This window comes from Rhinolophus sinicus, linkage group LG01 (genome assembly GCF_036562045.2).
Source record: "Rhinolophus sinicus isolate RSC01 linkage group LG01, ASM3656204v1, whole genome shotgun sequence".
NCBI classification, from domain to species: domain Eukaryota; kingdom Metazoa; phylum Chordata; class Mammalia; order Chiroptera; family Rhinolophidae; genus Rhinolophus; species Rhinolophus sinicus.
Genome location: NC_133751.1, coordinates 79,193,811 through 79,674,457, shown reverse-complemented (window position 1 = coordinate 79,674,457; position 480,647 = coordinate 79,193,811). Strand labels below are relative to the sequence as shown.

General features: G+C 39.4%; 5 protein-coding genes and 1 long non-coding RNA gene across 19 annotated transcripts; 4 read left to right on the top strand and 2 right to left on the bottom strand.

Annotated features, from left to right (window-relative positions):
* Positions 1 to 2,808: 2,808 nt before the first annotated feature.
* CMSS1 (cms1 ribosomal small subunit homolog) lies at positions 2,809 to 337,328 on the top strand. 8 transcript variants are annotated; one of them, XM_074332944.1, is made up of 10 exons: positions 2,809 to 3,020; positions 303,554 to 303,642; positions 314,041 to 314,112; positions 315,981 to 316,107; positions 319,568 to 319,627; positions 321,330 to 321,432; positions 324,306 to 324,366; positions 325,696 to 325,783; positions 335,540 to 335,628; positions 337,032 to 337,328. In XM_074332944.1, the coding sequence occupies exons 1-10, from the start codon at positions 2,957 to 2,959 to the stop codon at positions 337,113 to 337,115; spliced, it is 837 nt and encodes a 278-aa protein (XP_074189045.1). In that variant the 5' UTR covers positions 2,809 to 2,956; the 3' UTR covers positions 337,116 to 337,328. The 8 variants fall into 8 exon arrangements, with proteins under 8 accessions (XP_074189045.1, XP_019612059.2, XP_074189055.1 ...); XM_019756500.2 differs by having other exon boundaries at positions 2,810 to 3,020; positions 315,978 to 316,107; XM_074332954.1 differs by lacking the exon at positions 2,809 to 3,020 and adding an exon at positions 193,337 to 193,386 and having other exon boundaries at positions 315,978 to 316,107.
* On the bottom strand, positions 9,059 to 276,455 carry FILIP1L (filamin A interacting protein 1 like). 3 transcript variants are annotated; one of them, XM_019756494.2, is made up of 6 exons: positions 275,963 to 276,455; positions 116,990 to 117,242; positions 116,067 to 116,240; positions 108,241 to 108,419; positions 29,722 to 32,497; positions 9,059 to 13,855 (listed from the first exon to the last, which is right to left on the bottom strand). In XM_019756494.2, the coding sequence occupies exons 2-6, from the start codon at positions 117,230 to 117,232 to the stop codon at positions 13,676 to 13,678; spliced, it is 3,552 nt and encodes a 1,183-aa protein (XP_019612053.2). In that variant the 5' UTR covers positions 117,233 to 117,242; positions 275,963 to 276,455; the 3' UTR covers positions 9,059 to 13,675. The 3 variants fall into 3 exon arrangements, with proteins under 3 accessions (XP_019612053.2, XP_074189008.1, XP_019612056.2); XM_074332907.1 differs by lacking the exon at positions 9,059 to 13,855 and having other exon boundaries at positions 29,361 to 32,497; positions 275,968 to 276,055; XM_019756497.2 differs by lacking the exons at positions 9,059 to 13,855; positions 108,241 to 108,419; positions 116,067 to 116,240; positions 116,990 to 117,242; positions 275,963 to 276,455 and adding an exon at positions 58,846 to 59,006 and having other exon boundaries at positions 29,361 to 32,497.
* On the bottom strand, positions 297,964 to 314,978 carry LOC109460785 (uncharacterized). The gene is made up of 3 exons (XR_012496610.1): positions 314,717 to 314,978; positions 307,493 to 307,751; positions 297,964 to 300,302 (listed from the first exon to the last, which is right to left on the bottom strand). It is a non-coding gene; the product is annotated as an uncharacterized LOC109460785 (long non-coding RNA).
* Positions 337,329 to 337,467: 139 nt separating the features above from the next.
* Positions 337,468 to 367,263, top strand: LOC109460773 (cell cycle control protein 50C). Of its 3 annotated transcripts, none has more exons than XM_019756484.2 (8): positions 337,468 to 341,289; positions 342,764 to 342,962; positions 345,949 to 346,059; positions 354,923 to 355,024; positions 356,309 to 356,396; positions 356,785 to 356,925; positions 362,008 to 362,217; positions 365,085 to 367,263. In XM_019756484.2, exons 2-8 carry the CDS (start codon positions 342,771 to 342,773, stop codon positions 365,273 to 365,275), a joined length of 1,035 nt encoding a protein of 344 aa, XP_019612043.2. In that variant the 5' UTR covers positions 337,468 to 341,289; positions 342,764 to 342,770; the 3' UTR covers positions 365,276 to 367,263. The 3 variants fall into 3 exon arrangements, 2 of the variants coding, with proteins under 2 accessions (XP_019612043.2, XP_019612044.2); XR_012496596.1 differs by lacking the exon at positions 337,468 to 341,289 and having other exon boundaries at positions 341,299 to 342,962; positions 365,085 to 365,412; positions 365,844 to 367,261; XM_019756485.2 differs by lacking the exon at positions 337,468 to 341,289 and having other exon boundaries at positions 341,299 to 342,962.
* Positions 367,264 to 391,306: 24,043 nt separating this feature from the next.
* TBC1D23 (TBC1 domain family member 23) lies at positions 391,307 to 445,023 on the top strand. Of its 3 annotated transcripts, XM_074332893.1 has the most exons (20): positions 391,566 to 391,629; positions 406,434 to 406,510; positions 408,998 to 409,109; positions 410,558 to 410,663; positions 412,535 to 412,739; positions 415,212 to 415,335; positions 418,301 to 418,425; positions 418,525 to 418,571; positions 419,346 to 419,449; positions 420,819 to 420,941; positions 422,083 to 422,175; positions 424,366 to 424,536; positions 427,750 to 427,792; positions 429,823 to 429,932; positions 435,239 to 435,378; positions 436,695 to 436,739; positions 438,844 to 438,932; positions 440,928 to 441,063; positions 442,331 to 442,525; positions 443,362 to 445,023. In XM_074332893.1, the coding sequence occupies exons 2-20, from the start codon at positions 406,464 to 406,466 to the stop codon at positions 443,441 to 443,443; spliced, it is 2,097 nt and encodes a 698-aa protein (XP_074188994.1). In that variant the 5' UTR covers positions 391,566 to 391,629; positions 406,434 to 406,463; the 3' UTR covers positions 443,444 to 445,023. The 3 variants fall into 3 exon arrangements, with proteins under 3 accessions (XP_019612087.1, XP_019612088.1, XP_074188994.1); XM_019756528.2 differs by lacking the exon at positions 406,434 to 406,510 and having other exon boundaries at positions 391,307 to 391,629; XM_019756529.2 differs by lacking the exons at positions 406,434 to 406,510; positions 436,695 to 436,739 and having other exon boundaries at positions 391,430 to 391,629.
* A 10,233-nt stretch (positions 445,024 to 455,256) lies between these two features.
* On the top strand, positions 455,257 to 471,619 carry NIT2 (nitrilase family member 2). Its single transcript, XM_019756492.2, has 10 exons — positions 455,257 to 455,392; positions 458,017 to 458,135; positions 459,773 to 459,893; positions 460,922 to 461,010; positions 464,909 to 465,002; positions 465,496 to 465,570; positions 466,633 to 466,711; positions 468,423 to 468,521; positions 469,813 to 469,868; positions 470,217 to 471,619. Exons 1-10 carry the CDS (start codon positions 455,365 to 455,367, stop codon positions 470,306 to 470,308), a joined length of 852 nt encoding a protein of 283 aa, XP_019612051.2. The 5' UTR covers positions 455,257 to 455,364; the 3' UTR covers positions 470,309 to 471,619.
* Positions 471,620 to 480,647: the final 9,028 nt, after the last annotated feature.

Below are 480,647 nucleotides of genomic sequence, written 5' to 3'. Positions count from 1 at the left end.
TGATATTCTATAGTCAAGTGCTCAGTTTCTACTAGAGCTCAGTATCATGTTAGCAGGTGCTTTCTGAGTGGTTTGGCTGTAGTAGTCATAGCCTTACTCTAGAACCCTAGGAGTCTGTGCTGTGAGTCTCTTTTTAGGTCCTGCCAGATTCCACACAGCATCATTACCTATCACCTAGCACCTTGGGATCTAGCACATCATTGTGAACAGAGTAGAAAAGCAGCTTGTGTCACAGCCTGGACATGCTGCCAAGCCCCCTCTTCTCTTGACCCTACTCAAAACTGGCAGCCTTTTGACTCACTTGGTAAATGAGTTAGAAAAGTATTAATATTTCCAAGTGTGGCAAAGGCTATCTGTACAGTGCAAAGAAGTGCACAAAAAATATTGTTTCTATTTCTTAGTGATGGGAGATGAAAGATGCAGTAACTTTTCCTTTACCTTGAGAAGGATACGCAGGCATGCCTCAGATATCCAGACTCCTAAAAATGTGATCATTGTGGCAGACTCCTGAACAGCTGTAATTTATCTCTCACCCTTTGGCATGCGTGTATTTTACTAGGGCACCCAGAGCACTTGCCATTTCCTGCTCCCCACATCCAATTAAATACTATGTCATTAATAAAATGGTACAGTATGATGTTTTGAAGAAGGTCAGATAATCAAAGTCCTTTTGAGCTACATTATGACAAAGAGCAGGAGAGTTAACTATGCTTGAGCGTGTACATAGAAAAGCTTTCACAGCTTTGAGTGAATATGAACTGAATCTTCCCAAGTGAATGCAAACTGCTTTTAATCTTCTCTCCTGATGGGAACTGAACACGAAGAGCATACAGTTGACAGATTAAAATCACACAACAAGTACTAGAGGCTGTGTTAATTGGTTCAACCAAAGCTACATCTGGTACAGGCTCTATGATTGAGGATGCCATTTGATTATCGTGTTTCCCCGAAAATAAGACCTAGTGGGACAATTAGCTCTAATGTGTCTTTTGGAGCAAAAGTTAATATAAGACACGATATTATACTGTATTATATTAATTATATTATATTACATTACATTATATTAGACCCGGTCTTATATTAAACTATTATATTAAAATAAGACCGGGTTTTATATTAATAAGACCCTTATATAGGTCAGAGGATCAATGTGATGGTTCTACCATCTGCTCAGTATATCCATCTCAATTATGCACTCAGCAACTGGAGAGATGACCATAAGTTGATGGATCCATTGGAGCCACCATGAAAGAGATTTGGGCCAGGATTCTCTTTGGTCCTTGTACGCCCCACTCTAACAGGAAGTTCTGGTGGCAGTTTGGATTCCTTGCATCAATGTAGGTTCACCCTATATCCAATATCCCCTGAAAGAGCTGGACAGTCTCCATTTTCCCAGTGTACAATTACTCTGAAAAATGGATATCGGTTCTGTTGGAAAAGGCATGAGTATACATTGTATATATTGGTGGCGTTGAGGAGAAGTTCCTCATAGGGATCCATATTCCCCTTAATCAGTGGGTTCTGGGTCTAAGAACTGGCTCATATCAGAACAGGTCCAGAGATCATGCTTTTCCCTTTGGCAGTTGACATCTGCCTCCACTCACCAGTTTTTATTTTTTTAAATAATTTAAAAATTTTTTCAATTATAGTTGACATGCAATATTATATTAGTTTCAAGTGAACACCATAGTGACTAAACATCTATGTAACTTATGAAGTGCTCACCAGTTCTTGATTGTGTTCTGTTGTTATGTAAATCAATCAATATCCTCATTAGCTTCTGACTCTCTTGCCCCTAGAAACACCATGGTCTGTGGAACACCGCAGATCCCCTACACGGCAAGGATCCTGGGGTACTTTTTCACATATAACTGACTAATCCTATCCTCTTCAGATTAAGATTCCTGGTCTTTATCATTTCTGAAGATATATCCTATCATTAATTTAGACTTGAATAAAAGTTGGTCATATCTGGAAGGCGTGCTCATATCCTATACATCTTTAAACCACTACTGCAAGTATAGTACCAGGCACAGTGCGTGTATTTAAAACTTTTTTCCCTATGATTTTATACCACTGTGTACGAAGATCGTCCTGAAACATAACGTCCACACTTACTTCACAGCTGGCCCAGCCCTCGGCGCCCGGCGGGTTTTCCTGGATCATCTCCGCCACTTGACCTTGAGGGAGACAAGCAGCGTTGTAGGTCTCATCCCTATAGTTAGGTAGCAGTGGGCGCCCTTCTTTTTCCCTTGTTTCCAAAAACCGGGGTGGTGGGGTAACACAACTGAAAGCGGTGTGGGAAGAGTCGATTCTAAACTCTCCCGACAACTCGAGTCTTTGTGGGCGAGCCTACCCGGGACAATCACGTTAACTCACATCATATAACAGCAGCAGTACCCACATCGACAACAAAGACCCCATGTTTATGGTCATGAGCTCTTGTGCACATTTTGTAGGAGCAAACTGTACAAACACAGTTGTACAAAGACGCCCAAACACTGACACACAAACGAAAACACACCCACGTGCTCGGGTCTGGTCCCGCGGCTCAAGTTCTTTGAAACCGAACTGAGAAAACTTGTCTTAGCATCCTGTTCCGCACTTTCGACAATATCTTTTCAGCAAAAAATAAAACCTCACCATCAATTTTTTAAAAAATGTATTTAAAAATATAACCACCTTTTTTGTTTGTTTGTTTATGTGTTCTTCCTGTCTTTACGCTTTTGTGAGGATTTATTTTGAGTCTCCCGACGGGAGCCCGGCCGGGAGCACAGATGTGGAATCTGCGGGAGGCGGGGCGGAGGCTCTGACGTCATCGCTGCGGGGCGGAGGCGACGCTGTCTGAGAAAAGGTTCCGCGTGTTAGAACGCGGACCCGGGGCTGAGGGACAGCGCGAGTGCCCGCCGCCAGCCGCCTTTTCCTAGTGATCCGCCCCCGTCGATCCCGCGTGGAGATGGCAGACGATCTTGGAGACGATTGGTGGGAGGACCGGCCGGTAGGAGCGGCCAGCAGCCCAGGTACCCACTGCGCCCGCGCTCCTGCCCCCACCCCCACCCCACCCCCGCCGCCCCGAGCCCGTCCGCGCGCCTCAGCCCCCCCGCCCCTGGCCGTCACCCGGTCGGTCCAGCTGTGGTGCGCGCAGCTGTGGGAGCAGGCGAGCCTCGCGGAGGGTGTGGTGCGAGAGGCTTCCTAACACGTGAAACAGACGAATGGGATGCTCACTCAGCTCTTCCCCCGCCAGTCAGGGAGGAGCCTTTGCCAAGCTCTGGTTTTCTTTTCCTTTTTTCCTAATGGAGAAGACGGTTTTCGTGAAGACAGACAGTTTGGGCGTAGTGGTTAAGAATAACTCCTGGATTAGGTTCAGACGACTTGTGTTCAAATCGTGACTCCAGCCGTCTACTACCGATTCACCTTGTTTTTTTCTTTACTCATATGTGAAATAAGGATAATAATAATGCTAGTTTCATAAGGTTGTAGTGAAGATTAAATGAAGATGCACTTTTAGCACAGTGCTTGGCACATAATATGTGCGTGGTGAATATAAACTATAGTTTTTCTTGCTGTCATCATCATCATCCTCATCATGTAATTTGGGCTTCTAGAGCCTAACAGGCTTAGATAGAGATCATCTGTTTGAGACTCACGCATTTTACAGGTGAGGAGCATGAGACCTAAAGATGTCAAGTCACTTGCACACAACTAGTTGGTGTCAAGAAACAAGACTGGAATTCAGTTAACACAATTCCAACAATGGTTACCATGCTCTGTGTACCCACTACCAATGCAGTGGACATCTTATCCTTGAATAGATAACATGAAGTAACTCCTCACCGTAGGTCTGGCCTTGAACTTTTCAAGTCCCACAAGCTTAATATACAGTTATGTTCTTTATCACTCTTCAAAGTCTGCCTCTCTTCTCTGCTGGCTTCTGAGATTTTTTTAGGACAAAGCCAAGTCTGATTCATGTCAATATAGTCCACAGGTCCCTGCACATAATCGACACTTGATACATACAGAAGGTGCCAAAAATATGCATACACATTATAAGAAAGGAAAAAACTGTATTAAAATTACTCTTTGAGCACCTCTTGTAATTGCAGAAGTCAAATGTAGACTTGTACTCATCTTTTGTTATCGATATATATTGAGTATTACAATTGTAACACAGTTTTTTCCTTTCTTAAAATGTGTATACATTTTTTTGACACCCTCTGTATTTGCTGCAAACATTAACCTTGAAATATGAGTTGTGAAATATCCATTAAAAACAACAAAATTCTATAGCATTGTTTCCACAGGAGTGGCCTTCAGGTACAAACTAAGCAGATGTCATTTTTTAAAAGATAGCCAATATAATAACTTCCTTGATTAAACTTCCTGACTCTTTTGCAACTTTGTTTCTAGCAATTGTATCTCTGCTTGAAGACACATGTATCTTTCTTTGTAGGCTGCGGTGTCCCGTGTTTACTTTAATAACCCCTGTCCCTGTAACACAGTTTTGCGTTAAAAGCTGTATTTTACGGTATGATTCAAGGATAGAGGCCATTTAAGAAATAACTGAATTCGTTTTGAGTAGTGAAGGGGATCCTGCTTCTTGGTTCTAGTTCTGCCTCCTGCCTCCTTAAAGGGTAAGTGTTTCATTCATTTTTATAGATGAGAAACTGAGAAAAGTTAAATAATGTTCTTAGGATCACACAGCAAGCAAGAGGTCTGGGAGGGGGTTAGTCATGTGCACCTGACTTTCTAAATCACACTTTTCCCACTATTACTACATGGCTTCTCTGGGCCTCACTATGTTGATCTATAAAATGAGGGCTCATTAGAGATTATCTTTTTAACGGTTTTACCCACCAACCATTGTAAACATTGAATCTAGAACTTTAAAGCGTGACAGCCTCCTTCATGTAAGTTGTCAGGATCCTCATCAAGATAATATGTTGGAGTTCCCAGGATCACCCTACTTTTAGGTTCCCTCTGGCTGTATCACTAAGCTTTGAAAATCGCTAGCATTAAATTTGTCAGAGGCCTTTGCTCGGTTAACTCCTTTTAAGTAAAGTGAGCATATAGGCTTCTTTAAGAGCAATAATCTTCATTGATTGTTTACTGGTAATTTGCCTAACTGATCTGTATAACATTTCTAATTTGGAAGAGATCACAGCTGAACCAATTCAGATTTGCTGATTCTTCCTACATTAATGGGGGAAGATTAGCCTAAAAGGTGTGAATTATGTTTTGTTTGGAAGGTGAAAGGAGAAATAGTGCCTTAAGTCAGAGAAAGGAAAGATAGTTGTAATAATGCTTTTGTTCCTGTTGTGTATTATACTACTTGCCTATAAAAATAAACATCTTTCCTTATCACCTGTTCCCAGTTTACACCTATGGTGGCAATGTAATGGAGCATTTTAGTCATTTATTCAACAAATACTTGTTGGTTTTACACTATGTGTGACACCTGCCTAGTGTATCCAGCTGTCTATTGTGTGTCTAAGGAAATGTGCTATGTTATTGTTGTTCTCATGTTTTCTTACAATGGGATGTAACTCAGAGACTCTTACTGAAGCTGTTGATCAACATGTGACCCCTCTTACCTACATCTTATGGCTCTTCAAGACCTGTCATTTTTATTAGAATCCTACATTGCACTAGAGTCCAGTGTGGGACCTGGCACTTGGTTGGTGTTTGTTAGATAATTAGCTGAATGAACATGTATGCATGCAAGGTGCTGCAAAGCTCTTGGTGATCATATACAGAAGTACACATATAATTTCCCATACATCTAGACACTTTTGAGAGTGGAAGGCCATGCTGTTTAGAATTTTGCTGGCACTTTCCTGGTCCACCTGAAACGTCTGATCACCCTATTCCTGACATCGTTGGTGGTGAGCGGTGTCATGGCTCAGGATAAGACAGCTGAGAGCTGCCTCTGTTGAGGACTGTGCAGCCCAGTTTGCCTCAGGCAGCAGAGACTAGGAGTCAGTCATCTAGTGGCATCTAATATTTTATTTCCCTTATTATATAGGAAAATAACTTGGGAAGTTATTTGAACTGATTTGTAGTAAACAATACACGCAGTAGAATCATGATTGCAAAACATTAATGCTAAAGTGAGCAGATACAATGCCTGAGATTTCATGTAGTTGACTCTCAGTGTGAAGCTGAAAAGTGAGAGAATGTCATTCACTCCATGGATTTCATGACTAATGGAGCAGAGCTGAGAGTTTCTGCGGTTGGAGGTGGTCGCTTTGTCATTCATTAACTGAAGAGAACACTGGTTGTTTCCCCTTTTTATTCCAATAACATGCCTATTAAATTACCAAGTCAAGTGTCCAGTAGGCACCGGGGTCTGGAGTTCCAGGGTTGGGTCAGGGCTGGAGATAACACTTAAGAATGACTGGCAAATATACAGCTTACTTTTTCAAAGGACAGTCTCAGCAATCTGCAAAACTCTTAGCCTCCACTTCTTTTAGGAGAGTTTTTCATATGCTTCTCGAAGTCCTTCTGAATCTTTGATATCATCTCTTACCAAGCATTTAACTAGAAAACTAAAGTGGGAGACCGCAGATAATAATACTAACTTGAATTTGTTGAGTGCCAGCTATGTGACTGATAGCTGTTGTGATTGCTTTTCATGTACTAGCTCATTTAATCTTCATCAGTACACCATAAGGTCGTTAACTATTGTTATCCCCATTTTATAGATGAGGAAACCGAGGTACTAAATGGTTAAGTGATTTGCCCAATATTATTCACTTGGTAAGTGGGAAGGCTGTCATTCATTGGCAGGCAATCTGAAACCAGTCAGTGCGCTTAAATTTCTCATACATAATTATCCTAATTATCAATGGTAAGAATCTCATCTCTAAAACAACAATCCTTTATCAATTTAAAGAGGCTCATAGCTTATAAACCCTTCTGTTTTTATGTATGATTGTTAATCGAAGTGTGTCCGTTAACCCTTTGTCTCCCAAAGTTTACTCTTCTAAAGAACACTGATTACTCGGATGCAATAAGCAGGTTGTAGCATTGGACTTCCAGAGCCTTTTCTTTGCCAGGAATTCAAACTTGATCCTAGAGTACAAGGCTTACATGCTTGGCGATCCTCTTGAAGTCTATCCCATGGGAATGTCAAATGCAAATGAGACCCTGTGGGGACAGAGCCCCAGAAAGTAGTTGCCAGGCTCGCAGCCTCACATAGACAGGTGCTGGCTCAGGTAGTAAATGGCCATCAACTGTGATTGCATGGCCATCAGCTGTGGCTAGTTGGCCGTCAGCTGTAACCAGTGAGCCAATGGCCACTAATATAACTGCTGTGGCTAGGCTAGAGGGGAGAGAAGAATGGGGGCTAGCAAGGAGATGGCGGCTGGGCTGGCAAGCGTGGATGGCGGTTTGCGGACAGTGTGGATCCAGCCTCTAGTGAGAGTATTGTGCCGCCAGAGAGAATATAGTGGTATGACTCCCCTACCTATGGCTCCGTGGGTGTTCCTTTCTGTCCTCACCATATCCTGCGTTCTTGTGTGGGGAGTGGGAGCAGAGACCCCGCAGGCCACCCCGCATGACAGACCCAACTACTGAATTTTTCCCAAAGCAAGTTTTTCTCCTGACTTCCCTATCTCAGTCAATTAAATCACCAACTACCCAGTTTCACAAATAAAGGCCTAGGAATATCCTGATTTATTCATTTATTTATTGCCTTCACCCCTCATATCTGATCTATCAAGTCTTGTCTCTACCTCCAAAACATAGCTTAAAACTCCCCCCCCCCATTTTCCCTCTTTGTTAAGTCCATCAGAGTACATTATCATCCTGTATCCTTCACCATTGCAGTAAGCTCCTCATAGGGCTCCCAGTTTCTGTCCCTCTGTGGACTGTTCTTCACTCAGCAGCCAGCGTGATCCTTTTAAAAGAGAAATCAGATCATATTCCTGCCTAAACCCTCCAGTGGCTTCCCCCTGACACACAATAAAACCCAGATTACTTGCCAGGCCTGGAATCTTACTGCTTCCTCCCCTCTAGTTTACGTGGTCCAGCCACACCACCCTTCCTTCTGTCTCTCAACAGGCCAAGCTCATTCTGTTTTAGCCTTTTGCAAGAGCTGTTTCTTTTCCTTTCTGAGCTGTCCTTCTGAATTCCAAATGGCTAGCCTTTTCTTAACATTAAGACCTGAGTTCAAACATCACCAGTAGACAATCACTCCCTGGTCATCTAGTTCTATTACATTATCATGTTAGGGTAATTCTCAGCAGAGCACTTAGCACCCACTGTTTTTTCCTTGTTAAATGATGACAGTCTCCTCACTCTAGAATGGAAACTCCAGATGAGCAGCGGTTTGTTTATCTTGTTCTTTGCTGTATCCTCAGGGCTTATGGTAGTATCTGGGTATACACTCGTTAAGTATTTGTTCATTAAGTAATTAATTGTTAATGTTTTATGGCCACATTTTAGAGACCTCAACATAGGAGTTCCACATCCAGAGAAACTCGATCTACTGGAAGGGTTGTCAAAATCCTGCCTAGGCTTTTGACAGATTTGGCAGATGCTGCCTTTCTCTTTCAAAACTACATTTGAAATCCTTGTTGTACAACTCTGCCTAACATTTTATTCTAACCATATTTGGATTTAGTTTTATAAATTATGTTTTGAATGGGGACAACAGACTTTTGCTTTGTAAATGAGCTGATAATTCCTACAGGTGACAGCTTTTGTCACCTAGAATTAATGTGATTGTTCATTTTGTTAGAGATTGCTGAAATGAGCATTGTAGATTTTTTTTTTTGTAATATTTTATAGTATCTCCTTCAAATCACATTGCTTTATGCTGAATTCCTTCTGGAAATAATGAAGTAGGGGAATACCTCGGATCTTTCCTTTAAACCTGAATAAATCAGGTTTTGTTTTTATTCCCATTCTCACATCAAAGTTAGGTCTTTATTAATTTTACCTATAGACAGCCATGCATAGTAGATGTTTTAAAGCATTACCTCTACATAAAACTCAGACCTGGAATATTTACAGTAGGTGTCGATAACGTACAACAAAGGATCAACTTCAGGGCACGTCATTTAAAAAATCATTTATTGAGCTCTCATGCCTATTTTAGAACCTAATGGAATTAGAGGGGAAAAAACAACATAATCTGCTTACATTACGGGATTTATACATTGATGTAGTTCAATCAAAATGCAAGTAACATTTTAAGACAGATGTTCAGGGGCAAACAACGGGCAGGATAAAATTTTAAAGGCGAGAGGAAGGCGAATGGAGAGAGAGCAAGCACTACATTATTAGTCATTTTTTTCCACTTGAAGACTAACTACGGACCTACAGATAACCTTCACAGGCTATTTTTACTTTACTGTATACAATTTCCATGATTATTGCAAATGATCAAACAAGTGACCCTTGACAACGGTTATGAATGTTTAAAGGTACTAATTTACACATCTTTCTCCAAACCATAGATATAATAGTTTTGCTATAATAGTTCTGCTAAATGTCTGTGAACCTCTTGAAAAATATCAGGAATTTGGAAGGCCTAGAAATACTTCCGTTTCCCCCCTCAGGTTCAACTGTCACACATTACATTGTTGTGTGGCACCAATCCTTTGGCATGTTCTTATCTGATATTCTCCAGTTGAACACTTTAGTGCATCCGTAGAAGTACACATTTTGCTAAAGACATCACAAACAGCTTGAAATAGAGTTTCCCCATTTTCATCAGCTTTCATAGAACTCTTAATTGAATTTTTAAACTGCTAGTATTGATTTTAAAAATTAGCTAGGTGTTTCTTAAGCTCCTGCCCCTGGGTTTTTTGTTAATCTAGTTCACACTAGACTAGAGGTCAGTGAACTTCTTTGTAAAAGGTTAGATAGTACATATTTGAGGCTTTGCTGGCCAGACAGTTACTGTTGCAACTATTTGACTCTGACATTGTAGCAAAAAAGCAATCATAGACAATATGTATGGAAACAAATGAGTGTGGCTGTTTTCCGGTAAAATTATCTATGGACAACGAAATTGGAATTTCATGTAATTTTCACATCTCACATACAGTAGACGAATTTGGCCTTCAGGCCACAGTTTGCAGACCCCTGCCCTAGACTCAGAGTCTAACACCAAGGTGTACGTCACATGTCTCCAGAAGAAGAAGGAATTTAAACATACCCCAGAAAGAGTGGTGTTTTACATCAATGACTCCATAATTATCAGTCATATATTAGGTCAGTCACATTCCTGTTAAAATCAGATACAGGCAGACCTCGAAGATATTGCTGGTTTGGCTCCAGATCACCGCAATAAAGCAAATATTGCAATAAAGTGAGTCGTGATCTTTTTGCCATTGATGTCTTGCCTTTGATTTGTAAAAAAAACAAAAAACTCAACATCCGTGAAGCGCAATAAAGCAAAACACAGTGAATCGAGGTGTGCTGGTACATTATTTCAGTTACAAGAGTAGTTCAGAAATCACTGAAGCTGAAATAAATGAAGGGCTGAGGAAAGACTCCAGCATAAAAGTATCCATTACTAAAAATTTTGTTGCATATTGGATTGGTTTTCATTCACTTGCATTTTTATCTGCTTCCTTTTTAAAATTTAAATAAAGTCACTCTAGAATTATTATGACAACTTCTTTTATTTTCATTGTTTTTCAGAGGGGCCAACTTTCTGCAGAAATGGGATTATACTCAAGAGGCAGGATTCTTTATATTTCGTTTGTGTTATAGGCCCAACACCATTTTATTGAACTCCAAATAGTATTCCCAGTTCTTAGTTGCCTATGTATTTTTGTTGTATTACGTGTTGCTTAAAATAAGTATGGTTTCGGTTGGTAATCCTTTGGTTAAAATAGACTTTGTTAGTTTAGTGACCTTTCTCATAATGGGATTAAAACTGTATTACCATCTAAAGATGGGTTTCTGCTGCTTGCCATAGAAATATCACTGTTATTCTACCTTTTTTAGTATTTCGTACAGTATCTTAGCCCTCCTTTATTGCTTGCTCTTGAACTTAGGCCAACTTGACATGAAAATATACGTGAAGGAGTCTCCTGACATAGGAGAAAACAATCTTGGAATCACTAACATAAAAGGTAATTTGTGCTCCTCTTCCAAGTAAAACGTTCCCAGGGTATTTTGTTTTTCTGGGACTCTCGTTGGTACTTGTTTTTTCTGTTGGAGGCTTCTTTTCAGTCCGCTTGGTTTCCACTATAGGAGATCTAGTTTTGTGTTTTTCTTTCTATTAGTATAATTATCAGTGTTGGATGCCATCTAGTATAACTGCATTTCCTTATCCTGTCTTACACCTCTGTCATCTCAGCACATTTTCTCTCTTATATCTTCAACGAATAGCCCTTCTCTCCCTCGTTCAGTCATCCTCTGTTCACCTAACATTACCTGCTTATGTCAGGCCCAGTTCTAGTCTCCTGACCCAATGTTTTCCCGCTTCACTCTCTGCCTGCTACTGCCCTGCATTTCTCTCTGAACTATCTCTCTTGTATTACTTTTGGTGTCACAGCATCATCACCTTTTGTAGTCTACTTCCTTAGTGCTTTCCTTTAACCTAGACTTTCCCACTTGAGGTGTTTGATTCACCTGGCCTCCCCCGCCATCTCCCTCTGCCACTCGCCTGCTGGGACTGGCACTTCATCCCTCTCTGGCTTGTGTGGCTCCATCCTGCCCAGGCTTCCATGCCTTCTCCTCCTCCTTGAAATTGGAGTGGACCCGCGGGTATTTGTACCGTCGCATCAGTGCACTGAAGCGGGCTCGATGGATGAGTGTGGAGAACGGTCTTCCTTTGCTCCTGCTCTGCTGAAGCACAGTCGTTAGCCAGGAATGCTTCTCCCAGCATCACGCCTTCAGTTCTCCGTGTCAGATCACAGAGGACGTTGGGTCATGCTCTTTCATATTTTTTTCTTTTCTGACTGGAGCTTTGTGAAATGTAACTGTCTCTCATGTCAAAAATGCCTTCTCTCTTTTTTTTTTCCTCCCCCTTTCTTCCGCCCCCTCTCCCCCATCTGGTTCAAGCCGTGTTTCTCAGTCTAGTTGTGTAGGACACAGCTCCCTGGCCCATGCTGGTGTTATGAGCCTTGCGCTCCCCCCACTGAGGCAGTAGGTCGCCTCGTGGGTTGGCCGCTCACAGCAGCTCACGGCTGCTCACGAGGGCTGCTGGCCACTCAGGCAGGCACCGGCCACTCATGGCGGCACACCGTGGCTCACGGCAGCACACAGCAGCCCACGGCAGCCCAGCTCCAGGGAGAGCCGTTGTTCACAATCTTAGCTGTAGGGTGCAGCTCACTGGCCCACGTGGGAATCAAACTGGCGACTTCAGCGTTAGGAGCACAGGGCTCCAAACGCCTGAGCCACCGGGCGGACCGCCAAAAATGCCTTCTTTTAAAACGTCATTGTGTTACTCCATCCACACTGAATTACAGACGCATCTTTTTCTTGATTCAGTGAGAGAGTTTTCAGTGTGATGAAAAGAATTACTTTAGCTTACTGCCAGGGGACTGAGTCCTTCCTGGTAGATGACTGGTTGAATTCAACATTCTGCAGTTGGTCATATTCCTGGGTTACCAGAACTGGAAGAGACCTGAAGAATCACTCAGGTCTCCTGTTTTACATACGAGAAACTCAAAGCCTCAACTGCTGAATGCCAAGCTCGGTCAAATGAGTGAAAAGCTGGGGTTGGAATTTGGGTCTTCTGATGCCAATTTTTATTGACTCAACTGACTTTTCTATAGCATTGATTCAGGGAAGAGATGTTGATTAAAGAATGTCCTTTGAAATGATAAATTGTGGGTTGTTGTTTTTTTTCTTTCTTTTTTTGACACCCAGGACAATGATTCCTATCTCCCTAAAAGATCTCAGTGAACTTTGACTCCCAGATGTCCTGATTGCTATAGAAAAGCAGCAGTACCAATCTAAAATGGTTTGCCTTACAAACCTAGCAGTATGATTTCATGGCCTGGTATATACAGGGGGAGCAACTGACCTGAAAAACAGGCCAGAAGACTAAGTGCCCGCAGCCAAGTGTGCTCCCTACGCCAGCGATTGTCAAGTAGGCCACACGAAGGATGTGTTCAGCTGTTACTCATTTTTCTTGTTCCTTTCCTCATTGTAACAGAGAATTACCACTTACTTTTTCTCCTGCTTCTAAAGAAATCATAGTTTTAGACCTTAAATATGAATTTAATTGTCCTGCCATTTTGATGGAAATAATATGACTTTCTTGACGCAGATTAAGAATTCTTGCTAGCACATCTTCTTAGCAAAATACGAGTATGATTCAATAAAGATCTGTGGAATGAAGGATTACTTCTGGGTTCACCAGAAAACTTTGGAACTGTTTTAGTCATTTCAGTCCTATCGCAGGGTAATGACAGTCCAAGTTTGCTGTGGATTACAAGTTGAATGAGGAATTGGAAGGATTTGGTGGTATGTCTTCCTGTGATTGTGTGTATATGCATTTACACATATGTAGGTAAAATAATTTTAGATGTGCTGCTCTTTCAGTAGATCCAGCAGGTCCCGCAACCTGTGGATAGACCATCTGTCAATTTGCTGCTTCGCCATTTCCTGGAGAGATGACTTTTCCTCTTGGGCCTTCCGTAGTGGTGGCGCCAGTTTTCCAGGTATCTCTGTAGGTGAACATATCCAGGCAGTGCACTGGCATGACTTACCTTTTCCCTCCCATGTGGAGGTAGGTGTTGGAGGTGACAGTCCTTATGATGTGCAGCTTCCTATAGCCAATGTGGTGAACAGGCTTATCCATAGGCCCTGGGGGAGCCTTAGGGGACAGCTTAGTGATGCCTGAAGGTTTTGGTGTTGGGATTCTCTGCTTGCATGCCTCCTTGATCTTGAATTAAACAGAAGAACAAAAGGTAGTTAATGGTACAGTTGGTGGGGAAGCAGACATTGTTCAGGACATGGAGTCAGCTTGGAGGAGGTGGCTTCTTTGACAGCACTAGGTTCTGGGGACACATCAGATTAAAGATTGTCAGACTGAAAAAAATTTCTTCCGTAAAGCAGTTCTGCCAGCATGTGTTGATCATGTGCTTATGTGCATGGCCCTCAACAGTCTACCTAGTATGAAATACAGAGACCAGTAGGTTATTTTTCTTGCTCTTTGGCAATCGCAATACTGTGATGGGAGATAAACAAGAATAGTGACCCAAGTTAATCGCAGATGGTCAGGAGACTGCCAGAGAAAGGTTAGTTTCAACTGAGGGGTCTGAGAGCTTCATGAAGAAAGAAAGGGCTTCCAAAGACTTTGGATGTTTAACAGCAAGAATGCGAGGGTAGTCCAGAGTAAGGAAATACTTTTGACAATAGGCTAAGGGAATACTTTTGGCAGTGTCCCTGAGGTAGAGTTGAGAAACGAAGTGACTTCAAGTTAGGTTGTATTTGAGAGGTGGACTTGGAATGTAGACTGGAGCCAGACAGAGAAAATTGTACTGATTCTATAGATAGTGTGAGTGGCAGGGGTGGGCCTGTGGGATAGTAAGGACATGGGTTGGGGGGGGACGCATTATGGAGGTAGAAGTGTATTGATATTTGTTCACTACTAACACAGGAGGGAGGGGTGAGAGAAGACTCAGATGGTTGAATGAGTTGGACTGGGAGGGTGGGTTGTGGAATGTGAAGCGGGAAGACTTCATTGAGTTCACATTCACTTAGAAATATGCTTGTTTTATTTATTCAGGAAAAATGCTCTTGGATAAGAATACTTATTGCTAAAGACATGGGAAAAAGGTCTCAGCTAATTGTAGTTCTTCCATTGTAATCCACAAGAGATTGTTATTATTACTTCCCCCCTCTTTAGTTGCATCTTCCTTTCCTTGCTATGAGCTCAAAAATATAAATCTTTAAAAAATGCATCGTAGTTTTCATCATAGGTTTCTAATACTGTTTCTATAGGAGCCCTTATATTTTTTTTCATTCTATAGGAATTTTGTTGTACTGATAAAGTGCAATGAAATGCCTTTATCTCTTCAAGTAAACATTCACTTATTGAAATTGCCCCCTAACTTTTGTAGCAACCATATTTAGATTTTCAAGTAAATACTACACAGACTTAGCTAAAAATATGAGTCTTTCAATTAAGGATCAACTATATAGGTAATATGCTTTCTTTTGGTACATTTGGTCAATCTTTTCTACACATAGGTGGAGAAGACTGGGCTTTAGTTTTCTTACTGACTTTTTTTTTTTTTTGGACTTCATCTTCAACATAGCAAATGAAATATTGATTCTCTGATTCAGTCTCCTCCTTATCTATTAGGTTGGTGCAAAAGTAATTGTGGTTTTTGCAATTTTTAACCTTTTAAACCTCAATTACTTTTGCACCAACCTAATAAATGATATTCCTACCTTTCAACCTGACCTCATGATCTCATCTTCATGCTGAAATGCTCACTCAGTGTTTCTACCTCTCAAGCAAAGCGTTTGTTACTGTGGTTTTTTTTAAATGACAAAACTCAATGCCCAGTATAAGTTTGGTGAGATGGGCAGCCTCGATGATTATTAGGAGAGTAGTTTAGTTGTGTGTATCAAGATCCCTAAAACTCACACCTACCCTGTGACTCATTCATTTTGTTGTTAGAATTTTTTCCTAGGACATCATCAGCAATACAGACAAGGCTATTTGTTTCAGCATTATTTGTAACAATGAAAAATGGACACAGTTTAAGACTTCAATAGTCAGGATGGAATAAATGAATTACATCATATAATCACATGAAAGTATCATTCGGTCTTTAAGTGATAATGCTTTTAAAGATATACAAAAGTGTTTATTCTGAAATGTTAAAAGCAGGATTAAGAACTATACATGCTTTAACTTTGATTGTTGGAAGAGAAAATACCGGGAGGGCATACACCAGTGCTATCAGTGGTTAACTCTGGTTAGTGGAGTTACAGATTTTTATTTTTCTTACATTTGCTGTATTCTCTGCATTATCTACAGTAAGTATACAATTAGAAAAGGCAACACCAAGTTATATTAAGGGATAAAAAAGGAAGGAAACACTTCAGAAATCAGAACATTTCTGTGAACATCAACAATATTGTCCAAGCTATCAGTGATGGACTAACTCAAGTCAGCTGATCTTGTGACCACAGCATTAATAATAGCCTTTGCAAGGTAGGTTTCTGGGGTGTCCTTTAATTCTGTCAAGATTTAGATTGGTTCCTCCTAGTTAGTGTACAAAAATCTATGTTGGAATCCTATTTAATTTGTAGATTGCTGGGCTTTACCTCTAGAAATTATCATTCATTTGTCTATGAATACTACCAGTAATCCACATTTTTAATAAACTCTCAGGGTGATTCGCCTGACGCTGGTCATCAGCCTGGCACACTTTGAGAAACAGTCGTAGCAGAACCTCCTTCAGATGTAAGCTTCAAGTTTTCTTTCACCTGGAACTCGGGCCTGCCTGGGTGTGGGTTTAACACCGAAAGGCCAGGGCTTCACTGCCCACTGGTTTCCTAGATGCTCATCAGAACCACCAGTGGGGCCTTTAAACCCCTGCAGATGCCCAGCTCTCATCTCAGAACCTACTGACTTGGATTGTCTGGGAGGGGGGTACGGGCATATGAATTTGTAATGAGCACCACAGTGCAGTTCTTCAGAACTAAAATCTGTCCAATAAACCAACTGGTATGGAACATAGTACTGTTCAGACTTGTTTCCTCTAAGCTATACTGACATGTGTTGGTGAGGACAGGGTGACTCGGGTTAGTGGTCACTGGCAGGGCTGCAGCTGCCCAAAAGTTACGGGGCTGCCCTTGTTTCTACACCACTGATGCTGCACGTTCATTTTGTTTTCCTGGTAACTCTGATTTCACTGCATAGTTTTTACCTCTAGATGGCAGCAAAGGCTGGCTGTTTTATTAGGATAACCCTAAATGTCTTTTCCAAATCTTTCAAAAAAATGATGCTGTTTTTTAATTCTCTTGTATGAATTTTATACTTGGTCATGTTTCAGTAAACGAGGTATGGCCCTTTAAAATGTGTCATCTCTTGGATCATTTTTATAGAACATTATGTCGAATAGCTCGAAGAAAGGTTTTATCCAAATTTGGAGTGCATATTGAAAGAGGAATCCATGCATATGGCTCTTTTAAGACCACACAGGGAATGTTCTCGTCAGTGTCAGAGACTCCTGGGTTTCATCAGAAAGCAGATGTCTTGGAGGAGAGTAAGGAAGTTGGAAAGCTCATTCATAGAATAAAAGATTTTTAAAAATATTTAACTCAGTTCAGCACAGAGATTGAGGTTTGTTTCAGAATGGATTACGAACCTGACGGATGCTGAATTCAGTGAGGCAGAAGCACTGGTTCTGTCTGGGGCGTGCTTGAAAGAGAAGGAGCACGTTTGTGGAATGTATTCATTAAATTCTTAACATGTTGGCTCATTTGGTCCGTAGGTTCTAAAAAGAGCTGAGCAATGTACAAGGCTTCCGTGTTACGTCAAGTCGTTAGATGGCCGTGAGTTTTAGTGACCGAAAGAGGCACAGAAAGGTGAAGATGTTTTCAGTTTTATTCGAAGCCTTAGTTGTACAGCTCGGTCTCTGCTTGATCCTTCTTCTCATTCACATTTTCATGGAGGGCAAGCATCTGAAAATGCACTAGAACAAAATCAGCATTTGTGGGCGGCAAGTTATCAGATCCTAGTTAGACAGCTGGAGTCAGGATGTTTCCTTTTCTCTAAATGAAATAATTTTGTAAGCGCTTTGAACTTTTGGAGATGTATTGGCAACATATTGTGTAAGAAAGCAGTCTTCCCTCAGCAGTGTCACTAATTCCAGGGGCCGCAGGGCCCTCATTGCAACCTTAGCCCTAGAGGCTGAAGGTTCAAGACTCCTAAAGACCTGGGATCGTCTTGATTCATGGTCACTGGGGTGGAGCAGGGCAGGGGCGAATTCAGGGCTGCCTGACTCCCTCAGGGACCCAGCTGTGGAATGCTGGGTCAAGGCTGGGTGTTATCAGAATGACAGTGTGTTGTATTTTTGTTTTTATCTCTGTTTAATGGGAAAGTGCCTAAGTAATGATGATGGATATGGTGATGAAAAAGAGGAAATGCTAAACTGGAGAAAAAATATCTTTGAAATATTACTGCCTTCTTTTTCTCGTCTTTTCTATTATTTGGTAAGTCACTGCTAATTTGTAAAATAAAAAAGAAAAGAAATAACAGATAATGAATCTGGCAGATAGCCTAGTTTCATATGCGGCTTTGGCTTTTTTTCTTTCAATTTTTCTCAGAATTTCCTCATTATACAGTAGAACTAAAGATTTTATAGTTTTACATGGCAAGAGGTCCTTCCGAAGGAAACTGTGGTTTGATTGGCTGATTCCCATTAACTTCCTGTGAGAGAACATTTGGTTTTAAATGTTGTTGCAGTGCTACGATTTATATGAAAGAGTTGTCCAGTTTCTGAGATGAAGATTAGGGGAAATGGGTGCCTTTATTTTATAATGTAATATGGTTTTTGGTTGTTCCTAGTCACTCCCAGTCTCTCCGTGGTAATTACACCGTGGGTAGGGAGGGTAATCCAAGAATAAACATTGAAATACAGTTTTCAGAAATCCTCCTTAACCCCAGTTGCTTCCGTTGTGTGCCCAGACACATGGCATCACGTGTAGAAACAGTTACGTTAAAATAAAATACACTAACCTTGAACTGTTGTCTTCCTCGTTTACCCTCTTTCTTTTTATTCATCTGTCAGGTTTTCCATCGTAGGGTTTTTTGTTGTTGTTGCTTTCTGGTATCCTCACTCTTTTCTTCTTTCTCATTTCTTCATTTGCACCCATTGAATTATTTTTAATTGTTTTCAGGCTCACATGTTACAGCCACCGTGGGTTATTAGCTAGAGCACAGGCTTTGGAGCCAGGGAGACTTGGGCCTCCATTCTGGTTCTAGTGCCAACTAGCTGTGTGTCCTTGAACGAGCCAGTTCCCTTATGCAGACCTCAGTTTTCCTCCTCTGTGGTCCTTATCTGGGAATTAGAGTACCTACTGCCAAGTTCTTTGGGAGCAGAGATACTGCGTAGGAAAGTCCCTGGCACATCCAAAGTGCCAGAGGAGTTAGTTGTTACTAATGTCAACATTATTATCATCTTTGTGTTTTTCCTTATATCTTTTCTTAAGATGCCTATTTCTTGATCATAACCATAACTTATCTTCTTTGATCATTGTACCTTTCTAGTTTTCCTGCTCTATCCCTTGTTCTCTCCTCTCTTCCCTTAGTTATTGGAGACAAGTTGCTAATCATACGAGTTGAGGCAGCTGCACAAGCTGTGCAGATTCCTGAGCTGTGTTTCTAACCACCTCTGGCCCAGAAAAGGATCCCTTCACACAGCCTTTCCCTCCTTATTCTCCTTAATCTGGTCATTGGGAGTCTTTGTTTTATAGTTCACCTGTAGGCACATTATTTTTGAACTGTCTTTTCCTTTATTTTAATTGTTGGAATAATGAAGCAGTCGTACTTCCTATAAAATCTTTCAGCCCTGACATTCTGTGATTCTATGAAAAGCACAAAGTCTAGTCCACTGTGGCCCCCGGCGTGTTGTTGGCCCTGCGAACCTTTGTGGAGCATCGTACCGGCAGTACGTAAGCCCTGAGTAATGTAGGACGGTGCTTCTGAAACATTACATGCCCAACAGTGATCACGGGAGCTTGTTAAGATGCAGATTCCCTGCACTGGATTTAATATGTCTGGGGGTAAGGAAATCTGCGGAGTCCTAGGTGATTCTGTTAAAGGTGATCACTGACTGCATTTAGGAAAATATTGATAAAGAGTTTCAGAAATAAATGATAGCTGATTCTTGCTCTCAAGAAATTGTAGTACCTGAGGGGCAACAAATGATTCTAACAAGAGGCAAAATGAAATACTATAATAGAGGTACAAAGAAAAGCGTTTTGGAAACTCAGAGGAAGATTGTGAAAACTAAGGAAGGTTTTCCGGAGGAAGTGGCACTTGGGGTAGCAGGAGGATTTCAGTAGAGGAACAAAGAGAAGAGCTTTCCAGCCCAAGGGACAGCATACGTGGAGGTGAGGGTAAGGAAGTCCGATGGTATTTGTGAGGATGGTCAGTGCCGTGTGCAGGGGGCGAGCAGTGTCAGAGGGAGAGGAGGGGAGATGGAGGCCTGGGAGGAGGTTTGGACTTTGGGCACTCGGTCATGGAAGTGCTGTTGGGGGAGGCTGGAGAATTGCTGTGATCAGGACAGGGAGGATCACTAACAGCACTAACGAAGGTTGGGTTAGAGAGGTGAGGGGTCGAGTATAGTAGATTACCTACCCGTCTACTGAGGGCTCGACTTGGGGCATAGGAACACAAATAAAAGGAGGAGGGCAGAGAAAGAGCCACAGTGCACTGCGGTCTGGGCACATGCTTAGTTTGATTGTGGTTGGACCTTCCATGTAGAACTGTGGAAAATTTCCATTGAAAATTTGGAGATGTTGCTTTGAGAATCATCAGAGAGAAATTGTTGATATTATAGTGGCTGAGACAGCCCAGGGAGAAAATGTAATTCCTCCTTACCGACCACTCTTGTCTTTTCCCACCATGGGTACTTCTCCATCCCTTGGCCAGAACCTGAGAGTTGAGCTTTGTTGGGCCCTATCCCATGCCCACATCCCCTACACAAAGCCATTGATCGTACTAACTGATAAGAGTGTAATTAGTCCTGACAGCAGCCCCCTAAGGAGGCATTTCTTTCCAGGACATGAACAATGCACAGTGAACCATTATCCAAGCACTGACCGGCCAGCTGGGGCAGAGGAAATCCTGCCCCTCTCCTCCAGTGACCAGGCTGGCCCTGGGGCCATTGTGTCTGGGCAGACCTGACACATTGCATAAATGTGCACACTGTGTGTGGGGGGGTGTCTGCCACTCCTTGGCCCCGGGGGTGTTCAGTAAGGACAGGATGGCCCCCTGAAAGCACATTTCCTTCCTCATTGGCAGTCTGAGAAAACCTGGACGAGGGCCATTGTTGATAGGTTGGCCCAAAAAAAAAAAAGTAATAATTGTCCATTGTTCTCCCTAGTCCTCTCATTACCCTTTTTAGAAGCTGAAATCAGCCGTCCCGGCAGCGTTTATCTTCTCCAAAATTTTTGTAACAAATACGTATTATTCTTATAATCAGAAAAAATTTTTATGTAAAAAATATTGTGCTGCTTATGTCTGTCACTATAAGAGATGTCATCCTTCTCAGTATGATCCCCACCCACTGACCCTGTCCCTGTTGCCCTGGAGGTACCCTCAGGCGTTTAAATGTCTCTTATGTTATGGACCCTTGGGGAATCTGTTGCAGTTTTTAGTTAGCTCCTCTTTTCTATAAACCTGTACTTTACTGAGGCCTCCAAACTGATATCAATGAATTCGGCAAGAACAGCATTAGAAGGCAAAGAACAGAAAAGGAATAGCTCTTTTTTTTTTTTTTTTAAGAGAAGGTAAAAAACCAACCAACTCACTAATAGTGAAGGACAGCAGTTCATTCTTGAGGAATTTCTTTGAGTCGTTTGAGGAATGACTGCATTGAAGCAAGGTTTTTATATGTATTTAACTGTTACGAGAGATACATTGGAGACCAAGTTGAAGAGCTTACTCTAACACAGCAATTTTATTTGGGGTGCTTCCTTGGTTAAAGTGATTGTAATCCTGAATTGGAAGCAGAATTTGGAGACTGACAATGTTGAACCCTAACACCTCTCTCTCTGATCTGGGAAAATACACAATGCTTTTTTTCTTTTTTTCTTTTTTATAAATTGTGATGTTGCTTGAGAAAAGGAAACCCTAATTTTGAGTGTATACCATCTAGGAAAATTTTGTAGATTTCTACAAAGGCTGAAGTCCCAGCACCTCTGGGCTAAGTTGGTGGTGACGAGACCTTGATCCCAATTTCCTTTTCTGGAGGTCGGGTCCATAGCAGGACTGTAAGGTGGCCGCCTACTCCTAAGCTTTGACATGCATGGTTGTGATGCTCCTGCTGTGGATCATCTTCACTCACTTCTGATGTGTTTCCTTCCAGCTACCTCTGCAGCCCCTCAGGTACCTCCTGCTCCGCAATGCTGACAGCCTGTCCAAGCTCATTCTCCATGCCTGACCCTTGTGCCTTTGTTTATAGACTCTTGCTTTCGAATAGAGGGGAAAGTGACTGCAGCTCTAGTGCTCTCTGAGCAGAGTCTCCTGAGGATGAAGATTTGTGCTTCTCCTTGGTCACGGTCCTCCCATCTCCTGTGCACAGCGCCGTCCCCAGGTCAGTCTTCCCCATGCCTGCCCACGAGTGTGGAGCTTGGCCTCTCACATTCATTGTCTCTTGTTCCCCAGGAGTGGCCTCAGGGAGACAGGAGGAGTGGGAAGGGGAGGCAGGTCACCCTCGGCTGTGGTAATCACGGAAGGTTTCAGAAGGGGTGAGGCTTGGGCCAGACCTTTCAGTGTGGGTGCCTTCATGAGAGAAGAGAATTCTATGCGTGTAGAGCTGTGGGGAGGAGGGAGAGGGAGACCCTGCGTGTATGTAGGGGCATTCTGAGTGTTCTGGCTAAAATGGCAGACGTGTGAGGCAGTGCAGGGAGGAAATGTCAGGTCACCTGTCTGCCCGCACAGGTAGTGCAGAGCCTTAAATGCAGTTTATTGTGCTTCCTCTTTGCAGTGCTGCAGCTTCTCGGTATGTTGCCATGGAAAGAGAGCAGGACCATGGAGTTAGACCTGTATTCATACCTCATTTTTGTCACATACTATCAGAATGACCTGGGGAAATGTTCCTTACCTCTTAGAATTTTAATTTCTTTATGTTTAAAATTTTGTTAATACCCACTTTATAGGACTATTGTGAAATGAAACAGCATTGTATGAAGGATTAGTTTTCTCCTCTGCGTTACGCTGTCTCGTGCTACCCAGAAGCCTTCTCTGAGAACACAGGATGCTTCCTGGCACTGCATCGAGTCCTTCATGGTCGGTGCCCTTGCAGCCTTGTCCCGGCACCAGCCACCTGAACTTCAGCCACGCTGTCCTGCTCCTTGCTCCTGGAATGCTGGCGTTCTGCTCCCTGCCTGCCCTCACACCTCTGCTCTAGTGGGCACCTCCCGGGGTTACCTTTGGTCCTCTCTCCCAGTCTGCTTCAGCCCCTAGCCCCTGCCCAAATATCATCTGTTTCTGAACTCTAACCTTGAACCCTGCCCCAGAGCGACCTGCTCCAAACTCCCATAGTACCTGCTGTCTATAGAAGACCTTCTCTGTGCTGTGCTCTGTTACCTTTTAATGTTGTCTTCCATTCCCACCTAGATTCTGTTAGGGTGGTACAAAAGTAATTGCGGTTTTTGCAATTATTTTTAACCTTTTAAACCGCACTTACTTTTGTACCAACCTAATACCTCTGACACCTGCAAAGCTGCCTGGCATAGCAATGAGTAATATTAGGTACATCATAAATATTTGTCAGCTCAGTCTTGTAGGTGATTTCCTGAGGGATGAAGAAAACTTGTATCCTAACAGAAGACATTCATGCCTTTGGTGGTTATAAGCTAACACAGAGGGAATTGAAACTCCTCAGACAGGACTAAACAGTAAAGGGACTTATTTCTTAAGTTCTTGGGAATCCTCCTGAAACCCATTTTTTTCCTCCTTGAAAGCAAAGGTGGTTGGTTGTCAAGACTTGTCTTTATTTCTCGAAGGCATGTGACAATGGAAAGCTCATCTGAAAACTCTAGTTTATAATATGGTATCTTTGAAAGAGACAAAGGTGCACGGTATTAATACAAATATAAATGTTCACATACTCATGCTCTGGGCCAGTCTGTCAAGTGAGTGGAAACAATCCTCATCAACTAAACTCTTCAGTGCAGATTTTGAAAGATGCTTTGAGGCTTACGTTTTGTCAGATTCAAAATTCTAATCTCTACACCCCAGACCTAAGAGTTTTCAAGTGAGCTGTCAAATTTTTCCTGCAGCAAGTAATTTACATACAGGAGGAACTGGCTTATAGAGGCAGTTTGTCCATCTCTTTAATGCAGTGCTTCTCAACCAGGGGCAACGTTGCCCTCTCCCCGCCTCCCTGGGACATTTGCCTGTCAGGAGACGTTTTCTTTGTCGCAGTTGGAGGATGCTACTTGGCATCTAGTAGGTGGAAGCCAAGATGCTCCAAAACATCCCCCACAACAAAGAATCATCTGGCCCAAGCTGTTAATAGTCCTGAGGTTAAAAAACTGCGTTAGTGAACAAAGAGCTGATATAGTAAGGATTAGAAGACATTAATTCATAGATCTTAGAGAAGAAAACAAATCTTTAAAAGCCATCTAGTGTTAAAATACCTACAAGTGGGTTAACGAGGAAGGAAACATTTAATTTCTGAAAGAAACTCATGCAAGTAATTGGTTTATTTATGTGCCAACTTTATTTCCCAAAGGACTTTTTAAACGATTAAAGGAGGGGGGCAAGACTTGGAGAGAATTCAGAAAGTATTGGAAGTGAGAACTAGACGTGATCTTAAAGATCACCAAGTCCAGTTGTCATGATGTCACAAAGATTAAATGGCTTGTCCAGGGCCGCATAGCCGACTGGAAAAGGCCTGAACTGGAACCTGATTTTCTATTTGCCTCAGAGCCTCCCGCCCCAAGTCCCTCCACTTATCCAAGTCTTTCCTTGTCCAGTTTTAAGTCTCGGTTGCTCTATGAAGCCTTGTTAATCTGTTGCAGTCCCCCTTAATCTCTAGTTTATTGTAGGAAATTTAGTTTGCCACCTGATTAACTATTGTCTGATATTCTTGTTTCGCGTCTCCTTCCCTTGCTCAGATTAATAAACTCTTTAAGGACAGTGACTCTTTTGTCTCCATAATGCCATCCCCAGTGTTAGGTAGGAGGTAGGCAATTCCATATGTCACGATCAGTGGGTTGATCAATTGTGTCCATGGGATGCTTTGAAGATACTGCCTGTCACGGAGACACCTGAGTGGTATGTCAGTGAGTAAAGCCACTTCACCTTTCCAGAGGCCTAGGGAATGGCAGAGTGAGGCAGCCTTTATAGGTCTCTAGGGTCTGTATACATTGTTAGTTATCCAAAGATGACTAGCCGTTAAAAAATACAAGTCTGAGGCAAAAAAAAAAAAAGGAAAAAAAGGCTATTTTAGGTACACTTAACAAAAATTTCATACAAGAGCATTTGGTTATGGGGGAGAGAAACTGACTAAAATAAAACTAATTTCAGGCTTTCAAAAAATTGTCTCAAATAATCAGGTAAATATTTCTCTTGACAAATAACTTTGTGAAAAAATAAGTCAAATTTTAAAATGAGGTCACACGTCAAGAGGATTATCCCTAGGATAGCTGACTACAAGGCCCGAGTACATTTTTATGGCACCATTCTAAGTGTAAAACCTGCTGTCCTGATGGAAGGTTGACAGATTTGTATGCGCTGCCATATGAACAGTGTTAATTCATTATCAAATTATAAAGTACTTAGAAGTGTTGGCCGGTTAGCTTGCTGGACTCCCTAAGGATTCCTTATCCTGCAGCATTGCCGTTGGGGGATGCTTCTCATGTATTTGCACAAAAGCTTTACCCTTCTCCTCTGAGCTTGAAGAGTAGAAAGGTCTATCAGTTGAAGTTTAATCTAAGTGAAAATGAATTGTAAGGTTGCTCAAGGTTTGGAGGCTTTAATGAACCACTTATCTTCCTTGCTTTTCCTTGCGTTTGCCTCACTGTGGCCTGAGGTGAATGGAGTCCTTTGTTTTGGTTCATCCAAACTGCTCCCTTTAATGTGTGTTCTGGACCATTCCCAAGAAATGCTGTAGGCTTACATTGAGAGCCTGGGATCTGAGAAAGAAACAGAGCTTGGAGGTGTCAGACAGTCTGCTACCGCTCAGCTAAAGATTCAGGCATCTATGCTTCGCTACAGTTCTAAAACTGGGAACCTTCCCACCCAATAAAATGGTAGTTTTTATTGAGCTTTTCTTTTGAGTAAAAAGAAAACCTGGGCAACAAGCCTTCTGTTTGTCATGCCAGCCACTAGAGGGTGGAATAGTCACACTTCCTGGGACAGTTATAATTTATTCTGGTAGAGTGCGACTCCAGTCAGAACACATTTACTAATGTTTATCAGTAGAGGAATTTGTGAAACAATGGAGTTCCTACTTTAGGGTGGAAAGTGATCGGCAGAGGAGGTTGTTAAAAATACAGCTTCCTGGGTCCTGTCCTCAGAGATTCTGATTTGATAGCTCTGGATGGGATCATGGGATCCCACTCCTACAAGTGTCTTGGATTTTACTTTGAGAAACACTCATCTTAATGTTTTGGCATGCACTGTCGCCTGATTATCTTTTCTCTTAGGATTGCAAAGCAAAATTATTATTTTGAAGGAAAAAAACTTAATAGTAGAAAGCAAGGTATAGGGGCACTAAAATGTTGTTCATTTAAAGGTCTGTCTAAAAAGTTACAAAGGAGACTGGCTTTGTAAAGATTCAGAATCAAAGCTACTAAAAACATGTTTTTGTGTGGAATTATACTTCAATTAATAAGATCATAGAATCCTTAGACTACGAGTCTAAAAAATTTTAATGTCCTTTATATGACCCTCTTACAGTGCAACCTAATTTTATCCTTTGGGTGTCATGAAGACTCCACACATAATGTTTTCACATTGTGAACTGTTGTTGCAGAGACAATTCTGAGTAGAGTTTATGGACTTCTGTTACCAATCTTGAATTAAGTATAGAGACCCTCCTTTATAGTAATGTACATTAATATATTTTTGTCAGTGCCCCCAGAGAGCAGTACATCCTCAAGGGGAAAGTTTGTCATTGCTTTTAAATAGAAAGAAGGATGTGGTAAAATCTGTGATAGGATGTCACAGCTCAAAAAGTTAGAGAGGCGAGTGAGTAAAATGAAATTGGTTCTGAAGCTGGGGCTTTGACCAATGAAAGGAGGATATTATCTTTTCAAATGTATATAAAAACAGCCTATCTTCTATGAGCCTTTCTTTGGCATTCTTTTCTCCAAGAATACAATCTTCCACCCTCACATATTTCATATGAAGATTTTCCAGTGTCACTTCCTCTCTCCTTCCTAGTTTTCATGGTTCTTCTGTGATTATATGTGAATGAAAAAGAGAGTTCTGTAACCTCCTAGACATACATGCACAGCTATTTAAAAATATTTTTGAAATTAAAGTCCAAAAATCCAGAATGTCATTTTAGGTATGATTTTATAGAAAAGAGAAGATGCTTTTTTTTAGAAATGATGCTGTTTTTACCATAAACTGTAATTAGTAGCACTTTTAATAATGTATGTCATTAATCTGAGAGTGTTCCTAAGTTTTGATGGTGATATTTATTATTATACAAAGTAATCATCCAGTAGAGGAATCTCCAGAAGAGGTTTGGTTCATTGAAAGTTTGGTAAATTTCCAATAATGTTAATCACTTGGGAAGCCTATTTATAGTTAATATCTGAAACAGATAATAAAATGATAAATTATGCATTATAATCATGAAGTCCAGGACCTGTGGTGTTAACTTTATTATAGAGAATTGCTCTGGCTCACATAAGATTTAAAAAAAAAAAAATGGGATCCTTACAAAACAGATGAACTAATGAATAGCCCAGAGCGTCTCAAACTCCATTAATTAATTACAGGTGTGCCAAGAATGACTCTTCCCCTCGGCACACGGGGCAGCCCAGAGGAAACTGGGGTGACAGGGGTCTCTGGCTGTCTCTGCCCCTTCATCCGTTTCTCCCAGTGCCATGGAAACATGTTTTCTGTTTGTACCACTATATGACAAAGGTTGGGAAGCACTGGGAGGACTTTGTCCTTTAATTCTTTCTAGTTTCTGTTCATAATTTTATGATCAGTGGATCAGTACCTTCCAAAATGTTACGTGTACCTTCTCTTGATTATTATCTAGAAAAACATCTCATGCAGCAGCATTATCAGTGTCTACCTTGAAATACATAAAATAAAATTTGCAGTTCCTTCTCAAGTTCTAGCCCAAGGTGACTTAAAAATAAAAACAGTTTAAAAAGACACTTAGACCATCATGTATTTTGTAATACAGTTGGGTCACTGCCGATTCCCAAGATAAATGTGTTGAAACAGAAGCTTTCTCATTCATCACCAGCCTCAGCTTTCATCCACATGTATTTAATGATGATGCAAGCCCACAGCACTGGGGGTGTAGTTCATCACCATGGAAGTGTTTCTGTCAACAAAGCTCACTTTGCTATCATGGAATTGATTTTGCAGAGAAAAGAAGGACAATTGTGAAAGATTTCTTTTACTTCTAAAGATCTTCACAGTTTGTCTGGGTGTCTACATGAATTGTGTTTAAAATCAATAGCTGGCAATAAAATTGACCACACTAAATTAACAGTTATGAGGTTGGAAAGCGGAAAATGGTAATGAGCTGCTGTGTCTGAAATCGTCCTTTTGGAATGTGACTTGGGGACCAGATTTGTAATTTAAAATGTTCCTCTGAAAGCTGTTATTCTCTGCTGCAGAAGTATTGATTATGCCCAGAGAGTCCCATGAGCTGGGTAGAATTTTTAGGCTGCCTTCGTTGCAATTTTCTCACCTACCTTGTAAATGGCATAACAATAATCACAGAAGAAACTTCCCTCAACTAACATCTTTTTAAAATATGCCTTTTCTACAACTTGTATTTGTAACTATCTTTGATTTTTGTTTGCTTGTTGAGAGGTTAAAAGAAAAACAAACACGATTAAGTTGCAAGCTTCTCAAGACAGCCACTCACAAGCAAGGTGGGAAGCGCCTCCCTTAAGTAATCCAACCTGTTCTGGGAACCAAATAAGAAAAAGGAACCAACATGACATTTTTGCTTTGAAACAGAGTGTTCAAGACCATATGTCATAGTGGCTGATTCCAGGTTTGGATGTGGACATACATGTTTTATGGGAGTTTTCATCGATGGTAGAAAATACAGTCAACTCCTGATTGTTTTGTATTTCCCAATGTGCTTTTTCTGGCTTTCTATCATATTTCAAAGCTTTTTATTTTTACCATCGGTTGTGTGCTCACAAAAGCGAATTATTTAATCTGATTTTACTGTTACTTTCAGAAAACATTGAGTTCCTAAGTCCCTAATGTGTGTGAAGTTCTGTTCCGGGCACCAGACATAATGAGATACATCTCAAACATGGAGTTAAGTTTGCTCATGAGCGATCTTATAGTTCACTTTGAGATCAAAGGGACATATATTTTTATTTAAACCACTTTTTCCTTCTCTAATATGTGATCAGAAGTTGCCTGTAAATGGGTTTTCTTTTTAAGGAAGAATTAATAGACATTATGAACAGGAAATAAAATTCTACTGTACATGCAGAAATAACACAAAATGACCAAAAGAAAATTCAAGCAATGGTAAAAACAACTATTTACTGCTTTATAATGTTAAAGTATTTCACCAAGGCCAATTGCAGTCAAATTAATGTGAGTTATGGACAATGAAATACATAAAGATGTATTTATACAAGTGCAGACTAAATATTTTCCATACAGGTATGTAAATGAAAAGATATACAGTAAGTGCACACTTGATATGACAATGCAGGCAACAGTTAGTTTCAGAGACTCTTGAATAGTTCATGCACAAACCTTCCCAAAGTACAAGTTCAGTCAGTCTTTGGGGAATGTAGAAGGGTAATTAAAAAAGGACTGCATTCCTTGCCATGATATCAGTATAGACTGGAGGAAGGTCAGTTATATATATTACTTACTGTAATTTGTGATTGTCGCGGAAGAGGTGTGGCTGTTGGTGTGATAGTAATACTGCTGGTGACTTTATTGCTCGGTTTGTTTAGTGCCCCGTTAATTAAGCCTTGAGTCCGGTTATCCTGTGGTGGTGTTGAAGGGCTGGCAGGTCTCATGGGGCTGGCTACAGCTTGCATGTAAGGACTTCCTAAGTGAATGTGGATTTTATTATCCTCAGTAGTTATCACACTTGAACTATTACTGTTTGAACGCTGAAACTGCCATGATGACTGCCGGTCTGGGGAGACTCTGAAAATCGCATGTTTGGCACTGATTTCTATTGGCTCTGGGGAGCGTCCCTGCTCAGGAGAGCTAGCTGAACCAGTCACAGCCAAAACCTGAATAGGTGACATTGTCCTTTCTGGGGTTATAGAACCACAAGACTCTGGGGTCTGTGCTCTGGCAAAGGCTGCCATGGTAATTGGGGACATGCCTTGTTCTAAATTCATGAGGCCTTCTGTAGAGGTTTTGGATTTCACTGGAGTTATGGAGGCGTTTTGGAGGATGGTTATCCTTTGCTTTGGAGTGCCGCAGTTTGGGATCACTGCGGTGCTTGTGTAAGAGTGAGGACTCTCTGTGGTCGGACTGGTGATTTCAAGAGTGGCTGTGTTTTGGACATGGTCTGGCGTCACCTTTATATGAAGTGGCTGCCCAGGTGTGTGGCTCAGGACGAGATCTCCAGGCTGCACAAAGTTGCCATTGGGTTTAGTCTGTATTTTTCCATTCTGAGGATGGCCTTCCTTGGATTTCATCCAAGGAATCCATAGCTTCCTGTTAACAGGACAGGAAGTAGATGAGTTGCATTTGAAGGACAGCATGGATTCCTCCTCATTAGGGTCCTCGTCCTGGTCCTCCGTCTCCTCATAAAACTGACCATTGATGACTGCTCGTTCCAGAGGAATAAGACTCTTGTAGTCGGGGGGTTCATTGTCTACTGCTTCTGTTTGAACTTCTTTAGAAAATACTTGAGGGTCAGAGATTTTTCTTCCATTGAGACTAGGACGGAGGCTCTTACTAAAATGCCGGTACCGCTCTAATTCTTTAGTGAGGTTTTCAATCTCTCTTCCTAAATCTCTGTTCCTGTTTTCTTGTTGGTTGAGTTTCTTTTGCAGAACCGAGTGGTCTCCCTGGAGGTGACATATCAGGTCCTCAGTTGCCACGTATTCATGAATTTTCTCTTTCAGTGCATCCACTTCCCTTGAGAGGTGCCCTGATTTAGCTTCTTCTTCTTGAAGCCGTTTGAAAAGCCATTGTTCATGGCTGGACTCTGTCTTTTCTGCTAACTTGTACTTGGCAAGTTCCATTTTAACGTGTTCCAGCTCTTCAGATAAAAATTGGGCTTTGTCTCGTTCATCAGCGTACCTTCGTTCTAGAGTCTCGAACTCATCTTCCGTTTTCATCAGGTCGTCCTCAATGGCTTTCATATCCTTTAACTTCAGCCTCAGTCTTTCCACTTCTTGAGAGAGCTCTTTAATCTTATTGTTTTCTTGGTGTAATGCTGCTGTGGACTTACTAGAATCTTGATTTAATTTGTTTTTTAGGAAATCTTTCTCAATTGCTTCCAGTGATTGAAGCCTGTTTTTCAACATGTTAACTTTGGACAGAAGATCATTTCCTTTCTCTTCTTCTGCTTTCAGTTTGTTTTTTAGATCATCTCTCTCCTTGGTTACACTGTACATTTTTTCTTCCACATCGGTTTTGGACTTCAGTGCCCTTTTAGTTTCCTCAATTAACTTCTCAGTAACTGTTGTCACTTTATTTTGTTCCACTTGAAGCTGAGAAGCAGCAGCTTGTAATTTATCTTCAGTTTGCTTTAATTTTTCACTCATTGTTTTCCGTTCATCTACCAGCATCACAGTTAATGTTTTCAGTTTAGTTAAATCCTCTTTTAGGGTGAATTCTGTCTTTTCCAGCCGACTTTCAATGGCTTCTAGCTCTTTGATCCTTACTTTTAAACTCTCTAGTTCTTGAGACAACTGCTTGGTGGTCATCCTTTCTTTTTCTAAATTGCATTTCAGAGAGTAGCATTCTTGTTTGCTTTTGTTGAAAGCATCTTCTAGTTTTTCCAGAGACATAATCCTTTTGTTGAGTTTTTCAACCTCGAGTTTAAAGTCTTTACTCTGTGATGTTTCCTTTTCGAGCCTCTTATTGAGATCTCTGCACTGCTCCTCCATTTTTATGAGCTCTTCATCCTTCCCTTCCATTTCTAGCACACGTTTCCTGAGCTCCTCCACCTCTGCCATGATTCCAGAGTTTCCATATTCTCCCTTGTTGATTTTTTCTTTTATATCTTGGAGCTCCTCTTCTGCCTTTCGTAAAGACCTGTTTGTCTCTTCTAGCTCATCAATTTGCCTGCTGAGTGCTGCCAGCTTTTGTCGAAGCTGGCGATTTTGGCTGTCCTCATTGGTGAGCTTCGCCATAATTGTTTCTTGGTTCTGGTGAAACTGTGTGGTCTGCGTCTGCAGTTCTTTCTCTAGTCTGGTTGCCTTCTGCTCTTCTTCCTGAACTCTGGCTTCAGTAAGAGCTAGTTTAGCATGTGTTTCCTTCTCACTTGTGGTTAGGTCTCGGATTTTTTGTCTTTGAAGGGCAAGCTGTGCAGTCAGCCTTTGTTGTTCGTCCACCACCATCAAAGCAAAAGACTTCAGTTTGGTCAACTCCGCTTTCAGGGCAGTGACCCTCTTCTCCTTTTCTTGCTCCTTCTTCTCCTGGGATTCGGTTTCTTGGTCGATCAGCTTCTTTAATCTGAAAAATACAAGAGTGCATTCTGTTTTGTGATTGACGCTTTAGCAACTTATGATCTGTGATTAAACATTTATGTAAGTTATACCAGCTCTCACAGAATACAGAAAGGAATTCCTAAATGTGACGGGGAGTAGATGAGGGGAGGAGAATCTTGATAAACTGTTATCCTGCTTTTCTGCCTTCACTACACCCACCCCTCATTGAATAGTAACAGTTGCAGTTCACCAGGAGCCTTAGTATAAGAGTAAGGGCAAGAATATTTAGGCTGAATTGCTGTGTAAAATAATCAGTAGGCAGTCTAGCCTTAAGTGCGTAAAAACAGGCACAAGTTTGAGATTCAGTTGCACCTGGCTTTAAGAGTGGCCTGGCTCTTACCAGCTAATTCACTAACTAGACCAGTTAGTGAACATCTCTGAGGTTCAATTTCCTCATATGAAAAATGGAGGCAATGATTGTATTATCTCAGGGGGCATTTGTGAAAACTAAATGAGGTAATTCGTCTAAGATTGTCACAGTGCTGGCACATAGTAAACATCTGATAAGTGTTAGTTGTTGCTGTTGTTCTTTTTTATTAATGTGGTTATTACTATATCTATCAAATGGTTTGCTTGAACCATTACAATATGTGTACATTAATGCTTGGTACTCAACTTCCTGATTCTTAGTTAAGATAAAGTTTTATTCACATTGCTTAGAAGTTACGCACTTCACTGTTGGACCTCTCTGCTGACCGACACTTGGATTACACTAGCATGACATTGTGCCAGGGACCACGTCTCATATATCTTTATCCCCACAGTGGATGGTAGTTGAATGAGGGGAGAATTGAGAGGCATCTGAAGGGGTTTAGAGTTTTTATAACATATGGGAAGAGCACACAGTTTGATAGAAAAGAGCTTATTGATGAAAGTCAGATGCTAGAAACGATGGAGGAAAACTATCAGGAACGTAATAATTCCCTCTTAAAGATGACTCTTGCAACGTGCTATTTTTTTGTTTTACATTTTAAATTTGTCGGCATAACAGAAGAGCATTTTACATGCAATATAAACTATCTCTTCCACACACTTTTTTCCTCCATCGTGAGGTCATAGTTTTAAATCTGTGGCACTCTTAATTACATGGGAATGGGCTGATTATAGAGGATGTAAGTACAGCTTTGCAGTATTGTTATACAGAAGCTAAAATAGAATGGAATCCCTGAAGAAGTGAATTAAAGTACTTGTCATAGATGAAAAGTTATAAATATTTGTTTTCCGGTCAAGCATGAAGAATTCATAATATTTTAATATAGCTTTTCTGTTAGGAATGAGTTAATTATCCAATGCATGTCTTTAATCCTTGCCATAGAACTTTCTTTTTGAAAGCTGTTTAAGGGTTCGAGAGGACATTTTTAAAGGAAATTAATTTGGGGCATTCTTCTTGGAAATAGTGTGGTGTGGTTTTTTTGAGATCCTAATCTGCTCTCCTGTAATTACACTACACAAGAGGAACATGTTGAAAATAATTGTATAATGTAAGAATTCCCCAACTTTTTTGTGGCGAGGATCCGCTTTTAGTTTTTCCTGTTTTGAGAACCTGACGGGAGGCTGGTGCGAGGGCTGGGGCCTGTGCAGTTCTGAAGGAGCTGGGCTGGAAGCTGGGGTGGGGTGATGATGATCTCACCCACTGTCTTGGCCAGAGGCTTGCCCGTGGCTTCCAGCCCTGGCCCACTCCCTACTTGAGACAGCTGGGAGCCTAAGAGAAACATGGCGGCTCCTTCCTGGATGGTCGTGGGACCTCACCACCCGGTGGCAGAGTCCCTGAGTAAACTGCTGTGGTGAGGAAATAGTTACAGAGACTTTGGCAAAGTACTTCTTCCTCCCACCTTAGCATTAGAATCACATTTAACAATGCGCCAAACATAACCGCAGCAAAATATTTCCCCTCTCTACATCACAGTTCTTAGAGTTTTATTAGAGAGCAGTTTCACAAAAACTTTTCAGGATTTCTTTTCAACTTATTAAATAATACCATATGTTATTTCATTTTCATGAGGAGATGTGTTTTCTTAGGATATAAAGGAGGGAAGATTGTTTTGCAGTGTAATGAAAAGACCATTAAAATTGAATGGTCCTTAGTGAATCTTGGCAGTACCATAATGGGCAAAATGGATTTTGAAGAAGTTTAAATAAGTTTAAATTGTTTTCATTGTGTTGTGTTTTCAGTAGTAAGCACAATGCACCTTTTTCAGTATGGTAGAAACTCATGTATCTTTCTATGGTTTCTGGAAATGGGCTGGCATCCCCATGTTCCCAAACCCCATCTTACAAGGTAGGCACATACAAATGCCGATTTGCATACACATTTTCTTACTACTGGTTTCCCAACAACCTGCTATTTCCCTGGGCCAGTCTGTTGAGCACACAAGATGACAGCAAGCTAGTCAGGTAGAGCCTGGCAGGGAGGGAAATAATTTATACGCTATTATACCCCCAGCCATCAAGTCCTGAGGTTAGGGCAGGCATGCAGTGCTGTAATTCTTTTAGAGCCAGTTGGGTACTTGTAATGCTCTTACACATTGTGGGGTTGCGTTATATGAGCGACAGAGGCAGAGATAGAGAGAGAGAAAGACAGAGACAGAGAGACTGAGACTGGTTATGCTACTGAATTGTAATTAGCCTTTCTGATACAGTGAAGGGCTTACCCCGAATCATTCACTATTTCTTGCTGTGTATCCAGGAGCATTTGAAGGTTGAAGTTTGAGGTTAGTTTAGTCTTAAAGAAAGGTGTGTTTCTTTGTAAAGTTAGCTGTTCTTTATAGAATTTGAAGCTGCAAACCTGGCCTGTTGTATACAGTGTCCTAAACAAGGAAGCTAATGGTCGCACTGCTAATTACTGATGCAGGGATATGTATACGTATGTGCCTGCATTGTAAGTGTCTGTGTATATACACATGTGCACACATATTTGACTAGATGTACTTTTTTCTTTCATCTATATGACGAATGCTTTCAGCAAATATTTGCTCCTGTTGACTGTAATTTAGTCATTTGAGGTCCACAGTCACTGTCCAAAACTTTTAAAGCCAAATGTTTTGAAAATTCTAAAGTTTTCAAATTTTAGAAAGGCAGTAAGGAGCATCCACCATATATTATAACAGCAGCAGGAAAGCCTGTGGCACCATCTCCTAAGCAAACCTCCGAATATTTCTGCAGAGCCATGTAAACAGTCACATTAAGTGGGATAATTAAGATAATAAATAGCCTTGCCTCTATTCAGGTTTTGCTACCGAACGAGTTCAGGTAAGAAGTTTTGCTGCCAAAATTTCGCAAACATTTTGTGTAGTTTTTAGGTTTTCAAAATTGCAGACAAGGGATTGTACAATGAAGGTTTGGACTATTGGTGTCTTTTGGGCAAGGAGGGTGTGGAGTTAAAGGTCCTAAGTCCACTTCCTTCTTCAGTAGGATTGGTTTTTAAACGAAACGGTAACTTAATTTTCTGTCTCCATTATTTTTCTTTGCATATTAACAGGTTTTAGGCATTGATGCTGGCTGACTTTTTATGCTAATATGGGTTATCACTGACTCTGGGTTTGCAAGCAAAAGCAGATTATGATTTTGAGAGCTTTTAAGCAGGTATGCATAATTTTGAAAGCAGTATAGACCTTGAGATGCAGAATGGCCAGATAAGAAATTCATCCCCTCAGAGCTGTGTAGTCAAATTATTACTCCTTTTTCCATAAGTAGTTCCCATTAATATGCTTTTATGTAGGGATGTTTATATAATTTATGTTAAGATTTCTCCAACTTTCTCACTATTGACATTTTGGGCCAAATGATTCTTTGTTGTGGGGGCTGTCCCGTGTATTGTAAGATGTTTAGCAGCGTCCTTGGTCTCTACACTAGATGCCAGAAGCAACCCTCCTCTGCCCAATAACAACTAAAAATGTCTCCAGACATTGCCCAGTGTCTTGGTGGGGATTGCCCCCAGGTGAGAACCGCTGACCTATGCATGTGTGTGTTTATGGACATGTGTACATGTCAGTCATTCAAGTTAGACTCTTCATGGTCCTGCCTCACTCAGTTTTAATTAAACAGGTGCAACAGAAAGTTCCCACCTGAGTTCCATATACACCTGGTGATTGTATCTTCCCTGTGAAGGGCCTGTTCTTTACCAGTGCTTGTTCACAGTTAAGGTACGTTTGAATCACCTGTGAATCTTGTTAACGTGCAGATTCCAGTTCAGTAGGTGGGGATGGCCCTCAAATTTTGCAATATAACAAGCTAATGATGCCAGGATTGACTGGGTAGCAGGCTTTCCTGTTTACATGTCAGATATTTTCTGGAACGGTTCTGGCTGCATATTAACTCAGCCAATTGTTCTTTGTTAACTATACCCCAGTCTCTGGACAGAGCCTATATTCCTGACCTACAGGGCTGTCCATTTTTTCACAGGGAACATCAGTTTGGAGAACCTGACTAAATGAGCTAACATCCGTCCACATTACTGGAAAAAAATGACTGAATATGCATATCACAGGTCGTCAGTCAGTAGCTAAATTTTCACCTAAAAAAGTCAGTAAGTAATTTTAGTTCCAGTTCGTGATTTTCCTTACCCTAGACCAGAGATTAAAATATAGGAGACTATATAATAGCTACCATTCTTTATTTAGTGTCAATGATGTGTTGCAAGCAGTGAGCTAAGTCAATATACATCTGTGGGTCTAATTCTCATGGTAACCTTATAGGGATTTGGATTATTGTCTGTGTTTTACAGTTATGAAAATTGAGGCTCAGAAAGGTCAGGAAGGGGCAGAGCCTGTGCTATTTCTGCATCCACACTGCCCGTCCAACAGGGAACACAAACTACTGCATGGACCTAGTCCATATACAAAGTGTCCTTCTCAAGGATACTCTCTATATTAGAGAAACTGTCACCTTAGAGAACAATTCTCATCACTGTGCTTGCCTTTTTCGTTTGTCTCATAGAGCAGTGGTTTTCAAATGTTTGCTCTTACATCTCCTAAAATAATTCTAATATATACAACTAGTTTGCTCATATAAAGAATAATCATAGCTCTTCCTTTTAGCACATTATCTACTTTTTAATTTAGCTTATTGAGGTATGATTGAAAAATAAAATTGTAAGGTATTTAAAGTGTACAACATGATCATTTGATATACATAAAAATTGTGAAAGGATTGCAAGTTAACACATCCATCACCTCATAAATCCACCTTTTTGTGTGTGTGTGAGAACACAAATTTCAGTTATATCATACAGTACTGTCAACTGTAGTCACATATTATACATTAGATCCTCAGACTTTATTCATCTTATAACTGTATCCTTTTACCGGCTTCTCCCTATTTTCCCCACCCCACCCCAGCCTCTGGCAACCACCATTCTACTCTCTGTTTCTATGAGTTAAACTTTTTTTTTTTTGATTCCACATATAAGTGATACCATGTAGTACATATTTGTCTTTCTCTTCCTGTCTTATTTCACTTAGCATTAATGTCCTCTAGGTTCATCCATGTTGCAAATGGCAGGATTTCCTTTTTCATTTTTAACGTCTGAATAATATTACATTACATGTATATATACATATATATACACACATGTATATATATGTACATACGTATATACATATATACATTTTCTTTATCCATTCATCTGTTGTCAGATACAACTTAAGTGTCCATACCTTGGCTATTGTCACTAATGGTACAGTGAAAATGGAAGTACAGATATTTCTTCAAGATAGTGATTTCATTTCCTTTGGATACATACCCAGAAGTCGGATTGCTAGATCATTTGGTAGTTCTGTTTTTCATTTCTTGAGGGACCTTCATACTGTTTTCCATAGTGATATACCAGTTTACATTCCCATCAGGAGTGGACAAGAGTGCCCTTTTCTCTACATCCTCGCTAGCATTTGTTATTGCTTATCTTTTTGATAATAGACATTTCAACAGGTGTGAGTGATATTGCATTGTGATTTTGATTTACATTTCCCTGATGATTAATGATGTTGAGTACCTTTTCATGTACCTGTGTTAGCATTTGTATGTCTTCTTTGGAAAAATGTCTATTTAGGTCCTTTGCCCATTTTTCATTGGGTTATTTGGTTTTTTGCTATTGAGTTATGAATTTCTTGTATATTTTGGATATTAACTCCTTATCAGATAGGTGATTTGCAAATATTTTCTCCAATTCTGTAGGTACCTTTTCATTTTGTTGACAGTTTCCTGTGCTGTGCAGAAGCTTTTTATTTTGATGCAGTCCCACTTGTTTATTTTTGTGTTTGTTGCCTTTGCTTTTGGTGTCAAATCCAAAAAAATCATTGTCAAGACCAATGTCGAGGAGCTTATCCCCTATGTTTTCTTACAGGAGTTTTACAGTTTCAGGTCTTACATTCAAAGCTTTAATCCACTTGAGTTTAGTTTCACCATACATCACTTACGATGTAAGTCCAGTTTCATTCTTTTGCATGTGAATAACCAGTTTTCCCAGCACCATTTATTGAAGAGACTGTTCTTTCCTTGTTGTATATTCTTGGCTTCTTTGTTGAAAATTAATTTATCATATATGAATGGATTTATTTCTGGGCTCTCTGTTCTGTTCCAATGGTCTATGTGTCTGTTTTTATGCCAATACCATACTATTTTGATTACTATAGCTTTGTACTGTGGTTTGAAATCAGGACATGTAATGCTTCCAGCTTTGTTCTTCTTTCTCAAGATTGCTTTGGCTATTCGGGGTCTTTTGTGGTTGTATATACATTTTAGGATTGTGTTCTTTATTTCTGTGAAAAATATCATTGGAATTTTGATAGGGATTGCATTGAATCTGTAGATCATTTTGGATAGTATGGACATTTTTAACAATATTAATTCTTGCAATCCATGAACACAGAGTATTTTCCCCTTCGTGTCTTCTTCAGTTTACTTTATCAATGTCTTATAGTTTTTACTGTACACATTGTTTACCTCCTTGGTTAAATTTATCTCTAAGAATTTTATTCTTTTTAATGCTATTGTATAATAAATGGGACAGTTTTTAAAATTTCTCTTCCAATACTTGTTCTAAAAGAATTTTTAAAAACTTAAGTACCCCTTCATACATTTTAAAGCTGGCATCTAGAATTTTTTAGTCAAGGTTAAATACTTTCAAGCGATGTATGTTAACATCTGCCATATAATCTAAAAGTCATCATCGGCAAATCAGTCAGTCAAATCAGATATTGAGGAAATGTCTGACTTCGTTTTTCAACTTAAGAAAATGTGAAAATACACATTCCTGTGGCAACCATTTCAGTTCTAAAAGAGATGAAGCCCTGAGTTGTCCTCAGATGAAGTAACAGGCATGGTTCTATCCAGTGGTGATTCTAAGGCTGCTGCTGCTCTCTTCTCATGGAACTTTCAGGAGTCTTTCTATCATTGTCCCTATGTCTGTGACTCAGAGAGGTTTCCAACCCATGAAAAGGCATATGGTAAGACTTTAAGTAATAAGACTATTTTGAAAGGGTTGTTGGAAAGGGAGAACTCATAGAGAACAAGCACTTTTCTGGCAGATTAGTTTTGAAAGCATAAGTATGTGAATTGCAGATGTAGACATTGATTCCCTTAAAGCTCTCCAATGTTTGTACCCCCTGGAAAGTCTTTGTGTACCCTCTGGGGTATGTGTACTCCAGTTTGAAGACTACTGTCTTGGAGAACTCATATTCATGTTTTAGTACTGACACCACAGGATTATAAGAACATTCACTGAATCCTGTCCAATAAAAACAGGTTGTGGAAGCTGTTTTTATGGACACAAATGTGAGGTAGTTCAATCCAAACTGGCTTAAAGCAGTGTCTCATTACAGCTTTTCTTTATAGAGTTTCTATTATGGCTCAGAACTGTTTTAACTTACTGTGGTTTGTCACTATTATTATGTGCAATACCAGTTTCTTGTTTTGTCAAAAATCACATCTGTCATCTTGAATGTTCTTTGGTACTAACCATAATGCTGGTTCTTACAAATTATACATTCAGAGGGTCTCTTCAGTTTTTATTTACACACACATATGTCAGCACACATGTGTGACTATATTTTATCTCTTCTGTACGAGACACTGAGTGTCAGTAATATGCATCATATAATACACATATGAAACATATGTTGTGTCTAAATGCTATGCCAGTTGTACCCATAATTTATAATTCTCACCACTTTTGATTTTATCTTATTTATGTACATTGCAATCAACCCTACTAAAATATAAGCTTCCTAAGAATAGAACACATGTCTGATTCATTTGGTCTTCTACAGTGCGTGCCACAAAGCCCTTACATGTACAGGGCACCGAATGAATATTTTTTGAATGAATGAAAGAATGAACAAATATACCTTCCCATGGAAAATATTGTAGTATTGTTCTACTTTTATTTATCTTTTAAAGAAGATGCTCTAATGTTTATCATATGCATGGTTTTAGGTATTTAGAAAAGGAGGTGTAAGTGGTTTTCCTGTTGGTCTTCTCCAAGTATACGCTATTGGCCTCTAGGAAGAATCTGTCTCTTTCCTTTTCGGATCCCTACATTAGAACTGAATGTGCTTGCTTGTTTAAGAAGAGAAATGGGTGGTAAATGCCTACATCCTAGCCCCTCAATCTCCTTTGCTAGTTTCATCTCTGTAAACAAGAGTGGTTCTTTTATTATTTTCCTTAGAGTTCAGAAATCTACTGGACAAATATTGTTGCTACATAAGCAACATTATTACATCAAGAGCAAGTGACACTGAAAAGGAAATATTCACCTATAATCTGACCACCCTAACACATCAATTATGTTTCTACTTTTCCAGATTCTTTTCCAGCTGGCCCATATAAACTTAGGGTGATTATCAAGCAATAAAACCAATTCCACAAGCCATTAATGGCACTGTGTTGTTTCTGTTAGCTGTAGAAATCAACCTGTAAGTAGGGAACAGCGTGAGTCAGCTTAGCTTCTCATCTGTTATTTTTAGGAGACAAATATTCCACCGTATTCACTATGTGGATCTTGAATTTAAAGTTTTGATGTTATGAATGTGGCAAGACTTTTGTTCATTTAATTTGCAAACAACAAAGGACTATAGTTAGTACCGGGGCTATACTGAGATGAACAAGGGAGGGTTTCCTTTTCTCAGAGTTTGTAGGCTGTTGGGAAAGAATGAGCTGAGAGCTCCAGTGTCATTTTTTTAGTCTTGTGACTCCCTTACACGCTTAGAAATTATTGAGGATTCTAAAGAGCTTTTGATTTGTGGGTTATGTCTATCAATATTTACTGTATTAGGAATTCAGACTAAGATAGTTTTAAAATATTCATGTACTCATTAAAAATAAGAAACCTGCAATATGTTTATAGAAATAACATATTTTTATGAAAAATAACTTTTTCAAACCAAAAACAGTGGGAAGAGTTACATTGTTTTATACCGTGTTTCCCCGAAAATAAGACCCAGCTGGACAATCAGCTCTAATGTATCTTTTGGAGCAAAAATTAATATAAGACCGGGTATTATATTATATTATATTATATTATATTACATTACATTGTATTATATAAGACTCGGTCTTATAGTAAAATAAGACTGGGTCTTATATTAATTTTTGCTCTAAAAGACACATTAGAGCTGATTATCCGCCTAGGTCTTATTTTTGGGGAAACTCGGTATTTCTGCTAACTCTGATGTCTGGCTTAATTGAAGACAGCTGGATTTTCAAATCTGTTTTATATATTCCATCAGCTGTCAGAGAGATGATGTCACTACACGTCATGTAGCCCCCAGAAAACTCCTTGTACACTTGTGAGAGAATGAGAATAAAAAAGAGTGTTAATTAAGAAAACAGCTTTGACTTTGCAGACTTCCTAAAAGGGGCCATACTTTGAGAACTGTTATGCTCACAGGTAGACAGTTAAAGCAGAAATAGTCAATGTGTCTTTCTCTGGAAAAGCCTCTGGTTTAGGCCATCACCTTCTTCAAGCTGTTACTGAGCGAGCCCTTTGCTTCATCCTGATGAAGTCCCCAGATTGACTGGCTAGTCACTGCTTCAGTGTTTCCATCATTAATAAAACAAGTTGTTTGCGCCCCACCTAGATGGAAGAGTCTCTGCTTTCAGATACCTCTCTCCCAGTCCTTAGAAAAATCCTAAACGACGCAACTGTCTCCATAAGATACTGTGTTTTGTTTGAAACCACAATTTGAAATAAGGGCATGGAAACCAGAGTTGCCTGGTTTTTAAATGGGTGCATCCACGGTGCTGTGCAGGTCAGGGGACATTTCTTTCATCTCAGATCTTTATGAGGCAGTTTCAGTGAGCACCGACTGTATGTGCGAGGTACTATGCTTTTATTTGGCAGTTTGCCTTTTGCTGTCAAAACTTGCTTGTGTGCTAGCATAGATTATTCTGGTCATAACTTATAATAATTTCCCATCAACAACCAAGTAGTGATGATACCAAATTCTATTTGGTCTTTTCTTAAGATATATGAAAATAGTCTCTCTCTCATTTCCATCCTAAGTATGTAAGTTCACTTTGATGGGGCTCAGTTACTCTGTTTACTTTCATTCCTCCAGAGCTAATTTAACAGATGACTTTTTCTTCCCGATTTACATGTAAATTACTAAGCAGAAAATTACATATATAACACTGCTTTATTCGATTTTATATCTTTTCCCAAGGCTAGACTTTGATTGTCTGATTATGATTATATCCCACTATATATTTTAACAATTCTTATCTCATAGGTAGTTTTAATTGTTGCATTGGTAGTAGCTATGTTCTTGGTTAAATAGCCAGAGTTCTAAGAAGTTTGCAAAGTAATTAACATGGAATTTATTAGAAAGTTTCCTTAGGCTGAGATCGGTTCTTGGTAATCGAGCCTGTAATTTATGTTTCCTCGCACTACTGCCTGCTTTTTCAATGGACTTTTCATTGTTTAGTCTAATTTTTAGGAGCACTCATAAAAGTAGTTATGACCAGTCTTTGTTTTATTCTATGTATGCTGCTTCCTTTTATTTTTCTCACAAGTCAAAGGTTTTTAAAAAATTACAGCTACAGCATACCATATTCATAATGTAATGCTCAATTCATTTGACTTGGTCAGCAAGATATAGGAGAATGGTAACACTTGTTTTGGCATCTGCTGGCTGCGTCTGAGTGTACATCTGTGTCTGCTTTCTGTCCTTGTTACTGAAGATCCTGTCATCGTCACTGAGATCATTTGGAGACACCATAAATGGGTCCAGATCCAGCAAGCTGGATTACTGTTTTCCTTCATTATGAAACAAGAATTAGGGCATCAAGTGACAGCGGAGTCTTCAGCTGGTGTCAAAGGAATATACGGTAAAAATGGGGCACCATGAGTCAGGACTTTCCATTATCTAAACGACCTTGTTTGGCTGCACAGGGATCAGGGGAAGTGAAACAGTAAGATGAGAATACGCAAATGTTCTATCAATTATAAGGAGTTTGGGAACATGTAGCAGAGAAACAGGATCTGGAGAGGAGTTTCTGAAATCCTCAAATTGAGACTACAGACCGGGAGTGGGGCAAATCTTTTTTTTTAAAAGCAGAATAAAGAGCAAAGTAACTAAGACAAAGGGTCCTAGAAAGAAAAACTGAAAGATGAGGTTTTAGAATCCCAAAAAGACCAGGCTGTGCGCTCACAGGCACAGAGCTGGAAGAGTAAGGCTACAAGGAGAATATTTTCAATTTGAGACCATGGAATCTGGGCTAAATACACTCTTCACACCTCGGTCAAAGGGCCAGGGAGAAACTTGAAAAGGTGCTCAGTCGAAGTCTGGGGTACAAAATGGGAATTAACATGGAAATGACAAATAAGAACAGCAAGTATAAATCTGTACCAGGCTAATTACTTACAGCCTGAATTACGTGTTGTCGCTTCTTCAGTGCTGTATTGTCACTTAAGGAGCTTTTTAGAAAGAACTACTGGATGATGGATGTTCATTAATACCGCTAAGCTTGTGCCTCCCCGGCCCACATTTTAATTTTTCATGTTAAAAAAATATCTACCCAGATGGATATTTATTTACTTACTTATTTGCCTTGCTTTGACTATAATATAGCTATCCAGAAGGAACTTTTTAAAGATCAATTACTGTGAATACACTATGTGCTGAAGAACCTACTCATTTTTTTTTTTTTTTTGAATTCTTTTGCCCTGGCCATGAGATTCTTAGTTATTTGAAAAAGAGTCCTCAGATCAACATTTTAACATTTTTTTTCTTTTCCAGACTTTCCATTTTGATTACCGCTGCTACTGCTGCTGCTGCTACACACACACACACCAAACAAACAAAACCTAGCCTGTCTTTCACTGGATTGAGGTTTCAGGGCCTTGGCAGACTGCAAGTTTCAGGTGGGCATCTCCCTGACCCTTCAAGGCCTGTGTAGACCTACTGGAGCCATGATGCCTTCTGTTGGCCGCCTCGCGCTTCTGTAAGGAGAAGCATTCAAAAAGCATGAGATGCCGTGATTGGCACGTGTGTGTGTGTGTGTGTGTGTGTGTGCACTCTTATATTCCTGAGAGTACCGTGCCCTGTAAGAGGTGTGGAGAGCCGCTGTTAAGTTTCAGTTGGTGATGTGATGGTGATACTGGGCTTTCCCCCAGATTCCTAACACTTTCATTGTTGATCACTGTCTCCATTTCTTCTTGCTTCTTTTCTGTGGTTGATTTTGTATTCCTTGTGATCTGTGTTTTTCTGTGTCTTAACCTGTTTGCGCCAAGGTAGCCTTCTTTAGGATAGGGCTGACGTCTCCCTGCAGCCTACTCCCTACTGCCCAGCGGTGGACAGCAATACACAGTGCAGGTGGCGGAGTAGCAAGGGGCAGGCAGAATGACTGAGCAGGTGCACTGGCCAGCCCTGAAGCACCAAGAGGAAAGAGGCACTGGGATACTGCGGGTGGCAGGACAGGGTTGGGGAGAAATGCAGCTTCTGGAGTTTGATTTTCATAGTTGAATCTTGGCTTTCCCACTTCTACCAAGTGTGACTGAGCAAAGGCATATGACCTTTCTTCATCTGTAGACGGGATACTACTGAGCCTCCCTCCTAACAGTGTTGCTCTGAGGATTAAGTGTAATAATCCAGACAAAAGTTCCTAGCAGACTGCCTGGGACAATACATATCAATTATTAGAAGGTGAAAACTGGACTGAAGATGTGGCCACACAGAAGAGCTCCTCAGCCACAACAGGCTGACACAACGTAGGGCTCATCTGGGGGAGAGAGTCCGAATTCACACTAGAAAGACAGAACTACGTAATCTGGTTACTGTGATCCGCCTTCGGGCCCCTCACGCATCTTTTCAGCCAGGTACATGCCGTTGTTTCCCCGAAAATAAGACCTCACAGGAAAATAAACCCTAGCATGATTTTTCAGGATGACATCCCCAGAACATAAGCCCTAATGCGTCTTTTGGAGCAAGAATTAATATAAGACCTGGTCTTCTTTTCGGGGAAACACGGTAGTTAGCCATACTGATGGTCATTTTAGGCCAGGGTCTCTCAGCCTGACACTAATGACATCTTGGGCTGAAGAATTCTGTTATGGGGGCTTCCTGTGTGGTGTAGGATGTTTAGCTGCATCCCTGGCCTCTACCAGCTGAAGCCAGAAGAACCCAGTACCCCCGGCTCAGTTGGGACAACCAAAAAAAGGTCTCGCAACATTGCATAAAATCGGGGGACAAAAATCGCCTCTTGTGATTTTTATTTTAGAGCATGGTTAATTTTTTGGAAAAGTTCTGTTCAATCTTTTTGTGTTAATTGTCCTGACATTCACTACTCTTCTTCATGATCTGCTCTCAAGTGTATTTGGGACCAGCCAGTATTTTCCATTTTTCTTTCGTTCACAGATCTACACCAGATGACAATGGATGCTAATAGGTTACCTTTCGAAAGCCTCGCTGATGTTCTGCTCCTCTTACCCCTGTCCTTTCTGAGTGTGAACATGCATTTTCTCTGCTGGGATCAGATATTCCTGGACACGTCTACCTGGGGACTCTGGTGGAGTGGCCTGATGTGGCACAGTTAGAGGGAACAGTCTTTTTCTGTATGTGCTATGGCTGGGCTTGGTTTCCATAATGAAAAATGTGGAGAAGACTATTGAGGATATTTTATGATGTCTTTTGAGCATGTCAGAAAAATTACAGAGTCATAGTTTGAAGGATACCCAAATTGTCCGAGACACAGGTCATTGGAGGTTTTCATTTGTTGAATAATTAACTTTTTTGTTGTATAATTATACAAAGTTTATTTTGCTCTTTTTTAACCCTTTAAACATATCTGAATTTCAGTCTTGGATTTTAGATTAGCGTTCCTAAATATAAATTTTAAAATATATTTTAAAAAAGGTATACTGTAAAGTATCTTCCTCCCACCTCATTCTTCATCTGCCCATTCTCCCTCCAACTTAGAACCACTGATACTAGTTTCTTATATGTACTTTCAAAGTGTTTTTGAGTAAACAAGCAAATATAGATTCTTATTCTCTCCCTTTTTTATACAAGAAAAAAAAAGCTCACTATAAACATTGTTCATCATCTTGATTTTTGCAGTTAAATATTTTCTTGGAAATCTTTCCATTAGATCAGTGTTTTTAAGAAGGGACAAGAAAAGGGAATAAAAATCTGCATGACTGCCAAATAAATCTTTACAACTTCATGCTAAAATATTTAAATTTATAGGATATTTTATCGAATAAGGTAGAGGAATGGAAGTCATATACTTTTGCTGTTTTGAAACTTGTAATATTAAGATACACTATAATAATATTATCTGATTATAATTTTATAACAGCATTTTGTTGTATATCTGCCTTTATAAAGTCTGTGGGTAGCATCTGCATTTTCTTAGTTGAGCAATTTAGGCCCAGGCAGATTAAAGAAGGTCCAAGGCCATTATTATTATAGCCCTGGAGCTGGAATAGAGTCCAGGTCCCAGCTGCTACCCAGGGAGGGATTTAATTTATAGAGAGAAAGAAACTGTGTATTGAGGGTCTACTCTGTGCCACTTGATTTGACTGAATCCTTATTATTCCCATTTTACAGATGCAGCTAGGGACCAAAAAACTAAAATTCTTTCCACTTAACCAGGCTGCATCCCTGAAAGCCCAGAGTACTGATCTCGAGTTCCGCCTCTTCCTCCCATGCCATAACTTCAGTATTCATTTGTTCATTCCTGCACTTTCTGTCCCTACGTCCTCGGCTCCCTGACCCCTCTGACCATTGTTCACTCTGCTCCAGGCACACCAGCTTCCGATGGCTTTTGTGCTGGCTGCTCCCCAGGGTGCCTCTGTACACTGTCCCTCATCCAGTGCCATCTGGCATAGTGTATTTTACTTATTTGATCATTGGCTATCTCTCCTACTAGAATGTAAACGGCATGCAAGTAGGGGTGTGCATGCACGTGTGTGTGTACTACTCAATAACCGGTCAATTATTGGTGTCATTCAATGCTATATTTCTAGCTTAAGAACAATGCCTAGTACTTAATTGGTATTCAGTAAGTATTTGTTAAATTTTGAACTAACACCTGTTGTAGTTTTGAACTAGGTACTATGTTAGGGAATAAGGGTGGAACTGTCAGCAACAGACACGTAGTAAATCGTAGCTTCTCAACAGTTTGTGAATAACAGTTACCATTTATTGAGGAATTATTATATGCCGGTACCATGCTAGTCCTGGAAACAGTCATAGCAGCAAGCAGATATTGTCTTTATTTTACAAATAAGCAACTGAGGCCCAGAGAAGTTAAATAATTGGCCAAAGATCCTGCTAGTAATTGGCAGAACCACAATGTCAATATGGGTTTTACTCCAAATCCTGTTTCTCACCACCATGACATACATCCACACTTCCTATCTCATATATCTCATGTACATACCATCCTCTCCAGTGAATTTGTGTTGTAATATTCTGCCTGTCAAAAGCAAAGAAAACCACCACCACTTTCAATCTACTGTTTAGTCACAGTATTTTCTGTAGGTTCATGGCTACTTTGAGCCTCGATCATGAGACATTAGCAAATATTCTCTTAATCATTGTAATAATAAAGCAAGTTTAGTCATTTGGCATAAATTCGTAATTATTTTTGGATGGTTTAAAAAATTGTGCCTTCGCCAGTAATAACATCTCATGTTCCCCAGAGGAGGTAGGTTTGTCATAAATACCATTTCCGTAGAACATTTCAAGGAACTTAAAGTTCTCGGAAAATATTTTTAACAGGCAGCCTTTTCTCAGACAGACTTCAAGGGCATGGCACTGTATACCCTTAAGTGTGTGTATGTGTTTTATCTTACTAAGAATATTTATGTTAATTTCTCCTGTTGCTCAAAATCCATTTTGTATCTTGTATCTTAGTAGACTGAGGAAAACAAATGGATTCTTCAGGAGAGCATTCTGATGTAGCTTCAGAATTTTCTTTGTTTTTAATCTCCATTAGTCCTTTTTTTCTCTTCCTAAATCACAGGTTGTTTGCATTTAGATATTCCAAACAGGTATTTTGGAGGATTAGTATAATTCCCTTCTCTTAACACTTATTCTTTGGTAGATTGCTTTTCTTTCTTTTATTCTCTCCCTTTTAAAAAGTTACAAGGAGTATATCATTTTCCAAATCTCATTCTGAGCCAAAAAAATAAAATTTTTTTTAAGCCCATAGTTCCTGTGAGTCTTTAAGAAAAAGGCTTTCCCTCTTTCTTTGGCTTTCACATGTAAACTCACTGGTGTTCAGCTTGTCAGATTTAGCAGAAAAGGCCAAAGCAGGGAGCAGTCACGTGCCTAATGGATGAGTTCACTGGTTTTCTTGCACCTCCTTGTAGAGTGGCTGCCGGCACGGAGGCTAACATGGTATGCTTTGGAAACCAAACATTTCCTAACTTGTTAGTGGGAAATTCAAACTTCAGAAATTTAGAAACCACAACAACAGAAGCTTAGGTTTTATTGTAACTACGGAAGTCATACAGTTTGCTGTGAGAAACAGCATAGACAGGAGCCCAAGAAATGTAAAATGTGAGACATTTTGATTCCTAGAGTACTTTATTTTTCCCCATTTATTTTAGCTACAGTAAAACAGTAAATAAGGGGAAACAGAACTAGGAACATTGAATAGCACTGAACAGTATTTAGAGGTCAGCAGTTGGACGATGGAGGTGGATGCCTGGCTTGGCTTCCTGCTGAGCAATCAGACCATGAGCCAGTGGGCATGCTCTGTGTACCCTTACCCACTTTTCCTACTTCTTGAGGATGACTGCTTTTTGTCTCCTCCGTGATGTTTTAGAGAGTCAGAGTTTGGGCCATGTGTAAAGTTTAATTACAGACAGTTTTTAGTCTAGAATTGTTGAATGGCAATGACCCTTTTTCTTGTGTTTTGTTGTGGTCTGTGTTTTGCATGTCCTCTTGTGTGCTTTGTAAAATTAAAATTATTTTGTCATCTGAGCCTTAATTTTCCCTTGACAGTTCAGAGCGTTTGCATTATAGTTTCCTTTTGTGCCACTTCCACGCATTGAGAAGACAATGCATGAATACAGATTTTCTCTTCTCTAAGTTCGGTTCTTCTAAGATGCACATGTTCTGGAGAATATTAAGCATGTGTAGTGAGGGGCAATTCCATCAAGATGTCACAGTGCTCAGCAACAGACCCGCTAGAGGCGAGAGCAGTGACTTTATACTCCGCTTCCCTTGGCCCTGGGTCTGTCACTGAGCAAGAGTTTCACCCATTTAGTTATGTTTATCTCTGTGAGAAATTCTGTTGATGGTAGAATTTTAAAACGGTCTGTAGTGAACCCCTTTATGTGCTATGTCAGTGCCCATCCATTTTTGCCCTGACCGTATCTTCTCTCGACTGGAATTTTATGAGAGGACAAACTACGTCAGGTTTGCAGTACATAGTGAAAAAAGTGTTTTTGAAAAAAGCACTGACTTCACTATCCCTCACTTTTAAAGTTCACTCATTCACAGCTAAAAACAAAGAAAAAAGCAAAACCCCAATTCTCCAACAACAGAAAAGCCACTTTCAGAAGAGCCATGTATCCAATGGACAGTAAATATTGGACAAAAATCTGCTACTGACTTACCTGTGACCTCGCCTCATCTGCCTGTCACCTCAGCTGCAACATGGAGAAAGCTATACAATTTCGTCTCTAAGGTTTACAAAGCCTTTTATAAATGATCCTCAAACCTCAGTTCCACAGAATGAAAACGCCCACCAAGCTTTAAAGTCCTTTCCTCCCTCACTCCCTCAGCATTGTGTACAGATTCACATGTCAAAAATGTACATTTCATTCCATCAGAAGAGATTTTATGACCCGTCAAGTCTCAGTGGTTCATAACTATATGGAAACCCTAACTGGAATTTCATGGGATTCAGATTTTATTTTTCTTTATATGCCAAGCATTTGTTATAGTTCGTTATAAGTGTGCTGTAAAAGAAGTAAATCGTTTTAGTGTTTGACACTAAAAATGTTATGCTAAATTGAAAGTACAATTAAACTGAAAAATGAACACCTAGGGGAGAAGTATTTAGACTATTAGTTTCTGAAAAGGGAATCTTTATTGTATGAATAAGCTATTTTGCCCAAGTTGTAAGATTTGTCTTACCCATTTGTTTTTATGTGTGTGCCTCTCCGGCATGGTAGAACTTTCAGGGCCAAACAGGGAGATTCCAGGCTAGCTTTCAAGCTTTTTGCTCTCTGTAGTCTTTTAACTACTCAGTAACATATCTCATCTCAGCTGACTAAGATCTCTTTAGGAACACTCATGTGGGTTTCTCCAGGAGGAATTCCCTTCTAGCAGGGATATCAGGATAAAGGATAACCTCATTTTACAGAGTGGCTTGAATTTTCAGAGGTTATGTAATAGGGATATGGATTTTCTCCAACAAGCTTGATCAAGCTACTTCACTTTATGGCTGGGTGTTGGGGCTGCATCTTGTAAGGCGCCTCCTCTCTTTGGTCCTGAGGCAACGCCTTGTGTCAGGCTGGCAGAAGCCTGTGGCCCAGCTGATGGAGCACCAGCCTTGCGGGGGACTGGCCTAACTAGAGAGTATTAGGTACCATCTACTGAGTGTCTGCTATGGGTCTGCCACTGCGCTACCTGCTTGATCACATTTAACCTTCACTTCCAGGATTGAAGTCATTTAAGATGCCTTCCTTTCTACAAAAGTCCAGGTTGTTCTGAAGGCCGAATGATGGATTTAAATATCAAGAGTTGGGGTGTTCTGATCCTGGTTCAAGCCTTCTTTCTCTTTACCTCAGAGTCCCTTTTCATAGAATTCCAAGGAATAAATCTGCTGTCCTTTTGGAATGCTCTGTTCAGTAGTCTCCATTCACATTTCAGTTCCCATCTTTTCCATGAATTTTCCCTAACTTGTCTAACCCTAGCTGATAACTCGCTTTCCGAGTCCCCACAGCCCTTACAGTTGTGTGCCACAAATACTGTTATTTTATACTACTTTCTAATTTATTTTGGTATGTTTGTTCTGCTCTTGAACTAACTGTAAGCTCCCTGAAGGATCTACCTCTATCCCCACCCCCACCATGGGTTTGAGCTTGGTACATATTTGATGACCAAATGATTGAGAGGGGAGAAGAACCATTTCTTAGGAGGGCGTAACCCCCTCTTACTCTGAATAATGTGTCAAGTTCTCAAGATTTACTTGTGATTAGAGCAGAAGAAGCAGAAGTAGAGTGTTGTTCCTCTTGTTTCTGTCACTTCTCAGGAGGAAGAAACCATTCAGTGCGATGAGGAAATCACTTGGAGACAAATTTAAATAAAGTCCAGATGGGGGAAACCCAGCCAGCGAATTTTAACTTTGCCTGTGATTCTTTGCATCTTTGCTCAGCTCAATGAATTTTATGGGACTGTAAGAAGAATCTTGTGAGGCATACTTTTAGGGGAAATGACCGGAGCCCCAAATCACTTCACAAGGTTGTTTTCACCTTTGTCTGAAAGTTCTTAGTGTGCCCCATATAGGCAGTTGAATAAAAGCCTGAAGTATAATATGCGTCCTTAAATATAATGTATTTCTTTTAATAATACGAGTTTTTAACCATCTTGATAATAAATTGATATTATTTTTAAAGAACAGATCATCTTCCTTTTATCAGCAAAGGATTACTCTTTACAAAATTCCAGTGATTCACCTCCGCTGCCATTCCCAGTTAGCACACTACCAAGCTCAGGCTAAGGGCTGCACAGCCTCTCACTGCAGGGCCCTTTGTCTTAAGCAAAACACCAGGAACTTTCTCATGCTCTCCCCAAGCTCCTAGGCCAAGCAGCTCCTTCCTTTTCGTCAAATGTCATAGCAGCAGTCACTTTTGTCAGCCCAAATGTGATGAATGTTTTACATTCCTCTTAGGATTTCTGCTCAGAGATTTGTTTTTGTTTTTATTCATTTAAAAAAAGAATTTTAAAGAGAGAGAGAGAGAGAAACGTAGTTCACCTTTAAACTTTTGTTCCAAGCCTGGTGGACCACAGGATAAGATAAATCTGGCAGATTTGCTCCTGTCAGACCAGCCGTCCTGGAGGGTGACCTCAGCCTCGAGGCTGCTCTTGGTACAAGGGTTTGGAATTCTCACAGGCTCACATGCTGCAGTTATGTTAATCTTCCCTCTGTGTGTGAGTGTGGACTTCTTCCCTCACATTCCTCCCATTTTCTTTAGCTGAGTTGTGGCTAATGATAGGATCAGGAGCTTGTATTTTTGGATAGTCTTTGGCTCTATTTGATCAGAACTCCCTCAGGGGTTACCGCCCACTATTCTGTCCTGACCCAGTATTGAGAGATACTTCTGGTAGAAGACTCTGTTCCCTTTTTCTAGGTTTGTGGAAACCTAGGCCACAGGAAGCTTACCCAGGGAATGGACAGCAAATCCAAGAACAGAACTTGGATTTGTGCACCAGTATTCCGACACTTTAGTCTTAGCCATGAGATAATATTTGTCCCTGTCAATTTAGTGTCACTGGTACTCAAGCTTGGACATTGACTGTATTCTGTTGTATTGTTTTAAATAGCCCCACATTATCTTAATTTTTATGGTACAAGTGACCTCTCTTATCTCCATTGCTTTATCCATCCATTAAAAAAGAGTGGGGAGCCTGGGCCAGGATGAAAGCCTTCGAGCCCCTGGTGATCTTATTATCCTCGCCATCGCATCGGTGATAGGTGTGGCTGGTGAGTGACGCAGTGTGGAGAGAACTTAGGGGTCGTCTTGTCCTGCCTCGTGCTTAGTTAATGTTTGCTGCTGCTGAGGAGTTATGAGCCCTAGGTTGGCTTTATAGGCTGACATTGGAGTTATCTAACTGAAATTATAGGAAAATCACTCCCTCCCCCCTTTTTTTCTTTAAAACCTGGCAGATTTGTGCAATCTGCTGGTTTCTAGTCACTATAAGGACAAGCTGTTTGGACCCAATGATTGCATATTCCGGGCCTTCAGCTAAAGCACAGAGATTAGGGAAAAACAGGAATCTACCCTTCATGAACGACAAAACCACTATACTCTGCTTTCATATTTTGCTTCGAATCCATTTCTTGCTTCAGGGCGATTCACCTGGTACTCTTTCACCACCTTTATTCTCATTATTTTGGGAAGAAGTTAAAGTAAGGTAGGTGGAGGTGGGCAGAGAGCAGAGAAGCATCTGCGTTAGTCTGCCTACACACCAGATACTGTATAGTACAAAGCAGATTTCACTGCCTTGACTTCATCTGAGCCTAATTTGTTTTCTGGTTTTTGTGTTTATAAGTCAATTCAATGTGGTTACTTCAAATAGTGGCAGAGATTTGTGTTGGGCTTCTGAACAAAATCTAGAAGAAGAGTCCCTTCCTAGCCCATTGTTTTCAGAAATACTCTTTTCTTACCCAATCAGAAGCTTCTAGGTTGTAATTTATTTTTGCGTTCATTTATCCAACACCCTTTTGACACACCTACTGACTATATATAGTTAGGGTACTTTTCTACACACCAGGGATACATTGGTTGCAGAATTGACCTTCAACGAGTTTTTAGTTCTGGAGACAGACAATAAACAAATAAGCAATTACTGTGTAATCGGATGTCATGTAGCAATGCATGGTGTGAAGACAGAGAAGCAGGGTAAATATACCAGGAGCTGGCAGCCTTCTTGCTAACTTCCTCTGCTGTTTGGGGGAAGTTGGCTGTTCTAAAGGTATTCAGTCACTTGAAGTTTTGAAAGGGGACCTGCTAGTTGGGGAGCTCTGGGGAATGCAAATGATGCAGAGAAGAGGTGAGTCGTCAAGTTAGTGGTTCAGACATAAATGTCTTTGACTACACAGCACACACTTTCCAGGGCACCTCTCACTTCAAAGTAGTGAGTGAGCTGTACCACCCAGAGAACCTTTAAATACATTGATTATTTGTTTTCTCTGTCCTCCCTTTATCACCCCTTCTCCTCTGTTGAAACCTGGTAGAACTGTATTGATTTCCCCTCCTTTTCCTCTGCCTTACTGCCTGCGCGTATTAACAGGAATTTTGAACCTTTTACTTTCTTTCTTTTAATGGGTTTTATATCCAAATTAACAGTGTTAGGACTTCTTCTGGGGCTTCTGTCTTCTTCTCTTCCTACCACTAATTTAAGGAGAAACCAAGCCTATAGCCCAAAAATGCCCAGGGCCCTGGCTCTGCCTCTGAGTAGCTCTGTGTCAGTGAAGCAAGTCCTACTGTGGACATCAGCTTCTTCTGTAAGGTGAGGCATTTGGAGGCATATAGCCTCCAAGCCACCTTCCAGCTATAAAGTTCTGTGAACATTTTCTTGGGGGGGAGGCGGGGTGGGGAGGGAGGTGTACACAATCTCCAGGGCCTGGGGCATCCCATTGTTCATACAGAACTCATCAAGGCACTTCTCAAACTCACAACTGTGGAGATGGTTGTTTGCTATTCTGATGTAATACATGCTCCCTTTTACTGATAATAACTGTCCTACGGTCCTTTAGGCAAGAATCAGTGTTTATCATAAACAATAACAAAGAGTTGGGTGTATGTTTGTCTGCACCCTTACCGGTCCTAATAATATATTTCCCTACCTGTTCCTCTACTACATACCTCCCTACCTGTACCAGCACATACACACATCATTCCCCACGCTTGTTAAAAAAAAAATGCATCTTTAATATTTAATGCTATTCTGGAAGTAGTAGGGCATCAGGAATGTGAGGATGATCAGAATGGAGAAAGAGCACTGCTAATGTGTTATTCTCTGTGCTTCGACTCAGAATTAAAATGCTGCTGTCCTGTCTTAATCGGCTAAAGCATCTGAGAACAACAATGAAAAGGGAGCGCTTCCCCCATATCAGAAAAAGAACCGAGGGACTTTCCTTGGTGAGACTTCCCACCTTTGTTTGCCCAGCTTTCTTTATCAGATGGAGATAATCTTAGTCAGGGGAGAGAGAATCTCTCTACTGTTTTTAGGAAGAGGAGAGAGGTAGGAGGCCATACAATAGTGTTGGTGACGATCCACTAGCAATGAGTGTACCTAACAAAGTAGAAACTGACCAGCCAGAGGTTCTACAAGTCTTTGTAGCACACATTAAGCTTAAGGATTGGGTTGGTGGCCCAGAAATACTGTGGTGATGGCAGAAGCAGTCATACAAATATTTCTACTTCCTCCCCCATTTTTATTTGTGATGCTGGCTGCATATGCAGTGTCTCTTCATCTCTAAATCTTTATTTAAACATAATTTACAGAAACTAAACAATCAGTTTAAGTTAAAGCTAAATTAAATTCATAGTCAAATAGAAATTAAACTCTAAAAACATTTGAAATTAATGTTATGCCCAAAATGATAAGTAAGATGTGTTAGATTTTTCAAAGATAATGACTGCCCATATGGACAAGAGATTTCAGTTTGTGAAGGAGGTTGAAACCAAAATTTTTTATATCTTTTGATTATTACTCCACAATAGCTAGTCTTTTGTAAACAGTTCTCTTGCTGCCCCCCCCTTCCTTTTTCCCTTAAATAGGAGGCTGTGTTTTTTTCTCTATTCACCTTGGAAAAGCACTCGCTTTGTCCAGAAGCACTAGTTATAGGCAGAACATAACCTAAGAAGAATTAGTGGAATTTTATTATTTTCCCATTTTTCTTTTACCTCAAAATCTGTTTATTACCAAAGGCACTTTTTTTGAAGGAGAAGGGGCAGCAGAGACCCCTAAAACAAAATTTACAGCCTTTTGAGAAAGCAGGTTAATGGGAATTGCAAGTGGACTTGAAAATTAAGAAGCTCAAAGCTTAATTCATATTTTTATATTGGCTGTTACTACAGACTCCATCACAGCATTAGGAAAACATCACAAAAATACCAGTGGCTTAATAATTACCATTAAAGGGCAAATGAATTTAAGCATAAAATTAATGTACGCTTTATTTGGAAATGTAAAAATTCACATTAATTCTATCTAAAACATTTCTTCCATCATATAGATTGTCCCAAGGACTAAGAAATGCTTACTCCGAGAGCCACTGTGAGATTATGTATCCACAATAAATTGCGTAAGTTTGAGTTTTAAAAGGGGTCTTAAGGGATGATTGTTCCTGGAACATGCTTTTAAGTTAATAAATAGGGAAAAGTGTGGAATATTGAAGTGTGTTATTTAAAATTTTTTTTTTAATTGATGCTTGCCTGTTTTAAAAAAAATAAAATGCAGACTCTGGGAAACACAGCTGTTAGAGCTTTGATAGAGGTTATGATTTTCAACAGTTGAGCTATAGTTTATGATACAGATGGTACTTTGGGTCTAGCTGAAACAATAATTGATGGTTTCTGTTTCCCTCCTCCTATTAGATTCAAAAGAGTGGAATACCTTTTTCCCAAGGCAGGAATTTTTCAGTTTTCAATTACAGACTATATCAAATAAACAACTTTTCTATTGCATATACCGTACTTCTCCAGTGAGCTGGGTGTTGGCCCCTCTCGCTTCTCATTATGGTAAGCTTCCCTAGATTTGAAATAATAGTTTTAGGGAAATCCTCCTCCTTGGTACTAACCTGCAGTTTATATAGCCTATCTTCAGGCCAAATAGCATTTCTTTTAGAATACTAAAACCAAAGTTTTGCATTGCTCCAAACAAAATGAGCAAAGAAAACAAAACTCCCATGAAGCAAAAATGGTAGGCATCAATGTCATACCTGTACTTTAAAAAACTCAACCAAAGGAATTACTAGAAACACAGATATATCCTGAATTTTAAGCATATAAAAGTGTTATGTTTTAAATGATAGATAAAACATAGAGGCTATTTAAAAAGGGAAATAATTCTGTCACACATTTCTAAGTTTTGTTTTACAATGTATGTTCAGACCAAAGAAAGTTTGAGCGACGAATCAGTGTTTCATCTCCTAATGTTTTAAACTTGACATAGCATATTTTATTTTTAATTCCTCTGCTGCTTTTATTCTAAAAAGTAAAGTAAAAAATATGTAGATTTTCAACATCTATCAAGTGTTCTTTTATACTGTAAGGATTCATTTATGGTAATAGCCTGTTCAGGGTTTAGATGTAACTAATTACGGTTCAAAATGCCACTGATTAACAAAATTCTTCTATAAAAGGCTTTACCTTTTAGATTAGTATTTGTACATAATAAACTGTTGTCCAAAATACTACTCTAAAGAAACCAGCTTAATTTTCAGTGCAGTTTGTCATTTATCCACTGACTGGTGTTAAAGTAAAAAGTTGTAACTCAAAACTGTGATACATTTACTTCCTTTTACAAATTGACACAGGCTTTTAAGAGAGAGCATTTGTAAGATTTTTTTTGAAGCTTAAAATAGGTTTTACTTTTTAAGTTAGGTTCATCCTAATTACAAGATGTATTTCTAACAGTAGTTTTCTAGTCTTTTATATGAAGATTTACAAAAGGGGGGGTCACTAACAAATCCACTACCACGCGGCAGTGTTTCGCACTCTGCTCTCCTAAGACTTAAGGGAGTTTTAGTCGGAGGAGATAGATCAGATGAGATAGAGCTGTTGTATTACAATCCACTCCCCCACACCCTTTCCCCAAAGATATCTTAATACAGGCAGGATTCAATGTGTAGCTCCCTTGGAAAGCCTATGTAATACATAGCTATCCCCACCTCTCGACATTTAAAATTAAACCTCCAATCTGTTTTCTCCGTCGAAGAAAACTTTTCCTCTCAACTTTTGTCGGAGTTGGAAAAGGTTCTGAACCTACCTAGAGTTCATTGGACGCGCTTTTCCAAACCTGTCTGCAGATCATGATGCTGCTAACTTTAAAAGCCACCTACCGACTACGTGGCTCTCTGACAGCGATGCCCCTTGCTGGAGCAGAGCGGCTCTCCCGGGCTTACCTGAGCTGCCTGCGCCGGGGCCGGCGGGGGCCGGGCGGGGGCCGCAGTCGCCGCGCTGCGAGCCGGCTGTGCGCGCTCCGGGAGTCGCCCGAACAATGCGAGCGGGGCGCCGAGCGCGCCCGGCCTATGGGCGTTACGTCACTGCGCTGCCTTATAAGGCGCTCCGCGTGTGCGGCGCGGGCGGCGGGGGCGCGGGTGACAGCCAGACCCGCGGCGGCGGCGCTGCAACGCGCCCGGGCTCCGCGGATGCTCAGACCGTGTGAACCGACCGTGGGTCCTGGGCTCCCCGCGGAGAGGACTGGGCGGCGGGCCGGGAACGCCGGCGCCCTCCTGCCGGGCAGACCAAGTCATTGGGGGTCATGGTCGATCCGCTCGTTACTTTTCTCTCTCTGGGACTCTAAAGCTTCTGTTATTGCTTTGGACTCTTACATACACATCCTGTTATTCTTATTTAAACTTTTGTAAATAGATTTTTGTTACATTTGCTTTTTGGTTGCTGGGGGCCGTGGGGGCTGGGACTGGAGAGGGAAGCCAGAAGATTTTTTTTGAGACATCTCTGGGGGCGATTTAGACTTCAAACCTTCTCTTTCCTCTTTGTAAAGAGTAGGGGTCCTCAGAGGATAGTATTTTATTTCCTGATGATGTAACTACCAAACAATTCTTCAAGTGATGATGGGAAGGCCAGATGAGATTTTTTTTTTTCAGTGTTTTTCCTGAAAGAATCTCCTCGTTCCTCATTTCTGCTTGCTTGTGCTTTGATGAAAGTAGTTAAAACTAATCAGTTTATTTGGCAGGGAAAGTATTTATTAAAGAAATTAAATGTTTTGTGCTGTACTTTCAAGACAAAGTATAAAAATAGAACTTTAGAACCGGTTTTAATCCAGTTGTTCTTTTCTACTAGCAAACAAAATAAAAAGTACAGACATGAGAAGAAGGACACTGACCAAATATGACTGAATTAAACCTGTTTCCCTCCAGTGTGGGGCAGATTTACTTATGTGAATCCTTTTTCTCATAAATGAGAATTAGCCCCCTAATTACTTTGCACATCAATAAGAGAAGTAATCGGTAAAGCCCTAGCCAAGATACAAATCTGCTAAATAAATTAGATACGTGGCTGCCTTATTGCAAGCTTCCAATTGAGTAGTTTTAATAACTTCAGTCTATTTAACTCATTTAAAATACATTTAGATAGGATTGCTTCCTATTGTGATGTACATATGTCTATAGAATTATTGTTTCCATATGTTTTGTCAAACAGGAATAATGAAAATAGTGTGCTTGTTTCTTTTCCTTAGTGTGGATTGGAGGAAGTGGGGCTGCAGAGAATGTGCAGTGAGTGAAAATGGTGGGCAAAAAGATGCGGTGCCCAAAAAACTGTGTGCCATCTTTGCCAAACTGTGGGCTCACTTTGACAGCTCTAAAACACTCTACCTGTCCGCTGCGAAGCCTAAATTAAACTAGCCTCTGCTTTTCATATATACTGTTTTAAGAGACATGAATGACCATACCCTTCAACTGAACTTCAAATTTAATATTTGATTTGCAGTTTTGTATTAACCTTTTAGATGTTGGCCTGTTAGTTTTATTATTCTATACTTATAAAGTGCATTTGAATCTTTTTTCATCTCCTATGCTTGCCTTGTGCTTATTAAACATCCTTTTTGAGACTTTTATGCTAGATTTGATTTATTACAACTGAGATGAAGTGACTAGTATGAAGCATGAAGTATAAACACCCCCCTGAATCTCAGCTGCAAACTGGTGACATAAAAGTACATTTACCCCATAGCTAGTATTTTTGTAAATTGTTTTGCCTCCTTTTTCCCTCTGACGGGTACACGGTTTCTTAACATTTGCACTGCTCTTTATTTCTTTCTCACATTTCTGTACTCATGCTTTGCATTTATATTCATTATTTGGACTTTCCATTTCCCCTGTAAAATATGTCAGTATCATTTCCTCCTTTTCTTTAGCTGAGGTAACTGAAGAATAGAGAAGTTCAGTGGGTGTAAGAGTTGTCTAGGGGAAAAAAGAAAAAGAGTTGTCTAGGGCTCTTGAGGCAAGAGAAGACAGGATTGGGATACCTACTTGTGTGCCTTGCTGTGCCCATGCTGTTACTCCTTGAAGGACGGTCTCTGACCCAGCTATGACTCAGTCATCCAACTGAGTTGTGATCACTCTCTTCAGAAACCAGTATTGACTCTCGTTTGCTGAGCTCATGCTAGTCACGGTGCTTAGTGCTCTGCATGCACTCTATCATTTAATCTGCACAAAATATTATTGAGGTGGTATTAATCATACTTTTCAGATGAAGAAACACTTTTTTTTGGAAGGGTAAAATGACTTGACCAAGATCACACAGCTAGTTTTTACCTTGCAAAGCTTCGGGCACACAAACACGATTTCAGGTTCACTGACACGATTCTCTTTGAGATGTAATTTTTGTTCTCTTGGCTTCTAATATATATGTATTAGGGAAAGAGTAAATAGAGTTGTGACTGCTGTGCCTCAGTTTTAACTGAGAAAATTTTACTTCCTTTTACAAAAAATTTACTGTTTAATTGCTGTATGACTCTTCTTCTTTTATAATCAGGAATTTCCTGCAAATAAGCATACCTACGAAGTAAAGTCCTTTCTACAATTGGTAACTGAATTTATTATCCCAATCAGCAATAACTTTAAGTTGTTACTTAGAAATAGTACAAAATGATCTTCTTACCAAGCTAGTTGCTTTCTAATGTGGAAGAAGGGTTTGTAGGCAACAATGCTGGAAACTAGGATATGTCAATTCAGTTGAACTATATGAAATCACTTTTGTTAGTCAAAAACAGTTGAATATTAGCAGTTTCCCATGGTTCAAGCGAACCAGGTTATTAGAATGACCACAGCAACTCGTATTAGTAATGTCCACAGTGTCTTATTTAACTGTTTTAAAATGCCATTAACACGTCACTAAGCATGTCAAAGCCAGTTACTCTTTGTGAAGTGACTGCCCTGATTTTCTTTCATGTTCTGTCTCCTGGCCTTTGTTTCTTCTTGTGACTGATGCAGTCTTTCAGTCATTGAAATACGTGCCAGACAAAAATTTTCATAATTAACTGAATCTTTCTTGCAGCTGCCCACAATTTTCATCACTGGTTCTTTCATCAGTTAAGGGGTGATATGCACTGCTCCCTGAAAGCTCTGCTGCAGGCTACGGGATGGTAACGCTAACTTTGAATGTGACACATGTGCTCTTTTATCTCTAGAAAATAGTATATGTGGAAACACTATAACATGCAAAGAAAAACAGCAGTTATTATGGGCATGGTCCTATAGGAGAAGCTGAACAGAGTGGTGACAGATCTAGGAGGGCATGGGGAGACGCAGAATTCTGTGGTCCTGCATTGCACTAGGCTGCAGTTGATTGTCCAGAGTATGAGCTTGTGGCGCTAAGGTGTTCCACCTGACGGAACATTTTGACACCTTTCTGGCGTCCTTCTTGCAAAGCAGCGTTGCCTCTGAGCATTGGGCAAGCCTGCAATGGATCCAGTGCTGAGGTCTCTTTTGCTGCTGTACGATTTAGGAAGAAGGCTGAAGGGAGTGAGCACACAGGTGGGCGACTGTAGAACGGGGAGCCAAAAGGAAAGTCTGGGGAGCAAAGCACCTCCTCTCCGTGCAAGGGACAATGCATTTTCTAACTAAGCTCTTCCTTTCACTCCTCCTCCTGTTCCCCATGTGGCATCTGCCACAGTCTGTACACATCATTGCCCACACAAAAAGTACCCTGTCCCTAGGCAGCACAGCACTTACGCTGCACTGAGAGCCTTTCACCAGTAGTCAATGGCCTGCAGTAAACTTAGCTTTACATGTAGACCCTTTCACTTACCTGCAGCCCAAATCTCTGGGCCCAGGCCTCCAGAGTCCTTCAGGGTTCTAGAGGCCCTTCAGCTGTTCTTATTTATACTTAAACTGATTTTAGTTTTTAAACAGGGGCCAATACCCAGAGCTGACTTGGGCTGATGACAGCAAATGGTGTCAGCGATGGTACTAAGGAATGGGAAGCCCTTTAGTAACATTACAATGAATGATATTTTGTGGCTTTAAAAATTATAGTTCAGTGACCATGATAATTTGCAAAATGTAGAAGAGGAGGAGACATTTGCTGCCAACTATTTACAAATTCAGAGTACTGCATTTCTTTTTAGTCTTTTTCTAAGATTGGTAAAACATAATTGTTTCAAATTGAGGGCGTATGTATGCATTGTGTGTCTTAATTTTTATCTTTAGTATATATTTATTTTACTAACATTCGTGGCTTTCCTGTAGACATTGGATTATTTAAAAGCACATATTTGTATGTTTTCCCTAAAAACAGTAGTCACAAAGCCAATCACTGCCTGCTATGCCCCTGCTAATGCCTTGATTTTCACTCTTCAAGTGAAGCAGGGAAGTCTGTATGTAATAGAGAATCTTCTGTTGATCAGAGACCTTCTGGTCTCGATTTACATGGGATGCTATGAGTTGGCTATGGGACTCTAGTGAGCTGCCAGTAGGTGAGCAGAATGACTTGGAAGAGAATGAAGACTTGATAATATGATACCACCATAAGATTATTTAATCGGAATCAGGAAAAGCCTGCTATTTAGGTCTAGTCCATTTGCTTATTTATTCCTGCAAACATTTTGTGTTTCCTTGGTAACTAATAATAGTTTTGAGAAATTGTTGAACTCACAAGTATTACTGCAGGAGTGAAAAAATCCTCGAATCACAGAAATTAGAGACGGAAAAGACCTATTAGGTCATCTTCTTTGTGCTTTGCCAGTACAGATTGTTCTCAATACTTTCTGTCCAGTCCATTTTTTAAAAGAAACCTTGTTAAATAGTTTGTACACCTTATCTGTTTTAAGTAATGCATTTTTAAAGAAAACACTCTGATAAATTTTCTGTGTAGTTGTGGAGCTTGATTTCAGGGTAAATATTTGTTAAAAAAGAAAGAAAAAAAGGCCTTTGGGTTCAAAGTACAGTTGAATAAGTTTTATTGGTTGAAAGTCATTGGAACTGTTTAGAATGTCATTGGAATAGTTGGCCAACTAAGGGTAAAATAAATGGGTCAGTTAAATTTAGTATATGTGTTTTTTAATCATTGGAAACTCCAATATAGCAAATCATGAGAATTAACTTTTAATCATGTAAACTCATTGAAATGGGTCTAGAAGGCCTGAGGAAATAAAGCATCTACAAAGTAAAGTAGGAGTAAAATGGTTCATTTTAAGATTATTTTTGTTAAAGAAACATTTCTTACTCTCTCCTCCTGTCCCCTGTTCTGCTTTGTCTGTTATTTTACAGTCTATTATTGCTTGATGCGAAGGTGCCTTCTAACTGTTAAATCCTTTCCTTCAGTTGGCAACTTCTAAATCTCAGAAGGATAGAATTAAACTGTCTCATAGAGCAAGCAGTCAGTGGTGGTTTTACAGACTGAGTGCTTCAATTCCCTATATTATGGCTAAAGATGTCTTCACTGGGAAAAATAACGAACAAATTAAGAATAAGAAATGTGCTTTGAATTTTATTATAAAAGATGATTGTCTCATAAAATCACATTTTAGGGTGTAAAAAGAAAGGCCTTAGAAAACATCTGCTCTACTTATTGCCACCCCTTGTTCCCACCTTTTTAAATAGATGAGATCATTGGAGTTCTGAAAGGCTAAAGGACTAGCCCCAAGGTCAACAGTAATTGGTGACTCAGCCACTATGTTTCATGGGTTTGCATGTCTGTTGGGAAACATGAAAAATCAAAAGTGGCTTAATTAAACAATGTGATTAGAACTATCAGAAAGAAAGTCTGAAATCCTAATTAATATTAGAGTAATTTACCTATGTTTACACTAGCTACAGAACTAATTTGGAGCATTAATGAACTAGTTATCCACTTCATTAACAGTACAATCTTTTTGTTGCATTAATGTTAAATTGGAGATCCTTATATTGCTGATAATCAACTCAAGCCACTAAGATTGGCCATTCGTTGACAATTTGGGCCAAAAATTTAATGGAAAGGTCTGAACTTTTAATATTAATTCTGTGTTATCATTTAACACCACTGTCTTACATGCTTGCCAACTGGTTATTCTGTACATGAGAAATCCTACCATGTTTCCCCGAAATTAAGACCTAGCCGGGCCATCAGCTCTAATGTGCATTATGGAGCAAAAATTAATATAAGACCCGGTATTATATTATATTATATTATATTATATTATATTATATTATATTATATTATATTATATTATACCTGGTCTTATATTAAAATAGGACCAGGTCTTATATTAATTTTTGTTCCAAAAGACACATTAGAGCTGATAGTCCGGCTAGGTCTTATTTTTGGGGAAACATGGTATTGTAATTTATGTCACTAGGCATCCAATCTATATCATAAAATACAGAATTGGAAGGGATGTCAAAAGTCTTGTGTCCATCCTTAGATTGAATTCTCTCTTGAGTGAGAACTTCAACTTTCTTTCTAGGAGTTGGTGCATATACGGTCCCGTTGTCACTAGTCAGTGCTGAACAGCTCCAGGGGTTTGTTACTTCCCCAACAAGTCCATTTTATTCCGAACTGAAAACTGGCTGCCTCACAAGTTAAACTGTCAAAGTCTAAAGCTGATCAGAATTTTAATCCTCCTCCATAAAATTTAAGGACTTTGGAATACTTTAACTGTGAGCATCCCTCCCAATTTATATATTGTTGTTATATGTTATAGTTCTATCTTTTTTTAATTCAATGAGACGTTATCATCATCTATTATTATTCTTTTACTCAACATTGCTTTAGATGTACCAACATGTTTACCACTTTCTTTTGTTCTAGACTTCCATCTGGGATCACTTTCCTTCAATGTAAATGCATCTTTTTGAAGTTCCTTCACTGGAAGTCTGTTCTTTGCACATGCTGTCTTTTTATTTATTTGAACACGTCTTTGTTTTTTACCCTGGTTACTGGGAAGATTTGTATTTTAAGTATAGATTACCAGGTTGACACTTGGTTTCTATCAGCACATTGAAGATATTATTCCACTTTTTTCTGGCTCCCCATGTTACTGTTGAAAAGTCAGTCAGGAATTGGTATAATTGTCATTCCTTTTCTCTCTAGCTGCTTTTACGATTTTCTCTTTGTCTTTGATATTCTGCAATTTCATTATTAGGTACTTAAGTACATCTTAGAACTTTATATGTAGGAATTCTTTGAGCTCTGGGTTGAACGTGGCTTCCTCTAGAGAGGATTTACATTTGTTTTTACCAGATGCTAGGAGGTATTTTCAGCCCCTAATCTTTATGCCCAGGGTATTTGTTTTTTTGTTTTTGGACCACCTAGTCTATATGAATTGGGGCTGTAAATTTTCATATAGCCTAACTTGTTATTAGAAATTCTCTGAAGTTTATTTCTCCCTTTCCTCCCAATGCCATAGTTCAGGGAAAGCAGTTTTCCCTACAGTTCCTAGAGGTCGGTTTTGTTTCTAAGTCACCTTTACACTGATGATTTAGCTCTTTGCAACCCCAGTTTTATGTGGGGCTCGGGGGACGCTAGGCTTTGTGCTTTGTCCTCTGTGCCCTATTATGCCATAAAAACTAAAATTTAAGTTCACAGAGTTCAAAACATGCTTTCAAGCAAAAGCCAGTTTTGGTGCTTTGCTTACCACACTGGATTTTCACTTTTATTCAGTCTTTGGTCTCTGAATATTCTTTAATAACTTGCCAACTCAGGGATGTATACTTTATACATGCTTATTTAGCACTTAAGTGTTTTGTTTTAGTGAGACAATAGCTTAGAGTAGCTCATCAACTTCCCCCTCAGAAATGGACATTAGCACAATATAATCCGCTATGGAAAATCAACCTGAAAACTGTGCAGGAAATATCTAAACGGAAGTATTTCAAATTAATATGTTAGAGCCAATTATTTGGTCCTTTATGTAAAAAAAAAATGAGTTTTAGTTTAACATCCTAAGGTTTTGCATCTCAGCATTTCCATTCGTTGTTCAGGGTACTAATCGACCACCAGTGATTTTTCAACTGCCAAATAATATAAATATTGTCTCAAATATAAGCTCAATTATTAGCAAAACTTTTAAAGTTTTAGTCTTTGTTAGGGCCATTAACAGAAATACAGGTCTACTGTCTAGGTTAGCTATAATCTACTTCCAGTTACGTTTATATTAAATGTAATTATTTTTCTGATTTTTCACAGTTGTTACTCCTTAGTTTAAGTGAACACGTATTAGTCAGAGTCTGGTATAAAGAGAGATGATTTGAGAGAGTTAAAGGAAGCTTTCTCTATACTTTTACTGAACCACTGTGAGAATCAGAAATCATTGAAATCTCATTCCAAGTGCTTCTGAGGGAAATCATTCTCATGGAAATAATGCCACTTTCAGGAAGGCAGTAGCCCCATCTTAAATTCAGGAGCTTTTGCAGAGCACTAGGCAAGTCTCTATTTTGTGTAGAATACCATGTGATGCAAGATGGCTTCACATGTTGGAAGAGCGCCCAGCATATGGTGACGTTAACTTGTTTGCTTCCATTGAGAACTGTCCTCCAAGTAGTCTAGAATGTGAGTAACCAGAAGGAAATGACACATTAGCTAGGATGCTTCCAGCTGCAGTGAACAGAAAACCTAGACTCCCTTTGTCTCGAACAATGGCGAAATATATAATTTCACAGCAAAAAGCCTAAACCTAGGGCAGGCTACAGATATGACAGATATTGCACATATTCAGATGGACAGATATTGCTTCTGCTTCTCTGGTTTCTTGTGCCTCTGGCCTCTTCCCCTGGATGGCTTCATTGTCACCCTGGAAGCAAGATGGCCTCAGCAGTTCTAGGCATCACATCTGGACATATAACACCCAGAGGTAGAAAAGTGACCATCTCTTCTGGTGTCTCCTAAGGAGCCAGGAGACCTTTCCCATAAACCTCTGCCTCCCCTGCCACCCACCCAAAGTCTTCCCCTTAGTCTTACTGCTTACAACTGTCAGAGGGAAGGAGAGTAACGTGATTGGCTTATAGGCCAATCAGATTTTATCCCTGACCTGGATATAGGTTCTTGCTCATTGTAAGTCATATGGGCTCAGTGGATTATTGTTCTAATTTTTGTATAAATTCTGAATACACTATTGGCCTGTAATTTTCTCCATAAAGAGAATGGAGACTCCCTTGATGATGACTCCCCACAAAGAGAGCTGCAGAGACTCTATACTCAGTATGTGTCAGCAATGCTCACAGACTGGGGGAATTGTATGAACAAACTCATTCAGCTCGTCTGGACCTTCATATTGCTGTTTTTAAATTACTAGTAGATGACTTGTACACAGCTCTAAGGCAGTGAGTGAGCCATTGTTCTATGAAGTGAATTTTAAGGCCAAAATAGGAAGTTAGGAAGCTCTCATATCCAAAATTCTATTTTATCCCCACAAATGAATGATTTTCTTTCTTTCTTTCTTTCTTTTTTTTTTTTTTTTGCCCCCCAAATTAGAGATGATCAGGATTAAAGCTTTAAATGTGGCATTTAAAGCCATGAGTCTTCAAACTAAAACATCACTATCGTTTTGGGGAGGAGAAATCCCCACTGACTTTCTAACCCTTACATTATTTCGAAGACTCTTCCTTGCCCTTAGCCTTTACTAGCTACGGAATAGAAGCAACAGATGTAATGCTTTATTTGTAAAATCAGAAATTTCTTTTTTCCTGTGGAAAGTGAATGTTAATATCGTGTCACTTGATCTTTTTCTCTAGACATAACATTTTTTTGTGGTCTAAATTTATTCTGCTTATTCTCTCATAGAAAATTAAATCTGTTTGATAAAGTGAATTTAGGTCTCTTTACTGACTCCATAAATACTATGTGTGGAAAATTATTTAGCTTACGTGAAGAACATCACATCTCTAAATTTAGGTTCAATGTGATGTTCCATGAAGTTTGTATGAGAATATAGTGTTAGTGCTTCTTAATAATCTCAGCTACAAGGAATAATGTAATTCATCATTATGATGTGCTTTTTTATTTTGCTAAAGCTTAAACTTTCTAGTTGGAAGAAACAAGTCACCTGCCTAAGGCTATTTATTGGGATGTTGTCATATTTTATTGCCAGATCATTGCTTTATTAATATAATTTGGTGACTAAATTTGTTTTAGATATCATAAAAACCATTATTTCTGTTTACATATTTTTATTCATTATATATTGTAGTTAGATGAATGTGAGTATACGAATATGTGTGTAAGAGTTTGTTATAATAGTTGCGTGTGTGTGTGTGTGTGTGTGTGTGTGTGTGTATTATCACGGTATTGCAGTTGCTTTATCCTCAGCTAGGAGTTGGGGGAATGAGATCCTGAAGATGATTTTCAGGAGGGAATGACCTGAAGTCCTTAACAATCTAACAATCGTGGGAATAGGTCTGTAGCCCTCATCCTAAGTCACATTTTCGTGTTTCATGGCCCTGGTCAGCCTTCACACAGCAACGCTTATGGCTATTTCCAAAGAAGAGCCGGTAGGGGGGGAGGGGGAGAGGGGTGCGGCTGCAGTGGTCACTGTGTCCTAAGAGGGGCAATGCCATGCTTAGATGAATGCAAGATGCTCTGTGAGTCTGTTGTTTTGAGGTGTTCCTATGAGGAAATCTGGGGACTCTCAGGACACCTCCTTCTGCATTCGGGTATCTCCATCTCCAACCACAGTGTTTTTAGAATCTAGGTATTTTTGAATGGTAAGATCGAAAACATTATTATCCATTTTGTAGAATTTCAAATCTTCCCTCTAGTGTAAGACTAGATAATAGCTGTTTAAGATATGAGGTTTTATGGATTTTTTTCTATCATAGTGGACATCTAAGAAGTATGTAGTGTGTTTGATGAAAGCACATAGCTAATTCTTTTCATGTACGTTCTCAGAACTGGCTATCTTAAAGTAACCTCCAAATGCCTTAATCTTCACAGCCCTTTATGCTCTATAGATAATTGATTTATATTTTTATATAAAAAAGAAGTAGAGTTCTATGCTAATTGAGAATGATTTTTGTGTAGCAACATCCCTTTATAGAATACATAGATATTTTAAAATATAATTAGATTTTACCACTAACTCCAAAGTCACTTTGAAGGTAATAAATATGACTCCCATTTTGCTGAATCCACAGATGTTTCTATTAACTTCTGTACAGTTTTCTTATTGAAGCTGAGTGACTGAACATTCAATATTCATTTATTAAATTCCTGCTATTTTAAGTGAGACAAATTTGAGGAAAAGAAAGCCATTTAACCTAGAACCAGCATATAATACTTTTCAGTAAACTTAGTGCCTTTCTTTCCTGCTATTATAGCCAAAGTTCTGTGCTCTATGGTGCAAATAAGGCAAATCCTCTGCTTCAAGGAATTTAAACTAGGAGTTGGTTGGCGAGGTATTAATATGGAAGAGGAGATAGACTAGTTTAAATCTAAGTGAATTGCACAGGTTCATAAAGTGCCCTTTCCATGCAGAGGAAGAACTTCTGCCTCTGGAAAGGTGTGAGAGAAGGTGGCACTTAGGACTTCAGGTAACGTTGCACCCCATCGCTCCTCTGTTGTGGATGCGTAAGATGGATGGTCACTAAGGAGGGGCACATCTGGAGCAGATCTGGCCAGGCGCTGGCATTCGCTGGCCACGTGACGCTTACATGGCTGGTGGGCTGTTCTCTTCTTTCCATGAATAACTATTTCTTGGGTTTGTTTTGTTTATGCTTTTAAAATGTGTGTTGCTAATGGTTTCTTTTGCTAGTGGAAGAAATGTAGGATTAAAAAAAAAGAAATTTGGGATAATGCTAAATTTATTATATAAATTTGCATTCTTACAGCAAGGAGGAAAGTGAATACTTTAATCTTCAAAGTGTAGGAAGTTCTCCATTTTGCAAAACGACTGTTTCAGAGGTTCATTGGTAAGTTATTTCCCCACTGAGTAGAGAGTTGATTCTCATACTAGCACAAGGAGGCTTACTAAACCCATAATAAGGCTGAAAACCTGCATGTAGTTAGCTGCAACAGTATGGTGATGTTGTAGCACAGAAATATAGCTCACAAGATTTATACATAATCTGATTATTACAGCATGTAGTAGAGAACAATATTCTTGCAAATGTATAGAATTTAAACAATATTTTGGGTCAGCTAGGTTTTTGTGGACTAGCTGGGAGCCTATGTTTTACATAAAACATGATATTTATTAGCGAATGTGTTTCAGGTCCCCGCTTTGGATTCCAGGTGAATGAATACCTCCCTGCCTTGGCAGCCCCTGGCCAACGAGCCTGAAGAAAACTAAATAACTCTGGAAATACTCTTGCCCTGCAGGTGTCATCCTTTTGAGCAAAATGTATGCTGGCTTTTTATATAGAGGGAACATTCACAAGTCAGGTGTTCATAACCCAGAGAATGCCTGTATGTATTTTATGTGGCCAGCATCATTAAACTTAACATATTTCATTCTTAGCTCTCCCAGGTTCAAGCATGACAGCATGTTCTTTTAGGCAACTTGCAGTCACCCATGTTCATGACTGGAAAAGCTGAAACCATTCCCCTTTAAAGGATGAATCATAATTCAACTAGCTTTGTAGTTGGCTTCATAGATTTAGTGGGCTTTCATTCAGCAGGACTTTTTTTGTGTTTGTTTTTCATCATATTACATAACATATGAATGGTAATATTTGTGGGTTTTTCAGGGTACTATATTTCCTTTCTGCTCATGAACAAGAGCTTATTTTTTGGCCTGTCTCCTTTTCCAGAAAAGATCAAATTATTGGTAATGTCCACCTGATACAGTTTAGGAACTTAGTTCAACAATAGCATAACTATTAATTCATGGCAGTGCTTTTGACCCAGAGATTGGTTTCAGTAAGCCAAAAGAGGACAATCAATGCAGACTGAAATAAGCATCCGTTTCTTTTTACTGTACATATTACCGCAGATTTCCACATTTTATCTCTATAAATCCCCTTCATCTTTGTCAGAAAACCCCTTCTTCTTAACTAATCTCCATGGTGTTTTCTCCTCTTGACTCGGGACAATCAATTCCCTAGCAACCTGAACCCATGAACAGGTGTCTTATTAAATGACTGTGCTTAAGTGTTGGGTAAACTCTAGCAGTGATTGCTAGAAAAGAAAAGAATGTTGATATTTGGTGAGGGTTTGACAAAGGAGCCCCTCACCTATGTTTGATCAAGAGCTAAGCTGTAAAGATAGGCATTCTGTAACGGAGGCATGCAGCTCAGTGGAAGAGAGAACCATTTGCTCTACAGGGAATTACTGTGGTTCCATATTCTAAAGCTTGAGTCACGGATGTCTTTATGATTACACATCCCTCCTAGCATATGAGGAATAAACTTTAGAGAAAGGGAAGTTAAGAGAAAACAGAAGTGTGAATAACTGCTAATGCGGCTCTCCCTGGCTCCGTTCCGTCTGCCATTTCATCATACATAAAGCGGGCAGTTCAGAGATTCCTTTCCTGGCAAATAAGTGGCAACATATGTTTGAAACAGTGAATGGAAACTATAGGGAGAAAATGACAGGCATATGGCAATAGGAAGGCAAGGGAAAATTTGTTGCCCTAATGTTAGCCACATAATTGGTATGCTCTTCCATAGAGGGGCTGTTTTGCTTTAAAAAGTCTGCATACCCCATTAGTAGAGCATTTCTGTGTGTGGAATGTATACATTTCCTAGGGTTTTTGTTTTGTTTTGTTTTGTTTTTTCATGAATGGCAGTCATCTTAATCCATTAAGCTCTGTACAGAGGTCTTGAGAGAAAGGTTCTCAAAGGGGAAAGACCTAGTCCAGAAATAGGATCCTTTATTAAAGTAATAAAAGCAGAAAAATGGGAAAGCACTTAAGAACAATGACTTTGAAGGACCAAAAACAGAGGAATGGGCCCAAATTACTGTCTTCAGTCGTGCTCTTCTTTTAGATGATAATTCTACAATGGCAATGTTTATGTTGTATTTGTTGCCATAGCAACTAAACCTTTGCTCAATAGTTTAAGATTCCACAAGTTACCTTAAATAAGGGCAAGGGGTTGATGTTTTTGTTCCACAGGCTATGCATTAGCCAGTATTTAGCCTCTAACAAATTGAAAGCACAATGATTTACTTTGAAAAAAGTAATTCTCTTAACAACATCGAAAAAACAATGTCTATTAAGGGTGCTGAAGCTCATTTCCAATTGTATGTTATGTCATACATGGCTAATAAATAGGAAATATGTTTTAAGCCTCTAAAATTTAATTACAGACTATTGTTGTATTGAAGAAACGTACTAGAGGAAAACATAATTTGTTTTTCAGAACAAAATTTTTTTTTTGCTTTGTTTGCTCAGAAATGATTATGACAGAGAACATTATCAGCCTTTAACTTTCTAATGTTTAATTAACTGTTTAATAAAACTTAACTTCAGTTGTTCAGATTGTGGGGAAAATATCAGTAGGTGTTATTTTTGATATGGGCCTTGACAATGAATAGGATTAGCATGAACAAAGGACTTTTTAATATGTTGTGGGGACAGAGTCCCAGAGAGCAGTTTCCAGGCTTTCGGCCTCACGTGGAAAGGTGCTGACTTGGGTAATAGATGGCGGTCAGCTGTGGCTAATTGACCATCAGCTGTAACCAGTTAGCCAATTAGCCACTGATATAACTGCCATAGCTGCGTTGGTTGGTCAGTTGGTCGGTTGGTAAGCAGAGAAGCGGACAGCAGGTTGCAGGTCATGTGGCTCCAGCCTCCAGTGAGATTATAGTGCCACCAGTGAGACGATAGTGGTATGACTCCCCTACCTATGACTCTGTGGGTGTTCCTTTTTGGCCTAGCCCTATCCTGCGTTCTTATGTGGGGAGCGGGACCAGAGACCCTGCAGGCCACCCCGCACAATAAATGGCGGAGCGAGCAGGGTCTCCCGCATGACATAGGTATATATCTGTAAATATGATTTAAACACATGACAATACTGTAGAAACCAACTATTGTGTACCTTCTTTCCCAATATCCTACTTATTAGGATTGGCATAATTGGTATGTTGTTGTTGTTTTTTAATGTTCGATCTCATGCTTTAATAAATGGCTCCCTAAGAAGGTAGTCTAAATAAAATGTTTTGTTTGTAGCCAGAAATTTCTATATATATTTACATGTATAATAAAGCAGGACATGGCAGAGAAAAGATATGACTAAATTTTATAGCCTGCCCACTACCAATTTTTATACCGCCTACAAGCTAAGAATGATTTTTCCTTTTAAAATAGTTGGAAAATATCAAAATAAGAATAATATTCCATGATACATGAACATTATATGAAATTCAAATTTTAGTGCCCATAAAGTTTTTCTGGAACACAGCCACACCCATTTGTTTACATATTATCTATAGCTGTTTTCCTGCTACAACAGCAGAATTGAGTAGTTGCAACAAGACCATCTAGCCCACAAAGCATAAAATATTTACTACCTGGCCCTTTACAATAAGTTTGCTGACCATTCTTTTATAGCTTTGGCAGTAAATATAGTTCAAAACAAAGCACACACACAAAAAGGGCAACTAAATGTTTGGCTTTATATATATCAACTAATTTGTGTTCATCTGCCTGACATCAAATATATGATTTTCAGTACTAGTTCTTTTTTAGATCTTGAATAGTTTATATTCTCTGAAGAATAAAATTATTGCCAAGACAATGGATGCCTTTCTATGGAGTATTTACATGATGTGGTGTATTTGAGGGAAAATCTAGATTAATTAAAGTAGAAAACCAGGGTATTGTTTCTGAGACTAATAGGAAAGAATGAGGTCCTAAACTGGTTATATTTAGTTTCCTATTTTCCTGTTACATCACTTTTTCTCATTTTATCTTGCCCAGAAAAGGAATGTCCAGGATGGGTGGTGGCGATGATAGAGCAATTCTGTAAGAGACCCTGCCCCCAACAGTGTGTCAAAGCTTTCTGTTAAGTAGTTGTGTCCAAACAAACCACCATGGAAGTATCCAGTGCTCATGACTAAATGCAGTTTTCCTGTCTCTAACCACCATGAGGACTGCATTAAGAAAAGATACCCTACCTCCAATATTTCCTCATAAATATTAGATTTAATATCCTACTATTGTTGTTTTATTCCTTGAATAAGCTATCAAAATGTATTTCTAAATAAACTTAATCTAATTTATCAGACTCAAAAATTAAGGAAACATTGAAAAGAAGCCTTGGTTTAAATGTTGCTTATTTGAGAGTTTCGATGTGATACATTATTTTTGTTGTATATTTTGAAAAGTTTGTTAGAAAAAAAACCTGTATTTCTATATTATAAACAGCATTGTTTTTAGAGGTGTGTTGTGGGTATATGGAATGAAAGATATTTCAAATAAATTGGTCTACAGGGAATTACATAATGCCTACAGGCTATGTTTGCTCTGATTCTTTATGTCCAATCTCATCCTTTCTAAAGTCTCCTCCATTAAAAACAGAAAATTAGGATGATCAGCTAAACAAAATATTTATTTTATAGTGACATATTTTTAATAGATGGACTTTTGATATATATATATTCACATATAAAAATATATATGCATTTTTCACATTGTCCTAGTACTATGTTTCCCTAAAAATAAGACCTAACCAGAAAATAAGCCCTAGCATGAATTTTCAGGATGACATCCCCTAATCATAAGCCCTAATGAGTCTTTTGGAGCAAAAATTAATATAAGACCCGGTCTTATTTTTGGGGAAACACAGTAGTTCTGTTTTGTGTTAATATGACTTAGACTATCATGCAAGAATATCAGAAGAAGGTACCAGTAAATGAGATATATTCCATGAACATTGAGTCTGAATCTCTCAATAGAAGTTTAGGTAAATTTCAAGCTACTCTATTATTAGATAATTATTAATATTAATACAAATATGATTTCTGTTGGTATTTCAAATCACCTGAGAAGTGATGTGGCTAAAAATGTAATCACTCCATTTTGTTTAGGGAAACAGTTACAATGGATGTTCTTTGATTATACTAGATGGAGATTTTATGTGTGCCTTTATTTTGAGACTTAAACTAGGAACTCATTTCTTTTCATCTAAAAATGTGTTTTAAGAGAAAGTAGTTTTTGTTCATTAATCTTTTATTTTGCATCCTATAAAAAGTCTGTTCAATTTTATTTTGAAAAGAACATTTGGTTATAGTTTTCAAAATCAGATTGCTGGTTTCCAATATCAAGTTATTACACTTTGCAGGTGTTTTGTTCATTTTTCAACATGGTACATCTTTTTAGCCTTAATGAACATTACTAATGTACTAGAGTTAAAAATGGAAATCACATATTTTAAGATCATATGGGAAATGTTTCACCTAATTCTTTCTACAAAGAAGTTCTCCATGAATTATATTGACTATATAATTAAAATAATCAGAAGTTATTGTATGTAAAGGTTCTTGGGTGTTGTAAAATCTGTGTGGTAGCTGTGATGATTGCTGCTATTTCTCTTTTTCTAGCAGTTTCCTAGCTTCTATTGCATTCTTCAACAAAATATCTCTAAGATAAAACATGAGGAATAACATAACGTGCACTGTTCCTGAAATTGTTATGATGGACATTTGGGGCTCCCACCTCCATCTTGGTTGTGACTCCACCATGGTCCACCTTCACGGCCTCTTTCCTCAGTGCACATTAACGTCCCTGCATTTGATCTTGGGTTCTTCATTTACCCATTGTGTAACCTCTCTGTGCCTTTCAGATTCCTCATCAATAAAATGGGGATAGTGAAAGTACCTACCTCATAAGGTAGTTGTATTAAGTGAGTTATGGCTGATAAGTGCTTCGAGTGGTATGTACACATAGTAAGTATTCAACTAGTTAGCTCTTATTATACATTTCTAAGATACCTGTGGTGTTCTGGTTGTATTGAATCCTTGAAACTCTATAATTCTAAGATCAGAACCAATCTGGCAGTATTTTAGAATGAAATAAATATAAATGTGAATGAATGCTTTTTGCAAAGTTAGAATGTAACACACATCTAGAACAGTGCTTGGTACATAGTAGATGCTCAGTATTTATAGAATGAATGAATTAAAAATTTGACATATACACATATAATAGTGATGTCAGTCATAAAATTCATAATGACTAAATTCTGGAAATCAAAGCCATTCAACTCTCTTAGGTTTAGGAGAGATCATTCAACTCTCATCTATGTTAATGAGGCGTGAATAACAAAGATGGTGATGATGAGGATATTAATAACTAATACATACCAGGTGCTTATTGTGTATAAAATACCATTCTGAACACTTTATAATTACATAGATTAATTCATTTAATCTCCACAGCAACCTATAAGGTAGAGACCACTATTACCCTTAGTCTGGGAGGTTATAAATATCCAGGATTGAAACCCAAGAAGTTTGGCTTCAGAATCTATGTTCTTAACTCTATGTTATAGACTCTGATCAAGATGGCAGAGTAGGTAAATACTGTGCTCGCCTCCTCCCACAACCACATCAAAATTATAACTAAACTATAGAATAACCATCAACTGAAGACTAGCTGAACAGAAGTCCTATAACTAAGGATATACAGAAGAAATGATGTCTGAGACTGGTAGGAGGGGCAGAGAAGAAGAGTAAGCAGGCCCCACACCCACGGAGTGGCAGTAGAAACTGGAGGGATATCTCAGCTGCAGAGGTCCCCTGCATCCCTCACCCCACCCCACCCCGAGGAGCAAGGGGTCCCAGCCCCACACCAGGCTGCTGAGTCTTGGGTTCCAGTGCCAGTGCCATAACTTCAGCAGGGATTGTGGCTGAGTGAGATGGAGGGCTGCTGGAGTCCCAGGCGTTCCTCTTAAAGGGCCTATGCATGGACTTACTTGTTGATGAACTCACTCATTCTGAATTGCAGTAATGAGGCAGCAGCTCGAAAAGTACCAGGGACTTACGGGGCTTCAGGGTGAGGGCTGGAGGGACAGCCCCCTCCTAAACGGAATGCTGGTAGATGCCATTGTTCCATGGCTGAGTCCTTGTCCTACCCAGCCTGCAGGCACAGGCAGGCACCAAGTATGAGTCTCCATCAACCTGGTTCACACCATTTGCCCAGCCCTGGTGATTCCCTGAGACCCTGCCTCCAACTTGTGGGCCCAACCAAGTCACCTCCAGTGGCTTTTCCATACAAATGGCCCACCTTGGCTCATGCTGGGGACTTTCCTAAAATCTCTCAAAGGTTCACAAACCCCAAACAAGCAGCAGCTGGCCTCAGCATGCCCCATACCTCTTGCTAAGCAGTCCCAAGCCTGGCACTAGTGGCAACTCTCTGAACATCACTTTGTAGCTCATACCAGGTGACTTGGGCCGGGTACACATAGTGGCTGACCTGGGCCTGTACCAGAACCCCTCCCAAGAGTCCCCAGGACCAGTGGCCAGCTTCAGCCCACACCAGAGTACCATCCAACCACCTCCACAAATGACTCATTCAAAGGGCAGACTTGGCTGGCACCAGAACCCCATTAAAGCAAACCTTGCTCTGTGAGGTCAGGCCCTGCATCACAGCTCCTCCACTGTAGTCATGGCCAGTCCTTACAACCAATCAGCCTGAGGGTCAGTCACAGTATCAACAGCCATCAAGGCTCAACTACAGTAGGAGGGCACACACAACCCACACCACAGACACACCTGGAGCACTCAGCTCAAGTGACCAGGGACGCCTACTACATAAGGCCACTTTTATGTAGTACACCTACTACATAAGGCCACTCTACGAAGACTGAGACATAGCAGCCCTGCCTAATACATAGAAACAAACACAGGGAGGCAGCCAAAATGATGAGATAAAGAAACATGTCCCAAATAAAAGAGCATAACAAAACTCCAGAAAAAGAACTAAACAAACTGGAGACAAGCAATCTACCAAAATACTGGTTATAAGGATGCTCAATGAACTTAAGGGAAGAGTAAATGAACTCAATGAGAACTTTAACAAAGAGACAGAAAACATAAAAATGGAGATAAAAGACATAAAAAAGAACCAGTCAGATATGAAGAATACAATAACTGAAATGAAGAATTCATTAGAGGGAATTAACAGTAGCTCAGATGAAGCAGAGGATCGAATCAGCAATTTGGAAGACAAGGTAGAGAAAACACCCAATTAGACCAGTTAAAGGAACAATAATAAAATAAAAAAATAAAAAAAATGAGGACAGTTTAAGGGATCTCTGGGACAGCATCAAGCATAACACCATCCACATCATAAGGGTACCAGAAGGAGAAGAGAGAGAGCAAGGAATTGAAAAGGTATTTGAAAAAATAATGATGGAAAACTTCCCTAATCTGGCAAAGGAAATAGACATACAAGCCCAGGAAGCACAGAGTCCCAAAGAAGATGAACCCAAAGAGGCCCACACAAAGACACATCACAATAAAAATGTCGAAGGTTAACTCTATAATTTCCCAAAAATTATTTAGCCAAACTTCTTTTTACCTACTTAACATTCATCAGAACAACCATAAAGTACCAAAGGTCCTGATTATTGCTTAACCCTACCTCTTTCTGATCTCCCATTCAAGTCTAAAGCACTGATACTCAAACTGGGCTACACACTGGAATTACTTGGAACTTTTAGCACTATTGATACTTTAGTCTTAGATTCTGTCTTAATTGGTTTGCCTTGGGCATTGGGATTTTTAAAAGCTCCTGTGATGATTCTAGTATCTAACAAACTTTTATGTCTGGTCTAAAGGAGAATGAAATTGGTCTAGACCCTAGAGCATGCCTGAGGGGCAGAGGACATGGGGGTAGAAGGACCTGCCCCAGAACATCCAGGATTTGAAAATGAAGCCTGTTTGTATTGCTTCTTGTTGAGAATTATTTCCTTTGCATGCAAGGAATACTGGGTGGAAATACTAGGGTGACAATTCATTTGGAATTTATCCAGGGATTAAATCGTGTATACTATTCTTTTAACTTTTTATATTAAAAAAAAAATCACATAAGCTTTAGCATTGCTTTAGTCATGGGGCCTTACATGGCCATTGAAAATGTTCAGGAAACTTACTTGGAAAAAACAAAATGGCTACAAGTAGAAACAGAATAGTGCCTTCCTTTAGGGTTACCAGCTTTTTGCTCCAATGAGAAGAGTAGCCTAACTTTACTAAACTGTTTAGGAAAATTGATATTTATTTCAAATGTTTATGGTTTATCGTCTCAGAAGATTAATGCCAAATCCTCAAAAATGTAGTGACGAGCGATGACTCATTTTAGCTCATGTCAAAACAATGCGCTTTTGTAATTTTCCTGTCCCTGGAGAAGCTATTAAATACTAAACAAAATGCCTCAGAATGAAACTGATTGAGTGTTTTAAATTATGTACTTTTGCTTGGCTATTAGCCAGATGTTCTTTGGGAAAGCTCACTGCACATCAGGACCTGTGATTTACGCTGACAATGATACTACACAGTTTACACTGCTTAAATATCAGCGGTGTGTATTCTAAACCTAAATAGTCAAACAAAGCTCAGCCGTTTTGTATAAACAATTTGTGTAACTCTACTCTCAGCCAAGTGATTTTTTTTCTTTGTTAAACTGTGGATGGGATATACCTAATGGATAAGGTATTTTTCTCTGCATTATCTTGAAAAATAACACAGATTCCAACAAGCTTAAGTATAGTAATGTGTATATATATGTATATATATATATATATATATATATATATATATATATATATATATATATTTTTTTTTTTTTTTTTTTTTTTTTTCTTCTTCTTCTTCTTCTTCTTCAAGATTTATATATTTGTTTCTAGGTAAGCAGTACCACATATCTTGTCCCCAAGAGAACTCAACATAGTTTTTTGCATGTAGTAGATACATAAAATATATGTGTTGCTGCTGATGATAATAATACCAATAAACAAAACAAAACAAAAAGATTGGCCTTTTCATTAATTTCCTATGGTCTGTCTGCCAGTATTACATGGGGCCTTTTAAGAATCAGTGTTAAGCTAACTACATTTTACTTTTTAAGAGCAATATATTTGAATGATTGACTTGCTTTCCCAGCCTCTTAAGTAATGAGGATATTTACAATGTTAGATTATACATTTTTTAAAAAGTACTTTATCAGTATAATTGACTCTTAATATTCGTAACCAAGACATTATTAGGTTGGTGCAAGAGTAATTGTGGTTTAAAAGGTTGAAAATAATTGCAAAAACCGCAATTACTTTTGCACTAACCTAGTAGTACCTAATAATACCATGTGGCATTTTTTGAGTAGGCATTTGGGGGCACGGTCTCCTGACAGCCAAAAGTATGGGGTCACTCAGATAGTTTCTGTTACACCCAATACCTAGGAAAGAGGTGCTCAATAGATATTTGTTGAATTGAACAGGTGTCCTACTCATCCTTATTTCTTATGCAGTATGAATCAATTTCTTCAAATGCAGGTCCATGAGAGGGCAATGGAAAAGGCAGTGAAAATTAACTACCTTTGGGGTGATTCTATTACATGGTGATAGACCATCATTGCTAAGGAAGTTATTCTGATGCATAAGAGTATCTAGCTGTCAGTCCATTTTCAAGTAGAAAATGGTGTGAAGGGTGGTAATTCAAGCTGTATCTGAAAAACTATAGTTTTGATCCAGGGAACAAACCTTGGATTACAGTAAGTTGTTACCAGTAGACTCTGGACAGCCAGAAGGGTTAGGTTAACAAGTCCACAAAATACTTGTTAGGAAGGGATTCACACTAAATCAATAGCATCACCTGACTTTTGATTAAAAATGTAGTATATCCACATTAATGTTTTGTGCAGTTTTAGTTACTTGCCCTGAGAAAGGTTTAACCAGCGTTTCACACAAATGCAAACAAAACGGTAATGAGGTAACTCCCATGTAGATAGATGGTAAATTGCAAAGATTAAAGTGGAAAAAGGATATGGGTAAAATCTATAAAATTGTAAGTGCTATGGAAGGACAAACACAGTCTTGTTCACTCAAACCTAGAACTGTTAGAATGAGAGTTTTGCAGGAAGTGCCTTTACTCAAAGAGCAGTGCCCTAGGAGTGGTGTAGCCTCATGGATAAGAATATAGACAAATGGTCAGACAGCCGGGTTCAGTTCACCTCTGCCCACTCCTAGCTCTGCGTCCTTAGGCAACCTGTTTATCTTCCTGGGCCTCAGTTTCTTCATCTGTAAAATGCTGCTAATAATAGTACCTATCTTGTAGGTTTGGTATGAGGATTCAAGTTACGTGAAAAGCACTTAAAACAGTGACTAGCATATGGTAAAGTGTGTGTGTGTGTGTACATGTGCTTGTTTTAAAGCATTTGCTGTATTAGTTGGGTGGGCTAACAAAGAAGTCAGTTTAGAAGAATTTGATAGACTCATGGATGAAATCCAAAATTGGCTATTGAGAGTAATTTACCTATTAAGGTTGCATCTTCACAGGCCCCTACATGGCGTCTTTGGCAGCCACTGTCAGGTGCAGGGACCCTTGGGCTGGTTGAATCAGTGACCTAATCCAAAAAAAGTATTTGTTTCTGTTTTCACTAAGATGCTTCATACAGAAAAATATGCAACCCTCCTTTTTTGTTTCCCAAGCTGAAATAATGATAAAGCTATTGTCCCCTGCTGCTTCATTTACTTGTACTAATTTGTCCTAAATGAAAAACTCTTCATTTGGTAATAGAAAAGTATGGCTTCAAGTAACAGAAACAAGCCTAAGCTAATTGAGTTAAGCAGGATCTTTGGCCGGGAAAAGTAACTATTGAGATACGCATCTTGTTTTTCCAAGCAAATGGTCCTACTTCAGTATCTGAGTGGGCCTTAATCCGCTTACCTGGCTTCAGTTGCCCAGTTTTCAGACAACACTTTACATTTCTGGCAGCAGTGAGTGTGATGAGTGTTTTTGTTATTGTTGCTGTTAATGATAATTTTGTGGTTTTTATTCTCACTATAAAAAAGGGTTTGTAAAGACCATTGACCAGATTGTTTCACCATTAGAGTGTGCTTATTTTGTTATTTCCATCATTTGCTAGTATTTTTGTTCCTAATCTTGGAATAGATCTTTCAGTAGAGAGGGAAAAACATTGCTTTTCAATCAAGTATTTATAACCACTTAAAGTAGTAGAACCTGCCTGGTAAAAATTTATTCAGTTTCTCTCAGACAGTTTTTTTGGCACTGGTATTTTTCAATGACCAAATTAAAATAGGATTTTTTTAAAAAACATATTTAACACACTCCTTTAAAATAGGATAGTCCATTAAAATAAGGTCAAAGAGTCTTCTAAACATTAATTTTTGTTAGTTTGACACCTTCCTAGTGCAAACCTAGAAAGCCTAGAGGTTTCCTTTTCTTTCTCTTTTCCTTTTTTTTTTTTTTTCCTTTCCTTTATGACTACACCTTGCTTCTCAGTCAACCTGAGATTCATGCTTATATCAACTCCCCATCGCTGTCTGGAGAGACTGTGTCCGCCTTTCTTTCCATGCCCACTTGTTTGCTTTGGGACTTGGTTTTATTTGTCCTCTCTTGTTCCAGCATCTTTATCCTTAATAGGCTCTTTTCCCTCCATTTCACTGTTTCTACAAGTGACCAGCATCTCTCTTCTTTCTAGTCAGTGCCTGACAGACTTCTTGAAAGAACATTACCACACTCAATGTATCTACATCCTTACGACCCTCTTTGGATCCTTGAAATTGGATTTTGGCACCTGCCATTCTGATGCAATGGTTCTCGCAGAGGTCGTTGGTGACTTCGTCATCAGATCCATTAGGCTTCGTTCTCTGGCTTCATGCTCTGCCACCTCTCTGCCAGTTAACACAGTTCACTTCCCACCCACTCCTTGAAACTCTCCCTTTGGTTTCCAAGACACTGGACTCTCCAAATTCTCTATATATCACAGGCTGCTGCTTTTCTACCTTCCTTCATCACGTAGCCTCTTCTGCTTACCTTCTGAGGTAGGCATTTGCCAAAACAGTCCAGTGCCTTGCTTTCTATACTACTTCCCCTTGGTGATCTCATCTACTCCTACTGTTTCAACATTCCCCTCCAGGCTCTAATTCCCAAATCGTTATCTAGAACCACTGCTTGCCTGAGTTCTATCTAGTCCCTCGTGTGCAGGCAGTTACTCCTAAATGTCTCACCAGTTTCTCAAGCACAACATTCCAAAGCCAAAAACTCATCCGCCTCTCCCAGTCTTCCAATTGCTGTGATTAGAACCAATCTTCTTGTCACCAAGACTCATAAGAGTTGCTGAGTCCAGTCATTTCTACCTCTTGCGTCTTCAGAATGTGTAACATGCCCCATTTCACAATCTATAATATAAGCATTATTATTTTCATTTTTCTCTTTTATTGAGGTACAATTTACATTTAGTAATGTGCACAAATATTGAATGTACAGATTGATGAGTTGTTACATATGTATGTACCTGTGCAAACTCTATGGAACATTTGCAACTCTGCGGGCCTCCTTTGTGCCACCTTCTAGTTCATATTCACTCCCTTCCAGGAAGTAGCCACCATTTTGACCTCTGTTACCATAGATTAATTTTGTCTGTTTTGAACGTTGTTAAATGGACTCTCATATTAATGGAAATTCAACTTCATATAAATGGAATTTATATTGCTGCCAGAAATGTATGCAAGTTCCAGTTACTCCACTTACTCATCAATGCTTGACGTTATCTTTTTAATTTTAGCCTTTTTAGCAGGTATCTCATTATAGTTTAATTTGCATTTCCCTGTTGATTGTGTTGAACTTTCTTTTCACATGCTTATCTGATAACCTTTTTAATGAGTGTCTCTTACGTCTTTGCCTTTTTTTCTTTATTTTATTTTATTTTTTTATTTTATTGGGGAAGGGGAACAGGACTCCATTGGGGAACAGTGTGTACTTCCAGGCCTTTTTTCCAAGTCAAGTTGTTGTCCTTTCAATCCCAGTTGTGGAGGGTGCCGTTCAGCTTCAAGTTGTTGTCCTTTCAGTGTTAGTTGTGGAGGGTTGCAGCTCAGCTCCAGGTCCAGCCGCCATTTTCTAGTTGCAGGGGCACAGCCCACCATCCCTTTCAGGAGTCGAACCGGCAACCTTGTAGTTGAGAGGATGCATTCCAACCAACTGAGCCATCCGGGAGCTCAGCTCAAGGTGCCGTGTTCAATTTTAGTTGCAGGGGGCGCTGCCCACCATCCCTTGTGGGAGCCGAGGAGTTGAACTGGCAACCTTGTGATTGAGAGCCCACTGGCCCATGTGGGACTCGAACCGGCAGCCTTCGGAGTTAGGAGCATGGAGCTCTAACCGCCTGAGCCACCGGGCCGGCCCCCATCTTTGCCTTTTTTTTTTATATTGGGTTGTCAGTGTTTTTTGTATTGATTTGTGGGAGTTCTTTCTGTTTTTTGGATGTTAGTCTTTTGTTGGTTATAGATAGGCAGATATCTTCTCCCCAACCTGTGGCTTCCCTTTTCATTCAATTGTTGCATTTTGATTAACAGAAGTTATTAATTTTCATAAAATCTAATTTATTAATTTTTTATGATTGGTGTTTCCTGTGTCTTTTTCAAGGAATCTTTACCTTTTTCAAGATCATGAAGAAAAAGTGAGGCACAGAGAGGTTAATTGGTTTGCACTAAGATTATGGCGGACTGTTATTTGTCTTTAAGCCTTCACTTGGTTCTTCCCTCCTGGGCAAATGGCTGCCCAATTAGACATTTCCAGCTTTCGCAGTTAGAGAAGTGGCTGTGTGAGTTCAAACTGGATCAGTGGGATGTGAATAGAATTGATGGACATCTCCAATTTGAAAGTAAGACACCTTTCATGTATTTAACCCGTCTTGCCCAGCCTCTGCACCCCCACCCTGTGCACTGTAACACAAACATAGTAGAGGTTCAGCTTTGGTCATGTAGATGAAGACAACACTCTGAATGGTCTCATGGAGCAGAACTCATTTATTTAAATAATATTTAAAAGTATTTAAATAATAAACGTAGATCAAATGCTTTCATTTCCATGCAGCCATTCCTGATCCCCTAATTAGTGCTCCCCTTTTCCCACAGCCTGGATGCCTTTCTGCTCCTGAGGAGAGAGTAGTGAGTTTGGTACAGCGCCTTGCACATGGTAGGCACTCAGTATTTTGAAATGAATGAATAAATGGCCTGGATGATAAGTGAATTTTTTAGGAGTTAAAACTGTCTATTTCATATTAAGAAATGTGCATCAGTTATGCAGGGGGTATCGCCTCGCTGGGAATTGAAGTTCTCTCCATATTGGTTCTGTGCCTTCTGTGCGATGAGGTTCTGACTCAGCAGTTCTGAATCAGCAGATTTGCTGTGCTGTATCACTTTCATCTGCCATAACACAGCCCATACAGCTGGGGATCTTGATACTAATTGCTGACATAGTGTGACCGTGCCCTCATTTGGCCTTTCAGCAAAGGAGACCGTTCTGACTGCTGTATAGTGAGAAGAGGTTCGCATGGAAAAACAGATGCGATCTTCTATTTGAGGCAGATGATTTGACTTAGACGACTCTGTGACAACTGGCTTCACTCAGTTCTCCTGGCATCTTAAAAGAACATTTGAACCATATTTGAGATGCCATTGTGTTCCTACCTCCAAATGCCACAGTTAGAGATTCTGATTCAGTATGTATGGAGTTGGGCCAAGAAATCTGCATTTTAAAATAGTTCCCCTGGCAACGATGATGATTGCTTACTTAGTTTTGGGAATCAGTGGCAGAGAAGGGTGAAGAGCCCAGATTCAGGAGTCAGATAGACCCGAATCCTAATTCTTCTATATAGTTACTTTCCCAAAGTTACGTAGTGTCTTTAAGCTTCAGTTTGATTATCTGAATATTATAAAGCCAACAATATTTACTTTAAAAGATTGTTCTGAGGATTAAATGAAGTAAGCCAGCTCACGTGCTCAACACAGTAAACATTTTGACAGTAAACATTCAGTAACTATTGTCAAATGTAACTGTTGTCATTACTATTATTATTACTATCATTAATCATCAAAATCTTTGTAAAGGATCTATCTTTCTTTGTATTGTTTTTGAATAGAATGTACAAAATAGGATTTACTGTCTCTACAAAAAAAGGATTCATGTTGTGTGTATATGTGTATGGTCTTTCTCTTAGTGAGGTTCTTAGTTTCAGGCGTTTAATTCAAGTTCTATGTGGGATTACTTTCACTCCAGTTCCTCTTCATGAAAAATTTACCAATTAGCCACTATGCTCTTTTTTTTTTAAATTATTGAGGGACTGTTACTGTGTGTGTGTGTGTGTGTGTGTGTGTGTGTGTGTGTGTGTGTAAGGGAGTATTACAAGGAAATGCTACCTGGAAAATTTAAGAAATGAATGTTTGATTACATCATTTCTCAAACAAGTAGATAGTTAACATGTTATAACTTAGGGATAGAAGTTGAGGCTGCGTGTAAAAGAAAAGCAGAGACACCTATTTCAAGTTCTGGTCTCTCCTTATATAATTCTCTATCTCGTCCAACACCAGAGAATGGAGCAAAGGTAATCTGAACTGGGGTTCAGTGGTGCTACCTACAAAATAAACTGACTTTTGATGTGTGTGTCTCTGTGTGTTGTGCATATGGGTTTCATATGTCCATGGAGAAGTGACGTGGAAGCCTTGGGGCAGGAGGGAGGGACTGGGAGTGAGTGGGGAGAGTCACAGTATCACAAGGTTTTAGCGCTACTCCCTAGCAATTTAGTGATATTTTAAGAATTTACTCCCATGGTTAACAGTGAATAATGAAAAGTTAAATTTCGGAGCAGAAACACTCTTTCATGGCAGAAACAAGAAGAATTCTTTTAAGTTAAGCAGAATGGTGGATTCACCCGAAGAGTCTTCTTTGCATAAAAAAGTAATACTATCACAAAGAACAGGATATCAAAAGAGGAATATATAACCTTTGGGTCCATGTCTTATATGCCTTTCATAGACATGGATTAAAAAGTCCATGTTAACTCTCATAATAGCTTGCAGTTGCTATCAGTTCTAGCCAATTTAGAAAACTTTGGCTTATATTTTGCCACATTTTGATTCCATTTGCATTCAGCTGCTTACTGAGTTTTCAGATTGCCTGGAGAGTGGGTAATGAAAGTCGTGGTCTACAGCTCTTTTATTTTAGTGAACCCTTCACAGCCAGAGTTCATTTATCATCGTCAACAAAGAGATGTCATCATTGGATAGAAATTTCAGTTCTTGGGGCAAGAAGTGTATTTAGAGCTGAAATTTTAATTAGAAATAAGATTGATTAATTAACAGTTAAGGGCTTCATTTGGGGTCAGATTACCCTCATTGCTCTTTTAAGTATTAGACATTCTTAGTTATCCAGAACCCATGGAATCCTTAATAGAGTTGGTTTATATATAATTTCTATTCTTTGACTCATATGAACTTAAATCTTGTCTAAAAACCTGTATGGATTTCAAAGGCTTAGAGAGGATTAAAAGGCTATAAAATGTTAAATAACTTCATCCAGTGAGCATGTTTACCTAAATGTGTCATCAAACTTCTCAGTTTTCTGGTTAGAAAACCGGTTTGGGACAGGCTGACTCACACTGTCAACTGATAGAATGCAAACACATTCAGAATTCTCCTGGCAAGACTAATGCAACAAAAACAGAGTTCTGTGAGCTTGAGGTGAAGTGTTTCATTTTTCTAATAAATCTTCCTATCACTAAGAACTTTCAAAATAAACAAACACATGTCTTCACAGTTGTTAGGTGCTGGGTGAAGTGGCATAGGCATACTACTGTTTCCAATATCCCCTTGCCGCCTTTAAAGGAAATAATTTTTAAAAGTAATCTGGGAAGTATTAGTAATTAGCCCTTGGATTGATATAACTAATATTCTGTAATTCTAGATATTATCCCTATATGTAAAGAAACATTTTACTGGATTTATATTTCACTTTTGATTCATAGATCTCAAACTTTTTGCCCAGTTACCCATATTCTTCTCAATTAACCCTCATGCGAGGGAGGTAGATAGCAAAAATATTTCTGCCCATTTTGCAGTTGGAAATAGCACAGAACTCTAGTTATCATCATCATCACCATTATTATTATTATTATTATTATTATTATATTTTATCAACTTTGCTCAACAAATTTCGGGCCAAACTCAAAGACGGCCAATGACAGTGATCTCTAAAACAATGATATTCCCTAAGTAAGGTTAACTGAGTAGCTCTTTTTAAGGATGAAGGGATGGAAGTTGGAATGTCTTCTTGGCAGCGCTCAGGGAACAGTCAAAATAAATAGACATTCCTGTTCTTTTCCCTTTTCCATTTCGTTATATCTCATTGCCATTTGTTCACATGTTGCTGTAATTAGCCAATTTAAGGCCAGGCAAGAAGGATTAGGTAGCATATTACACCCCCATACCTCCCTTTTTGAGATTTAAGATGGAATGAGATTTTCTTTTCCATTTACTTTAGCCAAATTGACAGGTACTTCTTTAATCCCATTTTATTGTAAACTAAGCCTTTATCAGGAAGTTGTATAGTAATGGGTAACATGGAAGCCATTTCTGAAGAGCCTTGCTCTCTGGTGTGTTGCTTATAATAGTAGTTTTCTGATCATTGTTTCTAATGTTATTATTCTTGATTTGCTTTTCCCGAATTTGACTCTGAAACACCTAACTCAATGCTTTGTGTATGCTGTGGGTTCTCTGACAAATTAACAATGATGGGTTAAGATTTTTCTGCATGCCAAATTTATCTTGGACTCAAGATATAAGGGAAACCTGGGGTAATCACACAGAGGGTCTGCACACCCTGGCCCTAACCTACTCGTCCACAACGGAGATTTAATTCCACCAACTTATCTATTTTATTTCCTTGTACCTACAGGTACATTTTCCTGCCTGGAATACCTTTCCCCTCTGCTCTGCCTGGTAAGAGTCTACTCAGTCTTCAAGCTGATTGCTCCCCGCTGGGATGCTTTCACATTCCCTCCTTGCAGAACTAATCCATCCTCAAATGGGATCCCTGAACATTCTGTACACGTCTCTGTTACAGCCCACAATTAGTTACCTCATGCTACGTAGGTGTGTACTGAGGCCTCACAGACAGGATCCATATAGTATTCTTTATTCTTTTCCTAGTTTCTACTTCCATGCATAGTGTTAAGTTATATAAATGCCAAATGGGTGACTGAATAGAAGATAGATGTCCCCATTTCCCCTTTTTTATATATAGAACAAGAATGCTCTTTCTTCTTTTTCCCCCCAGCAAGTACACTAGTCCCCCATTATCCACAGGGCATATTTTCAAAGACCCCCAGTGAATGCCTGAAACCACAGGTAGCATTGAGCCCTCTATATATTATGTTTTTTCCTATACATACATACCTATGATAAAGTTTAATTTATAGATTAGGCACAGTAAGAGATTAACAACAATAACTAATAATAAAATAGAACAATTATGACAATATACTGTAATAAGGGTTACGTGAATGCAGTCTCTCAACATCTCTTACTGCACTGTGATCATATGAAATGATAAAATGCCTAAATAAAGTATTTTATTTTACCAAGCTAAAAAACATAAGAATAAAATTAGTTGAGCAGAAGCATTGTGATACCGTGACAGGCAATCTGATAACCAAGACTACTAAGTAACCAAATGATTAAGGCTACTAAGTGACTAATAGGCAGGGAACATATCTAGCCTGGGTATGCTGGACAAAGGGATGATTCACGTTCTGGGCAGGACAGAGTGGGACAGCATGAGATTTCATCACGCTACTCAGAATGGTGTGCTATTTAAAACTTATGAATTGTTTATTTCTGGAATTTTCCTTTTAATATTTTCCGGCTGCAATTGACCACATGTAACTGAAACCGCAGAAGACCAAACTGTAGATAAGGGAAGACTACTGTAATCATTAGCTTTGGTTGTTTCTCTTTGGGATATCCTCATCAGCCTATTTCCAAGTTCCTATCCTTTGGTTCCTGAGTATGATCTGGCGTTAAAAGGTCTTCCTTGTAAAGTTTTAAGAAAACAGCTAATCGATATCTCACGAGAAATATCCAGTTGTAGCCGTATGTTCCCTTTCGGTTTTGTTCAGCCATATAAAGGAATGAGGTACTGCTACATGCTATAATATAGATGAACCTCAAAAACATTATGCTAAGTTAAAGAAGCCGGGCACAAAAGGAAATAATTTTTTCCTATATATTGTATGATTCTATTTGTATGAACTGTTCAGAATAAGCGAATCCATAGAGACAGAAAATGGTTTCCAGGGGCTGGAGAAAGGGAAATGGAGGATGACTGCTTAATGGACAAGAGGTTTCTTTTTATTGATAAATAGTAAGTAGTCCATTGCATGGATGTACCACAGTTTTGTTTATCCATTCATAAGTTGATAGATTTTTGGTTTGTTTCCCTTTTTGGCTACTGTGAATAATGCTGCTATGAATAATTATGTGTAAGTTTTCATGTGGACATAAAGTTTTCATTTCTCTTGTATATACCTGGGAGTGTAATTTCTGGGTCATATGATAACTTTATGTTTGACTTTTTGAGGAACTGCCAGACTATTTTCCAGAGCAGCTGCATCCTTTTACATTCCTACCCAGCTGTGTATAAAGGTTCTAATTTCCCCGCATCCTCACCAACACTGGTTACTATCTGTCTTCTTTATTATAGTCATTTTAGTGGGTTTGAAGTAATATCTCATTGTAGTTTTGATTTATATTTTCCTAATGGCTAATAATATTGAGCATCTTTTCATGAACTTATTGCACATTTGTATGTCTTTTTGGGAGAATTGTGTAAATTCTTTGCCAATTTTTTAATTGTATTTTCTTTTTGTCTTTTTTATTGAGTTGTAAGAGACCTTTGATTATTCTGGATACAAGCCCCCTATCAGATGGCGTAAGATTTGCAAATATTTTCAATCATTCTGTGGTCTGACTTTCAACTTTTAAAGCACAAATGTTTTTATTTTGATAATGTTCTTCCTGTTTGTTTGTTTCTTTGCTTGTGCTTTTGGTGTCATATACAAGAAACCATTGCCTAATTAAGGTCATGAAAATTTATGGGTATGTTTTCTTCTAAGAGTTTTATAATTTTTGGTTTTATATTTAGGTCTTTGATCTATTATGAGTTAAATTTTGGTTGTGGTAGAATAAAAAAACTTTATTCTTTTGCTTGTGAATATCCAATTGTCCCAGCACCATTTGTTGTAAAGACAGTTCTTCTTCCATTGAATTGTCTTGGTACACATTTAAAATCAATTGACCATCAACATGACAGTTTACTTCTGGACCCTTAGTTCTATTCCACTGATCTATTTGTGGTTCCTTTTGCCAGTGCCACACTGTCTTGGTTACTATAACTTTGTAGTAAGTTTTGAAATTGGGAAGTATCAATCATTCGATTTTGCTTTTCTTTTTCAAAACTATTGGCTATTCTGGGTCCTCCCCAAATTTCCATATGAGTTAGGATCAGCATATCAACTTCTGCAAAGAAGCCATGTGGGATTTTGATAGATTGAGTCTCATGTTGAATCTCTAGATCAATTTGGGGAGTATTACTATTTTAACAATATTAAGTCTTCTGATCCGTGAACATGGGATGTCTTGCCATTTATTTAGCTCTTCTTTAATTCTGTCAACATTGTCTGGTAATTTTCAGAGTATAAGTCTTATGCTTCTTTGTTTAATTTATTCCCAAGTGTTTTATTCCTTTTTGATGCTGTTGTAAATAAAATTTGTCTTCTTAATTTTATTTTTGGTTTCCTCCTTGCTACTGTATAGAAATACAGTTGATTTTTGTACATTGATCTTGTAACCTGCAACCTTGTTGAGCTCTTTATTAGTTCCAGTAATTTTTTAGTGGATTTCTTAGGATCTAATTATTATCACTCCTATCATCGTATTAGCTTAACTTCCAAAGTAAAAATGTTCTGAGATTGTTCATCTTTCATAAAAGGCAAAGCATTGGCTTTATTCATTTTTGTAGGATTGTACATTAGCTATTTTATCTGTGCCTAGATCTACATTTTTATGATGATTTTATGTTCTACTTTATGTGCATAGATCATCTATCTTAATTTTGTATTTTGAAAAGAAACTATTTCACCCATAAGCTGTGTTAGCATGTTAAAAATATTATCTGTGGAGATTTTTAGTCTTACTGTAAAATTTAAAATAGTTTAGAAAAGAAAGCTATCCTACATATCTTTTTTTCCTGAAAAAAGAAAGGGCCATAGATGGCAGTGACTCATAGGTTCATAATAGTTTTACCTCTTATTCTAATTCTCCAGAAAAAATCTAGGGTCAGTTTGGAGTTCATGAATTATGTCCTGTTCATCTCAGTAGCAGTGCTCTGTCCAAATAAGTGGCATCCTTTGTATTTGGGAAACATAAAGTAAGTTTATGTGGGCTTTGCTTTTAGAATTCTGCTACCTTTGATTCTTCTGGGGTCATTTTGTTACTTTATCAGGCAACTGCTGCAGGTAAGTACACATCTCATTTGCACTGCAGGAGCTGCTGCTCTTGGGTCAAATCCTTGCTGCTGTTGTTTTTATAGGCCTGTCCTGCTAGGAGATCTGAAGACCTCTGGGAAAGGTGCTAACAAGTACATGCGTGGGGTCTGTGGACCTCATTCTGTAACTGTCCATCCCAGGGTTGCCCCCTCACACCACCCCCACTGCATTCGTCTGATGCCTTCAGGGTCCTGCATAAAGTCTTTTTTTGTGTGGGTTTTAGTTCCTCATTATTCAAAAAACAAACACAAAGCTACCAATGATTAACCTGTTTCTGAAAGAAAAGTATCTGAAGTCATTTAGAGTCAGCCAATTCACTGAACAGTGTTTAATAGCAAAAAAAAAAAAATCTAAAACCCATATATAGGGCTAAGTGAATTGCATCTATAAAATGAAATAATATACAGCCACTTATAAAAAAAGGCAGGAAGAATATAATGTGATCTCCTCCATGCATTGTTGATATATACTGCCAATAATTTTTTGGAAAAATATACAGGAAACCATTAATTATGGGTTACTTTTGGGGAGTAGGAAGTGAGGTGAAGTGAGAGGAAGGCTTTAATTTTTATTTTATACTTTTCTGTTCATTTAAGTTTTCTAATTATTTTCATGTGTTATTATTTGTTCATTTATTTGTTCTTCAGTTATTTCAAACACTTACATAAGTAGAGATAATAGTATAATGAACCCCCATGTGTCACTCATGCAGATTCAATAATTATCAGCCCTTGGCCAGTCTTGTTTCTTCTGTACTCGCCCCCCCTCCCCCCACTGAAGGGTAACAAACAGCATATGCCACCCCCAAATATACCTCTTTGACATAAGGGTTATTTTGAGCTGATCATTTTGAGGAACAGCAGATGCAGCAGAGGTTCTAAACATGAGTAGAATTATGCTTTTCTACAGGAAATTTATACTTAATGAAGGAAATCTGTAGTATTTGTAGGAGTGTCTCACTCTCAGTACCAGGAAAAGATAGATGACTGAATCACAAGAGAATCTTATCAGTGAAGAATGCAACAACTTAAATCTGCATACCAAACTTTACCTTTGCTTTTCCTGATAACTTCCCCAAACTGGCTGTCCCTTCCCCACCCTCTTCCCCCATCTTTCTTTTTTGTTGTCTTTACCTGAATTTGGTATTTAATGTGGTAGCTTAGTTCTCTCATAGAGTTACTCATTTTTCCTAGGTATCTCCCATGTATGTATATATGATATAAATACGTTAATAAACTTTTGTTCGTTTTGCTCTTGTTAACCTGTCCTTTATTACAGCAGGTCTCAGCTAAGAACTGAGAAGGGTTAGAGGGAAAATTATTTTTCCTCCCCTACACTGTGCTCTTCAGATTATTTTGAAGCAAATCCCAAATATCCCATCACTTCATTTTTAAATATTTTCAGAATATATCTCTAAAAGAAAAGGATCTTTTTAAAAGTGCATATCACAATACTATTAACACACTTAAACTTTAGGAATACTTCATATTGTAAAATATCCCAGACAGTGTTCACATTTCTCTGATATTCTCTCTCTTTGTTTCTCTCTCTATCTCTCTCATAGTGTCTTCGAATCAAGATTCAAATAAGATCATGCAATGTGTTCTATGGAATTGTCTAAATTTCTTTTAGCTTATAAAGTTCCCCTCTATATTTTCCCCCGCATATTAAACATTATTTGTTGCTGAAACTGGATTGTTTAATACAGAATTCTCAGAATATTGATTTTGCTGCTTGTACTCCGTGTTGTCATTTCAGTTTTTGTTTTGCAATATATATATATATATATATATATATATATGAAATTTGAAGAAATTTAATGTTTCTACATTCATTCAACAGTGTAGAAAAAGTAAAAGTTCATGTCTCTGGGTCATATGTAGAAGCACAAAGAATACATACACTCGGTATTCTTACCATCAAAAAGGAGAGGACCTTTGGGGAGAGTTCTCCACTGAAACCAGCAGCTGCTTTGAAGTCCCTATAGCTGCTGCTACCAATTATACTGCTCATGTTCGTGGCTATATTTGGAGAGAGTAATACGTTATTTATTCTACAAATAATCTATTGGGCATCTCTGTGAGGGGCTCGGGATACAGAGATAACCAGATGTCTCTGCTCTCGTGGATCCTACATACAGTGGGGAAGAGAAGGCAGACCAGAGGCCTGATAACCAGGCTTGTCTCTCTCCCCTACACTCCGAGTGTTGGTGTCCAGGGCTTGCCCTTCTGGTGCAGTGCACATCTTCTGCTATTGGGTTACAAAGAGCATGTGTTCTCTTTCCTCCCCGTATGTATCCGGTTCTCCAAAGCTGGACTCCTCAAGTCTGGCGGCTTCTTTCTGGATTAACTGTGCCATAGGGCCTGTTTCTTATGGGTGATATTGATGATACTGAAGTAATTATTCAGAAAGCTCACCAGGTGGACTTGGGCTTTGCAGGTTTCCAAGGTCTCAGCCATTCCCTGTTGTATATGCCTAGCCTGTTCCTCTCACTTGCCTCACCCTGCTGGGACCTAAAGGCATTTGAGGGTGCTGCCCCCCATCCCCCTTTATGTTTCAGATATATTTTAAATGAAAGTAATTATTAATGAATAAGGCATCTGTGAGAAGGTTTGGATTGGCCATGATCACTTAATAAAAGCAGAATTGGAACATTGTTTGGGAAACATTTGAGAATGTGGTTTCATCTGAATTGCTATGTTTGTGTGGACAAAAAGGGGGTTCTATGGAAAATGACCTCACAGGGGGATCTGGTCACAAATTCCTACCACTGCAGCTCGTGGTGGGTAGTCACGCCACAGCCACATAACTTCTTTAGTTAAAGGTTGGTCTTTGCCTTAAGCAAGCCCTGTCCATGTTTAGGTACATCTAGGTTAACACACCCGTGAAATGCCTCTTTTCAGACCTCTCCTTCTAAAGCATGACCAGCCTTGAGAGAGCACATGATCTTCACTATCCTGTAATCCGACCCCACCTTGCTTTCTCTCCACCTTCATATAATCTTCCCTCCTTAATTCTAAATGCATAAAAGAAGCTGCAAACTGTCATTTCTTAGAAGTATTTATCACAGTCTGTTGAGATCCTGCTTCCAGGCGTATCCAGTTTGGCTCAAATACATTTTTATAAAAATTCTCTATAGATTTGGACATTCTTACTACAATATTTGTATGTTTGTACCATTTTTTTCGCCCCTTTAATCCCCCATCCATGCATGGTATATTTGAAGTCCAAAGAAACCAATTTTCAATGGGTCCTTTGCATGATTTGGTGGGTTTTGAGGGCTCATCCACGGTGCAAGAAACATTATGAACCCACAAATCTCCTTGGATTCCTAAGGTTTCTTTATGGAACTGAAAGTGGGAACTAAGTGAGTGCCCCACATGTTTCAACAAACAAAATATAATCAGTCTGAAAAAATACAGGCCTATCCAGAGGAGACAGGGAGGCATTTTTCAAGATTAAACTCTGTCTAGAAGAGATTTCTGTTTCTGCCATCCAGAGGTTGTTTGGGATGAAGTTTTGTCTGATTTGCTCTGCTTTGTTATTATTGAGACATGCCTCACTTAGAATTCAGCACAGATGAAAATTAAGGAGTAGTTTTTTCCCCCCGTCTAACATTTTTTTGTTATTCAGTGCCTCTTACTTTGTTTATTGATAAAAATCTTAGCCATCAAAGAAATGGTGAGAAGAAGCTGCTGAATTCTTCTGCATGAAGAAGCCAGGGGAGTTCTCCAAGGATGACTCCACAAAAGACCATTCATTTCATCTAAATGCTGTCCTAATGCTTAATGTTATCCTGTTTGAAAGTATGGCTGTAGAACAGCTGGAGTGTTCTTGAGTAGATTATTAGTTGGAGTTTTGATTAATCAACAAATCTGTTTAGAGTAAGAAGTAATTTGACATCAAGCAAATGACAGATGTGCCCTACAGGGAAACGTTTTTTTTTGTGTTTTTTTCTTTTTAATTTCACTTATATTTGGTCCTCACTATTGACACTAATGGTAAATATTCCATTTTGAGATCTCTCTACTATCTTTGAAGGAAATGTTTGCTAAATAGTGTTTTGATAGCCACATGTGATTGTCTTTTTAATATATTTTTCCTTTACTTATGTATATTCCAGTGTTTGTTATGGCATGAAATGCCTTGAATGTCGTATTTATTCAGAACAAAAAATGCATGGTATAAAGTGACAAAACTGTGAATTAGAAATTACTTATTTTTATGAAAACATATACTCAGCCTCATAAATCCTGCTAATGTTTCTTCTGAAACATCTTCTGAAGATATAAATTACTTGTTCACCAGACATCTCACATATTTCATGTTGTTACTGGGAGTTCATGGAAATAAATGGAAAATGCTCTGAGCATAAATGTATGTACATGATAAATAGGGAGGAAATGAGAGTTGGCAAATAAAAATTGAGTTAAATAGGAGAAATTGGTATGGAATTCTCACACACTCTAAACCAGGGGTGTCAAAACTGCGGCCCGCGGGCCAACTGCGGCCCGCAATCCATTGTTAATTGGCCCGCAACAAATTCCTAAAATATATTTAGTTTTCTTAAATAAACCAGGTGAGGCAATACATACTTCACCTCGAGTGAGTGGCCCGGCTGTTTGTGTATTTTACCGCATATGGCCCTTGGTAAAAAATGTTGAAAAAAGTTTGGACACCCCTGCTCTAAACCAACTGAATTATTAGAAGGGAATTTGACAAAATGAAGCTTGGATTCCACAATGCTAACGAAATCCAACTTGTTAGGACCTCTTATGGTCAGTGCTATAACCATTGTGAACTAGTGCGGAATCAGTCATGTGGTGGGAAAGGTGAGCTGGAGTCCTGGATCTGGACTCTAAAGCTTGGAGTGGGATTGTCCTGAGTGAGGAGGTTTCAGACCTTTTAGAGAAGGAGCTGCAGGAGCAGTGTTAGGAAGACCAGTGATGCCAGGCCATCAAAACCTGAATTTGATGGGGAAAAGGAAATATACTGAAATTATATGGACAATGGCAAAATAGTCTTTCAAGAAAAGGTTATGTTTGAGTATGGTTTTGATGACATATTGAAATTTTTTCTTCAGAAGTAACACGTCTCTAAAATAAAAGCTCAAGTCAGTGGGAAAACTTGATTCATGTTACTAACACTCACTTTATATACTTTTTAACCTCATACATATCATGTTTAAGATTAGGTCAGATTCAAGATTAGTCCGAGGTAAAGTTATAAAGTAAGAAATGGGTACCCCCTTCATTGCTTATAATAGTATAAATAGTCTATAGAGTGCTATTTAGCTACAGTATTCAAAATCCTTAAAGGTTCATTACTTTTGACCCAGCAATTTCACATCTAAGACTTTATTTATTCTAAGTCTACAATCAGGGAGGCGTAAAAATGCATTGGAGTATGAGGCTATTCATCATAGTGTCCTTTATAAAAGTGAAAAAGTGGAAGGAATCTAAATGTCCATGATAGGGAATTTGTTAAATAAATTACACTTGTATGATGCAGTATTATTCTTATACTTAAAAATTATGGTATAGAGGAGTTATTGGTGACTTAGGAACATGTCATGATTTTTTTGTTCGTGAACAAAATAGTATATCAAAACTGTGCCAGGTCTGAATGGAGAGAGTTGTTTTTAGCTTTTTTATAGTTAATGTTTCTGATTTTTTTTTAGCTTCAAAACCTCTTTTAGGATCATTCTTTCTTCCAGTTCCTTGATAAAGGACCTGCCATCTTTTCCATCTGCTCTCTCTGGGACATTCACAAAGCTTTCAAGCTTATTCTGCTTCCCCTATGAAAACTGATTTGTTTTGTATGTTATTTTCGAAAGCTGGGCTAAGGGAAGAGAACCTATCTGGAAGCTAATGTAGGATAAGATATTAAAGGAAAATAATAGATTCAATTATAACACCTTGTCCTATATTTCAGTCACTTATTCAATAAATATTTATTGTATTTCTCCATGCTTGGGCCTGCAGAAGGAACTGTGAAAAGTAAGCCCACTTACTGTAGCTTATAGTGGGAATATTTGATTTTTCACAATCACTTTAGGCAAGTAGATATGATTAGTGTAGGGATCTTGTGACAGAGGAAGGCCAGAGGAGCACGTGGCGACTTATGGTATACTTCAAAACCATCACATTGGATGGGTCTTAATTTCGCATGTGTGGTAGGTTGTGCTCTTCAGAATACCATTGCATTAACATTTCTGTTTACCTAAGTAGAAGGAGTTCCAAAAGGGGGAAATAAGTTTCCATAGTTTAAAGAAAAAAAAGTTCATCGAGCACAATAGTGCCCAGCTCAGTGCTATAGTGTTAAATCATTAGGACATTCAGTGATACCCCTACGCTGAAGGAAAGAAGATACAACCAAGTCTAGAGAATGATGGCTTGTTGGCCCTCCTCTGTATTCTCTGTTGTCGGCATACCTCTAACGCTACATTTCACTTGTTTTGGTGTCTCTCTCCCCCAGATGGAAGGCTATGCCCCTTGAACTGCTCTTACCCATCATCACATCCTTAGCACCCAGCACGGGGTCTAATTAAATGCCTTGCTGGCAACCCCCAAAATGCCCGGTGATGTGACACAGAGCATGGAAATAAGCTATGTTGCACAAAGGCAAATTTGAAGAAAGATACAAATGCTTACTGAGTGCTTCTGTGTATCAGACACCATACTTAGTAGTTTCTATGCATTATATCATTTGGTCATCTCAAGAATTTATGAGATCCACAATTTTTTTTAACAGATGCTAAAACTGAGACTTAGAGAGAGTAAGTACTTTGTTCAAGGTCAAATAGCTAGTGGGAGCAGATAAGGAGATGGGACCATGGTTCAAAGTTTTGTTCTACCAGTCTCTGCTTTTAACTCTGATACCCTACACCCTTCCAAGGAAAGGCCTTTCTGTGTCATGATATGTTCTCCTCATTTACTCATTTATGCCAGACATCTCCATCCTCATAGCTGGCCAAAGCTATTTGGCTTCAGCTTCTTGTGAGGGAATAATACACTTGCCAGGAAATTTTACCTGCAAGTTGCAAATTCAGGATACAGTTTAATTCTAATGTTCCACCTTGATTTCCATTTATGAGGCAAAAATTTCCATTTTGATATGGTTTAATGACTCTTTTGCTCTTTTTATTTTATAATTAAATGGAACAGAAGTTTGAGGTTGCCTTTCCACATTCAGTCTTTGGCTTCCAGTTTTATAGGGCTGTTAACCTAGTAGCTATGAGCCAGTTAGATATATTTATCCAGTGCTTAATGTATGTCCTGCATTCTCCTAGGGCTGTGCTGGCTGTTGGTTGATTACAGTGATTAATAACCTTTTTGCCTGACCTCCCATAATGTTGCAACAGTGGTGATAGTACCACAAAATGAACCGGAATCCTCCCTGGATCACCTACAGATCATTTTATGAGGGTCTTGTCTCTTCAACTGTATGATAATTATGTCATGAATTTCTTTAGGACCTCCCACAACACCAGGTGCAAGGCTTGAGCACCTAATAATGATTCTAGGGAGAGTCGTGCCGAATATGTTATCAAGAGAGCTAGCTTCTGGTCTGGCTCTACTATTTAGCAGCAACAATGGGGATTTCTTAGCTGAGATTTGATGGGCCTTGTTTTTCTCAATCAAAAATCAGAGGATTGGTCTAGATTGCTAGTTATTTTCTAGTTTAAATTTGAGTTTCAGAGATGCCTGTAATTTTTTTTATAGTTATCTGATCGATTGATTCATGGCGGTGGCATTAACAGGAATAGAAACATTGTAAATTGACCTGGATTTGCAAAGAGGATATTAAGTTCAGTTTTGAATATGTGACGTTCAAGAAGCAGTAGTGTGTACCTGAATCTAGATCTCCTTTAAGAATGGAAATACAGATTGGATTTGAAGTTGGTGGTGGAGATGCTGTCATTCTCACTGACCTCTTTTGATAGTATGAGTTAGAATCATAAGCTTGATGTAAAAGGTACTTATTCATAATAATCACATAATCACAGATTTTACATCTGAAATCATATATCCTGTCCTATTTGTTTTATGCATAAGAGTGGAGATAATGGAATTTGCCCAAAGTCACACACTAGCTGCCAATAATGATCTGCAGGCCACAGTCCCCTATCTCCCAGTTCACCCCTCACTATGCTTGTTATGTTTTCTGTTAGACTGCTTTTTAACATTTGTAATATTCTTTTGTAAGCAATAAATTCACTAATCATTATGCATCCAAATACACACCAAAAAATTATTCGTAAAATTTGAGCTCAACTTTCTGGGAGGGATAACAATCAAATAGTGTCATCATTGTATCTGAATTTTGACCTCTGTAATTAAACGGTATTGTACAGAAACCGCTGAATTGTACAGTTACAAGGGTATGGTTTTGTGATGTGTTGAAAGTTAAGTCATGGTACAATCCTAAGTGGTTTTTTGGTATTTCATGAGACAGTGAATCTCTCTCTATCACTGCCCAGATCCTGTATTAGGTCTGGGGTATATGAACACTGTGCCGATCACACTGTGATTCTCTATGGAATTATAATATCGAAGTGGGAGTTAGTGGTGGGTCTCCTTTTTGTTCTGACAGAGAACTGGATATCCATGATAAAGGTCAGAGGGAGATCTGGCATCCATTTCACTACTTGCAAGACATTGTCTCGAGAATATGTAATACATGTAACGCTTTGCCAGAAAACTGAAAGGAAATGATTGCATTTGAGTACAATGTATTCTACAACAATAGTTTAGTGTGCATGAAATTTAAAACTGCTGGCTTTCCAAATATGATTTTTAAAAAGTGGACAGATTTATTTTTAAAAAACATTATAACCATTGTAATATTACATTATAAACATTGTAATATTCTGAAAAGCTAAGATTTAAGACTACAGAAACAAAATTCTAATGGTAATTGTTGCTATATAATGAATTCTGTAGTAAAGTACTCTAGTTTGTTTATTGAGTTCTCCTGAATGTTCTATTTTCATGAGCATTTCATGTTATCGTGTTATTTTACCATAATAGTGCCTTTTTTAAAAAAATCTACCCATCATGATGTCATAGTGCCTTACAAGAATCAGTACCAAGTCGTAAAGTCTGCAGTGGTGTCTGTTTCACACATGCACAAATTAATTGGGGATTTATGAGGTCGGACAATTAAGTTCGTGAACTCATCCTAGAAAAATGCTACATACCACATTGCTGAATATCACTATGGTCACCTTTGAAGTATTGCCCTTGGGAAGCTATGTACCAATGCCAGTACCTAGTCCACCCCTCAAAGCAATTTTGGAACTCTTTTTCTGGACTGGACATCAGAGCTATTGTCGTATTACCCTTGATGTCCTGAATGTCATCAAAATGTCTTCCTTTCAATATTTCCTTTATCTTCAGGTAAAGAAAGAAGTCATTGGGACCAGATCAGGTGAGTAGAGAGGGTGTTCCAAACTTGGTTAACTGTTTGTCCAGTTGGTACAAATTCATAATGAATAATCCCTCTGATATCAAAAAAGGTTAGCAACATTGTTGTAACAAGTTCGTGAACTTAATTGTCAGACCTTGTATGCAGGTGGAGACCACATCTACTGCCTTCACCTGGTCTCTAGCACAGGACTTGGCATGGAGCAGGCATTTAATTAATTGGGGTTTGGGGAGGAGACAGTAAGTGAAGGAATAAATGAATGAATGGCAAGCAGCACTAACTAGCTAACTAGTTAAACTAACTGGAAAAACAGACAATACATCATTCATATATATATATATATATATATATATATATATATATATATATTTCAAGGGAATATCTAAAGCCTCTGGAAAGAAGATTTTATATTTTTGAGAGATCTTTGAAAGTAGTCCAATATACAGTTGACCCTTGAACAACAGGTTTGAATTTCTCGGCTCCACTTATATGCAGATTTTTTTATTTTTTTTCAATAAATCCCCGGGTTTTCACATCTGCAGATTCAACTGCAGACTGAAAACAGTGTTTTCTGTCTGTAGTTGGGATTCCATGGATGCAGAGCCGACCGTATGCATTTTTCTATGCTATTTTATATAAGGGACTTGAGCATTTGCAGGTTTTGGTATCTACAGGGTGATGTGTGGCAGAGGGTGCAGGTGCGGGAGGTTCCTGGAACCACTCAACTGTGGGCACCAAGGGATGACTGCAGTTAAGTTTTGGGGGAGTCAGAATTTATATGCAGATTTTCAACTGCATGGGGGGTTGGTGGCACTAACCCCTGTGTTGTTTACGGGTCAACTGTACTCATTCAACAGGAGGGTCAGATGTGGCTCAGTGTTTCAGTCATCTTGTCTGATGTCAGTAGAAAACAAGAAAATAGGCCTGGGATAGCAGATACAGGTTGGTGATGGAAATCTTTCTTTACAAAGTTTCAGGCAAACAGAGAGGTAGATGTGCTTTGTTCTTGACAAAAACCCAAACAGCAAAGGACTTCGCCCCAGCTGTGGTCCAAGGCAACACCCCTGGAAACTGGGTCCCTGGTGACTGTCCTGCAAAGACCCCTCTGCCCTTGAGCCACTGCTTTGTCCAGTCACACTTGGGCAGGACAGGAACAAGAAATGAATTCTACCTGTGACTCCTTCCTCACTATGTGGCTTTTGAGAAGCTACCATTTGAACTCCTGCTTGTAAAATAGGAATATCAGTGCTCACCTACTTGGCCAAGATATTATGAAAAGTAATTTAAGGCTTTAAAAAAAAAATCCATGCTTGAAGCCACATTTTTATACAAATTGCCATAACAGCATTTGTTTCCCACTTTGGTGGTTATTTCAAGGCCAGAAATGCAGTAATATATATGGTTAGTATCCATGTTTTGTTTGAGTATTCTAAAAAAGAATACATGGTTTCAAAAAAAGGAAATTATTTTTTCTTCACAGCCTTTTCCCCCATTGAACTGAAAAAGGAAAAAAAAATGCAAGCTTTATGAAAGTACAGACAAAATTGGCATTTCACTTATGGGAAAATTTTGCAAAATTGCACTGACTAAAAGTGATTTTTGTTTTGGCTTTCCTGTGAAGCCATCCAGAAAGGCCAAAAATTACTGGCGTTGCTTTTGTATAAAACCTTTCACATCAACTCCATTTGTAATTCAGCCAAGTATATAATTCAAGTCGTCAGTGACACACATATCCACACATTGGAGCTGGTCAGTGAACAGAAAGTTGTCATGACATGTGGATATAATATTATCTTACGGACAAACCAAACCGCACAGATTACAGTGAAGGAAACTTTGCATTAACATACTTGGGAACAGGGTTTCCTGAGCTGATCCCTACCCCTCAGTCCTTCAGTGGGAAATCAATTGTTTACTGATTACAACGACATCACTTGGCAAACATTTTGGCCCAAACACAACATGTGACATCAGTCTCCTTTAGGGTTTTCCACATAAAGCAAATTTTCCAAAGAAAATACAGAAATTGAGCCTTAAGTATTCAAATTAACTATCTCAGTCATGTATATCTTAATTCTTATTGTATTTCCTAGTAGATATTACCCAACACTTAAAATACTAGCACTAAACTTGCACACTGTTGTTTCAGAGCTTTAATCAGATAGTCCTTTATAGCTGTCGTCACCCACCCAACCCCTTTTATGGGGGTTATGATATCTTTGTTTCTCTGTACTGAGGGTCACCGATTTGGGAGTGGTTTACATCACTTTGTTTGAGGAAGGAAGTAAACATTATTCTTTGACCCCTTAGGACAAGTTAGTGTTGCTTTTGTGAGGGTGTGTGCTTGAGAGGAAATACTCTCACTAAAGTTAGGACTCAGTGACGGTGCATGTTTTGTCATTTGTCGTCTGAAAATGAGACGTGAATGGTATCTCTCCCTCTTGCATAAGCACCACCTCTGTGTACATTTACCATTTACCTGAAATTATTAGAGTTTCTGCCACTTGTGTCTTTAGGTGGTGTTCATTTACTACTTTGATGCACATGGCCGTAAAGCAGGTGGAAGTGATGCCGTATGAAGCCATAGCCTCTCTGCCGAAGGCAGGGGAGCAGCGGGGCCAGGGCACCAGCAGTGCCAAGGGGTGGGAATTGTGATGTTCCACAGGTGGAGCAGCGGAGGCTTTATCTGTATCCAGTGGGAACTGAGAACAGGGTTACCATTCTCACGCCCAGAGTTCCATCTGGAAGCTGTTCCTTGGCAAACAGAAATAGGTGGGTATCCTCACATCTTCTGGAGTGGCTAAGCAGGGCAGGAGAGTCAGTCCAGCCATTTGTCCCTAGTTTTGGGTAACGGTATGTTCACTTTCATTATTCTTCAAGACAAAGGCACTTTGTGTCCTATAAACTCAGAAATATGATCTTTACAATATTTTCTCTTAAACCCCTTTGATGCATGTGGAAATACCCTTCTTAATATATTGATTCCATGATGTACAATTTACTTTAATCTCACTATTTTCCTTTCCCTCTAGCCCATGGCCTTTATTCCCAGTGATGCTTTGCTCCCATGTCTCAGTGTTCTTCTTTGCTCTCTCTTGGTTTAAATAATCCTTGCCATCGCCCCCCCCCCCCCCCCAGGTTACAGTATTACTTCTCAATTGCCCTCCTCAGCCTTCCTACAGAAGAGAGTAGAGCTACAACAGTAAATATTAGAACTGCACCACCACCAGCCCTCCGCATTCCCACGCTAAATCTGTACATCTTGCCTTCGTCATGAATGTGGTAAGCCCCCTGGGCAGGGGTGGCCAGTACCCCTTTGTTCTCTGGCAGGCAGTGCTCTCAGACCATGGTCAATAAATGTTCATACTAATGAGAGATGAAAAGAAATGTCTGTGGTCAGCATATTAGTGCCAAGTAGTGTGGAGTCCAAATGAGGCCACGGGTGCCAAACCACAGGGGTTCAAAATAATATTTAATATGACATTGTCTCATTGAATAACATATCTTATATGGTAATGTCTGAGTCAAATCTTCCCTTGGTGCCAGACTTCTTTTGCTCCTTTCATCTGCCCCTGAAGATATTTCAAGTTCATGAGGGACAAAGGAACAAGACCCTTTTCGACTCAGTGAGTAGAGAACAAACTTCCCGATGAATGTGGAAGAAGAGCTGGGTGTGAGGACCATGGATTCTCTGGCACGCTGACCATGAGGTACATTGAAGAGAAGTGAAAGTTTGCCATTATCCTGGCTGCTATGTAACTTGGGTTACCTAACTAAAACATGAATTGTAAGTAGTTAAATAAAGCAGTTGAGACTACTAGTATTTTGTAAAAGGCAGCTCACAAGTAATTTTTTTCCCTGTAACTGTCAGAATGCAGCATCATTGGCTCTATAACTCATAAAAGAAGTACACATGGAAAAACAAGGGAAGTGAAGATCCAGTAATATGTGACAATGTGAAGACTGCTTATTTTCTATCTTTGTAGTATCAACAAAGGGTCAGTTGTCCTCTCAGTTAATATAGGTGCTCATACTTTGCACATTGATTCAGAACAGAAGGTCGAAGTGGAGCAAATAACCTGCCCTCCATAGAGCTTTAAAGTGTGTACCAACCAATCTCCCAATATTTTTCAGCTAAGCTTCTCAGAATATGAGTTCACATTTTAAGTTTCTGTGTTCACAGTTTTTATTTATTTTTCAAAGCATTATGCTGCCCTCAGTGTTCTAGTGAAAGGGTTCGAGTTCCTCACTATTTTCCTTGTTGCCAAATTTTGGGGCATTTTGTCATCCTTTTCTGTATTATTTGGTGGTATTTCACTGCTCACTCTTTCTCGAAACTCTTTCTTGCTTGGATTCTTTGCTTTCTTTCCCCTCCGGTTCTTCTAACTTTGCACCATTCTTTCTTAGCTTCCTTTCTTGACCCATTTTCCTCCAGAAAACCCCCAAGCATTGATGTTTTCTAGAGTTCTCTTTTCAGAATTCTCTCTCCTCACCACACCAACACCCATAACTTTAGCTCTTACCAGATGCAAGTTTGCATCACCAGCCCACCCTTTTCCAAACCTATATGGGTTGTCTTTGGACACATTATTCTCCCCACTGGAGATTGGACTACATTGGGTACCTCACACTCAACATGTCTAAAGCAGAACTCACCCCCTACCCCTCCCTCAACTTTTGAACCATCCTCCCCCGCCAAAATCCTTCAACCACAATGAGCTGTGTCCCATTCATGTATTCTGTACCTTGGTGAATAGCCAGTACTTCTCAATAACTCCATGTTTCCCTTGCTCTGATCCCTGGTCTCATTTGTCACTAATTACAACTGATTATACATCATACATGTTTCTTGTTTACGCTCCATCCTCCCTAAGCCCATAGCCATTGGAGCACATAAGCTCCTTCTGTCTTTCCTCCAGGCTGTCTTAAAGGTTCTTTAAGAAAGCATACCTGATCAACTCTTCCCCCTTCTCACAATTTGTGATTTGCTCCTTCTTGCAGCAACATGACATCCAATTGCTTGTGGTTATCCTTTCCTTTTCTTATCCTGCAATTACATCCTGTGCTGTAGCGATGAAAGCTTGAGTTCCCTCGGTACCTTACCTCTATGATGTGACACTTCTTTCTGCCCCTGCCATGTATATAGTTTCCATTCTTGTTTGTATAGGAACTAAACTCTGTCACCTCTGTGCAGCTTTCTCAGGGCACTCCCTTGCAGAATTAGGCGCCCAGGATTTATGTTTCCACAGCCTTTATCACACCTGGTTATTTTTGCATTGTACCGATGAAGTCTTTAAACAGATCGTTTTCTGGACCAGGAGATCTTTGAGAGCTGAGGCTGTGCCATGCTCATCTTTGTGTCCCTGGTACAGTGCCCAGCCCATGAGGTTAGTAAGAGTTTGCAGCATGGTTCATTGTCTTGTCCAAAGTGCCTTACCTTTCACATTCCTGTTCTAATAAGCGTATGAATTCATCATTCTTCTCCATATAGTCTTTATGCTTTCTCTTTTCTTCCTCCAACTCCAATATGGTTTGCCTATGAGATTTTTTTACCATTAAAAGCTGTTCCAGGATTCGTCTGTGCGATTCCTTGTGTTTTTCCACAACTTTGTCCAACTACAAAAGAAAATAAATTGATAGTCTGTTAACTACAAATCATTCATAATATTGCCATCTTTCACTCTTTTAGAAATGTCCAAGTTTTGACTAATTAATTCATCAGTGGGTTCTGATCTCCTTGTTTAGTTTTTATCTTTCCTCTTGTTAATTGATACTTTTTTACTGTCATCATATTTTTCTCCAGAGAGAAAAATTGGTGCCTCTGTGGATATCAGAACAGTGTCCTTGTAACCCCTTTCTGACACTGCCTTCTCTCTCTAGGGAAACCGTATCAGGAGAACGATATGCACAATGTTTAATTCTGCAGCTGCACTTGCTGCGCTCTACTGCCCAGCCCTCCCGATGGTGCTCTACCCGTATCTGCCTCTTGGGTCCCTTGCTCTGTTTTTCATTGCATTACGCATCAAGGTGATTGCATATTTAAAAACAAACATGTAAACATTTGTTAATCAGTTCTGTGTTGTTATGTAGTGTGAATGTGACCACATGTAAGCACCCAGTTCTTTCTGGTTTCCGTGGCTTCTTACATGTCTGTTATAAATCTATCACCCTGTGCTGGATTTATGTATTTGTCTCCTCTACTAGACCGTGAACTCCCTGAAGACAGGGCCTACGTCCTATTTTTCTTAACTTCTTCGCATCTAACGGAGTGCCTTATAGTAGGTGTCCAGTATATGTTTACAGATTGAAAACAAAATAAACAAGCAAGGAGTCACGAAAGAAAAGAGAGAAAGAGGCTGATTGAAACAAATGTGGCTCGGGACCTTTGGCCAGTGATAAATTAAAATCCAGTTAAGAACATGGTTTTGAAAGCATGTGACTTTCTAGTTTGTTAAATACTAGGTGCTATAACTGATAATATTGGTTGGTTTTTTTTTTGTTTTTTTTTGTTTTGTTTTTTTTTCAGAACTTTATTGGGGAACAATGGTCAAATTGTTGTCCTTTCAATCTTAGTTGTGGAGGGTTCTGTTCAGCTTCAAGTTGTTGTTCTTTCAGTCTTAGTTGTGGAGGGCGCAGCTCAGCTCCAGGTCCAGTTGCCGTTGCTAGTTGCAGGGGGCATAGCCCACCATCCCTTGCGGGAGTCGAACCGGCAACCTTGTGGTTGAGAGGACGCACTCCAACCAACTGAGCCATCCAGGAGCTCAGCGGCAGCTCAGCTCAAGGTGCCGTGTTCAATTTTAGTTGCAGGGGGCGCTGCCCACCATCCCTTGCGGGACTCGAGGAATTGAACTGGCAACCTTGTGGTTGAGAGCCCATGCTCCAACCAACAACTGAGCCATCCGGGAGGCAGCTCAGCTCAAGGTGCCGTGTTCAATCTTAGTTGCAGGGGGCAGAGCCCACCATCCCTTGCGGGACTCGAGGAATTGAACTGGCAACCTTGTGGTTGAGAGCCCACTGGCCCATGTGGGAATCGAACCGGCAGCCTTCGGAGTTAGGAGCATGGAGCTCTAACCGCCTGAGCCACCGGGCCGGCCCCAATATTGGTTGGTTTTTATTCTTTGCCTTTATCATTAAAAAATTGAAAATTTGTGACTTTGTGAATTAGAAGCCAATTTAAATCATACATCCTTAAAAAGCACCTACTTGTCCAGGAACACAAGGCATAAAATAGCCAATGCATTTCAGAACAAGAGTAGCACAAAAAGTATCCCAGCAAACAGAACCTAACTAATTCTCTCAGACCTCTAAACCCTCAGGCTGGTTGTCTAGTTTTCTAATATAGGTTTATAATGGTGCGTTAACACACATACAATACTAACTACCTTATGTCATACAGGTATTGATTATTTTTAATAAATGTAACCAATCCTTTTGTGGAAGCTGAAAGTGCTAAGTTATGTTGCCTGCTGGCACAGCCACTGTTAACTAATGACTGTCTTCTGAGAGGGAGATTGTATTGTTAGTTGTCCTATGTCTCAAACCCCAAGAGCCCTCTGAAAATTCCTTCTTATCAGATGCCCAAACATTAAAGTGCATTGAAAGAGAAATTCAAATGAACTGCTTTTGGAATTTGAAGAGTGAACTAGTGGTAGGATCAGCCTTCATTTAGGAAATTTGTCAATTGACTTAAAACATTTAATTTGTATAAGATCAGCCCTAGAATTAATAATTAGAGTAGCTATTTACAATACATAAATGAAGGACTAGTGGAGGCTTCTTCAATGCAAGAAAAATGACTTTCCTCGGATAGCTTCTTGTAATCGTGTGGACATAGGTATTCAACTTTATTCAGCCCAAAAAGAGAAAATAAAAGACTTGCTTAAACCACTGTTGTTTTCCATTGTGAGTTTTCCTCACATTGTTTTGCTTGTTTGAAGGGACAAGGAAGGAGGGCTGGAAAGAATCACTGCCCTTCATTTCTTACCTGCCTTCCAAGTTGTCTCCCTTCCTTCAGTCTCACCCCCTTCTGGCCTGTCCCGATCAGTGACAACCCCGATGGCATGACTCCACTGTCCTATCCAGAACCAGAAGGTCATTCCCCATTGGTCTCCTGGCACATCAGCCCCCTTCTGACTCCATACCTTCTCGTCTTTCTCACCCAGCCTTCAACCACGCTGGGCTTTGGGAATTCTGAGAACATGCCATGGTAATTCCAGACTGCTTTCTTCAGTGCTAAAATCTAGAAACCTTTTTCCCCTTCCACCCAAAACTTTTCCTGTTCCTTCTTTGTTACTTTCTCTGATCACTGCTGGGTAGAATTGTTTGTTCCATCATATCAGTGAGACTAGTGCTTCTGTGGGTTTTCTTTCTTCACGTTCCATGACTCTTGAAGGATGGCTTCCACGTACGGCATGCTATTTATTTGGTGCAAGGAGCTCGTGTGTATCAAGAGTGGTCATTGGAAAGCTGTCAAATAGTGGCCTGACAGAGGGAAAGCTCCCAAAGAAAAAAATGACGGATTCTAGAGATGTTTTAACATATACCTGAAGTTTTATTCTGTGCCTTCATTTCTCCATGCCCAGGATGCCTCTTAGAAAATATGTCACTGGTTCTCAGTTCAGTCTCTTACTGATTCCTGACAAATCGAATAATGGACTTGATCTTCCCTGAACTCATTTCATGTCTCACCACCAGTGTGAGCTTGGCCAAGCCACTTAACCATTCTGTACTTCAGTTTTCTCATTTAGAAATTAAATGGTTGCACTTGATTTCTAAGATCAATTCCTAGTGCCCCAGTTTTCTCAAGGCAACAAGTATTTATTAAGTGTCTCTTATGTTCTATGGACTTAGTGCTATGATAGTTGCCGTGGGGAATACAAGGGACGTTTGACTTTCAGGGCTTATGCTTTCCCTAGGGAGATAACACACACACACACACACACACACACACACATACACACACACGCCACAATTAGGAGCAGTGTAAGTGGTATATCATTAAGTACTAAGGGACTGTCAGATCACCAGTGCCCCTTTTTGTATCTATCCCCATTACAGATTGAATGAAGCTTGGGGAAGAAAACAGGGAGACGGCTCAGTTATTTCAGGGAGTGTCAGGGACAGAAAGAATGGAAAGTAATGTTTCCTGTGCTATGACATGCTTCCTGCTTATCATTTTGACCTCCCTGATGTCCTGTCCTACCCCCAGCTCCTAATGCAGTTCAACTCCTTGCCTAGGATGAAGGATGTACAGTGAGTTTTCCTTAGGTTGGCTTTCTGGTGATTGTTTCATGGTCAGAGGGAATGGAGAACAGAGAGGTTTTCCATCTTTTTACTTCCAGTTGCTTAATATATGTTTAGAAATGAATAATGACCTTTGTTTTACCTCCTGAGTCACAGACCACCCTGATTTTGCATTTGATTTTCTTTCTGCCCTATGGCTTTAACACTTTGCTTTTCCATTGGCTCTTTGAAGATTGTCCTTTTCTTTGATTTGCCTGAATATACTGTTAGAGATAAAGGCAATCCAGAGAGCAGAGAAATTGGCCATTTTAGTAGATCAAAGGTAACCAAATATACTATTCACAAATGTCCCTTCTTCTTCCTAGTCTTCACTGAAACCTGATTTTCCTGGATAACACTGGAATCTCTATTTTATAGGGACCACTCATTCTCTCATGACCTCAATATCTCAGACTCTGGAAATGGCAGCGCAATTCTCTTGGCTCTGCATTACCACTGCCAGGCTCTTCTGAACACCCTCCTGTTTTCATTGCCTGTCTGGATGGTGATAGTCTTTTCTCGTTCTCATCTTGGTCACCTACTGAACTTCCGGTCACTCTCCCGACAATCTACCTATCCATGTTCAATCTTGGTAGCATTCTGGGTGATTTTCATATTTAGCTGGACCTTGCCCGTGGCTCTTTCCCTATGCCTGGTCAGCAGCCTTTAACTTTCATCCAGGCGCCAATTTGAAGCCATGCCTCGCTAAGTACTAGCCCCAAATACATCCTTACCTTCTTAACTTTATCTTTCACTTGACTGACGAGAGACCATCAATCATAAATGCTCTATTTTTTTCTCCTACTTCTGCTACTCTTAACTTACCTATATTCTTCTACATTCTTAACCTCTTCACCTGTGTGAACTTCTTTGGTCCGTCCCTATTTGTCTCCTTCCACTTCTTGTTTCCTCTATGAATTTCTCTTTCTTGTGTCTTTGATCCCAACTCTGTCCCTTCAGAGTATGGCTACAAACGTGGTCGGATCTTCTTTTCTAAAAACGTACACATATGCTCACAGAGAGAGAGAGAAGGAGAAGGCTTTTCCATGAAGCTTAAGTTTTGCTGTTCTTCACTTGCTCTGGTGTCATCTGGAGCCTGTCGAAGGCCTACCCGTGTGTTTACCTAGTCATGTATTTTGTGAAATTTCAAAAGTAATACATTTTAATTGTAATCAGCTAAAACCTCTCTTTTTTTTCCACTTGTACTTAGCTTCCATCATATGTTTTTTTGTTTGTTTGTTTGTTTTTCATGCCAGGTAGTTTTAGAGAGGCTGTGAAGAGTTTTGGGGTGCTGCTAAAGGGAAGTTCAGTTGGTCTCAAAGTCATTTCCATGTATAGGCAAGTTATTGCCAGCATCTTCATGTAGGAAAGCGTTCCAGAAAAGCTTTTACTGGCCACTGCGCCAGCTCACCAGCCTTGCCAAATAAAGGTGAAAGGCCGGAGGTTATATTCCAAAATGAATGTGTCCTTTAGTTCCCAGCACTGGAAGTTTGTGGATTGAGAAGAGAAAGGTTCAAAATATATGGGGTCAGAAGCTAGTCTACGGAAATTTCCCTTTTAGTTCCCAGCTTCAGAATTTCTCTTGCTTCCATGTAAGTGCATCCATTCATTGAAGAGTGTGTTAGATAGTTTAATGCTTTTATGTATTTTTTTAGTGATATAATCTCACTGGATATTGAGTCCACAGTGTTACTAGAAGTGGAATTCCTTTATGTTCTACCTGATTAACCCCTATTTACCCTCTGGATCTTGGCTTTCCTGATTCTTCCATCTAAATTCAATCCCCCATTATAGTCTGTCATAACGCTTTGTGGTTTTAACCAGAGATTAGTATGTGTGTAATTGTGTACTTACTTGTATGATCATGTTGTCTGTCACTCTCTTAAACATTAAACACCCTGAAGACAGGAACCACAAGTTAAAACTGTGGTGGACTCTTGAGTTCTCGCGTCTCCCTCCCTCTGGACAACCCAGCTATTCCCTCTTCCCATCTGCACCCTTTGTTCCAGCTCCCAGGCTTCCACCAGTGTTTCATCTTAAGTCAGTGTTCCCATCATGTGATGTAACTGAGCGCAGTTTGTTCTTCTAAGGTATTTTGCCTTGAGAACAGATAAATCCTTTTTACTTTACCCTAGACGTGGTTGAGATTTTTACATTTTCCAAAAAGAACATTGTGAATAAAATAAAAGTGTGTATGTGTGTGTGGGGGGTTAACACTCTGCAGTGGGAGAAAAAAAAAGATTATTTTTTTAGTATACCGATCCTTATTTTGATGTAACTAGGGTACAGTCACGGATGGTCTTAGTGGGAACACTGGCCTCTTTCTTTTCTTCAGCCTTATCTAGGGAATTCTAGTCAGAATTCCCCTGTACTGGTTTTTCTCTGGATATCTTCCTCTCACCCGTTACTTCCTATTAGGTACCGGAGGAGGGCAGACACCTGGTTTGTTGGGTGGGTAGAGTTAATTGTGTGGACTTCAGGGAATTGGATAGACTGATAGCTGAGGAGAGACAAATCTCTAGGGAAAATAGAAGGCAAGAGACGAAAGTGGGCAAGTCATGGAGGTGGGAATGTGAGGTGCGTGCATGGGGGTGGGGACAGTAATCAAAGAAGGTTGGATTGGTAAAGCAGGGCTAAATTATGGGCAAATTTCAGGGACAAGCGTCTGCAGAGGGGCGGGGTATTTCCAATTTTGCACGTGTATAATAGAGTTAGTTTGAAACTAAAAGTTTTTCCTACTGATTTCAGCATCAGTTTGGAATCATCCTGTTTCATTTCACAGTAAGTGTTGAAGGGTTGTGTCATTCATGGAGTTTTGTCAAGATATGTTTAGTGAGAGTGAATTTGCATTTACGCTCATATGGATTGGGGGAATCTGTGCCTAACACTCGTTCCCAGTCACCATGTTGGGAGCCAGCATTCAGTTTTAACACTGTTGACTTGAACACAGCTTCAGCTCCTCTTGTTTAAAATCTGGAATAAAGCACAAATCAACAGACTCTGGGTGGTCTCATCCTCTCCCCTCAGAGAAGCAGGTCCATATGACCAAACTCCTTCACAATTTGGCAAGACGGTAGTCTTCTCTCATGAGACACCCAAGACGAGAATAGCAAGGACATTAGAGGTCAGTCCTAAGGTAGGTTGCCAGCGCTTATGTGGGGGAAATTGGTCCAAAACTTGCGTTCACTCTCTCCAGCCTTAACTCATGCTCCTAGTTGTTTCCTTTTTATGAAAATGAAAAATTATGAAATTTTCCATTGAAGTCTCAGAGGAAAATAGAAGAATAAAATAAAGATGCCAAAGAGTTTCAGAAATGTCAGCAAGTCAAAAGCAAGCCGCACCGCAGCTCTGTGCCGTGGTGGCTGTGTGGGGACTGCGAAGCTTTGCCATTGTCATTGCCGGGCGCGTGGTGGGAGAGAGGTCTCTGCTGTCATTAAACTTTTGAAGGGAAAAAGAATATGCATTTATCTAAAATATATGCTTTCTAAAACTCTGTTTCTTGGACAGTTCTTCAGATCATTTCCATTCATGCTCAAAATTTCTATGACATAATACCTCAGTGTTTTCAAAGAAATTAACCTCTATGGTGAACTTTATCTGTTTTTTATTATAGCCTGAATAGACTTCAAGTCCCCAAAAGAAGTTTGCTCCCGTGTGTGTGTGTGTGTGCGTGAGAGAGAGAGAGAGACAGAGACAGAGAGAGAGAGACAGAGAGAGAAAATGCATTTGTTACATTGTTAGGTTTCAGTCTGGTGTCAAGAAACAAACCTAGTGCAAACATCCTGTCACGATTCCTTCTCCTTTCCTTTCCTGTAGAACATGTACTATTTATCTACCGCGGGTAGATTTTAAATGCCTTAGAATGTAAAATTGTAAATAATCATAAAGGAGTTACATTTCATGCCCACCTGCCAGGCCTACTGCTTGGCTGGCTGGTCAATGTCTTCCACCTCAGATGCACACCCCTGATCTGACACATACCTCGTTCATTGGTTTCTCATAGATGTCCTCCTGCCAAGGAGCAGCCTTTGCTTGAAAAGCATCTCGCTGGAGAGCCTCTAACACCTTTTTTGGAGTAACAAACCCATACTGAGCTTCCAGCAAAGCCAAGTCCATTTTTTCAGCCTTTAAAATGCCTATGACTTCATCTCGAGCCTGTAGGAACAAAAGGCATTTCAGAAAGCTCGCTTTACCTACCAGCAGTCTCCCAAAGTAATTTCTTATGAGAGTTGAGTGCTTTTTTTTCCTTCTCTTTCAAATACAAACAAATTATACTTAGTTATAGCACCTTTTAGAAAAGGTAGCAAAATTAGGTCCATTACAATCTAATTATCCCATTAATAATGTTTTTAAAAGTGATCACTATACAACATTAGACAACCCTACATTTTTTATTGTGTCTGACAGGTAGATAACATGATACCCCTCAATGGACTGGCATTTGCATTTTCAGGGGTAGGAAATAAGATTCTCTTATATGTGTAGCAGCTGTGTTTCGTTCTTCAATGTTGGTTAATAATGCCAGGGCAAGGCTGGGAGCCAGATCACAGGAGTCCAAAAGCACCTGTTGTTATTTAGACCCGTGCAGAAGTCAGCTGGTATTATTGTTACCCATACTTGCCTGTGCACTGGAGCTTGTGGGCAGAGGCTATGGCCTTTCACACCGTGCATGCCAGTCACATGGCATAACGATAGCCCTTTTAGATGTGATTAATTGCCCTTCAGTTTAGCAGAAGAGAATTCTGTGTGTGTGTGTGTGTGTGTGTGTGTGTGTGTACTTACACTTGCTCTCACATATACACAAGTGTGACCCACAGATATATATTTCTGTGGCAGCATCCAAACCCAATTCACAAGCAGCCTTCCCCCTGAAGCGTGATGGGGATCATTGGAACTCAGCTGACCTGCAGTTCTCCCTCCAGAATGCTTAGGAGAAATAACAGGTCGTCTCTGGAGAGGTCTTCTCCTTGGTGGCCTTTACCACTGTGTGAGGTGGGATGTAGAAGGATTGCATCCGACTCACTGCTGGGCTCTTTGTCCTGCTGTCTCTGCTTCATGTCCTCAGACTCTTGGAAACGGGGGTCTTTACTGTGTCTTGGAAATTGCTGGAGGGCTGAGCCCTCTGTGTCGCTGCTTTTGGAACGCATTCTGTAAGGACTGGAAAGAAGGAAGATAATTTGTAACTCTTCATGGAGTGAAGTTTGTAATAAGGGCACCTATTACCACTTTAACAAGCCTGCACTCTTGTTGTATTTACCGCAGCCAAAGACTCCATCTCCCTGAAGTCTACAGCAGAGAAGAGCATTAGGAGATTCATAAATCACAGTCTTATTTACACTTCTGTTTTTAAAATCAACATTTAAAAAAATGTGTTCTGCTTTGATTAAGGCCACTTATGTCCATGGGTAAACAGACTGTATTTGAAGTTCATCTGCCAAACATTCCACCTCAGAGACCCGGGTCATACCTCCAACCACGGCCCCAGTGCTTACTTAAGTTCAGACATACTTAACATAATTGTAAAATGGTATGTTTGCTAATTGTTCCAACGTTCTGCAGATTCGCATTATAATATTTCCTTTGGAAGTTTTTTAACATTTTTATGATCTCTTAGCTTTGGTACATTAAGATAGAAGCATTTAGAATCATTGCTATAATCCTTTGAGTTACTTTGTTGTGATGGCAAAGTCTAACAGCAAAAGAATGAAGGCTGGGTCCTTGGCTGTATCCCTGACATTCTGCTAAAATTCCAGATCTATCCTTGGATAAGTCAAAGATTTATATTATGGACCCTCATCTCCAAAATTGAAACACTACTGTAATAGTTGGCTATTATGGAAACAATATAAAATAAGGTAATATTTGAGGGTCAGATTGGCTCCACATCTGATTGTATAATTATCCAAATTAATTTATAATAGCAAGAAAAAATGGTCTACTTTTGAGGTTTCTAAAGAAAAGAGAAAATAGCAATTGAGCTTATAGTATACGTCAGTAATATACAAACAGATTAATTTTACTCGTCCCTACAAACCATGAAACTTCCATCATCGTTGGTGCTTTGCTTTTACTTTTTAATAATATTTCTTTTAAAATCTGAAAAAAACTCAAGTATACAGAAAAGTACGGCAAATATAATGAACTACTACATGCTACCACACAAACCTCTAAAATCTTAATTTACCATATACTCTAGAAAATAATTTTTTAAAGTAAAATATTACCGATACAGTGGAAGTTCCCTGCCCCATGTATCTCTTCTTTAGCCCACTCTCTACCCTTCCCTCCCCAGAAGTAACCACCCTGAATTTGGTGTATCTCATTCCCATGCATGTTTTATACTTTTTAAAAATATGTATACATGTTGCCGAACAATAGATAGTATTGCTTTGTGTATTTCCAAGCCTTGTGTAAATGGCATATTGAATGCATCTTTCTGAAATGTATCTTTTTCATCCTATATTCTTCCTCGTTCCATTTTACTTCAGTTTATATATTTTGATAGCTATAGATTATTTCATTATATGACTAGTCCACAATTTATCCATTTTACTATTGATGGATATTTAAATAGTTTACATTTTTTCAGTATTAGGAAAAAAACATTCTTATACATTGAATATTCTTACACATTCTTATGAACATTCTTATACATTTTTTCCCTGTGTACATACATTTCTCTAGGGAATATTCTTTAGAGGATAGGAGTGACATTTTTGGAATGTGGAGTATGTATGAGTGTGTTCTCAGCATTACTAGGGATTATTGCTCTCCTAAATGGAGTGCCAATTTATAGCAAAGTATGAGAGTCCTCTTTGCTCCTATCTTCATCAACACTTGCTATTACTGACTTTACAGTTTTTTTCCAATTTGATGAGTGAAATTTTAAATTTGCATCCTGTAATTATTACCGTGTTTCCCGGAAAATAAGACCTAACCGGAAAATAAGCCATAGCATGATTTTTCAGGATAGTCGTAATATAAAATAAGCCCTAATGTGTCTTTTGGAGAAAAAATTAATAGAAGACCGGTCTTATTTTCGAGAAAACACAGTAGTGACATGGGCACCCTTTTTTATGTGTTGAGAGACCATTTGAGTTCCTTCATAAATTGCCTGTTTGTAGTCTTTTCCCATTTTTCTTTTGCATTGGTTGTCTTTTTCTTACAGATTTACAGGCATTCATTACATATTCTATATATTACTGTTTCATTGGTTAAATATTTTGCTATTATCTTTTAGCCTGCAGCTTGCATTTTCACTCCATTGTGTCTTTTATGGTATAGAAGTTTTAAATTTTAAATTATTAAAATTTGTCAATTTTTACATCTGTTTTTTGTTTTCTATAATTTGCATTGGAAACCAAAACTTGAACAGCGACAGTATAAAAGTGTAATTTAAAACCATGGACTTTGGAACCACACTGCCTGAGTTCAAATATCTACTCCGTTAGTTATTGGCTATAAAACTTTGGGAAAGGTACTTCATACTGCTGTGCTTCAGTTTTCTCATCTGTAAAATGGTGGTGATAGTAGTATAGTGTGTTTCTCACCTAAAGTTGCCATGAGGATTAAATGTCAACACATGTCACATCTTTGCAACATGGCTGGTACAAAATTAGCACTCAGTAAATATTATCTATTATTAATTAATTTTTATTCTCAAAAATTTTACCTTTATAGTTTAGGGAAACCTCAAGAAGAAAAACAAGTTTATTTGATTATCTCTTTCATCAAATGAGATGTGAGGCAGGATTACAGAGGCAAAGAAAGGTTGAAAGAATGACTTTGTGTCTTTGCTGGATCCTCCGTTTAAGAAGTGATTTTCACCAACCCCCACTTGCTGGCACCACCTGAGAGATCTAAGGGTCAGGAAAGCTTAGAAACCTTGAGGACTTCACAGCCAGCCAGCTGGGCCTCTGTTCATACCTCCACTCATCCTTCAACAAGCATTTTTTGGAGCTCAATGCTAAGTGGGCCATTTATGGTGTGGTGTTCTTCCTTCCCTTAATACAAATGATACACTTTTACACAAAAGGTTTATAGAAATAGTTTCTAAAACTGGGGTCATGAGAAAGTGCACTGACCTAGACAGAAGTCAAAGGAAGAGAGTTTTAACCCAGATCAGCTGTGCGGCTTCTAAGACCTGACCCTGTCTGGGCCCAGGGCGGGAGAGGGGGTGATCTCCGTGACCCCTTTCCCTGTGATATGTAACAATTCTTGCCACTGTGTCTTTCTTCTAGCATGGGTTATCAGTAGTATATTTAGAAGAGATGGATTTATGAGTCTGCATCTTATAGGAAATCCATAGAAATCTAGATGCTACGTGTGGGTATGCAGTAAACCTGTGTCTGATGATTTCCACCAGGGGAGTGATTACAGTTAAAAGACAGTGTTTAAGGAAGAAATCCCAGTAATAATTTTCAGCCGAGAATTGCTTTATAGCCTCACCGTAATCGGGCAGTAAAAGCAGAACTTGAAGGTGTTTATTGTCTTGCATGCTTATTATTTACATGTTTTATTTGTTCGTAACAGACCAACTGTCAGATGATAGTAGTGAACCACTTTGCCTTGGAGTTATAGCATCCTTCTGGAGAAATTCAACAAGTCACAAAATGTGTTGTCTCTACAGCTCCGCTCTCCTCACTTCCCTCTGTCGCACATTTACTCTATCAGACATTGGAGACAGAAAACCGGTTGTGGTAGTGATGATGGTGTGTGGAGGGGTCGGAGGGGGTAATGATGATGATAGCTAATACGTATTGAGCACTTTCTACGTGCCAGGCATTCTTCTAAGCATTTGACACGTATTAACTCATTCTATTCTCACAACAACCCTATCAGGTAGGGAATATTGTTATCCCCATTTACAGCAAAGAAATGGAAGCACAGATAACTCACTGAAGGTTGTACAGCCAATAAGAGGCAGAAATGGGATTTGAATTCAGGCAACCTGGCTCCAGAACCTGCACTGTGAAAAACCGTGCTCTGATGTCTTTATGCTGTACTGCCAAAGACAAATGGTCCAGACACCCTGTCTTAAAAATGCTTACAGCCTTGCTGAAGAGACTATCAATAATTACAATACAGATGAACAATGATCTGTGACAGTAGTTATCACTGACTCTTCCCTAAGTAGCTAAGGAAAGATCCACTTGCCTGAGAAAAGGGAAGGCATGGAAGCATATGTTTTTGTGTAGGGGTGAAAAGTTGAGGATATGTGGGAGATATGACTGTAGAAAACCCTATAATGTGTATATTTATGTATTTATAAATAATGTTCATATACTATGCTATGTACCTTGCGAAAACATATTTAAAGAATCAAAAGGAAATATTAATTAAAAATAATAAAGTATCCGATTATTTTCCTCTCACCCCACTGGATTATCTTGAACACCCCAGAAAGATCCTTGCTCTGGCCTGTAGCAATAGTGGAAGGTTGTTCATGTAGATTAGATATATTTCAAACAGATAGATATCACATGCCACTGTATGTACAGATATGTTTTCACATGAAGGACAGGGCTATCGCTGTCTTGTGTCCAGTATTTATAAGCTTCATTCGTGTCTCCCAGGTGGTATCTCCTGGTGCTTCTTACATAACGGTATTCAGAAAGGTGCCTGCTTTCCTCCTTCTACCTGGTGGCCTACCCGGAAACGTAGGTAGAGCATAAACAACAGTGGCTCAAAATTGTGAGCCACTCTGCAGCCTTAGTCACCCTGCCACTCAGCTGGGCCTGGACGGTCTAAGATGGGCTCACTCTCATGTCTGACTGTCAGCTAGTTGGGCTAGGAGACTTCTGCGGGGTCACCTCATCTCTGCTCCACATGGGTGAGTTCTGAACCTCCGGCTGGTGAAGACCAGGCTGCCCCACATGGTGGTCTCGGGGTAGCATTCCCAGAGGGTCAGAGCAGAAACTCCAGGGTCTCACTTTTACTGGTGAAAGAACACCACAGGGTCAGCCGCAAATCAAGAAGTGGGGAAATGGATTCCACCTCTTGATAGAAGAAGCTGCAAACTCACGTTGCAGAGAAATGTGAAGAATTAACTGAAGCCGGTTTTTAAAATCTATAGGTTTACCACACCTACCAATTCAGGTTTCTATGAACATCTCATAAAAATCTAGTTTAAAAGAGGGCTAAATATATATTTGTTTCTTTACTTCCTTTAGTTTCCTGGGAGTGTAAGTTTATGATTTATATTATGCAGGCCTCTTATGCACATACATATTCATATGTGGAACAGTAGCCCCCTGATAAGAATCAACCTGTATTCTGATGGTAATCAATAAGTATTCCTCTGCCACTATCAGTTTTACCCATGGTAATGCCTGTCAGAATTCCAAGATAATGTAAGCTCTATTTAATAGGGTAGTTTGCTAAGCTTTGCTCATACCGTGTTTCTCCGAAAATACGACTTAGCCGGACCATCAGCTCTAATGCATCTTTTGGAGAAAAATTAATACAAGACCCGGTCTTATTTTACTATAATATAAGACCAGTTATAATGTAATATAATATAATATAATATAATATAATATAATATAATATAATATAATATAATATAATATAAATATAATATATAATAGATACATATGATAAATATAAAATATAATATTAAGGTCTTATATTAATTTTTGCTCCAAAAGATGCATTAGAGCTGATGGTCCGGCTAGGTCTTATTTTCAGGGAAACCTGGTAAGTCGTACCCTTTGAGCTCACGGGAGCCCTGAGCTGCTGCAGAAAACTGAATGGAACACTATATGTCCTAACTTCCCTCGCCTCCCTCCTCCAGTGGGTTAGGTGACAGCTGCCAGGACAGCAAAAGTCATTTGCCAGTGATGATATTTGTAAGTGATAAAAACGGAATGACCTGAAACATTTTTATACTGTGTTTATTCTCCTTAAATTCAGGAGATTTTTCCTGAGGCCACCAGTCCTCTGAGGGCTGGGATATAATAGCATCAACATTCTTGCTGCCACGCACATTGGATCTGTGAACAGACCCATCATGTGCAGACTTCTGGTCGACCAAGGAGTGTGTCTCCGCATGTTTACAGTGGTGGAGTTTCCTTGCCCTTCTGCCAACAACCACAAAATGATCAGTAATGAGAAGTAATTAAATATCGAGGAGAGGAAAACAAAGACGTGAATTTCATGATACTCTAATGCTTTGTATTATCAGTGACTTCATTGTTTCTCTTGGCAGATTTTTAATGCATCTGTGCTTGGCCCAGGGGTGCGTACTGAGGAAAAGAAAAAAGTTATAATAGCAACAGTGGTTTGGGATTTTCAGGTTACCTAAAAAAAAGGAATGGAAAGTTGCTTTTGTTTATACCAAATAATGATGCCGTACTCTTTTCATAAAGTGCCTGCAGTGACATAATGCCTGATGGTTTTGCAAGGAGAAAAACTGCTTAGATGTGAGTTGAAGCCGTTTTTACCAGTGACTAGCACAGCCATAGAATGGCAGCCTTCAGGAGTGTAAGAGAGCGATAAACCAGGACTCAGGAAACCTGGCTTCTGATCCCAGCTCTGTATTTAATTAGCCAGGCTCAGGGTTGTCACTTATAAAATGAGGATATTGGGTTAGGTTGGTCCCACGAGGCCATACGTGATGGAACAAGGATCAGGGTTCCTTCCTTTGACAACTACCCTGTTCCTTAGCCCTTAATGGATCCCCTGACAGCTGCACTTGGGACTGAGACTAGATGATCTCTGAGGTCCCGGGACTTCCCGCTTTAGAATTCTGTGATTCTCTGTTGTCTTGTATCTATGGATACGGGTACAGTGCAGTTGGCCCTGAGAAACAGATTCTGCTTTGTTTTTTTATGTGGTGACCTCGGTCAGTTTTTCTTGAGTTTAAGCTGGTTGAATCACGGTGGATCTTGGTAAGGATGTGTCCGTGCTAGAGAAGGACTAGTAGAGGATTTGTGATTATTTGCTTAGTTTAGTTACAGGAAATGGCCAAACATAAATAGCTGCCTATTCTACCTATTGCCTTCCCCCAACACACACACACCCCTAGGCAACTCCTTACCATAAAAGTTAAAGTTTCTTAATCATTTTTAATCTTACATATCAAAATTGCTTATTCTGCATAATTGGGTGCTATTTAGACAGAATTTAGTCTCCCTGTACCTGTTTCTGTCCCTGGTTGAATGGTGGAAAGGAGGATGTTTTGCTTATACAAAGGAACTTCAGAAATTGGTTTTGGTCTTGATCATTTACTGTGATACTGAGGTAGCAAATCAAAACTTACTCTGATTTAAAGAAGAAAATAATAGTAATAATGATAGCTTTCATTTATTCAGTACTTACCAAATGTAAGTCTTTTCTAAATGCTTTCCTTTGATCAATTGATTTAGTCTTCACACAAAAAACTTATAGCCCGGTTTTGTAGAGGGGGAAACTGAGCCTTGTAGCTAATAAGTAATTTGACGAAGGTCATACTGCTAGAAAAGGGCAGAGCCGGATCCTAACTTGGGCAGTCTAGCCCCAGAGTCCAGCAAATCACTAGGCCCTGTCTACTTAGGGTCTTATGAGAAGGCAGACGTAGTAAAGGAAAAATCCTGGTTCAACATTAAGTTAATCCGCAGACACATATGAAGCGCCTGCTATGTCAGGTATTGTGCTGAGAAATTTGTGCGAGCTTAGTTTCATATCTGGACTAATGTCCCATTTGTTGATATGGGTACAGTTAATTCTGGGTACCTAGCATTACATACAAATCTGAATGACAGGAATTCACAGCTCCATATTCCTTGCAGCAATTGGTCTATTCATTAAAGATGTTTTCATACATTATTCATGCGCAGAAACTTTGAATGGGTTGTTGTCCTTTAATCTGCTTTTCTCGACCACTTTGCTTGCAAGGAGCATCACATAATGCAAAGAGTATGAGAATGTGAGAGCAGGTGGAACTGGGCAGGATCAGGCTTCCAGTGCGTGAGCTCTGTGGCCTTGGACAAGGTCCTAAACCTCCCTGAGCCTTCAAATGTAAAATTGGAGATAATGGTGGCTGGTAAGAGGTTTGTTGTTCACGTTATGTGAGCACAGGGCCGCTGCTCTTGTTGATCTCTGCGGTGTCCAGCGGGTTGGACCGCAGCAGGAATTCACTGAGCGACTGAATCCTGCAGTCCTTGCAGAGCTGGTCGGCTCTGAGGAGGAACTGCCTCGTAGTAAAGATGATCCCTCTGTGAGCCACTGGCTAGAAATTTAGAAAAATGGTACTGAGAATCTAGTAATAGAAATAGCTCATGTGTATAGATCTCTCACCCATCACATGCTAGGCACTGTTTTAAGTGCTTTGTTTGTTTATCTTCTTTAATCTTAAAGAATTTTGGAAAAGGGCTTGGTCAAGGTAAATTAAGGGTGGAAACTCTGGTAGGAGATATCAAAGACAAAGAAATTAATATCAGTATCAATGCAGGTGCTTACACAAAGTTCAGAGAGAGAGAGGAAAGATGGGGAAGAGAGAGAAAGAGAGGACTTGTGCATGTCCTGGTGAGAAGTGACACTAGATCCCAAGACTTAATAGAAATCTACAGTTAATGTCACTGAACTTTGAAAATCTTTAACCTTGACCATTTGCTCTCCCTCATTCAGCCTCCCAACATACCCTGTTTCCCAGAAAATAAGACCTAGCCGGACAATCAGCTCTAATGCGTCTTTTGGAGCAAAAATTAATATAAGACTGGGTATTATATTATATTATATTATATTATATAGACCCGGTCTTATATTATAGTAAAATAACACCGGGTCTTATATTAATTTTTGCTCCGAAAGACGCATTAGAACTGATTGTCCAGCGAGGTCTTATTTTCGGGGAAACACGGTTTTCACCCTCCCATGCATAAAATGACCTGAACACCCACTACACTCTTCCTCTTTATTTGACAGCACCTGTAACAATCATTAGTCCTGTTTTTATGTATGTGACCTTTTATAAAGCAGTGTCATTCAAACTCGGTTTGGTAGGATATTTGGGGGGATGAATCGTTTGGGTGGCAAGATGGCTGCGTAATGCAGAGTGAGTCAATGCTGACTGGAGGTTGCTCACCACCAAGGGACAGAGCTGGGATTGAGCCAGGGCCTTAAGTTGAATGTGTTTAACATCCCACACTTTGCTGAATTTAGGGAGCAGGCTATCCGCTGGCTTTTACATTTCCACTTGGATTCCCCCTCTCTCTGCATGGAGCCATTAGGCTATAACTTAGTTCCCTAGAAGGGGAATGGAAAGAGATGTAGTAAGATTAAGGGGTTCTCAGCAGAGCTGGTTGAGCCCTTAATATTAACTGTCTCATGGTAAATGTGATTCATCTATGAAAATACTGGCTATAAATAGATGTTAATAGCACTCAGTTGCAAAACAGGTTGTGCTTGCATGGCCACATTAGGGAAAAAAATCCTGTTGAGTATTTTATTTGATTTCTCTTAAAATAAAAAAGTGAAAAAAAATGTTTCCTTTTATTGCCCTAATCACCCACATTTGATGACACTAAATTCAGCCAGCTGCAGTAAAGCTATCTGTGGCTAAAAAAAGACACAGTGAAAACCAGATAACCTAATTTAGTAATGGCCACCTTTATCTTTTTCTTCCATTTTCAGTAAAAATCATTGAAACATTCTCTCAATGGTTTTTTTCCTTGTAGGGAGGGCATGGACAGGGCTGCAGAGAGAGGAACGGAACTTGGGGATGTGTGATTCAGGTTCGTATTCCCAAGGATTCTTAGTCCTAAGAGAATGTGAAAGTTGCAGAAAGAGAAGACTCAAATATGAGGTTTAGAAGGCAGTGTGGTAGTTACCTCCCCCATCTCCCACGGCACCAGGCACTGGGCATCTTCTCTGATCACCTGCTCAACTGTTACACAGCTCTTAAGTTCCCAAAGTGCTTACCTGGGAGCTGGAATCCAGCTCCCAGGAACTTCATTCATCTATCCTGCTTCTGCCTCCACAGCTAAAGCAGACAAGGCTACTCCTCTTGCCACACTGCAGTCCTGCAATGGGAAGGGCTATGTTCTTTCTTCCAGATGAAACTCGCAGCTTCTTCAACCACTCTTCACACCACCTAGCTTAGTGTCCCTCACCCAACACACAATCTCACGCACACATTATGGTCATACCCCACTAGACCTCCTCTTCATTAGGCGGGGTGTTTTTAAAGAAATACATGGAGGTGGGCAACGTTTTCCACACAACTAAAGCAGTGATCCAGTGAGAGTATATACTTAGAGAAGATCTCAGTGCTTCTGATGGTGGATTTCAGTTGGAATTTTAAGTATAGGTGTAGAAATTTGATAGTAAACATTTAATGAAGTTTTTTTCCAGCTTATCAGGTGAGTGCTTACAGTACCTTTTATGTGTACCTTGCTCGATACGTCAGTAGATAGGTAATGATTTGTCCCGTGTTCAAGGTGGATTTGAGATTCAGAAAGCTTAAATAACTTTGGCTAATAAAACTTAGACAAGAGATGAAAACTTAGGTATTCTGATGCCTCTTTCTTTCAAGGCTCATGCTAGACTCATCAAAACTCGCACTTTTTCTTTTTTTTTTTTTTCCTGGCCTGAATGTGTTATTTGGTTACTTATCCACTAAGTGCTGTAGTCAGAGAAGCTGCTAGGCTGTAGATACAGAACAAACAGCCTGCCGATGAGGTCTAATAGAGCACACTTACATCATGGCTTTTCTTAGCTGTGTGTTCTGAGGAAAGGACAAAAAGAAATATAAAAATCTCAAAGTATAAATAGTTGATTTATCCGAGTTTTCCATTACAAATCAGTGGCTCTTTAAAGATTCTTTTCTCATTTAAGGTTGACACAGGGCTGGGAATGTTTTCCAGATCTTTGTGGAATATAACAGAAAAAATTATTTTCATATAGTCCAAGTTAGCTTTAAATGCATTTTTAAATGCTGTACTCCCAGCACTAGATCAGAGCTCTTGAAATTATATGATTCTTATAACAGTTTTTAAACTACATCACTTTTCATATTTCTTCCCACTCTCTGGTTTTTTGTAAAAGTGTGTTGATATTGAGCTAGTCACTTAACCTTTCTATTCTTTTTGAATTTTTGTCCCTCCAGCTCTTGGAACCAGTTTTGTCCGTTCCCCTTATTCTGCAGCTGAGGCTCAGCAAGGTCACCTGGTGTGCCCGTGGTGACACCCAGAGCCAGCTTCAGAACCCACACCTCTTGCTTACACTCTATTGCCGTTTCCACAGCAACACTGTATGGGCACAGGCAACCCCTGTTTCTTCCAGCTCTAGAAAGATGTGAATTCTAAAAGATAAAAACGCACCTCTCAGAGTACCCAGAGTCTTCCACAAATACTTAGCTTTCTCGACCTCTTCCTCACCCATTAGTCACCTTGAGAGCCTGTAGGCCTCTAGGCTAGACCCACCCAACATACGGTAATGAGGAGCTCAAGGTGAATGAGAGATTCAGAGTCAAGATGTCCCACCTACAGATCCCAACAGGACATCTTTCTTTCTCTTCTTTTATCTAAGGACCTGTAACTAGAATAAAGAGATTGTGTCACAGAGAAAACATTGCACCTGGTGAAGTCCCTGGACAGCACTGGACCTTGCGGCCATGTTCCTCCTGTCCCCGCATCTCTGGTACACTCAGTTTATACTCACTTTACCTGGGGAAAGTTGAGCTCCTTGCCTCCTCAGCATGTAAGCCTAGTCTGACACATTTATACTTTCTCTTATGAGGGGAAAAGAAGGAAACTAACTTTTGTAAAGCTCCAATTGTCTGTCACATAATATGATTCCTACTTTCTCTTCTTTATATCTGTTTCTAAATTCAGACACATGGAGTTGGTATATTCCTTATTTTACAGATGAAAAAACTGAGGTGTTGAGAAACCCATAACTTAGTATGATAGAAATATAGGTTCATGACTAAATACAAAATCTCAATAAATACTATTAAAAAATGTCTAATGTGCAAAGTGTTTTGGGAGCATTTGAGAAGAAATGACTAACTCTGCCAAAGGAATTAGGGAAAGTGTCTCAGAGATAAATTGGGCCTTGAAGGATAAGAAAACGTGTCCAGGTCATAAGTACATGTTGAAGGTAGATGAAAAACACAGTGTGTGGTGAATATAAAATCATCCTTTATGGCTGAAACAAAGGAGGTATTTGTTCATTGGTGAAAGATGAGGGTAGAAAGGTACACTGTGGGTATGGTTAAGGCTTCTCCTCACAGGGTTGTTTATAATAGTGAAGATGAAACAACCAAATGTTCGACAAATAACAGGAGTTCCATGATGGAATATCTATCTACTGGCTGATTAGGCAGCCAGTGAAAATCAAGTATTCAAAGAATATTTAATAATATGGGAAATATTCTCAGTATGTAATGATAAGTAAAAACTTTTGGGGAAAGATTAAAGTATTCAGTCACATAGCTTTTACATTTCACATTAATATGGAAAAATATTCTCAATATATAATAAGTAAAAAAAATTGGAAAAAAGATTAAACTAATTTATTCAGTCACATTACTCTTACATTTTGGGGCATTCTGAGGAGAGAAAATGACAAGTGAGAAAAAGCCTTGAAAGTCATCAATAAGGCAGTGGAAGGTTGCCTTGGTATTAGCTATTGATTGTCCATGGGGTATGAGAAAAGAAGACCAAGGAAATTTGAATGTGGACTATGTGTTAGATGATAGTAAGAAGTTATTAATTTTGTTAGCTGCATTAATGGCATTAGATTTATCTGAGAGAATGTCCTTTTTATTTCCCTAGATACATAATAAAGTCTCTAAGTGCAAAATAACATGATGTCCCAGGCCTTACTTTTATATATTCTAGAAAAAAATAAAGGCAGAGAGTAGAAGAGAAACAAGTATGGCCAAGTATTGAGGGTTGTTGAAGATGGCTGATGGGTACATGGTCTTCATTATATTTTTTCTATTTTCTGTTTATTTAGAAATGTTCATAATAAAAGATGTAAAATGAAAGCACCAGGGACATAATATTGGATACATAAACATTTTAAGAAATAGTTCTCTTTAGAGAAAAAAAAGTGTAAGGTAGAGAAAAGAAGAAAGAAAGAAAGCCACCAATGCTTGGGTGTCCGGCAGAGATAGAGAAGCAGAAGACTGAGCTGTGTCCCAGGAGCCAAGAGAGAAAATGATTTCAAGAGGCAGAGACCTGCTGTGACCTCATTTTAACAACATTGCCACTAGTCAGAAGTTTTGGAACTCCACTTTCAGAGTTTTCTGTTTTGGAATATCCCTCAGCCGTGGCAAAATCTGGTCCATTGAAGGTGAATTTGACTTCTGACAACAAGGAAAAGTTTCTTGGAACCAAATCTAGTGAATCAAGTTAGAGTTTTGGTCAGCTAATACTGGTTTTGGTCAAAGAACCAATTGTGACCTTAAAATAATAGGATTGGCTTTTTTATGTGGCTTCGAAGGGGTTTTGAAGACATTTCCAAAATGTATCAACCATGACACATTTTCTGAATTAGCTTCCTAAGGGAAAACTGTTGACAAAATGACACATTTGGATTTATAACTTAGGGCTTTTGTTTTGTTTTTAATATGTCACTTACTTTAGTTACACATCAAAATTTTCATGTCCTGAAGCTTCTGGTTATTTTCTAGAATCCCAGTATAAGAAAAAAAAAAAAAGTAGGAAACAGCATGGTATATGGCAGGGGAAAGAGGACAGGCTCAGAGCCAGCCAGGCCACGTCACAACCCTACCTCTATCACTACGCGCCGTCCAATTTGGGGCAAGTTACTTCATTTCTTTGGGACTCAATGTCTTACAGGTTGTTGGGAGGATTTGAGATCGTATGTATAACATGCTGTGCCCATTGCCTGACATATGACAGGAACACATCACTCATCTTGGTAGAGATATAATGAATACAATTTTAGCTCTTGGTTCATCAGACATGCCTTCTATTTTGGGACGTCAAATGGGATAAGAAAAGAACTAAAGGATTTTTGCCTTTTAGCATCACCAGTAGAGTATATTACTCAGCCTTACGTTCCTGACAGGGGAGAGTTCTTTTAGTCAGTGCTAAACCTGTATTTTCAGAGAGTGTGTTATTTTGTGCCTTGCTAAGCTGGAGATTGGCAAGCTGAAGAATTTGGAATTTTGCCAGGAACTGGTGCCTGTTGTTTAGCAGGGAGGTGATAGGGAACCATGATCCTGCCAGTTTGGAGGGACTTAACATGAAGTGACTAGCTTCTTGTCCAAGCTGGCCATAACTGTTCCAAACAAGATGATGAAGGCTGGGGAGTCAAAGGGGTTTGCTCACCCAGGCTCTCGCTGGAGTGCCTCTTCACCAACCAAGACTTTTAAAACCTTGACACAATAGCGATACACAACTTACTGTCTTCCTGGCCAGGCACTGTGCTAAGTATGGCACGTTACAGCTTTATACCCTTTGATACTGAAAACAGCTTTGTCAGGGAAATGCTATTAATTTGTGCTTTATGGAAAACTGACATTTAAAGAGTTTAAGTCAGTCTGCCCCAAGCCACAGAGCTGGTAAATGGCAGAGCAGGAATTCCAGCTGGGTTCAGAGCCCACCCAGTCTTTGCAGCCTATGTTCTCTTGTTTGAGTTCTTATTAGGAATAATGGTCTGTTTAAAGATGGGAGAGACATCTCTTCAGCACTCATGGTACAGCTTTGACTACATCAGCAAAATCGAAAAGGCCAGTGCCCTTTCCCCAAAGACCTGCATCGTGCAGTGGTGAGAGGAGAAGAGAACAGAGAGCACTGGAAAGAAAGAAGAAATATCTAGGCTTGGTTGACTCTGCGATTAGGGCACAGTGTGAATTAAGGTCATGTTCCTCACTGCGCTCCATTACTCAACTCATTCTAGGTGGTAGGGAGGGATTTGTTGTAAAGCAGGAGGTCTGCTTAAGTCAAAAAGCATCAAGGAGCACCATATAGCATCCAGAAAACCACATGCAGTGGGGTGAACACGTCCTAGGTAGTGTGGCTCTGGCTAGACCCGAGAAGTTTGTGTCAAACTGGCACCGTGTTTCCCCGAAAATAGGACCTAGCTGGACCATCAGCTCTAATGCGTCTTCTGGACAAAAATTAATATAAGACCCAGTATTTATATTATATAATATATTATATTATATTATACTAAGACCCGGTCTTATATTAAAATAAGGTCTTTTATTAATTTTTGCTCCAAAGGACGCATTAGAGCTGATGGTCCGGCTAGGTCTTATTTTTGGGGAAACACAGTATCACAGTTCTTCAAACTGATTATCAGGGCTCTCTTTACATCCTCCTGTAAGAAGCGTGGGCCGAGCACTCTCCAAAGCCCTTAGCCCCATTGATCTCTATGGAGGAATGTATTTCCAGTGCTCTTTAATTAGGGGGGACCCCTTCCCAGCCCAGTTGAATAGATCTGGACCTCCAGAGTCTGTGGGACTGGGATAGACTGAGCTTGGGGGTTCTGCCCACTGTGTGTGGTTCCATGTAGCCCTTTGTTAGAAAGCGCCCAAGGCAGCCGGGAGCGCAGTTGACCAAGGAGGGTGGCTGCTGCTAGGAGCTATAAGTAAATAAATGGATGTCAGAAGCTTACAATTAAGGGGGGGTTGGGGAGGGAACAAAGAATCATTACCCTCCCTTGAGTATGTTGCTTTGGATGTTTTGGTAATGATGGTGAAGCATTTACACACAGACTAAACTAAGCTCTTTGTGTTCTTTGCAAGGTGGAGAGCTTGCCAAGTCAATTTCAGCATGCAAAGCTCAGACAATTATTCTTTTGGCATTTAAGGCCCGCCCCTGTTTTTGTTGGGGTTGGGGGCTGGCAGCCTGTTGACACAGGAAGGCTTTATAAGGACAAAGAAAGCAACTTTACGCCATACGTTTTAGAAAAGAAACCCCCCTGTCAGGATTCTCATATCCCTACCTCCCAGCTAAAACTCTGTCGCAGAGCCAACAGAAGAAATCCTTGGGCTCAGAAGCGACACACGACTGGGTGCCCACAGCGTATGACTTCTTCATGGCTAAACTCATTTCCTCTGCCTAGCATCTCACCATGAAATTGTGTATTTCTTTTGTGATTGGGTACATGCAGATGGTTGATAGCTGTATTTCTAGTGATGGCCATTGGAGAGAGAACGTTCTGGAGATTATGGACTTGGCCTATTAAATAATACATGCTTTGTGGTAGTGGTTCTCAACATGTGAACCCGGAACCCCTGGGAGCTTTCACAATTGTCAAGGGGCCTTCCAGTCCGTGTTCCAGAGCATTGTGAGAAGCTGCACATGTAATGTGTCTCCAGGACAGCTCTGGTGTTATTGTGATTGATAGCATACAAGCCAGTGACATGGTTTTCTGAATTTGTTGTAGGCTTCTGGGGTTATATCTTTTTTCAGTCCATGCATAGGAAAAGCTGCAACTACTGTCAATGGGGAATTAGGAAACTTTTTGTTATGGAAAAGGAGTTCTCATCCTGGAAAGGATGGGTAAACAGTGTCTGAAGGTCTTTGTTGTAACAGTGAAACCAAGGCTCCTGTTTCCTTGTTATTGAACCTTCCAATGCTCTTCCCTGATCCACATGGTTTTATGTCTGGATCGGAATTCCCTATGGGTTGCAGTTGCTGCTGAGGAGTGGGCCTTGCAGATGTTGATCTTCAAAACTAAAGGATGTATTTTTTATTAGCCTCATAAGAGACCACACGCAGCCACCCCACCTTCCTCAGTACAAATTACCATACACACGCTAATTACTTTCAGGTGAGAAATGATTGCAGTTTAACTTGATGGTGGCTACACGCTGAGGCCGGGTTCCCTAGTATTCTTATTTTAGCCTTTGGTAGAGTCCACTTCTTCTAGCATCTTGGCTATAGTTTGTTTTGTTTTTTTAAGTAGAAGCTTGCTGGCTCATGACATAAAGCCCCAAATTGCCCCGCATACACACTGTGTCCATCGGAGGGGTGCAGCTTTCATAGCTCAGGTGCTAACACCAGCCTGCCTTCTCCTGGGAGTGCTTTGTTATTATTGTATTGTTTGCTTTTCTTCCCCCTTTTCTGTCACTTCCTTTTTCTCAAAAAAATGTATTTTTTCCTAATTAAAAGTTAGTATGTGTTAAGCACTAAAAATGGGGAAGCAAGCATAATGAATTTTAACAATTATCCTTCATCCAACTATGCTGAGATTTCTACTCTTCATCTTTTCGTGTAGTTTCTTCCTGGCTTTCTTCTCTTCTGTGGCTATTATAATGTGCATGTTGTTTTGGAAATGTTACCCATGTCACTATGCTCCTACACCACCGTTTTTAATGGCTGCATAGTATTTCGTTGTATAACGGTGCTATTAGTAATATAACCATTTTCCTGTCACTGTCTGTTTGGTCCTCTTTTGTGTCCTTCCTTTACCCCTCCCTTCACTTTCACCGTAGAGGCCTGTACCCTACGGACTCAGAAGGGATCCAGAGCTAACAAGGGATTCCGACCACTTGTCTGGACTTTAGGAAACTGGCTGGAGTCCATCAGAACTGTCCTTGGCTCAGAAAGATATCTCCTTGTTATTTTAAAGTCATGATTTTGGCCTCTGCGGTATATTTCATCACAAGTCATATCGTTATGCTACCTCCCTTCTAAATTCTTTCCCCTTTACCAAATTAAAAATATCAAATTGTTTTGAATACTTTCAAAAAGGCAAAACTATATATAAATAGAGCAATGATTAGATACTGTGAGACCACTGTGCCATCTTTTCAGGCAGGCCCGGAAAGTTGAGAATTTAGAAATGAAATAATTGGAATATGTGTAGAAGTAATTCATCTTTAACAACGGAAGGACATTTATTTTCACCAGTGTTTTCCCTTCATGGAAGAGGCTGCTATTATATTTACAGATTACTTCATTATGTAGACTTGACTTTCAAAGATGAGAATCAGACTTGGGGAGTGTATTTCAAACAAAAGTAAAAGCAAAGCTATATAGACATTGGTGGTGGTAAGATAAGAAACACTTTTCCTTTCAAAGGAACAGCATTCTGTTTCTTATCCCTACAGTGAATGGGTCACCGTTTTAATAAGTTTTTGGTACCAAAAGACAGTACTTGGTGTGTAAAACGTGGTTACCAAGCAATGTACCAAATATTGTTATGTGACCTAGGACATCCAGAGAAGGACCAAATTGGCTTAGAAATGAGTCTCAGAATCATAAAACATTGTCAGGATTGGAAGAGCTCGGAGATGGGTTTGCCCAGCTCCTTCCCAGCAGGCAGTGAGGCGGGAGGCACCGTCTGCACCACCTTTCTGTACAACCTCTCTGACAAGCACACATCCACTCCGTAAGGGCTCATTTTTAATAACGGCATGCTCTTAAAACCTGGCCAATTCTTTCAAGGTGGGTCTAGAGTTCTTTAGCCATTTTATTTCCCATGACACTGTTGTTAGTTGAATGCCACGTGATAATATAAATTACGGTGAGTAAATTTCAAAGAGTTAGGATGAAGATTTTCTAAATGTGAAAGCTAAGAAAAGTTTCCCCCAAACTGAGAAAGTGGCCAGAGTAATTTATCACGACGGTATAACTAAAGACAATTTTGCTACTGTAAGTGCCTGGTTCTAAAAATGCTGAGGCTAGGCCTACGAAGAAATCTTAGGCTGTTTCCCCACATTCTGTTTTGACGTATTAGTACTAATCAGTTGGTTTGTTTTTAATACGATAACTTTAAATAAAACCTTCCATAATTGGCAGCTGGCTTCTTGCTTAAATATTGAAACATGCTTTAGATTTTTGTCCTTCAACTTTATCTGAATGCTCAGTTGTATAGCATGGTTCGATTCTTGGTTTGGGGGAGCCAGGAGTCTGTGACTGTCTACGCCTCCACCTATAACACCACCTTAACCAGACCACTTCCCTCTCGCTGCCTTCCATCAGTTGAAAGAAGGAAAGTAAACAATCCAATCGCAACCTTGGGCTCCTTCTCAGGGCACTAACCTGGCTACATTTCAAAGTACTTAATATTTTTCAAAAAATGTACAAAGAAGGGCATGGAGTGCTTACGTTAGCATTTCCTAATCAAAAAGGTATAACACACTTAAAAGATGATTCGAGTTGCACAATAAAACATTTGTATTGGTTCTTTAAGCCATCTATGTCTCAAGTATAATTTTTTCCTTTTTCGTTCTTCTGAGTTCTGAGAATCAGAGGAAAGCTGATTTCATATGTAGAAGTAACCATTTCCTTTGACATTGCTAATCTCTGCCTTAAAAATCACAGTGATTACCAAGGGTATTCTTAGCTGCCTGGTGTGCAGCACATGGGAGCATGCCGGGAACTAGGGGGGTGGGGTGGGGGGGAGTCAGGCTGAGGTTTGTTGTCTAATTTATAAATAGTCTCGAATGCGTCATTAAATCTTATCCAGAATAACTTTCAATTCCATAATCAAAGGTACATCTCTACCTCTCACTTTTCGCATTTTTGTTACCTGCGTAGAATTGGGGACAAGGTCACTTATAAGGTATTAGTCATTTTGAGTCAAAATGTAAAAGAACAAAAAGTTGGTAAACAGTATCTGAAGGTTTTTGTTGTAACAGCTAAACCAAGAAGGTAAAAGAACAAAAAGTTGGTAAAATTTACAAAACACTGTAACTCAACAAGGAGCCACCTACTACGGTATAACTGCAGATGAGACTTTTCCACTTTTATTTCCTCATCTATATCTTCTATTGCCACTTGCCCTGGTTTCACTGTCCCACAATATACGTCAGAAATAGCCTATGCTATTGGGAAAGAAAGAAAACAGTATCAGATCTCCTAGTAGATGTTAGAAACTTTTACATTATCTTACTTAATCTTCATAACAACTCTGTGATGGACACCTGACTATACTCATTTTTACAAATGGGGAAACCAGAACTCAAAACGTAAGCAACTTGCCCAAGGCCATAGAGTTGGTAAGTGTCTAAGCCATGGTTTACATGCCCTGTTTTCGTTACTCTGTATTACCTTCTATTTTCACTAGTCTCCCCTGGTGCCTTTCCTTGTTTTTCAGCTACAAAATGCTGTATTCATCAAATAGTATAATTGAAGTTTTAAAATTTGCTGTTCCCGGCAGGAAGCAGCCTGTGGCTATGTGAATATTTCTACCCACTCACCTCACACAGAAAGAGGGATGGAAGCAGCCCACCTAATTCTCTTTATGCATGTTTAATACATTCACAAAAGCTACTTAGTAAATTCTTTTTTGTTGTTTTCTGCTTTCCAACTTATTTTTTCCAGTTTTTAAAGATATTTGACATATAACGTATTTCTTTAAGATGTACAAGTAAATTCTTTATTCTCTTGCTTTCTTGTTTTTTGCTCACTGAATATGATGAAGACTTAAGTGAATATTCAAAACAGAACTTGATTTTGGTTCAGGATTTTTGAAAAATGGAAAGGGAAGGAAAGGGAAAGGAAGGAAAACAGCACTAACTGACCGTGAAGACAGTAGTGGCTCTCGGGGGAAAGACTGTCCCCCAGGGATTACTAGGTTTAACTCTGCCGTTAGACTATCTCAAAACTTGTTTATAGCATTTCCAAGACCCTGCCTGATCTGGGCCATAATTTCACCTCATTCCCCTCCCTTCTTTACTCTTTGAGCTCCAAATGGACTGGTCTTTTTGTAGCTTCCACTCACCAGTCTCCCTCCCACGCGGGGCCTTTGCCCCTGTTATTCCCTCTGCTTGGACTGCTTCCCTCTGCTCTTCACCAGGTTAACTCTTCCCGCTCAGCCCTCAACCCTCAGCTCTAGTGACACTTCCTTCTGAAGTTCTCCCTCACCTTTCTGATGACTAGGTCATAACCCCATACACACTGTAATGGCACCATGACCTCTTTCTTAAACCAATTACAATTTTGTATACAGCTGTAGTATCTAAAAGATGTCAGCCTCCCCACTGGACTCTTAGTTCCGTGAGTGCGACATAGTCTGTTCACCATTATGCACCTGGTACCTTGCACTTAGTATGTGCTCAGTCTGTTGAATGAATGAATGAATCAATGAGTGATTGAGTTTGTCTCATCATCAAATGACCAGGTTTTGTTTTAGTCCTGTCTCCCTGACAAAATTCGCATGGACTTAACCTAGCAAAGCTCATGTATTTACAAAGCTGTTGGAAATTAGATAAAGATGGGGAAAAGCAACGAGGCCAGTGCTTGTGGGGCACTGTTTCTGCCTGACCCCCTCCCCTGCCACACACACCGCCCACCTTGTGGAGCTTGGCTATGTGACATCTCTTTCCTAATGACATTCCGGTGACTTGTTGGTCCAACAGGTGCCTTTAGATCAGGGACCAGCAAACTTTTAATGTAAAGGGCCAAATAGTAAATATTGTAGGTTTTGCAAGCCATGTAGCTTCTGCCACAACTACTCAGTTCTGTCTAGCCAAAAAGCAGTCATAGAACAATCACAAATGAATGGCCCTGGCTGTGTTCCAGTATAACTTTATTTACCAAAACAGGTACATTTTGCTGACCCCCAGCCTTAGATAATGTTTTGAAATAATTGGGAGGGAACCTCGGTATAAGTCAATCTGAAAGAGTGACTCCCCACACCTTAGAGGAAATTTGTGCACAATGTCGTTATTTATTCCAGTGGGATATGTGTGACTGTGCATGAGAGCCAGGGCCACCCTTGAACCTGTTAAATAGAAGAATACATGTGGCACAGGCACCACCACAGGCTGTGACAGGATGTCACATAGACCGTGGTCTCCTGTAGATGAGACTTCTTCATGGATTTAATAAGGTTATAAGTGCAATTTCTACTTGAGATCTGATACAGTCTATCTCTGATCACAAAATCTGTGTCCTAAGTCAAACCAGGGCAATTTCAGTGGAATTGTTTTTGGCTTCAGCTAGATGTCTGAAGTATTTTCATACTGAGCAAATTATAGTATTGCACTGCAGAATTTGAACATTTTTCTCAGCTGTTCTTCAGCAGTCATTTTGTCTGTTCAAATCCAAAAAACACAAAAGAATTTTCTGGCTAATCCTACCCCCAGCCCAGAAATGTCCAACTCTCAGAACCAGTGTAAGGAATTCAGGATCTGTATTGAGTTCATTCATGGTTGGTTTAATCATTGTGGAATAGAAGTGGCAAGGAATGGATCATTTATATTCTGTTTATTAAGCTTCTCGTGCTACAGAGAACACTGTGCCTTAGTTCTTGTAGAAGTATTAGGTTGGTGTGAAAGTAATTGCGGTTTAAAAGGTTAAAAATAATTGTAAACACCGCACTTACTTTCACACCAACCTAATAAGTAGATACACAGCTTTTAAACACATATACACACATAGAGAGAGCAACAGAGGAAGCGCAAATTTCCTTTTCCTGCCCCAGATTTCCTTATGATATCTGTGTTTACTACTTTTGAGTGAAGAAGGAAGAAAACATAAACACTTCAGTCTTTTATTAAATGGCTCATTAATATTCCTAAGGGAACATTAAAGAAATTTTTTCTCATGTATTTGGGTTGCGGTGGTTGAGTATATTAATCTTTATATTTGGAATTGCTTTTCTGCTGCATGGTGACAGTGAATACCATAAAAGTATCTTAAAATGGGCAATAGAAGTGTAGATATGTTTGGAAAGAATCCAGAAGAACATTTTATTGAGCTGATTTTTGTTAATCAACCAGGTTGTCTGAGAAGGTGAATTTCCAAAAACTGTTTTCCCTGTCAAGTGCCAGAACTTAAAAAAAAAAAAAAAAGTTTTAATGTTTGATGAATATTTTTAAAGGTAAATCCATACTTCCTGCTTACTTCAAGTTCAGTATTATTTATATGAACAGCATTTGAGGTATTAAATAATAATACCTTTTTGTATTTTGTTTTCTACCTCCTCTGTGTCAAATGAATAGCTTTGATTTGCTCTTTCGTTTGCTCTTCTCACCTGCCTCCACCTTCTACCCTGCTCCTGGTTTTTGCTTTGAGGTCCACCATGGAGTGAGAAAGCAGGTAACCAGTGAGGTTCTAGGTAGTGAAACAGTTTTTGCTGCAGAGGTTTTGAGAGAATCATTTGAAGTACAGATGTCTTTACATCCTCTTGTCTGGATTGGAGTTGTATAAAGATTGGGTTCCAGTTATCTGTCTCTATTTCATGATACAGTGGACCACTTGAGCAGGGTCCTAAATCTCTACATTTAAAAAGAGTAAATCAAATCAAACCAGTGTCCCCTGCGGTGACTTTGTCCGTATCTTTGTAAGGGCTGTCTCCATTGTCCTGCTCTTAGGAAGATGCTATAAATATCTCTGAAACACTTCTTACTCATCATTCCTGCTGGAAGGTGCTTTTCATAGATATGAAACCACAGAGATAGGCTTCCTAGGAATTCGGTTGATATTGACAGAGAACTGCCTCAAGCAATCCACATGAGCAATTAGCCAGCTTGTTCAGTTATACCCTTTTATGGCGCTCCTGTCTTTTCCCAGATGCCCAAATAATCTGCCCAGGCCGTAGTCCGAAGGCAACAAGGCACATCTCCCACACTGAGCTCCTCTGCGGTTAACCAGTGCCTCCTTCCCCACATAGTAGGTCTCGTAAACCTCCGCTGCAGTCTTCTTAGAAGTCATGTTCCTTATTTTTGTTGTACTCTTAAGAGAGTTACTGTGTGATCCTCAAAAAAGAGAAGGAGACGGTTTCTCGGTTTGCAGCAGCCTTTGGCTAGGGAAGCTCTTGATGAGGGATCCTCTCTTCTAATCCTCAGTAACTGTGAAGAGCAGATACTGGTCTTCATATTCTATAGGTGAGGAAATTGAGGCTCAGGGAGGGTGAAGTACGTGCCCGTTGTCACAGCTAACCGGTAGCAGAGCTGGGCTTTGAGCCCAGGTTACCTGATCCACAGCCCAGGGTCATTCTAGTGTCTACTGTACCTCCAAGAAGGGACAACAGATTCATGAGAAACGTGCTTTGGGCCAGCGTCTCATGGAATCTTCCCATCCACCCTGTGAAGTAGGGATAGTAATTGTTCCCAATTGACACAAGGGCATGTGACATTAGGTAACCTGATGACGATCACACATCCGTTAATGGCAAAATCAGAACAGGAATTCAAGCTCTACTTGGCTCTCAGCTTTGCTAAGCCTCAATTTCCTGATCGTAAAATAAGAATAATAATGTCCCCAATCTCTTAGGATTCTTATAAGGACAAAATGAGACAATCCTCGTAAAGTGCTTAGTAGCACAGTGCCTGGCACATAGTACGCCCTCAGTAAATGTGAGCTGGAGTTAGTATAGCACAAGCAAAGGCAAAATCACTTTGGGGAAAAAAACAAAAACAACCCTGGTCTTCCATGATCTATTTCACTATTGCAAAGGTTCTGTTATAGTAATGGTAAGGACGAAAGGGTGCCTTCTCTCACTTAACACAAAAAGTTAGATCAAGTGCTGGGTAATTTGTCCTTCATCACCTAAGTGATCACACAAGTGATTGCGAGGTCCCTTCCAATTCTGTGACTGGCCCATTGTAGCCGCGGAGTGCTGTTTTTCCTATTAAGAAATCTTAGGTAAGAACTCAGGTCCTCGCTGCAGTAATGAAGTGGTGTGCTCACAGACACGAAGGAACAGAGCCCATTATCAAAGCCGAGTGCAGACTTTACTTTTCAGAGTTGTAAATGACAAGGAGCATGAACAGTGAGGCCTTTGGAGTATTTATTTCTCATGGAAAGATAAGATACCTACAGCATTTTTAAGATGGAAACAAAGCCCAGATCATTGATTTTTTTTTTTTTTAGCAAAAGGCATTTGAGAAAATATTTGCTTTATGCTTGGCGCCAGGAGAATAATAGAAGACAAGTAATTATTAAACCGGAATTTAGTGGCCCAAGTTGAATCCGGAAGCCAGTCCCCCAGAATAGTTCCCAGCAGTGCTTGAGGGCTCTAACAAGAGGTATCGCCACAGCCAGACACTTTGTTTCTTGTGAAAAGACTGTGGTATTTTTTTGTTTCTATCATATTCCTGTGGAACTCTATCTTGCCTGTCTAACTCATTGGTGATCATGAAAATTATATCCTCAAGCACTGATAGTCACGACCCCTCAGCGCTGCTATGTGAAATCCCTTGATTTCACATGGGGCATGGTTATATACCTTTCTCATTAGTGTGTATCCTGGAGGGTAATGAGATGGGATTCCCAATTGTCCTTTCTCTATTCTCACAGTTTATAGATAATACTGTGTTAATAATTTAAGGTACTCCCCCGCCTCACCTCTGGATTAAATACATCTTCTCTCTTGTCCCATGTGTCCTATGTAGACCTCTCACATCGAGTTTGCTACCTTGCCTTCAGTTTACTTTCTGGACTTCCCAACTGGATCCTGAAGTCCTTGACTAGGGCTGCACGCTGCCTGGAACTTTGGGATGCTCGGTAAATGTTCACTGACCAACTGACCGACAGACTTAAAGAATATGTGTTTAAGAAGTTTCCAGCTTCAAGTGGGCGCTTACTGTCAGTAATGGTTTTATTCATTCCTTGTTGCAGGAATATGTATCATCCCTAAACCCTGATGGTAAACCTTTCCCACTCAGCTCACTCCCACTCTTGCCCTTTGCAGATAACCGTTCTTTGCTCTCCCCCTTCTCTCCGCCTCCCAAACCTCTCCCCTTCTTCACACATTTCTTCTCTTCCTACCTTCAAAGAGTGTCCCTCCTGGTTTCCACATCTGTCCCTTCGTCTGAGCTTTGGATCAGAGGCCTCGCCTCTGGAATCTTGCCCCATCAGATACCTCCTTTCCTGGCATACCTATCGTTTTTGTTGTTGTTTTCTTTTTTCTCACTGCTGATTCTTTTTCTATGATTTCATCACATGTCCAGTTGTCCTTTTTCCTAATAAAATCTTCACTTTCACTGTTGCCACCTCTATCAGTTTCCCTCCCATCTTCACATTTGCCCGACCTCATTCTATTAGTCTCAACTTCCCACCCCGTTACTTGTAGCCCAGCTTCTACCCTCACCAGTGCTTTTCTATTTTCCAAAGCCACGAACCTGTTCTTAGTCTTCATATTTCTGCCCAGGCTTCTCGCTGGACGTAATAATGCTATCTTTTCCCCAGCTCTCCAGACGAGAAATCTTGGTGCTGTTTTCTGCTCCCTTTTTCCCCTCATAAGAAGAGAAATACTTGTGTTTATATTGATACGTTTATTTTTTATGTGGTGTATAACAAAAGATAATTTATAAAGCAGAGGAGTGACTTGAAAACACCCATCGAGGTATTCTGATTTGGCAGTAAGATGCTGTTACGAGCAAAAGGCCAAGCGACTGAGACAGTGTGAAAAGCAGTAAGCGTGGTGAGTGAACCATGTACGCTGTATGCACACGAGGTTTTGTTCTTCAGAGTTCCAGTTTCCATATGTTCCAAGCACTGACAGAAAGTATCTAGTTGAAGAAAGGCCAGCCCAACCAAGACGTGGAGCCAGACTGCTCTGGTTTTTCACAAATAGTTATGACATTTTTTTGAAATACTAACACAAAATGTATGTATTTACACATATACAAGATCCTCATTATGTTTCTGTGTGGTAGTATCGGAAGTCTTTCAAAGGCCAAAACTGCTTTTAATCACTTCGTCAATACCATAATAAGTCACTGGAATTTCTCCCTTTGGCACCTCCTGTGAGCCTCTGCAGAGCGGTTCTGTCCTCGGCCTGGAAATTAAGCTACAGTAGTCAGCACGCCTGTCACTCTCCCTCTTCCTCTGACAAAACTGAGCCATCTGCCCCCTTGATCTCATGTGTCCCTACCCTCCATGAGTTTGCCTTTTGCTGTTTTTATGAATAGACTAAAGAAGGTTTCATTCGAATTTAAGGGGATAGTACCAGAAGGGGAAAGTAACCAGCTTCCCAGTGTCTGTTTTTACTGCCCCCACTTGGGCAGAGTCAAGAAGATGTAGAACTAGGACTCGTCACACTGACCGTGAAGAAGCAGGGTGTTACTGCGGCCTCGCAGAAAACTACTGACGTAGGACTCTGTCCTACCTGTTAAGAACTCACAAAGGAGACATTTGTGAACCAAGAAAGAACTATGCCATGTTGTAGGTGCAACCAAGGGGTAGGAGGGATCCGCAGGAAGAACTGGTCACAGAGGGTCTACAATTAGTAGACTGAAACAGCATTTTAGAAAATACTTCAGGCTTGTTTGAATCTTGGTGATCATGCACAGGAAAAAGACGGCTGGGGGCAGAGGGCGTTGTGAAGCAAATGATTGGGGCTAGATCTTGAGGTTGTGGGGAAGCTTGTGCTGTGGTGGAGGAGGTGGGGGAGACATCAGAATGAACTGGAGGGAGCCATAGGGACTCATCTACCGTGTTTCCCCGAAAATAAGACCCAACCGGAAAATAAGCCCTAGCATGATTTTTCTGGATGACATCCCCTGAACATAAGCCCTAAAGCGTCTTTTGGAGCAAACCTTAAAATAAGACCTGGTCTTATTTTCGGGGAAACACAGTAGCATCTTAAGTTGTTTTTACTTTATGTTTAAGGCAGTGGGAAGCGATCAGATGTTTCTAAGCACGTCTTTTTCTATCTGTAAGATGGAAATGAGCTCTGCAGCACTGAGTTCTTATGAGTAATAGTTGATAAACATTTGATCCTTATCTTCCCATCATATAAATTATTGAAATATGTCATAAATCTAACAGAATTAAAAAGCATATTAGGCTATGGTCATAATTTTCTTTTAAAATATCACTGTATAAATGTTCAGGGCATTCCCATTTTCCCCCACACTTTAAATATTCTGTGTTCTGTATAAATATAAAAAAGATGAAGAGGAATTCGGTTAATTTTTGTCTGGTTCTAATTCATTTTGTCTTACATCAAGTCTCTGGACTTCCCTGAGCCTTGGTTTTCTCCATGTAAAATTTCTTTTGCAGACTGAATTGAATTTAGTAATCCATAGACCAAAATGCTACAGCCCATAAAGAGGCGTAAGCGATGAAAGAAACAAAATTACGTATAGTAAGGACACTTTATGTCTGACAGACTCCAAAGGTAGAGCCGTAGTGAGTCTCCAGTAAACTATCCAATTAGCTCCCAGAGGACATGGGATAAATTGTGTAGAGAACAATTAAAAGAAAGAATTGTACTAGTATGTTTTTTTTTTTTTTTAGAATTACCCAACAGTAAGAGTATGAGCATGGTCCTCTGGCTGAAACCCAAGCTCACTCGTGCAGTAGGAATGACTTGGACTGTCCCCAGGAGGCTCAGGGGACGGTGCCCGAGGGTGCATGTCGATCTCTCTTGCAAAAACAAATGTCGGGATTATGCCTAGTGCATTCTTTCACCTTTTGTCTTTTCCTGCCCCCCTCCTTCCTTCGTACATTAATTCCCTACCGTGTGTATAGCATTGTGCCTCTTAGTTTCACACTGATGGGCTCCACGTGACTGGGGCCACGTTCCGCATCGGAGCAATAGTGATAGCTCAACCTCCTAGGTACCACAGAGGGAAGCAGTTCTTTTCTCCCTCAACAAACAAAGTCATTGAGGTTTTCTGTGTGTTTTTCTAGCTGGATTAGTTACCCTTGCACACCTGGTTTTAGTTCTTCCTCTCAACCATACTATGAGGTAGGTTTTAGGGTCACCGTTTTACAGATGAGGAAGCTAAGGCTCAGAAAAGCAAAGTGGCAGAACGTGGCTAACAGTTATAATGTCAATCCAAATTCTGTGCATCCCAGCCCAGCCCTCTGTCCACAGCTGCCCCTCAGTTATGCAGCCCAGGTGTTGGAGATTTTGAACACGTGTCAATGCAGCATTTCTGGTAAGGAATATAAAAGCCCGTGGGGCTGTGTCGTGCGGGAGACCCTGCTCGCTGTGCCATTTGTCACGTGGGGTGTCATGCGGGGTCTCAGCTCCCACTCCCTACACAAGAACACAGGATATGGTGAGGCCAAAAAGGAACACCCACGGAGCCATAGGTAGGGGAGTCATACCACTATAGTCTCACTGGAGGCTGGATTCACACGACGTGTGACCTGCTGTCCACTTTTCTGCCACTTTTCTGCCAACCGACCAACTCCCCTCGACTCCGCCGTGCAATCTGCACTTACTAGCTCAGCCGCCACTGTCGTGCGGGAGACCCTGCTCGCTGCGCCATTTGTCGTGCGCGGAGGCCTTCTCGCCGTGCCATCTTTCAGGCGGGGCGGCCTGCGGGGTCTCTGCTCCCACTCCCCACACAAGAACACAGGATATGGTGAGGCCGAAAAGGAACACCCACGGAGCCATAGGTAGGGGAGTCATACCACTATGGTCTCACTGGAGGCTGGGCCCACCGGACGCGTGACCTGCCGTCCGCTTTTCCAACCGACCGACCGACGACTCTCCACTCTCTCGACTCTGTTCCTCTCTCTCGGCTCTGCTCGGCTCCTCGGCAATCGCAGCAGTTATACCAGCGGCCAATCGGCAAACCGGCCACAGCCGATGGCCAATCAGCCACAGCCGACGGCCATTCACCACCCGAGCCAGCACCCTTCCACGTGAGGCTGAGAGCCTGTAAACTACTTTCTGGGGCTCTGTCCCCACAGCCACCTTCTTGCTAGCCCCCATTTTCTGCTAGCGTAGCCACAGCAGTTATATTAGTGGCCAATGGCTCACTGGTTACAGCTGACAGCCAACTAGCCACAGCTGATGGCCATCCAATCACAGTTGATGGCCATTTACTACCTGAGTCAGCACCTTTCCACGTGAGGCCAAGAGCCTGGAAACTGCACTCCTGGCTCTGACCCCACAGGCTGCCTGAGGTTCGGTGTGAAATGAGATTGCCTCCCTCTTCCTCCCCATCTCCTGCAGGTCCTGCTCAAATCATTCTTGGGCCCCTTTTTCTATCTCTCCCTCTTTCAATCGTTTTTTTTTTTTTTGCCTGTGGAGGAGTTGGGTACTGGGATGGGGGTGGGGGGATCACTTTCACATTTAGGGCAATTGTTCAGCTTCCTTTTGTATGATGTAGTAGTTTCTGTTACTCATTTTGTGTTTACTTACTGTCTGAATCCATGTCAATTTATGTGCCCTTGACTTTGAACCACCGTTTATATATTTTTGTGTTGTTAGTATTTTTAATTGGTGTTTTTAAAGTAGATGTACTCTGCGTGTTTGGCAGACCAACAAAGTGGAATGTAAAAGGGGGTGATTTTTTTTTTAAGTAACCATATAAGGTGAAAAGTCCCTTTTTGTGTGGGTGCGTGAGTGCATGTTATAGGTTTTATCAGGTACAATATTCGTTAATATTTATTGTAGCAGTTTACAGCGTGGCCCCTGGAGTCCCTCTGGATTATGCATAGCCTGAATGACGTAACCTTGGAAAATGCAATAAATCTAAAGTTGAAACCACTTCTAATGGGAAGTTTCTTGAAAGTTGTAAAGTTAAATTGCCTCCTCCAGGATGAAGGAGGTGGTGTGGAGAATGGCCCAGGGGACCTGGATTTGCCTCTCCTCAGCCTTGTCCCCTGTGTTGGAATGCTGGGATTGGGGTTGGATTACTTTGTTTTATCTAAAACCCTCTGACTGTTCTTTTGCCCCAAGTACTCCATGGTGTGGCAGGGCCATGGTGACATTAATATATAACCTTTGATCATCTCTTTTATGTACCCAGGGTGATTCTTATCGTGCATATGCGTACCCAGGTGCCCAGAAGTACAACTTTATGAGTCACAGAATCTAACTTGGCAAGGAGACTGGCCACACCAGTGTCACCAGCCCCTGTGTGAACTTCTCCAGTTACATGCAGCTGAATACTGGCCAGCGTGTCTCCTGCTCTACATTTTAGAAAGTTCTTTGTTGTGTTGAAATGTGGCTCCCCAGAGCCTATACCGTGGGTCCTGGTGTCCCTTTCTGAAGCTACATAGAATAAATATTATTCTCCCTCCATGATATTTGTGGATGTTTGAAGACATTGACAGGGATCTTGCCTTGTCCCCTTTTTAAACATCGCTAGGTCTGTCAAACTGGTTTCTTACGATACAGTGCATTTGTCCATTTGTAAGTACAAATTATACATGGTAGGCACAGCTAGGAACTAGGGAAGCAGAGAAGACAAAGGAGGCTGTGATCCCCGCCCTCGGGGAACTCTGATCTAATTAGTAATAGAGTGAGAAGGGCTCTAGAAGAGGCACCAAATTCAGCTTGGTGATTGGAGGTTAGGGGGTCAAGGACAGTTTTCTGGAGGATGTACCGTATAATCGAAGTCCAGCATAGTACTAGGTGTTACCCAAGGGAGCAGAGTAATTGAGGGGAGCAAAGTGTTCAGGTGGGAGGGCCAGCTGGTTGGAAAAGCTGGAGGTGAGAGAGTGCATGGGAGCTCAAGGAAGTGAGGGTGGTTCAGTCTGGGTGGGGCACTAAATGGGGAGGTGGTGAGTGGGGAGAAAGATGCAGAAGTGCTGGAGCAGAAAGCAGGGCTGACAGGTGGTAGGATGGGAAGACAGGATCAGATATTATCGGAGCGTAGAGAATGACGGCTAGTCCTGACCAGGAAGGATATTTGTTATTCTCTTAGTTGCACAGTAACTATGGAAAATAAAGCAGGTTCTGTATGAGATCATATAGTTGGAAATATTGTGTGTATTATGTTTTGTTGTTAGAGAAAGAATGTATTCAATCATTACGGTTAGACAGATACAGCTCATTCAGTAGCAAGACCAAGTCTCCATCAGCAGTATATTTTAAGAAACCACAGGAAGAAAGAGATAATACAGTGTTCACATTCTTATGACTGTGAGAAAAATCTGGGTGACTTCTATACATAGGGCAACAACAACAACAGTAGCAAACACTTACATTGCACTATGGGCGTGGCACTGTTATAGTAACAAACTTAATGCCCACATTCGCTCTGTGAGGTAGGTATTGTCCCCCCATACAGAGAGTTCAAATCACTTCCCAGAGGTTATGAAGCTCCGTGGTAGAGCTAGGATTTGATTCTAGGCCCTGAGAACATGTAGGAAAAGATTTAAGTTTTAGATAAAGGAAATGAACTGATCCTGTAAAATTAAAGACATCTTTAGACACGGCTATTGATGGGCATGAGCAGCGTAAACACAGCACGTATTCACAAATCCGTCTCTCATATATTCCCCACAGGCGTTACTACGGGAAGGAGGTCGCTCTCACGATGGCTGCAGGAGTTGGCCTAGGTTTCACTAGCAGTTGCGGTTGCCTGCAGCTGGCTTCCCTTGATCTCCTGTCCCCTGTCACTGTCACAGAGGGTTAGCCTGCCTGAGAGGGTACAATAATTAAGGTAACAGTGAACCAGAGAAGGTTGGAAATACTCTTCCTTCTAGGGAAACAGAAAGGCCTAGCAGCGGTTCCAGGCCAAGCCAGTTAATTCTGGCAACCGTGAATGTACAGTTGCCCCAGTTTCAAACGTGTGTGATTTTTCTCTAAGATTCATTGCTTCTGTGTTGCATGTGTGCAGCAAGGGTTTCTTGGGGACAGAAGGGATGAAGATAAGTAAGAGAGAGGTCTCACTGATGGTCCATGGGGCCTGTATGTAGGATAGGAAAAGCAGTGAAAATAGAAGTGGGCCGATACATAAGGATCTAGCAGAGAAGTAAACGAATTAGGGTTTCTGTGGGTCTAAAAAGAAGTGAGGTGGGAGCACACGCTTGAAAGGATTAGAAAAATAGCAAAGAATGTTGAGTGAGGGGTATGTTTGAACTTTTATTCAGGGCAGGACTCTCAGCATTCCTCCTTACGTTGGTCAGTGTTCGCTGAACATACATCGGTTTGTTAATGACTTAATTAAAATATGTAATAATGGAAATGATGATTAAGCCAGGCCAGAGCTCCTAAGTACCACCAAGGTGAAGCTGATTTCTTAAGACCACATCACTTTATAATCTTCGAGCACATGTTTGAATATTTGAACATGATGATTATCCTGTCGCAGGAGTCAATAAAAGCAGAGCTCATCAACTCCTTCTGTGATGCGAGTTTACACTATAGATCTATATGCCCGGTAGGAAGTGCCTTGAGATACCATAAGCAGTGATAGTTTTCAGTGTTCCAAACTCATTACAATTCGATTAGATTTTATATTTACTCATTACTATTCATCTTCATTAATGATCTTATGTCTAGATTACAGGTTCCTTGAGCATGGGGCAGAGTCTGTGTCAATCCTAAATTTCCCCTACAGCCCCTAGCCCACTGTGAGTGTGACGGCGCTCACAGAAATCGGGGTCTCATGTTAGCTGAGCACTTAAGATCAAGGCCAATCAGTTGATGTTACAGGTGAGGCAGTGGAGGTCCTGTCAGGTAAAGTGTTCTGCCCCGGGTTTAGGGCTAGGTAGTAAGAAATGTAATGGCTGTGTGCGATGTCAGAGGGGTAGTGGATGGGGGCCGGGGTTGTCACTGGGTGAGGGATATAAATGATAAATGTCTAACTAATACATTGTTTTGTGCACCTGAAACCAATAAAAAAAGTTATAAAAAAAAAGAAAGAAAGCCTGAGCCACAAGCCAAATCTTATTCCCACCTCTGCCCTTTGCACCCTCTCACACCTGCACAGCTCAATGGATCAACTGCTTGCAGTGATCGTCTGTGTATATGTCACATGCCGGAAGGAGGTTGGTGTTTGCTAAGCTGGTGCTTCTGAGCCAGCGTTTCCCAGTGTGGCTCACAGAGAAAAGGGTCATGTTTGTTTCGGGTAAACGGAGGAGGCTTTGAAGGACAACCGAAGCAGGGAGTCCTGAGGACACTGGCTGACCCGGGACAGCCAGGCTTCCCGGAGGATCATATTGTCTCATCCACTGAGTTTCCAGCAATAGTTGGAAAATGCTTCCCTGAGTTACCATGACATCATTTGGATACCAGTTCTATTGCGCATGGACACGATAACTTACCAGGTTTTAAAAAACTTTATGTATGAAAACTTCTTCCAACAGAAAAGAAACGTGACCCTTTTCGTTGTGTTTATTGGAATACCTAATGTATTTAGAACAATCTACTGTATCTAGAAATAAATTATGGTACGTTAAAATTTATAAAATAAATTTGTAAATAAACGTATTTTCTGGTAATTGCCTTGAAAGATTACCTGGGTCCAAGAGAATGTTTTTTGAAGAAATTTAAATCCTGCTAGCCAAACATATCTCTTAGTTCCCACCATGAGATAACAGATATGAGCTTCAATTGTGAAAAAACAAATACGTTAGTCAGGTATTTTTCTTTCAGAGCTAAGCAGTTCATGACCTCTTTTTTGTGTTCTTCATATATGTGGGAGTTTTATAGTTTTTTATAAAGGATGAAAAGTTGGAATAAGTTTTTAGCAGTGCAGGCTGTTACATTTATCGGTACTGCTCAGTCATGTTATGATGTGTATATTCTGTGGATATGCACTATGTTCTCTCAAGGTCATGACTGATTTGCCAGACTTTTACAATTGAGATAAATAATAAATGTGTAGCTCTGAATTTCTCTCAGATACTTTTCTGGATAGGTTTGTGTTTTAACAGAAAAATGGATATTTACAGGGAAATCACAGTGTCTCTTAAAACACATAAATAAAAGTTTCACAATTTATAAGTAAATAAGTCCTTAGAGAAATTGTTTGTTAACTCAGAAGTAGATTGGAAAGGCACCCCAGCAGGCTGCATAGGCTTTGCTTGGTAGCTTGAAAGGGCTGGGAGTTGAAATGGTCAGCTGAGCAAATCACTCAGGGTGAAGTTGGCTCCCCAACCCGTGGCCCTTCCTTTCTGTACCTGCCATCTTGTCTCGCCTGAAAAGCTGCTGAAACTAACAATACTTTGAAGCTTGACAATGCCATTTAAATGTGGCGGCATCTTGAATCCAACCGTAGATATAGAGGGGAGAGTGTTGAGTAACAGGAATAATAATAGTCCTATTTGTCGAATGTTTATAAAGTTAATAGTGATCAGCAAACCCAGTTTGTCGGACTTCAGCACCGGGCTGCCTGCTCTGCCATGCACGTGGAGGGGGGTGTAAATTACTGAGGGTCATTGGAGAGAGAGAAGAGGGCAAACGAGGGGTGCCGTAACCTAGATTAGCTGTTTCCGATCTTGGTCTGGAAGGGTCTTGGTAGGATAGGGAAAGGACAGCAGGGAGGGAAGCCAGGAACAGCTTTTTAATCAGCATTGGTCTGGACTCCTAGCTCTGCCCCGGGTGTGCTGAGCGTGTGAGTCGGGGGCTGTGCTGGAGCTGACCCTTACTCACTCGTGACTGCTACATTTTTCAGAATTTTGTGAGCTGTTTGTTAAACACAGTCATTATTCAAATTAAATTATTGTAATTGCTGTTAAATAAACAGGTTCTTGAAAACAAAGATAGCAAGTGCTCAAAACACACCACTTCCTAATTATTTGACTACATGGTGCCCCTGAGGTTATTTATGTCTGTTCTCTTCCCACCTCAGTGGTCCGTGGTGGTAGCTAGAAATCAGCCATCATCGGAATATTTGCACCATGGAAATCATCAAATGCTACACATCAGTACTTTGTTTTTCTAGAGCCAGTTGTTAACCATTTATCAGCACACCAGTGGATGTTGTTATGGTTCTGTGCCAACCAGTGGGAAAGAGGGATGCAGTCTTCATCCAGGTGAAACTCAGTCTATTGTCTCTAGGTTACAAATCTTCATCCTAAAGTCTGCTGCCTACCTGGACTGAGCCTAAGAAAGGCAAAATGAAAGCCTCATAACTTTTCTAGTTCCTTCCTCTCTGTTTCCATTGAATGTATGCTTACTAGGAATTAAAGCTATTAGCTCAGTGAATTATGATAGTTTACATTTCTATTCATCTTTGTATCCCCAGTGCACAGTATACAATCAGGCCTAATTCAGTTAATAATAAATGATATGTTACACCCTTCCCTCACAGTCTGTAAACATACCAGTCGTCAGCTGTAGCACTTGAACCACAAAGTACAAAAAACAAATTGTTTTGTTACTGGGTTTTTGTTTTGTCTTTTAACAAAGGAAAGTATTGTTCCTTCTCATCTTTCTCTCTTCTTTCTCTTCTTCACTTTCTTATTCTCTTTCCCCTTTTCCTTGTCAACCTAAGGCCGACACCCTTCCAGATAACTGATTTGGGGGTGGGGGAAGCTATGCAAAGTTTTAGGGCATGGAACCAGATACAATTCGGTCTAGTAGATTTCTACTTCTCCATAAATGATCGCTGTTGTGCGGGTCCCATCAAAAGTAGTTTGGAGACTTAGAATCATCTTAATAAATGTAGTGTGTCAGACTTGAAAAACTATTTGGAGAGTAGGATCTCTGGTAAGTTCTATGGGCCACCTGTACGAGACGTAACTGCAGAGAATGAATTCAGTGGAGCATGCCATATTTGGATGACACTGCTTTACTCAAACTGAATGAACTCAAGCTGGCAGAGATCTGAGCTTCCTTGATTGAGAGCCATGGACAGAAGTTAAATGAAGTATGCTTGACTAAAGTGCACGGGCCCAGATGTTGTGCAGGTGGGCAGTAGATGCCTAGGTGACCAGTGCATTCTCTTTTGGTTCTCTTTTGAGAAGGAAAACATGATAAGAGGGAAAGAGGAATGGGGCAAGAACAGTCCAAAAAAGAAAGAATAAAATTCTTGTACTCTCTTCACACCCTAAGAAAGCCTTTTTGCAAAGCTTGTATTAGGTCTGGCAGTGGATACCGGCACAGGACTTTTGGAGTGTGTTCTTGGCTCTTACCACTACCTCTGACTTTGAGCAAATCAGCTGACTTCTCCGCCTGTAAAATAATATTCCCTCTGACATTAATTCTTACCTCATGAGGTTATCTAGAGGATAACGTTAGTAATAATGTCTTACGTTTACATCATTCCTTTCACAGAGAACTCATAGCATTTTATATACATTGAGAGTGAAGCTTGTGAGAAATGAATAGAAAGTATTCATTTTTGGAAATGAACTTAGGCATTAAAAGCCTGAATTTAATACATTGCAGGAAGACATATGGTACATAGTGATCCAATGGGTCAAATGAATTATTTATTCCACTGGGAGTCCCATCTTTTCTCCTTGTTCTATGAATTGAGGAAATGTAGTGAGTCCATATACATGGATGGGAGAGCCCACATGTGCAATCAGAGTGGTCTCTCGTGACACAGCCAGATCTTGAAGAACGGGCTGAACATCTCTGATAATACTCTTTTGGACTTTGGTTGTGGCAGACAGACACCTGGGAAATCTTAGCCATGAACTGCACACCACCACTAAAGGATTTCAGAGATAGAAGATCTAAATATGGGAGTGTTTTCTCTGTTCATTTCAGCTCAATTCAACCAGTATTTTTTCAGTGCCCATTCTGTACATAATTTTGGGGAGTGTGGAGAACGAAAGAGGCAAAGCATGCTCAAGAAAGTTCAACCAGCATTAGCAAGGAAAGGGGGAGGAGACTTACAAATAGATATACGCAGCAGTATTAGGGAGCGTTCGTAAAGCACCGTAGTACTTGGGGTGTTTCAAGAGGGGAAAGATTACATCTAGCTGGGTAATGAACATTTGTTACCAAGCTATCTGCTGTTCATTGGAGAGATATAATCCCTGCCCCAGAGATGCAGTGGGAAAGACATGTTCAAATAGATAGTTTTAACATATCCTAGTCAATGCAGTGATTAGGGCACTTAGCCCAGGATGGGAATTTACAGAAGGCTTCTTGGAGAGCAAGACTTCTCCTAAAGTCTTAAAAATGGAAAAGAACATGGAGAGGAATTCCAGGCTGAAAGATTTTCATGTTCAAAGACCCCTAGTGTTTAGTCTTCTTTCAACAGAAAATGGCAAACTACAGAAAGTTTGGTATTCTTACAGCCTAAAGTTTAATGGAAGGTAGTAGTTAAAAATAAGGCCTAAGATAAAGGGCCTATCTTGCTGTCTTGTTTACTGCTGAATACTAGTATGAAGTGAGGGTCGTCAATAAATACTTTTGAAACGCTGAATGAATGATATGCTGGGTTTAAGTCCCTGTGGACTATCCAAGTAAATAAATGTGACAGGCATTGGGAGAGAATCTGGGCTGGATATATAGACTTGTCAATAGTGTTTAAAATCAAGAGCAAATAAAATTGTGCAAGTATGATGACTGGATAAAGAAGATGTGGTATATATACACAGTGGAATATTACTCGGCCATAGAAAAAGATGAAATACTACTATTTGTGACAACATGGATGGATCTTAAGATTATCATGCTAAGCGAAAAAAGTCAGAAAAAAAATCAAGAATCATGATTTCATTCATATGTGGGATATAAAACTGAAAGCAACAAATGAACAAGACAAACAAATAAAAACTCATAGACACAGACAACAGTTTAGTGGTTACCAGAGAGTAAGGGGGAGGGGAGGGTGGTAGATGAGCATAAGGGAGGACAAATATATGGTGATGGAAGGACAACTGACTCTGGGTGGTGAACATGCAATGCAATATACAGATGATGTAATATAGAATTGTACACTTGAAACCTATATAGTTTTACTAACCAATGTCACCCCAATAATTTTTTTTTAAAAATTACACAAGTAGAGTCTGTAGAATGAGCAGAGTACCAAGGGTGAAGCCTTAACATATACAAACATTCTTTGGGGTAAACAATAGAAGAGGAACCCATGGAGTAGACAGCAAAGGAAAAACACAGTGAAAGAAGAACAGAACGGAAGAGAGATTTGATATGTGTCCATCAGGTAGGGTTCATTGGTGGACTCATGAGAGAAGCTTTCAGTGCAATGGCCAGGGCAGAAGTCAGATGATGGCTTGTGGTAGAGTGACTGGGAAGAGTGAGAAAGTTGAGATAGTGAGCACAGATCTCTCTTTCAAGTCACTTAGCTCAGCAGAGAAGGAAGGGGATGGTTCCTAGGGGGGCAACCCAGGGTCACGAAACAAAACAAATTACTTTTAATATGGTGAAAGATTTAAATAGGCTTCTCGTCTTAGGAGAAAGAGCAAATGGGCAGTGAGAGATTGAAGATTTAGGTAAATAAAGGGGATATTGATAGAACAATGTCCTAGAAGACATGAAAAAAGACAGCGGCCATGTGTAAAGAGCAGGGCCTTGAACCAGAGGAAGGATACCTCGTCCTGTGAGTTGGACGAAAGAGTGCAAGGTTAGCTCCAGAAATACCTAGAAAGGGAGGGGGAGGATGCTGAGATAATGTATAGGTAACTGTCTCTCTGAGATAGAAGATGATGTCATCTGTTGAGAAGGATGTGGCTTTGGTTGGGGTCTTGAGCATGATGACAGTTTTGAAATGTTGCTGAGTAAAATAAGAGCAAGCTAAGCAAGGACGAGTGAAAGATTGAGCAGAGTCGATTGCCTACTTGAAATTGAGGGCTGCAAATTTATAGTGGCGTCAGTCTGAAAGCTGATTTTCTGCAACTGTGCTCAACAGCTGGGTCCCAGAAATAAAGACACTGTTTTCTGAATTGATCCTGAGTTGAGGTTTTGTTAAACAGGTGAAGCAAAAGGCCAGACGTCCAGTGTAGTTGAAGATACTGATGAGAGAGTGGTTTGGGCAATGAGTCATGCTATCCCAGCTGTGGAAAGCGGTGAGGCCAGGGGAGGGATCGAGACACTGTGGTTTTCCTGGGATTGAAGAGCAGCGGCAGTGAGAGCAAAGGCCGGAGAAGACGGGAAGGATGGAAGATTGTGGTCATCTTTCGATATTGGATGGGAAACAGCCCCCCTTGGTGATGGATACAGGGTATGACCTTGCTGTGGGTGACCTGGAGGTGAGGAAGATGAGGAATTGGATGGGTTGTCTTGATAGATACAGAAATCACCCAGGATGATAAGAGGATAAGGAATATGGTAAGGATTGTAGCCAAGTGCCCTTGTCTTGTTATAAAGGAACCAGGAGATTAGTAAAGGGACATCAATGAGGAAAGACCATTGGGTGAGATAAACCTCAACAAATAAGGGCTGTTACATCAGAGGCATTAGGGAGTAATGGTTTAGAAGAATCTATGAAAATAAATAATAACTTTTTGAGTATACACTATTCAGTAAACATTGTTTTAAATATTTGGTTGAATCATATGAATTTGCTGATATTTGATCATTTTGACCTATAAAAATGGTAATTTCATACAGTTCAACCTCATACTTTGCATGTATTAACTCATTCATCCTCACAACTGGCTTCTGAAGAAAATTACCATTTAGCAGCTAAGGGAGAAGAAGCACAGGAATGATAAGTAACTTGTCCAAGGTCATCTGATAAATAGTAGAGCCTAGTTTCAGAGCGCGGCAGTCTGGCTGCAGAGCCTGCAGTCGACGTCTGAGTAGGGAACGCCCACCCTTCTGCCACTGCCCCTGAAGCCTCACGGCACTTGAGGTGTGCGACTGAACAACTCTCTGTATACAATAAACTGAGGTAAATGCCGTGAAGGAAATGAACGTGGTGCCCTCGTCATTCCTGAAATCTCATACCTCCATGCTCTGTGCTTCCCCACCCCTTTGTATTGTGTTCTCCTTCCTTCCACAACTTCCTAATGGCAGAATCCGGGCACACCTCAGAGATAGTGTGGGCTTTCTTCCAGAGCACCGCAATAAAGCAAGTTAAAATCTTTTTGCTCATGGAGGGTCTTGCCTTCAATTTGTAAAAAGTATCTTTGAAGCACAATCAAATGAGGTATACCTGTAGCTTTCTGTGCCTCCTTGCCCAACTAAGACCTAGCGTGTCCCTGGTTTCCTTGTAGGAGTTTACTAGTAGAGAAGCAGGGAAGGGAATTCTAGACATTGCACATACAGGAATGTCGCAGGAATTTGAGAAAGAGTAAGGAACACAGTCCATTCAGAAAATAACAAGACATTCTGTATATGGGACATGAAGCAGGATAGTGGGAGAGGTAGAGTTTGTAAGAGAGAGCAATAGAGTTTAGTCAGAAGCCAGGGTGGGGCTTGAAGGACTTTTTACCATTTCAGAGAACTTAAGCATGAACCTCTTTGTTGTAGCCAGCCATCGAAAGATTTTAAGCAGCAGAATGCCATGAACAAATTATAGGTAAGTGTCAGTAAGGAGGCAATTAGAGGTGAAAAAGACTAGAGGCAGAAAGATTAGTTAGGAAACTTCTGCAATCTTCCCTGTGAAGGAATCGGACTCTGACTGAAGAGGATGGGTTGTATGCATGAGATAGTCAACAGCAAGAATTGGCAGGTTTGGTTTCAGAGAGAGAGGGTTGCTGGCACCAGTAGTTGAGATCATCATGCGAGAAAAGAAGTCAGTTCGGAAGGAGAGATGGAGTCCTGTTTTTCTATATGTCCACTATGAGATGTCTATAGAATTCAGACTGAAATACAGGTCTGGGATTCAGGAACCCGTCTCACAGGAGATACAGTTGGAAATGTGTTAGCATCCCTTCATCTCTCTGAGGCTCACGTTCAGAATTGCCACTTTCTCCATCAGTATCTGTCCTGTGGTCACTCCTTGATGTAAGTCAGTACTAGTGTGGGGACAGAGACCTGGGTGGGCTCTAGCTTTGGGCTACGTGCGTCCATCAGGACCTCACCCTGTGGAGTCATTAAAGGTCTGGGATAGGTCATGGGAACAGTCTAGGACACCCATTGACTCTCCAGCTGCTGAAAGCAGCCCTCTCCCTGCAACGTCATTCTCATAAAAGGGAGCAGAGTAATTTCCTAGAATGAATGAATGAATGAATGAATGAATGAATGATCACATTGGGGCTGTTGGATTTAAGTCATCCTAAAAAGCCACCTGTACACTTTTGGTGGGCCTTGTACATGTAGAATTATATATACCTAGTTCCTGACCTAGGTATACTTAATCTAGATGGGAAATATGGATTAGGCATAGAATTATCACATTGACAAGGAGTATAGTCAACAAATGGATAAATTGATTAAATATTGATAATATAATCTGGCTAAGCATTAAGTGAATCCATGAGAATATTATTAATGAGGCACCTGGTTCTGACAGGAACAGGATAATAATTGCAGAGACATAAAAAGTATTCACTAACATGTAAAGCATGGGAAAGATGTCATTTAAACAAGTCTTTTCATGAGTTTAATAAATCTGATAAGAATAGGAAGAGTGCCTGTCTTGCTTTCCCTTAGGTTAAAGTAAACTTGACCCAGTGGAGTTCCCTAGTCCCCTTCATTTGCCGAATCAACTTAGATTCCAGGGATTTGCATGTGGAAAACTAATGGCATGGCAGGATTACCAGACTGTAAATTCATCAAGAGGTCTGATAATATCATAAACCGTGAGAAGCCAACGTCCTGCAGCAGCGTTGGAAACCTCCCAGTTTGATTTAGTGCTGGTAATCCATTTTATTCCTCTCCATTAGTTATTACAATAATAACAGATTGGCGACACAGCCCCATTTTCTGCCTCAAGAGTTGTCTACTGCTGGTCACAGCTGCTCCCTGTCATTCTTTCCAGTGTAAATAATGGTTCATGTTTCCACGGGCTGTCGCGAGATGTTTCTGTGCTTGTGAAAGGACCCCATGTCACCACCCTGTTGGGGAAGATGGAAGGTATGGGTGAAGCGGGGAAACTGCATAAGAAAGCCAGAGCTGCATCCCGTCCCGAAGAGGTCGTTTGCTCTTAGGGACATTTAGTTTGACTGGATGTTGGTGAGGGGAATTTTCATGAGTGTAGGGCAAGAAAATTCTATCCCTTGAATCGTTCAGATGCAGGCCTTCTACTTTTGGAGCTTTTCCTTTCATGTTAGATATAAACAGTGAACCCCTTTGTTGTGAGAGGGTGTGTTACAAGGCTGTAAACACTTCAGCAAAGAGCATCTTTTGATCTTTCATGCCTTTGGTAATAAAAGCTGAGAGCCAGAAACGGCCAAGAATTGGGGACAGAAACCACTAAAAGCTTCCCTTTTATCTATTCACAAAATTAGGTGCAGAACTGTAGGAATAATGGATGGAATGACAATTTTTAAGAAAGATGAAGGACAAAATGAGGCCACCTGCATGATAAAAGCTGAAGTTTGGATTTCAAGATCTGTTTTAGAACTCAGTGAATTCTGTGAAAAAATTAGGAACATTATGTAAACACAGCATAAAGGAAATGAATAAAAATGTTTCTTTCTCTTCCTGTGATCTCTATAAGGAATTAGTAGATGTGTTAAAAACTTTTAAATAGTGGTTTGAGAATTTGTGAGTAGGTAAACACTCATTTGGTGTGTGTGTGTGCAGTTATATGTTTCAAAGACTGATCTGTTTTAGTACCTTAATTCTGCAAATCCCATTTCAATATGATTAATTCAGTCTCCTTCTGAACATTAAAGCATATATTCATACAAAACAGAAATCTAAAACACACATGCAAATACATATGCAATTCTTCTTTTTTCATCTTGCTTATTTTGACATTTTAAATTGTATTGCCCGATGTTATCGATAGATATCGAATGTGTGCTTTATTACATAAAACTTATCAACATTTCCCCCTCAGGTCTTACAGAATTCATACTCACATTGTGTAGGTTAGTAATAGACTGAACATCTGAACACAATCCCCACTGGATGAGAGATAAATGGACTTGAACTTAACCCCCTGTTGAAATGCACCTCTTTCCCCAGTCTCTGTAGCAGTGAGGAAGGCAGAGATTTGCGATGCAATATCCCATCACGTGTTCAGTTCCCCTTTTCCTAGGCCTGGTGTTTGTGGTCTGGGATGGGGATATGAGGCAAATTTACTCTAAAGTTCAGCTGTCTTTGACTCATAATGTATAATTGATAAATAACTTTTAAAAGATCCTGCATAGTTTCCCATTTTATTTTTATCCCCCAGTTTCTTGTAGTCTACAGTTTCAAATAGCTGGTGAATTGCTTTATGATAAAAGGAAATCTGAGACTATGTACTGTATTCCTTCCAAGCTTTAAGACCAAGAAGGTTCTCTGAATGTTTTTCAGAGACAGATTGGGGGAACTGTGTTCCATTTTAATGGCCTTTTAATTTGGAAGTTAAACTCAATCCTTCTAATTGCTTGTAGGTATTGGACAATATGAGTATTTCCATTGGATAATATGGAGAGGACAATTTATCACGGGAGGACTTGTCGTTTTTATCTTAGCTGATTCAGGTGCCAGTATATACAGTTTGTGCTTTCAAGCACAGGTTGATTTATTATGGTGTGGACCTGCAGTTTTTAGAGGGCTTCATAAAACTGGATATTTTTTTGTAACTTTAGTAAAGCCCACATTTTACCTTGTTGACTTTAAAGCTATCGTTGATAGGTCAAACAAGTTAGAAAGTAAGGATGAAAACCCAAATTTGGAGAGTAGAGGCTGCTACTTTATGACATATATTAAAAATCTGTTCAATTTTATTCAACTAAAGATCATAATTTAGCCCTCAGGAGGCAGGATGAACTAATAATGAGGTCAGGAGGCGAGCTTCAAGGAGCTAGACAATGGGCATCAGTGTTCTCTCCACCACCACCACCATCCCATGCCATGGGCTCTAGTGTCTGCCATACCTGGGTGGGTTCAGCTCCACCACTTCCTAACTCTATAAACATGGACATGTTGTTTGACCTTTCCGAATGTGCAAAACAGGAAAATGGTAGCATTCTCATAGGTTGAATTCATGAGATAAGAACAACAATGAATAATTATAATTACTAATACTGAGTGCCTGCTAATGTTCCCAAGATTGTGCTGAGCATCTTAGACGATCGCAGGTAAGCCAGGTAAGCACCTTTCACATAGGCATTCAACTTCTGCCTGCTTGCACTTCCCTACCCCAGGTTTAGCAGCTTCCTTAGGTAACAGGGATTTCTCTTATTTATGCATAGACTAAGGGTGCCAAAAATATGTATACAAGTGGACACTTTGGTCAGTGTTGCTCAAGCGGTAATCAGAAGTGTCTGGACACGTATGGTAACCACTTTGAGCACCTCTTGTAATTGTGCAAGTCAAATATGACTTGTATTCACCTTTTGTTATCGGTATATATTGAGTATTACAATTTTAAGTTTTTTCCTTTCTTAAAATGTGTATACTTTTTTTTGGCACCCTCTGTATTGATGCATTCGTTTGTGCATCTATTCAACAAATATAAAATGAACTCCTTCTAGTTCCAGAAACTATTCGAAGTGTTGGAGAGTAACCAACAGAGGCGAAGTCCCTACTGCATACATTCTAGTGCAAGACACTTGCAATAGACAAATAAAAAATATAATACTTTATATAGTAAGAAGTGCTATAAAAAATAAACTATGATAAGCAGACAGAAAGTGACCACAGTACCAGGAGCTATGGAAGAAGAGAAAGTTCTGTTTTAGATAGAATAGTTTAGGGAAAGAGAGATTTCAGCAGTCCTGAACATACTCACATCGAGGTCACTCCAAAAGTAACATAACATTCTAACTCAGATGTGGAAGTCAAATATGCAATGAGTTGTAGAAAGAAAGTTTACAAAAATCAGCAGCATACATTATTGCATATTTTCTTTGGGCTAGCAAGCAAACAGTAATACAGTGTTTCTTTTAATACTTATAAAGCACTTAGAAAGTAGAGCATAGTAAAGCTATATAAGTGTGTACTATTATTAGCCTACTTTTGATGATTAAAAAGATACTGTGATCTACATACACTAGTCCTTCCTGCTTAAACAGCAATCGTACAGAAATCATGCATATAGAATAGAATTGGATGGTAATGCAGAGATATCTATTTATTAGATGTTTTAGGTAAATTATTAAGCCATGTCCAAAACAAATATATAGACACCACAAACTCGGGAACAGTAATTCCACAAGGAAACTATACCCAGATTACTAGTAGGACTCTTGCTGGATCTAGGCTATATACCAGGAACTAAGTCTTAGCCCAGTGGTTTTCTTTCAAAATTTTAAAGATGTCACTTCGTTGTCTTGTGACAAGGAATTTGCTACAATTCCTATCTTTGTTCCTCTCTCTATAATGTATTGTTTCGTTTTCTGGCCACCTTCAAGATTTCCTCCTTATTTTCAGTTTTCAGTAGCTTGAGTGTGATAGGATTTGTGTTGTTCTCTGGGTTTCTCCCATCTATGGATTAATGTCTTCAATTATTTTTTGGGAAAAATTTTAACTATTGTCCCTTCGGACATTTCTCTTGTCTTGTTCTCTCCTGTTCAGAGGTTTTTCTGGTTCCCCACCCTGCCCCTATGTTTCTCATGAGCACCTGGGAGAGACCCTGGAGAAGTCAGGGAGTGTCTTTGACTATCTCTGTGCTAACAGCTCACAGGATCCTTACTCACTCTCGTCTATAACTGTCCTTCAGGAATTCTTAAATGTTTGCCTGAATTCTTCTTAACTACCTGTAGTACCTGGTGTCTCTTGCTCTGTATTCTGCCAGAGGTGAACCAGTCTACAGGTTCCATATGTCCTTGGAGGAACCTGTCCCTTCTTGAATTTTAGGCTATTTATCCCAAGACCTCAGCTCTATGGGCTTAAGTAATGTTTTTATATTTTATTCAGCTTTTTCTTCTTTTTCAGGTGAGTCCAACACTGTGTTCAATTTTCTGTACGCTATGTGGAATCAAAATTCTAGTTCAGTGTTTTTCTTAAATGGTTCTACAGACATGCTTCAGGAGTTCCATAAACATGTGATTTAAATTTTATTTTAACTGTGTAAAAATTGTAATAAAATAAATCACACCAAAATGTTTTATATACTAAAGTCATGACATTGGAGAACTACCAATTTAAATAATTGTGTTGCTCTGTTAATTTTTTAATTTTTTTCCTCAGACCTCATTTCTTCATGAGGTCTGAGAAAAAGAATGCCACCACTTCACATTATCTTTGAACTTCTGGTGCCCATGGCATTGATTAGGAAGCGTGGGGCTCTGCATGCTCACACTCAGCCTGTGAGTGTCCACACATATCAAATTGGAAAAGCACAGGTCACCATTGCAAGCACATGTACGTTACGTAGCAGTCAGTTAAATGTCAGGCAGTATCAGTGAGGCCCACCTTTCTGCTAAGTGCATACCAAACAGTTATGCAGTAACAGGTAAATGGATAGCATGCTGCATTATGACATTATGTCATTAGCACATATTGTTCTTTTCCTGATTTACCCTTGTAAGGAATGTAAGCAGTTCTTAAATATTTCTAACAGTTCTCCTTTGAAAAATATTCTTGCTGTTCCTGTTTCAAGCCTTTAGATCAGTTTCATTGAAATCTTTTTTTAAAAAAAAGCTTTTGAGACTACTTATCTTTGTAAGTCAAAATTTTCTTGACACTGTACAACAAAAATGAAATAAGTGAGATAGAGGTTGAGGATAATTGAAGCATATAACTATCATCTCCCAAATTATAAATTTTTATGTGAAAATGCCTTCATAGCTAACACTGATTAACTTAAAACTACATCATACATTTAAATGTATGAGTTCAATTTTTTAAAGTCAAAACTGTTTTTATCTGTTTTGTTTTTTTTCATTGGGGTCCTGCATAATGTTTGGTTTTCAAGAAAGAATTCCACTGCCATAATATGCCTGCCCCCACCCTAGTTCCGAAAATAAATTTAACTGGTTTGGTGGAAAGAATAATAATAATAATGGCAACCACTTAAATAGAACTTATAATGAGTCACAGTTTTCTAAGCATTTTACGTATAGTTTCATTTAATCCTTATATCAACTCTGTGAAGTAGGTATTTGTCATCCCCATTAATTGGATGAGGGAAACAGGCACATGATGTATGTGAGATCACACAGCCAGTAAATAGCAGACCCAGGATTCAAACCCAGGCAGTCTGGTTCCAGAGTGTGAGTTTCTAACCATGATCTATGAACTACTTGTATACGGGTAGAATGTTAAAGTGGAATTCATTGTGAAATTTTGTTTCTGTTTCCTGTGCAATCTCTCGCTCTCTCTCTAGCTATACTTTCATTTTTCCACTTGTAGATTAAGTGATAAGTGTGTTAATTTTCCTTTGGGACACAATGCGATTTAATAAGTTAAACGCTTTTAAACGTACTTTAAGGGTCAGAAAGTAAAGGCCAAACAACTGAAGCACAATTATTGAAGGCAGCTGGGTTTTGGTCTGTTCCTATTTTCTTTTCTGAGTGAACTTAAGATATTGTATATACCATGTTTCCCCAAAAATAAGACCTAGCTGGACCATCAGCTCTAATGCGTCCTTTGGGGCAAAAATTAATATAAGACCCAGTCTTATTTTACTATAATATTAGACCGGGTCTTATATAATATGATATAAAATAATTATAATATAATATAATATAATATAATACCAGGTCTTATATTAATTTTTGCTTCAAAAGACGCATTAGAGCTGATGGTCCGGCTGGGTCTAATTTTCGGGGAAACACGGTATCAACAGAATTTTATTCATTCTACTACCTCTACTTGCTACTATGGACGACGTTTTTATTCATTTTTCACTGAAAAGATTCTCACTGAACACTCAGTAGGTGCCCGAGGCACTGAGCATCAAGGACTGGAAAGTTAAGTAGCTTAAGACATGACCCCTTACTTGTAGACACTCCTTGCCCAAATCAAATCCTGAATGAGTGGAACTTGAAAGGACTTCAAAATTATTTACTTTTGAACTATGTATGCCTATTGGTTGTATTTTTGTTAAACATGGTGGAATGGAAAGGAGGAAAGGCCACATTGTATCTAAGGCTGGCATGTATTCTCTCATTCATCTTCATTGTGAAAGTCAGCTGATAGTATATCCTGGGTATAAAACATCGCAAGTAGTCAATAATAGACATTTTACTAGAAAGTTATATTTTGCATAAAGCACATTTGAAATTTTCCCATCTTAGGAGACTGGAGAGCTCAAAGTTCATAAGGATTAGATGCTAATATTAAACATGAATATATACTTAGAGAAATCATATTTCTTTCAAAGACTGGCACTCATTTGGTGTATACAGCCTAAATTGAAGACATTCTCTACACATTGTTTAAGAAACTTCCTTTCATTCATAATTTGACAATTTCTTTCCTCTGTAGAATATGCCTCTTTGTTGGCTAACATTTTCCATAGGAAAATTTTGCTGAAATTCTTTGCTCCAAATAATGATAGAGAAACATAACTACATACTGAAACCGTGTTAAATGAATGAAAAAGTTAAATATTTTTATGATAGTGTGGTTTGTTACTGTAGAGTGATTCAGAATTACTAGTGCTAAATACTAAAGCCTGAGTCAGTTTTAGATAAGAGCAGTGTATATAGGATCTGTTATTTCTGGTGCGCTTCTCCTAAAAGTCAGGTTCTAATGAAATGTTTGGTAGCACTAATAAAAGTGATCCTGATGAGTTTGCAGATGAGCTGGGGACCAATAAAAGTTGCCATAACAGCCTGAGTCCAGAGAAACCAGAGGCTGGACCTCTTGAGATGAGACTGAATGTTTATTGGAAGCTCCACGCCTTAACCCAACCAGCAAATGTCAAGAGAAGTAGTTAAGTTTTGAGATTCGCTGCTATTTCTTGTCTTCTGGATAAAGAGAGCAGCATGGGCACTTGTCTGAAGGGATGAAGCAACCTGGCATTAACTGTACACAGTTCCACTGCCAAGAGCATGAAGCTGGAGGAGAAATCAGGCAGCAAAGCATGGAAAGCAAGTCTGTCACACAGTACAGCTGACCATCCCAGGAACAGTGAGAAGCCAGGGAAGAGGTTTAAACCAGGAAATGACATTAATGGCTTTACATTTTAGAAAGGTCATTCGAGCCGTTGAGTGGAGGGCAGATGAGGGCAGAGCGATCTGAGGCAGGGAAGCAAAGTAAAGGAAGACCGCAGTGGTCAGCGTGGTCTGGTAAGTGTTCAGAGGCACGAGGAGCAGGATGGATTGGATGTGAGAGAGGTTAGGGAGGGTAGTCATATACCTAAGTGAATTATCTTCCTGGGATTTTTGCCTTTGAAAGGATAAAATTCTTCTTTGGTGTCTCCATGAAATACATTTCAACAACAACAGAAAATAGTTGATTTTGATTTTAGCATAGAGACCCCAAAAATGTGTACTACAAATGGTACTACATCTTAACCAAGCTTATTCAACTTTCAAATTTTTCAGAAAAATAAAAGAATGGAATCTTTTGAATGGAGCGTGATGCTGCTAAGATTAGGACTGTTGGGTAGGTTTCGCTATGGACCTTACTTTGTTTGGTGGCCTAATCCTAGCCAGTCATTTACAAAAGTGGATAGAATAAGAGGAATCCATTACCATTCGTGGAAAGCCAGTTCGGAGCACATAATATGAATATAGCCATCATTAACCTAAAAGAAAAACACTGCAAGAAAAATAGAAATAGGCCAAAATGTCCATATGCAAGTTGTCAGCTGATCCTCTTTAAAATTAATATTCTGTTTTGAAGTCCCTCATAATTCCACCGAAAATCATCTTTTATATAAAATAGGAAATGGACATTTCAGAAGAAAACACTTTTTAAAGCCCTACTTCTGGAAAATATTAGACATAAATTCTTAACAGTAAAATATTTAGAATTTGTATAATCAGAATAGTAAATAAATATAAAATGTTATCTTCGATAATTCCCTCATGGAAACAAAATAAAAATTCTCAAAAATTCTCATTTCCTAGAAACTATTTAAGATTAGAAAAATGAGAAAGACTCTACCTAAAATTCCACTGTGTTCTCTCTTCATGGCCAACTTTTCGGGCAACACTAAAAAGATATAATCGTATCTGGATATATGGCTCAGTTAAAAGATGCTAACCAAATTTATCCAAGTGGAAAGTTTCTAAAGATGTTATATCATATTTGCTTTTCTAAAAGGATAATTTCTGTGTGGGAACTAAAGTTCAAGGTAACGAGCCAGCATTGGAGTCTAGTGGTTCATAAGTGGAAATGGTTTATTTTGCTTTCCCTTTTTTTTTTAAAGGCTCAATCTCATGAGAAACAGGAGAGAATTCTTTCTTTATGAAAATTCCACTTGACAATGGTAATATTTTTAAAAGGCAATGATTAAAGCTGGTATTGTATGAGTGTTAAACATCACCTGTACTTATCAATACAAAATGATTAATTAAAATGAGCCTTTTATTCTTGCAGACAACATTTATGAAACAATGGCAATATTCATACCGTCACCGGTCTAGTGCTGTGGGTATATACAGATGAATGGGACGTGGGCCCTCCCATCCCTGAAAGAGGGCACAATTTAGTCGGGAGAGAAGTTCACAAAAAGCTGTAAAATGGAGTTGAATTTGTCTAGTGCCCTAAAAAAACGAGGTGTGAAATACTATAAAAGGGTGAGGTAGAAAACTCATTTGTGGTTGAAGAGAATCCAGAACATCATTGAAAAACTTGACACTTAAGTTCAGCTTGAAAGGACAGGTAGGAATTGTTAAAGCAGCATTGGAGGAAAGGGAATTCCGGGCAGAGCATACTGAGAAGTCTGGAAAGCAGAGGATATGTCTTAGAAATGATGAGAAGCCTCCTTCAGTTGAAGCAGTAGGGATAATAAAGTGAGACTCACAGTACCTTAGAGCTGTCTTTGGAGGTCTTTGGAGTTTATTGGACAGTCAGAGCAAGGTGAGTTCAATTGTTAAGAGTCTAGCAGCTAGAGCCAAATTGCCTGGGTTTGAGACCTGGGTCTACTAAATCTTATCTGTGTGGCATTGGACAAGTTACTTAACCTGTCTGTGTCTCTGCTTGCCCATCCATGATATCTGAAACTCTTTCATCAGATGTTTTGAAATTCAGAATTTTTTAGTTTTTAAGAAGATTATGCTGTATAGTAATTAGATGTGTTACATACCAGTGCCTCATAACCAACACATTTGTATTTCCATAGTGGGCAGTATTGAGAATATATGATAAGTGGAATAAAAATTATATATAGCCATACATACCTTCAGTTCAGGTGTTATTCAGGTGAGTTGTTAGAAACTCCTGAAAAACTATGGGCTTTTTAGTACTCTAGATGATGTCATTGTGGGTAAGGGATGGGGTTCTATAGTAGGATCATTCTTAAAACATTTTTGTGTGAATCAAATGGGACAATCTATTTGCAGAGCTTGTACCCTTCCTGGCACTTGGTAAGCTGTTCATTGTTCCTCTTTCTGCATTATTAGTTACAAGTGACACGCGAGAGTGAGTCACATTTCTGAGGTCCCTAGCTCTTCAGTAGACCAGGACGGACCTGCCCAGGCCAGTGCTTCTTCCCGCCATGCTAGGCTGGAGTCAGGCAAGCATTCAATACTTGCAGAAGTACTGTGTTTGCTGAACAGCTTGACTCTTCCAACCAAATGAGGCATAACGAAGGCGTGAACTTTGGTAGAATGGTGAACAAGAGATACTGAACTTGCTAATAAGATATCGGGGTGAAGAAGGAGGCAAAGATGACACCAAGGTTTGGAGAACCTATGACCCCTTTCATTCATGTGGGTACAGACTCTCACCCTGTCAGAGCTTCCCAACGGCCCTGTACGGGTCTGTGGTGCTTGTAGTTCTTTGACGCCTGCCCCCAGTGCTTTCACATTTCCAGACATGTAACATCCTGGCGTGCTCCCATTTAACCTCAGGACTAAGCTTAAATATTACCTCTTCAGTGAAGCCTTCCTCAAATGGTTTAGGAAGAGTCAAACCCTCCTTCCTCCAGGCTTCCGTGGCACCCGTATTTGTCACAGCATTTGTCATGCGGCTGTAGTTCCTCACCTGTCTGTTCTGTCTTCCGGTCATTCTCCCCAGTATTCCCAGCACCCTCAGTGATGAATAGTTGGCATTTAATACAGACTTAATGAATGTATGCATCCCCACTTTACAAGTAGAAAATTCAAGGTGTTTCAATAACTTTTCAAGTATTGTACAGTTTACTTGGAATTGTTAAACCAGGTCTGCCTGATTTGAAAGTCCAATATTTTCTCATCTTCACCCAAAGGAGGAAGAAATGTATACAGATATTTAATCACATGCACAGATATAAATACTAGTGAAGCTACATGAGAGGGTATTACAAAGCCAAGCATACTGATTTTTGTGTTGTACTTTTCTGACAAATACAGTATGTTATTTTAGTCATTTATAAATATACATACAAGGTCTGACAATTAAGTTCGTGAACTTGTTGCAACGATGTTGCTAACTTTTTTTGATATCAGAGGGATTATTCATTATGAATTTGTACCAAAGGACAAACAGTTAACCAAGTTTACTATTTGGAAGTGCTGAAAAGGCTGCGTGAAAAGTTAGGTGACCTGAACTTCTCGCCAACAAATCATGGCTCTTGCATCACGGCAATGCACCAGCTCACACGGCACTGTCTGTGAGGGAGTTTTTAGCCAGGAAACAAATAACTATATTGGAACACACTCCCTACTCACCTGATCTGACCCCCAATGACTTCTTTCTTTACCTGAAGAAAAAGGAAATATTGAAAGGAAGACATTTTGATGACATTCAGGACATCAAGGGTAATACGATTACAGCTCTGATGCCCATTCCAGAAAAAGAGTTCCAAAATTGCTTTGAAGGGTGGACTAGGCACTGGCATCAGTGCATAGCTTCCCAAGGGGAGTACTTCGAAGGTGACCATAGTGATACTCAGCAATGAGGTATGTAGCACTTTTTCTAGGATGAGTTTGCGAACTTAATTGTCAGACCTCGTACATGAAGGCATACACAGCGCACTTAGAGCAGTGCCCAGCACACAGACATTCAGTAGATACTTGTCAAATGAATGAAAATTTATAGAACAAAGAGTTCTGAATACCGTTTTATAGCTGGTTGGTTGAGGCTTTGTCATCTTATTTAGTAAATTTATATGAGCTAATAAATTCTTTAGTGTTTAGTGAACTCAGCAATAAATAGAGCTGCAAATATCTTCCATTTTTACTTAAAAGACAACTGAATAGCCCTGGCTATTACTGTCTGTTTCTGAACCTGCTACCATTAGGAAATAGTACTATAGTATATGTTAATAATATTATACCTAAGTACACATTTTTCCATTTTTTGTTGTATCATGGTCTCTTTTCTTACTGGCATCATGCTTATTACACATTTCGCATCCACCAAACTAACCTGATTCTGTATGTTTATGAGTGGGTGCCGATTATTGTTCAGGTAATTTTGAAATTATTTTTGAATCATTGAATTGTTTAATCATGGATGTACCCAGACCACCATTCATTTGCATGGCTCTTTAATGCCATATGTAGTATTTCATAGAATGATCCTTCCACATTTTTCAAAAATGTGCTTATAAAATTTGTGATGACAATTGAACAGCCCAACCCTATGAAATGATAATTTATGCAGCAATAAAAAATAAATAAATCCATGTAATGTGGGCTTGCAGCTGAAGGCAGCTGTGTTAAGCATGTTTTTTAGTCTCTCACATCAAAGGAATACATACGGTGCTGTATGAAAATGTGTGGGGCGGACGTCTTTGAAGTACCCCCATATTCGCTGTGCTTTTGACCCATTCCACAAATATGAGGGAAATCATTGTTCTGTGTCCATCGGGAATGATATACACAATAATGAACATATCAGAAATGCTTTTCCTTCAGAGGGTTCAAAGCCTTTTTACAGCCATTATATCACTTGTCTTCAGTGCCTTTTGAAAATAATTTCTCAAGGAAATTGTTCCCTAACTTTTCTGAGTTATTGAAGTAGCCAAGAAAGATATCTCTAGCATTGATGTAGAGAAATGGAAGTTAACACATTATTCACCTAGAATCTCTGTTCCGAGCTCTTCAAACCAGTGTTGCGTGTGACTCTATAGTAGTTACTGAGAAAAGTAAAATCAGAGGATGAAAGCAAAGCAGAATAGACGATCTGATGGAATAATTTCAGAATATAGGATGACTTGCCAAAAGAAGCGAGAACACGGATTTGGTCTGAAAACAGGAGGATGGCCAGCAGAGGGGAAAATCCTATATTACATGATAAAAATCAGTTACCTAATAGTTTTTATTATTATTATTATTATTATTGTTTTGATAGTTAATTTCTTGACTTCTGTGATACGTTGGTCTGTGTGAAAAAAGTGTGTGTGTGTATTTTCAGGTATACAACACAGGATAAAATAAAACTGACTTCTACCAAATGTTCAGGTGTGAAATAATTGATCCACATTTCTGGAAGTACATCACAAATTGGCCTAAGCAGATTTTTTTAAGTGACATTGGAATGTGCCTGGGAGACAAAAATACATTATTGGAGTACAGTTTTACTAGTAGCAATTAATTTATTTATTATGTAGTATGTCTTGTCAAACCAAATTAAAGGTTATATTTTGTTTTCTTTACAAGTAATCTAGAGCCAAAAATGAAAACCCCATAATATATTTTTAGGATTTAACCACTTATTACTGACAGATAATGGCAAAGCAGAAGCAGAAGGCACCAGCTAGTCTGCATTAGGTCATGTACCCTGGATAACATTTTTGTGACCTCGAAAGGTTTGTGAAATTCTCTCACTTGTATTAGCTTTCTAATGTGATCAGTTGTCCTGTGTCCCTGGTCACTGCAAGTTACTCTGCACACTGCCGAGGGGCTTCTGTTCTCAGATGATCTTTGCCAAGACTTTCCCCCTTCAGATGCTTTTTAGAAAGAATGAACACCTTTGCCAGATAAGCTAAACCTCCTCTTTGGCCAACCACTGTGGGGGAGGGATCCCAGCATGTAGAAAGGAAAGAGTTATGTAGTAGTAGTAGTAGGAAAACCTATTTTTTTCTTAGAATCCTGCCCGATTGAGAAGCTAAATGTATGATAAAATCAAGAAACTGTATATACTGCTAATATTTATTGAGGGCATTCTATGTAGACAAACACCAGCTCAAAACACAGTGTGTAGAATGAACGCTGAAATAGTCCCATAATTCTATGCACATATAAAATAACACATTTAGATCTCAGTGCCATATTTTAAAAGGGATATTAACAAACAAATGACCACAGTGATAAGGAATTTAGACAACTGGGATTCCAGAGTTAAATAAACTGAGGACATGCTCTTGGAAGAAAAGATTTAGTGGGAACAAGATAAATCTTGTTGAATATTTAAAGGATTTGCCATGAGGGAGGTCGAGGGGTGGGGGTGCAGGACATATGTGGTTAGTAATGGCATATTCAGTACATCATTTTCTTGGTAAAACATAGACTACCCAAAGTAAAGCTTAGTAAGACTTGGGTAAATTGGAGTAGCAAGAGGATTGAGTAAAAAATCATCCTAGGGGAGGTCATAGTTTATTTTTTTTAAAAAATAAAAGTTGAGCTCCAAAAATGGAATTGGTTATCTCAAAAAACAAATCTCAAGAAAGTATGCTCACCTCCATACTGTTTTCCATAGTGTCTGCTCCGATTTACAATCTCACCAACAGGGCACAAGGGCTCCCTTTTCTCCATCGCCTCCCCAGCACTTGTTATTTGTTGATTTATTGATGGTAGCCATTCTGACAGGTGTGAGGTGATATCTCACTGTGATTTTAATTTGCATTTCTCTGATGATTAGTGATGTTGAGCATCTTTTCATGTGTCTTATTTGGCCATCTGTATGTCCTCTTTGGAGAAATGCCTATTTAGCTTCTCTGCCCATTTTTTTAAATCAATTGTCTTTTTTGGTGTTAAATTGTATGAGTTTCTTATATTTTTTGGATTTGTTTGTTTGTTTGTTTCCCTGGCCCAAGGAGACATATCTAAAAAAAATGTTCCTAAGAGTAATGCCTGTGTTTTCTTCTAGGAGTTTTATGGTTTGGGGTCTTACATTTAAAGTCTTTAATCCATTTGAAGTTTATTCTTGTGTATAGTGTATGAAAGTGGTCCAGTGCCATGTTTTAGCATGTATTTATGCAGTTTTCCCAACAACATTTATTGAACTTTCATATTTTTAAGTTTTATAAAAAGACATATTTAAATCATTTTTATTTTAATAAGAACCAATTATTCCAAATGTGTTGAAATTATAAGACACATAAAGATAGCTTACATCAATAGGATGGTTGATGGATGGTGCCCATACATCACTATATAAATTGTGCTATATCTTGGGATCATGAAGTTTGCCATGTTAAATACATGGCCCTCCATTCCATGGCTATGAAGACATACCATTGTAAAATAAAGAGAATAATGATATATATGTGTGCTTGGTAGGTGTTTTACCTTTAAAGAAAAAAATAAAGAAAAGATGTAACACCAGCATAGATTATTTTCAACACCAAAGTTTGAGAAGTGGTGATAAAGATTAATCTTTGTAAAAGTTCCTAGTGAATGAAAACACAGAGGACAGTAGCTGTATCTGTTGCAGAACTTACTTGAGGTTGGTTGATTAGTATGCTTACGTTTTCTTAATGGGGGAGAGAATTTTCAAAGAGAGAAATCATAGATTGCAAATGGAAAGATGGAGAAAGAGAGAGAGAGAGATTGATATACTGAGATAAACTAAAGTGGTAATGGGTATGGGCCCAAGAACTCAAGTAGAGAGAAGAGACTATTTCTTCCTCTAGTTAAGTAATTCTCAGTGGGGACACTTTTGCCCTCCAGGGGACATTTGGTAATGTCTAATGACAAGTTTGTTGTCACAACTGTGGTTGTGTGGTGCTGTGGCATCTAGTGAGTAGAGGCCAGGGCTGCAGCTAAACATCCTTCAATGTACAGCACAGCCCCCATTACAAAGTTATCCAAAAAAAAAATGTCTATAGTGTCAAAGTGGAGAAGCCCTGATATAGTTGGGAGAGCAAAATTATATTGGGAGACTGTGCAAAGAAATACAGTGGTACCTCAGTTTTTGAATGTAATCTGTTCCAGAAGACGGTTCGAGTTCTGAAACGTTCAAAAACCGCTGTACGGTTTCCCCATAGAAAGTAATGCCTTTAAAATCAACCCCTAAAACTGCAAATTTAGCATGAATTTTGCTATCTAATGATACCATAGATCCATGAAATTTACGGCATTCGTAAACCGAAAGGTTCATCAACGGAGACGTTCGAAAACCGAGGTCCCACTGTATTTAGGTGCTAGTGATCTAAACTACAGAAGCTTGAACCACTATGGCCTTAATCTTATTAAAACAGAAAGCCTGTCTGACAAGATTAACAGTTCTGTTATTAACATGAACCAAAAGTCAGAATTAGTTTAGCACAGTCTTGAAACCTGTTATTTTCTACATGGGTGGATATAATAAAAGTATTTTGAAATTCCATTTCAAATTGTATGCATATGTCCAATGAGCAAGTTAGCAAAAATGCTTTTGTTAACTTAAAAATAACACTCCAGCAGTAAACATTTCATTAACTTTATCTGGCAAACAATAGTATACATAGTTTTAAAACAGAGCTGCCAATCTCTCATCCTGTGTGATTCTTAAAAGATTTCCAGAGTAGTATTCTTCCAGACCATTATTCTGTTTCTGAGGAATAACTATATTTTGCTAATCAAATCAAAGTAAAAAGAACTAGTACACCAGACTGCAAAGACGAGCTATAATTTCATTGTTAGTCAATACATGCTTCATAATAATCTCATTTTTACTTTTGTTCTATTTCAGCAACTGTTTTATTCTCTAATAAATGAATAAAAACTAAAATAATTGTTATGAGATCTTTCATTTTAATCTGAAACATACTTTTCTGTTAGAAAGTCAGTAATTTTAATCTGAGTTTTTCTTATAAGAAAAAAATTGTTTTAAAAAGCCATTTCTAAAGTCATAATTTTAGTTCAATCCTGACTGGCAGCTAAAATGGTGCAAACAAACAAACAAACAAACAAACAAAATAACCCTTTCTGTTTGCTTCCTCTAAACACAGGAAAGTGGAATTGTCTGGATGTCTCTATACGTTTTACAGAAACACCTGTTATGATAGCACTTTGACTCCCACCATTGGCCAGTTGTTCTTGGGACCAGTTCTTTCATTTTTCAGTTTGTGCCTTTGTCCTAAATCTGGCACGTGCCTTCACTCCCCTGGCTTCTATCTTAGATTCTATGAAAGCTTATTTCAGAGTACCAAGTAATTGGGAACTTTCTGTGTTTCCAAATTTCTGTATAGAATTGTTAGAAATGTGGTATGCCTGTTTATACCTTTAGAGCAGGTACATTTTCTAAAGGACTGCGAAGGAAAAATGAGGGGTGATATATCTTTTTCTCAACAAATTCTCCAGTCTAATAATAGAGTAAACTAACAGCATTTACCTAGTGATTCACAATTCATAGAGCACTTTCTCATACATTATCTTGTTTGGATCCAGCCACAGCTGTGTGAAACATTATGATATCCTTCTTGGAGAAAAACAAACTCTCCATTTAAGTGAGGCTTATGACTGCAGCTCACAGAGTCCAAAGTGAGGCTCCGGAAATTAACAGCCAGTGTTTCGATTCCTGCTTTAGGTTCTCTAGCCTGAGTTCTGCTGCTCTACTTTCTCAGGGACTCCTGACCACATTTCTAGAACTCTAGGCAATAAAGCTGGGAATGGGGGGAACACAGGGAAATGCGCTAGAAAAGAAGTCCATCTCTTGCTGTCTAACAACCCGTGTGCCATATCCCCCACCTCCCACCCCTCTGTTCTTCTGGAGCCCTCGTTCTGTAGACTTCTGTCTGTGCCAGTTTCTCCAGGTTACTCCAGCGCTCAGACTTCATTCCTTGATCCACGCTGTGACCCTGTTCTCTTAGCCCTGTTCCTGCATTTCACTGCTCCTGCAAGCTCCTCTGCCTTTATAATGATACATTTTTGAATTGTGAAATCAGTTTTTAAAAAATATTCATCACTTCAGTCTCCGTAATATCTTTTCCTGCAGAAAAGCACCTCAGGTGTCAAGAGTAAGGCAATCATGTTTTAATGTGCTAGTATGTTGTAAATATGTTAATATTAAAAATTAGGCATTAATGTGATAGAAGGGAGAGTAGAAATAACAAATGTCTGTCTATATTCAGACTGGTTTTACCATAGCTATGGTTAAGACTTCAGGTGGATCAAGAACCTGGAATAGTCCCTTAGTTCTAAAGCACTAGGCGCCCCCATACTAGTGGGAGAGTGAATTATACTCAGTAAGAGCAATAATGCTAGTGTTTTATTTCTGGAGATAATATTAAGAAGGCTGAGTCTTAAAGTGGTTAGTTTTGCAATTCTGTATTTGCATTTGTGAGTTTGTGTGTGAGAGAAAAAGTAATACAGTAAACTCATATTTACTGAGCATCTGTGAAATGCCAGATACTGCTCTAAGCCCTACAAATACTGTGATGCACAAAACAGAAAGTGCCATCCCTAAAGTTATTTCCATTGAGAGGTGGGGAAGGTGATCAAGAAGAGGATAGAAAGGATAGAAAGGCAAAGACAGAAATGGACACTGTTTTCATACCAGGACCTGAACCAGCAACCAGAGCCGATTAACACACATCAGAGAACTTGACATGGATCCATTCACTCACCTGCTCACTGTGCCATCAGACTTACACTGAAAGCCTTTTACCATCAGGCACTTGATAAGTGCTGGGGAGAGAACGAGATGAGCTATCAGCTCAACCCCCCCATCCCTACCACACCTCCTCTCAACTTCAAACCAAATTGACAAGTGTTTATTGAATACCTATTCATGTGCTCCAACAGTCCTAGCTACAATTAGACTGGCTGGAGAGCCTTTTTTAAATACCAGTGCTTATGCTCCACTTAAAACCAATTAAATCGGAATCTTAGGGGTGATATAGCCTGACATTGGTATTTTTTCCAAAGCTCCCTGATGTGATTCTGATATGCAGCCAGAGTTGAAAACACATTTCCAATCAGTGTCCAAAGGGAGAAAAGAAAAACATAAGAAGAAAAATCCACCCATGTCTGTAAAAGATAGTACCTTTTTGGAATTCCGTAAAGAAGCCAGGAGTGGGGTGCAAGGAGGGAGCAGACACTTAATTTTCCTTCATATTTTCATCCAACAAATATTTGTTGACTCCTTCTATGAGCAGGGGGGAGTTGGAAGAGTATAAAGCACGCCCCTTCCCTCAAGGGGCTTAAATTATGGGTAGAAATAAAAAGCAGACTCTAGAGAATTGAAAAATATCGGAGTGCTCAAGCAATATCCCAAATGGCAAAAGACACACATAATCTGGTCTGTGAGTTCCCATAATGCAAAGACACTTGAGAGTCAGGAACTTTCCTGATGCAAAACCAATAAAGTCATCCACCCCCGCATTAACAATAGAACAGTTACTGTACTAATTCGTTTTGAGCAGAAAATTCCCGCGCATTTACAAATAAGCAGCCCATGTCTTATTTAAAGAGAGGATGTTCTCCTTAGAAATAAGTGTGACCGTATCCAATGGGTGGTCCACCTATTTGTGAACGTGATGCCACTTTCAGGGGCATACACCTCTCCAGAGGGTTAGAACAGTCCATGAATGTCCCCAGTGAGGTTTTTAGAAGTAAATAGGATTTTTTAGAAATTTACTAATAAATGGTAGTAAATTTAAGAATGTAACAATAATTGTTCAAGAAATATTCCCATTGCTGAAAATATATGAAGTGATTTTTATGTGTTATTTAATCCTTGGCCAGTGTATTATTGAGAAAATGCATCACATGTCACCATTAGGTGACAAATCCAGGTTTTGAGCTTAAGTCTTCCTTCCCCAATAGTTCTGAATCTTAGCTACACATAGAATACTTAGGGAAGTTTTTCAAAATTGCCATGGCACAGTTCACCAGTAGTTCTTACAATAGGTGGAGGGAGGAGGGGGACATAATAGGAAATGTGACAGGGAAATAATATAGGTGCTTCCAAAAAAAAAATACTTCAGTGATCTTTACTGTCACTCCCTCTGAAGTGAATAATAGAGTAGATTTGGTAACAGTTAAAAACTTTGTACGCAGCTATGAAACTAGAGAATGTTCTTCGAAACATAAAATAAGAACAGCAGGAGGTAACAGAGTTTTGATAATCCCATAAATACCAAATATCTGACAACCTAACTCTTCAATCAGACTCTTATTACACAACCTTGTTAAAATGTAAATTAAATATAATGCATTCTGAAGCAAATGGCTTTGAAAATATGGGCTTGAGTTTTTCACGTCAAGAGTGAAGATCAAGTTGAACAAAAATTTTTCGGACGTGTCATTCCAGGTTCATGATAGACCACAGCATTGAAACCAGCTAATGTTGTATGGAAATTCAGAATCATACTGCGTCACTGAAGGAGTATTTAATCTAAGCAAGATTTGTTGCCATCTGAAAAATTACTTAGTTCCATAAAATAATATGTATTTATAAAGTATAATCCTACCCTAGATATCCCTATTTTAGACCTGAAAGTATTTTTTTTTTTTTAATTGGGGAACAGTGTGCCTCACCACGGCCCATCAGCTCCAAGTCATTGTCCTTCAATCTAGTTGTGGAGGGCGCAGCTCACTGGCCCATGTGGGAACCAAACCGGCAACCCTGTTGCTCAGAGCTCATGCTCTAACCAACTGAGCCATCCGGCTGCCCCTAGACTTGAAAGTATTTTCTTGTAATATTTTCTAACTAAATGGTAGCCCACTGTAAACATCTTTAAATAGGATGAATTTTAATCCATTTTGCATGTGTTTAAATGTGTGTGTATCAACACATTCTATGATAGATTGATAGATAGATAGATAGATAGATATAGATATAGATATAGATATAGATATAGATATAGATATAGATATAGATATATAGATATCCGAGAATGTGTATTTTTGGAATTAGACATTTACTAAACACAGTTTCCAAAAGAAGTAGGATTTATGGGTGGCCCTACTTTTCTAGGAGAAAAATGCAGCCTATTCACAACTTGGTAGAGCTAGTTCTCTTGTAGCTTATGCAGACCTTTGATCATCCTCTTACTTCTTTTATCTCCTGGATGCCTTTTGATCACATAACTTCTTGAGAGTTCTTCAGGCTACTTAAGGAAAGATGAAACTCAATGCTGTCATTCTTTCTAATTACTTGGTGTCCATTACCAGGACAAAAGGGTTCCTCCTCTTACCCAAGGTAAATCTGCTTCATCTCTAATCTATATTCTTAATTCCATTATTGCTGATTTACTCAAGGACAGAGACCTTCACGTTGGCCCTCTCTCCTGTGTACCTTCATCATCCCCTTTTCTCTCCACCATCTTCTTCCTGTCAACCAAAGTCATGGTCGGACTTTTTCATCTTAACTAATGGTGCTGAGGAGAAAGCGCCCTCAGCCTGCCTTTACTTCCTCGCACCCGATTTCTCCTACAGCCCTTTTCGTTCCTCCAATCAGATCTGCTACCTGTCTACCTTCTCTTCATTCCTCAGCCTATACTTGGGCTTTCACTGCAAAAGTTACTTCCAGCCTCCTTGTAGTCACACCCAGAGGACACTTTTCTACCCTCATTTATTTCACATCGCCTTTCAACGACATTTAACACTATAGACCACTCTGTCCATCTTGAATTATTCCTGTGCCTTCTGTGACCCCTTTTGCTCGGCATATTCTCCCTACTTGCATGACTGCTTTTTCTTAAGCCCCTCTGCTGGCTCATCTTCTGCCCAACTCTTAAATATCCATATTTCCCAGGGTTTTATTCTTGCTCTTCATTTTAGCCCTGGATAATTTTGTTCATCTTTGGCTTCTGCCAGTGGTATGTTGGAGCCAGCTTCTAAGAACAAGTTGTATGCATCTTTTCTCTACCTTTGGTTCAATGACTGTCATGTTGGTAGCTTAAAATTGGCCGAGATGAGGGTATTTATGCGATGGAAATCAGCAAGTGCTACAAATCGAGGTAGGGGGGTTGTTTTGTTTTTCTCTGAAAGCTAGTTTAACAGCATACCAGTTACTTCAGTAATGACATATATGCTGCCAATTCCCGAACCTGTGTCTCACACTTTCTGAGCTCCAGTCATTATTTCCAGCTGATTTCTGACCAGCTCCACTTGAATTCCCAAATGGGATTCATTACAGTACTCTTCCCTTATCCATGGTTTCCCTTTCCATGGTTTCAGTTGCCCACGGTCAACCACTGCCTGAAAATAGTAAACAGTAAATTCCAGAAATAATTCATAAATTTTAAATTGTACACCGTTGTGAGTGGCATGATGAAATCTCATGCCATGCCAGTCTGTCCTGCCCAAAATGTGAATAATCCCTTTGCCTGGCATATCCACTCTGTATATACCATGTACCGTGAGTCACTTGGCAGCCATCAGGTCACGGTATCGCAGGGCTTGTGTTCAAGTGCCGCTTATTTTATTTAATAATGGACCCAAAGCACAATTGCAGTGATGCTGGCCATTCATAAAGAGAAGCCGTAAAGTACTTCCTTTAAGTGAAAAGGTGAGTATAGCACAATAAGATATTGAGAGAGAGAGAGAGAGAGAGAGAGAGAGACCACATTCACATAACCTTTATTACAATATATTGTTATGATTGTTTACTTTATCATTAGTTATTGTTGTCAATCTCTTACTATACTTAATTCATAAATAAAACTTTACATAGGTATGTAGGTAAAGGGAAAAAACAGTATATATAGGGTTTAGTACTATCTGCAGTTTCAGGCATCCACTGGGGTCTTAGAGCATATGACCTAGAGATAAAGAAGGACCGTTCTTCTCCCAAACTAGCTCTCCTTGCGCTAGTCCACGCTTTGGCTAATGGCCGCACTACTTTGCCTGTCTTCTTTGTAGAAAGTCAAAATTTCTCTCTCCCTGGACCATTGTATCTGATTGCTATACATATAATGTCTCCACCTTGTTTCACAAAAGACTTAAGTTAGCTTAACAATACACATAATAGGACAGGACAGAATAATTTCTCTCACAGTGATAGTAAAGGAGGGGATCTGGGCAAAAGGGGGGAAAAACACAAGAAAAATAGATGAAGTCAGACTCACATGCCATGACACCCAGCCAGCTGCATCCTGCCAGTTAATTAAACATCCTGAATTGCTCTGGACCCATCTTTTCTAGCAACTGTAGTATCACACACTCCCTTTTGACCCTCCCTGCGACCAGACTTACTGCTTTCACACCCTCCCATCCACTTTCCACAATGTTTCAAGAGAGATGATTCTTCAACTCTAATCTGATTCTATCGTGTCATCTTTTTCTTCCGCATAGAAACTTTGAATACCTCTCCACTGCTTTGCAGACAGTTCAAACACACACCTGGAAGAAACCTGCTCCAGAAGATTTTTGGTTCATCCTTTAAGATTCATCTCTGATACCACTTCTGTGTGAAGCCTTCCCTAGCTCCCGTAGGCACTTCTTCCAATGTGTATCTATATGCTCATATGTATCTGCTATTTGATTCAGTTGACAGTTGTTGAATGCCTACCCTATGCCATGAATTGTATTTGGTATTAAGGATACAGAGTAACACAGTCTTTGTTTTTTAAGGACCTCTAGTTGAGAAAACATTTAAGTACATGACAGAAAGTGTGGTAAGCTCTACACTGCAGAAGAGAGTGCAAGGTACAGAGGTAACAGGGAGAAAGTGCTCTGCCATTCTGTTGCAATTATTACTTGTGTTTCTCTCTCACCGAAATGAGAGGCGGGTATGTTCCATGCACCACCTGAGGAAGCACACAGTAGGTGTGTAATGCTAGGTGTGTAATGTTGGGTGGATGGTTGGATGGAAGTTGCAAGAACTGTCTAAAATTATTTAGAATATTATTAACCAATTCCAGTGGTTCTTGCTTTCCTTGTCATCGGTTACCAACTTTATTCAGACTTAGGTGAAGGGGGGTGTATGGATATGAGAACAAGCATATTCGTACGCCTCATACACTAAATCCTTGCCTTGGGAACCTCTCTCTGTGGTTCAGCCAGTTTTGAATCTATTAGCCTTCAAGGAGGAGCTCAGGGCCTAGCCTTTTCAGTCAGCCCTTTGCTAAACACATCAAAGAAATCTGTCACTTGACGGTTCATTTGCTTTACAGCTTGCCAGAGGCTCAGGCAAAAGGTCCCAATTAAAAGATCTGTGTGTTTCTGTGGTCTCTTGCTCAACTGTGTAGGGAGAATCCCCAGGGCTTCATCACATCACCGAACAATGCATCCAGTTAATCTTACTGGATTAAAAAAAAAAGATCCCCACACCATTCTCAAACTTTATAGTTCGTTTTCACCCATAGTGCAGTTCCCGCTAATCTCTGAAAGCTTCTGTTCATGCTGATATAAAAGTGTCTAGACTCTAGAGCATTGTTGCTCAGTCCTGGCTTTTTTTTTTTAAAAAAAAAAAGGAAAAGCAATATCGGACTCCACCTCCAGACAGTTGCTGGACTGCCATGGGGCCCAGGTATCAGTATTTTTGGAAGAACCCTGGTCTATTTTAATGTGGAACCAGGATTTGAAAACAGTGGCTTTGAGTCACGACCAGAAAACTTTACATTGAGCCTGGAATTTACTTCAAAAGACTGCCTCCTCCTTAGCTCTCAGGTCTCTATCGAAACATCACCTCATTGGGTCCTCCCCGTCACCTAGTCACTCAGACCACTCGCTACAGTCCGAAAATAATGTGCATTTATTTGTATTTCTCGCTTTTTCTCTATCCCTCCTTCCAGTTTAGGAACTTCATAAAATAGTTATTGTTTTCTATCGTGGAGTGAATGTGAGTTACAGCTCTAGGAATGATGCTAGGCTGAATCAACGGAGGGGAGAAGGAACTGGAAGGAAGAGTAAAAGCAGGTGAAAGTTTAAAGGCAAGAAACACTGTACTTAGAAGAGAGTCACAGAACGCCTTCACTGGGCGATTCAAGTCAGTAGTTCTAAATGGCAGTGCCAACGATCGCCTACCCCTACCACTTCTTTACGAAATAAAAATCAAACACCTTTTTATTCACAAAGTAATAGGTGTTAGTGAAAAATTCAAACAACAACGCTAGAAGTGAAACTTCTAACCCCCATTCTCCAGGAGTAACCATTGTTTATAGCTTAGTGTCTCTGATTTAAAGCATTTTATAATGTGTACACAAATAATATACAGGTTGGTTAAAACAGAATTGAGAACTTTCAAAAATGTATTACTCAGTAACTATGTTGTATATAAACATGTAATTAAAGCCTGGAGTTGCCCTATGGCAAGACACCTGAAAGGGTAACTTGAAGATTTAGTACAAGTATTTTCATAAGATAACCTGGTTACTAAACGATACATTCTTGAAAGTGTTCAGTTTCTTTTGAATTACCCTGTAGTTTACACACACACACACACACACACACACACAATTGAAAATTCGTTTTTATCATCCCTATTATTAATGAAGATTAGTTATTTTAGAAGATAGATCTCCCAGAATTGAAGATTAGATTTAAATTGTTTTAAGTGGTAAAAAATATGGTAGTACCGTGTCACGTTATCACAGTTCAGCTCTTTGGAAACACACAGTCCACAAACTATGCCTGCCAAATCTACCTCTTCACCTGTTTTTAAAAGAAAGTTTTATTGCAAGACAGATATGCTCATTCATGTACATATTGTGTAATGGTAGGGTGAGTAGTTGCAGCAGAGACCGTAGAGCCCTCAAAATCTAAAATATTTATTATCTGGTTCTTTAGAGAAAAAGTTGGCTGACTCCTGCCCTAGTTGACAAAAAAATTATGCCATCAGTAAACAATCAGAACAAACCACCTGAGCCCAGTGTATGAGAATGTGTGGGTTGGTGCTGATTTTACGTTTCTCGCTGTAGAAAGAGTGGACTGTCCATGTCTGATTGCTTTTCGTAGGAAGCCTGCCAGAGCATCGGTAAGCAATGGGGTGGGGAAGGAGTTGGGAGACGTGTTCCGTCTAGCTGGGTCCCGTCTTCCTGTCAGGCAGGTCACATCTTCTCCCTTGCTATTCTCTTCCTTCCAAGGGAAACAGTGCTCATTACAGATGTGGCCAAGGTTTTCAGACTTGCAGTTTAGATCCTTTGAATTTAAACCAGTCTGCCCTGTCTTTGCTGCCAAACTTCATAAATCATTTGGTTGAACAATTAAAGGGCTGGGCACCTCATTGAATGCTGTTCCAGGTGCAGTGGGGTGATACCCCCCACCCCAGCTGCTCAGCATGCAAGGTAGGGGACCCCACACAGTGTCGGCCATGAGGAAAGCACTGCAGGCATTTGGTTTTCATCTCCACTGGGTTTGTCTGTTTTCTTCGAATCCCAAATTTTATTGGAAATGCCCCTCTCTGGAGATTCCACTGTGGATCTTCCAGTGATAGGTCTGTGAGTGTTTGCATTGACCAGCTTTGGAAAGGTGGTGCCCTGACACGTGGAAGGTCTGATGGCAGGACCGACTTGTGGGCCAACCACCTCCTCCCGGCTCTGTATCCGTCTCTAATGAAGAAGGGCCTCCTTCCTGTGAACCTGGTGGGGTGTGGGCTCATAAGCTGCTCTCCCGGGGAAGTCACGTGCAGACTGGCCCCGAATTTGGTTTAGAATTAGGGTTACAGCGTCCCTCTTAAGTCATGAGTTATTTTCAGGTTGGAGTCGCCTCCTTCTCCCCTCCCCCTTTCTTCCTTGCATCCCTTACGACTGCTTAGTCAAACATCACCCTGCTGAAAATAGATGTTAATGCGTTCTATGCCCTGATGAGCATTTGCTTGTAAGTTTCTATGGTTTAGACTAGAGTAGCCCTATAATTTCCAGTGTGAACGTTCACACTTTCTAGGACCACCGATTCCTGCCACATTTTCCTTGCTTTTGCAAGCTTCATGCATAGCTACACACTCGCCTAGTGAGTCAGGGGGTAGCCAAAACTGTGAATGCTCGTATAGCAGAGAATACATACATAAAGCTGCTTTTGTGCCTGACTTGTACAACTAAATGTTTATCTGCCCATTGTGTAGGTGTGATGGGCCTGCATTTTTAATGATGAAATTGCAGCACTGAAGGAGACCTTGAAGACCATGTAGTTTTATGGGTGTAGAAAGGGCCTCTAGCCCTAGAGCGACTCGTCCAAAGTGATGAAGCCTAGTCCTCTGGGCTTTCAGAGCAGAGGCTTAATCTATAGTTTCACATTCCACCCATAAGACTTCCGCTCTAAAAGCATGGCTTAAACAAAAGGAAATACCAGAAACTTCAGTTGGGTTCATGTTGCTTTCTCTGATGAGGATGTGTGTGTTCTGAGGCTCTCTCTGCTGTCTGCAAATCAGACATTCTTGCTGGGTTGCATCAGAGCCCAGGCGACATGATTGATGAAGAAAGGGCAGAGGAGGGATGACGTAATGGCTCGTGCAGCGTTTACCTGTGAATTATCTCTCGCTGTGTACTGCTCGGTGTCTGTGTGACTCATGCACTGCGGCACTGCCATCCCTGTTATTCAGCACCGTAGCCTCACACTTACCTCACCCTGTGTTTCTCTCTTTTTCTTGCCAAATCTGATTAGAAGCACTTTTGTTTGAAGCCCATGTTTATGAAGCCGTAAGTGGACTTCGTACCAGTGACCATGTGGAGAAAATAAAAGACTGTTAGAACAAGCAAATTACATACCACTTTGGTCAAATCGGCTTGATGTCTCTCTCAGTAGAGTTCGGTAAATACTTACATAGCACCTACTATGTGTCCTGTCGTGTCGATGCTGATAGTTTTCTTCCTTATATGGCTGTGTTGTCTCTCAGCTTTAGTTCAAACAAACCTGTAGCAGGTACCTACCTGCCTGCATCAGTGACTATGGTACAAGCTTTCCTGTGCACTTTCTCTTGTGACCCTCAAAGCGGTTTTACTTGTACCCATTTTAGAGGTGAGGACACTGGCCCAGCTCACTTAGCAAAGAGGTGTCAGAATTGGGATTGGAATCTTAGTCTCTCGACACCAAGTCCAGTACTTTCTCCAATACATCACATGTGATTATGTACTCAAGGAATTCTTACAAAAGAAGTGTCCAGTCCTCTCAGGTTGACCTTCATACCTGATGCAGTGTCTGCCTCTGTTCTTTGTTTATCCTTGGGATGCTACAGGTCAAGAGAATAGGCGTACATATATATCCTTTGGTGGAATCGTATCATACAGACACTAAATTTGTACAAATTCAGCTACACCTGCTCAGCAAATGAATATAAACAGAGAAGGGATAATGATTTCCATTTTGCAGACAAGCTCATTCCGGTCATATCCGTGTGTCTACGCCCAGGAGTGAACCTGAGATAAATGACGGGTACTCGTTTTTCTCCATCCATGTTCTCTCTCAGAGTGAGCATCTTGCCTTGCTCCGTGTGCTGTTTTGTACAACATGCGTCCTAAACACAAGCCAATTATTTCTTCTTGTATCCAACCAAAGACATGATCATCTGTGCCAGTGCCAGAGGAAAGACCCGCCTGGGGTGGGCACTGAGAGAGAGTATGTTGGCTTCTAGCACGGACCTTTCTAGGGGTTTTCAAGGTGATATTGATGCAACTTGATTTTTTTTTCTTATATGTTCTTTGTTGTTTTACTAGTTTCAGGTGTACAAAACAATGTACTAGACGTTTACACCCCTCACACAGTTCTTACATATTCTTTAGAAAACCTAGAGCTCAAGTAAAATGCAGCTCCTATAGGTTGATGTTGGTAGGAAGGGAATTTTTGTTTAGGTTGGACTGAAACTCTCTTGGGCTCAACACATTGTGTGTATTGTTGGCTGAGTATATCTTCCATTTTCTGTTTGTAGTGCCAGGTTGGAAGGATTACTACCAAGCAGATCAAATACTCACTATGTTCATAAGAGAATTGTGTTGTCACTGAAACCAACGGAAGGAAAAGTATGACGGGGTCCACCCAACAGAGCGGTGGAGAGAGGCAGAGGGTTAAGAAAACCCCCTTTGAATTTAGCCCCTCGTAATCTTTGAGAGAATAACTGTGACCAATCATGAGGTCAGAAGCAAGGTACAAGATATTAAACATTATCTAATATTAGGTCAGAGTAGTCAACATGAATCCAAGAAAGGGGCAGCAGGAAGAGAGGGTACAGGGGCTGGAAATTGAGGTCTGAGGATAAGGGCTGGATAACGATAGTATGTAAGAGGTAAGATTTGGAGGCTAAAAGCAGAAGCACATGTGCCATCAAGAAGAATTCTGGTCTCAGATTCCCCCTATGATGCTGGTGGGAAGACCAGCCTCTGAAGAAGTAGAGGCAGGAGAATCATTGGTGTCTGTTGGCAAGCAGCTTCTCGCAGCCTCGCACCCATTGCATATGGGATTTCAAGTGATTGTTACTTGTCTAAGTAGTTAGGTTCTGATTTGCTTGCAGTTTGGGAAATCAAGACTGGCTATGCAAGGCTGTCAGTGGTTTAGGGAGAGAGCGCCAGCAGTCAGCGTACAGAACTGGAGAGCCAGTAAAGGTCCAAGTCTCATGAATAGAAAAACCAACTCATTCACAATACCAAACCTCATCATAGACAAGGAAGTGGGATTGAAACTAGGGCACCTCCCTTTCTTTCCTGTATTTGTGTAGCTGATAGCACCTTATTAAATCTTGTCCAGGACCATTTTCGTTCTCACTTTGTATTTTTGACTCACTGTTCAGTATGAACTGCAGGAGACTGCTTGACTAGTGTGACTAAGAAACAAGCTGCCTTGGGGAAGTTGAAGCTGGGAGGCTGTGGCTCCCAGATTAGGACAGGGTCTCACAGTGAGGCCCCTCTATCCCCCATGGAGGTGTGTAAGAATCTCCTTGGGTGCCTAGTAAAAATGTAGATTCCAGGGCCCCACCCTCGACTGATTAAATATAAATCCATGATCAGATGTGGCTCAAGAACATGCATATTAATAAGCACCCCTGAGGAGCCGTATGGAGCTTAAAATTTAAGCACCACTAGTCTAGGAAATGTATATGTGGTGTAATGAGCCAAATTCTAGAAAAGTAACCTTTTTATAAACCGAATTCTCATCATTCTAAAGTTAAATTTTATTGATGTAAAATATGGCCAGGCATATTTGCTTTAATGAAAATTTATAAACCTCTTTGAAACTCTTAGGAGAAAAATTTAAATACAGGTACATTCAAAATGTTAGCAGTAGCAATAAATTAAACACTCTTGGGTATGAGGAAAAGGAGACTGTTAGGAACTCAGAGAGGCTGTGTGTTTTGTTAAATTCCTGTCATTTCCCATGAAGGGGAAGAGGTGAAAGGAGGAAAGAACACAGGAAAAAAGCCTCCCGTGGCTTTGAAGAGCCAAATCTTGCCTCCAAAATGTGGCTGCTTCCTACTCACAGCTCACAGCCCCTTTGCCACAGGCCAGCTGTGTCTCATTCCTATCCATCTCCACTGTTGCTTTTCAACCCTTATACACCCGAACTAGAATGGAGAATCAGAGGAAAGAGAAAAGGAATTGGATAGAAAATAGAATTGAAGTTTTATAGAAAAGAGGGAGGCAGGATTCTGAGTTCTAAAAAAAAACCTAAAGCCATAGACCTGAAAGCCTTTAGCCATAGCTCTCTGGTAAAACAATTTGTTGTAGTTATAAACTGTGGATATAGGTATGTTTGTGGGGTATTAGGCCAGGAGCAGTAAGAGAGACTGGCTCCAGTTGCCCCATTTGAGATAAACTCAGAAAGTAATCTCTCCCTCTACCCTCAATCGATTTTTGGCTCTTAATTAAATTTTGTTTTTGTTGTCTTTGAATTGTTTCTTTTGTATAAATCATTTCCCTAAATAATTTCTAAATGTCTTCATAATAGGAACTGTTAACACATTTCCTTTGAGTACATTACCAACATACTTCTTTCCTCCTTCCGTGTAATCATCACTACTACCCACAAATGGATAAATTTGAGTCTCACTTTTCATCCCTTTTCAACAAATTATCATCTGTAATTTTCTGCTTTAAAGTTTACTTTTAAAAAAATTTTCTTCTACAGAGTTGTAGATGTCATCATTCAAATCCCAGAAGTTTTAGTTTTACTCTTTTTATTTTATATTATTAAAACTCAGCCAAGGAACGATAACATTCCAGCTTCTTTATCTTGTATCTTCTCTTCCTGTAAAAAAATTCCAATTCGGGATGCACTGAGCCCTTAGCATAATGACTCCTAGAATTTGCTATTTAGGCTAAGAAATTAAAGCCAAGAGCAAATGTTCCTGGAGTTGTTTTGAAGTAGATAACCAAATAAATAATTGCAGTATGTCAGCCAAAGTGAGCAAAGATTCTTGATAGGTGCATCGTCTTGATTACTAAACCACTGCAAGCCCTTAAAATTGAGCTTTCTGCTAATGTGCATTGTGAGGAATTAAAAAAAATAATAATAATTTGCTTTTCAAGTATTTTTGTATGGTCTTATTTTAGGTACTTTGTCCAAAACCTGGCCATATTCATCTTCATCATTCTCACAGTACCACTGGCTCGCTTGTATCTTACTTAGCTGATATTCTTTATATGAGATTCACCCCATCTCGTGGCCTCTAATTTTCCCAGACTCGCTATGTTTCTGTGTCCTTGGCCTTCATTAGCCTATTGGCAGATGTTTGAAATGGGAAGAAAAGGAAAAATCACCTGGTTTTTTTTCTGCTCTAAAGGACTTTGTTGCTTTTCCTGTTTTCTCTTCATCAGCATGACAGTCAATGACTTAAGTCTCTCAGATTTGGTGTTTTTATCTTTTACTTATTGAGATCCATATGTCTTCTTGCCTGAAATTTTCATTTGACTAGAAAACCATGTAGAGCAGAGACTTAGTGACATGTTCACAAAACTGATTTTTGCGTGTTCACCTATCCATTTTGTATAATACCAAATTCTGGACATCCATGCTTGTAAATCTCCCACCAGAAAGAGGTGGTGCAATGAGAGAAACCAAATCATGAAGGAGGCAAAAGTCAGCAGAAACCGTAAGAGATAATGAAGAACACAGTTAGGGACAAAATACACTCTCAACTGAGTGGCTGAGGAGCAGAGGCCCAGAATTGGCCCACAATGTATAGAGATTTTGCTCTGGTTGCAATTCAAGGCCACCCTCCAAAGTGCTTTAAATCAGACAGGTGCTTCACCGATGGGAGCGAGAGTGTTGTGTAAGCAAAACGGACCTTGTTGCTTTGAGTGCCATTGTTATAAATTGTAATAGAGGACTGACAGGAGTCATTGGGAAAGATATATTAGTCATCCGGTGGCAACAGGAGTTGGCAGGAACTGGCCACTGAGGGGGTAGAGGCGGATGGATATCTGTTGGTCAGCAGATTCTCACGGCCTCGCACTCATTGGTGACTGCAGAGCGTGAGGTTATTAGTTTGCCAAATAGTTAGGTTTTAATTTTCTTGCAGTTTGGGAAACTGAGGCGTCCCTTCAGATTAGAGGTAGGAGTTGGTTTTCCCAGTACAACCTTACCCTGAGACCTGTATAGAGGGTGTTGCCCTTCTCACCTACTACGTTGTCATAATATTTTCCGCCTTCCTGATCTTTGTGCTAACATAATTACAATAAATTGCCGCTGCCCTTGGAGATAATCTCTTCTCTCACATCTGGGTTTTAGTCTTTCAGTAAAGCTGCTTAAGCACTGGAGAGGAAAGAGCCTTTCCATAAAGTCAAAGTCCTTCCTGATAAAGGTAACTACTCCACCCCTTCTTCCCAGTTAGTTCCCTGCCAGCAATAGCATAGACTTGAGCCAGTGCCAAATGTTTTCATACCATAAGGACTCGCTTGATAAAGGCTATGCATGGCAAAGGGGAAGAAACAGCCAAAGTTCCTAAACTAACATTTTCCAAGATTTCCATAGGAGATGCAGCCAGGGTACCCTTCATCTAATTATTACCATGTGTTTGCCGTAGTCATCGGGACCCTGCAATTCTCATTCCCCAGCACTTTTAGAGATTAGAAATTACAGGAAGTGCTGGCCATGTCAAGATGGAAATCTACTCTAGCTGCAGAGCATTTGGTCTTTGACAAAAAGAAGTACAATGGCAAAGACAGGAAACAACGCTGGGATGAATACTGTGATCTTTCCAAATAATTGCTAAGTAATTATTGGTCTGTTGGTCAGCAGCATTCAGTGGTGTATTTCATTGTTCCATTAATATTTTGCATGTGTCTGCTAGCTCTGCTTCCCTTATTGTTATAAGGTCCAGATAGGAAAAGGATTATTGTCTTGCTCTGACCGTTATATTTTGCGTGGAGAACTGCATCGCACAGGACGTTCCAACACTAAATAGTTGTTGGTATCTGACTAGTTGAAGTAAAACGATTTTGTAGCTCTGGGGGCATAGGAGAGATGAATTAATGAACAATAATTTCAAAATACTCAGACAATTCAGAAACCTGAACACCTATAAATAGAAGAAAGAGATATTTTTCTCTATTTGACTGATAGTGATGTTCAGATCTCATGTATAATGATAATTTTAGCTTCAACATCCATCAAACTTTACCATCGTTGCTACTGAATAATAAAATTGACTGGTTTATGGTAGACTCAAAAGGAAAAACAAAAGGTCTATGACCGTTAAATATTAGAATGTCCCTGGATGAGAATTCAGATTGCAGGTGACTGAATTTAGCAAGGCCTGTTTCAACTTGACTGCTCAAGACTTTGCCTCCTATTTGAAGACGTTAATGGATTTTAACCAAATCTGCAATATTAAGAATATAATATTCATCTTCAGTTCAATTTATTTTCCTATTGTCCTGAAGCAAAACGATAGTTAATAAGTTTCCACGTAACTTTTCTGAGGAAGTAAGAGCTCACAGGACTGGTAGTAATAATAATGGTAGCATTAAAAACAAGAACAAGCTTGCCTCCCCCGTCAGCAACCGTAACAGTCAAAAGGCATTAATGGACCATGAAAACTGGAGAGCTGGGGTGACCGTGGGTCAGAGCTAACGTACAGAGGCAAGCACAGTGTAGGGGAAACTTTCATCACCTCTACTACACTGAGCCTTTTCTCTTGATAGAGCAAGCTCTTAATTTCCCCAGGTTGTTAATCTGGCACCTTTCATGAACATCAGTGTTCACTTTGGAAAATAAAAAAGGAAACAGCCAAAACATCTAAGTGTTAAGGGGGAAAGAAAATCAACAGAGGAAATTACAGTAGCACTCGATACAGTGGCACCTTTTCCTTGAGTCATATGAGGTGAAGATATTTGAAAGTTTGCAGCTTTGACAGTCTCTCTTTAAGACGGTAACCAGAGGTCTTGGGAGAGAAATGTGGCACACATGTACTGCCACACTTTAGCTACGGCCTTTATGTGCACATGTGTCCACATTTCCAAAACTGGCCTCTTAAAATATATATGAGTCAAGTGATTTGAAAGTAAATACCACTTCCTTTCCCCTTTGCTTTTGCTCCCTGTTTGCCATTTCCTTTCTGATGTTAATTACCGTTTCTAAAGGAATTGGTGTTTCCTGGCCCGGCATAGTTTCTGTTTGTTCTGGACAGTTGTTCAGATACCTGCCATGTCTTATGGAATCTAGTCTGTTGAGAGTTGACACCAAGTTCTCACGTTCTTCTCTCTTGTTTTTTAGGTAAGTCATCTGATTGGAATAACATTTCATGTGCTGGAATTTTCCATTTGGTAAAGTATTACTATTTTTATCAAATGATGTAAACTTTCATTTTTGTGATTTCTCAATCTGTATTTTCCCACACATTTGCCCTCTGTAGTATACTCTGTCTCGAAGCTAGGGAGAGGGGGGGCTGGGCAGCAAGGGAAAGGGCAAATAGCTAAATATATTTATATGTCACAAAAACACTCTTGAAAGAAACCTACCTCTTTATGGCTGTTTTCATCAAATTTGGCTTTTAGAACTTCAGGAAATGGAAGAGTTGTTATATTTAATTATATTTAGAAAGGATTGAACTTATTTTAGACACTCTATCAAGTTTAGAACAGTGACTTTACAGCTGTTTTTGGTGAAAATCTGGCATTCCTCAAATCTTGGGAAAAGCATTCTATATTATCAGAGAACTTTTCTTTTGAATCATACTTTTAAGTCTTTAGATGTTTGTTCATTTGAAAACAGTTAGTAAGTCGAAGAAACAAAGTACACAATCTTGAAAGTGTAAAGCCAGCCTTCTGTGGCACAGAGATAGTACCAGGGCTCATGGTCCATCATAATAGAAGATCAAAGCCTCCAAGAGTGAGTGTAATGAGAGACCGAGGAGAACACCATAACATCGAATGACTTCTCCTGACGTTCTGGATCTTTTCACTAGTAAGAAAGGTGTCTGTATTAGGTACACTTTCTGCAAAGGCAGGTGAGTCATGAATCCTAGCAGTTCCTTTTCCCTTGGGAGAATGTTTCTCTTCCTATAGAACTAGGCACATATTGGTTTATTGAGTAATAAGCAACCAGAGCCCCCAAATCCTACTCCCAGCATCATGCTTTTCCCAATGTTTTTTTGACTGGGAATTTTTTTGTATGTTTTATTCTAGAGATCAACTCAATAAAAAGATATAACTTAAAATACCTACAGAATCAGTTGGATGCCATATTTCTTCAACTCTACTATTCTAGTGTCTCTTCCCTCTCACCAGTTTTAATTTTTTAAACTAAATACCTGGTAATTAATAGTTATAAATCCCGTTGAGACCATGGAACACTGACATTTATTGTTATTGACTGAGAGAAGTCACAATCCTCATATATTGGATGAAATAGTGATAGCGTGACATTGACATTTTACTGAAAAAGTTTAGTGGTTGCAGCAAAGTTCCTACTAGAACAGTAGGCTACCCATCTCTTCTTCAATATAGGCTCACCCCACAGGTCCAGGAGCATGGAGGTGGGGACCATTTCTGTTCTGCAACGCACCGTGCTTTGGGTTGAATGAATGAAAAGATGGATGAATGAATGAATGAATGGATGGATACCTGTATATTCACGTACGACTTTTTAAGTGAGTTTAATATTTTAATCTTAGAGACTTTCAACTGGCTCTTAAATTCCCTGTGCCTCACTTTCCTCAATCTGTTTGCCTTCACTGGGCTGAAAGTTAGGGACTGTGTATGCTTTTGCTCATGTTTGTGCCTGGGCCACTTGCCATACTGCCTGATGAGCAGTAGCACTCACTGAATGTCTGATAAATGAGGGGAGGCATTATCAAATGGAAAGTAATCTCAACCACACATGAGAGTTGTGAGGGATATGTATATATAAATAATGAGAGGATATAGCTATATACATATATCTATGTATATCTATATATATCTATATCTATATGTGTGTGTGTGTGTGCGCGCGCTATAGTTAATGGAGTTAAAAATCTGTATTGGAAAACAAATTTTTTTAATTATATATATAAATTGCTATTGTTTCATATTTTCACCATAAGTTATTAAGTTTAAGTATTGCACTCAGAAAAATAAATAATGAAGATATTTGTACTATAGGAAAATCTCCACTCTCTAGAATCTTTGGTGATTTTGAATAATACAATTTTCTTAATACTTGGAGACCACCCCCCCACCCCCCAACACCACCGTAAGCTCCAAAACTTTTAAAATGTGTATTATTTTAACTGGTTTAGATGAAAATATTTGCTAAAATATTTCCATTTATTTGCCTTAAAAAAACCATATGCTGACCATAAGTTAAACACGGTTTCCGAGGACTCAAGGTCATCATCTACTTCATTTCCGCAAATGTTTATTTACCAACTCCTGTGTGTGATGATCCTCTCAGGCCCTTTTGGATACTCAAGTCTGTTTACCACTGTATTAGACAGCGTCTGAATGCTGTGCTTGGAGCTATTGGGTCAGCTTTTTACAGCATTTCTGATTTCCTGGCTGTAAAGACCAGCAGACACCGGTGACGGTGCCTCACTGAACATCGCTCCGTAATACTATGCCTCTAATCTTCTGTGACTGTGAAGCTGAAATAACCAGCCATATGAACATGCATATAAAATAAGAGCACATTAGGAAGCCTTTTGTGAAATTTGTAGATTTTGGCTACTCAAGAGTCCTTTTTAATCCCTTCATTTATTTCTTGAATCTCTTGAGTTGTTCAAACATATTAGATACATGAAATGTTACTATAAATTTATGAGGCCCACATTTCTTGTATCCCCTTCCTTCATAATGCTTCTAGGAACAAATTCAGTTTACAACACTTGGATCTGTGTTGTCTAATGACCAAGTGAGAATTTGTTGTGTCTAAAATATTAATCAGCATATTTCCATCTAATTGAAGTCCACAGCTTCCTTATGAACCATTTTATATTTGCCTGAGATTTCGTTTAATTTTGAACTATAATGGAAACCTTTAAATGGATTGTTAATTCGTTTTTTCAAGTTCACAGTCTGTGAATGAATAAATAAATATATATAAAGATATATATATAGATAGATATAGATATAGATATAGATATAGATATAGATATAGATATAGATATAGATGTATCTCCCAGAGGTGCCAAAAAAAATGTATACACTTGGCTTGTATTCATCTTTTGTTACCAGTATATATTGAGTATTACAATTTTAATACAGCTTTTTCCTTTCTTAAAATGTGTATCCATTTTTTTGGCACCCTCTGTACATATTTTTACAGTTTGTGATGTTACACACATAAACCATAGAATCCTTAATAAAGACTTCTATAGCAGGCTCATTTTGATACTCTCCTTTGTCAAGCTGATGTGTCCTGAGAAAGTCTATCTTTAAAAAAATCAGTATTTACAAAATATTTGTTAAATTATATGATTCTATCTGATTACCAATTAAGCTGACAATGAATTGCATACTGGAGAGAAGGCCAACCCGTTGTGTACATCATACAGAGCTGAAAGAACTGACGTGTTAGCTCAGGAAAGGTTTCTGAGGCTCTGATATAGATTGAAGCAGTCAAGCTAGATGAGGTTTCTAGCACCTGCCAATGACCATATTAATCATATCTGTACTGCAATTACTGTTCCCATTATGAGTAACTGTTAGTTAGCTCATCACGTCCCTGTAACACTTTTTTATCCTCTTTAATCCTGTTTTATTTATGTGCCTAAATCTACCTGTCACCCACCTTACCAAATGAGAGCAAGCAAGAAGCACCATAGTAACCAAAGAACGAAATCCCTCTGTATGTGGTTTGTATCACCAGCAACATGTATACTGAGGCCTTTTCTGAAGAGTCAGTTAATGAAGACATTTGAGAATCCTGGATTATCTGCCATTGGAAGTTTAATTGTGGTAATTTGGTCTACTTAAAGAGTGTAGCAGATCCTTTTTTCTCTAAAATTATTTCTAGACTTCTTGAGTATAGCTATGGATTGTTTTTCCATTCCTTTTCTATTTAAAAGGCTTCTCTTTTTAAACAGTATAAATGTAAGCTGATGTGTGTTTGGATAGGAGTATGATGTATGTTTGCATAAGAGTGTAATTCACAGTCTACAGGACTATATAATCTTTCTTTGAAGCTGTTATCACAACATTAAGGAGTAAGAATTTTCACCATATTGTTATCTAACTTCATGGCTTATTTTCATTTTATTTCTTTCCTTTTCATTCACTTGGAATTTATGGAAGAGAATTCCAGAAAGCTGCATTGCTACTTTTTTGTTTTGTTTTTGTTTTTTCAGTTACAGGAAGTGGCTAGCATGAGACTGAGGGCAGGGAGAGTGTGGTACCAGGAAACTGGCTTGAAACCTCTACGTATTATATGCAATTTTATTTTCTGAGTAATAACTCTGATTCAATAATCTCCCTGGGTAGTCGCCATACAAGTTTTATTCCTTGGAAAGCCTTACTATAATCGAGAACTTTGCTAGCATATCATGTACCTTGTAATTTTATTTTCTAAAATTATGTGGCATTTAATGTCTTCATTTCCCTGTGCAAACTTTTAAACCCCTTGTATCTTCATTTATTTTGTTGCTACCACATTTTTCTATTTCAGATAATTCTTTGCAATTTACTTAGCTATTCTGCAAATAAATCTTTGGCATATTTTCTAAAAGCTGGATTATCTCACTGTGGTCTAGTGCTATGGTTTCTTAGTAGAAGACAAGTTTACAACCGGAAGCCATAAGTTTCCTGAGTTCAAAATCTATACAAATTTACATGAGAAAGCCAAAATATTTCCTCTGTACTTCCAGAAGAAGATAGATACCATCAGCTTAGAAACCAAATCGATTCTTTAAGCTTCTGGGTATTTTGAAGTCCTGAGATAGGGCATGTGACACCCAGCATTGCTTTGGCCATTCTTTTTTGAGAGCTGCAAATGGAGTGCGATCTTTTGTCAAGACCTAAAAGACATAAAAATATAAATTGGCAGCAAAGTAGCCTCTCTTTCACCCTGTTCTTACCAAAAGGAACAACAGGTTAAAAATGAATAATGAGCGATAACGTTTTTTTCAAGTAGTCTTAAAGGGTGTTTGTGTTTATTTTTAATGACTTCATTTGAAATTTACCAAGTTGGTGTACATGTTGCTATTTACTTACTAAGAGCTATTTTATTAGAAGGGAATGAATAATTTTGAGTTTTGTTCGACTCAATGTGCTCTACTTTCCAAGTCCTGTCTAATGCCTGGACCTCAAATCCCAATGCAAAATTCCCCAGCTTACTGTTCTCACCTAGAAAATTGGAGAAGATGATCATCTCAATGTCAGCGGCTATTCTAGGCATCGGACATACTCTTCAAGTACTTGAGTTTCTCGTGACACAATCTAGAACTCTCCTTGTACATTACAAGTTCATTCTTCTTTGGACTTGCTAAGAAGTGAGACAAAGTTTTTGTTTCCTCAAATATATCCTTCTCAGTTCATTGTTTCCTTCCAAGTTAAGCATCTTTAATACCTTTACTTCAAGAAATAAGCTAATGGTGCGCAGGAATAGGCAAGAAGCTTCAGGAGAGAAGGAACCCTCTCCTGAATTTCAGATTTGCCTCGTTGGAGAGAACATTCCTAAACATTTTGTTTTCTTTGGAGAATCCAAGTGTCAGGACAAAAAGGCAGGAGAAGAGCTATGTTGAGCTCTTGAGTTTAAAACAAGATCTACATTATGAGCCCATTTTAGATAAGTTCTGGTCCTTCATCAAGCAACGCTTTCAACAAATTAGTGAAATTTATATCAAGTATCTTGGTTGCTCATACTTTAAAATCTGAGACTATACAGAAATATAATTCAATAGAAACAATGATTTGCTATCTAAAGAAAATATCTGATACTTTATGAAACTCTGGTCTTTTTAATGGAGAAGGGAGAATAGCTTTGATGCTAGGTGTGTGTGTGTGTGTGTGTGTGTGTGTGTGTGTGTGTGTGTGTGTGAGATAAAGGAGAGAGAAGACAGGAGACATACCAATTTACACTGATCTCCTTTATCCACAAAGCATTTGTAGTAACTTGGAAACAACATGCAATAAAATTCATATAGGGATTTTAAATAAAAATTAAGGGGGGAGACTAGGTGGAAAGAATGGTATTAGAATAACTTCGAGTCCCTCGGGGAACCTACAGATATTTTGATTCATGTGCAGTAGCAGTAGCATTAAAAGGGAAGTCAAGGCACAATCTCCTTCCTAAGAAAACTGCTGACCGTCCCCTGGTCCTCCCATCCATGCTGGCCCAGGTCGAACCAGTGCCAAGTCCACGATCAGCCCTTGGGTTTCATCTGGCCTGTGCATTCAGTCTAGTTCCTCTGGCTCTGCCTGCATGCTTGCTATGGCTTGGCTCTGCCAGAGCGTTCATTCCATTGCTTTGGACAGGCCTGCAGTTTCAACAATGACACATCCCGTTCAGGAACAGCATCGAGCATGATTTTGGAAAAATTGCACTCGCATCTTACATTAGGCTGGAGTATTCAAGAGGCCTTTCAAAGCATCACTCTTGGTTTATTATTCCATTGGCTTCATGGGTGCTTCCATAGGACCGACATAGGTGAGGGACACCCAGACACGAGCCAAGCTCAGGGGAAAGGAAAGGGAGAGCGAGTCCGTTCTGCCTGATTTGGCTGGAATAGGTAGAAAACCTAAGGATCCTTTTCGTCAGTGAGCATCATTTGTTTCCATCATTTGTTCCCATGGTTATTTTCCACTGCCCAGTTGTTATTTGCATTTCTTTAGAAACATCATTGAGTGAGCCTTAAGAGGCAAAGAGAATCAAGGTGCTACACCAGAGTCAGAGAAAATTCACTTTTGGACTGAAGTCCCACTAAGCTCATGCTTTTTTTTTACATTGTAGTTGGCTGAAGAGCTGACACGAGACTCACTGTAACCATCGCAAAGGCAGTGCAATCTCTTGCTTCCTAGATTTCCACTGGCATTTTTACCTGTTGTTAGGGCCACCACGCCTTTCCATCAGTTTCGGGGGTTTTAGCCATCTTGGAAAAAGAGGGGAGGGGAAGAGAAAAGAACTGGTGGTAAAGAGATGGCACCTGAAAATGGAAAGGTCACAAGTGAGAGTGGAGTATGTGTTACCTTCTGGCTCAGGCCAGGAGGTTGGGTGTGGATGTCCTGTGTGTCCCCAGTGCAGTCGCCCTTGCAGTGGTAATTCTCCCAGTTTAGCCACCACGGAGTATTGTTCCTTGTTTTTCTATAGTGCTTGTCAAAATGCTATGACAACTGGCTGGTTTTATGCAAACAGAGCCTGGCTCTCAAGAGACAGTGTGTCTGAAAGTCAAACATGGATGGCAGCCATTGGCATGCAAAGGAGTCAGAAACCAGATTGTTTTCTCGTTGGATGAACAGCTTAAAGTAACGTAAAGTTAATTGAAGAATTCCTTGAAAGTGAAGTCAGACTAAAAGAAATGCTCTGAGTCTATAATTTACTAAATGTGAAAGATCTGTAAGTGGGTAGTGAGACTAAAAGTTTAGGGGGAAAAAAGAACATTTTTGTAAACAGATCTGGCTTGTATTATTGCCTCGGCAGTTTTAATTATTTGCTCTAATAATGTAGATTTTAGAAGAATCTCTAATTAGGTAAAGCTTGATTTATAGAGTTGGCCTCATATAAACCATGATGTCATGGTGTGCTGCAGAAAATTACAGGCCTGGTCTTGCCGTTGAAAACTTCTTTCTACCTAGGACTTCTCAGGCTCTGCATGTCTTACTCTCACGAAACCAAAGCATCCTGTGTTCTCGCTCTCAGTGCCCATTGCCCAGGTAAATCCAGTGTCTGTTATTACTCATTAAGTAATTTATCAAATATGTATTTAAAAAACCGACGAGGCAGGGGCAGAGTTTAACTCCTAACTCGAGTAGTTAAACAGATCTTTACTTCTTGAGAATTTAGGAGAGACCAGCCTGTGATCCTATGCAGAATGGATTCATTCTCCCTTCAACTGACGGACTGGCAGAGACTCGCCGGACTGTCAGAAGCAGTGTCTGTGTGTCTGTCTGCCCCTCCTTCTTACAACCCTAAAGCCGTCCTCCATTTTTCCTCTCCCTCCCTAGCCACTTCCTGGAAAGTTGTTTCAGTGTCATCATGGCCTATTTCATCTGGTTTTAAATAAAAGGTTGGGCTTCTGTAACATTTCACCATGGCTATTCCCTTTGCCATTGAAGTCGAGCCTTGATGTAGGGCCAAGGCCTTTTCTTTGATTATAGGTCTGCTGATTATAATTTCCTAACTTTTTTTCTTGCATTAATTATACCTTAATGATTGCCTTTTCTATGCCTTCCCATTTCAATTTTGTTAAAGTAGAAAAGACTTGAGAAAGAATCCTTGTGGATTTTTACAATTTTTTTCATTCTTTTAGAATTGTCTGACCTACATCTACCTTCCTAGCCATTGTAAATGATTTGCCTTCATCAGGTCTTCCAAAACTGTTCAGTGTACTTTGCATAGAAAACAACTCCCGCCTTTCACTGTCGTACTTCATCAGTTTGCATAATATTTGGTTAAATTATGTAATTATAACAAGTCCAACAGGCATAAACAGGTTCGGGAACAAACACAGCTCTTTCAATAGTTAGAAGAAGTGCATGTGACACACTAGAGAATAGCTCTCTAGCCTCCAGCATTCAGTATGTGTGGGCTTGGTCCTGAGTTAAACAAAGGGATACAACTGGGTAAGTGGAGCTCAGTTCTGAGAACTTCTGAATCTGTGTTCTCCACATTCTCTTCATTCGACAGATGCGACCCGGGTGTTTACATGACATTCCCAAGGTCATGAAACTAGTTGGGAGCCAAACTGAGTGTCCCAACTTCCAAGCCGCGGTTTTTCCCATGACACCAGAGACGGACTGATATGCTGGCCTTTACTATGCTTGTCTGGCTGCTGGCTTGATGCAGGTTTATAGAGTGTACTTTGATTTATTACCACAGAGTATCTGTCTTGATGCTTACTTTGCCCACAGTTTTTGAGTTACTAATTAACATACGTTTTTCTTTAAATTCTTCTTGCTATCAAAACTGATCCTTCCTTATTATTGGGAGTTAATCCAGGTCATGAGATTTACCACTTCTGTCTCTAAATGATCATAATTAGATAAGAGGGAGAGAGAGAGGGTCTGCGTGAAAGCATTTTCCTAGCAGGGCTTGCCCTCCTCACCAGTCTGTAGCTCCACTCTGTTCATAGCTGCTTTTTTCCATCCAAAGGCAATTTTTGAAGCTCAGACGTCTCTGAGACAAAGCTGCTTTGGGGTTGAGTCAGGGCTCTAAGGTTTGTATTTATTTGATCTCTTTCACAAGCCATATATGCTGACATTTGTAATATCAAGATAGAAAGATTTAAAAAAACGTCACTGTCCTTTTTCCACTCCTCCTTTACAGGGCTTCCCTCCTGAAGCTTCCCTACCTCCTTTCATAAAAGATTTGATATTATCTAGAATCAAAATGCACCTACAACTGGGCGATGGAAAATAAAATCAGAACTGTTAGGATGAATGTGAAGGAAGGGGACATGGGGTACTCAAAGCCCTGAGGCAAAATGGTTTTGCTATTAATTGAACATTGCATTTAGCTCTGAGCCTCCGGGTAGACAAAGCAACACAAGACATTTGGGTTCACGTAATTTTTGTTTGCTGAAAGGAAACATTGTTACCTTCCACAGAGACATTGTTTTAGGCACTTGGTTCCAAGCCAGTGACGCTCATGTAAGTGAAGCTGAGGCACCATCTAGAGCAAGGGACCCCTGCGCACATTAGAGTTTGAGAAGCCCTATTGCAGTCCATCTCCATTCTTTGTCCATGAGGGACAGAAGCCCAGAGAAGATAAGTCATTTGCTCACCACGCCTGTTGGTCATAGCACCAGCCTGGAGCCAGTTCCCCCCAGTGCCAACCTGGGTCTCAGCGCGCCCTTGCGTGGAAATCCCAGGTGCAGTAAGATGTGGCCCAACCCCAGACCTCACTCCTGGGCACTGAGGACACAGACGGCCAGGCGAGTGGGACTTAGACTGATGGAGTCGGAATATGCGGAAAAGCGGTTTCTTCAAGGAGCTGCTCTTTTCACTGAGAAGGGAGGCAGAGGTGGACGTCTGTCCCAGGTCACTATCAAATCACTTTGGAGGCGAAATCTAGAATACTAGGTGCCCTTTTTCTACCCCATGTCGAAATAAGTGCTTTGTCAAAACTTCCTTTCTTTAGTCAAAGTGATGGGCAAATTTACATTACATTTTATGACACTAAGTTTATGAGAAAACTTTGGGGAGGGGTCCCAGACTCCAGCTGCCTGCAGCAGTCAGGCAGATACAAACAGCTGCCTGTTACCCAGAAGGCCAGGCAACAAGGAGCTGGGCCCGTGGTACCCCAAAGGGCCAAGGTCCTGCCTCCACGGGGCAGCTGCTTCCCAGCTCCAGCTGATTTTTGTCTTATTAAAAATGCAGATAGACAGTTGACTATATCATCTAGTGTTTTGAAGGAAGCTGGAAGTCTGGATTATTAAATTAAATCTCCTACTACTTTTAAATGTTGGCAACTTCTTTCCTCCACTTGCTCAAGCCAGAAACCTTGGAGTTGTCCTTGACTCCACTCTTCCTTTCAAAACCCATATGTAATCCATCTGGAAATCCTGTTTGCTCCACTCTCAAAATACAGTCAGATTCTGGTCACTTCTTATGTATCTCTGTTGCTCTTCTGTCACCCACACCACCATCATCATCTCCCTCCAGGATTATTGCAATAGCCTCCCACCTGGTCTCCCTTCCACACTTTCTCTCCTGCAGTCAGAGGGATCGTATTCCTGCCCTGCTCGCAACCCTTCAAAGGTTTTCCTTCTCATTCAGTGTGAAAGCCGGACGCCTCCCAACCCCTGTAATCTGACATCTCTGCAGCCACAGTGGCCTCCTGACCTTTACCCTTACTGCTCTCTTGCTTGAATGCTCTTTCCCCAGGTATCTCCACGGTCCATTCACTCCTTCCAACCCTTTGCTCAAATGTCATCTTCTCCCCAAGGCCTTCCTCAGCCTCACCATCTAAACTTTTACGCACATATCCACACACCCCACCTCTCCCCTTCTCAGTTTGTTTTCTCCTTAGCACCTATCATGATCTAGTATACTGCATATTTTTCTTGCATATTCCCTGTCTTCCACATTAGAATATACGTTCCAAAAGGGTAGGGACTTTGTATGCTTTTGTGTATGTGTTCACTGCTATATCCTTAGCATCTAGAAGTGTCCCTCATACATAGTAGGTGCTCAGTAAGTGTTTGATGAATAAATGAATCTTAAAAAGAAACAACTTTTTTTCACTTTGGGCCGAACAAAATTCTTCAGTGGGCCAAACCTAGCCTACACCCCCTTTGCCCGAGGGTCCAAAAGAAGAGCCAGCGTTTCTCCAGCTACACCTTGGAGACAGACTTCACACAGCATCCTGACCCGTGCCCTGCTCAGGAACCTGCGACGAGCTCCTCCACTGCGCTCTGTGCGTTGTGTCTGCCTGCTCCACCCTGCTGAACTTGAACGCACGCTTGTTGTTTTCTGCCTCAACACCGTTTTCCCCAGTGCATTGCTGTTTAGAATATGGAGAACGTCCTGTGAGTTAATTCAGCTTCCTGAGTGAACTTCCAAACCTCTGAAGGCAGGAAACATTTGAACAATTGGACTTGTTTTCCACAACACACAGTTTAGAGTTAGACAAGCAATGAGGAAGAGGAAGAGTTCTACAAACAGAGGCAAAGCTCATGTAAAGACACTCGGGTGGAAGAAACCTTGATGCTTTGGTAGAGAACAAGTGAAACCAACAAGAAGTGAAGCAGAAAAATGGTAGGAAGGAGGATTGGATAGGTAGGCAGGCCAAATCTTGTAGGCCGTGAGAAGTTTGGATGTTATTGTTAAGTTCAATGGGAAGACCAGAACTCATGAACTAGTGGTAATTTTTTTAAAATACAGCTTTTTAATGAAATATGACACACATATGACAAAAATATCCTGGTGATGTTTTTAACAAGTTAGTCAATTGTTAGCAGTCATTTCAGCACCTAAACTCCCTTTTGTTTAAAAAACATTTGTTGGACTTAATTGGCGGAAAAAAATATTGTTTATATTTTTAAAATATTGTTTATAGAGGGTGCCAAAAAAATGTATACACATTTTAAAAAATGAAAAAACTATTACAATTGTAATAACATATACCGATAATGAATATAAGTCATGTGTACACATATTTTTGGCACCCCCGGTATTCACTGTATACCAAATGTACATTAATTGTAGGTTTGATAAAATGCATAGCTTTTCCCTGAGCTCAAGTCTTATTCCAACCTATATGTTCTACTCATAAAATAGAATCAAATATTAAGCAGTCTACTAACATTCCATAGAAGATAGAACAAGGCTTTTTTTACTTCAGTGTATGAGAACAGTAAACCATAACTCATGTTTTGAAAAAAAATTCACAATTCTGCAGCCAAACTGAGCCACTTGGAGGGATTTGGTCGCTTGGCCTTAGCTATCCAGTGACTAAAAGGGCAGATTCTGAGTCGTGATAACATTTGTGATTTCAATAGTCAAAGCAAAATCAAGCTGTAGATAATCTGGAAAGCTGCAGTAAACACCAAGTGTTAGGATAAAGTTTAGACAGTCTTGGAACATTCATAGGCAGCCCAGGTGTGACATAAGGGAGAACTATAATAAGAAAAACTTCACAGCTCTTTGTAGCTGCCTCACAACTGATTTTCATTTCAGTAGCATGAAATTGAGATTATGGAAGTGGAGAAATTCAGAACTGGAAAGGACCATAGAGAACCTGTTTTACAAAGGAGAGAGCTGAGGCCCAGCGCAGTGTCCCACAACGAGACTTAATATAGGACTTCGGTTGGAATGTGCAACTCGTATTATTTTCTAGCTCATTCTTCTTTTCTCTACTTTTTGGGGCATATTTTGACTAACTGGTCATTGGAGTTGTACTGAAATGGAATGAACTGGCTTGGGTGAGGAAGGGGGCTGTCTGCACCAAGAGTGAGTGACGGGCAGAAGCTGAACTATGGCTACCCAATATGCATATTAATTTTCCATGAAGGACACTTGGATACAGAATCCTCTAAGAGCTTTTCCAACTCTAATTTTAATGAGTTTAGATCATTTTCGTCAAATTTGTAACTGGGTAATTGTTTGTCCTCCCTACTTAGAACAGTTATCGCTCATTCAGATTCATGCATGTCTCATCCACTCCAGTCTTTTCTCAGAACCTGTTTTCCCTTTGAGGGCACCTGTTCCAGAGTTGCTTAGTAATGAATGGGGTATGACCAAAAGCAAGCCAAGACTCAAGCTCTGTTCAACACTTGGAATGATGAATAATCATTTTACCCATAACTAATTTAACCTTCTACGTTAGACCAGTATCCGATAAGTGCTGATTTTCTTCTGCCACACACACAAAAACTAGCTATATAGTTAGCAAAAGGGAGATCCATGACAGTGAAATCAATCAGCTTTCCTACTCTACAGCAAGGACTTGGAATGGAAAAGGTTTTGATCAGTTCATAGCCCAATAAGGTATAAATGACTTCTAAAGTAGAAATGTGGTAAAATTTCTTTACTGTTCAGCTATACAGCCTATTCTTGGCTTAGAAATAAGAAAGTACAGATTTGCATCACAATATAAAATGCATGAGATAAGACTCTGATTAGAAATGTATTTGCCAACTGATCATGCCTGTGTGAATAGAAAAATCTCTGCATATTGCTCTATTCTGTCTTTGTCCAGCTTGACACACTATTTTTTCTGCTGTTATTTAAAAGGTATTTTTCCCAGGCATCAACATGTTTAGACTATGTGCTTAACAGTCATATTTATAATAGGGAATTTCCAGAAAAGAAGTGATTCAGTCTCATATGCCCTAAGTATCCATTCTGCAGTGGAGACCAGGGTGAATTATTCATTGTAGTAAATATGTGGTCACATTGGAACCCATCTCCAGACTTTTAAAACTGGGATTTAAACTTCCATCCCGCAGTCCTATGGGAAGATTTCTAATATGCTTATTCCCCTCACTTCCACTGACCCTGCATTTGAGATGTGGGAGGTGCGAAGAGAAAGGAGATGAGGGTAGGGTTTCACATATTGTCATGGTGATCCAGTAAGACAGTGAAGGACTAACTTTTTTTTCAGACATAAAGGAAACCGAGAGCCCAGCAAGGGAGAAGCTATGTTCGAGGACTCGAGAAGCTGAGTACCTAGTTTTACAGATTGAACATCAAAACAAAACCTGAGACCCACATCTCCTGGTTCCTGTCACGTCTTTTTTACAATCCCATTTCACCCCTATTGAAAAGTCAAGCTAGACTCTATGCTTTCCAAAGCTGAGGGGTCAGGCCCTGTATGTTATACGTGTTGGCCTCAGGTTCTCCCAAGAGGAAGACCCCCTAGGGAGTGTCTATAAACTTCCCCTGTGAACAGTCAGATACTAAATATTTTAGGCTTTGCCAGCCTTATGGTTTCTGTAGCAACTACTCAACTATGGTAGCACAAGCGCAGCCACAGGCAATATGTGAACAAGTGAGAATGTCTGTGTGGCAGTAAAACTTTATGTCTGGTCACTGAAATTTCGATTTTATGTATTTTTCATGTGCCATAAAAAAGTAGTTTAATTTGAAACGTAAAAATTATTTTAAATTAAAGATGTGAAAATCATCCTGGGTGCTATAGAAAAACAGACTGTGGATGAGATTTGGGCCTACTGGCCATAGTTGGCTAAGCCCTATCCTCAGGGACTAAATCATGAAATATGAGGAAGACTATCGGTGTTAAAACATGAAGAGACAAAATATGATACCTGAAGGACAGGTGACTTAAATGTGGTAAGGGAAATGACTGATGGGTATGCATATGCAGGGAGAAGTAGGTGGTACCCTGACCCTCGATGCTGTTTTAGGTAATCTTGGTACTCACTCAGATTCCAGATTGATATACTCTCTTAAGATTTACGGAAGGCAGATTTTAGCTGGCCTTAGGGAAGAAAAGCAGAAATAAGAAGAGGACATGTGATTTAGAGTTGGCCATAGGTATGTCAAGCCAACAGAATATTTTATTAGGAATGGCAGCTGGTGGTTTTCGTGATCAGTGCTTCGTTGTGAAGTGTGTCTGAGGTAGTAAGGAGGAGGCAGCTAGTGTATTCTTTCCTGTTGAGCTAAAACTAGTTCATGACATTGTAACACTCTCAGACTGTCTTCTGCCACGCTGAAAGAACCCATAAAAATCTCTATTTTTATGACATAAGAGCTATATTGATTAACTTTAAGTTAAAAAAACAACATATAAACTCAAAACCTTAAAGGACCATTTTTTAAAATAGTATGGATATTTATGTGAAATTGAATACAGCCTTTTGTTGCTCTGTAGGTCAAATCATCTGTAACAACTGCATAAATGGTAGTTTGGTTATTTATAACAAAGGAGCATTAGTTATGATGACATAATTACCATTTTTTGAGGAGCTACTATCTACAGCCACATAACATACATTATCTCATTTATTCCCACAACGACCCAGCAAGGTAGGTGTTACTTCTGGTGAAGTGTAATTGAGGTCCAGTCACACACACAAAGTAACTGCCAAATCTGTTTCCCTGACAAGAATGTTTGTGCTGTTTCTGCTGTGCCATTACCATGATGAGAAATAGTGACAAAAAACAAAACAAACAAACAAAAAAAAACCCCAAAATCAGAATTCGGAAAAACCATCCTCAACTATATTCCTGGCTATTGTTACTTTAGGTTAATCTTACTCTACATGGATATTGTATAATAATAGAATGATTTCAGCCCCTTAAAAACCTTGAAAAATCAAACTAATTGTGTCTTGTAACATTTGTGGTTTGTGTCCATTCATTGCTCACAGTTTCTAGGCAGGCTGCCGCCTTGAACTATTCACTGTCTGAACTTGCCCTCAAAGAATTCTTCTTCCTGCCCTACCTCTATCAAGTGACAACCAACGAAAAACCCACAAGCTCAGCAGCTGCAGCTCTGGAAAACGTCCATCCAAACCCTCATTCTCAGTCCCTTTTGAAAATCACAGTTCCTAGAACTTGCTGTTATCTTCTTAAAGGGCATGACTAATGCTTGTAACATTGTAAAACTTCCACTGCAAACACTGTCTGCCAGACCTGGATTCCTCCTTAACTTGAGCTCTGTTAACTTACCTACACCAAGAAATTTACTGCCCCTCAACTGCTGTACCCTAAATTCTTACCCAGGGACCAGGAAAGCAAATATTAGGATGTGAGTGTTTTAAACAGTCTGCAGGAAAACTGGAAAGCTTAATGAATTTCAGAAAGTGCCTCTTTGATCAGAATGGAATTGAAATCCCTGGTGTATTGAGAATCTGAGGAGACTCAGTCCTGTCCTTGCCCCTCTAAATTTTATTCTTTCCATGAATTTTTAGGATTCAAAGGTCAAATATCCAGTATTTCAGGGGAAAGTTTCATTTTTCCTAAATGTGGACGTATAGTGCAAAAGTGGCTGTTTTATGTATGACTGAATTATACCAAAATCCAGTTTTTGCAGCCTTTTCATATGTGAATCATGTTATTTAATCCAGATTTCTTTGAAACCACAACCAGATACACAGTATGGATATTTGATGGAAGAAATATGGTTGCTATTATTCACCCTGCCATGCTTTATTTTGCTTACATTAATGATCCATTAATACACTTAAGGGGGAAAAAAGTGAATTTGTTTCATCAGCCATTGCAATCGGCAAGACTGGATGCTGGTGTTACCCTTACAAGACTCCATCAAGAGATAATTTCCTGATCAGTTTGTATCACAGCATTGATTCTTCTAGATGGTCCCACAAATATATCCAGAAACTCCGGGAGAAAAAAAAACTGCAGCCGGGAGACAAATATGTGCTAATGCACCACTTACTGTCTAGAGAAAATATATGCTCAGGGCAGCAGTAAGAAGTTATTTGGTCTGTATTTATTTACAATATGCGGGCTGCAGAATGCTAGCATTCCAACTGGGCCCAGATGTAATGGAAAGAACTCACTAGCATTTTCTCACTAGCTTTAGTAAGGAATGTACCAACATAGATTGGTTAAAAGGTTGTCGTTTCGTTCCAATAACCCTAAAAGGTTCTTTCGGTAGCCTACATAATGGAGAAAATGTTTTGGGGTTCCAAATCCCATCTGAATTGACTGCTCTTGGTCACTTAAACATATTTCCTTATCAGTAAAACTAAGCAGACACATATTTTTTGAAATTTGACAGAAAATATCTACTATTTAGGTAAGACAGTGAGCTCAGATTTATGGTGGGGAAACTCTCATAATTCAAAAGAGACTGTTTTGAAATAATGTTGATAAAAAATATCAGTGTCAGTTGACCTAACGGGAAGGAGCCAAGATTTCCTGTTAACTAAGCAGCCTCAGGAGAATGTCCACTCTCATCAGTGAGCAGCATATACATATAAATAGACCTGGTTGAGCTTCCCCCACACCCAAGCAGGGTATTTCAATGACTGCAATTTTCTACTTGCCTGTTTTAATAATTTGACTATCAGTTATTGAAGTACGGTATCAGAAAATAACCTGGATATGAAGGGAGAAAACCATCTTTTAAAAAAATGTCTTCAGCAAAATGCTGGGGTGAGGGGGTTGCTATCTCCAGGTAGCTCTAAGGCCTATTTTATTGTATTTTATTTTTAGGGGTTGATCTGATATGATAAATGTATATTCAGAATGACTATCAAAATTATTTGTGTTTCGAGTTAGTGCTTTCTAAGATGGATAGACTAGTGGTTTGACAATGAAAACCATGGACATTTTCAAGGCCCTTAGACCAAATGTTCTGAAAAAAAATTAAATTCTTAAATGCATGAGCATTCTCTGAGCATCTTTTTCTTACATTTTAAATGACGAGGCATTCGCTTGGACCTTATACTGCCCCCTGGTTCCTCATACTCCAAATGCCTTGACTTTTTTTCACGCTACCAAACTGATAAAGAAACTGAGCCATAGAGGAGGCAGAGACTTTTTTCGTTCAGGTAAGGGAATATTTCTTGATTGCCTTTCAATTGTTTCATTATTTTGCAAAATTTCAAATATAGAAAAAAAAAGAACCCCCATGATAGCTGTAGTAGTCATCAATTCATGGCCACCTTTGTTATGTCTCCCCCCAACACTGGATTCTTGGAAAGCAAAGCCTATAGATCATATAATTTCTATGGGTTGTCTGTTGTGTGATTTGAACTCTGTTGGGCTTTAAGGATAAAAAAAAAAAATGAATGCGACTTGGTCCTTGTTCTTCGAGAGCTCATCAAATCCATCAGTAATCCAATGTAATTATAATGTAAATCCATTGTAACAGACCCAAACACTAAAACTCCTGAACCAGCTCTCAACATAGCAAAACCTAATATAAAAGGAATAATTTTATAATTTGAGTCCCTGGAGCCAAATTTATGAAGACTTTTTAAAGTATAAAAACTGCCTAGTTCTGTTTGCTACGAGGGCCTTGAAGTAATGATGCCCGGTAACGATGGGCACACACAGTGCCTAGAGTTTGGCTTCTAAATCTCCTTTCCCACTAAAAGGAACCAGTGCTCCGCAGAGAAATGGCTGATTTCAGGGCTGATAGAGGAAAAACAAGATGAGCCTGGTAACCCCTTTACATGCCAGGATATTATAAAGTGCTCAAAAAATGAGGGACACATGTCCAAAGGACAAAGGAATCAGCTTGAAGAGACTCTCACTGGCCAAATCAAGGACAACTTGAGCAACAAAGTAACGAATAAAAATAATGGAGTACAACTCATCAAATAAAATAAGAATCCATCATCCTACATGCACAGGAAGAAAAAGGTTTCTTTACAGTAGAATGCCAATTAATAAATGTGGAATGAACGCTGGATTAGAAAATCACCATTTTGCAACCATCACATTACACTGATTTAGGCAAGAAGTGTCAATAGATGCTAAAACGTGGAAGTGAAAGTTAGTGAGGAAGAGGATACATACACATTTCAAAGACTCTCTCCACAAATTACTTATTAATAGCCATAGGAATTAGAAGCTTTAGAGTGGGGAGGTCTGGTGTGTGACACATTAACCAAGTGATCAAAATTACACTCACCAATAGAACAAACTGACATCATGTGCCTCTTATACGTTGAGAAAGACATCTGTGATGTTCTTGCCCAAAAAATGTGTAATTAATTTAGTATTAGAGAAATATCAGACAAATCCAAAGATAATGTTAAAAATATCAGTGTACTGAAACACAAAGATAAGCTGAGTGGCTGTTTCAGACTAAAGGAAACCAAAGAGATATGAGAACGAAACATATGTGTGATCCTGGATTGGATCCTACACTGGGGAAAAAAATTGTAGAAAGAACGTTATTGGGACAGTTAGTAAAATTTGAACATCTGTGGATTAAATAATAGTATTGTGACTATGTAGGTTTCCTCATTTTGACCAATGTACTATCATTAGATAAGTGATTATCTTTGCTATTAGGAAATATACATTGAAATGTTTAGGAACAAAGTGACATGATGTCTGCAACTGAGTTAGATAACTTAGAAAGACAAAGCAGATATATGGAAAGCATACAATACAAAAGTAGCAAAATTTTAACAATTGGTAAAAATGGGTGGAGTATTGAGTTTTTTGTGCTATTCTTGCAACTTTTAAGTGTGAAAGTATTTGAAAACTTAAATGCTAAAATAAAGCAAATACACACACACACACACACACACACACACAGCGTTATCTTCACCTTAAATAAAGCCAATTCAAAATATAGAACTCTGAAAATTATGCCCAAAGATAAATGTAAATTTTTTTCTTTCAACAAAGATCTTTAAAATAGCAACCTTCATGTTAAAATTATAAAATTTATAAAAATTTAATAAACATAGAAACAGTTTCCCAAATCCCCATCCGTAAATTGAAGCGCACCTCTGTTTGTTTTATCTTTGTCATGAGAAGAGTTGCTCTATCCATCTGGCTTGTTTGGAAAGCTGCTTGTGTAGAGTCCGTACTTGCATGTTTTTTGAAGAAAAATGATGGTGGTGGTAACCTGCCCCAAAATACAGATTTCGAGCTTCGCAGAACTGAAACTCTATTTCAGATTTCTCTGTTCCAGTTGTCAGAGAAACTTTTCAGGCCAGGGGAAGCCAGATTTTAGGAGACCTGCTCTTTCCCCTAATTAGCTCTGAACCTCTTGGATTTTCCCTTTGATCTCTTTTCCTTTCATTAAAATATAACTTTTACAGGAATAATAATAGCAATGAAGTAATGAGCCTATTATTTTGAGCCTATCCAAAAACATATTGCTTTATAAATCACAAAAAAGAATAAGATCTTTAATTTTTCAAAAACTGATTAGCCAAACCCCATTGTGCCTCTTTCTTCTTCTTCTTTTTTACCATTTTGCCACTTAGAGAATTGGAGTGGGAAGTGGAAACAAACAAAACTAATCAGTCAAATGTAGTTTTCTATAAACAGTTTGTTTTCATTTTAAAATTGACATTGTAATAGCAAAAGATTGGAAATAACCTAAGTGTACCTCCATAGGGACTGGTTAATACTGGTGGAACACTATGGTTCCAGAAACAAAGACTGGAAGAGTGTTTATGTATTGATACGGAAAGATCTCCAGCACAGTAATGGGAAGTCCAAAAAGCATCGTACAGAACAATGAATTTTACCATTTGCATATAATAAAAGAAAGAATATATATATAATATATATACTCATTTATACAGTATATATATATATATATATATATATATATATATATATATATATATACCTGCACATATATAAAAAAATCTCCAAAAAGATACACACGCACATAAACTTGTTTGCCTAAAGAGATGAGAAATTGGTGTTGGGCACAGGTTCATTAGTTTCAGCATTAACATATGTTGAAAAATCCCTAAATCGAATGCTTCTAGAAGAAAATAGGACATTTGTACTTTTCACCACTGTTTTGCTATAGAAATTACTGGTTTATAATGCTAGTTCATCAAACACAGACACTCCCAAAGCTTTCACTGTAGGGATGAAAAGCACTATGCATTTTATCTGATTCAGTTAGTCCAGTGCACTTATCCACTTGATCTCGGAAAACGGATCACCATGTTTTCGTAAGTGTTTGTGGTCACAGGAGTATGTTCTGTGAATGAACATGAGACTTGCCTGCCACAGGACTGTTAAAGACCTGAAAAGCATACAGCTGATTTTAGCGGCGTTCTACCAAAATACCAATTTAGTTAAATACCGCGTGGGAAGTAGAAGGGTAGCACTTACTTCAAATTCGTTAGTGTAAGGTTCGGTGTCCTTATAATATGTGGAATACCAAGAGTCTCTCAGGAAAGCCAGAAACCAAGTAAGACCTAGGAAATATTTAGGACCCAAGAGAATCTAGAAGTACTTCCTTCCTGGAATTAGCAATTTAATATAGCACCAATTTTTTTTCAGCCAAGATCTTAAACAGGATATTAAATGGCATGCAGTCATTTTTTTCCCTTAATGGTTATCTCTGTCATTAACAGCCTTCTTTTTTCTGTCCACCTGCATTTTATAAGTGGATACATAGACTCACTCCAAGCTGCAGAATACTTCTTTTCTTCCTGCATCTGCCAAAGTCAGTGCGAAGTAGGAACCTAAAGCAGTGTCTGGAACAAGTAACAGGCTGTGGCCACTTAACCATGTAAGCAAAGAGAAATGCTTCTCTTGTGGCTTATTTGCATATTTCATAGTTCTCATGTTTAACTCCTTTTTTACAAAAATCATTATTATTCAAATAAAGACTCCTCATCTAGCCCATATGGTCTATTAAAGCTCTCTCCGCTGAGCATCGCATGTATAGTTCCAGTAAGTAACACTGTGTTTTTAACAGGGAGGAGGTTACAGATGTGACAGTGGTTTTGGAAACAACTTAGGTAGCATTTAAGAAACATCTGCGCGTTTCTCCCGCAGTCTGAGTAATGAAGTAGTGATTTGTTCAGCCTTCTCTGCATCTGCTCTTTCCCTCCCTCCTTTTTTCAGCACATCTAGATGATTAATAAACTGAACGCTCTGTATAAGCTTTCTGACAGCCATGGGGACTGTCAGGGTTGATGAGGCACGTCAGCCAGTGTCGTCATGAAACACTGGCTGGGTGTCCCAGACCAGGGGCCTGCGGCATGTGGAGAAGGTGGTGCTAGGAGCTGTAGGGGATTCTTTTCTCATCAAAGCCCAGTTGATCTTTTCTCAGGTCATGGAGTCAGCGGCTGGGCAGGTGTCCTCTCCAGTCGGGATTATACATTTAAAGAAATAGTTTCGTTGCCTTAGGAAAGAGAGTATAGTCTTATTATCTTAAAAGTCAAGTCTTATTATCGTAAAAAGTAAAAAGACAGTTTTAATAGCCATTTCATTCATCACAGTATGAATTTTGCTGAAGCACTTGTCGTAAAGCATGTCTGTTCTGCCAAATCCCAAGTTTAGCAGTTACCAAAGCTGACTCTGTGTATAACCTGTTATGTTTTCCAGAGGTTGGATGTGATCACAGAAAGCTGATTGCCAAGGTTTAATTTCAATTCAGATGTAACGAAATGCAAGAAATCCCTTACTGACACCTTTATTCTGCCTGCCCCACCCTTAATCACCATTTTAGGAGAAAGTTACAGGATCCACAAAACGGTCTGCCTGGGTTGCAAGTTAACTTTGAGGATGGCTTTTTATGTCTGGTTTACAGCCTTTCAGAACCATGATGGAAGCACTGTGACATCCTAGGCGGTAACAAATGAACTATTCTTGAAGATAAATGTAACTTCATGTCTATGAAGCTAAACATTTACTTTCCAGATGATTTAGTGTATCTTTGTTCCTTTGCACACTGAGCTTATTCTTTCAGTGCATCCCTTCAGCTCCAAGCTACTTTTTTGCAGCCCTGTTATATCAGTGTTTTGTGATGTTACAAAAAAGCAGAGTGTGAGGTCAAATTTTCCATTACATACCTCAACAGGAATGCCAGGGAACCCAGCCAAACTAAGTCCACAAAAAAATAAAACTTACAGGGAAGATGATTCATTAATCAACAATTGCCCTACCAAAAGAAATAGAATTAGTTGTATGCATTTGGTTTGGGGAGCGGGAATGAGTGCAGACAGCCCAGCTATAGGATGCAACAGGGTATTGTGTGCCCACATGGCATGGTTTTAGATCGACTAGGGATCTTTTCATCTGTGAAATCTAGGGAAAGAATAACTCACGTTATGCCTTGATTTCTCTCAATTTTTTTCTTTTTTCAAATTGAAAGGATATCATATGCTGACCCCAACTACAACTTGATTTAAAAAACAATGGCAGCTGAAAGATACCAAAGAAAGACATGTTCTTTGTCCTTTCTCTTCCTTTAACGTACAGCTCATCTGTGTCCCTTTCTCTTGCCATAAATTCAGCACCTTGGCCCCACCCTAAAAGGTTGTCAGAGCGGTAGAAATGCTAGACTTTTGTTATTAAAGTTACTATTCCTAAATATTAAAGGAGCTGAAAAGGGTGAAAATTATGACACTGGAGGAAAAAAAAATTAGTCACTGAAATTAGAAAAATCCCCCAAGCTCCTAAACAAACAGATTTATCTGACCACTGAACTAGTACCATAGATTTCAAAGTCAATGTGAAGCTTCATTTTTTCTGTATTCTAATGAGAAAATCAGCCAGTAACAAATACAGTTGGCTCTGTGACCAGCCAATAACAGAAACCGTGAACTGTGTTATCTAGTGTTTTATTAGCCAGCCCTTAAGCACCATCGTGCAATAGAATGTTCGAAACAGTGACCCAGAGTCCTGCAAGATCCTTAGGTACCTTCTGACTCCTCAAAGAAAGAAAATGTTAGGGTCCTGTGCCATTTTACTGCAAAATGTATTTTATTTTAATTCTTTAATAATTGGTATTTGATTTGTGGTTCAGACACTGTTAACCAGACTATGTAATTAGAACAATTCCAACCATGTTGGATGACACTGAATTTACTGAAGATTTTCTTGCCTTTTATGGAGAACATGAGGGGGAAATGGAGAACAGGTTTTTTTGTTTTGTTTCATTTTTTTTCTTTTGCCAAAAAGCTGATAACCCCATTGTTATTGCCATTTCATCCACACACAGGCACAGCACCACAAGAATGAACTGTCTTAAAGTTCCTAATAATTGGGTGTTTCTTCTGAGAAGCTGGGACAGTTCAAGAAAAGAAATGGGTTGGACGAGAGGAACGAAGCCAAAGTTCCCAGACTTTGACAACTAGGGCAAATGTAACAAGTTCACATTCCTCGTGGAAAAATGTGAAACCCTGTACTTTTTTAGAAGAAAGCTTGAGTGCATGAACAGAACCAGGGCCAGAAGGGCCTAATGTAGTCTGCTGCTCAGATGCTTCTGTGCTCCTCTCTCCTCGCCTCCGTCGGAGGGTCCCTGACAGACAACCAAGCAGACAATGCTTTTAGAATAATACCGATGGAGGCAAACGTCCTAGGTCTCAGACGGAAAAGAATTACCCTTGAGTCCTCCGTGCTCAGAGAGGCTTTTGTCAGGCATTTCCAGTTTTTCCTTCTTTGCTCCGTTCTGCCTTATCAGCAATGCCCCCTCCATACACACATACTTAGGAAGAGGGAGAGGAGAGAAGATACATGTAGAAAATTTTTTTCCCCTCCTTAAAAGATGAAATTTCGTCTTTTCTGAACCTCCCTGCCTTTCCTCTTTTCAGCTATATTAAAGACTTATTTCCTTGGTTTTTAAATCTCATTTTGCTCAGGCTTATAGGAGCTCAGCAATCCCTAATGTTGTCTTTCCTTCATCTGTGCTCGCATTTCTCTATTATGACTTCTCATGCAGGCCAGTAGCTGTTTCTTATGTCACATGTGCTATGAGAGACAGCACGCTCCCAGACCCCATCCCTTTCAGCCATCTAAGCTTCCTTCCTTCTGTCCATCCATCCATCCGTCCATCCATCCATTTGATTTAGAAGGACTTTGAGACTTGGAAAATTTACATTCCTGAAACTGATTATGATATGTTGGATTTACAAGGAACTCTTTTCTTCTTTGCAAGATTTTTAAAGAGAATGTGCTTTACAACGAGACATATTTGAGTTCATATACTGTGACATTAAGCAAGTTACTTGCCTCATTTATTCATTTAACAAATATTCATTGTGTGTCTTCTATGTGCCAGGCCTTGTGCAAGGCATGCCGGGCACCATTTTAACAAGATACACACGGTCTTTCACCTCATTGACTTTATACCCAAGTTGGGAAAACCAAACTTTTAAATATATGTTTCATGTAGTGAATATAAAGAGGAAACACAAGAAGGGTCTGCATGAGTCAGAAGAGCAGGGAAGACTGTTTTTGTGAAATAATGTTTAAGCTGAGGCTCAAAGAATAGGTAAGAGTCAGCCAGAGAGAGAGAGAGAGAGAGAGTAAGAGCATCACTGGCTGAAAGGCAGCTCGTTCCAAGACCCAAAGTTGGGAAGGAACTTTGTAGAAGAGAAATGAGAGGAAAGATACAGACATGAGGAAGCCAACGGCTAAGCAAGGCTGTGTCAGTGACAGGCATTGTGGGCTTCTCTAGTAGCAGTGAGAAGCCACTGAAAGTTCTTTGTGGGGAAAAGCATGATCATACTCGTGTTTGACTCACTCTGTTGCGTCTCGTCATGCAGTGGGTCAGAGGAGTGTAGGCTAATGCCGTTTTCCAGGTGAGAGATGGTGGTGGCAGTCAGTGGTGAAACGCATGGATTCAGGAGAGATTTAGGACTGCAGTTTATAGGACTTCAGCACCCTGGGTTAGTGGCATTGCCGAAGCGTATTCCTGATGACTTCCAGTTTTCTGACGTGAGGTACTATTTCCTGACGTCAGCACTTTTGGAGGAGAGCCAACCCTCCAGGTGGGGTGGGATGGGGGATAGGAGTAGATCCCAAGTTCAGTTTTGGAAATGTTTGATCTGAGTTGCTTGTGAGATGTCATGCAGGTAACTGTAAAATCAGATTTGAAGCTCAGAAGAGATGTCTAGGCTGGAGATATAAATTGGTACCAGCGTATAGATGATATTTAAAGCCACAAGTCGGGACAGGATTGCCTAGGAAGAGAGCGTGTTTCCAGAGGAGGGCCCAGGACGCCTCCCTGAGCCTTCGCTGTCTCATCTGGAAGGACAGTCTCTCTGTGCAAGGAGGATGAGAGGTGTGGAAACAGCACAGCACCCTGAGTACAGCTCATAGTAGACACTCAGTGTGTGGTATCTGCTATTATTATTATGTCTGGTAAAATCTCACAGCCTCATTCTCTGGAATGAGTCGGCACTAATTCACAGAGAGGAGAGGAGAGAAGAATGAACAAATGCATGAAGAAATGCACACGAATCTACAGGGATATGCTGGTAAAAATTGAGATGAAAGCATTAGCTTTTATTGTGCAATTGTGTTCGAATTTTCCTTTCTTTTTTTTTTTCTTTTTGTAAGTTTTATTTTCTAGGCAGCCCTCCTCTTGCAAACAAGCTCCTATAATTCTCCCCCTGAAAAATCAGGGGTCTTCATTTTTCTGAAATGGGACTTTTCTACCCAAATGACTTGCGAGGCTACCACCAGGTCCATCATCTCCGCGGGTTCTCATCATTGTAGCGACAGTCACTGATTAGTTTGTTAAAAAGTATCTCAGTGTTCTTTTGGTAACATTATTTTTAGGAACGCAAAGTCTTTACATTTCCAGACAGCAGCTTCTTTGTGAATGTGGGGAGACCACAGAGCTGTAACACATTGCACATGTCGACAAGGCCGTCTGGGCCTCTTGGCATTACTAATGACGATAATGATCCCACTTGGTGGAGGCAGACCCTCCCTGCAGCTGGTGTCCTTTCTGTGCGAGGATGAGGTCATTTGGTGGGGAGGGGGAAAGACTGAGCTGGGGAGGATGAGAGAAGGGGAAGAAGCTGTCACATCTGCATTCTTAGTGGAAAAATAGAAACATACTTGCCACATGCTTGCTTGCTTGCTTTATTTATTTATTTATCTATTTATTTATTTTTAAGAAAAGGGAATGGAGAGGCAAGCAGATGGTAAGGAATTGTCACATGGTGACAGCTTGGTTTTCCCCCCAAACGGCAACAGCTATCAGTATTCACAGTAACAAGCCAATGAAATCTCTAGGAATCTAATCTCTGGACTATTTGAAACTGCTCAGAGCAGGATAGCCCAGCAATTTAGATCCTTAGTAACTACTTTAGAGTTGTATAATAGTATAATTCTAGACAGTGCACTCTTCCGTCTGCCTCCAATATATCTTAAAAAAAGAGACAGAAATTCAGAAATATTGTTCCTTTGGCAGTGTAGTTAAAGGCATCAGATCGTTCTTCATCTACTTCTCAAGGTCATCACCCAAAACAAATAAACAGCCTTTTTTAGTTTTCCAGTAATAGTCCAGCTGGCACACACTGTAGGCTTATTTTTAGAGATTGTATACATAAAAACTATATGTCTCCAGGCTTTGGGGTTGTTGTTACAATTCGTTTTCTTTGGGGGCTTTTAAGGGGAACAGTTAGTGAAAGAAGAGTCACTTTGGCATCTCAGGGAGGGACCCCAGCCTGGACATAACCAGCCAGTCACAAGCAACCATTTGGCCATATCTGCTCAAGGTAAAAGAAGTGAGTCAACTCTGATGGAAATGAGGAAAATACTAAGAATGTTCTCCAGGTGTTTTTGAACCGTTCAAAGGCAAGGTCAGGTGTGACTAGCTTTTGCATCCTCAGTGCATCAGCCACAGCCTGACAAAGTAAGTGCTCAGTGAGTGCAAGTGACCCTGTGTGCCCATTTCTCTTGGTTCTGCTGTTGGTAGGTGCAAATGACCATGAGTCATTCTGTGTGTGGAGGGGCGGGGCATCATATTTTCTACTAAATTCTGGAGAAAGAGGCTGAATTATTTAAGTACGTGCTCTCAACAGTGCTCCTGGGTGGGTGTTCAAGATATCATGCAGAGAATACTGGACTGGAGGTCTGAAAGCTGACCCTCCAGCAAGCCACAGAAAGTTCTTAACCTCAATTTCGTCATCAGTTATATGTAGATGATAACTTTCTCTGCCTGCCTCCTAGGGGGATTTGCAGGGTTAAGTCCTATTAAGGAAGTGAAACGAATAGGAATGATAGGGTGTTGTTATTGGCTTCTTTGGATAATACTACATCTTTAAATATTTTCGGAAGAAAAACAGATTTTTAACGTTTCGAACAAAAGATTCTTCAAAACTATGTTTATTGGTGCTATTGTTGATTGTTGTTAATCCCACTCGAAGCTTTATTTATTTAAAAATAAGGACAACCCTTCTCTCCCTTTCTGGAAAACTTTTATAACTTAACTCTGAATTTTATGTGCTCAAAAATCAAAGAATCAGGTCCTTCTTGAAAAATCACATTATTATTATTAATAACCTCTGAAACCAGAAAGGGTTATGAAGCTACTGACTACATATGATTAAGTGGTCACAATAAAACACTGGTATTACCACATGTAAATTCTTCCCCTGCAGTGTGTGCCTCTGCAAACAGTGATTCAGCTACAGGTGTCTGTCAGGGGACAGTAGAATTTTGTCCCCGAAAGAGCCCTGTGTATGATGTCAAGAACAGTGCTTCAGCTTCTTTTTAGCTACGGCTGTAATGAAATCATTTCACCTCTCTTAGCTTCAGCGCCCTTATTTCCTAACTGAGAGTGCACTCAGTGGCTCTGCGTCAGGGTTCACTGCTCTCACCAGCAAGCATTTGAGAAGAGGGAGGGCGCTGGGGGTTGTCCAAATGACAGGGTGGGCAAAAAAGGATAGGGTGGAGGTATGCTGGTGGCATTTAAGGGTAGAGGGAAGTCTGCTCAATTTTCTACGGTGAGCAGAGCAGTCTCATGAAAGGAGGAATTGTCCCCTTACAGTATAAATGTGCCCTCCCAAGAAACACTGGGCCAGAGCTCTTAAGCGTGAAATGGGACACAGTTATTAATACAGGACCGTCTCAGGCACCTGGGATGTACAGACCACCGAGCCACAGTCCCAGGCCGGTTTCACTTGCACTGTCTGCCTACATTCTTGCCTGGTCCTCCTCCCCAATGACAAGCTCCCAGGAGATGCTGAACAGACCCTCCGTGAAAGGGGACAGGCCAGTCTGGACCACATACCTTCCAGTCTATTTTACGAGGAAAACTGGCAGTAGAGTTAAAGTCAGCTCACTTATTCAGCCCTTAATTTGGTTCCGCTTTAGAAATGAGCCCCCCTTACTTCTCCCCTTCCCTCAGTCTCCGAGCCGTGAGCACTGCCAGCCTTCACGTGTGGCAGCTGCCTGAAGCATCGGTTTGGGGTGGGTCGGGAAAAGAGGAGGAAGGGAGAGCAGAGCCAGCCCTTCCCCGCAGCTGCAGCTAACCAAGGCAAGCTGCCGACACACACAGCTCACTCCACTGCAGGGCCACCCTGAAGCCGTCCGTCTTTGTGGGTGCAAAGTTACTGTGATACATCCCCCCATGGGGTGTGAGGGGAGCAACTGCATGGTGATAAAGGTGCCAGATGACACTTAACACTACTTTTTTGGACTGCCATTGAGAGAGCGAAAACAATAGCAGAGTCCGGAATCCCTGCCACTCTTTGGACACCTCAGCGGAAGGAAGCAGTCAGGTCCAGGTGGGCCCTGTGTTTCTCAGCTCCTGTCCATGGACGGACTGGGATTCCAGAACTTCCTGTCTAGCCCCAGGTTTTTCTCCTAGTTAAATTTACTTTCAGCTTCAAAAATTGTATTTTACTCTTTAAAGAAAATCTGTTGTGCAGAATTGTATAAGGTTTGACATGATGGTCTAGACTAATTGCTTAAATATGGACTTGGACAATTGTTGAAAAATACTTTTGTTTGTCTCATGGAATGAAAGTTACCACATACACAACAGTCTATTTTCAAACCTAAATAAATTACGTCTTACAGGGAATAAAAGAGCATAGCAAAAAAAAGAAAGAAAGAAGAAAAGAAAGAAAATTTAGGCATAAATCTGTTAGGCCAAAAACAAAGTTGATGTCTAGATTCAACTAGGAAGAACTGTAGAAAGTTGCCTCTGACACTGACAGAGAGTTCTCTTTCCTCTTGTTTCTTTTACCTTCTCACCTTAGTATTTGAATTTAAGCCTTAGGGAATATGTGGATTCTCCACATTATAGAAAAGTGACAAGTACAAGCCATGGTAGCAAACAGACCAATTCTCATTTCATTTAGCACTACCCTAGAGGAATATCACCTCTTTTAAGGGACAGGCACACGCAACAAAGATCAGAGGTTAGGCCATTGCTTTTCTAACTTTCCCATGAAGCCCTAGCATTTTCCCAAACTTACCAAATATAAAAGGGTTAATTTAGGGAGAACTTCTTTAAAAAAATAAATAAAATCACACAGTGTTGTAGGGGAGGGTAATTAGGTACTAGAGTGTCATGTTTTCTAAAAGGATTCTTCTTTTTATTTATTAATCTGTTTATACCTCCTGTCCAAAGAGCATACAATATAGAAGAATAAAACAGTTGAGGGAATTAGGGGTAATTAGAATATAAAGCCAGAGATAAGAATGAAAAGCAGAACTAAATATTATCTGGTCCTTTATGGTTGTTAGAAGTAAATCACAAAGTTAGCTCTGTTTCCTAGTGGCCTAAGTGAAAAGGAACATCCCATTTAATCACCCAGACTCATCCTGTGGAATAAATGTATTAAGGGCGTCGTTGGGCAGAGTTCAGGGGCAAGTGGTTTTTCATTTGTTCATTCATTTACCAACATTTCTTGAGCTCATTAAAATGTGCTCATATTGACAGACAGCTTGGACAGTATCAGAGAAAGGCATATCTTTATTAGATTTGCATGAAATGCTCTGTGTGGAAATGTAAAATCTCTAACCTTGATTTTAACCATGTTTTAATACTCAAATAGAATGTTGATCTGTCTGGACAAATCCAAATTAGATCAGACATTTTTGTAATTTTCTTTTTTTAGAAAAGTCTGTAAATTAGCCCCACGTCTTGTTAAGTTATCACCTTTGACCCTGGAAGATGGCATATCTCTGTGAGATATGCTCCTTGGAGCACAGAAGTGGCTCCTTGTAGGTCAAAGTCTTCAGAATCAGAATTTGGTCCAAAGGCAGCTCCAAAATGCCCTGCACCAAACTCATTGTTCTCAGAGTTTTAGGCAGCAAGATGCCTTCTTGCAAACAATGTTATGCTCACCCTCAATGTAGAAAGCACATGTATAAGTGACAGTTTGTTCATGTAAATTAATTTTTAAATTGTTACATACCTACCTATTATCAAAACAGTTGCTGAGATCAATGAAATGCTTTCCACAAATCAAAAATTTTAATGCATGATAATTGTTCTCTGTCAGCCCCAGTATCTTATTTTTTTTCTCACATTCTGTTTGTTGCAGTGTTTTAAAACTCATTTTGATACCTCAGTATATGCTAGGCAAGTAGACTCATCCAGAATCTTGAAAAAAGAGTAGTAAATAATTTTATTTCAGAGTTGATTAACTAATAAAAACTAACTGCTCACATTTCTAAAACATACATATTTTACTGTATAGCTATATATTATAAATGTATAATTTAATATATTTTATGTCATCTTTTCTATTCAATCACATATTCATAATATGAGACCTATCATTAAATATTTTATGTATTACACATAAACACATAATATATTATAAATATATAATAAATACAAAATATTTCACAAAGGAAGAACACACAGCTTATCAATACACCATTAAATGATTTATACTATGATGACATATGTATTTGTCATGTTATTTAGGCTACCGGTGGGCATCACTTACGGTCTGAGAATCAGCTCCCACAGAGCTGACCAGGACCCTGTGGTACACACTTGTAATAAGCAGACGTATTCAGACTTTTCTTGACATGTAATTGAGTGTGGGCCACATGTGCTGTAGTAATGTACTCCATTGGAGTTTTACATGAGAGTAGACACCCACAATCAAAAAATCAACCAGATGGATATGGAGCAATACCCTTCCTAATGAATGGCACATTTAAAAGAGATTCATTGGTGTGCATTAAAATTGCAGGGGTAGCTTTGGGTCCAAGGTCTGGGCAGTGGTGATGGTTGGTAGTGGTGTGTGGATGTGTGTTAGTATCCTACTAGAACTGAGTGCACCCAGTTGGAGGACGGGCGTTAGGGCATCATTTGTGTGTTATTGTGGCTTTACTAACCAGACCTCTAAGTGAGACTCATGAAGCCTCTCCTCCCTTTCCCTGGGCTTAAATTAGAAATTCCAGGCTGGTATGGGAAAGGGGATGTGAGACCCCATTAAGATACAAAACCAAAGAGAAAGTATTAACAGGGAGAACCCATGGATAAATTAATGCTGTTTCTTTCTGTAACCAAATTTAAAAACAATTATATTTTAAAATTTTCCAAAGGCAAAATGGAAGTCATCCCCTACAACAGTCATGTAAACGTGTTGTTAGAGTGTATATTGTGTAAGGAAAATTTTCTGTGTGTGTAATGGGACAAAGCTATAAATAAATTAGTATTTAATATTGTTCTTTATATATATAAAGAACCTAACATACCTGTAGCTATTCTCTTGGGTTTATTTGTTTGTTTGTTTGTTTGTTTTTCACAAAAAAGGAAACTAAGCTGTGCAAGGTTAGGATGACTGGAGTTTTTTAAATCTGCAATATGTAAGTTCCCCTAAATGAAATTACATTTAGTTCAACTCTTGGATAAATGCTATGTATAGCATCACTGTAGTTTGAGTTCTCCGGCTCTCCATTTGGTTACTAGTCATTATTCCTCATTTCCATTCTGTCCAGGAACAAGGTTTTTCATGCTCTGTTGACAGTATGCTTCCTGTGCCTTTATCTCTTATACCCTACATATTGCTCCAATTTAGGGCATAATTGTAAGTCATTGTGTAATGTACCATAGCATGTCTTCCATTTCAGAAGTGGCTGGAAAAGACATGGTTTCCTAGGGCTGCCATAAAAATTACCACAAACTGGGTGGCTTATAACAATAGAAATTGATTCTCTCACAGTTCCAGAGGCGAGAAGGCTGAAATTAAGGTGTCAGCAGAGCTTTGCTTCCTCCAAAGGCTGTTGAGAAGAATCCTTCCTTGCCTCTTATAACGTCTGGTGGTTGCCAATAGTCTTTGGCATTCCTTGGTGGTGATGGTGGTGGTTTGGTGGTGGTGGTGGTGGCGGTGGTAATAATTATCCCAGAATTGCCCCTGTCTTTACATGGTTGTCTTCCTTCAATGTCTGTTTGTGTCTACATTCCATCTTCTTATAAGGACACCACTCATTGGATTAGGGCCCACCCTTATCTAATATGATATCATCGTAACTTGTATTTCCAAATAAAGTCACATTCACAGGTTCCCAGTGAACATGAATGGGGGCAGGACGGGAGACACTATTCAACACAGTACAGGTAGTGAGGATTTTATTAAATCCTCCCACTTCCCTGAGTATTTAGGGGTCTACACTTCAGCACATTTATTTTTCTAGTCTCAAACAAAGCATCCTTGAGGTTTCCATCCATTTGGGATGTGGATAACATTTCTTCTACCTGGGAATCTGTTCAAAGCCACAGAAACCCTAACTAATCAATTCTCTGGTCACTAGCGTAGCACATGCTGAGTCTGTATCCTTTTATAAAATTGCCCCTGGGGGCCAGGTTTTGTCCTTCAGTATTCATATGCAACTTCCTACTAGAATCAATGTAAATTGCATGCAAGTGTTTTCAAGCTTTGACTCTGGCCCACACTTAACTTCTTCCCAAATTCTATACTTTGTTCTTTGTACATCTGGATATTAGGCTTACTTAAACTTGTGTAATAGTCTCCCCAAGGCATTAGCTCTGAAGAGCTATATTATCCCAGATTCTTTGACCACTTGAGCTTTCCTAGCATTCTAAAGTCTGGCCAAAGGTCAAATATTTCTATGCTTTCAAGGTGGCATGTAGTGTTCAAATCCCCTCCTTAACCAAGGTTGCAGTTGTACTGACAACGGGTCCAAGGAAAAAGACTACAAACTAGCCCAGGCCCCACATTTCCTCCCTGGATATATTTCCTTTGATCTGCATGATGATTTTCTAAAGAAATTGAATTAATTACTTACAATAGCAGATTACACAAAGAAATCCAGATCTCTGTCTTTTCTTGAAAACTCAGAATATTTGGCAACCCTGGACCCACATTCCCTTCAGACAGAGCATGGGTTCTCCCCTGTACTTGGGTCACTCTGGACTGGACCACTTCATTTGTTTATGTTATCTGTCTAGCCCTTGTTGGCACTGGAGCTGTCCACTTCTGGCCCAGGACTTAGGAATTCAACCTTAATTGTCTTCCTTATGTGGTTCAAAGAAGCTGTATTGAATACACTGGGGCAAAGGAGGGCAGGTCACTGACTTCCCTTCCCTCTGTCTGGTGCTGTCTTTTGGCAGATGCCACCAAATACCTCCAAGCTCAAGGGTGAGATGTATGCCTCAGTCACAGTGTCTCTGGATTCCATAGCCTTCCCCCTCTTTTTGTCACCATCTTTGGTGTCACAGTTGTATTCAAATGCAAGAACCAACATTTTCAAAAGTGGGAGGTAATTTCAAATTCTGTCTCATGTTTCTCTCTGAAGCTTAGATTTCATTAATCACAGCAGAGGCCCTTTCAGAAAGTTTTGAATGCCCTTTTATAGCTTGTGGTGCCTCTTTTAGCCCTTCTGCTTCCATGCCCTGCCCTTTACCCCTTGGTTCACAGTATTTAGAGTTCAGGTTAAAGCTGTCTTTCTGGAAGTCTCTTGTCTCAGACTCCCTATAGACACTGGTCTTGCTTTGTAGAACATTTCTGGGCAGCCCCTATCCCGGCTTTAGGGTCTCCCAGTTCTCCCTGTCCTGTTTTCATCAATTTCTTCTTCTACTCCTATTGTTTCAGTAGAGGGCTCTCACCTCAAGCCCTAACCTCAGGATCCGGAACAGTGCCTCTCGCTTTCCTCAGAATCTTCAATCATATGAAAACACCCCTTAGTTGTTCATGAACCCCAACCCCATTGGCATATTTAATCCATTCAGTCTATGGAGATCGTATTTACTATATGATTCATTTGGCCACATGCTCTTCTCGGGAGTTCACGGGCCATATTATCATGTTATGTCGCTCACCATCGAATGCTAGAAACTCCCTAATTTGTCTTTCCTCAAATATTTATAAGTCCTAAAGACCTCATCTTTACCTTTACTTTCAAGCTTCTTGGAATTTCTGATTATAAGAGTAACATGTTCATTGTAGAAAATGTGGAAAAGATGCAAAGATAAAAATAAAATTACCCATAACTACACCACCTAGAGATAACCACTGTTAGCATTTTGCTATGTTTATTTTCATATTTCCATTTTAATCTCTTCCTTTCTCAGTTCTTTAGTCCTCCAACACTGGAGAAAAGGGTAATTTTTGTGATGATCCCAAAAATTTAGAAAAAAGAAGTTGTGTAACTCAAGAAAATTCTAGCCTTAACATTTCAGAACGTCTGAATAGTAGAAACATTCTTGCTTGTTTCATGTTAAATTATTTTACCCTGTCACAATATGATGAATATTAGCTTTTTTCTGACTACCTTCAAGGAGTCCAAAGAGGATCTGTACAGTCCCCTCATTTTTCTGATAGGATACGTTTTATCATGGACGACCCATGGGTGCAAAGCCCTGGCTTAGTTTTAGGCATTTGTTATAGGCGGAATCGTGTACTCCCCACCTCGAGTGCATATGCGGGAACCCTCTCCCCGCCCCACAGCATGACGGTATTAGGAGGTGGGACCTTTGGAAGGTCGTTAGGGTTAGAGGAAGACATGAGGGCAGACTCCTCGTGAATGAGATTAATGTCGTGAGAGGTGGCTTTCTCTCTCTGTTCCCCACCAGGTGAGGATGTGAAAGCTTGGCAGTTTGCAGTCCAGCAGAGGGCCCTCACCGGGACTTGGCCTTCCTGACACCCTGAGCTCAGACTTCTGGTCTCCAGAACTGTTGTTCAGAAGCCACTTGGTCTATGATATTCCATTATAGAAGCCTGAACTAAGGCAGCATTCAAGGAAGGTCATTCCAACAGATCTGGTTGTGGACATAAGACACAGATACAAGAATATTCATACTTGCCCCAAGTTAGCATGTGGGTGCCAGGTGAATAGTACTAGGTCATGAGTGACAGCTATGGTGGACCAAGATCTTAGGCTGGGGCCTTAAGGGAGGAAAAGACTGGGAATAAAGAGGAAACCTATTTAGGGTCATTCTACAATAGAAAAATGGTAGGGTACCAAGAATCATCAGTGACTGAGACTGTGGCAAGACCTTGGCTAGGAACCAAGTCTGACTCTTGGCTCTGGGATTCCCTCACATTTCCAGCTGATGAACTGACAGCTGTCCAATATATCATTCCATAAATGCTGTTAAAAATTTCTAGACCTCACGTCTACTTTTAAAAATTTTATGAGACAGTTTTTAGAAACTTTAGTAACACAGAAATATTTATTTTAAACAAAAGTAACTCAATAGTAAAATAAATCATAGTTACTGAATGCTTACTAGCTGGTGATACAAAGATAAGGAAAATTCATAATATATTCTAGTTAAGCTACATAGAAATAGCATTCTAACATTTTAGCATCTAGGTGAGAATTGCTTCTAGCACTTGCTGGCTTATGTGCTAAGGATTAACAATCCTGAGGTAATACAATTACCATAGCTAAGGTTGGGTTGGTAGGCAGCTGTAAGCAAATGTCTCCTTGCTTTGGACATCCGTAGAACCTGGTGGCAGCCCCAGACCATTAGAAAAATGAACAAGTGGTTTGTCTCACAAGTTCAGAGTGGCTCTGTGAGAGGAATTGATGAGTGGGTGGCTCAGGGTGGCAGGTGTAATGGAAAGCTCTGGACCTGCAGTCAGGGACGCTCAGGTGCTGGCAGACACAACATTTAACTGTGTCATCTCTGCATACCACATGGTTTCTTTGCTCCTCCAGTAGACTTGATAAACTCTGAAGACTTATACTTCTAATACTCTGTGTCTCCACATTCTTCGAGTGTCTAATTTTTCTATAGGAAACCAAGAATACAGTGGGATATTACTTTAAGGAAAGATGACGTGATCTCTAGTTCTGAGCTTCTTGTTCAGCCTTGGGCATGTCAGTTTCAGATACTTGTTACATCATCAGGGAAAGCGGCCAATAAAAGCCCAGACCTCTCAAGCTGTAGAATCTGCTTATAAATTGAAGTGGACAGAGTAGCTGCGGTTTTTCCAAACTCTGAAACATTACATGTTCTTGGGTATTACTAAAATGCATTTTGTGTTCTGCATCTTGTTAAAGTTTCTGTGATGTGTCCCTGTAAAAGTCAGCTGGACTCTTCAAGCAGGGACCGTGCCGCCTTTGGTTATCTGTTACCAGTTAGCTCAGTTGGTTAAAATCCAAGGCTGTGGGATTGGGCCCCAAATGGGATAGTTGGCTTCATGCAGGGCAGCCCCCTCTTGCGCGACTGATCCAGAAATGCACGCATTAGATCACAGAGAGCAGAGGTGTGAGCTTGGCTGGCTCAGCATAACCTATCACTCCTTCTGGAAAAATCACTCAGAGCCCCCGTTGTTCTGACAGGTTACTGACCTCAACCTTGTTGAGAACTACCAACTAGCAGCAAGATGCCAAACCAGTGTATGTATTCCTGGGAGATCCTGATGCCCTTTCACCCAAATGTCCATCTGCATCTTTCTACATTGGGAGCGACTCTGATGACAGTAGCGTCTTATTGACTCTGTGTGGACGGTGCTGTGCTAAGTGGTCTGCATGCGTTTTCTCACTCACACCTCCAAGTAATTCCATGCAATGTAGACTGTTTTTATTCTCCTTTCGTAGGTGAGAAAACTGTGGCTGCTGACTTTCCTAGGGCCCCAAATCACTGACTGGCAGAGCCAGGACTCCAATCTAAGTCTTGTCTGACCCCAGAGCTCATGCTCTCACCCCTTACACCGTACTGCCTCTCTCAGGACACTGAACGGTGTGAGATTTTAGAAACTGTGATAAGCCCCTACCTGGGGAATGAAACTTATCGGTGGGTATAGGTTTTAAGTTGTAATTTCTTGAAATGAAAAAATGGGTCACCTCTGCAGGCAGACAGAGAAAACTTGACAAATAGTCGAATGAGACAGATGTCTGTTCTTGGATGCTTCTGTAAGTTTCCCCTTGGTGACCTCCTCTGTGTCCCAGCAGCTTAAGATACTCACATCCCAAAGTTAAAACTTTGTTCAGCCTTAGTTTCCTCACACTTCTAGTTCAAACACAAACTCCCAGAGTGGACGAGTTGAAAAGTCTTTCACTTCTCTGAATTCCGCACCTCGCCACTAACTCAACGCATTTTATACCCTCAAACCCAGAGGCATCGACAGATCAATAGACAAGTTTTTCCTGACCTGCCCGGCAGTAAAATTACAGAGGCTTTTCAGTAGAAGGAGGAAGCCGTAAAACATCCAGTGTTAGAACGTTGAGTTAAGCCCTGACTTCTCCAAAGCCACAGTTTCATGATGTTTAACTTAACATCTAGTCCTTAAGTGATGTGTTTAGTACTCTGGAACCTGGTTCTTCCTGACCTTCCGAACTCCACCATCATCTGAGTGGAAAAGGGGCCGCTTGTAGGGCAATGCACAGGCATTTGATGCAAGTTCCGGGAAAGGCTTGGGGAACATGCATCTCTTACTGCGTATTTCTTTTGGGATTTTGCAGGTAGACATGAAACCAAGGCAGCCTTTAGGGTAATTTCTCTTTTCCCTAGTCAGCAGGACAAAGTAAGGCTGAAAGCTTTGTGGTTTTCTTTTTAAAAAGGACAGGCTGACTCATTTCACTACAGACACAGATAAGTATACTCAGAGGTAAAGAGCCTCGTCAGATAATCTAAGTTGTTTCTCTTGTCCGGATTCTGGAAAGTTATCATTTTAAAAATGAAATACCTTTCCATTCAGCTTTAAACATCACTGACATTTGAAGCTATAAAAGAACAAGGTCTTCCTTTTCACGTCCTTTGTGGGACACTGAAATGAAACGCTTCACTCATGTGTCCTTACGCTTGGCCTCCTTTTATCCTGGTCTCCCTGACCCATCACTTTCACCTGCTTTTCCAGTCCTGGCCCTTCTTCCTTCCATTCGGAAAGTTATTTTTCAGCACCTGTTATGTAAATAGCAGTGTGCTGGGCGCCGAGGAGATGAAGACCAAGATGAAGGCAGTGTCCACCGTGGATGGAGGGGCTAGTTCAGAGGTTGCGAGTTTACATGGCTGCAGGGGACAGGAAGTGCTGTGAGGGAGCTAGGAGGGGACCGAGGAGTGATGGCGGCGATGCCAAAGTGGAAGGGACACGTCACTTCTGAAGGGACCGTCCTGACGTAACCCCAGCTGATTGAAACCATCTCGGGATGCTGATCCGGCATCGTCAGAGCTTTCAGTTTGTCAAGAAAAGTCAGAAATGCAGATTTTTATTATGTGCCATCTCCCGATGTTTAAAACATGCTGGCAACTAATTCAAATTCTTCAAAAACATTGTGTGGGCCAAACAAAACATGTATGTGGGCTGAATTCAACCCATGGGCCTCCAATTTGGGGAGTTCTGGTCTGGTTAGTGAGGTAAATCACACATGTATGAAATCATTCGTTGAAAATGTGGCCCATATGACTAAGAGCCGTAATGAGTGACACAGACAGTTCCTGCTAGAGGAGTTCAGAGAGGAGAAGAAAGAGGGCAAGGAGGAGAGAGGAAGATGGGCTTCAGGTGCTGTTGCCGCAGCGGTGCCAGGCATGCTGCGGGAATGTGAGGAAACCGGCCGGTGTGGGAGGAATCTGGGAGACCCACTGAGGCCAATGCCAGGCTGAAGAGGTTGGGCTTTATCTCCTGGGTCTTGGGGAACCACCAAGTATTTGTTGATCTGCTATTTTAGAAATGAAAAGCTGTTGGTGGGTAAAGGGGTACAGTAGCCTGCGAGGAAAAACCATCAGGTTGCTGTAACGCTTTCGCAGTTGCCACTCCACCTCCTCTTCCAGTCCCCACAGCCCATCCCTTCCCCTTCCGCCTCACGCACTTCTCAGAGAAGAGGCCATCCTCTCACAAGGCACTTTCTAAGTATGCCAGTGCCCTAAGCCACAACAGGAAAACGACATCGGACCAAATTACAATTGCACCCCCCACCAAGAGGGAAAAAAAAAAACAAAAAAAACCTAGCCTCCACCTCTCACTGAGTAAAGATCCCTGTTTGAAAAAGAAATAGGGCTTGTCGTTGAGCCGTACAATGTCTGTCTAATAAGCAAGCCCGTGTGGCTCTGAAATGAGGAGGGGTAGGTGACGAACTGCATTGCTCTGTCCGCAAGCTGCTCAGGAATAGCTCAGCAACGGCCACCGTTAGACACCACACACTGTGGCCTGACACTGATTAACCAAATTGTCTTACTTAAGTGACTAAGAGAAATGTGCATAGAAAGTGGGCTTTCTTTTCAGTCAAAGCAGAAAAGCACTGTTACAAAAAAAAAAAAAAAATTTACAGGAAGGAAAGGCACGAATTTTTAGATATTAGAATATATAGCAATCTTCCAGATAACCTGAAAGTCCCCCAAATGAGTGATCCCTAAGCACACAGTGAGTGTTTGGGAGATGGTGGGCTCCCTTTCTACATCACTGGATAGTTACCTGGGCCCCACCTCTGGCCAGTTGGACTTGGTTAGTGTGAGTTGGGACCAAGCCTGTGGACCTTTGAAAATCCTCACAGATGGTTCAGGACCCTACACAATTTTGCTAAAGACTGGAATTTAAATGGTTGGCTGATGTAGGCAATTCTTGGCTATTCCAGACTTGATTATGCAGGACGTTAATTTTCTGGCGCCCTCATTTTACTTTCTCTTACTCTTTCTAGCCACATTTTCACCATTTTGTTTTTTATTAGTACTCTACCAGAGAATGAGAGGAGAAAGAGAAAGAAGCCGGAACTTTTTAAAAAAATGTATCATTTTACCTCATTGTAAGAGCAATAATAATAATTATAACACCAAAAGCAACAGCTAGCATTTCTTGAGCATTTATTATGAGCCAGGCACTCTTCTAAATGCTTTACACGTATTAATTCATTTACTCCTCACCAACTCTGTGAGGTATGTGGCATTACCCTCCCCATTTTGAGGTGAGAAAACTGACGCACAGGGAGTTACTACATTTACCCAAGGTCTGACAGAAAGTCTCAGAGGCAATATTTAAACTCCACAGGACTGACTGACTATGGAGCCTTCACTTTTTTTATTATTATTCTGGTAAAATATATATAACAAAATCTGTCATCTTAACCATTTTTAACGGTGCAATTCAGTGGCATTAAGTACATTCACACTGTTGGACAAACAACACTGCTCTCCATCTCCAGAACTTTTTCATTTTCCCAAATTGAGAGCCTTCACTTTTAACCACCGCCCTGTATGGCCTCCCTCACTAAGGGTAGTCCTTAGTGAGCTGGAAATGTCCACTGTTTGTATTCATCCTGTCTTCTTCTAATACAGAAGGTTTAATACCTTTTCATTCTTAGCATCCATTGCTCTCCACTTGTCCTCTGTACCACTGCATGCATTGCAGCCAGCCCCTCACACAGGCATGTCAGCCCCTGCAAGCTGCAAAATACTGCCATCTCTTCCCAGAGGTTTGTGTGTTGGCACCTGCATGGGCAATGACAGCACGTCATCGCATCTGCCTCTCTTTGGAAATTGATTCTAAGCTATGTCCTAATCTCAAAAATCTTTAAAAGTTTAAAAGCCATGTCTTTTAGGCCTGAGGGAATTCGGTGTTCTTCGGGCTGAGTTGTCACTGTGCTGTAGCTTTGTCCTGGCTCCTGGGCATTCACCCCACCACCACTCTGATCCCAGCCTCGGCCCACCTGGCCTAGATTTAGATTACTGCCATAACTGGTCTCCCAGTTCTCAGTTGCTTGGACAAACTGGGCCTCATGAGACCTAATTCTAGCCCTAAAACTCTAAGCAGCTCATTTACTCTTTCTGAGCCAGTTGACCTTTTGATCGGAAAGAGAGGAGCACAGAAATAGATGTTTCCTTTTGATTCATGAGACCAATATTCCAGTTCTCAGACCTCCTCAAAATGGGATTTGGAGGTCATAGCTGCCAAAGTCAAGACAACTTCAAGCTAGATTAAATGTTTCTTTGCCATTATTGTACCACTTGATACCCTGTTTTCTTTACTGCAGAGGTACTACTAGTGCCCTCACCTGCTACTTGTTGGCCATCTAAAACCTTTTTACCCCAAGATTTCACCTCTGTTCTGCTTGTTCCCAAATAATCCCTGGTATTTCTTCTCCTTTTTCCCTCTCTTCTCATTTAAAAAACGAATTTAACAGAATTCCAAAAGTGGCTCTATCCTTAATAATGATTTCAGCCAACCATTAAGGATCTGATGCCTTATTGCTGTTTATCTGCATAGCTGTATTATTATTATCAGTATAATTATTTTTATTGTATTATCTGAATAGCTTATTACTGTATTTCAAAGAATGACAGCCTTAATTTTCTCTGGATGCGCACACACACGGTCTGACAATTAAATTCGCGAATTCATCCTAGAAAAAGTGCTACATACCCCATTTCTGAATATCACTATGGTCACCCTCAAGGCACTCCCCTTGGGAAGCTATGCACCGACGCCAGTGCCTACTCCATCCTTCAGAGCAATTTTGGAACTCTTTCTGGAATGGCCTTCAGAGCTATCGTCATACTACCCTTGATGTCCTGAAAGTCATCAAAATGTCTTCCTTTCAATATTTCCTTTATCTTTGGGTAAAGAAAGAAGTCATTGGGGGCCAGATCAGGTGAGTAGGGAGGGTGTTCCAATACAGTTATTTGTTTACTGGCTGTAAACTCCCTCACAGACAGTGCTGTGTGAGCTGGTGCCTTGTCGAGATGCAAGAGCCATGAATTGTTGGTGAAAAGTTCATGTCTCCTAACTTTTTCACGGAGTCTTTTCAGCACTTCCAAATAGTAAACTTGGTTAACTGTTTATCCACTTGATACAAATTCATAATGAATAATCCCTCTGATATCAAAAAAGTTTAGCAACATTGTTGCAACAAAGTTTGCAAACTTAATGTCAGACCGTCTGTGTGTGTGTGTGTGTGTGTGTGTGTGTGTGTGTGTGTGTGTGATGTTTTCTATGTCTGCTTGTTTTAAGGAACTTCACAAACCAAAATTAAGGACCCTTGCATGTCTACCCCACACTGAACAATTAGCAACAAATGTACGGAGATGAATATTTTCCTGTCCAGAGTTGACCATCTATTAGAAGGTATTTTAAGGATTATTTTAAATTGGGAGCTTGACTTTTCATTAAAATTAAAAAAAAAATTGATTAGCTAATTTTAGGGTTTTTTTTATTGTTGTTTGTTTTTCTTTCTTTTTTTTAATTAAAGTTTATTGGGATGACAATTGTTAGTAAAGTTACGTAGATTTCAGGTGTACAATTCTGTATTACATCACCTATATATCACATTGTGTGCTCACCACCCAGAGTCAGTTCTCTTTCCATCACCATATATTGGATCCCCTTTACCATCATCTCCCAACCCCCAACCCCCTTACCCTCTTGTAACCACTAAACTATTGTTTGTGTCTATGAGTTTTTGTTTCTTCATTTGTTTGTCTTGTTCTTTTGTTGTTTTCAGTTTTATATCCCACATATCAGTGAAATATGGTTCTCGACTTTTTCTGACTTATTTTACTCAGCATAATAATCTCAAGATTCATCCATGTTGTCGCAAATGGCACTATTTCATCTTTTCTTATGGCAGAATAGTATTCCATTGTGTATATATACGTTTGTTTGTTTGTTTTTCAGTTTACAAGGTCACAAACAAAGGAGTCAACCTGTATAAAACCTCACTAAAACTCTGGACTTCAGAGCACAGTGAAAAACTAATTTTTAAAAGCATTTCGTTTCTTCTGTGCGTAAAGAGGGTTCCATTTAAAGAGAGAAACTGATTTGTCCTGTCATTGAAGTGGGCTTCACGCTTAATCAAATGTGGAAATCTCTCAGCATGTCTCCCTCCAAGACTGTGACAAATACATACCGTGGACCATAACCATTGCCAGTGCTGAATGCCCAAACCTCCTCACACCTAAGGCTGTAAATGTTGCTTCTACTTCTCCTCTCAAACCTCAACTTCCTGGACCTTTTGGAAGCAGGTGGAAGAACCCTTGCTTTGTTTTGTTTTGGTTTGGTTTCATTGCTTCTGATTCAGAAGTCCCAGAAGAACAGAGATTTTGAAAGTGAATTTGAGTCTGCTGTAAACCTTCAAGGGCTGTCTTTCCCTCTAGAATTTTCTTCTGAGAATGTATTTGGGATTTGGTAGATTGGGAAGACGGAGGATGTATCAAAGTAAACATTGCATGAGCTTCTGCTTTGCAGTTGAACTTCCTAAGTAGACAAAACCTCAGAGTATTTCCTGTGTATCTTAAAGGACAAATTTGTCACCAGCTCCCCAGCCCCACTGCCTCTCTTTTTCCAACTACCCCCCAGCCACACACACACACACACACTTTTTTTTTTCCTTTTAAACATTAAAGCCACTCATCAGATGTGGCACTGGTGTGTGTGTTTGCCAGAACCGTGCTGGATTGTGGCTGTAACTTAATGGCTTAATTTACGGTATGAACCAGTTTTCATTCTTTATGTTTTGACAAATGCAGCCCATTATTAAATGCAGAGAACTTGAAGACCCCGCGGCTCTCTGGGGGGGTAGAGGGCCCTGGAGGGGAGCAAGGGGGCCTCTGGCAGAGGGCTTGGAAAATGCTTACCGTCCGAATGGAACGTATGAGTTGCACTTACTGATTTTCTTTAGCCTCGGATTCATGGAGGGCATGCTGGCGAATCATACTCACACATAGGAACACTTTGAATAAGTTCCGTGTTACCATCTACCACATGAGGCTAATTTTGCCAAACAGCTAATTTTTTAAGAAATTCAGCAGTTAGATTTACACACAGTGAATAGATTGATAGAGGGCCGATTTGAGTAAAAAGAAACCTAAATAAACAAACATATTGCTGTAGCTGCCCACATATGCAATATACCAGGGGTGCCAAAAAATGTACACATTTTAAGAGATGTTATCCATGTATTACTTTTCGAAGTTGAATTGCATTATGGTAGCAATGTGTAGTGTGACGTTCACTTAAAAGATGGCATTAATCAGGTGAATGCTAGCGTCACTCATTGTATTACAATTTTAATACAATTCTTTCCTTTCTTAAAACGTGTATACATTTTTTGGCACCCTCTGTATAGCAGTCCCCCAACATATGTTACACACGCCCACGTATGTGCATAGCAAAACATTGCGAGGCATTATGTGTGATATAAAGGGGAACAAGACACGGTTCTTACTTTAAGGTTAGTCTGATGTGTTGAAAACCATGAGCCCAAATGACATAAGATAGAATATGGAGAATGATATAGTTGAGATACACATTGAGAAATCTCCTTGGTGTGATGTGCAGTGGCCGCTGGAGGTGGGTTGCTACCCAGGGCTACACAAAGTGGTAGTCGCAGAACTGGCTGCGTCAGCATCAGAAATGCACGTGTTCAGGCCCCGCCCCCAGACCTACTGATTCTGAATCTCTGGGCGTGTGACCCAGTCATCTGTATTTTAAGAAGCTTTTGTGTTTTAACAAGAATCTCCAGGTAATTCTTATGCCCGCCAAAGTTTGAGAACCATTGTTCTAAACCACAGTTCCCAGGCCACTCCAGTTCTCATGATAGGCATTACCACCCAAGTCACAGATGAGGAAATGGAGAGTCCGAGAGATTAAGTACTTTTGCCAAAAGTCGTACTGCGAACGTATGTCAGTCTGGATCCAATCCCAGTTCTGTGGAACCATATCAAATGATCTATACTCCTTCTGTCCCGTGCTGTCTCATCCTAGAAATTATTGTCAACCATGAAAAACATTTTCCTAAAGCTCTCTTTCTTAGTTTTCCACATCTCGTGTTACTCCTTCTGCCCATCTGAAAAGGTACTTACTTTAATATTTTACCACTGCCATAGGGCCCCGGAGCTGTCACCATTGTGATGCTGAGTGTAGATGACACTTTGGGTGTGTTTTCCTTGCCCTGTCGTCATCAGATGGTCAGTGAATATCACCAACAACTGCTTTCTTGTGCCTAATCAATCCTCCCGCATGTCAGCACGTATTCAGATTTGGGGTTATATATGCAAATTATTGGGCCCCACTTGGACCTTCTGAGTCAGAAACTCTGGGAGTGGGGCCCAGTAGCTTGTTTTAAAGTCTTCCAGATGATTCTAATGCACACTGAAGTTGGAGAACCACTGCTGTAAGGGATAGGAGAAGTTAGAGACAGCGTTAGTCTTTACTTTTAAAGATATTATCATCTATTTTACCTTGCCCATCTATCACTAGCTAAATTGAAACGGGGGTTTCTGATGGCTAACTGCCGGTGGGGGTATTAATGATTTCGCTTACTATGTCTGCAAGATTCAGAAATGCCTCCTGAAGCTCTTTGGAGGTTTTTTTTTTTTTTCTTCCTCTTTTAATGAGTCATTCACTCATTTATAAAACCACTTACAGAAATTTCAGTATGTTTTAGACGGCAATTACACTTTTTACTCTCTCCAGGGGTCTCCATTGCAAAGAATTCTTATAGAACTCAATTGTTTTGTTTATGTAGGCAGTCATTTGCCATGTGGTGAGCTTGAAAACAGACTAAATAAATGGTTTGGATGGTGATGTCATGGATGGTGGTGATTAAAGCGAAGATAATGCAGAAGGCTGTGCTTCTTAAACAACCCAGGACCAGACCAACTCCTGAAATCCTGGGTCGCAGTTTAAAGATTTTTGTGTGACTATATTTATAGGCAGTCGGTCTTTGTTTTCTCTCAGGATATTTTGTTTCAAGAGAAATCTGTTTGTCTTCTTTAGAGAGACATCTGCAAATGTGTGTGCCACACAGACTCCCTGCTCAAGTGTGCTTTGTATACAGAGCGCAGGCCTGGGCTGTGCTTAGGTGATCCGTCCCTCACAGGAGCACCCCAACGTACACTCCTGGGGTACCAGTCACATGACTTACAGGAGCTTTGCACCTCGGTGGTCCTGCCTACATTTTCAAAGGAAACACTCAACACTGGACTGTGGGTGGCTAGGAAAGCAGCAGAGGTGAACAGGCCTATCTCCTTATTTGTGATCTTCTCATCATAGAGAGCGCTGTTATGTGTACAGTGGAAATCGTAAAGACCTTTCTTCTTTCTTTTAATCCATGGGTTATGTTATCAATCCAAGAAACAAAGTTCAGCTCTTTCCACGTTCACCCAGCAGGTGGCACTGTGAAACAGTGGGATATGACAGTGCCGCGCGCTAGCGGCCTTTCTGCTCCACAAACCCGGTTATAACCTAGCAAGTACCCACAAGATTTTGGCACTTAATAACACATCAGTTGCAATACTTGAAAATCTCCTAAAGGTACCTAGCGCCTCAAACGAGTTTTGTTTAATTTAGTTTCCAGTCTTCTGTAAAGCTCCTGCTTCCTTTAAGATCACTGGGGACAAGTGATCACACGGAGGGACTTGAGCATTGGCAGATTCACTGAGGTCCTTTAAAAAGGTACAATTCTGTTTCTGCATCTGGATATTATAATGGATCCTTTCTTCCCGTTTGGGAGGAAAGCCATGCTCTCTTCTTCCAGGTGTAGGCCCTTTTTTACCTCTCCTGCTTGGGAAAGGATCCATGAACTACTTGAATGAATTCACTAATTTGTGGGACAGCCTTCACTGAGCCAGCCGTCAGCTGTCTGCTCAGCTACTGTACTTTGGGCAAGTGAGTGGTTAAGAGAAAAGGAGGAAATAGCCTGTTGTGTCTCCTAGACCTCTCTTTTCAGAAAGACACGTCCCTCTTCTCTCTGATAAGTGCTGTTTCGGAGTTCTGATATAATAGCCAATTGAATCAGTGTCACAGTCTAAAGACCAGTGGTTCCTTTGGGCTGCAGTCTCCTGGGGCACCAGACAGTTTATGCTCATAAGAGCTTTCACTTCTTTTTCACAGACATTAATAGTTTCCTGGCACTGCCTTTCAGGAAATGTCGTCATGGTCTGGAGGAACCAATAAAAATACAAGTAACCTGTTTTGACAGATCTTTTTTTCTGCCAGAAATTTCAGAATGGGGGGGCGGGCGTATGGGGAGCGTGGCAAACCAGTCCTTTGGTGAGGGCATAAGGAGAAATCATGGATTTGCCATAAGAGAGGGATGTGATACCTACCGTGGACATGATATATAGAGGGTTCTAAAGCTGTAAAGGAATTCCAGCGCATTTCAGCAAACTTGAAAAAAAAAAAATCTGGTTTGATAGAGCAATCCAAGTCTGGTACATTAGGAGATTTATCTCATTTCTTTTTCCTTCTCAAATTTCAAACATAATTCTTAATTCTTCATACCCAAATAGAAAACTCACACATTAAAAATTTAACAGCATCTGATTTTGGATGCACACGTGGCATTGCCATAAAGTATGCAGGAAAAAGGCCATGGCTTTGAATAATTGTTACCAAATGACTAACACTAGATGCTCTTTGCTCACCCCTGTTATGGCCAGAACATGGATCTGAACCCCATTAATGTGAGAAACATTGAACGTTGCTCTAGGACAATGAAATTAGTGGGGGCGAGAGCGGGGAGGAGGCAGGGGCTTCAGTTGTTCCTCCCTTGAAAGTTTTTGAGGGAAGTTGATCATCATAATACTAAAAGAATGTGCTAAGAGTAATCGGGAATGATTGCCTGCTGTCTTCGAACCAGTGAATTAAAAATACATTTTCACACTAGTGCTGATTTTGAATACGTTGCTTTTTCTTAGGACTAGAGTTTTAAATAATGTTGCTTTACTCTCCTAATCAGTTTAAGCTTCCACCTAAGTACATTGCAAGGTATCTAACTTAAAGATTAACCTTGTAAAAAAAACAGATTAACCTTGTGCCAATTTAAGAGAATGTGTGTGTGTGCGGTTGTAATAAGATGCTGCCACGAGCCCATCAAAAGTTGCCTATGAGTAAAGATTTCCTATCAGCAATATTTCCTATCAGCAGTTTCCTCTCTGTAATTTTTCCTTATTAAACTGTCTCCTATATAATGTCCTTTTTTATTAAAAGAAACTTGTTTGTTTATCTGTTTTTAAAGAGAAGATACTCTTTTTATTAGTTGGACTAGCATTTCTAAACTTCCTTTTTATGTCCAGTCCTTATAATTGCTCCTGTTTCAGACATATCACTATCTATGTGGGGGAAGTGGAAGGGGGGATAGATTTTATCCTGATTTTCTCTCTCCTACTCCATCTTTTAATTAAGAGCCTGCATTTGCTACACCACTAGCTGGATATAATGGAGAAATTTATAGGTCAAGAGAAGGTCGGAAACAGGGGCCAGGACGTCTTATTCCCTGGAGGAGAATTACCTGGGGAGACATTCAGTCCTTGCTAAGACTGTCAGCTTCTCCCATTTTGCTGTAGCCTGGCCCCACTGTAGTAATAGTTGCTATTCTTTCCTCTTCCTAAGCCTGCCCAGGTTTCAAAGCATTCACTAACACTTACTTGGAGAAAGACACAGAGGAAGTTCAAAAAAGCCCTGGGACCTGAGTTTTCACACTCCTGATTCTAGCCAGAGCCAAGCCCACCTTGGATGTGCTGGGACCAGCATGCAGGTCTTTCTCGGTCTGTGCTCAGGCCTTTCTGTCACCATCCTTCAAAATTGCCCCATCGTGGCCAAAACTTTTTCTCCCCAAATGATCCATGTCTAGCTTTCCCTCTTGATTTCAGCTCTTATCATCCTCTTCTTCTTGCCGTGGTCTTTTTTTCTGTCAGCTGCCACGGGCTCTCGGTTTCCCCTGAAGAGACTCTGTGACGACTTTCAACCTGAAGACGTGATTAAAGCTCTCAAAGTTCACACTCATTAGGAGCCCAACTGCATTATTTCCCAGGTGCAATGACCTATCTATCCATCAGGTGTCTTTAGGGGGGCTTTGCCATATCAGCTAATTAACGACCTTTTTATAATTTGATATCGTGATCCACAGACTGAAACTGAAAGATAGAGAACTCTCAACCTGCAGAGGTTCCTAGGACCATTCTTCCCAGTAGTAACCTAACACAATTATCAGATGTTAGGATAAAACTATCATCTCGGATGGTTTTAGGACTGTCATTCTTCCAGATGAGCAAGCCGGACTTACCACTCTCGAGTGTCGCATGGACCTTATTTTAGGACAAAGCACTAGGCAGTAAGCTCTGAATTAAGGGTCCACTGACCTTAGTCACTTCAATCTCATGTGCCCAGATCGTTCAGTTCCTATTTTCTCACACCCATGGATTATTCAGCAGGGAATGGAATGTGCCTAAAATTGCTGAGAGATCATTTTCTCAATGGCCACCTGCCCTAGTTGGTTGCCTGCATTTCCAAATCTAGACTCAAACTTGAGCATGGCTCTGAGCATAGTAGTGTTGTCTCTGTCTAGCTTCCTGGTTTCTTTCCTACCTGTGGTCCTCACTGGTTTCTAATTTTTTCTTGTGACTAATTTTGTCACCTCAATCTTCTGAATGATGCAGGAAAAGGTTGCTGACCCCTGACTGGTAGCAAAATGAAGCAAGTTTTCACATCACTAAAGTACGCGTTTAAATACAAATAAAGTAGCTTTTGTCTGAAGCTTTCTGGGAAATATTGGGGTAGAGGAGGCTAGAGGGGAGATTTACAGGCCTAGGTCAACAAAACAGAAATCTGGAGATTTTTCCTTTTGACCTTTCATCCAAAACCAAATTAGGAATTTGGGTCCAGGGTGCAAGAAAGTGAATTCTGTGAACAAATATCTTCACTTGGCACATTTTGTTAGGGCTTCCCGAAGGCCAGGAAGTTTTCAGTGCCAAGCAGTGACCCCAAGGGGTCCTGGGAAACAGCCTGCTGGTCTCCCTACTAACTTGACAGCCCGTGTTCATTTGGGCGTTCAAAGTGAGGAGCAGGGTGCATGCTGAGCAAGGCCACCCATTTGATGCCTCCGTGGGTTTTGGCACCAGGAAAACTAGTAAGAACCTTTTCTACTCTTGGATTTGTCTGAAGCTTGTGTCTGTCTCTTTTAAAACCCCAATGTTCAGCATTACCTTTCTCCCTTTGATTGACCACCGATGTTCTCACATGCAGGGGAAGTAATGGTTTTCCTGTTTCCTTTCTGGAGACATTTATCATACTGTGGTTCTACTTTCCTCTTTACAGTCTTGCATGCTAGTCAAAGCAAGTCGTCTTCCACAATTAACTGCAGGAAAAGGTTTGTGGGGGCCCTTTTTTTTTTTTTTTGCCTTCCCTCCTCCACAACTGGAAAATATGAGGCAGATCCTGTTTATGTGTGCTGTAACCTCAAAATGAGCTGATATGCTGTTGTCATTAAAGAAGAATTCGGAGCTGTTTATCCTGCAGAGAGAGGAGTAGCAGAGCTCCAAATCGGAAAGCCCCCCCGGGCCCTCCAGGCAGACTGCAGCTCTTTGCCGCTCTCCCAAGGCTGCTTCAAAACGCAAGGCAAAGGTTTCTGCTACTGCGTCTGCTCCCTGCACTCTGGGGATAGACAACGTGCAGAGTTGTGCCTTTATAAGAAATCAGGGGCCTTCAGATTCCCATTACAAGATTAGAAAACTGTCAAACTGGAAATGGCCAACTGAAACAGTCCCTGGCCAACTCTTGCTAACAGAAAGGCATATCAATGCAACATGAATGTTTTTCAAATAGCAGACCCCTAATGAGAGGGAAGAGCTCTCCAGAACACGCCACAGAAATAGTTACCGAGGCAAGCCGCAGTCTGGTTCTCGCCCGTATGCCTTCACCATAGGTATCTGATAACAAGGCAGAGATTGCACATTTGTTAGGAAGCTTAGATGTTAGGAAGGACCAAAATTTATTCTTTGAACTCCTCTTCCTTTTCCATGTTCTCTTTCCAAGAAGGCTTTATTGTACTTTTTAAAATCATCTCTTTTCCTGATAGTCAAAGTAAAGAAGACAAGTTAAAAGTCTTATAAGTCAGGGAATCCAAAAGGTGCTGGGATTCTCAGACTGGCACATGATTATGGGGGGGAAGCAAGACGAGAGATTCGGTTTAATTTCTTTAAATCCCTGGGCCGGCAGGTATTGAGTTATTGAAACAGTAAGTCTGTGGGAGTTGAGAAACTAGAAGAAAAGCCCATGAGTGCGTCTGCCTTTCGCTGCTTTACATGGCATGCTCTATTGAGAGATAATTTAGGCTTTGGAGAGCACATCCTGCCAGTGCCATCCTGTATGGTGGCCTGGAGGGAACATTTCCATTTACCCCTGCCATGTCCATCTCGTCAGAGATTCAGAAGTCTGCCCAAGGGGAGGCACAGCCATTCCTAAAACCATCCGGCCCCTCTTTCAGGATGAACTTATACAAGGCTCGTGGGATTAAGCCAAACCTACTTATTACCCTCAGGTTCCTTTTAGGGTCAGTTTCCCTCCCTTTTTTTGTTTCTTCTGAGTGTATATTTTGCAGGGGTAGCAGTGTAGTGCATGGAGTGTACTAAAGGTTTTTCGGTTCAGACAGTGTTTTAACTTCACACATGTAAACATTGTAGTATCTTAACCAGAGGCTAGTTAGTCATTTCTGACTCCTGCCCCTGCCTGTGTGAGTTTTTCCTTTCTACTTCCCACTGCAATCTTTGTTCTCTATGTTCTTTCGTCTCCCTTCCTTTATTACCCAAGAATTAAATGAAGCAACGTCTAGCATATGAATTAAATTATCAAGAAAACTGCATAATAGGATAATAAATAAAGGCATTTTATAGATTTGGGAAGATTTTTGCCCCAGATGGTGGTACCAACCTTGGCCCAGGAACCAGGATGTACTGGTGCCTGCCCTGGGGCAACTGACGTCTCTGGGCCTCAGTTTCTTTATCAACAGGAAGAGGCCCTTGACCTCTGCAAGCTTCTCAGGCCAGTGCCCCTTGCATATTAGGACACAGGAGGGCTGAGCAGCAGCTGAGAAATCTTCATTTTTCACAAGTTCTCCAGGCCGTTCCCAATGAGTGGCCCTCAGACCTCACCAAACTAGATCATCTCTAGGATCCCTCCTTGTCTAAAATTCTGTGACCCAGAGTCTTCTTTCAATTACATGGCTTTGTGGCCGATGCTTCCTGTAAATTCACTTTCTCATCTGCCATATGTATAACTAAAAATATACATTTGTTAATTATCTTGCCTGGAAAACCCTTCAGATGTAAACAATAATTTGATAAAAGTTAAATACCTCTTTTTGTCACTGCTCAGCAGAGTTTTTTCTGTTTCATTTAATCTCTCACCATGTGCCTATTTCTGTGAAAAAAATTTTCCTCTAAAGATCTCTCAGGTACTTTTCATCTTTCTGAAAGAATGTTTAAATCCAAAGCAGAAGTCTAGGGGTGCACACTCTCGAACCCAAGAACTGCGTTATTTTTACTCACCTTATTTTTTTTTTAAACCTTCAGCATTTGTTGAGGCCCTAGGATGGGCAGTTTGGCATAGACTTCGTGCTTTGCTATTTCTGTTACATTGCAAAATCCTGTCTGTTCTGGAGGTTGCTTTTGACATGCTTTTGAGGTTGTATCCCCCCAGTGAATGTGAGTCTTCTGAGTTAGTTTTTCCTGGATGCTTGTACTTCATTGTATTTTGCCAGACTGGACTCGTGGTATACTTACTTTATTGTCCATATTTCTAATCTCCATGGATCTGTTAATATTTGGCCTCACTTCTGTCTCTCCCGCCATCTCCATATTTATTGCTATCTGAGGAACTTACTAATGTAATGTCCACTCAAGTTTCCAGGTCATTAATAAGGTTGTTTAATGAGACCATTATGTCGCATGGGCATTACACAGACTTAGTGTTTTCAGCTCTGCTCTTGTTTCTTGCCCATCATATTGTCTTATAGAGTTACAGATACAATACAAACAAAGGGTACTTTTTAAATTATGGTTCAGACACGAGATGCCTCTTCCCAGAAGACCCTTTACTGTTGCACGTGAGAAATCAAAACTCTCATTTACTTAGGCCTTTCAGTACAAGGCTGGCCAGGGGATGCTTACATAAGCTTGTTTGCAAATTCTGGTTAGGTCTCCCAAGGTCACAGGCAGCTGTGTTTTGAAATTTGTATCCTTTGAAAAAAGAGTGGATGCTGGGATAGGTCTTACGTGACACGCAAAGACCTTGGGAAAACCAGACATTCACAAATTGTTCATAGGTTTATAGGTTCATAGGAGCAAATGGCAATATAGCATCCTTCAGAGAGACTGTACTTTCTCTGCCCTCACCCTGGTAAGCTCCCACATAGCGATACATTGTATTTTAAGGCATAGACTCTAAAGAAAATAATGTTTACCGGGATGGTCAAGCTGGCTATGTTACTATATTACATCTTGTCTTTTTATTATTAATATGTTGCCTTAGTTGTTTTAGAACAGGGTTTCTCAGCAGCAGCACTATTGACATTTTGTGCTGGGTAGATCTTAGTCGTGGGTGGTTGTCCTGTGTGCGCATTGTAGGATGTTTAACAGCATCCCTGACCTTCCCCCGCCAGATGTGAGTAGCACCCTCCCATTGTGACAATTAAAAATGTCTCCAGACATTCCCAAATGTCCCCCAGGGACAAAATTGCCTCCGCTTGAGAACCACTATTTTAGAACATGAAGCGTGGCATATTTAAGGCCTAAGGTTATCTGAAAAAGAATTGTGCCAGTATCTTATAGGATTCCCTCTCCATCTTCGAAAAAGTACTACATAATATTCTGAAAGTACACTTACACAAAAATGGCATGCTTCTAGACATTTTAAGTTCCACTGAATCTTTACAGTGAAGTTGCAAAATACAAGAGCCTCATGATTCTTCATTATGTGGTTTATAACAAGCCAAGAACATTATTGTTAAAATAAGGAGCCCTGTAATCGTAGAATAAAGTATGCTGCATAGAATCAAAGAATACACAGACAATAGTTTAGTGGTTACCAGAGGGTAAGGGGGGTGGGGGGTGGGAGATGAGGGTAAGGGGGATCAAATATATGGTGATGGAAGGAGAACTGAATCTGGGTGGTGAACACACAATGGGATTTATAGATGATGTAATACAGAATTGTACACCTGAAATCTATGTAATTTTACTAACAATTGTCACCCCAATAAAAATAAAAAATAAAAAGAATCAAAGAATAGAATCTATTCTTTTTAATATACTGAAACTGCTCATGTCAAAATTAAATACTACTTAGTATGTGTAACTCATTAACAAGATTTTATAAATACAGTGTAACAACATCTTAAAGGAGCTATTCTGTACTGTTAGGGAGAAAAACATTTTTATCATTACAGATGAGAAATTTCACTCATTAAACTTGTATCTTCAGGCTGATAATTAGTTAATGGTTTTTATTCCCTTGTATTATAAGATAGTATTCATTTCCAGAAATGTCTTGGAGAAGGTGGCCCTACCATCTGAGAGGCATGAGCCAGCTCTGGAGGCCCTTAGCGTGGCATCCACAAGATCTCTGCTCAGAAGAATGCAGCTCTGGGAAACAGTCCTCCAGGGTAGCCACGTTTTAGCTATAGTCAAGCTCCAACGAATTTTCTGTAGGGAAACTTTATAGGCGCCACACAAACACACCCATTTTTTATACCCGTGCCTAAATTTATTGTTACATGTTTCTGTTTCTGTGAGGTCCATAAATGTCACAAAATCTGCTTCTCGGCATGATAGTCAAAGACTCACTCTTGTTGACTTAAGATACCACCTAGTTTGAAGAGATATAATTCACCCCTTGGGGTTTATTTTGTGAAAATGACCTATTGTACATTTTACAGTCTGTAGAATTAGCTTGCATGTGGTTTTGAAATAAGAATAAATAGAGAACTCTTACCCTTGTGGTTTGATTTAATGTTTAGAAAAGTTCAAGTTTAATCTAGTAATTTAGAATGTGTACATTTGACTGGCTATATTTATGAAATTACAATTCTTTAGCAGCAATTTAAAGCTCTGAAAAGTTACGTGTGGGTTTTATTGTTCGGGGTCAGACATGTTGGCAGTCAGTACCTGACAGGGTCAAAATTGTCTAGAAAATGATTCAAAGAAAAGATTTTTACTGAATCTCAGGTGTGCTTCGACCTGTAGCTACTTTTTTTTTTCTTTAATCCGGTCAACATAACTGGTTAATTTTTTATCTCTACCAGCTCGTTACTTGCCAAAGGGTTGTTCTAGAGAAGCAGTTCTCAGAGTATGTTGCTGGAACAGCAGCATGAGCATCACCTGGGAACTTGTAGAAATGACCATTTCTGGGCCCCACCCAGAAACTGGTGGTGAGGCCCAGAAATCTGTGTTTTCACAAGCTCTCCACGTGACTGATACACACCAACATGTATGCATCATTGTTTTGGACGATTATCATCATTGACTGTTTTTGCCTGATTTGGGTTGTTGTCTCTGATGCCATGAAAAGCAGATGATTTTTACTGAGAAGAAAACATTATTTCCTTAGAGGCATGCTTCTTTATCGCCTTTATAATATGAGGTCTATAGTTACTGTCACATTAAAAAAAAAAAAAAGGTACTCGAATAATCAGTCTTCACTGAGTTCTGCTTTCAACTTGATAAAAAATTTTAAATATCACCATTTCTTTGATTCTTGCCATAGATGTTCAATAGCAGATTTTGAACAAACGTAGTAAGATGATGAGCATAATTATCAAAATAAAAATTATTTATCCTGAAGTTGACAGCTGGTTTACGAAGAACATTTCACTAAGTCCTAAGTAATTTGTGTTATTTCTTCCTGTCATAGAAGTATAGTAACAGTGCTTGCCTTCAGACTCTAGCTACCCTGCTGCCTTCATGCCAGCAGAAAGGGGCTCAAGTTTTAAGGAAAACCTTGAACAGTGAGACCCACCTCATTTGCTGCGAGTCTGGGCTTCTAGAGTCTGCATGTGTACCTGAGGTAACCCAAAGCTCCGTCTTGTATTTTCATGCATCTGTATAAATAGTTTAATGTCAACCTTTCGAATGACTGATTTGAAAAGTCCCTGTTCAGTCTCCTACCTCCTATTTTTCACTACCCCATAGTAGAGATTTTTTTCTCATGCTACACTCTTGAAAGTATGCAAGTATTTATAAGCTCAGGTCAACCTAGCTGGTTAATTTGGTCCTAAATTGACCTTCTGATTCAAAGTAGCTTGCAAATTCACATTTTGGGCTCACTTTGAGAGTCATAGAGAAAGTCAAAGAGAATTACCATGTTTCCCCAAAAATAAGACCTAGCCGGACAATCAGCTCTGATGCATCCTTTGGAGCAAAAATTAATATAAGACCCAGTCTTATTTTACTATAATATAAGACCAAGTCTTATATAATATCATATCATATCATATCAGGCTGGGTCTTATATTAATTTTTCCTCCAAAAGACACATTAGAGCTCATTGTCTGGCTAGGTCTTATTTTCGGGGAAACATGGTAGTAAAGCTTTTTGAAGATTCAAACAATTTAGCTCCCAGTTACATTCTTTGGCATAAAGGTCACTACATTGAATGCAGAGTTTAGTCTTTGGACAAATTAATCAAATGGCTGCTGTAGTTCAAAAGTACATCTGCCTTTGGATAAAATATGATTCGTGTTAGAGAGCTAAACTTGACATTTGGTTTCCCCCAGGTAATAAAATAACTTTTAATGAAATAAACATGTACCTTTCTGCAGCAGACCTGAATAAAGCACATAGCATAGTTACATTTCCTTACTGGCAGTGGTGGGAAACCTTTGACCTGTCGCAGTCTGCTTCATTTGATTCAGTCTCAAGTAGTTCACCTGTTGAGCTGATTGGGTGAACAATTTGGAGGCATTGTCAGCAGCACAGAAGAAAGGGACAGGAAAGTAGTCACAGAGTTAGGTGTGCCTGTTTGGACATCGGCAGCAATGATTATATCATTGCAAGCGCTGCTCCTGAGAAACCAGCTTCCCCGTTTGCACAGACCCTTCTGGTTGTAAAACGGTATAAGGCCAAGCACAAGTTCTACTCGTGTCTGTATTTTTATCACCTGACCCCTAGGGACACACTTAATACTTTTTTAATTTAAATAATATTTTAAAAATTTAATTTATTATCCACCAGGCTAAAGTCCAAAATATGATGTCTATTCCTATGGATCATTATAACCACTTAGTGTAGAACCTCTTAAAATTTTTAATAAAATCACTGGAGAGCTGGGAACAATGGCTAACACATTATTTTTACTTTTTAAAAATTTACATAGAGTAAAATTCACTTTTTGTGTATAGTTCTTTGATTTAGACAAATGCATACAGTGATACAACCATGATCCAAATACAGAATATCTCCATCACCCAAAAAAATTCCCTTATGCTGCTTTTTTAATCAACCCCTCCCCGCGGCAACCCCCCTTGCAACCCCTGGCTACCACTTGGTTTTCTTCTCTAATTTCACAGTTTCCTGAATGTCATATGAATAGAGTCATAGCATTTTGAATTTTGTTTCTTTCACTTAGCACAATATACTTGACATTCAACCCAGTTGTTGTGTGTACCAATAATTTGTTCCTTTTTGCTGCTATTAAATAGTCCGTCATATAGGTGTACCACAGCTGACTTACCCACTCACCAGTTAGAGGACATTTAGGTGGTTTCCTGTTTGGTGCAGTTATGAATAAAGCCACTATAAATGTTCATGAACAGGTTTTTAAGTGAATGTACCTTTTTATTTCTCTGAAGTGTTTCTCTAGCAGTGAAATTACTGTGTTTTATTGTAAACATATGGTTAACATTTTATAAAGAACCACTCGACTGTTTTCCAAAGTGGTTATGCTACAGCTACAGGCAGTGGATGAGAATTCCAGTTGCTCCCATTCCTCAACAGTGGTTGGTAGTGTCTGTGGTTTTTTGTTTGTTTGGTTGGGTTTTGTTTGTTTTCTTTTTTGTTTTTTAGCCATTCTTCTCTTTTAGCTATTCTTCTCTTCTCCGCGTGGTTTTAATTTGCATTTCCCAAATGACTAATTATGTGGAGCATCTTTTCCTGTACTTACTTGTTATCCATGTATATTCTTTGGTGAAACATCTGTTCATATCTTTTGCCTGTGTTTTAAGTTGCTTGTTTATCTTATCGAGTTTTGAGACTTATTTAGATGTTCTGAATAGATGTCTTTTTCAGATACATGATTTGCAAAATTTTTTTCCCCAGTTTGTGGCTTGCCTTTTCCTTAACAGTGTTTCACAAGAGAAGTTTTTAACTTCGATGAAGTCCAGTGTGTCAATGTTTTCTTTTATGGATTGCACTTTTGCTCTCAGACCTAAGAAATCTTTATCAGACATAAGGTCACAAAGATTTTCTCCTGTTTTTAACTGGAAATTTAAAAAAAAGTATTCCTATGGGTTTTTAAAGTTGAATTTGAGGGCTTGTTGGGATGTAGGAGGCAGTGAAAAAGAGAGGTTCTCATTGTATGTGTTCTCTGACCGACTCTTAACTAAATCAGAAGCTTGATTTGACGTGGAAAAAGGAGTTTCATATCTGAAACTAATACAGGTTTCCCTAGAGCCTTCAGACATTATGGAATAAGAACATCTGATTGTGGAATGAAGGCCCCCAAATCAAAAATAATGCAATGGAGAAAGTTCTTATTATCAAAGTAAATGTATCAAGGCGTAGCTCATATGCAGGCAGATACCTTTTGGTTTCAAAATAAATTTATAAAACCTAAGTTATTCCCTTATATATAACATTTGTGGAAAATCGATATTTTATACACTGGTGATTCATAATAAATTGCTTAGGAAATGGTTATATTTCCAAAGCTGTTGGAACATATTAGTTTTCCCAAAATCTCACGTTAGACACCAAGTGCTTGTTCTTCCCTTTCTGTCCTCCTCTGCAGTGTTTTCACTCCTCTTTCTCTCTTTATCGCACCCACTAGTCTCCTGCTTCTCTTCTACTCCTGGCTTGTCTTCATGTCCTCCTTGTGCTGAAATGTTTTTTTCTTCCAATATTTTTCTCTCCTCTCCATCTACTTCTTCATCAGCTTTGTAAATCCTGTAATCCCGTAATTTATTACAATGTGGAACCAATTTTCATTTTTCTAGGTAGCAGTTATTAAATAATGTCTTTTTTTCACATTCGTCTTTTAGACTTCATAAAATTGATTTTATTTGTTTGTTTGTTTTTTGGCCTATGACTTAGAAATTTTTTAAAAGGCACCAATTAAGTCACTGTTAAGGTGTGTGAATCAATCATGGTTGACACCGTCCTGAGAGAAAATAGCCTTTGATGAAATAAGGAAATTTCCTACCTCTGCTCTTCAAAGCATCAGTATTAGGAAGTATCATCAAGGACCATTTTATTCACTTCCTGCTAGTGAAGTAGCCCAGATTAAAAATTTATCTAACATAATTAGCAGTAGGTGTCTAGACCGCTACTTTGCTACTATAATAGCTAGCTAGCCCTTGTTTTCAAGTGGCTTAACAACATTTAGTAATTTTATTGATTTGCTCTCTAATTTTCTGACTGTATTTGCCCTACAGAAATTATTTGTTCGGCTTCAATTTCATTTTCCTAATACTATAATTGTCCCCTCTTATAAATGTTTTCGTTTATGTGGTTTCAGTTACCGGCGGCAAATCACAGTCCAAAAATATTAAATGGAAAATCCCAGAAATAATTCATAAATTTTAAATTGCATGCCATTCTGAGTAGCACGATACCACCTCACGCCACCCTGCTCTGTCCTGCTCGGGACATGAATCATCCCTTTGTCCACTGTGTCCGCTCTGCCCACTGGTCACTTAGGAGCCCTCTCAGGTATCAAACCGACTGGCGCAGGATTGCTGTGCTTGTGTTCAAGTCACCCTTATTGAACTTAAGAATGGCCGCAAAGCACAAGAGCAGTGATGCTGGCCGTTGGGATGTGCCACAGAGAAGCGGTCGAATGCTTCCGCTAAGTGATAAGGTATGTACTCATATGTAGTACAGTACGTCCTCCCTTAATGCCGTGTATAGATAGTTTCTTCAACTTTAAGTGAAACGACTATAAAGTAACTAATTTTACTGTGGACTAATTGATATAAACAAGAGCTAAGTTCCTGTAGCATCTTACCAAATATATATATATATATATATGTATTTGACAAAAGAACATTGAACAAAACGATGTGATTTGAGGACCTGCTATGTAGGAAATAACATATTATATATTGGTTTCGATACATATCCAAGGTTTCAGGTATCCACTGGGGATCTTGGAACATATCCCCTGTGGATAAGGGGGGCGGCTATAAAATTCATGTGTATTTGCAAGCTAAACCATTCAGGAAATTTACATGGCTTTCCAATTCTTTCCTACTTGGTAATGGCTAATTTCTTGAAAATTAAATTTCTTCTTTAGTTTTACTAACTCTGTACAAATAAATAATGGATTAACTTAATTAAAAGTCTTAAAGAGGAGATACAGATGGAGATATGAAGATATTTCTGCATTCACCTATAGGTCAAAGCCTTATGTCAAGCAAAAAGCATATGAAGCGAGAAACACTTCTAAAACAATCATGCTTTAGTTTAACAGGATGGAATTAAACGTTCTTCATCATGGTTCTTTATATGGTAGCCTATGACCAAATTGTTTTATGGATACCTTACTTTTAAGGGAAAAGACAACCGCTCTACAGATTTCATTAGGCATGTGTATAAAGTAAGAAATCATCGTTCCTTAGTAATTTGGAAGAGAAGGCACCCAGTGCATAAGTGGGGAAGATTTGCACAGGCTTTTTAAGTAGCATGTAGAGGTGAAACAGTGGGCTTCTGTCACCTAGCTCCACTTTGTCACCTACTGACTAGCTGGCTAGCTGACCTAGAGCAAGTCATCTTGCCTTTCATTTTATATTTTCTCAGCTGAAATGTAGGAATTGAACTAGATGATCTCAACGGTCTCTTAGTTCTAAACAAAACTCGAGGGGAGTGAAAGTCACACACTTATCCTCCATACCTGCCCCCTCCCCAAAGCCAGCCATTTTTTCCTTATAATAGCAGTAGTAGGGCCTGTAGCCACGGAAAACCTTATCCACATTTTCTCCAAGCTCTTCCCTCCACTGTTCTTTCCTGTGGTTGCCCCAGTTGAACTCCTTTCATGGAGACCTTCCTCGAGGGCAGTCGCTCCCTGGACTGTGAGGCAGTCTGGGAGAGCCATTTCCAGTAAAGCCCAGGCGTCTTTGTTCGCCTGGGTCCACTGTGCAGCTGTTTACGATTGTTTTCTTCAAGATTCAGATTTAATTGTCCTGTTCTTCTAAGTCTTTAAGATAGTCAAGGGAACATTAGCTCACTGAAAATAATTGAAAACACCTTTTGGAAAAGTGCAGCTGGGAATGCAAGCATGCGATTCAGTCATGCTGATCGTGGTTTTTCAGGGAATAAGTTATTTCTCTACCATGTAACATTCTCTAATACACTTAGAAAAGCAGTTCCACCTCAGATTTTCTGAATCATAGATTTTCAGAGCATGACAGGCCACAGAGATGTGTGACCGACTCAGGGCTTTCAAGATGGTAGGATGGAAAGCTGTTCCAGGGCCTCCTTCCTGGGTTCTTTGTCGGCATTACCAACCTGTCTTTCCAAGCCACGCAGACCATCCTGGGATGGTCTAGCATTTCCCACTGCATTCCCTGACTCACTCTGAGCATGAGTTTCATCAAAGGGAAGAACAGGATCTACAAAATCAGCCCACCCGCATGCAAAGGAAAACTCCAAAGGAACTGCACAACTTGTCTCGCCACCACTCTGCAGAGCAGTTTACAGGTGTGCCGGTGCGGCAGCCAGGCGCACCCCAGGAATGTGGTATCTAGTCCTCCCCAGAGCTCGCCTGCTTCATTCCATCCCGTGTGGCGTAAAGCATGTCTTAAGAACACTTGAACTCAGTTTAGAGGTTAAACCCTTGCAAAGCAACTTGGGCTCACAAGTAATTTTAACCCGAGGTCATTTGGAAAATGTCACCCTTGTAACCCTACTCTACCTTTAAGAAGTGTGTGTGTGTGTGTGTGTGTGTGTGTGTGTGTGTCCTCTGCCCCCAAAACAAAATGCTTTAATAAATGAACTTTCATGGAATTTGATCGGAAAGACCTCATGTTTTGTAAGGAAAGAAGCATTATAGTACAATATTACAATAATGGATGTAAATGTTAATGTAATCATGACACAGCGGATTTCCATCACCACAAGGATGGTGGTTTTTTATGGCCACTATTTCCCTCCAACCTCCTTAAACCCTAGCAACCACTATTCTGCTCTCCATTTCTATAATTTTATTATCTCGAGAATGTTATATAAATGGAATCGCATGGTATATAACCTTTAGGATTGACTTTTCCCACTCAGAATAATTCTCTGCAATTCATCTAAGTTGTTGTTTGTATCACTAGTGTGTTCCTTTTATTTACTGAGTAATATTCTACAGTGTGAGTTTAACCATACCATTCGCCATTAAAGAACATCTAGGTCGTTTCCGGTTGTAGACCGTTACAAACAAAGCTGCCATAAACTTTTGTGTACATGTTGTTGTGTGAACATAAGTTTTCATTTTCTCTTGGATAAAAGCCAGAATTGCAATTGCTGGGTCATATTTTCAGTGTTTTAAGAAACTGACAAATTGTTTTCCAGAGTGGCTGTACCAATTCACATTCCCACCAGCAATGCATGAGTGATCTAGTTTCTCCAAATCCTCACCAGCATTTGGTGTTGTTGCTATTTTTTTAATTTTAGCCATTCTGATAAGTATGTAATGCTATCTCATTTTTGTTTTAATTTGCATTTTCCTAATAGCTAATGATGTGGAATATCTTTTCATATGCCTATTTCCCATCTGTATATCTACTTTGGTGAAATGTCTGTTATGTCCTTTGCCCATTTCTAATTGGATTGTTTGTTTTTAACTGTTAAATTTTGAGGATTCTTTAGATATTCTAGATGGCTGTCCTTTGTCAGCTACGTGGTTTGCAAATATTTTCTCCCAGTCTCAAGATTCTCTTATCATGCTCTTAAAAAAGCCTTTGCAGAGAAAATCAGATTTATCCATTTTTCCTTTTATGGATTGTGCTTTTGGTGTCAAGTGTAGGAACTCTTTATCTAGCCCTAGATCCCAAAGATTTTTCTCTTACTTTTCTCCTAAGAGTTTTACAGTTTTATATTTTACATTTAAGTCCATGATCTACTTTTAGTTAATTTTTTGTGTAAGGTGGTCGTAAACTTTGGTTGTGGTTCATTTTTTCCTCCTCTGGACATCCAGTTGCTCCAACACCAATTGTTGAAAAGACTCTTCTGTTTTTTCTGCTTGACTTGCTTTTGCACCTTTATCAAAAATCAGTCAGGCATATTTGCGTGAGTCTACTTCTGAGTTCTCTGTCCTGTTCTATTGATCTGTGTGTCTGTCTCTTCACCAATACACACAGTCTTGATTACTATACCTATATAAATCTTGAAATTAAGTATATTGTTTCCATCCCACTTTTTTCTTATTTTTCAATATTGTTTTAGCTATTCTAGTTCCTTTGCCTTCTCATATAAATTTTAGAATTATCTTGTCTATATCTAAAAAAAAAGAATTGCTGGAATTTTGATTGGAATTGCATTAAACCTGTATATCAATTTGGGGTAAACAGACATGTTTGCTACGTTAAGTGTTCCAATTCATGCACATAATATGTCTCTCCCTTTATTTAGACCTTTAATGTCTTTCATCAGCATTGTGTAGTTTTCAGCATACAAGGACTGTACACGTTTTATCAGATTAGCGTGTAAAAAGGGGGATCATACTCTGTTTCAAACCCACTTTTTCATGAACATGTGTATCATAAACATTTTACAAATCATTAAGTTATTTTCCACATCAGTTTTTTTTTTTTTTTTAAAGATTTTATTGGGGAAGGGGAACAGGACTTTATTGGGGAACAGTGTGTACTTCCAGGACTTTTTTCGAAGTCAAGTTGTTGTCCTTTCAATCTTAGTTGTGGAGGGTTCCATTCAGCTTCAAGTTGTTGTCCTTTCAGTCTTAGTTGTGGAGGGCGCAGCTCAGCTCCAGGTCCAGTTGCCGTTTTCTAGTTGCAGGGGGCACAGCCCACCATCCCTTGTGGGAGTCGAACCGGCAATCTTGTGGTTGAGAGACGCATTCCAACCAACTGAGCCATCCAGGAGCTCAGTGGCAGCTCAGCTCAAGGTGTTGTGTTCAATCTTAGTTGCAGGGGGCACTGCCCACCATCCCTTGCGGGACTCGAGGAGTTGAACCAGCAACCTTGTGGTTGAGAGCCCACTGGCCCATGTGGGAATCGAACCGGCATCCTTCGGAGTTAGGAGCATGGAGCTCTAACCGCCTGAGCCACCGAGCCGGCCCTCCACATCATTTTTAATTGACTCTAATAATTAGTTCTGAGTTTGAATATTCTTGGTTATTCAGCTAATGTCACAAAGACTTATTACTTGGCTTTTAAATTTTCCCCAACCCAGGATTGGGCTTCCATTCCAACAAAATATTTAGCTAGGATACTTGCTACTGTCTAAGTTGTGATGGCTTTATTGCGTTGTTTTTGTGTGTGTTTCTTTTTAATAGCTTTGTGTAATAGTTTTACTCAGTAGAAACCTTTATCAGTTCATTTGTTGGTTTTTACAGTTTTATCAACAGTGGCATATATGGTCAGGTAATAATAATTTTGAACGTGTAGCTAGGCCCAGTGTTGGTACATGCTATGTTGCTATTTTAAAAAATCTAGTAAAATCAGAATAGCAACAAGACCATAGGTCAGAGACTACTTTGACTCTTGGCTGTGCTGTGATTCGTTGTTGCCAAACCACTGGCTTCGCCTGTGCTGGTTGCAACACAGCCACTGAAAACCCACCTGTGTTTCTCGGCAGTTAGCAGATTCACACTGATGACGGGTAAGAAAAATCAGGTAATATTTGTGTTGGTGATGAAATGCTTCAGCAGGTGATAATGAGATGGAATGGAACAAGCACTGTGTTTTAGAGTGAAAAAATTCTGTATTTGGGTTCCAGTTCTATCATGTAGACAGCTCTTTGACTTAAGGCAAGTCACTGAATGTCTCAGGCTAAGGGTCCTCATCTGTAACGTGGTGCTTCTAACACCTACCTCATAACATTCTTAGAATTAAATAGGTTAGTGCATTCAAGTGTTCAGCATAGTAGTTAGTAGTTAGTAGATAGCCTTGTCATTTATTTTTATTAATAATAATTGAACTGTGGCTCTTGCTGCCAGTAGATAGCAATACATGCCCAGGAAATCTGCTTGTAGTATGGATATTTTTGTGCATATTTTTCTCCACTACTGGAGTAGAAATGCCTGTAACCCTACTTCGTATCCCTTAAAGCAGGGGTGTCCAAACTTTTTTCAACATTTTTTACCAAGGGCGATATGCGGTAAAATACACAAACAGCCGGGCCACTCACTCAAAGTGAAGTACATATTGCCTCACCTGGTTTATTTAAGTAAACTAAATATATTTTTGGAATTTGCTGCAGGCCAATTAACTATGGATTGCGGACCGCAGTTGGCCCGTGGGCCGCAGTTTTGACACCCCTGCCTTAGAGTCTAGTGCAGCGGTACCTTCCTAAAGAATGTAGCATTTCACAAAAATCATTGCCATGAACAGGGGTGGAAACTTACCATGAAAAGAAAACATTAGCTATGGTTCCCCCCTTTTTAAATGGTTTCCTTAAACTAGGGCAATGTTTTAAAGGTAGCAAATGACCCAGGTATGAAAGATTTTTCATTCACTACCTGAAACTAGATACTTCACAGGTTGGGACTGTAAATCAGATTCCAGTTAAGAAGTTAGGATTCAGCCACGTATGGGATGTGGTATGGACTAGTTCAGTAGGCAGTTTTTGCTCTGCCAATTGCTAAACTCTTCTTTATATATTAAAAGGGAATTTTCAGATTTCTGCCAATGATCATTTTTCATTGGTAACCCAGAGGAGTTTTGAATTGGCATTTTGTGGGCTTTATCAGGAAGCTTAAATCCAGGATTAAATTAATCAGAGAACGCAAGATTGGTTTCTGCATTTTCCAGTTTTGAAATCAACTTAATGTGGGTAATAGACTGAACATTTATCACGTTAGTGTTCACACTGGGGGCAATGAAGTGTAACATTACATAATTCTTTTAAGAAGATCCTGAGAGTTCAGTGTACAGGAGACCCTTGGGAGCATAGACATGCGTAATCCTCTCAGAACTAATCACATGTGCGTAAGATGGATAAGCTATCATCTTTCCAAATTTTTTTTGTTTTGTTTTCACAAAAAACAAGTATACAGGGGTAAGGAAAGTAGGGAAAGAAGAGGGCTGTTCTTGTAGCTGGGAAAAGCCCCAGCTGGTCTTTAGGTGATAACATACGGATGGTTGGTGTAGTCTAACTACGTAACCTTGAGTAAGTCACTTAATTTTTCTGAATCTCGTTTCCATATTTACACAGGGGAATTGTGCAATGTTTCTACCTTCCTAAAGTGATAATCAAATAAGATAATAGAAAAGCATATCATAAACTGTAAAACAAACTACACGAATGTACCATGGTGTTCATTCCATAATTATTTAACACTCAGACTCTGTCCCAGAGATGAGGTTAAAAGTCAGAAAAGACACAGTATCTAGCAGTAAGGAACTAGCAGCTCACCAAGAGAGGCAGACTTTGTGAATCACTGAAGTACAGGCAAGTATCATAGGTGGGCAGAGGGAGAACATTCCAGCTGTAGCTGTGGAACTGGATTGCTGAAGTGGAATTGCAATGAGTTTTAGAGTCGAGAAACCCTGAAGCCTCATTATTGTAAAGGTCATCCACGTTCAAGTGGAGGCCGCCCACAGTGGGGAGGGGGTTGGGAGGGAAAAAGTTTGACCTACTTGCCGGTCCTTATTAAGTAGGTGAAATGATGAGGAGAGGCCAGTGGGTGGCAGAACTGGGGACTGGACAAGTGTGGCATGAGCTGATGGCAAGAGCCTCGAAGGACGAGGGTTTTTGATACAAAAATGGAAAGGAATTGGCTGGAAGCCGCACTGTGGGTCTGGAGAACATTACCCCCCAAGCGTGGGGCTTGGGCTGTGGGAGCACGAGTAGTCTTCTGTTAAGGGGCTGAGTTTGTATATCCTGGAGGAGGAATTGGACAAGAGATGAAACAGGAGGAGGGAAGAGGCGTCTGTGAGAAGGGTAAGGATGTGGGGATTCCAATAACTGCAACATCTGTCATTTATTGAGCACCTAGGATAAGCCGGGTACTATACCTGGCTGTGTTATACATTTAACCTTCACAGAACTCTACAGACTAATTATTGTCATCTGGATTATGCAGGCAAGGGCATAAGGCACAGAGAGGCTATGTGCATCATTTCGAGTGGCACAGCAAGTCTGTATTAGAATCATGGAACCCAGATCTGCCTGACAGCAAAGCTGTGCTTTGATATGGTTCTGCATGTCTTCAGAGAGATTGGAAGAGCAGCACAGGAAGGATTCAAAGGGAAGTCAGAGAGGAAGGGAAGAACCTGGGGGAGGAAGCAGAGTTGTGTGGGAAGGAAAATACAGCAGATGAGAGATGCCTGCGTTTTTGCTGCTGGCTGACAATGCAGGTTGTGAGAACCGGAGTCACTGAAATGTCTGGAGGAGTCTGAGCCTGGGGGGTTACTGATAGCCCTGCTGCAGGTTCAGGTGGCTCAGGTGCAGTGCTGTGGTGAGATGGCCTGGTGTCTTCTGAAGAGAGTTTTCCCAGGCAGTTAATGAAGAGTTTCCCTTTCCTGACTTTCCCATTCCTGAAGAGGCTTAGTTAGCATCCTGTGGTGTCAGAAGTCAGTCTTTTAGCCCAGGTGATGGAGAGCAGAGAAGGAGGGGGGGATGATGATGGCCTCTCGCATGAACGGTGGGAGCCAATCACATTTTGGGGTACCTTGGTCACTTTGTACTTGGGGACCTCTGGAGCTGTGTGGTGCAGATTGAAATTCTCATTAGACTCCAGTGAAAAACAGACATGTGCATCGTGTCTGTTACCAGTTACTGTCTGAGGCAGCTTTCTGCAGAGACTGGGGAAGGAAATGTTTTTGCTTCCTGGCACAGCTGATGTCCTCCTTTTCTTTTCTAAGGCACAGTGAATGCTACAGCTGAAACGGCAACGCCTCACTCCCCACAAGAAGAGGTAGTACGTTGATTGTGGTCACAGGCCAAGACCAGAGGCTTTTCTGGAAGCAAGCTTTGATACCTGGGGGGACAACTGGCAACTAGGTCAAACTTTTTCTCCCTCTCAACCCCCTCCCCGTTGTGGGCGGCCTCCACCTGAACATGGATGACCTTTGTAATAATGAGGCTTCAGAGTTTCTCGACTCTAAAACTCTTTGCACATTCCACCTCAGCAATCCAGTTCCACAGCTACAGCTGGAATGTTCTCCCTCTGCCCACCTATGATACTTGCCTGTACTTCAGTGATTCACAAAGTCTGCCTCTCTTGGTGAACTGCTAGTTCCTCACTGCTAGATACCGTGTCTTATTTGACTTTTAACCTTATCCCTAGCTCTGCAGCCGGGTAAGAGTGGCCTCAGGTAAGGAGGTTTAGGTTAGAAGCAGCAAAGAAAAGGCCGAGGGTGAGCAACTGAAGGAAAGTTACGACACAACCTTGCTTTCAGTGAAGTGCTTCTGTTGTTGTAATTCTTGATTGCGGTGAAAATAAATATGCCCTTCAAAGTAACACATGTGCCACCTGATCCACTCCATGACAGGAGGGACTGAGGCAGTGAGAGGATAAATAAATGTCCTCGGAAAGAGGACAATAAGGAAAGAGGAGCGAAAGGTAACCTTAAAAGCCTTCGCTCTGCATAGGATGCTTGTAGAAGAAATTGGACCCATGTTGTGAATGTGATTTCTGTTTCTCCACAGATGGGAGTTCTCCTTTTCCTTTGAATCACCCCAGCACTTTATCTGTACCTCTCTTGTGACACTTTTCATATTCTTTACTGTTTTATAGATTTTGTGTTTTTCATAGTACGTACTTCTACTAAACTGGCCATTCCTCAAAGGCAAGGATAGGGCTGGATGCCATTCTGTATCTCCCACAATGCTTTGCACTCAGTACTGTTCAGTGTTTGACGGAAAGAACAAACCCAAGGACTCTGTGGTTTCTCTGAATCTGTGAGCTCTTTAATGGGCTATCAAAGACAACACCTTGCAAAGCCAACTTTCTCCTTCTGGGATCAAAGACTAAATTATATTCAAAAGTATTCTAGTTTAGGAGAGATATTTTCTGTTTAAGGAATGTTGCTAAGCCCTGTCATCAAAAAAATAGTCTTTCCATCTACCTCCAAGCTCTGCCAGGGCAGAGCAGATTGGCAAAGGCAGTTTAAAGGAAAAACAATGTAATGCCTTCCACTCATGGTCGCGCAGGTGCCACTGGAGGAAAACAACGTATGAGGTTGAAGTTTGAGATGCCACGTGCTGTAAAAATGGGGACGACCCACTGACTAGAGGCCGCATAGATCTAGACTGTGAAATATCTTCTCCAACTTTCATATATTCCAATGCACTCCGTGACTCGAGGCCAGGAGTCCTTAAAAGGCAACTGGTGATTAGAAGTCTCCCTACAGAAGCAGGGTACGCAGCCCTTTCAAGAGGGACCCACTCACACTGTAGAGAAGGCAGCAGCTCCAAATGGCAAGAGCCGTCCAGAAGGACACACATGGGACCCTGTCATGCAGGGTCTCTAGTCCCACTCCCCGCATAAGAATGCAGGATATGGTGAGGCCAAAAAGAACACCCACGGAGCCATAGATAGGGGAGTCATACCACTACGGTCTCGCTGGCAGCTGAGCTGACAACACAGGAAGCAGGAGCCACACCATCCGCAACCCGCTATCCACCCGTCTCCACCAACCAACCTCACTTGCCAACTGCAATCCGCCTCTCTGCAATCCATAACCCACATTCCGCCACGCCACGCCACACCTTGCTAGCTTAGCCACGGCAGTTATATCAGTGGTTAATGGCTAACTGAGAACAGCTGATGGCCAACTAGTCACAGCTGATGGCCACCTACTACCTGAGCCAGCACTGCTCTCTGGGGCTCTGTGCCCACAGACCCTGAGTCTTGAGCAGAGCAGCTCCATTCTGAGGGCCGTTGTTGCTCCTTTGGAGGATGCCACACAGGCGTCGGCATGGAACCAACCAGTGACAGGACAGGCATTTCCATTTTTGCAAAATCTCCTCTAAGCATGAGTCCTCTGTGTAACTGAAGATCTAGATTCTCTAGGGATTGGTTCCCCAAATCTTGCATTTGGTTTTTTCCTAGGAAAGTTGGAAGCATTGATTTGGCCAATAGCAGCAACCGTTATGAGTACTGAGCAAAAAGAAAGTGCGGGCAGTGAAGGGCCAAAGTCGGGATGGGAAGCTGCCTGTCGGCTGCCGGCATGGACTGTATCAGAAGCCCTAGAATGGTCACTCTGATGACTGTTGCAAACTGCCCCTTGGAAAATTTAAACAGGAAAACATTTGGGTTTGGCCTGACGTGCTTTCCAATAAGCATGTTTGTTCAAATAAATTGTTGCATTAAGGTGGATCTGTCTCTTTCACCCTAAAGAAAAAAGTCTTTGTGCCTGAATGTCGGAGACACTATCAATGAACAGCTGATATTCACGTAAAGATAAACCCCTATTAGTCAGAACCGGGATGCAGAGGTTTTCACTGAGAAGGGTCCATTTGCACCCCTTATTTGCTTGTAGGCCCCGAGGCCACGTCCCCAGGTTGGAGCTCCTCATCAGCCTCTGACTTCTCATTTCCCTGCAATGAAGATAACTGCTGTCTGTGTGTGTTTGGGTTGGGGAGGGCAGGTTCTGGGGACGAGAGCCCTCTCTACCCACCCTCCCACCACCACCAGTCATGCCAAATTGCAGGGTGGGGGCTGCAGAGAAGCTTACTCTGGCAGAGCATATAGATGGCCTGGTTGGAGGCCCCTCCGCTAAATGGCTCAGCCTGACTCCTGCCCAACACAAGAAACAGAAGACCAGATGACATAACTGTGGTCACCCAAAGCCTGTTAACCGTATCGGTTGGCTTTGTTTATTCAAGAACTCTGAGCTTCTTTTTCTTTTTTTTTTTTAACAAGGAATTTGAACCACATTTTGTTTGCGATACCCAGAGAGATGTAGCTGTGTGATTACCACTTTCACAAACGTTTAAACAAAACTGTTAGCAGTTCACCACTTTGTTTAAAGGACAATGACTTAGAGCACAGACCCATCTTCTCAAGACCCAGAGGACAGTGACCAAGGCAGAGAAGAAGCGAGTGCAGAGCTGGCTGACCAAACCTGCTTTTGGAAAACCTGAGAATCCCAAGTTTAGGGTTGAGGACTCTTTCCGTTTTGCCAGAGAAGCAGTGAGTTTAGCCCTGGGGGTTTGGTGATTTACACCAATGCCCTTAGCTTGTTAACGCTCCTCAAGTGGAAGAGAAATTCAGGAAAAGTGGAGCTGAACACAATCGCCTTTGTTGTGTTCCTTTGCCCCAGAGACAGTGGAGAACCACCGTTTTTATTGGAGCTGGTTCACTGCCCAGCCATTGCCACCCCTATTTCTTTCCTTCCATATTTTTTACCTCTGTAGTCACTTCTGTGTTACAGCCAAAACCTCACCTGTGCTTTCAATCTAATCACGTTAGTAAAATGCCTGCCATTATCTGACTTTCTCCTCATGAGAAACTTGATTTATGAGTTATTTCTTCTACTGTAGTTAGCTATGGCTAGTGTTCTTTTAGCCTTGTCTTGTACAGAGTATTTACAAGAACCCTTAACAAGAAGTATTGTTTACATCTCATAAACATTCCTCTGACAGCATACAAAAATTTATGCCTATATCAATTTTTCTAGCCTATTTACAAAGCTGTTTTAATAGATAATGTATTCTCCTACCAAAGTTTAAAAATGAAATAGCCTGTAATTGAAGCTGACCAATAATACTGACTTGAGGGCGGCAACATTCAATTTCCAAATATGTGAAACACATACAAATTATAGGAATTTAGACTAGTAACATCCTTTTTGACACATGTTTTTGAAAACTCACTTTACCCTACAGGAAGGTTGGTTTGTTTTTGTTTTTGTTTTTTTCTTTAAATCAGTTAGAGTTCCTGTCTAACAACTTCATAGCCTACAAGTAAGACTGTGATTAAAATGTTAACTAATGAGGCAAATGGGAATTCCAGAAAGACTCAGTAATCACTGAAAAGGGTAGTTAAATGGCTGTGAGAGTAACCATTTTTACCTTGATACACAGCATTTCTTATGTGCCCTTTAAACAGCACTGACAAGGTATTTCCTGGAGATTAATGGCAGTGCAAGTTAATGGGCTGAGGGAAGGCCATTAATCCTTACACAAAGGTAGTTGGGGAAGTAGAAATGAAAAACAACTGCTAAATCAAGGAGATGCCATCCCAGGAGATATTTCAAAAGATTAGTTCCCTTTTCAGAAGCCCATACTTACTCTCCCTTCTCCACATGACATACCTCAGACTCAGGTTTTCAACCTCCTGGGATGCAATTAAGCTTTTGAAAGTGGCTTGTAATCTCTCTGTACACCAAACAAAACCCTTTTTATCAATGAGCTTTCCCTTCTCACTCTTTCTCACTTAAAACCCATCCTGGAAGTCATTCATGTTACTAGCTTCTCACCATCAGACTTATTTTATTAGTTTGGACAGAATTGTGCTCAGGAGTCTAGAAACCAGGGCAGTTAGAATATACCCTCGAGGGATTTTGATGAGAAAATATCTATGTGTGCTATGCATAAGATATGCATAAAATATGAAATTACTGTCAGTGGTAGGCTGGAATTGATGGAACAATCAGACCTAGATACTTCAGTAAATCGAAGGGGTTGAATCCTCAAAAAAACACAGACACAAGTTGGTACAGTCAGGATACCATTACACGCAGAAGTGTAAGCTTCCCGACTGTGGAATACCCCCCGAGGTGTCCAATTGCAGATGATATCACACTCTGTGGAAGCTCAGTCCTCCCCCAGGCCAGTCTAGGCTGCACCCATTTTGCATGTTGGCTCATCTGGATCTGTTCCAATGACCCAGATATATTAACCTCAGAATTATGCAAGATACACAGTATGGCCTCTGGAGCAAGAAAGACTCTTGTAGAGATAGTGGGAAAAGGTGGCAGAGGATCCAGAGCCTCCAGTGAAAGACTACCCCAAGTAGCCCCATTTTGGCTTTTTACCCAAATAACAGTTGAGAGCTGGAGAATGATTCTTAGTTGAAAAAGGAGATCTGCCTCCGTGCAGGGGCGTTATCATCTACAACTGTGTTTCCTGGTAGGGGCGTTAGGACCGAGAAGCTTGCCGCCTCGCCTGTGCTAGTGAGTCTGCTCACCTTCCTCTGAGAATCTACGCTTCCTTTGGAACCCTTCCCATGAGTGAAACCCCACCTGATTCACTCATGTGGTGTCTGACTGGTTGTTCCACTAATCCCATGACGGTACTCTGATCCCTGTAGTATGTTTTCACATTTGGAAAATTAAATACCAGAGGTTATTTTGCTGCTTAAAAAAGAAAAAAACTATCGAAAATATTCGGAAAAAAAATGTTATGTTGTTGCTGACAGGTACTACCATGTTTCCCTGAAAATAAGCCCCGTTAAGATCATCAGCCAGATGGACGCATTTAGTACGTTATGACGATGGTCCAAAAGAAGATGATATGACTGTATTTGAATAAATGTAGATTGTTGTACATGAAACTATGAGACATCCACTGAAAATATGTCCTAATGCATCTTTTGGAGCAAAAATTAATATAAAACCCGGTCTTATTTTGGGGGAAATATGGTATAAGACCCCATCTTATTTTCAGGGAAAAACAGTATTGTAGTTAGGCCTAGGATGGCTGCAGCTGTACTCAACACATACAGACTTTTTTCCTTGTCGTTATTCCCTAAACAATGCAGTATAATAACTATTTATATAGTATTTGCACTGTTTTAAGTATTATAAGCAATCTAGAGATGATGTAAAGTATATGGGAGGATATGCGTGGGTTATATGCAAATACTACGCCATTTTATATAAAGGGCTTGAGCTTCCCGCGGATTTTGGTATCCTTGGGGGTCCTGGAACCAACCCCCCCAGATACCGAGGTATGAAAATTAATAAGATACTGAAAATTAATAAGGTAGCTGAAATGTGCTAAAGGAAACTAAGAAAAATGTTTTCTGGTCAGTAAGACAAAGGGTAGAAATGCAAAAGCCCCATTAGAATGGCGACTGGCATTTTGCCACTAACATGTATCTGATCTAACTCTGAAAGCATTAAATACTTGTGGATTTTGTGACAGAGCCAAGAGATGTAAATTTGTAGCTACCAGTTAAACGGAACTACTGTTTTAGTGCTGCAAGTACAGGTGCAAATCTTTATGTTCTTCCATACGTTAAAAAGAAAAAATCCTTGTTTATATACAGATTAGTTCCACTAGACCTAGGTGAACCTTTGAAGTTCTCTTTTCAACTGAAATTGCCTTGTACAAATGAACTATCCAGATGTGGATGGGAACAAAAATAACAGAATTACGTGCCGAAATAACTAGATTATTTAGGTCATGATTGCAACTTCATGATACCATCTGGGAAAATTACTAAGTGTATTTAAGTTTGAGGTAAACTGAAGTTTTTGTCCCTTCAGTAGGCCTCTTTGGGCACTTTGTTGGTAGTGGAGTTTTCTGGTCACTTTGCTTACTTTAAGAGCAATGGATCCACAACTGTGTCATAGTTTGAACTGGAGCCTTCCTTCCACACATTTGGTGGGTATTTAAGGCATCAGTTCAGTCTTTCTGAAACCTGACCCAACCACTTAACACTAAGATAATAAAACTTGCTATTTTGTGTACCGTGCTGTCTTTCCAAATTAGGAAAGAACAAATAAAACCCTGTAGAAGTGCATTGTTTTAAAAGGAGTAATTTTAATGCTGTACCATTAACATTCTCTCGAGGCAGTATTATATAAATAATTACTGCTACACAGGAAGGGTTGGTTCCCATTCTGAAATGATTTGCACACATTTAGGAATTTCATTGTCTCCTCAGAATCCTCTGGGCTGTGTGCCCATAAATTATCACATTTTGAAGGTAGAACTTCCATTAAGTGATTTAAATTTTATGGCAGGAGAGAGCAAGATAATTGGAAGGAAGGAAGGAAGGAAGGAAGGAAGGAAGGAAGGAAGGAAATCACTTTCTTACAGCTAGAGGATCTCAGAGCAGGAAAATGGGTACTTCTACTCTAACATAGATCAAGGAAATTTATGGTGTGCTTTTAATAATCAAGTTTCTGGGGGTTTTCTAAATGCCAAAACCACAAAATTTGGCATTTTAAATTCATACCTGTGTGTGGGTATGTAGTGTTTCTAGGAGTGGTTCTTAGCGTCCCAAAAAAAACACAACATTCAAATGCCAGTCCCCTTGGTTTCTATATGATGTTTCTAGCCCTAGGCTTCTTAATTTGATCCAAAGGATCCAAAGTTTTGTGCCTGTGTATTCTGGGCCTTGTAGTATTTATCACCTTCTCAGAAGAACCTAGTATACCACATTTTCAAGACTGAATTTTATTCGACCCAATCTATAACCCCATGGTGGGAGTTTTCTGTATTAATAATAATGTAATAATAGCTCCCGATTATTGAGCACTTATGTGCCACTAACTGTACTTAACACTTTATAGTTCTCATTTATTGCTCCCAACAAGGCAAGTACAATTGTTATCTCCATTTTATGTTTCTGGGAACTTAAGGCCTTGAGAGGTTAAGTAACTTGTGAAGATCACACGGAACTGGAATTAGAACCCAGGATGCCGTTTGGGAAAATCCATGCTCTTAGGCATTATACATTACAATGAACACATTCATTTATTAGTTTATTTCTAACTGGGATTTTGTTTGATTGCTATATGCAAACAGGTCTTACTCTATTCTGGTGGTTGAGCATTGCTCTTTATCTAGAGGCTATACTGTTATGATCCCAAGATCCACATTGGATTGTAGGACCCAGAAAAGTGCCTGGCATTTGTTTGTTACATAAATAAGTAAACAAATGAACAAATGTGTGCCCCTTCCAGACATGGCCAAGGTCATCTTTTGTGATACTCCCCCCATAGTGAGTACAGGCTGTGGTAGTGGTGGCAGCGGGAGTGACTCTTGTTTTTGACAGATACCATGCATGCCATAATGTCTACTGACTACTAGAATCAGCTGATTTCCCCTTGTAATTGTTTATTTGCCAGACGCCAGCAGCCTTGGGCCAGTTTCTCAACACAACATTTGGAAGTTAGCTACTTGAAGTTTTTTTGCATCGTTTTTGCCCCATGACTGTTTTCATTAGACAATGCAGTTTTGACAGTCATCATTGCACCAGAGTAGTTAGAGGATTGAATTTCTGTAGGTTGATCCTTTTTAACTATTTCTAGAAAAACAGGTATCTTTCTCTGCCACTAACTAGTTCTGAGACTTTGGGAAAACTTTGGCAGGCTTCAGTTCTTCATTGCAAAATGAGGGGAGTTGACTATACCAGTTATTTTTCAAGGATGCTTTTTCCCTTGTTTATTTCAGTGCCCTAAAATTTCTTTATTTTTATTTTTTCCTACTGAAAATCTATGTCAGAGCTGCAGTCCATCAACATGAAAGCAGAATGTGCTGTGGAAAGCTTTCAATGTAGAGCCACACAGATGGTGATTTTTAACATCTATATTGCATTTATTTTCTTAATTTATGATTTACATGCAGTACAATTCACTCTTTATAATGCAAAATTCTGCAAATGTTGATCACTAATACAGTCATGTATCTACCATTACAGTCAGGCCCTAGAGCAGTTCCATCACCCCAAATACTCCCTCTCACCCCTTTTTAGTCCACCCCTAAACCGTACAGACATAACTTTTAAACTAAGAATGGATAACTCTGGTTCAGATGCATGAGTGTGTGGTGGACCATTAGAGACATGGTTTCAACAGACATGGAAGATCTATACAAATTTTGGAGGAATTTGCGAATATGTAATTGAAAACATTTTTAAAGGGATTTTTGTTCTATACAGACTTTCCTTTCCTTTGAACTCTGTGTACCTTCAGGGAGTGGGATGAGTCTTAGAGGATATCTTTCTCTAATTGTCAAAGTTCAAGAGGTAAATCACGGTTTGATATTGTCAGATAATCCTAAATGCCCCTAATGTGCTCTGGTATCCTTGTCAGGAATATTCCAAGCATAATAAATACAATATAGTAACATTAATGAACCTTAGCACAACTAGTTACATTTTTTCTAACTCTAGCCAAATGGTTTTACTTATTCTTTCATATTTTTAACTAAAAGTTGCCAAACAAAAATTACGATGGAAAAGGTCAGTGATTTTTGTTTTTAATTCAGGTCCTAAAAACTTTTCATTTTATTTAAGAAACAAGTCTCCATCTCAATAACAGACCCTCCCACCACCACCAATATAGTTATTTTTGCATTGGCTCGGGTGATATACAATAGTAAGTTTTGAAATTCTGGACTACGCACTGCACCTGCTTAGGATCTAAAACTGACATGGAAAACACAGGCTTACCCCACATGCTCCCTGATCAAATGCAAAGGTCCTTAAAATAGCTTCATGTGAAGATGGTCAGAGCAGCTGAAAACCAAGATGCTGGTGTCCCTAGTCACAACCTGGCAGTTTAACACCCTGGCTCAGAGGCAGCTGCCTCTTGTCTCCTTGTCGCAGGGCCAGGAGCAGCAGCTCCAGGAGAAGCCCAGGTGCAGCCTCTGCTTTATCCACCTTGCTATCCTCCCCTGAATTCCGCTCTCCTACACAAGGGGCTGTCCCTAGACTCATCATGAAGATCTACAATATTCATTCCAAGCCACCAAGATGAGAGAAAAGTAGCTAAAAGCCTTGCAACAATTACAGCAGACTTTAAATAGGTACAGAATAAATTCCAGGAAAAATGTAAGAAAGACATGAGGACTTGTGTATTTGATTGGTCATAGCTAGTCTGGCACCGACGATATTAGCTATGTCTGGCATCCCACACACTGTGGCCCTCAGTAGCTTAGTTACCAGCAGACCAGTGTACTCTCAGAATCCACCAAAAAGACCTTCTTCATTCACTTAAAACTGTCCTGTTCCACTCTGCCTATCTCGATATTGCTCTCAGTTACCCAGGCTTACCATGTATCCATGTAGATCATTTTTTTCTGTGATGTTGTCTTTTATGCACGATAAACTGTTTTTCTCCAGGGCCCACTTGTGCTTCCACCAGAAGCAGGATCTGGACTGGATAGGCAATTGGTCTGATCTGATGAAACCATGTGTTATGTTTCCAGGCTGGTGGTACTAAGCAGCAGTTTAAAATTCCACGTGCATTCACATGTAGATGAATACACTAATATACTATACTGCTCCTGTCCTGAAGAGGAAGGAAAAGGCAGTAGCTCATGTTTCTTTTAGCAACTAAACTGATTTTTCGAGGGCCAGAGGAAAGAACTGAGGGGTGAGTATATAGAAGGGAAATGAGGCAGGAAGAGGACGGGGTGTGGGTAAGGCCTTAGCCTCTCCCTAGAGCATAGTCTCCCCCTTGGCTACATCCACCTTCTAACAGTAGGTCGGGGCTGGAGTACTCATGTTGCATGTTTCCTAGTCTTTCATTTGAGAAATTACTTAATGAGACTGCGTTAGAGAGAAAATGAGCTGGGCTAGTCCCTTAAACGTCTAAAACCTAGTGTTTCCACTTGCTAAACAGGGAGTAACACCCGCCTCTCCTATCCCACAGGGTCACCCGAAGGTCAAGTGAGTGGCTGATGCTGGAATTCTATAAACAATGTAAAACACTTCATAGGTATAAAGTGACATCATTGTTGTGATGAATGCCATCATAAAAAGCCTCCTCAACCAACAGAGTATGGCCACTCTTTTCAGATGTAGCCTCCAGTCAGACAGATTAGACAGAAACACCTTGAACTTCCATCACGTTTGAACCCCAGATAGCTATGAGACTATAGTACATATTTTGTCCTAGTGTCTTCCTTGGGATCTTCCTGTATGACCCAATTCTGAAAGAGCAACCTATCAGTGTGTGAGCTTTTTGTCTAATATCTGCAGTTTAGAACAGCCAGAAACGTCCACATCCCTCAAAGAAGGCTCAGGTAGTTGCACTAGCATGTATATGCCAAGCTGATGATTTGACTATTTGATCTCTGGAATTGTCTCCATAGCTTGCAGACACTAAATAACCTTTATAAAGTAGGAACAATATTTTTGTTTCTGGTTCTTAACTTGTATCTTAATCAGAAATGAGGGAGAAAATACTTCCCATGGCAAACAACATGAGCAATATACAGGTTCAGACCACTAGTTGTCGGCCCCTCTGTGAAAGTTCCTACACTCGGGGCATGTGGAAAACATTTGCCTCATTCACGTCTATATCCCTAGAACCCAGCACGTAGGAAGCACTCTGAAGTATTTGCTGAATGCATGAACAAATGAGCAAGCAAATGAAGCCCTTTGTTATATAAGTATCTCCCCTAATTATAATGAAACAAACAAAAAAAAAACCTATTTGTGCTCAGCATAAATGGTTATTAAATGCTGGTGGTCAGAAGTTCTATCCTAAAATAAATAAAAGCAATTAACATTTTTTTCTTTAAATGTTTTTTAATGCAACATGTTGGAGAAGCAAAGCATGTATTTCAGTGGTAATGAAAATTTTCCTTTAAGTTAAGACAAAGAATAATATGGACTCTATTCTGAAGAAAAGAATACAGGACCTTCTACTTTTATTACTTTTTTCCTATCCTTGGATATGCCCAACTCTTGGCAAGTTGCAATGTCGGTCTTTTGCAATAGTGTTCTATCAAACACACCATCATATTCAAGCCACAATAAAGTAGTTCCATCTCCAGTGACAATGCCACTACCTAAGACCAATCCTTAGCTAATAAATTCTTTACTTCAATCACAGTTTAAGCAAAAAATACAATTAATTACACATGAACTTTAATGGAAACTAAACTCTTTTTTGAAAATTGCACTTCTTTGTTTATAATCAATTCTTTCCTTTGTCCCAGAATCTTTGCAGAGTGTTTTTGCATTGGTTATGATAAGAACCCAAACACACTTTGCTTTGGAAAATTGCGTGAAAAATTCTCATCAGAGTAGACGTGTCTCAGTTGCCCTACATATTTGTTTTAAAGAAGTGGATATAGCCCATGAATATCATTACTGCCTTTAGAAATTTGCAGTAGCAAACAGCTCTTAAAGTACTTATGCTGATTTTTCATTAATACAATGGGAGTTTCATAATAGTGTCAACTGGTAACTGTAGAGATATATTTACTGGGAATATTTGCTTTTGAGGGGTAGAAGATTGATGCAAGCACACCTCAGAGAGATTGCAGGTTCAGTTCCAGACACTGCAATAAATTGAGTATCACACTAAAGCAAATTGTAATCTCTTTGCTGGTGGAGTTTTTAAAAAAACACATCTGTGAAGTGCAATAAAGCAAAACACCATAAAATGAGGTATGCCTATATATTGGAAAGTGTCATCATAGGAAAGCATTTTTACTTGCAGCTAGAGAAACATTGCCATAATTTGAAAGAGTTCTCTCCAGTAGTACGATACGCCATGCCCTCCTTTATACAAACCATGCACTCGTGGAATATGGTGAGTGTAGTAAAGCAACATATGTATTGCACCTCTTGTAATCCTTCCTGAGACTTGTGCAGATATTGGGGAAAAAAAGATATGTGATCATCTGCCATTAGGAAGAGAAATAGGAATGATTGAGTATGTCAAGCTTTTAGCTGACATATTCCTATTCTCTGTTGAATGGATCTCCTATATTCAAAATTATGCAGTCACCGTAAACATTGACTAATATTCCCGTTGAGCAAGTACAGTGAGCAGAACTTTCTCTGGTATCATTTGGCAGCAGTCCAGCACCATTTCCTATTGACACTGAGATGTGATGTGCAGTGGATATCTAATCATGTTATTTGAGGTGATAGGTAATTCCCAAGACCTTCCAAAACCCTGCTCAAAAATCTGCTTCTGTTCTCTGGCTCCCATTCATCAAATCTTAGCATCAAAGAAATATGAACAAAATAAAGAAAAAAGAATGCAATCTACTTCCCAATTTAAGATGCTAGTTTCTTCTGTCTTCCCATGAAAAGAGAATTCCTTCTCTCCCTTCTAGCCTATCCAGTATAATTTTCCATTCTCATCACATTGTGATGGTTTTGAAATTATGTATTGATCATTCACATCAGCTTACAAAATTAAGCTCTTAACAAGGACAGTCATTTTGTACAAACCATTTTTTAAATTTTTGACCATTTGCCTTACCCTTAAGAGAACAACAATTTAAATTTTAATTTTGGTTTTCTTTCATGCCTATCAATTCAGCAAACCTTACCTACTGTCAGGACAGTTCTTCTGTTTTGCAAACAGCTCTTACTCATATTAGCTTAAATTCATCATCATCATAAACTCCCCCCCACCCCGCCCCATGCATAATATCCAGGAGCTCCTGCTCCTGGAGAGCAGTGTGGGCAATTCCCGGAGGCTGGATAACACACTAACATCCCCAAAGCTTCTCATCAGCAGCCGTAGGGACGCTTACCTTACCGTGCAGGCACCTTTGCTTGATCACGCCCGGTAGCACTCTCTCATCCCCACCAAAATCCAACAGTGGAATCCAGGGACCAACACCAATGTTTTCTTCTTTTCTTTTTGGACACTCTCTCAGTTTTTGTTCTGTGAGCTTCAAAGCCACAGAGAGTCTGCAACCAGGGGCCACTGACAGTTCTCCAAAGGAGAGGCAGTGGGGAGCCCAACACCGAAGGGGCCCAAACACTAAATACAACCCACTTCACTCTCGGGGCAGCGTCCTTCATGCTCTGAAGACAGGCAGCCTTTCAGAATCGTTCACCCTGAGCTTGCCAGTCTCCACGGAAGAAAGGGCCTAACTGGACTGGCTGCCGGATGAGGCGACCCAAAAGCCAGGAGCCATCTGCCCGGAGCAGACAAGTAGAGGCAAGTATAGGCTCTGTGAGCGTGTGTGTGTGTGTCTGTCTGTCTGTGCCCAGCAGCTGCTCTGCAGAGTAGAAGACACCACTCTGGCAGGCAGCTCTGCAACACCCTCTTGGGTAACTGCAGATTCACGTGCACATCTTGGCTGAGAAAAGAAACCTCCCAGGCAAAACCTGGGTCCCCTTCTCTGCCCTGTCACTGCCCCAAATACACTGAGAACCACAAAAAGCAGTGCCAGCATCAAAGGAACAGATGCCCAGATGGACGTTACATTGCACCTCACTCATTTTGTACCCTACAACCATGAACCTATGCAAGCCTTGTTTGAGGTTGAAGTAGCAAGGGCATGACCTCTTCTTTGACAGTCAGAACCCAAGGCACTGGCGAGATTCGCTATTATTAACGCTGTGTTGAACTTTCACTTGAATGCCTGCCTGTTCCCTTCAGTGTCACATGAGACATGAGTACAGAGCACTGAGGACACTTTAGAGCAACATCCAAATGTGTGGTGGTGTTTATCATTATTATTCAGGTTTTTTTGTTTTGTGTTCTTCGGTGTGAAGAGAAATCTCGTACCTTAGATTGCTAAAATTTGAAGACCCTAATATTCTCTAAGTGGTACCACTTGTTCCATTTGGAGCGACAGGGGCAGGAAGAAGGAGCATGTTCATTTCTTCAGCAAGTCTGGATTGCGTCACCCGTTGGTATCGTGTCCTGTATCAGACAAACCCACCACCAGCCAGGTGCTCAGTCTGTGCATTATCTTATTTAATCTTCACAGCATCCCTTTAAATTAGTCCTATAGTGGTGATGACATAAGAAAACCAAAGCTCAGAATAATTAAGTAATTTCCCCGAGCCTCATGGTTGATAAGTATCAGACTGGGAATTCAGAATGGGATCTGAATCGTGCCACAACCTATGCTCTTTATTTTTAACCCTTACCATTGAAATAATTTCAAAGTTACAACAAAGATACAAGAATAACAAAGAGTTCCCATGTACTTTTCACTCAGGTTCTCCAATTTTTAACATTTTACCAGTTTTGCTTCCTCCCTTTCCTCCTTCCCTTCCCCTCCCCTCTTCTCTCAATCTTCCCCTTCCCCTACCTCCTTGTGTTTGTATATGTGTGCATATATGTTTCTGAATCAATTTATATACTTATACGTTAGTATTCTAAAAGATAAGTGCAGTCTTATATGTAACTGCAGCATAACAAATTCAGTAAATTAACATTGATAACAATATTGCTTTCTAATCCATAGTTCCCTTTAAACTTTTCACCAAATGTTTCAATAATACCCTTTACAGGGGAAAAAATAGTTTTTTTCCCTTTGGTCCAGAATTATATGTTACATTTAGTTGTCATGGCTATCCTTTAATCTTAAACAGTTCTACGGTCTTTCCTTGTCTTTTGTGACTTTACATTTTTGAAGAGTACATTTTGTAAAATGTTCTTCAGTGTAGCTTCGTGTGATGTTTCCTCATAACAAGACAGAGTCTGTGCATTTTAGGGGCAGGAATACTATAGAAGCAGTGCTATCTTCTCCTTAGTTCATCCTATCAGGAGACATACATGGAGTTGGTCCGTACCAGCCCTGCTCGGTTCAGGTCGCATCTGCCAGACTTCTCCACTGTAAAGTTACAGTCTTCCCCTTTGCAATTAATAAATACTTTGTGGGAAGATACTTTGAGACCATGTAAATATATTGCTCTTAAATAAACTTTCTACTATAAGGAAGAGCTTTCCATTCTCCCCTGTTTATTTTTGTATTTATTTATATCAATGTGCACTTATGGATTCCTGTTTTAATCAGTGAGTTATAATCCATTGATATCATTATTTTCATGCCTAAATGATCTCAGATTTGGCCAGTGGAGCGCCTTCAAGCTGTTCTTTTGACAAGTCCTCATCATTTTCTGAGTACTTTCTTACTTTCTGGCACGAGAAAATATTCCATGTACATCTTATATTTTCTCTACCCAGCCCTGGAATTAGCCACTTCTTCAAGGAGACCTGAATGGGTTATGGAAAATAGTGTATGGAAACCAAGATCTGGGCGTTGAGGGTGCTCACTGAGCTACAATATGCCCATTGCTAGTAGGCTCTCAAAACCAGAGGAACTAGGAAATACACACACACACACACACACACACACGCACACGCCACACACACACACACACACACACCACACAGACACACACATACCACACACACACCGCACACACACCACACACACACCACACAGACACACACATACCACACACACACCACACACACACTCACACACACACACCACAAACACACCACACACACACACCACACAGACACACACACACACTCACACACACACACACTCACACACACACACACACACACCACACACACACACACACACGCACACGCACACCAGCCATATCTATTGCTCCATCTGTATTCAACACCATGAAAGCATATTGATAGTTCCAGTTCCAATCTAATACCATAGGAGCATTCTAGCTTTTACCTTATCCATGTTTGTAACTCCTTTCCCCAGCAGTGGCTTCTGTTATCCTCAAACTATTTACTTCTTTGCTCATTGCCCCTGTGTGTAACCAGTCTTCCCACCCTGCCAGCTACTTTCTCAGTCCTTACAGTCTTTTCAGCCCCATCAGCCCTAATCCCTCAAGGAAAGGGAACAGATTCGCTAAAGGTTCATATTCCCACCTACTCATGGGCAACCAAGCAACCGAGTAATCGTCTCTAAAGGTTTTGCACTGAAAAAGATCCTATCTTAGTGTTGTTTGAGCATTAACATTCTGTGAATCTGTCGATTGATGACTTGAAAATGATCCAGGAAAACCTAACCCTGTGTTTTTTGCTTGACTCTTACTAACAGTTATTACTGCAGATGTCTGGAAGGTGTTGAAAGAGACATGTAGTACGAGTTCTCAAAAATTGAAGTTTAAACTACTTTGTCCTTTGTTTGTTGGTTTGTTTCAGTGAATTGTAAAAATTGTAAAACGAAACATGGGGTCCTTGTAGCAGAGCTGGATCACTGGACATCAGAGACAGTTCTCCCCGGGCACACCTCACATTTTCTGGACCCAAATTCCAGATCCCATATTTCCCACTGTCCTCTCCCCACCCTGGGTGGATTGTGTTCCTCTGTGATACTCCCAAGGCACCCAGAGCTTAATTGCATCTCACCCTGAATCTCACAGCAATGGCAGTTGCCAGCGTACTTGTCTCTCTCCCACACTAAACTGGGAGTTCCTGGAGTGCAGACTGCACCCTCTAACATTACAGCCCAGCCCCTAGCACACACCAGGGCACAATACCTGTATATTGACCGGAAGAAGCATCACTGACCACTTTGACCAATGGGCTAAGGAAAGAAGCAACCCTAGAGTAAAGTGATTTTGGAACAGCATCTCAGTGAGCTAGAAGGTAAAGAAAGAAGAAAAGCACACATTTGAGATCAGCCACTTTTACATTCCAGGGTTTTAAACTTTTTTCCTAACAGACATTTCACCACTAGCAAAATTGACAAATTTAAATTTCATGTATTATCTTCTTCATGTTCCCTAAGGACGGACTTAATGCCCTATACATAAAAATGAAAGGTCTGGCTAATCCACAAAATAGAAAAATATCTCCAAGTAAACAACTCTGTTTAGGAAAACCTGGTATAAGGAGGGGTGCCTATCTCTTCCTTTGAAACCCACCTGTAAACAATGTTTTGGAATTATACATATTTTAAGGTTTCATATTTTTCTAAAGTGAAAATGATGCTAACAATTTAACTTTAAAGGAGAGGGGGAGAGAGCGAGGTGGGAGGAGGGAGAGACATGGAAAAAAAGCATATTGTTGACCTCAGAATCTTGTTGCGAATAATTTGTACTCTTCAGTTTCCAGGGGCTATTTCTTCATATACAAGAATGCCAAAATACCAGGTGACAGCTGTTTAAGCTCTGAGACATCCCTCAAGTGTCCTATTTTGATGTCATTATGTAATGCTTTTCTCGTGGCATAGCTATCATCACTCAATAGCCTTGTTGATACCTATCACTGCACAGCTCTCTTCACTTTTGACTCCATATTATTTTCCCAAGTGGGCACTGGTTCTCTGAAAACTAGAGAAAAAAGAGAAGGAATAATTCTAGCAATGTCTCAAATTGGACCTGTGTTTTCTCCTGGGCTAGAAAGTTTCTTTGTGAACAGGAAAATATATGAGTTAGAAACCTTTACCCCTCCCAGCCCTTCTCCTCTTTAAAAATGTTTGTTCATGCTGGTCTTCCTGTCCTTTGTAATTGCACATCTTATAAAGAAATGTTGTATCAGCAGAGAAGTTGTTTAATTTTTCAGCTCAAATCTTGCCTCAGTAGCTGTTGTCTCTGGTAGGCTCCAGGACAGGTGCACACATCTATAAGCACACAATTTTCAATTCACGTCAGCAGATACAGAGGGTGCCAAAGAAATGTATACACTTCTTAAGAAAGGAAAAAAAATATTAAAATTGTAATACTCAACGTGTGCTGATAACAAAAGATGAATACAAGTCACATTTGACTTCTGTAATTACGAGAGGTGCTCAAAGTGGTTACCATCAGCGTCCAGACATTTCTGATTACGGCGAACTACTGCTTGCACAGCATTGACCAAAGTGTCCACTTGTACACATTTTTGGCACCCCCATTATTTTCTGAGTGCCCCAAATATGCCGCCCACTACATGAGGTCTTGGTGCTGTACAGATAAAATAGCATGTGGCTCCATCTCTGTTTGTCAAACACTCAGTTCGGTAGGAGGGACACACATCAAAATTCTAATTTTAATGGGCTGCACATGATAACGTAGGGCTAACCGTAGTTCTGTCTGAGTCTACCCAAGGTGGAGGTCAGGGAAGCTGCACGGGGTGGGGGTGGGGTGGAAATACTGGAACTGGACACCTTGGGGGAGGAGGAGGAGGTTTCTGCCAGGGGATGGGTAAGCAGTTGGACGTTCTCAGCAGAGGACACGATGTAAGCACATGGCAGGAGGGCACATGATGGGTCAGCAGTGGCAAGCTACCCCCAGGCCTGGAAGCCAGTAGTATGGTGTTCAGCGTGGTACTAGGTAAAGTGGAATCTTTATTTGAGCCCAGAACATTAAACACCGTAGATGCTTTGATGCTAGATGTTCTAACTGCTCCACAGACGTGGGAACCACCGGAGGCATTTTAGCAGCAAATTATAGTCAGGGAGGTGTAGTGGGAAACCCACAGGATTTGGACCCAGAAGGCTTTGTATGGGAGACTGGAATGTTTCACCTGGAAAGAACCTCAGGGCCCATCTAGTTTTATCCTCTTACCTTACTCATGAAAACTGTGACCTGGCTTTACATTTCACACTGCTGGGTGCCCTGTGCTTGACAGAAAGCCTTGGAGAAGCCTCTATGTCACAGCTTCCCCAGAATAATCTCAGTGTTTGAGCAAAGCTATCCTATCCCTGTGCCCTGAGGGGGCCACTCGTGTCACCTCTGTGCACTTTTACTGATGCAGGATGCTGGCCCTCAGAGGCCAGCTATGGGGTGGGGGTGAGGAACAGGGGCTGCTCCAGCATGGGGACCAGTCGCATACATTACAAGTGGAGTATTTCAACACTGCAGGGAGAGTCTGGGCAGCTGACTGCCGCATGAGTCCAGGTGAGCTGCCTGAGTTGTGGCCCGATCCCAAGCAGCCCCTAGGGAATGGGGAGCAGGTGACATGGAAAGACAAGCATTATGCAAGGACGCTGAACTCCATCCAAGTAAACTAGGTGCCGAGCAACTATAGTCCTAGCAGAGAAATTAAATACCCTGAGGAAACGAAGGAGAAAGATTGATCCTAAAGGCTGACCAAATCAGTAGGTGATTGGGGAAAGGCTGCTCTGGGCCCTGCGGAGAGCATCCCGAGGCAGGAAAACACACCTAGGCCTTCCTTTGTGGTGTGGCCGGGCTCCTGGTAGCCGGCCAGACTGGTCCTCACTGACCAAAGAACCAGACAGACACAATCTGAAGACTCAAGATCTTGCCTTGTAGCCACTGGGCAGGCTCGGGGAGGCAGGGACTGGCAGCCAGAGCACTTGTGAGCTTCCAGACAGCGCCATGCTCGTCATCCTGTGCCAGCGCCAAATGGCAGGGTGACCAAGGGTGTCTGCTCAGACCAGTTTCACAGCAGCTTCCCAGGAATACATTGTGCTGTCTTCATTCTTAAGTGTTTTGGCACTTGACTGGAAGGTTCTTTTGTATTTTTGTTAAGTTGAGGAACACCATGCTACATACATAAGAGCAACTCTGCTTTCAACCACAAATATTTTTAAATGAGAAAGGGCTAGTCCCCCTATTCAAAATGCATTGTGTGCCAAACCTGGTGTTTTTAAGCAATCATTTTGAAAGTTTCTAATTATAGCCATACGTTAGTCTCCATTCTCTCAGCTCTCCAGTTCAGTCAGGGTGGTCCTGGTTAAAATGAATACATGACAAAAATCTCTTAACAGAAATCCAAGATGTACAGTAGTACAATAGTTTTTATAGTGGTAAAAGCATAAAATAAAATAACAAGATGGCCCTCTTCTGTTATTGTTTTAATTTACTATTTGCAGTTTTATTCACTTCACCATCCGTGGAGCAATCACTTACTGCATGTCCGCTGTGCCCACACGCTGTCCTGCACACTAGGGATACAGCATTTCAAAAGCAGATGTTATTCGTTCCTGCCATCCTGGCATTGTAAAGGCCCTGGTAAGGTTCAAATAAAAACAAGTGAACAAATGAGTCAGATAATTATAGTTTGTGGCAGTGCCATGATGTAGTGTAAGAGACGAGCAGGCAGAGCATGGGCGGGAAGTACCTGCTTCACATGTGCCACCTGATGTGATGGAGCGAGACCTGGAGGAACAGTCCCGCTAGGAGGACAATGAGCAGACGGGCTCTGGAGCAAGAAAGGAGTTGGCATGTGCTAGGAGCCCCGGGAGGTCAGGGGGGCCGGGGTGCGGTGGGGCAAGTAGGAGAACAGGGAGAGACTGAGGGGTAAGTAGAGGCCCACTCTTGGCAGCGCCTGTGGTTTGTGGTGGGGAACCTGCGTTTCAGTCTAAGTATAAAAGCAAACTGCCAGTGGAGTTTTCGTTTACATAATCCGATTTACATTTTCAAAAGCTCTGTCTGGCCCTCCTCCAGAGAATGGAAGGGGTCAACATGGTTACTGGGAGACCAAACCCAGGGCAAGGTACTGCCAAGTCGTGCTCTGGGGTCATCCTGAGGGTGGTGACCTGAGAATTCAGGGACTCTAGGCCTCCCGTCATTAATTTTTCTTCACATGGCTTTTCCTCTAATTGCCCAAACTAGTTCTCTCTTTTGCTGGTGGATAATAGAAGAAGCCAGAAGCATTGTCTTTGCGGTGAGCCATTCAGATCAAGGCCTGGCCCTGACACTGTTTGTTACAGGAATCCTACATGTCATTTTCACTTGTAAGTTGGTTATCCTCCTGCCAACTTCCCGCTGTTCTTCAGCTTTGCTCCTGGTATACAGAACATATGCAGTAAATGTTTAATTGATTTGACTTGGATTCCCCGTGGTGTGAGTAGAGAGGGAGACTTAGAAAGGCTGATGGGATTCTCTTTACTTCCTCTCTGGAGATGGTATGTGTCAGTGGGTAAACCAAGGCTTAAAGAGTTAGTATTTTCATTCTATGGTGGATGTAGTTCAGGGGTGAGTAAAATGACTCTGCTGGAATAAAAGGTGCTACGTACATGCAAAAAGTTTTTAAAGAGCATCTGGTGAGAGTTTAATGTGGCTGAAAACATCCCTGTTTTTTTCATGTTTCAATTACAGGAATATGGCTAAAGTATGCTTTGGAGATTTTCCAAAATAAAAACACTTGAGGTGAGAGAAATTTCAGCCCCAACAATAACTTGAAAATTGGAAGTTGGAATAGCAACTGTTTTTTCAACTGTCTTAACTCTGTCACCAACACTATGATGATTTGATTACATGTGACAAGTCTGGTTTCTGGCCATTAAACTGCACACTTCAGCTATAGGCATCAGTCTTTCCCTTCTTTTCTTTCTCCATGTGTCAATTTGGGGACAGAAATGGGAGCGATGGGAGAAAGCAAGACGTTGGGGAGCCTTCCCATTGGCCCTCAGGTCACAGCTGGTGACCTGACCTTCTCAGCAGCCTCATGTGACTTGGGACCTGCAGCAAACCAGTCATAGGGTTGATCTCTTTCTATCCTCACAGCCCTCACCGTCCCTCTTGTTACTCGGGTGCCAGTAGCTTGCTTGACCGTCAAGGACATCCCAGAAGGGGAACTAATCCCCAAGTGGCAAAGGGCCACCTGGGAGCCCTGTGGGAAGGGAGGGGACAGCCCTCCTCAGTGAAGTCATGGGCAGAGCGCTCTTGGTGCACTGCCTGGCACTCAGCGTGTGGTGACAGCGGCTGCCGCTGCCGTTAGTTTTATTATTAATGACAGTGGTGTATATATTGATGAGGTGTAGATGAGTCTCACGTTGTCAGATACCAGCGTTCAGATGCCCCGTTCCTCACGCCCACCAACTCCTCAGGCACTGCCTATACCCCCTGGGAAGGAGGGGCTGTTGTCCTCATGTATTCCTGGTATTTTAGAGTCATTGCTGTTCATGGTCGTCTCGTTCTTCCAACATCTCCATCTGGAAATTGACATTCCTTCTCATTGCCACTCTGAATGTCCTTAGTGGAGGGAGGTAAGTCTTCCGGAAGTTCCAAGGCGCTTGCCTATGGCATTCTAGCCACCCGTTAGTGCCCTTTCTTTTTCCTCTTTCCCACACAAAGCCTGGTTTGGTTTTGTTACCGTTTTACCTTGGAGCTTCTTTTGCACTTTGCTAAAGAGCTGTGGGATCTCAGGTGCCTCATTTTGCTGGAAAAGAAGGAGCATGATCCATCTGATCTCTCACTTAGAGAGGCAGGAAACAATCATTTCAGTGAGGGGCCTGGGAGACGTGTCTATTTGTAAAAGAAAAAGGTTGCTATTTCTCTGGCTGGCTACTTCCTTCCATCTGCCTCCAAGCCCACCCTCGGAAGTCATGGCTGGGCATCGCTCTTGGTGAAATAAATATCGTAATGGGTCAAGTAATTAGCAGGCAGAATTATGTTTGGGCTGTAACCTGACTCTAATCGCTGACCTCAGAGAATAAATTTCATATGACATAGCACCTTAGCTGCATGCTGGCTTAGGAGTTTCCATCCGTGGCTCCCTTTCAGCCAGATTGCTTTTTCTATTTCTGGGCTTGTCGTGTCGATGAGTCAGATGGCCCCAGACTCTTCCTGTGGATGAAAAGAGCATTCCTGACTTGGATGTATTTTCTGCATGTATAAATTATAAAAAGGAAAAACTCGGTGTCCGTTCCTTGGCATAGAAGTAAGGGAAACTGGAGGGTTATAGGAGGAAAGCATGAAATAGCCAATGTAAATAAAGCCTGGCCCTGGGGCCCGAACAGCAAGATGTACAACATAGAAAATGGCACTCAGGAGTAATGCTTTTCTGTATTAAAAACAGTGATCATAAGGAACGTCAGATGTAAAAAGTCCTGTTAATGTTTGGTACCATGTCCTATCATGAAGTTAAAATAAGTTACAAGATCAGATACAACGTCTCTGTGAAGCACATGGGTGGGTGGGGTTTTTGTCTCTTCCCCTTCAGCATGTGTGGCAACAGCCACCGGGCCCACCTCCCTGGGTCCTGAAATTGTTTCAACAGCTAATGAGTTCACTGGGGTGTTACCTGCTTTGATTTCCGTGCGTGGAATTTGCTGTGGGAGTTTGGAGAGATAGTGAACTTTTCATCTTCATCATAACATGACATGCTGGGTTCTTTTGTATACTGAGAAAACAGTGTGAAAACCGGAGTCACCTTTTAAGATTTAATTCAAAGCTGTTAAATTATCAAAGGTAGTTGCTGTGCATTACGACTTATGTTGTAATTATGAAGAACCTAAAATCACTGTAGTTCTTCTCCTGAGGAATTGATTGTTTTGTTATTGTGGTTTTAGCCTGTGGCTTCTCAATAGTGACAAAGTTTCCTTTTTTCACATTGGCTTAGAATCAAATGTATGCCCCATCAATAGCAAATAAATATAGAAGGCATCATGACATCTTTATTGTAACTCTTGGATGGATTTCAGGTCTAATTCTTATATTCTTTCATATTTGCCCCCACTTTTAATTTATACTATCTTTTTATTTATTTTCGTAACCTTGTAAGCTACTTTAAATCCTTACTAGAATAAGATGGCCCTAATATATGTAACTAATAGCTGGATATTTTTTAAAAACCAAAAGAAGTTGGGCAGAGAGGGAAGGAACTAAGGGAACAAAGCAGGCAAACTATGCAAGTTTTGTCAGCGACTTAACCGCCCTAAGCCTCAGTTTCCTCATCTGTTTAATGCTGACCTCCAACATTTTTGTGGGCTCAAAATTTTTTAGATAATGAATGTGAATACATTTTATAAATCGTGAGCTCTCTGCAGCTTTGTTGTGCTTATTTTAAAGGCGTTATTCATTAAGGGAAATCTCCAACCGGGAGCCCGTGACCTAGTCTTAATCTCTGCCCCGTAGAAGGAGCTGCCCAAGGAGGTGTCTGTTCTGAGAGAAGGGCCCGGCTCTTCCGAGAGCCTCCGTGCCCCCCCCACCCCCAGCAGAGAACCATAGTCCTTAGAACATAACAGAAGCAGTGTCCTCTCTCCAAGACGGCTCTGAAAGCTCCAATCCTGAGGGAGTGTAACACCTGAGCCAGTCCAGGGGCCAGAAAATCTACATTATCACCAAGACCTGGAAGGTAGCTGGTCGGCAAATCCTGTTTACCTCAGTGCCTCAACACCCCCTGGGATGGTTGGTGAGGACATCTGCGCAAAATTCGCACATCCAGCCCCTCCACTCCATAAATGTTGTCATTTAAATTGGGGGACCCCAAGAGTACCCTAGCTCCCACTTAGAAACCTATTGAACTCATCTCCTTGCTGTCCCCATCCCGAAATTAGAACGTATTTGTGGAATGGGAGGCGTGGAAACAGCCTTTGGTGATCACCGCTTAGCCACTCTTACTAATGATCTTTTAAAAAATAGTTCTGCTCTCAAATGAATTGAGGCAGAAAAAGAAAGACTGAGAACTACAGCCCAAAAGATCCATTCTTGTCAGAGAGCAGTTATCTCCTTAAAGCAGATTCTGGTCAGGTCTCCGCTTCCCTTAGGTGCATGAGTAGGCCCAGCGTCCTCGGCACGGTAGGTAGGAGGCAGCACAGCCCTGAGGGTGAGGGGAAGGCCCAGGCCATCTCTGTGGGGACGCTGGCCCTGCTGCGTAGCGGCCGGGGGACCTGGGCAAGGCCCTGCACTTCCCAAGCCCTGGTTCTCAACCATGAGGTGCTCGTGAGGATTGAATTAAACAGCCCATGTGAAGTGGGGAGCACTGGGGGAGGGGACGGATGGTCTTTACAATCTGGACCCCCCCACCCCCCCGTTACAGCTTCATTTCCCTGCACCCATGTGTGAGCCACACTCGGAAGGACCTCCCCCAGCCCTCTCACATCTGTGACTGTGCACATGTTGTTCTGGAATGTTCTTCCTTTCCTGCTCTGTGCACTGGACTCCTACTCTTTCAACATCCAGGTGAGAGTCACTTCTTTGCAAATGCCTTCCGTGACTCACACCAACAGAGCCTTCCTTCCTCGTCCCCCAACTGCTGCGTACTCTGCACAGTGCATTTTAATTGTTTGTCACAAGATTCCCTTTTGGTTATTGTGTTTATTTCATAAGAAACCAAAAGAAATTTCAATTTATCTTTGAATGAAAATGGTAATGTAATGGGACAGAGGTTGTCAGTGTTTTTTACAACATTAAACACCGTAAGAAATTCTATGTGTGAAAGACAAGCCAAGACAATTAAATGTGTATTTTTATTGAGACATGATTCATATTTATTGAGGTATTGGATCTTAACAGTACTGTTCCATCAGTTTTGACCATGACCTAGAGCATTTCAGTGCTACCTGAAAGTTCCCTGAGACCCCTTCCCCAGACCCTAACCCCCGACACACCCCACACTCAGGCAACCACTGCTCTGATTTCTGTCGTCCTGTTAATGCTGCCTCCTCTAGAAGTTCATATTAATGGAATCAGACAAGATGTACTTCGTTTTATCCTGCTTTTGCTATCAGCAATGCTTTTGAGACTCTTCCATATTGTTGCGTTTATCACCAGTCCATTCCTTTATTGCTCAGGAGTATTCCATTATATGAATGCACCATGGTTCGTTGACCTGCACTCCTGTTGATAGGCATCTATCACATTGTATTTTACATTTTAAATTATCATACAGTAAAATTAAGCTTTTTTTCTTTTGACATACAGGTCTGTGAATTTTAACACGTGTGTAGATTTCTGTGACCACTGCTACAATCAGTGCTATGCAGACCGTTTCATTGCTAGAAAACTCCCTGATGCTGTCCCTTTATAGTCCCTCCCCAAGTCCCCAACCGCTTCATATTTGTTCTCCATCACTGTAGCCTCACGTCTCATTTTAGTTGCTTATTCACATGTCTGTTGTTCGTACTTGTCAGCTTCTTCGAGTAAGGACCACATCTTATTTATCTTGCCTCCTCTGGGCTCAGCACAGTTCCTGGTACGTAGATGCTCATTAAATATTTCAAGGATGAATGAATTAATGTCCATATGGCCACATAATGAATCCTTCATAATTCTTAGGAGGGAAGGGGAAGTAGAAAGCTACAGGAAACTAACATTAACTTTATTCTTTTAAGAAAATCATGGGTCCTTTTTCACAGCAATAGTGATTTTATGATTTTAAGAAATTCTAAAGTATGCTATCTAGTAATTGCCACTTGAGAGAATATATTGAGTCACAGAAAACAAGTAACCTCCCCATAAAAGGAGTTTGGTAAATGTTTAATTATACTAAAAATATTACTGCTGGTTAAGTTCGAACATGGAAATTAATAGGAAAAAGTTTAACATGCTTCTTTGTCTATTACCTATTTCTAAGTATATTCTAGGAGTCTAAAATTATGCCCCAGAGTCTTTAATATGTTTTCCAGGTATTCTAAGCTCTAGAAGGAGCCTCTACACTATATTTAGAGAAACTCAATATTCACACTGTTACTTTTGAATTAGGTTTTGGTTTCCATATTTTCTCGTAAGTCAGTGTCATATTTATCAAAAAATTTATTTTAATAAATCCATTATTATTGCAAGTGCTACTTGGTTCTTGTAGTTAGGGCCTTCCCTGGAGCATATTCAGTTTCTTTCAGCTTCAACTTTACTTTTTTTTTTTTTATCCCTTCAGTGTTTATTGGTGTTTCCTTTCTTCATTAATCACAATGCTGAAATGCCTCTGTATATATATCCTTCTTATCCTCTTAATTTCACCCACCAGGACATTATCTGTTACAAAGTGAGCCCTTTGTCAACTCCATGTCACGTTTCTTTAAGCAAACAAATTTTCTCCATATGCTTAGCGTATACCCCTGAGCCCTGTAGCCTATTTCCCCTTTTAAAAAAGAAATGGGGAAACAGCTGTTTCTCAGTTCCTATAAAGTGTGTCCTGTTTTATAGATCACGCTGGACAGCTCAGTTTTGATGTCTGCAATATTACTTGGGCCTTGAAATTGTGAATTTCCTGGACCTGAATTTCCCTCTCACATTTGGGAAAGAAAGATTAATTCCACTCGATGTTTCAGTGTGTTACACAGACCATGAGGTAGTTTGTTTTGGTAGCTACTGAAGGGCTTACATGGAAGAAACGCCCTCTTCCTTGTAGCACAACAAAGTTTTTCATTGTTAAGACTGATACATGTGGGCATCTCAGCAAATGTTGATTGACTGTGTCTGCCGGGTTCTATGCTATATGCCGAGCCTACAAGGATAAAAGAATACCCGCTCTCAAATAGCTTACAGTCCAGTAGGGAGGACATATGCAGTGTGCTAATCTAAGCAAGAGATTGCTGAGCTGTAACAACTACCTGAAGGAGGAGTTGGCAAACTGCCCCATGGACTGGCTGCCTGTTTTGTATATAAAGTTTTATTATAACATAACCATGCCCACTCATTCACATATTTCCAAAGGATGCTTTCATCATTCAGTGTGTAGAGATCATGTGGCCCACAAGCCTAGAATATTAACTAGTTGGTCCTCTAATAAAAAGTTTGCCAACTTCTGGCTTTGAAGGAACATCAAGAAAGTGTATGGACACCAAAGAATAGGGTAGTGGAGCCCTTGGAGGACGCCAGCATTTTAAGGGCTAGGTAAGAGAAGAAAGTGCGTGAAGTGAGGAGTTGAGAACCAAACCGTAGTGTGGCAGAAAACAAAGAAGGAGAGAGTAACAAAAAATTGAGGGTCGACGTTATTGTCAGATGTCCCAAAATTATAATAGTAGATCTCTTGTTATAGTGGGACCATCTTTTTATAGTAGTACCAAAGTTTTATGTTTCCTTTTACTTTTCTTTATTTTCTACGGTCTTTACAATTAGTATGTATTACCTTTATATCAGGGAAAAGGGTAAAAAACATTTTTAATGATGATCCCATCAAATGGGTAGTTGTAATATTGAGAAGTCAAGTCACGTTTTAGCCTCTCTTATTTATGTACCCTTTTAGACTGTTACGTCTCAGCTTTATCTCAATCATGTAAGACCCGAGCTGTGGTCCTTGAAGCTCATCCCAAATACAAGTCCTTCTCTGTATATTTCCCATGTAATTGGTAATTCATTGATAGGTGAATATCTTTAAGCCTAGTTGACTAGTTTCCTAGTAGGGAACTTTAAGGATGATATAATATAGTACCTTGTCCTAAGCCACAGAAAAAGGCAGTTATGATCTGGCTTTTTCCATTGAAAAGCTGGGTAAGAAAGTTAAGTATTCTGAAGCAGGGCATGTGAACATTCCACCCACGTTTAACAGTTCACAAGATGTACATTAAGGGCATACATTCAGTAATCTAATAGGTAGTTGAAGCCTCTGAGAAGGCTATAAGGCCGTCTTAACAGAAACAGTGTGCTTTTCCATTATAACATTATTTCTCTTCCTTGGGATCACACTCTAGAGCAAGGGCGAATGGGTAACTGCCGCCTCGTAGGCTTTTTCCTTATGAAATTTCTGTTCGGAGGCCATGAGGTAACTCACATACCCATATAACGGGCCTTGTTCACCTATATATGTATTTTTAATTGTCTCTGTACTTCAGCCTCACTCTGGAAATTCTGACTTGTCCAGGGTATACAGCATTCTTAATAGAAATTGACCTGAACCAGAAGAGAATCATAAATCACAGCAGTATGACTTCATCAATCCACAAATTGGAAAACCATGGCAAAAAGTAAGTGATTTGCCCAAGATCACAAAAGTTGGAACTAGAATCTAAGCCTTCTAGGACCCCCTTCATCATTCCTCTACACTTGCCCTTCCCCAAATGTGTATACAGAGTACTATTCTGGGAGCTGTTAACAGTGGTGCTGCACAGAGCAGAGGTCAGGGATCAAATAAGCTTGAGGATGACCTCATTTCCATTCCTACACTTGGGGAGTACTAATGCATATTAATATATTAAAGATCCCTGCAGTAAGACAGATGTTAAACCAGATGGGATATGGGAATGACAGGCATAAGCCAGGACTAGCCTAGGCAAGCCAGGGTATACTTTCTCCCCAGCTAAAAGATAGGATAAGGTGGGATGTGGGCCAGAGCACTAATACGTGTCTGGGCTAATTGGTGGGTTGGTTTGTGTGTGTTAGAGGAGGGGAGCTGCTCAGCACAAGCACTAGCTTCTGCCCCAGTCAGATGCGTGTTATTCAAATATAAGAACACACGTTATGCTAAACTGGGCTCAACCAAAGTTCCATGGATTCCAATCCCCTGCTTAAAGACCAGTGCCACCAGAGAGCTACTGAGTTTGCTTTTTCCAAGTTAGAGGGGCATTGCATAGCAGTTAAGAGCAGACTCTGAGTCGAGACCACCTAGATCCAAATCCTGGTGCTCACTCTTATTAACCTTGGGCAAGTGCCTCGGTTTCCACCTCTGTAAGACAGAGATTACAATAATAGTACTCCTCTTTATAGCAAGTGTGTGCTCATCCAATAAACACAACAATTCTATCAAGACCCAAAATGCCACTGCCAGCATTCATGGCTCTATTCACCGAACTCCAGCTGCCAAGGTTGACCATACAGGTTAAATTGAAATTACTCATAGTTTGAAAACTGCCCCCAAATATGCTAGCCCCCCCATCCAAAGAGGATACATTCTAAGACCTGCAGTGGATGCCTGACACCTCAGATAGTACTGAACCCTATATGTACTGTTTTTTCCTGTAAAAGAAGCACTTTACGGTTTCTCTTTGGCATCCAAATTGCCAGCATCACTATTTTTGTGCTTTGGGGCCATAATTAAATAAAATCAGGTTTACTTGAACACAAGCACCAATACCAAGACAGTGGGTCTGATAACCATGATGGGTATTAAGTGACTAATGGGTGGGTAGAGTCTACAGTGTGGATACACTGGACAAAGGGATGATACACATACCAGCCAGGACAGAGCAAGATTTCATCAGCTACTCAGAATGGTGCACAATTTAAAACTGATGAATTGTTTCTTTCTGGAATTTTCCATTTAATATTTTCGGACCACAGCTGACCCCCATGTAACTGAAACCACGGAGACTGAAATCATGGATGGGGGAAGGACTACTGTATGTAAATGTTCCAACATTTAAAATAAATTAGAAAAGAAGCAAGTTAGAGCTCTAACACTCAAGAGTAAAACTGAGGTTGTCCAAACCTACTTAACTAATTTTCTTCCTTAAGCCAAAAATAAAATCGGATGAAAGAAAAAAAACACCTTATTGTGGACAGACAGCAAGCAGGTAGCTGTTCTGCCTTCAGAGCTGTCGTCTGACAGCTGCGGGATCTCCACAGCAGTTTCATAACTTCAAGATAAGACAGGTCCTGTAGCTCCCTGATATTTGGCATGAAGGGCCTTCCATGGCCACTGTCACACGAAAGGTCAGACTCCTGTGGCCCTGGGCATTTGCCCTGGTGTGGGCTGCTGGTGCCTGAGGCTGCTGGTCTCGTGCAGTTTTAAATTAGTAGTGAAAGCATTACCAACCCCGAGCAGTCAAAATTTGAAAAATAACCTTCAAGATTTAGTTCTGCTGACACAAATCTTGTAACATGTAAGCTCCGCACCGAAAGGAGGTGAAACGTTTTTCTTCCGTCATGTATTTTTGAGATGATCTTATTGGTCTGAGTGCTTTACCTTCTTTCAGAGTTTCAGGAACTATAAAGCAACTCCAGTTCTGAGCTTTGCCATCTTCTTCCAAATTTTCTCACTTCCAAGTTTTCTGTGGGAACTGGCAGCATATTTTTGGAGCAAAGTGTGGGTCCACTGCTAGGGACATCTTCAGCTATGAAAACAGGAGTACTATTGGAAGGTAGACCCGGCTGTAGCAGTTGCCACTAGAAATGGCAAAGTTAAAGGGGAGCAGAGGTCCCCCCTCACTCCCCATTCCAATTCAGAATGGTGACAAAATGTCTGATAGAAGCAACTCACAGGAACGTACACATTCAGAAGCATTTGTTTTGTCAAATCTTTTGGAGAGAGGGAGAAGACATCTTCAGGAGCCTGAGAGATGGAAAAGGTAGATCATGCCCAGTTTCTTGCCAAGTGTGGGAGTGCAGAAGCCAAAAGATAAAGGTGGTAGCTAGGAACAACAACAAACCAGAAAGGTATGCGCCATGCCAGTGGGAAGCCCGATGAACCACCACACGCCTGTGGAAGGCGTGGAGTGTCCGCACACCTCAGTCTGGGACTGCGTGGCCAGAAAAGGCCAGGAGATTGAGTACTGAACCTGCCCAAGCTTCTCTGAGCAGTGCCCTCAAAGCAACCAGAGGCCCTGGATTGGGCACTGCAGGCTTGGCCTTGGGTTTTCTGCTTCTTCTGCCACCTATCACTGAGTTCTTCACTTGCTCACTAGATCTGGTCTCCTTTTCTCCACATCTTCATTTCTCACTGAAAATTGCGACTACTGGCTAGGTTATAGCCCTAAGACAGCCTTATTTCTACTTTTGGAAGGTCTTTACAGAGCAGGTGAAACTTGAGTTGAATTTTAGAAGACAGGGTAAGATTGTGATAGGAGAGCAGAGATGACAAGGAGAAAGGGAGAGGTGGCATTCTGAATAGTTAGAGCAAATGAGATACACTTAGAAACAGTACAGTTATTTCTGGTGTGGCCTAATTGATAATAAGCCCTTATTGTTTGGTCATGGCATAGCTGTAGTAATTATTTTGAAAAGTGTGCAGAAGCAAGACAGGACGAAGCATGACGATAGTCAGTAGAAGTGCAGTCAGAATTGAGAGCTGCTTCTTTCATTGCTGTGCCTCTCACGGCAAGTTCCTCCCCTCTGCGCCTCTCGCCTCTTCTCCCCGCTCTACCCTCCCCTGCCCTGTGTTCATCAGTTTTGCTGGCTTGGCTTCAGAACCTTCACTGAGTTCATACTTCACAGGGTCCTGTTCTTTGGATGTGGGAATTGTGTTCTTTCTCAATGATGCTGCCGGGAGTCCCTTAATGAGCTGGGAACGTGGTTCTCGAAGAGTCGTTTCCCAGCCCTCCCTTTCCTGGCCAAATAAAACATTCTGGCTCCTAGGGATGAGTAATTTCAGCAAAATATTTTAGACTGTTGCAGTACAGCTCTGTCTCCAGCGTTAGTGTTCAGTGTACACTTAGATTTCTCAGAGAACAGCGACCACCTCTAGAAATGTAGAACACCCCACCCCCAATAAGTGAAATTGAACTAAATTACACATGAAGGATTTTGAAAAACTGGGTCACAACATGATGATAAAAAGAACAATTCAACCAACAGGAAGTTGTAACAATTCTAAGCTCGCATGCACCTAATATACTTATGAGATGTAGAAATAAAAATGGGTAGGTTTACTAGAAAACATGGATAAATTCTAAATAAGTGTAGGAGGTGTTACTATACATGTCAGTAATCGATAGATAAAACATAAAAAATCGTAAACATAACAGATTTGAAAACCATAATTAAGTTAACCTATGATCATACTCATATATTAGAGAACTCTGCACCTAGCAATTAGAAACTATACATTCCATTCAGAAAAACTTGGAAACATTTTTAAAAATTGATTATATTCTAGGTTAGGAGTTGGCAGACTTTGGCCCATTGACCAAATCCAGCCAGGGTGTGTTTCTATAAATAAAGTTTAGCAGAACATAGCCACGCCCCTTCATTTGCATATTGTCTAGGGCTGCTTTTGCACGGCAGAGTTGAGTAGTTACTGACAGTCCTAACTGCTCTGCAAACCCTACACCTATTTACTATACAGACCTTTACCTAAAATGTTTGCTGATCCCTGTGCTAGAAAATAAAGCAAGTCTTAACAAATATGAAAGAATTGGTATGCAGGATGACCATTTTTCTAATCACAATACAAACAAGAGAACTTTAAAAGGTCTATTTGGAAATTTAAAAAAACACTTCTAAATAACTAACTCATCTGTCAAAGCAAAATCATTATGGAAACTTTAAAAATATTTAGAATTAAATGATAGTGAAAATGCTATAGTATCAAAACTACAGTATTAAAAGGTAGGGTCTTCAGCTTGAGTTATATTTAGAGGGAATGTATATATAGCTTTAATGCTTATAACATCAGAAAAAGGAAAATTTAGTAGGCTAAATATCCAACTACAAAAATTAGAAAATCGATAGAATGAACCTAAAGAAAGTAAAGAACAGTAATTAGTGTAATAGAAATCAAATACACAAAGTATCTATAAATGCAGAACCTGGGGTTTTTTTTATTTAAAAGAAAATCCTGTCCAAGCTTAAGCAAGAAAAAAGATACAAATAAAAAAGAAATGACAGAAAAGAAAAAGGGGACATAGCTACATATAATGATCAACTCTCACCTATGAATTTGAAAAGTTCAAAGAAGATAGCCAATTATGTAGAAAAATATCACTTACAAAAACTGAATTAAAAATTAATAGAAAAACCTGAATAAATCATATTACCATAAGAAATTGAAGCATTTGTTAAAACATACTCACCAAAAAAAATACTACACTCTGCTTATTTTACTGACAGATCTTACCAAATATCAAGGAACAGATAATTTCAACCATATACAACTATTTCAGAGGAGAAAACAAAGAGACATTTCCTAATTCTTTTTTGAAGCTAATATAACCTCAAGACCTAAACTAGACAAAGAACAGTACTAAGAAAGGAAAATTGTGTCAATCTGACTTTTGAACATTGATGAAAACAAGTCTAAATAAAATGTTAACCCAAAAACAAAATAAAATGTTATTTAAAAAGAAGTATGTCATGACCAATTGGGATTTGTCCTAGCGAATAACCACCAGTTTTCACAATTCACCACATTAACAGATTATAGGGGGAAAAAACATATGATTATCTCAATAAATGCAAAACCAAAAAGAATTGCATTAAATTTAACATATATTTCTGATACTAAAGAAAAACCCCTCCTAGCAAACAAGGAATAAAAGGAAAGGCATTATTAAGCTGTAGGGGACATCTTTTCATGCAGGGCAGTTGAGGGTTAAGATCTGGACTCCAGGATAAGAGTATCTGGGATTCTAATCCCACCTCTGTCGATTATTAGTTGTGTTACATGGGCAAGTGCTACAAATTGTTTATGAAAGCTAGCTTCCATTATTTTTTTAAATTGGGAAATATTGGGTAGCGGTGTGTTTTTCCAGGATGTCAAATCATTGTTTTTCAATCTAGTTGTATGTGTGGCAGGGGGGAGGGGGCGCAGCTCACTGCTCCATGTGGGAATCAAACCCGTGACCTTAGTGTTAAGAGCACCGTGCTCTAACCACTGAGAAAACCGGTCGCCCACCAGTGGCTCAGCTCCAAGCTCAAGCTGTTGTTTTTAATATAGTTGTGGAGGGTGCAGTTCCCTGGCCCATGTGGGAATCGAACCGGCAACCTTGTTGTTAAGAACTCGCGCTCTAACCAACTGAGCCATCCGGCAGCCCCCTATTATTATGTTTTTAAGTCAGGTTTATTGAGGAATAGTTTACATATATTAAAATTAACCCTTTTTAATGTGCAGTCCTATAAATATTGATTAATACATACAGTTGTACAACCAAAACAAGTGATAAAACAGGCCCTCACCCCCCAGAGGTCCCCCATCTATAGTGCTCAGTAACTACTGATCTGTTTTTTGTCCTATAATTTTGCCTTTTCCAAAGTGTTAAATAAATGGAATCACACATTTTGTAGCCTCTTGAATCTGTCTTCTTTTGCTTAGCATCATGCTTTTGAAACTTATCCATGTTGTTGTTTCAGTAGTTTGTTTTGTTGAGACACTATGAAAACTAATGAGAGTTTAACAGGTTGCTACCTAGGGCAGATCTAGGTTTTTGTCAGGCCTGAAGCTTATACAATTTGGGGGGGGCTGTCTCTCAGAAAAAGAATACAAAATTACCAATACAAAATTAGGTATGAAAAAAGTTATTTTAAATAAGAAATCACAACAGTACTGCTACAAACACAGGAATTCTGAAAATTTTTATTTTACTCCCTCCAGTAAGAAATTTAAAAATATGGTTTCTTTAAAACTATGTAAAATGCACCATCTACTGTATTCCTGCAGGAAAGACCTTCCATTTCTTTGAATAGGCGAAAATGGGAACCTAATTCTCTGCTTACAATTTTACATTTTTGATGTTTGGAAGAATTTTCTACTGACTAGCTCTGGTTTCATATTTCCCCAACCTGGTTTCTCCACTTCCCACATAGTTCTAGGGCTGGATGCTACAGGCACATTTGTGTCATCATTTACAACATCTGGCCCCGCTCACTTTGTGTCAGGGTGTCTGGTTAGCATAGCGTGGTAGTTTTCCTGGAAGCATTCCTACACTAGGACAGCTAGCAATAATTTAACTATAGGCTATATGATTGGGAACCACATAATATCCCATTACATTCAAATAAAATGTATGTTCAACCAACTTCCTCTAACTGGATCCCCAAAATGCTCGCTCCCATTCCAACACCACTCACTAGGGGATATGGGACAAGAGAATTCTTACTGGAAATAGACATTGGTTTTAATATATGCATATTGTGGTTAAAATACCTTCTCTTTGAAAAATTTTAAAGAAAACTTGACTGTATAGTGCGATGCCAGGGTCCCTCCCAGAGCCTAGAAAGGGTTCATGCAAGCAAGTACTTTAAGGATTAAGGAAATCGTTGGGAAATTGGACCGCTGATATTTCTCCTAAAGAGGACGAAGGCAGGGATAGAGGGAAAGAGAGGACCTTTTATTTTAGCTTGCTCTTTTTGCCATATATTTTAAAAGGACAGTGTACTTGACTCTTCTTTTGGAAGAATTCAACCAAACCTATCTGGTGGGGGGGGTGGGGGTGTTTGTTTGTTTTGTAGACTTTCAGGGATTTGGAGATGGCAGCACCATCTTGGTGGCTCCACTCCGTGGCCTGAACCAACCATTGAGATCGAGTGGCACAGGCCTGGCTGAACCTCCTCAAAGGCCAGCCATTCTAGAGGGATCTGGGTCTAGCCTGGGTCTCCATATGTTTAGTATTCTCTTAATGGAAATCGCAGCACTAACATCCTTATTTCAGAAAAGCAGTTTTTTTGGAATCAAAAGCATCACAGACTAAAGAAACAACTAATATATTCAACGTATGGTGCTATGAGATGATCTCATTTTATATGTTAAAAGGTTTCAGATGAAATAATTTTTTGGAACAAGAAGTCACTCAGATTTAGAGCATTTGATTAACAAGGTATTTAAATATTTCTCATGGGTTTTTGTTGTATAAGAGTTGCATACCTTTAAAAATATGTTATTTTCAACTAGATTGCTTAAATACATACTGTCCTCTTCAGTTATCAGATTCTGGACAATGGAGGAACACAGAATTCAGAAGGTTTTTTTTAAGAGCATTGTTTGATTTTTAAATATTTACGGTTTTGATCCTGACAGTTATTTATTTGTATTCCATCCTTTTAATCTTATTTTTAAAGCTAAGAAAAGGATAAAAAATTTTTGTAAGGGGTTTCATGTTTTACACAGAGAATATATATTTTATAATATAAAGGAAATGAAGCAATAGGTGTGGGGGAGTACTTTTACTTTTAATCAACACTGAGACAGGTACTTGAGGTACTCATGGGTCCCCTCAAACTGTTTACAGTGGAGATGGAGAGAAAGCCTAACATTTAGGCAATACCAGCACACACTGTGAGGAAGGATAAAATCACGTGCTGATTTACAAGGTGCAATAAGTGTACAAGTGCGGATGAGAGGAAGAAAGGAGGGCTGTGTTGTCCTAGCAAAGGCTTACCCAAAGGATCCCAGATAAAGATAAGTTGGAGGATGTTAAGAAAAAGGGGGCCCGATGAATAGAACCCAATATAAGAAATTTCACACAGTTGAAGGTGGCCTTTTCTGGGGAAGAATATTCCCCAGGTAGGGCTGCCAGATTTAGCCAATAAAAATACACAACAACCCATTAAATTTGAATTTCACATAAAGAATGAATAATTTTGATATTCCCCAGACAATAGTTGGGACTTATCTATACTAAAAAATTATTCAGTGTTTGTATGAAATTCAAATTTACCAAGGCATCATGTATTTTATCTGGCCACCCTGGACCTTAGCCTTCCCCCCACCTCACTCGTTTTTTTTGTGTGTTTGTTTTTAAGGCTCCATCAGGGGCTCCCTGGCTTGACTGTGGTTCTCTGAACGCAGCTGCCTCCTGGCTCTCCGAGTCAGGACTGCAGTGACGTATGTGCGTGGTCCACAGCCAGCCACACACCTGTTAGCTTTTCCGGCATCTAATTTTGGGCTTCCTGAAAAAGAAAACAGATTTCCTTTAAATACATTTTTTTTTAATTAAACTCTTTATTTTGAAATGATTGTAAATTCACATGCAGTTGTAAAAAAAAACAACAACAACAATACAGAGCGATTGATCACAAATCCCCTTTCCCCAGATTCCCTCAATGGTAACAACTTGTGAAACTGTAGGACAATATCCAACAAGGATATGGACGTTGATGCAATTAGGATACAGAACATTTCCATCCCACAAGAAGCTTTCTTGTTCTTTTGTAGCCACACCCATTGTCTGGAGATTAATCTAGGTTGTGTGTATCAGTAGTTCATTCCTTTTTATTGCTGATTAGTATTCTGTGGTATGGAAAGTGCACAGTTTGCTTAACCATTTACCCATTGAAAGACATCTGGGTTGTTTCCAGTTTGTTTGGCTATTATAAATAATAAATAAAGATGCTGTAAACATTTGTATACAGGTTGTCATATAAACCTAAGTTTTCATTTCTTTGGGATAAATGCTCAGGAGTGCAACTGCTGTGTTGCATGTTTAGTTCTTTTAAGAAACTGCCAGACTATTTCCCATTTGTGGAATGGAAGTGGCTGTACCATTTTACGTTGCACTGCAGTGTATGAGTGATCCAGTGTCTCTGCATCCTCACCAGCATTTGGTATTGGTGCTATTTTTTTAATGTTAGCCATTAATAGGTTTATTGTAATATCTCATAGTTTTAATTTGCATTTCCTTGGTGATTCAGGTTGTCGAACATATTTTGATATACTTATTTACCACAGTATATCCTCTTCATTGAAATATCCATTCACGTCTTTTGCCATTTCCTAATTCCATTGTTTGGTTTTTTAGTGCTGAGTTTTGAGAATGCTTTATGTTGTCTAGATACTAGTTTGTCCTTTGTTGAATACGTGGTTTGGAAATATTTCTCCCATTCTATATCTTGCTTTTTCATCCTCTTAACAGGGTCTTTGCAAAGCAGACATTTTCACTTTTGATAAAGTCTAACTTATTAATTATTCCTTTTCTTGATTGTACTTTTGGTGTACTCTTTGCCTAATTCTAGATCCTAAGGATTTTCTTTTTTTTTTTTTCCCTAAAGGTTTTATAGTTTTAAATTTTACATTTAAGTCCGTGATCCATTTCGAGTTCGTTTTTGTGTAAGGCATGAAACTTAGGTAGGGATTAATTTTTTTGCCTGTGGATTGTTTTCACATTTGTTGAAAGGGTTGAATTGCTTCATTGAATTGCTTTTGCATATTTGGCAAAAATCATTTGGGCATATTTGTGTCTTTCTGGGTCTGTATTCTATTCCATTCATCTCCGTGTCTATCCCTATGCTAATACCACACAGTCTTGATTACTGTAGCTACATAATAAGTCTTGAAATTGCATAAACTAGTTTCTCCCACTTGGTTATTCTTTTTCATAATTGCTTTAACTATTCTAGTTCCTTTGCCTTTCCACATAAATTTTAGAGTAATTGGGGGGCCTTTTTTGTCTGCTCCCTAATTGGCATTTTCAAATTGCTGCATCTTAAGTTTCAAGCCTGAGATAATGAGGCAAAATGAAAACCCAAGGACCTCACCCCTGTGTTGTTCGTTGATCCCCAAAGTTCCTAGCAGGTCTGCCTTCTTCTCTCCTCCTTTCAGAGACTTTCTATGTTTGTTTTTATATATAAAATCTAGGATTTTCAGCTGTATTTAGCAAAAGAAAGCGGGACAAATTTGACTGCTGTTATCTTCCCAGAAGGAGTTTTCTAAATACTCTTAACGCCAACTTAATTGCTCATTTAAAAATCTTTGTTAATCCCCTACCCGCTACTACTCATTAGGCAGAGTCCTTTTTCTTATGCTATACAGTTGAAAGTATGTATATTAATCAGGGTTCTCCAGAAAAAAGCCAGAACTTATAGGAAATAAATATCTATATATCTGTCTATACCTATATATACTTAGATAGATATAGATATAGATAGATATAAAATAAGGAATTGGCTCATGCAGTAATGGACATTGGCAAGCCCCGAGATCTGCAGGGTGACTTGGCAAGCTGGAGACCCAGAAGAGCCAATTGTTTAGTTCCAATCCTAGTCAGAGGCCTGAGAACCAGAAGAGCTGATAGTATAGTTCCAGTCTGAGGGCTGGCAGGCTCCAGATCCAGGGAGAGCCCATGTTTCGATTCAAGTCCAAAGGCAGGAAAAATTCTTTTACTCAGAGGAGGGTCAACCTATTCTGGCCTTCATCTGATTGGTTGACCCTCCCGCATTAGGGAGGGCGATCTGGGGTATTCCTTCTACCCATACAAATGGTCATTTCATCACAGAAACAACCAGAATAATATTTGACCAAATATCTGGGCACCCTGTGCCCCAATCAAGTTGACACATAAAATCAGTCATCACAGTGAGCCAACAAGGCTACTAAATGGCTTAATTTGGAGCTAAATATGAATTCTGACCCAGGTTGCTCAGAAATTCATATCTTGAGCTGACTTTGAGATATATAGAGAAACTCAAAGAGAATGAGTAGAGCCTTTCAAAGATTCAAAAATGTATTTATGGAGCGAAGCCACTGTAATCTGGAAGACAGGATGGCACCGGGGAAAGTACAAAACTTATGGTTGTCATGTTTCTTCAAGAGAGCTTTATAAACAGGAAAACTGTTAAAACGTTTATTTTTTCTTGATTCTTGGAGTAAGAATTTCTCTTTTCCAGTGTTGAAAGATTTTAAAAATTCAAAGTAAGAATTTCTCATGACCTATAATCCTTTTGTCCCAATCTCTTAACATTCCCCCTGGACTCAGTACTCAGTGTCAAGAACTGGCTCGCTCCCAGGGCGGGCAGTATCACTTATGGGGAAGACTTTGTACTCAAATAGATCCGGGCTCCCAAGTGTGTGACCTGGGGTGAAATACTTCACCCCACTAAGCAGCAGTTTTTTTAATCTGAAAATGAGGAGTTTGGTGTCTGTAACATCAGTGTGAGTGTTCCATAATTGAGCATCCTCAAAGGTTAGACATCTGGGTGATCTTCAGTTGTACAGTTTTATAGATAAGACTGCCATGTTGGTGCTGAAATATCTATCTTCATTTTGGGTCATTTCCTTAAATTCAGCTTCCTATAGGTAGAATTACTAAGTCAAGGGATAGAACCTTCTAGAAAGGTGGTACCAAGATTGTACTAGCAATGGGAGCAAAGGTGGGGGGGAGAGGGTAAGAGAGACTTTTCTAATTTTTAAACTTTATATTTTCTAGAAGCATCAGGTGATGAAGGAGGAGGAGACACAGAAATGAAGCGGCAAAAAACAGCTCCGGTTCCTACCCCGTCAAAGAAAACCAAACAGGTGACAGTCATTGTGGGAGAGTCACACTGCTGGCTTCTGCAATCAGCCTCTTGTACCCTCTACAGCATCCCGGTGCCTAACATTTACTGGTGGGATTTCAGGGAAACTTTTACCTTCTCTGCCTTTGACAAAGCCATGCTTCGTTAATTATAAACAAGCAAAGTCTATTTTTTCCCCTAACATTTTTTTTTTACAATATAAATGTATTTTACAATAATGGCATCTTAGATTTTTGTATCACATTTTCACCAAATCTCCAGTCTTATTATTTTATGTATAGTGCCTAAAAGGAGACAGGTTTCATAAAGATATGCAAGATTCCCACACACACACACACCAACACAGGGTCACAGTGCCATGCCTGCTGCCAGCAGGCTCCCAGGGCCTCACGCTACCCAGCATCATGGTCCATTGTATTAATTCTTATCACAGGATTTGCTGCCTTCATAACACCACAAATGGCCATTTGGTAAACTTTTGTTTCCTGGACCTATGGCCTTTTATTTCCTTTTCAATCTTCCTACTCACTACCTCACTCACTCACTCACATCCATTTGCAGCTTTTTCATGTTATGTGTTCCTTAAACTTGATTGGTAACCGAGTGTCATTTTTAGGGGACTATCTACTATCACTCCAAAGTTATCATCTGTGTAGTAAGGATGTGTGGTCTCATTATAAGTGGCCCTAAACTCATTTCACTAGAGGGTGACGCTACCCAAAGTTTGTGACCAGGTTGAGGATAATTGTGAGAAGCAGTTTTGCATAATGGTTACCTACAAGCTGCGAGACTTTAGGCAAGTTACACTCTGTGCCTCTGCCTCCTTATTGGTAAAATGGTGAAAGTAATTGTATTTTCCTCACAGTTACAGTGGGTAGTAAATCATGAATGCTTGTCAAGCACTTTCAACAATAGATGGCAAAAAGAATAAGCACTGAAGTGTTAATTATTATAGTGAAATATATTTCGTCTTTTTTATTTTATTCATTATTTTTTCTTTGTGGGAAGAGGAAAGCAGAAAGATATACCTACCAGGGGTGCCAAAAACATGTATACACATGACTTTTGTTATCAGTATATATTAAGTATTACAATTTTAATACAGTTTTTTCCTTTCTTAAAATGTGTATACATTTTTTGGCACCCTCTGTATTTAATATATAATCATCTTGGTTTTCTGTCCAACCATTAACTATTCTGCTCAAAGTCCCTCTATCAGTTTTAGTTCATTCTGTCAAAGACACAGGTTAATATTCTTAGCTTTTCAATGTACTTCACCAAGGTGGAATGTAATTTTACAGTAACTTAGCCCACTAACCACACCTTCATCCTGCCTCCTTTGACCTTTGCCTCTCATCAGTGCCTACCTGCAGAACTTGTTTCCAAATATTCTTCTTCATACCCCATTGGCTTTCTCTTTTCTTCCTTTCTCCCTTGATAATCTTCTCGCTACCTGCTCACATTTTCAGGACTCATTGGTGAAAGAAGTTTGCATTAATAGACTTGCCCAAGCCTGCATTTTCCCTGTCTTCATTCGTGGAGCCGTCTGCATTGCTAAATTTCCTATTTTTAGCTCCATCCTCCATGGCTCTTCTTTTCCGACAACCACCATGGTAGATAAAGGGCAGAGAACCATAGGAAGAAGAGGGGGAAATGGGAGAGGAAAAAGTTAAATACCTTCTTCATTTCTGTGAACATTCGCCTATCTTTCAGTAGCTCCGGTTTCAACAATAATAAAGACCGTTTATTGAGCACTTACCACAGGCGGCCCTGTGCAAAGCCACCTGTAATCCTCCCGTAATCCTCACGCTGCCCTGTGAAGTACAGGGTACCCTATCTGACAAATTACTTGAGGCTCAGAGAGATGGATCCTGGGGTCATGGTCCACTTGGGGGGCTGTGAGCCAGGTTCTGTGGATGCTGTTGCTTCCACTTTCCTTTTCACCTGTCCTTTCTCTTTCAACTGGGGAAAATGGGATTTGCTATGTCCTCATCTGCTTTGTTGGTGACATACCATTACTATTTTCGGCTAAGAAAAAAAATTACAAAAGCTTTAATTTTTATGGCCCGTTTTCACCACCATCCTCTTGGCTCTAATTTCTTTCACTACCAAGTTGCTGTAAAGAATTCAAATCCTAGGTGCTCTAACCCGTTCCTCTAAGCCTCTCCTCATTTACTGAACCAGAGAATTCTGGGAGTCTCCTGTGCCCCTCTGCCTCCTATGAGAGTTACCCATCTAGCTCCCTGGTCTCCCCCACCGCTCTGAACACCTTGAATGCAGAGTTTACCTGCATTTCCACAGCACCTTGCACAGGATTTTGCCCTGAGCGGCACTCATTAGTTGTGCAATGAAGGAATGGGTGACGATAGCCCTATTCCAGTTTTCTCACCACTCTTTCCATCTCAGCCTTTTGTGTCCCAGCTTGTGTGCCAAGCTGGGACACTTAGCCTGCTGCCTGCAGACATCTCTTGGACCCTGGTGACCCAGTGTCCCTCCTCCAGCCCCCTCTTTGAAAGTTTTTCCGACCTTGGCATTCAGACCTGGGGTCTCTCTTCCTCCACTCTAACTGCTCACACAGCCCCTCTGACTCCTCTGTGGGCTGCCCGTTCTCTCTCCAGCTGCTCTCCTCCCTCTGGACTTCGTCTCACCACCCCAAAGACATCCTCCTTGTCAGGCAGACTGTCCTTTCTTGAATCTTCTTCTAGTTCTTTACTCATCGAGCTCGAGTCTCCAGCTAGTTCATGAGCATCTTGGAGCCAGGGTGTTTTTGTGTTTACGACAGTGCCTGGCAGCATGCTAAGCGTTTGACTCATGTGGTAGACGTGACTGGATGTTTGTTGTTTAATAGTAATTGCATTTTCCCCTGGATCAAAAAAGAAAAGATATTTTATGCTGTATTTACATTTTTCATTTTTTTCATTAGCTTAATCTCTTTGCTGTTCTTTCAGTTTGTTGTTGTTGTTGTTTGTAATGTTTGCACAGGAACTTCCTGGCCTTATGCCGCCAGCTGTCATATACATGTCGGCTTCCGTTGCACCAGGTGAGAGTATCTGTTGTGCTAGACAGTGTTCTTTCCTGTGCCATAGGCAGCCTCGCATTTCCGTTACTGACTCTATACCTCTCATCTGTCCAATATTTGAAGCAGATTTATAACTTTATAAAAGTTTTTTTTCCCCAAGCAACTACATCATCTCTAGCAACGCTTTCACATCTAAATAATCATCCTGGGCCTCCTCAATAATGTGAGTATAAAGATTTGCCAACAGTTCTCTTTTCTTTCCAGATATTGCTTCCAAAATAAATGATGAATTCCCCTACTCCTAGAGATTGCATCACCCTCTTCCCTCCTCACCATCAGTCATTTCCGAGCCAGCCCTAGTGACTTGGTAATTATGGTTCCCTTAAGAACTATAATCCCTTAGGAGGGATTTCATGACTTTTCATGGATGCCTTCAGTAGATTTTCAGTGGTGCCGTGACCCATCCTCTCCCCCTCAGAGACCACACTGGACTTCTTTTTCTTAAGCTAGCTTTTTGTTTATCTCCTTGGATCATAAAGAAATCTCCAGCAAGAGTACTTATCCCTTTCTGTCCTTACTCACCTTTCTCTACTGTTGTATTTTCTTCCTGTTTCCTTGTTTGAGCATTGATCACTTCACCCCTCTCCCACTCTTGATCTTCAAGTTTACACTTGACGATGTTAAAAGAAGAGTATATCCTATCCACTCTCTCTGATTTACCTTCTTCCTTTCCGTGCTGGTGTCTCAATTCTTTTCCTCTATGTATTAATCTATTGTTGAATAACACGTTTCCCCCAAAAGTTAGCAGCTTAAAACATAACAAATTCTTTACCTCATAGTTGTTGTTATCTCACAGGCATGGCTTAGCCTGCTCCTTCTGGCTCTACATCTCTCATCAGATGCCAGTCAGGTTGTGGGCTGCGGTTGGGGGGCTCAACCTCCTTGTTGGCAGGCCTCAATCCCTCAAATGTGAGCCTCTCCACAGGATTGCCTCATAACATTGCCGCTGGCACACACACAGATCTTTTCCAGATAAACTCTTCTCGACCTTGGGCCTCTGCTGAGACAACTGAAGGACAGTAGCCCTTCAGCTTCCTAGAGACATGTTTGAGAAAATCTGTGAGGCAAACCTTTAATTTATTTAAAGAGCTCTTATGTGACTAAATAGCGCTCTGAGGTGCCACCTTTGTTCTTTCTGAGGTCTTCACAAATGGATTTGCAGCCATTCCCTTGACTTCTTTGATAGTCCAACTGAACTCCCTCCTTTTGCATTTTCCCATAAGCCACAAGAAAAAATTGGTGATATCGTCAACACTGTTTGGTTCTCCTTCGATAGATAACCCACAGCATTAGATACATTTTCTACTTTTCATGTAACTGCAGACCGTATTGCTAAACTTTCTACCACTACGTAACAAAGATCCTCTCTTCTTCAGTTTTCAATAAAATTTTCCTCACTAACTAGTAGGTTTTCACCCTCAACGTCTTCAAAGGCCAACATTTTATGACCAGTGTGTTCAGACACACTATCCACCCATCCATTACTTATTTTGGGCACATTTCAAAGTAATCTGCAAAATTGGTACACTCCCCCCAAACACATCAGCATGCACATCATTAACAAAAGTTCAATATTTAAAGATCTTTATTTTTGTCCTTTTATGCTAAAATTAACATACAATAAAATGCACAAATGTCAAATGTACCATTCAATGAGTTTTGGCAAATTCATGCAATTCCTTAACATGAATCCTTACGGTATAAAGTATCGCCCCAGAGCCCTTTCTTTTCACCTCCCTGTCAATCACCATTCCAAACTCCTTAACCCAGAGGCAGCCACTGTTCTGATGTTTTTTCCCAAATAATTAGTTTTGCCTGTTCTAGAATTTCATGTAAATGAAAGCGTACAGGATATGATCTTTTGTTCAAGGCTTATTTTATTCAGTACCGTGTTATTTAGATTCATCTATGTCCATGTATAGTGGCTTTTTTTGTTTTTTAATTGTTGAGTGTATTATTCTGCCAGAGCTGCCATAACAAAATACCACAGACTGAGTGGCTTAAACAACAGAAATTTATTTCTCACAGTTCTGGAGGCCAGAAGGCCAAGATCAAGGTGTTGGGAGGTTTGGTTTCTCCTGAGGCCTCTCTCCTTGGCTTGTAGATGGGCCCCTTCTCACTGTGTCCTCACACGGTCTTTCCTCTGTGTACACATCCCTCGTGTCTCTGCCTTTTCATAGAATGACACCAGTCCTGTTGGATTAGGACCCTTCCCTTAAATGATCTCACTTAACCTTTACTACCTCTTTAAAGACCCTATCTACAATACAGTCACATAGGAGGTTAGAACTTCAATATATGAATTGGGGGCGGGGGCACGATGCAGTCCCTGACACTGAGTAATATTCAGTTATATGAATATATCAGTTTGTTTATCCATTATCCAATGGTGGATACCTGGGACTATTTCCTGTTTGGGACTATTAGGAATCAATCTGCAATTCATATACAAGTCTTTTTGTGAACATATATTTTGATTTCTCTTGAGTCAATACCTAAGAGTGTAATTGCTGAGTCATGTTTAGGTTTACAAAAACCACTATACCCTTTTTCCAAAACGACGGTACCATTTTTGCCTTCCTGCCATCAGTGTATGAGGCTTTTGGTTGCTTTATATCCTTATCAGCATTTGGGGTTAACAGTCTTTTCATTTTAAACATTTGGTGGGTGTATATTGAATAACTTTTGACCACACTCAAACGAAACTGAAAAGCTGCTTCTAAATTATGTTTCTCTTTATAATGAACATTATTGTTTTTTATTATAAAATGGCAATTGAAATCTTTTTTTTTTTTTTTTTTACCAAAGTAATAAACAGTAGTAAAGGTTTTTAATGAAAAAACAACAGTCCGCTTCCCTACTGTTACCCTAGGTCTTTCCTCAAAGGCAGTCACCCTCAGCTTTTAGTTGTTTTTCTTATTTGCTACCTTATACTTTCTACAGTTTCTTGATTTATCAATTTCTGACACTATATATTAACTTTCTAAGGTAGCATATTAGGACATAGCTCTTCCATTTACCTCCCCACCCCCCATCCCTCTCTAACTGCTACATCCCCTGCCAACACAACATCACATTTTGGTTAAAACAGTTGTCATTATTTCATTATTATGACCATGGAAATGCTGTTCAACCCCGAGAAAGGGAGAAGCTATAATCATCTCTCCTTTCTTATACAACTTTTTATTTTCATGGTATTAATAATTACCTCATTTTTTCATTTGCCCAGCTTGCTGTGTTCCTATTATTAATTGTTCCCATATGTTCAACATCTCTTCCACATGCCTATGAGTAATATTTTCCATATGCTCAAATGGATCAGTTATTGTTCTTTCCTGCAGACCTCCATGGTCCTATTCTGCTCTGAATTGGTTATTCTCTGGGCCTGCTGAGCAATGGAGACTTTTCTTTACTTCCCCTTCAACATTCTCCTGGGTTAGTCTCCCTATTTGCTGAATCCCATATCTTCCTTTATCTTGGTTTAGCCCTTTATTTTGCTGGGATACAGCCTTCAGTATCTGTGGGTTGAAAATAAATTTTTTGAGACCTTAAATATCTGCAAATGTTTTTATTTTACTCTTAACTTTATGGATAGTTTGGCCGGGTATAAAAGTCTAATTTGCAAATAAATTTTCCTCATAATTTTGAAGGCATTGTTCCACTGAGTTTTAGCATCCAGTAATACTGATGCAAGGTCTGAAACTATTTTTTTTTTTTTTTTTTGTCTGACCCTTTGTATTTTGTATGTTATTGTTCTTCTGTTTGGAAATTTTTAGAATCTTTTGTTTGTCCATAATGTTTTAAAATTTCACAGGGATGCTTCTTAGTGTGGGTATTTTTCTTATTTATTAGACTCTATACCTAATGGGCTTTCAATTTGGAGTTTCATGTTCTACAAAGTTTCCCTCAGTCCTGGAAAGTTTTTCTTGTATTATTACTTTGAGCACTTCTTCCTCACTATTTTACATGACCCCCCTTTTTTTTTATATACTTTTTATTGGAATGATGAATCTCTTGGGCTGATTCTCTAAAACTTTTTCTTATCATTTTTAAAAATCTTTCTGGAAGATTTCTTTTACTTTATCTTCAAGCCTTCCTCCTACATTTTTATTCCAACTTTATTATTTGTTTTAATATTTAAATGTTTTCTGATTGCTCCATTTTTTAATAGCATCTTGTTCTTATTTCATGGGTGCAAATTTTTCCCTTATCACTCTGAGAATATTAATTGTAATTGTTTTGAAGAAATGTCCCTCTTTCCTCTGGGTTCTTTTTCTTTTTGTTGTTCATATTTTCTTATGTTGGAGACTTTTGTTAGCTGTCTGATGAACTTGTCTATTCCTGTGCAAGAGAGATACACTAAAAAATTGTCAGAAAATTTTTGTACATAGTAAGGCTTGTTGATTAGTGGACTTCATAGTTCGGTGATAAGATAACAAGCTAGATTTTTAGTATGGTACCCTCAAATGTCACTCTTGTGGCATTTCTCTTAGGCTATTTCATTTCTCCAGAGAAGAATTCAGTGGTCTCCTGCTTGTAGTATTGTAAGCGCGACTTGAGACATCTTGAAACAGGGATGGGAAAAGAAAGTGAGCCTCAATCTCTGCCCTACCTCCCCTGTGCCGGACTTCTTGGTCCTCTTGTCCTCTCCAGAGAATAAACCTCCAGTCTGCTGCCAGGAAGAGCAAGATGAGAGGAAGCAGCAATAAGAGGGTTGCTTGGCTGCCTGGGCAGGAGATACAGCTCAGTGGGAGGTGTGAGGGAAGTTTATCTTTCTAAATATAAAGAGCCAGTCTCTTTCTTTTAAACCCTTCACTCTCTATAGTACCTTGTGCCTCCAACTACTAACTCATTTCAGAGTCCAACAAGTCAAACAGACTCCCTTATAATTAGTTTCCTCCTCTCCAGAAACCCAGATGCTAGCTTTCTCTCTCTGCTAAATCACTTCCACCCAGTTTCAATCACTTTCTAGTTTCCAAAAGGTTGTTAAAATCTCTCCACTACTGTTACCCTATTTCCTTGTTTCTTGGTCCTTATAGATTTATACCTTTTCAATTTCCTTTATTTTCAGTATCGTGGCATTTTGAGGCTAATTTGTCATGTTTAACCAGAAGAATTATTATTAAATAATATAATTTTTGACACTTTAAGAAACTGAGAATTTGCTTCAGTTCCTTCACTTAAAAGCTTAATTTATTTCATATTTTGGGGGGAACTGTGACTCTTCTAAATATTTAAACTGCATATTTTGGCTACATATTTAAAATCACTACATTTCATATAAAGAAATGTCATTACTTATCAATTGTCAAAGACATACACTGTTGAAATTGGTTTCCAGAAATGGTTAACTGGCCTGGCCTCAGTCTTACACATCTTTTTACCTGGTCTCTCTGAGAGTAAACATCAGCATTCATAAGGCAGCTAAGTTTAGGAATTTTCAACACTCTGGATTTCTATTTCCTCACAAAGCCATCTCACCAGTATGGAAATTGGCCCCATAAACTTGGCTTCTTCATTAGTACCCTACCTCAACCAGCTAAGGTGACTGCTCCCAGAAAACAAATATTATACTGCATTTCCTTTAGGATGATCTAAGAATTTGAACCTAGCGTTTTAACCTGATGCTGTTGTCTTGACTAAAGCAGGTCATCAAGTATGTTTCTTTTCTCCTATGCATGATTCAGAATTGCATTTTTATTTCTCTTCCAGAGTCTGTATCCTTATCCCTGAACTCATTTCCAGATTTGTGTCGAATTTGAATTAATTGGCCTTGTAAACCTAACATAAATATAAGCCAGCACATTAAACATACCCTGCAACAGCACCCTCATTTGCTAAATAAGAAAATGGAACAGGTTTCTACATGTGCTTCTCCAGAACCTTGACACTGGTGACAAGATACTGCAGGATGCTTTGGGATCTGCTAATCGGATCCAGGCCGTTGCCTCAGGAGCATGAGCCAGACGTTGGCCTGCTCTGTAATTGGACTCTTGTGACCATCTGGCAGCTTCTGTGACATACTAGTGGCCTTGACCCAGATTCTAATTGGCATGTATCAGCACAAATTGGCATGTATCTACATCCACAAGATAGCTTAACTTTCTAAATAAGAGAGGTCATAATATCTTTTTTTCTTTAGCTATGATGCAACTGCTCTTTGCAGGTTTTTTGTTTTAACTGAGAAGAAACTGAAATTTCAAGATTCCATGTTACTTTAATCTTGAGTCTTTTGAATCTACTTCTTTACTGAGTGAAACGGGGTCTAGAAACTGCAGGTCCTGGACCACGTCCTGAAGAAATTATGTAGTATTATTTCTCTCTCTCTGGCTTCGGGCCATAGGTATTCTTAATCTGCAGACTGTCCACAAACTTTAATAGAAAGCTTCATTTGTAATCATTTTAAACAGAGCCAGTGGAAACAAGTTTGCTTTAGTTAGTAGTTTACCAGCTTAAACTGGTACTCTCTAATTGTAATGGCAACTTAATCAAGGAAAAACTAAGAATACGTTTTCACTTATACTTTATATCTTACTTGGCAACTTGTTTGAAAATGTTGCATAAAAGATCCAGCACAGGAAACATTTTATATTCCTGCTTATGATTAATACATTTGGAATCTGAGGCATTCTACTTTATAAATCAAGGTCTTAGTCCAAATTTCCTGTTTTTCTACATTTAAAAAAAAAAAAAAGAGGACTCGGTAAAAAATAGCACTAAACTGTAGAGGGTATTTCAGGGTCAAGGTAGCGCCAACCCCCCCATGGGTGCTGACTGCTCAGGCCATCAGTAGAAACGTTCATTTTGTAGTCACTATAGATCAGTAAGCCATTTGGTGCAGCTGGTTTTATAAAAATATAGGTTTTAAAAAAATATCCTACTTCAGATTTTCTATGCTTATTGAGAAAAGGAAAGAAATGGATAGCAAAATAATAAACCAGTGACTTGGAAATACAAGCTCACACATCACCAGTTAACGGAAAACACCTGTCACACTAGTCAAAGACTTCCTTATTGCATCTTAATTTTAATCACATCTATTTCTGTCTGTATTTTACAAACCTGGCTACTCTCTTCAATCTTTAAGAGCCTCTACCACCACCCCAAACACATACATGGACTCACACATTTTGACCTTTGTTCAAAGATTTTCCAGGCCGCATAATAGCCTACAGTGGGTCTTCCAGGATCTCTCTCTTTGTAGAATGTTACAGATACTCTGAAGAATATATACATGGCAGTGGACACTTTGGGATTCATACCATTAGTTGACAACTCATCATGCTAAGAGGAAAGTTTTCTCATTTGTATTTTTTATAGCCTAAGGAATGTTTCTTGATACAACCAAAGGAAACAAAAGAAGAATCCACCAAGACCAGGAAATGGAGAAAGGTAATATCAATAATTGTTTGCAATGACGTGGCCCTGCATGTTTTCATCACATTTTTGTAATCCCCGCTTTAGAGATGCAGAAATTGTAAGATTCAGTTAGGTTTGGTGACTTTCCTAAAGTCACTTGCAATAAGTATTTCTGTTAGAGCTAAAAATAAATCCTTCTGATTCCTAGTTCAGTTTTGTGGAGCACTAAACATCATTCTTACCCACCCTGCGTTTTCATTGTGGCTGGCTGTCAGACACGAGTTTCTCATTCTAGAAGGGGCCCAGAGCTATCCTGCCCTCTAGCCCCCCTCGCTCTGTCCAAGAAAAGAACTGTGTCAACCTTCTTTTCTTACCCATTTCAATTTTTAAAACCTTTTATCTTACGGAGACAGAGCTGAAGTTGGTAACTCAGGGGAACCAGTCTCCTGTGTTATTTCTAACTCTCCATTTATTAAAGTTAGACCCATGCTAAAAAAAAGAAAAAAAGAAAAAAAAGCCTTTTATCTTAGAGTATTAACAAAAAGAAACAAATAAGCAGATGAAGGGAGCATAAGGCATTCTGACTCACATTCTGAACCATAATTTAAAGCAAAAGACTCCCCTTGCATTTTAATACTTGCCTGTGAACATATGGAAGACTCTTGCTCCTATACGAACTTTCTTATGGCTCAGACTTGGAGAAAGTGTGGTTAGCTTTGACCTTCCAACACAGTTGTGAAAACAGCAGTGTAATTCTCTCCCTGCCAAGAAGGATATACTGCTGAAGTCAGCAGAGGAAATATGATTGGGATTAGAGGAAAGAAGATGGACTCGAACCAATTACTTAACAGAAAGCTTTTAGAAAACTCAGAGTGTGTGTGCATATGTTTTCTTTGCTTGCAAATGGCCAAATAGGAAGATGGGAGATGCCAAATTGGCTGAGGTTTGGCAAGTCCTTAAAGAAGGAACTTGAACTTCTCTTTGATAGTTTGTACACTAATGGCCTCCAGGAGTGTTAAATTCTTGGTGGCTCAAGGTCAGAACTCTAGCTGGATAGTTTAGCCTTGGCTGAGGTCATGCTAAAATGTGCCCACTGATGACATCTTTTTAAAAGTTAATTCATTTGACAGAACTTGGACCATTCTTGGCAGTGGTATAGAAATGAGGATCTTGTGGAAGGAGGGGCGAAAACTGGTGAGGGCGGGGGCTCTTTCTGGATCTTCGGTGAAACATTAGAAGGAAATGAGAACGGAAGTTTATGATGAAAACTAAATGAACAATTGTGTGTTCCTAGTACATTACAAGTGTTCAGTAAGTGCTACACAAATAAGTCCAAATCAAAATAGATGTTGTAAAATATTTCCTGTTCTAGTTTCCAAAGGGCCACTTCAAGACTATATCTTCCCAGACTTGAGAATTGAGGGTCTAAAAGTTTCCCTTTTCAGTGAGTCCTTGCTAGGTTACTCCTGCAGCTTTTACTTTAATCCCAGAAATCCAAACTGAGAGTCAGTGCCCTAAAAACCAGGTTAGGCAACAAATTCGCAAGATTCTGCTCTCCCCGAAATACAAATCGTCTTAAAGAAGGGTTCCACAGCAACAAGATTTCTTGACTTTTAATAGAAACGAATACCTTATTAGTTTCTATTAAAATGTCAGTTTTTCTAGAAGTCCTAAACTAAAAGTTAAAAAGGAGTCTTTTAGATCATTCATTCTTCAAAGCAGTTATGCCCAATTTTAAAATACCAAGTTTTCTCAAATGTATTTATTAGAACTCACACGTATAGTTGGCCATCACTGAAACCTATGTGCAGTTTAAATGCCAAGGGAATCAACCTATCCTAAGCCAAATACCATTCTAAAATCTTTCTTCCCATTTTTTCTTTCTTCTTTTGTCTTAGAAGAAAATTACTGACATCCTTGCAAAATCAGAGCCCAAACCAGGCACACCTGAAGACCTCCAGAAGCTGATCAAGGACTATTACAGCAGCAACCGTTCAGTGATTGAATTAGAAGAACTTAACCTACCAGGTACAGCCAGGCTTCTTTGTTTTTTCCTTTTTTTTTTTTTCCTTACTATTCTGAGGTTATTCAGCAGGACCCATTGTTAATTGCTAGTAATTTTCCTGATGATGAGGAACAAAACAGATTCATCTCTTCTCTTCTATATGTTATGGCTGGGTATGTCAGCCAGACATTAATATATTTTACCCGTGCTAATACTTCTTTTCTCAACCTGATAGTTTTAACTCTTGGATGATTTCTTTATTAAGATGCTAAATGGTATTTGTACAGTGTAGCAGAAAGATTTGTAATTGTATTTTTTATTTAAAAGGCTAATTGTTGGGTATGCATATTTTTCAGTGATTCTTCAAGAAGTAAGAATCCCTAATGAGGATAGAAGTTACATAAAAATAAATATAAGACACATTTAAAAGTACAGATATGAAACATGAATTTATTCATCCTTTATAGACAAGAATGTTGACTTTAATAAGCAGCTGAGTTTTGTTATTCTTATGATGGTTTCTAATTATGGTTTTGTTTTTAGGGTAGTGTTCTGGGTCCCAGCCCAGACTTTTTCAAGCAAATTATGTAAAGATAGGGACAAAATTCTGTATTCTTAGCAAAGCTGACACCTCGCCCCAGGTTCTTCAGCCTACTATTGTTTGAAATCTATGTAGAATATGTAAAATTAAGTTAAAAGATATTGCAAAATTCTTAAAACAACTTATTTTAATTAATTTCAAGATTATAATACATCCTGTAGTTCTTTTGGTCAGAGATTGAAGAGATGTTGCCGTAAAATCAAGCCACAAACACTTTGTGTACCCCTGCCTGAGATGAGTTATTTATAGACCATAAGGGATATCTACTACTGCTTTTGCAACACGTCAAGGGCAGTTTGATTTCCTTTTTCCATTACAATTTTATGTTTTCTAGAGGCTTGAGAAGCTGAAAAACAGCCCGCTCCCTGAATTTTTATAATTCCTCTGTGATAGGATTTTTTACAAAATGTGCGTCAGGTTGGAGACATGAGTGCCCGTCTGTTTCTTTTCCAAAAGGAATATCCTTTAGGGACGTGAAGGAGTGCCTTTCCATATGAGCTTGATCTGGAGTTTTCGACTCACTGAGCCCAGATGGCTCCAACTGCAGTTAGAGGAAGAGAGCTAGGTCCTGACTGCTCTTTTTCAGGAAGCAAGTGTTAAAACAAAGCCTCTTTTCTAGGTTTAACTGAAATTTGGTTTTACTGTGGCTCGGTGGTCAATTTTCCCTTCTAGATTTTTTGTTAGAGTATACTTTCAATTTTGGAAGGACTGGTAAGATAACGGGACCCACTGCTCCTCTATCACCTCATGGAACGTCATAAACTTTAATTCATCGCAACTGTAGAGAGTCACAGGTCAGAAGAAACCTTTAAGGAGTCCTTTATGTTCCATAGTGAGCTTCCATTATATTATTGCTGTGTTAGAGTTCAGTTAGGCAAGAATGTGTGGTCATGGATTGATTTAAGGAGGAGCAAACATTTTGTAAATATGTTACAAAATACTGTCCTAGCCAAAAAGAACAGATTTTTCACTCTCGGTTAAGAAATTAAGCCATTCTGAGACAGTGATCGGCGGCATGACATCACAGGAATGTTTTAGAGAGAAGGCCTGTCACTAACGATGCTGTCAGCACACTGATGAGACCAAGGACCAAGGGGAAGTCTGTGCTGGGTGAGCAGGGGGATGAGCCAAGAGTATTTGGAACAGGCTCAGGAAGGGGCCTAAATGTAAGGTGGCTATAAACACTAAAGTATCGTTGCTATTTAGTTTGCTGAGTGTCTAACTTGGTTTTGATTTGAGGTTGTTTGTGTCTGTAGGGCCAGGAACATGCTTTTCGATTCCTGTTGCGCACTGTCCGTTGTTCATTTCACACAGGGGCACTTACTTAGAGTTGCAAGGCAGGAGTCCCAAGGAGCTACCCTGCTTGCTCCTGAGAGCCGCAGGGTGCTCTAGAGCAGAGCTAAAGCCTTAGCTAGCTGCCGCTAAGTCACCCGGGAACTTACACAGCAAATTCCCAGGCTCATCCCCAGGGACTTCTGACTCACTGCACAAAAGGGAGTCCACCCCAGGAACCTGTGTCTTTCCTAAAGCTCTTCAGGTGAGTCTAATCACATCCAGGCTTGGGAAGTTACAGTTTTAAAGACCATCCAAGGCTCTAGAACAGTATGCGAGGCAACATCTTTGAAGTTTGTTGCTCACAGAATGTGAGTTACAAATGCTGGGTTACAATATAAATTTCATTGAATGTAGTCATAGTTTACTCCCTAGCACTCTGTTGTGTTTATAGACAAACTTCTTCTTGTAGAAAGAATTAGGATGGTTAACAGGATGCTTTTTTATACATCTTAGTTACAGAGTTAAAAATACTACATAGTTGCCAGGCCATGATTGTCATTGGTTGAGAAAACCCCTTGATTTTATTTCCATGTGTTACATTGTCTTTTACTGTGTTGTTGTGTTATGTCCTGTTGTATTTTCATGTATTATTCCCATTCTTTCTTAATACACACTCCAATAGGCATTCATTTCCCTATAGGCATTCATTCTGTGCTAATAGGTTTTTAAATATGTATATATCCTTGTAAATATGTTGTGTTGTTCTATGTGTGTACATTTTACAATTTATCTAAATCATGTGCTAAACCTCTCATTCTGTTTCTTTCCTGACTTAGCACTTTGTTAGGACATGTCTATATGGCTTTATGTACATCTGCTTCAGTGCTTCTAACTGCTGCACAGTGTTGCCGTGATTTCGGCTATCACATATTGCTCACCCATTTTCTCAGATTTGGACACCTGCTTGCTTCCAGTTCCCCACGATCACAAATAATGCTAGGATGAATATACTTATGTATGCCTCTTTATAGACCACGCAGGAATTTCTTTCCATTATTTACACAGGGATGTAATCGTGGGGTCATAGGGTGGTATACATCTTAATTTTACGACTGTCCAGAATAGCCATGCCAGTTTACATCTGCAGTTCCTATGAGTTTCCATCACCCTACATTCTTGACTGCACTTGGTATTATTCATCTTTCTTTCTAGCAGTTGCCAGTCCAGTGTGTGTGTAAAATATAATCACTATATTAATTTGCACATCTACAATGACTAGTGAGTTGGAACATCTCTATATAGTTTGTTAGCTATTTCAGCTTTGCCTTTGTATATTGTCTGTCCATGGATTTGAAAATACAATGCTTCATTAATCCATTGACTGATACAATAAGCTCTTATTTCACTATTCTAAGAAACTATGGACAGTTTATTTGTTGCTGCTGCTGCTATTGTTTTAAATACTAGACAACACTTTAAAATATATAACGAGCTCACTAATTCACTAATGTTTTACAACCTTGTTCAAGAATACGTAATTTACATTTAATCTATTTTGATTATGTGTTTGCAAAATTCTCTACAAAGCATGTTTCTCATATTTCTAGACTCCTGTTTCCTCAAGGCCAATGATTTGACTCATAGTCTTTCATCATACCTAAAAGAAAGTAAGTAAACTATCATTTTTTTAAAAATTTATTCAAGTTGTTATTTTTCCGTTAAAATATAAGGTCTGGGGTGGCCGGATGGCTCAGTTGGTTATAGCGTGGGCTCTGAACGGCAGGGTTGCCAGTTCGATTCCCACATGGGCCAGTGAGCTTTGCCCTCCACAACTAGATTGAAGACAACGAGCTGCCACTGAGCTTCTGGAGGGGTGGCCGGATGGCTCTGTTGGTTAGAGTGCGAGCTCTCAACAACAAGGCTGCCAGTTCAATTCCCACATGGTATGGTGGGCTGCGCCACCTGCAACTAAAGATTGAACATGACAACTGGACTTGGGGCTGAGCTGCGCCCTCCACGGGCGGCAACTTGGAGCTGATGGGCCCTGGAGAAGCATGCTATATTCCCCAATAAAATTTATTAAAAATAAATAAATAAATAATAAGATCTGTCTCTTTAAAACAAAAACTTTTAAAACCACATTTACAATCAAAATTTTTTACCTTAAATGGATTTTTTTTTAAAGTTTATTGGGGTGACAATTGTTAGTAAAGTTACATAGGTTTCAGGTGTACAATTCTGTAATACCTCATCTATATGTCACATTGTATGTTCACCACCCAGAGACAGTTCTCTTTCCATCACTACATATTTGATCCCTTTACCTTAAATAGATTTTAAATGGAAGTTTTATTTTGTTTTGGGTCCATCTTAATCTTTATTTAAGTTTATTCTTGTTTTGCTCTGGCTTTGAGAATCTGTGTTTTGGACTCATGTGTGTTTTACAGCACATTGGAAGTGTTACTCTAGGAATCCAGAGAATAATTAGTGTTCTAATCTCAGTTCCCCACTAATTTGCTGTTTGACCTGGGACAGGTCACTGAGTACTCCTCTGGGACTTAATTTTGTTATCTGAAAGATAAGGAAGTTGGACTGTGTGATCTCTGTTCCAACTATGAGATTCTGAAATTCTGTTCACATCCTCAGAATTCAGACTGTGGCTATTGCATCATCAATCTAATTTGATCTTTTCAATACGTGTTGTGTGTCGCCAATAATAACTAGGGTATTTATACGAGGTAGTCATTTATTTGTAACCAACAGTGAAATATTTTAGATATAGAGATTTGGCAATCTTCTTTCAAACTCTAATCAGTGCTGGTGACACTCTACTTGAGTTCATAAACTTTCCTCAGCCTCAAATTCAGTAAATGTAAGTAATAATTGAATCACCCTCACTAGATTATGAGAACTAAACAAAAGAATGTATGTAAGCTGCCTAGCACAGTGTCAGTATTTAACAAACGTTTGCTATCATTTTAATGTCATTTCCATTTCATATCTTATGCTGTGCCCCTTTAAAATTTAACATTATTGAATCAGAGTTCTTTTCCTCATCAGCATTGCCTTCAAACATCAAACATAAATTAAAATATCGCAAATGCATTATTTCAAGCTTTTTTTTTTTTACTTAGTCTAACTAAAACTAGTTCCATTTAGCTAGTTGGCATATTACATATTTTGTATTGTACATTAATGATATTTCATTTTAATCTAATACATAGAATAACCAGAGAATAGACTCTAAAGAGTGCTCATTATATTTTATTTTACCTAAACCTAACAAAGAAGTAATTGGAGAATACGCAATTTTGGGAGCCCTATTTTGCTATATTTAGAGTAATATTTTTCTTATGGTCTTTTTTTCAGTCTGCCCTAAGTGGGTAAAACTTCGCAAAAACCATACTGAGAAGAAATCGGTCCTGATGCTGATCCTCTGCAGCTCTGCCGTCCGAGCCCTGGAGCTCATTAGGTTGGAGGCTTCACCTATTCTATTTTGTACATGTTTTCTGAGTAACCGACATGTGCCAAGTTGATACATTCTGTATGCTGGAGATGTAACAGTGAACAGAATCCACTCTCATTGAACTTACTTTCCGGTGAGGGAGACAGGCAAGAAACAAATAAATATAGTATATTATAATGTCAGGCAGTGATAAGTTATAGAAGAAGAAATAAAGCATGGCAAAGGGATAGAAGTGGATGGGGGCTACTTTTAAAAGGGTGGTCCCAGAAAACGTCTCTAAGGAGGTGACATTTGAGCAGAGACGTGAACAAAGTAAAGGAGAAAACCAAGCAGGTGTGTAAGGAGAGCATTCCTGGCAGAAGGGAGAGTAAGTACAAAGGGCCCTGAGATGCGATGCAATTGGAGGATTTGGGGCAGAGGAGTCACATGATCTGAATAATCGTTCTAAACGATCACTTTGGCTGCTGTGTGGAGAACATACAGTGAAAGCAGGGAGATCATAGGAACAATAACCGGTTAGAAGGAAAAAATAGAAGAAAAGAACTCATTTAAAATAACAAGACAGAATACCAAGAAATAAACTTACCAAAGCCTATATAAAGAAAATATTATATAAGCGATGCAAAAGATCTTTTATAAACAAAAAGGCATACTATATTCCTGAATAGAGGCAGTGTTTTAAAGATGGCTGTTTTACCTACGCTAATCTGCAAGTTTCACACGTTCCAATGCAAATCCAAAAGAACTGTTTTTAAACTCGATAAACTAGTTCTAAATTTATGAGAAGAAATCGGTCCACAGGGAAATTCTGAAAAAGATACTAATGAGAGGATGTTATACCTATGGTATTAGATTAAAAAAAAAAAAAAAAAAAAACCACGAAATATATTACAAAGTCTCAATAATTAAAACGGTATGGAATTGTCACGTGCATAACAGGCAGATCAGATCAGTGGAACAGAATTAAAAGTTCAGAAATAGTCCCATAGGTACATGAAAATGTACCATATGGCGAAGGTGATAAATCAGTAGGGAAATATGGATTATTTAATAAATAATATTGGAACAACCAGGTAGCCATCTGGAAAAATAAAGTTGGATCCATATCTCACTTCTTATACCAAGATAAATTCCAAATGGACCAAAAATTTAAATGTAAAAGTTGTATTTTAGAGATAATTTGTCAGTGCTTTACTAAGTGCTTTCATGTACTTTATCACTTACTGTAGTTTTTATAGATAGAATAAACAAAAAGGCTTCCACTGGAAGTGGGGTAACATTTAGCTTCCAGAGAAGAACCATCAGAGTAAAAGGGGATTTACTGGGACTCGCCGTCTCCCAGGACCAGGCTCTGCGCCAAGCTTTGACAAAAGACAAAGTAAAGAAAAAGTCCTAAAGAAGGAGGGACTTGATCAAATAGACGAAGGTGCAGACGCTCAGTAGTTATGTAGCGTCTATTTCTCCAGATGCAGTAATCTGAGGATGAATTAAGAAAAGCAGTCGTTAAGCTTTGTTAATACTCCTTCAAACTCTCCTTTCCCCACTAGGCACAGACATTAAATTGTCCCACTCGCTCTCTCAGTAAAACAAAAGTGTCTCTTTCAACTATTTCCGCTCTAAACATAATTGATCTTCAAGATTCCAACTGCTTCTGGGCAGCTGTATTTGCTGGTTCCGAAATCATGGGAGTTCACAGTGACTTTTCAGCATTTTAAAACTACCACCACAGAACTCGTTTCAGATTCAAACACTGACGGCGAAGCGGTGGCCTCTTAAAAACAAGTTGTCAGATTGATTTGAGCGTTTGCTCTACGTAAATGCCTTTCTGAGGGGCATGAAAGCACTATGTTGTCACACTTCATTTACAAATTCTCGGTGTTTTTCTGTGTCCCTGGTAACTGTGATCCATTTCAAGGTTAGGTGATTTGCAAAAGGTGATTTTTGAGTGGGCACAACGAGCCCTATTCATAGACTAATGTTGAATAATTCTAACGTTTCTAAGAATAGTTGCTCTCTTGAGAACCCTGAGTTATGTTAAATATGTCCCCTAAATTGTCTTCCAAGCTAACCTTGTCCTGGAGAAAGCTTATGTGTAAGTAAAAACTCAAGTGCAACATAACTTGTATAACGTGATTCCCTATTTGCAACCTCATAGATTCCTACTGGTCAATAATATTTCCCCAAACATAGCAATGATATATGTATAAGGCAAAGTCGTATTCCAAACAGTATTTCCGTGTTAGTTCTTGCCCCAAACATCAACTACAAGATTGTTTGTTTTATACCCATTTACCTCTGAAGCATTTCCACATATAAATTTTACAGAAAAGCTCACTCTACAAAGTAGGTAAAAGTGGGGGGCTGCTCTGATGAAGGACAGAAGCGCTCTTGCTACCCCCTGTCAGCTAACCCCCAACTCCCCACACAGCAGCCACAGATAACCTTTTGTAGACGCCCCTGGGCTCCACGGAGCGCAGGCTGGCACCACTGCTCTACGGTATTTCTCACAACCAAATTCTGTATGAGAGCTATACTGCAGAGTTTGAAGATAAATGTTCTCCGGGGACCTGAAATACAGAAATTCTGTATAACACGTGAAGGGCAGGTCCGCCTTTCAATAATCAAGGAAACCTAAGCTAACCTTGTATAACAGAATTAGAAGCCTGAATAAAAGTCCAGTCCGCTTTTATTTCAGAGGTGGGCTAACCTGAAAATCTCAGAATGTTTTACGTGTGTGCATATATACACATACATATGCGTATATGTACACACCCAAATGCACATATTCTTTTGAATAAAGCAAAACATAATGCTTATGTAGGCAATGTGGCCCAGAATGAGTGAGTTTTCTTATGCATTAATCTATTCCTATTCATTAGGTCGATGACAGCATTCAAAGGAGACAGCAAAGTTATGAAATTATTTGCGAAACACATAAAGGTAAGCAGAGGGCCCGTGGTTTCTGATGGGGGCTGTGAATGATCCTGAAAGGCCACTCCCAGACCTCAGCTTTTTCCCTTCAACCTCTTCTTCTTATCTCCTTAGCAGGTGTTTCCTTGGGTGCCTCCTTCCTTATCTGACACGTTTAACAACCATTCTGGTTTTCTCTGTTCCCTGCCTCTCTGCATGCCCGCCTCTCCCCACAGCAGTCCCTGCTCTTCCGAGCTCCAGGGTTCCCGCACAGAAGCTGAGGTTTGACCCCTGGACTCTGAAGATGTACCAGCTTTCTTCTCTATCTTCATATTAACCTTCTTTGCCCTAGAAATTGACCCAAAACAAGGGTAGCCCCATTTGCTTTTTAGCTTTCTGAACTTTTAGATAAAATGCTCTAAATTGGTGTATGACTATACTTGGTAGTAACTCTTTGAAAAGAGTTCCCGGACCCAATTTCCAACATGGGGAGCGGGTGCTTACCCACACATCCAAGCCATGTGCCAGATACCAGCTTGATGCCCTACAGTTTAACTCAATTCTGACATTATCTACCCGGAGATAGCATCAGATTCCACAGGTAGAAGCTTCAGTCCTACAAGACTACACACATATCCCCTCCCTCAACTTCAGACACCAGTCGCATGACCAGGCTGTTTGTTACCTGTACTTACGACCAACTGGCTATAAATCACAGGTTCCCATGACCCCCTGCTTGGGTTCAATTAATTTGCTAGAGCAGCTCATAGAACTCAGAGAAACATTTTACTTACTAGATCGCCAGTTCATTATAAAAGGATATAACTCAGGAACAGCCAGGTAGAAGAGATGCATAGGGAAGATATGGGGGAAGGGTGTGGAGCTTCCATGCCCTCTCCAGGCTCACCACTCTCCCGAATCTCCACATGTTCACCAACCCGGAAGTTCTTCAAACCCCTTCCTCTCGGGTTTTTATGGAGGCTTCATTGCATTAGCATGATTGATTAAATCATTGGCCATTGGCAACTGATTCAACCTCCAGCCTCTCTCCCCTCCCTGGAGGTTGGGAGTAGGACTGAAAGTTCCAACCCTCCAATCACAAGATTGGTTCTCCGGGCAACCAGTCCCCATCCTGAGGTACTTCCAAAGGTCGTCTCATTCACATCACAAAAGATACCTTTCTCACCTTGAATACTTAGGAAATTCCAAGAGCTTGGGGAGCTGTGAGTCAGGGCCTGTAGGAAAAGACCACCACATATGTATGAGAAATACATTTTGGTTGTCTGAATAGCCAAACATACATTTTTTTAATAAATCTCAATGTCACACTTTTCTTTATTCTCTTCTGTCTTGGAATAGGTCCAGGAGCAGGTAAAGTTGCTGGAGAAGCGTGCCGTGCACCTGGGTGTAGGAACTCCAGGGAGGATTAAAGAACTTGTGAAACAAGGTATGAAAAGGTGCAGTGACACTTCTGCTCAGAGCTGGGAGTTTGCCTTATTCCCATGAGTTTGGGAAACCACATGTGTGATGCAGTGAAACCAGACCTCTGCATTACTTCAAGAGTTGGAAACTCAACCTTTAGTCTCTAAAGTCAACCAGCAGGTATCATGAAATAGGAAATGATAAGGACTGTGGCAAAATGCAATACGGTGCCCACCTAAACACATTCACATTTCAATTGCTTTACATAGGTTAGTAGATCCACAATTAATTCCATCAGTTTACACCCTCTGGAATTTGCAGAGCTAGATGTGTTGAGTATTTCCCTCTCCCTTAATTGAGTCTTGGTTCCTCACTTGAGGGCTAGTATATAAAACATGTTGAAACAAAAAAGCAGTTGCTGTGGATGAAATACTAGTATTCTAGAATATTTCTCCAAATACATTTCTCTTTTAATGCTTTACCCAGAAAGCATTCCAGACAACATCCACTGGTGGATTTGTTGACTTTCTCAAAAGCAGTAAGTAGCCTAAAAACTTGCCAACCTGCTCATGATCTTATTACCTCTTCTACCTGCCAGATTAAAGATTTCTTGTCAATACTCATTTCCAAATTATTTCTTTAATATAATAATAGAGCACTACTTTATAACTCTCTGGATCACTTCCTGGATTTTTTTATATATCTAAAAGTAATGTGTTCATCAGTATAGATATGGTCATTTGCCAGGAAGCGAACAAAAAATAAAAATACTAGTGTTTTTTCTCCAGATGAAAGCCATCCAGGGTTAAACAAACCCACTATATACAGAGTTCTGTGCCATTACAAGCAACAAAGTTGGAGTACCCGGATGAAGACGGGAAACAAATATTTTTTGAGTTCCTATTTGTGCTTAGTACTATGCTAAACATGCTACACATCTCATTTAGGACTCACATCATCCTCGCAGGATGGCATTCTTATTTCTTATGAAAGAAAACTGAAGCTCCCAAGGGTTAAGTGGCCCCACCAGGGTCTCTCAGTCTAGGCTTTCCTGGTTCCTGAGCCTTTCCCAGTCAGAGAGCTCCTGAACTAGTGGAAGAGATAAATGCATATGGAATGAGATTGACAACATGAGGGAGTAACTGCCAGGGGCCACGCGAGCACTTCCAAGTCCTAGAGGAGTTGAAATGAGGGAGACATTGATGTAGCTGAATCTGCAGGGAAGGCTTTACAGAGGAGACTCTTTAACTGATCTTTGGAGGGTGGGAGGATTAAAATAGGAACTATGAAGTACGGAGATGTGAGAAAAGCAGTCATAATGGGAGAACAGCTGAATCAGAAGAGGGTTGGCAGACACGGGTGGCATATCTGCAGGAGGTGATTAGGCAATACCATGTTGAGGTTAAGAGCCCCTGTTGTAGACTCAGATCTCACGTGTGGATTCAAACCCCACATCCAGCAATTCACCATACCAGCTCTGTGACCTTGGCAATTTACTTAATCTTTCTAAACCTTTTCTTTATCTGAATGACAGAGATAGTAATAGTACCTTTCGCAAAGGACTCTTAAGAAAATTAAATGCCAGTAAAGAGCTCAGCACAGTAAGTGTTATACCTTAAGAACTCAACAAATACTAGTTATTATTGTTACTGGAGAGACCACCTTTCTTCGCTGGAGACTTCATGTGCTGTAGTAGCTAGTGATTCAATTGGAAAGAAAGATTGTGGAGGGAGGACCTTAGACAGTAAACTGAGGAGTTTGGATTTTTGTCTTGTGGACATAGGAAGGCAATGAAAGTGAAGGAACAGGTGAGAGGTGCTTGTAGTCTATTTGTGAGACACAAAGTCGGGAGAGATTGGCTGGGCAACAGGAGAAGCCGAGGATAGACTCTGTCTCTCCCACAACGCTTAGCCAAAGACTCACCCCTCTCTTTCCTGGAATACAGATTTTTATGGGTGTGTATCACCAGGCCCCCCATACAATAGGGCCATTCTTCTCCGTATTTAAAAGAAAGGAGAGAAGAAAAATGAAGCTGTACATATTGTTGAAATTAGATTTCTACAGAGTTGTGAGAACTCAGTATGAAAGCATATTTCATTTAAGTAGGAAAATCATTTAAGGAGCTGTTGATTTTTTGTAATACTAAGGAAAATAACTTTATTTCTGATTGGATGAAAGGTTTAATATTCATTAACCACAGGTGTTAGGCTACATACAAAATGTTCAGAAAGAACAATTCTAGCACACTGGATAGAAACTGAAAATCTAACAAAGTGAGACAAATGACATAACTCATTTTATGTATATATATGATATACATAATTCATTTTATTATACATAACTCATTATTATATGTTAAGGAGAGTTTCCAGACATTGATATATCTCCTCGGGCAAGGGAAACAAAAGAAAAAAATAAACAAATGGGACTACATCAAACTAAAAATTTGTTGGGGCGGCCGGATGGCTCAGTTGGTTAGAGCGCAAGCTCTCAACAACAAGGCTGCCAGTTCAATTCCCGCATGGGATGGTGGGCTGCACCCCCTGCACGTCCAAGACTGTACTTAGAGCTGAGCTGTGTCCTCCACAACTAGATTGAACGACACCTACTTGGAGCTGATGGGCCCTGGAGAAACACACTGTTCCCCAATATTCCCCAATACAATTTTTAAAAATTGTTTATTTTTTTCTATTGTTTCCCTTGCCCCAGGAGATAATATCAAAAAAATATATGTGTATTACAATCAGTGTCAGAGAGTTTACTGCCTATGTTTTCTTCTAGGAGTTTTATGATTTTGAGTTTTACATTAAAGTCTTTAATCTATTTTGAGTTTATTCTTGTATATGGTGTAAGAAACTGCTCAGTTTCACTCTTTTTTTGCATGTAGCTGTCCAATTTTCCCAATACCATTTATTGAATAGACTATCTTTACCCCATTATATATTCTTGCCTCCTTTGTCAGATTAATTGACCATATAGGTGTGGGTTTATTTCTGGGCTCTCTTTTCTGTTCCATTGATATATGTGTCTGTCTTTATGCTGGTGCCATGCTGTTTTGATTACTATAGTCTTGTAGTATACTTTGATATCAGGTAGCATGATACCTCCACCTTTGTTCTTCTTTGTCAGGTTTGCTGTGGCTGTTCAGGATCTTTGGTGATTCCATATAAATTCGAGGATTATTTGTTCTAGTTCTGTGAAAAATGCCATTGGTATTTTGATAGGGATTGCACCGAACCTGTAGATTGCTTTGGGTAGTATGGGTAGTACGAACATTTTAACAATGTTAATTATCCCTATCCATGAGCATGGTATATGCTACCATTTATATATTTGTATATTCAATTTCATCAGTGTCTTATAATTTTCTGAGTACAGGTCCTTTACCTCTTTGGTTCACTTTATTTCTAGGTGTGTTTTGGTACAATTATAAATGAGATTGATTTTTTAATGTCTCTTTCTGATATTTCATTATTAGTGCATTAAAATGCGACTGATTTCTGAATATTAATTTTGTATCCTGTTATTTTACTGAATTCATTTATTGGTTCTAATACTTTTTAGGTAGAATCTTTAGGTGTTAATTCCTCTTTGAATGTTTGGTAAAATTCACCTGTGAAACCATCTGGTCCAGAACTTTTGTTTGTTGGAGTATTTTTGATTACTGATTCACTTTTGTTAGTAGTTATCAGTCAATTCAGATTTTGTGTTTCTTCTTAATTCAGTCTTGGAACACTGTTTTTCTAGAAATTTCTCCATTTCTTTCTGATTGTCCAATTGTTGGCATATAATTTTATGTTTGTAGTATTTTCTTATAATCCTTTGTGTTTCTGTAATGTCAGTTGTCACTTCTTCTCTTTCATTCCTGGTTTTATTTATTTGGGTCCTCTTTTTTTCTCTCGATGAATCTGGTTAAAGGTTCATCAGTTTTGTTTATCTTTTTAAAGAACCACTTCTTGATTTCATTGATCTTTTGCATTGTTTTCTAGACTCTGTTTGGTTTATTTCTGCTCTGATCTATATTATTTCCTTTCTTCTACTCACTTTAGGCTTTGTTCTTTTTCTGTTTCCTTCAGGTGTAACATTAGACTCTTTATTTGAGATTTTTCTTATTTTTTGAGATAAGCCTGTATTGCTATGAATTTCCCTCTTAGAACTGCTTTGGCTGTGTCCCATAGATTTGGGGTTGTTGTGTTTTCATTATCATTTGTTTCCAGGCATCTTTTGATTTCTTCTTTGATCTCATTGTAAACCCATTCATTGTTTAGTGGCATGTTATTTAGCCTCCATGTGTTTGTGTGGTTTTCAGTTTTATTCTTGTAATTGATTTTTAGTTTCATACCATTGTGGTCAGAGAAGATGCTTGATATGATTTCAGTCTTCTTAAATTTGTTGAGACTTGCTTTGTGGCCTAATGTGTGGTCTATCTTGGAAAATGTTCCATGTGCACTTGAAAAAAAAAAAAGTATATTCTGCTGCTTTGGTATGGAATGCTCTAAAAATATCAATTATATTCATTTGGTCTAATGGGTCATTTAAGGACACTGTTTCATTGTTGATTTTTCTCTCTGGAAGATTTGTCCACTGTTGTCAAGGGGGTGTCCCCTATGAGACTGTATTACTGTCAATCTCTCCCTTTTTGTTGGTCAATCTTGCATTATATATTTATGTGCTCCTATGTTGGGTACATAAATGTATACAAGGGTTATATTTTCTTGTTAGATTGATCCCTTTATCATTATGAAATTTCCTTCTTTGTCTCTTGTTATAGCCTTCATTTTAAAGTCTATTTGTCTGATATAAGTATTGCTACTTCAGCTTCTTTTTGTTTTCATTTGCATGAAATCTTTTCCGTCCTTTTACTTTCAGTCTGTATGTGTCTTTCAAGCTGGAGTAGATTTCTTGTAGACAGTATATGTATGGATCTTGTTTTTCTTATCCATTCTATGTCTTTTGATTGGATATTTAATCCATTTACATTTAACAATTATTGATAGTTATTGCGATTTTGTTATTCATATTTTTTACCTCTTTCTTTTTCTTCTTCTTAAAAGAAGTCCCTTTAACATTTTTTATAAAATTGGTTTCGTGGTGATGAACTCCTTTAGCTTTTTCTTGTCTGGGAAGCTCTTTATCTCTTCTTTGATTCTAAATGAGAGCCTTGCTAGGTATAGTAATCTTGGTTGTAGTTCTTTGCTTTTCATCACTGAATATTTTATGACAATCCCTTCTGGCCTGCAAAGTTTCTGTTGAGAAATCAGTTGACGGTCTTGTACTTAACTAAATGCTTTTCTCTTCCTACTTTTAAAAGGAGTCTTTCTTTGTCTTTAACCTTTGGCATTTTAATTATGATGTCTCTTGGTGTAGTCCTTTTTGGGTTCATCTTGTTTGGGACTCTCTGCACTTCCTGGACTTGTATTTCTATTTCCTTTGCCAGATTAGAGAAGCTTTCAGTCATTATTTCTTTAAATAAGTTCTCAATCCCTTGTTCTCTCTCTTCTCTTTTTGGTACCCATATGATGCAAATGTTGTTACACTTGATGTTGTTCCAGAGGTCTCTTAAACTATCCTCATCTTTTTTATTCTTTTTTCTATTTGCTATTCCAATTGGGTGTTTTCTGCTACCTGTCTTCAAAATTGCTTATCCGAGTCTCTGCTCTTTATCTTATCTGTTGTTGATTTTATCTAATGCACTCTTTATTTCAGTTATTGTATTATTCATTTCTGACTTTTTTTTTTTTATGGTTTCTATCTTTTTGTATAAGCTCTCACTGAGTTCCTCTATTCTTCCCCTAAATTCATTGAGTATCCTTATAATCAGTGTTTTGAACTCTGTATCTGGTAGATTGCTTGCCTCCATTTCATTTGGTCTTTTTCTAGAGTTTTGTCCTGTTCTTTCATTTGGGACATGTTTCTTTGTCTCCTCATTTTGGATGTCTCCCTGTGTTTGCTTCTATGTATTATGTAGATCTACTATGTCCCCCAGTCTTGGGAGGGTAGTCATATGTAGTAAATGTCCTGTGAGACCCAGTGGCACAGTCTCTCTGGTCACCTGAGCTGGATGCTCCAGGGGTATCCCTTGTGTAGGTTGTGTGTGCCCTCATGTTGTAGTTGACCCTCGATTGCTGTTGGCACATCAGTGGGTGGGATTGATCTTCAGGCTGACTGGCTGTGAAGACTGGCTATGACTACAGCAGATGAGCTGTTGTGTGAGGGCTGACCCCCACAGAATGGGGCTCTCTGTAGTGAGGCTCTGGTGCCTGCTGAGTCCACCTTTTGGGTGTGTCATTTGTCCAACTAATTGGGTGGTGCTGTAGTGTGGTCAGAAGCCAGCTACCAGGTACGTTGGTTCTGGGGCTCTTAAGAAAGGTTCTAGTATAGTCTTAGGTCAGCCACTGCCTGTGCCTGGCCCAGGGCCACCTGGTAAGAGCCACAAAATAATCTGCAGTTGGTAGCTGCCTGTGATGGGCTTGGAGGCACCTGGGAGAGGCCATGCTGCAAACTGAGGCCAGCTGCCACTAGTACCAGGCTAGGGGCTGCTTAGCAAGAGGTACAGGGCACTCTGAGGCCAGCCACTGCTTGTTTGGGATTTGTGGGCCTTTCAGAGATTTGAGGGAAGTCCACAGCTCAGGCTGAGACTGGCCACTTGTGAGAAACAGCCTCTGAAAAGGTTCGTGCCTTTGAGCCAATTGGGTGAGGTCGGTCCTCAGGGAATCACCTGGGTGGGACAAGCAGCATTAGCCAGCTTGATGGAGACTCAGATTTGGTGCCAGCCTGAGCCTGCAGGCTGGGTGTGGGGAGGGCTCAACAAAGGAACAGTGGCTCCTGCCAGCACTTCTGTCCTGGATAGAGCTGCCCCTCCAGCCCTCTTCCAGAAGCCATACAATTCAGTTCCTCCCCATATGTCCCTGGCACTTTTCAAGCTGCTACCTTAGCACTGGAGCTCAGAGCAAGTGAGTCCATCAGTGAGTAAGTCTATGGGTGGGCCCTTTAAGAGGAATGCCTGGGACTCCAGCAGCCCTCCGTCTCACCCAGACAGAATCCCCACTGATTTTCACAGCCATGTGTGGGGACTCCTCTTCCTAGCACTGGTAGTGTGGTTTGAGGAGCCCAGTGTGCATCTGGGACCCCTCATTCTTTGGGGGGGACCTCCACAGTCAGATATCTTTCCTGATTCTTAACTATTACAAGTGGGTATGGGCCCAGCTGTTCCGCATCTCCATCCCTCCTACAAGTCGATGTGACTTCTTTCTCTCCCTAGTTATAGGAGTTCTGTTCAACTAGACTTCAGGTGGTTCTCAAGAGTTGTTCTATAATTTAGTTGTAATTTTGATGTGGTTGTGGGAGGAGGCGAACACAGCATTTGCCTACTCCACTATCTTGACTAGAAGTTCCTCACTTTGTATATATTTTTATAAATGGAGCTCATGTTGTAGATCATAACTTTATGATCTACCTTTTCCACTTAATATATCTCATGAGGACTTTCCTTGTCATTAAATAGTTTTAATTTTTCATTTTTAATGGCTTTGTAATATTCTATTGTAAAGTTATGTTGTTTTGTTCCAGTTTTAATGAGATATAATTGACATATAATATTGTATTATTAGTCCAAGATATACAACATAATGATTGTGTGTGTGTGTGTGTGTGTGTGTGTGTGTGTAGCAAAATGATTACCACAATAAGTTTAGTTAAATCAGCTACCTCACATAGTTACAGTTTTTTCTTCTCATGAGAACATTTAACATCTTCTCTCTTAGCAACTTTTAAATATACAATGCTGTATTGTTAACTATAGTCACCAGGCTATACATTATATCCTCAGAACTTAATTATTTTATAACTGGAAATTTTTACCTTTTGACCGTTTTCACCCATTTCCACCATTCCCACCTCTGGCAACCACCAATCTGTTCTCTGTATCTATGAATTCAGTTTTTTTAGGTTCTACATATAAGTAAGATCATACAATATTTGTCTTTCTGTCTGATTTATTTCACTTAATTATAATTCTCTCAGGGTCTATCCATGTTGTTGGAAATGGCAGGATTTCCTTCTTTTTTAATAGCGGAATAATATTCTATTATGTATGTATATCACATTTTTAAAAACCATTCATTCATTCATTCATGGACAGTTAGATTGTTCCCATGTCTTGGCTATTATAAATAATTCTGCAGTGAACATGGGGGTACAGATATATAGTAATTTCATTTCTTTTGGATATATACCCAGAAATGGAATTGTCAGATCATATGGTAGTCCTGTTTTTAATGTATTGAGGAAACTCCATACTGTTTTCCATAATGACTGCACCAAGGGTTCCCTAACAGTGCACAAGGGTTCCCTTTTCAGCACATTCTTGCCAATCCTTGTTATCTCTTATCTCTTGTCTTTTTGATAACAGCCATTCTAACAGGTGTGAGGTGATATTTTATTGTGGTTTTGATTTGTATTTCCTTGATAATTAGTGGTGTTGAGCATCTTCTCATGTACCTTTGGCCATTTGAATACACATGGAAAAATGTGTATTCAGTTCCTCTGCCCATTTTTAAATTAGATTTTTTTTTTTTTTTTTTGCTATGGCGTTGTATGAGTTCTTTATATACTTTATAAATTAACTCTAAGTTATATTGTTTCTTAACAATTCTATTATGGTAGGATATTTGTGTTGATTTTTGCTATTATAAATAATACTGCAGTGATCATCTTTGCAAGAAACTATGTTTAAATTTCTGATGTTTTTATTGAAACGTCATAGAAGAAAAACTGTTTTATCAAATAGTAAGCATTTAAAACTCGTATTATATAATGCCCAGTTGCTTTCCAGAGAAGCTATGTCTGTTTGCTCTGCTTGTAAGTTATTTTTAAATAACTTACCACCTGTAAGTTATTTTTAAGGGAAGACTATCAACCCATTGTCTTTATCATTTTTAATTTTTCAGAAAGAGTTTTAAATAATAGGCATCATAATTATAAGAAGCATGAAAAAGTCTTTTGGGCAGAGAGGAAAATATTAAAATAATTGCTGAGAAAAGTTGAAGGGAAGTGCTGCAGTTATATAAAGGAAGGCTTCAGTTATGTTTGCAAATGAAACATGTAACAGCCTGGAGCAGTGGGAAGAACATGGGGAGTGAGAAGAACTAACTGTGCCCAGCCCTGAGACCTCTGAGAAGCAGACAGTCCCCGAGGTCCCCTCGAGCCCCACATTCCATTATTGTCTCTAGATAGACAGGAAAACGGTGGGAATGGAGTCCTTAAGTGGTTTCCCAGTCTCAAAGGATAGCAGACTTTGAATAGAACCTATTCATCTTCATTCCCTTTTCTGCCTCAAACTAATCTCCCAACCCTATCCTCATCCTTCTTCCCACTCACCTCCTCAGTCATGCAGACTCCGCTGGACTCAACCCCTCTGAAGGGCCACTACCCCATACCACAGGGAGCTTATCAAATCCCTGTCAGGAATGAAACTGCACTCTCTGGGGCTTCATGAAATGGAGGCTTGGTATTGATTCTTTGCCAGCACTTGAGCATTTGACAAGCTGAGCACGAGCAGCGTCTCTGCTTCCCTCGGAATCAGTGATAGATTATGAGGAGAGCAAGTCTCAGAGCTGCGTTTGTTTTCCATCAGGCAAGGGCAGCATTTAATATGCAGATATTAGTTACCAGGGAAGAAGACAGCAAATGAGGCAAAACGCAACCAGGAGAATAAAAAGGTATTTTAATAAGCTATGTCATGAGATCTTCCCTGCAGCAACTCTCTCCCTGTATCTTTCAGGTGGCCTTAATTTGAACCCCTTAAAGTTTCTGGTTTTTGACTGGAACTGGAGAGATCAGAAGTTGAAGAGAATGATGGACATTCCCGAGGTACCATGTAACCAGCAATTGCCTTTAATCTTTTCTTTTTTTTTTCCAAATTGCATTCAAGTTCAAACACAGTCATAAAGTCTTTGACATGGGGAGCCAGCACATTCTGGCCTTTGAAAGTTACTCTGAAGTAACGACAATTACAGAGTCCATCTCACCCCTTACATATATCTCTATCCTTTCCATGTGTTTTATATGAATCAGCTTTGTTTCTTCACTAAGTGACCGATGGCCTCTGCCCCACTGGGGACCATAGCTGTACCGTACCTTTGAGAAACAGGAAGGTCTGACGGAGTCGGCACATCTCCGTGTGCCTTGCTGTAGACACATGATCACCTTTGCTTTTCATCCTTGTAAATACACTTGGAGATACAAATCTGCCTCGTTGCCCACATGTCCACATCCCCCAAATCCCACTTACTTAAGTTAGAGGGCTGTTTTGGTTTGGGGGGATGGGGACATTTTTTGATGTCTCAGTGGGTTAAGACTGACTGAATACCTTTGTGGGCATAACATTAGCTCGTTATGTATTTATGAAAGTAATCCATTATCACCATAATGTGAAAAATTGATTTGCCACCCACCATGTTATCATGGGGCTAATTTTTCAATCTAGCCAGATGTTTAGAAGTAGCTGTTGGAGAGAAAAGGATTTGTGCAGTAAAAAACATGGCTGCCCGTCACCAGCCAGGAATGAATCATGGCAGTAACTTGTGAAGAGACATAGAATTACTCCTAAAAACATACTGAATGAATTAATTTATCACATAAAACTATATCCCCAGAATGACCAGACCTGATTATAATTGATTGGTGAGTTATATCAGACATTTCAAGCTGAGACAATTTTTTCAGTTACACACACACACAGACTCACACTCTGTCTCCTGAACTGACTGATTTTTAAAAAATTGGTTTAACCAATTTTATGTCTGGCATGTGAAGCCATATTTGATCATTTCAATTGCAATGTTAAACTTGAGTAATCCACCATGAGTTTTCTAATTCTAATAATAAGGAGAAATAGTAACAACAACAAAAACTTGTCACCTATCGTTTTTATTATGTTGATGTTATTACTAGCAGTTATCCTATATCAAAATATTATGTATAATCGGGGCACACTTTGAATGTCTTTCGTGGGATTCTTTTGTGTGAGATTTTTTTTTGAATGGCTACAAACAAAACGGCACTTTAACAAAACTGATGTTTTATATACTACCTCTTCCTTTACTTATGTAACTTTCAACTCTGGATAAAATGTGGGTTAGGACTTTTGTCATCCCTGATTCTGTTCATAACAGCTGCTTAAATACCATTACCAGGGAGTCCAGATGGTTGAATTTATTCACAAAGACCATCTTTTCTTGATCTTAACCTTTTTTTTTTTTTTCCTCATTTAGATAAGAAAGGAGGTTTTTGAACTTCTGGAAATGGGAGTCCTCAGTTTGTGCAAGTCAGAATCTTTGAAGCTGGGCCTTTTCTAAATCTGGGTCCTAATGAGAATTCCAGTTTTCAGAGTGGGATTTGCATCTTGTTTAATGGCTCTGGAGTACACTGCAATCACTCAGTGTTTGATTATGTTAACTGTATCACCAGGTAGATCACTGGGAATGTTTGATGGAAGCTCTTTGACCAAATGAATCTGTCCTTTGCCAACTTTCTGTATAATAAAGTATTACCGGCTTATTTTTCTTTCACCGACTGGCCTCTGATGTGACTGTGTAGGAAAAATGAAAGAGCAGCTAGGCAACCTTAGGCAAACTGCTTCCCTCTCTGAGCCTCGGTTTTGTCATCTGCAGAATGGGGATGCTATCTCGCAGGATTGTTGAGGATTCCGTGTGATGGTACATGTGAACCAGATCTGTCAGCTGTAACGCCTGGTCCCAGAGTGAAGGGTGGCTTTGGTAGTGATTAGAAAGGGCTGCAAGTGTATGTGGCATGTTGTAAACATACAAAAGACAACAATATAACTGCAACTGTCTTACTCATTTACTGTTCAATTTGTTATTATGAAATAATTTCAGACTTACAGAACAGTTAACAAAATAGTATAGAGAATTCCCAGATCCCCTTCCCCCAGCTTCTCGCAATGTATAACCGTGGTACAGTTAACAGAACTAAGAAATCAATATTAGTACAGTACAAATAACTAAATTACAGATATTATTTGGATTTCATTAGTTTTTCTACTAATGTGCATTTTCTACTCCAGGATCCAATCAAGGATCCCACATTACATGTAGTTGTCCTGTCTCCTTAGTTTCCTCGGATCAGTGACTGTTACTGTTTTTCTTTTGTTTCATGACCTTGATACGTTCGGTGAGAGTCCTGATGAGGTATTTTGTAGAATGGCCCTCAATTTGCATTTGTCGATTGTTTTCTCATGATTTGATTGAAGTTCTGCAGTTTTGGGCCAGAATATCACAGAAGTGATATGTCCTTTTTAATGCATCATAGCAGAGGGTACATATTATGATATTGATGTGTCTTATTACTGGTGACGTCAACCTTGATCACCTACCTACCTAGTTACGGTGGTATCTGCTGATTTTCTCTACTGCAAAGTTACTATTTTTCCCTTTGTAATTAATATCTATCTTGGGGGAAATACTTTGAGGCTATACAAATATCCTTTCCTCATACTTTGCCTACTAATTTTAGCAACATTGGTAATTCTTGCCTGAAACCGTTATTACTAGAGTGATTTTTCTGTTTCCCTTATTGCTTCAACACTTATTAATTGGAATTCTGTAAGAAAGAGCTGTCTCTTTTACCCATTTACTTGTTTGTTCAGTTGTTTATTTACATGAGTATGGAGTCATGAATGTTTATTTTCTTCTTTGGGTGATAACTCAATACTATTGGTTTTTATTTTGTTGCTCAAATTCACTTACTTTTTTACTCATTTAAATAATGTTTATTGATTACCCATTCTGTGTCAAGCATCGTTTAGGGCTTTCACTTACATACAGTCTGTCATGTTTAATTGTTGAAATAGTCCTAAAGGAAAAATGCTATTGTTCACATTTAATAGATGATGAAACTGAATCTCAGAAAGGACATGCATTAATTTTAAGTAACAGAACCAGAAGTCAAACCCAGATCTCCCATTTTCACTTTTGGACACCATGATTGCCTGTTTAGGGACTCAAGCATATAAAACAAGAGATTTAAAAAAAAAAAGCAAACATCTGCCACTATTAGTATATAAAATTCCACATTTGAATGTTGTGTGATTTTAGATGAGCCTGGCAGTCTCACAAGTCGAACTCCAGCAAACACACACTTCCACACACTAGTGACTTGCTGCTGGTGCACCTCTGTGGTCTGGAAGCCCAATGCAGGGACGCAAAGAAAAGAAAAGCAAGTTCTGTTTTGCAGGACCCTGACTCAGGCCCACCTAGTTAGAGGCAAAAGAAAATAAGCCACCACAATATGAAAATGTATTCAAGCTATAGCTAAACTTAGCCCATTGTTTTTATCTCTTTAATCGTAACATGTGAGATGTTCTTGGCCTATAGTAAGAAAAAAAAAGGATCGTATGCCTTCCCAATACAGGCATTTAACTTCCTGTCAATTGACATGTCTTAGATTAATCTGGAAGAAAACACCAAGCATGAGTGTATAAGAGGACAGATTTGCAAATTGAGACATGCAGTCTGTTCATATCAAAATTGGGACCAATCCACTGAGCCACTAGTGACTTACCAAAACCAAAAAATCAGACCATCATTAATATTATGTGTTCATGTAAGTATGTGTGGGTGTGACTATACCCCACACATATAACCACTTCCTGATTTAGCCTCATATTTTGTACATTTGTGTCCCAGCAGTTAATAGGAAAAGGCAGTGAAATATGAGGCAACCCCATATATACAAAATAACTGGTAATGCCTGAGGAAACCATCTACACAGCGGTTAAATAGAAATGAAAGCAAGGACTTAAAAAAATCACTCTCTGAGGTTTCTGATACTACAACACAGCAGCTGCTAACAAATCATCACCTCCATATCAATCTAGAACAGTGGTTCTCAACCAGGGGTGATTTTCCCCCCCTCCAGGGGCCATTTCCAGAGACATGTTTGGTTGTCACAACTAGGGGGCTGCTGCCAGCATCTAGTGAAGAGGTCATGACTGGTATTTAGTGGGTAGAGGCCAGGGACAGTTCTCGACAACCCCACAGGATAGCCTCCACAAGAAAGACACATCTGGCCAAAAATTTCTGTAGTTCTGAGGTTTAAGATCCCTGTTCTAGAAATTTGAAAAGCAGAGCATATGAAATACAATTGCATGCTTGAAGTAGGTTTATTTAGAAGAGAGAAATATGTAAGTACGAAAGTACTTATAAAATGTGTATCTGGCTGTCTCTCAAGAACGTTGCCCCAGAAATGTGCTCACTTACTGCCTATGATGGTTCATTTTATGTGTCAATTTGACTGACCACAGGTGCCCAGATAGTTGATCAAATATTATGCTGAGTACTTCTGTGAGGGTGTTTTTGGATGAGATTAACACTGGAATTGGCAGATTGCCCTCCGTAATGGGGGGGGGGGCACATTCTGTCAGTTGGAGGCCTAAACAGAACCAAGGTTGAGTACCCCTCCCCCACCGAGTAAGAGAGAATTCTGCATCCAACTGAACCTGCAGCTCTTCCTGGCTGATGGCCTTCAAACTGGGACATCGGCTCTTCCAGATTCTACAGCAGCTTTTGGCCTTCAGACTCCAACTGGGATATCGGTTCTGCAGATTTTGGACTTGCCAACCTCCTCCATAATTTTGTGAGCCAATTCCTTATAATAAACCTCTCTCTCTCTCAGTATATACATGTATATCCTATTTGTTCTGTTTCTCTGGCAAACCCTAATATACTAGCTGTGAAGCTCCTTTTAGTTTGGGATTTTGGTTAGTTTGGTTTTGTTGTTTTTATTATTAAAAAAAACCCTAAGAGATACTGTTCTTCTTAGTTTGTTACTATAATGACCCTTTTGCTAGGCATTTTCTATGTAGTATAATCCCACCCAAGGTTGGATCAAGTACCTAGATTGCAAACATACCTGGTATTGTGTTGGCCAGCTCTGTGGATAATCTAATCTTATAGGCTGTTACCGCCTTTGTGTATATATATATATTCTTATATTGACCAAAACAGATGGCCTTGGAACCAGCCTTCTTTTTTTCTTTTTTTTTTTTTTATTGGTTTCAGGTGTACAAAACAATGCAATAGTTAGACATTTCACCCCTGGCAAAGTGATAACCCCCCTCCCCCAATCTATTACCCCTCTGACGTCATATATATGTATTACAATTTCATTGACTCTATTCCCTATGCTCTATTCTATATCCCATGACTAGGTATGTATTTATTAAATTACAGTTGACATTCAATATTATTCATCTTCAGCTTCACGTGGCTGTTACTGCCTTTTAAAGCCAAGCTCTTGGCCATGTTTATTTAGTAAAACACATTGTAGATGTGAACTAGAAGTGTTTCCTGCCTTCTTCTCACACAAGGCTGTCTGGTCCCAACAGTGATACTCATCACCACCTCCCAACCAGATTCAAAAGCCATGCTGAAAAGTTCCCATTGCTATTTGTGCTTTTCCCCCCAATCTTGCAGGTTGGAAGCTTTGATTCTGAATTGGAAACCTCCTAATGTAAGTATTTGCATTTGCTTTGTATTCTTTAAAAAAAAAAAAAAAAGATTTTATTGGGGAAGGGGAACAGGACTTTATTGGGGAACAGTGTGTACTTCCAGGACTTTTATTTTCCAAGTCTAGTTGTTGTCCTTTCAGTCTTAGTTGTGGAGGGTGCAGCTTAGCTCCAGGTCCAGTTGCTGTTGCTAGTTGCAGGGGGCACAGCCCACCATCCCTTGCAGGAGTCGAACCGGCAACCTTGTTGGTTGAGAGGATGCGCTCCAACCAACTGAGCCATCCAGGAGCTCAGTGGCAGCTCAGCTCAAGGTGCTGTGTTCAATCTTAGTTGCAGGGGGTGGAGCCCACCATCCCTTGCGGGACTCGAGGAATTGAACTGGCAGCCTTGTGGTTGAGAGCCCACTGGCCCATGTGGGAATCGAACCGGCAGCCTTCGGAGTTAGGAGCATGGAGCTCTAACAGCCTGAGCCACCGGGCCAGCCCCAACTTTGTATTCTTTTAAACTAGGTACATTTGCCAAAGTCATCATCTCCTTTAGTACAAAAATAGTCCGGCATGGATTTCCTGTGCAATGTTAATCAAAAAGGAAGTTATAGACTCACCTAATTTTTAAAAAATCCTAATTCTACATCTTAACTGCATCTTAAAGAAAAGGAAGTGGTAATTAACAGCCTATTGAAAATGATCTTAGTGAATTTCTAATAACTGATTAAAAAACCGCAAGCCAAACCAATAATACTGTCTTACAATATTGATCATTTAATCATTATCTGTCTTTCTCTTCCTTTCTCTTGCCTCAGTTGGGCTACTCCAAAGCATGTGCTTGGGAAAGGTTAGAAAAGATGTTTTTAAACTACATTTTCTACTTGAGTCTTTCTTGTGGGTGAAAAAAATTGGAAGCTGCTGAGATTAGACATCTGTGTTCTACAATCCCTGTTTGCTTCTCTCTTCCTCATTATCACAAAATTTGCTGTAATCTGGGAGCATTTCCCAATTTAGTTTATATTCATGTAAGGGGATAGCCACATTTGAAAAAAAGCTGAGAGCCCTAACTTTTATTTTTTGTATTAACCTTCAAGGATTTAGACAAGTTCTTAAAGTTAAATCCATTTTCCCCCTTTCAGGAAGGGATTACCTTGAATTAGTCACCGCATCCCAGAAATAGCCCATTGGAACCGCTTCCCAGTGTGGCCAGATGTTGATTTATACAGATCCTGCTGAGGAGTATTCCTTCTCAGCATGGCATTTAGCACAAAGCTTTTTGAACCTAAGTTAAATATACCTAATAGTGGCTGATTGACGAGAGCTGTACTTCTGCTGAATGTCGGTTCTGGTTAAGGAATAATTCCAGGAAGCCGAAAGACTGCAGCGACAAAGGAACGTTCACATCAGTCTTAAGTTAATATTACCATAATGTGGTATTACTATTAGTAGTAATGTTATAAATGTCTTAGCAGTATATCTTGGTCACCTACAGCTTCAAAATGGACAGTACATCCCAGATTTGTCAGTCCAGGCTGCCAGACAGCACTGCCTTGAAGCAGCAGCAATTACCCGCCTACCAGCTCCAGCTCTCAGCCACCAAAGTCCTCACTGGCTTTTTTATCACAGGAGCATTCTGCCTCGGCATGGGCATCCTCCTTATATTGTCTGCAAAGAGCACCAAGGAAATAGAGGTTTGTCCCTTCTTACATGTTTAACGCAATTTCTAAGAATTGTCAGCTTTGGGACTGTAAATGAGTGGTCTGTTTGAGAAGACAGCCCCTCAACAGGGAACTAGATGAGACTGGAGCATCCCTTTTCCAGCTGGCAGGTGCAGACGATGAGAGCCTCTGTGTGGTGGCTTCATTCCTCCCTATCCCCTCTTGAGGACAATCACTTTGACACTGGTCGGCTCAGCCATACTGTTCAGGGCTCCAGGAAAGTCAGAAGGTTTTTATGCGGGCAGAGGACTGAGCAAGCAGTTGATAGACGTGAGAGAAGGAGAGGTGAGGCCAAATGACTGCCAGGTGCCCATGAATCATATTAATAAAAAGAGTGAGGAGCCAAAGATAGAGGTCTCAGTTTTGCCCCACTTTCAAGCAGAGTGTCTTTCCCTTTGCACATGAACTCCCCCTGAGATCATCGCTTTACTCTAGGAAAGGCAAGGACCCAGATCTTTCTGGCCTCTTAAGGAGGTAAAACAGCGTGTGGTAAGAACAGAGAGCTCGGCCGCGGCTGTCTTGTTCAACGTAATCCACGGCCTCTTCCTTGGACATTGCCCGGTACACAATAGACACACACTTATTGAAAAATATGGATTAGAGCAAATAGTGAGGACTTCAAAAAGGAAAACAGCGGTTCAGGTCCCATTCCCCCTATTGCCTTTCTACTTATGTTTTCTGCTGCCCCCTCCCACCTCCGGGCACCTTCTCTCTCCAGGAATTAAGTGCCCCTAAATCCTTTTGAGTCCTCCCGTGTGATATGGAAACCATTAGACCTCACCAGGTGGCAGAGACAAAATGGCAGGAAGAGATTAAACTGGCCTTGTGGAAGGGGATAAAGTAATCAGTTTACAAGGTTCACATTCATTTCCAATAACTGCTCATCCTGTTTACTTTTCTATTCTTCACCAACCCCTTTCTTTCTAGTTCTTCCCCACTTCCTGTGTAGTCTCTGCTTCCTCCCTTCTGGTCACCCACCCTCACCCTCTGTAAAAGGCAGCCTCATGCATGTGAGGGGGACCTCGGTCCATGGTTAGCCAAAGCCACTCTGCAGACAACTTTCAACAGAATGCTTTCGTCAGAATGTTAAAGGGATTTTCCAATTGATTTTTTTTTTAAGACACTTCAGATAGGACTGTTTCTAACACTTTGCTTTTACACGAGAAAACCAGAAACCATCCAGAGTGTGGGATCCTCTTTTGCACGTGGAAGTGTTTCATTATATTGGGTGATAAGATGAAGCACATACCCCAGCCCCGTGTGATCAAGCACAAACCTAGTAGAAAAAAGTTCTGAGTGGGCTTCCCCCTTCTCACTTAGCCCTGGGGCACAACAGGTGCCCTTTGCACAGTTCACTGGAAGCCAGAAGGCTAATTCTGCCTCTCCAAAATCTATGAGAAGCAGATTGTAATCTTCAATGTCATTTTAGAGCTGTAGGCTTACAAGGCCACTTGAGCACCAAAGTATGTGACAACAGATCAGAGATATGTTTTCCTCATAAGATTTTTAGAACTAGAAAGCACCTTAGATGTCATCTACTCAAAAATCATTTGATCGTGAGACATTTTTTTTTCTAACTGCATTGATAGAATTCCAACAAGAACCATGGAGTAAAATGTATACTACTATTAATACAATGACCTCACAGACCAATTAATTGCTAGATGCAATGATGCTAAAGAACAAAATGTGGACCCTGGAGGTTAAGGATTTAACTCAGGATCAGAGCCCGGCTGAAGCAGAACCCCAGTTTCCGCAGTCACGGTTCAGTGTGCCAGCTCTCAGTTACAATACAGCCCTGTTCTTTACCGCTTCTTAAAAATTGGAATGCAGTTTCACCAACAAAAAATGAATCAATTTCTTCCAAAATAATAGTTTAAGCCTTGCTGCCGGTTTAAAGAATGATTTAAGTAAATATAAGCATCTAAGTACAATTAAGTAGCCTTTGGGCTAATCTTTAGTACCAATGCTTGACCTGTTTGGCTTCCAAACTCCCAGTGGCTTTGCAAGGATTCAGAATTCCTTCTGTCTTTCTTAGTAGTCTTCTCTCCCAAAGAATCCGAAGTCCCATTGGCAGTTTACCGAGGACAAAGCCACTGCCTTGCTTCCCTACTCCTCCCCCATTCCCATAATCTTCTAATTACGCCTCAAAACTGGGGGAAAAGCAGAAGGCTTGACAGCCATGACAAGCCCTGGGCACCTGAGATGAGCATTTCCTGCAGCTTAACGACAGACATGGCCTCTCTCCCAGCCTCCCAGCCTTCCTCTTCCAGCCGCACCTTTGCATAACTGGCTCCCTCAGCCACAGCTCACAGGATTTGCCCATTCGGAACACACTACCCTTTTGTACAGAGTCCACTGTACCATTTTCACAGAACTTAACTTTTAAAAAACGGAATGTAACAACCCTTTAAAGTCAGAATTATTCCACATATGTCGATAACCCTACATTTTGGAAGTACTTTTTCTATGTTCGGTCATTTTTAATAACTTCCCCTAGATGCCATGTAGAAGTATTCGTTAGTATAAATATTTTCCGTACAATAAAATAGAAAACAGTGAAGTGACTTCCCCATAAAGCTGATTAGACTCAGGCCGTAGCCCCAGTTCTCATGTGACACTGACTAATACTTTCCTAGTGACACCTCTTTAGGATCCAGGCGTGAGACTTTATCACAGCAGGTTATGTACGTGTGCAACAGAAACACTCCAGGTCAGTGGCAACATGCTGCAGGTCCCAAAACGAAAGACTGCGCAGAGGCCCAATCCTTCCGAGCGAGCGTCTGCAAAAACGTGCGTCCTGCACGGCATGCCACCATTCCTTCGTGGCCCAGACAGCACGCCCCTGACCCAGAGAGCTTGAAGGCTTTGATGGGCTCAGGGCTTGAATTTTAATATATATATATGCACACACTCATGTAACTTTTTATTAATAATGGTTCTTTTCCCTGCCTGCCAGATTAATTACACAGATACATGTGCAAATTGTGCAAAACTGCGGGAAAATGCCATTAATTTTGACAAAGAATGCACCTGCTCTATTTCTTTCTACCTTCCAGAGACAATGCAGGTAAGTGATATTCAAGAGCCTTCAGTTGGCGATATGCTGGTCTCCTATTTCACACTTGGCAGTTCATGATTTCCACCAAATGCTCCCGAAACTCAACATGCAAAAAAATAAGGCAGCATGGGGGTGACAGATCTTATGAAGTATTGAATTCATGTGCAATTCTTACCCCCTTTCCTCTGGAATTTTATTTTTCTCCTTTGTTTCTAAGTTTCCAGATTCTTTACCTACTCAATTTTGTAACATAAGTCTTACCATCAATCAAATAGTTTTTACTCCAAATGTCAGCATAAGAGGGACCTTAGAAATCATGGAATCTAACCACTCTTTTTATAGTGAGAAGATTAATGGGCTGAGAGGATAAGTGACTTGACTAAGGTCACACAGTGAGTGAGTGTCAGGGGTCACACACCTGGTGGACTCCCCTTGGGTCCCCCCAGGTCATTCTACATATGCAGTTGCCGAATCCCTTAGGCAACTCTTGGCCTGGCTAACAGGCACTGTGAGAAATGCCAAAGAAATAATAAGAGAAGTCCCTGCTCTTGGGCGAATTAAAGTCTTGTGTTAGCCCAGGTCCTCTGAGAAGTAGATGCCCAGACAGGATTAGCCATGCAAGAGATTTATTGGGGGAACTGCCTGTGAGGGAAAATGGGGAGGGAGCCGGAGGAGGCTGGGAGAACTGTCAGACCACACAGCTCTGACCCCTGTGAGGGAAAGGGAAGGAGGAGGAACAAGGGAAGGAAGGGAGGAGGGGAAACGGACTGGAGGGGAGGAGGGGGAGGAAGGGACCGAAATAAGGGAAGAAGGAAGGTAGGAGCTAGACAACAGTGTATCCCTAAGAACCTGTCAGCGAGGCCCAGTGAACTTGCAAGGTTACCCATGCCGTCGCCCTGGATAAGCCCACAGGGGACCTTAGGGCCTTGTCAGCCCCCCAGACACAGGTGATCTCTCCCTCATCCTTGACACACTTCCTTTTGGCTTTCAGGAGACCACACTCTCTTGGATTTCCTCCTACCTCCCTGGCTGCCCTTCTTTAGTTCCTTTTCCTCAGACTCTATGTTCGGATCTGCAAGGGCTTTAGTCTTCATTTTCAGTTTTCTCCTCTCTATGTGCATTCGCTTCCTTGGAAATGTCATCGACCGCCAGGCTTTAAATGCCGTCTATAGCCAACACTCTTTTATGTCTCTAGCTCTTCCAGGGTCCACACTTGTATTTCCAACTGCCTTCCTGCTGTCAAAATGTGAATGACTAATAGGTATTTCCAAGGCTAAACTGATATCCATTCTTCCTTTTGCCCCCCGCCCCCAACCAAAAAAACAAACCCTGTTCCACCCACAGACTTCTCCATCTCAGCAACTCCATCCCCCGCCAAAGGCCCAGGACTCCTTCCATTCTCTCACACCTCACATCTGATTCACCCTGTTGTCTCTACCTTCAAAATATATCCAGTCTGCCCACTTCTCCACACCTTTGCTACAGCTGCCTGGTTCCATGCCACATTCAGCTCTTACCCAAACTTCTGCAAGAGCCCCCTCACAGGTCTCCCTTCTTACATCAGTGTCTCAACAGAGCAGCCAGAGTTAACTTTTTAAAGCATGAGTCATATCATGTATTCCTTTGCTTAAAAATTCCTGTAATTTTTGGCTCCTCTTTCCACTTAGTGAAAAAGCCCAAGTCTTTACTAGGCCTTATATAATCTGGCTTTGTGGTTCCTCTCTGACCCGATCTCTCCATTCTCTTCCCCCCACCCCACTCCGACCGCACTGGACTCCTCGTTCCTCAGACGGTCAGGCATACACTTGCCTTGCTCCGCGTGCCTGATCCCCTCTTGCTAACTCCCCTCCCTCCTTCAGGTGTTGGCTCTATTCTCCCCTTAGTGAGGCGTGTGCTGGCCATCCTGTTCCACCCCTGCCCTCCTGGTCCTTGTTACCTTGCTGTAAGTTCAATATTTTCCATGGTATTCATCACCTTCTAATAGCCTATAGAAATGAATAGTTTGTTATATGTATTGTTTATTGTCTCTCACTCTTGTATCCCAAGCGCCTGTAATAATGCCTCACATACTGTAGGTGCTCGATTAATGTTTATTGAATGAACATATGAATGGTTGCTTCCTCCACAGTGCCTGGCACAGGACATTTCATGTGGTAGATGCTCAAAAAATGTTTGCTATAAAATAAATGGAGGAAAGATAAAATGCTAAATGATAATGTTTTATGTTCCAGGAAGCTTTGGTTTTTTTGTGCCTCTTATCTCCCCCTTTGATGCCCAATAAAAGCATGTTGGCATCAGTAATATTCTGAATACATCTATATTGACTATGGCTAGCTCTAATCGTTTTCATGAGTAAGTCAGATTTAAATTATAAGGAAATTACTGACTTATACTTAGGTTACAAGTGAAATCTATATAAAGTCACTGGAGTAAGTTTTACATATGTGTTTTTATTATAGGTCAAAAATTCTTGTTCTCTACAGCTGTGCCCTTTCTTACCTTCCTCAGCTCCCCATGCTAACCCCTACCCTCCAAAGTAAAAGTTAGTGTCGATTAATTGGGGGTGGGGGTACTTAAAACAACAGAGATATTTTTCTCTCACAGTTCTGAATGTCTGAAGACTGAAATCGATGTGTCAAGCAGGGTTGTTCCTTCTTGGGGCTCAGAATGCTTACATTTTTGAAGAAAAAATCCACAGGATAAAACCTTTAAAGGGATGCAGTTCCCATCTGTCTGTGTCCTTTGAAACCCCAGAGGCAAATGAAGTGTTACCATTCCTTTCAGGCACAGGCTTTCCCAGAGAAATCCAACCAACTGCTCAGGGCAATCACCGGACCCGCCGGTGGCCGGCTAGCCCTCACGACACACAGTAGCCATGAGTCCACATGAGACTCTGTGCTTTAAACTCGGGATGCTGCACAAAGCGCCACTGATTTAAAAAGAAGAAACACCACCAAGTATGTGCCTCCAGAACTAATCACAAAGCTGATGGCCTTGGAGGCCTTGTTAAGCAAAATCTTGGACAAAGGGTCATTGAGAAAAGGTTATTAAAACACTCCTGTACCCTAGTGTGGAGAGTGTTCTCTGCCTGTTTATCATTGATATAAATATGTAACTTCGGGTGAGTAGAATTCTCTCTTAAGCGTCCAAGAAAATGTATGGTAAATCCCTTTCTGTGGAGTTCGTGTTTTCTGTAGTTAAGGGTCAACAATCGCAGTGTCCTCCTCGGATGAGGAAGGGAAATCAGTCATTCCCGCGATGCCTGGCTCGTTCGCCGTCACATCCATGCTCCCGTGCATTGTGTGGGAGCCTCCCTCTTTGTGGCCCCCACTTGTCCCCTTCTCAGGGTCTTACCAGTGACTAAGCTCTCCTGCTCTTGCTGTTTTCTGTAACTGACCACACTTACCCATGACCTTTATATCCGGCCTGCCCTGGGTACCAGCACCCGTTGTCCCTAGTCACCCTCTTTAAAGGTCCTTGGAGTGGGACCAAAAGCCTTGCCGAATGCTGTTTTCTGCACAGTGTAAGAAAATCAATTGACTCGGGGAATCATAAAGGAATACTTTTGTATTTCTAGCACTGAATATAGCTCCTAACTTGATGGGAGGCACTTATGAACGTTAGATGTTCACATATTTTTGAATGCAGGCCTTCAGCATTTTGGAGGTGGGTAGTATATGAATTATAAACAGCTACACTGGCCAATTCTATTTGCATTATATATGCTGTTAGTAAAATCTGTATCAAGTCTGCCTACAGACTTGGGGACTCGGCGTGTGACCATAAAGGTAGAAGCATGATGGTCGCCTGTGATTGGGCAGCCTCATGCAGCGGGATACATGAAAAGGTATGTCTCTCGTGGCAGCAGCGCTACTTATTGCTAAGGTGAAAATCAACTTGTCTTGGATCACTGAATTATTCCATCTTCTTGTCCATGACAAGGGGTCCACCGTTTCTTAAGCAAGGACTGCATGCCCGGACCTGTGCTACATCCTAGGGATAAGAAGACAAGCACACCTGGAGCCAGACTGCAAAGAGCCCGTCTCATGCCTTTCATGTGCCCAATATGTACATGCACCCAAGTATGCTCAGTGGCTCCAATTTTAGATTCTGATTCATGGCTTTGCTTTGAAATCACGTTATTTTTTATGCCTACTGCTACCCCTAGGCAAAGCACTTTCCCCATATTGCTGGGAAATAACAATATTTATAAAATCAAATTTTATATATTGAGAATACAAAACCTGGTTATAAAAAAATTTCAAGGTAGGAGTGCAGTTGTCCTTATCTAAAAAAATCAAAAATAAGTTATTTAGGGACACAGGGCTGGTGGTGCTACTCTCAGTGTGCATATGTGCAGGCAAGGGCAGAAACTGCACTGGCTTTGTAAAAACTACTGTCCAGACCCCTCAGCCTATGCATCTAAAGCTGCAGCCTCAATGTCACTCTGGGCACCAGGTGACCGGCTCTACCTGCACAATACGCTTTTGTTCTGTTTTGATTTGTCTTTATATCTTTGACATCTTTGCCTGTGTCGAGTGGGGGTTGTCGATTGTTTTTTACATGTGAATGTATTTGATTTTTTCCTTGTTGTTGTGCTTGGTGATTTGCTTTGTTCTGTAATTGCCCTACCAGTGCCCAGCTTAAGAGGCACAAGATTCAACATACCCAGCGGCCAACTCCAGACCAAGCCAGAGTACTACCGGGTTTGACCTACAAGTGACACACCCAGGGGGGATTCTTTACAGGCACATAGAGGCCAAACCACATCTAAGCGGTCAACCCTCACGCAGCACAACACCCTGCGTGGGCAGAGCCAAGTCTCACAACTAGTCAGCCTAGGAGTTAACCCCACCTACTCACAAGCAAAAAGCAATTAAGGGTCTTCTTTAATAGGACAATATACACAACACAAGAGTCACTTTTGGAGCACATGCAGGGGAGAAGAATGAAGTAGTGCAAGTGAAATATAAAGGACATTTATTATATACTAATCCAGCAAGAACTATGAACTCCAGGGCATCTACCTAATACATCGAAGCAAACACAGAGAGTCCGCCAGAATGGGGAAACAAAGAAACATGTCCCAAATAAAAGAACAGAAGAAACCTCCAGAAATGGAACCAAATGAAACAGAGGTAACCAACCTATCAGAGACAGAGTTCAGAACACTGATGATAAGAATGTTTAAGGAGCTTAGAGAGGACATCAAGAAGGATGTAGAAATCATAACGAACAACCAGTTAGAACTAAAGAACACAGTTACCGAAATAAAGAACTCACTTGAAGGAATTAACAGCAGGTTAGATGAAGCAGAGGATCGAATCAGCGACTTAGAAGACAAGTTAGCAGAGATCACCCAAACAGAACAACAGAAAGAAAAAAGAATAAAAAACAATGAAGATGGTTTAAGAGACCTATGGGATAACATCAAGCGCAACAACATGTGCATCATAGGAATACCAGAAGGTGAAGAGAAGAAACAAGGGATTGAGAACATATTTGAAGTAATAATGTCTGAAAATTTCCCTAACCTGATGAAGGAAACCAACATACAAGCCCAGGAAGTGCAGAGAGTTCCAACCAGGATAAACCCAAACAGGTCCACACCAAGACACATTATAGTTAAAATGGCAAAGGTTAAAGACAAAGAGAGAATCCTAAAAGCAGCAAGAGAAAGACAGAGGGTTACATACAAAGGAACTCCCATAAGACTATCAAATGACTTTTCTGCAGAAACATTGAAGGCCAGGAGGGAGTGGCAGGAGATACTCAAAGTGATGGAAAACAAAGGCCTACAACCTAGGTTGCTTTATCCAGCAAGGCTATCATTTAAAGTTGATGGAGAGATAAAGAGCTTCCCAGAAAAGAATAAGCTAAAGGAATTCATTACCACCAGGCCAGTGTTGCAAGAAATACTAAAAGGACTTCTGTAAATAGAAGAAAGATGAAAACAATCTAACCACAAATTTAAAAATGGCAATAACTATGTACTTATCAATAATCACTTTAAATGTAAATGGTTTAAATGCTCCAATCAAGAGACATAGGGTGGCTGAGTGGATAAGAAAGCAAGACCCTTGTATATGCTGTATACAAGAGACTCACCTCAGATCAAAAGACACACACAGGCTGAAAGTGAAGGGTTGGAGTAAGATATTCCATGCAAATGGAAATGAAAAAAAAGCTGGAGTTGCAATACTTATCTCTGACAAAATAGACTTTAAAATGAAGAAAATATTTAAAGACAAAGATGGGCACTATATAATAATAAAGGGATCAATTCAACAAGAGGACATAACCCTAGTAAACATCTATGCACCCAACATAGGAGCACCTAAATATATAAAACAGATATTGACTGACATAAAGACAGAGATCAACAGTAACACTATCATAGTAGGGGACTTCAACACACCTCTGACAACAAGGGACAGGTCTTCCAGACAGAAAATTAATACGGAAACAACAGCCTTAAATGACACATTGGACCACTTGGATTTAATCGATATTTTCAGAGCATTCCACCCCAATGCTGCAGAATACACGTTCTTCTCAAGCGCACATGGAACATTCTCCAAGATAGACCATATGTTAGGCCACAAAGCAAGTCTGGATAAATTTAAGAAAATTGAAATCATACCAATTGTCTTCTCTGACCACAGTGCTATGAAATTAGAAATGAACTACAGGAAAAAAAACTGGAAGACACACAAATTCATGGAGGCTGAATAATATGTTACTAAATAATGAATGGGTCAAGCAGGAGATCAAGGAAGAAATCAAAAGATATCTCGAGACAAACGAAAATGAAAATATAACGACCCAAAATCTATGGGATGTGAATATAGCAGTCCTAAGAGGGAAGTTCATAGCACTGCAGGCCTACCTAAAGAAACAAGAAACATCACTAATCAACAGTTTATCTTCACACTTAAGGGATCTGGAAATAGAACAACAAAATAAGCCCAAAGGGAGTACAAGGAAGGAGATAATAAAGATCAGAGCGGAAATAAATGAAATAGAAACCAGAAAAACAATACAAAAGATCAATGAATCCAAGAGTTGGTTCTTAGAGAAGATAAACAAAATTGACAAACCTTTAGCCAGACTCATTAAAAAAAAGAGAGAGAGGACCCAAATTAATAAAATCAGTAATGAAAGAGGAGAAGTGACAACAGACACCACAGAGATACAAAAAATTTTAAGAAATTACTAGGAGCAACTGTATGCCAACAAATTTGACAACCTGGAAGAAATGGACAATTTCCTAGATGCATACAACCTTCCAAGGCTAACTCAAGAAGAGACAGAAAACCTGAATAGACTGATTACCACCAAGGAAATTGAATCAGTAATCAACAATCTCCCAACAAATAAAAGCCCTGGACCAGATGGCTTTACAGGCGAATTTTACAGAATGTTCAAAAAAGAATTGTCACCTATTCTCCTCATACTCTTCCAAAAATTCAGAGGGAGGGAAGACTCCCAAACACTTTTTATGAAGCCACTATCACCCTGATCCCAAAATCAGACAAAGACACCACAAAAAAAGAAAACTACAGGCCGATATCGCTAATGAACATAGATGCAAAAATCCTCAACAAAATACTAGCGAACAGAATTCAGCAATACATTAAAAAGATCATACACCATGATCAAGTGGGATTCATCCCTGGTATGCAAGGGTTGTTCAACATCCGCAAATCAATTAATGTGATACACCACATTAACAAAATGAAAAATAAAAATCATATGATCATATCAATTGATGCAGAAAAAGCATTTGATAAAATTCAGCAGCCATTCATGATAAAAACCCTTAAGAAAGTGGGAATAGAGGGATCATATCTCAACATAATAAAGGCCATATATGATAGACCCACAGCTAACATCATACTCAATGGGGAAAAGCTAAAACCATTCCCCTTAAAATCAGGAACAAGGCAAGGTTGCCCACTTTCTCCACTTCTATTCAACATAGTGCTGGAACAAGACAAACAAATGAGAAACAAAAACTCATAGACACAGACAATTGTTTAGTGGTTACCAGAGGGCAAGGGGGAGGGGGGTGGGAGATGAGGGTAAGGGGGATCAGGTATATGGTGATGGAAGGAGAACTGACTCTGGGTGGTGAACACACAATGGGATTTATAGATGATGTAATACAGAATTGTACACCTGAAATCTATGTAACTGTATACAATGGAGTATTACGCAGCCATAAAGAAGAAAGAAATGTTACCATTTGCAACAACATGGATGGACCTAGAGAACATTATGTTAAGTGAAATAAGTCAGAAAGAGAAAGACAAATACCATATGATCTCACTTATATGCGGAATCTAAAGAAAAGAATAAGTGAATGAACTAATCAGAGACAGTTTTGGAAACATGGAGGAAAAACAGAGGGTTGCTAGAGGGGCGGGGAGGGGATAAGGGGAAGGTGAGAGGTTTTGAAAAATAGTTGGTAACCACAAGATGGTCATGGGGGTTTGAAAATTAATTTGAGGAACATACAGAGGGATAGTGGATGGGGGGAGAGGGGTTCACACAGTGTGAGGGATATAAATGATAAACGTCTAAGTTTTGTTTTGTCTTGTGCACCTGAAACTAATAAAAAAAAAGATATAAAAAAATAATAATAAGTTATTTAGTCATTTTACTAATTCTATGTAGACCAGGATTTTCCAACACTGTTTTTGTTTTTTGTTTTTAAATGATTTCTTGGGTTTCTGTATGAGCTAAAGAAACTTTCAATTTCCATCATTTTTTTCTGTACTACTATTTATATTCTAAAAATCCTGTCCATGTTTATTAATATTACAGTTTAATTTTTTACTCTTCTCACTTTTTCTTTTCTTCTTTACAGGGTAATGTTTACATGTATTACAAATTATATGGCTTCTATCAGAACCTCTATCCGTATATTCTATCCAGAAGTAATAGCCAACTGATGGGTAGAGATATAAAGGTAAGGCTTTATTTACTTTGGCATAATACTTTTTTTTTTAACTAAATGGATCTTTCAGTCTAAAAGAAAGTATGGAAAATAAACTCAAAAGCTAAAGTTTTACAAGACAGAAATACTCATTTCGTTTTTGCATAAATTGAAGGGGCTGGGTACTCAGCATAACTGCTATTGAGAAAGAGTACTTTCCCTCTTCAGAACAGTAATGTGAATCTTGTCCAATTAAATGGTTATCCTTTCATGCATCAACCATTTTTTTTATTTGACAGCCTTTTATATTAAAATTGGATGCATATTGAATTGTCCAAATCTTGGTAAGAATGAATGTGTCAGAAGGGCAAATCTTCAAGTACCTTTCAACCACAATTCAGGATTTTATGTTTCTGTTTAATAACGTGCATGACCTACTAGAGCTGCTTCAAAAGTCAAGTTTTTGCTTCTTTGAATGATTGACACATTGATTAGATTTCAATATTATTTCTTCACACTTAATTTCTGTAGTTATCTTTAAAGTTGCCCATTTTAGTTGATGGATTCACCAACCATTTTGATACCAACCTTGAGTGGTTGGTCTCAGTCTGGCTAACCCTATATCTAGGTAGTGTTGTCTTTCCTATAATTGGGACCTTCAAGCAACCAAGTTTAAGGAAATTGGGCTCTACTTGCTTTAATTGAATACCCTTTCAGACCTAGTATTACAAAATTTTATTCTTGATCGGTGATACTCAGCATGATAGCAAGAAAAGCTAGAGTGAAACCTTTTCCTACTGACATTATTGTATGAAAATTATAAACAAACGATTTTTAGCAATCACTCTTTTAAACATATAGTCTGGTTTTCAGGTGGATGGATTTCCTGCAATAAGTCATCTAGCTAGAGACCCACGATTTATATACTTTTTGGAATATAAATTACACTTCAAAAAAAAGTTTTTAAAAAATATTTTCCAGTGTAGACCTAGGGTGATGTGTAGCACAGCCAACAAGGTAAATTTCCTTTCTACAGACATATTTGGTATGCTATGTATTGTTAATGAAGGAGAAGAAAACCCTGCACGTGTGCACATGTGCGCGCGCGCACACACACACACACACACACACGCCCCTCCAAAACAAAAATTTCCTAGTCTAAGCCAGAAGCCTGGGAAAAATCAGTTAGCAGTCCATAATCTTGGTCTGTGCCAATAAATCAGTGTGGGTTGATTTACATTGCCAATGTTCTCACTTTCAACGTTCTAAGGGAATTAACTAAAAGCACTTCTCATTCCTGTATCACCTTGCATCCAGGATGTTGGAAACTGTGCTCCATTCAGTAAGTCCCACAATGGGACCCCCATCGCTCCTTGTGGTGCTATTGCCAACAGCATATTCAATGGTAGGTGACTTTTCTATCTCCTTTCATAAATGTGTAACAACCTAAACGTTCAGAAGCTCACCTCTGCAGCTGAATGAGCAGTTTTTAAAAAAAAAAAATTTGTATCCATTGTCCACTGACTTACGGTATTTCATTTGCAAGTAAGTTCTTCCTTACCAGAGATTTGAAATACTTAGGGACATGAGTTAAATGGAGTATAAGAGTATTTTTCAAGAACTGGGACCTTGGCAAGAAAAAAGAAGAGTCTTGTAATTCCAGCATCTATGGCAAGTAGGCATGTAGAGAGTCGCTAAAACCCTGGCTTATTTTTCATCTGTCTGGTTTTGCACGTCAAAGGGTGGCAGAATGCTTGCTCACTCCTCGAACATAATTTTTAATTTCCTTACAGACACCATTATTCTTTCATACAACCTTAATTCATCTATACATATCAAAGTCCCAATGCTATCGAGTGGAATTGCATGGTGGACAGATAAAAACATCAAGTTTCAGAATCCAAGTTTAAATAATCTTCCTAGTACATTTGCAGGTAAGATCTATGCGTTAGCTTACTTTTTTTTTTGTCTTTATAGACATGTTGTCTTGTGTGCGTGGGGAGGTATTTATGATTTCTCCTCCTTTCCTTCTCTGTTGACTTTTTTTTTGGTCTAACTTTTCCTACCTGTGCAGGCCTCCATCACATACCTATCAGAAACATGAAATGATTGGTGCCCTGTTTCTTCCCAGTTTACCATTAATAAAAAGGCAGTGTCTTAAGAAACTTGATGCTGCATCTAAAATTAGGGTGACCGTGTAATTTATTGTCTGAACTGGTACAATTTTGAGAGTGAAAGAGGGCAGTGGAATAAAGTTATATATTTATTTAAAACTTTTATTTATTAATCAATAAAATAACATTAAGATTTTGGTAGACCTATAAAATAATTCTATTACAAACTACTTTAAAAATGCAGTTCTTTAAAATATTAAAAGAGTATGTCTGTGTACATTAAACAAACTTGTTTTAAAAAAACTACTTTATTATCTAAACATTAAAAGATAACATAAGCAGAATAATTATTCTGGATACAGTCATATATGTATTGGTCATATATGTCTTCATCACATACCCCTGTATTTTTCTAGTGAATTTGTGTTTACTTTATTCTTTTAGAAAACATTTTATTAGAATATTCTTTTAAATTTTTTCACAAAAGTACCTGCAGTCTTTTTTAAAGTTGCGTTTTATGGTTAATCAATTTCAATTTGTTAATACCTTTAATTGATTCTTCTCTTTTGACCCTAATGTTTTGTTGTTGCTGTTGTTGTTGGGTGTTTTTTGTTTGTTTGTTTGTTTCATAAATTTTACTGGGGAATATTGGGGAACAGTGTATTTCTCCAGGGCCCATCAGCTCCAAGTTGTTGTCCTTCAATCTAGTTGTGGAGGGCGCAGCTCAGCTCCAAGTTCAGTTGCTGTTTTCAATCTTTAGTTGCAGGGGGCACAGCCCACCTCCCATGCGGGAATTGAACTGGCAACCCTGCTGTTTAGAGCTTACGCTCTAACTAACTGAACCATCTGGCTGCCCCCTAATGTTTTTTTTAATGGAGAAAATATCTATAGGTGCTGAGGTACCTATTATGCTGTCAGTCAATTTTACTAAATGGAGGATATTCTCAATTTCAGTTTTTTTGTATTGAAATATGCTAGTACTATAACACAAATATTTTCATAGGCACTGTCTTTTTGACTTCACGTTTTTTTCAATTTATGATTCTTTTGAATGTATTCCTAAATTTAGATGCTGCAAAATCTTAGACCTTCTTGGTGTCATTTAATTCCAGAAAAGAAGAAAAATTTGTCCAGTTAAAAATAGGAGCTCCATCAAAAGAGTTTTCTTATAAGTTGAGATATTCTAAAGCATCATTATAGAATTTAAAAATTAAATCTTGTATATATTTTGAGCTCTCATTATATAACATGTTTAATTATTCCATTGCTTTTATAGGGGTAAATTTCAATATCTTCTTATTTGCAAGCTTGGTTTTCAATAATTACAATTTACTAAATCTTCAAAAACTAAAGTTTTTTTGGCATTCCATATATCAATACTTTTTAAATTTTTTTCAACTATTTTGAACAAAATTCAACCAAAAGTTAGAGGGCTCGTTTACCAAAAAAAGTTCAGGATCATTGCAGGATACATCATTTGATATTCAAAATAGTTTTTAAGGGCTCAAACATTACTAAAATTCAAGTTGATGGTGTGTAGAAAGACAGGCCACATATACTATCATGCTGAAGCATTTCTTTCATTTAACATCCATGTTGTAAAAATTTTGCATTTCAATTTCTCTAACTATGAATGTATAAAACTATTTAAATTTGCACAATTACTGCTGTTTTTTGATTACTAAAATATTGTAGCTTGTTTAAATACAATTAGGAATTATATATGTACCTTAACCAATTTTAAGTACATTTCTCTTTAAATTTCTTAGTTTACTAAGAACGTTATCTTTACTCAGATGTTGTGCTCCACCAAATTTGCATTTATGTTATCACTACAACACCAAGAAATTTATACTTGATTGTTGAATTTTTAAACTGAATTTATAGTAATGTTTACAATAATGTCAGAGGTTTTGTCTTCCAAGATTGAATATCAAAAAGGTTCACTTTGATTCCATGAAGAATCAAACAAAAAAAAATCAAGCCATTATTATAATTAACTTATTCTGATTTTTCTGTTTGAAGCATCTAAAGACACTAATGTAAAACTGGCCTCATTTAACTGTTTATAAAGTTCTTTTTGTACTAATGGAGCCAACACATTAAAGTTTTCCTTTGATTATAAAAAAATAAAATTATAATAAAAAAGTGAGACTAGAAGGAAACTCATTTGATAAATGAAAAGTCATGCTCACATGATATATAAATGGACCTTCTGTAGCTACACGAAGTAAAGTATTGTCTTTGGATACACTCTTTTAAAAATAAGCACAAACTTTTGAAATATATTCTGATGTTCTTCAGCAGATTTATGTCTTTTGATTTTCATGTGGGTTATTGACATTACGATGGTTCCCATGGTAGGGAGTAAATGGCAACCAACTTTCTTGAGAAACTGTACTTTACATCAAAGATACATGTTTCATTTTTAGCTCTTCACAGCTAAAAGGATTTATTAGCAAATAAAAAACTGATACCAAACAATAAAACAGTTATGTTTTTACACCATGTAATAAATAACAGAACCAATGTTGCAAGAGAGTTCAGACTACTCTCAGCAAGACCGCTGAGAATCTCTTTCCCACACCACGTCCTGTGCATATAACATAATCTCTAATTTCCCATGTTTCCTACTGATCCCACTGACTGGCAGCCCGGCAGCTTCATGCATCTCACAGGCCAAGACAGAGGCTGGAGCCTAACTGGCTGGAATGTCAAGCAGCTGCCAGAGGTCACAGGGATGTTGTTTTTGACCGAAAGGGTCTCTGGGTATGTTTCATTAATTACATGTTAAAGTCAGCACTCCATTCACTGCACATGAGTGTCTCATACACTATAGCTAAGACAATGGTTGGAAGCTGGAAGGATAAAATTTTAGGTACATCCTTTGTTTGGGACAAGTGCTAAAGCAGCTGGGATAACAGACATAAGTGGGACTGTCTAACGCAAGCTGGCATGTGTAGTCACTATATAATGGAATTCTTAGTTTTTGAAAGGAACTTGGCCCCTTCTATTGTTTTGTCTTGCCACATTACCACAGGCCTGTAACACAAAGGGTCCTTGGCTTTCTCTCTGCACTTTGTTCTTACCTTGATTTGAGAATTACCACATTATACTACAATGATCTGTTTGGATACCAGTCATCCCCACTTCAGTGTGTGAATTCCTTGAAGGAAGGGATTGGATTTTATGCTGTTTTGTATCTCTAGTATTTGATACATAGTGAGCAATCAAGAAATGCTTATACTGGGGCGGCAGGATGACTCAGTTGGTTAGAGCGCGAGCTCTCAATGAGGTTGCTGGTTCAATTCCTGCATGGAGGGTTGCGTCACCTGAAACTAAGATTGAAAACGGTGACTGGACTTGGAGCTGAGCTGCGCCCTCCACAACTAGATTGCAGGACAATGATTTGGAGCTGATGGGCCCTGGAGAAACACACTGTTCTCCAATATTCCCCAATAACAAGTTTAAAAAACGTAACAAAGAAATGCTTATACTTAAATGAATGGATGACTACACATGACCCGAACTTGGGATGGGAAATGCAGGAAGTTGGTGCCTCTTAGACCACTCTTCCCCATACTCTCTTGGTGATGTGGGCTCGAGTGGGATCAGGAGTTAATAAGGGAGGGCATGCTTGAACCTGCATTTTTCACATGCTGCCTGGGTGATTCCGATGTCAGTGCCCATAGAACACATTGCCTTAGGGCATGAGCTCTGGCTAAATTAGAGAGTCCCTATTGAGCATTTTGGATCCTATAAATAGTAACCCAGTTTTATGGAAGCGAAAAGTTCATTAAGCAATTTTCTCTTGTTCACTAGCTCTTTAAAATTCACTACGGTTTTTATTATCAGCTTCCGTCAACGGTAATTGGAATCTCTTGTCCCTTTATCAAGCATTTATTGAACACCTACTATGTGCCAGGCACTGGACAAAATGCCTGTGGAAAAAAGATGAGGATGACACTGTACAAAAGACTCTGCTATAGAGTGAGACACAGCCATGCCCACCATGGTAAAGTGGGCAGGATGAGAATGCGAGGAAACTCGGCAGACGTAGCCCCTGGCACTGACCTTCACCCTGAGTTTCCAGCATGGCTACGGCACTCAAACCTACAGGCTTCCTGGCTTTAGAACAGGCCGGCGGCACCTGTGCTCTCCACCTCCTGCTCCCATTTGTCAGTTGCTCCCATTTGTCAGTTCCTCCTCCTTACTTCCAACATTGAGCTCTCAGGCACAGGGTTGGGGAGAATTTCTATGTGACGGAATCTTCATGCACTGCCATGGTTATTTCCTTAGAATGCATCCCTAGAAGTAGAAAATCTGGGCCGAAATGTATGCAAAATATATTAAAGCTTTTGGTGCGTGTTCCTAGATTGCCAGAGATGTTTTTAATCCATACAGCTATCTGCTTTGCACAAGAGTTCCCATTTCTATCGCCTCATCCATGATTGTCACTCTTTTCTTTAAATATAATATTAAACAAGATTTAGATGAACTGGTATCTTGTTTTAACTTGCTCTCTTTAGTTACCAAGTTAAAGAAAGTAAAGACATTCCAATCTATGACGCTATCACAGTATACAACCACTGTTATTTTGCTCTACCTATTTCTTCAGTACTTATCTTTATATGCATGTATAAAATTATATGCTGCTCTCCTTTTTAACCCTATGAAAATATCATCACCATTTCCCCCCACATTTTCTTACAGTTGCATATTTAGGTGGTTTAGACACACACACACACACACACACACACACACACACACACTTTTTTTTTAAGTCTAATTTCTATTTCTTTTTCCTCAAGAATGCAAAAGTTATTTCATTCTCTACATTCTAAGGAAATCTGGAGGGGGTAGATTATTTTCTCAGCCACGTCCATTGTTTTCTTCCCACAGGAACCACAAAGCCCCCCTACTGGCCCAAGCCTGTCTATAAACTGGATGAAGAGGATTCAGTAAACAATGGCTTCATTAATGAGGATTTCATCGTGTGGATGCGGACAGCTGCTTTTCCCACTTTCAAAAAACTGTACCGTCGACTCAATCGAATACAGTATTTTACTGAAGGCTTGCCTGCTGGTAATTACAGTTTCAACATAACCTACAGTATCCTTTTATTCCACTTCTTTCTGCGATGAAGGAAAATCAGGGTCCATCTGGGTACCAGTTGTTGAATTATTTTATTCTGTACTTTTTTATTCTCCAATCAAATCTATCTATCTATCTATCTATCTATCTATCTATCTATCTATCTATCTATCTATCTAAAGAAATATATGGTTCTCTTATAGGTCATATTGTCATTCCATCGCCATATAGCTATTTGTCTCTACTTTATATAATCAAATGTATACCTTTTGTTAAGAAATAACAGTTAATAGCAATATCAAGTAAGTAGATATGGATAAGTAGAAAAGGACTATTTCTTTCACCCAAGAAAGATTAAATAACACTGAGCCTAGAGATCTGAAACAGTGAGGGGAAGCCTGTTATATAGGATGGGATGAGATGGAGGACCATGGAAAGAAAAAGTGGTTTGAGAAGGAGTACATTTGGAATATGGACTGAAAATAACTAAAACAGAGAGACGGTAGAACCTTCCATTCTAGACAAAAGCATCATAGACCAAGGGAGCCCTGGACTCATGGGGCAGGTCCAGTTCTTCCAACCGACATGGGAGCGCACCGAGCTCTGCACTTAAAAAGCTGTATTCTTCACTCTCTTAGGTACAAAGCCAGCTAGTAGGCGTCAGTGCCTTCGTTACGGACATACAGTCCAGTTTGGGAGACGTTGGCTTTAATAGGAGATGCTGAATTCTTTCACTTAATTCAAAAATACAAATGTAACTCTTGATTTTAACACAAAAAGGATTTCACTTCAAAATGAGACTGAACACTATCTTTTAAAAATTGCTCATTCAAGCACAATGTATACTAACTCTGGACTTCAGACTTAATCTTAACGTCTCTTTCCTATTCTCCCTGAAACAGAATTCTCTGGGAGGTGGAATCTTTCCAGGGCTCGGACTCAGCTTCAGGACATCAGCAGATTAGGCATCAGCACTCCCTGGGACATCTCAGAGCTGGTGGCTGGGAGTCGCTCCTGGGACCCCCACCCAGCAGGCTAGAGGATCGTAGCACAGAATACCTTCTTAGTTTCTTTACCTTTGGTGAACTTGAATGACAAGTTCTTGGGGATAATTTTTAAGTGAATGACTGACTGTATGTGCTCCAGCTCCCTGCTCCATCTTTTCTTCTTTTCTGTCCTAGAGTGTGGACCTCTGCATCCTGACGGGAGTAGGGACATTCCTCAGTCGGAGACACGCACACTGACGTGACACCACTACTGCCTGTCAGCTTGTTGCCTCCTTTTGTTTACTGTCCAGTATTGTTTCAGTGTGTCCCTTTAACACCTTCAGTGTGTCCCTTTAACAGGTCTCTAATTCTAGTCTATGAAAACAAAAGCCACAAATTGCTCTCTCTCATGCAGCATTATACATACAGATCAAAGAGTAAGCCACGGAATATTACCTTTTAATTTAAACGTGATTTCAGCAATCCCTGTCTCTCTCACGCCCCCCAAAAACTGAGATTAAACGTTGCTTGACCATGGTCTCTGGCGTTGGACCTTCTGGTCCCGTCGACCCCATCTGCGATTGCCTTACCAGTAAAGCGGTTATAGTTACTATAATCAAGAAATGGGGGGGGGGGGGTGGAATCCTACCGCATACTGCTGGCCTCACAGTGCATGACAGTGAGTTTGGGTTTGAGGGGAGAGGAAGGGAGTCCATGTTCCAAACGGAGGAGACACCGTTTCTCCGCCTGAGACATGCTCTCCTGAGGTGACTTCACCCACAGTCGTGTTCTAAATGCTGATGACTCAAGCCAGCATCTTCCACACAGAACCTCAGCCCTGGGCCTGCTGTGCACTACCTGTGTGGAGCCCTGGTGTGACTATTACCCAACCCGCCTCATGGCCTGCCTAATATGCACTGAGAAGAGCTAAGCCTGAGCGGCAGGAAACGCTTACCACTTCTGACAGAGACAAGATGTTCTTTGTGTCCTCACATAAAGACCCCCCCAATGGAACTGAGGGAGAAAAACAGGCAAATGAGTTGAGGTGGCACCCAAAGACCTGGTGACAATGAGGAATTTTGACGTAAAAGAAAGAGTGAGAATTAGTTTTCTAACAAGTTTCCTTATGCCTTTGAATAGCATGTTGCCAAATGATTCAAGGCCTTTTAAGCGTTTTGCTGGGAAATGCTGCTGTCCTGTGCCGTTGCTATGAGAAGCCTTTATTTGTTTATTAGTTTGGTTTACAAAAGGCACCAGATGTTTAAAAACCTCAGGCCACATGCATAATCAAAATGACATCATTAAAATGCTAACGATAGCAAACCCACTTCAAACACTTTTCTCCCCAGCAGTCAGGGATGCTGGCCTTTTCAGAACCTAAACGAATACCCCACTTTTACTTTTCCCACCAAAAATGTTTTGCCATTTAGCTCACTATTTTTTTGTTCTTCTCTCCTCCTGAAGAATTTTCCCTGAGGTAGGAATTCAGACCTTAGCCTATGAAAGACTTTAGCCTACCCTGGGTCTCCTTCATAAGTGAAAACTAAGTTTGCAGTACAGCCTATCTGTGTTCTTTTCATTTCCTTGGGTTTAAATATATTTGTACGTTATTTAGTTGTCTGTAAGTCATTCAGATCTATCTGTGTCAGAATCTCTTTCGTAGATTGCAACTACTTGAATGTAGAGAGAAGGCTTGTTTTTACTGAATTTCATTCCAGCAAGATGCAACATACTACTAAACATACTAAAGATTCGACAATATGAAATGGAATAGTCAACCTTTTTTTATAAACTACAGAAACAGCAATGAAAAGGTTCCGCCTAATGTAGTTAGGATATACAGTGGTAGTAGAGCTGAGAAGTGCGATGACAGATCCTTAACACGTTTTCTGTTCTTAGACTTTCCAGTAACCAGATTCCGAGGAGAAAAATCAGTTGTTCTCTCCACCCTGACGTGGAGTGGAGGCAGTAGCCTTTTCTTAGGTGTCACCTACACAGTGACCGGAGCCGTGACATGGCTGGCCTCCTTTTCCATGATGGCAATTCACTTGATGCTGAATGGAAGGAAGACGGTCTACTCCCAGCAGTAAAGTGAAGATTTAAAAAGAAAAGTAGAAAACGCAGAAATGGACAGTGAAGTAAATGGAGCCAAAGATGTCTGAGAAGCCTCACCATGACGGATATTTTATCAGGAGGAACTGCGTTGACGAACCAAGTGCAATTCCAGGTGGATAAATAATGAGAGTTTCAGGGTGAAGAGGAAGAGGAGGAGATGGAGGAGGGGGGAAAGGCATAATTATGTAGAATAAAATGTCCTTGGAATGGGGAAGATAAATCATCCTTGAGCTCTAAACCAAGTCTCAGATATTTATTTGAATGCCTAGGAGAGTACCATCACCAGACAAGAGTAAGTAGGCCTGGGGGCCCCAAGCTTAGGTTAGTGCTTTTAATCATTAGTCAAAGCTCAGACCCAAATCTTTATTGGCTGGTTGAAATTCTTTTTTTTTTTTTTTCTTTTTTTTTTTTTCTTTCTTTCTTTCTTTCTTTCTTTCTTTCTTTCTTTCTTTCTTTCTTTCCTTTTTCGTGCCTTCCTTCCTTCCTTCCTTCCTTCCTTCCTTCCTTCCTTCCTTCCTTCCTTCCGTTTTGAAATTATTCTAGACTACCAACAATAATTGCTGAGCATGGAATTGAGCTTCAGGATGCACTTTGAAAACTGATTCATTCAATGTTCTCTCCTTTCCACAGAGACTAAGTTTTCTCTGTTAAGACTAATCCAAGCAAAGGTTATGACAATTCCCTGGGCACACAAAACATAGCAATACAGCAAAAAGGAAGGTGAGGGAGTTCCCTAAAGTTATCCGTGCATCCAGGAGGGAAGCTCTGAAAGTGACTGATCCCCTCAAAAACTATTCAGCACAAAACAATTCTGGAGTTTATGTTGGGATAACACAGTCTAACATGCAAATGACACGGACTTATGATGCTTGAATTATATGTGTTGAGGGAGCTTCTCAGAGTCCAGCTGAAAAGGTTGGCATTCCGGCTAAAGGTCGCTTAGAGGAGACTGAGCGAAGTACTTGGTAAAGCTGCCAGGGCAAGAGACCCCATATACTTGTGTACCAAGGTGACCAGAATATCATACTTTTCAAAACATGTTTATTATATTATTTTTTGACATGGGGGAAGCTTTTCTCTGTGATGACTCTAGCAGCAGAATTTTCATTGTTAGTGAAAAATACAGTACCAACACATATTTGTCTGTTGAACAGCCAGGAAAGAATTTCCTTGTTGCAACTTGCTGCGTTCAACAAATAGTCTAGTACTTTTCAAAAAAAAAACCAAATAGTTTCTAGTACCAACTCTGAAATCTTGAAATCACTCCCTTATCTCACCTTCCATATGCAACCAGTGACCAGGTGTGGGGCCGAGTAATGCCCCACCCCTCCCCAAAGACACCCATGTCCTAATCCTCAGACCTTTGAATGTCACCTTACTGGTGTATTTCAAAAGATACTTTGCATATGTGATTAAGTTAGGGACACTGCTGTGGGGAGATTATCCTGGATTACCTGAGTCGGCCCAGTGTAACCATCAGGGTTCTTAAAAGAGTGAGAGGCAGGAGCTCAGAAAAGTAGTAGGGATGTGACAACAGAAGCAAGAGCTTGGAGTGATGGAAGGAAGGGGCCGTCATCCCCAAAATGCAGGCGGCCTCTAGAAGCTGAAAAGAGCAAGAAACAGATCCTCCCCTGATGCCTCCAGAAGCCCTCTTGGCATCTTGATTTGAGATTTCTGACCTCCAGAACTGTAAGAGAATAAATTGATGTTGTTTTAAGCAGTGAGTGGATGGTTATTTGTTACAGTAGCAATAGAAAACTAACATACCAGGGATTGGCAATGCTCTAGTCGTCTGAGCAACTGTTGTTTCTTGAGCTTAGGTGAGCTATCCAAGGAAGGGGGCTAGGGGGGAACAGAGCACACATGTGAACCAGGCCTGTTGACTTCACATCCTGGGCTCTCACCCTTCTAGTCCATGCTCCTCAGTTACGGTCCTGACTGGATGAAGGCATGGACACACTGCTCCATCCCAACCTTGTTTGTCAGCTTATAGGACGCTGTGTTAGGGTTCTTCAAAGAAACAGGAACCAATAGTGTGCGGAGTGTGTGTGTTGTGTGTGTGTGTGTGTGTAAATAGAATTATTTTAAGGAATTGGCTCACATGATTGTGGAGGCTTGGCAAGTACAAAGTCTGCGGAGGGAGGCCGCAGGCTGGAGGCTCAGGAAAGAGCTGCAGTTCAAGCCAAAAGGCAGCCTGCTGGGAAGCCCAGAAGAATCAATGTTGCAGATGAAGGCTGAAGTCTGTCTGCTGGAGAATTCCCTCTTGCTCAGGGGAGGTCAGCCTTTTGTTCTAGTCAATCCTTTAACTGATTGGATGACACCCACCCACATTGTGAAGGGCAATCTGCTTTACTCCGTCTGACAATTTAAATGTAAATCTCATCCAAAAACACCCTTACACGGAAACATCCAGAATAGTGGTTGACCAAATATCTGGGCCCCACGGCCCAGTCAAGTTGACACATAAAATTAACCATCACAGAAGGCATCTGCATTCACCAAGTAATCAAGACTTTTCAGGAAAAGTACTCCTCATTTCACTTTGCACTAGAGTTGGCTCCATGGAAAGGCCCTATACAAAACCTAAGTTCAGCCTCAAGAGACTAAACTATTCAAGGAAAAGAAGTGGCCAGAATTTATGACTGGATGGAGATGTGTAGTTCTTCTTTTCGGCTTCTCCACAAGTCGGCACATTCTAAACGATGTATCTTTCTGTGACTCTCACCCTGCTATAAAATCCGGGCACCATCCTCCACGTCGGGGTCGAGCATCATCCTTCACCATGAACTCCCCACCCACAGCGGGAAGCTTGACTTTTCTGGCTTCCTTTCTCTTCCCGCCCCCATCCTCTTGTTCTTGTCTTCTTCCTCCACTTTTCTAATGCTTCATCCTTGTGCTCTGTGAACTGGTTGGTGACAGATTGTCAAAACTCGGTGCTACCCTCCTCTTTCTTCAACGCCTGGCAACACCGCTGAAGGGAGAGACAGCGAGCGAGAGACCAAGACAGACAAAGAATACAAACGAGAAGCAGTGAGAGCTTGGGAGTGTGTGACTGTGAGTATGTCTATTTAGAAACTGTGTTGGAGTTTTGAAGCGCTTTTATTTAGATGTATATTCTAAGCGCGTGGGGAGAGGCAGCAGGTAGGATGAAGTTATGGGTGTATGAACAGAAGTAGATTTTAAGGGGAGGAGCGGAGATAAAAGTGTAGAGTTGACCTTTCTTTGAAATGTACCAATGAAATCCCTACTCTGTGTGACAAGTTCACGTTGCCGAGGGGCTCCTGCGCTGAGGACTCCTCTCACTCGTCTTGGTGTCCTTCCAAACCCACTCGCACTTGACCTGCACCGTTGCACGTGGATTCCACACTCGCCTCCCATAGGCTTCTCTCAGTTTCCTGAATGGTAGCCTGGCCTCCCCCACAGAAGGGAGAGCGTTCTCCTACGGGGCCGCACCAGGCTTCGTACTCCTCTGTCCAAGCCCAGGACAACTACTTTCGTGCTGGGCACAGAGAGGTAGGTGTTCACGTTGATAAAAACCTCCTGACTTGGTCACAACAGCGTGATCTTTCCCAGCCTGCACTAAGACCTGCCTAGTGAAGGCTGGTTTTCCATCTGGTTTGTTTCATGGCAGAGGCTTTATTAACCAAATGTTAATTAAAGAAACCCGTTTCAGACAGCTGCTGGTGGTTTTCCTTTGCAGTGTGTCCAACAGAATCCCACAGCGCCATGGCCAGCAGTTGTCAACATATTTTGTCTCTGGATGATTATACATGAGAGCACAGCTGAGCACGTTGTCCTGGCTTCTCCACCGGGTGCGACACGGGGAAGCCCGTTCCCCCTTCTCCGAGCAAGCCCCCCCTACCCCCGCAGTGCTCAGCCAGGGTCCGCTCACAAGGACTGGGGCAGGGTCCATTGCTAACTCTACCTTGGTTTGGCAAACGGCGTGGCCCTTTGAAGTTCTTATAGCTGCTAACCAGTCTCTAAAATTTTCATTCTCTTTTTACCTGTTCACAGTATCAGTATTTCATTGGCACTTCTTAGTTAAATGCATTTTAGGGTAAGCCATGGCCCCCTCCCCCACCTCTTTTTTTTTTTTTTTTAATCTCTACCCCATTCCTGCCCCCTTAAAATAGCGATCTGGTAAAATGATTAGAAGAGGAGGTGAAATTATGAGATTTGGATTGCAATGACTCAGAGAGCAGCAAGAGGAGCTCACTTAGGGGGGAGGAAAAACACAACTTTCCTGCAAAGGGTCAGGCTTGTACAATATCCTCATTCTAATCCTGTGGCAGTCCGTGAAATGATTCAGAGCTCCTCTGACACATGTAGGAACTCTTCAAAGTCTGGAGAGTGAAATATTGTCTTATAATGAATCTTCCTTTTTTGATTAGTGTGGAGCCTGTATCCTGCTTCCAGAGGCAGGATCCAGTTTTCTTATTCATTTTCACCACAGTTGGAATGGAAAAACTGAAGTCATTACTCTGATGGCAAGAAACATCTTGTGCTCACAGAGCCAGCCGCCGGGCCAGACAGGCGCCTTGTGCTCCTTTTCTGTATGGAAAGAGCTTCAGTTCACTGAAACAGACGGTTGTTAGTGCAGGCTCACGTTATAAAAAATATCTTGTACTCTGCTGATGTTTTTTGTTTGTTTGTTTACAAAGAATTCTCAGTTTCGTTCGTATAACCAGCATTCCTGGCCTGGCCATAAAGTTGTATTCCTCAGTCTGAGGGTCAGGAATTTTCTTGCAAGGTCAGGTTGATTCCAAATGGTTTATGGAAACTAGAGCTGCAGAACTTCAAACAGTAGGCTGGGGTGGAAGAGACAGGCAGCATCTTTGTTTCAGGAAGGTGGGAAAATTTTTGGATTTCCATCTTCTGCGGCTGAAAAATGAGGAAGGAAACCTGAAGGGGAGAGTGGGAGAAATGAAGCAGATGAGGAAGGAGCCCTTTCTGTGCCAGGTTGGGTGTGCCTTACCCACATTACTGTATTTATTTACTCCTCACACAGTGTAGTGAGGCAAATCTCTTACCCTCCAGCACTAACATCCTTTGCCTTCTTCCCTCCTGTCAAAGCCCACTTCATGTGACAAGTGTTAAAATGCTAGATACACACTTGCCTTCAGGGAGGAATGGCCATGAGACCCAGTTCTGACTATGGGACATAAGAGAATGTCTTTTGGAGGGATTTGGGAAAAGATTTTCCTCCAGGACAAAAAAGGCACACATGAGAAAATATTCACAAATTATATATCTCATAAGGGATTAATATGCAGAACATATTTTTTAAACTACAATTCAACAACAAAAAAACACAATCCTGTTTGAAATGGTCAAAGCACTTGACTAGACAGCGCCAAAAAAGATATACAAATGGCCACTGAGCACATGCATAGGTGCTCAATATGTAATCATTAGAGAAATTCAAATCAAAACCACAATTATACATCACTTGACACCCATCAGGATGGCTGTCATCCAAAAAAGGGAAAATCACAAGTGCTGACAAGGATGTGAAGAAAGTGGCACCATTGCTGGTGGGAATGGAAAATGGTGTAGCCACTATGGAATATAGTATGGTAATTTTTTCAAAAAATAAAAACAGAATTACAAAAGAAAAGAAAAAAAAAACAAAAAAACAGAATGGGATCCAGCAATTCCATTTCTGGGTCTACACCCAAAAGAATCTAAAGCAAGAACTCAAACAGATATTTGTACAACCACATTCATAGCAGTATTATTCCCAATAATCAAAATGTAGAAGCAACTCAAGTGTCCATTGATGGAGGAATAGATAAACTGTAATTGAGATAAATATCTACATATCTATATCTATCTATTTATCTATAGCTATATGTCTATAGATAGATAGATAGATAAAAATAAATTATTGAGCCTTAAAAATCAATGAACTTCTAACATGTTACAATATGGATGAACCTAAAAGACATGCTACATGAAAAAAGCCAGTCGCAAAAGGACAAATATTATATGATTCCACTTACATGAGATACTTAGAGTCTTCAAATTCATAGACAGAAAGTAGAATGGTGGGTGCTGGAGGCTGCAAGGAGCGGGGAATGGGAAGTTGTTGTTTAATGGGGACAGAGTTTCACTTTGTGAAGGTGAAGTTCTGGAGATGGATGGTGGTGATGGTTGTACAACAGTGTGAATATACTTAATGCCACTAAACTATACACTTAAAAATGGTTAAAAAGGTAAATTTTATGTTATGTATATTTTACCACCACCACCACCACCACAGAAAAGTCTCAGGGTCATTGTGTCATTCTTGGAACTGAGAATGGCAGATACCAAAAAGTCTTTTTGAGTTGCTCTTATACACGTGCTAAATATTTGAACAAGACAAATATCAGTAAAAAACATGGAGTGGTGATGGCTGTGGCTTTCAGCTGCAGTATCTTGCAACAAATTAGGACAGCATGCTTGTTGTGTGAGGTTCCTGTCTTGCTATTTTCATTGGAAATGAATAGTCTCCACATCAATGGGGAGTTTTATTAACTAGGGTTTATTGGGTTCACTAAGACAGTCCCATTATTTACCCACTCAAAAAGTTCTTCAGCCACAGACATCTTATGTCACCACATCACCGAATAGAACTGTCTAAGATGCTCTGTAGATAACATTCTGGCACAAGGAATGCATTCTCCTGGGAACACACTGGAGTCTCCACATGGCCCTTAAGAAGACAGTGACCTCTTTGAAACTAGGACTGTAAGATCCAGGCCTGGGGACGACTGCCGGTTGCACGGATTCTTCTGAACTCTGGTTCTCAAGAAAGACTAAATGAAGGACTCATCTGAAGACTCAAAATAGAATCTGTCACATACTAATCCTGTGAGGTAATGCATGGTTTTGCAAAGGCATTAAGAAGAAGGAAGACAGATAATCTGGGCCTTTTTTTAACGTGATTTATTGACTTCTAGAGACTCAAAGACTGGAAAAATTCTCCTATAAGAATATATTAACATATATAGATCTATTGAACTCATTTAAACTGAAAAATAATAGTTAAATCCTAGGCTCAGGACCAGCAGCAGCATAAGGAAAGAGTTTTCAACTCCCCAACCTAATTCCAGCCAACTCAGATACCATCAGTCTCCCAGCCAATGCACAGACAGAGTCTGTATTTCAGGATTTTCATCTTTGACCTCTTTCTGTCTAAAACATAAAATAGCATTGTCAGGAGTTTTAGATAGCCTATAGCGTCATGCAAGCTTCTTTGGTTCACACCAGTGAGAGTTTCCCATATGGACCGAGGTCAATTCTTGACCTCTGAATCCTCCATATGTTATCCTCAAGGCAGCTGCCTTCTTCTTTATAAATTAGCTGTGTATTTTCTGGGATCAACCACATCCTTGGAAAACTGACTGCAGCTCATCCAAGAAACTTGGCTTCCATTCTGCGCTCTCTAGAGACAGCTGTGTGAAAGTTTCAGAAGCAATAACTCAAGCAGAGGGTCCCCTGTGGTCAGCAGACCCCCAAATTTGGATAGCATGTCAATTGAATATTCATTGGCTTGAGCAGTTTGGCAAAAGGAGGAAAGGACTCCTAATTCCATGGGGTCACGTATCCTCCCTGAAACTGAAATGGAAAAGATGAACTGACTCATGAAAAGGATGTTGTGAAAAACCTAATGTCCTGGGTCCACTGTCATAATAGTACCTCCTCTTCTCATCACTCATTTCCCTTGTGTGTCTCTTGAATATTATTTTCAGGGATTTAATAAAGATTTCTCTGTCAGCAGTCCAAGTCAAAGCCTCTAGAGGAACCGGTATATTGTTTGAAAAGTCCAGGGCCCTCAGTTCCAATGACGTGTAGGAATAGAGCATGTAATGAACAAGATATCTACTGGGGGCAGCCTGAAGCCAACAGCACCATGGGATTAGAAAGAATTAAGACATATCAACCCATTGGAGATATTTAAACAGATTGGGAGTTAGATGATATTAGCAATTACATATACAGATGGCAAATAAACATGTGAAAGGATGTTCAACATCCTATGTCATTAGGGAGTTGTACATTAAAACAACGAGATGCCACTACATACCTCTTAGAATGGCTACAATCCAAATACTGACAACACCAAACGCTGACGGTATAAAGATCAGCCATTGCCAGAGGTATGAGAAAGGAAAGGAGGGATGAATGGGTAGAGCACAGGAGATTTTTTTAAGGCATCTGTGGGAACTTTCTACTCAATTGTTCTACAAATCTAAAATTAAAAAACGTTTGTTAACTGAAAAAAAAAAAAAAAAAAAGAGCTGCTGATGAAAAGGCTGGTAATGCCTAGGTATCTGCATGAAGACTGGCCAGGCAGAGATTTTCATCTCCTCAACCATGTAGAGTATTTGTATGGTTGTTAGATGGGAACCAAAGTGAGGTCCTCAAAATGAGGTCCAAGAACCACCTCCATTAGAATCAATTGGGTCTATTGTTAAATGCAGATTCCTGGGTCCTGGGCCAGAACTATGGAATCCAAGTGCCCTGGAGGGGGACCTGGGAATCTGTATTTAGAACACAGCAGTGATTCCTGCGCACCTGAAGGTTTGGGACCCATTAGCGTCCACTGTACCTGTCCACTCAATTTTTGGTCTTCTATTTTATTTTATTTTTGAACATATGAAGAAATAAAGACAAAATGTCCACACCATTTTTATCAAATATATGTAACAAGCCTATGATCAGAGAGGCTGGAACGCATGGCTGGACCACACACAGGAGAGACCAATGAACAACCTGTTCGGAGAAGCTTCCAAGCCTGTGCCAATCAGAAATGACCCAGTAGGAGATAACTCATGAGCTTTGAGTCGAGTCATAGGTGATTTCCAGGAAGATCTGTGAAAGCACATCAAACAGAAAACCCAGAAAACACCCAAAACCAAAATAAAGAAACAAATATGAAAGGTGAGCATTTTTCATCATAGTTGTTACATTCATATATTTGCCAGACTGTGGTTTTCTTTCTACCTTGAATAAATTACTGTAATTGTAGCCCGAGACTACGGTAACACAGTAAATGAAATTGCAGTAGAAGGGAGAATAAAATATCTTTCTCATTTGTCTCGAATCCACGAGTGTAACCAATTAAAAGTCCTTTTATGTTTACATAGTGCTTTGTTTGTTATTGCTATTTTAGCACTCACAGCCAGATGTGTACCTATCTGTCTCCTTCACTTGGCTATAAACTATTTAAAGGGTCTTATCTACCTCTGGGTTCTCAGTGTCAGGCACATAGAAGTTATTTTGCAAATATGTTTTGTTAATTAATTAAAACAGCACCTCAGGATAGAGTCACACTCTCCGTTGCAAGTTGGGTTGTATAAATGACTGTAACAGCAAAACCTCATCGATTTAAAGCAAGTGGAAGGGAAGACTGAGGCAGCAGGGAAGGTTAGGGGTCAGCAACTGCAAAGAGTAGCGGGAAGATGATAATGAGGCATTAGCATTTTCGGTGCTTGAGCATTTTTGTCACATCACAATATAGACCCACCATTGTGCTTGGTCTGCTAATAACCGCAGCCATTATTAAGTATAGGCTTTTCCCTTCTTCTCTATCCAACATTTCTATTGTTATTGAAAAAAAAAAGAAAAAGAAAGAAAACTCTAGTAGAACTACTCAAAATCAGATGTAGAAAAGTCAGGCAGTGGGCATAAAAGAAATTGGATGAATTCTGTTCTTAGTGTTTGGGTTACTAACTTTGCATAGGAAATCAGATTTGCATTTCAAGTGAGTGTATTTGCTATGTGCTAGATTTTCCTGGCCTGTGGTATACAGTTGAATGCCTCCAGGTTTTACGACTTGGAAGGAATTAGTCTCTGTTGTCTGTAGAACATAATTAGCATTTCTAAGAAACACTCCAGGAAAATTAAGAAAAATTAATTCATTTTGGTTATTGGGCTTACTTTTATTTGGACTAACAAAGGCATAGCTTAATTAAGGTCTGTCTCATAGGCAGTAACCATCTGAAGAGAAGCTGTGAGTAGTGAAGTGGCATTCACATTGTTATCTGTGAGTCACCTTGCATTACTTTGGAACAAGACAAACTAGTACAATAACATTGGGAAACACCTTGCATTTGAAGATTTATGGTTTATGAAATAATTTTTTCTATATTAAATCTCAACAGAGAAAATACCAAGGGTGGGCAAAGATGTGTAACAACCAGATGTCTCATACATCACTTGTAGGAATGTTAACTGGATTGCCTATTTTGAACAATCGTTTGGCAGTATTCACTAAAGCTGAACATGTGTACAAGCTATGACCAAACAATCCCAATTTTAGGTATAGACCCAACAGAAATGCATATATTTGTTCTCCAATTCATACAGCCAGAAATAAAAACTATCTAAATGCCCATCATCATAAATATGTATAAATACATTTTAGTATTTTTTATAAAACTGAATACTATACAGCAAGGAAAGGAATGATTCATAACAACATGGATGAATCTCATAAACATAATGTTAAGTGACATAAGTCAGGCATACAAGAGTACATATTGTGTGAGTCCTTTTGTATAAAGTTCAAGCATGGGCAAAATCTATAGTATTAGAGATCAGAATAGTGAATTCTCCTTTGTCAGGGGAGTAGTGACCTGAAGGTATATGGGGAATGTTTCTGGGCTACGGTGACATTCTGCTTCTTGTCTTGTATGTTTATTACATGAGCATGTTTAGTCTGTAAAAATTTATCAAGCTGTTCATTTTTAATATGTGTACTTCAGTTGATATACAAATCCTAGGAACTTGTCAAGAAAGCTATTATTATGTCTCTATTTTCTAAATTAAAAAACAATTAGGTAAAGAGAAGATAAACAACTTTTTCAAATTCCTTAAGTTACTTTTCACATGGTTGACCAAGGCCAAAACAGTGCTTTATCACTTAAGGTGAAGAAATGTGCCTTGTGTTAATTTTGCCTTTTTCCCTATTTCTGGGAAGTAGTGCTTCAGAATCGTAAGTTAATTGTACCAGCATCTCTGACACCCCAATATCGTAGGTAGAGAAAATGGAGTATAGGTATATTTCACTTCTCTAAGTAGATGTAAACATAGAATATATGGAATTTTATTGTTCCAAATTTACCAGAACAGATTATCATTCAAAATCATTCACGAGTGAATTTTTATTCTAAACAAAACCAAACAACTAGTCATGTCTTTGGGTAAAAATAGATATTTTATATACGAAATTATATACCTAAAGTTCTCATTTTCTATGTGAGGAAACTTGAGTAGGAGATAAGCTGAAATATCTTATATGGAGTTAACTACCAGGGCTAATATTAATATAAGTCAAAAGAAAAGATGACTTCCTCCACAACTAGTTTCAGAATAAATCTACTCAGACAAATTTTACAATCATACAACCATTAAAAGGAGTTAGGAGAGAGAGCGGTAAAGAAAAGGCCAGAAAAGCCGACAATCTAAGTGCCCTCACAACCACTGTAAAGTTAGAATAAAATGTTAATTTGAAAATGGAGTTATAATTTATAAACAAACTCCCAAAAGATGAGATTACACTTATCCTTTGTTAGTTTTCATCTTTATCACATGACAGAGCTTATGCATTTTATTCTTTAAAACATCCCTTTGCTTACTGAAAAGCCAATAAATCAGTAAAATCATCTCAAGATGTTTTGGGGAAAAAATGTGAACTAAAATTTTGCTTTTTACTGTAATAACTATTTTTGTATTATCTTCCAGGTAACTACATATATTTATATCATGGTAATCCTAAGGTACGTACTTCTTTGGTGACATTTCTTTTTAAATGAAAATAACAATATTATACATGCTCCCTGCAATCTTTTCAAGTAATAGAAGTATATAAAGTAAAAGGACAATTTCTATACTTTTTCACTCCAACTCAGGAGTAAGCATTCTTAACACATCCACCTTTTTTCTTGTATGCGCATACGTAAAAGTACACACTTACTATTTTATCTTTTGTTACTACTACCTAACATTTGGTTGTAAATATTTTCCCATGTTCCTGTATAATTGCTATTTTAAAAGGCTACATAGCATTCCTTTCTGCGGATGTAGTAATCAGGGCTCTTAATTATAAATGACAGAAACCCAACTTACACTAGCTTAAGAAAAATAGGAGACTGAATGGCTTGTGTAACTGGAGTGAGCTTGGGTGCAAGATATCTTAGATGGGACTGGATCCAGGGCTCAAACGATGTTTTCCGGAATGGGACAGCTAAGTTTCTGTCTCTCTTCATCTTTTGCCTCTGCTTATGTATTGGTCTTACTTTGTGTTACTGCAGCTAAGCTTTCTCCATGTGGCTCACAATTCTAGGTTTATATTTTTCCAGTCCTTGACCAAAGAAGCAAGATGAGGTCTTCCTAACTAATTCTAAAGGAAAACACCTAGAAAAGGACTTTTATTGGCTCATTTCTAAACCAGTCACTGTGGGCTGTGGAGATGGGACAATCTGGCCATCCTGGGTCATGTACTTACCCCTGTTTGAGAAGAATGAAGGAGGTGGTGGGGAAGAAACATGCTAGGCAGGCAGAAATAGTACCTTTCACAGATACTAAATCCTGGGCTTTGAGATTATTGCAATATTTTGGCTGTGACTGATAACCTTAGGAACATCTTCAAGGATGTTACTTCTTGAAGATTATTTTCTGTGTGAAAAATTCTTTGGAGTGGAATTCCTGATTCCAAGAGCATCACATAGACATTCCTATGATTCTTGCTATTTGTTGCTTTATGGTTTTCCAAAAGAATTATGCCAAAGACATAGCTTATTTTAAAAAATGAGGTTGTATTAAAATTTCAAAGCCGATTTGTTAATTCAACAAATATTTGTGCAGCTATGTGCCAGGCATTATATCCATCCCACATGTCACACAGTTAAGGAGTCAGCAGTGTCTCAATCCAAACCCATCTGAGTGATCTGTCTACGTCATACCAAGAAGAATACATGTCAAGAAATATTATATTCTGGTTAGGAGTCATTATGGATCCTTGTGAGTAAGCAAATGGTCTTGAAATGGAGCTAACAATTATCAACTTTGCTAAAATGGTTTTAGCCATTTTCAGTTACCCAAATGATTCCTTTTCATTCAAAAACTTGATTCAAATTAACTTTACAGACACAGACTAAGTTGTAATCGGAGGCGTCGTCCTCAGCCAGCTCATTTCTTCATTTCCCTGAACTCCGGTTTGCTCATCTCTGAATGAGAATATCTGCCAAGTTCTCTCCTCATGGCCACTGAGGGGATCAAAGGTGGAGCCTGAGGGGACAAGGAGACTAGGTGCTTAAAGAGTGATGAGAAGTGGTTTAGAAGAGCCAATGAGTTGATTGTGAGAGGAAATGAAAAAATGAAAAAATAAATTTGTTAAATTGTAAAGCATGATATGAATGTAAGATATTATGATTGTGAGAAGTGCTGCAATAGCAGCTCTTTTTTCATATATATGTATATATGAAACAAAATTATAACTGTGGAATATAAAGCTGGGTCTTGAAATTCTGTCACCACCTTTGCAAAAAACATAAGGAGAAAACATTTCCGAAATGCCTCTTCCTTTAACTAGAAACTCTTGTTAGATTATGACCATTTTATTAAACTTGTAGATGGAATGATGAGTTAATAAAAACAAATGGATGAATTCACATAGAGTTGCTAACTTCCCTCCAGATATGAGTTACATTAATGGGCAAGAATTTATCAGGTAAGGCACAAATAACAGGGCATGTGAATTGTATTCAGGTTTTCACATTGGCTAAACTTTTTCAGGATTAGAGCCATAGGTTTTATTTCCCCGTGACTGAAAGCAACCTTAGAGATCATTTAGTTCATTTCCCTCCTATTACAGACTATTTCATTTTCATTGCTATAGCAGAAATTTTCAGTTAGCACCATCCGTTTGGTTAATAACATCTATTTCAAAAAGACCTGTTTGTTTAATCCTCCTTGGCAATATTGTGGCTAATTTGTAAAGGTACATAAACAGGGAAACCATTAGAATTATTATGGACCAGTCCAAATTGTTTAGGAAAACATTTCCATCATGTGATCACAAGATTTAAAAATAGTTGGCATTTACATTGAAAGGTTCATAAAATGCTTTAATAAATGAAGGCCTCATTAATCTCTAAAACGTGTTCACAGTTGTTAGGTTCCATTATAAGTAGTGGTGGGAATGGAAATTCTAGAATCCCAACTGTTCAATTTTCAACATATGGTTCAAAGATTGGTGTACTGTTTGGACCCACAAGCTGTCTAGAAGCTTCTTTCTGGTGCTTGCCACATCATTTACACTATCAAGTGGTTTCAGTTGATTAAAAGCCAAATTCTAGCAGAAAGGAAGATTAAGTAAGAGCTTAATTGTCATTTTCTGCTAAATACCATTTGTTTAACTCATGCTTTAGAATTTTGTCACCAGTATTAGCATTATGCTAATATTGGCTCCTCTTGTTCCCTTGGTAAGAAATTGAAGGCTTATGGAATTCAAATGGCTCCAAAATGATAGCTGAACACAGTGCCATTTATTAAACATGATGGATGACCTCAAATCAAGGTAAAGGAACAATTGCAATCAGATGTTTGAAGAGGAAACAGAAAACTAATGAAGTAGTTAATTATCCTTCCTGTGATGTTAGGTACATTCTTTAGAAGTAAATAAAGCGAGTGATAACTACAATTTCTGTCACCATTTTGATTGAAGTATGGCATGGAGGATCAATTTCTTCTAATTGAAATTTGATCATTGAATTGTGAGACCTTGGGCAGTGGACCACACTTAATACAGACAGAGTCACGTGACATAATAGCACAGCGTGTACAGTCTTTGGAGTTTAACAGACTTGGGTTTGGGTCTTGTAATTGGCCCTTCATTTGTTGGTTCTGTCACTTACCAGATCCCTGCTCTTTTATTAAGCATCTCTATATGTCAGATATTACTGGGAAGTGGAGCTACGAAGCTACAGAAATGAATCAGACATGATATTTGCCCTCAAGGAACTTATGTTTAGTGGCAAGAGATAGGCAACATATAAATCTACCAAGTAGGATTATTAAAACCTACAGAATGGGAGTGCTATGAGGAGTAAGTGAGACTATATATTTGACACTATCCCTGGCCTGCAGTAGGCATATAGCAAATTTAGTTTTTTTTCACTCAATTACTTCTTCATTCAATATTTTTTTCAGTGCCAATTAAGTTCATGGCACTATTCTGGGTATTGAGTCAGAGTAGCACAAATCATGGCCTAGCCCTCAAGGGTTGCCATATACAAGTTGGAGGGACAAAAGTGGATGTGTTTCACGTATACAGATGTCTCTAGCACAGGGCGGTGTGGAGTAATTGCCCGTTATCTCCTACGGGTTAGAGGCAACGTAAGTGGGCTAGGGAGACAGTAAGAACTGGGTAAAAGGATTGCAACAGAAAATGCTTTGATGAAATTGGCTGTTGCAGAAGTGTAGTTTACCATTTAGTAGGTTTACATGAATTTCTCCAGTAAGGCTCATCACTCAAGTTTCCCAGGAAAGCAGACTGTGAGGTGATTCAGAGTTAGAAACCAGTCTGTCCGACATGAGAGAGTCAAAAGATCAAGAGGAGCAAGAGAGGGCGACATTAAAATACCAGACTCTTGAGTCGAAGCTGGTAAACCTAGCTAGAGAGGCATGAGAAATCAGAAGGCGGTGAGTGTGAAGAAATGGGGCAAGGGGGATAGAAGCATAGGGGTCACAGAGGGTGGGAAGAGCATGTTCAGGGCTCAAAGGGGAAGTGGACAATATCAGAAGTTTGTAGTCAGAGAAAAGGAACTCATAATCTCGTGGTGACTCCCGGTAGTTGTGGAAGACACGACATATGCCAGTTAGGCCCCCCTTTTCAAGAAAGGACTTGCCACTCAGCTTCAAGAAGTGTGGTTAGCTGACAGGTGTCAGTGGAAGGTCACGGGGATGACTTTGCCAATGAATCACCTTTGGGACAATATCCTGAGCATGGAGGCTCCCAGCTCCCTCCCCTCTGAGGTCAGTTCTGAAGCTGGATTCAACCAGACTGGATTCTTGAAACAAACCTGGACCAGAATGAACTTCCTGAAAACACCAAGACAAAGCAGCTGTGAGGAGCAAGACTTTGAACAACAATCATGTCTGGCTGACGCTGTCCAGGGGTGATTCATTGCAGAGAAGAAACCCATTCGTTTAAAGTTCTGTGTTGGCACAGTGGCCTGTCCCCTAGAAGTTACGCGGGCAGTGCTGTGTGACTGGCAGAGCTTAGAACCTGCTAAGGTAACACCACATGCTTTAATGTCACACAAGCATGTGTGTCTGGACAGTGTTACAAATGTAGCTAGACCATAGACATCGTTTTCTATACAATATTTTGACATTTGAGATGATAGAAAGAGCAATATGAAATCAGAACTACTTAGTGAAAGTAGCCAGTAAAATACAACAGGCATCCGCAGATCCCAAAGCTCTTCCTCATAAAAGGAGGCCCAAGCAGTCTTCTTAAAACTGCCTTATGTCTCCAGTTGAAAGTAACATGTCTCTGGGTCTTTTAAGGCACTGAAGAAGCCTGGCAGCCAATATCTGCCAGCCTCTCCGCATTGGAGTTACATGAGTGCCACCTAGTGTCACTTGTTAAAGCTGAAGGGGCTTGGGTAAACCGTCTGAGGAAACCGAGGCCCTGAGAGCAGAGGTATTTTGAGCACGGGCACACATCTGTCTGATATGGGCGTGAGCCAGGACTGCAAATCCAGTGTCCGGTTTCAGTCTCCTCAACTGGTGATAGCCTCTGCGTTTTGGGAGTCAGGGGTCCTGGCAGCTCGACTGCCGAAGGATAAAGCTGGAAACTTCCAGAGCCTCGAGTTCCCCATGCATTGACTCCACAAGTAGTATTATGCTTGTTGTTTAAATCTTTGAGACATATGAGTGACGGAGAACAGAATCTGAAAGTGAATGTGGTGCTACAGGCATTTAATCTGCTCGTCAGCTCCACGAACAACGGCCCCTCATCCAGCTGTACAAATAATCAAATTATTTCCCGCAAACAAGTGCTCCGCTTAATTCATCAGCTTAATTCTGGGGTGATGCCACGTTAGGCTTTCTGCTTTCAGCTTCTACCTTTTTCAATGAAGCTGGTCTGACACCATCTTAGAGACCAATGTCATTGGAACCATTCAGCTTTGATTTCCAGAAGTCGTTTGTTCTCCAGTTCTGCATGTAGAGTTTCTGTTTCGAGATTCATCTGGGCCAGCGGTTCTCAATGCTGCCTGCACATCAGCATCACCCAAGGAACTGCCCGAGCATCTTGTGCTTGGTCTGACTCTAGACCAGCAAAGTCAGAATCCTTGGGGTGAAGTTTCCACGTCATTCATTTTTTAAGCTCTCTGGGTGGTTCCAATGCTCACAGAATTAAAAATCACAGTGATGGGCTGATTGCTCTGAATGAAAGTAGAAGAGGCAAAAATAGGAAAGGTGGCAGTAGATAGGTCATTTGTACCCCGGGTCTGTAATTAGAACTTGGTATGTACTCAGGTGCTTAATAAATAATTGGTGAAAGGAACTTGTCCAAAGGGAAGTGGTATGATGATACCGAAGGAGGTCATAGTCTCCTGACGACGTCAGGATTCTCTTATCGCCCTGCATAAGAAACAGCTATGAAGAACCACAAGTAAACTTAAAAGTAAGAGAAGCTGGTAGATAAGACAATATAGATCAAGAAGAAATGTTGCAGCGTGAATACCACTAAAGTATACATCACTCAGGGCTTTTCTTCTCCTTTCCCATTTTCAATTTCTTGCTTCCCTCATTCAAACCGCATGTTGTGTATCTAAAGATGCACCTACTAAAGGGACCTGCCTTATTCTGAAAGGCTGCCCTATCACTTCTCTGAGGAAGGGCAGTAGGAGTAAGAGCTGAGATGGGAAGTAAGAGTCTGACGTATACGTGTATGTTGGGGTCTGTGTGTGTGCGGGGCTGGGGGTTTTGCAAGACAGAGACAGCACGTGCAAAGGCCATGTGTTGAGAAGCTTATTCAGGGAGCACAGACGTGGCCAGTGTGTGTGGGGGAAGCCCTGGGAGAGGGACTACAATGTTCAGGAGGAGCCAAACCAGACAGGGCCTTGCCTGCTCGTTTTCACATACAAATACACACGTACCTCGTTCACACATAAAATCTACCACGTGTTTTCCTGCCTTGCTTTCACCTACTTTGACAATCTCACCTTTAGTGTCAGTGACTGAATGACCTCTTTAAGAAAATCTGTTCGTGAGTTTTCTAAAACCCCAAACTTTTATTCTTATTACAAACAGAATAGATGCTCAGTGGAAAAATTCTAACCATATATAGAGGGATAAGATGAATGTTCCTCCAAGTCCTCCCACCAAAAACGATCACAGTTAACAATTCCACATATTCTTTTAGACCTTTGTATGTTCACTTTTTTTCGAAAAAGTGGAATTACACTAAACACACTGTTCTGTAACCTGCTCCCCCCGCCGCCCCAACTCTTTCATTTTATTTATAACTAACTAAATAAATAAATAAAACGGTTAACACAGTTCCCAGGGAGGGGAAGAGACTTGGTGTTGGACCCAGCTTTTTACGGTAGAACCAGAATTTACACCAATGATAATCTGTTATGGTTGGGGGCAGGGAGACTGTTTAAGAGGGTTTTTTTATTTTAATTTTTTTCAGCTTTATTGAAGTATAAGTGACAAAACTGATAGGATTCCTCCCATTTAATTAACACATCCTGCAGCTTGCTTTTTTTACTTAATATATCATAGACATCTTTTTGTGTCAGTATTTATAGCTTTATTCTATTCTATCAGTGACAATGTAATTCATCATAAAGATGTACCATTCAATGATGGATAATTAAGTATACTCTAATTTTTTTTTTTACCTTTACAAGCTAAACAATACATCAATGAGTATCCTTGTATATACTCTTGTTCAATTGTGCAAACATCTCTATAAAGTAAAGTCCACAAAGAATGCTTCAAGGGGTACACATATTTTAGACAGTGATGAGAATTTCCAAATTCCTGTCCAAAAACGTTGCATCAATTTCCCTCCAATAGTGGTATATGACAGTGTCCATTGCCTTTCTCTGTCTCCTAATCAGCTACCTCTCATCTTACAGAAAGAACCAGAATCAGAATTTTACAGGATTTGGATCCTTAGACATAGTCCATTTTCAGGGTCATGGCCATGTTTCCACCTGCCCAGTACACCCCATGTCTATCAAACCTCTATCCCCAACAGATACTTCTCCTGAGGTTCTGCTCCTGCTGTGGCCTCTATCATCGGGACCACTCCCCTGTCTCGTTTGTCTCTCATGTGTAATCAGGAACTCTGTCTCGTAACCTTTCTCTTCTCACAGTCTTTCTCACTTCCATTACCTTTTTTCTAGCCCTGTGACAAATATCCCAGTTTAGGATCTTACTTCCTCTTCCCTGACCTCCCCATTTCTGATCTCTTCCCCATTAAATCCAACTTGAACACAAGTCCACATTCGTCTTTGTAAACTCTCCTTGGAACATATGGGCCTCTCCTGTTCGAGAATCTTCAGTGGCTCTCCAATTTCAGCCAAATCCTGTGTGGGCTGTCTCTCCCCTTACTGGTCTACTCTCAGTCCCTCCTTGAAATTCTTTCCCATATCTTTGCCCACCTGAACACTATCTATCCAAGTGAGCTGTAAAGATGTTTGGGGAAAGAGCTTTCCAGATGGAGGGAATGTTGGGGTTGCAGATTATGCAGAGCCTCATAGGACATTGTATAGATTATGACTAGGCAAAATTTAAGCATTATCATTATATATGAATGTATAATTTGTCTCTGATTACAGATTACCACCAATTACTTTGTGCATAACTTTTAAAATACTGTTTTTATGGCAGGAAAAAATTATTTTGCTTTTGGCTAAAAATGGTGATACAAGATCTTGCCTCTCCCAGGTAGGATTTCATTAAGCAGAAGCAGAAACTACAATTGAGCAATTGTATCTACTTGTAATAAAAAGACACTGAATTAAAGTCTTCCTTCTTCATCTTTTGTGTCTTCATTAACTTACTTTTCTTATTTAATACAAATATGACAAGCATTTCTACGTTTAAAGAAGTGCCTCTTAAATCATGATAGAAAACTACTTGCCTATTTGATTTCACTTGAATTCAGATTTCATATTTATTCATTGCTAATTCATAGGGTTGTTGGGGAGATTAAACAAGTTAACAGAAGTGCTTAGAACAATGCCGAGCTCATAGTAAATGCTCTATAAGTGTTTGCAATAATAACTTTATATGTATATACAGAGGGCGCCAAAAAAATGTGTACACATTTTAAGAAAGGTAAAAACTATTAAAATTGTAATACTCAATATATACCGATAACAAGAGATGAATACAAGTCACATTTGACTTCTGTGATTACAAGAGGTGCTCAAAGTGGTTACCATCAGCATCCAGACACTTCTGATCATGGCGAACTATTGCTTGAGCAACATTGACCAAAGCGTCCACTTGTGTACATTTTTTTGGCATCCCCGGTATACTATCCATTCATTCATTTATTCATACAGCTATGTATCAAGTACTCTGCCAGGCAGTAGAAATGTAAAAGCTTATTAAGCTGGTCCCAAGGATCTCATGTCTAGTTCAGAAAACAAATATATAAGCACATAAGTAAAATAAAGTGAGGGGACCATGAACTCAATAATTGAGTTATATTTAAGGGGAAGTAGTTGCAAAAAGCAGAAGTGGATGATTCTGCTTGAGAAAGGGTTACAGAGAACATGTTGCTCAAGCCATATGGCGAGGCGGAACCAGCTGATGGAAGTTAGTAGAATGTAACAAAGCAGAGAAAATGAGCTTTAACAAAGACATAAAGTCATGGAGCAGCAGGGTGTGTTTGGGGTCTGTAAATACAGAATGGCTGGAGTATACAGTGAGTGATAAGGAAAGAAGGGAAAAGTACTTCAGATTGTGAGACTATTGTGTCAGTGATAAGGAATTTGGACTTTCTTTAAAGGGGATGGTAGCAATTGAAAAATTTTAGGTAGATTTCCATTTTAGAAATGGGCAGCAAGAGGCACAAATTCAAATACCTCTGAGGACCAAGCAAGTCACAAACACGGAATTGGGGACTGGTCTAAACTGATGGGGAGTGGTGGGGGAGATAAACTGAAAAGTGTATAGAGACATTTAGGTGATTAAAAACAACGACAAAATACAAGTTGCTAAGAAAATAAATCCAGCCAAGGGCTGCCAGTTTGAACCCCTGGTGTAAAGGGCTGTGTTGCCTGCTTAGGGAAGAGAGTGGAAGGAAGTGGAGACCAATTAAGGAATCCCTTCATGTAAAACATAATGAGGAGCAAAAGCAAGAGAAAAGCTGCAGGGGTGGAGAAGGACCAGACTTGAAAAATACTTAGAGAGGAAAAAAATCCATAGGCCCTGATGAACTATGGGAAAGAAGGAGGAAAGAAACTAGAAGAATTCCCAAGTTTCTGGCTTAGATGACTGGATATATGATAAAACCATTCACTTCCACAGAAATGGTAGGGGAGCAGGTAGACACAATGCATTTGGTTTTAGCATGTTTAGTTTGGAGTGTTTGTAGGTCATCCAAGTGCAAGTTCCCAGTAGATGGCTAGATTTATAGATGCAAAGTACAAAAGAAAGGCTAAGGTTTGAAATACAAATCTAGGAATTATCAGGTTGTAGGTGGGAATTAACAACAGAGAAGTAGTTGATATTGTCCAGAAAAAAACAACAACAAAAATAATGTGTGAGCAAAATTATAGAGAAGAGATTATTTATTTAAAAATTTGTAATGCTTTTGTACCTGTGGTATTTTCATATTCATTATATCCTAAGAATTATTTTTAAAAATAAAATTTTGTACTCTCCTTGTGTGAATTTAAAGTTTAGAAATAACAGTGATAATCGGTGCAATTTAGCATGGGTGTTACAGATACCAGCCTGCAAATAACAGTCATAGAAATTGTAACATATGCCTATATTTTTTATACATATTGTTCAAAGTACCTATCATGTAATTCCAACAAATTAACTTAAATGGTTCCTTGCTAATTATTTTATTTAGCAAGACAAATGCCTAAAAGGGAGGGTGAGTACAAGTGTATGAGGGGAATGGAGACAGATTATACATGAATAGCATAGCCGTTGTCTAAGGATACTGTTTACAGATTGTGTGTGTTTGTTCTCACAAAAAGCAAGAAGTTAAGTCTTTCAAATTAAGGTTAGTTCCACCTAATATATTGTTTACTATCCCTGTTTCCAACCAACAGGGATTCAACCTTAATAAGAGCCTTTTATCTGGAACAATAGGGAATTACTTTGGAATGAGGAAAGGGTGAAACAGACTCCCACATTAAAGCACAACCATTCCAAACCCAAGAATGGGTAAATCTCTACCTAAATGTTTACTTTGGATCCATATACATCATCTATGAAGAGTCAACTTCAATTAGCGAAGACAACTACTAGAAGGATAATGGAGAAATAATATAGTTTCTATCTCCTCTTTATCATTGTTTGCTCAACATTTTTAAATGAATTAATAGCAGATGTTGAAATTGCTGCTAGCTGTTCACTTATCATCAGCGAATGGGAATTAATTTGGTTTTGCTCATCATTAAATTAAATGTTAGGCTTCAGTAGTTTAAAGCGTCTTGGAATGCAGGTCCTGATGGGATTTTAACGTTACAAATAACTGAAGTAACTTTGATAATTGTGGAAGCATTTGTCCTTGTAAGATACAAGGAAAATTCCTGGGAAAGTTAAGAATTCTGAAATTCTCACATGATATTTGAAGAAACAAAAATCAATGTTTTGTTATTTAACAAGAACTTTTGGGCACCATATACTTTCAGCCCTGCATTTCTCATCGCAGAGGCTATGACAGAAGTTAAAAATGGTTGCCATTGTCAGAGTTAAAGAGTACAAGATGCTGTAGTGCCCAGATGAGAGGGCCTGCTAATCATTTTTCACAAGTTCAGAAGAGACAGAGCTTGAGGAGAGCTGAGATGGTACGGGCAGGGATCTCAGGACCAAGTTTGATTGAACCAAGAAGATTGTGCAGGATTTAATGTTACCTCGAGTGGCCGTCAGCCTCTAAGATGACCCTTAGTGATTCTTGCCTTTGGGTTTTCAAGCCTTTTTGTAGTTCCCTCCTATGCTGAATAGAGCTGACCTGTTTAACCAATAGGCTATTGCAGAAATGATGGAGTGTGACTTTTTGAAGCGAGGTCATAAAAAATATTGTGGCTTCAATCTTGGTCTCTCTTAAATTCTCATTGTAGGGGGAGCCAGGCTCCATGTTAAGAGGACCTTCAAACAGCTCATTGAAAGCCTCATTTGGAGAGGATGGTAGGCATCCTGCCAACAGCTAACACCAACTTGTCAGGCATATGAGTGAACCACCGAGGACGTGGGCCCTCCAGCCCCACTGAAGCCTTCAAACGACTATATGACTACAACCCTGGCCAATATCTTGACTGTAACATCAAAAGTCCCTGAGCCAGAACATCCAGCTCACAGAAATTGTGACATAATATATGTTCATTGTTTTAAGACACTGAGTTTTGGGGTAATTTTTAAAGCAGTAATAGTTTAATACATCTTATTAGGTCTTCATTCTTACTAAGAATGCATGAAAGTCAAGAAAAGAGTGCTTGAATATAAATAAAATATCAGAAACTATGATCATTTCGCTCTCTTTTTTAAAGACATGCTACAATAATATCATAATAAAAAATGAAATAAGTTCTACTACACTAACATAACAATTGACCAATTGACCAGATGAGTTCACAACTACCTGCCCCTGACCCCAACTAGCCATTTCTATGTAGGTGAATGACTTCACCCATTCCAAAATACTGCAAAGTACAACAACAACAAAAACACACCAATAAAAATGCCCTTAGTTCATTTAACAAATATTGAGACTAGACTATGTGTCATAATATGAATTAAGTACATACAATACAATATAAATTACATAATTATATGGCACAGAGCACCAAATAATAAACAAAAAATATTTTTGTTTTTTAGTTTCATTCAAAACCAAAAAAACAATTTTTTCTCCATAAAATATGCAATTTGATTTTATCCAAAGATAATATGAAATGACATCACAGCTTCCTCTTTGGGTGTGGGAATACAGTTAGCTGCACAAATGCAGGCAGGTAACACATCCCATGCAGATGACTGGATGGGCCTTTCTTGGAGACATATCTTGGAATGGCTACATTGTGCACAGATCCAGATGGTCCCCACCAGTAGCATCACCTTACCACAGCACGAGGTCTAAGATTCCAACTCCCTCTGCTCCAGAGGGATAGAAAGAAATATAGCAGGAGCTCCTAGTATTGATGAAATCTTCTTACAACTAGGAGAAAGCAGTAATATAAGAAAATACAGGCAGATGATTTCATAATAAAATCCTCTCTAGCTCTTGAGAAGTTTTTTTTTAAGCAGAAATCTACTAGAATTTAACAAATTCTACTTGCCATTCCATGCTCATACTTTTTTTTAAAGCACGTAACAATTCAGATAAATGGCAGGACTTTGAGATTTTTTTCAAAGCACCAAAACACTCAAAGTTACAGCCATAAAATCTTGTAGCCAGCTAGAAAATGTTTTGTGGGCACAGTGTGGTCCTTGTCATCTGAGGAAGTGAGGCATGTTGGGGAAAATGTGGACAAACCTGATCCAGAGCAAGAGGAAGGGCTGAGGATCAGAACTGTAGCAGTAACTCAACAGCCTGGATTATCAACAAGCCAAACTCAAGCAAATATGGTCGACAGTGAACCAGTGGAACCTGTTCAAGAAAGAGGAACCAAAGACATACCAAGGTTAAGGACTTGACCTAACAAGCAGATTCCTAGAATTACCACTGGAATAAGAGGATGTCATCTTGGTGAATATCATGACCTCAGAAGGAATACTCAGTAGAACACTGAACAGGTTGATGCATAAATAACAGACGATACCAGTATTCCAGAAAATATCATTGCTAAACATTTTCAATTGAAATCTTGTCTCCTACTGTCAGTAGTTTCCGAACAAAATCTGTCTTTATTGCTTTGACTAGTGTCTGGCTGTGTTTATCTTTGACAATCGTCATTTCGGTTTTTCTATATATCATTCTCCTGCATTTTTTAAAAGCACTTATGCGTCTATTCATAAACAATGTATTTTCTTGTCTATTTTTAACTCCAAATATAAACCACCCATTACCTATTCTTCCGTACTGTTTTGCTCTTTTAACATCATATTTTTCATATTTATCCACATTGTTACATGTAGCTCTACTTCATCGTTGGTTTTAGGGCTTGCAGAAGTATTTCTGTAGGTCCATCCTCCTGAGTCTGTGCCCACCCCAGGGCCCACAAATGATGAAGGGGAGACAAAAGGCCTGTGATTTGGGGGTAGTGGTGTGGTGTGAGCCTGGACATGGAGGAAGCCGAGGTTGTCATCCATGTGAAGTGAAGGGGAAGTAGGGTGAGAAGGAACGTGGCAGCCCTCCCTCTTGGAACTCCAAGAGTTCTAGCATCCTAAATTTGGACTTGACCTTCCAGGTTGTTATGAAGATCTATTTATAAAGGTGGAAGGCTGGAACATATTTCCTTTACTGTCTAGCTTAAAAAAGAAAAAAAGGTTAAGCATTCAGACATAAAATATGTGGCGTCCATTTGCAGTTTTGACAGGGCCCCACAAATAGGAGTGGGCTTGTCATTTCACTCGACTTTCCTTAATTCCAGTTGTTACAGTAGGCAATGACTGAAACGTGTCTACCCTCCTACCTCCACCTTCTTTGTGAAATTCCCACTTCCCCTTCTCTATCACTATCAAGGTCTCTCAATGCTGACTTTGTTAAGAACGACGCCAAGATGGAATGAAAACACTAACTGGACGCCAAGCAGCGACGCTAATAAGGGCGTCCTACCAGGAGATGCTCCCTCACCGAGCTTCGCCCACCCCGCCCAGCCGGAGACCCCCGCGGCATTCTGGGACATGTAGTTTTTGACGGGGCAGCCGTCTCACTAAGTCTCCTCCCCCACAGCTGCGTGTGGCCCGTGGGTCGTCGTGACGTTGCGTTCCTCCAGTCCCTTGCCTCCTCCCTCTTCCTTTCCCTCTCCAGAAGCTTGGTTCCAGGCTTCCGAGGACCTTTTACGACATTGGGTCTCAGAGTCGGTCTCGGTCCACTTTTCGGCAAAGTGACGTGGACGTCAACAGCAATGGCGGAAGGAGAAGAGGTCCTGCCACTGTCAACGCCGAGCGACGACCGCTGGTGAGTGAAAGCCCGGAGCTGATTCTCACTGCTCCTCCATTCTTCCTTCTCACCACCCTGCCTGTCTCTGAGGCACCAGCAGGCGCCGGCATGGAATCGGAAGACCCGTCCTCAACCCAGTGCAGCGCCCTGCCCCGCCCCCTCTGCTCTCCGGGTCCCCTCAGCCAGTCCGCTGCCCAAGGGGCTAAAGCCGGGCTCGAAGGGAGAGGGGTGCCGTCCAGCTACTGGGCCTCAGTTCGGTCCTCCAGCTTCGTCCACGGGTTCCCAAAATGCGTTGGAGAGGGAGGCTTCAGGGCTGGGTTTGGCCGGAGTCCCCGGCCGGGGGAGTAAGAGGAGGCTGGTCGGGAAGTTTCGCAGATGCGGATCTGAGGCACTAGCATAGCATTTAAAGAACAGATCCCTTGAAAGGACTACTGCGATATTTGCCTGCGGGTTCAGAGGTTGAGGGACACTCCCAGGGAGGATCCCTCCGAAATAGTTGAGATTTTTTTTATCTTAGGGTTTTGTTTTTTTTCCTCGTTTCGAGTTCCAACAATTTCCACCGTTCGTCTCTCTCACACCAGTCGTCCTTTGCCTTCCTGCCACTTGCCTCACAGCTCGATCCTCACAGCTTTGGATGCGATGTGCTCTTGCTCCTTGGCGTGCTTGCCTGATTTATACACGGGGTTGTGGGGAGGATCTCCAGTCATTTTTTTTGCTAGACTTTAGTCACCCAGTGTCGTTAATTTTGGGGAAAAGTTCCTATTGTTGAAATTGTTGATCTTCACAATACATTTTTAGGGACATCGTAAAATATGGAACCTTTAGAGGCTTGTCGAATTTTTACACTTGATCCAAATGTATTGACCACCTATATTAGTTTTAGATTTCCTTGTTCGTCGTATGCATACTGCTCACTGGTACGCTGTTTGCATAAGAATAATACAGGGCATTTGTGGACAGGGACTTTAGTGCCCAAGAAAGAAAGGGAAATCATTGAAAGGGATTGATAATATAGTAATCGAGAAATTCATGGAAGCAGAGGTGTTTTAATTAGGCCTTGAAAAATGAGTAGGTTTTAGATCAGTGCTGTCCAATTGAAGTGTAATGTGAGCCACTTATATAATTTCAAATTTTCTAATAGCCATATTAAAAACTAAAAAAGAAGCAGGTGAAATAAATTTTAATTATCCATTTTATTTAATCAAACCTATCAAAATAGAATTAGGTAATTTTACATCTATTTTGTACCAAGTCTTCAAAACACAATGTGTATTTTACATTTACCCTACATCTCAATTTGGTATTGCCATATTGCAAATGTTAAGTAGCCACACGTGGCTAGTGACTAACATATTGGATAATGCAGTCAGATTAACAGACGGAAACCGTCTCTGAATGGAGTAATAGCAGGAACAAGGACATAGGCAAGAAAACTAATGATTTGTTTGGAGAGTAATGACTAGAACGTCGTGAAGTTGGCTGTTTGGGAAGAATGAATTGTTGTATCATAAACTGTAATCAGCTGATTGAAGGCCAGGAGGGGAAATGTTTGTAGAGTTAAGTGTCTTTGAGGAGTTCTTTGGTTAGGATTGTGAGCACGAGTCTGGTTCACAGGGGCAAGGAACATGGAATGAATGATTGCTAGAGGTAGCATTTGTTCTCTTTGGTGTGGCTTTCTTTTTTTGCTTTTTTTTTTTTTTTTTCATGAATGGAGGTGTTCTGTGATTTCTACTCTCCCTCCATTCTTTTCTAATTGTTCCTTTTTCTCTACTCACTACTCACCGGTCCCCTAGAAATGAGTCTGAATAGAGTTAGAAGGGATATTCAGAATTGGAGCCATAGGTTTGGTAAGGCCTTTCCTTTTAGAGTGCTTGGTGAATCGGTTGTTACGGAATGGGGAGGGTTTACTTTAAAAAACAAAAGCTCTCACATTTTTATTGTAACTTTTTCAGATGGAAAATTTTCTGAAATGTGTTAATACATCTCATTGCCTAACCTAAACTCATCTTAGTGACTTAGGGTTATCGAGTTTACAAATGGTAAGTGATAAGAATAAAACTAGGTCTCTGTCCTCAAGGAATTTGTGGTCTAGTTAGGAGAAGCACGTTTAAGAACATCAATTACTGTTACAATTCTGTAATACAGTGAGACCTTTGGGGCCTATCTAGGCAGGTAGGGTGCATTGTTGCTGTTAAGTGTCCCTATACATCCCTTTTTGAGATTGCTTTTATTAGTTTTTCCTGTTTCCTTTCTTTGTTGTTAGTGGTATCTCCCAGTTTGTTCCTAATCTGAGAAACTAGGTAGCTGAATTTGTTAAAATTGTGTATACATTTGTAAATACAAAGGCTCAGGATGTGGCCTGAAAATCTTAAAAGTATAAAATGTCACTTTTACTTATATACTGGTTTTCAGTTATGTTCTAGATCAGTGCTTCTCAAAATTTAAATGTGCATTGAGTTTACCTGAGGATCTTGTGAAAATGCAGATTCTGATTTAGATTTGCTTGAGAATCTGTATTTCTGACTGATTAGCTCCTGGGTGATGGCATTTCTGCTGGTTCATGGACCACCTTCTAGTTAGCAAGGTTCTAGACGATGTGTATTTCAGTTCCCTCTGGTGACCACTAAACTGTTGTCTGTGCCTATGCTTTTTTGTTTTTTGATTTGTTTGTCTTGTTCCTTTGTCGCCTTCAGTTTTATATCCCACATATGAGTGAAGTTACATAGTTCTCGACTTTTTCTGTCTGACTTATTTTGCTTAGCATAATAATCTCAGAATCCATCCATGTTGTCACGAATGGCATTATTTCATCTTTTCTTATGGCCGAGTAGTATTCCATTGTGTATATATACCACATCTTCTATATCCAGTCATTTATCGAAGGACATTTGGTTGTTTCCATGTCTTGGTCACCGTAAATAAAGCTGCAATGAACATCGGAGCACATATATTTTTGTGGATAAATGTTTTCAGATTTTTTGGGTATATACCCAGGAGAGGGATTGCTAGGTCATATGGTAATTCTATTCTTAATTGTTTGAGGAACCTCCACATTGCCTCCCACAGTGGCTGCACTAAGGTTGTAAACTCTTCTTAAATTAATGCTAAGCTTTTCTTAAAATTGTGAAAGTATCAGTTATATTAAAGAAGCTTCCATTGTTCATTTAAGATGTGAATAGGAATTGTTTGAGAATAATAGGGTCATTTTCAAAGTTTTGTGTACTTTGTGAATAGTACTCTCAGTGCTTACCATTTCTTAAGCGTTTAAATATGAGGAGAGTATTAAAATGTCACTTTAGGAGTAGGTGATTGCTATATTAGATGTGATATAATCAGTAAAGAAATACATTTAATATGAGAGAATGGAACCCATTGTTTAAGAAGAATATTGACAGCTTCTGGTTCTGGGAAGACTAGATATTAGCTTACAAAAAGTGAAGAGAAAATGAACCTTATTGTCCTGAATTAGGGATTTTTAAGTGACAACTGTTCAATTTTTTAAATGATAAGCAGGGGGCAGACAAAGATTAGAAATTAAGAAGACTTATTTTGTTTATACTGTTTACATTAATGTTTTTATTGTAATTCAGATTTTACTGTTTTTAGAGGCAATTCCTAAATAATAGTTCTCTTCTAGGATTTAATTAATATACTAACATTTATTTGTACTCACTGCAGAGAGTACAGGTGTTTTCCCTATCGAAGTACAGTGAGGCAATTCAGGTGACTCTGGAGCACTGAGTTAAGTGTGCTGCAGTACACAGCCAGTTTATGAGTCGGTAGATGTTTTCTGAACAGAATTGATAAAATATGCTTGGCAGATCATTTCTGTTGCTTATGCTGACATGCGGACCCTACTTGGTATAAACCAAAGACCAAAGACAGTGCCCCCTACCCCCAATGTATCAAAAGCAAATTAAAGTTTAGCAAAACATTCATAATTCATTCAGCAAACATTAAATATTGCTTATATTCAAGCTGCTAAGTAGTGTTTTAGAAAAATTTGAAACAAATTTAAAACCAAAATTGTGCATTGTTCTGCCTTGCTTGGGAACTTCAATTTTTTCATCATTTTAGCCCTAGGAATAATATGTGAAGATATTTTCTAAAGATATCTTAATACTGGTGTTTTTGGAAATTACATGCTCTAGCAGAGGGCAGTGTTTGAAGTGACTTATTTAGTTATTGAAAATTACAAATGGAAAACAAATCAGTCCCTCATGTTAGGCTCGTAAGAGCCAGTTGTTTCTTGTGGAAATGCAAGAGCAGTAAGTTAAGAGCCAATGAAAAGAAAAGCTATTTCCTGAAATTTAATGTATGTTTGTTTTTAAGGCTCTAATCTTTTGACCTGAGGTGATAAAATGATGACTAATAAATCATTTGTTTCAAGTCTTCTTCCTTTTTCTTGAAGTTAGGAGTTTTTTCTTATCCTTAAGCTGACATCGCATTTCATAGTTGGGTGGGAATGCTGTAGTGTGTGCTTTTCTTATCAGCAGTTGTTTATAAAACTAATTGCTATGGTGGTATTTAATAATTTCAGCAAGAAGATATTAGAAAATACTACATATTTGCATAAAACTTTATTCTTTATATAATGCCTATATATACCATCTCACTTGGCTCTTACAACAATTCTATGAGAAAGGGGAGTTGTGACTTGTTGCCTTTTTAGAGATGAGAGGACAGGCTTAGGGTGGCCAGGTGACAAACCTAGTTAGTGGAAAATCTGGAACTTAAACTCACATCTCGTTAAACCCTGTGGTCTTTCCAAAGTTGATTACATGTACCTTGTATATTTCACACATACTTTAACAGATACCTAGAGAGAACCCAATTAAAAATATGCTAATCTTATACTCAAATATGTGTTTTGAAAGATACACTATTCAGAGATGTGCATTGTGGAAGGTATGTGTGTATTGCTACCTGTGACACCTGTTAGGAGATGCAGAAGCCGTACCACATTGTCTGTCTGGCAATATGAGAACACGTTGTGAAAACCCAAGAGATGTAACTGTAGCATCCCACCTCGCTTTGTACCTCTTTGGTTTTCATAATGTGTTCTCGTATCCCTTGCCAAAAATCACTTAAATAGATTATTTTTTAATCTTAAGATATCATGGTTGCATATATTATCTATATAATATATAGCTAATATATGTTATGTATGTAAATGCATTTGTATAATAAGTTATATATTAAATATATGTAAAAATATAACTAGTAATATAATTATGTTATGATGTCTCTATATCATATATAAAAATAGAATCATAACTTATTTTGATTTACTTATTAACAGACCATGAGAGCGCAATGATATTTAATTAGAAGATACAAACAATTACACAGTGTTAATAACTTTATCTGTAATTTATCAGTAATTTGTTGTTTTTATTCAGTGATGTTGGAGAAGTAAGAAGCTTGCTTTGAAAATAACTCCCTTATGGTTATTTCCCCTTTAAAGAGTTCTTAGCCTTTGTTTTAAAGTATAAAAGTGACACATGTAGATAACGCTGTTGGTGCTTTTGCAGATGTACTGAGAAAAGCCTGGTGACAAAGTTGCAGGTGAGAGCGGAAGCACTTTCACCAAAACTTGTTGATTGTTAGCTGTTTACTGATGCCAACAAATCAAGCCTCTGCTTTTTGAAATAGGTCCAAGTTGTTGAGTGTGTTTATAGTCTCTACAAACTTATAGCTAATAAACATAGAATGAATACTGAAAGAATACTTTATAAGCTAAATAAGAATTCTTCTATAATCACTCCCTTTATCCCAGAAACACCTGTAAGAACCAGAATAGTTTCAGGACTTAAACCAGATTGGGTTTTGAGAAGGGACAACATGGAAATCACAAATCCCCTGCAAAGCTCTTCAATTGGTGATGGATGTGCTTGGCATTCCTTAATAGTAAATGTAAACATTTCCAATATGTACAGTGAAAAGAAATATTAAAGCTAATTATGAATAAAAAAGTGACACATAGAAGGGTATATTTATCTCATAGATACCGGGAGTGCCAAAAAAATGTATACAAGTGGACACTTTGGTCAGCATTGCTCAAGCAGTAGTTTACCATAATCAGAAGTTTCTGGACGCTGATGGTAACCACTTTGAGCACCTCTTATAATTGCTGAAATCAAACATGATGTTTATTCATATTTTGTTATCGGTATATATTGAGTATTACAATTTTAATAGTTTTTTCCTTTCTTAAAATGAGTATACATTTTTTTGGCACCCTCTGTAGATATGTAATTGAATACCAGAAATTTTTGAGCTTTATTTTGTAGATTCCATTTAGATTTGGCCACTGACATGAAAACAAATGAGATCCTCTTTTACCAAATAAATTATCATTGGTTGGAATCCAGGTAAAAAATAAAAGTATCATGGACTTCTTTGCCAAATGATGGTCTCCATTGGTAAAGTACCCTTGGAAAGAATTGTGTAAATGTTGTGAAGTGTTGTCACCTCATTTGCAGTAATTGTTCTTTTAGTTTCCAAAGTAAGGGTTTCAAGAAAAGGAATATTGGTGGTATTTCTTTTCTCATTGCATTTTGGATAAAGTGGAAATTTGTAATAGGAAGTATGCTGTTTTGTGTGGACTTGTGCTGTCTTCATTCCATTCTTTCTCTTAGGCAAAAAATACAATCTATTTTCAGTTTCCAAACAAACTACTGCTTTGGTGTATTTGGGGGACCCTGATGCATTTCTTTGTGCATTAAAAGTGCTGGAAAGTCCCTCCAAATGTATAGAAAAGAACCGTGTGTTAGTGTCTTTATTTTGAGGAGGCACGGAAGAGAAAAGGATTTAGAGGACTCTCTCAAGTTAACTTCTCGCTAATAGAGAAGAGATTCTTCTATTTTGTAAGCCAAGTCTTACAGCAAAGGCATTGCAACATTCACATATAGTAAAATTATGAGAAGTTTTTTTATTTTTGCTTGCTTGGTTTTTTTCTTTTTTTTTTCAGGTAAAAATTCCTGAGTTTTTTCTTAGCAGAGGAAGGGCCACCCTTGGTGTAATTTGATCTACATGGGTTATGGGTCAAAAATAAGCCTATGAAGATTTAAAGCATCTGTTTCATTTGTAGTTAATTTTAGTAGTTTGCAGAACAACATTTTGTGATGCCTATTTCTTTTGCAATTGCACAGTGCTGAAATACTATAGTTATCATGTTTGTTTGGCTTGTCAAGCCTAGAAGACTAGATTTAGCATCTTTTTTACTTGGCACAAGATCCTGGTTAAACACAAATTCTGGAGAGGATTACTTTATTTGAAAGGGGACTCCCAAAGCTGCTTTTGATCTGATCCTGATAAAAAGTTTCACTAATTTTTTTAAGCTGGTGACGGGGGCATTTTCCCCTTTAGCATGCAAATATACGTCTTGTTAAAATACTGTCAAGTGTGTCTGATTCTGACCAAAAATCCATATTATCTTCAAGATTTCAGTGATCAGCTTGTGTTCTCACGTGATCATGGTCGTTTCTGTATGTGCCATCATATTGTTTGTTGTCAGGAAGTTTTTATAATAGTCTGAGATTGGTATCTAAAAATAAATTGCAGTATACCTTATGGTCTTTGCACTCCATCCATATCTACTGTATGAGTTAATCTGTAACAAAGTTGTCTTATTTCCATGTCTAATGGAAATGTAACACAAATGTAACACAAAATATTCAGGAACGAATTAGAAAGTTTTCGAGTAGTAGTAATTAGTAGTAATTAGTAACCAGTGTGCGAACAACAGTCGCAAAATAAGTTAAGACAAAGCTTTGGTGCTGATGTCTCATGACCTGAGCATTAAGAAATAACCAGAAATATGGTGGCACAAAGTAAGTTATGAAATCACAGCTCAGCACATGCAACTTGCCACTCTTACTCACTGTTACGCAATTTGTTCGTGCTTAGAACTAGTTAGTTGGTCATTTTCGAGTTTTAAATAATTGATCAGAGGTTTGTGCCTGGATATAATAAAATACATGCATGGTCAGTCTGGCCTGTCATGGTTAATCTGTGCTTATAGTGGTTTCCATTCCAAACAACTCTGAATGGACTGCACTTTAGAAAGAGCCGTTCCCACCTCTCTTCAAGGGGTTTTAGATATGCTCGTAGGACCTGGGCTAAAACCCTGGAATAGCCAGCTAAAGTATAAACTCCATGAGAGTGTGGATTTTGTGGCTGTCATGTAGTAGGTGCTCAGTGCTCAGTACATGTTTATTGAAGCTTTGACTAAAAATACTTTTATCAGGGAAGGAAATAATTCAGAGCGTGGTTTAGAGAGAGGTATAGTAGAATTACTGGAAACTGAAGGAGTGTTTTAAGGACAGAGGCTAACTTTGCAAAGTATGTAAAGAGGATGAGGACTGAGAAAGATGACCAGTGACTTCTTGGAGCGGTTTTAGTAGAGTGATGGAGAGTTTGAGTAAATGAGGAGAGAGTTAGTGCAGATGAGGGGAGACTTTGCAGGGAGTTGTACTGTAAAGGGAAGGAGAAAGATGATTTCTTGAAAGGAAGTAGGTCATGCTTAGGAACTTTTGAATAAGCAAATGTGGAAATATTTGAGGAAATATCACCGTTCTGTTTTTGTTTTTTTGAATGCTAGGAATACATTCAGTGACGATTCTGAGTCCATTTTATCCCTTGGCTCTGTGTAATACTGCTAGCAGACTCAGGTTTGAACAATACCATGTGCAGTAGAAATAATATGTTTAAGATGTTTACATAGCAGCCTTTTGGCTTTTATTGATTTCCCCACTAATGCAGCTTTTGTATTTTTATTTGACTCAAGCAATAATACATCTTAGACCCTGACCACTTTAAGACACAAAAGTAATTTTTAAAAGTTTAGTAATTGGGTGTTCTTTATAGTTTCTCTGTATTTTGCATTTCAGTTTAGCTGATTACATATATTCTGGGTCCTAAGTGGTCTTTTTCAACTATAATCTTACATTTCTTAGAATTATATAATTATAGAAAAGGATTGGAGCTTAAGACTTTTGAAAATTAGTGAAGTTTACTTAGCTTACTTGATAGACTGAGAGGCTTCATGAATTTAAAAAAAAAATTTCCAATCTGGGACTCATCCTCTCATAAGTGTTTTAGAAACTTATCTCAGTGTGCTCGGGTGTCAGTGCTATTTTGAAGTTGAATAGTTATGGAAAGTCATGCAGACCATCTAATAAGTTGCTGGTAATGATTGCTAATTGCTTAATTCTAGGGCTATTGTATTATTTCATTTGAATCCTTTCTATTTAAAGAAAACATTTGAGTTCTTATTTTGTCTTTAAAGATTTATTCTTTATTTTAATATTTTTTTTATTGGGAAATATTGGGGAACAGTGTGTTTTTCTAGGACCCATCAGCTCCAAGTCAAGTCATCATTTTTTTTTCAACCTATTTGTGGAGGGCGGCTCAGCTCAGTTCCAAGTCGTTGTTTTTCAATCTAGTTGTGGAGGGTGCAGCTCACTGGCCCATGTGGGAATGGAACCGGCGATCTGGGTGTTATGAGCACTGCGCTCTAACCCCTGAGCAAACCGGCCGCCCTAAAGATTTATTCTTGACTAAATGAAGTTGGCTTAGTATTCCTATACTCATGTTTTCTCTTGTCCTCTGACTTTAGTTTTTTCCACATTTTACTGTTGTCTGATTTGTCTCAGGATTTGTGTCACATGTACCCCAAAATGGTTCGTGTGAATAGCAGCTCACTGTCTGACACTCTTCTCCTTTGGAAAACAGTGAAGGCTTCAGTGCCAGTGGAGTCTTCTATGGAGACTGTCCTGAAAGAGAAACTTGAAAAGGGCAGATTCAGATAAGCTGTAGGCGTTACGATGGAATGGGAGGGGTAGTTTGGTAGAACAGAATATCATTCATATGCTGTATGAATACACTCCGCTTCCTTTGATTAAATGGTGTCTCCATTTTATAGGTGAAGAAACTGAGTTTGTATCTTAGGTCACACAGCTAGATGTTAAGGGTGTGGGATCTGATGTCACATTTTCTGGTTTTATACTATTTTCTCTATAACACTTTTCCTCTAAGCCTTTATATCCTTAATTCTTTGGTGCTTTTGCTATTGAGTTGCCATGGCAACTGTTTAGAAGACTGTTCCTTTCCTACAATGGTAGTTAACATGAGGAATTAAAGAGGCAAGGCAAGCTCTTACCCCTGTAACAATCCAAGGGGTGGTTTGGACCCTTCATGGTGATACACTCCCTTCACTGAGATGGTAAATGAGCGTTCGCCACAGTAGCTTCGTCTTAGAGTCCTAAATTAAAGAGTCCCTAAACTTTTTCTGACAAAGAGTCACTTTTTTTGGTAACATTTTTAGTGAGATATAATTTCTGTATCGTAAAATTCATATAAATTGTACAGTTAAGAGGTTTTAGTATTTTCATTATTTAGAGTTAGGCAGTCATCACCGCTATGTAAGTTTAAAGTGTTTTCATTATTCCAAAAAGAAACCCCATACCCGTTAGCAATCATTTCATTTCCCTGTCACCCCAGGCAAACACTGATCTACTTTATGTCTCTATACATTTGCCTGTTTTGGGCATTTTATGTGAATGGAATCCTATAATATGTGGCCTTTGCATCTGGCTTCTTCCACTTAGCTAAATGTTTCCAAGGTTTATCCATGCGTTGCGTGCATCGACACTTTATTCCTTTTTATTGCTGAGTGATATTTCATTGTATAAATAGATCACATTTTATTTATCAGTTCATCAGGTGATAGACATTTGGAATGTTTATTTTTTGGCTACTATGAATTATACTGTTACAGAAATTCATGTACGAGTTTTTTGTTGTTGCCTTTTTAAAATGTGGTAAATATACATAACATAAAATTTTTACCATTTTAGTGTATATAAGTCAGTGACAATAAGTACATTCACAGTGTTGTACAACCTTCACCACTGTCCATTTCCAGAATTTCTTATCATCTCAAACAGAATCTCTGTGTCTAATAAACAGTAACTCTCCATTCTCCCCGGCCTCCAGCCTCGTAACCTCTATTCTACTTTCTGTCTCTATGAATTTATTTTAGGTACCTAATATAAGTGGAATCATATAATACTTGCTATTTTGTGAGTGGTTTTTAGTTCACTTAGCATTTTCTTCCGAGTTCATCCATGTTGTAGCATGTGTCAGAATTTCTTTCCTCATTAAGGCTGATTAATATTCCATTGTATGTATAAACCACATTTTGTTTATCCATTCATCCATCAGTAGATATTTGGGTTGTTTCCACTTTTTGGCTATTGTGAATAATGCTGCTACGAGCATGTTTGTACAAATATCAATTTTGAGTCCCTGTTTTCAGTTCTTTTGGATGCATATTCAGAAGTGGAATTGTTAGATTATATGGTAATTCAGCATTTAGCTTTATAAGGAGCTGCCAAACTTTTCCACAATGGCTGCACCATTTTACATTCCCACCAACAATGCACGAGTATTCTAATTTCTCCACATCATTGCCTTTTTTTTTTTTTTTTTTTTTGGTGCTAGCCATTATAATGGATGTAAAGTGTAATATCTTGTGGTTCATGTACAGGTTTTTGTGTGGGCGTGTTTTGAGTTCTCTTGGGTAAATACCTAGGAGTAGAATTGCTGGGTCGTACAGCAGTAACTTTGTTTAACATTTTGAGAATCTGTCAAACTGATTTCTAGAATGGCTGCGCCATTTTGCATTCCTGCCAGCAATGTGTGAGGGTTCCAATTTTTCTACATTAATGCTAACACTTATTATTATGTCTTTTTTATGTTAGTCATCATAGTTATAGTAAGAACTGCATTGAACATGCTTGTAGATTAATCATTTTGCTCATTCTCAATTATTGCTGGGTGAAAGGGTATAAATATTAAAAAGGAATCCATAAATATTATTTAAATATTCAAGCAGTACATACGGTTATAGTACATAGTCTACATTTACTCAGGTTGTGCTGACTGATGCTATGTGAGAAGTGAAATTCTCCTTCTGATCCCATTTCTCTGAAGTCGCCACCTTCCACATTTTTGGTTTTGTTCTAATGGATACTACCATAATTCTAAATATTTTATGCCCACAATATTTAATTTTTTACATTAAAATATACTTACTGATTATTGAATAATTCTTGAGGGAATTTGTGCTAAAGATAAGTGGGAAAAGATTAATGTAAGGAAAATTTAGAAAGTATCTAAATACCAAGTAGTAGAGGAATAGGCAAATCAATTATTCAGCCGTTAAAAATCTGATATTTTAAGAGTTGACTCAGAGAACTGTTCGTAATATTTTTGAAAAATATAAGTAAATGAATTCTGCAAGGTATAAAGTTACATATTCCATATAATCCAGTGTTGTGTTATATATATGTCTCTGTACACTCACATACACACTTTTACATACATACATATATATCTGTATATCTATATCTATATCTTTATCTATATCTATCTATCTATCTATCTATCTATCTATCTATCTATCGAGAGAGGGAACTGAAAAGTAATTCACTGACTGTGAACAGTGGTTATCTCATGGTAATAGAATTGTGATTGTTTTTTGGTTTTTAAATATTATACATTGGTCAACTTCTCTAAAATGATTGTTACAATAAGAAAAAAGTCATTTTTTAAAAGTCAGTAATAATAAGAGTAATAGTATTCATGGCTTCTGTTAATTGAAAAATGTTGTGCCAAATACTGCGTTTGTGATTTGTGTTCAGAAGTTTATTTAAGCATCAACCGACCATTACAAGGTAGGCCCTGTGTTTCTATACATGTTACTTGCTTAAATCATATGGCATCGAGTTGGGCCAATATTGGATCTCAAATCTGACTTTAAAGCCTGAATTCATGAGCTTCTGTGATATATTGAATAGAGTTGGTTTTTTAAATAGTAAAATACACATAAAACTTATGCTAATCATTTTAAGTGTACGGTTCAGTAGTGTAAAGTATATTCCCACTGTTGTGCCACCAATCTCCAGAACTCTTCTTATCTTGTAAAACTGAAACTCTATAACCATTAAACACCAACTCCTCATTTCCCTCGGGCCTCCAGCCCCTGGCAGCCACCATTCTACTTTCTGTCTCTATGAATTTGACTGCTCTAGAGTACGTACTGTACACGTAAATGGAATTGTACAGTATTTCTCTTTTTGTGTCTGGTTTATTTCACTTAGCATCATGTCCTCAAGATTTGTCCATGTTGTAGCATGTGTTAGACTTTCCTTTCTAAGGCTGAATAATATTCCGTTGTAGATGTACATACCCTGTTTTTATCCCTTCAACCATTGAAGGATATTTAGGTTGCTTCTACCTTTGGCTGTTGTGAATAATGTTGCTGTGAACATGGGTGTACAAATATCTATTCAAGTTTCTGCTTTCACTCCATTTGGGTATACATCCAGAAATTGAATTGCTGGATCCTATGGTAATTCTGTTTTTAAAATTTTTTTAGGAATAGCCATACTGTTTTCCATGGTGGCTGCACCATTTTATATTCTCACCAACAGTTTACAGGGTTCCAATTTCTCCACATCCTTGCCAACACTTATTTTCTTGTTTTTTGATAATAGCCATCCTAATGGATGTGATATTTTAATAAGCTTTATTTTTAAATTCTTTGAGACCTTAGGAAGAATAAATAACATGAACAAATAATACTGTGTATGTATCATACACTAAACCAGTTAACTATTGATATTTATGTTAAAAAATAAGGGATACTCATAATAGTCCCAAATTGAAACAACTCAGATGTCCTTTAACTGATGAATAAGAAAATAAAATATAGTATATACATACAATGGAATATTATTTGGCATAAAAAGCATGTACTGATACATGCTACAACATAGATAGACCTTGAAAACATGCTAAGTGAAAAACACCAGACGCAAGACCACATATATATGATTACCTATATAAAATGTCCAGAATAGGTAAATATGTAGAGACAGAAAGCAAATCAGTGGTTGCCAGGGGCTGGCATCACAGTGGGAGGAATGGAGAAGGCTGATCAGGGTGTGGAGTTTAAGTACAGAAAGATTATCTATCTATCTACCCACCTACCTACCTACCTATATAAATTTAGGAGATGAACCAAGTCTTGTTTTCATCTCCTGTTTGGACTGTGTACAATGAAAGTTTTCATAAGTTTTGAAATTATGGGGAAAACAAGTTTTTAGAACATGGTTGGGGGAAAACAGAATTTAGAAAAAAGTGTAATACATAGTTATTTTTTCCTAGTGGCAGGTTTTCTGTAATTTTAAGTTTTAAGAACACAAAATATATAACCTAGTTTTCATTTTTTATTTATTTTTATTTTCTAGATGCTTTTAAAATTATAATTTTAAATATGATTCAGTGTATGGCTTATACAGAAAATAATCGCAACATATCAAATTGAATTTGTTAATCCTAGAAGCATTTAGAGATGCATGTTTATTTTGGTAGTGCTTGAAAATCCGTGTCCCATCCTGTCCTGCCCCCGTCCCCCCACAACTAGCATTGTGCAGATACTTCCATATGCTAGAAGTTACTCACCATTTGATTGAGGAAGAAAAATCTAATTCAGTGGCTAGCTTAAATATAAACATTAAACTAATTTCATGTAAATTTCGTCACATTGTTTGCCTTGCTGTAATTCTAAGGCAACTTGGTTTACAATGCTTAGATTAGGTGATTTTGACACAAAACATCAGATGAAAGGAAATTCTGTAATGTTTTATTTAGGTTTTGAAAATATGTCATTTATAGATCAGGAGCAGTAACCTATATTCTATCTTCAGTGTCACAGAGCCAGAGAGACATGCATTTCTGCTTCTTTCCAGCCCCAAAGCTTTGGGTATGCTCCGTCCTGAATGAACTTTGTGAGCAAAGGAGACAATTATTTTTCGTACTTACCACGGTAAATAAACAAGCCCCATACTTTCGTATTTTAAGACTTCTCTGAATGTCCTGTGCACGTCTACCAACCTTTAGCTTGTTAGGTCAGTAACAAGCTGCCATAACTAAAGAAAACTTAAAAAACCACAACATACCCAATCACCCATCCCAGACTTGTGTTTTTCTTTTGAATGTTAGGTGTTGCTTGTTTAAAAGCAAAAGGAGACTTGGGTTAGGGGAGGAAAATTCTACTGGAGAGTTCAATGCCATAGAGTTCCTATCTCTTGGTAGAAACTTGATCTTTTTATGAATTATTTAGCTTCACTTATTTTCAGCTCTTTTACTACTTTTTCAACCACATTTGTAATGTTGAAGTTCTGATAACTGAACCTTTGAACACCTTCTTCAGAAGATAACGTTACTTTTAATTATTTAGTTTCTGAGAAGTTCCTTTTACTACTTAAGATGGAGCATTTTCTGGTTTCTTCCTCATGGTTGTCCTGCTGGAGACAACGTTTGTGGTTCCCTGGGGTTGCTCAAAGAATCCAGCAGTAGCTGTATCAACAAAGGTGTGCTTGTACAATGTTATGATTTAAAAAGTACGTTGAGGATTAGGCATTTTGCTCCCAAATACTTTGTTGTCTGGAATAGTAAGGGTTTTGGCAAAGTTACTTCAAAAAGGAACCAAGGATTTTGTACTGAAAAAGGGAAAAATTCTAGTTCTTCATTTATTTGGTAAAAGAATTTTATCTCATGAAATGGTGTTTTCAGTTTATTTACACTTTCAGTCATTAAAAATATGCTATTTATTCGTCAAAGATTTCATTAAATTTTCTTTGTTTTCATGGTTATCAGTAATCCTTCAAATTCTCACAGGCTGTGTTGTAATTTTGTGCCAGAATAGAACAGATTAACCCCATCCTTTATCAACTGTAGGCCTGAAATGTTTCTCAGCAGTAGACGTGAAATCTCTTTCCCTCACTTTCCTGTCCAACACTTTGGTGATCATATAGCAAAAGAACAAAATGATTCTTGTGTAGTTACTAGTTATCTTTCTATTTATATGAGTTTATAGTAGCTTTGTTAAGAAATCTTTCAGATTTGATCACTACTTTTCTGTTGAATATGATCCCACGTGATTACATTTTCATTAAATTCCTATACTTTAAGAGGGCAACACTTGAGGAAATTTGTACATTTAAACTAATATTCTTGGAATCCTATCACTAGGAGAGATTTACATTACCTTATTGAGAGAATATGGAATGAGAGTAATTTATTTTCCTCAAAACCAAAAAAATGACAAAATCCTCATTTCCTGACTCTAGGGGGATGTTCTCCCTTTCATGCTGCTTCAAGGAATTTTAGAGATTGTCTGACTGAGTTATGGGTTTTTATTTGTACAGATTTCTATATATCGTATATGAAAATTAAATTTATTTCATACTTTTCTCCTTAAACATAGGAGACTGAACATAACTGCTTGTTGATTTACTTCATAATTTACTTGGTGTGGTATTATATTGCTTTAATATGTAATACAGTAATGCCATTGAGTCTTTTTTGTTCCTCTTTTAACATTTATTGAATACTTACTGTAAGCCAGGTACTGCTCTAGGCATATATCTGTATAGTTCTGTACCAAGTATTCCTGTACTGCAGTAATTTTATAATTTCTTCTTCTTGCCACTATCTAGCATAATGTAAAGAGCAAAAATTCTGGAACCAGACTGTTAAAATTTGAATCCTGGCTCTCCTACTTGCTAGACATGTGACCACAAGCTACCATGTTTCCCTGAAAATAAGACCTAGCCGGACAATCAGCTCTAATGTGTCTTTTGGAACAAAAATTAATATAAGACCTGGTCTTATTTTACTATAAGAGCTGATATAATATAATATATAATATAATATAATATAATATAATATAATATAATATAATGTAGTATAAGACCGGGTCTTATATTAATTTTTGCTCCAAAAGACACATTAGAGCTGATTGTCCGGCTAGGTCTTATTTTCAGGGAAACAGTACCTCAGTTGCCTCAATTTTTGCATCTGTAAACTGGGGCCAATGATGTAACCTAATAGGATTGTTGGGAGAATTTACAGAACATGTAAAATGTTTGGAACAGTGCCTGACACAAAGTCAGTGCTATGTAAAGTGTCAGTCGTCACTACGACCATGAATCCTATTACTGTGACTTCTCAATGCCATCAGCCTGCTTGCCCTGTCTTCTCTTTCTAAATTTCTTTAATCTTAGAACACTGAAAACTGAGCTTGTTAAAACTAAATGCAAATTAAGGGTAAACTGAGTGTATAAAACCTGAGATTTCCCAAGAAACAAAATGGTATTTGCCTTGGAATTACATTTTGGCTGCTTAGAACCTTTTTTTTTTTTTTTTTTAATCTTAGATACACAGCCTTTAACAGGCCATGCTTATAAATAAATCTTGAATAAGAAAAATACAAGAAAATTTATCTTAATATATAGGACTTGTTTTTTAGGGAAAAAGATCTTGAAGAAGCTCTGGAAGCAGGAGGTTGTGATCTTGAAACTTTGAGAAATATAATTCAAGGGAGACCACTGCCTGCTGATCTGAGGGCTAAAGTTTGGAAGGTAACTGGAAACTAAAACAAATAAAATGTCATCACTTAAGAACAATACTTGAGAATTTTTATTTTCAGTTGTCTTAATTGCAGAAGACTTTATTATCCTATGAGCATGCCACATCTAGAAAATTTATCAAATGGAACAACTTACTAAAATGTCTGTTTCTGTAATATTCGGTATATTTAATAATTTAGGTTTTGAAAGTCAGTGTTTTCTTTTGTGATGTTCTATATATTTAATAATTTAGGTCTTGAAAGGCAATGTTTTATTTTGTAATCATTAGAAATGATGTTTATGAAGAATTAATGAAAGGGGAAAATGCAATCATTGAGTATCTAATTGATGTAGAATGATCGAGCTATATTAAAAAAAGGGATGTGGGGGGTAGGAAATAGATCTCTGGGTGTCTGAGTTACAGAGGTTTTTCCTTTGCTTTATTTTCCTCTTCAGCTGTTTTCCAGTGCATTTGTATTATTTTTTAATTTTAAAGTAAGATTTTTTTTAATGATTACAATAAAAATATTTATCTTTGTTAAAACATATATAAGCAAAGGATAAGATAAAAATCATCTACTACCTATAGGTAAAATACATAATAATGTCTTGGTGTATATCTTTTTCCTTTTTTCCCCTTTGCACATATATACGTAACAGAAATGGAATTGTAACTGTACATAGCACTCTGAATGTTTTATTATAGAAATTTAAAACATATTCGAAAGTGGAGAGACTTGTACAATGAACCTCCATGTACCTAACACTTAGCTTCAACTGTTAATCAGCATTTGGCCAATCTTGTTTGATTAGTACCCCATCCTTTCCTCCCCACACCCCCCGCTGGATTATTTTAAAGCAGATCCTTGGTAGCACACTACAATACTTCAGTATGAAACTCTAACATGAAGACGTTTTAAATAACCATAATACCATGAAACTAGAAAGAATAGTAATTTCTTAATGTGTCCTCACATGGCTGAAGGGACAAGGGAGCTCTCTTGGGTCTCTTTTATAAGGGCATTAATTCCATGTATGAGGGCCCCGCCATCATGACCTAATCATTTCCCGAAGGCCCCCCCACCTCCATATGCTGTCACATTGGGGATTTGGTTTCAACATATGCATTTTGGGGGAGCACACAAACATTCAGTCCATAGCATTGGTTGTGTTTGCTTGAAGTAAATTTACATATGCAATTATGTGAATATTTTGTATAATTCTTTCTGTGCACTGGATTGACATGAAGTAGTGCAATATAATGTGGGAGGATTGAAAATAATTGTGTTTGTTCATTGTGATATGACTAAGGGCTCAGCATTTGGTGGAGTGTAGGTACATTACTTTGTAATCTTAGATGTATGAATTATTATTCCTAAATTCAGGCCTTTCATTATTATAGCATATTTCCAAGGATGAGAAATAACATGAAGAGAGTTGCTTTTTTATCTCTCTTCCAGATTGCTCTAAATGTTGCAGGAAAAGGTGACAGTTTGGCATCATGGGATGGTATTTTAGACCTGCCAGAACAGAACACTATTCACAAAGATTGTCTAGAGTTTGTTGGTAAGTTTAATAATTGTTTTAAAACAGTAAACAATTTTGGAAATAGTAGTTTTTGGGTGGAGGAGTCACTCTTTAGTAGAATTATCTTGTTATTATTTGGGATATGTAGCATTTGTAAAAGGCTAGTAAATAGTTTTAGAACTTGTCTTTTGAAATTCTTATGAAATAAAGTCTAATATTTCAAGAAAGAGAGCTCAATTTTTAGTGTTTCTTTTGTATTACATATTCAGTTCTTCAAGTACCTTTACAGTTTTGTTGCAGTTTTTTGTATAATTAATATCTGTATGATTGTATGTAGTCTTCAAAGGGGGCTGTGTTTCAAAAGTTTATCTATAAATCATAGGTCATGATTTGCTATAGAAAAACTATGGTAAGTCATGGTTGAATAAGTTTCTGATTGTTCCACAAAATCTTTTTCAAGGTTAAATTAATTTAGTTTGTATTTCACTTTTTTAATTCATCTACAGTTCATTGGTATCTTTTTGTTTCTCTTTCCATTATATTTTAGTTAAATTATTGATTAAATAGGTTTTTGTGTACTAACTACAACAGAAACATTATCACTGGTATGGGCAAAAAGAAAGGGAATTTGTGGGTAGAGAATGAATCACTTTCCTTCCCCTTGATAAAGCAGCTGCCCATCATGGGGTAGATGATAATCTTTTGTTTAGAAAACAGTTTTTTGCTTTCCAGGAATATGAGTTATGACTACCTTTCCTAGCCCTGTAGTTCAGATTGTCCATCCTTACATTTAGCATATACACAAGGTGTGATCAAAAACTACACCTTGATTGTTTAAAAAAATGTATTACAGTAAAAGACACATTGCTATTAATCCCCCTCAAAATACTCCCCCTTGCTTTGAAGACACTCATCCCGTAGTTTTTGCCACTTTCTGAAACAGTTTTGGAAGTCCTTTTTCATGAGTGTCTTTAGTTGCGCTGTTGTGGCTACCTCAGTGTCCTGAATCGATTCAAAACATTTACCTTTCATGGTCATTTTGACTTTGGGGAAGAGCCAGAAGTCGCACGGTGCCAGATCCAGTGAATAAGGTGGATGAGGACACATCATAATGTTTTTATTTGACAGAAATTGCCATACCAGAGCGATGTGCGACACAGAGCCTTTCTGTTGTAATAAAAAAATACAGTGAATGCTGTTGCCGAGTGCCATCCAATGGAAAAACAGGGATCTTCAATACAAGCAGCAGCCCATCAAACCTTAGTAACATGTGTGGCAAGTTTCAGTTTGTTCAGTGCAGTCAGTCGGGTGTGAGCTACGGTTGAGAGAAGCTGTGTTTTAAAGTGTGGCGTAAATCATCCTCCATCATGACAACATTACGTGTCACACATTGCTTCTGGTATATGGCAATTTCTGTCAAATAAAAACATTACTGTGTGCCCTCACCCACCTTATTTACCACATCTGGCACCATGCGACTTCTGGCTCTTCCCCAAAGTCAAAATTATCAGGGCATCGAGGCAGCTACAACAGCGCAACTAGAGACACTCACAAAAGAGGACTTCCAGAACTGCTTCAGAAAGTGGCAAGAATGATGGGATAAGTACGTTTGAAGCGAGGGGGAGTGTTTTGAGGGGGATTAATGACAATGTGTCTTTTACTGTAATAAATTTTTCATTTAAATATTCACCATATATTTTGATCATACCTCGTATATATACATTTTAAGTATTATTAAGTTAGTAAATATTGAATAACTAGTAAATACCGAATAAATATAAGGGAAAGTATTTTTATGTCATGCTCTAAATGCATTAACATAGTACTTTATGCTTGTAAACAATTGTTGTGTCCAATATCTGAGCCTCTAACAGGCCCTTGGTAACTGTATTTTGACACTTTTTTCCTAGACCGGCTTTCAGTGCCAGAAAAGGAGGCAGCAGAATTACTTTTGGATATTGAATCTGTAATTACCTTTTATTGTAAATCACGTAATGTTAAATACAGCACGTCGCTTAGCTGGATACACCTACTCAAACCACTCGTGCATCTTCAGCTGCCACGCAGCGATTTATACAACTGCTTTTATGCTGTCATGAATAAGTACATCCCCAGGTAAAATATGAGTTAGTTATTATAGTTTTAAAAATGAATAAAGGTGTAGTTTGCTTCAAAGTAAAGTTGTTAGATTTACTTTGGTGGTAAAGTAAAAGGATCAGATAGTTTTGAAGGTTATTTGAATCATAACTTATTTCACTTTATTTTTGTGATTATAAACATTATTTAAAGGATTCTTTAGTTAAGAATTTATACTTCTAGAGTATATCCGTATATATGCAGCATAACTTCATGCTTCATGCTTTTTCAGTAGTATCTCCTTTTTTCTTTTTGTTTTTCTTTTTTAAGGAGGGCGCAGCTCACAGTGGCCCATGCAGGGATCGAACCGGCAACCTTGGTGTTATTAGCACCACGCTCTAACCAACTGAGCTAACTGGCCACCCCCAGTAGTATCCATTTTTTAATTTCTTTACCTATAAAATAAAAGTAACATTATAGTATTTAAGTGAAAAGTAAAATTTTTGGAGTGCTACCTTAAGTGAGGTGCTGGGGTTACAGCTTGGAACGTAGTCCTAGAAATATAGGCATTGAACAATAATCAGAAGTGTGCTGAGTATGAGGAAGATGAAGTAAGGAGTGCTGTGGGGATGCATGAGGGGGCAACCTAACTTGCCCTGGAGATCAGGGACAGCGTCCCTGGGAAGTGACACTGAGGCTGAAACCAGACAGATAGCTAGGGGTGGGGTGGGGAGTGGCAGGCACGGCACTCCTGAGGCCAGAAAGAATTCTTGTAGTAGCCAGTCCTGTGGATCAGGAAGTCAGGATTTTACAGCCAAAAGGTACTTCTGACACAGTCTAGATCAGTGGTTAGGCAGGGAACCTCGGATACACACTGGAATCATTGGCATCGCTCTTAAAATTCCTGGTGCCTGTTTGCATAGCTGACGAAGTCAGATCTCTGAGGAGGGCACACAGGCATCAGTGTTTGTTTAGAGCTTCCCAATTGATTAGTGTGTAGCCAAGGTAGACACTACTATTCTGGAGCGTGGTTGTTAAATGACTACCAGATTTTACTACTTTCTACGTGAAAACACACTATACTAGGTGTAAATGCTTTGTGTATTTTCTCATTCAAACAGTGACCACTAGAAGGTAGGTATCTCTGATTTACAACTACAAAAACTGAGGCAAAGAGAGAGAGTAAATGACTTATCCAGGATTACACTTCTGGTGTGTGACTGAGTCAGGATTTGAACCTAAGTTTGGATGGATACCAGTGCTTTACTTACTAAAGTAAAGCACTGGTTGCTAGTTAGAATCAACTGAAGGACTTTTTCTTTTCTTTTCTTTTTTTTTTGATAACAGCTTTATTAAGATGCCATTCACGTCATAAAATTCATCCTTTTAGTACATACAACTTGGTGGTTTTTAGTATAGTCACAGATTCGTGCAACCATAATCACAGTCATTTTTAGAACATTTCATCAGGGAAACCCTGTAACCCATTAGTAGTCAACTCTCCATTTCCTTCCAACACTCTCAGCCCTAGACAACCACTAATCTACTTTCTATCTCTGTGGATTTGCCTATTCTGGACTCATATAAACGAAGTCACATAATATAAGGTCTTTTGTGACTACCTTCTTTCACTTAGCATCATGTTTTAAAGGTTCATCCATACTGTAACATATTATTTCATTTCTTTTTATTGCTGAATACTACTTCATTATGTGCATAGAACACATTTTATTTACTAATTCAACAATTGATGGACATTTGGAATATCACTTTTTGGCTATTAATGAATGGTGCCGCTGTGCACATTTGTGTATAAGTTTTTGTGTGGACATGTAATTTCATTTCTTTTGAGTATGTACTTAGGAGTACAATTGCTGGATCATATAACTCTGTTTAACCTTTCGAGGAATTGCCAGACTTTTCCTCAACTGCATCATTTCACATTCCCATCAGCAGTGAATGAAGCCCCGTTTCTCCACATTCTCATCAACATCCATGTTTTTGATTATAGCCATACTCATGAGTGTGAAGTGGTATCTCATTATGGTTTTGATTTGCATTTTCCTGACAGGTAATGATGTTGAACAGCTTTTCACATACTTAGTGGCACTTTGTATATCTTCTTTTGAGAAATGTCTGTTCAGACGAAGAACTTTTAAAACATACTTATCCTTGAAGTTTCAAACATACGTAGACTAGGTAGGTCCGACACTTAACAGAATAACCTACGTGGCTGTCTTCATGGTCCCTATAATCCTTTCGTTTGAGTGCCACCTGGGTTCACCAGGAGAGAATCTCCCTAGAGTTGACTATAGACCTGCTGTTTCTACAAACTCTGTCAGGTTAGGTACGTTAAGTGTTAGCAAGAGAGTGCTGTCTGGTTGTGTCAGGTAGGCTGGTGTTCAGGTGTTCTAGGAGTGGGGAGAGGAGGTGAGTGTTGTAAAAGGATTGGTTACTGATATGATCATTTCTGACATTAATTCAAGAAACCTTGCTTCTCTTGTCTTTTAGGGATTGTTCCCTGAAGGGGAGACCATTTCATCTTTTCCGATTACTCATCCAATACCACGAGCCTGAGCTTTGTTCTTTTCTTGATACAAAGAAAATTACTCCAGACTCCTATGCACTCAACTGGGTAATAAAGTGAAAGTAGGAACACTTAATGAAAACTAGATTTCTATGAAACTATAATTAGGGTTTTTTTCCCCAAGGAAGAGGAAGAAAAGTACTAAATTATAGACCATTACTACTTAAAGCAAAGGAGTAAAATTATTGGCATTTCAAAAATAGCTTTATTTGCTTGTCACTTATGTTAGTTCAGATTATTTCATATGAAGTTTAGCCTTTTGTTTTACAATAAAATATATGTGACATTTACACATATATGTAATACACACGTATTAATATATGTAAATATATATGATAAGTGTTGGTTTACTTTAAAACTTTGTGTGATTAAATTGTTGATAGTCTGTATAAGAATTGATATCCAATCATGAGGAAAATGATTTAAGATTATCTAATGATTAATATAAAAGAACATAAAGTACATCTCTACGCCGTCATTCCAATTTGTATTTTCATTGGGAAATTTTATTATTCTAGATCAGTGGTTCTCAAACCTTTTGGTCTCAGGACCTCTTATATACAACATTTATTGAGGATCTGTCCTTTTACAGATTATGTTGATTAGAAATTAAAACTAAGAAGTTTTAAATATTGATTTAGAAGTAATGATAAATTCATTACATGGTAACATAAATAGTCTATTTTTTAAATGAAAAATAACTGTATTTTTCAGAAGAAAATTTGTGAGAATAGTGGCGTTGTTTTATAATTTTGCAAATCTCAATATTTGGCCAGATCACAGACAGGTAGGTTCTCATATCTGCTTCTTTATTCAGTCTGTGATGATACCACATATCATGGAGTCTTTGGAAAATTCTGTTGTTTATATGTAAGAATGAGTATGAGAAAGGCAAGTAAATTCTAAGTATTATTATGAAAATAGTTTTAACCGCACGGACTCCCAGACAGGTACGCATCCGCGTGGGTACTAGAGGACTCCTCAGACCACTGTGAGAGCTGCTCTCCTAGGTTTGCTTGAAGATCTTTCTAAAACAATGATGGGTGCTAGAAGAATGTGTAGTCAAAATCTCACCATATTCCTCGATCATGCCTTACCTAAGTTTTCAGAAAGAATCCCATTTCTGCCACTTATTAACTGTGTGATTTAAGACACTTAGCCTCTGAGCTTCAATTTCTTCATCTGTAAAATGGGAACAATAATGGTACCTACCTTAGGGTGATAGGATGAGTTAACAATTAGGAAATGGTCATTAGAGACTTGTAACTGGTTTCAACTCTAGTACATTAAATCTCAAACTGCAGCAGCCTGTTCTTTAGTTCCTTCTAAGTTACAGTCTTGTCACGTTGAATTAAAATAATAAAATACCTATAAAATTGTAGCTTCTCTGAGATTCACATGTTGGCATTTAATCTACTTATTTTTGTTGAAGTAAGAAAATATTTTTTTTAAGCATTCTAATACTTAATAAAGGTCTCTCTGGTCACATCATGCCTAGGAAATGTCATTTCTGTTGCCAGAACTCTGAATTAGTACTCAGTGCTGGTAGTACATTTTAGCTGAGTATTAAAAGAACTGGTTTCTCTTCAGTTTATGGCCCAAATAGTTCATTCTTGCTACTAGTATTATGTCTATGAATGGAGGTATTTTTTTAATCATGAGATAAAACAAAACTAATTTCCATACCTTGAAAACCCATAATTATGAGCAGTGCAATGGCAGCTTTAGTTTAAGTGAGTTTAATGATGAACATATATTGCCATTCTGTTTGTATTTGCATCTTTTAATCTGGATTTGTAATAGTAATTTTTTAAACAACAGAAACAGCAGTAGCATATGGACTTTAAAGGCTTTGCAGTCAAATGTAATGGCGGTTACATGGGCTGTGTAGTCTCAGAGATTCTGCTCCTAACACCGCCACTCACTCCCCTGTTTCCCTGAAAATAAGACCTAGCCGGACAATCAGCTCTTATGCGTCTTTTGGAGCAAAAATTAATATAAGACCGGGTCTTATGTCCACTGGGTCTTATTTTCGGGGAAACACGGTAGCTTTGTGAACTTGAGAAAGTTATTTAATACAAGTCTGTTTCCTCACCTATAAAATGGGTCTATTTCCTCACTTAGAAAAATGTCTTCTTTGAAGGCCTATTGTGAGAATATTTAAGAGATATTTAATAAAAGATTATTTAATAAAAAATATTTAATACTGCAACAGTAGCTTAGTACCTGGCACAAAATGTATGTATTCTGGCACTTAATGTATGTGTTCCCATTGGCTCCTTTTAGCCATTAAAAATATTTTAAATGTAAACCTCGATATCGCATTGTTTCTGTAGCTAATGAAAATTAAAAGTATCACTGAATTCATGCAATTTACAACACAGTTGGGCTGTTGAAAAACTTATACATTAACAACGTTTTAATTTTATATTGAAAGCCATAGAGCTCCTGAAGCCTATTGAGGGACATGAATGTTGTCTCATCTATTTCAAATGATGTACAAGTAAGCTTTGGGAGCAATTCACATTTATATTGTCATTAAATTTTTTTTAGGTGCTATTAACTTAAATTGCCATGTTTGATCCTCACAATTACTTAGTAAGCTAAGTACGGTAGTAGTTATGCTAGTTACTTTAGGGAGAGCTCTGTGGGTAATCGTGTTAGTTATGCTATGGCAGAAATGTGGTAGATAGTATAGGTTAATTATCTGTGACAACAATGGTAGAAGATGGATAGTAGTAGTATAACTGGTTGTTTTTGGTTTTTACAGAAATAGAAATGTAAGCTTTAGAGGTTATATTTCATGTCCTATGTCACACAGCTGGTAAGTGGCTCCATTGTGTGTGAATTTGCATGTCCTGCCTTTGGATTAGGTGCACTAAAATTAAAGTACACATTAAATTTCAGGTGTAGATAATTTGATACAATGTTACTTTTGATTGTGCTTTAATACTTTTAAAAGAACAATCCATTTCTAATGGTTTATGTTTGCCATTTGATTTCCTAATTACAGCTTGGAAGCCTTTTTGCATGTTACTGTTCCATTGAAGTCACTCAGGCAATATGGGATGGATATCTACAACAAGCAGATCCGTTTTTTATTTATTTCTTAATGTTAATAATCCTTGTTAATGCAAAGTAAGTGAAGTGTCAAGTTGGTTAGATTTTTTTTTTCTCTTTATTCTCAGGGTGCTCTGTTAATATTTAACTTAAATTAATTTGATTCTTTTTTTACAGAGAAGTTATTTTAGCACAGGAGTCTGACAGCAAAGAAGAAGTTATCAGTAAGTATCATTTAATGTAGAGAAAGCTTCTTCATCTATAAATTTAGGAGATTAGTGTAGAAGATCTCTGAGGTTCCGTTCAACTCTTACACCGTCTTCAGATATGATACAAACCTTCGACTGTTTTCCCCAGTTTTGCTATCTTCATTTATTTCTTCATGTTTTTTCACTTTTATTCCTTTCCATATACTGTTTCTTTGGTTTCATTGTTCAAATAAAATCCCCTCCTCTCCCTACCCCCTTTCTCCCCACCTCTTGGCTCTTCCTTAATTTACCTCTCAATACTCAGCTTTCTTGGTATCTCCATTGTGAAACCTTGGTTCTCCTTTTGGGTTCTCCCCACTCTAGCCCCCACACAGATTTAGTTACCTTCTCTCTGTATTGCCTGGCACTTTGTACTATCTTTATTACAGTGTTTATCTTGCTACATTTTAATGATTTATTTTTACATCTCACACAAGACAAAGTTCCTTAAGTCAGGAACTATTTCTTAGTCATTTTTATTTCCAGGGGCCCTGGCACCTACTAGGTGTTGTTAAATAAATAAATCATATTCTGATCAAGGCTCATGAATTAGATTTGATTGCCTGACACCATAATTCACAAACAGCAGAACTGCATTAATAGTTTTAGCACCTTTGGGGAAATCTGCTTTTCCACAAGCAGTTTTATTATATTGAGGGCGTTCCAGCTTTGATACATAAATGATGTTCATTGTTGTGTTCTTCGTTAAACAGTTTTTAAAATGTTGTCCTATCTTTTATCCTGTTTCAGAGTTCTTGGAAAAAACTCCATCCAGTTTGAATCTGGAAGATATAGAAGACCTTTTCTCTCTGGCTCAGTATTATTGCAGTAAAACCCCAGCTTCATTTAGGAAGGTATAAGACAAGAAATGACGCACTATTCAGTATTTCACATTTTGTGCATTGTTTTATTGTTTATGTTGTATTCAGTTCAGTTAAAATACTCTAGGTTGGCATTCTTTTCTGTCTTTTTATGTGTTGCGGTTTTGTGTGATTTTCCACTGTAACTGCTTTCCCCAGTGAAGGAACAGACAGATTAAAAAAGATAGTATACAAATATGCTGGTATTTGTATACTATCTCACTTCTACTCTGATTATTAGTTATTTCTGATTGCTAGAAAATTGACTATGAGATATTGCCTAAGTTAGTGCTTTCTTGACTTTAAAAATTGTTACAAAAATGTGATGGAGCATGAATAATTATGCCTCCTTTATCCAGAGTTCAGCTTTGTACAACTTGAATGACACAGAGCTATTTTGTAAGCGAAAAAGGGTCACTTAGCCCCATAGTCAGACCACACCACTGTGTTCAAGACAAAAGGACACCCGATTAGAAACATGAGTGATATGAGCTCCTAGAAAGTAAAACTGCAAGAAGCAAAAGTTAGTAGTGGGGGAGGCACAGAAATACCTTACCATCTAGTAAGGCGGACAGGTTTGTCTGTGACCGCAGGTGCTCAAGCGAGCATCGTTGTCTTTTTTTTTTTTAAGGCATTCTACCATAATAATTGCTAGTTGGTAGTCATCATGTCACTGAAACATCAAGATGAGGTTAATTTCTGTTCAGTATAGTGTGTTTCAGAAGGCAGGTAAGGGAAACTTTTGTAGAACAGTTCTCTTGAAACTAATTAAAAAGGAGCTTTGTTTCTAGGGATTCATTTAGCTATTTTAATAATTGCTTAATTCAGACCATCTTAGCGCCCAGCTGTGCTGAGTAAGTCAGATGGTGGGATACCGTAGTGGTTTAGGAGGCTGAATGACAAAGAAGTCTTTTTCCAGTCTTCCAAAAGGACCAGCTTTAATTCTTCAGACAGAGCAAACAATCTGCACTAGCATTGGCTAATTAGAGCAGGCTGTAGATCAATGTCTTACTTCACTTATGCAGTTCATTCATGCCATGTGTTTGTTTTTATTAAAATATGAAAAGTTGTGAGTAAACATTTTTAAAATGTAATGTTTGCTGTAGTTGACAGTATAGAAAATAGCTGTGTGGATTCTGTGATTTCATTTCTTTCATTCTGTGTCAGCTCTGACAGGGACTTTGTATGTAGCTTTTTTGTGGCTTTTAGCTTAAAGATTTGAGGTGATACCAAGTTTTGAGAATCACATGACTCAAGGATATTATATAATTGTATTACCTTTATCATGGTTTATTAAGAATATTTATGTAGGAGAATTTTGTTTTTTGTCTTTATAATATTTTAAAATTTTCTCTTCCAACAGGATAATCACCATCTGTTTGGTAGTACTTTGTTGGGTATTAAAGATGACGATGCAGATCTGAGTCAGGCTCTGTGTCTGGCCGTCTCGGTGTCAGAGATCCTTCAGGCAAACCAGCTGCAGGGAGTAAGTAAAGCAAACCCACAGTTTTGTCAGAGGACTGTCCCCTTTAACTGCAAGGAACCAACGTGTCCTCCCTTTATTGATTTCCACAAAATTTACTATAACATTGTAGCTATTATACTTTTTTTTTATTATTAATGTGTTAAATCTTTTGTTCAGATAGTCATTTTTAAACTGCCAGGTTGGGTGTTATTTTAGTTGTCAACAATTATTTTGACACCAATTTTTGTAAATTGTTAAATCATTTTTCGTATGTTAGCAAAGAAACTAACTGTGGTGTAAATACTCAAAAGGGTGAATTTAGCATTTAACAGTTAAATTCTGGGTAGTTATACAACTAAATGAATTACATGGTTTAATGCTATAAAGCATATAACAAAGGAGAATTGAGGCCGTATATCATAATTTTCTGTATTACTGTCTTCGTGAAAATCTAATGAGCCAATTTTTAAAATTTATGTTCTTCATTACTAGTATTACAACATTTGTCTATGTGAGTATACTTGGAAGGTAGGGTGTATTTCCAAGGAGGGAAGAGGAATGGACATGGAAAGATGCCTTTTACAGTAGATCTTTTCAAAACAAGCATTTCACTTATTTTCCTTATTAGAACTATTACTTAAAAAACAAATGAAAATTTGTAATCCAGTTTAAAGAGATCCATGTAAACTTCTTCAGTTCAAATTGGCATTGTAGAACTTCCTCTCACCCCCCAGAATATTTAGTTCTTATGTGAATTGAATTATTGATAAATTTGTCGATTTGCAGAAATAGGAATCGTATCTAGATCTGAGTTTATAACTGTATGTTTTTTTAAAAAGTGTTTAATATGATACACATTAACTAATTAAATTCTAGTACACTGTAGTGTTTTATAGCTCAAGCTGACATTCTCCTGCTACATAATTTAAGACTTTCCAGTCAAGAACAGTATATACAAAATGTTTTAACTGTTTAAAATGAATAAAATTATTTACGATCTTGGTTATTTTGTTGGTTCTTCACTTATTGAGTCCTCCTGATTCTATGTGAGATCCATGTTTTTAATAAATCTGTCCCTCTCCTTTGGTTAATTGTTAGCATTATGTTGTGTAAAATGTGACTCTCATGGCAAATTTCAGTATGTCAGATGCTTCTCTCTTAGGAAGGAGTCCGGTTCTTTGTGGTGGACTGCCGTCCTGCGGAACAGTATAATGCTGGACATTTATCAACTGCTTTCCACTTAGATTCAGATCTGGTTGGTATAAATGCTGATTAAAAATTTTTTAAACCTAAGGGAAGAAATCAGTTTTTTTCTTTAGCTCATAAATGTAGGTGTACCTGATTAAGGATGTTTTTCTTTCTGCTTAAGGAGGGAGTCTCTGCCCTTATGATAAAAGTATTGCTCTCAAGTTACCTTTTCACCCAGGACACCTTTTGGTATCATAAAGGATAGATGAAAACACTGTCCTGTGGCTTACTATTGCTCACCATTGTTATGTCAGTAAATTCTAAACTTCTTACTGCCACCACCTGATGGAGCACTTTAGCATAGTGCCTTGTGCCTAGTAAGTTCTTTATAAATTATTATAATTGGGTATTATTCTAAAAGTTTTTACTATGAGCCGTTTTTTCATCATGAGTTCTTACGCATATAATAAACTAATATTTAATAAGGGTAGTGTCTGGCATATGGGTGCTAAGTTGTTAAAATTGCTATCTTTGGGTCACTTTAATTGACGAAATGGATGAAGTAAATAATTAAATATTGTCAGAGAGGCTTAGAGCAGTTGGTAGAACTAGGACTGGCATCATTTAAGCCGTTCTGGAATTATTAGAACCTCAGGGATGGGGAAGACAGAAAAAAGGAGTAACTTATTTTCTTGACAATGCAGTCTACCCTCTTCCCAACTTGTCTGACAAAGTTGTCGCTGAGGCTGAAAGGCATGTAGAGAAGGGCCTAGGTGGTGTTGAGAGGAAACTCAGGGAAAGCAAAGGTGAAACAACCCAGAGAATTGGGCGCTGTAGAAGAGGCACTCCTAGCTTGTTTGCGCCCTGATAGTGAACTCTGCGCCTTTCTCTTCCTTGATTCATCTAGGAAAACTCAGATGGTCCACCTTTCATGCTTATTTTAACATTTTACTGAAGTGATTCCTGAATACTTGAATTTAAAAAAGAAATTCAAAGAGAATCTCCAGAGTTAACTATTATTAACAGCTTGTTTAATCTTCCAGACCTTTAAAATGTATCTACAAGTTTCTTGTTCACTTTTTTTTTTACTTGCTTTTTCACTTGGCAGTTCACTTGTTTTTTTCGCTTAACAGTTTCTTGGAAATCTTTCCATTTAAATACATTCTTTTTAATGGCTGTATAATGGTCTGTGGTACAGATATACCATAATTTATTGTTTGTTTGCTGTACAGTTGACTTGCTTGCCATACATTAGGGTTGTTTTCAGTTTTCTTATAATAAACAATGCCACAGTTAACATCCTTATACATACATTGTGAAGTTGTACAAATATTTCTGTAAAATAGACTCCTAAAAGTAGAATTACTGGGTTGAGGGGTGTGGGTGTAAAAATGTTACTAGAGACTGCCACATTGCCCTTTAAAAAGGCTGAACCAGCTTACACTTTACAACTGTAAATGAGAATAATTGTTTTATACCATCAGCATTATTAGACATTACCAATTTTTTATTTTACAAGAATGATGGGTAAGAAACAGTGGTAACTATTAGTGATGCCGGGCATCTTTTTGTGAGTGTGCTGTTTAATTTTTTTTGTTTGTTTACAAATTACTTCTATGGTTTGTCCTTTTTTTCCTATTGGATTTTCATTGTGCTTTTTTTTATCTAGCCTCAGTATAGCAGTTTTAACAAATTTTTGTAGTTGTTGGCATACTTTTTTCCTTAAGGGTAAGAAATTAATTTTTCATCGTTTTATCTCTAGTACCTAGAGTAGTGATGATAAATAAAAGGCTGCTTCTGCTATTTCTGACTGTCTGAGAAATACATGGTTTGCCATGTAAGTGGAAATAAAAAATAAAGCTTGTTTTTGATGTAGTGTTTTTAGTCATGGACTCTTGCACTCAGTGTGAAACTTTTCTTGTCCTGATATAAGGACACCATAGCTTACTGTTTAATAAATAATAACCACAAGTGTTTTCTAATAGAATGTTTTCTTTGCATAGTTTAATCTTTGTGACTTTTCAACTTTATTTTTTAATTATAGTTTCAACTTTTGTTCTAATGTATTATAGGTATATTTCTTTTTTCTTATCCCAGAGGTTTTATTTATAAGAGCCTTTTCTTTTTCATTTGTTTTCATGGTGGATATTTAAATGCTTTTTTCGTTTTTTTTTCCCCCTGGAAAAATATTTCAGGTTTTGCAAATGTTTGTAAAACAAGGCTTAGCACGTTTTAATTTTTTTTTTTAATTATCTAGATGCTTCAGAATCCATCCGAGTTTGCCCAGTCAGTAAAATCCTTGCTGGAAGCACAGAAGCAGTCCATCGAGTCTGGCTCCATCGCTGGCGGTGAGCACCTGTGCTTCATGGGCAGTGGCCGAGAGGAAGAAGACATGTATATGAACATGGTCCTGGCGCACTTCCTACAGGTATGCTGGCAGGTTACTGCAGTTTTGCTTTGTTGCTGCTTTCACCTTTAAGAAATTCTCATAGCTGTTGTGCTCTTATCTACAGTGTCAAATTTATCTGTATTCTTTCTTTATAGCATTGATTTTGTGTCTTGCCAAGAAAGGTCTTTTCCCCCAGATTTTTCTTTTTCTTTTTTTTTTTTTTTTTTATTGGGGAAGGGAAGCAGGACTTTATTGGGGAACAGTGTGCACTTCCAGGACTTTTCTCCAAGTCAAGTTGTTGTCCTTTCAATCTTAGTTGTGGAGTGTTCTGTTCAGCTTCAAGTTGTTGTTCTTTCAGTCTTAGTTGTGGAGGGCGCAGCTCAGCTCCAGGTTCAGTTGCCTTTGCTAGTTGCAGGGGGCACAGCCCACCATCCCTTGCGGGAGTCAAACTGGCAACCTTGTGGTTGAGAGGACAGGCTCCAACCAACTGAGCCATCCGGGAGCTCAGCGGCAGCTCAGCTCAAGGTGCCATGTTCAATTTTAGTTGCAGGGGGCGCTGCCCACCACCCCTTGCGGGAGTCGAGGAATTGAACTGGCAACCTTGTGGTTGAGAGCCCACTGGCCCATGTGGGAATTGAACCAGCATCCTTCGGAGTTAGGAGCACGGAGCTCTAACCGCCTGAGCCACCGGGCCGACCCCCCCCCGCCCCCCCCAGATTTTTCTTGCTTGCTCATCTGGTTTATTTTTTATGTTTAAGTCTTGAGCCATCTGAATGTTTTTGTGTCTAAGAAGTGAGGTAGGAGTCAAGAAAAATTTTTTTTCCAGCTAGCTAACCAGTTGTGCTATCAATTTGAAATACCATCTTTTAAATACACTGAATTTCTCTATTAAGATCCCTGGTAGTTATTAGTAATCAGCATCTATTTCTGGATTGCATTGATTTCTGTTGCATTGATTTGATTCTTTTTTATGCCCTGGTACTTTTTATAGTAGCTGTATAATTCATTTTAATATCTTTATTTTGAAATTGAATAAGTATATGACACTTAGCCTCCTTTTTGTGTGTGTTTGAATGTTGTCTTTGGTATAACCAGTCTATCTGTATTAGTGATTTTATGTACTCTGTTCCTCTTCTCTACAAAGCCTCATTTGGTGATGGCTCGCTCTTTATTGTTTTTTTGGCAGAATTTTATGGTTTTATTAACAAATACAATATGCGCACACGCTGTCTATTTGATAGCTCACTCTTTATAAAAATAGTTGTTTATTAAGTATTCTTTGGTAGTTTGTACATTCAAGTACATTTTCTATGACTCTGAACTATGGAATCAGGAAGACGATAGGCATGGTGTTGCACAAGCCATTCAATTGGGTCCATTTCTATTCGTGCTGTATTTTACTGGAAATCTTATTTGAGAAAATTAAAGGACAAAATCTTTGAAAGACAAAATGAGAGCAGGAACAGGTATTTGGGAGAGGGACTGTAAGATAATTTTATACCATACATATTAAAGGAAAGATTTAAAAAATTGGGGCAGATGGGTGGCTCAGTTGGTTGGAGCGTGAGCTCTGGGCAACGGAGCTGCCAGTTCAATTCCCACATGGGCCAGCGAGCTGCGCCCTCCGCAACTAGAATGAAGTCAATGAGCTGTCGCTCAGCTCCCTGGTGGCCAGACGGCTCAGTTGGTTGGAGCCCGTCCTCTCCACCACCCGGTTGCTGGATGGACTCCCAGAAGGGATGGTGGGCTGCACACCCTGCAACTAACAATGGCAACTGGACCTGGGGCTGAGCTGCGCCCTCCACATCTAAGACTGAAAGGACAACAACTTGACTTGGAAAAGTCCTGGAGTACACACTGTTCCCCAGTAAAGTCCTGTTCCCCTTCCCCAATAAAATCTTTTTAAAAAAAATTACAGAATAACAAAAATAGTGACTCAAACTCATTTTACTTATAAATTTAATTGGCCTAGTCTAAAAATGCTCTAGTGTAAGTTATATATTGTGAAGGCTGTCAGGTGGTAAAAATTTGGAATATTGTGAATTTTGTAATTCAGGTCTAGATGTGGTTTTAGAAATATTTTTCCCCAATTTTTGTCATTTCAAACAAATTTAAAAGTAGGGAGAATTGAACCCTATAAACTCCTTATAAAGACGTAAACACATTATCAAAATAATACCTTATTTTAACAAAAAAAAATCTATAACAAAATAAAAATCTAGCTAGTATTCAGGTTTCCCTGACTTTTCCAGGATCCAAAACAAGATATTGCACTTGGTTGATATCTTTTTTAAGTCTTTTTTTTTTTTAACTTTTTATTTATCTTAAGTGTGTTTTTCCAGGACCCATCAGCTCTAAGTCAAGTAATTGTTTCAATCTAGTTGTGGAGGGTGCATCTCACAGTGGCCCATGTGGGAATCGAACTAGTAGCCTTGTTGTTAAGAGCACTGCACTCTAACCAACTGAGCTGACCAGGCGCCCCTTTTTTATTTTATAGATTTATAGGTTCTCTTTCCTGATTTTTTCTTTTCCTTGAATGTATTTGTTGAAAAAAAAAAAAACTGGTTACTTTGTCTTGTAGAGTTTCCCACATTCTGGATTTTGCTGATTGCAATCTCATGGTATCGTTTATCAAGTTCTGTTCCTGGTGTTTTCAATATAAACTGATAATTAAATTAGATCTAGAGACTTGATCAGATTACATTTGGGGGAAATAGGAGGTCCTGGGTTGTGTATACTTCCATCAGGAGGAAAATACTGCCCAGATATCTTTCTTTTTTTGTGTCTCATTGTTTATCATTGCTTATATCTATTAATTTTTAGTAGTTTGTAAAATGGTAACATTCTGTCATTTCATAATTAGCTGTAATACTTGCTTTTATATTTCCTTTTTATAAAGGACAGAAAATATTTTGAAAACTTAAAAACCACTCTAATTACACCCAAAAATACAATTTAACTGATTTTGGTTTGACTCTGGTTTGCAGGATTGGAACTAAAATACAAATAAAATTAGTCTTGTTAATAGCTAGGAAGTCATTCCTTTCTTCCCACCCAAACACCAGACCTTAAAATATACAAGGTAAATGTACTCATATATACCTTTCTGTGCCAAAGTCCAAAATGTCAAAGAAAAGAAAAAGTCCAGAAATTTAACATATAACCTTATATTACATTTGTTAGTGTTTATAGAATTATCAGAAGTTTTAATTAAACTGCATTTTGGAATTTAAATTTCATTTTCCATTACAGAAAAGCAAAGAATATGTGAGCATTGCCAGTGGAGGATTCATGGGTAAGATTTCAATTTATTAATCCCTTTACCTCCTCTTTGCAGAGAAAATTATATTATCATGACAGCTGATTAGTAGTGACCAAATTAATTAATGGGTATACTCTTTCTTTAGGTATTCAGTATTTTCAAAAAAGGCAAAGCCAGCAGGACATATAGATAACACACACAGTAGGCCATTGAAATGAGTGAATATTTAATGGAAGACTGTGTAAATAAGTGTGTTTAATTAGCTTGTATTTGCAAAAAAATTTTTTGTAAAGATGTATGAAAAACTGCCCACATGATTTGCCTCTATGGAGAAGGGATAGATAGGACTGGGAAATGAATAGGAGGAAGACTTTTCACTGTATACCCTTCCTACTTTTGCTTTTTTTGTTTGTTTTGTTTTTATTTTTGAACTACTTAAAGGTATTAGCTGCTGAATACATATTGGCTCAATGGAATAAAACAAATAAAGCTGATGTTTTCAAATCTGCAGACTAATATCTGGTAATCCAGGATAGTAAAATAATTGACAAAATCTCTGCAGTCAAATATTTGAGAATTTATGAAGGATTAGGGCAGGGTAATAAGAATTTAAAAAAGAGTTTTTATTTTTTACAAGAGATGTTATTTAAGGGTACAAACTTGCAACTGGTAAATAATTAGTCCCGGGGTACTAATGCACAGGATAGTGAATATGGACAAAGGTATTTATTGTAATCATCAAACTTGTGAAGAGACTAGATCTTAATTAATTCCACCACAAAAAAGAAATGGTAATTATGTGATGTGAAATAGGTGCTATCTCGATAATGGTAATCATATTACAACATATAAATGTATCAGATCAACATGTTGCATACTTTAAATTTATACAATGTCAATACCTTGTTTCCCTGAAAATAAGACCTAGCCGGACAGTTAGCTCTAATACATCTTTTGGAGCAAAAATTAATATAATATTATACTATACTATAAGACCGGGTCTTATATAATATATATAATTTTTGCTCCAAAAGATGCATTAGAGCTGATTGTCCAGCCAGGTCTCATTTTCGGGGAAACAGGGTATGTCAAATATATTTCAATTAAAACATAAAAAGCTTGTTTTACATTAAGAAAAGATATGTCATAAAAATATTGACCTGGAAACACTGGGAAAAATTAATAATAAAATCAAATTAACATTTGTTGAAGGTAATAGAGTCTGTAGTTTGAATCATGGGAGTCTTATAAGAATTAAGTTCTGAGTTAATATAATCTTATTATGTTATAATTTAGGATTTTTGGTAGATTAGGACCTAGTTCCTCTTGGTCTTTGTAGATTTTAATATTAGCAGTGATTATGATTATCTCCTATACATTATGAACTGATAATTAACTACCTTTGAGACTCATACACAGAGTGATCTACAAAAGGTATTGTTTTAATGAATAGTGTTAAGCAAGTGTTGGCCTTAGGCCCAGTGTTATTTGTTAGGAATTCTGATAATATGATTCAAAACTTGGTCACTATGCTTGTTCTCAAAAGTGTCTGAAAAGCATTTTTGTATAGTATAATGTAGATTTTAGAAACTTTTTTCTAAACTATGAGTTATTTCTTTTCCAAGAATAACCTCTTTCCATAGCAGTTAATGCATAGCTAAGACTGCTTTTTTATTATGGCCAAGTTTAATGTGTCCTTATGATAAAACAAAAACCACCATAAGTTTTCTGTTAATCTTTTATGTTATAAAAATGTTGCTGAGCTCTATCAATACTTGAAAGATTACCTTCCAAAGAAGAAAACATCCAGCCTATGTATACAGTTATTGTCACCCTTTGGGTTAATTCCAAAAAGTTACATGTGTACAGAAGGCTTTAGAAGGAAGGAGAAGAGGAAGGCTTTATGTAGACTGGAGTCCTTTACTCCTTTTCAGAGGTGCAGAAATACCTGTGATCATATCTGTGGATCCTTTTTCAGATTCAGCTATGACATATTTATTATGCTTCTCTGGTAATGAATCTTTCCAAAAGGGGTTGATATGTCCTTTTTTGTTTATCTTAAGCATTGCAACAGCACTTGGCAGACATTAATGTGGATGGACCAGAAAATGGATATGGCCATTGGATTGCTAGTACCTCAGGCTCAAGGAGCAGTATCAATTCTTCTGTTGATGTAAGTGTATGTGTCCAGTACATCACCAGATTGAGATAAATGCCCAGAAAAGGTGGTTAACTACTAAACCCCCACCATAACAGAAATGGAGTCAAAATATTTCAGACACATACAGTAATGAGTCATATTTTTGTGAGGTTAATGAAATATTGTAGCAGGCCTGTCACAAAGCTAAACTAGCCAGGAATTCTGGAGGTTCACCTACATTCAGATTTTTCCCTGTCCAACTGCAGTTTGGTATCACCTAGTGACAGTTTTCTGCGCAGCTTAAATATGAATGGAGATAATTCTGAGTTCTCTGACTAGCTGGCATTCTGAAGTAAGCCAGTTCTAGAAATCTCCCAGTTAGTTTGGGCCAGGATAATACTGAGGCTTATGGTCCGCATCTCCCGCATACCATATCTGTACTCCTCCCCACCGCAAACTTACATGATTAAAACTTTAGTTCCCCATATTTGAGAATGGGCCAGGCAGAGGAAGACAGGAACTGACTGCCAATCCCAGTATATTTAATTTTTAGTTATTGAGATGTACGTTACTGCAGGATATTGCTATAGTGGATAACTCCATTTTTCTCTTACACTTTGGAAATATTTGGGCAATAAGTCTCTAGTATTTTTTCAGTATTTCATGTCAGTTGAATTAGATGTCATTAAATCATTTTCTTAACAAGTAGCAGGAATACCTAATGATTATTCTTTAAAACAGGAATAGAAGGAAAACTGCAGGACAGAGTTATGGTCATGGTTACTAACTTGGGCTTATAGGTCGGACATACCTGAGTATTCAGGTTTTATCTGTACCCCTTATTTTCTTCGTGATCTTCAGTAAAATCTTTTCAGCCCTAGTTTCTTCATCTGTGCAAGATGGATGGTAATAATGGACTCTTCCTCATAAGGATGACGTGAGAATGAAGTGGCCAAATGAAAAGTGTAGTACCTGCCACTTACCTATGTAATGGTAGTTATAAAATTGTAACTCATTAGATGTATTACGTGAGGTTCATCTTCAACCATGTAAGTAAAGGAAATCATTGGTCAAATAATCAGCAGATAAGGCTTCTCTGAAAATTAAATTTTCAACGTGATCATCTAGGTATCTAAGAGTTCTTCAAGTGAGACCACTGTTTAATAAACATTTGCCATTTTCAATTTTAATAACTAAATAGTATTCCAACGTGATATATTACAATTTATTCAGTTAGTCCCCAATTGTTGAATATGTACATTGCTTCCAGTTTTTTTCTGTTATAAACACTACTGCAATTAATTTTTGTAGTAATATATTTATTTGCATATGTCATGATTATTTAGTCCTAGAGGTAAAATAACTTGATCAAAAGATTACTTAACAATATCTTTAGAATTCCGCATTTATTAAATTGCCCTCCAGAAAATATTATTGTAATTTTTGTTAACCACCTATAGCATTGGATATTCCATTGAAGTTTTTATCTTCTTTACCAACCTCAGTCAGTGTTTAAAAAACATTGATTGAGGCTGGTAAAGAAACTCTCTTAAAGATGGTTATATTCAAAAGTACCAAAGAATTTCCATATTCATTATAATTTGGTTTTGAATTTGAGTATGGAAACAGAAACATGGTTTTTTTGTGTTGTTAATGACTCTCTCTCTCTATCTCTCTCTCTCTCCCCCTCTCCCTTCCTCTACCTCTCCCTCTCCCCCTCTCCTTTCTCTCTCCCTCCCTCTCCCTCCTTCCCTCGCTCTCTCCCTCCCTCCTTGTGCCTCTCTATTCCCTGAGACACAACAAGTTGAAATTAGGCCAGTTAATCACCCAACAGTGGCCTCTAAGTATTCAAGTGAAAGGGTCTCATGTTTCTCACTTTAAATCAAAGCTAGAAATGATTATGATTAGTGAGAAGGGCATATTGAAAGCTGGGCTAAGCTGAAAGCAAGACCACTTCCAACAGTTAGCCAAGTTGCGAATGCAAAGGAAAAGTTCTTGAAGGAAATTAAAAGTGACAGTCCAGTGAGCATGTGAATGATAAGAAAGTGCAACAGTCTTGTGGAGAAAGCGTTAGTGGTCTGGATAGAAAATCAGATCAGCCACAACATTCCCTTATGCCAAAGCCTAATCCAGAGCAAGGTCTTAACTCTCTTCAATTCCGTGAAGGCTGAGAGAGATGAGGAAGCTGCAGAAGAAACTGAAGCCAGCAGAGGTTGTTTCATGAGATTTAAGGAAAGAAGCCGTCTCCTTAACATAGAAGTGCAGGGAAAGCAGCAAGTGTTGATGTAGAAGCTGCGGCAAATTATCCAGAAGATCCAGCTAAGATAATTCATGAAGGTGGTTACACTAAACAACAGATTTTCAATGTAGATGAAACAGCCTTATATTGGAAGAAGATGCCTTCTTGGACTTTTCGTAGCTGGAGAGAAATCAGTGCCTGGCTTCAAAGCTTCGAAGCATAGGATGACTTTCTTGTTGGGGGCTAATGAGCTGGTGCCTTGAAGTTGAAGCCAGTGATCATTTACTGTTCTGAAAATCCTAGGACCTTTAAGAAGTATGCCAAATGTGCTCTGTCTGTGCCCAACAAATGGAACAACGAAGCCTGGATGACAGCACATTTGTGTGTAGCTAGCTTTACTGAATGTTTTAAGCCCACGTTGAGATGTACTGCTCACAAAAAAGATTCCTTTCAAAATATTCCTGCTCACTGACAATGCTCCTGGTCACCCACGAGCTCTGATGGAGATGTACAATGAGATTAATGTTTTCATGCCTGCTAACACAACCTCCATTCTGCAGCCTATGGATCAAGGAGTAATTTCGACTTTGAAGTCATATTATTTAAGAAATATACTTCATTAAGAGAAAAAATAAACGTGGGATTACATCAAACTAAAAAGTTTTTTCACAGCAAAGGAAACCATCAATAAAACAAAAAGGGATCCTATTGAATGGGAGAAGATATTTGCCAGTGATACATCCAATGATATATCCCAAATTTATAAAACACTCAACTCCAAAAAAACAAACAACCTACTTAAAAAATGGGCAGAGGACATGAAGAGACATTTTTCTAAAAAGAACATACAGATGGCAAACAGACAAATGAAAAAATGCTCAAACTCACTAATCATTAGAGAAATGCAAATAAAAACCACAATGAGATACCACCTCACTCTGGTCAGAATGGCCATCATCAGTAAATCAACAAACAATAAGTGCTGGTGAGGAGGTGGAGAAAAGGGAACCCTTGTGCACTGTTGGTGGGATTGCAGATTGGTGCAGCCACTATGGAAAACAGTATGGAGGTATCTCAAAATCTGAAAATGGAACTACCTTATGACCCAGCAATTCCACTCCTAGGTATCTATCTGGAGAAATCCAAAACTCTAATTCAAAAAAATTTATGCACCCCTATGTTTATTGCAGCACTATTCCCAATAGCCAAGACAGGGAAACAACCGAAATGCCCATTGGTAGATGACTGGATTAAGAAACTGTGGGACATTTATACAATGGAGTATTACACAGCCATAAAGAAGAATGAAATGTTACCATTTGCAACGATATGGATGGACCTAGAGAACATTATGTTAAGTGAAATAAGTCAGACAGAGAAAGACAAATACCATATGATCTCACTTATATGTGGAATCTAAAGGAAAGAATAAATGAACGAACTAATCAGAAACAATCTCAGAAACATAGAGGAAAAACTGAGGGTTGCTAGATGGGGGGGGATAAGGGGGAAGGTGAGGGGATTAGAAAGCACAGTCAGTAACCACAAGATGGCCACGGGGATACGAAAGTCAATTTGGGAATGTAATGAATAATGTAAAGATTTTGTAGGGTATCCGATGGACACTTGTCTCATTAGGGAGACCACCTCAGGGATGATGTAGATGCCTGATCTCTGTACTGTACACCTGAAGCTGAAGCTGAAGAATAATGAATGTCAACTACAATGTTATACATATATATAGTTACAAGAAGCAGAGTACAGCATTAGGAAATGAGGCAGTGGAAATGTAATGGCTGTGTGAAATATCAGAGGGGTAGTGGATGGGGGGAGGGGGGTTGTCACTGTGTGAGGGATATAAATGATAAATGTCTAACTTTTACATTGTTTTGCGTACCTGAAACTAATAAAAAAAAGTTAAAAAAAAAGAAATACACTTCATAAGACTATAGCTGCCATAGGTAGTGATTCCTCTGATGGGTCTGGGCAAAGTAATTTGAAAACCTCCGGGAAAGTATTCACATTCTAGATGCCATTAAGAACATTTGTGATTCACGAGAAGAGATCAAAATACAGTAGTACCTCTGTTTTTGAATATCTCTGTTGGCGAACATTTTGGTTTACGAACGCCGTAAATTTTATGGATCTATGGTATCATTAGATAGTAAAATTCATGCTAAATTGCTGTTTTAGGGGTTGATTTTAAGGCCTGGAACGAATTAATCCATTTTGCATTACTTTCTATGGGGAAACCGTGCCTCGGGTTTTGAACGTTTCAGAACTCGAACTGTCTTCCGGAACGGATTACGTTTGAAAACCAAGGTACCACTGTATCAACATTAACAGGAGTTTGGAAGAAGCTAATTCCAACTCTCATGGATAACTTTTGAGGGGTTCAGGAGTTCCGTGGAAGAAGTACTTGCAGATGTTTTGGGGAAATAGCAAGAGAACTAGAATGAGAAGTGGAGCCTGAAGATACGACTGAATTGCTGCAGTCTCATAAAAGTAATGAGTGAGGAGTTGCTTCTTGTGGGTGAGCAAAGAAAGTGGTTTATTGAGATGGAATCTACTCCTGGTGAAGATGCTCTGCAGATTGTTGAAATGACAATAAAGGTTTTAGAATAGTATATAAACTTGGTTGATAAACCAGTGGCAGAGTTTGAGAGGATTGACTCCAATTTTGAAAGAAGTTCTGCTGTGGGTAAAATGCTTTCAAACAGCATCGCATGCTACAGAGAAATTGTTCGTGAAAGGAGAGTCAGTCCATGTGGCAAACAAACTTCATTGTTATCTTATTTTAGGAAATTGCCACAGTAGCCCCAGCCTTCAGCCGTCGTCACCCTGATGAGTCAGCAGCCATCAATTTCAGATAGGCAGTCTTTCCACCAGCAAAAAGACTACAACTCGATGAAGGGTCACATGATGGTTAGCATACAGTCACTTTCTGACATGTACTGGGAGTTTGGACTTTAACAAATGAATTTAGGGGAGGAGGAGGGAAACAATAGTGTCCATAACATCTAGACAACATTTAGCAGGAGTGTATCTGCTAATCTTTTGGAGAGCAGTTCTTTAGTAAGTTCTTTTTATTTTTTTTCAGGGTGAATGTTCTAATGGCTCAAATGATAGAGGAATGAAATCACTAGTAAATAAAATGACTATTGCTTTAAAGACAAAATCCGTTAACGTCAGGGAAAAAGTGATCAGTTTTATTGAGAATACATCAACTCCTGTGGACCGGTGAGTTGCTTATATGGTATGAGTTTATGATGAGTAATTAAAACTAAAGAAAAATATCTTAGAGTAAATGTTAGTTGAATGTGTTCTAGAAAAGGATCATAAAGTACATTTTTCTGTTAGATGGTTCTAGTTTTCATTATAATTGCAGAGATGTCCTTTATTGCTGTAAAATTTGTCTACAGATTGCTTTCTTTTGTCCCACTGCTCAGAATAAGATGCAAATAATGATTCTGCCCCTTCATGTCATTCGTTACAAAATATTTAAATGCCATTGTATGTGTTACACTTCATATGGTACCTGTTTCCAACACATTAAATGGATGGGAATCGTCTTAATGCAGTATCTCACAGCAGGTACCTCTTCTGCTACAGGGATTTAAAATCTAGATAATTTGGTCATGCTAAAAAGGCAGAAACCCATTTTCTTAAGTTTAAGAGGTCAGATCTTCATAGAATTTTGTTCACAGAATATAAGCAACCCCTGTTTTCCCATGAATTACAAATGAAGGACACAGCTAACAAATAATAAGTAAGTTTAAGAATATCTGCCATATTGTTTCTTGCTGGAACTGTGAGTGCACGCTTTTTTTTTTTCTCCAAACGTTAGTCTACTTGATGTTTCTTGTTCCTAGAGGTCAAAGCTAACCTAATAACTCAGTACAGAATTTGTTTTCTAAGCAAGCCTGATCTTGAAAATGTGTTATAGTATTTAATTTCACTCTCATGTTTTACTTGCAGTATCCTAGAAAAGTTGAAACATTTGTCTTGAAGAACTAAATACAGGAATATATTATATGTCACTTTTTTTTAGTACATTTTTTCCCCATTTTGTAAATAGTAAAGAAGAGAATAGGTTATTTTCACCAATCCAAAAAATCGTATCTTGTCTAAAATGGCCAGCTGATAAATAATAGGAAATCATAATATCAAGCTTTTAATAAAAAGATCTTTTTTGCTCATTAAAATATATGTCTGCTCCAAAGCCTAACCTTTGTACTTTTAGGTAGTACATTCTGAATTAGAATACTATTATTGCTGCATATTGTAGCATGAACATTTAAAATTGTATTTTAAAATGCATTAATTTTACTTTAAAATAAACTAATGATAACTCTAAATTGAAAAGACTATTGTCTGTTAAAGAGTCACTTGAAACTGGCTTTTTTTCATTTTTCTTTGTACTTGGGATGATCAAAACATTTTCTTTACAATGTATGCTCTGGGTTAGAAAAACTGATTATACTATATTTTTGTTTTAAAGCTGTTGTGTTTTTTTATAATCATTTTGTTCTGTCCTCTGCCTCAATTTGCTATAGAATGTCTTTCAATCTTCCTTGGCCAGACAGAACATGTACAGAGCGGTAAGCCAATGAGTAGAGCAGTTTTGTTGGACCATCCTTTTCCTTCAGCATGCTTCATGCTGTCTATAAGCCTCATGCTGTCTTGAATAAAATTTCATGTAGCTGTTTCAAATGCTAAACATTTCTCATTCTGCTTTTAGGACTGTGTGATACTGATCTCTTTTTCTTTTTGTTTTTTGCTTTGATCATTACAACACTTTTTTTTCTTGCATGCTGCTTTATACCTCCCATTCCTCAGGTGAAAATCAAGTACATTTAAATCTAAGAACTTCATAAAGCCTGCAGCTTTTATTTTGATACAGAGGAAGGTGAAACAAAGAAAATATGTAGAGTTGATAGGGTATTAGCTTTGGAGATCATTTACTTCCATCTCTTGCCCTAACAGTGGAGAAAGTGATAGTACCTGAAAAAAGGCACAGTTCATCGTTCAAATTTTTTGTTACATAATTTTATAATATTTTTAGATTTTTCTTAATAAGATATATGTATTTCAGTTGGTGAGTTGATACATAAATTGGATCCAAAGGACCACGGTCCTGGAGTTCTACCTTTGGTTTTCATAAAGAAATTAGGTCATGGTGAACATGTTAATATGTAATCCATCTCTTCTCTGCCCCCAATAAGATGGGGTGCTTGTCATTAGATTCCATCAGTTTGAAAAGATCTAAAATTAGGATGAGCAAAATAACTTTACTTACTTAATACTTCTTTATGGTTTTACAGTTTTTACACTCACAGAATTTTTTTGCGGTTTGAATTAGAATATCAATTACAGCAATACCTATGAACATCTTAAAAGAAAATCTAGTTATACTTTGAATGTAAGTTAAGCTTTGGAATAATAACAAGCATCATTTGATGGTTTACAGGATAATTTTACATTAGATATATTTTAACAAAATCAAACTATTTTATGATTTCAACTTAAACTTGAAGCTATGTATTGATTAACCTAACTCATACTCGTAATTCTCAGAGTATCTAGTTATACACTCAACTCTCACTGGTTTTCTATTGAGGAATGTTGTTATGGGAGAAGTAAACATTTAAACCTATTTCAATGAGATTAGGTTGTGATAAGGTTTCTATTGATGAAATATATAAAGAAATTATTTAAAATACATATTTGATCTCCATCTTCTGGAAAAATTGAATGCTAAGTCTTCAGTAAAGACATGTAACTTGATTTTTCTTTTTCCAACTTTGGACTATCTCTTGATACATGACAAAGAAAAAAAAAGCCACAGTTTTTCTTCATAGTAGATATTCTTGACTGAACCTTACCCTACAAATAATACAATGCTATTTCCCCAGAAACACATAGTTTTTTGTTAAAATATTTTAATTTTACTTGTTGGCTTATTTGAGATTACCTGAAAAGTAATGAGATTAAATTTTTATATTAAAAAGAGGTCATACTTCCTGCAGAGCTAATCAACTTAGTTTACATGTCCTTTATGCATCTTCCACTTGAAGAAGAAAGGCAGATTTATTTTCATGGCTTATTTACACTTTCGTAAAAGAAGTAGAATGTTAGTGTCTATTGAAACAAAAGTAACAGTAATAAAAAATGGGAGGAAAATCTTAAGACATTTGCACCTATATGAGAAGCCTTAAGCACTCCTACCATAATTTGCATATTTGGTTCCATAATCTATATTGTCTAACAAACACGTATGTAGCACTTGCTATATGCCAGGCATTGTTCTAAGAGGTTTACAGAATATTAACTGACTTAATTCTTAACATTAATTGTGAATGGTAGATGCATTTTTATTACCATTTTACAGATGAGGAAACAGAAGCACAGCAAGGTTAAATAACTTTCCTAAGGCCACACAGATCGAAGCATTGATTTTAATATGAATATTAAAATTGTTTCAAATTTAATTTTTACAGATTTGAAAGTATTCATCCTACCAAGTCACTTTTACTAACATATTTCCTTACCTCGTTTCAATTTCCTTAACATAGCTATCCTAAGACTGAGTAGTATGTGGGCAAAGAACATTTACATTTTGTTTGGATATTCAAATGATACTTGGTGAAAATCTTTGGTAACTTCTTAAGTGATGATTTCCCCCCTAAAATTCTTTGAATATAGGCATGTGAGCAGCAGTGACAGAGTGGGCAAGCCTTACCGTGGTGTAAAGCCTGTGTTCAGCATTGGCGATGAAGAAGAATATGATACAGGTGTAGTAATACACTTAAATATATAAACTGCTTTCCCCGGGTACGAGGAGTGATTACAGAGATTATTCTGGGAGTAGTGAACAACTGCTTTAAAAAAAAGAAAAAAGACACAAGATTCTGTAGAGGAGATTGTAGAGGGTGTGGTTTTTTATTACGAGTTTGATTTTAGACATCTTAAATTATGCCCATTAGAAATCCAAGCAGAAGTATTGAGGACGCAGTTGATTATAGGCATCTTTAGCAGAGGAGAGAAGTCTAAACTGGTGGTAATCTGGGAATCATCAGTGTAGAGATAGTATTTAATTCCATGGGATTGGATTTAATTCCCCTTGATCACCACCTAGGAGACTGAGAGTCGTAGGACTGAAGTTCAGGGAGTTCCAAAACTGAGACGTCTGAAAAGAGCTTTTTGAAACTGGAGGCAATATCCTAACGGGCCACAAGGTGGAGATATTGTGCCAGGGAAATTTGTCATCCTCTGTGTGGTTGGTTGTCTTTATATTTAAAAAAATAATTTATTTCTTTGGTCCATAATCCCATTACCCAGATTACCCTGGTTAAGTAATCATAGTGTTAATATGTGAATTGAGTTAGAGAAAAAAAACAGTATATGAATGTACAAAATGAGAAAAAAATACTTGCAAATCTCACTTTTTTTCCACTTAGTAATACATGTTGCATGTTTTCCATCTCAGCCCACATACGTACCGCTGTCATATAAGCATACCATAATTTAATTAGCCTTCCCTCAATTGAACTGGTAGTTTGTTTCAAATGGCAACAGATATTTTTTATTACATATATGTAGATGAACTTTTACAAATACATCTAGAGGGTAAATTCTTAGCTTAATACATATTTAAAAATCACTTTCCAGAAAACTTGCATTGAGGTACGTGCAATTTTCTGTGTGCTATTTCTAATTGTTTCTTATGTTCCTTTTTTTCCCCCTACACTCTTGTTGCCATCTTCCTGTTACCTGTCTCTCCCCAAATATCTGAACTCTTCATTAACGAAGGGGAGAGGCAAATGGATGAATAAAATATGTATTTACACACACACACACACACAATTTACACTATGGAAAATTGCACAGTAATGAAAGTGAGAAAACGAGCTATGTGTATCAGCATGGATAAATTTTACAATGTTGGGAGTAGGTTAGCAGTTATAGAAGAATACAATTGAATAGTCTATTTATATAAATTTTACTTAAAATACAAAACACTATATTATTTAGGGATATTCACATATGGTGAAAGTAAAGACGAGTATGGGACTGATAACACCAAATTCAGATCATCTGTTTGTGAGTGGGGAAGGAAGGGAAATGTGATCGGGAGAGATACATGAGGGCTTCATTTCTTTATTTAAGCTGGAAGTGTATATATGAGATTTCCTTTTTTTACTGTCTTTTTATGTTTTGAAGTATTTCTTAAAAAGCCAAGGGAAGAACACTTATGATTATTAACCTATGGACTATAATTCTCCTTTCTTAAATGAGAAGAACAAAATACTTAGAATGTTTTCTATTTATTTCATTTTTTAAAAAAAGTGTTTTTACTTATTTATCCCAGGATGAATTTTTTGTTATTTTCCTTAATATCAGGAACCAGCAATAGAAAAAGGGCTTCACCATCTTTGCCCTCAAGATGGGTGCTTATTATTGGATAATTCAGCCGTCTCTCTACAAACTAATCATAGATCAGAGTTATGTTATCTAAATCAAAAAAGTTTAAATTTCTCAGATTCTTTAATCTTTTAAAATTGTATTCTCAATATTTGCACTTGACTTTCTTACTGGATAGAGTGATTTTTCATAACAATATTTCCGTATTAGTACTAGTGTCATAAGGAAATATAGTAGCAGGACTAGAACTTTTTTTTTTTCCAACTCATGTTTAAAATACTATTGGAAAACCTTTCAAGCTGTTAAGAAATGTATCATTTTTAAAGTTGCTAATACCCACTTTTAACACTTTAAATTCTTTATAGATGAAATTGACAGTTCTTCAATGTCAGATGATGATAGAAAAGAGGTCGTAAACATTCAGACTTGGATAAACAAGCCAGATATCAAGCATCATTTTCCTTGTAAAGAAGTGAAAGAAAATGGACACATGTTTCCTAGGTACTTTTAAAATGTCTTCTTCAGAAGTAAAATTAAATTTAAGGAAATTAATAGTAGAAGAACTTTTATTTATCCAAGTACAATAAGATATAATTTCCCTCTGTCAATATGTATTATATATCTTGAGTTTTAAAAATGTTTTATGTAATTTTTTTATTTTGGAAAATCTCACACCTTTATAAGCCTCTCTTAGATTCACCGGCTTTTAACTTCTTCTCACACTACCTCAGCTTTCTATTTATGTGTGTATATAAATACACACGTACACATACACTTCCCATTTGTCAAACCATGCAGAGGCAGCTTACAGATACAATGTTCTACCCCTAAATGCTTCAGCGTGAATCTTCCAGGAATATGAGCATTCTCCTACACAACTTGAGTAGCGTTATCACATCTTTAAAAACCTTAAAACCTAACATCATTCATCGTACAGACCATGCTCACGTTTTTCAGAATGCCCCTAACGTATCTTTTATACTCCTTGTTTTTTCTCCCTGATCGAGGATCCAGTTACGGTTCACACAGTGCATTTGCCTGTTGTATCTATTTAGTCTCACCCAGTGTACAAAGTATGACTCCCCTCACCACCGCTTCCCACCTTTCTTCATGATGAATGAATCCGTTGAATCTAGGCCAATTGTTCTGCAGAATGTCTCACATTCTGGACTTGTCTGATATTTGTCTTATTGTATTACCCAAAAGTGTATGAATATTATCACTATCTAAAAAGTGAGCTGAGGCACGTGTGGGAGGATTAATAATTCTCTGCCCATTTTGCCTTCAGGATCCAGTTACAGAATATTTTAAAATACGAAAGGCAGCCCAACTATTGCATAGTAGTCTTTGATGCTAGACATATGGTGTGGTGTGTTGAATGAGAATATTTTGTGAATATAGACAATACTGTTAAAAGTCTAAAAGATGGTATATTCCATATGCCACATAGACTAGATTCTAAAAATCTATTTATTAGTTTAATGATTTTTAATTGTATTACGCTTTTTTATTTTATTATACAGTGTTATGCCTTTTAAACAGTTACAGGATTATCTGTTCATAAAACATTAATTTTGCATACAACTAAGGGAAAATTAAAAGCTTTTATTAGATAGCTTATTTGTTTATCAATGTATTTTTTAACTCAAAAGTAATTTCATCTGGAGTTTAACATTTTTTTATAATTGGGGCTGTTGAAGTAACAGCTGTTTGAATAACCTTTTAAAAACTATTTTTTTTCTTTCTTAACGCTTTTTTTCCTTGTAAGCCATTTGTTGGTTACTGCAACACATATGTACTGTTTAAGGGAGATTCTTTCACGGAAAGGATTGGCTTATATACAGTCTCGACAAGCACTAAATTCTGTAGTTAAAATTACGTCCAAAAAGAAACATCCTGAGCTAATTACCTTCAAGTATGGAAACAGCAGTGCTTCAGGAATAGAAATCTTGGCAATTGAAAGGTAAGATTTTTTTAGGATGATATTTGAATTATTGATATTAGTTTATTGTTAAATGCATTTTGTTTCTCTATTTTGGGAAATAGCTGGTGGGATAGGATACTTGAAGAACTTTTATTAATATTCTTTGCTGCTTTTTCTTCCAAATCCTTAGTCATATGTGATTTAACCATTAGCACATGATTTCAGTAAGTTCCATATGGTAATTAAATAAGCTTTTTGACAGAAGGGTCTTTAAAAATAATCTATACCAGTGCTGCACTAAATGCTGGTTTGCAGTCAAGTAAGATGCTTGTCTCAGAATGTAAGGCTATCTTTTTATTTTCTTTCATCAAATAATTCTTGTTTTGAAAAAGTGTCAGTGAATTAAGCAGTGTGCTGAGTGGTGTAGTTAATTTACAATCTGGTATAAGCTCCTCATGTCATTATGGACCAATGAGGGTTTATAGACTAGCACAAGGCCATATACCACTCTGATCTTGAAACTAAGCCATCTTTAATCTTACAGATAAAAATGTGAAGCCAAGAGGAGTTGAATGACTTCTAGAACTTTATACCTAGCTTGTGATAGAACCAAATATAGCCCTCCTAACTCCTGACCTGCAGTTCCTTCCATCTTGCTCTACTCTATGAGAAATCACCTTGCTTTTATATCTAGATTTTCTGTCTTTCAAAATATGCTTTTGAGTATATGTTAATATAAGTTAATGGGAGTACATAGGAAGACATTTCTGCTGGCTTTGTAGGTCAGAGAAAGCTTCCCATTGGAAGTGACATCTGAGTCCTGAAGGGAAAGCACTATATTAATATATATATGTGTATTTTTTTTTCTCCTGTAGGTATTTGATTCCAAATGCAGGAGATGCTACCAAAGCCATAAAACAACAAATCATGAAAGTTTTGGATGCTTTGGAAAGTTAATATAAAAGAAAATTATTTCAAAAGAAATTAAAGCAACCAAGAGAAATATGGACATACTTTTCTGACTGAATACTAACTGCAGACCGTTCATTTGCTCACAGGGGTGCTTGAATAGCAGGTCTAAAAAGTATCAATTATTATAATCACTCCTGGACAGTTAAAATTTTTTAAATATTTTCTTTTGCATTTTTGTTTTTGTAAAATGGTTACTTATAAAGGTCAGTTATTAAATGACTGAAGTAACTGACCCTGTGCCCTTATGAACTAAGGGTGCAGAATACAGTTCTGTTTTGAAGAGCTGTTTTAAGGGAACACACATCACTTTCAGGTTTAAAAACAACCATACACATACATGTTTGCAATGTCTTCACTGAAAATTAGAAAATAGAATTAGTTGAAGAGACCCCTTTTAATTGCTACATTTAGTTTTACCCACTGAGCAATATCAAAAGCTAAAAAGTATTACAATAGGTTAATAATTAGCCTCTTTCTGTTCTTAAAAATAGGGAAATATTTTTAATAAAATGAAGATTCCAGCTAACTCAGAAATTCAGTCCAGCTAGTGAAATGTTGAAACATCAATTTCTAAATCATCTTTGCATCATTAGCCAATAATTTGAACAGGAAGTGCTTCAGATACTAAACTTCATCCTGATGGTTTCTAAGAAGCAGTTAAAAGCATTATAGTAAGTAGGTATGTATGTTAAGTTCATAATTAACATTTTGGGGACAGATTGTATCTGTAAAAATGTCATTGGTCTTACTACAAATGGAATATTTGATTTAGGATATTTCAAAACAGGTGTTGAGCACACACTGATTTATCCTCAGTGAGATTATGGCCTGTGACCACACTAATGCCACTTAAATAAAAGCCAAATAATCAGCGAGCCGTATCAACTACAGTTGTTTCTATTATCACTTTCTGAAATTTCTTTCTCTTCTTTAGTTTTTGTCTGTCTTCCTAAAATTCTAGTGGCTTGAAACTATTTTTATTCTCTTAATACAACAAAACTGTAATGTGATCTGCTTTATTTTACAGCTTCCTCAATTTAATTTATCAAGGTCTGTATTAGACACATTAGATAAGAGAAATCTGGGAATACATTTGAGGCCATGGAATGACTTCTTGTAAAATCTATTTGGCAAGTAGCAAATCCTTACAATCTGCCATGTCTTAAAATGTAATGGATTATCTCTAAGGGGTTGATAGAATTATTTAGATGTACCCTGTTTACAGCCAGTTATTTTAATTTACTTAATGGAAATCAAGTGAATAAAAAGAAACATAGTTGAATAAATTTTAATATTCTAATATCTAAATAATAACAGTTTACTTGAGTGGTTGAAGACATTTGCATGAAATTGCACCTGGTGCAATAATTGATATTTATAACACTCCCTACAACTGTTATATTGCATTTTTTCCTTTTCTTGATGCCCCCTTTAGAAATGTCTGGAAGTCTCATTTTTTCCCCATTTCAGCTATGGGCAGCTTTTTTCATAATATTAATGTAAAGATGTTTGTGTTATTGTTTATAAATTACAATTGTAAATAAACCAGTACAGTTTGCTCAAAACTTTGTTCTTAATGACAGTCTCTCTTTCTCCCCTCCCTCCCATTTGTAAATCTCTATAGATACAAAAAAATTGAGGGCTATCGTTTCAGTGGGATTTAAATGTTCAGATTTCAGGTTTGAAAGTATTAGATTACTATTTCTGTTCATCTACATGGTGGGGGGGGAAGAGGTAGTTTAATACTGATGACATGAAATTCCACATGTAGTAAATTTTGACCTTGAACTTCTTTGAACTTCAGTTTGTTATCTATGCTAACATCACAGTTATTAGTCGTGAATATTAAATGAAAATACATGTCAAGATTGCATGAGGCACTCATGTAGTTCATCCTCCCTTCACTGGCTCACTAACCACAGAACTAGAACACCCTGGGATAGCCACCTCTCCTGGACTCTCAGGACTGCAGAAGTTGTAACATTATGAGGTTGGTATTATTTTCTGTATTTTCAAGTTGAGAAAATCAAGGCTCAATGAAACTGAGTGAGTGAAAAGGAAAAGTATCCCCTCTCCTCCCCTGACTCCCGGGAAATTATTATTGCTTATTAAGTGTAAAATGAATGCTCTACATAGATTTGATACCACTTGACCACCATTAACAAAACATGTTTAATTAATAGTTTGACTTAGGAGAACGTGTGATGAAAGTAGTATCTCAACTTTACCATTAACATCTTGAACTTTAAAAAAAATAACATCTTTACTAAAATATAATCCATGTATCATAAATTCAACTCTTTGAAAGTCTACAATTCAGTTTATAATGAACATTTCAGTAGTTTTTGAATTAACAATTCAGTAGTTTTTAGGATATTCACAGAGTTGTGCAACCATCACCACTATTTAATTCCAGAACATTTCATCAACCCCAAAAGAAATCCCATACCCATGAGTAGTTACTCCCATTTACCCCCATTCCTCCAGCCCTGGGTAACCGCTAATTTATTTTCTTATTATGGATTAGCATATTCTGGACATTTCGTGATAAAAGGGATCATACAAGAAATGGCTTTTATGTCTGGCTTCTTTCCCTCAGTATAATGTTTTCAAGTTTCATTCGTGTTGTAGCATGTATCGGGATTTCATTGTTATGGCTGAATAATACTCCATTGTGTGGATATACCACATTTTATTTATACATTCATTGATGGACATTCGGGTTGCTTCTACTTTTTGGCTATTATGCTTTGAACATTCATGTACTGGCATGTTTTCAATTCTTTTGGGTGTCTTCATAGGAGTGGAATTACTCTGTCATATGTTAATTCTACACTTAACTTTTGGAGGAACTTCCAAACTCTTTTCCATAGGGGCTTTACCATTTCAGGAGCAATATATGAGGGCTCTAATTTCTCTATTCCTCGCCAACACTGTTATTGTCTGTCTTTTTTATTATAACCATACTATGATGTGAACTGTCTTGTGGTTTTCATTTGCATTTCCCTAATGACTAATGCTGTTGAGTATCTTTTCATTGTCCTATTAGCCATTTCTATATCTTCTTTGGGGAACTGTTGATTCAGATTTCTTTTTAAATTGGTTTCTTTTTAATTGTTGAGTTGTAAGAGTTCTTTACATATTCTGGATACAAATCTCTTATCACATATATGATTTGCTAACATTTTCTCCCATTCTGTGGGTTGTCTTTCACATTCTTGATGATGTCCTTTAAACCATAAAAGTTTTTAGTCTTGGTATGTCCAGTTTATTTATTTTTTCTTTTATCACTTGGTGCTTTTGGTGTCTTATCTAAGCAAGTAATTGTTCCTATGTTTTCTTTTAAGAGTTTTATAGTTTTAATTCTTTTAATTAGATTACTGATTCATTTTTGACTTAATTTTTGTGTGACGCGAGTTCCAGCTTTCTTCTTTTGCATGTGGATAATCAAGTTGTCCCAGCATTATCTTTTGAAAAGATTATTTTTTCCATGTTGAATAGTCTTGCACCCTTGTTGAAATGAAAATCAGTGGACCATAACTGAAGTTCTATTTCTGTACACTCATTCCATCGGTCCATTCCATTGGTCTGTAAACCTATTCTTATGCCAGGACCACACTGTCTTGATTTCTGTAGCTCTGTAGTAACTTTTAAAATTGCAAAGTGTGAATCCCCCAACTTGGATCTTTTTCAAGACTTTTTTCTGAGTTTCTTGTTATTCTTATTCCTTTGCATTTCCATATGAATTTTTAGATTAGCTTATCAGCTTCTGCAAAAAAAGTAGCTAGGATTTTGATAGAGATTGTATTGAATTTGTAAATCAATTTGGGGAATATTGCCATCTTAACAATACTGCCTTCCAGTCTTTGAACAGGATGTGTTTCCATTTATTTAGGTCTTCTTTAATTTCTTTCAGTAATGTTTTGTAGTTTTGCAGTGTATAAGTCTTACACTTCTTTTATTAAATACATTCCTAAGGGTATTTTTTCCTTTTAATGCTATTGTAAATGGAATTATTGTCTTAATTTCATTTTTAGATCATTCATTGCTAGCGTAAAGAAAAATATTTCATTTTAGTATATGGATTGTGTATCCTCCAACCTTGCTGAATTTTAAAAATTATTTTAACAGTTTTCTGGGGATTCATGAGTATTTTCTACATTGAGGATCCTATCATCTACAATCATAGTTTTACTTCTTTCTTTCCAGTCTGGATGAGTTTTATTTGTTTTTCTTACATAATGGCCCTGGTTAAAGTTTACAGAACAACACTGAATAGAAGTGGTAAGAGCATACACCCTTGTCTTGTGCTGATCTTGGGAGAAAAGCACCCTGTTTCCCCGAAAATAAGACCTAGCCGGACAATCAGCTCTAATGCGTCTTTTGGAGCAAAAATTAGTATAATATCCGGTATATTATATTATTTACTTTATTACAGATCTGGTCTTATTATAGTAAATAAGACCTGGCCTTATATTAATTTTTGCGCCAAAAGACACATTAGAGCTGATGGTCCGGCTAGGTCTTATTTTCGGGGAAACACTGCATTTAGAATTACACCATTAAGTGTGATATTAGCTCCAACTTTTCCAAAGATGACCTTTATCAAGCTGAGGAAGTTCTGTTCTAGTCCTACTTTATTGAGTATATCAGCTCAGGCTTCCGTAACAAAATACCACAGACTGAGTGGCTTAACCAACAGATATTTATTTTCTCACAGTTCTGGAGGCTCAAAGTCTAAGATCAGGGTGCCTGCATGGTCAGGTTCTGGTGAGGATCTCTTCCTGGCTTCCAGGAGGCCTCCTTCTTGCTGTGTCTCCACTTGGCCTTTCTTCTGTTCTCTCTCTCTCTCTCTCTCTCTCTCTCTCTCTCACACACACACACACACAGACACACACAGATCTTCCTTTCATAAATAAGAACACTAATTAATCCCATCATGAGGGCCCTATCCTCATGATTTTATCTAACCCTAACTACCTCCCAGAGACCCCATCTCCAAATACCATCACATGATGGTTAGGGCTTTCAACATGTGAATTTTAGGGGGACACAAACATTGTCCATAATAGTGTTTTTATCATGAAGGGTCTTGGATTTTGTCAAAACATTTTTTTATTTTTTTTTGCATCTAGAGATGGTCATACGGTTGTTCTCCTTTATTAATAAGGTTTATTACATTGGGATTGGTTTTCATGTTAAATGTTAAACTGTCCTTCTTTCCTGGGATAAATCCCTGTTGTTCATGGTGTATAATCCTTTTCATGTATTGCTGGACTCGTTTGCTAGTATTTTATTGAGGATTTTTATCCCTGTGTTCATAAGGGATATTGGTTTGTAGTTTTCTTGTGATGTCTTTGGCTTTGTATAAGGGTAATATAGGCCTCACAGAATGAGTTGGGAAGTGTTCCCTCCTCTTCTATTTCTTTGGGAGATTTTGTGAAGGTGTTAATTCGTGTTAAAAAAAAAAAGGAAAGAAAAAGAACAAATACTTTGCAGACTAGAAATAGAAGGAAACTTCATGAACCTGATAAGGGTTCTATGGAAAACCTCCAGCTAATGTCAGGCTTAAGGATTAAAGACTGAATGCTTTCCCCCAAAGACTAGTAACATGTAATGATGTCTACTTTCACTTTTCTCTTCAACACCGTCCTAGAAGTCCTAGCCAGTGCAATAGGTATGGAAAAGAAATAAAAGACCTACAGATTGGAAAGGAAGAAATAAAATTGTCCTTATTCACACATTACATTACTATCTAAGTGATTTTAGTAAGATTGCAAGATACATGTCCAACATACAAAAATCATCTATATATCTATATATTAGCAGTGAACAGTTAGAAATCAAAAGCTTTTTAAAAAATACCATTTACAAGGTGCCCTCACAGCACAGCAGGCAGCGCGTCAGTCTCATAAAAATACCATTTACAGTGTTCAAAACATGAAATATCTATGTATGAATCTAACAAAACACACAGGATTCATATACGGAAAACTACAAGATGCTTATGGAAGAAATCAAAGACCTAAATAAACGGAGAACATACTGTGTTCATGGATTGGAAGATAACATAAGATGTCAGGTCTTCCCAATTGAACTATAGATGTAATTTAACTCCAGTCAAAATCCCAGCACGATTTTTTGTTCATACAGATAAGCTGATTCTACAGTTCACATAGAAAGGCAAAGGAACTACAATAGCCAAAAAAATTTTGAGAAATTAGAACAAACTTGGAGAACTCACACTGCCCAATTTTATGATTTACTATAAAGCTTCAGTATATCAGTGCAGAACACATAGTTCTGAAACAGACCCATACAAATAATGGTGTTTTTTTCTGGCAAAGCTTCAAAAGTAATTCAATTGAGAAAGGATAGTCATTACAACATATGGTGTTGGATATCCATATACAAAGGAATAAACCTCAACCTGTTCCTCATACCTTATACAAAAATTAAAATGGATCATACAGCTAAATATAAATTTTAATCCTATTAAGCTAATAGGTGAAAATGGGAACATTTTCATGACCTTGGGTTAGACCAAGATTTCTTAGATATGATATTGAAAAGTATAATCCATTAAATTTTTAAAATACATTTGACTTTATCAGACTTAAAACATTTTGCTCTGCAAAAATACGTTTAATAGAATGAAAAGAAGCTACATACTGGGGAAAAAGATACTTACAAAACTTATCTAACAGGACTTGTGTTGAGAATATATAAAGACTTTCAATCTCAACAATAAGAAAACAACCCAATTAAAAACTAGCAAAAGATTTGAACAAATACTTCAAAATAGATATATAGATGGCATATAAGCACATAGGAAGATAGCCGTTGGGAAATGCAAGTGAAACCACAATAATACCACCACACACCTAATCAGAGGGGCTGATGCTGAAAACAAGCTGATGATACCAAGTGTTGGTGATGATGGGGGGCGGCTAGGACATTTGTACATTGCTTGTGTGAATACCAGATAGTACGGCCACTCTAGACAAGTTTAGCAATTTCTTATAGTTACACATACATATACCGTATAACCCAGCAATCCCACTCCTAAGTATTTAACCTAGAGAAATTAAAATTTACATTTGCACAAAAACCTGGACAAGAATGTTTATAGCAGTCCTATAATTGCCCAAACCTGAGAACAACCCAAATTCCTTCAGTAGGTTAGTGGATAAACAGATTAGTACATCCATCCTGTGTAATAATGCTTAACAATAAAAAGGAATAAATTGATACATGTAACAACAGGGATGAGTCTCAAAGGCATAACAATAACGCCACATGAAAGACGTCACTCTCAAAATACACACTGATTTCATTATATTACATTCTGGAAAAGGCAGAATTATAGGGATAGAACTGACCAGTGGTTGCCAGGGGGGAGGGGAGGGTTTGATGACGAAGGATTTGTAGGGTGCTGGAACTGTTCTGTACCGATTGTGGTGGTGGTTACACAAATCTGTAATGTATTAAAACTCATAGAATTACATCAGAAAGGTCAGGAAATGAAAATATTTTAAAAATCAATAGCTCCTAAGTTAATAGATTTTATTTTCAAAATCCAACGTTTATGATTTTGTTTCCTTAGAATTTTCATATTCCTTATTTGATCCTTTCAACTAATTTGTGAGGAGGCAGGATAAAGGAATTTAGACAACCAATTTTTATGAGTGTGAAGTATCTGTCACTGTATCTCCACTGCTTGTATCAATGCCTGACATGTAGTGGTCATCCTTTATTTGCAGAAATGATTGAAAAGAATAGCAGGGGCTGCAAACTGGCATGTTTTGTGTGGCCCACACAATTTTTGATATTTGAACTAGGTAGCAACATTTAAAAATCAGGAGTTTTGTGATCCTCACAACAATCTTAGGCTGTGTGTACTATTATCCCCATATTATGATGGAGAAATTAAGGCACAAAGAGGGTAAGTGACTTTTAAGATCATACACCAAATAAGTGGTTTACAAACAGATGACCTAATTCTGGATGGAGTTCATGCTCTTTACTTGCTATACTATGCCCAACCTGTTTGCTGTGTGCTGGCCTGGAAACAGCAGGCCAGAGCTAGTGTTCTTTTTCAGTTCACCACTCATTTTGTCTCTTCAAGTTGCCACCTTCATTCCAGAGGTACCTTTCTATCCCCTGTAGGTATATTAAGTTGCTATTCCTATGTTAAGTAACTTGCCTAAAGTCACACGGCCTTTCAGTGAGTGATGGAGCAATGTTTTGAACTCGTTATCTTCTGATTTGTAGACAACTGCATCAGAAATTTTGAAATAGACATATCTACAGGTGTATGTGTATATTTATACACACATGCCCATGAAGTCTCTCCCTATGCAAAGCTCTAAACTCAGTATTTCCCAAGTTTGAGCCTTTTTTTGTAGTATCATACACTCTCCTTCTAGAATCTCCACTCTTAGAGTTTGTGTCCTTACTCTGTGCAGATTATTCCAATTTTTCATCTTGATTTTCAGCTCTTCATCTCTGATATTATATCTGCCTCACTCCCCCAAATTAAACTCATGTCTCCCCGGACTAACTTCCCTAACACTATGAAGGAGTGATTGGAGGATAAGATGCTGATGGAAAGGAGAGCAGTTATGAGTTGCTTATAGCAGTCTCCCCCAAATGAGGAAGGCCTAGCCATGGACTGTGGTCATGGGGACAGAAAAGGAGGCAGCCATCAAGGGGCACATTAGGTGTAGTCATGCAACAGCCTAGCCAACTGTCCCCCGTGTCTTTCCTTAAGGAAAGAAGAGTCTGTAAGACTGTGCCTTTCTGGGACTCTGTTCCATCCTTGTGTTTACACCTTATGTCTCTCTGGTCCCCAAAAGATGGTTTGCAGCCAAAGATGGGTAAGATATCTCACGGGAGATACAACCTAAGCCAGGCGGAACCGAGTGGGGACCCCCAATGAGCTGCCTTAGAAAAATATGAGAAGGGGCCTTGCCTCCCCTTCCCCCTGCCTGGGAAAAGCTGTTGCCGGCTCTGGCTTTTCCCTTGCACCTGTTTGTGAGAGCAGTCATGAGGACAACAAAGATCAGTTCTCTCCACTTATCTCAAAAGAGCTGTTACAATATGAGAGACTTGACCCTGAAAAGGTACATACCTTAGGTAAGACATCATGGGACCTTGTGCTTCGGCTGTTTATAGATAAAGGGTGATTGGAATAAACATTTTTCTGCTATGATGTATGAGTCTCGCAGACCATGTAAGAAACAATGTTTCTTTCTTGTTTTTGTATACCTATCAATAAAAACCTTCAGTCGGCCTTATTCTGGGCTCCAGTCCTCTGAGACTGAGAGACCCCTGGCCTTCGGAGAGATTTAACTGCATTAAGTCTCTGTTTGTTTCTTTCTTAAACACTTAACCCAAACCGCCCCTTCGCACCCTCACTGCCCGTGTTGTGTTGGACACGACAATTAGGAGAGTAAGAAGGGACCTGTCCCTGACAAGAGGTGGCGGATAAAAGACTTGAGAGACACAGAAGTGACCTACATTTTTGGGGGGAGGGGATGGGGAGCAGCGAGAATTGGAAAATAGCACAAATGGTGGTGCCTGTAAGTAAAAGGAAAGCTGGGAGGAAAAGCTCCTTTAGAGATGACAGATGTAGTTTCAGACTGTTGAGTTTGAACTTATGTCAAGACACGTAAACCGAGATGGTTTACAGGCAGCTCGAGATGCTGGAATAGCTCCTCAGTCAAATCTGACCAGTGCCAGCCTGGAAATGGTCATTAAAGCTGTGAGACATGGTTAGCAATACCAGCTTTTTAGCTGGGCTTTAGAGATCCATTTAGTTTAGTGATTTTATTCTTTGGCCACTTTTCAAATGTCAGATGAAAGGGACCACAGAAACATGAAGGCAGATCTGCTGCAGTTGAAGGGGCAGGGAGTGGAGTGGTGGCAGCAGGGCTGCACAAACTCAGCCTCTCCTCTAGCCTCTAAATCCTTTTGTGTTACAAGTGATGGAAAGGTCCTGAGAGTGAAGTGCCCTAGGTGTTAACCTCAAATTAGTGGCAGAGGCAGAACTGGAACCCAGCAACTAGCTTTTCCATGTTGCCCTCGAAGTTCTAAAGGAAAGCTCAAAAACAATTTTCATTTGTATTACCTTTCCCTTCTTTAGAAATGACCGCTTTCCAAGTCAGCAGCTTCCCTGCATGTGATGTAGGGAACACAGCACCCAGAGGCTCTTAATCTTGATGGCCCTTTCCTGTTCTGCTACCGTGTTTCCCTGAAAATAAGACCTAACTGGAAAATAAGTCCTAGCATGATTTTTCAGGACATCCCCTGAACATAAGCCCTAATGAGTCTTTTGGAGCAAAAATTAACATAAAACCCGGTCTCATTTTCAGGCAAACACGGTACCTCTTGGCTCCTTCCCAGGCTCCACAGGCCCCTCTTCTGCCTGTGCTGTTCACAGTCCACTCGCCTGTTGTCATTCACATTTAGAGCTTTGTCTTAGTTTGAACTGCTGATGACGTGAAATCAGTCTCCATCCTGGACATCTGAGCTTGAGGTTTATTCCCAACTGCCTGTTGGGAATCTCCACCTGGATGTTCCAATAACATGTCTTGCCATGTTTGGAACCACTGGTAAATACAACTTTATGGCAATAAGCTTGCAAATATAAATGAAATGGTTGATTTATTTTTTTAAGATTGTCAGCGTCCAGAATTGACTCAGAAACCTCAATAGGCTAATAAGCATAGCAGGAATTAAAAGGTTATTAAAGACCTTCCTGCTACAAAGCCTGGTCCAGATCGTCTGATAAAGCTGCAGAAACCCCTAATTGCTCTGTATCCCTCTCACATTTTATTATGAAAGTTTTAAAGTTTAAAATTTCACAGCTACATAGCCTCATCGCACATTCAATAATTAACATTTTGCCTTATTTGCTTTATATCAGTACATATTGTCTTTTTGCTGAGCATTTTCAAGTCAGATGGCTGACACTTCACCCTAAATACCTCATGTATCTCCTCAGAGTAAAGATGTTGTCTGGTATAATTACAATTCCATTACCACACAAAATTCATTAAAGCATCAACTATCCAGTTCATATTTAAGTGTCTCTAATTTAATCTAAAAATGGTCTTATAGCCTCTTTTTAAAAACTAGGACCCATATCAATATGATCTAAACTATTACAGAGCATTAAAAGGGATAGGAAGTTTTTATAATTTTTGATTCCCAAACTTGACAAAAGCACAAACAAAAATCAGAAGCAATCTTCACTAATATAAATGCAAAAACTCTAAAGCAATATTGGCAAACAGATTTCAATATATTAAAGGACTGAATTGTTGAATATCTTGAATTTGAGCCCTTCGTTTTTCTTTTCCCTTCCCTCACTACGTAGCAGCCTAGTAGTCAGATCCCACTGACGTCTTGACCAGGAAAATTCCATCCCCGTCACAGCGATTTGTTCAAATAGCCCAAGGCAATCAGCTCACGTATTACCCTGGTCGCGCAGCTAATCCAACCAGCAAGAGATTCTGTCCTTTTGCGGAAAATGGGAGGCCGGTTGTGAAACATACACAAGCAAACCCCCCGCCTTAGGTTGCCCCCTCTTTGTCCCTTTGCCTTTCGAGGCATTCCTTTTTCCCGACTTCGTAGTAATTAGCCTGTTCCCGATTTTCCACCCAAGTGCAAACAGCATTTGATTAGTAGGTGAAGCGTGTAGGAAGACCTTCCCAGGGCAGCGGGCGGGCCCGGAGTCTGGGAGGAGGCGGAACCTCGGGCGTCGCGTCCCGCCCCTTCCGGCGCGCCTTTGCCCCGCCCCCACGACACGGCTCTGCCCCTCCCCTTCCGGCGCGCCTTTGCCCCACCCCTCACGGCGCTGTCCGCGTCCACCGAAGGACTAGGCTCAGCCCGCTCGGCGCATGCTGCTTCCAGGCAGAGCTATGGCCAGTAAGTATCGCGACCACCGTAGCCGGAGGGGAGGCTTCGGGTGCGGCGCAGACGACGGGTGTCGCCGACTCAGACCCTCGCCTCTGAACTTTGTCCCCGCGGCGGCCGTGGCCTTGACCGGGTGTCCGCGGGGCTCGAGGCGAGGGAGGAGAGGGCGGGCGGGCCAGGGAGGCGAGGCGGCCGCGGGAGCCTCAGGGCTTCGAGTCAAGGGCCTGCCCCTTGTTCTCCACTGGGCTCCTGCGTGGGGTGAGGCAGTGCTTGTAGGTGCGTTCCGGAGCTCCCTGTTTTGTCAAGTTCACCTGCGCGGGAGGGGCGGGTGTTTGCGTAAAATGCAAGCCACCCCCACCCCCCCGTCCCCCCGCCTCTACACTTTCAGTAAAGCCTTTTGTAACTATAATTACGATATTTCTTACGGTGTGAGAGCCTCTGCCCTGTGGAATTCTTGGAGACTGTTAGGTTTTGCATTAGAAGCGGGACTATCTAGCCTGGTTGCTTTCACCCTTTTCACCTAAGATTGATTTTTTGAACTTGGGTTTCGCAAAGGCATCAGCCCTAATTGTTTGTGGCTGTGCCCTGTCACGTGAAACGAAAGCACCTGTTTTCTTTGATTTGGCCTGTGTGGTAAGAGGACTGGGTAATTGGCTCCACACTGCACCTCCCCTCACACTCATTAGAATGCCTTCCTCTCCTGAGCAAAAAACTGGGAAGGTGGTTTCTGCATCTGAACACTGAGCTTTAAGGTTGGGTGTTGCGTGTTAATTACACATCCCCGTCCTGGTTCAGCCCCAGGGGTGAGTTTCTAGCTTTATTTGCCTCCACCCCCCACCCCAGGCCTGTGTCAGATTATATTACATGAGGCAGTGGAGTGCTCTGTACTCACAGTCTGGAGACCTGGATTATTACAGTCTTGACTTAAGTCAGTAGGTTCCCATGTCAACAAGTCATTTAATCTCTGGACCTCAGTTTCCTGACTGGTAAAATGGACATAAACTGCCCCTACCGAGGTTTTGTGAGGCTTTTGTGGAAGTGCTCTTTGTTTCTCATTTCATCCTAGAGCACCAAGGTGCAAGTTGGCGTGCTCAGGATTGTGATATAGAAGTCCTGTTAGACACCTCCCTCTGGGTGTGACTGGCATCTTTGAAGAGGCCGGGCATGACAGGCCGACGACCTAAGAGCTGTGCTTCTTAATGGGGTTGAGGGTTGTGTTGATTTGACATCCCTTAGGAGTGTTTTCTAGTTACAGGAACTCTCCCCTGCAAAAGAAACCAACCAAACAACCAAGGTGCTTGTCGTGCGGGGGACCCTGCTCGCTGCACCATTTGTCATGCAGGGCGGCAGGTGGGGTCTCAGCTCCGGCTCCCCACATGAGAACGCAGGATATGGTGAGGCCAAAAAGGAACACCCACGGAGCCATAGGTAGGGGAGTCATACCACTATAGTCTCACTGGAGGCTGGATCCACACAACCTGCAACCTGCTGTCAGCTTCTTTGCCTGCCAACCAACTGACTGACCAACCAACGCAGTCGCGGCAGCTACATCAGTGGCTAATTGGCTAACTGGTTACAGCTGATGGCCAACTAGGGGCAGCTGATGGCCATCCACTACCCGAGCCAGCACCTTTCCACGTGAGGCCTAGAGCCTGGAAACTGCTCTCTGGGACTCTATCCCCACAGTGGCCTTACTGCTTTACATTTACAATTCTAGATTTGGGCCTGGATTGTTGCTATGCCACTTACTTTGTTCACTGACTTTGTGCAACTTTCCCCTGCAGGCCTCTTGTTTCCTCATCTACCAAGTGGTGTTAACGATACCTCACAGATGCCTGTATGTGTAGAGGACCAGGCACATTCCTTATCTTGTTCCCATGTTGATCCTTGCACTTAGCATATTCTTTTTTTCCCTGGGTGATTACGTCCTTCACTGTTAGATTTTGATGAATATTATACACAGCTGGAGACCTTCAAAGTCATCGTTATTTTCATTTTACAGCTGGGGAAACGAAGTGACAAGTACTCCCCAGTGGTGAAATTTCCCTGCTGTAGCCCCTCTGTGGACTGGGTGATTTGCAGAATGTGAGGCAGTCCTAAACCTGAAGCAGAAAGGACAGCTGCCTTTCTGGGTGGGATAGGGGAGAGGGGAAGCCATCAGTAGCCATGGTGGACTTCATCTTTCCCTTCTTCAGAAGCATTGGCTTGCGCTCAGTGCCTGGATCAGGCAAGCCCAAGGCCCAAGATCAAACAGTAAGGAATAGTTCTTTATTCAAACCCAGTTGTCTTCCTTCAAGCATATTCTCATTTGTAAGTAAGAAGCTGGCCCTGCCTCCTTCTCCTCAGGTTCTTGTGCCCATGGATGTTACTCTGTCTCAGCATTGTTGCCAGTTGGGACTGGAGAAGTCTTTGTTGTGAGGGGCTGCCCTGTACATCGCGGCAGGTGTAGTAGTGTCTCTGACCTCTTCCCACTAGATGCCAGTAGCACCCCACCAGTTAGGACAATCAAAACTGTCACCAGACATTGCCAGATGTCTGGGGGTCGGGGTGGGGGGCAAAATTGCCCTCAGGTTGAGAACTGCTACTCTGATTTCAGCAGTCAGATCTTCTGATATCTGTTTTCTCTTCATCTTCAGCTTTCCGTTTGGCCCTCATCCAACTTCAGGTTTCTTCCATCAAATCAGATAACCTCACTCGAGCTTGTGGCCTTATCCGGAAGGCAGCCGTGCAAGGAGCCAAAATAGTTTCTCTGCCAGTAAGTATGGAGGCTCCCACCCCTTTTTGGGAACTGTTGACCCAGCAGAGTAGTGTCTGCTAGCTCTGGTTTTCCTCTTGTGTGTCCAGCAAAGTCCTTTGGGGCTCCAGGATTGTTCCATGTTTGTCTGGAAGATGATCCAAGCATGGGTCTTTGTTGTAGGACGTGCCAACGTGGTCACAGGTCTTTAGGCTCACCTGCTCTGTTCACAATCCTAGTAGGCTGAGGGACTTAGCTAAAAGCTAAAATACTCAGCCTCAGACACTTCCTTCTTCTATAATTAAGTCTTTACAGGACCAGGATGTATTGATTTTAAAGCTAAGCCTCCAACATTTTTAAAAAATTGTTGAAAACCGAAAATTGTTAGAGACACTTAGGAAGCCTGTGGCCTCCTGCTGGCTTACTACAGGCTACTACATCTTCCTAAATGCGGTAGCTTGTAGTAAGCCGGTAGGATTCTGCATCTCTTTACTTGGTGATTTCTTTTAAAACAAAACCAGCTAAAGGTTGCACCGCGTTTGTTTGTCAGCAAGTTGGGGGTTAGCTCCAGAGAAGCATCCTGCATGTGTCAGGACGTGCATCTACTGCTTCTTCCACTGGCAGAGGCCTGCTGGGGCTGCGTGGGACTGTTCTACACGGCCACCTCCCCCGCCCTGCACCCCCACCGCATGGGGAGGAGGCAGCCCTTTGCAAACCCTGTTTAGATGGACTAGAGCGTTTTCAGGGCCATCTCGTATTTTAGGCTGCAGGCCATCACAGATGTGGCCAGTGAGGAGGAATCTTGAACAAGGGAGCTCTAGATTTTAATGTTAATCCAGTCTTCCTTACAGCCCCAGTCATGGGACTCACCTGTACTTGTACCCTAATTATGATCTCTTGTTGGTTTATGTTGCCAGAGATCAGAGTCTAAAGACCAAGAGTGGAAGCACTTGGATTTAGCATGTGCCTCTCTACCTAACACGTGTTTAGGACAAGCTAGTGATCCTCGGACTTTAGTTTCCTAGCAAAGTGTGTGGCACAGGCAATCTCAACAAATGCTAGACGAATGAATTAGAATTGAAGTCTAGTAGGTTGTTTTTCTTTCATCACTGAGCTGTTGAAGACAGACATCTTGGGGAATGAGAGATTTTGCAGGATCAGAATGATAGTGCTAGAAGGGAGCTTAGGGATAGCTCATTTTGCACATGAGGAGCTATCTTAACCTCTGTGGCTTTCAAAGTTTCTGTATTTTTTCAAACACAGGCCTTATTGCTTTACATAGTTAATAATACAGTTTTGAGCCTGTGGATTCATCCTAACACCCAAAGTCCTGCGAGTAAGCCCAGTTGTAGTGGGGCCTGGGTGCCGGAGGTGGGGACTCAGCTCTCCTGCGGACTATGGGAAAGGCAGTCCTGGCCTTCTGCCAAGGTGACCGGGTTCTGGGGGAGCACTCGGGACTTCTCCAGCCCCACCTGAGCCAGCTGCTCAGTGCTACCTGTGACCACAGGCTTCATAGCCCTGGAGTGTCAGTGTTCTCATCAGTTGTGTTTTACCCCTTTGAGAGCAGAGTTAGAAGCCGCAGCTATGTATTCTCACAGGAGAATTTTAAATCAGTTGGGTGTTTTGATGTTTTTTTTCCTCTGCCAACACTATTCTAGGAATGCTTTAATTCTCCATATGGCACGAACTATTTTCCTGAATATGCAGAGAAAATTCCCGGTGAATCCACACAGAAGCTTTCTGAAGTAGCAAAGGAGTGCAGCATATATCTTATTGGAGGTAACTTCCTACCCTTGGTATAATGGTCTAAACATTAAAAATATCTGAATAATTTTTGTTGTTACATTTAAACCATGGAATACAAATTAGCCATTGAGAAGAATGAAGTAGATCTATATGCAGTTATGTGGATAGATCTTCCAGACACACTGTTCAGTGGAAAAAGAGCCAAATTCAATACACAAGTGGGTACTCCCATTCAGATTAATCCCACACACAAAGGAAGGTTATTGATTTTTATATGTAGCTATGTATGCAAGACATAGTAAATATCGTAGGACCTGCACCAAGGTGAAACTGATGATTTTCCATGGAGAAGGAGTGGGAGTCCAGGGGCAGGTGGAAATGTGGAAAGAAAAACCGTTTCTGAGTGTCTTCCATTATACTGATAACAGGGTTAAGCAAATTTGTTCCATAAAGATGCCATATAGATCAAGGTAGATTTATTTACATGGTGTTGAAATAAATTTTAAGATGTGCATTTGCTTAAATAAAAATCAGTACAGTAAAACTGTTTTATAAATATAACAAACAAAATTATTTCTGTTATGCTATATAAGAATTAGACCTGAACAAGAGGAAGGAGAAAAGGCAAAGCCAGAAGAGACAGAACTGTGGGAACTGCATTCAGTGATAGGAAAGACGTGCACTGACATTCCCATCTTGAGGCCTTTTGGATAGTTATATTGCAGAACCTGGTGAAGTTCAATTGACAGTGAATTCCCATGTTGCTCCAGTGTTTCAGATTAAATGTTGCTCAAGATCAAAGCTGAATTCAGAAGCCGTTTGGTTATTTTTGAAACTCATCTTTGGTATCTGACCTAATTATATTTTATCTATGCTCTGGAGTTTATCTCTGAAAGATTGTATTCAAGATGAAAAGGAAATCATGGTTAAATAACCCTTAGAAGATACTAAACTTTATTATTGGACCCAAGTAACAATTTGTCAAACCTTTGTCCAGTTAACCTAAAAGAATTTTTTATTCAGAATGTTTTCTGTGACTGTGTTTCTCCTCTCAATAAAAGGTTCCATTCCTGAAGAGGATGCTGGGAAATTATATAATACCTGTGCTGTGTTTGGACCTGATGGAACTTTACTGGTAAAGCACAGAAAGGTAAGAAGGGAACGTGGTAAATCTCATTGCCTCTTGAGAATTTGCTGTGAAGACCCCTGGTTCCTCTCATTGTATTGTACACACATCAGGAATTTTGACTGGGTGACACAGGTGGCTATTCTTGGCTGTTGGCATTTTGATTTAAATTTTAGACTCTGCCTATCAATTTCAGCAAAGGAAAAACCTACAGAAATTTTAGTTAGGATTGCACTGAATATGTAGAGATCACTTTGGGGAGAGCTGACAACTTTGCAATAGTAAATGCATATACATTTAGGATTATTAAGTCCTCCTTGGTAAGTTGATCCCTTTATCATCATGTCTTTTTCTCTTGTAATACATTTGTCTTGAATTTTATCTGTGATATTACTATAGCCACTCTAGGCTTCTTATGCTTACTGTTTGTATGGTGCATCTTTTTTTAATCTTTTATTTTCAAACTATATGTGTCTTTATATTTAAAATGGTTTTCTTGTAGGCAACACAAGGAGAACCTTGCTTTTTTTCTTCATTCTGATAATGTCTGCCTTTTAACTGGAGTGTTACTCCATTTATAGTTAATATAATTATGGTTGGATTTAAGCATATATACATTTACCGTTTTTTCCTGTGTTCTTCTTTTCTGCATTCTTTTAGGTTAATTATTTTTTTAGAACTCCATTTTGATTTATTTGTTGGCTTTTAAAATTATACCTCTTTGCTTTTTTGTTGTTGTTACCTTAGGGATTTCAATATGCACCCTTATCTTGTCACTTGAGTTAATATTATACTGCTTCATACGAAATTTAAGAACTTTGCAATCATATAGGTCCATTTCTTACCTCTTCTCCATTCTGTATGCTATAGTTAGCATACGTATTACATCAACATACATTATAAATACCACAAAACATTTTTATTTAAGTAGTCATGTATTTTAAAGAAATGAAAAGGAAAAATGTTTTATGTTTACCCAGATATTTTCCATTTCTGATATTTTTCATTTCTTTCTGAATATCCTAGTTCTATCTGGTATTTTACCTTCAAACAGAAAGACCTCTTTTACCTTTCTTGTAGTGAGGATCTGTTAGGTATGAATTCTCTTAGTTTTTACTTATGAATATATCTTTATTTTGCTTTCATTCTTGAAAGATATTTTTGGTGAAATAGAATTCTGAATTGATAGTTTTTTGGGTTTTTTTGTTGTTATTGTTGTTTTTTAACCCCCAGCAGTTTGAGAGACTACTCAGTTATCTTCTAACCTTTTTTTTTCCCTGATAAGAAGTCAGTGGTGGTTTGTATTGTTGTTACCCTCTGGGTAATTTGTTTTTTTCTCTGCCTGCCTTTAAGATTTTGTAATCTTTCATTGTTAGTATTTTGACTCTGATGTGCCTAGATGGTTTTCTTGGTATTTGTCTTGCTTTGTGCTTGAATTTGTAAATTTCACTTTCACCATATTTGGGGGCATTATTTTGTTAAATATTTTACTGTCCTATTCTCTTCTTATAGGATTCCAATTTTGATACTGTTTCACCAAACCAGATCACCAAGGCTGTGGTTCTTTGTTTTTCCAACCTTTTTTTTTATCTTTCTTCTTTAAACTGGACAGTTTCTGTTGATCTATCCAAGTTCGTTGAGTTTTTCTTCTGTTATTTCCAGTATCCTGTAAGCCAATCCAGTGAAATTTTTAAATATTTCAGATATTTAATTTTTCAATTCTAAAATTTTCATTTTTTTATAGCTTTTATTTCTCTACTGATACTTTCTATTTGTTTATTCATTAAGAGCTCCCCACCACACACACCCTTGAGCTTAGTTTCAATAGCTGCTTTAAAGGCTTCGGTAATCAGTCACCACATCTGGGTCAGGTTGGGGTCTGCTCCACTGATTTTTTCTTTAGAATGTAGGTCACATTTTCCTGTTTATTTGTGTGTCTAGTCATTTTTTATTATATGTTAGATTATATGTTGTTGAGATTCTAGCTTCTATTATATTTCTCTGAAAAGTGTTGATTTTTTTTGTTTTCGCAAGTAGTTAACATGGCTGTGCTCAAAACACCAAAGTCTGTTTCCCTTGTGCAGTGGGCAGCAACTTCAGCTGCTCTGTTCTTTCTACAGTTGTTAGCTGGGCTGCCTGGAGTCTGCCACATACGTCTTTAATTCAGGGGTTAAAACCAGAGATTTGGGCAGATTGTATATGTAGAATTTGAATTCTTCCTCTTTGGCCTTCTCCTTTTCAGGATTTCCCCCTAACTCTCCAGCTGCTGTGAAACTCTATCCTCTGGTTCTGCAAGCCAGTACGATTGTGGGTATTTGCACCACCACTCACTTCTCGCACCCTCTGGGGCCTTGCTTCCAACTACAAGCTGTGAACACAGGGGAAACTCACCCAGTGCTATTTCGTTCTTCCAGGTGTTGGCTTCCCTTCAGTTCTTGCCTGATTTTGATTGTTCTCCAGTGCATTTAAATAGCTGTGCTTTTCGTTTCGTCCACAGTCCTTAGTTACTGTGAGAAAGCTGGTAGATCTGATAGGAACCACTCTGCCATTACTGGAAGAGGAGCCAGAATTGAGCTATAATATTAACCCCATTCTTTGAAGTGCATTGAGTTTTCCAGTCCATGAATATGGCATATATCCCTCCATTTATTTAGGCTTTTAAATATTTCTCTCACATTGTTTTTATAGTTTTTTGGGTATAGTCTTATATAGTCTTATATCTCATTTGCTAGATTTATTGCTCATTGGTGGTTTTTGGCATCCTTTCGTTTTCTATTTCTTGCTAGTGTATAGAAGTACAAGTTATTTTTAAAATATTGACCTTGTATATAGTAACCTTGCTAAAGTCACTCATTCTAATAGTCTGTAGATTTCCTTTGGAGCTAGGTACACAATTATATCATCTGAGAATAATAGATTGTTCTTTTCTTTCTAATCGTTATATGTTTTATTCCTTTCTTTTGCCTTGCTTTGTTAGGACCTTTGGTACAGTGTTGAATAGCAGGTCGTCCTTGTCTTGTTCCTGATCTTAATAGAAGGCTTTTAATACTGGGGATGCCAAAAAAATATACACAGTTTAAGAGATGCTATCTATGCTCAAGCAGCTGTTTGCCGTAATCAGAAGTGTCTGGACGCTGATGGTAACCACTGTGAGCACGTCTTGTAATTGCACAAGTCAGACGTGACTTGTATTCATTTTGTTATGGGTACATATTGAGTATTACAATTAATACAGTTGCCCTTCCTTAAAATGTGTATCCATTTTTTTTGGCACCTTCTGTATTTAACCATTACAGTGTTTCTTTAGGGTGTGTGTGTAGATACTCTTTATCTGATTAAGGAAGTTCCCTTCCTAGAAGAGTTTTCTTTTTTGTTTTTTAAATAAGAATGGATGTAGAACTTTACCAAATGTTCATTATGCACCTTTTAAGATGATCATATAACTTTTCTCCTTTATTTTGTTGGTGTGATAAATCAAAATCTAATTTGGAAGTGATATGTTGTTATGTTTATACTACATTTGATTTGCAAAATTTTACCTATTTCTAATTGCTCACCTACTCTACACCTCTCCTGCCAGTGTGTCATTTTGATTCTGATTGTGAGGAGTTATCATTTAGCATTTACATTGAGTATAAAAAGCAACACATTAATTGCTTCCCGTAAGAAACCTAGACATTGATTTATACACCACCACAGAAGGATTTTGAAACCTAGAACATCATTTTTCCCATTTCCTGTGTTAAAATTCATTTTGCCTAAATGCCAGTCAGATTGTGGGGTGGGTTGTGGGAAGGTGGGGGTGCTGTTCGTACAGTGGATCTTAGGGTACTCCCCGTGTCTGGCCATGGAAAGATATTTGTTACTACCACCATGAACCCTGCTGGAAGCGAGGTAACCAAAGCCGTTGTTTGTGACGCAGCTCCATCTGTTTGACATTGACGTTCCTGGGAAAATTACATTTCAAGAATCTAAAACATTGAGTCCCGGTGATAGTTTCTCCACATTTGAGACTCGTACGTACCAGATAAGTTCACGCCTTTAGCAGTCTCAGAAGAGGATCAGGTATTCCTTTGTTTTCTCTTTTGTCCCTTCTCAGCTCCTTTACGTAACCTGACTGAAAGACCAGAAGTGAGAGGGGCAGAGATCTAGAGGGTGGGCTGAATGAAGAACAAGGGTTTCACATCATTTTGCTCTTCCATTTGGTCACAGCTTCCCGTTGGTATGGTAGCTTCCAGAGTGGACCTATTTGGCCATGATTGAATACTTCTCACTTAGTCATTCTAAATGAATGCTTATTATCTTTCTCATCTCTGCTTTGCCGACATCAATGACGTCTTTATGAGGTGAAGTCCAAGCAGGGATAAGCTTATAAATGTTCTCTATCCATGGGCCCTGTGTTACTGTATCTGCATCAGTATTTTGTGATCCTTACATCAGGAGCTTTACCCTGCCATGCCGTGCTGCGGGAGGTTAACTTCATTTGTGCATTTTCTGTTTGGAAAACAGCTTACTGCAGAGTGGGCCTGGGCATCTGCTACGACATGCGCTTTGCAGAGCTTGCACAGATCTACGCACAGAGAGGTGAGGCAGCAGTACACTTCCATAGGTTTGAGTCTGGACTGGCCTTTGTAGGTAGAGGGAGCCCTTCGTTGGAAAACCTGGAGGAGTCTTACTCTCTCCACCCCATCTAGCTTCTCAGACTTCTGCTGTGTTTGGGCAGTATGGAGTTTTGGAGGTTTTAATTAACACACTGTGCAGCTATGTCAGCAGCCACGTTCCTAAACATCTGCTCTGCCCTTTGAGCCCTTCCTGCTGCTGTGTCTGGGAAGAGTCACTTGGAGCCCAGTAGAAATGAAGATGTAGTCTGTGCTCTCGTGGTTTCACTACTCAATAGTCTTAGATGCTGGGTAAAGGAGAAATGTAGTCAGTGACGTTTGATGCAGAAAAGAAGTGCCCTCCCATCCAGGAAGATCCCAGCCAAGTCAGAAAATCTGGATTCTAGTTGCAAATCTTCTAACTGGTCTGATACTTTGGGTAAATTATTTCATCTCTAGAGCAGTTTCCTTGTAGCAATAATGTGAGGATTAAGGAGAGAACTTAGAAAGCCCCTTGTATGGTGATCAGGTATTAGCACTCCTGTCAGACCGCCAAAGCTGCTCTCATTCTGATCCAACTGGCACTTGCCAAAGTGAAGTGGGTGCAGTGGTTTGACTGCCTCTCAGTGTAAGGTGGAGACATGGGCGCTGGGCTGGCGGTTCGTTAGGCTTATCGGTAAGCACTGAAGCACCTCCTCTGGCCGTTGTTTCCGTTGAAAAGCATACAAAGCACGCTCCTTGGCCATACAGAGCTGACCAGGTGCTGAGAGAAATTTGTTTGACAGTTCTTCACTTTTTTAAGTGAAGTCACATGTTGTGGTTTCGGTCATCCATACCACTTTTTCGTGTGTCTGTCTGTGTCATGTGAGTATCTCTAAAGGAATTCAGAGCCGTAACTTCATGCTGCTGACACTGTCTGACTTGCTGACACGTTGTTATGCTTGGGAAAGTTTGAATTTGTTGCCCACTGGGTAAGGAGTGGAAGGAGGGAATGGTGTGGCTGGGTGTGCACCTACAGCCACTCTTCTCCGGCCTTTCTCTCCCCAAGGCTGCCAGCTGTTGGTATATCCTGGAGCTTTCAATTTGACCACTGGACCGGCTCACTGGGAGTTGCTTCAGCGAGGCCGGTAAGAAAGCATCTCAAACACACCTTCAGGCATCTCAGTGTTTCTTTGTGGAAAGATTTCCAGTTTGGCGAAAGTACCAACCTTCCGGATGTGGAATACTGCCCATGACTCAGAATGCCCTGGCAGTTCAAAAAGATGAATCTTCATTTTTCAGCCCAAAGGGAAGGCTTCTATTGGCGACCTTCTCTTCAGAAGCCACAGCACCAAACTCAGGATTTTGGGGACTGTGATTTTTGCATTTCCAAGAGCACTTAGTGCATCAAGTTCATTTACTCTGATTAGATACAGGTCAGTGTGTCTGAGACAGTTGCCAGCAACTTTTACAAAGAATTAAGAGACCCAGAGTGTATATGTTCAGAACCCCAGAAGCCAAGGCAAAGCAGGGGCCGTTTTAGCCTGACAGCCCAGGAGAGGTCGGTGGCCTTCACACAGCTGCCCCTGAGCTGTTCATACCGGGGTGCTTATCCCACCCCGTGCTCCACAGCAGCCTGCAGGTTCCAGAGATACTCTGCCAAGAACCTCACTGTGAGCCCTTGTTCTTCTAACCTATAAACCTGGGCATTGCACAGGTATCTCTGGCGTGTCACACTTGCTGTTTCCTTAGTCCCCCAAGTCCCCTAAGGCTAAGAAGTGGTGAAGGGCACATAGCAGAGGTGGATGTACCATGGAAGGGAAACGGGCTGGGAGTGTGTGAATGTGAACTGTTCTGCCAGCCATGAAATGGTGGTCAGAGATGATGGTTTTCTCCACTAAAAGTTTTTACATTGAGGTATAATATACTTACAGAAAAGTGCACTAATTTTAAGTCTTCATGTCAGTGAATTTTTACATATGTAACCACCTACGACCAAGATCGACACACAGCACATTTCCATCCTCTAGAATGCTCCCTTTTGCTCCTTCCCAGTCAGAACTCTCCTCTCTCTGCCCAAAGGCAGCCACTGTTCTCACTTCTAGAGATGATGGTAATTTTGATTGGAGGGGGCATCAAGGTGTTTGGCTTGTTGCACAGTAGAAGATGGGGTAGGGGTGTGTGACACCGTGAGTATTAATAATACAGCCTTGTCGAAAGCAAGGAAAGCTTGGGTGAGACTGGGTAACCTGGCATGGATCTGTTGGTTATGCCCAGAGGGCTCCCAGGTTAGGTGGCTTGATGTATGCGGGCTGCACCAGAAATTACGGTCTAATCTGAGGTGATGGGACCGCCACCATTGGCAGGGAAGTGCCATGAAGCCCTGCAAGGTGTAGTGCTAGCACGCCCAATCCATCCTCTGCGGCCACCTTGACTTTCATTAACTAGAGAAGCTCTGCTGTCTTACAGGTTGGCCCAGGCCAGGGTCTCTCACCGGTGGCAGTACTGGCATTGGACTGGGTCACTCTTAGCAAGTGGGCTGTCCTGTGCGGTGTAGGACGTGGCACAGCATCCCAGGCCTCCACCCACTAGGTGCCAGCAGCATCCCCCTAGTGTGACAATCCAGACGGTGTCCAGACACTGGCGGATGGCCCCTGCTGGACAAGATTGCCCCAGGGGCAAACCGGCTTATGCAGTAAGAGACTTTGAGGAGAGGGTTCCAGGGTTTGGGTGTTTCCTTCCACATCTGAGCCGGTCTGTCCTGTCCTGGTTTTTAAAAGGAGGATCTGTACACTTAGAACAGGAAAATGTTGCAGGTCTGTAATGTCCGATTCGCCTCTTTTCTGTCCGTTGACACAGGGCTGTTGATAACCAGGTGTATGTGGCCACGGCATCTCCTGCCCGGGATGAAAACGCCTCCTATGTCGCTTGGGGACACAGCTCTGTCGTGAATCCTTGGTGAGTTGCCTAAGCAGGGACAGGCTCACGAGGGACTCCAGACAGATGGCACCTGATTCGTGACCAGCCCTGCCCCTCACGTGCCCCCACGTCCCCACATGCCTGACAGGTCTCTGCCTCTCTCTCGAAGAGAAGCCTCCACTGGAAACCATGTGAGAAAGAAATGGTCCTGCTCTCCTGCTTGAGCGCTTGGCCTCTGAGTTTCTTGGCTTTTATTGTCAGTCAGACTTGGATCATGTACTGGGACAAACAAGGCAGCAGTCCGTGGTTTTAGTAAAAGAGGCTCCCAAACTCTTTTGGTTAAAATTTAGACTGGGCGACTGGTCCTAGGGCAGAAATGAGTTACAGGGTAAGGATTTTGCTCCCTGAATAATGATTAGAGTGGGGAGGATGGGTTCAAGTAAGAAAAAGTATGAGCTTGTCCTCTGAGAGGGTAAAGCGTTGTATTGCTCAGTGACACCAGCATCAGAGTCTGCCCAGATACACATGTGGTCATACACCGATATGCACACCGTGTGGTCTGCATTTGTACAGCTGACGTAACACTTTCACACACAGCCTTAATTTGAACCTCAGGAACGTATCCTCCGTTCAGCCCAGTGTATGGCAGAATTGAAGTTCAGGGTAACGTGCCTAGAACTGGTGTTTGATTCTAGGATTTTTGACTTCAGAACTTGGATTTATGTCATACTACTTGTTATACATCTGTATGATTACACACACACACATGTATTTCTATAATTTCAGGATAAATGTACCAGTCACAAGACTGAGAAGGGTTCATTTCTTTTTTCCCCCCTCTTTTTCCACCTCCCCCTTCCCCCTCCATTCCGGTTCAAGCTATTGTTTCTCAGTCTGGTCGTGTAGGACACAGCTCCCTGGCCCATGCTGGTATTATGAGCCTTGTGCCACACTGCCATCGTAAGGGGGTCCTGCTGGCATGCACTCGTGCGGGCATGGGATGGCACTTCCTGTTACATGTGGTCTGTTCCCAGATGTTTATATCGTAGATAACAGGCTAGCAGTTTATAAAACATACTCCACAATTTTCTCACCAAGTCATCCTGGAGCTCTTATTTCCACTTCACAGATTAGGGAATGGAGATTACAGATGACTTGGCCCAAGGCCACACAGTTTCTTAAGTGGTAAACTGAAGTTTATACCCCTCCTTGGTTTAAATCTCAGATTCCTTCCCCTTTGGCCCTTGAGATGGGGAGGAAAAACAGAGAGAGGTCTTGACTATCAGCCAACATTAGTGAATCCACTCATTCTCCCCTGAATCTTTTCCAGGGGCGAGGTCCTTGCCAAAGCTGGCACTGAGGAAACGATCGTGTATTCAGACATAGGTAAGGTCTGCCCGGCACAGGTTAGGTGTTGTGGCCCCATTGCCCTGGGGCCAGATTCCGTAACTCTGCAGCCCGTCACCTGGAGGGGTTCCTTCCCCCCGCCCCCCCCACCTCATTTATCCGTGGTTCTCTGGCCAAGCCCTGAGGGCTGTAGTTCAGCTTCAGTTTTCTTGGTTTCCTTTGAAGTGACTCCAGGGGCAGTCCAGGCCCTCTGTGCCGCTAGACAAGGCCCATGTTACCAAGTTACTTGCTGAGGCTCTGGTTATTTTTACACTCTGGGGAAGAAATCCCTTTGGTTAGTGAAGATTTAGTTACATCTTACTAATAGTGCATTTCCTGTTTTTACAGACCTGAAGAAGATGGCTGAAATACGCCAGCAAATCCCCATTTTTAGCCAGAAGCGATCAGACCTCTATGAAGTGGCTGCGAAAAAGCCCTAAGGTTTATGTTTCCAACGTGCCATAAAATAGGAAGATACGTTTCTGCAGCATAATTAACTCCCTGCTGAATTCTTTAATGGAGATTTTTATTTTATTTTTTAATTTCAGCCTTTTCCCTTCCTGGGAACTCTATTGAGAGGCTGGAGCTTCAGCACATGGTCGCCTCCATCCCACGTTAGTAAGAAAGGCCTCAGGCTGCGATTGAACAGCAGAAGGGCGTGGCTCTAAACCTTATCCCATGCGTAAATGGCCCCAAAGCAGCTGGTGAAAGTATCAGGTCTCGGTATCCTGGTGGGTGATGGACCTGATACAAATGTATTTGTGTCGTAAACCTCTTACCTCATTGCTGGAATTGGAATCCATTATGTAGAAAATTTGGTCTGGTATACTTTTTTTGAGCAGCACTTTAAAGTTACGTTTTTGTTGTCTGAGTAGTTGTGGGAAGAAAAATGTGGATCCTTGGTGTTTGCTGGAGGTGGCAGCCACTCTAGCAGCCTTTGGGCCTTTAAAAGAGCTAAAGATTCAGCCCAGACCCTTCTGGTCTTGGAGAAAAGTCTCAACAATGAGCCTGTGGGAGAATGGCAGTGGCAGCATTTGGTGGAGGCAACCAATGTGTGTCTCTGCCAAAGAATTTCTTGATAAGGGTGTCTGGGTCTCTTTATTTTTCTCCCTAGTAATACTTTGTAGCTTGATAAAGGCAAAATTTAATCTAAGTGGTTCTCAGAAATTTTTTGCACGATTCAAAATTAAGTCCAATGAACTTTTATTTATGTATGTTGTAGCTAGTGGCGAGCCGTTAAATGTTTAACAGTCAGCTGCCTAAGAAAAAGCCCTGATGTTGTAACGTTTGCTCATTTCTGTGGTGTAAATACTTCCACCATAGCCAGGTTCCAGCCACCAATATGACACCTTTAAACAGGTGGGAATAGATGTGCACCATCTGACACATCCATGAAACCCTCTCAGTCAGGGTAACAAACATACCCACCCCTCAAAAGTTTCCTTGTGCCCTCTCATAATCCTCAAGCTAGTCCTCTTGTCCCCAGGAAATCACTGTTCAGCTTTGTCACTGTAGATTCATTTGAATTTCCTAGAATTATGTGAAAATGGAATTATACCATATTTATACATTTTTTGTCTTTCATCATCGTTTGGAGATTTATCCATATGTATGCATCAAGAATTCCTTTTTTATGCTGAGTAGTCCATTGAATGGATGTATGCATATACCATCATTTCTCCATTCACCTGTTGATAAACATTTGAATTTCCAGTTTTGGACTGTTACAAATAAAGCTTATAGAAACGTTTTGTAGAAGTTGTTCATTTCTCTTAAGTTAGATATCTAGGAATGGAATGAAATAATGGGGGCATATGTGTATTGCATTGCCAAACTTTTCCGAAGTGTGCCTTTATACATCGCTACCAGCAGCAGCTACTCTGTCAGAGGCCCAGTATACTCCCCAACACTTCATATGATTAGTCTTTTCAATTTCGGCTATTTTAATGGGCATGTAATGTTACTTCATTGTGGTTTTCATTTGTATTTCCCTCAGAACTAATGATGCCGAGTATTTTTTCATGTGCTTCTTTGCTTATCTGTATTGTTTATATTTTGTTTAAAGAGCAAAAGTATTTTAATTTTCATGAAGGCCAATTTTTTTCTTTTGAAGTTTGTCTTTCTTATGTTGTATTCATTAAGAAATTGCCAAAATCCAAGGTCACAAAGACTTTCTCTTATATTTAGGTCTGTAATTCATTTTGAATTATTGATTTTTTGTTTACGGTGTAAGAGTCAAGATTCTTTTTGTTGTTGTTCTAGTACCATTTGTTGGAAAGATTATCCTATGCCCACTGAGTATCTTTGGCAGTTTTATTTTTTTAACATTTTTTAAATTAGTTTCAGGTGCACAAAACAATGTAATAGTTAGACATTTATCATTTATAGCCCTCCCAGAGTGACAACCCTCCTCCCCCATCCACTATCCCTCTGACATCGCACACAACCATTACATTTCCACTGTCTCTATTCCTAATGCTGTACTCTGCTTCTTGTAACTATATATATGTATAACATTGTAGTTAACATTCGTTATTGTTCAGCTTCAGGTGTACAGTGCAGAGTTCAGGCATCTACATCATCCCTGAGGTGGTCTCCCATGAGACAAGTGTCCATCAGAGACCCTACAAAATCTTTACAACATTATTGATTACGTTCCCCAAACTGACTTTTGTATCCCCGTGGCAATCTTGTGGTTACCGACTGTCTTTGGCACTTTTAGGGAAAATGAACTGACCATTAATATCTTGATCTGTTTCTGGACTCTCATTTTATCAGTCTGTTTGTCAGTCATTACACCAGTAACTAACTGTGTTGATTACTGTGGCTTTATTAGTAATTTTTAAAGTCAGGAAGTATTAGTCCTCTAACTCTTTTCAAAATTGTTTTGACTATTCTAAGTCATTGTATTTCTATATAAATTTCAGAATCAGGTTGTAAATTTTTATACAAAAAAGTGCCTTGGGAGTTTGATTGGGATGGTATTGAATGTATAGAGCTGTTTAGTGGAAAATTGACAACAATACTGAACTACTGATCTATGAACATGAGATACCTCCTCAGTTATTTAGGCCTTTGTTAATTTCTCTCATCAATGGTTGGTAATTTTACTGTAAAAACTAATGCAGTTGGTTTTTTTTGGTCAAATTTATCCCTAAGGACCGCAAAATTTTTGACGCTGTAGTATTGTTTTATTAACTTCAATTTGCAATTTTCCACTGCCAGTATGTAAAATATAATTTATTTCTGTATTTGATCTTGTATCCTGCAATCTTGCTAAACGCACTTACTCTAGCAGCTTACTTTTGTAGATTATACCGTGTTTCCCCGAAAATAAGACCTAGCCGGACCATCAGCTCTAATGGGTCTTTTGGAGCAAAAGTTAATATAAGACCAGGTGTTATTTTATATTATCGGTCTTATATAACATAAAATAACACCGGGTCTTATATTAATTTTTGCTCCAAAAAACCCATTAGAGCTGATGGTCCGGCTAGGTCTTATTTTCGGGGGAAATAGTATGAATTTTTATATAGATGATTAATTCTCAAAGACACTATAAGTAAGCTTCTTGCTTTTCATTCTGGTTCCCTTTTATTTTTTTCTGGCGTATGGCTTTGGCTAGGACCTCCAGTGAGTGGACACATTTGCATTAGAGAAAGAAAGCATGTAGTCTTTCATGGATGCATTCAGTCAGGTTGGGGAAAATGCCCTTCTATTCCTAGTGTACTGAGAGTTTTTATCAGGAAAGGATGCTAGATTTTTTCAGGTGCTTTTTCTGCCTTTATTAAGATGACCATATCTCTTTTTCTTCTTTAGCCTGTTAATATTGTGAATTACGTTGATTGACTTTGGAATGGTAAACCAACTGTGTGTTCTTGGGATAAACTTCACTTGACTGCAGTGTATTAAGGTCCTTTTTTATATATTGTTGGATTTGATTTGCTCACATTTTAAGAATTTTCGGATCTGTGTTCATAAGGGATGTTGGTCTATAGTTTTATTTTTTCTTGTAATACCTTTGATTTAGGTGTCAGGGTCTACTGGACTCATGAAATGACTTGGAAAAGTATTTCCTCCTCTTCAGTGGTCTGAGGAATGTGTGGTAATTTGCATTTTTGTCTTTTAATTTTGATTGTTCTGGCTTGAGGTTTATCAATTTTATTGTTCTTTTCATAGAACCAGCTTTTGGTTCCATTGATGATCTGTTTTTCGAATTTGATTTCATTGTTATTTCTGCTCTTATTTTCTTTTGCTTATTTTGAGTTTCATTTGCTATTTTAAAAAAGTTTTTTAAAGTGGGTGCTGAGGGTCATTGGTTGAAGACCTCTCCTCCTTTCGAATAAGTGTTTTGTGCTATAAATTTTCTTCTAAGTATTGCTTTAGTTGCATTCCCTGCCTTTAATATGTTATGTTTTTATTTTTGTTCAGTTTAAAATAGTGTCTTAACTTCCCTTTTGATTTTATCTTTGATTGGAGGGTTATTTAGTTTCTAATTATTTGGGGATTTCCTAAATCTTTTTGTTACTGATTACATATTTAATTACATGGTGGCCAGATAACATACTTGTAAAATTTGAAGCCTTTTAAATTTATTGAGACTTGTTTTATAGCCCAGAGTTTGATCTCTCTTAGTAAATGTTCTGTGTGCAGTTGAAAAGAATGTTTATTCTGCTGTTCTTAGGTAGTCAATTGGGTCACATTGGTTATAAATGTCAATTGGGTCACATTGGTTGATTTTTTTTTTTAAGTCTGTACTAATTTTCTAATGTTTCCATAAGTTATTAACAGAGGGGTATTGCTATCTCTAAGTATAATTGTGGATTTGTCTATCAGTTTTATCAGTTGCTTCACGTGTTTTGAAGCTTTATTATTAGGTACATAAATATTTAGGATTATGTCATCTTGATGAATTGATCCTTTTTCCATTATAAAATAACTATATCTCTGTATTATTTTTTGTTCTAAAATGACTTTGATATTAATAATGCTAGTCAATCTTTTAATTAGTATCATGATATATCTTTTCCTATCCATCCTTTTAGTTTTTTAAATTAAATTTACCATGTTTCCCCCAAAATAAGACCTAGTCGGACAGTCAGCTCTAATGTGTCTTTGGAGCAAAAATTAATATATGACCTGGTCTTATTTTACTATAAGACCAGGTCTAATATAATTATAATATATATAATATAATATAATAATGGGTCTTATATTAAGTTGTGCTCCAAAAGACTCATTAGAGCTGATTGTCCAGCTGGGTCTTATTTTTGGGGAAACGGTATATTGGGGGTGGCATTGGTTGACAATAGCATTATATACGTTTCAGGTGTACATCTATATAATATGACATCTATCTACTCTACATTTGACCCCTTTACCCTCGTCTTCCTCCCCCCACTCCCTGCCCCTCTGGTAACCACCATTTTGTTGTCTGCATGAGCTTGTTTTTGGTTTGTTCTGTTTGTTCATTGCTTTTTGTTTTATATCATTCATGAGTGAAATCATACAGTTCTTGTCCTTTTCTGACTTATTCCACTTAGCATAATACTGTCATGACCCATCCATGTTGTTGCAAATGGCAGTGTTACATCAGTTTTTATGGCTGAGTAGTATTCCATCTTATGCATGTACCACATCTTCCTTACCATCCGTCAAAGGACACTTAAGTTGTTCCCATGTCTTGGCTATTGTGACTAATGCTGCACTGAACATAAGGGTGCATACATCTTTACATTAAGCATTTACAAATTTTGGGGGTAGATACCCAGAAATAGGGATTGCTGGGTCATATGATAGCTCTATTCTTAATTTTTTAAGAAACCTCCATACTGTTTTCAATAGTGGCTGTACCAATTTGCATTCCCACTGGCAGTGTGTGAGGATTCCCTTTTCTCCACAGCCTCTTCAACATGTTTTTTATGATTATTATTTTTTTTTTTTTGGTCTTATTAGTGATAGCCATTCAAACGGGTGTGATGTGATGTCTCATTGAGGCTTTGATTTGCTTTTCCCCTTATAACTGGTGATGTCGAGCATCTTTTCATATATCTGTTGGCCATCTGTATGTCTTCCTTGGAAAAGTGTCCACTCAGGTCCTCTGCCCATTTTTTAATTGGAGTTATTTTTTTTTGTTATTGACCTGCATGAGTTCTTTATATATTTTGGATATTAGCTCTTTTTCAAAGGTATTTGCAATTATCTTCTCCCATTTGATTGGTTGCCTTTTTGTTTTGTTGATGGCTTCTTTTGCCTTCCAGAAGCTTTTTAGCTTTATGTAGTCCCATTCATTTGCTTTTGTTTTTACTTCCCTTGCCTTTGGGGACAAGTCCAGAAAACTACACTGAGACCAAGGTCCATACGTTTAACTCAAAATGGATTAAAGACTTGACTATAGACCTGAAACAATAAAATACATAGCAGAAAACATAGGCACTAATTTTTGTGCATGGTGACAGACAGCAGTCTCGTTTCATTCTTTTGCACGTGGCTTCCCAGTTTTCCCAGCACCATTTATTGAAGAGATTTTCTCCATTGTGTTTTTAGCTCCTTTTTTGAAAATTGGTTGCCCCATATGTGTGTCTGTTTATTTCTGGGCTCTCAATTCGGTTCCCTTGGTCTGTGTTTTTCTGCCAATACCATGCATGCTGTTTTGATTACTGTAGCTTTGTAGTGAAAAGTCAGGGATGTGATGCCTCTGGCTTTGTTCTTTTTTCATCAGGATTGCTTTCACTATTTGGGGTCTTTTGTGGTTCTATACGAATTTGAGGGTTTTTTGGTTCTATTTCTGTGAAAAATGCCATTGGGATTTTGATAGGGATTGCACTAAGTCAGTATATTGCTTTAGGTATATGGCCATTATAGCAATGTTAATTCTTCCAATCCATGAACATTTGTGTCTTCTTCACTTTCTTTCAACAGTGTCTTGTAGTTTTCAGTGTACAGCCTCCTTCATGTCCTTTAAGTTTGTTCCTAGGAATTTTGCAGTTAATGGGACTGTTTTCTTCATTTCTTCTTATGTTCCATTGTTAGTAAATAGGAACACGGTGGATTTTTGTGTGTTGACTTTGTATCCTATAACTTAACTGTATTTATTGTTTCTGTGTGTGTGGGGGTGGCGGGGGGATGTCTTTAGGGTTTTCATGTCTTCTGTAGATGGTGATAGTTCTACTTCTTCGTTCCCAATTTGGATGCCTTTTATTTCTGGTCTGACTGCTCTGGCGAGGACTCCCAGGACTATGTTGAATAACAGGGTGAGAGTGAGTATCCTCGTCTTGTTCCTGATCTTACTAGAGTAAAAGCTTTGTTTTTCACCATTTAGTATGTTAGCTGAGGATTTGTCATATATGGCCATTATTATGTTGACATACTTTTCCTTCTCTGCCAGTTTTATTGAGTACTTTATCATAAATAGATGTTGTATCTTGTCAAATGCTTTTATTGCACCTATTGATATAATCATGATTTTTATCTTTGATTTTGTTAATGTGTATCGCATTGATTGATTTGTGGATGTTGAATCATCCTCGCATCCCTGGAATGAACCCCACTTGATCATGATGTGTGATCCTTTTAATGTATTGTATTTAGTTTCCTAGTGTTTTGTTTAGGATTTTTTCCGTTTCCGTTCATCAGAGATAGTTGGCCTATAATTTTTTGTATCAGGGTATTGTTGGCTTCATGAAATGAGTTAGGAAATATTCCCTCCTGTTCAATTTTTTTTTTTTTTTTTTTTGGAAGAAGTGGACAAGGATTGGTATTAAATTTTTGAATGTTTGGTAGAATTCACGAGTGAAGCCATCTAGACCTGGACGTTTGTTTTTTATTATTGTTTTAATTTGCTTACTAGTGATTGGTCTATTTAGGTTTTCCAATTTTGATTAACTAGATTCAGTCTAGGAAGGTTATGTATTTTTAAGAATTTGTCCATTTCTCATAGGTTATCACAGCTGGTGGCATATAGCCTTTCATAGTATTCTTGTAAAAACCTTTATATTTCTGTGATGTCCATTGTAACTTCTCTTTCATTTTATTTTTTTGATTTTTATTTTTCTTAGTCTGGCCAGAGGTTTTTCAGTTTTATTCATCTTTTCAAAAAAACAGCTGTTTCATTAATTTTTTTTTCTATTGTGTTCTCTATTTCATTTATTAATGCTCTGATTTTTGTTTACTTTTACTGACTTTGGACTCTGTTATTTCTTTTTTCAGTTCTTTAAGGTGTGATGTTAGAGTATTTGAGATTTTTCTTATTTCTTGAGGTAGGCCTATAATGCTGTTAGCTTCTTAGTACTGCTTTTGCTGCATACCAAAGTTTTGGGCATATTTTCATTTTTATTTGTCTCTGTGTATCTTTTGATCTCTTATTTCTTCTTTGACCCAATAGTTGCTCAGTTACAAGTTGTTTAATCCCCACATATTTTTTTTCCATCTTTTTTCCTGTAGTTAATTTCCAGTTTTATACCATTGTGGTTAGAAAATATGATTGGTATGACTTCAGTCTTTTTAAATTTATTGAGACTAGTTTTGTGTCCCCTTTTTAAATCTTGAAATCTATTTTGTCTGATAAAAGTACTGCTATACCTGCTTTTCTTTGGGTGCCATTTGCTTGAAGTATCATCTTCCACCCCTTCACTTTGAGCCTATGTTTGTCTTTGGTGCTAAGATGAGTCTCCTTTAGGCAACATATAATTGGGTCTTGTTTTAATCCGTCCCACTACTCTGTGCCTTTTGATCAGTCCATTTACATTTAGGGTGATTATTGACGCATGAGGACTTACTGCAGCATTTTTTGTTTTCTGGTTTCTCTGTATCTCCCCCCTCCTCCTCCCCCCCCCCCCCGTTGTGATTATCTGCTATTTTATAATAGTTGGGCAGTTTTCTACAACTTTTTCTTCATTTCCTCTTTTTTAATTTTTCATGTCTCACCTCTGGATTTTTGTTTTATGGTTATCATTAATTTTGTGTAAAATGTGTCACACATACAATAGTTCTTTTTCTTCTGATTACCTCTTATTGTCAATCACCTGTACTCATTCAGTCCTTTTCTCTCTTTTGTCACAAATCATCCCTTTTTATGTTGTACATTTCGTTACCAAATTGCAGTAGTTATTTTTTTTAACACTCCCCTTTCCCCCTTAACCTTTATAATTATTTAATATCCTACTCTGAAGATTTGTAGTTTTCTGCTTCTATTAGTCATTGAAATCAAAGTTTTGTATACTTTTATCTTGTTTCCAGTAGAACTCCTTTCAACAATTCTTGTGATGCAGGTATTGTGATAAATTCTCTCAGCTTTTGTTTGGGAAAGGCCTTATTTCTCCTTCAAATTTCCTGGGATAATTATCCTTTGCTGATGTTTCTTTCCTTTCAATGTTTTGAGTATTTTCTTGCACTCTCTCCTGTCTTGTATTGTTTCTACTGAGAAATCTTATGATAATCTAATGGGGTTTCTTTTGTAGGTTACAGTCCTTTTTCCCCTGGATGCCTTGAGAATTCTTTCATTAATTTTTGACAGTTTGAATTAAATGTGTCTTGGAGGTCTTGTCGTGTTGATATAATTAGGGGTTCTGTTAGCTTCCTCTATTCTAGTCAAGTTCTTTCCATGGGCTTCAAAGTTCTTATTTCTTTGTGTAGGCTCTCTGTCCCCTTCTTTCTCTTTTCTCCTGGTAATACCTATTATCCTTATCTTGCTCTTTCTAATACAAATAGTTCTTGTCGAGTTTTTTTATCTCTTAGTTATCTTTCTCCTCCTGGGTCATTTCTAGGTTTGTCTTTGACCTTGCTAATTCTCTCTTCCGCCTGGTCTTCTCTATTTCAGTGCTCTCTAGTGCATTCCTCATCTCCTTTATTAAGCTCTTGAGGTCCTCTCTTGTGAACACTGTCTTGATGTCTGGAAACTACTGTTTCATACATGATCTCCCCCCCCACCCCCACCCCCCTCAGTTATTTAGGTGGGACGGCAAATCTGATTACTGTAACTCCATCTTGGCCAGACTAGAAATTCCCAAGTAATTTCTTAGTATTATAAACCTCACAGATCCTTTTAAAAAATGTCAAGCCCACACACACGTACTTAAAACTTTATTTTAGTGTGAAGCCATTTTTTTAAGTAGAAAATCTTACAGTACACCCCATCACTGTAAGAATGAGTGACACTCATTGAAGATGAGTGATCATCTTCATGAAGCTCTGTTCCTTCTTGAAGATTGGAGGATAAGTTAAAGCTAGTTGTTGGAAGAGAACGCACTTTATGATAAAATGGTTTTGTTAAAGTCAGGAATTAAGCTCCAGATCTACACTCAAATAACTAAAACACACATACAAGGACGTCTGTTTTGTAGCTGGTTCATAACTCACCTGATGAATAGGCATCTGTAATAATGGAGCATGGTGGGCACGTTGTGATTCTAGCCGTTTCTGAAGTATTTTAAAACCTACAACTGTATTCCTTTGTGTGCAACTATTACTATTGTGTCTGTAGATTCATTCTCAGTTTCTCCTACAAAACAAAAACCATGCCATCCTCAAACATTTTTTTCACCCAATTTCTTAAAGGAATCATTTCTGCTCACTAGGTAATTCTCATCTTTCAGTTACTGTTCAGACCCCTGTAGCCCAGTTCTGCCCTCACCATTCCAGTGACACTTCCCTGGCAGATGACTAGTGATCTATTTGTAGACCTATTTGGTCTCCCTGAAACCTAACATCAATGTGACTTCGGTCGTATTATCACTCATCATTTTTTCCCCTAGATGTTCACGTTTCCCAGAGTTTATTTTT

What these genes read in the sequence shown, in the direction of transcription:
- CMSS1 (XM_019756500.2), top strand. Translation starts at nt 2,957, where the DNA reads ATGGCAGACGATCTTGGAGACGATTGGTGGGAGGACCGGCCGGTAGGA. An exon ending in CGAGCCCTGGAGCTCATTAG is followed by an intron (nt 321,433 to 324,305) that starts GTTGGAGGCTTC and finishes CCTATTCATTAG; the next exon opens with GTCGATGACAGCATTCAAAG. An exon ending in TAAAGAACTTGTGAAACAAG is followed by an intron (nt 325,784 to 335,539) that starts GTATGAAAAGGT and finishes TGTATCTTTCAG; the next exon opens with GTGGCCTTAATTTGAACCCC.
- FILIP1L (XM_019756494.2), bottom strand. Translation starts at nt 117,232, where the DNA reads ATGCGTTCCAAAAGCAGCGACACAGAGGGCTCAGCCCTCCAGCAATTT. An exon ending in TTCTGGAGGGAGAACTGCAG is followed by an intron (nt 116,241 to 116,989) that starts GTCAGCTGAGTT and finishes TTGTTCCTACAG; the next exon opens with GCTCGAGATGAAGTCATAGG. An exon ending in ATGAGAAACCAATGAACGAG is followed by an intron (nt 108,420 to 116,066) that starts GTATGTGTCAGA and finishes TTTCTTTTGTAG; the next exon opens with TTGGACAAAGTTGTGGAAAA.
- LOC109460773 (XM_019756484.2), top strand. Translation starts at nt 342,771, where the DNA reads ATGGACAGTACATCCCAGATTTGTCAGTCCAGGCTGCCAGACAGCACT. An exon ending in ACCTTCCAGAGACAATGCAG is followed by an intron (nt 346,060 to 354,922) that starts GTAAGTGATATT and finishes TCTTCTTTACAG; the next exon opens with GGTAATGTTTACATGTATTA. An exon ending in TGATGGGTAGAGATATAAAG is followed by an intron (nt 355,025 to 356,308) that starts GTAAGGCTTTAT and finishes CCTTGCATCCAG; the next exon opens with GATGTTGGAAACTGTGCTCC.
- TBC1D23 (XM_019756528.2), top strand. Translation starts at nt 391,577, where the DNA reads ATGGCGGAAGGAGAAGAGGTCCTGCCACTGTCAACGCCGAGCGACGAC. An exon ending in TCCACTTAGATTCAGATCTG is followed by an intron (nt 422,176 to 424,365) that starts GTTGGTATAAAT and finishes TTAATTATCTAG; the next exon opens with ATGCTTCAGAATCCATCCGA. An exon ending in TGCCAGTGGAGGATTCATGG is followed by an intron (nt 427,793 to 429,822) that starts GTAAGATTTCAA and finishes GTTTATCTTAAG; the next exon opens with CATTGCAACAGCACTTGGCA.
- NIT2 (XM_019756492.2), top strand. Translation starts at nt 455,365, where the DNA reads ATGCTGCTTCCAGGCAGAGCTATGGCCA. An exon ending in TACTGGTAAAGCACAGAAAG is followed by an intron (nt 461,011 to 464,908) that starts GTAAGAAGGGAA and finishes TTTGTGACGCAG; the next exon opens with CTCCATCTGTTTGACATTGA. An exon ending in AGCTCTGTCGTGAATCCTTG is followed by an intron (nt 468,522 to 469,812) that starts GTGAGTTGCCTA and finishes AATCTTTTCCAG; the next exon opens with GGGCGAGGTCCTTGCCAAAG.